Source organism: Mustela erminea, chromosome 7 (genome assembly GCF_009829155.1).
Source record: "Mustela erminea isolate mMusErm1 chromosome 7, mMusErm1.Pri, whole genome shotgun sequence".
In the NCBI taxonomy this organism is placed as follows: Eukaryota; Metazoa; Chordata; class Mammalia; order Carnivora; family Mustelidae; genus Mustela; species Mustela erminea.
Genome location: NC_045620.1, coordinates 130294070 through 130870785, shown reverse-complemented (window position 1 = coordinate 130870785; position 576716 = coordinate 130294070). Strand labels below are relative to the sequence as shown.

The following is a 576716-nucleotide window of genomic DNA, read 5'->3' as shown; positions in this document are numbered from 1 at the left end:
TAGTCTAATTGGCAATAGATTAAGTGCACTTTCTACAGAGTCCTGATACAGACATTGTTGCAATATTATTGGGAATTACTGTAAAGGACTACGAAATGAGGTACAACACGGAAATGGCAGAAAATTTATTTTTGTTCTTTTTTCTGTTTTAATTATACATGAGGTGAAAAATTAAGCCAAAATTCAAACCTAGTTATTAAAGGTTTATATTCAAATCTGCTTATCTGCCTTGTTAAAAGGTCAAAGTACTTCCTTTATATCCCTCAATTTATTGTTCCTCAGGGAAATCTTCATTAGAGGGTAGACAGAGGAAAAGGGGCTTCAGTTGAAGAGATAGAAGGAAAACCAGGATTGTGCAGAGCCATGGAAATCAGGGACTGGCAAGGCAGTGGTGTGCTCTGAGGGCCTCTCTGCCAGGAAAATCATAAATACAACATTTTATTTTAACATGATAATCCTTTTGAAATTTTATAATCATCTCCCCATTTCACAGATAGTAAAGTCAAAGCTTAGGGCCGTTAAGGGAGCTGTCCAAGGTCACAGAGCGGCTACTGCAGAACTGAAAGGCAAACTTCATTTGTTTAACTCCCAGCTCTGTGCTCTTCCTCACGCTATCACGTTACTACTGGACACTTCTCCAGGAGAAGAGTTTCCAACGGGGAAGAGGGCCAGCAGTTGCAAATTAATGAAAGCAAGACTTGAATTGAGAACTATGATGTTCTTGGTAACATTTTCAGGAACCAGTGCCTAGAATCGGTGAGTGAAGAAAACATGATGCAAAGGGGGAAACGAGGTGAGAAAAGAGGAGATGTGGTGCCAATCGGGGAGCAAAGAGGCACCAGGACCCATGGAGGTAGCAGAGTTGAGAGAGCCTGCTTCATGATGGGAGTATGAAGGCTGAAGAGGGCTGGGGGTCTGGCCATGAGAGCAAGAGCAGAGATGAAAGATAGAACAGGATTCCAGAGGATGGGCAAAGGTTGGGGGTAGATGGCCCTGGAGGCAAGAGGGGTCGTCAGAAACACAATCAAAGATGGAGGTGGAAATAGCAAGGACCCCATTGCTGAGAGCAAAGGTCAAAGAGGGAGATAGGGAATATAAAGAGAATATAGGGTTTGTTCATCTTGACTTAGAGTCCTCAGAGCTAAGATATGAGAAGTGGCATTTTTAGGCAAAATAAGTGCTAGGCTGGTGTCTCCTTCATTTGGAGACATCCTGGATGATGCCCCGTGTTGGCATGGGTCGAGGGGCGGGGGGGAGCCCTATAATCCTGCTAGCATTGAACTCCGGAACTATGGAAGTCTGAAGCAGAGAGATGAGTTTAAAGTCACTGACGGATTAAAATCAACCACCACTTACCCAGTGCTTCGTTTGCACTAAATGCTGTACAAAATCTCCTAATGCAGAGGTAAATAAGATGGTGACCCTGGAGAAGCAGAGTCCCGTGAAGAGACTAAGGTGTAAACATAAACAATTACCACCCATGATGGGTGCTGGAGAGCAGGCAGCACCAAAGGGGAGGTCACAGGGGAGTATGTAATATTACATAACCTCCAGGGCCCGAGACATAGCAGGATCTACGTTGTTGTGTTGTTGACTAAATTAATTAATTGCTGGGGACTGCTCTTGGGAATGTCACGTGAACAGAAAGAGGAAAGAGGACAAGACAGAGGGACAAGTTGAATGAGTCTGAGGCATCAAGAGCTACGGTGGGAAAGGGTGCCTTGGTTTGCAGAGACAAAAGAACGATGCACCCCACTGGTCTAGGGGAGGGTCAGTCCCTGTTCCTTGGAGTCCATGTCCTTCTGCTTACCTGAGCTTTCTCATCTGATTTATAATAAGCATCTCAAACTGTTGACATACTCCCAAAGGAAACTCTATTTCTTCCCCCACGCAACTCATTCCTCATGCAGTCTTTCCTATCCCTATCCGTAAAGTGGATCCCTTCCCCATCTAGTTGTTGGGGCAAAACACTGGAAATTCATCCTTGAGTCCCATCTTTACCTTTCAACCCCGTCCACGTCCAGTCCTTCAGAACTGCTGAGACAGAGCAGAACTGAATCTGCTCTCCCTGCTTCCTTTCTCTCACACTGCATCCATTCTTCCCACGGCAGCTGCAGTGAGCTTCCTAATACTGTTAGAATGCCCTTGACGTTTGAAATCTTTTTACTTAATTATGTGTACACATACACATACATACATGATTTTGTGTGAAGGACATTATTCATATGCTTTTATTAAAGATTACTTATTTATTTATTTGACACAGAGAGAGAGAGAGAGAGACGGGAGAGAGGGAATATAAGCGGGGGCAGGGGTGGGGGTGGGAGAGGGAGAATCAGGCTTCCCGCTGAGCACGGGGCCTGATGTGGGGCTCCATCCCAGGACCCTAGGATCATGACCTGACCCAAAGGCAGATGCTTAACGACTGAGCTACCAAGGCATCTGTATGCATATGCTTTTTTTTTTTTTTAAGATTTTATTTATTTATTTGACAGACAGAGATCACAAGCAGGCAGAGAGAGAGAGGAGAAAGCAGGCTCCCTGCCAAGCAGAGAGCCCGATGCAAGGCTCGATCCTAGGACCCTGGGATTATGACCTGAGCCGAAGGCAGAGGATTTAACCCACTGAGCCACCCAGGTGCCCCTAATTAGTCTTTTGTTATTTTAAAGTTTAAGTTCAATAAGCCAACATATAGTACATCATTAGTTTCAGATGTAGTGTTCAACAAGTCATCAGTTGCAAGTACTGCCTAGTGCTCATCCCATCACGTGCCCCTCTCAATTAGTCTTTTTTCTGTTCCTTTGTTGTACGGTTCTCCCATCCTTCCCCCTACCCCATCAGCCTCCCCATTCCACAAATGTCATAGGCCGTGTCGTTCCTCCGTGTCTATATGCTCCTCCATGTCTACACTATGACAAAGAAGCTATGTTCCTCCATGTCTACACTATGACAAAGAAGCTATGTTCCTCCATGTCTACACTATGACAAAGAAGCTATGTTCCTCCATGTCTATACCCAGGTTATTTCCTGTTAATTCAATCCTGTGAGATATGTATGTGCACACACATAGAACTGTATGTATATGGAAGGCATTTTTGTCAGTTTGATTTACAAAATGGAGCTCTAATATGTACATTTCATGGCACCTTACTTTTCTCATTCAACAGTACTTAGTGGGAGGTCCTTCAAGTCAACTGTTTTAAAGACCACAAGTATACCATGACTATGTGCCATAATTTATTCAGTGACTCCCTAAGTGGTGATCCTTTAATCCCTTATTCACCAACTTTGCACTTTTATTTTCCATTTTTATTTTGTTTGGGGTTTTTTGGTTTTGCTTTGCCATTATGAATAATGCACTTGAATCACCTTTATTTATGAGTCCTCGTGTCTTGGGAATTTAGTCTCTGTAAGAAGGGTCACCAGGAGTGGGTCAAAGGGTATATGTACTTTTAATTTTAATAGATGTCATGAAAATGTATAAAAAGACTATACATTTTCAAAATTCCAAGTGAAAACTGAAAGGACTGTTTTCCTTTCATACCTGCTAAATATTGGTTTTCAATTTCCCTTTAATTTTGCCAGTCAATGAGTGTAAAATGATACGTCATTGTGATTTTAATTTCCATTTTCTAAACTGATAGCTCATTTAAACATCATTTAATGTTTATTGGCCACTGGCATTTGTTTTTCTCTGAACTGAGAATTTGTGCTTTTTGTTTATTTTCTTAATGGTTACTTGCTTTCTTGTCAACTTGTAAGAAATCTTTGACTATTAAAAATATTCAGTCAGTATTAAAAATACTCAGGCAGTTAAGCGGGTGTTTTTGGCTCAGGTCATGATCCCAGGGTCCTGGGGTCAAGGTCCACATCCGGCTCCTTGCTCGACTGGGAGCCTGCTTCTCTCCTCCTTCTGCCTGCCACTCTGCTTGCTTGTGCTCTCTCTCTTTCTCTCTCAATCTCTGTCAAATAAATAAATAAATAAATAAATTCAGGTTTTGTCCATGAGTGCAATAAAGATTTTATCAAAGTATATCTTTGAGGAGAAGTAGCACACTGAGACTACTTCAGCTAGCAGGAGACCAGCTAGATAGCTTATCTAAAGATTGCAAACACCTGCAAATCCATCGGCAGATCGAAGAGAAGAAGAACAGCAATTCTGGAAACAGAAAAACAACCACTTTCTGAAAGGTAGGACTGGCGGAGAAGTGAATCCAAAGCGATGGGAAGATAGACCCCGGGGGGAGGGGCCGGCTCCCGGCAAGTGGAGGAGCAACGGAGCACAAAATTGGGACTTTTAAAAGTCTGTTCCGCTGAGGGACATCGCTCCAGAGGCTAAAACCGGGCGAAGCCCATGCGGGGTCAGCGTGGCCTCAGGTCCCGCAGGGTCACAGAAGGATCGGGGGTGTCTGAGTGTCGCAGAGCTTGCGGGTATTGGAACAGGGAAGGCGGCTACAGAGACAGAGCCGACAGTGAGCTCACAGCTCAGGGTGACCTTGAACAGGTCGCAGGCTCAGTGAGCTCGGAGAGCGGCCGCAGGTCAGGCAGACGGGAGTAACTGGGCGCTGTTCTCTGAGGACACACTGAGGAGTGGGGCCCCGGGCTCTCAGCTCCTCCGGGCCGGAGACCAGGAGGCCGCCATTTGTATTCCTGTCCTCCGGAACTCTACGGAAAGCGCTCAGGGAACAAAAGCTCCTGAAAGAAAACCCCAGCGGATTACTCAGCCCGGCCCCTGGTAAGGGTGGTGAAATTCTGCCTGGGGCAAAGACACTTGAGAATCACTACACCAGGCCCCTCCCTCAGAAGATCAACAGAAAATCCAGCCAAGACCAAGTTCACCTACCAAGGAGTACGGTTTCAATACCAAGGAGAGCAGCAGAATTCCAGAGGAGGAGAACGCAAAGCATGGAACTCATGGCTTTCTCCCTGTGATTCTTTAGTCTTGCAGTTAATTTAATTTTTTTTCTTTTTTATTTTTTTCTCTTCTTCTGCTAAAACTTTTTAAATTTTTACCCTTTTCTTTTTTAACATTTTTTAACTAGTTTACCTAATATATATATTTTTTCTTTTTTATACTTTTCTTTATTCGTTTTCTTTTTTTAATTCATTATCTTTTTTAATTAACTATTCTTTTTTTAAGAAAAGTCTTTCTTTCCTTTTTTTTTTTCTTTCTTTCTTTCTGAACCTCTTTTTATCCCCTTTCTCCCCCCTCACGATTTGGGATCTCTTCTAATTTGGTTAAATCATATTTTCCTGGGGTTGTTGCCACCCTTTTAGTATTTTACTTGCTCCTTCATATACTCTTATCTGGACACAATGACAAGGCGAAAAAATTCACCACAAAAAAAAAGAACAAGAGGCAGTACCGAAGGCTAGGGACCTAATCAATACAGACATTGGTAATATGTCAGATCTAGAGTTCAGAATGACAATTCTCAAGATTCTAGCTGGGCTCGAAAAAGGCATGGAAGATATTAGAGAAACCCTCTCTGGAGAGATAAAAGCCCTTTCTGGAGAAATAAAAGAACTAAAATCTAACCAAGTTGAAATGAAAAAAGCTATTAATGAGGTGCAATCAAAAATGGAGGCTCTCACTGCTAGGATAAATGAGGCAGAAGAAAGAATTAGCGATATAGAAGACCAAATGACAGAGAATAAAGAAGCTGAGCAAAAGAGGGACAAACAGCTACTGGACCACGAGGGGAGAATTCGAGAGATAAGTGACACCATAAGACGAAACAACATTAGAATAATTGGGATTCCAGAAGAAGAAGAAAGAGAAAGGGGAGCAGAAGGTATACTGGAGAGAATTATTGGGGGGAATTTCCCCAATATGGCAAAGGGAACAAGCATCAAAATTCAGGAGGTTCAGAGAACGCCCCTCAAAATCAATAAGAATAGGCCCACGCCCCGTCACTTAATAGTAAAATTTACAAGTCGTAGTGACAAAGAGAAAATCCTAAAAGCAGCCCGGGAAAAGAAGTCTAACATACAATGGTAAAAATATGAGATTGGCAGAAGACTTATCCACAGAGACCTGGCAGGCCAGGAAGAGCTGACATGATATATTCAGAGCACTAAATGAGAAAAACATGCAGTCAAGAGTACTATATCCAGCTAGGCTATCATTGAAAATACAAGGAGAGATTAAAAGCTTCCAGGACAAACAAAAACTGAAAGAATTTGCAAACACAAAACCAGCTCTATAGGAAATATTGAAAGGGGTCCTCTTAGCAAAGAAAAAGCATACAATTGGTAGATCAGAAAGGAACAGAGACAACATACAGTAACAGTCACCTTACAGGCAATACAATGGCACTAAATTTATATCTCTCAATAGTTACCCTAATCAAATGACACAATCAAATGCCCCAATCAAAAGACACAGGGTATCAGAATGGATAAAAAAAAAAAAAACCATCTATATGTTGCCTACAAAAAACACATTTTAAGCCCAAAGACACCTCCAGATTTAAAGTGAGGGGGGTGGAAAAGAATTTACCATGCTAATGGACATCAGAAGAAAGCGGGAGTGGCAATCCTTATATCAGATCAATTAGATTTTAAGTCAAAGACTATAATAAGAGATGAGGAAGGACACTATATCATTCTCAAAGGGTCTGTCCAACAAGAAGATCTAACAATTTTAAATGTCTATGCCCCCAACGTGGGAGCAGCCAACTATATAAACCAATTAATAACAAAATCAAAGAAACACATTAACAATAATACAATAATAGTAGGGGACTTTAACACTCCCCTCACTGAAATGGACAGATCATCCAAGCAAAAGATAAACAAGGAAATAAAGGCCTTAAATGACACACTGGACCAGATGGACATCAAAGATATATTCAGAACATTTCATCTCAAAGCAACAGAATACACATTCTTTTCTAGTGCACATGGAATATTCTCCAGAATAGATCACATCCTCGGTCCTAAATCAGTACTCAACGGGTATCAAAAGATTGGGATCATTCCCTGCATATTTTCAGACCACAATGTTCTGAAGCTAGAACTCAACCACAAGAGGAAGTTTGGAAAGAAACCAAATACATGGAGACTAAACAGCATCCTTCTAAAGAATGAATGGGTCAACCAGGAAATTAAAGAAGAATGGAAAAAAATCATGGAAACAAATAATAATGAAAACACAACAGTTGAAAATTTGTGGGACACAACAAAGGCAGTCCTGAGAAGAAAAAATAGCAGTACAAGCCTTTCGCAAGAAACAAGAAAGGTCTCAGGTACACAACCTAACCCTACACCTAAAGGAGCTGGAGAAAGAGCAAGAAAGAAACCCTAAACCCAGCAGGAGAAGAGAAATCATAAAGATCAGAGCAGAAATCAATGAAATAGAAACCAAAAAAAAAAAAAAATAGAACAAATCAATGAAACTAGGAGTTGGTTCTTTGAAAGAATTAATAAAATTGATAAACCTCTGGCTAGACTTATCAAAAAGAAAAGAGAAAGGACCCAAATAAATAAAATCATGAATGAAAGAGGAGAGATCACAACTAACACCAAAGAAATACAAACTATTATAAGAACATACTATGAGCAACTCTATGCCAACAAATTTGACAATCTGGAAGAAATGGATGCATTCCTAGAAACATATAAACTACCACAACTGAACCAGGAAGAAATAGAAAGCCTGAACAGACCCATAACCAGTAAGGAGATTGAAACAGTCATCAAAAATCTCCAAACAAACAAAAGCCCAGGGCCAGACAGCTTCTGGGGGAATTCTACCTAACATTTAAAGAAGAACTAATTCCTATTCTCCTGAAACTGTTCCAAAAAATAGAAATGGAAGGAAAACTTCCAAACTCATTTTATGAGGCCAGCATCACCTTGATCCCAAAACCAGACAAGGATCCCATCAAAAAAGAGAGCTATAGACCAATATCCTTGATGAACACAGATGCGAAAATTCTCACCAAAATACTAGCCAATAGGATTCAACAGTACATTAAAAGGATTATTCACCACGACCAAGTGGGATTTATTCCAGGGCTGCAAGGTTGATTCAACATCCACAAATCAGTCAACGTGATACAACACATCAATAAAAGAAAGAACAAGAACCATATGATACTCTCAATAGATGCTGAAAAAACATTTGACAAAGTATACCATCCCTTCCTGATCAAAACTCTTCAGAGTGTAGGGATAGAGGGCACATATCTCAATATTATCAAAGCCATTTATGAAAAACCCACTGCGAATATCATTCTCAATGGAGAAAAACTGAAAGCTTTTCCACTAAAGTCAGGAACACGGCAGGGATGTCCATTATCACCACTGCTATTCAACATAGTACTAGAAGTCCTAGCATCAGCAATCAGACAACAAAAGGAAATTAAAGGCATCCAAATCAGCAAAGAAGAAGTCAAACTATCACTCTTTGTAGATGATATGATACTATATGTGGAAAACCCAAAAGACTCCATTCCAAAACTGCTATAACTTGTACAGGAATTCTGTAAAGTCTTAGGATATAAAATCAGTGCACAGAAATCAGTTGCATTTCTTTACACCAACAACAAGACAGAAGAAAGAGAAATGAAGGAGTCAATTCCATTTACAATTGCACCCAAAACCATAAGATACTAGGAATAAACCTAACCAAAGAGGCACAGAATCTATACTCAGAAAACTATAAAGTACTCATGAAAGAAATTGAGGAAGACACAAAGAAATGGAAAAATGTCCCATGTTCCTGGATTGGAAGAATAAATATTGTGAAAATGTCTATGCTACCTAAAGCAATCTACACATTTAATGCAATTCCTATCAAAGTACCATCCATCTCTTTCAAAGAAATGGAACAAATAATTCTAAAATTTATATGGAACCAGAAAAGACCTCGAATAGCCAAAGGGTTATTGAAAAAGAAAGCCAAAGTTGGTGGCTTCACAATTCCGGACTTCAAGCTCTATTACAAAGCTGTCATCATCAAGACAGCATAGTACTGGCACAAAAACAGACACATAGATCAATGGAACAGAATAGAAAGCCCAGAAATAGACCCTCAACTCTATGGTCAACTAATCTTCGACAAAGCAGGAAAGAATGTCCAATGGAAAAAAGACAGCCTCCTCAACAAATGGTGTTGGGAAAATTGGACAGCCACATGCAGAAAAATGAAATTGGACCATTTCCTTATACCACACATGAAAATAGACTCAAAATGGATAAAGGACCTCAATGTGAGAAAGGAATCCATCAAAATCCTTGCGGAGAACACAGGCAGCAACCTCTTCGACCTCAACCCCAGCAACATCTTCCTAGGAACATCGCCAAAGGCAAGGGAAGCAAGGGCAAAAATAAACTATTGGGATTTTATCAAGATCAAAAGCTTTTGCACAGCAAAGGAAACAGTTAACAAAACCAAAAGACAACTGACAGAATGGGAGAAGATATTTGCAAAGGACATATCAGATAAAGGGCTAGTGTCCAAAATCTACAAAGAACTTAGCAAACTCTACACCCAAAGAACAAATAATCCAATCAAGAAATGGGCAGAGGACATGAACAGACATTTCTGCAAAGAAGACATCCAGATGGCCAACAGACACATGAAAAAGTGCTCCATATCACTCGGCATCAGGGAAATACAAATCAAAACCACAATGAGATATCACCTCACACCAGTCAGAATGGCTAAAATCAACAAGTCAGGAAATGACAGATGCTGGCGAGGATGTGGAGAAAGGGGAACCCTCCTACACTGTTGGTGGGAATGCAAGCTGGTGCAACCCCTCTGGAAAACAGCATGGAGGTTCCTCAAAATGTTGAAAATAGAACTGCCCTATGACCCAGCAATTGCACTACTGGGTATTTACCCTAAAGATACAAACATAGTGATCCGAAGGGGCACATGCACCTGAATGTTTAGAGCAGCAATGTCCACAATAGCCTAACTATGGAAAGAACCTAGATGTCCATCAACAGATGAATGGATCAAGAAGATGTGGTATATATACACAATGGAATACTATGCAGCCAACAAAAGAAATGAAATCTTGCCACTTGCGACAACGTGGATGGAACTAGAGCGTATCATGCTTAGTGAAATAAGTCAAGCGGAGAAGGACAACTATCATATGATCTCCCTGATATGAGGAAGTGGAGATGCAACATGGGGGGTTAAGGGGGTAGGAGAAGAATAAATGAAACAAGATGGGATTGGGAGGGAGACAAATCGTAATTGACTCTTAATCTCACAAAACAAACTGAGGGTTGCTGGGGGGAGGGGGGTTGGGAGAAGGGGGGTGGGATTATGGACATTGGGGAGGTTATGTGCTTTGGTGAGTGCTGTGAAGTGTGTAAACCTGGCGATTCACAGACCTGTACCCCTAGGATAAAAATATATTATATGTTTATAAAAAATTAAAAATTAAAAAAAAAGTATATCTTTCGACTTCCCTTGTGGAATTTCTTTGCATATACAAAATTTTAATTATCATATATTCAAATATGTCTTTGCATTCTTATACAGATTTTGGGTTTATAGTTTTAATTAAGAGGGTATTCCCAACTCCTATATCATACATGTCGTTTTCTAGGTTTGTCTGTATTAAACTCTTTAATTCATCTAGAATGTATTTTTATATATGTAGGATAAAAAAAGGGCTGAGGGTGGATGTCTGTTTTTTCTTTCAGATGAACAGCTGGTTGCTCAGCAGCATCTATTAAACAGTAAAGTCCCACGTGTCAAATAGGCTTATTCATGAGTTCTCTATTTTTTGTCCCATTAATCTACTTGTCCACTCATAAACTAACCTCATACTGACTTGATCACTGTAACTTCATCATCTGAGAACATCTAGCAAGCCAGATCTCTACTCCCTGTTCTATCTCATACTTCTCTCGCATAATTTCTCACAGGCTCCTTTCCTACAGATAAACTTATGACCATTTTTCTAAAATCCCCCCACCCCCAAATGGGGAACTCTAATTGACATGACATTAACTTTTAATACTGACTTGGGGTCATGACCAACTTTGTGATAGGAAGTCTTCCTATCCAAGAATAATGTATATCTTGAGTTTAGGCTGATTTTACATCTTTAAATAAAACTACTATGGTTTTCTTCAATCCTGTTTTTTATTTCATTTTTTATTTTATTTGCTCTTAAGTGCTTTAGATTTTTGAGTATTGTAAATTAATTTTTTTATATGACAGAGAAAGGCATCACATTTTTATTAAGTAGCTCCTATATCCAGCCACCTGGCTATATTCTTTTAATAACTGCAATAATTTTACCAGAGTCCCTTGGGTTCTCAAACAAAATGTATCATAAGCTGGACAATGTAGTTTTGTTTCTTCTTTCCACATGTTTGTAGCAGTCATTTTCCTTTCTTGTGTTTTGTTTTGTCTGGGTTGGTTTTATGCTGAGGTATGTTCCCTCTATACCTGCTTTGTTGAGAGTTTTTATCATGAATGGATGTTCTACTTTGTCAAAGGCTTTTTCTGCATCTATTGAGATGATCGCATGTTTTTATCCTGTCTCTTGGTGATGTGATGTATCATGCTGATCAACTTGTGAATAATGAACCACGCTTGCATCCCAGGGATAAATCCCACTTGATCATGCTAAATGATTTTTTAAAATATATTGTTGGATTCAGTTTGCTAGAATTTGGTTGAGGATTTTTGCATCTACGTTAATCACCAGAGATGTTGGCCTGTAATTTTTTGTAGGGTCTTTATCTGGTTTTGTAATCACTGTAATGCTGACCTTGAAGAATGAATTTGGAAGCTTTCCTTCCTCTTTTATTTTTTGGAATAGTTTGAGAAGTCTAGGTATTAGCTCTTCTTTAAAAGTTTGGTAGAATTCACCCATGAGGCCATCTGGCCCTGGACTTCTGTTTGTTGGGAGTTGTTTGATCCCCAATTCAATTTCATGGCTGGTGATCAGTCTGTTCAAATTTTCTATTTCTTCCTGCTTCAGTTTTGGGAGGTTATATGTTGCTAGGAATTTATCCATTGCTTCCAGGATGTGCAATTTATTGGCATATAGTCTTTTATAATATTCTCTTATAATCCTTTGCATTTCTGTGGTGGGTTTCCTTATGTTTGTGTATTCACTAAAACCTCCTTGACCATGTTAAGTAAAGAAGGGAACAGCAGCCAAGCTCGACAGTTCCTAATTTTGATTGAAATAATTTTTCCATTTAGAATGATGTTTACCAGGTGCCTGGATGGCTCAGTCAGTTAAGCAACTGCTTCTGGTTCAGGTCATGATTCCAGAGTCCCAGGTCTAAGTCCTGCATCAGGCTCCCCTCTGAGCAGGGAGTCTGCTTCTCCCTCTGACCCTCCCCCCTAATGGGCTCTCTCTCCCTCTCTCTCTCAAATAAATAATAATAATATTTTTTTTAAAAACTTTAGAATGATGTTTGCTACCAACTTTTTGTTGTTAATAATGCCATTGTTGCTGTATTTTATCTTTCTTATATTTACCTAGTTTTACTTCGTTCCCATTATTTGAACCTTTATTAGGAATTGCTGCTGAATCTGGCCAAGTAGCTTCTCAGCATTTATTATTACAACCATGCAGGTTTTCTCCTGCAGTTTGTGCGTGTCATAGAGATGGCTGATGTATTTCATGGATGTTGAAACTTACTTTGCTGGAAAACAACTCTGCCCCATCATCACACATTTTTCCTTTGATATGTTGCTGGGGTGTGTGACTACTATTTGGGATGCTTGCCTTTATGGTAACGTGTGCCGTTGTTTCATGGTTCTGTTGAGAGATCAGTTACTACGGAAGAAAACAAGGGATGATTAAAGGACTGCCATTGGAAAGCTCATCGGTACTTAGGCACGCACAGCTGAATTTTATCTAACCTCTAAATAACAGATAATTGCATTGTTTTCTAATCCAGTGATTTTCAAACTTTGGTATGAATAAGAATCACCCAGGAAATAAGGTGAAAAAAAAAAACCCAAAAAAATAAAAAACAAAAACAACACCCAGAGGACCAGACCCTGGCATCCTTTAATAAGTGTAGGCCTCCCAACTTTGGCTTAGCTTTCCAGGGAATTTTGAGACATACCAGTATTTGAGAACTGCTGTTCTAAACCATTTAGAAAGTTCCCAATTCATGTTCTGAAGCCCAAAAAACTTGAATACCAAAATCAAATAAAGGCAGGGCATTTTATCTTTTTAAAATGTAAATCAGATTGTGTCAATTTCCTGCTTAAAACTTTCAAATGGTTTTCCATTGCCCTGGAATAAAGCCCAAATTCCATATGCTGGCCTATGATGCCCTGTATCCTTTGGCAGGCCATAGCCTTTCAACACCCCCTGCTCTCCATGCCACAGCTTTTCTACCCTCAAACCCAACCAGCTTGGTCCTCGTTAGGGCCTTCACGGTTTCCTTTGCCTGGACCACGTCCCCCAGATGTTGACGTGCTCAGCCCTTGTTGGCAGCATCAGTATCAGCAAGGACAAGTGAGTCTGTCCCTAACTGCAGTCCTAAAGTACGTCCTTATCACTATATGATGTTTTCTCTTTTGATATATCTGCCCATTTGTTAATTCCTTCTCTCTTTCTCTCTTCCCCCAGGTACACTATAACTTTCATAACAGCAAGGAGCTCCTCTGTCTTATTTACCACTAAATTTCCAACACTTAAAGTAATACCTGACTCATTGAGTGAATTAATTTATTCCTTCATTAGTCCGTAGGCTTTAGGAAGACCTGGTTTCGTCTGGCTTGTGTCTATAACCCCAGAGCCTGTGTACAACACAGGGGCTCAGGAAGCATCAGCTGGGCGAGCAAATGATGCTTGTTGATTTTTACTCAGCTCCAAAAGGACTTACAATAGAGGGCTGTTGATTTTAAAATACTTCTTTTAAGGCTTCAACTTTAACTGAAAACTCTTGAAGAAACAGGAGGTAAGACTGGCCTTAGGTAGAAGGTCCCTCCAGGAGGGTTCAGCTACAATTTCTCATCAAAGTGTCTTCCCCCAAAGGGTGACTGCCCTTAGAACCATACCTGAACTGTAACTCTTGTAGCAAAATAACCTGCAAATGGTCATGCGGGACACGCTGCCTGCCTTCAGGTTCACCATCATTATCTGCACTTTCTAGATAGAGCTTGTTAGTAACAAAAGAAAATAGAGACCTTGGGATTAGAAAGGAGGCAAAAAGAAGTAAAACACAGAGGCTGAACTAGAGTAATTTCAGCAAACTCTTGGGAGAGATAAAGGAATTTGAAGAAACCTATCCTGGGGCCATGGAATGAACTCCTGAGCGTGTTCCGATGAGAAATAACACAGGAAGGGCTGACGGTGTCTGGTCGGGATCTTCTGCTGATGTGCTGGTGTTCTTGGAGGCCCTAAGCACAGAGCAGGCAGGAGCCGGGAGAGCGGAGTCATTCAGAAAGGTGGATGACGACTGCAGTGAGAAATACTACGCAGAATCCTGAAGATTTGCCAAGACACTAGACTTCAGGTGCTCTCAACACCATCAGAAAAAGGGAGAGGGACTATAGGAGGAGATGGTATGTTAATTAGCTTGACCATAGTAATCACTTCACTATTTATATGTATATCAAATCATCATGTTTAAACCTTAAAGAAAAACACGTTTTATTTAAAAAAAAATAAAGAAAGAAAAGAGAGAAGGATGGAGAGGAAGCAGGCAGAGTACAGACCTATCTTCTAGTCTGGCTCTGCCACTGTCTGTCTGAGCGGCTTTTACCAGGGCCCATCCTAGTGTTACCTGTTAAATAAAGGGCAAGGAAGGGCCAGCATAGGGAAGAGAGAGACCAGTGGAAGAGGAGAAGGAAGGGAGAGGGAGTGGAGAGAGAAGGAAGTCGGGGTGTGGGGGGGGGGGGTTACTAGGAGGGGAGAGAGTGGAGGGGGAGGGGAGACAGAGAGAATTGGGAGGGGAGAAGTGGGAGGGGGAGGGGGAGCTGCTAGCTGCTCTCAGCTCATACTCTCAAGTCAAATATTTGCAGTATTCTCTCAAACAGAGCTGAGAATTCAAGAAGGATATTGCCTAAAAAGGATCCATTCTTCAAAAAATGTTAGTCATTTAGTCTTCTGAAAGACAATCTTTTTAGCATGAAAAAAATGCAATCTCATAGCCTTCACAGCCCACAGGGAAGGAAAGTCTTCATCATGCTCTTTCTGTTCTTAATTAATTTAAGCATCTGTCTGCTGTCTTCGGAAGATCGTCTTCTGGGAAAGTGGGCAAGTTGATATTTTTAAGCCCAAATTCTCCCCCCAAAAATCACATGGAAGGTCTTAACAAGAAAACAGAGCAGGCCATATTCTGGAACAGCTTGTTCAGGGAGGTGGGGCATAGGATGGTTAGGGGAGAGCAGAAGGAAGGGAAGGGGTAAGAGAAGGTCAGAGTCCAAACTCCGTGGGCCATTGTCGTGTACAAAGTCAAGGCAGAGGAGCTTTCTAAGAAAGGGAATGACCAGCAGACAGTTGAGCAGGGTGAATCCAAATAAGGAAGTCAGAGGCGCATACTCTGAATACTGACAAATTGTCCAGACACATAAGCTCCTCTACCCACCCTGGCCTTGGTGGTACATAGCTTTCCTGATGCCATTGCCAAGATGGCAGATGGAGCAGGTGTGGGAATCGCTCTCTCTGCCGGGATGGGAGGGAGGGAAGAGGTAGGCTCTGTGGCGGGGGGCGGAGGGAGGCATAGACAGGACTCCAGCTCATGCCCTGACCTTTCCACCTCTGGATTTCTTGTGTATGGCCATTGATACAACATTTAGCCTTCGTGCTGTAGAAGGGCTTCTCAAGCTCAGTGTTATTGACATTTGGGGTCAGATGACTTTTTGTTGTGGAGCTGTTCTGTTCACTGTAGGGAGTCTAGCAGCATCTCTCTACCTACTCTACCTACTGGGTACCCCCAGCATCCTTTGCTTTGAGCCTCAGATCTCCCACTAAGCCTCCACTCCATCATCTGACTACAAATATACAAGAAGAATTATATTTCAAAATGTTTCCATATATAGAGTATATATGATTGTACGTATATATCTATTTATATAGAGATGATAGATTCTATACTAATATACCAATCACTGATAGTCAAAAAGTATGAAGGATCCAAAAAAAGCATGAAGAACCTTGGGCTTAACATTTATGAGAATTGATGAGGCATTGCAAGCTACAGAGTTTATTACCAACGAGGGGGCTCCTCTAAGTAACTGCCGGCTCTGTCCCTAAGGAGCTGTGTGGGTTTGGACACACTGTTAGCATCTCTGAGCCTCTATGCTCTCATTTTTGACCTGAATTGTTGAAGGACCCTAATCTTGAACTTTCTGCAAGTCATAGTGAAGCAGCACATTCTCAGTGAGGGTTCCCTGTAATTCCTTCAATCTCCATAGCAGCTAAGGCCCCCAGAGTGTGAATGCCAATGACCCCCAGGGGTCCCGGGAGGTAGAAGACTGGGCTAACTCCCATCCTGGCCATGCTCTACCTGGCATTAGATGAAGGACAGGGAATGCTGGAGAAAGGATTTGGGACAGGCTCTCAGTGCTCCGTAGTTCTACCTCCTCCCAGCTTCCAAGTCTGTAAGAGGAGCTTCAAGACTCCTGGGAGAGCTTGTCCCACACCCCCAGAGTTTGCGGGACACAACTCACTCATGCCTGAGAAATCCGAGCCTGACAACTGCCCAGAAGACACGGTAGGCAGGGGAGGCTGCTGCGGAGAGCCAGCAGAGCCCCCCATGACAAAAGATGGTCACTAAATACAGACACTGAGAGAAAACTGGCCAGGGATTTTCCTATAGCCATCCCAGGAAGGCCTCTTAAAAACCCCAGATGACCTCAGCCAGAAAAATCTAGACATGTCTCCTTCAGTGGCTGAGGTCTGCTGCACCAGTCCCAAGTGGCCAGCCAGGGAAGGGGCCCAGAGGGCAGGGTGGCTGCACAGCACGGCTGTGACCGGGTCTTGAAGGATGCGTTGGCTTCCTTCCTACCACACTGCATATGTCCCAGGGGTTAAACTGGTCCCGCAGACCCAGCCGTTACTCCCCTCCTGGACCGCAGCCCTAACAACCAGCAAGGAAACACCCACGACAGCGCATGTCCTCTGCACTCAAAGCAGTTTGCTCCTTCTCTCACCGTTGGTGGGAACGCAAGCTGGTGCCCCCACTCGGGTAAACAGTACAGAGGTGCCCCAAAAAGATGAAAATAGAACTACCCTACAATCCAGCGATCGCACTACTAGGTATTTACCTGAAAGGACACAAAAATACAGATTCGAAGGGGCACACGCACCCCGATGTTCCCAGTAGCATTATCTACAAATAGCCGAACGATGGAGAGAGCCCTGATGTCCATGGACTGATAAATGGATAAAGCAGAAGTGGTGTGTATCTTACTGACAGAGAACAAACCGAGGGTTGATGGAGGGAGTGGGTGGGGGATGGGCTGGATGGGGGATGGGTAACACGGGGCCACACTTGTTACACGGAGCACTGGGTATTGTATGAAAGTGACGAATCCCTGAATTCTACTCCTCAAATGAATATTGCACCGTACGTTCATTAATTAGAATTTAAATAAAAATTTAAATACATTAAATTAATTAATTAAATAAAAATTTAGAAATAGAAAAAACTTTTTTTAGAAAAAAGTTAAAAATAAAGAAAAAAAGCAGCTTCCACAATCTAGCCTATACCCTGCTCACCTCAAATAATTGCACTCTTAACTCATTAGTGCCTGGTCAACTTTTTCTTCCACTTTTCTTTACATAAGTAATGCATGAAAAATTTGCTTATTAAAAATTCAGATAAAGCCGATTAAGGAAAATACTGTAGGGCCCGGTAAAACCAGCCCTTCCTCAGGGAAAATGCTATAACCCATTTGGTTGTTTTCATTCAGTTTTCTGGTTGTTGTTGTTTTCTTAGCATAAATGACACATTATTCTATATTTTACTTTTGCACTTAATAACGTTAGTCCAAGTTCTTCCCACATGGGCATGTACAGATGTAATTCATTCTCCTTCTTATAACATTGATCTGTAGTATGTCAGAGTATGGTTGGAACACAGATTGCCTTCCCCCACTGATGAGTATTCCAAGTTGTGTTTGTTTTCTGCCAGGTTTTCACTCATAAACAATGCTGCGGTGAAAACTCTTGCAAATGTTTACGAGAGCTTATAGATAATTTACATGTTTAAATGTTTCCTCAGAGCAAATACCGAGAGGTTGGATTGCTACATTCAACGTGCATACATATTTTAAATTTAGGTAGAAATTGTGAAACTGCTTTCCAAGAATTCAGTTCATACTCCCATCAACAAGAAATGAAAGGAGTTGCTCTCCTGTGCCCTTTCTAATATTTGAAGTACCCATATTTTAGACTTTTCCAATATGCCCTACTTTTTTAATGATAACCTCATTTTTGTTTTAATTTGCATGTTCTTAACTTCCAGTGACCACAGTCCTATTCATGTTTGCATCCCTAATGCCTAACAGTCCCTGGTAGGAAATCAATACCAATAAGTATTTTTACAAGGTTTTCCCAAGGCAAGAGCAAGGACAAACACGGCTTACTCCACGATACGTTAGGAGGGTACTAGGCACTTGATATGCCTTTCCTCATTAATTCCCTCAACTGTTCTGTGACGTCATTATTTTCCCTTCCTATTTTATGAAAATAGGAAGTTTCAGAAGAAATTGAAGCCTACAGGATTAAGTACATCCCTCCAGTTCAAGATAGTAAGCAATACACATTCCAGCCCCGGTGGGACTCTGGAAACTGAGTCACCCTCTACCTCGTCACCCCCAAACCTTGGTGGACCACCTACTGTCTGCAAGAAGCTGCGGGGGGGCCCCTGCTTGTGACTGCTGTGCCCACTCCGGCGTAAGTAGAGGGATCTGACCTAAGTATGGAGCATCGGCACTCAGCGAATATTCCCATGGCGGGTAGAGCTCATAGCTCACCAGATGCTCTCCCCCCACTGCACGCTTGGTGCTCACGGCAGCTCTTGAGGATGTGAAGGCAGGGCCTGGTTGAAGACTCTCCATCCCCATCTTTCTGACACCCGAGGCCCAGAGAGGTTGCCAGTTGTCCAAGAACACACAGCTGGCAGGTCGTAGGAAGTGCCATGCATCTGAGGAGGGACCTAGGTAGGAAACAGATTTGGTGTAGCTGAGGGAGAGCCCCGTAAGCAGGGAAGGTTCTGGAAGAACTTGACAGGGGCCTAGAGTACGGGCAGGCTCATGAGGTGAGGGGGACACAAAGAGGCAGGTTGATGCCCTCCAAATGTCAACACCAAAACTGCAGGAACGTTAGTTCAGATTCGTGAAGGTGCTTTGGTCTTCCCTACAGATCCCGGTCTCTCCTCCACTGCCACTAAAGTGTCTGGACCCCTCCTGAGATGTTGCCCTCAGGAGCCCTCATTTTAACAGGCTGGTATTTGAGCTGTAGGAGAGTAACACGGGAGCTGAGACCCCATGCTTGGGCGCTGGTCCTGCATGGCTTTGGATCTCCTTCTATGATGGGACCAATCATGGTGGCGTCCCCACCATGGCCTGTCACCCCCATCTGTAAATCCTGTGAGAGCAGGGACCAAATCTTGTTCTTCTTTGCGTCTCCCATCCTATCCTACCTCTCTCCACCTACAGGACCCAGCTCCACGGCAACAACGTACGCTCAGCACTGCACACTTTGCAGCCTCACTCCCTGGCCAACAGTGGATTTGTCTCTCTGAAACCTAGAATTTCTACAACGTCAGGGGTCCCCTGCTTAAAAAGAAAAAAAAATGCAAAATAGCAAATAAAAATGAAGACAAAATGAATTGGAAAGAAATTATTCCAAACTGCAAAGTTTTCAAAACAGACAAATATGATAAATATCTCAAGACCTAGAAAACAACACGACCGTCTGCCTGATAAACCCGGATAATCATTTCTTCTGCATTTTGTGGTTGTTCCCTCTTTGATTTTCTTTTCTTTTGGCAATGATTTGCCATACCTATTGCTTTATATAAGTCAGTGAAAAACTAATTCGATCTTTCCTCCAGCAGAATTAATTTTTTTTTTTTTTTTGGTAGCAGCCGGGACACATAAAACACATGACTTGATACACAGACACACTTGTTGATTTGGTCCTCCTGCAGATTTGTAGTCTACAAATAGTTATTCTGAGGGGCGCCTGGGTGGCTCAGTGGGTTAAGCCTCTGCCTTCAGCTCTGGTCATGATCTCAGGGTCCTGGGATCCAGCCCCCACATCGGGCTCTCTGCTCAGCGGGGAGCCTGCTTCCCTCTCTCTCTCTGCCTGCTGCTCTGCCTACTTGTGATCTCTGTCTGTGTCAAATAAATAAATAAAATCCTAAAAAAAAAAAAAATAGTTATTCTGAGAAATTCTTTTTCACATGATTCTCCTCAAATAGCAAAAGTGTAGTGAATTTATAATCATATATATTATCAACTCTATTCTCAACAGGAAAACTTCCATTTGAACATTGAATGAAAACAGGACATTCCACTTAAGAGACTGATGCATCTCATGACTGGAAGGAATTTCCAAAGCTTCTGGCTCTTCACACGTCATGCCTTGTTTTTCCCATGCCACCCACAGAGTTCGGAGGCCTGCTGCCCTAGGACATGTTCATCCTGAAATAGGACCTCTGACCCCACACCTTTGTATCCTCATACCAGGAAGGTCGCTGGAAGCCCTGTGCCCCAGGACAAGCCCCAGGATTCTCCCTGAGAGTGACAGGGACCACGTGAATACAGCCCACTTAGCCCGAGCAAAGGCATCACCTCAATCAGTCCACCCTGGCCAGTCCCAGTAAAGCCTATCGCCACTCCGAGCCCCCCGACCTGAGGGGAGGCATGATCAAGTGGAAACCAGAGTGAAATGAAACAAGGGTCTGAGCCAATTACTGAATAATAGCTTACTTTTGCAAACTTTACAGAAAGGCCCGATCGTGTGAACGTAGGGTGTGGGGACCCGAAGCTTCATTTTCATTGGCCTCTTGGTCCATCCACCTCTGCTCTGGCGCCTGGTTCCATGAAAAATACATGAACAGACATTCGTAGCAGAAACTGACCTCTTGTGAAAGTAGAAATAGTAGAAACTGTAAATTTGAAGACAGACCCTGACTCTGAGTGGCCAGGTGTCTTTGGAGGAGTGACTTTCCTTTGCTGAAAATAAGTTTCCTAATCTGTAGAATGGGAACAATCGTACCAGTCCAAGGAGCCCCCCGAGGGTGAGCCTCCATTCCGCAATGACAGCGCCGAGCACACAGTGGGCACACTCGCCTGCCGGGGTTGCGCACTGCACGAACGGGCTGAAAGCGGACCATCGGAAGGCAAGTCCCGGCTTCCTAGGCTAACAACCTCATACGTGACTTCAGCTCAGAAGCATTCTACGATTCAAATTCCCCATAGAAATAAGCCAGGGAAGGATTTAAAGAAATGGTTACATATGATTTTTCACAGGCTAATCTGCAGCTCTGTGCAGGTCAGAGAAGATTAAGGGCTCCCGGAAATTCAAAGGCTGATTACTTCAAATTCCTTCCCAGGAGTCAAGGGGATACAACCCAGCTCAGTATTCTGTGCACAAGCCGGAATCCTTAAGAGAAGCATATCAGAGAAGCTAACATAAGGTGAAGGGTTTCCAGAAAGCTGTGACTTAAAAAAAAAAAAAAAAAAAAAAAATCTACAGATGCAGCGAGCTGAGACCTGCTACAGCCCTGACGTCACACCCCACCGGTCCCCTCTCCCAGCCCGTGGCCAGGTCCCAACCCCAGCTCCGACGCCCCAGCTGCTGAAAACCAATCTCTCCCCGCAGCCCCTGAGGGCCTAGAGAATCCAGAAAGGGCCACCCTGGAAGCCAACCACGTCCCCACGCCGTCACTTCCTCCATGGCCCCTCCTCCAAGTGCTGCCAAAGGTGAGGCTGTATCTACTCATAACCGGGAACAAATTAAACGACGGTTTAAATCTTGTCACAGGTCAGGCAGGCGGTGATAGGAGCAATGCCTCTCCAAGAAGGTGATCCATCTCCTCTGTCTCTGGGGAGAGCGTGAGATCTGAGGGGAGAGGAGCACGCGGTGAGTGTGGGCGAGCCCTTGGGGAGGGAGTAACCCGGGGTGGGCATCGCTCACTTGTCCCTTCGGGCTGACCCAGCTCAGGGCCTTCGGAAGGCTCCCTGGAGCTTGAAGTGCCTGCAAACTGCACAGTCCCATAGGGCAAGACCTCATCGCCAGCATTTCCTGTGGGCCGTGCTATGTGCCAGATACAGTCCTCATGTCCTTTCATTCCTGCCACAGCCCGACAAGGTGAGTATGAACACGGCAGGGAAACTGAGGCTCAGAGAAGATACAGAGACTTGTCCAGGATCACACAGAGCCCACATTCACAATCGGCTGGGGATCTCTGATTAGTCCGAGGTGGCGGGTTGGAGGGTTGGTTTGATTAAGGAAATCTTTGCCGAGTCTTAAATGTATGCCTACGTGTGACTTGAACCCTAAGAGAGAAAGACAGCAAGATTCAGCGCTCTGAGGAAGAAATCAGAGCAAAAGTTTCTTTAAAAAAAAAAAAATATATATATATATATATATATATATATATATATATTTTTTTTTTTTTTTTTTTTTTTGAGAGAGAGAGAGAGAACATGAGCAGGGGGAGTAGCAAAGGGAGAAGCAGACTCCCTGCTGAGTGGGGAGACCATCTCTGGACTCAGTGCCGGGCCCCTGATATCATGACCCCAGCCAAAGGCAGATGCCTAACCCACTGAGCCACCCGGGTGCCCGAAGAGCAAACACTTCCTGGAAAACTGGTCAGAACCAGCCAAAGTCAGCCCGCTGGTGAAGGTGAGCTGGGCAGACTCAGCGAGCAGACCCGCACCCACACCAACCAGCCCAACCCGAACCGTCACCTTAGGGCTTCTTTAAACCCACCATCATGCTTCCTCGACAAACTGAGTTTCTGTCTTTCTGAGCCCACCTTTGCCTTTGGCCTGGGAGACTCTGCATGAGGGCCACTCCCCCTCAGACCCCCGTCTTTACTAATCAGCCCTAAGGCTTGCAACGGTCCCTGTCATTCCTTGAAAATGAATCCAAAGGCCTCGTCCCACGGTGCCTAACCCCGCTGAGGCTGAGGTTGGTCTGCTTTGCCTGGAGGTAAATTTGGCTTAATGCCTCCAGGTCTCACATTCTGTTTCTCTTTCATGCGTGGGTTTTCCTTGATGTCCTGCCTAATGAAGCTTTCTTCTCCAGGCTTAATCCCCTCCAATCCCTGGCAGATTAAGTTGACCGAAGTTTAGCTTTGATGCTGTCAGCCTCTCCCCAAAACCCTTGCACGGGAGTCCCGTTTGAATGAGGTCGGACTCCTCCTATCAGTGTTCACACGACCCTGCTTGAGCAAGGCTGAACAGCCTGGCTTCCCTGAGCAGAGAACACACATCTCGTTGTCGGGATGCTGGTCCACACCCAGGCTCTCGCCGTAATGGCGCTCCAGGCTCGGGTGAACAGAGTGAGGCCTTTCTGGAGGAAGACAGAGCTGAATCTCCATGGTGGGAGATTCAAGGAAATCCTCCAGAATCAAGGAAGTCAGCGGGTGTCTGTGGAGACATCTGCTCTGTCTCCAGAGGGCACTGGAAGCCACATACACGGCAAATACTGGGATTCAAGTGTATTTTTTGCTCCCCCACATTTTTTCTCTACATCTGTGTTCTTTTCCCCTAAAAAAACCCTTACCACAAAAGCAGAGACAGGGCGGGAGGGCCCGAGAGATGATGTGACAGGTGTCTCCCTTGCAGGAGAGGGAGACGTTCCGGGGGAGGCTGGGTGTTAGGGCCGGGCATCAGAAAGACCTGCCCGCTGGTGGAGCCCGGAGGTGGCCCCGGGTGATAGGGAGTCTCCTCATCCTCTCCCCTGTCCTTGGAATTCAGGTCCCACTGCCCTCCCTGCTCCAGAGGCTGCCCCCGGGGCATAGCCTTGCGCTAGTGATGGGCTGCTGAGACCATCTGGGTGGTCTGCAAACTGAACCCAGGTAAGGCCTCTATAGAAACTCTAAAGACTGGGGGGGCAGGTGCCGAGCCCGACTCACCTTGCTGTGTCCCAGCCACGCCTCACACGTAAGTCCCCTTGCTTCTGAAATCTGCCCCCCACCCATGTGGAGTGGCCGCCTCTTCCTGGGGCCCCTCCCTGCCCTCGGCACCCAGGGGCCAATTTCAGGCGACACCAGGGAAGTTCCAGAGCGCCTTGAGAAGAAGGAAGTAGCGTTTACAAGGGGGATGCCCTGAGCTGAACGGCTGGGGGGAGCCAGAAGGGAAGGGGTCCAGGACAAAGGGACGTCCTAGGGGCTGAGACGCAGGAGGCGTGTCCAGACCCAGACATTTGCTCCGGATGGCAGCGATCAGTAGTCTTTGACTGTACACCAGATGAAGGAACAAGTTTATCCCAACCAGGGGAAGAAAGGCTATGCTGCCTAGCCCCTGCCCAGCCCCATGCACCTGCCCCAGCACCTGCCCCCTGGTACGCGGCATAAATAAACAATGAGTGCGGCAGACTGCGGCCCTGCACCATCTGTACCGCGAAGAGCGTTGGCTACATTGCTTCCAAGGTTTCTGCCAGCACCGATGTTCTATTTCTTTCTTCCTTCCTTTCTTTCTTTTTTTCCCTCCTCTCTACTAAATGGAAACACGGCCTGGGAAGGTGGGACCATTTTCAGGGTTGAGAGCACACGTTGCAAAGTAGGCTTTGCAACAGACTCTATTTCAGCGAGGGAAAGTGATGTGAGAAATGAAGGTGATTCGTGTTTGTGCTTCACATGTTTCTCTATTTGCTTTAAACACGGACAATATTTAATAGCACAAGCAGCTTCTAAATGCTCCCGGTATTTCTGGAGCCAAGAACTGCCAGAGTCCTGCATAAAAACTTAGTCCAAATTGGTTTCTTTGGTAAGAAAAGGAATAACAAGGAGGGAGGCAGATCGACAGGGCTGGTGGCCTTTGCCCTTGGTTCCTGTCTATCTCAAAACATGTAAGTGCCATCCTCAGGGCCAGAAAAGGCAAAGGGGTTTGAACCAAAGAAGTGACAATGTCATGTGCTGGTTGGTATGGAGTAGTGCAGTGAAGACTGACCATAATGGGGTTTGGTTTCTACTTTTTGATTCCACGGGTTAGTTAGCATGGACGAAAGCATAATGCTGGGGCGGAGAGGGGGAGCAAAGAAAGAGAATTATGCCAGAAAATTGGAGAATACATGAAATGAATAGCAGTCAGGCTAAAATAATGGAAACCAATGGAATGACTCTTATGAACATGGTCCCTGTTCTCCACAGGAGAGGAGCTTGGCAGGTCTGTGACCTTGACCATCGCCCCACTCCTTCCTTACAAGAAGCCAGGTCCAAGAGAAGCTGCATACCCACAGAAACTCCGGCCTTCTGCCTGAGAGTCATCAAATCAGAAAAAACAATGGACTCTGGAATGCCCCTATGTCAATCAATAATTAAATTTGGCAAAAGTATAACTAGTGACTGAACCCAGCAGCCAGCAGCCTTTCTCAGTAAAGGGCCAGAGAGTGAATATTTCAAGGCCATACAGTTTCTGTGTCAATGACTCAACTCTGCCGTCAAGGCAAGAAAGCAGCCAAGATGGGACATACAGAAACAGGTGCGACTGTGTCCCAGGAAACCTTACTGACAGAAACAGGCGGCAAGCCAGATGTGGTCCACAGGCCCCGTTTGCCAACCCCTGAGTTCAGTGATCATATCAAACCCTACTTGACAGCACTTCGCTGTCTAGACGCTACCCTTGCTTGCCATCTCGGGAGTCCATGAGGACGCAGAGGAGGGACTGCCAGACCCATTAGACCAATGAAGAGTTGCGAGTTCGCAAAAAATAAGTGCCCAAGGTCACATGGTCTATAGGAGGCAAAATCGGGGCATGATCTCCCTGTGTGTCTTGGGCCCCTGCACATTTGGTCCCACTCCAAGTCCTGCTGCCTGTGCCTTCCAGGGACCTCTGGCTGAGCAGTGCCTCCTACAGAAGCCCTGTGTCTATCCTGGCCACTCGGTCATTCACATGAAGCATCTTCTCCCTCCCTCCACCTCCCGGCCCACTTGCATGAGTGAGCTTTCTCAAGGTCAGATGTCAGCATGGCACACTCTGCCAGGAGCCCTTTAAAATCTCCCTATGACCTACAGGCTAAGTCCCGGCCTTCTTGACTCAGGCCACAGGGCTCCCCAGGCTTTGGCCTCTGCCTCTCCCTCCTCACCCTTCGCTGAGATCTCCTAAACCCCAGCAATTTCAAACAGCACAGTGTGCCCACAAGTCCTCTCCTGGTGGCGGGCCCCTAGGCCTTTGCACACCCCACTCAACACATGAAAGCCCAGCCCCATGCTCCACATCTTATACCAGATGTTCTTTGCAAGGCAAAGGTGGTATAGAGGACTCAAGAATTCCCCAAAAGTGAGAAAATCTGGCTTCTCAGTCCAGCTCTGAACGGGGGACTGGTGGGCCAGCCCTCCAACACTCAGCTCAAGGTCTCCACCAGAGGATGTCACTGACCTTACCTGATGTGGACTCCAGGGCTCCTACTCACATCTGTGTTGTGATCAGAGCCTCTCCCATACCCCTCATAAATGTGAAATCTTACTCCATCCACCATCAGCAAATGTGGGGCATGACAGCCCATGTATTGCCAGCATGAGGCTGAGGGCTTGGGATAAAGCCAACCACAATGAACAGTGGTTGACCAGATGGACACAGGAATGGGCCAGGCGATGAGGTTCACAGATGAGGAAACAGAGAAATTCTCACATAGACTTTTTCTAAGAAAGTGTCAGGCCGAACAGAGAGAGAAATTAAAACTTCTTCACTACTATGTGCAATGTAGACAATTCCCCCGCTGTGTTTCTGATTATTTACATTCCAAATGACAAAGGAGCATTCTGCGAGACTACCTGTTACTACGCTGATGCTGCATGATTCGTAGGTAAGGAAGGAAAAGGTCTGTGCACGGTTGAGTTCCCCACATTGATGAAGAATCAATGACACCTGACTTGACAATAACCTCCCAGCTCAGAACCCCTACAGGCCCATTATTTCGGCTCCGTTCAAATCTGTAGATGCTACACATGCAGAAGAATGAACAGCAGAGCTGTATTAATGAGGTTCCTCATAAGATAGAAAAATAAATCCAATCTGCAGGAAAAAAAACATACCAACAAGGGGCTCAGCCAAGTATAGAATTAAGATTTCATAACAGAACTAGAAAGGCAGGATTCATTTTCGATGGAGCCATGCAGACTAGGGAGAAAAACAAGCTAACCTAAGGAATCAGAACAGAAGACATCGTCCTGAGGCCCAAGTCCAGCAAAAGACTTTATCGAAGACTCGGCTCTCTCATCTGCACAATGAGGGTGGCAATCTATGCCCTGCCCATCTCAGAGAGTGGTGGTGAGGTTTTAATAAGGTGACCTCATTTTCTAAACTACAGGTAAGTATAAAGAGTCAAGGCTTACCTGTTGGCCCATGCATGCTTCTCAATACAATCTAAAAATTATTTTCACTGAAGGACAGCAGGATGCTTCCCCTACAAGATGAATCTGACCCATGTTTTGCTTTTGACATTGAACCTTCCGTTGGAAATGAAAACATAAATATGTTGGCTAGCACCAAAACATAACTGGGGAAAGGCTAGCACGCAACAGTGAAATGTCAGATGCTAACAGGAGCTCCCTGAAGGGTGACGTATTGACAGCAGATCGCAAAAGAAAGAGGGCATTCTGCTCAATTAGCAAAGACTGATCAATTTCCAAATATGGTCTTCTCCCCAAATAAATATCAAAATCTCAATCATGTATTTTCCAACTTTCTGGAAGCATTCCAATTAGACCAGTCGATTCAGACAGCATGAATTGACCAGCCACACTGGGTCAGGCCCTGTGCTGAAAGCCAAGAATACAATATAATCCACTCTTGAGCTCACAGGCTAAGAGCAAACCAGTCAGGAAGAGAAAGTATTCTGGAACAGTGTGAGAAGAGCTAGTGCTGAGGAAGCACAGAGAGGAAACCATTTTCTGCACATTTATGGGCAGTCATCATCCTGACCACCCAAAGGCAGTCCACTAGAGTGTCCCTACTGTGTTTCATTTTGTTATCTGAGAGCATGAAAAGATGCTTCCCACACCTCCTCTCAAAAATGCCTTCCCTGACATCAGATGCAAGGGTCTGAAATCCATTAGTGTTATTTCTAATGTTCTCAAATCCCTGCTAGTCTGCGCTGGCAAAAAGAAAAGGACTATTTCATGATGGTCCGTACCAAGTGCATTATTTCAGTTAACTGAAAGCTTGTCCCTTACGGTCAGGAACACGACAGGGATGTCTGCTCTCACCACTGTTGTTCAACAAAGTATTAGAAGACCTAGCCTCAGCAATCAGACAATAAAAAGAAATAAAAGGCACCTAAATTGGCAAAGAAGAAGTCAAACTTTCACTATTCTCAGATGATATGATACTTTATGTGGAAAATCCAAAAGACTCCATCCCAAAATTGTTAGAACTCATACAGGAATTCAGCAAAGTGGTAGGATATTAAATCAATGCAAATCAATGCACAGAAATTGGTTGCATTAGTATATACGAACAATGAGACAGAAGAAGGAGAAATTAAGGAGTCAATTCCATTTACAATTGCACCAAAACCCATAAGATATATAGGAATAAACCTAACCAAAGAGACAAGGATCCATACTCAGAAAACTATAGAACACTCATGAAATAAATTGAGGAAGACACAAAGAAATTGAAAAATATTCCATGCTCATGGATTAGAAGAACAAATGTTGTTAAAATGTCTATGCTACCTAGAGCAATCTACACATTCAATGCAATCCCTACCAAAATGCCATCAACTTTTTTCACAGAGCTGGAACAAATAATCCTAAAATTTGTATGGGACCATAAAAGACCCCAAATAGCCAAAGGAATATTGAAAAAGCAAAACCAAAACTGGTGGCATCACAATTCCAGACCTCAAGCTCTATTACAAAGCTGTCATCCTCAAGACAATATGGTACTGGCACAAGGACAGACAGATCAAAGGAACAGAATAGAGAGCCCAGAAATGGACCCTCAACTTTATGATCAACTAGTCTTCAACAAAGCAGGAAAGAATATGCAATGGAAAAAAGTCTATTCAACAAATGGTGTTGGGGAAACTGGACAGCCATAAGCATAAGAATGAAACTGTACCATATCCTTACATTATATACAAAAACAGACGCAAATGTGAGACAGGAATCCTTCAAAATCCTAGAGGAGAACACAGGCAGCAACCTCTATGACCTTGGCTGAGCAACTTCTTACTAGAGACCCCTCCAAAGGCAAGGGAAACAAAGACAAAAATGAACTACTGGGACCTCATCAAGATAACAACCTTTGGCATAGCAAAGGAAATAGTTGACAAAACCAAAAGACAACCTACAGAATGGGAGAAGATATTTGAAATGTCTTATCAGATAAAGTGCTAGTATCCAAAATCTATAAAGAACTTATCAAGATTAACACCCAAAGGACAAATAATCCAATCAAGAAATGGGCAGAAGACATGAACAGACATCTCTGCAAAGAAGACCTACAAATGGCCAACAGACACGTGAAAAATTGCTCAATGTCATTTGTCGTCAGGGAAATACAAATCAAACCCACAATGAAACACCAACTGTTGATGGGAATGCAAGCTGGTACAGCCACTCTAGAAAACAGTATGGCGGTTCCTCAAAAAGTTAAAAATAGAGCTACCCTATGCCCCAGCAATTGCACTACTAGGTATATACCCCAAAGATATCAACTTAGTGATCTGAAGGGACACCTACATCCTAATGTTTATAGCAACAATGTCCACAATAGCCAAACTATGGAAAGAGCTCAGATGCCCATCAACAGATGAATGTGTGTGTGTATATATATATATATATATATGTGTGTGTGTGTGTGTGTGTGTATACACACATATATATATACACACATATATATATATGCACATACAAAAAATACTACTCATCCATTCAAAAATGAAATCTTGCCATTTGCAATGATGTGGACGAAACTAAAGGGTTTTATGCTAAGCAAAATGATTCAATCAGAGAAAGACAATTATTATATGACCCCACTCACATGTGAAATTTAAGAAACAAACTGAGGATCATGGGGGCAAGGAGGGAAAAATAAAACAAGATAAAATCAGAGAGGGAGACAAAGCATAATAGACCCTTAACCATAGGAAACAAACTGAGGGTTGCCGGAGGGAGGCAGTGGTAGAGGAATGGGGTAAGGCATACTGCGAGCATTACCTCAGCTAATCCCCATTGCACTACAGTCTAATAAACCACATTAATCAGTTATAGAGGAGGGCCCTGAAGCTCAGAAAGGGTAAGCAGCTTTCCCAGCATGGCACAGCCTGCAAACCCTGGATCCTCCTCTCCTGAGTCTTTTCAAACACTGCACAGCTCAAGCATCATGGATTCCATTTGCTCTTGGGATGCTCCCACACTCTTTGTTTGGGGAGAGAAGTACCCTTCCATTCCTAAACTGCTGAAGTTTATATCAGGAATTATATCAGGAATAGGTGTTAAGTTTTGCCAAATGCTTTTTATGTCTCTATTTATATGATCATATGATTTTTCTTCTTTAGTCTCTTAGTAAGCAAATTATGCCAGTCAAATTCCAAATTTTAAACCACTGTTGCATTCCTGAAATGATTTCTACTTGATCATGATGTATCACCCTTTTATGTACTGAGGATTTTGATTTAGTAACGTTTTCTTGAGGACTGTTGCATCGATGTCCATGAGGAATATTGACATGTAGTTCTATTTTCCTGTGCTGCCTCTGGCTTTAGTTGTAGGGTGACGTTAGTCTCACAGAGTCTTACCTATTTTCTGGAAGAATTTGTATAGAACTGATACTATTCCTTCCTTAAATGTTTGGTGTCTTTCACTAGCCACACCGTCTGGGCCTTCAGTGTATTCGTCGTAGCTACCTACAATTCCCTCAGGTAATCCCTACATCTGTGTCATTTCTATGTCACATCTGTGTTGGGTTCTGACGAGTGCTCCATTTCTTGAGAATTGTTGCTTTTTCTTACCTTTTCATACACCTCATGACCTTTTGTTGAAAGAAAGACATGCATGCAGGACAGGAGAGACTGGGGTAAATCACGTTTGCTTCTAGAAAAGGACACACCTCCCCCTTGGCTGGGACCCTAGTGTGAGGGTTCGTGCTCATCTAGTCAGGTATTGGGCTGGGTTTGGCTTTCTTATTACTCTGGGAACCTCAGCGTACCATAGTCTTCAGAACTCCTGTGGAGACAGCTTGTGTCTAGGCACTGGGTCCTTCCTGTCCCTGAGGAGGAATGGAATGACCCTCCCGCAGACCCCAGGTTAGAGCCGTCGCTCTGCCGTGGACATGGAGGGAGGAATGGGGCAGAGCTCCTCGTGCCTCCCACAGGGCTGCTGCTTCCCTCTCCCTCAGATCTTGTGTGTGAGTCCCTCACACAGTGGATGAGGTTCACAGGGCTGTGGGAAAAGCCTGCAAGAGAGTCCAGGCCCCCAGTGTCGGTGGCCCCGGTGGCTTCACTCTGTCCCTCCAGTGCGCAGCAACCTTCCCCAGTTAGCCAGCCGCTCCAGCCGGGCTTCTCCTGCTCGCGCAGTGCCTGTCCCGGGGGACCAGCCGCGCCGGCGCACCTCCCCTCCCCGGAGGCACCGTCTCCTTCCATGTCCCACAAGTTGCTTCCCTGCAACCTCACTCTCCGGTGGGCTCAAAATCAGTCATGAGTTCGAAAGAAGCCCAGCCCTTTTTCATTGCAAGGTTGGTAGTGATGCTCCTGCCTTCTCTCTCCAGCCCAGGGTGGAGGCCAGATTCAGGATCTGTTTTTTAAGATTTATTTATTTATTCCAGAGAGAGAGATCGAGAGAGCTCAAGCACAAGCGAGGAGAGGGGCAGAGGGAGAGGGAGAAGCTGACTCCCTGCTGAGCGCAGAACCCAGCGGCGGGGCTCAATCTCATGACCCCAAGATCATGACCTGAGCCAAAGCAAGACTCAGACACTCCCCTGACTGAGCCACCCAGGTGCCCCTGGCTTCAGTATCTTTTTATGGCTAATTTTTATTTTCATTCCTAAGGTTTAATTTGAATGAGCTAAAAACTTATCTTCTCTGATGTCTTATTCCAATTCACATAAATCATAAAACTTTAAAAAAAAAAAAAAACTTTGAAAACTATCACCAGATATCTGACTCAGAAATATCTTTTAACCACAGTACCCACATAATTATAGAACGGGGGGGGGGGGGGGGATTATCGCTTAGACCCAACAAACACAAACTCTGAACATTCTGTCTTCTTCAGGCTCCTGAAGCAATTAAAGTGAGAATGACTTGAAGGCCGACAGAAAGAAAGTTTCCCTTCTGGAATTACAGGAAGCTGCTGCTCCAGTGTGGAAATGGAGAAACCATTCTATTTTTACTTTATTTATCTTATTTTTTGCCAGTTTAATACTGACAGTAGTTTTATTTTTAGTTCACTTTTAATTAGCCATGCAGCAGAAGGGAGCTGCAGTCAGTCCAAGGTGGAGAAAAAAAGAGTTCTTCTGCGCGACTCCGCGCTCACTGTAACCTGGGACGCCCCGAGCGAAGAGGTCTAACTCCCGACTCACTCAGCAGCGGGCTGTTCTCGAAGGGTCCCCAAGGAGGTGACTGTGCCCCGAAGGGCTGGGTTCAGAGAGGCCATGTGTTGAAGGAAGGCCCCGGAGCACAGTGAGGGGCTCCAGAACGACCCAGGGACCCGTCAGGGGGTTGTGAAGCGGGAGCAGAAGGCAAAGCCAAGGGCTCGGACTCCAGCAGGAGGTTTGGGGCTTGTGCACTCCGGGCTGCTGGGCAGGCGAGGGCTTCAAGGGGACGGATCAGGTGAGCGGGACGGATGGGTGTGGGGACCCGTAGAGCCCAGAGGGGAGGCAGTCAGGGTCTCGCCTCAGGTGCGGGCAGGATGAGGGAGCGATTGGAGAGACATGACGCAGGCGGAGGAGCACGAGGCTGGCTGCCCGAACCCAGTGAGCGAGGAAGGCGGGTCAGAGTCGACAGCGGCTCGGGGGCTAGGCCTCGGCCGGCCTTAGCACAGATGTGGTGTGATGGGGGACAGGGGGACTGGGGCCTGAGGCAGGCCAAGCTACAGGCGAGAGCGCTGAGCAGGGGCCAGCCAGGCCTAAGACACACCCTAGGAGGGAACTCGAGCTTTGCCAGGGAGAGACCTGCCCGCGCCTCAGCCCGCACCTTCCCAGCTGTGTGACGTCAGGCAAGCTACCTTACCTCTCTGTTCGGTTTCCTTGGCTACATAATGCGGATCTGGGTGTCGAAGCATTTTGTACAGTCGAAATCAGAAGCTTCTAGAAGAGGCTTCGCATGCTGCCTCACTCGTGGTAGGCAGTCAATAGCAGACCTGGCCCCCTGCCGACGGCTACTGAGATCTCCTGTGTGCCACGTACTCTGCCCAGCAGGGGGGACATGGCAGGGAGGACCGTCACCGTCCCTGCCCTCTGGGGCTCTAACGCACCAAACTGCTGGTTCAGGAAGAGCCCTTGGACTGCGAGGGGAGGAGCTGGCACGCGGAATAATACCAGCCCTCTGGGGGGAGAGGGGGAGGGGAGGCCAGGAAGCAAAGCAGGGTGTGCGGCCACATGTCCCCTTCCTCCCTACCTGACGCTGTCTCCCTGTCCTTGAAGCCCCTGGTGCAGCAGGGCACCAGCCCGGGCCCTCGGGAGAAGCAGCCCCATCTTTTCTCTCCGTCCACCTCGGGGCACGCCCACCTTCTCCACCAGCCTCCTTTCTCTCCCAGGCCACAAGCACCAAGGGCAGAAGTTTCCAGCAGTTTCCAGCAGCAGGAAGCAGGACAGCTTCAGGCTCTGCCCAGTACCAACTTGTGCTCACTGATTTCTCCCCTCAAGGACCACTTGCAGCCTCAGTCCTACTTCATAGGCTAACTCCTGTTCAATCCCAGGCCAGACTACAGGCAACTGTGCTCAAAACCCAGAGACCCCCACTGTCACCAGGCCACAGTCCCCCACTCTGCCCTGGAACAGGGTTCAACACCACAGCACCTTCCTCATCCCCAGGACAATCACGGGCAACCAGAAGGCACTGTGATCAACACACAACAGAGAGAAGAAAGTGCTGGGGACACAGAGGAGAGGCTCCCAACCCAGCCAGGAGCCGGGCAGCACGGAGAAGCCATCTTAGAGGAGGGGAGAGCTAAGCTGAACCCCAGAGGGAGAGTGGGGGCAGCCAAGCGAAGGTCCTCGCAGGCAGGGAAAGAAGCCAAGAGAGGACAGAGGGTGGCAACCTCCCCGTCCAGCTGAGCCTGTCCAAACCTCAGACGCTGCCTGAACACACCAGTTCCAACCAGAACTCAACACCTACCGCCCCAGCCCCGCACTGGCCCCGCGACGCCGAGCACCTGCCCGCCAAGAGCTCAGGTGTCACCTGCTCTCAGACTCAAAGGCACCGTGCCTCAGCCCCCTGCAGGGTCACTCCACTCCCACTCCCAGGCTCCCACCTGCCACCACCTGCTTGGGTGGCCTCGTCTCATCTCGTCTGTCCCGGGGCTCTCCAGAACCTTGCCTTCAGTGCTCTGTCTCCTGCAGGCAGGAACATCCCTGTTGCTCAGTCAGTGCTCAGCTCAGGAACCCAAATCCAGTGGACACCTCCACTCTGCGCCAGCCCCCAGGCATGGCCCTCTGAGCTCTGACTAGGGAGGGGGAGATCTGCCGGCTGCAGGGGTGTTCCGTGGGGCACCTGGGAACAACCCTCCTCCCAGGACCTCAGCACCTGGGCCTATGGATCTAAAACAAGAACCCCCAGGCCATCTGCTCTCTGAAATGGGGCCGAACTCCCAAGAAGGAGAGGCAGAGCCTGTGGAGAGCTGGCTGAGATGCGTGTCTGCCAGGACTGCAGGGCTCGCCACGCACCCCGCACAGGGACAGAGGCTTGCAAACAAGTTGGTGATGGAGCCCAGCAGCCAGCACATACCTGGGGAGCCGACAAAGATGGACAGACAAAAGTGAGAAGACAGCTTTGTCCACGCGTGCATGTCAAGCCCAGAGGCACTGGGGAGGGTCTTCCCGCTGCCTGCTCCTGGCAGCCCCAGCTCCGGGCTGCATGGCGGGGCGCTTTCGGTGCCCTGGCCTGGAGCCCCTAACCTGGATGTTACTGCAACTGGGTCTCCAATCAGTGTGTGGTCTCAGGACGTTCCCTCCCTCTGCGCCTCAGCCGCTCCCCGACTCCGGCTCTCTCCCACAGCGCGGGGTCTGGGACGGGCTTCCCATTCTACGCAGGGAGCTGCTCTCCCGTAGGTGCTGTCCCTTTACCTGCCCAAAACAACCAACCCCCCCCCCCACCAGGCTGCGGTCCCTCATGTCTGCTGCATTTTATAGAAACTTGTTTGAAAAAAAATTTTTTTTTCTCTTTTTTTCTCTTTTTTTTATGACCAGACTGACCCCAGGTCTTCAGTCCTTTCTCCAAAACCTCACAGGCTCCAAAATTCAAAGTCCCCAGGACTTCAGAAAGGGACAGCGTGCCCGTCACGTCTACCGCGTAGCCCCGGCTACATTCTCGGCAGCTCCCTGCCACGGGGCATTAGCCTCCCAGCAAAGCCGGCGAACAGGACGATGCATGTGAGATGGGGTCGAGGCGACTCGGCTCAGATCAGAAAGAACGTCAGTCCCGCTGCTCCCGATTTGAGGCTGCTGCAGACGGGGCTGGTCTCAGCGGCATGGAGGGGGTCACACAGGTGCCTAGAGCCCTGGAGTGTTCCAGGCCACAGGCACAGAGGGTTTGTGCCCCTGTGGTTGCTGGCCAGACCCTGCCGGGGCATCTGGATTGAGCTCTGTTAGGCTTTTCACCGGTTCCGAGAGGATGTGAGCGAGTTCTGTAGCCCAAGCCCGGTCCATGGGTCTGTAAACGGAGACCGTGATACTGACCAAAGGCTCATAAAATGCAAATGATGGGAATGAGGAGGGAGGGCGTGACGGAGATCTAGCCAATGGTGGGAGGGTCTCTGGGCCCGCCCAGCCCGGGCTCTCCTCCACTGGGCCGTGCTGAAGGAGGGTCTCCTTGTCTGAATTCTTGTCTGAATTCTCCCCTCCCAGGTGAGCCCCTCAGGGCAGGTGTTGGGATTTTTCTCTCCATATTTCCAGTAGCTAGAAGAGTGCTTTGCAAATAACGAGGACTCACTACACGTCTGCTGAGTGAATGAATGATGGAATTAATTATTTGGGATGTACTCAATGGTGTGGTGACTTAGTGGCAGAACAGTGAGCACATCCCACGTCCTTCTGTCCCCAGGAGAGTGGCCTCGTGTTCTACTGTCCTCCAAGCAGCCAGCTTAAGCCAGTCACAACCACTGTGTCAAGGTCTGCGGCCCCAGCCACGCATCCATCTGCTACCTCAACGACGGGCAGGCCACCAGGAAACGACAGCAGGACTGACGCCCACAGCGGGATGTCACGGACGCATGAAAGAAGAGAACAAGACCAGTGACGGATTGCCCAGGATCACGGGATTCTCAGTTGGACACATCTGGTCATCAATCCTAGCAGAGCCGCTGACCAGCCAGGGTCCTGGGGCAGGAGCCTTGACCCTCCCAGGACCTTTGTTTCCTCTTTTGAGCGAAGAGAATCATGAAACGTGCCTCCCAGAGTTGTCGTGCATATTAAAAACCCGAAGTAAGCAACAGAAAGATGCCGTTATTACTTTACTCTGCAGACAACGGCTCCTTAGAGCAAGATGCCGCCTTACGCCGTCACCTTAATTAGGTTAATTGCTTTAATATCTATCGCAATTAAAGCACCTATATTTGTCTCAGGCATCTTATCACATATCGCTTGATACCGTCCTGAATGACACTCTGGGACTTTGATCAAGCCCGTGATTGACAGATGGCAGACACCAATTAAGGAGCAACCAGATTAGTTTGTCCTCCTGACCTCTTCCTAGGAATGTGCTCTTCCAACCCTCTCAGACTGTTGAAACCCTACCCACTCTTTGAAGAGCCGGTTAAAATGAGACATTCCCTAGGAACACGTTCTTTCTTGTCCCCAGCTGTGAATGTTCTCGTCCCGCTGTGCCTCTGTAAGACCCCATCACGGAATCACGATGCACGTGGACTTCTCTCGGCCCCCTTCTAGATTTTTCTGAGAGAAGAGAGAGCACACACGCACAAGCAGGGGTGCGGGGTGGAGGACATGCCGAGGGAGAGAGAGAGCATCTTAAGCAGGCTCCATGCCCGGCTCAGAGCCTGATGCGGGACTCAGTCTCACAACCCTGAGATCAGGACCTGAGGCGGAAACAAGCATCAGCATCAGTCACTTAACCGACTGAGCTGCCCAGGTGCCCCCTCTCATCCCCCTTCTTGACCTGGGGCATCTGGAGGGCAAAGGCCAGGTCTGACTCCTCTTTGTCCCTCTGCCACTCGACACCAAAATTGGCTCTGAAAATGAGCCCAGCAACTGAGCCACCCCATTATATAAAGCTGTGAGAAGAAACAAGACTGCTAGATCCTGAGCTGGGAAAGCAAACACTAAACACGAAACACATCGTCTCTCTTTTCGGTGGGACACGTTCGGACGGAGACTGCGCCCACGTGTTCACCTTGACCATCATACCTTCCCAGTGAGGTGTGCGGCCTCTGCAGTTGCTAGGAACTTTCACCAGAACGCCAGGGCATGGAGAATGTTGACAGGGTCCAGTTCTCAATCATGGGCTTCTAAATACTCTTTCCTCCGATCCTACACAAGAGCAGAGCCGTGGTAGAGACTAGCCTCAGGGTGCCTCTCATCTAGGTCCCCATTCACGGGCACCCTTCTCCCGCCATACAAGGGAAGGACACGCCCCTTCTCACCCCAATTCTTCCCATATTGTGCTGCCTCGGAGCACAGAACGATGAGGCATGGCAATTATCAGTGTCCAGAGCCTCCTCGGATCATGGCATTAAAACCACTTGCTCCATCTCACAAAGACATAACATCCAAGACAATTTACTTTTTGCATTTACTTAATAAGGAAAGTTTGTAATACCTTTAAATTGCCAATTAAAATTATTGTAACAGTACTCCAATGCAGAAAAAAAATGGTACCACGTAAGAGCCTTCATAATAAAGAGAATTTGCAAATTATATTTTGAATGAGGTACATATTTTTGTTGCAGAGATGAACAGTAGGGCAATAGATAAAAGACTTTTAAGGGTAAAGATATATACGATGTTAATTTAAAACTCTGAAGGGGGAGAGGAATGGAAATACAACGTCAAGGAGAAAAAGGAAGAGTATAAATTTGCAACTGTTAAATAATAGTTTATTCATGGATGGTAGTTTTAAAGATGAATAATGGTGAATATGGACTCACTATGCTGTTTTTTTTTAATTCCCTTAAATACATTAAAAGAAGAGATGGGACATTTTTATTATAAAATGTCAATAGTTTAGAGGAAGCCAGAAATCACATCATTTAGTGGCTTTTTATAAGTATAATTAAAATGTTTAGACATGTACATTGATTTAAAAATTATTTTTAGGGGTAAATTATTTTTAAGGTTCTCTCATCTGGATGTCTACAATTTAATAAATAAATCTATTGAAATCTGATAATGGAAAGGCAAAGTAACGAAAATCCTGCTACAGACTATGCCCCCCTCTCCAAATTTCTATGTCAACACCTAACCCCCGAAGAGATGGTATTTGGGAAGCGGGCCCTTTGGCAGGTGACCAGGTCATCAGGGTGGAGCCCCTATGAATGGGATTAGCACCTTTAGAGAAGAGACGCAGGAAGCTCCCTCACGCCTTCCACCTTCTGCCTCCCTCCGACCTCATCTCCTCCACTGTGGCCCCGAGGACATAGAAGGGAGCTGACTGTGAGCCAGGAAGCAGATCCTTACTAGACACCAACCTGCTGGCACCTTGATCTTAAACTTCCAGCCTCTAGACTGTGAGAAATAAATATCAGTTGTTGAAGCCCCTCATTCTATACGATCCGTTTATAGGAGCCTGAGTGGACTCACATAGTAACTATGACATAGAAAGTTCATACAGTGTGTGTAGGGCCATGCCCCAGGTTCTTGCCCTGGCTCTCTCTCCAAGTCACCACGTGACCTTGAACAAAGCCTCCCTTTCTCTGAGCCTCGGTTCACCCACAACGTGGGAGAAGTGGACAGGAAGTTCCACAAAGCTCTTTGTAGGCTTATAATACTTTATCACCCAATTTTCTGGAAAGCAGACCCAACTCAGAGAGGTAAAATAAACCCTTGGAAGACTTCGTCTGAATTCAACGCCCCAGAACTCTCCCCAGGCAGGGGTCCTCTGATGGAGACCTGCTGTCCTTCCTGCTCCCTGCCCTGGGACCAGCTCGGGGTCTAGTTATCAAGACGAAGGAAAGTAGGGTGCTTGTGATGTCCTCCGAGTCTTCCCGGGCCACACATTTGTCTCAGGACCAGCTCAAGAACGAAAGGGGGAGAAGGAGCAGAAAGAGCAGACATCTCTTCTTTCTGAGTCCAACTTCTAACCCAAAGCAACAAATGAGGCTGATTTACTTGTCTCCTCACAATTTAAAAAAAAAAAAAAAAAAAAAAGCCTGCTGCTGGATGTTGGAGGCGTTTTGGTGGGTGGGACAGTGGGGTCCCCAAACCAGCCAAGATAATCACTGTGCCATGGAGGTCAGCCCCCTGGACGCCAGACTCTTCGACTCAATGCACAAATTCTTTGGAAGCATTCTGCTAGATGTCTGCTGGATTTATGGACGGTGGTAGCCCCTGCACTGAGCTCTTTGCACACCTTCTTTTCAGCAGAGCTTTTTTAGGTATTATGACTCCATTTCGTACGTGAGGAAACGTTTGCTCAGAGATGTTCTGTCAGATGCCCGAGGGCATCAGCTGCTGTGATAGGCCGTACTGAGGCCACATCAGCTGATCTCTAAAACTTGAGCTCAAGTGCCGTTCCACAACTGGGGCACCTGGGTGGCTCAGTTGGTTAAGCAACTGCCTTTGGCTCTGGTCAGGATCTCAGGGTCCTGGGACTGAGCCCCGTATTGGGCTCGCTGATCAGCCAGGAGCCTGCTTCTCCCTCTCCATTTGCCCCTCCCCCCAATAGCCTCTCTCTTTCTCTCTCTGTCCCTTCTCTCTCACTTTCTCTCAAATAAGTAAATAAAATCTTAAAAAAAAAAAAGGGGGGGCGCAGTTCTGTGATTGTCCAGTGGGGAACGCATGGACGCTCCCAGAGCTCCGTCTCCTTGGAAGGTAGGGAAGGCCGCCACACAGGCCCGCGTCCGAGGGTTGTTCTTACCCGTGAATGAGAGGCTACCACACATAAAGGAGCTCTTGTCTCACGCCTGCCTTTAGAGTAGTAATTTGCTCCTGTGCATTTCCAGGTAAGAAACTGAGGCTCAGGGCGCGGAAGTAATTCACACATGCATAGCACGGGGCATGACCTCGGACCCTGCACAGCTGTGATGGTATGTGGGCGCCGCATCCAGTCTAAGCGAGCAGATGCTGACAACGTTCACCATTAGCATCTCTGCATCATTCGTGTAACAGACCCACGCTTCTGACTCTTCTGAGAAGCCTCCAGATGGGTCCAGCTGAGTGTGACCTGCCGAGTGCCTCCTGGATACTCCTTCCAGGGCACCCCTTACACACTTTAACGCAGCAATTTCCATGCTGTGCTCCGCTGAACACCAATGTTTGTACAAAAGGTGAAAAGAGACTCCAAAAGGAACAACAAAAGAAAATTTGGGGGGAGGGCAACTAAATTTGGGACTGGGGTTATCATTCTTGGAGATTCAGAGTGTCCATTAAGATGTTCAGGGGCCGGTAGCAAAAGGAGTTGTTTAACTACATACAGATTCTAGTTTTGAGCTGTTACTCATTACATCTGGCATCCAGTCAATGACATTGGTCCACGGCTACCTATGTGATCTTGGGGCAAGATCGCCGGGAGCACTGGTGTAGGAGAAGAGAAAGAAATGAAAGATGGATCACAAGCAAGCAGCAATATTCTAGGCGAGAGCAGAGAAACACTGGTCAAAAGTTTAAGAACCCACTGGAGATATGATGGAAGAAATACTAAGAGAGGGGTGAGATGTAGAAGCCGAAAAAAGGAGACTTTCAGGAAAGACGCCTCAGCGGGTTATCTGGCACTGAAGGATGCAGAGAGTGGCACGGATGGAGAACCCAGACTGATGGAGAACCCCGCGGCTGAGATGCAACCTCGTGAGCCCTTCCGCTGCCTTCTCCTGTTGTCCGCCTCTCCTCTCCTCCGCTCCCTGAACCATTCAGTCTTAAAGCCACTGGAGGCAGCTGAGCAAGGTGCTGCTGGGGTGGTGGGGAAGCCACAGTGCCCTGTGAGGGGCCGAGGAGCCGGAGAAGGAGGACGAAGCTTCCGTGCACCCGGGACGGGGTGGGGATGATGAGGGACGCCCAGGGCAGGAAGTCAGAGCCTGAACCTGGGGCTGCAGCACGGCCGGGGAGCTGGAGCCCGAGCCGGCGGGGAGATCCCGCGTGTGGGAGATGGCGGGCGTGGGAGGCTCCTTACACACAGGGCGGAGATGGAGGAAAGAAACACACTACCAGGGTAGGAGGCAGATTTCTCACTTTTAGAGAAGGGAGGTACAAATAGGGAAAGGAAGAAAAGGAGAATGGACTTTTTGTCTTCAGTTGGAATTATACCCATTAGGTGAATTTATGGTTTTCAATACCCAGCATGTCCTGAAACGTAGGTACAGTTTTAAGCTTTAGTAACGTCAGAGTATAAATACTCTGACGGGATAAAAACTCACGGGACACACCATTTGAAAGATTAATTATTTATATTTCTTTTGCATTCAGTGTGTGAATTTTGAACTACAAGGTTTTCATTTTCTCGGTCCTTCTGAAGATGGAAAACGCTGAACAAAAACTTTAAAACGTACTCAAAAATTATCAAAATTAAATAAGCGTGATGGAGAGTTAAAGAATTCAACTTCCAAGTGATTTTTTTGTGTGTTTATAGTATTTATGCTTCTGACATTATTAAATCTTAAAATGCCACTAAAATCATAGCACCCTATACACAAACACTATTGGAGGGTCACCGAGCAAAGAAATGTGTGTTTGCATATATGTGTGTATACAGGAACACACGTATATTATACACATTTGGGGTTTTTTTAAACGATTTTATTTATTTATCTGAGACAGAGAAAGAGTGCATGATCAGGGGGTAGGGAGAGGCAGAGGAGAAGCAGATTTCCCCTGAGCAGGGAGCTGGATATGGGACTCAGTCCCAGGACCCTGAGATCATGACCTGAATCAAAGGTAGATGCTTGATCAACTAGCCACCCAGGTGCCCCTCACTCATTTATGGCTACATTTTTTATCTATAGATATCAGTGTTCTACGTGGGAACAACGAGCACCGCTAACGCCACAATCTTGGTTTGTAAATACCAGTCTCCATTAAAAAGAACACTACGTATGCATAAGATGCTTGAAGACATTGGTCTTGGAAGAACATAGCTTCACTTCTGCCATATTCCTGCCAAAGATGCAAAGATTCCTGAACCGAATCACCAGGAAACATCAGACAAACCTCAACTGGGGGCCAGTCAACAAGATAAGTGGCCTGAAATCTTCGAAAAGTGTCACAGTCACAAAAGTCAAGAAAAAGTAAGGGAGTGTCCTGTTCTGAAGGAGAGACTTGGGAGACAGGGCACTAGCTACATCAAGAAACTCTAAACGAAATGCATCTGTTCTAGAAGACCTCCATGGAGCTACAGGGATCAAGGGTTGGGGACAGGAAAACATCCACGTTAATTACAAGGTTTTGTGTGTTTATTGAGTTAATGTGGAAAACTGTTCTTGTGTGTAGGAAACACACACTAAAGCAATTGGGTGTGCTGGGGCACCTGGGGGCAACCTGCCTCAGATGGTTCGGGAAAACTGAAGAGTTCTGCACAGCACTTCCAGCTTTTCCCTAAGTTCAAGACTGATTGAAGGGCTTTCCCGTTAAAACGAAAAGAAGATATTGACTCTGAAGAGGCTCCGTGTCTTCCTCTGCCACACCGAGTGTTGGTGGCTGTCGAGGCTTATTGAGAGAACCGTGATGCACACTCGTCTTTCTTTGCCACCTCGGAGAGCAGCCTGCAGCCAGGAGATACTAAGGATACTAAGTACAGAACGGCTGGAGGACAGAGGGAAGAGCTCAGCCGCTGGGCAGGGTGGATGAGCCAAGAGGAAGAAGGAAGAAACAGTAACCCTGATCTGGGACAGGGAAGACCTCACCGAGTTTGAAGACAAGGGACTAAAGACCCCGCTCTCACCTTCCCCTTTGGCTGACACTTGCCAACATTTGCAAGGTCAGCAGAGGCTGGCCGGTCCTCACTGTGATGGAAGGCCCCTTGGGCAGCCCCCGAGAAACCATCCATGTTTCTGCCTCCTTCGTTCCCATCAGCTTTCCACGTGCAAGGTTTCTGAGCGCTCGGCGATGAGCGGGGTGGCTTTATCGTAAAACCCAAAAAGTAAAAAAAAAAAAAAAAAGGCGGTGAGGGGGAGCTGAGTGGTTGGGCAGAAGAGGAAGAGGGATTGTTCTTATAGTCTTTGTTATCTTTTAAATGGAAAATCATGTGAGTAGATCAGTGGTTCTCCATGGAGGGGACGGAGGCCGTGTTGCCCCTACGGAACATTTGGCAATCTCGATTCACTTGGACAGTCACGGCTGGGGAGCAGAAGTGGGGAAGGGAGGACACGGTTGTTACTAGAGTAGAGGTCAGCTGCCAAGCAGTCTGCAATGCAGAGGACAGACCTCCCCCCCATGAAAGATTATCTGGTCTAGAGTGACAATAGCATGAAGGTTGAAAAACCCTAGAAATAAACACAAATTTAAAAAATAATAATAATGAAATCTTTGGCTGTTGCTTTGAATAAAAATAAACAGACCGCAGATCACTGGGCAGACAGCAGGTGAGATTTCAACAGGCTGAGCTGTGTCTAGGACGGAGGATGGAAGGTCCTAGTCTCAAGGCCAGCAGGACTCAGTAGAGCCTTTCGTATAGACTCAGCAGCTTATTCTAACCCAGGCCATGGTGTCTGGGACAGAAGATGAAGTCCCTGAGCCAGCAGTAGCCTGGGGTGAAAGAGAGCAGCTGGGGTTACGGGGTCAGAGGCCAAAACTTCATTTTGGTTCTGTTGATCTCTGCTTTCGCTCCGAGCCAGGAACTTCCAACTTTTCCCATCTGTGAAAGATGGCTAATAGCCTCACATCGTCATCCAGGGAACCCTGGACTCTGGACCCGCATGCCCCGCTCAGGGGACACATAAGAGCAGGTCCGGAAAGCCAGCGTCTGTGTTAAGCAGCAGCTCAGATCCCTTCAGATTCCTCCCAACCCAATCACTCTTGCTCTTAACAACTCCCATTGCCAGAGTCCTAGCCTCAAACACTGGGAGATGTGTCTGCTGCCAGCCCGTGTGTTTGAGCTGTGTCCTGTCCTCCCCACTGGCCCCTGGCCCGTGTCTCACACGCTCTCTGTTTGGCCATGTTCTGGAGCCTCCCCTTCTCTTTCTGATCCTCAGCCCTCTCCTGATCTGTCACCAGACGCGGGTTGGTGCTGGTTTCACTATACACCGTGCTGAGGTTCAAGTGTCATTGCCACATGACAGAGACAGAAATGAAGGGTAGACTCAAATACACCCCCACAGCTGTGGGGAAGCCGTTCCCACTAAGACAACACCTGACTACGCATCACACCCTCACACCCCACCACCCAACTGGTGCCCACTGATGTTCAGCAAACGCGCCCTGTTGCTGGAGCTCACGGGAAGAGGAGAGACCCTGAAACCCAATGCCCACCTCCACAGGGCTTACACACAGTGAGGAAGGACGACAGAAGCCTCTAGAACCAGCAAGACCCCCAACTGGAAATGGGCCCACATGGGATGGGTGGACATGTCCTCTTCAGCGACTGTCTCTGAGAAGGGGGGAAGAGATGCGACACAACTGGCGAGTCCGCTCTGTGCTCCAGCCCGCTTAGATCTGCCCCGGGGAACTGGATTTTCACTTCCCTTGAGACACACGTTCGGAAGTCATCCAGAAAAGGCCAGCAAGGCTGAGACACGCCTGAATTTCTTCCTGGAAGGACAGACTAAGCAATCAGAGACGGTGGCTCTGGAGAAGAGAGAGATGGACGGGAACCTTCCACGAACCCCTGGCGCCTGTACGGGGATGACAGGAGGACTTCAGCTCAACGTCAAGACCTTTCCAGTAATTAGAGTCCGTGGACAGCAAGAAGGCTAAGCTGCGGGGAAAAGTGTCCTTTTAAACGGGAGCCACGATGACGGGCAAGGATGGTGGGGCGGCTCCGCGAGTCCCGCGGAAGGCTGGCCACTTTTTTTTTTTTAAAGAATTTATTTATTTATTTGACAGAGACAGAGAGAGAAAGACAGTGAGAGAGGGAACAAAGGCAGAGAGAGAGAGATAGGGAGAAGCAGGCTTCTTGCTCAGCAGGGAGCCTGGCAGGGACTGGATCCCAGGCCCTTGGGATCATGACCTGAGCCAAAGGCAGACACTTAAAGACCCAGCAACCCAGGTGCCTCCAGGGAGGCTGGTCACTTAGCACATCAAAGGAACGCCTCATCGAGAATAAGTCCCCAGGCTTGCTGCGTGATGCTGAATGAGTCACCTCGTCTCCCTGGGCCTCTGTTCCATCATCCATAAAGGAAGGATAATCATACTGGGAGCATCAGGGAGAAGGAAGATGTGCAAGGTCGCCTTGCAAAAGCGCTGAGTGCGGTGCAAAGGGCGTGGACGTGGGCTGCACGGCTCCCTCCCCCATGAGACGTTCTAGGGCACAGAGCTCTGCCCCACCAGCGCCCCTGGGTGTCTCGGGCTACCATCTGAGCAGAAGTGAAATTATCTGACGGGGAGACAGCACAGAGAACGTGCCAGATTTAATGAACGCAGTGGAATACTACATCAGGCCGTCTGTACGAGGATCATATTTTGTTGAAAAGGGGGACAGAGCACAGGGCCATTGAGCCCCTGGGTCTGCTCTGAAGCTGGCAGAGCAGGGCAGGCTGCTTCCTTCCGGCTCAGGGGGCCCCGTGGCATCCCAGGCTTCCAGGGCCAGCCACAGGTGAGCGAGCACATCCAGCCAGCAGGGGCGGTGGGAGGAACACACAACACTCCAAATCGAGGGGGGGGGGGGGAGTAGGGGGGCAGGGCTGCTGCTTTCTCCATGGGTGATTTGAGACCAATGGGGGACCCTCTCTGAGCCTCAGTGTTTCTTCAGCTGTCACCCTTGGGAGATTACCATAACCCTCTTCTCTGAGGATTCAGGAGGGTTGTGAGAGCTAGTGCAGACAGGGAGGCATGTGCCCACTCCCCTGACTCCCCAGAAAACAGAAATAGCATAATTCTGCAACATGGTATGGATGTCTCCAAAGTATAAGGCATGAGCTACGTTGTTTATGTCACGTAAATCAGGTTCGATGAGTCATTATACATGTGTAAAACAAAACAAAACAGCAAAAAAACAGCAAAACATAATGTTTTCATCTATCCAGAAAATAAAAACAGAGTAAAACCATGAGTACGTGCTTCTGGGAGAGGCTAAAAAGGAGAGCTAGAGCTGGGGATATGGTGATAAAACTGTCCTGGGGGATCTGGAGCCAGAAACACAGAGCTCGCTTCCCTGGTATAAAACCCCACTTATGAGGGGCGCCTGGGTGGCTCAAGTTGCTTAAGCATCTGACTTAGGCTCAGGTTATGATCTTGGGGTCCGGGGATCCAGCCCCCAAGTCAGCCCCCCACCCTATCCCAAGCTCCACGCCCAGCAGGGAGTCTGCTTCTGCCCCTTCCCCAGCTCCTGCAAGCCCACCTACAGCTTTCTCCTTCTCTCTTTCTAAAATAAACAAATAAAATCTTAAAAAAATAAATAAATAAAGCCCACCTAAAAGCATGAACTTGCATACGCATGTATGCACACAGACAGTCACATACTTGAACCCAGCTGAGTCGAAAATGTTCACTGGCAGCCTGGTACAGAGAAAAAGCAAAAGCTTTGGAATCCAAACTATATCCTGGGTTGGAGATTTTCTTATTATTGGTTTTACGACGTTGGGCAAGCTATTTCCCCAGTCTTCATAATCACTGATTTTCCAAGTTGTGGAGATTAAATTAAATCATACAGGTAAATTGCCCAGCCTACTGTGTGATTCATAAGTATTCTATAAATGGTAGCCCCGTATTAGTGCAAGTCATTGCATGAAAATGTAGTGTATGTTGACAGAGATGAGGTCCCCCTTGGAATGACATCCCCAAGGTCACATGGGGACACAGTGAAGTAAAGACCCAGAGTTCCTTTCCACCAACAGTGTAAGAGGTTTCCCCTTTCTCCACATCCTCTCCAACACTTGTTGTTTACTGTCTTGTTGATTTTGGCCATTCTAACTCATGTAAGGTGGTATCTCAATGGGGTTTTGATTTGAATCTCCCTGATGGCTAATGGTGATGAACATTTTTTCATGTGTCTGTTAGTCATTTGTATGCCTTCTTTGGGGAAGTGTCTGTTCATGTCTTCTGCCCATTTTTTGGCATGATTATCTCTTTTGTGTGTGTTAAGTTGGAGGAGTTCTTTATAGATCTTGGATATCAGCCCTTTGTCTGTAGTGTCATTTGCGAATATCTTCTCCCATTCCGTGGCTTGCCTCTTTGTTTTGTTGACTTTTTCCTTTGCTCTACAGAAGCTTTTGATCTTGAGGAAGTCCCCAAAGTTCATTTTCACTTTTCTTTTCCCTTGCCTTTGGAGATGTGTCTTAGAAGAAGTTGCTGTGGCTGAAGTCAAAGAGGTTACTGCCTATGTTCTCCTCTAGGATTCTGATGGATTCCTGCCTCACATTGAGGTCCTTCATCCATTTAGTTTATTTTTGTGTATGGTGTAAGAGAATGGTTAAGTTCCATTCTTCTGCATGTGGCTGTCCAATTTTCCCAGCACCATTTATTAAAGAGACTGTCTTTTTTCCCATTGGATATTTTTTCCTGCTTTGTTGAAGATTAGTTGACCATGGAGTTGAGGGTCTATGTCTGGATTCTCTACTCTGTTCCACTGGTCCATATGTCTGTTTTTGTGCCAGTACCATGCTGTCTTGGTGATCACAGCTTTGTAATATAGCTTGAAATCAGGCAACATGATGCCCCCAGCTTTGTTTTACTTTTTCACCATTTCCTCAACTATTTGAGTCTTTTCTGGTTCCATACAAATTTTAGGATTGTTTATTCCAGCAAATTGAAAATTGCCATTGGTATTTTGATCAGGATGGCGTTGAAAGTATAGATTGCTCTGAGCAGCATAGATATTTTAACAATGTTTATTCTTCTGATCCATGAGCATGAAATGTTTTTCCATCTTTTTGTGTCTTCTTCAATTTCTTTGGTAGTTCTTTTATACATTCTTTCTGTAGTTTCTATAGTATATATCCTTCACCTCTTTGGTTAGGTTTATTCCAAGGTATCTTACGGTTTTTGGTGCTATTGTAAATGGAATCAATTCCCTAATTTCTCTTTCTACAGTTATGTTGTTAGTGTATAGGAAAGAAACTGATTTCTGCTCATTGATTTTGTATCCTGTCACATTATATAATTGCTGTATGAGTTCTAGTACTTTGGGGATGGAGTCTTTTGGGTTTTCTACATAAAGTATCATGTCACCTGCAAAGAGAAAGAGTTTGACTTCTTCTTTGCTGGTTTGAATACCTTGTATTCCTTTTTGTTGTCTGATTGCTGATGCCAGGACTTCTAGTACTATGTTGAATAATAGTGATGAGAGTGGGCATCCTCGTGTTCCTGATCTTAAGGAATGATATTCACTGTGGTCTTTTCATAGATGGCTTTTATGAAATTGAGGAATGTTCCCTCTATCTCTGCACTCTGAAGAGTTTTAATCGGGAAAGGATGCTTTCCTGATTTCCAGCCACTTTGGGCAATGGTATGAATGTTCCTCAAAAAGTTAAAAATAGGGGCACCTGGGTGGCTCAGTGGGTTGGGCCTCTGCCTTCGGCTCAGGTCATGATCTCATGATCTTAGGGTTCTGGGATCAAGCCCCACATCAGGCTCTCTGTTCAGCGGGGGCCTGCTTCCCCCTCCCCCTCTGCCTGCCTCTCTGCCTACGTGTGATCTCTGTCTGTCAAATAAATAAATAAAATCTTTAAAAAAAAAAAAAGTTAAAAATAGAGTGACCCTATGACCCGACTATTGCACTACTAGGTATTTACCCCAAAGATACAGATATAGTGAAAATAAGGGCCACATTCATCCCTATGTTCACAGCAGCAATGTCCACAATAGCCCATCTGTGGAAGGAGCCAAGATGCCCTTCAAAAGATGAATGGATAAAGAAAATGTGGTCCATATATACAATGGAATATGACTCAGCCATCAGAAAGGATGAATACCCAACTTTTACGTCAACATGGATGGAACTGGAGGAGATCATGGTGAGTGAAAGAAGTCAAGCAGAGAAATGCAATTATCACATGGTTTTACCTATTTGTGGAACATAAGGAATAACATGGAGGACATTAGGAGAAGGAAGGAGAAAATGAAGGGGGAGTGGGAATCAGAGGAGGTGATGAACCATGAAAGACTATGAACTCCTAGAAACAAAGTGAGGGTTTTAGAGGAGAGGGGAGTGGGGGGATAGGTGAGCCCAGTGATGAGTATTAAGGAGGGCATATTTTGCATGGAGCCTGGGTGTTATACGCAAACAATGAATCGTGGAACACTGCATCAAAAACTAATGATGTACTGTATGGTGACTAACATGGCACACAGAAAAATAAATAAATAAATTTTTACCCACACCTGAAAGAAAGAACAAAACAACAACAACAACAAAAAGCAGAGTTCCTGCTCCACATCCTACAGTTGCATTCACCTGCTTGGTGAGTGCGCCCACGCCCACCCCCCACCAGGGAAATTCACCAGGAGAGAGAACCCAGCTCCAGCCAGGAGCTCAGTCAGAGTGCTCTGGAAGGCTGTGTTCCAGCTCCTTCCCAGTTATGTGTGTGGTGATGCTCCAGCAGGAAGCTGATCTCAATGTTTGTTTATGGAAACCATTTGTTTGCAAAATTCCTTTTTGTCAACATCACTGAAATTCTTCATTTGTAATTCTCCATCTGTGGCTTCTGACAAGCAAACCTTCAGGAACCTTTAAAGAAAACCATCACATGATTAAACCTGCAAAAATATACAGGGGTCTGGAAGGCCTGGCAGGGAGGAGGAAGAAATCCAGGGGCCCATAAGCCCCCCTATGAGGGACAGTAGAGACCCCAGGAAGCACCCTCCAGACCTTTATTGAGAGCAAAATGCACCATCTGTTGCTGGGCCCTCCACTGTTCTGGTCAACACCACTGTCACCAGTATGGACAGAATGGGTCCCCCTGGGACTCACTGTAGAATATGCCCCAGCTGTTGGCACCTTTAGCATTTCTCCAAGATGTAGGCTTCACAATCTCACCTGCCACAGCTTTGGATCAGAAAGGGTGTCTGAGCCATTGCGCTTGAAGCCTACCCCTCAGACCATCAACCATTATCCCATGTTATCACTACACAGAAAATGGGCTCAGTCAAACCACACTGAGCAGTGAGATGCCGGAGCTGCTGGCTGGGCTGTTTATACTGGAGGAAGGATATTTGAAAACCCATCTCAGAATCTAACCCAGCATGATCCTTTTCTATGCAATTATCCCCCAGTTTGGCATGAAATTCAAATAAATGTTTAGAAATGCTCGAACCTCTGGATGAAAGCTATAATTAATGTATCAATGATTTTTTTCTAAAGGGCACACGATCAAAAAGAGGAGCCAGCATATTAGAGCAATTAATGGAAATTATACAGAGTTGGGAGGACAATGGATTTGCATCCTGATTTGAAACATGTTCAGGATTTAGACACTGTCAAGTCAAAATTTGTCGTGGCTGGAACCCAAAACTCTGATTAACGTCTGTGGCTTACAGAGGACATGGCACCAGCAAGGTAAACGGTGCAAAGGATAAAATACAAAGGACAAGGTCTTGCCATGTGGAACTCAAAATCCGAACAACATGTCAACTAAGCAGCAGATGGAAACTCAGTGTTCAATCAAAACGGTGTGGACAGGGAATGGACACGAGGCCTAGGCTCCCTTTCCTGGGGAGCTTCAGGAAAGAGCCAAGGTTATCAGCACAAACAACGCCCTGTTGCCAACCTGGATTCCCTGAGCCACACACCTCTGTTGTGCCCACCAGCCAACTTCAGATGGCCGAGCTGTGCTACAGACTTTCCTGCCTGGTATATTACTGATGTTCAGGTAGCTCAAAAATCACCCTTCTCCTGGCCTCTGGCCAGCTCAAGAGCAGATGCCTGTCCTTATATTCCATCCCTCAGCTCAATGCCTGGCAGAGAACAGATGCCCAAGAAAGGTTTATGAAGTCAATCAGGTTGAGTGCTCACCTCTTACGTCTACTTAATTTTTAGGCAGGATCTCCCCTTTGAGTTTCCAGAAATGTACATGCATCTTCCCGGGCCCCCTTTATATCGCCTGCCTCCTCCCAGAAGCCTTCCTGAACCACTAGAGCCCACGGTAACCTGACCCTCCTCTGAGCCCCCAGTTCACTCATCACCCCTTGATTTCTTTACAGAGCTCTATCTAACCTGTAAGTTCCTGGAAGACGAAGAAAGAGTCCTTTTCATCTTTGCATCTTTCACAACTGATTTTTTAGGATATATTAGCTGTTATGGACTGGCTTTTGTCCCCCCACCCCCAATTCAGATGGAAGGGCTAACCCCTGTACATCTCAGAGTGTGTATTGAATGGCAGAGTCTTTAAAGAGATAATTAAATAAGGATCTTGTAGTGAGGTCATAAGGGTGGAGCCCAATCCAACATGACTAGGTCCTGAGAAGGAGAGAGACAGGAGTGTGTGCACAGAGGAGAGGCCACAGCAAAAAGATGGCTGCATGCAAGCCAAGGAGAGGGGCCTCCAAAGAAACCAATCCTACTGACACCTTGATCTTGGACCTCCAGCCTCTAAAAGTATGAGAAAATAAACTTCTGTTGCTTAAGGAAAGGAGGTAGAAGGAAGAGGGAGTAGATTCAGCATTCAAGTTCTGAATTTGATAAGAACCTTGATAATTTCTAGAAACTCCTAGAATCAAAGATATGCATAAGTGAACCAATTTAGAATGAGGCAGGTTGACCTCATGTTGAGGGACTTTGGAAGGAAGGGCCCTGGGGTTGAAGTGTAGCTCTGCCCTTGATGGACTATGTGTCACTTCAACTCCCTGGACCTTTGTTTTCTGATCTTTTTCCCTCAGATTTTAAACTTCTACTTGTCTAGTGTTGGCCCAGACTGCTGTGAGCATTACTGCATTAATGTGGATAGAACGTCTACCATGATTGGCCCATTCCTAGAGGCTGAATTAAATGGCAGCCACAGTTAAGAAGGCACCCAAGGTGGGAGGGAAACCATAAATTCTGGAGACACAGAGGAAGATGAGTGCTCAATATATGCTTCCTTGGAAGGTTCTGGGCCTGCATCTCTACTGAGGGCCTTCATCCATGTTGGGATGAGAGGGAGGCAGAAGTGGTGAGTCCTGACAAGGATTCTCCTTGGCCAAACTTTAGCCAGGCTCCCTTAGGCCCTTGATTTACTAGGCCCCATTCTGGGACCTTGTCCTCAAGAGCGAAAATCCTGCTACCTCAATATAGTGAGACTCTCCTACCCTCAAAGTCTGGTCACCCTGGATATTTGACCAAATCCCTCATCTCTCTTTATCTCCCCTCAGTGATATCAGATCACTGTGGCCTGCCTTTAGCCAGGATCCTATGTGGTCAGTGTAGCAAGAATCCCCCTAGCCTCGGGATGCCTGGGTGTTTCAGTCAGTTAAGTGTCTGACTCTTGGTTTTGGCTCAGGTCATGCTCTCAGCGTCCTGGGACCGAGCCCTGTGTTGGGCTCCTTGCTCAGTGCGGAGTCTGCTTGTCCCTCTCCCTCCCTCTCTGCTGCTCCCCCTGCTCACACTCTCTCTTTCTCTCTCTCAAATAAATAAAATCAATTTTTAAAAAGGGGAGGTGATGCCTGAGTGGCTCAGTTAATCATCCAACTCTTGATTTCAGCCCAGGTCATGATCTCAGGGTCATGAGATCAAGCCCTGCGTCAGTCCCCATGCTCAGCATGGAGTCCGCTTGAAAGTCTCTCTTTCCCTCACCCTCTGCCCCTCCCCTTGTTCACACTCTCTAAATTAATTAATTAATTAATTATTTAAAATCTTAAGAAATAAAAACAAAAAGGATCCTCCTGCCCTCGTGGTAATTTTCTACCCATAGAACCCCCAAATCTGTTCCTTGGCTCTGAATCCCTACTTTTCCTTGCATTCAGAGCGGAGTCTAGCTGTCTCCCCTACTGCAAAACCCCATGGTAGCTGTCTTTTATTCACGAATAAAGTCCTGCCTCACTGTCTTTAACAAGGGTCAGAATAATATTTTCTAACCATCCAAAGCTCACCAAGGGGGCTTGAATAGAGTCTCCTTTGGGGGGCAGAAAGAATGTCCTGTTCATCTTCGGAACCCCAGGATCCATCACATGGCATTTCTGATAAACCAACCATACTCATACCATCACAGCAGCTGACAGGAGGAGGAAGAAGAGTAATTCCTACTGGGACTGGCTTTTCTGAACAATGTGCTGAATTGCTCTGGCAGCCCCGTCCAGAGACCATGCCTGAGGAAGGGTGCCTGTCCCTGACTCCTGTCCATTCCGGACACGTCTCCGCATCTCCCAATGAGAAGAGAGCATGAGGACACACATAGTTCGCCTCTGTATGTCTGATTTGTCAAAACACTTGCAGCTGGATGCCCAGGCCTCCCTAAAATAGTTCCTGATTGCCGTGCCCAGCAGAGAAGCTGCTGTGGAAATTGTCAGGTTGCCCGGAGAAGAGATTCCATCAGTCACGACAAAAGCCTGTGTTGTCCTCGACACTCCGTCTTGAAATGATTACCTTCAGAGCCTCCTGCATCATGCTAATGAGCTCTTTTTCTGAACGATCTCCATCTTGCAGACCACTGAGCTCTGAAGTCCTGCTCACGGTGGAGACTACAAATCTTAGCCTGGTTTCGGTCGGGCTCAGAAAAAAAGCAGATCTGGAATAGAGCTAGCCAAGGTGGCAAATGAAACGTTAAAACTACTTTCCGAATTTCAAAGGATTCTAAAAGCCAGGAGTTTTTTCTCACCACAACCCTGTAAAATCTTCAGTCAAGTTATGGGAGAAAAAAATTATCTTTTTTTTTTTTAGATTATTTATTTATTTATTTATTTGACAGAGAGAAATCACAAGTAGATGGAGAGCAGGCTCCCTGCTGAGCAGAGAGCCTGACGCGAGACTCAATCCCAGGACCCTGGGATCATGACCCGAGCCGAAGGCAGCGGCTTAACCCACTGAGCCACCCAGGCGCCCCCCAAAATTATCATTGTTTAACACTGTTGTTCCTCTGTGACAGCACCTATGTGAAACAGGGATCAAAGCACAAAGAGGCTAGACCTTGCTTGTGACCATCCGTAAAAACTGAGAGTGGAGAAGCATGATGATAGAGAAGCGGGCGTCCTGCATGGAGAGGAAGTTGGAGTTACTTGATTCTTGGCCCAGACATACTTGGGACTCCTTGTGTGACGTCAGTGAGGAAAAGCAGTCCCGACCCAGGTGGGACACCTTTGGTGAAGGTAAGTCATACTCCCTCGTGAGGAGGTCAGAACTCTTTAAAAAATTAACTCACTTTTGGGGCACCTGGGTGGCTCAGTGTGTTCAAGCCTCTGCCTTCGGCTTGGGTCATGATCTCAGGGTTCTGGGATCGAGTCCCGCATCAGGCTTTCAGATCAGCGGGGAGCCTGCTTCCTCCTCTCTCTCTCTCTGCCTGCCTCTCTGCCTATTTGTGATCTCTCTCTGTCAAATAAATAAAATCTTTTAAAAAAAAATTAACTCACTTTTTAAAGGGGAACCCAATGTGGGATACCTGGGTGGCTCAGTCGGCTAAGCATCCAACTTTTAGGTCATGGTCTCAGAGTTGTGAGATGGAGCCCCGCACTGGACTCCTCACTCAGCACAGATTCTGCTTGAGAACCTTTCCCCCTCCTTGTCCCAACCCCTCTGCTTCTTTTCCTTGGTGGATTCTACAGGTTTGCCATTCTAGGGAAACCAAAGCACAGGGAAGAACAGCTCTACACACACCTCATTAGTGCTCATTTCCAGCTCCCAACATGTCCCGCCCTTCCCTCTGATGTCTCCTGCTGATGCCCCTAACTGGGCCCTGATTGGATCTTTCTGTGAACCTGGGCTCCATCCTGGCGCCTCTTGTAGCAAGAATAAAAGTCAAACACACCCAGTTAGGCTAGCGGACTCCACAGCCGCTGTCCCTGCTGCTGGCTCCTTGCTGCTGTACCAGGGAAAACCCAAGTAACCTGGGCACGGTTGGCTCCATGCCCACTTCCTGTGTCAGGACAGCTCACCAATGAAAGCTGATACAATCTATGGCCAGTCTTGGCCCCTTAGTCTGGACCAGGCCAAAGGCCAATGAAGTCTCCTGCCCTAGAGTAATGGCTCTTCACTAGAACCACCATTTCCCTGCCGTGGAAAACACCCCCCTTCATGGCAGGATGGGCCCCTGTCTTCAGGGCCCACACAGTCGTCACAGATTAGGCACCTCAGAGCACATCTCAATGCACCAACTCATCACACCTGTGCTTGACGACACTGTGACAACCCTTCCTGGGAAGAGCACAAGGTAAGGCGGATGAGGTGAGGCTCCTCTGGAGAAAGATGGAGGGTGTCTTCCCAGCCTGTGCCTTTATCTTGCAGCAGCCTATGGAGGGCCTCTGATGAGCACTCTAAAAGCCAACGATTCTAGCTCAAATTCTTTATTTTGGCAGAGGGAGAAACTAAGACCCAGGAAAGAAAATGCCTGGCATGGGAAGACACAGGGGGTCAGTAGCCCAGTTTCCTGAAGTTCGCCACTCGGATGTAAATGCCTCCTGCATGTCCTTCTAATGATATGACATCAACACTTCTCCGGAGAGAAGGGTTTCTGTTCCCAGGCCAGAGGAACACGTGACATACATCCCTAGTAAGACTGACTCTTTAAACCAGCAGAGGCAGTTTGCCCCTTCCCAGGGGACAAATGTCTAGAGACATTCTTGGCATGACTATTCTCCACTGGCATTTTGTGGGTAGAGGCCTGGGATACTGCTTCCCACCCTGCGAGGGACAAGACAGCCCCCTGCGACAAAGAATCAGCCAAGCCCAAATGTTAACAGTGCTGGGCTTGAGAAGCCCTGTGGCAAACCATCACAGGGAAACGCCAGACAGAAGCAGGAAGGCATAAGACTCATGCCTTCAAGTCCCGCTAGAGGGAAGACGTGTCATCCCAATGGTCTGAGAGGACAGCACAAGACTCCACATCTACAAAGCGCCTTTGTGGCCTGCAGGCGAGGAACAGAGCAACGAAGATCTAATGAAAATCTTATCAAGGAAAAAGTGAAGGGTATCGATTAAATCTGTCACCTCGGAGTGCACGGAATAAATAAACATGCAGATAAGGACGGATATCCACCCAAATGAATATCACAATTTTTCTGCCTCCTTTATCAGACGGATCTCTAGAAGGGAGCCCTGTTTCTAAGGCCCTGGCAATATTTTCTCATGACTTTCCAAAAATTGTACCACATGAAACCCCCACTCTCCATGTATGAGACTAGCCCCTCACCGCCCTTGCCAGTATTTTTTTGTCTTATTCTTAGCCTTTGTTTATTCAACAGGCTAAACAGTCGCCTTGTGGTTTTAATTAACTTTGGTAAGGCTAAGCTTGCTTTATTCGTTTATTAGCCATTTGCATTAATTTTCAGTGTATTTCCAGTTCATTGTGTTCATTAGAGTTTTAGCATTTTCTTATTGATCAGTATAAACATTTCTATATAGAAATAAATATATTTCTATATATATTTCTAAAATAGATAAATATTTCTAATGGATGAGTCCATTACCTTATTACCAGAAATATTTTTCATATTTTAAAAATAGTTTTCATTTGCCTTTTGAATTGTTTGTGATGTTTTAGTAGTAATGAAGATTCTTAAAAATTTTTATCTGGAGGGGAACTGGCTGGTACACTCAATTAAGCATCTGACTCTTGCCCTGCATGGGGCTCTATGTTGGGCATGAAGACTGCTTAAGATTCTCTCTCTCTCTCTCTCTCTCTCTCTCTCTCTCCCCGGCCCCCGCTGCCCTGCCTGCCAACTGGTCTCTTTCTCTCAAAAAAAAAAAAATTTTTTTAATCTCATCAAACCATTCAATTCTTTATGATTGAATGATCTTTATGATCTAGGGAGAGGGAATTCCTCTCTTAACAGTCAGGTCACAATCAGGTCAATATTTTCCTATTTCAACCCTGGTGCTGTATTTATAGGTTGATATACATATAATTATAAATATTTTAAAGTCTCTGTACAAAGCAGGAAGGGAAATGAAAACCTTATTGCCTAAGCAGAAGTCACAGAGATCTGAAAATACAATGTTGACACCTTCTCATCTAAACGTAGTCATCTATTTATGACTAATTTTATGTACTCAGTAGACCTTTTTAATTAAAGAAGAATTATAAGCATCTAAGACATGAAAAATATACACAAAATAATACAACATACTCTTATATCTTAGGTTTAGGAAATAGAAACATCAATAGAGAGGCAAAGACACCTGAGTCTAGCCCTTGGCTGGGTCCCCTCCCTGCCCCGACTTAAAGAAACCACCATCCTGAACTTGAATTTATCATTTCCATGCATTTCTTTTCACTTTTACTGCATAAACATGTATTTTTTTAAAAAATATTTTATTTATTTATTTGACAGACAAAGATCACAAGTGGGCAGAGAGGCAGGCAGAAGCGGGGGGTAGTGGGCAGGAAGCAGACTTCCTGCTGAGCAGAGAGCCCGATACAGGGCTCAATCCCAGGACCCCGAGATCATGACCTGAGCTGAAGACAGAGGCTTTAACCCACTGAGCCACCCAGGCGCCCCTGCATAACCATGTATTGCTAGGCAACATCTACTTCTTTGTGTTACATACACCCATATATACACACAGGGTTAGACACATATATATATTGTTTAATATTGTTTTCCTCCCTGACTTGCTCTTTTTTACTTAATATCATGCTTGGGTGAGTCATCCATACTGAGGCAGACGACACCAGGACATTCTTTTTTACTGATGCATTTTCTATGTTTTAATGCGTCTTGTTCATAGGCATTCAGGTTTCTAGTTTTTCACCCCTTCACACATTATGCTGCTGTTAATGTCTTTGCATCTATGTCTCTCAAATAATCTGCAAGCGTTCATCAAGATTTCAATGAGGTATTTTTAGAATTAGACAGAATGATTTTATAGTTCATTGGAAAGAAAACACTTGAAAAATTCAAGGAAAATCAGAAAATCTGGAGGAAAATGGGGAGGATTAACATCCACTATTGCAGTATTTTATGAAGCTACTGCCATCAAAACAACTTGGTGCTGGTTCAGGAAGGGGCAGATCAACAGAGCTTAGAAATAAATCCAAGTTCCTATGAAAATCTGTGCCATGTCAAAGGAGGTATCTTAAACCAGGGATAAAAATGATGATTTCATCAACAGCATTGGGACAACTTGCCAGCGATTTGATACATTTAGGCTGGATTTCTATCTCACGCCAATATTAAAATCAATATCAATTGAATCAATAATGTAAGAAAGAAAGAGGGAGGGAGGGGTAACAGGTGGAGGGAGGAAGGGAAGGAAGGAAGAAAAAGGAAAGAATGAGATACAGGAAACACAGAGAAGAAAAGAAAAAAAAAAGGGAAAGGAAGGGGAGGGGCGGGGAGGGGAAGAAGAGGGAAGGAAAAGGGAAAGGGAAGAAAATATAGAGGAGAGAAAGGCATATGTGTATCATCTCAGAATCAAGAAAATCTTTCTAAGAAAGCTATGACAACAAGAAATCATTAAAAAAAGAATACCAGCGAATTACATTTGGTAGAAATAAATAACTCGAAAATATCCGTGGGTATAGGACAGCCATAGAGTCAAAGACAAAGATCCGTGGAGGGAAAGGCTTACAACTCAAGTGACAGATACAGGGCAAATTTCCTTAATAAACAAAAAGCTCTTACAAACTAATATGGAAAACCTTAAACCCACAACAAAAAACCAAGTAACAGATTTCAGGGAGTGTGCACACACACATACACACATATACAATCTACGAATATATAAAGATGGTCCGCAGAACTCACAGCGAAAGAAATCCAATATATCTCTTTTTACCTATTATGATAATGGCAAGGATTTAAAGGATGGATGGTACCCAGTGTGGCAGAAGGTGTGCCACTCTTAGACACAGGGGCCCTTGGAGCTTAAAGCCTATCACAGTCTCTCCCCTCCATTCCACACCAACAGCAAAAATTGAAAAAATGAGCGTGTTTGCCTCAACTTTTTTTGTTTTTAAAGATCTTATTTATTATTTATTCGACAGAGAGGGGGAGCAGCAGGCAGAGGGAGAAGCAGGCTCCCCGCTGAGCAGGGAGTACATGTGGGACTCAATCCCAACACCCTGCGATATGACCTGAGCCAAAGGCAGACGGTTAACCAACTGAGCCTCCCAGGCGCCCTCAACTTTTGAGGCTTAGCATGGAATATGCAGAAGTCTGCTCATGGAACGTTTACAACCTCAAGAAAAGTCTGCTGAGCAAAATAGGGTCTAGATTTTCTTAGAACCAGGAGGGAGACAAACCATAAGAGACTCTTACTGTCACAAAACGAACTGAGGGTGACCGAGGGAGGGGCGTAGGAAGAGGGTGATGGGGTTATGGACATTGGGGAGGGTAAGTGATATGGTGAGTGCTGTGAAGTGTGTAAACCTGGCGATTCACAGACCTGTACCCCTGGGGCTAATAATACATTATATGTTTATTTAAAAATTTAAAAAAATTTAAAAAAACTAATTCTGCTTGAAAATATTTTAAAAAAAGACAGATACCATATGATTTTGCTTACATATGGAATCTAAAAAACAAAATAAATAAACAAATGGAAACAGAGTCATAAACACAACAATGGTAGTTGCCAGACAGGAGGGAGTGTGGGGAAGGTGAGCAAAATAGGTGAAGGGGATTAAGAGGTACAAACTTCCAGTTATAAAGTAAGTAAGTCACAGAGATGAAAATACAACATAAGGAATATAGTCAATATTATAGTAATTACATTGCATGTTGATAGATGGTGACTACCCTTATGGTGAGTACTAAATAATGTACAGAATTGTCCAAACAATACGCCATACACCTGAAACTAACATTGTATATCCACCATATTCCTATAATAAAAAATTTTTAATAAAAAATAAAGCATGCTACTCTTCTATGTGATAAAGAATTGGGAAATAAAACTACATAAATGTAGCTGCTTATTTTTGATAAAAGAAACCGAGGAAGACTAAACCAGAAACCAGTGAAATTAGGGATGCCTGGGTGGCTCAGTGGGTTAAAGCCTCTGCCTCTGGCTCAGGTCATGATCCCAGGACCCTGGGATCGAGCCCCACATCGGGCTCTCTGCTCCGCAGGGAGTCTGCTTCCCCCTCTCTCTCTGCCTGCCTCTGCCTACATATGATCTCTGTCTGTCAAAAAAAACAAAAAATAATTTTTTTTTTTTAAAAAAAGAATCAAAGGCAAAAATACAGGCCAATATGCCTTCTCTCTCCTGATGATATGCCATTTTAGCCACGCTCATTTGGAGGAGACTGAACTTTAGAAAATATAAGGAAGATGAGCTTCTGTAAAATGTTTGTGAAAATGTCTCCCAGTGTCAGACGCAGACTGGGACTTTGCAGGAACAAGGGAAAGAAGAGGATGGGAGACAGTGACAGAGAGACATGGTGCTTTCCAGTAATATCCGAGGCCGATTCTTGGCTGTGCAGTAAGCCCGTCTGATGTCACCTCCACACCTGAGATCATTTCCACCGCCGTGTGATACCAGGTTCTCAGACACCTTCGTCATTGGTGGTCAAGTTCTCAGTTGAGTTGTCTCCAATGGATGCCTTCAAGAGCCCCTCCCCGGGCTAGCAGAGTGTTTCTGGCTGCCCATCAGTCCTGATTTATAGGACCCATGACGGTCCTATACATGGACCCAGTTGTCCATTTGGATGGACAGAGCAAGAGTTCACAACAACTCAGAGCATTTTACGAGGAACTAGTAGGACTGCTCCATCATAATTCAACCAACCAAGAGCGAACTCAAATTACAAATTACATGGAGAAATTTCTGTATTTTTCAGTCAAGATGTCTCTCTTTCCTCTGTGTTATTTCAAGGCTTGCACCACAAGGATCCTGATGCTTTTCCAGCACGCAATCCAACCATTGAGTCCAACAAACTCCTTCCATGTGAATCCTCTGTGCCATTCATTTGCTAGGCCCTGGGAGACAGTGGTGAATAGGACACCACCCCTTCCCTCAAAGGACTCACAGCCCAGTTAGGAACATGTGCTTCATGCACTAGTGGGAGCATGGAAGAGGTGCTGAGACGGGACTGAAATGTGTGACACGTTCAGGAGGGCAGAGACAGCCAGCTTCATGGGGGAAGTCCTGGATCATGACGTTGAAGGTTGTGTACAAGGTTGCAAGGGGTTCAAAAAGAGAAGAGGCATTTTGGACAATGGGCCAAGCATGTGCAAAGGCCCTGAGATCTAGTTGGAACTGCAGAGGCCTAATGCACAGGGTAGAGTGTCAGTAGATCATTCAACAGAAATGAATTTTATCCTATAGGCAACATCCTGGACTGACCAGGTGACCTCTAAAACCGCTCCAAATCCTGGATAATCTCACCAGTAAATTGTGAAATGACAAAGCACCAAATTAATCTCAGAGGCTTTCACCCTAACGAAGTCTGATTCTTCAGAAAAGAGGAAATGAGGAATTCTGACCCAGACTGGGATGAACTCGTCCAGCTGCTAACCAATCACATGGTCTTAATCAAAACACTGAACTTCTCTAAACCTCAGTTTCCTCGTCTGTAAACCGGGGATGCTATTTCCTTCCTCATACGTGTTTGGGAATTTAAAAGAGAGAAGAGTGAGGCATGCAGTAGGCACTCAATAAAGACCCTCCTCCTGACCATCACTGTCAGGTCTCGAAGAAATCAAGCAGAAGCCACCCCTGCTTCTGAGGTCTCTGCTAGGGCCTATCAGGATCTACCACCTTTTTCCTCATTCCTGCACACATTCCCAAGGATGCAGGACCACCTTGTGCCCACAGCTAACCTGGCTCTCTCAATGTCACCCCTGCCGCCACCTCTCCAGCAGTAGAGCCTGAATTAGGACACGTTCACTTCATCTGATGTGTCCATTCCCTTCCTGAGAAGTTCTTGGCAGACGTCGCCATCCTCCCCTTGGCCCAGCCCCCCAGAGGGCCCGCACTGCCTCTGTTACAATTGTCTTCCTGCTCAGCTCACAGATGACAGAGAGCACTTTGAGGGCAGGCTTGAGTCTTGGTCATCTCTGTGGCGCTGTCCCCTGGCTCCCCGGGCCAGGCACAGATGGCGTCACCAGGACACGCTCACAGAAAGAACGACACTGACAATCATCCCATCTCAACGGCATGAGTCTCTATCACTCCTCAAAGCAGCAACTGTATCCTCAAAGCAGCAAATCTCTTCTTTCCAGGTTTGACGTTGGTCGAGAATAGAGGACAGAAGACCTCAAGCCTACCCTAAAGGTTCATAGAAGGCAAGGGGGCCAAGAAGTCCAAGCCAGGTCCCCGCCCCAGAAGCCAGTCCCATCACACCGCAGACACCCTGGCATGGCCCCAGGCAGGCAAGCAAACAGGTCTTTTCCGTCGGTACTAGCGGACGAGGGCTCTGAGAGGAGTGGGCTCTGAGCTACAAGAGGACAGCACATTGCCCTCCAGAAGACCTGCACCATCATGGTTGCTCCCAACTTTTTCAAGCCCGAAGAGCTCACATACACCTAGGCATGTTTTATCAGGTGTGAGCTGCTGGGAATAAGGATTCAACCTCAGGGCCATGCCACCGCTAAGTGCTCTCATGTGCCAAGTACACCTCTTACGCCTCCCACCAATGCTGCTCTCTTGACTAACACTTGAAACTCTCCCCAGTTTGGACCAAAAAAAAAAAAAAAGAAAGATCTAAAGGATGATTATTCCAGTTATCTTTTACTGCATAATGAATTACTCCAAAACTCAGTGCCTTAAAAAAAAAAAAAATGCAACGATTGATTACAGCTCATGATTTTATGGGTCAAGAACCTGAGCGAGGCTCAGCGGGGTAAGTCTTCCGCTCCATATGGCATCAGCGGAAACCACTCAGCGGCATCCGCCGGCGGCTGGGCTGGGCTGGAGGAGCAGATGGCTTCCCTCCCCTGTCTGGCGCCCTGGTGGGGATGGCTGGAGCACGGGGCACAGCTGGGGCATCACGTGACCTTTCCGGCACGATGGTCTCAGGGTAGTCCCACTTCTTACACAGCGGCTTGGAGCTCTTAGAAAGAGAATTCAAAGAGCCGGCAAGTATAATCTTCCCATTTCTTAAGGTGTGTCAGAGCATCCCCTCTGTCCTGCTCTATGGGTCACAAAGCCCAGTCGGATTCAAAGGGTTAAGGTAAAAACCCCACTGGTTGGTGGGAAGGCTGCCAAAGAATTCACAGGCACCTTTAATCCTTCAGATAGAAAAGGACTGTCCCGCAGGGGTGGCTCACTTCTTCCCCCTGAATTATCCCTGTCTCTCCGTGACGTTTTCATATCTACACCCACAGTCAACTCTGCAGAGCTGGTCCCTAGCTCCCAAGGCCAGGCACCAAGCACATAGCTCATCCACGCTTCAGCCCAGTAAGGCAAAATCCATTTTCCTTGTGAACCCAACAACCCCATGGCTCAGTGGCCTGTGAGTGGCCACGGGGTCACGTGAACTTTCATTTAGGATTTTGCCGCGCGTGCCCTCCCTACCTGTCTGGCTGTTCAGTCTTCACTGCTCACTCTCCACAAGCTGCTTCTGGGAGTTCCAAGAGGCTTCTCCAACGGAGGCGCATCCAAGATGGTTTACTCAGAAATAAGTCTTCTCGGGTCATTGGTGGGTCCCTCACTCGTCATGGAGCTCCTCAGCCTAGACAGAGAGAGAGAGAGACAGAGAGAGACCTCACATGCCGTGTTCACTTACCTCCTTTGATGTTTTGGGGACCGGCCAGTAGACCCAAACAAGGTTACTAACACCACAGAGTCAACAGTCACAACACATGAGACATGGAACCCTCAGGAAAGTTTCTCTCCTCTCAGCCTTGGTTCCCATATCTGTAGGACAAAGACCATCGGGATTGCAATCATTAAATAAAACAAGACAATTTAATAGAATCTGGCTTTTGAAAGAGCTCGTAAAGGGCAGTGTGATTCTGGGCCACACTTATGCCCCACTCAGCTCCACACGCTCTTCCAAGGCTCTGTGCGCCAGCCTTCAGGCCTCTGCTACCCGTCTACTAACTCATTCACGTGGCACAGGGATGAGCTGAGAGCACCGTGATCCGGGCCAGGGATACCGTGGTCATGGGGTCTGTGCCCTAAGAGGCCTCCTAACATCTCCCACCTCGTTGGTGTTCCGAGCCAGGTGATGGTTGACCACCTCAAGTCAGAAATATGGCGGCTTCCAGGTCACTTCCACACTCCCCGCACCTCTCAGTCAGCCTCAGTTAGCCTCACTGCTGCCGGCATCCCCAGCTCCTGCCCCAGTGTGGCTCCTGGCGCCCCCTTCTTGGTCATGCTCTCTTGCACTCGCTCCTCTGCCAGCTTTCCTGGGCAGAGACACCACAAATCAAGCCCAGGACCCCAGAGACTAGGCTTCGCATCAGCCCACCCAGCCATACCTGGCACCCAACTGCTCCCTTCCCCAAACTTGGAGAGAACTCTAAAAACCCTGACATCTCCTCTTTTTCAGGTTCCTCCTAAGCACTTGGCATATGTTCTTTGGCTCACTCCTCCCAAGAGGTACAGCTGACCTTAGAACAACACGGGGGTCAGGGGTGCTGATCCCCCTCAAGTAGAAAATCTGCACGTCACTTTCAACTCCCCCAACTTTACCACAAGTCTCCTGTTGACCAGAAGCCTCACTGATGACATAAGCTGTCAATGAACACACACTTCATGTGATTTGTGTTATACACTGTATTATACACTATATTCTTACAACAAAATAAGTTCGAGAAAACCAGAGTTACTAAGAATGTCATAAGGAAGAGAGAGTACATTAAAAATACCGTGTGCAATAAAAAATCCGCATCTCGGTAGACCTGCGCGGTTCACACCCACGTTGCTCCCGGAGCAACTGTATCCACCCATGTCAGAAGCCTTTGTCTCCACCCTACAACCACGGGGACAGGCTCAAGGGGTGACAGGCCCTTGCCCCACTCAGTCAGGAAGTGCGGGTGGGGGGACTCCCAGCTGGGGCTAGGTGAGATTTCAGGATGGGACCCTGCACCTGACTGAGGTTACACGGAAAGGTCATGGACAACATTCCCCCCACTGGAGGAGCTCCTCTTCCTCTGAAGTATTTCCATCACACTCATCTCCCTGTGGTGGGCACGGCAACCGAGGAATAGGGAGCAGATCTGGGAAGCCTGAGCAGGTGTGAGTGGGGGGGGGGGGGGGTTGAGTGACGGGGGGGGGCGAGGGGGGAGGGGAGGCCACCTGAGGTGCAGGGAACAGCAACTTCCCAGTGCCCCCACCTGGGAAGCAAGCATCCCCAATGTCCCAGAGCCTCGGAATGGGTTTCTGTCTCCTGCCATCGAGCTCCCGCAGGTCGTCGCCCACAAGGTCCGGGCCTGCCTCGCTCCTCTTCATCTCCCCAGCGTGGGCCCTGGGAGGGCACAGTGTGGGCCCCCAAAGCCGATCCCCAACTACACAGCAGCAGCCTTTTAACGTTTTTTAAATAAAAGCTGCGTTTTTGTTCTCGCCCGCCCCCAGTGTGTCTGGAAAGAACAAAATGTCCTAGTCTCTTCCACATAAAATATGTACCTCCTTCAGCACCATTTGCAAAAGTGTTCTAAAATTGAAAATTGTTGTGGGCTAAGATTGTCTGCCCTCTCCTGCATTTTTTATTCTGCCTCAGAATAATGCTGTGATGAAGAAAGAACAGATGTTTGAAGCAGGTAGAGGCTGCTTTCCCCAACATAACACACGGAAGAATCAAACCACTTTCAGCCATCACAACGAAAGCGCCGTCTTTCCAGATTGGTACGGATGCATCTGGGGAGGGGGGCGGCTCCATTCGGGGGCCTCGGGAATGGCTGATCAGTTTGTAAAAAACCAAGGTGAGACTACGAAAGTGGGAAGATGTGGGCCTCGGCTCTGCACTTAGCAGCTCCGCAGCCCTGCACGCAGTCCTTCAGCGTCTCTGAGACAGGGACAAAGATGCAGACAGTAGGTTTGCTGGTCAGGTTGAATACGAAAACCTAGAACATATCTACCGTCATAAATAGTACCATGGAAAGCACTCAATGACTGCTTTTATTTTTATCCCAGAAGGAATGGTCAATAAATTACAGCTATCATGACTTAACGAATCCATCATTCAAGCGGCTTATTCTGTGCGGAAGCAGAATTAGAAAGAGCCCAGTGCCTGACACGAACTCTTCGGAGCTGGCTCCAAATTATCCACTGGAAGTCCCCACGCTTCTTCAGCTCTGGTTCCTTAGGGCAAGACAGATTCCAGTGCTCACGAAACTAAAGCAGTGTAGCGTCTGCCTTCAAACACCGGCCTCAGGAAAAGCTGGCTCGTTCTGTCTCTCTCTCACACACACACACAAACACACAGGGGAGGAATTTCTCACGGAGGGGTTTGGGCCCCTCACCCCCTCACCACTCCTCCTTCCCTCCCTTCCTCTCCCCCCTTTTTAAAAGTCTGAGACATTGGCTCATTCTTAGTAAAGAGAAAATTGTAGAACACGTAGTACAAAACAGAACAAATTGTGTTCAGGTACTACAGACCACTCTGAATGTGTTCACTATATAAAAATCTATTGATTGGTTTACTGGGAAGATCAGTTTTATATGCCAACTTGACTGCGCTATGGGGTGCCCAGATATGTGGTCACATGTTATTCTGTTTCTGTGAGGGTGTTTTTAGATGAGGTCAACATTTATACCAGAAAACTGAGTAAAGTACAAGGGCCTCCCTAATGTAGGTGGGCCTCATCCAATCAGTTGAAGGGGGGATCCTATAGAACAGAAAGGCTGAATAAGAGGGAACTCCAGCCTCATGGCTTTCAAACTATGTTTTTTTTTTTTTTTCCTGTAGTTGCACTTGAACAGAACTAAAGCTTGGCTCCCCTTAGGTTTCAAGCCTACCAGTGTCCAGACGGAGATAAACCATTAGCTCTCCTGTTGGTTCTGTTTCTCCAAAGAATCCTTCTTTTTTTTTTTTTAAGATTTTATTTATTTACTTGACAGACAGAGATCACAAGTAGGTTAGATTTTATTTATTTGAGAGAGAGAGTAACAGAGAGATTGAAAGAATGAGTAGGGGGAAAGGCAGAGGGAGAAGCGGACATGAAGCTTGAACCCAGGACCCTGAGATCATGACCTGAGCCGAAGAAAGACGCTTAACCAACTGAGCCACCCAGGTGCCCTCTCCAGAGAATTCTAATGCATCAGTAGGTGTTGATCTTGTCTATGCATTAAAATATGTATTTGAGTAACTCCTAAGCAGTACTGGTCACATGCTAAGAGGTAGTTAAAGAAGATAAACTGCAGGTTTTTTGAACATGATGTGTGTAGTCAGGCTTCCTTTTTCCTTAGTCTGCCTTTCATCCCTAACTGGTCCGACTAATGGTGTTTGGCTGAAGTTCTTACAGATAAGGAAGACAAAGTGACCAGCTAGCTTCCCCTACAGCAGTGCACCTAGAGGAAGGAAAATAGTTCAAATGTCCTCAAAGAACTCGGCAGCTGGCTATGAGGCACCCAAAAAGGACAACCTTAAACATCAGATCCAGGGCACCTGGGTGGCTCAGTCGGTTAAGCATCTGCCTTCTGCTCGGGTCATGATCCCAGGGTCCTGGTCTCCCTGCTCAGCAGGGAGTCTGCCTCTCCCTGCCTCTGCCCCTCCTCCTGCTCATGCTCCCTCTCTCTCAAATAAATAAAAATCTTGAAGGAAAAAAAAAGAAAGAAAGAAAAGAAAAGAGAGGAGAGGAAAGGAAAAGAAAGGAAAGGAAAATCATATCCTTTTCAGCTTGGGAAGGACACTGCATGCCTTGGTTTAAGGACTGCCACCAGCCAATGACGGCAAAGTAAAGGAAATGTCAGATGGTGTGACACTGACGAGAGCAAGGACAGAAGCCGTATCTCATCGAGCTGGCACGCACCGTCCTGAGCGACCATGTCCCCAGACTTCCTTCACCAGCTCCCCCCTCGCCTTCACTCCTTCATGTGTCCACACAACAAGGGTTCACAAGGGAGGGGAAAGCCTTAAGGACAGGAGGCAGCGTGGGGGAGTCCAGCACAGGGACCGGACAAGACAGAGGACGTGCCCAGGGAAGACATCGGGAGGGAGGGCCACACCACCTAAGTGGGGTGCTGGAGGGTGTCCTGCATCTGAACCAAAGGGGGGGGCGGGTCCATCCGGGATAGGATCTCCGGCAGGCGTGAGCAGCAGAAGGCAGCCATGCTCCGGTTCAGAACCGAAGGGCCATCAAAGAATGTGAACTTGATGCATTTTTGTGTCCTAAGAGTTGTGTTTCTTAAAAAAAAAAAAATTGACAAGGAACAAATTTTTACCCAACTTCCTATTTTTCCAGACTACTTTTTAAATTATTTCTTTCTGTTTCTTTACAAAGGCCCTGATGCTGAACATGAAAGACCTTTAAAAGTGGAGAAAAAAGTGACAAAAGGCAGGTCTTTCCCCTCCTAGAGTCGAGGACTGGCTCCTGTTTCATCTTCCCCACTAGGTGGAAGGTTTCTTGAGACCAGGGGCCAGGGCTGGCTCGAGCCCCTGCAGAGTCCATGTGCCCCTCCCCACCCCCACCCCCGCCAGGAGCTGCAAAGCCCTCGGCAGGGGGGCCTGGCAATTTCTGTGGGTTTTCTCTTGATGTTTCCTATGTAAGCACAGGATGAACCCTAGGACCACAGGATGTTAGATCTTGAAAACTTTTCTTCCAATCTTGCAGAGGTGGAAGCCGAGCCTGGACGTAAACAGCGCCGAGCAAGGAGTCCATGAAGGATCCAAGACAAGAAGCTAGACGCGCTAACTTCCGGGCCAGTGTCTCCCCCCAGAACCTGATGGGGATGCGGGCCGACTGGCAGGCCTGGGCTAGGTCTACACCACTAGCGTCGGACAAGCACAGAGCAAGAGCGTCCACCTCCCCGGACCCCCATCCCTACCACAAAACCTCTCTCTTTGTTCTCCCCAGAACATTCTAAACTCTGGAAGGCTTGGTCCACTATGTCAAATTACAAATGGCTTTGCTGTGCTTCGTGAATGTTAGAATTCTTCAAGGTCAAGGAAATAAAGTTGCCTTTTAGTATATAGCAAAAATAAATACTTAAAAATTCCTGACCCTCTCCACTGCTTGCCACTTCACCTACTTGTGCTCTCTACCTCTCTGTCAAATCAATCAATCAATCAAAAAATAAAATAAAATAAAATTCCTGACCATCCCAGAGTCACAAAATATGGGGGTTGAGGAAGATTCTGGACCCTCTCTAATCCAATTCCTTAGTTTACATTTGGGAAAACTAGGGCCTGGGGAGGACAGAAGACTCAAGACCTGTCCAGAGTGGTGGTCCAGGAACTGAGAGCCACGGCCACGGCTCAGAGACCCACAGACAGGCAGCAGTGGGGTGAGCAGAGGAGGGGGTGGGCTACAGAGTGGGAAGGGCTGCAGGGGGAGTTCGGGGAGTCACCCTCACTCAGCTCTGGAAAATTATGCTGTGGAGACCCACAGGCTCAGTGTTGCCGGAATGCTTTCCCCAAAACAGCTGAAAATCAGATTTCATTATGAAATTATTACTATGTAAAAGGTTGTCAATCGAGCGGAACTTAGGGGGCTCAGTCACTTACACATCCGACTCTTGATTTCGGGTCAGGTCATGATCTCAGGGTCCTAGGATGGAACCAAGCAATGGGCTCTGTGCTCAGCTCGGGGTCTGCTCGAGATGCTCTCTCTCCCTCTCTGTCTGCCCCTCCCCCAACTGCCCTCCTTTCTCTTTCTCTCTCTAAAAATAATAATAAAAATAAGTAAATAAATACAATAAAAGATTGTTGACTAAGTCAAGATTTTTAAGCAGTCTGCAGCCCAAAAGCATGTGTCTGTGGGCCACGGGTGGCCGGCATGTCTGGTGGTCTCTGCTACCTGAGCACAGGTCTTTTTAGGCCTGGTTGAGGGGTGATGTTTCATCTTTTCAGTCACTGGGAATGTAGAGGCTGTGAGTTTCTTTCTTTCTTTCTTTTTTAAAGATTTTATTTATTTGACACAGAGAGAGCGCACACGAGCCGAGAGGAAGGGAGAAACAGGCTCCCCACAGAGCAGGGAGCCAGATGCAGGGCTCGATCCCAGGACCCCGAGCAGAAGGCAGACACTCCACTGACTGAGCCACCCAGACACCCTGAGGCTGTGAGTTTCTAACGTCAACCTTCTCCACTGAAGCTGACCTCCCCACTCCGCCCCCCATAACACAGGCAACTCAGACCTCTGCGGGCCAGTCGCTTTGGCTTCAGAAAGTTCTCCCTAGGTCAGCCCAGCTTCCAGCCATGTAAAGTATGAAGTAACCTTGACAGAAGACACTTGCCCAGGGAGCATAGCAGAACGTGACGGGCTGGTCCCAGCACTGACACTCTGGTGTCGAGGTGGGAGCCAGGTGTTGTCAGGGGAACCGCTGCAGGACGGGGCTGGAGCCAACCCCAAAACCCCAAAGAGAAACGGAGAGACCATCCCTGGACACAGACTCCCAAGCCCCGCTGTTGAAAATTAACAAGACGGCTTTGAAATTGTGCTCCAAATAGTAAAGGAATTAAAACAGGAAAACACGGCCTCCTCTCGTTCTGTTTCCCTCATTGGAGAGAAGCCACCTGAGGCCGTCAAGTCCCTCCGGGTGGGTAGCAAGCTGACGGGCCTGGTGCCCAGAAGCTGATTCACGTTGCGTTCCTGCTAACAAAAGCCCCAGTCCTTATTTGGAAAAGCCATGGCAAGCGAGGTGGCTTTCCTCTGGGAGCTCTGTAACATGAATCAAAGGCATTTCAGATGGTTTTCTGCCTGTAGCCCGTAGCCTATACTATACACAGCCTATACTGTGAGTCTATACCGTAGCCTCTACCCTCCGTAGCCTGTGCTGGGGTGGGGCGGGGGGGTGTCCTTCTTGGCTGTCACATACTACGCAGAGTCCTCTGGCTGTGCAGATGAGTTCTTTAACCCTGAGCTCTGAAAAGATTATGGAACCCTGCTTCCAATCTTTACCTATACCTGTTATTCAAAACACACACTAAACCCTAACACAAACAAAACTGAAGCTATGATAAAGTCAAAATAGATAAAGTCAAAATGGTTGAAAAATTCTGGGTAAGTCCATGCAATTGGAACTTTCTTTAATTTTTTTTCCTGTGTGTGTGTGTGCGCGCGCACGCGCCCTGCTTTTTGGTGTCTGAAAAGGTCCTGGCTATCTGTTGAGCCTGTTAAGAAAATGCCCACCCAACCGGTGATTTAAAGACTGCCAGGTAAAGTCTGCTTTCCGTGCTTCCCACAGGGACTCCTGGAATCCACCCTTAAATTGCATAGCTGGTGGCGAGTCAATTTGCATATGTTTCAAAAAAAACTTACCTGCTCTGGTTTCAGGAGCCCAGCATGATAAATTATGCACCCTTGGCAAAGTAAGGAATTGCATGCTCCAATTAATTAGGTATGCAAAACACGGTGAGTGTGGGACCTGAAACAAAGGAAGAGAAAGGGAGTTGAGGGGAAAGACTCATAAATATGCTTTGAAGAGATGAATTCATTGCTTCTGCTTTTTACATCAACCCCCCCCCCAACACACACACTCCATTTTTGTTCTGCAAATATGTTACAAGTCTTTGTTTTCTTTTCAGCCTTTCATTCTTTGATGTTCCCTGTTCCTGCAGGGATGAACCCCCCTCCCCAGGTCAGTGCTGTCCAGCTTGGATGCTCTCGGAAATTCCTCCAATGTGTCCAATTCACGGATAATTAGTCTGAACTAAAAACATAATCTGCTCAGGATAACTGACTCTATATGAAGTCGGCTTTAAAAAAAAAAAAAAAAAAGGGAAAAATGTCTACTTTGGGCTTCAAGGATTTGCATATGGCATGATTATTTCCTAAGTCAAATTGAAATCATGGAAGGTCTCATCCCCTTTTAGATCTGCTGGGCCACTGCTGGTAATTCTGATGGAGGAGGAAGCAGCAAGATGCGCCCTAAAAGCATGGGACTGTATCTTTACCCAAAGCTCAGAACTCAAGCGGAATTATTCTAAAATGTTCTTGGGGGCTGTAGTTACTCAGGCATAGCCAAGTGTTTATGCCTGGCACCAGACTTGGGGACGGCCCACCATGAGCTGGCCTAGCCCCCTCCACCACCTCAATGACTGAGAGTAATCAGAGAAACAAACTGAAATTAAGAAGGTACTCTTGTATTTCTGCTGAGCAAATGTCCGTAGACACGTTCAAGGGATACTCCATATGTTCCTCCAGGAAATATAAATTGGTACAAACGTCCTGGAAAGCTAGCTGGCCATATGTCTCAACGCTCTGACCCCCAATTTCACTTCCAGAGAGAAGTCTAGGAGAGTAATTGACAATACTGACCAATATTTTCTATAAAGAACTTTATCACAGTGTTATTTACACAGATGAAAACTTGAAAAAATGTAAGTGTCCAACATTGGGGAATTAGGTAAATAAATTATGTGACAATCAATGGTTAAATGTTATGAAGCCATTTAAAATGGTGTTTACCAGGGGCCAGGAGGCTAGGGAAACGGGAAGGTGTTTGCTAAAGGTATAAAGTTTCAGTTACGCATGATGGGTAGGCCCTGGTGATCTAATGTACCACGCAGTGGTGACAGTTAATGATAGTGTTTTGTATATCTGAAATCTGCTAGGAGGATAGATCTTCAATCTTCTTAACACACACACACAGTTATTACAGGATGTGAGGTGCTGGACATGTAAGTCATTTGTAGTAATCATTTCATTACATATACATATAACTGGATATCACGTTGGATACCTTAAATATATACGATTTTTACTTGTCTGCTATACCTCCATAAAGCCAGAAAAAAATAAAAACAAATAAAGAGGTGTTTAAAACAATCATTGAGGGGCGCCTGGGTGGCTCAGTGGGTTAAAGCCTCTGCCTTCTGCCCAGGTCATGATCCCGGGGTCCTGGGATCGAGTCCTGCACTGGGCTCTCTGCTCAGCGGGGAGCCTGCTTCCCCCCAACCCCCGTCTGCCTCTCTGCCTACTTGTGATCTCTCTCTCTCTGTCAAATAAATAAATAAAATTTTTTTAAAAAATCATTGAGGACATGGAGGAAATGCTTATCATATGAGTAGTTGAACCTGGATTTTTTTTAATATAGGGAAAGGCTGTATTTTTCCAATTTATTATAGTGCAAGTGTATTGCTCTTAAAATACAAAATGGTTTTTAAAAATAAAAAAGGATTCCTCACAAACTTTATACTACTTTGTAAATATAAACTGTCATTTAATTATAATAGATTTTATAAGCAAGCCAGTTTCTAGCTACTAAATTAAGAGACATAAAAAGTGAGTTTTATTCATTTTAATAATAGTTCTAGAAAGACAGATAATCTATGGAAACTTCATTCCTAGCCAGACTGGAAAATCAGCTTCACATTTGATGAATCTCATTTTAAAACATACAAAAGGAAGCTGCTATAAAGTAAAGCCTGTAAAAAGTCATTTGCCTAGACCTCCCATTCCCGTCCAGCCCAGCCCTTGCTAGCTATTAAGGTAACTGTTTGGAAAGAGCATATTCCCCTCTCTGGTAGTCAAAATGCATCTTTCCCTCCATCTGCCTCATAATGAGAAGTCATAATCTTCTTTTTATGACATCACCATAAAAGACATCAATAGAACAAAAAAAAAAAAAAAATACATGGCTCCTGGTAATAATAGTGTTTGTTATGGAAACTGTAAAATGTTCCCATATAGGTGCGATCCACTTTAATTAAGCCTTGTCAAAGAACACATTTCAAAACATCTAAATCAGTTATTACAGAGCCATGAACTTGCTGTCTTGGAAAAAAAAATGCACCTCAGGGATTAAGCTTGGGGCTGAATCAATTTTCTTATTAAGAGCCTGCATGGCTCAGGACGTTTTTAACGGAAGCTAAGCCAAGCCTCTCACTTTCTGTTCAGCCTGGCAGTCAAGAACTGAGAGGCCTTTGAGCTTCCAATCTGGGGACTGACAGTCCCCCAAAACTGTGCCAAGCTCCCCTCAGGGGGCTGAAACCCAGGGTGTCCCCCCCCATCAGCTCTCTAGGCAGTTCACTCCAGAATGAACCCTCATCTAAGCAGAGAGAGGGCATGAGAGCTGAAGGACCCCCACTAGGGGCTCCCGGTTTCGGGAAGTTTCCAGAAGAGTGGAATGAGGCAGTGGTGGACCCAGCCATATTCTAAAGAGTAACCATAACTTTCTTTTCATGCTATTTAAACTTTTTATTTAAATTCCTTCTCAAAAATTATAAAAGTGACAGTGTGCCCTATGATTTTAAAATATTACTGAAGTGTGCAGTAAAAACTAATCTTCCCTACAGACTTTGTAGTTCACCTCCTTAGGTTACCCTTAGGTAACCAACAGGGATAGCCTAGAGTGTAGCATTCCACACTCTCGTCCACGCTCATAAAACTTATACAGGTGTTTGCTTTATTCAAAAAAGGACATCTCATACACATTCTTCTGCAGCTTGTTTTTCTTGCTTAGTCCCCCAGGTCAATAGCTATAGATCTAGGAAAACAGCACTTTGAACCATTCAGCTCTGATCTAAGCTCTCGCCAGCAGGTAGGAAACTGCAGATAGGAACTTGGGTCCCCACCCGTGTGTTCCTTCATAGGGGGACAAGCAGACCCATGCTTCCAAGAATGCCTCAGACGTCAGTGCCAAGGGGGATCCAACCACCTCTGCCCCAAGAGAAGGGGTGAGGGGAGCTCCCCAGGTAATGAGCAGGGTCCCAGAAGGATGAACAGATCTCACCCAGTGGACGAAGATAGAAAGGACATTCTAGGATGTAGGAGCAGCACGCCCGAATCAGAGCAGCATTAAAAGAAACAGTGAGAAGTTGGGTATGTCTAGGGCTGGAAGTATTGGGGACAGTGATAAGAAAGGATAAGAGTGGACACCTGGGTGGCTCAGTCAGTCGAGTGACCTACTCTTGGTTTTGGCTAAGGTCATGATCTCAGGATCATGAGATCGAGCCCTGCACCGTGCTCCACGCATCAGGGGGTCTGCTTCTCTCTCTCTCTCTCTGCCTCTACCCCTCTCATAACAACACATGCATGCTCTCTCTCTCTCTCTCTAAATATTTAAATAGATTAAAAAAAAAAAAAAAGAAATGACAGCGGATATTTAAGGGAGAGTCAGAGTAGGAAGGGCTTTTTGTATCAGACCAAGGAATTCACTTTTTATTCTGTAGGTAATGGGGAGCCACTGAAGATCTAACCATTGTCCAGATTAGCGAGTGAGAGACACCTGTGCGAGGGTAGAAGGCAAGAGGAGGGAGGATCTGGGTATCATCCTGTCTTATCTCTGCTTCCTGTGACATAACTGAGTATGACTCATCTCTAGGTCTCAACGCCCACATGGCTCTTCTGGACCTGCTCTAGCTCCCGCCCTCCAGTCCCCACTTCTAGATAACTGGTAACAGCCTCTCCCACCCCCCACCCCGTTCTCCCAGCTCTGGATCTGGAAGGGGATTCCTGCTGTTGCCAATCTCTGGGTCACCCCCTGGATCTTCTGCTTGGCTTTGGCTTCCGCCTTCTTCCTTCACCCATGTAACCAATTCCAGGCTAAAAATTCCTTGCATTAAAATACTTAAAGTGGTTTCTATTTTCTGCCAGACCCTGACGGATACACATTACTTCCTTTTTGTCAGGATATTATGAGGCCATTAAATTTGTTTTACAAAGGGTTTTAGTAAAGTGAAAAGACATTTATGCTATAATATGAAAAAAATTGTAAAATGCAGAACTGTCTACAGTATCACTTCAACTATGTTTTTCAAATGAGATTTTTTTTAAAAGACCACAAAGGCAATGTTAAAGTGTTTCTAGTTATCTCTGTTTTAGAAAGTAGAATTATTTTTTTCTTCTTTTAACTTTTCCGTATGTTCATAATTTTCAACAATGAACATATTTCAAAGTTTTTTTTTCTTTCTCTGAAAAAGTATTTGAGTATTTTCACTCAAGATAAAAGTAGACAGGGTATTTTTTTTTCTTTTGTAAACAAATGCCTTAAAGTTAAAACTAAAATTTGTTCCTTATGTTTCTCCAATCGTTTTTAGATAGGTTTCTGGAAAAGTTGACCCGGAAACTATCAAATGGCACAAGACCTAGAGAAAGAGATTTAGAAGATTCAGCAAAGGTAAATGAATATTTGCCCTAAAATTTCTTTTTTTTAAAAGCTTTCATCTCCTGGACAGAGTCTGACTAGGTTCCAGGCATGCAGCCCCCGACCACTGGCTTCTCCAGCTACGCGTGACCACGCTGGAGGGAGCCATGCCCCTGTCTGCTCTCTCAGCCAGTGCTCTCTCCCACGGCCTCCCTCCCGACTGCTCCCACTCCCCACTCCATCCTCCATCCCCCCGACCTGGAGGCATGGAGTCAGGAGGAACTTCCTTGTGCACATTAATACCCCTCCCTCCCCCCTGATGATCATGCACCAATGTTCAGTCCAAGGCTATGGTCACCTCCCCCAGGCCCCAACATGGGAGCATAAACTTCCCCAAAAGATCGACAGTACTGCGTGCTTGGTGCTCCATCCCCACCACCATCCAAGGGCAGAAAGATCACAGTGTCTGGCACTTTGAGACCCCTCAGCAGTCTGTCCTAGGAGAAGAGCAGGGGAGGACTGGCCAGACTCCTCGGGCACTGGCCAAGCACAGGCACATGACCCGTGAGACGTGAGAGAGAGCAGCACACCTACCTCCCACTAGAAGGATCTCTGGTCTGGACTTAAGGTACCTGGGCCAGTTGCCAAGAGGCTTATCAAGACCCAGCGTGTGTGACCGCTTCCTTACACCTATCAGTTCTGTCCAACTGGCCTCTCCTGAGATGCCTTGTTCCAACCTACAACAAGAGCTTGGCTCAGACATACACTATGAACAGTTGCCCTCAACCCAAAGGATTTCCAAGCTCCATGTTCATGACATTGCTTTTCCCAGATCAACGGGCCCTTTAACACAAGATGCAATGTGGCTCCCCCATTCACCAGCTGAGACAAAGACAAATTAGGTCATTATCAGCCCTTCCTGCCTTCCTGCCATGAGTCAAAGCCACAGCTGACATCCAGACCCAGCCTCTTGGGCTCCCGGTACAATCAGCAGTGGCTCTCATGGAGGTCATTCTGCGGCCACAGAAAAATTCTCTGCAAAACAAATTTTAAAAAGTGGGAGAAGAGGAAGACAGTGGAGGATTAAGAGACCCAAATATCAATGGGTCCCAGGAATTCCGCTAGATAGTTATCAAACCATTCTGAACACCTACAAACTCAAGAGGATATCGAAGGGAAGAATAGCAGAAATTCTACAAACAAAAAACTGACCACTTTCTGGAAAGCAGGATGTGTGGAGAAGTGAATCCGAGGCAGTATTTGGGAAGATAGACTGTGCGGGGGAGGAGCCGGCTCCCAGCAAATGGTAGAGCAGTAGAGCCCAAAAACAGAACTTTTAGTCTTCCCCACTGAGGGACATTGCTCCAGAGGCTAAGCGGGGGTGGAGCCCTCATGGGGACAGTGTGGTCTCAGGACCCACAGGTTCACAGAAAGACCAGGGGTGACTGAGTGTGGCAGAGCTCCCAGGTATCGGAGTCAGGAAGCCGGCTGCAAAGAGGGAGCCGAGATGGGGGCTCTCAGATCAGGGTTACCTTAAACCATGATCCAAGGCACAGTCAGACCACTGCTCTTCGAGCAGGGACCCCACAAGTGGCAGATCTGAAGAGAACCCCTCCTTCCTCCTCCGGGAGGACCGGCATGGGAGCACACGGCAGGAATTTGTTGGGTTTGGAGACTCCAAACTAAGCTTTGTGCCAGAGATAGAATTGCTCCGTTAGAGGCTGGGTGAACACGGAGTGCCACCAGAGACCAGGGAGAGGGGAGGGATTGACTGCTTCTCTCTGATGGCACACAGAGAAGTGGGGCCCAGAGCTCTCAACTCCTACTGGTGAGAGACTGGGCGGCTGCCATCTTCATTCTCATCCTCCAAAGCTGTATGAAAAATACAGGGAACAAAAGCTATGGAAACCAAATTCGTTACTTAGCCTGGCCCCTGGCAAGGGCAGTATGATTCTACCTCAGGCAAAGACACTTGAGAATCACTACAACAGGCCCCTCCCCCAGAAGATCAGCAAGAACATCCACACAAGGCCAAGTTTACCGATCGATGAGAACTGTGGAACTCCAACCCAGTGCTAGGGGAATAGAGCATGTAGAATTCATGGCTCCCCATGATTCTTTAGTCTGTCAAAGTTAATTTCTTAAATTTTCTTTATTTTTTTCTTTTTCTATTTTTTTGTATGCTTCTTCCTTCCTATTTTAACTAACATCTTATCAATTAATTTTAAAAATATTTTTTAATTTCCATTTTTACAGTCATATTCCAACTTTTCATTGTATTTAGCCTAATTTTCTGTATATACATATATATATTTCTATAATTTTTTCTTACTTTAAAATTTTGGGTTACAGTTTCAAAATATGTACTATACACTAAATCTAGTGTATGGCTTTGTTCTAATCTCCCACCTGATCACGTTATCTCTCTTTTTTTAAATATTTTTCTTTCTTTTTTAAATCAACTTCTTATCTTTTCAATTCCTTTTTTAAAATATTTTTAATTTTCATCTTTACAGTCAGTCCATCTCTTCATCATGTTTACCTTTATTTTTGTATATGTATGTTTTTCTTTCTTTAAAATTTAGGGAGGCAGTTTACTCTAACAGACCAAAATACACCCAAAATATAATGCATGACTCTGTTCTATTCACCAGCCTGATCTTTTTTTTTTTTCACTTTCTTCCCTCTCTCCCCACCCCCATTGCAAGTCTCTTCCAATTTGTGTGTAATGTGTACTTTTCTGGGGTCGTTGTTTCCCTTTTAGCATTTTGCTCTCTCATTCATCTGTTCTTCTCTGGACAAAATAACAAAATGGGAAAACTCACTTCTAAAGAAAGAAGAGGCAGTACTGACTGCAAAGGACGTAATCGATATGGACATGAATAAGATGTTGGAACTAGAGTTCAGAATGATAATTGTAAAGATACCAGCTGGGCTTGAAAAAGCATAGAAGATACTAGGGAATCCCTTTTTGGAGAAATAAAAGAACAAAAATCTGACCAGGTTGAAATCAAAAAGGCTATTAATGAGGTGCAATAAAAAATGGAGTCTCTTACTGCTAAGATAAATGAATGAGAATAGAGAATCAGTGATATAGAAGACCAAGTGGTGGAAAATAACAAAGCTGAGAAAAAGAGAGATAAACAACTATAGGATCAGGAGGGGAGAATTCAAGAGATAAGTGATAACATAAGATGAAACAGTATTAGAACAATTGGAATCCCAGAAGAAGAAAGAGGTAGGGGCAGAAGGTATGTTAGAGCAAATTATAGAACTTCGCTAATGTGGGGAAAGAAACAGGCATCAAAATCTAGGAGGCATAGAGAATCTCCCTCAAAATCAATAAAAATAGGATAACACCCTGTCTTCTAATAGCAAAGCTTACAAGTCTCAGAGACAAAGAGAAAATCCTGAAAGCAGCTTGGAACAAGAGGTCTGTAACCTACAATAGTAGAAACATTAGACTGGCAGTAGACCTATCTACAGAGACCTGACAGGCCAGAAAGGACTAGCATGATATACTCAGAGCATTAAACAAGAAAAGTATGCATCCAAGAATACTGTATACAACTAGCTTGTCATTGAAAATAGATGAAGAAATAAAAAGCTTCCAGGACAAACAAAAACTAAAAGAATTTGCAAACACCAAACCAGCCCTACAGGAAATATTGAAAGGGGTCTTCTAAGCAAAAAGACAGCCTAAAAGTAACATAGACCAGAAAGGAACAGAGACAATATACAGTAACCGTCACCTTACAGGCAATACAACGGCATTAAATTCATATCTTTCAATAGTTACCTTGAAAGTAAATGGACTAAAAGAACCAATCAAAAGACACAGGGTATCAGAATGGATTTAAAAAATAAAAATAAGTTTTTAAAAAGACCCATTGAAATGCTGTCTGCAAGAAACTCATTATAGACTCAGTCACCTACAGACTTAAAGTGAGGGGCTGGAAAACCATTTACCATGCTAATGGACACCAAAAGAAAGCTGGGGTGGCAATCCTTATATCATATAAAATAGATTTTAAACTAAAGACTATAATAAGAGAGGAGGAAGGACACTATATCATACTTAAAGGGTCTTCCAACAAGATGATCTAACAATTTTAAATATCTATACCCCTAATACGGGAGCATCCAATTATATAAGTCAGTTAAGAACAAAATCAAAGAAACACTTTGACAATTATATGATAATAGTAGGGGACTTGAACACTTCCCTCACTGAAATGGACAGATCATCTAAGCAAAAGATCAACAAGGGAATAAAGGCTTTAAATGACACACTGGACCAGAAGGACATCACAGATATATATAGTACATTCTATCCCAAAGCAACAGAATACACATTCTTCTCTAGTGCACATGGAACATTCTCCAAAATAGATCATATCCTGGGTCACCATCAGGTCTCAAAAGGTACCAAAAGACTGGCATCATTCCCTTGCATATTTTCAGATTACAAGGTTCTGAAACTAGAACTCAATCACAAGAGGAAATTTGGAAAGAACTCAAATACATGGAGGCTAAAGAGCATCCTACTAAAGAATGAATGGGTCAACCAGGAAATTAAAGAATTGAAAAAAATCATGGAAATGAATGAAAATGAAAGCACAACTGGTTCAAAATCTTGGGATGTAGCAAAGGCTGTCCTGAGAGGAAAATATATAGAAATACAAGTCTTTTTCAAGAAACAAGAAAGGTCTCAAATACACAACCTAACCCTACACCTAAAGGAGCTGGAGAAAGAACAGCAAATAAAGCCTAAACCCAGCAGGAGAAGAGAAATAATAAAGGTCAGGGCAGAAATCCATGAAATAGAAACCAAAAGAACAGTGGAACAGATCAATGAAAGGGACTTGTTCTTTGAAAGAATTAATAAGATTGATAAGCCCCTAGCCAGCCTTATCAAAAACAAAACAGAAAGGACCCAAATAATAAAATCATGAATGAAAGAGGAGAGACCACAATTAACACCAAAGAAATACAACTGTAAGAACATATTATGAGCAACTATATGCCAGCAAATTAGATAATCTGGAAGAAATGGATGCATTCCTAGTGATATGTAAACTACCAAAAGTGAACCAGGAAGAAATAGAAAATCTGAGCAGACCCATAACCAGTAAGGGAAATTGAAAGAGTCATCAAAAATCTCCCAATAAAGAGCCCAGGGCCAGATGGTTCCCAGGGGAATTCTACCAAACATTTAAAGAAGAATAAATATCTATTCTCCTGAAGCTGTTTCAAAAAATAGAAATGGAAGGAAAACTTCCAAACTCATTTCATGAGGCCAGCATTACCTTGATCCCAAAACCAGACAAAGACCCCATCAAAAAAGAGAATTACAGACTAATATCCCTGATGAACATGGATGCAAAAATTCTCACCAAAATACTAGCCAACAGGATCCAACAATACATTAAAAAGATTTCTCACCACAACCAAGTGGAAATTATTCCTGGGCTACAAGATCAGCTCAACATCTGCAAATTAATTGATGTGATACAATACATTAATAAAAGAAAGAACAAGAGCTATATGATACTTTCAATAGATTCAGAAAAAGCATTTGACAAAGTACTTCTTTCTTGATCAAAACTCTTCACAGCGTAGGGATAGAGGGTCCATACATACATCAATATCATAAAAGCCATCTATGAAAAACCCACAATGAATATCATTCTCAATGGGGAAAACCTGAGAGCTTTTCCCCAAAGGTAAGGAACATGGCAGGGATGTCCACTCACCACTGCTATTCAACACAGTACTAGAAGTCCTGACCTTGGCAATTAGACAAAAAAAAAAAAAAAAGAAAAAAGAAAAAAAAAGGTATCCAAATCAGCAAAGAAAAAGTTAAACTCTCACTCTTTGCAGATGACAGGATTCTTTATGGGGAAAACCCAAAAGACTCCACCCTAAAACTGCTATAACTCATACAGGAATTCAATAAAGTGGCAAGATATAAAATCAATGCACAAAAATCAGTTGCATTTCTATACACCAAAAACAAGACAGAAAAAAGAGAAATTAAGGAGCCAATCTCATTTACAATTGCTCCCAAAACCATCATAAGTTACCTAGGAAAAAAACCTAACCAAAGAGGCAAAGACTCTGTACTCAGAAAACTACAGACTACTCATGAAAGAAATTGAGGAAGACAAAAAAAAATGGAAAAACGTTCCATGCTCATGGATTAGAAGAAAAAATATTGTGAAAATGTCTATACTACCTAGAGCAATCTATACATTTAATGCAATCCCTATTAAAATACCATCAACTTTTTTCAAAGAAATGGAACAAATAATTCTAAAATTTGTATGAAACCAGAAAAGACCCTGAAAAGTCAGAGGAATATTTAAAAAGAAAAGCAAAGCTGGTGGCATCACAAGTCCAGACTTCAAGCTCTATTACAAAGCTGTAATCATCAATACAGTATGGTACAGGCACAAAAACAGACACATAGATCAATGGAACAGAATAAAGAACCCAGAAGTGGACCCTTAACTTTATGGTCAACTAATATTCAGCAAAGCAGGAAAGAATGTCCAGTGGAAAAAAGACAGCCTCTTCAACAAATTGTATTGGGAAAATTGGACAGCCACATGCAGAAGAATGAAACTGGACCATTTCCTTATACCACACACAAAAATAGACTCAAAATGGACGAAGGACCTCAATGTGCGAAAGGAATCCATCAAAACCCTTGAGGAGAACACAGGCAGCAACCTCTTCGACCTCAGCCGCAGCAACATCTTCCTAGGAACTTCACCAAAGGCAAGGGAAGCAAGGGCAAAAGTGAACTATTGGGATTTCATCAGGATCAAAAGCTTTTATACAGCACAGGAAACAGTCAACAAAACCAAAAGACAGCCTACAGAATAGGAGAAGATATTTGCAAATGACAAATCAGATAAAGGGCTAGTATCCAAAATATATAAGGAATTTATCAAACTCAACACCCAAAGAACAAATAATCCAATCAAGAAATGGGCAGAAGACATGAACAGACATTTCTGCAAAGAAGACATCCAAATAGACAACAGAAACATGAAATAGTACTCAACATCATTCACCGTCAGGGAAATACAAATCAAAGCCACAATGAGATACCACCTCACACCAGTCAGAATGGCTAAAATTAACAAGTCAGGAAATGACAGGTTTTGGCAAGGATGCAGAGAAAGGGGAACCCTCCTACACTGTCGGTGGGCATGCAAGCTGGTGCAACCACTCTGGAAAACAATACGGAGGTTCCTCAAAAAGTTGAAAATAGAGCTACCCTACGGCCCAGCAATTGCATTACTGGGTATTCACCACAAAGATACAAATGTAGTGATCCGAAGGTGCATGTGTACCTGAATGTTTATAGCAGCAATGTCCACAACAGCCAAACTATGTAAAGAATCTAGATATCCATCAACAGATGAATAGATAAAGAAGATGTGGTGTGTGTCTATATATAATGGAATATTATGCAGCCATCAAAAATGAAATCTTGCCATTTGCAATGAAGTGGATGGAATGAGAGGCTATTATGTTAAGCAAAATAAGTCAATCAGAGAAAGACAAGTATCATATTATCTCCCTGGTATGAGAAATTTGAGAAATAAGACAGATCACAGGAGAAGGGAGGGGAAAAGGAAACAAGACAAAACCAAAGAGGGAAACAGACCATAAGAGACTCTGAATCTCAGGAAACTGAGGGTTGCTGGAGTGGAGGGGGTGGAAGGGATGGGGAGGCTGGGTGATGGACACTGAGGAGGGTACATGCTATAGTGAGTGCTGTGAAATGTGTAAGACTGATGATTCACAGACCTGAAGCAAATAATACATTATATGTTAATTTTTTAAAAACATAAATGATAGATGATGATAGATAGATAGATAGATAGCAAGCCCAGCAAGAGCTTTGGTGTTGCTAGACGGTCAGAAACAGTCTTTCCTCACAGGGACCCTTCCTCTGAGACATCTCCAACTCCCCCTTGTGTGACCCACAGTCTCCAAGACACAGGACCAAAATTCTGACAGACTGGAAGATGTCAGGCCAGCAAACACCTGCGCCACTCAGGAGCGGTGAGCAGGGAAGGTGCAGAGAGGGGCTGTGTTTGCAACAGTGCGTCTGTGGCTCAGTCTGAGGGTGTGTCCCCGGCTCTCTGTCCTGACTTGTGTAGGTCATCAGCCACTTCACCCACCACAAAAACTTGCTGTTTATGACCTTCCTGGAATCTCTTTAGTACCAGGCCAACACGGAGCAAACCAAGATAATTATCTTCATGGAGGGTGAGCCTGGGAGAATGATGTGGGAGGAAAGAAGAAGGAATGTACTGAAGTGAAGCATGAAATGAGGATAAGGATAAGACGTGAATATGTGGCCATTATTGTGAAGATTTGCCATATACTCTTAATGTACATACATTTGACTTTCAAAGTACAAAACATTCAGAATGTGGAATTTTAAAAAATCTTTCTGCCACAATAACATGGCCAAAATTACACATAGCTACAATATGGCAATATGCTGGTAAATTAAATCGCATTCTTTGTCAGAAATAGTTTTGGAAGGTAACGCAAAATTTTTTGTGTAGGAAAATTTGGGGGAAAAGACATTAGAACACATTATGGAGTATCATTGTCTTTCCAGGCAGTGGAATTGAAGTGCAGATGTCCCCAACATGTCCTGTTTTATGGGTTTGGCTTTGAAGTGTTTTATTCCAGGGCCTCATACAGTTGTGCAGGTGGTACACTGCACAATCCAGAAGACATCATGCACGCTGTAGTCTCTGTGATGTGTGCCCCTGACATTATACAGTGCCCATTCTGGGGCCCTGAAGTAGTGACATGGAAAGACACATGTGAAGAACTGCTTTATTTAAGCCATGAACAGGAAGTCATACTGGAGAAGATACAATCTCAACAATCAATTCTGTAATAGTAACTGTGTTTTACAGGAACACTATAATAATATAACCAGAAGAATTGAAAAGAATTCCAGAGTGAGGTGACAGAGATAGCATCTCACATGGAATTCACCCACAGCATCATTTGTCAGCAGGCTACTGAAGCAAAGAAATATAAGGGCAAGAGGTGCACACAGTGTCACAGAACACCGTTGATGTGATTACGTGAAAGGCGGAAAGGATATTGGAATAGTTGAATTTTCACCAATCTTCCTAACGATGAAAGATAGAACCATGAACTTCTCTGGAACACACCATGTACTCGAACTAGAAGAGGGGTTATGCATTTTTCCTTTATCAAGAGACAGGGTTTCAAATTTGGTGACCTTTTCTGGGATGATTAAGTGGCTCTCAGCAGTGTGCCACAGGTAGATATTTTTTAAAAAATAAATACATCTAATCTGGCCCTTCGGGGTAAAGGGTGAGTGATGAAGTAGCAGCTTTTCTAAGGAAAGTCAGATGTACAAGAGCATTTTTTAAAACATTTCCAATCCCATGGAATTTTCTTGCCAATATACTTGATTATCAACTATAATAACATTCACATATGCACACTTAAACAGGAGTCTGTAGCCTGCTTAGAATCTTCCAAATGAAGTTTCAATGGGTTTTGGACACATTTGTTTAAAAATGTAAAAATGAAATATCTTCCAATTAGTTTGCAAGAATAACTGTCTGACATCAGGAAGATGGAAATTTACTAGCCCAATTTCAACAAAAACCTTTGCATAATTGGGGGATGGCATTGAAAAATGAGAATCATGATTTAGTAAACACAGCCACCAATGCCCTCCTTCCGTGTGGACAGATGCCTCTTTGTGAAAAATCTTTTTTGACTCTGACAGCCATTAAAGCCAAGCCTTTTTTTTTTTTTAAAGTAAACTTAGAACTTGGTTACTTTGCTATATAATCTAATGTTAAAATTTCAAAAATAATGAAGCATATCCAACATTCATCCTTACTTTGAAATATCACCATTAATTCCAGTGCAGCAAAAGAAAAAAAGATAGCAGGAAAAATAAGGATTTTGTAAGGCAGAATCCTTGTAGTAGGAACTCACTTCCCTGCAAGATGAGAGGGAGTGGGAGATGAACCAGGTTTGGGAAGGGGGGACCTCAATCTTCAGTGACTAATCCTAGTACACCATCCATCTCTAAGCATAGAGATTGTTGGGGCTGTTCCCCTGCCTTCCCAAGGGTATGTCTCTACATGGCTTTGGGGGCCACATCTCACGCTCTTACAAGGTGAAGGGACCTGACCTTCAAGACCCATCTCAAACGTCCCTTCCAAGATGTTTTCTCTAAACCATGAGCTGGTGGTGAGTTCTGCTTCCTTCCACCCCCTTGTTCAGCAGCACAAGCATGTCCTGTTAGGTAGAGCACTTCTGAAAGAAGAGGATCCTAGGTATCCTAAGGGCAATTACCCAAGATGACATGAAATAAAAACTCAAAATCATGAGAGAAGAGACAAGTTCAAAATCAAGAAGGCCATGATGAGCATCAAGGTAGAGGGTTGGCCCAGGCAAGTGGTCCAGGACAGTATCCATGAGCAAAAGACACTCTCCACACATGCCACTATGCTCCCATCCATACTACTCAGCATGTGGGGGATGGGGAATCAAGTTGTATCCATACAGCCTTTTAACAGTATTTAATGAGTGTTCGGTACTGGGCCATCCTGGGCACTTTCCACGTGAGGATACAGTTATTTCTGCTCTTACCTGAAATCCCCTACAGTGATTTCCCGTACCCAACAGTGAGCTCCTGTAGCACAGCCCTCTTACTCAGATTTGTAACTCCACGGTGTCTACACTATGGGCTCTCCTAGGCTTGATGAAGACGGAGAGGACCAGTGAGCGCACTGTGAAGCCAAGAGACTTGAAATGGTCTTCCACGGCTCTTACCACAGTTCTCTCCAACATTCGAGAATACGTTGACTTGATTATGGGTTGCAGCTACCCTATGATAGCTCTGTGTTCCCTCCCTCCACCAAGGCTAATTTTTATCTTCACGTCAGACGAATCTGGGATAGCTGGAAAGAGCAAAAGAATAATGCAGTGACATGCTCCAAAGTGTCTTTCTTATCTCTACTCTTGTCTGGACCTCTACTCTAGACAGATAATCCGTAGGCCTTGAACCAAAAGTCAATCCGACTATTTGGGAAAAGGGTCCTAGTGGAGGGTCGATAGTTCTTGGAGGGTTGCCTGTGGAGCACTGAGGAGGAAGGAGGAGGGAGGGAAGGAAGGAAGGAAGGAAGGGGAGGGGCGGGGAGGGGAGGAAAGGAAAGGCAGAAGGAATAAAGGAAGGGAAGAAAGAAGGGAAGGGCGGAGGGAGGAACGGCTTGCCCCCCCAGCCCCCCCAGCCAGTCAAGAGAATCACCCCGATCGTAAGGAGGAAGAATCTCAGTCTCTCGCAGCTCTGCTCCCGACACAGCCGTGCTTTTAAACCTCCTCTGAACCTTCAGTCCTGCTGTCAGTGTCCCCCCCACCCCACCCCCGTCCCCTTTCACGTGCTGTGACGGTTAATTTTATGTGTCAACCTGACTGGGCCACGGGGTGTCCAGATTACACAGGATTCCTGGGTATGTCTGTGCGACGTTCGCAGACCAGACGAGCACTCGAGTCAGTGGGCTCAGGAAAGCGACGGCCTTCCCCGTGTGAGTGGGCATCAGTCAGCCCACTGAGGGCCAGAAGAGAAATAAAGGCCGAGGAAGGGAGGACGCCTTCCCTTCCCGTTTGTCTGCTTGAGCTGGGCCGTTAGTCTTCCCCTGCCCCGGGACTGGGACTTACACCATCAGCTCCCCTGGTTCCCCGGCCTTTGGACTGGAATTACACTATCGGCTTCCCCAGGTCTCCAGCTCGCTGACAGCAGGTGGTGAGACTTCTCAGCACCCCCCAATTTCATGAGCCAATTCCCAACAATAAACGTATGTATGAATATCCTATCAGTTCTGCTTCTTGGGGAGCCCTGACTTACACACAGGTCAAGCTTCTTTCTGAAAAACTCGATTGATGCCTCACCCTTAAAGTAAGGTCTACATTCAACATCATCATTAGCTCCTGAGGAACATCTTAAAACCCAGATTCCTAAACCTACTGATTCCCCGGCAGGTGCTCCTTTATCGTACTCCACGGTTCTATGACAAGCTCCTTGGGAAGAAGGACCGTGTCTTTACATTCCTTGGTGTCACTGGGCTGTCTAGCACAGAAAAGCTGCTAAATAAATGTTTTTCGATTAAATGATTAATCAAAATAATGTTTCAATATCTCCAGAGAAGCTGTAGGTTTTCACCTGAGCGTTTTCTTTCAAGAGTTTCATTCAGGAAGCCTGGCACAGGTCCCAGAACTGAAGGAAGAGGGACAGTCGCAGTCTGATCAGAGCACAGCTGTCCCCGCCAGGGTGTACCTCACTTACGTACATCACACACCCAAAAGAAAAAGTAGCCATTTTGAGGACCATATCAGCTTATTATTATTAAACTGATTAGCAACTCCAGAACGTAATGGTTTTCTTTCATGCAGCAGCTATGTCATGCCTTCCTATCTCTCCCATTGTGTACTTGTAAGAAACTACCTTTGGGTTGGAAGGTAGAACCTGTAATTACGGATTAAGTCCAAAATCATTTATTGTCCATCTCACCTGCACACGGTCCTCTGCTACACTCTGACATACAGAAATAAAAAACAGTCTTCACTTCCCAGGAACAAACATGTTACAGGACCATTTATCTGCTACACTTTTTAATTCCACTGAGGATGTGTTAGAACAGCAAAATCTTTCTGATACTGTACTGACTCAGCCACTGAGTGTTTTTGTGGTTCCTCCCCGCTTTCTATCATGAGAGGTCAGAGGTGTCCTGTACGGCTCCTTTAAAGACATCATCCAAAAGAACGGTCAACAGTTCAGGACCAAGGACAGAATTCTCTGGCTCCTGGAGACAAAAACTCAGACTAGTTTAATGTAAACATTTAATTAGTCTCTACCCTGTATCAAAACTTTGCAAGGTACTGGGGAGTCAGAGACTAATGAGGTACAACAACAACTGTATATGAAGTCCCCAAATATGGAGTGACAGGGACACAGCACACATATACAGTGTGATGTGACAATGACCATCGCTATGTGCAGATGATATTTCTTCCCTTGTCCCCCCAGATATCCAGAGATTTGTCTGTAGTGTCCAAGTCATGCACACAGAAAAGGCAAGGACTTGTTTGGAATAGAAGTTAGCAAAATATTTCACGGATTACGATTGCCTTTTGCCTTGGGCTACATCTGTCCAAATTGAATTTACTCGAACAACGGGATAGCTATTACAACGGCAGTCTTTCAGCACTGTAATCTAATGAGATGGCTTTGGATACTATTAAAAGTTAAATCAGTCGATAAATGAAATATTAAAATCACCAGAGAATTGGCCCAATGTACAAAATATTAACACTGCAAGCTCTAAATCAAGCACTGAACATGAATTTAGCCAAAGCCATTAGAACAAGACTGTGGACTCTGTCCAGAATTTTGGAGCTGTGCCTGAGGAGAGCTTTTCAAAACCTTAGGTTCTCTTCTTGTTGGAGATGGAGGGAGTTGGTCAGAGGGTGCACCCCACTGAGGGCTCTTTCAGGATACCTGACACTGGAAAGCTTCTGGAACCCACATCACTTGGGAAGCAACGCATCAAATCACAGGGCAATATCACAAATGCTTTATCTATTAGTCTTCTCATTTCCCCACTAGAGCACGACGTCCTTGAGAATAAGAACTAAGTCTCACTCACTTCTCTCTACCTGGCTCTTGGCAGCAGGTGCTCAGCAAATGTTAAATGCAGTCCCCTTCCTCTGATTCCTTCTCTCCCTTCCTCTCTCTTCCTCCTTCTCCCTCTTTCCCTTTTCTCTCTGGGTCCTGTGAGAATTCCCTGTGAAAGCTGTATGCACCCTTCAAATCCCAGTTCGAACCCCACGTCTTCCCTATGTGAGAATCACTCTCTCTTCCACAATCCATCCCACTTCCCATGGCTTGATGTTTGAACGTTTCTTGAACCATTTTTTTCTCCTAGTCTGCACTGAGTTACAGTCCCCTGTACAAACTCGTACCACTGTCTGTTTCCAGACTGCCCCAGATTCAGGCCCTGAGATAAGGATTTAAGTATGAGTGGTTTACTTGGCAGACAGAGGGAGCACTCGAATGGGAGCAGCCCAGGATACAGGAAAGAAGGGTGGTCAGTAATCCAGCCAATTACCAATAGGTGACTGGGGTGCTATCCCAGGAGAAAACACAGAGAAATGGTGTAAAATGCATCTCTCCAAATTATCCATCTAAGGGGCAAGACAGCCGTGGTATTTATACACCAACTTCCAGAAGTACTTATTTGAGGACTGCTCCCAGAGACTGCTCCCCAGGACATTTAGCCTGTCACAATCAGAGAGAGCCTCCTTCTGTAATTCTCAGAGGGGGGAAATTCAGGCACAGGGTAGGCTCTGTGTCCACCTGGCCCCCCCACCTCCAAATTCATAGGTTAAAGCCTTAACCCCTGATGTGACTGTACATGGGGAGAAGGTATTTAGGAGATAATTAAGGTTAAATGAGGTCATAAGGATGGGATCTTAATCGACTAGGGATTGGTAGCCTCAAAAGGAGAGGAAGAGAGAGCTCGCCAAGTGCTTGCATAAAGGAAAAGCCAGGTGAGGACACAGCAAGAAGGCAGCCATGGGCACTCAACAGAAAATGAACCGGCAGGAACTTTCTAGCCTCCAGAACTGTGAGAAAATAAATTTCCACGTTTAATGCCCCCAGCCTATGGTATTCCATTACAGTAGCCCCAGTAGACTGAAAGTTGTGTACTGAAAGGTCAGAGGACCATGGGATGAGCACTGAAAGTATCTCCTCTGTCCCACGCAAGGACCATGGGTCCAAGAGCATGGACCACACTGTGCTGTCTTCCTTGAGTACAGACCAAATAGAGCAGGGAAGCAACGCTTCTTGACCACTTACTATGTGTCAGGCCTGGGGCCAGATGGTTTTAAAAATCTACTTTATTAAGGTATCATTTACACACAATAAAATGCACAAATTCTAAGTGTACAGTTTGGTGAATTTTGACTAAGGTGTATACCCATGTGACTCCTCCCACAATCAAGATATGGGACCATTTCTCTCACCCAAAGATACTCTTGTGCTCCTTTCCAGTTCATTCTCAACCACCAGCCCCAGGTTACTGTTGATCTGCTTTCTACAACTATCGATTGAATGTGTCTTCCCTAGAGTTTCATACAGAATCCCACAGAATGCATTCTTTTGTGTCTGGTGCCTTCTATCAGCATAATGGCTTTTGAGAATCACCCATAACATGTCTAAATAGTTCATTCATTTTATTGCTAAGTAGAATTTCACTGTATGAATATAGCATAATTTGTTTATTTCTTTGCCCATTGATGGGTTTGTTTCCCATTTGGGGTTGTTTCCAGTTGAAGCTATTATTAACAAAACTCTTACAATATTTGTGTATAAGTCTTTGTGTCACACGTGCTTTTATTTCTCTTGAGTAGCTTCCAAGGAGTCAAATTGCTGGGTCATATAGTAAGTGCATGTTTAACTTTATAGGAAATTGTATGCTAGGAATCTCTAATTTATCTCATTTAATTTTTTTGATGACTCAGCAGTGAGGGCATAATTATTCTCATTTTTTGAGGACACTGAGTCTCAGAGAAGGTAAAGGACTTATTTAAGCTCATATAGTTTGTAAAGCTAGATAAGAGATACACACCCAAGTTTATCCCAAAATCCTGTGTTCTTTTCATGACATCATCCTGCTTTCCTTTATTGACTCAGCAAGGAGAACTTGAAGTTGATCCCAAGATAATCATGGATGAAGACTCACTTATGTGCTTCTAATCTCTCCAGCTATCTGGTCCAGGAAAGGCTGAGTGATCCCACTGGGGTGGGCAATCTCAGGGAGAGAGAGGAAAAGAGAGACTTACAGAGGCAGGAACCTGGCTGGGCCTGACCTAGGACAAGCAGTAGGATATGATCAGTTTCCCCAGGAGCTACTGAAAGGCAGAAGACGAGCTTATCCCTACCAGTGTGGAGTTCATAATTTTGAAAGCCATCACCAGTTGCTGCACCATGTCAGGCTGAAAACACAACCAAGGAACAATGAGCATGAAGAAGGCAAGCATGGCTTCTCAGTCAGTGTCTGAGAGAGTTTTTCACAATGTCAAGGCAGCAAAGTGCTGACCAAAGCCGTCTAATCAACTAAAACCTAGTAAACACCCCTACACAAGGGCTTCGGAACTCACCAAGGGAGAATCCATTCATTGCAACGAGGAAATAAAGGAAACAATTGGGGTCAAGTTCAGATCTCTAGAATTCTTAAGGGGAAAATTGACCTGGACAGCAAATCCGTTACTGCTAAAGATGCAAACTTTGGCTAATGTCCAGAAATGGACTATTAAAAATGCATTAGAACAGTCATGTTTTCATTGCTATAGTCAACTGAAAGCCTCAGCTCATGTAAAATGGGGTCCCCTCTGTATATCACAGTCTTTAATACCGGTTAATACAATGATAACATGCTTGGGTTTCACAGAATGACAGTTCTTAGAGGAGTGCAGAATGTTCCCTGAGTGCATGGCCAGTATACGAGATTCAACATATACATGACACCATGACAACTGGGGGTCGCACGTGTTAGTGTGACCCTGACCCCCAGCTGCATCCCAGAACTACTGGGGGCCTGAGACTTGCACCTTGGAACTGAGGGTGACCATCTCTCCGGTATGTACCTCATGGCCTTCTCTAATGAAGAACTGGGTCTGAAAGGACTTTGGAAATATAAGGTGTCTTGTGAACGTCAGGTTTTTAGACACTTAAGCTCTCTAAATATTAAATGCTTCTCTGTTTATGGTAATTGGTGAGATGAATTTCTGGCAGAGGGAGCACAAGTGTTAATCCCTTTCCCCTCAAAGGGTCACTAGAATGACAGTGAAATGATTTTAAAAGTGTAAATCCACAGAGACAAAGGGACTAGGACAGGAAAGCACTGGAAATAAGAGAAGCCAATTAATTTCGGAAGCTGGAAGAAAAGCTAAAGGAAGCTTCACCCAAGGACTATCTCTACAGGGAGTCACCTTCCCCTGAAGGCAGGTGAATGGCCTAAGGCACAGGACAAGGAAGGAAGCCTGGAAGTCCTACACGACAGGGCAGTTGCCATGCCTCACTCTGGTAACGCTTCCCTTCCAGACATTTGTCCTTTGATCAGATGCCCAAGCCCCAGAGGAGCGGAATGCAAGATCATTCACTGGGGTATGGGAAGAAAATATCAGATCTGCTATTTCTAATTGTTCTTAAAGCAGAAATAAAATTAGGCTGTACTAACACTTAACACCCCAATTGGGAGTCATGCACGTAAGGCATTCACATAGAAATGCACAGAGATAGGGCCGCCTGGGTGGCTCAGTCGGTTAGGCACCTGCCTACAGCTCAGGTCATGTTGTCAAGGTCCTGGGATCGCTCCCCATGTCTGCTTCTCCCTCTTCTTTGGCTCCTTTCCCCGGTTCATGCTCTTTTTCTCACTCACGCTCTCTCAAATGATTAAATAAAATCTTCAATAAATAAATAAATAAATCAGTACATGCACAAAGATGGCCAGCAAGAACAAAGACCATGTTAGTTCAAGAGAAACCGAACCAGACACGTTACTGCCCGTTTGCCAGAGAAAGGGAGACAGGCCAGATACAGTAGCATTTTTTGAGTCTACACACCAGACAACAGGGCCATCTGACCCCTCTCTCTGTCCAAGGAAATACTTCCCTTGCAGGAGACTGGAAGGTGCCTTTCTGGGAAATGTGGTCAGCTGGAGGGAAAACCAAATTTTACTGACAGTGAGTGTACCCCCATGAAAAGGTGAGCTTTCAACAGCCCCATCTGTAGATAAACCCTCTCCCGGTCACAAATACATGGAGAAAACTCCATTTCCCTTTCAAGATCACTCTTAAATACGCACAGCCCCAAATAAACAGAAATTTGAGGAAAGCCCCACCCATGAAAGACAAGGGCCCCAAACAAACAAAAATAAATGGAACAACAAAAGAACTTGAAGGAAACGGAAACAAAAACACAATACAGTTCAGAATCCCAGAATCACAGAATAATTTCCGGGGTTAGACAAAGCAAAATAAAAATATGTGTAGGAAGAGAACTGTGAACATAATGTATGAGTAGAGCCTAGAAAGAGTAATCAACAGTGTTTGGATCTGAAAGTAACTACAAGGGGAGGGGAAGGGGAGGGAGGTGGGAGTGAGCACTGGGCTCCAAGAAGCTGAAGTCCTACCAGCTGTCACCCAAGTCAACAGGGAATGCCTTAGAATGGCAAACCATGGAATATAGCCCAGGATGCCAGGAAGATCCATGTTTTTCCAGTCTCTCTAAACCGCCCCTTGGGAGTCATCAAGGTGGCAAAAATTAATGCCCAGGTACGACCTCTACAACCTCTACAAAACCAGGCGGCAAGAGGCGCCCATGACCTCCCAGGTGATGGGTGGGTGAGAACCAAGCATAGGCCGCTTGCAGACTCGCAGGCTGTCGGCACCTGCGTGGAAGGAAGCGGCGTGGCCCGTGGTAGATGCAACACCTAGACCATGACCTCAAGGACTCACGAGAAAGCACGTGCCCAAGCCGAACCACAAGGAGCTTGCACACCCCAGCAGCGGGTTGAGGAGAGGCACTGGTAAGGGGATGGGGCCTGCCCCCCCCCAGGAGTTCCCAGAACCCATCAGCCGAGGCTTCTTGCAGTGAACACAGCTCAGGGTGAGCAGGTCAGTAAAGGGAAAGGTTTAAAAAAAACAAGGTCTAGATAATACTGGGGGGAGGGGACCAGAGCCAGGAATGCTTAGAAAGTTGTGAGTCTACTTCGACAGAAATAGAGGAGGGAACTCTCAAATCACAAAATCAGAAAAATGCGAAGATGGAGTGTGGGTCTCTTCTGTGGCCTGTCTCCTTGGCTTGCAGGGGCCGGTCAATTCTGCCTATATTTGTGTCTTCCTCTCTTCTGATAAGGCCACCAGCTGTATTGGATCATCACCGCCCCCACCACCCTCTCTGCCATGACTTCATTTCAAGTGAACCCCAGCTTTAAAGAGCCAAGCTCCAAACACAGCCACCTTCCGAAGCACTGGAGATTATGACTCCAACATGCGAATTAGAGTGCAAGGGTGGACATAATTCCAAGGCCTACAGATTGAAAGAGACTTAAAAATATAGCACCTCTGGGGCACCTGGAGTGGCTCAGTTGGTTAAGTATCCAACTCTTGACTTCAGCTCAGGTCATGATCCCAGGGTCGTGAGATTAAGCCCGCCTTGTGCTCTATGCTGGGCATGCCATCTGCTTAAGATTCTCTCTCTCCCTCTGCCCCTCCCTTACTCATAAATGTTCTCTCCCTCTCTCAAAAAAAAAAAAAGAAAGAAAGAAATGTATATATGGCACCTTCACGGAGTAAACATTTGGGTGATAAAATCATTAAGAAAAATAAAGACATGAATACCACAACAGTTAGGATAGCGACTAGTTTGGTGGAAGGCTAGGGACTAGTCTGGCCATGGCCATATGGAGTGCATAGAGGGAGACTTCCTTATCCCCTGAGAAGGGAGGTGGTCACAAGGGAGCTCCTCTTCTAGATTTTTCTTTTTAAGTAACCTCCACACCCACCGGAGGGCTCAAACTCATGACCCCAAGATCCAAGAGTTGCATGGTATACCAACCGAGCCAGCCAGGTGCCCCTAGGGCTCCTCTTCTTAGAGGCCATCATGCCGTACATTTGTTTTCTATAGTTTTCTGTACCTGTGTGATGCTCAACAAAAATAAATAAAAATAAATATGTTGGTCTTTAGAAACTACCAGAAGGGGCGCCTGGGTGGCTCAGTGGGTTAAGCCGCTGCCTTCGGCTCAGGTCATGATCTCAGGGTCCTGGGATCGAGTCCCGCATCGGGCTCTCTGCTCGGCAGGGAGTCTGCTTCCTCCTCTCTCTCTCTCTCTGCCTGCCTCTCTGCCTACTTGTGATCTTTCTCTGTCAAATAAATAAATAAAATCTTTAAAAAAAAAAAAAAAAAAAAGAAAGAAACTACCAGAAGTAGTTGAAAGGGTTGGAGGTTGTTGCCTTTAGAAGGGAAGAGTCAGGAACTGCACACGTATGCTTTAAGGCCTAGAACGGAAGCACCGTCAATGCCAAAGACTTTCCATTTATCCATAGTATACTGCTATGAAAAGTAAAAAATTATAAATTAAAAAGCATATATTCCCATTTGGGTCTGTCTTGGCAAAGTGGATACTTCCGTGACCAGCCCATTGCCAGGAACTTCATACACATACCCCATAAGTAGGCGTCTCACCCAGGGATGTTTGATTTCATTCCAGAATCAGAGGCAACCAGTACCTAAACCCAGTTCTGCCTTGTATACCTTTGAAAATGGTTTTAATCTGTGCCAGGAACATGGGCACATCCATGTGGGAAGTTAGACACTCAAATATACAGTCGGTGTGTAAGGGCCTGGTTAGCCTGAGGAACTTATAAGGGCGGGCCAGGCCGGATGGAGACATCCAATCAGTGGGGTGCGCATGTATTTTCTATGGTAAATTGAAATTCAGTTGGTCACCCTTATTGCCGACCTAGCATGACTGCAGTTTTCCCTGTGTGTTGCAATCTCATTGGCCACCTGTGTGTGGGCTGGACTCAACCACTTCTATAAAGGTTAGTCTGTAAGGCCGGGAAGTGTAGTTGTCGGGAGCACCATGGTCATCAGGTAGGGTAGTCGTCGGGAACGTCAGGTAGCAGAGTGGTCGGGGTCGGTGTCCTGGTCGTCATCACCTCTTTGTAAGAGACGGCCCCAACCGGTTGGTTTGATTTTTGATGCTTGGCATGAAATAAAACTTTGCTTGACTTTCGCTTTGTGTCGGTCTCGTTCCTTTGATCACGGACCCTAACAGTTGGATCATTAGATTTGATTATTTAGGCAAATTCCCTTCATAAATGGTCTTGTGGGGGAATATTTGATTATACTTAGGGTATATAAACGTGCCGACACTGTCCATCTCATAGCAGATGTGCAAAAAACTTTCAGTAATTACGAGCAGAGCTACCAACCCAGAGCCTCCACAAGTGACACTAAACATGGCCAATGAACTTTGGCCAAACATTCTTTCGCTAAGTCCCAATCCACTTCTAGACACTTCCGGGCCAACTTCTAATCTTCACTCCTCTGTGATGTTTGAAAAGCAGGTCTACTAACATCTTCTCGCATGTAACATCCTGCATCCGGAAAACAAAACAAGCTTTCACGACCAGAAGCTGAGAGGGTACTGGCCACACAGAGTTGCACAGATGGGCTGGTGTGTGATCAGCTCAATTCTGTGAGTCTTTAAGTAAGTCATACTCAACCACCTTTGGGTTTCCAGACCCCACCGGCATGATGGTTCCCTTCATTGACAGGTGATGACAGCCCTAGCAAAGGCTCACAAGGTAATTTTCTATAGAAAGGATGGCAGTCAGCTCAGGCTGCCAGAACACGATACCATAGACTTCATGACCAGAGCAACAGAAATTTCTGTTCCACAGTTTTGGAGGCCAGGAAATCCAAGGTCAAGGCACTGGCCAATTTGGCTACTGGTAAGAGCGCTCTTCCTGGCTTGTAGACGGTTACTTTCTCACCATGTCCTCACATGGTCTTGCTGTGTGTGCATGGGGAGAAGGTGATCTCTGGTGTTTCTTCTTCTTATAAGGGCACCAGCCCTCTCAGATTAGGGTCCTCCCCTTATGACACCATTTAACCTTTATCATCTTATCATGGGCCCTGTCTACAAATACAGGCTCACCGAGGAGTGGGCTTCAACAGTGGATTCTGGGAGGCGTCAAAAGTTCAGTCTCTCTCTGTCTGTCAAATAAACAAATAAAATCTTTAAAAAAAAAAAAAAATTTCAGTCTCTGACAAAGGGCATCACCGGTAACAATAGTTTTCTGATCACATACATGTAGTAGCATTTGACAGTTCACAGAACCCTCACACATCTTATTTTCTTCTGAACCTCTCAGCAGAAGGTAGGCACGGAAAGGGTTATTAGATCACATTTGCAAGATAAAAAAGTCTTGGGATTTTTTAAAAAGATGTAATTAAACCAGCTACCTTTCAAGAACTTCTTGATTTAATGCATATATAGGTTAGGTGTTTTTATAAGAAAAAAAATCGCATTAAATATGTATGTTAAGCTCATTTTCCCATTCTAGCAGAGAGGATTTGGAAAAGTTGAATAATAATTTTCCCTCTCATGAATCCTCTTACTTTTTTTCCCCCATCAGATGCTAACAAGACCCACTTTCCAGTGCAATGCTCCATAAATTAGACATAATACAGGAAGCCCTGCCTCTCTGCTATATCGATCAGTCTACACCTGGCAAGTGTGGCCATCCAGATCCGTGCAGGGCCACAGTGTGGAGGTCTGGGTCAAGTGTGTCGCCCCACCCAAGACCACACTCACGGGGGCAACAGAGCCTGCTCGAAATGGCTCTGCACTCCACACCCGGCTGGACACCCCAGCAGGCAGGAAATGAGGTTATAGACTCTTCCAGCTCAACGTTTGGACCATACGCCCGCTCCTCCCTGACCGATCCGCTCTAGGACCCACATGGTACAGATCTTCCTCCTGTCCAGGGCCCACCGCCTCCCTTTGCATCTGATGGCTGCCTCTCCCTGGCCTCCCCGAGGAAGCCCTTGCAGAGTACGCCCTCGGAAGGCTAGTCTTAAAACTTATCCAGAAGAAGAAAAGAAAGATTTATTAAGAAGTCTGCAAGTGGGTGCCTGGGTGGCTCAGTGGGTTAAGCCGCTGCCTTCGGCTTAGGTCATGATCTCAGGGTCCTGGGATCGAGTCCCGCATCGGGCTCTCTGCTCGGCGGGAAGCCTGCTTCCCTCTCTCTCTCTCTCTCTGGCTGCCTCTCTGTCTACTTGTGATTTCTCTCTGTCAAATTAATAAATAAAATCTTTTAAAAAAAAAAAAAAAAAAGAAGTCTGCAAGTACTTGTCTGAGCAGAGTTAGACACGCCCCCTCACCACTGGCCTTCCCAGAGCCTTTGCTATACCAATGCATTGATCTACTGTAGGAAAAGCGTGAGAACGTGCACTTCTCCTGCGTCCAACGTTGGAGATCGCTTTTCGGGGAGAGCAGCACTTCTGCCTGTGCTTGGGGCTGGGGTCACCGGAGTGCTATCTGGGGTTACCAGAACACCGTGGATGGGGGGAGGCATTGCCTCCTGGGCTTTTAGGCTCTTGGCCAGGCCCAAATTCACACCCCTCCCCCAAGCCCATCCTCTTAAAAGACAGGCTGCTCAAGCCCACACGGGCCTCTCACTGGTGGCTGTCACCATTCTGCAGTGCCCCCAGGGAGCCTTCGAGAATCCGGGCCTTGGCTGTGCAGGAGGGAGCAGGGGGCCTGAGCTCCGCCAGCTCTCTCTTCTGGGTTTATCAGGAACGGGCTGGAGTAACAGGAAAAAAGAAACCTTTGGCTATTGACTGGTCCTCGTCACTTGCTGCCCCTTGCTCTCGCTCCGAGAAAGCCCATCTGGACGCTGACCTGGAGCAGGAAAAGCCTTCCAGGCCCGAGCAGACAAGGCCGGCCCTATTGATCACCCAGTCCTTCACCACCGCTGGCTCTGGGCCCGGAAACAGTCATTAATCAGGAACTTCGGGACAGCTGGACTAGCGCGACTTTATCAATGAAGTGCACGGTGGAAACTCTCGAGAAAGTTTCCCAATAGACTGGATGCGGGAATGCAGGCGTGGGCTCAGCCACTGTCATCTTTAAGGGACACAGAGAGCTGCAGGCCGGTCTCCAGAGGTGCCCCAGGAGCCACTGCTCCCCATGTTCATGGCCTGGTCGCCCCATCATGAAGGATTGAAGGCAGTGGGACAGATGTTGGGCCGGATCCAGGCCTAAATGTCAGGAAGGCCTGGCAGCTCTGCTCCATTGATGACGGGGGCTGGGGGTCCGGCACCACCACGGGGGAAATCTGCCTGCCTGCCCGAGGGACAGCATGGAGGGTCTACATAGAGACTATGGAGAGGGACACTGCGTCCCACTGCGCCCGGCCTCCCAGACTTCCCAGCCAAGGCAGCAGATGATCAAAGAAGCCACCAGCGTTGCCCTGGTCCCAGCAGACAGCACAGGGGACGGAGCTGAGCCGTCCCCATCCTGCCCCTCACTTTCCTGCCCCACCGACTCCTGAGAAGTAATCAACGTGATTTCGGCCACCGGACCCGGGCGCAGCTTGTAAAGCTGCAGTAAATGACAGAAGCCCAGAGGAAGTGGGGGTACGGAGACTTGCAGGGGGGTTCCAGAGACAAAGGGACAGCCAGCCGGAGGGGGTGGTCTGACAGAGAGGAAGTATGAAGACCCTACAGCCCAGAAAATAACTCCTCTCAGAAGGACCCAGACCCCACCAAGGAAAGTGCTCTGTGTCTCCGGCCAAGCCTGGGGCCTGCAGCAGGCAGAGCGGGGCTCTGGGGGCTCTTTCCTAAGCTAGAAAATGGGGGATGGCCTTGCCTGCCACAAGGGATTGGGGTGAGCATCTGGGAGAGCGTGTGTATCCCGGAGCTTTGTGCTCCGAATGTGACACTGCGAATGGAGGTGTTTTGTGTCTCCGTGGGTGGCAGGGACTGTACGCCCGGTGTCCCCAAATCCTTCCCTCAGTCCCCAGAGCAGGGACAACATGGGACGCAGGACAGTGCAGGGAGCTGGCAGGAAACCCCACTGGAGTTCTAGGGGCGGGACCTGCGGCCTGTACCCCGGGAGAGAAGGTGCGGCCACCAGGTGTCACTTCTTCCCCTGGACGTGGCCGTGAATGTGCTTCCACCACGGGGCACTCGGGAGGAAGCGTGACCTTCCCCTTGTGGAAACAGCGGACACACGAACACCCGCAGGCTGTGTGGCTCTGAGTCCCAGCTCAGCCCTGACCCTCCTGGAACCTTGGCCCACGGCCCACTTACCTGGTCTTTCTGGCCCTTTGTTTCCTCCTGAGTCCTTCTCGAGGACAATAGTGTTTACCTTATAAGGTGGTTTCAGCGATTAACTGACTTAATATGTGTGAACTACTCAAACCCCAGGCATAGCAACGGTTCTGTCCTGTTCCCTTCTGTTCTGTACGGGTCACACAGTCACAGTGGGGAGCTCTCCGGTGGCTGGGATTCTACCTGCCTCCCCTCCAGGTGGGCCCTCTTTTCTCTGGACCCTTCCCCCTCCCCCACCCCACCTTGGGAGCCTTTACCTCTAACCAGCGAACCCCTACAGGCAGAGTATGAAGGGTGCGGCGTGGACCCCTGGGGTCCAGGCTCCACCTGCACCAGATGCGGGGTGCCCCAAACCCAAGGCAGGGGCTTAGGGGGAAAGGAGCCAAGGTGGGGGGTCGTGCCCTGTGAGGGTCTTCTCTGGCCTGCTTATTTACAGGGGAGAGGAAGCTCGGGCTTCATTGGCCATGCAGAGCAAGGACACAGTTGCCCTCAGTGGCCTTCCCAGTGAAGGAGTTTTGAGAGCCCAGGACCAGCCTCCAGCCCCACTCCCTGTGGGAGGCGGGGGCAGCCGGAATATATTTTCATGCATTTCCACCACAAAAAGCACGGCGCACGCTCCCGGGTGACCAGCCTGACCGAGCTCACGTGTGCACTTCATAGGAGAGCCTGTTTCTGTAGTTCACGTGTGTTATCGCCTTTCTTCTCCGCTACAGTCCTGTGGGGTAGAGACGGTCATATCCCGAGTTTACAGATGAGGGATCTACAGCTGCGGCTAAGTAAGCGGCCCGAGCTCTTGAAGCCAGATCAGGACTGTTCCTCAAATCCCGTCTGAAGCTGGCACTCCCAACCACTCTGCTCCATTATTATTAGGAATCACAATAATAATATCAACAGTAAAAACTACTGAGATTTTAGGAAGCCATTTCTACACGGTTTGGCAGAGCGGCTGGTCATTCTGAACACAAGTGCCTTTGGCTGTGGAGAGGGCTGGGACCCAGGAAACAAAGGGACCTTGACTGAAGACATAGGCAGCCCCTACAAAGGCCCTGTGTGGGGCCGTTAGCTGCAGAACCGAGTCCTTACGGGGTCCCGGGTGCTTTATCCCACGACACCATTCACCCACACACCTCTGCACAGAGAAATCACCACCGCCCCTAGGGCAGAAGAGAAAACTAACAACAAGGTCAAGGGCAGGAAGCGGCGGGGGGTGGGGCGGGAATGCAGGGGGTCTGCTCCTCCCCCCACAGACACCCCAGCCCAGCCCACTGTCCTCTCTGCTCTGCCAGCTCCCCATGGGGAGGGAGGCCAGGGCACAACTGTTTCTAGGGGTTCTGATGACCAAAAATGTTTAGAACCAAATGTGGGAAAGCAGAGAGGCAGGCGGTCAACCCACCGACCTCCAACCTGTGCCTCGGAAAATCGGAAAATCAGAAGGTACTGGGTTCCCCTGGGGAGACCAGAGGCTGTAACACAGGCTAACAGAGGACACATTGCTTCTCTCATTTTAACCAGTGAGTGCCTGTTCCACGCTGGGGGCTGGCTAACATTCTTTGCCACATTTAATCCCCACGGCACACCTACAGCGCGGATATTTTTATTCCCATTTTACCAAGGAAACCGATGTTTGGAGATGCCAGTGACGCACGCATCCCTGCCCCGCTCCCGGCCCGCGTTCTCTCTGCTCACGGTGAGTCAGAGGGCCAGGACGGGCTGGGCTAAGCTTGCACACCTGTCTGAAGTAGACGACAGTTGCGTTCTTACTGTGCAGGTAAAGAAACTGAGGCTCTGTGAGGTCTCAGGCTCGTTCTTACTGCGCAGGTAAGGAAACTGAGGCTCAGTGAGGTCTCTGCCTCGCTGAAAGCCCCTGCGTGTGAAGGGAAGGATATAGGATCTGACCCTAACATGGGTCCTTAGCATTCTCCTCTTCGAGGGCAGGGACCCACGAAGGACCAGGAAGAAGGGGCCCTGGGCAGGAATGTGTGGGACACAGTAAACAAAGTGTGTGAGGCATGTCACGCAGCCCACAGCCCACCCCCACCCCAGCACACAGGGGGCCGCCAAGGCACCCCGAGCTTTGTCTTGCTTCCACAAAAGGTATCTCTGGGACAGAGCCTTTCTTTCTGCCTATAACCTTTCCCCTGATAAGATGCCTTGGGTCCTTCTCCAATGGCCTAGTCCCAGCTTCTGTCAACCTTTTTTATTCTATTTTGGCTTCCAGAACATCTATGTTTCACTCGGCCAATAATTTTGCTCAATATCTAATTCATCTTCTGTCTTGATAGAAAGCCAAACGGGGACAAGATACAATTATGCGTCGATTTCCAGCCAGCCCTTATGTCTACTGGGGTGAGAGCTGGGTTTTCCTCATGGGCAATCTTTGTTTTTAGCGGAATTGCATTCTGAGAGAGCGGCCTGGTTTGACATCCTAAAGGACAGGCGGAATCCCTCTCCTATCCCTTGGTGCACTTCAGCCACAACGTCAGCCACAACGCTTAAATCCTCGCTGTAGCCAGAGTCAGAGCCCCCCGCCGCACCCCCACTGGTGCCAGGACCTCGAGGACAGTCGGTGCACATGTGAGCCATGGCTCTGCCGCGGAGGCGGGAGGCAGAGAGGGGGCTCCTCTCATCACGGCTAGCAAAGCTGGCAAAGACAGGGGAATGTTCCAGGTGCTCTTGGAACTCTAGTGCAAACATCTTTAATGGGAATCCGAGGACAGAATACAGACCCGCGTGGGACGGGGGGTGGGGGGCATTCACCTTTCACTGAAAGGGAGTACATCTTCCACCTAGGAAAGCGAGCAACAAATGGGAGTAGTCTAACCCACGGTGCGACTTTGTCGGCAGGAGACACGCACCTTTTTATCTTACTGTGGAGACAGACCACAGAGCAACATCTGGCTTATGCACACGGCTGCCTCCGACTGGTGGAAGGTATCATACCTACACCAGTCGCGTTACGAAGTTTGTTCATGGAAAGCACGAGTAGTACTCGGAGTAGATCAAAAGTTGAGGATTTAAAAGGTTTTTTTTCCCCCTAATATAACAATATAAGAAAACATTATGTTTCACTCTTTGTAACAGCAGGTGTTTTATTTTGTGCATTAGGAAAGATTACGCTGAGAAGGGGTCCACAGGTTCATCAGAACACCAACGGGGCCCATGCACGACAATGGTTAAGATCTGCTCGAAGGGAAGGCTGAGGCTCTTAGACCAACAGGAGGTGGAGGGGAAAAAAGGAGGAGAGAAAAGAGGAGGAGGAGGAGGCAGAGGAGGAGGGTTGGAAGGGGAAGAGGGCTGGAAATGTTAGCAAAGGAACCCAGAGGGCCAAGAAAGAAAGACTGAAAAAAAAATGGAGTTTTCCAAAACTCTTCCAAGAGTGTAGCAAATAAGACTCAGTGAACAACGCAGAGATTTAAAATAAAGAATCTGAAAGCCAGTCTTGAAACTCTATGCTCAAATATCTCCTGCAAGGTAGACACTGAAATGAAGAACGGTCTCTCGCCAAACACCCAGAGCGCCCCACTCCTGATCCGGGCTTGTGCAGAAGCGCCCCACTCCTGATCCTGAGCCTGCTGAGGCCAAGGCCAGAAGGAGAGAAGGTCTGTATTTGTCATGGGGTCCTGCTGTGGAATGACAGCACCCAGATGCCCCCTCTCTGGCCGCAAACAGTAGAAGATGCAATCTGGCCAGTGAGACACCTGCTGACCCTGAGCTCAGGGCTCCAGGCAGAAGAGGAGTCCCCTGTGACTTCCCATGGGGATGGCCCAGAGCGGGGGGCCCCACTGAGGCGGCTCAGGGTGGGGCGGGGCAGGCTGTAGTCCCAGCCCTGAGGGTCCCGTCAGAGTGACGGTTGGACCAGTGCCATGTCCTCTCTGTTTCCCCTTCGGTTCCTGTGTCAGATCAAACACAGCCTGCAAACACGGATCTCACTGAGGGGGCGAGTGGGGCCACACCCCCATTCCTTGCTTTCGAGCATCTTCCCCCATCTTGTATTAAGGAAGGAGATGGTGTGGGACCTTGTCAGAGGCCGCACTCCCCCAGACACGGACCCTGACATCAGGGGAAGGGCAGTGGGGGCAGAAGGACAACAGACAAGGGCAGGTGGGCAGGTGACTATACCATCAGGCCAGCCCCCTCTGGGGGTGAGTGGTGCTTGATCCTACTGGGGGAATTCCGGGGGCCTTTAGAAGACCCACAACTCTAGTAGCTAGGGAGCTGGGGCACCGACGCGCCCCAGTCTTCTGTGTCTGGCTGAGGGATGACAAGGGTGGTGGCGGCGGGAGGTGATTCATCCTCAGGCAGTGGCAGGAGCTCAGCTATCAGCCTGCAGAGGGAGGTGCCGGCACCTGGAAGCCAGCTGGTGGGCCCGGAAGCAGGGCTGGGGGGACCCCAGCAGCAAGACAGAGGGACTAAGACTTCCTGAGCTCTTATTAGATGCGTGCCCTGCTGAGCGCTCTACACAATTTCCATCGGTACAAGCTCACCCAGAGGACTCGTTCTGCTAGCTGCATTTTACAAAGTGGAAAAAGACCAGCCCCATCGCCTCACGCCCCTACCTGCCCACTCCGCCTCCCCGCCTCTGTCCAAGGTCAACCAACCTGTAAAATGCAAAACTGAGAACTGATCACAGGCTTGTCTGGCTGGAATTCAGCTCCTTGATGTTTGCACCACTGTAACCCCTCCAAGCATCAGAAGGCCCTGGGGTCCGGCCAGCTTCCGGGATGTGCCAGCCCTGTTCACAGGGCTCTGGGCTCCGCGGGGGTCCCCCACTTGGTTCCCTGCTCTGCAATTTCACCATCTTTCAGACGCACCAACTTCTGAACCAGGGGCCCCGCATTTTCATTTTCCATCGACTACAAAGGACTCAGGGCCTTGTCCACCCAAGTTCCGATTTCCCTCAGAAACGCATCTCCGACTCTCAGCCACTTAAAATCCGACGGCCCCCACAGAACTAATTGAAAAATCCCCAACACTTGGATAATAATTTTCCTCCCCAAAGTTACACCGAGAATTAACAGGTGATAATGGCCTAACAGTACACTCCCAGCAACAAAGACAGGCCAAATTATTTCTCAAAGGATCTGGCTGTTACTTTAATCTTCTCACTTCTTCGCTGTGTCGGGGCACAGCAGTTAATGACCCACGATAAATCCAAGAAGCTGTGACATGCAAGCTAGGAGCTGAAGCCCAGCTGAAACACAGATCTATATTTTCTCTCAGAGGTGGTATCTAGGTTACCTGGGCCCAGCAAGGATTCCTCGATATTAAGGCTGTTCTTCTTTTAAGCCCCACCTCGACACGTCTACTGTCTCAGCCAGGGACTTGTGTTTTTTTCTCTTAATCACCCGCACCTCCCCTTCCAGCTAACCTTTCCAGCCGCCTCGCTCTCCAAAGCGTGGTGGCCGGATGATGGGACACAGGGGACCATGAGCGTGGCATCGATGGGAACTGTCACAGAGCCTGGGGATGAGGTCCCCCGTGTTCAGCTCACATTCTGGGGCCGCAGCAATCGTCCGTGGCACGTGGACACTGGTGTGCACAGCGCTGTGTGACTCCAGAGGACTTGCCGAGGCAGAGAAGGCTTCGTGTCCACACTCGTGATCGCAATCCCCCAACCAGCGAAGCCGTCTGCACTTAGACACTGACCGTGTCAGACAAGCCAGGTCTGGATGTCTCCCTCCCGTCTGCCTGGGAGACTGAATAAACCGGCTCTTTCCACCGCCAGCCGGACCCTGGGGAACAGGAAGCCTGGCCGCAGGGAGACAGACCCACAGTCTCTCATTCTCAGTTCCAGGTTCGGAAAAGCTCAGAAAACTGAGTTTTTATCAATTTATTTGATCAAAACCTATACTGAACATAACTGAAGCTGATACTGTCTTTAAGGTCTCTTAACAAGGAAAAGCCCCGCTTCGCAGCGGAAGCATTGATGGTCTGACTACACAGGACTGCCGCAGACTCACAGGGCTCTTGCCCGATATAGAACTCAGGCACCACAGAGCTTTCCGAATCTGAGAATTCTAAATTGCTCAGCACATTCGCTCCCTGGGGTTTTGGCTAAACCCTCAACGCAGCAAGGATAGGGCACTCACAGCTCAGGCCTCCCGTCAGGCGCTCTCTCGTCCAAGGGCGGCGGAGACACTCGGCTGGTGTGGAATTCCCCGGTGGAATCCGGGACTGGCCCCGGACTCAGAGCCGGAGGGCAGGGACCCAAAGAGCAGGGACTTCGGGAGAGAGGTGGGCCGCCCTCCGCCGGGGAGGGCCGCGGCGTAATGAGCACGAAAGTTCCATCTGAGGCTTGTCTGGGGCACCTGCGGGCCAGATCTCCGCCCCCGCCCCGCCCGCCTGAACCTTACACGTGTATGTAGAGGCCTTTACTGGGGGCAGCTGTGTACCCTGTCCAGGTGGCCCCCGGCTTTCTCAAGGCTGCGTCCTTGAAACGGGTCTGCTGCGGGACTGGTGGACAGAATGTACAGGGAAGGGAGCAGGAGCCTCCAGTGGCCCTGGGGCCATCGTGCAGGTCAAGCCGTGGTCTCGTTCTGTCCCCTCGATGACCTCCACCTGCACATACGCATAAAGAATCATTATACAAAGTAGGACACGTCATTTCTGGTTGGGATGAGGACAGAGTGCTGGCCCGGAGTGCGGCTGGCTGCTGGAGTCAGGAGGGGCACGTGCTGGAAAGACCACAGAAGGAAGGGGCCAGGGACACGTGAGGAACCCTGGGAGCCGGGCCTGTGTGCAGGAGCTGGGGGGCATCCAGAGCACCCACGGGTGCCCTCGACTCCTCTCGACTCCGACTCACAGCCTGGTGTGACTCTAGGGACAGGCTCGGCACCATTAGCAAAGCTCTTCCTCACTTGTGTTTCTCTCCTAACTTACCCAGTGACGCTTAATTATCTAAATCTCAATTAATCTCCGTAAGGGTGCTTGCATGAGAAGTTCGTTTAATTTCCTCCTCCACCCCCTGTTGCACGTGACCTTGTTCGGTTTATTGATCCCTCAGCCTCCACGCTTCTCCCCAGAACTGGTGGCGGAGCAGCTCAAAGGACGTTCCTCAGCAGCAAATCCCAGGAGCGCTGGGCTCCTCCCGTGACTGCCCGGGCCGAACCCCAGTAGGATGGGGCTCAAGACAGTCTTCTTTTTTTTTTTTTTTTTTTTTTTAGATTTTTATTTATTTACTTGAGAGAGAGCAAGCAAGACAGAGAGAGGGAGGGAGGGATCCCAGAGAGAGAAGCAGACTCACCGCAGAGCGGAGAGCCAGACTCGAGGCTCGATCCCAGGACCCCGAGATCATGACCTTCCGAGCCGAAGGCAGACGCTTAACCTACTGAGCCACGCAGGCGCCCCTTGGGACAGTCATCTTAGGAAAGGAGGCTTTGGAGACAGGACAGGCTGATCTGCGTGCAGCAGGTTAGGAAACAGTATGGCTGGGACAATCCTGGTTTGGGGAAAAGAAATAATGTGTGTGTGTGTGTGTGTGTGTGTGTGTGCGCTCACACGCGCGTGCGCGCGCTGAGTAAATTCTAAAAATCAGCACGTGTAACTTTCACAACCGAGGGTGAAAAAATACAGTTACTTCCCTTTTGAGGGGGTTTATGTTCGTGTTTGAATGATCAGGCTTTAAGAACACAGCGGCCAGGCTGGAGGAGAGAGACCTTCAGACTCTCCCACAAGCTCTGTGTGTGATTTGAGCAAATCTCCCAGGGGATAGCGAGAAAACCACCTCCACACCCTCCCCCTCTACTCTCTCTTCCTCATGCACACATGCACACACTCCTCTCTCTCTCTCTCTCTCTCTCTCTCTCTCTCGTTCTGGATTGAATGGTTGAAATCTGAGCCCTCAAATGTGAGGGTAGTAGGACGTGGGGTCTTTGGGACGTGATTAGGCCACGAGCCCTCGGGAATGGGGTCAGGGTCCTTTAACACGGGACCCCAAAGAGCTCTTTTGCCTTCTTTCTGCCGCATGACGACGCCACAAAGGGTGGGCAGTCTGCAACCTGTAAGAGGGTTCTCACCGGAACCCAGCCGTGCCGGCACCCTGACCTCCAACTTCCAGCCTCCAGGACTGAGAGAAATAACTTTCTGCTGTTATCAGCCCCCTTAGGAGAGGACTTTATCAGAGCAGCCCGAAAGGGCCAGGACTCTCACTGCCCTCCTCATATGCACACACCACGCACACATGCACAAATCTCTAAGGCCCAAGGAGAGAACCTTCTAGAAGGCCAGTATTGGGACCACCTCAAAAACAAGCAGTGACAGAACGGAGTGATCCTCGCGTCGGCTGGAGGCTGACCTCTTGGCGAAGCAGACAGATGGCGGCACGAACAGCACGCTGCCTACCGGAGTCCATCTGACCCGCGGCTCGGAACAGGGGGCTCTTTACTCTTCCGTTCAAGTTCTCCAGCCCCAAATCACACTGATGATGCTACTTAAATCATTGGCTTCTTTATGGCTTTTATATCTACCCCTTTTTCTAATAGTCTATTTAAAGCTGGAAAATGAACCTCATTTTTTCTAAATGTAATTTGAGCGAATTTGCATGATACACACAGTAACAAGTGGGTCCTGAATTATGTATGATCCCTTTAATGGGCCAGAGCTTGTTTGGAATGTGTGATCTTATAAACTACTGGGTTTGCTTTTTATGGCAAATTGAACACTACTCCCCCCTCTTGCTTTACATATTCTCCTAATTAGGGGAGATAAAATAGATTTTAGACCTGAAAAAGTGATTTCTTTCCAAGAGCCCACATTTGTATGGAAAATTAAGCTCATTTCAGTCAGCTGCACCCTCTAATTTAGAGCTGTTGTCAGCATAAAGGATAATCATAAAAGATTTCCCCATCAGGAGCTCTTACGCACTCGAGATCCTAAGGTGACATTTTGAAGTTAAGGAGGGGACTGTGAGTTTTGCTCCTTCGGGTGGCCTCAGGGAGTCTGGGGTGGGACTTGGATTTCGCTAAATAAGGACGATTGATTTAAAGTTGGTCTACATTTTGCTTGCTGGCTCCTTGGGAAGCAGAGGAAGTCTGAAATTAGTAATAATTGCTCCCCCTTCCCCAACGCTGACAACACGCCCGGTAGACCAGCTAGCCGTCTTGGCGATGCTGTCTTGGGCATGAGGGGGTTCACTGGTGGCGTGTGGGTCGTTCAGCAGTGACGGAGCACCCATGCGAGGGGGCCCAGGACCGGGGGGCAGATTGCAGTGGCCTTCCCCACCCTTCTTTACAAGATGAGAAGTAGGGTGGGTTAGGGTGGAGGGTGTGGAGAGGTGTGAGCGGGTGGGTGGAGGGAAGTCTGTAAGTACCCAGAAAGTACTGCAGCATCATGGTCCTGGGTCGTGGGGTCACCTCCTTCTCTCACCCCAAACAGGAAGATGCTCTTCTTTCAGAGACTTTGAAATTCCCTCCCCTTTGGGGTGCATGAGTGGGAGAGTTGGTTAAGCATTTGTCTCTTGGTTTTCGCTCTGGTCTGATCTCGGGGTTGTGAGATCGAGCCCCACTTTGGGCTCTGCACTCAGCTTGGAGTCTGTTTGGGTTTCTCTCTCTCCATCTGCCCATTCCCTCCCCCTCACACTCACGCCCCTCCCCAATAAATAAATATATCTTTAAAAACAAAAATTCCCTCCCTTGCCTCAGACTATAGAAACACCCTGGAAAGAGACAGCACACACAGGTCGGGTGGGTTCAAGAGAGAAAGCACCAGAACCAATTGCTGTTCTTACAGTGAAAGACTAGCAAGTCGATCCTTTCCAGGGCCTGTGACGGGGGCCTGAAGGGAGAAGCAGATGGTCTGAAAGCAGTGGGTTAGGGCCCTGAGTGGAGGGAGGAAGAAGACACCCCCTTCTGTGTTCCAATAAAACTTTATTTATAAACAGAGGTGGTGGGCCAGATTTGGTCTATGAAGTCATAATTTGCCAAGCCCTGGTCTAGCCATTTCACACGTCTTGAGGTAAATAGTCCATCATGATCTAGTAAATAGTACATCAGGATCTAGTCAAGCTGTTCATGGCCTCTTCCCCAGCAGCAGACGGGGTAATGCCTGCCTGTCTGTCTGTGACCCTTAGTATCTCAGCCTTGATGGTCTGCCAAAAACTACTGTGAATAAGAACATTCACGTCCCCCAGGTCAAGAAAGTCTTGCACCAACGTCCATCCCACACTCAAGCAGAGGCAAGGAACACCAGATGTGATGTGAGAAAAATGCACCAGCTTCTTTTTATTTTTTTCTAAATTTATTTTTTATTTTCAGCATAACAGTATTCATTATTTTTGCACCACACCCAGTGCTCCATGCAATCCATGCCCTCTATAATCCCACCACCTGGTACCCCGACCTCCCACCCCCCGCCCCTTCAAACCCCTCAGATTGTTTTTCAGAGTCCACAGTCTCCCGTGGTTCATCTCTTCCTCCAATTTCCCCCAACTCCCTTCTCCTCTCCATCTCCCCATGTCCTCCATGCTATTTCTTCTGCTCCACAAATAAGTGAAACCATTTGGTAATTGACTCTCTCTGTTGACTTATTTCACTCAGCATAATCTCTTCCAGTCCCGTCCATGTTGCTACAAAAGTTGGGTATTCGTCCTTTCTGATGGAGGCATAATACTCCATAGTGTATATTATTTACCCCAAAGATACAGATGTCATGAAAAGAAGGGCCATCTGTACCCCAATGTTTATAGCAGCAATGGCCACGGTCGCCAAACTGTGGAAAGAACCAAGATGCCCTTCAATGGACGAATGGATAATGCACCAGCTTCTTAAAACACAGCTCTAGCTGAAACATACCCTGCCGTTTACAAGTCCAAGCAGAAGAACTTTTCCAAATAAAACATCTGCATTCGGGTTAATGGCTCGTTCAGTTTTCGCCAAGAGCAAATGGGAAGAGGGTCTTAACTTTATGTTTATGTAAGGAACAAGCCTCTTGCGCAATTTCTCTTCAGAATAAAAGCACCATCTTTGTCCAGGGCAATTCACTTTTCTACTCCAGAGAGGGAGACGCGTTCTCACAGTTACTTACCAGATTCCAAAGTCAGTCTGAGGACTCTGTCCACCACCACCACCGACACACAATAGACAGGGTCACGAAGTTGTCTGACTGGTGCGGTTACAAGGGACGGACAAGACCCTGGGGCAGAGAGCCCTGGCCACAGACTCACGCAGATGTGGGGCTGGAGGAATCACACAGCTGAGATGGAGCGAGAGAGGAGGGAAGAGAAGCTTAGGGGAAACAGCAGAGGCTGTTCTGTCCTTAAAGAGAAAACGGGCCCAGAACATTCTAGAATTTGGAAGACATTCACCGAGGCTTGAGGAAGGAACTCACGGATGGTTCTGGAGAGGTAATTCAGGTTCCCGCAGTGCGGTGAAGGTCAAGTTACAATGTTTGGAAAGGGGGTCCGTGGAGCATTTTAAGCAGAAGGGTGATGTAATCAGATTTGTCTATGGACACAATAGTGATTAGAATTCATGGAGCATTCCACTCTGCACCAGGACCTGTGCTCTGCTTTTTGAACACTACCCTGTTTACCCTTGGGAACGGCCTGGCGTAAAGACAAGGAACACAGGGTCTAGAAGCACCTGTGTCTGAGGCCACGCACCTGCAAGGGAACCCCAGGCTCCTGGTTCTCCCCTAAACTCAGACCTCAGAACTGAACCCATAGGACTTCCGTCTTCAAATCAATAATTAATAAATAAATAGGTCCCCCCTCCCCTGCAAAAAACCCAATAGACAACCACTGATATTCAGACAATACTCATTTCATGGCTAATTTCTTCGGACTCAGAATGTATCACTTTTGTGCATTTGCTGAAATGGACCCCATCAAATCATAAAGAGAATTTATTCTGTAAGGAAAAAAGACTAGGATAATTAAGACACATTAGTTAGCTCAGCATGAAACAAAGAAGTCACTCAAAGAATTCACCTTTCCCTGGAAGGGAAAAGAGAAAGAGAAGGTGATCTTTTGTTTTCTCCCCTTTGCCTTTGAGACGTCAGACTCATTTTTCACATCTTAATTTTTCTGCTGATTTCCGGCTTGTTCTTGGAGGGTGGGAGGTGGGCAGTGTTTTTGCTCAAGTGCCCTGGCCTGGAGTCTGGGAGGGGGGCCAGTGCGAGCCGTAAGACAATGAGGAATGTTCTGCGTTTTTCGGAGCCTTCAACCACAGCATGACAATGGCCCCAGCTGGGCCTCTCCGATTTACTTTCTTCTTCTGAAATGTCACGAACACAGGCCATGATCATCTTTTTAAAAAGTAAGAAGCTTTTTAAGACCACTGGAAAGCTGGGGCGGACAGCCGAGTGCAATGCTTGGAAAGACAAGAGGGGAGAGAGAATGGGGTCGGTGGGTGGGGAGCCCCTCCGACCTCACCGACAGGCCTGGCGCTTCTGCCCTGACGACCAGAGAGCTCAGAGCTTTCACGCAGTGTTTGAGAGCCGCAAGCATGACTTTAGGACAGTAAGTGTGATTTTAACGTGAGCTGCGGTATTTTATGCTCTGCATGTGTATTTGGTTTCTGATCTTCTGTGGTGTGGGGAGGCATGCGTGTGCATGCTCTATGGAAAGCCACCTCCAGTCTTCTGTGGAATTAGGCAGAAAGGACACATTTTAGCCCAGAAACGCCTGCTGCCTGCTGCAGTACCACTCAGGAGCCCCATTCAGGAAGCGGAAGAGGAACCACGCCCTGGACACTGAGCAAGGGTCCTTGGTCCCCAAGTAGTCCTTCCTCTGAAGATAGCAAGTGTGGGGAAGGCCCCCAGGACAGTGGCTGCCCTCTTCCTCCTAGATAACTCTTCCAAAGCAGCACCCCCCACTCCGCTGACGGCAGCAAGCCCACTTCCCTCAATAGGGGGTCTTAGAGCGTGTGGCCACCTGTGTTTTGTAAAGACAGCCTCGGTAACATCCCCCTGGGACTTGGATGTTCTTCCCACGGATCTGAGAGCTCTTTTCTCTTCCTGAATCTGGGCAGGACTGTGGCTACGGTGGACGGGATGGTAATGGGACTCCCTAGGCGAAGTCATGAAGATGGTAGGACTTCTGCTCAGCTCATGTTTGGGACACCCGCTCTTGGAGCCCGGCCACCATGCTGTGCGGAAGCCCAAGGAGCCACATGCTGAGGCCACCTGTAGATACCCTGACCAACAGCCCTTGCTGGCCTCCTCCACAAGACAAGTGATGAGCTTTCAGATAATTCGACCCGCCCGCTGTCACGTCACCCCAGCCCTCCAGTCTCCCCAGCTGGGGCCCCAGACAACATGGGACAGGAACAGTCCTTCCTGCTATGACTTTCCCACATTCCGGACCCACGGGATCTCTGGCCGTAACACCCGGGGCTTGTTGATGACTCTTTTTGGGGTGGCTTGTGATGCAATAGTAGTGACTAGAACCCAATGGAAGGAGGTGGGGGCACCAGGTTCCTCAGGATTCTGGACCGATACCACTTGATGACTTTCAACAAGTCGTTTAACCTCTGTGGGGCTCAGGGTCCTCATTTGCAAAGGGGAAAACTGTTCAAGGTTATATACATGAAACTTTTTACAGAAAAGCATTTGATAAATAGAAGGAAACCCTACTCGAATAGGAAGAATCATTGTTTTCAAATTTCAGAAATGCCTTCGGTGAGCCAGTGGCAAGGTCAGCAGAAATCCTGTATGGCTGTAGGGGACAATGCCAGATGGGGTCATCAGGACAGGTGTCCCTGTCCCTTCACTTTTAACTGTGACCTAAAAGACAATCATGAGAATCCAGGAAAAAAGTGAGAATGTATATGGGAAGCATTTCATGGTGGAGTCCTACTAACTAGGGTCGTTTTGAACATTGAATGGTATAATGCATTGGTGCTCAGGTTGAAAATAAAAGATTTCTCTTTTATTCCCAAGCTTTCCCTTGCAGCCAGGAGTATACCCACCCCAGGGGGAGACCGGGGATTCTTCTCCAGGCAAATGCACGGGGCTGGCATTTCGTAAGAGTTCAATAAATGTGGACCATTATTTCTGGTGCCATTTGAAGTGGTCTTATTTCTGTGCAAAATATTTCTTTTGGAGGAAATCTCTCTCTTGGGGTTTTTCTGGATCAATTGCTCCCTTTCTTTCTTTCCCTCTCTCTCTCTCCTTCTCTCTCTCTCTCTCTCCCTCTCTCACTCTCCTCTGTAACTCTCTGGAGCTTTGAGTTGGTGCAACCCGCCGCTGTGAGCCTCTCTCTTCAAAGTCAGCACCTGTCTGTAGAGAGTCTTCTCCGAGCTCGGCACATTCCCATGCGCCGGCGCACTGAACTCCGGTGATGAGCGATGTAGTGATGTAGTGATGGCTGCTCCCATTTTATTTTTTTATTATTATTTTTTTCTTTTTTAAAGATTTTATTTATTTGTCAGAGAGACAGAGAGAATACAGGCAGACAGAAAGGCAGCAGAGGCAGAGGGAGATGCAGGCTCCCCAAAGAGCAAGGAGCCCAATGTGGGACTCGATCCCAGGACTCTGGGATCATAAACTGAGCTGAAGTCAGCCGCTTAACCGACTGAGCCACCCAGGCGTCCCAGCTGCTCCCATTTTAAAGAAGAGAATGGTGAGGCTCGGAGAGACTCGTGGTCTCATTCAGGATTTGCCATCAGAGCGGCAGAGCTTGGATGGAACCTCAGGCTTCTGACTTCCCCGGCTCCTTCCACTCCATTCCGGGATGAGGGCACAGCCCCCTCCCTTGGCTTCTCCCTCCATATTCTATTCTAGAGGCTTGAGATGATGTCATTCTGTTCTGGGTAATTTCAATTAACCCTTCAAACTCCAGTGGGGAAAGTGTCTGCGAGTTGGTTTCATGAAAGCTAGGCTCATTTTGATATAGAACCAAAATATTTTGTGTATAATGTTGACATACTGTTGATTATCAGCAAAACCTGGTTTTTTCACTATTATTATTATTATTATAGGGACCATCTGTGTACTCAGGCCCAGCAGAGAGGCAGAAATTCAAAACCAGTGTTTCATTGCCTACATTACACTCTTCCCCCAAAAAGAAAGGGACAGTGGGTAGAGCAGCAGCGTTCGTGTCCTGCATGACTGAGCCGGGCATCCCAGAAAACCAGATGTTACTACATCTGTATGTTGTTGCTGTTGTTGTTGTTTTTATCTTCCTGGAAAGAGAAAGAACGAGCTCTTGAAATTCAAATTCCCATTGACTCTGAAGTGATGAGCATATTTAAAAGCAGTGTGAGGCTGTGACATTTCCCATCGCTGCACTCACGTCCGAGGATAAATCCAGAATCACGCACGATCACGGTGTACGGGATACCCATTCATCCCCAACCACGTGCTGGGGCACGGACGCCCCTGCAAGGAGCAGATTCAGGAAAGGGGCGAGGCGCGCGATCCGGAGGCATCCACCCTCAGCCGCCTGCCTCTAGACGACAGCAAAAGTGCTAAAAGCCTGGGAACCCAGGGACACAGCCGCAGCAGGAAGGAGAGCCCAGGACCAGTGCCATGTGGGGACACAGGTCTGTGGGCTGAGCACAGCAGCAGGAACGTGACGTCTGGGATGGTCACGTACAGGCTCCTGCAGGCGACGTCAGCAGCACTTACCTGCCCCTGCCCCAGAGGAACGATGGGCTGAAGAGCTGGAGAGGCTCACATGGCCAGGCTGACAGGCAGACATTGGAGGGACGCTTTGCCGGCCACCTGCCCGTCGGAGAGACGTCTGCCCGTTCTGCTGACTGGCATCCGTGCTCCGTCGAGAACTCTGAACACAGGTTCCGTCCTGCGGCTCTGACCCCATTGTCTGGGGGCTGGTCCCAGGACTGGCGGCTGAGAACGCTTCCTGTCCCTCTGCTGTCCAGCTCTGTCCCTCGGTGTCTGCAGAGGATGGGGCAGGAGGGGCGTGAGAAACACGCCTGGGGTGGGAGCAAGAAAACCCCATTCCCCAGAGCTCTCGAGAGCAAGAGCTTCTTTGCTTAACATTTTTGAGCCTACCTCTGGCACTCAGAGGAAAAAGAGAATGTTGCAACTTTAGAAAGATCATTTTTCTGTTTTTTCCAATCAGTTTGATGACGAGAGGCCGAGAAAAGGATACCCAGAAACTCATCCCACCTTCCCTCAAAAAAGGAATTTGGGGGCACGAGTTCCGGGGAGGAAACCAGCTGATGGAGAGCGGCTCTCTCCCTGGCTTCATCGGCATGCGGAACTGTGCCCGTGAGGCTTCTCTGCCTTCAGAGCGTGTCTTGTCACCCCAGATAGGTTGGAAGCTTCCAGAAGCCCGCTGTGGTCTACTTCTTTGTGCCCCCGCCGACAGGGCTTGGCCATCTGCTTGGCACCCTTCTGGAATTCCTCATTTTAGGCGACAGCAGCCCTGTGAAGTCAGTTACATAAGAGCCTCATTTTACAAATGGGAACTCTGAGCTCCGGGAGCAGCGGTCATGCAGACCAGTGTTTGTGCGTCTCGGGACCCAGCCCAGACCTGTGCCCAGACTGTGCACTGCGTTCGGATCGCAGGGCCAGGAGCACACGAGGCTGATTAATGGGGTGACATTTTCATGCCGAGGCCCTCATCGTATCATGGGCGAGTCACCTGAACTTTGGGAGGAGGATCAAAGTCAGGAGAAGCCCAAACACGTGAAGAATGGGGGTAAGGCTGCGTGCTGAGTCATTAGCTCCGCGCTGCCCCTGGGGGCCACGAGGATGGCCTCTGCGCCTCTGCGGCCCTTCAGAGGTTGGCCAGGGCTGCATCTACCCCTCCAGCCACCCTCGGTCAGACTGTTGTCTCTTTCACAGCCTGGTCCCAGAGTGCCCACAGTTACTCTCCTGCACACGGACACCTGCAATGTCCCCAAATGCACTCTGCAATCCAGGAAGCACGGTTTTGTCCCAGGAGGGCCCCTCTGCCCCAGGGACCCTGATAAAACTCCCTGAGCCACATGCATCAAGGAAGTTTCCAGAACTTCTCCCAGGAAAGTAAGCCTAACACAGGCCGAAGTGTCAAAAATGTCACCGCCAATACCCCTAGGCAGTCTCCCAATCTCGTTAAAGAAAATGTAAGATTTGTTTACTAAAGGAATGACTTCTACCTTTGACTTGTTTTTATTACTGACTTGAACAGGATTCCACTCATAAACCCTGGATTGAGCAGTGCTCTGCGTGGGCCACAACGCAGGTGCTGCAGGCAGAAAAGCCTGGCCCTCGAGAGCCCCGCACGTCGCAGAGGATCACCGGGCAGGCATGCTGTCAGCTACTTTGTGCACAACACACCGTACGGGCCCAAGGCTGCGGCTTCACTCATTCACATTCATTGTCTGATAAAGGCGGTGGAACAGGAGGAAAGTAGGGGACGTTGCTGTCAGCGGCTCTGAGTTCAAATGCAGATTTTGCCAACTCAGAACCAGTCCCATTTTATAACCCAGGAGGTCATGGTGGTTTGCGGGATTTGTTCTTAGCATGAGACTTTTGAAGTGATGCGGCCAAGAGTGTTCACAGAAAGCAATCCAGTTTACGAAGGGCTCGTGGTAATAACTGACAATGGCCAGACGTGCCTTCCTTTATAGCAGATTGTAGCTCAGAAGCTTCTAGAAACAACTACGGTTTCCACGGAGCTGTGAGTGAAGTCCATCCCCTGTACTAAAACAGCCGGCTGATGAAGAAGGCTATACCACAAGCAGATTTTTAACTTGGGTAAGTTAAAAAAAAAAAAAAAAAATGGTCTCGGGAACCTAATCTTACCATTATGGTGGCAAAGAATGAATGGCGTGTGTGGCTGGTGGCAAGTCTAGGAAGTCACAGCTAAGTACTCGGCTGGTGTTTTCACCACTAATTCTATGGTTTTGCCAGATTTCCGATCAGTGTAGATTTTGAGTCTGCTTCTGACCCTATTTGCCTACAAGCCTTGTGATTTTTATGATGTAACTTTGAAGACCCCATGAATTCTGAGAGTTTCACATAGAATGTCACAGCAAAAATACAAGTGTGAGTGTGGGTGTTAGTGGGTATGCACCTGTACCTAGCATATAGGAGGTGATCTAGAAGGGGCAGCTTGTGTTACGAGTTAATCTCCGCACCACATGCGGCATTCCAGTTGAGGCAGGATACTGGAAGGAGATAGGCCAGCTGGAGCTGCTGGTCACACTGTTGGGAGAGGCACAGCTGGAGTCTGAGTCGCAGCAGCTGCACCAACCGTCGACCACCTGTCAGCCCCCCTCCCTGTCCCTGCTGAGAGAGGACACGTGACTATACTCTAAGCCCATGCTCCTCAAAATGGGGCCCTGACCAGCAGTACCAGCGGCACCCGGCAATTTTTAGAAATGGCAATTCCTGGGCGCCTGGATGGCTCAATGGGTTAAGCCTCTGCCTTCAGCTCAGGTCATGATCTCAGGGTTCTGGGATCGAGCCCCACATCGGGCTCTCTGCTCAGCAGGGAGCCTGCTTCCCCCACCTCTCTCTCTGCCTGCCTCTCTGCCTACTTGTGATCTCTGTCTGTTCAATGAATAAATAAAATCTTAAAAAAAAAAGAAAGAAAGAAAGAAAGAAAGAAAGAAAGAAAGAAAGAAAGAAAAAAGAAAGAAAGAAAGAAAGAAAGAAAAGAAATGGCAATTCTCAGTGTTGACTTGCTAAATTGGCAATTCTGGGGCTAGGACCCTCTGACTTTGAAGCAGCCCCCAGGGGTTCTGACGCACCCTTCAGTTTGAGAACGGCTGATCTCTACACAAAGCAACCCCTTCCTTTGAGAGTCGCCAAGTCTCATTCACTCGTTCATGACCTATTCACTCAGCACGTTTTTATCCAGCATCTATAATGAACTAGATACTATTGTAACCACCAGGAATAAATTAAACACAGAAACTAACCCATCTTGGGAGGATTGGGAGGAAGCAATGGTTCCGAGCCAAACTCAGGAACCAGACTGCCCGGTCTGCATCTCACTAGCTGTGGAAACTGAGCGAGGGACTTGGCATGATCACGGTGCCCATTTCAAAGATTTGGTGCAGATTAAATGTGTGTAAAGCCTAGCTTGGAACACAGCGAACCAAGAGGTCAAGCTGAGTTACATCAGGTCGCAGAACAAGACGGGACACACATCTCCGCTAAGACCTGGGAGAAAGCAGAAAAAAGGATCCAGGAGACCTTCGTCGTGACATTCAGCAGAAGTCCGGCTCCTGATCCAGGTCACGTCAGAGAAAGAAGTACGAACGCCGCATCTCCAGTCCAGAGCGGACAGGTGGGAGCGAGCGCTCGGGGGCCTGGGAAGCGGCGGTGGTGGTGAGAGTTCACGGGGAGCGAGGACCCGGCCTCTCGGTGGGAACGCGTCACTGAGAGAAGGTGCCAGAACCCAACCCATGAGCCAGAGCCCAGGGCGTGGCAAGAACCCAGGGCAAGGAGGCAAGGGGAAGTCAGGCACAGAGTTCAGAACGCTGTGGCCCACAGGGAGGGGCTGGCTCTGCAGGCAGCCCCGTGGTGTCGGAAGCCCACCGGATTGGGGGGCACAGGAACACTGTGCCCAGGGTCACCATGGGGCTGTGCAACCAAGGCTGCGGGCCAGCTGTGGAGGGGACACAGCTCAGTGCCCCCTCCTGAACTGTAGTCCAGCTGCCTGTCCAGTCCAGCCAGTGCTGCTCCTCTGAGCCAGAGGACCTGTCTGTCCCTCTAGTCCTGGCTACCAAGGTTGTCAGCACTGTACCCCGTGGCTGTGTGCATTCAGGAACTAGCTTTGAGCATCTGAAGACCAGGACTCTGATGAGGCCCCTGGGTGGCTCAGTCGGTTCAGCGTCCGACTCTTGATCTCAGCTCAGGTCTTGATCTCAGGGTCGTGAGTTCAAGACCCACACTGGGCTTCATGCTGGGCACAGAGCCTACTTTAAAAATAAAATAAAATAAAGACCAGCACTCTGAGTATAAAGAAATCAGCTACCCTGTGTCACCCTGGAGGTCAGAATGGACAGAATGGAAGTCCCTGGGTGGCAGGTTTGCACTCACAAAAGGAGGACATGTCCCTGAATGGAGGCTTTGCACCTGCCCTCAGCACAGATTCCGTCCTGGGGCTGACTGTGCTGTGTTCCAGAAACCCTCCTGGAGACGGAAGGAAGTCTGGAAGGTGAAGAAGCTTCTCCACCCGGAACACATCGACGATCTCTGCTCCCTTTCTGCTCAATGAAGGCAGCTCTGAGCCCCGCCTCTACCCATCATATCCTGTTTCTGTCACCCCAAAAACACACGGCGGTCACTGGGACGTTGAGAGACATAATTATCCCATCAATTTGTCAGTGAATTAGGAGCCAGCAATCCATTTCCTGGGCCTCCTGTTGAGTTTAAATAGAGGACAGCAGGCTCAGGCCAGGAGAAATTTGGCAGATCTTACGTGGGGCCTGAAGCTAGGCTCAACACCAACTTGGAGAGACTGAGAAAGGCAGAGGGGAAGGTGTGTGCCTCCACTCCTAGCGCTGAGGGCGGGAGGAAGAGCGAGTCCCCTCAAACCCGCTCGCTGGGGCCCTGGGAGCCAGACGGAGCGGGGGAGAGGAACGTGAGACAGCCAGAAAGCAACCAAACTTCCCTGTGCACCCTCGTTCATGAGAGTAACCAGAGACCATATACCAGGGACTCAGGGGGCACAGACAGCCTCAGGAGCGGACAGTCAGGGGTCCTGTATAGTAGAGGACAGACAGCTGCCAGGGACCGCCACGGTCCCTGCAACCAAACAGGCTGGGGGAAGGTGAGGGGCAGGACCCTAAGCCCAGTCTGGGGGGGTCCCAGACAAGCTCCCAGGAGAAGGCAAAGCCTCATCTGTTCTGGAGAACGAGACAGAGACAAAGAGGAAGACGTTCCAGGTCTGGAGAGGCACTCGGGGGAGTGTGGGCTGGGCCGCACAGGCTGCGGGTGGTTTGCAGGACATGAGGCCTCACCCGGTCCTGGGAAGCTGGACAGGATCAGTCTGGGAGGTGACACTACGGCACCAGCAGAAGGACGCCCCCGCACCAAGTTCCCCGCTGGAGAGCTGAGCCAAGGCCCGTGGGCCCGTGGGAGGACAGAGGCGGGGGCCTCCTGCTCCAGCCTCAACGGGACAGAAGGGCGACTGAAAGGCTGACCTCATCCCAACTGGCAAGAAAGACACAGGAAGGAAGGAATGAAGATTCCCAGAGCCTAGAGAGATGGTGTTTCCTTATCGACGTTCACAGCAACCAGACAAAATGACTAAGGAACAACCCTCCCCTGCTAATTTTCCGATTTTAGGACAGAAATCCATCTCAGATCCCAATCTCTGTGGCCCATCAGGGCAGTTTACTGAGTCTGGTGATGAGTCTCATTGGTAGCCGGGATGTTTGCCTGGAGGGTCCCTGGTAAGCAAGTGACATCTAGCCTGCCCCAAACCTCACCTACTCCAGGAAGGCACAACCAAACCGCTTGTGCCTTCAGGGCAGACTGTAAGGTTAGACTCGAAAATTTCAACCATAAGTTTCTGCTGGAGGCGGGCAGGGGCCCGGCTTTCTCTGAGCAAAGCCCTGAACTCACTGCACACAGCCTCGGGCAGGACTTGCCATAATTGTGCAGAAGACGAAGAGGGAGTTCACCCTACTTCCTTCCTTCCTTCACCCAAGGGGTGACGCTGGCGGAGGAGAAGGAGCAGGAGCTCACAGGGCATGCGTGGGGTACACGGGAAAGAAGAAGAAGAATCAGAGACGGCTGGGTTCAAAGTCCAGCTCTCCAGACTGTAAGCTCCTCACCTGGGGCAAGTCAGGTGACCTCTTGGCGCCTCTATTTCCTCTTCGATCCGCTTTCACAGAACATCCAAACTCTTATCAGAAGATAAAAGCTTGGGGCGCTTGGGTGGCTCAGTCCGTGAAGCATCCGACTCTTGATCTCAGCTCAGGTCTTGATCTCAAGGTCGTGAGTTCAAGCCCTATGACGGGCTTCCCGCTGGGTGTGGAGCCTACTTAAAACTTTTTTTTTTTTTTAAAGAATAATAAAAATAAAAGCTTTGTATTACAGCAAGAAGAGAGTGTCCAAATCTGTACCATTCCCAGGATTCTAGAGCAGGACGGGCTCGTGCAGAACTTCACGGAACGAAGGCACTGGGTCGGCTGGAGGCTGTGAGCGGCCAGGGGACGCTCTTGACCAAAGACCCACGCCGGAGAGGAGTCAGCACCACAGCGCCCGAGGCCCTGCAAAGAGAAGCAAAGCCCTCTTTGCTTTGGGGCGGGGCGGGGGGGGGACCCAGGCAGAGCACGGGCTGCAGAGGACACAGCTGACCAGAGTCTTGCTAGGAGAGTCTGAGTGAGGAGACGCCCCCCCGCCGAGTGAGTGTGTCACACACCACAGCAAGAGCGTGAGGCCGGCCCGCCTGCTCTCCTGGGGCTCCGCCAGACCGAAGGTTTCGACAGGCCTCTTCCCAAGCAGCCCGGAGTGAGGGGCTGCTCCTTACCAGCCCTCTAACCAACGGTCCTCGTCGTTACGTTTTGTTAAAAAAGAAAATTCAACCGAGTAACTCCGATGATCTGAAAGTGAGTCACAAAGCAGACGGCCTTCCCTCTAGCAAGTACGAATCCAACGTTTTTATACGAAGGAAGGTAGGGCAAGAAGTTATCAGCAAAAGAAAAGAAAGACGGATCCAGGCCAAGTCACCTTCCCTTACGGAGGAGGGGAGAGGATCTTACTGGGGAATCACCTCACCTTCCTTTGAGGCCAGGAGAGCCCGTGTGACAGATTACCTCACTGGCGCCAACCAGAAAATTCCAGATGGATTGGCTTGGAATTCCAGGCCTGGAGAGGATGACACCACAATGAAGTCTTGCTTCGCTGTCCTGGACGCAAGCGACTCCACGTTGGGCCTGTAGCTTTCTTCCAAAAATCTGCAGCAAGAAGAGCATTTCCTCTGGAGGTGGGCAGGTGGGCCACCGAGGGGACTCCCTCCAGCGCCTCCCTTCACCTCCAGCTTCACCCCCCTGAACCGTCTTTATGGCAGCAAAGGCCCAGAGAACAGGGGGTGCAGTTGAGATCCACAGCCGGTGGGGAGAGAGAATGTGAAATGCCCTTAAAGGAGTTTCTAGCACACACACATGTTATAGACAAGACCATGAGGAGCCTGTTGGGGTTTTCAGAGCCACTTTGGGCAAAAAATATGGAGAATGATTTCCAAAGGCGAGGGCAGACAGAAATTCAGATGTTTCAGCCCAGTTAGCTCAATGTCCATTCTTGGCAGAAATTTGTCAACGGGGGTCCGCCGGATGCAAGAGTCTGTTTGGTGACACCGTTGCCCATCCCACCTCAGAACTGTGCTGTGGGCAGAGTTAAGCTTATTTCACCCAAACACTTGATAAGCAAGATGAGGAAGGAGGAGCTGCTCAGTGTGCTTGCCGGTAGCCATTCGCCCCGTGGAGCGTCCCTCTCGAAGCCAATTTGTAGGAGAGCAAACCCACTTTAGTCGCTCTCACAGGGAGAGCCATGAGTGGGTTTTACATGGCAGCAGCTTTTGCCTCAACAGTCCAACAGAGCTGTTCAACAGCACACTGATATCCTTCGAGAGTGAGTTCCCCGTCACAAGGAGTAGTCAACTCACACGTTAACATCTGTTAGAATTGCTCGAGACGTGAGCATAGTGTTGGGGGTGTAGAGTGACAAGACCCAAACTCAAGGATCTACTTGGCTCAGTACCACCTGTGTGACCTTGGAAAACTGGCCTGAACTCGTCTAATTCTTGGCCAACTTCTATGTCAAATGAAGGTAATTTTTTTTATAGAGAGGTTGCGAGGTGCAGGAGGTTGTAAGTCATAAATTAAACGAGATCATGTCCATAAAAGCATTTTATAAACTAAAAAATGCTGTACTAATGTGTGTTATCATTAAGATTTTAGGAGCTTGGAAATAAAGGACTCTTGAGGCTAGTAGCATTTCGTACAGATGGCAGCATTTGATGCTGGCACTCCCAAACCCGGCTAGAAATAAAGCGCCGTGAAGCATGTCCCGCCAGCCCGGCACGCCATGCACCGATGATTACTCGCATTCCTCGTTCGGTTGTAATGGTTATTTTAAAGCATCAGGGCTGGGCGGGGCTATCAGCTTGCAAGTTGGCATATTTTTATTTTGACCTATTCCAAGTTTGAAAAATGATATATTGGATGTTCTCTAGGTCCAGACACAGTCCCTGAAATTCCCCCACCTAATTAAAGACGTTGACAGATGGAAATGAGTTTCAGGACATTGGATCCCCAGCTCAGTGCTGGGCTTGAAGCAAGGTTGTCAGGCTGTTCCTGGGATTTCGGTGGGGAGAAGGACGCCGAGCTTTCCTCTTTCTTCGTCACTGGGGCTGCACAACTGGCCAGGGTCTGCTTCTCGGCTATGCCTTTCGGCAACCTGCCTTCATTCCCGTAGAGAGCACCAGCTGGAAAAGTCGGTTTCTGGCATCTGGAGGCGTGAATTCATTATTGTGCACTTTCTCCTTTCTGGTGTGAGTCAGTTCTGTGAGAATTTGTTGAGCAACTACTCTGTCAGGGTCTCTTGGGAATAAGACTTGAGCCCAGCCCTGTCCCAACACAGCACGCTCCAGCCCTAAAAGCCACCACCAGCCCATCACTGCTGTCCGTTCCTTCCGGTTCTAGCACTTCACCCGGGGACACCGTGTGGGAATCAGGCCTGAGGACACAGGTGAATTTTCCCCCAGTGGCCCAGTCTGTTGCTCCCTCAAGCCTTAGGGATCCCCACCAAAAAAGGACAGCCCAATTGAGTGACTCCTAAGGACGCTTCCAGTGCTCCAAGGTATTGCAGATCTGTTGCTGAAGAATTAATTCCTAAAATATCATCATACTATATGGCAAAGAAGCTCCATTTGGGGTTCTGTCCCTTAACTCGCTGAACATCCTTGGGCAAGCACTTGGTCCCCCAATTTTCTACTGGAAAATCTTTGCCTCCTAGAATCAATCTAAGTTCTAGAGAAAAATACATATGCCGGGCCCGTAAAAGCCTGACTTGCGCCTAGTAGGGGCTCAATAGCCATTTGTTACCTCCTTCCCCCTACATCTCTACTAAGAGATGGACAACATCTCTCTTTTTTTTTAAGAACGTAAAGACTCCTTTATCTGGAGGACTGACAGGTGATTTACAGGAACGAGGGGAGCTGGACACAAGGTGGCAGAGTGGGAGACGCCGTGGTTCCGGGTGCCTCCGCCTGGTGGGGGAGATGCCAAGGCCACCATCCCTTGCCTCGGAGGGTCCCTCCGGCCCCATACTCCATGTGAGTCCCCGGGGAGCCATTTACAGTGGCTTCGAGGGGAACCAGAAGCCCCTCTTCTGAGCCCCGGGAGCAGGGGGTGCCCTGCCCGGGCTCCTGACAGTCCGGCCACCCACTCCCAAGCCGGGCTGGTTCCAGACGTGGCATTTCATGGCGCGACATTCACAAGGCTCGGCAGCTCCGACGCAGTAACTCTTCCTCCGTCTCCCCGCAGAAGCCATTGCCGTGCATGCATAAAACTGACTGTTGGAAAAGTTTTAGCGCCGTTCTCTGCCCCTTTCCCACCGCGCAAGCATTCCTCCAGATCCCGGCGCGGTTGCCCAGATGGTCTGTGAGAAGAAAAGCAACAGCAACTCATCACCGGGCGTGTCTTGGTGCCAAGACACACAGAAGGTTTATGTTTCACAATGGAAAGGTAAGCATCTCGAACGAGGCAGAACCCAGGGTAATAAAAGCTCCTTTTATCCCATATTCTCTTTCACAGTGGTGGGTTTTATTCTGAATTTCACTAGACGCTTGACGAGCATAAAAAGCAACCATTTCCTGCCTAAAAAATTGTTGCCTTCTGAGTTCTTTTTGTTCCCTTGAACAGAGCCAGCCTAGGTGAGAGAGGCTGCTCCGCACGCTGCTGCTGCTGGTGGTGGGGGGTGTTGCAGGGCTGCCAGGAAAGACAGCGCTGTTTGAGTAGGGCCCAGACGTCCCCAGGAGGTGGGGGGGGGACTTCTCCCCCAGGCAGGTGGCAGGTCCCCAGGCACAGGGTGTGGGTTGGTTTTGCAAAGCTTGTTTCTGTTTTGCTCTGGGCGTCTGCGGGCAAAGCCAGGTGGCCCAGAAGTTCAAGTGCATAGACCACTGCAGCCGTCTTTCTCCACACAGGCTCCGCACTGAGCACAAACTCTCCGGGCATCCCTGGGGCTCCCAGCTCTTCAGTCGGCCCCTTGTGTCTCCCTCAGAAAAGTTCTTACTCAGCGTCTCTTCACCTTTCTGGATTTTTGAGAATCCAGAAAAAGCCATGGGCATCCTTCCTCCTCTCTCCCACACACGTGTGCCCACACACTGTACAATGCACGTGATTTCAGGAATTCCCGGGGCCCCCCTGAAGCCCCTCCATGCCACCCACGGGGCAGTGGATCTCCCGGTTAAGAGCTTTGCTCTGATTTGTGCCCTACCTGGGAAGCGCTCATCTCCATGTCTCCTACCACCATTAACCCAAAACCAGAGGGATAACGGGAGATGGGTTCCAAGTCCAGGTCAGCAGGGACACGAGGTCCCGCCTGATGACCTGCTTCACCCAGCGCTGAGAACGATACTGCCCCCGAGCAGAGGGTTGAGCAACGGTGCGGCTTCAACAGAAGCCTCTTCCTTGACCCTGGGAAGCAGACAAGGCCTCACCCACAGATCCAGGGGCCGCACCCCCTGGCTCCAAGCATCTTCCCAGCATGCCCCCCACCCATGGACCTCTGCTTGCCGAACTGCCTTGTCACCACCCAGAGTGCCCCTCATCATAGTCTTAATATACCGACCAGACACCCAGTTGAGCAGACCATGAAACGGAGGTGTTTCTTCCATCGGAAGCGAAACATCTAAGTATTCCCCAGAAAGCTTCATGAAGCCCATTTTGTGACGCTAGAGATGACAGCTGGTCTGCAGGCGCCACTTGCTGAAGCCACTCCGGTCATGAGAAGGGCAGGAGGGGCGGGGCCGAGGACTGGATGGGAAACAGCAGGGATCGGGGCAGAACTCGGCAGTTCCCTCCCCACCCTTGGGGCTTACGCACAGGGTGACCCTGTCCTCACCTCCGTTTTCTGATCGCGAAGTGAGGATAACTGGCTTTACCTTGCCCTGCCGTTTTGCCGGCCCGAGGCTGGGAGTGGTCCTGGGACCTGCACAGGATGACAGGAGGGGCGGGAGTAACGCTGCCTGAGTCCAGAGCTCTGACCTCTCTGCACCCCAGGCAGTCGGACCCGCACCCACAAACGGCCAAGAGACCCCGGGGACCTTGCTGCTCCCCACCTTTCCCAGGTCATCCTGCAGGTTGATTCCGAGGACCCCGATTTCTGGGGACAGAACATCTCCAAGCTTCTTCCAGGACCAAGAGTGCTGACCTTACCCAGCAATTACCCTCTCCGGGGCAGCTCTCCCGGCCCCGGCAATCGCAGCCCCACAGTTGACAGACAGCAGAAGCTAATAAGCCGGGGGGGCCGACAAGGGGGGCCCCGAGAAGAGCGCGGCTGCAGATCCCGTTGCCATGGCAACTCCTGCAGGTGTTCCTGCAAGGAAAGACAAGGCCAAGGGGTTCGGGTTGCTTTCCTCTCCCTTTCCGAAAGTCTAAAAGTAAGAGAGGTCACCGGGTGACAGGGGCCTCCTCGTGCTCGCAGCAGACACAAAGGCCCTCGCCTGGGGTCGCACAGCTAGGAAAGGGCACGGGGAGGACGACTTCTCGGCTTCCCGCATCCGCCTTCCCGCTGCGCCAGGCTGCAAAGCTCGGGGCTTGGGGAAATCGCGTCTCTGCCATGCGGACCTCCCACCCTCCCTCTCTGGGCCCGCAGATGCCCCTTCCCTGTCGCCGTCCTAAGGAGATTTCAAGTAGGGCCACCACCAGCCCCCAGCCCCTCTCCTGCCTCACCGCTGCTCTGACCCCACCAGAGACCATTCCCGGGATCTACCTGCTGGTGGAAGGGGGCCCAGAAGTCTCCCCTTCCTCTGGGTGGCCCAGCCATGAAGATGAAGCCCAGCCAGGGCTCCGGGTGGCCAGCGAGCTCTGCCGTGTGGAAAAGGAGCAGACGGTTCAGCAGGCAGGGAAACTCACGATGGTCGGTGAAGAGTAAGAGCGACTCTTGTCGGTGTCTGAGCTCCTAGATCCAGTGTTCCCTGAGGTCCGCCGCCTCCCGACCCTTCTGCGGTTGGTGATGAGAGTAAAGAATCACTCCCCCGGCCCCACTGCTCCGAGCTGTGCTCCGTTAAGAGCATCCACATTTCTCCCTCCCCCCATGCCCTCTACGGCAGGGGCGACCTCCACTTGGAGCAACGGCTGTCACTGTAACCCATCTGCCAGGAGACCTTCGTCTCCTGCTCTTGGGACCTGAAGGCCTTCCCTGCTCCCAGAAGAGGCTCAGAAGGGGCATCAGGCACAAGGAAGGAGGAAACCAGGCCGGGGGAAGACTTTCCACATCCCACAAACAATACCGGTGACATCACCACATCACGACCTCTGGAGAAGGAGGAGTTAGATTTAGGCGTAGCGGGCGTACTCACAGCAGGTGACTCAACCTCCCCGTGCCTCAGTTCCCTCACCTGTAACAACCCCTTCCTCCCAGAGCTGTAGGAACGGGAGATGACGTGTCGAGTTCCAGCAAAGGGGAGCTCTGGCAGGCTGCACGCACTTACTACACTCAACAAGGGATAACCAAGCAGGGGGATCCTCTCCCCGGACTCCACCCAGGCAAGACCATCCATCCACCTGCTGCACATGTAGAGGACTAGCAGCTAGATACGGAGCAGATGGGACGTAGCAAACACTGACTCTCCACCCCTCATCCTCCAGAACCTCGCTGGGCCCTTGAGAGGGGAGACAAGCACAACGCTGGAGGTGAAGAGGCCGCTCGCAGAGGTCGGGAGGCGCTCTCAGACAGTGGGGGAAATGCCAGAAACTAGAAGGGAAGGGCAGATGTCCACGAAGTCACAGACACAACTCTGAAACAACTCCAACAAAGCAATCGCGAGATGTCGGAAATAATAGGAACACGAATGTGATCATCGAAACTTGGAGGACGGGACCTTTCAACCGCCCAAAACACCCTGCCACACTTCAGTTTGCCCAATCAAAGAAGAGGAGGAGGGAGTCCTAACCCACAAAATTAGAAACGATCAATTGTAGGCAATAAAAAATACAGCCATGAAGAGGAATTCATTTTATAAACTTTATGCTCTGATCTTTAATCTCAAGAAATGGAGGGCTTCTGAGGAAAATACTAATTACTCCCCAACTGAGTCAAGGAGTGGACAGCCTGACCAGACAGATTACCATAAGACAAACCTGAAAATGCCAGAATTAACTCCGTAAAAGATACTAGGTCTAAATGGTTTCGAGTTAGTTCTTTCAAACTTTCAAGATATGGTTAATAATTGTGCAAGGTCGTGATTTTAAAGCATTAAAAGTACTTCTCGGTTTTTTTTTTTTTAAGATTTTTTTTTTTTTTAATTTATTTGTCAGCGAGAGAGCACACAGGCAGGCAGAGAGGCAGAGGGAGAAGCAGGCTCCCTGACGTGCAGGGAGCCCTATGTGGGCCTCGATCCCAGGATACGGGGATCATGACCTGAGCCGAAGGCAGCCGCTTAACCAACTGAGCCCCCCAGGCGTCCCAGTACTTCTCAGTTTAAAAAGCTGGATTTAGTTCATCTAAAACCTCAGACCTTTGATACAGAGGGTATGTATGTGCACAAACATTACAAGCCAGTCTCATTCATTATGAAAACTAAAGTAAGACTTTCATCTCAAATACTGTGGTTGCATCCAGGCGTAGAGCAAACAAATGGTTCACAATCATCCCCTAGATCTTATGGGAGAAAGGCAAAGAATTTAAAAAGAGGCAAGTAAAAGACGCTTTTATATTAGGAGAATTATTAATACAGTTCTTTAATTTGGATCAAAGAAGAAAATTATTAAGATCATTCCATGTTGAAATTGTATATTGTATAAATCCAGTATAACACCATTTCTGATTTGAAAACAAGACCAAAACCCACCTTTCATGTTTTAAAAGGATTTTTCTAGAAGCGGTTCTTTTTTACTGTGAGAGAGGTTGACCCTGGGGTCTAGGTTCCTTGCCTTCCGAACCGGGAGCCCGCCCCGCCCCCTCTCTCCCTCTTCTGCCCCTGCCGCTGGGCACGGGTCTGCAGGTCAGAGGCCACCTTTTCAAGGAAGGCTTTAAGACCCACGTCTGCAACCTGTAGGCTTGTGCTCCCGGGATCCATTCACGGCGGGGACTCCCCCGCTGAGGCTCTGCCCGTGCATCAGTGAGCTCTCCTCCTGGGGTTAATCCGTGATCGCCTGGGGTGTACACCAGCCAGAGCCCAGGATGCTTCCCCCCTACAGACATGGGCCACAGACCGGCCTTACAGTCTAGAATAGAAGATCGTGAACAAGATGTTAGGACACTGACCGCTCACGGCTCATTCCTCCCTGCCGACCCTCCGGCGGGCTCGCTGGGCTCACCGTCCGCACCAACACACAGCGGGAGAGGGCTCGGCCAGAACAAGGAGGGACGTTCTGAAATGTGCTACCTCGTGGAGGAGCCCTGAGGATATCATGCTGAGCGAAGAGGTAAATCTGTATGAAGCTGCTCCCACGGAGTTCCTAGAATAATCCCATCTACGAGACAGAAAGGGAATGGTGGCGGTCGGCTGGGGACAGGGCGAAGGGGACTTGTTTCATGGAAACAGAATGTCAGTTTTGCAAAAGGAGAACATTCCGGAGATTGGTTGCACAATAACGTGACTATATTTGACGTTACTGAACTGTACACTTGGAGATGGTTAAGACGGTAAACTTTAGGGTATGTGTTTTGTTTTGTTTTTTACCAAATCTAGGCACACACACTGCTTCTGCCACTCAGGACATGGGGCTAAGTAGGAGTCTGCGCCTCACAGAACACCGGGTTCATCTTTGTTCCATCCCCCCGCCCAGCTCTGTGATTTGGGGCTACTGTTTGGGCGTGAGGCTCACTACACTCTCTAGAATGCATTTCAGAATGATGATGTCCGGCATCTTTGCTGTGAAGACGTTTGCAGGCACGTTACAGAAAAAACAGTCACCAACACAGACACCGAGTGAAAGGCTTTGATGACTGTGCTCAGGAGCTTGGCTTGCGGAGCCTGAGGACTTGGGGGCTGAAGACAAGACCGGATCTTGGCTTTTAGGGAGCGGGCTCTGGTGGTTGTTGCGGGGGGCCCTGGAGTAGAGAGAGGGGAGGGCAGGGCTCTGGGTAGGTTAGCCTGGGGCCCAGGTGGGCAGAGCCCCCGCACCTGCTGCAGCTGAGAGCCACCCACGTAAGGGAGCCCTCGGGAGGTCGTAAGGGAGCACACAGGCACCTGACCCCCCACATGCGGACAAGGATGTGGGAGGCCAGCAGGGCTCAGCGGCACTCCCTCGAGCCTCACCACCAGGGACGCCGGAAACAGAGATGCTTGGCATCCCTGGGGAATGCAGCAGCCGGCTCAGGAGGCGCCCCTGCCCGGGACCAACAGTGGGATTTGCAAATGGCTGCCGCTGCTGCTCCGGGGACGAGCCACTGTGTGAGACACCCCCTGGGGGAACCCAGACCACCTGTCAAGGGCCCTGAACAAGGGGTCTGGGCAGGGGGGTGGCTGGGAGGCAGCACTGGAGGACCCACCCAGGGATCCCTCCCCTCCACAAGGCTGATTTCCTGCTCCCCCACAAAGAAACCAGTCGTATCCCATCTATTCTGAGGTCCTTTCTACCAACTATGTGGGGTCCCCCGGAACGAGGCCTTTTCTCTAAATCCTTCTCTCGGGCAGGAGGAGAAAAGCCTCCACTTTGCTAAGAAGTGAACACGAGCGGGCTCAGAGAACTTGCCTGCTGCCCAACGGGTCAGGTCATCCCTTCCACACAAGGAGACCCTCTGGCTACGGTCGCCCCCCAAATCAGAGCGCGTGGCCACTGATACGACCGTGACCCGCAGGGCCTGGGAAGCCGGAATTCTCAAGCAGTGTGGACTTGCACCAGCGCTGGGCTTCGGGATCAGACCGGGGCGGGGTGGGGGGGGGGCGTGCTCCCGACCCTCCCTGACAGGGCAACCCCTCCCACTGCACTTCTGGAACATCCCCAGGGGACAGCATCTACTTGCTTGGCGGGGCAGGTCAGGGCTGAGCGCTAAGGCATAGCAGAGACCCGGCACCCACACAGGTGCTCACTGCGTTGCTCCTGGTGTTACTTTATTGCTTGTAGTAGCAAAGAGCAACGCTCCTGTAGCGAAAACGAAGGAGTCGTAAAGAATGGGCTACAGGAGAGTTCATCAAAGGACGGGAGAGGCCTTGTCCGGCTCCAGGGAAGAAGCCATGAAAAGCAGGGCTCACCCGAAGAAGGGAGGCGGGGAAGCGGCATCGGAGGGCGAGGGCCAGGAGCCATAGGCAGCACCGAAGACGCAGCACTGGAGAACTTGATGGGCCCCAAAGAGGCAGTCAATCTCTTTTCTAAGAGAAAGGGGCGATTTGTGCTGAGCTTCTGTCCCTGGGACAGGGCGGCCTCACCCCTGCGCCTGGGCCACCCGCTGCGGGAGCCTGAGGGGCGACAGATCTGTGTGGCTCAGCCCCAGCCCCGTGCCTCAGACTCCGGGACACCCCGGTCACAGTCCTGCTTTGTAGACAAAGTGGCCACCTCGCTCCCCCCAGAATGACAGCACTGCGAGCCTCCGACAGCTCTGCCTTCAGCCCAGCTCAGGCCTGGTAGGGGTCTATGACCCTTGAGGTGCCCAAGAGCAGCACAGGAACTTAGGGAGGGCCCCGGGGGTCTCAGAGACCCCTCCCTGCCCCCGCCTGTGCAGGTGGTCCACTCTGACCCCCAGCCTCCTCCCTCATACGCTCCCCATCCTGACATGCCATAGGGAGCTCTCCCCCTGCGGGAGCCGGGCTCCGCGTGGCTGAGGCCTGTGGCTCTTCAGGACCCGAATTCCATCAGGTGAAGGGACTGCCTCCAGCTCAGTGAAAACGCCAATCCAGGCCCTTCCCACTGGCGGGTGAGGCCTGCCACTAGATCACTTCCTTCCACGGCCATCTCTGTCACACCCCCTATGGCTTCCCTTGCTGCCCGACTGCTGTGGAGGCCTTGGTCTCTGAGGTCGGCCCCTTGTGCCCTGAGGCCCCCTTCCAGAGCTCCCACGGGCGAGGAGAGACTCACACTCCAGGCCCTCACCACCACCATCGGAACCAATGTACTCTGACCAGTCTGCTGTGCTCCCGGCTGGCTCCCAGCCCGAGCGGGCTCCCCACGTCACAGCGCCGGGACTGGCAGCAGCAGCGTCAGGCTCCAGCACCATCAGGACCACAGTGGTTAGTGGGGAGAGAGCCCACAGCACGGCTGCTCATACAAGACGCTCCCTTTCCTTCTTTTCAAACCCGACACCCAGGAGTCTGTTTTCCTATTTTCTCATTTTCTAAGCCATTTCCAGTTGAAAATGACTTTAAAGTTACGAAGAAGAGAGACAGCGTCCCAACTGTGGGCGCTCACTGAGAGCACAGAGCTGCTGCGTTCCTAGCGAACCTGAGCAAGGAGCAGCAGCCTCTCCCCGACGACAGGGCAGAGCTGCGCCGGACGCCCTCCGGCTGCATTTACTGTGCTGGGTTTTCGTTCCCAAAATTCAACACCCAGTTTGCAAGGGGAAGCTTAGCGTTGCACAGGCAGGGCCCTTCAGACCCCGAGCCAGCTGACTCGGGAGCCACCACGCCAGATCTAAATTTAGCCGCAGGTTAAGTAAGGGAGAGGACTTTTCACTCCGTTGGTGAATCTCTCCCGTTTACAGGCGGCTCCTGCTCACCCGGGCACGTGAGGGCCTGCGGACGGGTAGGCCGTGGCCAGCCCTCCCAGACCAAGAGCTCCAAACCCTCCAGTACCGGTCCACCCTTCCAGAGTGGGGCTGACAGACAGACAGGCCGGGTTAGATCCCGTCACATTCCTCGTCTGCTTCTGAGTGAAAAGCAAGTGGCCGCAGACATGGCCACTGAGAGACGAGGAGCCAGTGACATCAGTCCGGTTCCCCGGCTGGCTGTGGTTTACCATACTCTAGCCATCACCCCTAGATCATTCTCACTGGTCAGGGTTGAGGGGTGGGGGGCGCTCAGCATCATTAGGTTTTAAATTTTCTTCAGGTGATTCTAATAGGCAGCTACGATCATTAACCACGGGTCCTGACGACCTTCCAAACGGATATTAGCACTTCGGGTGCTTGACTCGTCCTCCGTTTAGCCAGCTCGGTATGCTAGCTAGATGCCGTAATTGTCTACAGAGAACATTCACGGGGGTCAAAGCCATGTGCACATTTTGGGAGACGTGGAATGCCAGGGAAGGTTTGAACGAAGGCTCCCGGGTACTGTGCGGGAAGCGGGGCCGTCTGGACATTTCGGTGTCTGAGCTCTTGAACAGGCCGGGATACCACCGGGCAGTTGGAAAGACTCCAAGAACATTTTAGAGCCCCTTTGCCATATTATCAGCTCATGAATGGAAAAGAAAAGATGGAAAATAGAGCGTGGTGCTATTCAGACGTCCGCCAGGGACTTCACCCGGGTCCCTTGGCACCGGCGGGGGAGGCCACGAGGACGGAAATGCACACAGCGTGCGGCCAAGCTCTGAACTGGACCGCTTCCCCCTGCCTCGTGGTTCTGTTACCTCCCGCTTTGTGTCAGACGAGCTACACTGTCTCGCTGCTCCTCGTTGCCTTATAAGGTTATCAATGATGACATGAGTTAACGCATTCCAAACGTGGGGTCAGTGTTTGGGGTGGGGAATTCCCTCAGCTGACACACAGCCTAGCCCCGAGGAGGGAGAGGAGTCCCAGGGTGGACGGGTGGGGGGAGGGGGATCCAGCAGGGCCCAGACCACGCTGGGCAGCAGCGACCATGCGGAGCGACCATGTGGCGTGAGCGACCATGCGGCGTGACCCGGCTGAACTGCAAACATCTGGAAGGCGGTCTTGGCCCTCCCTGTGCATAAGAACACGAGGCTCCAGAGAGTTGAGGTGAGCTGCCGTCAGATCTAAGAGGCCCACCGTGCCCAGCCTTGGGTCTGCTGTCCAGGCAAGCCAAGCTAGGAGGTTGGAGAGCGACGGCTAGGGCAGCCCTTTCTTATTCTGCTTGGTGTTCAAAGAGACAGGCTTGAGATCACTGTTAGGAGCTTTTTCGAATAAGAAAGACATCAGATTATCTCATTTCTTTAACATTTATGTTAAAGACATTCTAAATACCAACACAAAGACCAACTCCTGGAGTATTTCTGCATTTTGTATAAATCGAGTGCATTCCTTCATTTTCTTTTTTCCTCCACAGAAACTGCTCAAACTTTGCAAATTTTGATTTCTGGTGAGGACATGGTTCCGATTAGAGCAACGTAGTTTATATGAAGGACTCTCTTCCATAGAAGCACTGCACAGCGGAGACCCACAACTCACCGCTGGCCTTGAGCAAGTCACTTTGACCCTCTGGCCCTCGGTTTATTTATCTAGAGAGTCACGGTGTTATACTGGTTGTCTAGGGCCTATAATTCTGCAGTTTGAAGAAAAACATTTCTGGATGGATCCCATTAAAATGGACTATGTTATCTCAGAATACTGCTCACGGCATGTTTTCGGTCACCTGAAATGATGGAAGGGAGCTGTAAGGTTAGAGAAGACCCAAGTGACCAGTAGGCCTGGGAGTGGCTCGATCAGTGCCATCTGGTACAGCTGGTGCCCGCAAGGTCCCAGGAAGGCCTTTCTGGCCTTTTAGTTCTCTCCACGCAGGTGTTACCTGACTGGGGAGAAAAATATTGACCCCCTTCCTCTAAAAAGGTTTTGGAGGCCTGTGTAAGCTATTCCCAAATTCTAGGCGCTACCAAAGGTTTGGACAAGGAACTCATCCAGGAGTAGACAACGGGTCAGAAGGCAAATGCTAGGCAATGAAGCTGATAAATCTTGTCCAAAGATGATGAAAACTTTATTTATTTATCTAGTTAGTCAGTTCAGGCACTCTGTAGCTACACCCATAGGAGTAGAGAGGAGGCAAAGCCAGTGATGGAGACGATGGCATGGACTCTGAGGTAAAGCAATGTTATTCGTAGAGGGTGGGCCTGCCAGCTGCCACCCAGACTGCTGCTGCGGCTTGAATCTGGTGAGGCTCTCACGAGAGCGAAGCCCAGAACTTCCATTCTGAGCCTCCAGCTTCAGGCACCCACATCCGCTGTGGAAGCAACTGCCAGTGAGTCACGCATCGCAGTCCTTCCGCCCCCACGCAGGGACACTCCTTCCATGTGACACCCCCCCAGAGCGTAAGAGCCCACAGCGGTAATGTTAGCGCCCCCCCCCACCCCGCCCCGGTTATCCAGATTCCAGATGCGCATCTTTGCCAACCTTAGTATGTGGCGTTGGTATGTGCGGGGACCCCAATTCAGTAGGCGCCGCAGGTGCTCCCAGGGATCCGGCTGTGGCCTCACAATCACGACCCACGGGCTGCAACCCTGGTGAGCAGGGGATGCAACACTTCTCGGCCCGCACGATGCATCTCACAGAGCCTCACACACACAACCTCACATAACAACTGTGACACAAACAGTGCAACCCTCATTTCCCACTGACTGATGACGGTTCAGAGAGCCGGAGTCCCCGGACCCGAATTGCGTCCCTAACCCGACACGGCCCTCCTCCGTCCGAGGACATCCGCCCCGGCCGCTGCCCGCTCCACACACGCTCTCCCCTTCAAAGGCAGCCCCGGCCACCAGCACATCCGAAACGTCCCGATTCCCTGGGTTCTACCAGAAAGGGCAGCTCAAAATAAGGAGGAGGGGTCAGGTCTCCCTGAGTCAGCGAGAAAGTAGGTTAACCAGTGGCCGCGAGAGAACAAGCGAGAAGGCTGCTCGTCGCTTCTGTACAGCTTTATTTGCGGTTTGTCGGAACCGCTGAGGACGGTCCACAGGTTCCCACAACGCCTGTGGGATGGCCGTCGGCTCGGGGGCTCCTTCCCACGGGGCGGCTGAGGAGCCGCGGCCACGCAGGCCCAAGCCGGGCTCACACCCAGTGCCGGCCCGCGCTCAGCGCCGCGCTGAAGGTCCGCAGGGCCCGGTGCGTCCCCCTCACGGCCAGAAGGAGTGACCCCGCTTCGGCCACGTGGCCGGCGTCCCGTAGGTGACCGGCCAGCCCCTCTGCGTCCCAGGGCCCTCGCTGCGGGCTGGCCAGGAGGTGCTGGACCATGTGCGGGTAGAAGGCAGTGGAGACGCACTTCGCCAGCAGCCCGGCGTCCAGGAGCAGGGACAGGAGCTCTGGGTCACAGTTCGAGTCGTTCACCTTTAGGAGAGGAGACAGGCACAACATGAGTGACGCCTTGCTTCGTCCTCGCCAGCCGACTCGTCACGCACGCCCTCCCCTCCGCCACCCGCCAGCCTCACCCCCTCGGCCGGGTCACCAGTGCTCGCACCGCGGAGCCTCTGCCGTCCCCCGCGCAGGCTCACACGCACGGCTCTCCGCGGCCAGGAACCACTGAGAGTGCGCCCGCTGCACTCCCCCGACTCCTCCCCACGCGGCCGGAGCCGTCCCAGGTGAGGGAGGTGAGGGTGACGACTGCATGTCACGTCGTGGCTGTCAGGAGGCCAGCACAGGAGCTGCGTGTGGGTCAGCCTCGACTTCCCGCCGCGGCATGGACCGCGTCCCTGGAGCTCCACCACGGCCCAGGTCCTGGAACCCCAAACCTCCCCTGTCCGTAGACCCACATGAAAAACCTTCCCTCCAGAACAGGAAGACCTTTCTTCTACTCCGCTGAGAAAATACATCCGTCAACGCCGCTGATGTACAGAGGGTAAGGGACAGGAGGGCTGTAGGCTACTCTTGCTTAAGCCTCTAGAAAGCTTAGTACCTAACTTACCTTTTTAAGATAAAAAAAAAAAAAAAATATTTATGTATTGTGGAGAGAGACAGAGCACTCGTGTGCGCAAGCCCACAAGTGGGAAGAGGGAGAGTCTGCAAGCAGACGCCACGCTGAGCCTGAGCCCACTGTGGGGCTCGATCTCATGACCCCGAGATCATGGCCTGAGCTGAAATCAAGAGTTGGAAGCTCAACTGGCTGAGCCACCAGGCAGCCCTTTAAGACATTTTTATATCACTTTGGAGACCAATGTCATGGGGCTTGTTTTCAGCTTGGCTACCCTGTGTTTGCTCCCTCGTCTTACGGCTTGGTGTCTGTATGGTTCTCCATGGCTGTGACACGTAGCCTAGGCGTTTCTATTTAATATTATTGTCCATATTCTTTGTAAGAAATGAAGTTAACATTAGTCACACTCAAAACCCCGAGCCCGTCATTGAAACCAGCTTCATGACGGTTCTTCTTAATGTCACTGCGCACCGTTAGTAGATTTGGTTGTAGGAACCTCTATTGTGGCATTTCACAGCCAATTACCTAACGTGTAGACCAGCTATGTTATACAATTGAACACAGCGTGGTCTTCCCAAATGTTCCATGACGAGGAGGTCAACTGTGTCCACCGACTTCAAGAATGAAAACCAAAGCCACTCTGGGAACAGGAATTGTTCCCACTGTCAGAGAGCATCCATCTTTCCTGCAACCTGGTGATCCTTTAAAACCAACAGAAACGGCGGCCCCAAGGCCCCCACCCCTTCGGGATGACACTTTCCCTAAGTCTCTCCCCAAACCTCGGACTCCTCCTTCCTCCACACTCCGTGGCTCTTGCACCCTCCATCGTCATCCGTACACCCGTCTCCCCCGCCAGCCTGGGGGCTTCTGGAGGGCACGGAGGTTCGATCCTCCTTCCGGTCCAGCATCCAGTTTAATCAACACGCGCTCCATGGCCGCACGAACCTGCATTCGTGAACACGGTCACATGTCTGTAAACCACGCAAGAACGGGACAAGAACACGATCCCTGCAGAGAATCCGCGTCGAGCTGGATTCTGGAACTGCACAGTCTCCTGCCAAGCCGGGGCCTCTCACTCGGTCAGCCCGAGCACATGCGTCTCAGCCACTTTGGCTCAGGAAGACGCTCCGGCTGAACTCCGTTTAGGAGCTCTTGCTTTTGTTTTTAGAGACGGGATGGTAGGAGAGGAAGGCGGTGTGAAGCACCAGCTTTTCCGCTGCAAAGGACACGGGTGCTTCCAACACTCCCCGCCAGGGCTGTGAGGGGTTCTGTGTGCCTTCTCGCCTTCCAGCTTCCCTCCTCCTCCTGCTTCCCAGCGGACAAGAATCTTGACCCCATGTGGGTGCTGGCCGCGCCATCCCCGTGTCTACACTGACGGACAGCTGCCCACGTGCCAGCGAGCCCTCGGTCTCAACTTTAAAGCATCCCCTTGAGACATTACCGCAGTTGAAGGATGAAAAAACCCATCCAGTGAGGTCAAAGTCACGTGCCCAGTGTCTCGGGGCTGCTCATCGGTGAGCTGCGCCAGCAGCCCTCATCCCGGGCGTGCCTACTGTTTGCGCGCCTCTGGAATACGGCCTCTTCCGAGCCAAGATCTTTTCTCTGTTTACCCCCGCAACCCCGATGGCCAGAAGAGTGCTGGCCCCATGCTAGGGGCTCGGCAAGACCTGTGGGATGAATCCATGAGTGAATGAATCATTCTACCGCTCTCATCCTTTCTTTGTTCGCTGCTGCCTCCCTGCGCGCGCACACACACACACACACACACACACACACACACACGCGGCGCCCGAGTCCCTGCGGGTTATTGTTCTGCTCACTCTTCACAAGAAAGAATCCCTCCATCTAGCCCTCTAGGCGGGAACAGAACGCGTGCTAGGATGCTCCTGGCAAATGTTTGATAAAATGTACAGATAAAAGGCTCAGCGTCCAAACACCGCAGGGCAGTACCTTCTTTGCTGCCCTGAACAAGTCTTCAAGGCTAGGACACCTTTATTATTCTGTTTACTCACGATCCCTCCCTTTGGGGGCCTGAAAGTCTCCTAGAAAAGGAGTGATGGGTTTTTCCAGCTTGAGGAGGAGACGGGGTTCTGTCAATGCCAGCTGCTGCGGGCCCTCTCACTCCCGTCTCTGTCCGCTTTTCTCCAGGGCAACGGCTTCCTTAAAATCGGTTTCCGGCTGGATGCGCCCCCGGGCCTTCCAGAGAGCTGCCCTGGGCTGGCCGGTGGGGTCTGCGGCAGGCGGGCAGGGACAGGGTGGGCCTCCACTCTCTGAAAGTTCTCTAGGTACTCCCTGAAGCCTAAGGCAGAAGTCATGGAAATCAAATACAGAATTGCCCCCTTTGGCCTACCCCGAGGTCTCCTTAGGAAAGGTCGAGTCTGAGACTGCTGACCTGCACTGAGCTGGGCAGTGGCCAGGCCAAGGTTGAGGGGGTAGAAATTCTGGCGTAATGTCTTGTCATCAGGTGCCGAGGAAATGGAAGTGGCTGACCTTATTTCCTTTCACTGACCTTGTACTTGGTTTCCAGCTCTTTGCAAAAGATCCAGAATGGCCAGAGTATATTTTGTAATTGTCACATACAAGGAAAATACTTACTCTGTGCGTATTTGGGACAAAATAGGGAATGAGAGACTACAGAAAGAAAGATGGCTTTTGTGAAGACTCCTTCCAACAACGGCATCTTAAAGAAAAGGAGCCTGAGGGTCAGAGAAGAGAAGGGTGGCCTGAGGACACCAAGAGCCCAAATTGCTTCTCTCCACTTGCCAGGCCTCCTGCCTCGGGGGAGCCAAGCCAGCTGGGTCATCAGCGGCACAGAGTGCCTGGAGCCCCCCAAGCCTTCCTGGGCATGACTGTCCCACTGCGGAGTTGCCACAGTAATTTGTTAAGCCTCAACTTTTCCCCATTCTTGTTTTTGACCAAAATTCTAACTTAAGGCCCTAAAAGTCTGATGCTGTCTTACCACCCATTACCCCTAACCTACTCCGATTTCCTTTTTGGAATTTAAAAATAAAATAGTGGTATTAGGGGGCACTGGGTGGTGCATTGGGTTAAGCCTCTGCCTTCAGCTCAAGTCATGATCCCGGGGTCCTGGGATCAAGCCCCGAGTCAGGCTCTCTGGTCAGCAGGGAGCCGGCTTCCCCCTCTCTCTCTGCCTGCCTCTCTTCCTACTTGTGATCTCTCTCGCTGTCAAATAAATTTAAAAAACAAAAACAAAAACAAAAAAGGTAGGAATAGTTTTAAAAAACAAACTGTCTATAAGTGGACCGCCAGAAAATGACTTTTTCCTCCTTTCTTCTCCAGGAATTCTCCATGTGCACAGAGATGTTTTCACAATCATACAATATTTGTAGTCCAGCTTATTAATGACGTTAAAAATTTTTATTGTTTTTACATAGTTTTTAGTATTAAAAATTGTAATGGCTACAGAATTGTCTACTGATAGCGATAACATTTATTTAACTTCTCCTGCTTGGAATATTTTAGCTGTTTTTAAATGTTTGCTATTACTGAAGTACTATCAGTGAATTTTTTTCTGTATGTGTTTTCTAGGAATCATTCCCGTAGGATAACTTACCAGAGAGGCATAACCAGGGTGTTCCGGGACAAACTGTGCCCCTCCCCCATCGCCATGTTGGGTCCTAACCCCCAGGACCTGAGACGGTGACTTCACTTGCAGAAAGAGCCTTTACAGAGGCAATTGGGTTTAATGAGTCACATGGGCAGATCTAATCCAGTCTGACTGGTGTCTTCATCAAGAGGAGAGGACACACACACACACACCCGCCCGAGGGGCAACCCTGTGAAGACTCAGGGCGAAGGTGGCCGTCTGCAAACCAAGGCGAGAGGCCTCAGGAGAATTCAATCCTGCTGACATCCTGACCTTGGACTCTGGCCTCCAGAACTGTACGACAACACACTTCTGTGACTCGAGTTGCCCACTCTGTGGTGCTTTGTTACCGCAGCCCACACACACTAACACACAGGAAAGAGGATCTGAAACCTTTCTTGGCAGGGACATGAACGGGGGTGCAGCCATAGTAAAGCCAACTGTCCAGTTTACACGGGGAGCACCCAAGGAGGACTGTGTCGGTCTCACTGTAAACATCTCAGCTTTGGCAGTTATTATTTTGAAAACAAAATTATTTTGCTAATTTGGGAGATGCATAGTGATACCTCAAGGATGCTTTAATTTGAGTGTTTATTTGCAAGGACTGTTTTCCCCCGCACTCGGTCCTACCATTTTTGTTTCTCATTGTGGGAAGCATCAAACCCTTCGCTCCTCTACCAGAGTCGTGACATCACTCCTTCCCACGTGAAAGGGTTCTCTGGATAATGTTAACCCTGATTTTAGTTATAATGAACATTCTAAATGGTTTGCAATTCTGTTTGGATTATTTGTTGTTTTATAGAAGTTTTACATTTTTACATTGTCAGGGAAAGAACTGTTCCTTTATGATTTTTTTTTTCTATTGCTTTAAAGCTTAGAAGTTACAATTCCTCAAAGGATCTGATATATATATACACAATTTTTTTCTGATTTTTAAAAATATGTAACTTTTTAATTGATCAAGACTTACTTCAGTATATAGTCTGTGGAAAACAACTCGTGCCTGACATCTGCTTGACTGGTGCCTTCCCAGCTTGAGGAAAAAAATATGTTCTGTCATTTCTGGACTCAGTTGGATGTTGGAAATAAATATGAAACAAGTCCAGGAGGATTAGTTGATTTAATTCCTCTGATCGAATAACTTTTGAATTCGAGTGACAGGCAGTCTGGTCTTGGGAAGAGTAGACAGACGTTGGGCTAGAGACCAATTTCCAGTCTTGGTTTCTTTGCTGAACAGCTGTGTGACCTTGTTAAGGACAATCTCTCAGATTCCACATCTGAAAAACGAATAGTGTCTAAGGGCTGTGATAGCCTATGCTTTTAAGTGCCCAGCACAATGCCTGGTGCAGAGTTCAAGTTCAGTAGAGGGACAAAGTTACTACAGTGAAACAAACAAGGCATGAAGCATGTTCTAGAAGGGGAAGGCGTACACATATCATAAAATGGGTAATGCTTGCCATCTCGATTACTGATTATTTTTTCTGGAATTAATTTTTGAGAATAAATGAAACTTTGAAGATCTCGGGAAAGAAATCTATTAAAGCACAAAGTGCTACCATCTTCCAAGTCATGAAAATGTTATCTGCTTAATTCCGGTTTCCACAACAGGTAATGAACCTTCTCTGAATTAAAATCTTTGATTTTTATGGATCTATACCAAATGCAGAGTAATTACAATAATGAGGTAAGCTGAAATTCCACTAGCATAATGTATGCAGGGCCTCATTCCAATTATTTTAAAGAAGATTATTTAATATTATTTCACTGTTTACTTGAGGACAGGATATTTGTCTCAGTTTTACACATACTGCTACTAATAAAAGTTATTAAATACCAACTACAAGGGCAGAGAAATAAAAGGGCAGCACAATTATATACTTGGATAAGAAAAGCACCCACAGGGTTTCTTCTGTCTGTTTGTCTGAATGATATTCGGACTCCACTTCCACAGAAGCACTCTAGTCCGCCTCCCGGCATGAAATGTCACAGTACGCCTCTTCTGAAACCAAAACGAGGACAAATCACCTAACTTAGGCTCTAGAAACAGGAGAGAATCTTGCAATGCCGAGCTTGCTCACCTCTGTGACCACAGCAAATGCTGCACCGAGGGCCCTGAGTTTGGCTGGTTCCACACTCTGTACCTACCTCTTTCCTACTTTCATTTCCTGTGCAATTAATTGTGTCACATGTGACTCTCCCCGTAATGCCTTTGAACATAAGATGTTATTTTACTTGACCTTCACAAAAATCCTCACCCCTACACCCAGTACCGGGCTGTTCACTATCCGTGCAGCCTAGAAATCGAATAGATTGACCTACAGGGAGTGAGTTGCCCGTCCCCAGAGGTACCCAGCTAAGAATTGTGTGAGACGGCGGTTTTGAGGAAGCCCTCCAGAATGGAAGAGACTCTCACTAAGGAGGAAGTAGTTGGAAACCTGGATAGAGTTAAAGAGGAGACAAAGAAAGGAGAACTTCTTGGTTCTGTATGACATCTTTCATGTAAAGATGCGCTTCTGGGAATCTTGGAGTCTCTCCCTCCAACCCAGACACGAGTGCACTGTCAGTACTGCCGGTACGTTCCTGTGCCTTCCGGGCAAGATGAAAGGGGCTGAGACTCCCCAATACTGCAACACGCAAAGGACGGTCCCCAGAAGCAACTATTCTGAACAGCTCCATCGGGCAGGGCGACGATCAAGACAAAGGAGCAGCTTTCAATCCGCAGGTGCTCTCGTACCACGAGGGTTATCAGAAATCGGTGGGGGCACCCCGGGACGTGGGGAGCTCCCGGCCCTCCCGGCCCCCAAGAGCGCTTGACCTCGGAGTCTGAGCGGGTTTGAAAAAGGAAGCCCTGTGGTGGCCGGGCTGTTAGACCAGTTCTGCCTGAGTCTCTTTCAGAGCTAATATGATGAGAGATGCTTCCAGCAATTTCATTTCTCTGCAGAGAGAACCCACATGCACCGTAAGACAGCCTGTCCCGTCACAGCATGGCTGAGGACAGGCTCTGAATGTTGGGTCCAGCGTTTCAATTTCAACGCTGGCTCTACTAGCCGGGTGACCTCTGAGTCTCTGTGTTTTCATCTGCAAAACTAGAATGCGATCTTCTCACAAGGTTATTAAGAAGAGAAAGTGAGGCTGTGCCTACTATAGTGCCTGGTAAAGAGCTGGTGCCAGAAAGATGGTGGTTATTAGCTTCAGAGAGAAATGCTTAATTGGGTGTGATTAGGCCGTATACCCTTCCTCTGAAACCCCTGAATGACGCTCTCACTAAGCATCGTAGTCCAGGACTGATCCCGGATGGGAGGGTGCGGGTCGAGGCACTGAGCAGTACTAAGCCAGCGCAAATCTGGAACTGTTCTTCAGTCTACACAACTGTTAGGGATCAACAGCTGCTTCCTCTGATCAAATGAGTGATGAGTTTCACCCTGCGGAAAATCCTCCAGAGATCTGAACATGGCAGCAGGAAAATCCTTCTAGGACAGAGTAAGGTTTTGGAGGCGAGTTCACATCTCACCAAGGCTGATGGACAGACAGCCTGACTTAACTTCGACTTACGATTTTTTGACTTTACGAAGGAGCACAAGCAACACACATTCAGTAGGCATCACTGCGTTTGGATTTTGGCTCTTTTCCTGGACTAGTAACATGCAGTGCGATCTCTCTTATGAGGCTGGGCAAAGCCACAGCTGCCCACCAGCCACGCGACCACGAGGGTGAACATCTGATACGCGGACCACCCTCTTCCGCACCCACACGGCCGTTCTGTTTCTCACCTTCAGCACAATAGTCAACAAACTACGTGAGACATTCGATACTTTATTATAAGATAGGCTTTTGGTGTTAGCTGATTTTGTTAGCTGATTTTGTTAACGGAAATGTTTGGAGCGTGCGTGGGGTAGGTGAGGCTAAGCTCCGATGTTCTGTAGGCTAGGTAAATTAAATGCATTTTTGACTTATGATATTCTCAACTTATGATAGATTTATTGGGACATAACCCCATTGTTAGCTGAAGAAGATCTCTACCACACCAGGGTTTTAATTACTTATCAACAACCTAATCTCTAAGACAGACTTTCTATTTCTTCGGGAAAGAGACAGCGAGCTCTAAGACGTTACACACTCAACACTAGAGGTCTGCAAATTTCAGAAGAGCTTTGAGAAGGAAGCAGGTGCCGCTATTGGAGGTGAAGCGGGTACAGTCTCAGGCACCAGCACTCACGCGCCATCCGTGCAGCTATAAACACTGACGAAGCTGTCAGCATCTCACAGCTTACAGTGGAATAACACATGTGATCAGTGAGCAAGGGGGGCGCTTTTCCACCTCGGCCCACAAGTTTGCAGGAGCAATTGCCTCTCAGAGTCTCTGTGCTGGACACTTTTTCTTTTAATGTCAACAGGAACTAGCGTCCATAATCGTTAAGGGGGAAACTGAAGTCACCGGTGAACTCAGGCCCTCTCTTAACGGATGGAGTGAATAGCAAAATAAACACAAAAGAAGAAAGCAAAAAAAAAAAGAAAGAAAGAAAAAGAAAGTAAATGTATTATATCTTCCACTGCAATACCACATAGGATTTAAAAACAGCTAGTCAGAAAAAAAACCGTAATAACATAAAATAAAAATGGCGGGTGAGGATTCCTGCACAAAGGCCCACTGCAACTCTTCCCTTAGAGAAGACCTTTGAATGGTGCCGGGAGAGAGTGACGAAGGACAGCTAGCACTGTCGAGATGACAAAGTGACAGGTGGAGAACAGGTGAGGAGCTGCCACAGGCTGCCGGTGGGAGGTGTCGCGGCGCGGCGGGGGGAGGGGCCGTGGCTCTGAAGGGGTGCCCGAGGGATCCCTGGGATGGGACCGTTCTGTATCTCGACCAGAGTGGGGGTGGCACAAATCTCCGCGCGACGATACCGCACACAGACTCCCCCCCCAAATGAGGGCGTGTCAAAGGACTGGACAAATGCCACTGCTCCCGTCCTGGCTAAATGCCACACTGCGGCTGCACCAGACGTCACCACTGCTGGCAGCTGGACGAAGGGTGTAACGGATCTCGCCGCAGTGTTTCCGACAGTTGAAAGCAAAGTTAAAATCATCTCAAAATAAAGTTAAAAATACATAAGAACTGGAAAACTCTGCCAAACTTTAGCACCAGGTCTGACGATACAAGGCATTTTTATGAACACATTTCAGGGTCACAGACGGGTTACCTGATGGGAACTCCCAGCCCCAGCCGGAGAGGTTACCGTTAAGTCTCACCACCCAGTGCCCGCAGGTGAGGGGCGTGGGGGCGGGTAAGTGACTCAGCTCAGCAACTGACTTCTCTGCTTTGGAACTTTGCATCCAGAGGCCACAGAGGTGTCGCTGTTGTCATCACAACCCCAGGCAAACCAGCCTCAGGCCGCGGGCCTATTTCAAAACCACAGAGTTTTAGCACAAGGCTGCACGTCGGATCAAGGTGCTACAGAGGTACATCAGCACCACTTCAAAATGACTTGGGTGCTGCAAGGTTCCCATTTGGTTTCTTATTCTGAAAGTGTGTGTGTGTGTGTGTGTGTGTGTGTGTGTGTGTGTGTGTGTAGGGGGTGGGGCAGGGTAGAGGGAGTGGGGGCGTGTCTGGAGGGGTGGTGGGCAGCCGTTAGGGAGACCCAGCGCTGGCTGCAGTTCTATGAGATGCACTGGAGATGAAGAATCTTTAAAATGAAAACTGATACACTTGCCTATGCAATTTCGAACTGCATTGCGAGCTCTGTGCACGACGGATACGGAAAGGCAACGTATAATAAATCACTGTTTTATTCTCGAAGAGGCCCATGGCAAATTTAGAATACTTAAGCAGCGACACTAACACAGGGTGCGGTGGTGATGAGGAGGAAAAGCACTGAAAATACGCAGTCTGCTTTTCCTCCATGTTTCCCTTCTTCCTGATTTCTTGGATTTACAATTAAAAAAAAAAAAACAGGCTAAGGAGAAAAGAATCCACCGTAATTCTTAGCTTCTTGTAAATTCCCCACATAATGCAGTGTTTATGTTGGCACGGATGGACGGGCGGGCTTCCAGCACACAGGTCCCCTGCTCGCTCTATTTCCATCAGTCTCTGGAGAAGCCCTGCTCTGACCAGGCTTCAGGGATAAGGAAGGCTAGTCCCAAAATCTTTACAGAATTCAGAAATACATCTCAATGAATAAACGCATTAGACTTTTCTCATTTTGTTCATTATGACCATTTCCAAATGCAATTATGGTCCGTGTTCTGTAACCATATACCTAACTTCCTGTGCCCACTGTTATTAAATCTCCTCACTGTCTCGTTTGGCCAGTCTGTATCTTCCGCGCTAGAACTCTCCTCCCCTCTCTGGTCCCTGGAAAGCATCGCCTTACAGTTCTGTGAAAAACTCACCTGCGTGAGTATACCCACACACCTGAAACTGTGTGTGTGTGGTGTGTGTACACGCTCACAAAACTTCAAGTGAAAGAATGGTCTCCCTACAGAAGGGTTTCAGTAATACATATAACACATTCACACAACACAAATTCATTAAAACACAACCCTGAGCAATCTATTCCCAAAGTGTAAAATTTTAAAAGGCAAGAACAAGTTTCTTCCTTAATCACGGTAACAAGACAACCAGCCTTGAGGGAGAAATCTCAGGCCTTGACTTTAGTACGTCATTCCTCAAGCCAAGACACTGCTTCAGTGGCACTTTAGTTTGCCAGAGGAAATAAGAGCTTGAGACTTCAGATGGCTCCAGTAAACGTAACTTGTAGCCACCGTCTCACCTTTAATTAGTACGTAACCAAACACCTACGTCCAGGCACAGAAGCCTGCCCGCTGCAACAAATTCCCTCGATCCAGATTTCAAGTGGCGAGGACAAATCCACTGGTCCTGGATGGCTGTGACGTTTCCCTAAAGGGACTAATAGGCTGCTTCTCTAGAGAAACTGCTTCCTTATTCGGATTTGTATTCTCAGCACATAAACACGGAGTCTGGTTCACGGGAGGAGTTCAGTACATGTTTATAAAATACACATTTACTTCTTAGACAAAACAGAAAGAGTTAATGTGGTCAGAGGACATTGCAGAGAAAATGGTCTGAGATGAATCATGGATATTACTTATGAGAACGACAATGCAAATTCATTTCTCGGAAACACACATGAGAGTCAGCCCCCCGGTATACCTGGCCGACGGCGGTGACGTGCTCCAGCGCCACGGCGTGAAGGTGCTCATCCCGGCTCTCGAGGAGAAGTTTCAGGGCTGGGAGCAGCAGGGACTGGCTGAGCAGCAGTGAGCACAGCTCCTTCACGCCCTGAAACCGCAAGTACAATCAGGTGAGCGAGGAGGCAGGAGGCACTCCGTATCTCAGGCACTACTCTGGTTGGGGTCTCTTTCCACACCTTTTCGTAGGAGTGTTATGTGTCTCTGCGTGTGTGGAGCACAGATAGGGCCACGCTGATTTAGCATTTGGTACCTGCTTCCTTCATTTCACAACAGATAGTAAATACCTTCCTGAGCTCTCAGATATTCACCTGATACTCACCAGACACCATTGCACGGCTGCCCAGGGTCCCCCTGCATGGATACAGGACTGTGGTCTATTCTTCTAATCTCTCCAGAGCTCTAGTTTCCCCACCAGCAAAATGGAGGTAATTATATCTGCTTGGCAGTTTTGTGTGTGTGTGAGAATAAGTGTTAATGAATAATAACACACAATGCTCGGCATCTCCTAGACACCTAACAAATGATAAAAATTATTACCGGTTGTTATTATCAACAATATCGAGTTGTCCTCTGCAACAAGAAAAGCTAGCAACTTAAACATTTAAAAACCTGTTTATAATTCTAATGTCAAGGTGAACTGAATGTTTCATGAAAACTATCTGTGGTCCAGAAAAATGAAAATGCATTTGGATCTCCACATAGGCATTTGAATTTTATCCTCAGCGTTTTATTATCCTAGCTGAACCTGTCATCAGAGAGCAGACTTTTATATAAGATAACAAATGATAATCCTTCACAACGAAAGTATAAGAGAATAGACAATAAATTTGCAAGCTCTTCCTCCCTGCCGAGCTGTGTGCTCCCCGGTGTCCTAACTAGCTGTAACAGAAAGAACAGAACATCTGGACCAAGAACCAGACAATGAGTGCAACTTATTACACAAAGCGAGGGCTGTTTTTGAAAGAACTGAGAAATCACTACCAACCACCAGTGCCGTGGGACTGATCTTTCTCTTGCACTCCTCCAAGAGTGGCATATCAGAGAAGAAAAACTCAAATTTATGACATTTTCATAATTTCTTTGCATTATTATAAAGTGTAGATAAAACAAGAAGCTTCTATTTAAAGCGCAGGATAAAGGCCTCTCTGGCATTCCATTCACTGTAGTGTTTTCACCTTTCCCCTTAGTGCGTCTACTGGAGATCAGCAAGGGCTTCAGTTTCAGATTGGAAGGTCCTGCTACATGACCTTGTGTGAAACTGATCAACACTGGCAGGGTAAAGGGGTGTACTTCAATCATCATGGATCCTAAATCAGAAAAGTCCTCTGTGAGCCCTAACGTACACAGTCATATGGTCTCACTGAGCATCTGGGCCAGAGAGAAATGCAGATTTGTAATCTGAGATGCCAAAACCTGCAGAGAATATTTGGGAAGATGAAACAGAAACTCCCATACATGACAGTTTCACATAGCTGTCACCCACCAACTTGCTTCGGTCTCCCTCCTCCTCCTGGAATGTCCCAGCAATGCTCCCCCACCTGCACATTCCTCGGTGCCCAGGAGACCTTCCGGCCACCATGGAATTTTCTGGATCTCTGCTGTCTCACATGGCAGCCAGGAGCCGCATGTTGGCTAGTGAGATCCGCCAAGTGTAATCCAGGCACTGTTTTTAAATTTTCACTTCACTTAAATTTCAGTACCCACACATGGCCGTGGCTACCATCCTGGCAGTGAAGCAGACACAATGAGCTCCTGCACACCTCTGGTCTGTGCACAAGCCTTAACCTCTGCTGCTTCTCTGCCTGCGAGACCCCTACTGGTTCTCAGGGTCTCAGCTAAAAAGGGCCCAGGAAAACGCCAAGTCTTAAAAAGACACCTCTGATCTCCCAGGCCCAGCACTCCTCCGTTCCCACCATACTTCGTAAACATTTATTCGCCTGTTCATCTGCCGCACTTTCCCTTCTCTGTATTCCAAACTTGCTCGGTATATACTATACCTTCAAATAGTCCTATATAATTCCTTCCCATCTCATATCTACTCGTTGACTGAGTTATCAGTACTAGGTAAAGAGGTATTTCTCAGCATTTTATGATAACTTAGACTAAGCACAGCACAACAGCTTTGAGGACAAGTTTTATCAAAATAACCCGGATACCCTTCGGAGCAGACAACCTGGACAGATGGTGAGGAAGTGTGTCGGCCTAACTGTCTCAGACGGGTGCTTAAAGGGACTTACCTTCTCCTTCATCCCCGTTTCTTGACCCCTAAATTCCCATATTTAGAGGATTTTTTTCCCTTCATGACTCTTTGAATGCCTTTAGGTCATGCCTGCTGTTGCTCATGGTACTTGCTGAATTATGGCCTTTACGATTTTGCTGATGGAAAATACTACCTGAAGGATAAAATCAAGGGCATCTAAGAACGGAGGAGTCCTTTTTGAGCTGCTGAGTATTTTTAATCTCTTAGCTAACAGTGATTGGCTAAATACTCCCTATTTAACGACTATACTAGGTTTTCTCTGCGTAGTTTCCCCTCTGTTGCAAGAAGACAGTGTATCAGTTTTATAGAGGGATTTTGGGAGCTCTAAGAAAGGTCAAAATAGCAAAGGGAACCAGAAAACACCCCACAGGTACCTTCCCAGCTCAAACCTGTATAGCTATCAAGATACAGAATAAGAGACCTCGAATGCGAGGAACAGGTATGTCTGGGCCCAAAGCCAGGCCAGAACCCAGGGGACTGTCCTCTATGGTGAGGCCCCGGGGCACGGCTCCTGTGGCTGCTGGGTGTCAGAGAAGCGGGACCAGTCCCCCTGCTCATCCTGGGGTACCCTGCTCCTGAAGACATGGTAGGGCCTGTGGCAGGAGCGAGGGGCAAGGTGTACAGGGCTGGGTGTCATCGGACCTGACAATCGAACTCCAGACATTATCAAAAGTAACTCGACTGCGAGAGGGAACAATCATGTTGACACTTAGCTGCTGGACATTAGTTAGGCTCCCTCACCGGCTAGCGTCTAACTCCCGCCCACTTGACTCAATGCCCCTGTGACTCTTGCTGGTTCTGGCTGTGCCTTTAAGAAACCGGGGACCTTCGGGGTCGGTCGCAAATAGCTGGAACTTGGAATTTTAAATCGGTAAATGCCGAGAATCTGTTTTGTGCCAATTTCTCATTCTGAATATCTCCCGTTCCTGAGAATGTTTCATATATTGCCATGGATACAAGCTAAGAAGGAGAATACAGACCTTTCCAGACTGTAGGACACATGACCTATGAGCAACATTGATTTTATCCTTCTGGTAATATTTTCCACCAGCAAAACCAGCATGACTGGAAGTAAACAGGTACCAGGAACAACAGCAGGGATCACGTGAAGACGTTCTCAAGAGTCATGAAGAACGAAAAAAAATCTCTAAATATGGGAACTTAGTGGGGGAATGGGAAATGCAGATGAAGCAAAAGGTTAAGTCCTTTTAAGTACCCTGTCCCAGACAGGCACATGTACTTTATAAGCCATACAGTAAGGCAACCAAAGGTACTGGGTTACAAAAAAGTGAGTCATGGATAATTTTCCCACCATGGTGATATTCAACATTATGCAGTTCTGAAATTAGACTGTAATTTCCAAATGCTGTAAAATAAACTTAACAAGACATTTCCATTTCTTAATTACAGTGTTCCTTCCTTTGTAACAATTTTAACTCACATTTGAGCACAGTTAACAATCAATAAAAATAGTACATAACCTTGACAAGATTCCTTTAATCATGGTATCCTAAGACAAAAATCTGTACATGTACCCAGTTGAAAGACAGCACTGAGGCTGCATAAGGAAAAACAAACAAAAGAAACCATGGCAAGGCAACTCATTTGATGATAATTACCCCTCGTCTCATCAAACTGGAACAGACAAGTGATAAGGACCCACTTCAAAATGGGGCTCAATCTGGTACCTTTCTGCCACCCCCAAGAAAACTGCGGACCTATGGAAAAGTCGTGAGTCCTAACAGATTGTCTCAGGTCCTCCTCGAAGGCCTGGAGACCTTGAAGAACACTCAGAACTAGAGTCGCCTCGGAGATGACACAATCTAACCTTGTTCCAGAGGCCAGAAATGGTAGGTCTGGAGCATCTGGTGCTCTCCTCAGGAACACAGGTCATCTCTGGCCCCATGTGGAAGAGGAGAACAGCACAATCTCATGCCTCGCCAGGCCTCCGGCTGCTGTAGTGCATCTCCTGTCCCCGCCCTTCAGTGCTCCCAGTCCCAGTGAAGAGGAGAGACCAGGAGATCCCTCTCTGTGACGTGTGAGGACTCTAACAGACGCGGGCTTACGGCACTGCGCTATCCATTCTGATTCCCCTAAAACACTCAGGAATCACTGGTCCAGAGATTCTTAGATCAAGCAGGACCACAGCAAATAAAATATTACTCCATTTGTCAAAGTGCCTCAAGCTGGCCATAGGAGCATGCCGGGGAGGCTGAGTCTTCACAGCTATTTAGTGTCTCATTTAATCACTGACTCCTTTTTTAAAAATAGGAAATACAAAGCATCACTTATGATTCATTAGTCAATAAAAAGAGCAACATGGGCGCCTGGGTGGCTCAGTGGGTTAAAGCCTCTGCCTTTGGCTCAGGTCATGGTCTCAGGGTCCTGGGATCGAGCCACATCAGACTCTCTGCTCCACGGGGAGCCTGCTTCCTCCTCTCTCTCTGCCTGCTTCTCTGCCTTCGTGTGATCTCTGTCTGTCAAACAAATAAATGAATAAAATATTTAAAAAAAAAAAGAAAAAAAAGAACAGACTTTTTCCTCCATGTCCTAGAAGGTCACCCCCTAAACTTCAAGTACAACGCTAAGAGTACTCAATACTGCTTTGGACATTCGGATGTGTTAGTCACCCATCGCCGGGGGGCTGAACGCTCACACACGTAACTGTTGCTAACTTTGATTATGTGGTCAAGGTCAGAGATGCTGCAGCTGTGTTCTCAGTGAACTTCCCTTCCCTGCCTCAGCACTAACTGTAGCAAAACCAAACCGAGGAGGATATGTAAGTAAGCTAACAAACTTCTCCAGGTAATGATGGAGATCCTAACACCCTTCCACTTAAAACACCAATAATCCAGGCTTACAGACTCCCGGCCATTCTTGAAGAAGTACCCTAGGAGAGGGGGGAAAGGACAGTAAAACTTAAAGAACTACGTGTAACACCTTCAATACGCGAGCACCCCAGGTGTGTTAAGAGCGGCTCCCGTGGAAGTATTTCTCTCCTCCGCGTTCAAGCAGGGCCTCCGTTTGGGGACCAGGTCCGCCCTCCGTTGCCTGAGTGACCTGAAACAGGACCTTTGCTCTCAGAGCCTCTGTTACATCTGCTGAAAAACGAAGGTCAAGGAACCTCCTTCTGGTGGTGGCGAAGGTCAAACCAGATGGTGGGAGCGGGAGGCCGAGAGTGCTAGCGGGCGCCGGGCAGCACCGTCACCCAGCTTGAGACCCTAAATCGTGCTTCCCCAACCAAGATGCAGCAGAACTGGCGGGGCCCTTCTGGCATTTGGTCCTGATCTAACAAAGCCTGATCGCAACTGATGTTAAGGTCAAGATGAACCCTCGTTGTTTACCTACTACTCACCCTGGGGGGACGATAAACTGCATGGAGTCCCCAGCTCCACGCAGCATGCTAAACCCCGCCGCGAGTGAGAGAGGAGTGACTCGGCCGTGGTTGCAACCCTCAGCGGCTCACAATACAGCCCAGCACACCACAGGTAAGGAAGTAGCTGATGCAAGCAAACCACATGGCGGGGTATAAAGGGTTCAGGATCTTACAGAAGAATTTTGTCGTTCTGGTCATTGGAAGACTTCTTTCAGGGGATAAAATATTTTAAAATTCAATCAGAAAACACTTACCCAGACCCTCATTCAGAAAACAACTCATTAAATGTACATTCCTAATGAGAATATTTTCCTTGAGTGATTACAGTGAGGATTCAAAGAATCATATTTACAATTTTATTTTATCTCCTACGTGGTAGAAACTTGAAAACCAATTAATCCATTTAGTGCCATTATCCAAATGCTTACATTTAAGACATGTAAAAATTGCTCAAACAATACACTGCTGAGGTCGGGCTCACAGCAGGGAGCTGTAATTAATATGTGCTTATTTGAGAATACACAAATTTATATATATATATATATATATTAGGCAAACACCTCAGTGACAGCCAAATTATGGGATCAAAGAGAATGATGGTCAAAGTGGAGGCGGCTGTGCTTCGACCACGTTAACAGAGAAAACATATTGTGGTCATGCAATCTCACGACGATGACGGCAGAAGACTGGCTACCTGCCGAGAGGGCACTGGCGTTTACCGCTCTGTTACCAGCTGGCCCAGTTCGAGCAGAGACGGCACACGGGCTGCTCCCAAGACCCCGGGCATGGGAGCTTGAGTTCGACATAAGAGGGCCTCCAACAGGAACTAAAGGCTGAGTTACACTCAGGGGCTTGTAAAGGGAATAGGCTTCAGAGCCTCCAACAGAGAGAAAACCTCCTCGAAGCACCCTCTCGGCATGGCTGTCCTTCGTCTGATCTCTTCCAAATTACGGGCCTTTGCCTCCTGATAACTTATGCTCAGTGTTCGTCAAGCCCAGTCGCTGATGCTGCTTCTCCTAGAGTTTGGATCAGGGAAGGGCTGCCCCCCAGAAAAACCACTGGAATTCTCCACTCACCTCTGCAGGGAGCATCTGCTTGGTGTTGTATAAAGAGCGGCAGATTTTCAAGATCTCATTCCCCAGTCCGTCCTTGTTCTCCACTGCGCACCTGGTCAGCATCCCGGTCATCAGCCTCACCCACGGATTGCTGGTTATGCTGGTTCCGACGGAGAAAAACACAAGAAACTGGGAATGAACGATTAATGTTGTCACAACTGGGACGCGAAATGTTAAGAAAGAAAAGAACTGCCACCTCGTGAAGTAAAATGCTTTCTGGCAAACGGCAGTCACAATCTAGAGGATGTGTTCCTTCAAGTCCCTCTTGCAGAAAAGAGAACATTTCCTGGAGAGAAAAGAGCTTGCTGGGGCATCACCAAGTATCCAGCAGTATGGAGGCTGCGGGCAGACCTTCAGAGCACAGCGGCCCGGAGGCCGGCGCTCCCACCGGGCTCACAGGCCAACTCCCTAGCTTCCCACCTGGGTGTCTCAGGGGAGTCACTTCAACGCTCTCAGCCCAGACAGTCAGTGCTGGGGAAGCCACTCAGCCTCTCTGGGCCTCAGGTTTCCTCACTCTGAGAAAGCAATTTAATACTTTCCTAAGAAAATTGCTTTATCGTGAATGATGTCTATAACTGTGCTCAAAAGCAGACACATCTGAGCCTTTACCACCTAAATACTGGCTTCTGCTGAGCCTAGGATTAGGATAAGGACTTCAGTGAGGCACAGTGAGGGCAGTGCACAGCGGAGGTCAGCCTGGGAGCACAGGCAAGCGGTACAGAGATCACACTGTGTCCTTCATGCAGTCAGTCATTGTTTCTTTCTTTCTTTCAAGATTTTATTTATTTATTTGTCAGAGAGAGAGAGAAAGTGAGCATGAGCAGGGAGGGGGCAGAAGGGGGAAGCAGGCTCCCCGTTGAGCGAGAAGCCTATGCGGGGCTTGATCCCAGGATCCTGAGATCATGACCTGAGCTTAATGGACAGAGCCACCCAGGAGTCCTCAGTTTCCTTATTTGTAAAACATAAAAGCATACAAGTTTGCTTTTTGTTTCCCTTCTCTAGATGTCAGTACCCCGTGTTTCATACAAACTTCTTAATTTGCATTTCCAAAAACACGTTAAAGGTACATTCATTCCATGGCCCTAGGAACAGGTTACCAATTTTGCTTATAGTGTTATTTAAAACAATTTTACTATTTGTAAGTCTGTTGTCTTAGCACAGCTCTAGATTCTAGACACTGAACACCTAAGGTGGTTCTTCCCTTCAAAGGACTTCATTCCTTGTCCCCTAAGAAAAATGTCGGGTGTAACAATGACAAAGGGACTCACAATACTAGCCTTTGGCAAAGCCTTTGTATCTCGGCTCAAACGAACACTGTGTGAGGACAAAGAATACTGCTTATTTCAAGGGACGAACAAAGCTCTGAGAGGGTCTGGAGGACTGGGGAGTCTTCTTACACTCAAGGACTCACCCTCTGCTTTTCTCTTGCACAGGCTGAATTCCACTCTCCTGGGTTTTCTCTAATGGGCCGTCTCAAGGCAGCGGAACCAGTGGCTGGCGAAACAGCGCCCCCAATGGGCCATGCGGCGTGGACATGAATTATCAAAATGTATTTTTCACCAGCCAGTTTTGATACACTGGATGAGAATTATAAGTCTCCCACAAGGATGGATCTATTATGCTTTCCATGTATTTTCTTCCAGGGGAATACAACCAAAAACCCACTGACACAAAAACAGACACACGGATCAATGGAACAGAACACAGAACCCAGAAATGGACACTCAACTCTATAGTAATATTCAACAAAGCACACAAGAATGCCCAAAGGAAAAAGACAGTGTCTTCAACAGACAGTGTTGGGAAAATCGGACAGCCATGTACGGAAGAATGAAACTGGACCACTTCCTTACACCACACACAAAAACAGGCTCAAAGTGGAGGGAAGACCTAAATGTGAGACAGGAATCCATCTAGTTCCTTGAGGAGAATACAGGCAGCAACCTCTTCGGCCTCAGCCACAGGAACCTGCTGCTAGATATGTCTCCAGACGCAAGGGAAACAAAGACACAAATGAACTATTGGGATTTCATCAAGATCAAAAGCTTTGGCATAGCAAAGGAAACAGCTGACAAAACCAAAAGACAACTGACAAAATGGGAGAAGACATTTGAGATGTCTTATCAGATAAATGGTTAGTATCCAAAATCTATAAAGAACTCACCAAACTCAACACCCCAAAACAAATAATCCAATCAATAAATGGGGAGAAGATATGAAGAGACATTTCTCCAAAGAAGACATACATCATGGCCAACAAACACATGAAAAAATGCCCATCATGAGGCATCAGGGAAATACAAATCAAACCCCCAGTGAGATACCACCTCACACCAGTCAGAATGACTAAAATTAAGTCAGGAAAGGACAGATGCTGGCAAGGATGCGGAGAAAGGGGAACCCTCCTGCACTGTTGGTGGGAATGCAAGCTGGTGCAGCCACTCTGGAAAACAGCATGGAGGTTCCTCATAAAGTTGAAAATAGAGCTACCCTAGGACCCAGCAATCGCACCACTGGATATTTACCCTAAAGATACAAATGTAGTGATCCAAAGGGGCACTTGTACCCCAATATTTATAGCAGCAATGTCCACAACAGCCAACCTATGGGAAGAGCCGAGATGTCCGTCGAGAGATGAGTGGAAAAAGGAGATGTGGTGTACACACAATGGAATATACTCGGCCAGCCAAAAGAAAAAAAACAAAAAACTTGCCATTGGAAGTGAAATAAGTCACTCAGAGAAAGACAATTATCAAATGATCTCAAGTCATATGTGGGAATTTAAGAAACAAACCAGAGGATCATGGGGGAAGAGAGGAAAAAGTAAAATAAGAAGAAATCAGACAGTGAGACAAAACACAAGAGAGAATCACAGGAAACGAACGCAGGGCTGCGGGAGGGAGAAGGTGGGGCACGGGGTGAACGAGTGACGGACACCGAGGGCCCTGATGTGATGAGCACCGGGTGTCTGTAAGACTGACGAATCACTGAGCTCTACCTCTGCAACTAGTAATACACTATATGTTAATTAATTGAATCTAAATTTAAAAAACTTTAAAAATTGAAACAAAATTTTAAATATTAATTCATTAACAACATAATGTATGACAGTCACGTAACTCACACTATTAAAATACCTATATTTTACAAAACAAAGCACACAAAACGAAAACACCCAAGTGGGTTCAGTAAATTAGCAGTCATTGTGGATCAAGCAAATTTCTTAGTTTTCAAGTTTACTGTGTTAACTGGCGACACTCGGTCGTTGTCACAGTCTACTTCCCTTCTTCCTGCCTTTCCCACTCTTTCTCCCTCCCTCCCTTTGTGGGGCTCTTACTCCGAAGTGCTGAAGTCATACGCTGGGTCATCCACCAACCGAAAAAAGGTACTCAAAGTACTCTTAAGAACAGATTTGGGGGCGCCTGGTAGCTCACTCGGTTGGGCGTCTGCCTTCCGTTAGGGTGGTGATTCCAGGGTCCCAGGGAATCCACGGCTCCCCTGTTTGTTCTCCTCTCACTGTCAAATGAATAAATACAATCTCTAAAAAAAAAAAAACAATCTTGAAAGTGTCCCATCATAGAGTCTCTTGTGATAAAACACCAATTTGGCCCAGGAAAAAAGCCAAAACAGACGTTGCCTGACCTACCCTCGGGTCCCCTCTGGGAGAGAGGTATGACTGGTAGGAGGGGTAAGAGGACCAGTAATGGTTTGATTCTAATGAGTTAATAAAGGAGGTTTTTATTTATTTATTTTTAAAGATCTTATTTATTTGTCAGAGAGAGAGGGGGAGAGAGAGAGTGCACAAGCAGGGGGAATGGCAGGGAGAGGGAGAAGCGGGCTCCCTGTTGAGCAAGGAGCCTGAAGTGGGACTCGATCCCAGGACCCTGGGACCATGACCTCAGTGGAAGGCAGACACTTAAATGACGGAGTCGCCCATGCATCCCTTAAAGGAGGTTTTTAAAACATAGGTTAGCAATTTACAAATTTCACTTTTTACTGGCTTTCAAAGAATGTACCTCTAAAAACTAAAGTTTTTTAAATCTATAAATGTAGTAAATGTTTAAAATGCAATAAATGTCTTAAGTGAGGTTGACTTTACTTATTGTGGGTAAGTGAGTGATTTGAAATGGTCAGTGTTCTCAAAGTACAAGAAACCGTAAAACCACAGTAAACTAATAGACTGGGGGCAGTGTACTTTGATACTGAGAAATTCTCTTTAGACCAAGAGATCCATTTTGAGGGCACGAGGAAACCTACACCGCAACCCTAATCATCTGCTAAAAAAAGCAAAGCATTACTGACAATCTAATTAGTGGGCCGTATCATACCGCACATGATCGTCACAGAGGAGCTGGTTAGAAACAGATTCTCAGGGGAGAGCTAGACTCAGCAAGCCAAGCATGGGTGACTGTCTCTCTCTCTCTCTTTTTTCTTTAAGATTTTATTTATTTACTTGTCAGAGAGAGATTGGGGGAGAGAGAGAGGGAACGAGAGCGAGAGCGTGCACATGCAGGGAAAGCTGTAGGCCGGAGAAGCAGGCTTCCCGCTGAGCAAGGAGCCTGATGTGGGACTCGATCCCAGGACCCGGGGATCATGATCTTAGCTGAAGGCAGCTGCTTAACCAACCAAGCCACGCAGGCGTTGCTGGGAGACCACTTTTAACAAGCCCCTGGGAGTCCAAGGGCAGCTCTGCCAAGACAGCCAGGACCAAACAGCAATGCTGCTTCAGTGCAGCGCCCCATGGGGAACCGAAGGTTTTATGATGGGAAATCCTGTACTGCAGGGTTTCCAGCAGTGAAGGTAAGAATGTCACGTCGAAAGCTGCCTATCCGGGTGGCACACACGCCACAAATGACAGATCTCAGAAAAGTTCTTCCCCCTTTCTACAGACACGTGGCTGGACCCAAAGCAAAGATGCCACTCTTTACTAGAACAGTCTCATCCTAGGGTGAAGGCAAAGAGTCTTTGCTAGATGTTCTGGAGGAGTCCTTCAAAAACTGCTCGCAGGTGGATTTACCTCCAGGAACATCTCCTTCCCAGGCCCGGAGCCGGGCCCCGGCGCAGGCAGCGCGGGCTTGCTGAGCGCGGGAGGAAAAGACTGGGCGGGGGGCAAGCAGGCGTCTGAAACGGGGCCACGGGGGCTTCTAGTTCTGGCCAGGGAGCAGCAGCAGTTCATGATGGAAGCATATGTGCTCAGAGAAAAGCTGGCCACCTCTTCCGAAGGAAGCCCGGCCGGCCGCTCAAGGACTGCAGGACGGCGGAGCGCGGCCACCAGCGGCAGCTGTGAGCTCGGCAGGACACAGAGCGGGCTCGGCGTGAAGGGGGCCGGGCGTCGGGTAGAGCGCCGCCTCCTCCACTTACCAGCCGCGGGACCCTGAAGTCATTTACCTTCTGCGTCTCCACTCCCTCCTCCTTCTGCCTTCTGGGGAGGCTTATGCAGTGAACTGGTAATATATGTAAATTGCACATAACATGATGTGTCCTCAATAAATGCGAATTATCGATTTATTCCATACGGATTCTCAAGTTAGCACTGCAAGCTGTGTTAAAAGGGACTCGAAACATTTCCTGGTGAAAATACTAGAACACAATGATTTTGTCGCTATATAAATCAGATTTTTTAAAAAAGATTTTTATTTGGGAGAAAGAGAGAGAACAAGTTGGGGGGAGGTAAGGTAGAGGGAGAGAGAGAGAGAGAGAGAGAAAGGCAGACTCCCCGCTGAGCAGGAAGCCGGAGGCCGGGCTTGGTCCCAGGACCCTGAGATCATGACCCGAACTGAAGTCAGACGCTTAACTGACTGAGCTACCCAGGTCCCCCTAAGTCAGATGTTATTACTAAGCACAGTCTGGTATTTTTGAGTAAAATATTTACACGTAGGGGCAAGGAGAAATGGAAAGAAAGTGCAATATTTCAAATAAACACTTCTTCTTTCTGCTGAAGGCTGATTTTATGTATTTCTTTTGAAGGTACTGAATTTTTAAAACTAAAGAGCAGACAAAAGAGATGCAACTTTATGTTACCACTTACACAGAGTCCTGGCTCATAGGTGGCCAAGCTTGCAAGAGCAAAACCAAGTGCTGAAACTCCGCCTCCTGGTGGCTGGACTCCAGGAGCTCCGTGAAGAGAGCGCGGCGGTTCTCTTCGTTCTCAATGTCAGCTATGTCTACCTGGAAGTGGAAATACACACTTGACCTTGGTGGCAGAGGCTACTTCACTGGTTTACAGAGGAATTCACATTTGATGATTCTGATTAAACACTCTTGAAAATTTTTACCATGTGTTGAAAGGAGAGATTCACCCCACCATCCCAACCACCCCCCACCCCCCAAAATCTTTAAAAAGCTCTAAGCCTTACCCTTATGTTAAACAAATGTTTAGAACAAATTACAGTAAGGTTCTGAATGTTCTTTACAAAAATAAATTCAAACAAGTAGAGGACTGGCTTCTTGGTATTTAATAAGCGTTATGTTAAAATACAGAATTATTATATATGAAATTATAATAGTTCATCACACCTAACATTAGTCAAACTTTTTTCATTTAAGTTATCATAAATGCATTTCTACTTCTCATTTCAGGATGATTATTGCTAAGTTTTCACATTGTCTAGACAATTTCTCTAATTTGAAATTTAAAGATTTGACTAAAGTGCATTTGTTATAGGATTTTTGTGACACATCAAAATCAAAAAAATATCCTTTTATTCCCATCTCCATTTCTTTTTTTTTTTTAAAGATTTTATTTATTTATTTGACAGACAGAGACCACAAGTAGGCAGAGAGGCAGGCAGAGAGAGAGAGAGGAGGAGGAAGCAGGCTCCCTGCTGAGCAAAGAGCCCGATGTGGGGCTCCATCCCAGGAACCCTGGGATCATGACCTGAGCCGAAGGCAGAGGCTTTAAACCACTGAGCCACCCAGGCGCCCCCTCATCTCCATTTCTAACGCAGAAGGAGTTCTGACCAAGTCAAGAACACGAATTTGTCCTCCCGTTGCGAAACTGAATGATACGCCCTTCACATCGAGACAGTCCTGAAACCAATCGCACCTCCAACATCTGCGGCTGACGGTTTTGCTATGCTAAATTAGAAAGCAGTTTTAATTATAAAAGTAAGCCAACAGCTGCTTTTCCTGTTCCCTAGTCTCTCTGAACATAGACTCTCTACATTTGGGTCCCTGAGACTCAGATGATGACAGATACCTTGAAAGGATACCGAGAACGAATGGTGACCTGCACATTTGTTAGTTTGCCTATACAAATGCATGTTTCCAAAGCATTTAATTTTGTGGTCATTTTGGCTCTAATCCAAAATAGCCACCTGAACAGGGTATTGCATGAATTCCCTATTTCCACAAGAGTTGATACGTACCATGAAATGACTGGTAACTACTATGGCAACCGGAGCTCACACCGCAACCCAACAGATCCTTCAAAGCCTGCCTGAAGCCCCATGTCACTCTCCACGGACTAACCCCAGAGCATTTGTAGTCTTTTAAATCATTTCAGAATCCAGGAAGAGTTCACCCTTAAAATGGCTTTGGTTGGAGAACAGCACGGGTGTTATTAACCTCCCTTTACAGATGAGGAAACCGCCTTCTCTGTCTGCATAATGCGGCTGGCAAGCGGCAGAGCTGATACGTAATTATCATCAGATCAGGATGTTCTGGAACGAGAGGACTCAACAAGCCAGATGAGCTCTGAAGTATTTAAATGGGTGGTCTAATTGGGAGTTTAGCAATATATTCTTGCCTATTTATAAAGAAACGTTTAAAACAAAAAAAATCTCAAACTCAAGATGTCTACCTGTTTGGACCCGACCTCCCACCGCCAACTCCTCTCCAAGCTCCGGAGCCCCATGGCCATCACACACGCTTCCACCTCAGGAACTCTGGTCTGTTTTCTCTGCCTGGCACATTCTCTCTGCAGACATCGGTGGGGCTTGTTTGCTTATTTCCTTCAAATCTCTCAAACGTCATCTCATCGGAGAAGGCGCTGTGTAACTGCCCCGCTCAGGCTGCATTCCCCTCTACCGTCAGTCTCTCGCACCTCTGTTTATGTCCCTTCTTAGCACATAAAAGTATGTGAAGTGTGACGTATTACATATCTTTTTGCTTACTCTCTTTCTCCTTCTATCACAGTGGACGCGCCTTGAAAAGAGAGACTTTCATTTGTTCACTGGTTTTTCCCTCCTCCTTAAAATAATGCCTAATGGACCGCAGATGCCCAGCACTTACTGAGTGTTTGAACAGATGGATAAACCAATGAATAAATGAAGACATTCCATCATTTATAAAATATCTTAGCCCAGAATGGCGATATTAAATATTCATGGAGTGGCCATAACTCCACGAATTTCTGAGCCAAATTCTTGGCTCTTTTGTTACTGAAGATGGATGTGAGGCTCATAAAGAAGATGCCACTGAGAAGGAAATCATTAAAAGAGACCCAGGGCGGGGTGGCGGGGGGCATCGTTTATTGACATTATGCCTTGACCAATAATGCTTTACGGGTAGTTGCGTGATTTCAGTACAGTCCAGCTCTCAGTCTCTTTTCCCTCATCCGCTAAACGGACTCTAAGAATCCACCAAAGTCTCAGGATTTCTGAGGAGGTGCCTGACAGTCAGCAGTGGGAAAGAGGGGTTGGTAAATGGCTGCTCTTTTCTGAGTTAAAATCCAAGTTTTTACAGTTTATTTGAAGAAAAGGTTTTGTGTTTTGAAAGTATTTAAAAACAACTGAATGGTAGGTCTGAAATGTTGCAAGCAGAGTCCATACTCCACTTGCTATAATTAACTCCTGCAGAATGAAAGACAAGGGATTTCTCCTTTACGTGGACCGTGGAGTCTACCACGGGTTACTCGATGCCTACCAGGAAGCAGAAGAGATCAGAAAAAAGTGATTCTTGTTTTCAGTATCATTTGGGTTTCTTTCTTTTCAAAAACTAACAGCTTGTCAATTTTTAGGACATGAAGTGTATCCTAAGGGAGAGAAAGATCTTTAAAAAAAACGATCAATTAAACCTTCATATGTTTGTTTTTATATCAGTGTGCCAAAAAGTTTCCATTTTTTAAAATGTGTTTGGCTAGGAGATTCTTTGTATAACACCTTCTTCATGTGGACACAGAGTTTTGAAAAGTGCGTTTTTGTCACGGAACATTTCCCTCTCACATCATAAAGGGTTTCAAATGTTTACACTGTTCAGCTCTTGAGAAAGTGATTTTAAATTCTCTACCACTGTAGCTGCAAAAGCCTCACCCTCTATGAGAGAAGAAAATGGGCCTGAAAACGGACCTGAGTACATGTTTTTTAAAGCCTGAGAAAGAATATGCTTTGCTGGATAATCATTACATACTTTGATACACAAGTGTTAATCTAGAATTTGTGTCTACATATTAAAATACCTAAATTTATCTAAATTCACCAAGATAATATAAGTTTGTCCTGTTCATCATTTCCTATAAGGTTTTAAAAATAATCTCAGGTAACCAAAACTCGAAGTGAATTTCGGCGTAAAGAAAGACAAACACGGGATGCCTGGGTGGCGCAGGCCATGATCCCAGGGTCCTGGGATTGAGTCCTGCATCGGGCACCTTGCTCAGGGGGGAGGCTGCTTCTCCCTCTGCCTCTACCTCCCACTCTGCCTGCTTGTCCTCTCTGACAAATAAATAAAATCTAAAAAAAAAAAAAAAAAAAAAAAGGGTCCAATTTCTTTAAAACAAACAAACAAAAAACATAAACATAAATTGATAAACAAAATGTCTCTGACCCTATTTTTCCCTATTCCTCCCTGCTAAGCACAATCATAAACTTTGGAAATAACAAAAAAGACAACCAAAGGACTCCTAAAAGCTAACCTTTTAGGGACCACAGGACTGGAGGCACAACACAGGCACAGTGTCTGATATCCCCTCATCCAAGGGAAGGATACTTAGACTCAGTGTTTTCTGACTCCTGACCAAAAAATATAAGATAGTCCAGGTAAGATCATTTCTCATCAGAGTTCCAGAGGAATAGAGAGAAAAGGTAGAGTTTAAAGAGTGTTTCAAGAAATAACATTTTAAAGCTTCCCAAATTTGGTGGACGATAGTAACATACAGATTCAAAAAGCTGAGAAAGCCCCAAACAGTGTAAACCCAAAGAAATCTACACCCAGACACATCATAATTAAACACCTGAAAACTCAAGACAAAGAAAAATAATCTTAAAAGAGGCCAGAAAGAAAACAATACATTCCCTATAAAGAGAAGAGTGATTTTAGTAACAGGTTATTGTTTATCCGAAAGTACAGAGGCCAGAAAAAAAGTGGCAGAATATTTTTCAAGTGTTAAAAGAACTGTCAACTATAAATTCTTTATATAGTAAAACTAACCTTTAGGATAAAAAGGGGTAACGGAAGCATTCTCAGGTAAAGAAAACTAAAAGATAATCTGTCGCGAACAGCCTTCAACTTAAAGACTGGCTAAAGAAACTTCTTCAGACAGAAAGGACATGGATCTTGGCCCAGTATATTTTCATATCACAACTAGTAACGTTACTCCTTCACGGTTACAAAAATTAATCCTAAATTGAAGAAAATCAGGATGTTATAAATCTGGCAACTTATCTGCAAAGAAATTAAAGAGGGAAGTATTATTTTGAGTCAATAAAAGTGAAAGCCATGGGTCTCAAAGGCTTACAGAAGGTGCAGAAGCATCAGATCAATATTAATACCATGGGAATTTAAATTCCCCAAAACATCTGAAAACAAGGTGCAGGCTGAACGCGAATGCAGACTGAGGCAAAAATCAGATTTTCTCTTTTCCAGAAAGTATCACAGTTCTTATTAAAATACAGACTGCTAGGACGCTCCAAGGCAAGGGTGAGGCGTATAGAGACCTGAACCATGTGCCTTAACAGCTACAAGAGGAAGTGACCACAGAACACAGTTTAGTGTCGAGGATAACTGAACAGCAGGTGGCTAGCAAGGGCTTCAACATACCTCCCCAAGGAGACCGTCAAATAATGATAAAGGGCACTTTGATCAAATACGCAGCTTTCAAAACAGTGCTGATAAAGTCAGAGTAACAGGGAAAGACATTATACTATGGAGACATTGCTGGACCTTTCTGAGGCTTACCGGCCTCTTCTGTAAGACGAAGAGAAAACACATCATATAGTATAGTTGTGATTATTAAATAAGAGAATGTGGCTAAGGGAGCTAGCCTAGTAACTGGCAGACGGGAAGATGTAATAGGTGACAGGGATTCTTTAAGTGACAGCTACATATAAAAAAGCGGAGAGCTGGGTGTGTGCTGTGAGTTCTTCTAATAAGAATTGGGTCTATAGATTAGACAGGACAGAAAAAGCATACGAAGAAATGTGGCTGTTTTAGGATAATGGGAACATGGGTTAATGTGCATCTCTTGTTAAAATCTCATTTACTTGTATAAGACAGGATTTGGAATGGCTCCACAGTATGCCTGCTAGAGACGAGTGAAAATAATCAGCCATTTCGCACAAGTTCATCTTCAAGTTTTGTGTGATTCTACTCTTTTCTCCTGTGAAAGAGAAAGTAATCTATGCCGCTGTCTCCTGCCCAGTCCGTGGGGGCGGTGGTGGGAGGGGTTCGCTTAGTGATGATCCCACACAGACACTTCTAACTAAACATCATAGGATTTTAAAGGGCAAAATTCAAGTGTGACTCAAACATGAAGATATCTCTTTCCCTTTTGTCTCTGGAAGCGATGCTTCTGTCCTCACTGAATTAGGTGACTTTAGCCTTTGCTGTAAGTCCATTTGTCAAGTAGCTGCAGCCTCCTTATCGGAGAGTCGCTGTCCTTGAGAAAGTGGACGGAGTCACCTATTCTCCGGCGAAAACAGCTTTGCCCTGAAATGTCTCTGTGGCCGCTGAACGTGAACGTGGCCTCCCTAAACTGAGGGCTCGTCCTGAAATCGCCCTTCCGGAGCACCGACACTGTGGCTTGTTTTCCTTCAGACATCCGTGAGTATGAAACACATATTAATGCACATCAACACACTTCATGAATGGAAAACAATTACCACCAGGTAGAGGATCGTTCTCGATGTGGTAATATTCATCACCATATTCCTACCTTCACGGAGCTGATGAGCTGTTACACTGCCTCTATGATTTATGCAATTTGGGGGGTAAACCTGAAATTCTTTCCAAACAAAAAGCCAAAAGTAAAACACAGAGAAGGCACCCTCAGCTGCGTCATACATAGCCTCAGCACTCTCCAACATCCAAACGCTGAAATGCTTCCTGCCTCTTCTCCTGTCGTCCTTCGACTTTTCTCACTACTCCTTAAAAGGAACGCAGAGTCAGCCCTGCTCGGGGAGAGGTTAGCACGACTGGCAAGGCTGCTGAGGTTCTCATACCTCTGGGCGCAAGGCCCTGGATATGATTCTCCTTTGAGAGAGAGCCCAAGTGGGTCCTGAGCTGACCCGACCCTGGGATAAGAGCCCAGGGATGGAGCAGTCACCCAGTGGCACATACTAAACCCAAGTGTGCGTCCCAGGAAGGGGTCACTGTGACCTACGACGTTTATAAGGCTATGAAGAAAGTCTGCCCAGTGAAGCGGGTAAGCAGAGCCTTGTATCTCAGCACAAAGACCCCGAGCCCCAGAAGTGTTGTTTAGGTATAAAACGCAGCCCTGAACTTAGTGTCCTTCTCAACAGAACGGGTTTGTTCTCTGCTTTTTCCTAGCGCCACTTCGTCCTCAGCAACTTAGGCAAACATCAGAGGGACCCCAGATGTGTTTCTTGTCCCCGCCACGTCTAAGCAGTCCCCCAGGCCCCTGGCAGTAACCCCTTCAGCTTTCTTTACCCTCCTCTATCTTCATAGCTGGTACCAAGTTCAAGGCCAAATTCAGACCACTTGACCACTGCCACTGACTGGCACCCCTCCTGCCCACTGTCCATGCAGAGGTCAGAGAGCTTTTCCTAAAGCATATCTGATCACATTGCTTCTCAGGCATCCCTCTCCCGAGGGGGCTTAGCACTGTCAAGGTGAACCCGTGCAGGACACTGGAAGTAGTCTGGCCTGTTTCTTTCCAGTCTCATCTCTTGCCTTCAATCAAGGCTCACCTCCTGGGAGCAGGCTTTCCTCACTGCCTCCGAACACAGATGCTGTGTGCACTCCCTTGAACCCTACGCACTGTGTAGCCATCTCCGTAGCATCTGCAGAGAATTTGCTTCTTTGCTTCTGTATCTATGTGCTCCACTGGATCGGAGTCCCCACACCAGTAGGGCCCATTTACCTGGACTGAAGCTGGAGATTTACATGCACTATCCCATAGTGACACCCAAGGTCAAGGAGCGAGCAAGTGGTAAGTAACAGTGGGAGCCGAATGCAGTTCTATGTGACGAGCCCAAACACTTCACTGCTAATGGCCTGGTCTCTTTGTCTAGTCCCAGAGTATGGCACGGGGATGGTGCATAATCTGTGCTTGGAGACTTACTAGGCCCGCCATTCTTCAGAACGTTCTGGGCAGCGCTGAACACGCACCGTGCTCTATATGGAGACAGTGAAAAAAGCTAAGAGATGAAGCAGTGCTTTCTGTTTTTTTAATCAAACTCCTCATTCCTCATGCCCAGTCATAGTCGATCCAGGCAACGGCACAGCAGAGAGAGGAGAAGGTGAGCAGAGCACGCTCTACGTAGTTCAAGGCTACCCAAACATTAGTGCTGAGAATCTTTCCCTGGCAGGTGGGAAGGAGTGCAGTATAGGGCCAAGAACACAGTCTTTGGGATCAGATGGGATTTGAACTCCAGTTCTATCGCTCACGAGCTGGGCGACCTCAACAGGTTATGTGACCTCATCTCAACCAGAGAATGGTAATGACTTGGCAAAGCTGTTCTAAAGATTACATGTGGTCAAAGTGCACTTCATACCCAATCCATGGTCCCCTCTTCCCCCCATGATAACTAGGACAAGAGCGAATATCTTTAAAGGGAAAAAACCCTTATTCCTAAAAGAGGGGCCTTCCAAGGTTTCCAAATATTTGCAGAACCCAGTAACACAAGTACTCTCTCAATTTTAATATATTTTAGGAGAAAAGCTCTATTATCATCAAGCTCTATTAGAACATTTCAGATCTCTTGCTTATGTCTGACAAACACGCTTGCTTGTGACTCATTTGCTTCCATTTGAGAAGCAACTGGCTGGTCAGAAATCACTGTCAGCAGAGGACAGCAAATTAGTACAAAACAGCAACAACAACCTAGAAGCACCAGGCCACTCTGCAAGGAAAGCTCTTCATTATTCCAAGCAAATCATTTTTGCTTGCATATAAGGAGGAAACAGCATGGTCTAATCCTTCCCCACCGTGGGAAGAACAGCAAATTGAAACTCAGGGGGCCTGGCCTTGCATTTCAAAGGTGACCTTACATAAGTTTTTAAAAAATTTAATATTCATTTATTCAACAACTATTTACTGAGAATATCTGTATGCTCCCTGCTCTCATGTTATTTATATTCTAATGGAAGAAGACATCATATAATGGACAGAAGGACAGGCAGGGAGAATTTAGCAGACAGTGATGGTTATAAGAAAATTAAAGACATTATGATATAGATTGTGACTAAGGACCTACTTTAGGATACAGCCACTTTAGAAATGGTGACATTTAAGCTAAAATCAGAGGAAGTAACTTCTTTCTGGACATCGTGTCCTCTTCTAGAAAATGTGACTATGGAATTGTCAGGCTTTTGAAAGCCTCCTCTGGTTCCAGGAATCAGTTTCAACAGTTATTAAAGATATATTACGTGTGTGGATAATTTCTATGTGTGGGGATATATGTGTGTAGGCATGTATATTTTTAACATCAACTACTACCCTATGCTTGATTAAGAAGATCATTTATAGCAGTGAGTCTTAGCTTTGAAGACATTTAAGGTAACAGTAAATTCCTTGTAAGAAATTAAGTCTAGCTTTGCATATTGAACCTGTCCTACAGTTCATTTTCTGAGCTCTGATAAAGAAGTATGTTTTTTGTTAATGTTTTGGCAAATGAAACTAAACTGGCCTCTAACCAGAAGAGTTAAATATGTCCTTGCATGTATCAAAGTAAGCAAAATGCAGGAATTTGTAATAAGATTAGAAGTTTTCTCAAACTAGGGCACCTGTGGCTCAGTTCGTTACTAGTCCGACTCTTGATCTCAGCTCAGGTTTTGATCTCAGGGCTGTGAGTTCAAGCCTTCCTCGTTGGGCTCCATGCTCAATGCTTATTTCCATGCTTAAAAATAATGATAGTAAGTATTCTTAAACTAATTTTTTCTGGTGATCACTTGTAACTACAGATCTGGATGGATTGAAATTTAAAGGGTGCAACTCTAAGTCACATGTCCTATTTTATACACAAACAGAAAAAACAATAAGGTGAAGGGTATGGAATTTTTTGAGGAAACATCAGTATTTTGGCCATATTTTTCATGCACCAGTTAACTAGAAAATTACAAAACCTGAAAAACTCAGATAAATGGTACCCAGGGAATGCACACCACACATTCATCCCTTCCCCACCACACGTTCTCTCCCGCCCTTCGCCTGGGCCCTCCACGCCAGGGCACGGAATGGGGAATGGGCAGGAAGGCCTTTCAAGCAGTTGAAAAATGAGGGCCTCTGAATTTTTAATTCTGTTAACTAATCATGAGAAAACTAGAAATCGCTGTCTCTCTGCAAACCAGTGAGGGAGCAGGCTCCACAGACTCGGTGTGGAATTTTGCAGGAGCTGGCTGGTTTCCCAGCAACACATTGATTTGTGGGGCCACTACTTTGGGCACCTTGAGGATAATTAAATATTAAGTCCCTCTTTGATGTATGCAAAGTCTGCCTAAGAGGATTACCAGCCACAGCAAAGGTAGCAGTCCTACATTTTCTGGTAATTGAACATTGCAATATCATTATCTATTCTTATCTTTGCTCGGTAAGAATCTGCCTCTACCCTGAATATTACCTTTGAGAATGAAGAAAGGGATAGAGAACAGAGAATATGTGAGCCCGTGCAGCCAACATTTTGGGGTCTTCTAGGTGTCTGGGAGAGAGAGACGAGGAAGACTTTAGTGTGTGTGTGGACGCAATGACAGTGAGCAAACCGTGCTCTCCCTCCTCCAGCCCGAGGTTCCACTTTGCACACCAAGTAGACAAGGCTCACAGTTCTAGAATCTTCTCTAAGGCAGTAAAGCAAGAGAGGAGGGAGGGTGGCCAAGACCTATGCTTACAAAGGATTTGTCCAACAGGCCCTGATCTTTCTACTGCTCTAGCGAAAGGTAAGAACAATAGTGGAGATGACCTCCAACGTAAACTCTGGGCACAGTTCTGTAACATTCTAGAACCTAATTCCATTGGGAAGACACAAGTTTTCTGCGTTCATTTTCCATGTGGCGAATGGTTATTTACAGCTATAGGCAGAGTTTCCTGACCAAATTCACGCGCCTTCCAAAACAGATTAAGATCGGCCACGCCAGGCTGACACAGAATACTTCATTTTTACGGGAGGAGGAGGAGACACTCACTGACTTAATGTATTTGGGGAGGAAGACTACAGATGAACGGCATAACTCAGCCACGAGGGTCGTTGCTGTATTCCCTTTACTATGTACCTGAAGAAACTCAGCTCGTTGGCTTCCGAGAACAGAGAAACTGCTCTTCTCCAAGGACAAAGGGAAAGGGGGAGAAAGTAAGAAGAGTAAGGGGGCATGAGGTGAATTTTACTTGAGTCAGAGATGTTGGGAGAGGTGTTTTCTAAGGGCCCAAAAAAGCAGTAACACGAGGATCTACACTCAGAGAAGAAGAGAAGCCAGGCTATGCTCAAACAGTCCAGTCAGTTTGGAAAAATATACGGAAAAGGAATCCTAACAAAGGCTAAGCTCCCTTAGATCCTGTTTTTGGAAAAGGTGTCTCTATAAAAGAAATTGAAATCTCAGAAATACCCAGAAGTCACTGGAATCCTACAAACGTTGGAAATTGTTCTTTGGGTAACTGGAAAGTGAAGGAAAGCTTAAAGAAGAAATAGTGGTTATGCTCAGACTCTTTCTGAAGCATTTTGCCCCAAATATCAAAGTGTCTGCTCTACTGTTTCCACATGACAGAGAAGACAGTTGTTTCCCCCATTCCCTGGCTCCCACCGTGTTCCGTAATATTGCTGGACTAGAGACTCGTCATAACATGCAGCGAGGCTCCGACCAGAAAAAACGGCCTCATTGTCTCCCTCCGGCTCCAGCCTTCAAGGAAGAGGAAACTGAGCATGGTTGAGAACTTGGAAACTGGCGTTTCTGTCAGGCGTTTCTGAGGGGCGCCTGGGTGGCTCAGTGGGTTGAAGCCTCTGCCTTCGGCTCAGGTCATGTTCCCAGGGCCCTGGGACTGAGCCCCACATCAGCCTCTTTGCTCAGTAGGGAGCCTGCTTTCTCCTTTCTCTTTGCCTACTTGTGATCTCTGTCTGTCAAATAAATAATAATAAATAAAATTTTAATAGTAAAAATCTTAATAAATCTTAATAATAATAAATAAAATCTTAAAAGAAAAGAGAAGCACCTGAGAGTAGGAGTTCATTTGTCTCAGAAGGAGTCATAATCCAAGGTCTCATGTGGCAAAAATAATATGACCTAATTCTGAGCTTACTTACCTTGGAGACACTACGTGAATCTTCCTGTCCAGCAAACCTCTAACATCGACCACACCAGGGACCTGGACTCTAATTCATCGTCTACCGCATTTGTGTCCACAGACTGCTCTTTAAGAAGACTGTTAGTGATCTCTCTCTTTTTTTTTTTAAGATTTTATTGATTTACTTGACAGGCAGAGATCACAAGTAGGCGGAGAGGAAGGCAGAGAGAGAGAGAGAGAGAGAGAGAGGAGGAAGCAGGCTCTCGGCTGAGCAGAGAGCCCGATGCGGGGCTCAATCCCAGGACCCTGAGATCATGACCTGAGTCGAAGGCAGAGGCTTTAACCCACTGAGCCACCCAGGTGCCCTTGTTAGTGATCTCGTAATGTAATTCAAGGAACAATGTTGAGATTAAATATGCTGGTAAGGTCATGGGGCTTCAGAAAGAGTATTATTCAGAGACTAGTGACTTCTGTAGGTTGCAATCCATTTCAGCAATTTGGCAAGATTACAGAACCTCTGATAAGTCCATCTTTTCTACATATCCAATTCTCTAACTCTAAAGACAGAGAATTACCTCTTTCTCTCACATAGGGAAATAAGAATATATAAGAATGATATTTAGGAAGATGTTCTGAGATGAGTCTCAAGATATTCTCAATATCTGATTCATTGTTAAAAGAAAAAATTCATTGTTCTTTCAATGCAGTAATAAGGACATAAATATTAATTAAAGGGCAAAACTTTAAAATTAGAAGGTAAATCGAGTTGTAGTCAGACTTCCAGGAAATTCTCTCACAGAGTAAATTATATGGGAAGTTTTATTGTATTGGTATATGGTCTACCCTTCAGGCTAAGGCACTCAACTGAGGTGAGGATTCCTACATCCTATGTCTTTTCAGATGCATCCATTCAGAGTTCAACCAAACATCAATGGGCACCCTATTTCTTTGATTTAGGAATCAGCATTCCCATTTCCTCAATCAACAAGTATCTGAGCTCAGAGTATGTGCACGGCACACTTAGGGGAATTCAAAAGACAGTAATACAACCTTCAGGGCTTCTGAGTTTCCACAGCAGTGGGGAGACAAGACTTTAATAGTAATGATAATGATAGTAACAATAATGATACACAATACGTAATTAAAGCTCAAATGTGTGGAATTCAAAGTTAAGTGTGAAATGGTCAGGGGAGGTTCCAGAGAGAAGACGGACTGAGTGAAGCGTCTTGAAGGCTGGGATAGAGAAACTGAGATCTTGTGTGTGTGCTGCATTGTCGCTCTAGGTACAGAAGAGAGAGGAGGGCACCTGCCTGCCTGCCTGGGCAGAGTATGAGAAAAATGAATGAGCTAAACCGCACACTGCGTTTCCCTTTCCAAACGCACTTCTGCACGGACCGGGAGAGCTGCGGGAATTAACTCGTACATGATGAATCCTGACTACATCCTATGAAGAGAAAAATGATCCACACACATGGGGGGGTGCACGAGACACCACCTCCGGTGCGCACGCCTCTTCAAACCGATGGAAAACTCCAAACCAGCTTTGTTGTGCATATTTAACTCCTAAACAGCCGGACTGAGAACACAGGGGACGGGTGACATCCTGAACGGATTATTCACTGGCACGCTGTCCAAAGTACTCAAGAAATAACCTCCGATGATTTTTAACAGAGAAAACATTTGATAACCAGTCGGATGCTCCCCTACCTGTCTCTGGGGCCAAGTGGCTTTGAGAATGGCTTCCGTTCTAAAGAACACAAGGAGCTTGCCATCCTCCTCCGTCAGGTTGAAGGACTGTCCCAAAATCTGCAGCACCTGAATGCGAGGTCTCACAGGCCAGGCGTCATCAGCACAGAAGGGCCGCAGCCACTCCAGCAGGTCCTCGGAGGAAACCAAGTCTTCTCTGAAGGGCAGGTTAGATAGAAACTCATTAAGTCTTAAAAAAAAGAAAAATCCCAGTAACCAAATGCAGTGATTAACCCAAAGCCTTGTTTGTTGGGTGACACTGGTGTTTTTTTTTTTTTTTCTATTAAGATAAATTTAGGTTTTATTTTTTATTTTTTTAAAGATTTTATTTATTTATTTGACAGACCGAGATCACAAGTAGGCAGAGGCAGGCAGAGAGAGAGGAGGAAGCAGGCTCCCCACTAAGCAGAGAGCCTGATGCGGGGCTCGATCCCAGGACCCTGGGATCATGACCTGAGCCAAAGGCAGAGGCTTTAACCCACTGAGCCATCCAGGCGCCCCGATAAATTTGGGTTTTAAATGGCACAAAGCAACCATACGAGGTATTTTTAAAACTATGTAAGATGAATGTAATTTTTAAGCAGTTATCACACTGAGTTGCATGAAGCAGATGGAAAATAATCAATATATTCTTAGTTAGTCTGTGTCTTAGACAAAGTATAGTAAGAAGTATGGTTTATTTCTGTTACTGATACACAGAGAGCCAGGCATCATTCTGAGTTTTATATAAACTATTACTAGTTGACAGTAACTATGCAAAGTAGATATTACAAATTCTATTTTATTTTAAAATTTTTTTCTAGTTGTAGAGATAACTAACACATAACATTGTGTAAGTTTAAGATGCATAACTTAATGATCTGATATACGTATATGTTGTGGAATGGTTACTAATAAGATAACACCCATTGCCTGACATCATTACATTTTTTTCCTTGAGATTAGAATTTTTAAGATCTACTCTCTTTGTAACCTTCAAATAGATAATATTATTAATATTGTTAGCCCTTATGCTGTACATGTAAATTTCTTTTTATAGATGAGGACATGGGTTTCAAAGAAGGAATATGTTATGTTCACAGATATCTAGAACGGTGCAATACAAGCTCCAAGCGCATGTTCCTTCTACCACTATACTCTGACAGAATTTCCATATGGGGTTAGAGCATCAGGCTTTATATTACCCTAAAGATAAAATATGAATGCATGGTTATTAAAAGTACTGTGAAGTCTAAAAAGCTACAGAGAAAGAAATATTTGTGCAACTTTCTATCCAGCTCTAGAATCTCTTCCCTTGTAATCCCAAATGGGCCATCTCAGGAGAGCAACTGGTTTGATGATGATGTCAATGAATTACTACTGATTACTATTAAGAGGTCTCATACAGATACCTCACTTGCACAAGGCCCTGAGGAGCAGTGATAAAGCCCTGAGTCACATAGGTTTTGCTGTAACCACAACCTTATGAGGATTCCGGCAATAAATCACCTGCACCAAGTCCCAAATTCTATGACCTAACAAGACCACAGATTTGCAAACCAAGGGAGACTTCTACCTTGCAGGACTGTGATCTCTGCAAGTTAACTATTTGTCATTTTATGGCAGTCAGGGGTGCCTGAGGAATGCTACACATATGGAGGGGAGCGGGTGAAGGGGTGGGGTGCAAGGCGCCAGCTTTTGCTTTGTCCTCAGCCAGCCTCCTGCTTCTTCAGAAATTCTGAAAGATTCGACAATTTCCACTGAGTGTTCCTGTTAGTATGCATTCTATAATATACTTGTCAATACAACTTCATGGAAATTCCAATTAAAAAGATAACTCATGGGGTGCCTGGGTGGCTCAGCAGGTTAAAGCCTCTGCCTTCGGCTCAGGTCATGATCCCAGCGTCCTGGGATCGAGCCCATCGGGCTCTCTGCTCAGCAGGAGGCCTGCTTCCTCTTCTCTCTCTGCCTGCCTCTCTGCCTACTTGTGATCTCTGTCTGTCAAATAAATAAATAAAATCTTAAAAAGAAAAGATAATTTATTATTTGTATTTCAGAATAAAAGAAACGGTTAAACACCATGGCTAACTGGCTCAAGCATTTTCTCAACCTACGACATCATTTCTTAGCTTTACCTAGTGTCCTTGCTATGGGTCAAAATTGGCAAACCTGGGGTACAAGAAAAGGAGAGCACCCCCAGGATCTCCTGGAAATCTCTGCGGCAAGTAGGGAGACAATGTCAGGCAGAGCAAAAGTGTTTCGGGGGAATGGGCTGGAAATGGGAACCCTGGCCCCATATAAAAATCATGGATGTCACCATCCCCATTTTATAGTAAAGTAGACAAAGGTCCTGTAGGTGGGTCTCTTGGAGTTTGTGAAACAAAGATAACGTACACGAAGTACTTCACCACAATACACGGCGCAGGGGAAGTTCTTAATAAATAGTCACCATCAGTCGCATAGTGATCATTATGGTTCTTATTGGTATTACCCAAACACCAGTTTGTGCTTGATACAGGGATGAAAATCACAGCATTCCTGCCTTCGAGGAACTGGTAACAGTGCAGGAAGATTTTTAAAGTGACTGTTATTCAAATTACTAATTGTGTAAATATGAATGATCATTTTGGAGAAGCAGTGAGTAGAAGAGGGAAGGCTTCACAGAGGCTGTGGCATTTGCACAGGCCCATAATGGACAAAATGGCATGGACGTACATGGAAATGTGGGGGGAAACCATCCAGACAAAGAGGAGAGCAAGAAAAGAACCCAAAGACTCGAAAGGACAGCATATGTTCAGGGGGTGCTTAGAGCACAGTCGTCCAGGTGGTAAACGAGGGACGGGCTGAGGTAGGGAAGAGAGGTCTCCTCGCGTGGGTGGCCCAGAGCACGCGCCAAAGGCTACGAAGGCAGTTTCACGCTTGGAAAGCTCAGGCTCGGCAGCTGTCAGGCCCAGACTCAGCTCCCAGGCTGACTTCTCCCTAACGTGACACTGACCAAGAAGCCACTTCAAGGTTCTGAGCCCCAGTCCCTCATTTGTAAATTGGAGATGGATACCACTCCCTTACCCATGAAGCTTTTGAGAACGAAACAAACACGTAAGTGATCAATTTAAAGCACATAATACATCAAGAGATAACTAAGTGCTTCAATTAGGGGCAACCATTATCATCAAGGATCTTTGGTCTTAACTTTGTATGGAATGAGAACAATGGGGGATTTCGGAGTACTGAAAAGTGATCATCCTGTTAAGTGATCAGAGAAGTGTATAGGCTGGGGCAGGCTCAGGCCCTTTTGGGTGAAGCCTACAGGGGTCCAATTAGGTATATTGAAGAGGAGCTTAAAGCACATTTTTGGCCTGGAGTCCGAAGCAATTTCACATAATATGAAGCTGATTTTTTTTACCCTGCCACCCTAGTGCCTAATGTGGAGCAGGTAGGATGAGCCACAAGAAGAAGCTGGAGTCACGAAGATTGCAGCTGGAAGTATGACAATTACCCAAGACCTGACTATGGTGAACAAGAATGAAAACAGTGACTTAAGGAATTACAAGGAGCTATGAATTCTACACTTCATCATTACTCTCTTTCAAGCATTCTGTTATCATCTCCAATCTGCAGATGAGGAAACAACCACAGAGAGGTTTAATGTCCAAGGTCACCAAATAAGGAGTGGAGCCAATATTTGAACTTGGACGATCTTAATGCCTCATCAATTATTACACAGTACTACCAAACCATACAGGAGCATGTTCCAGAACACGGTGGCAGAAGATTACAATTACTCATATACTGATGAGATACAGAAAATTATTATGTTTTCCAAGTCATTATATTGAGTTAGATTTCATTTACATTAGAATTTATTATGTGGTTGGTAATACTTGACATTTTGGGGAAATCTGCTATAACTTTGGGTTGATCGTTTTAAGCACATAATAAAATTATGAAAACTCATTCCTAGAACGGAAGGAAGTGCTGTGCTTTGGAAGCACCGTGTTCTAGGCAAGCCTCACTGATAGCTGCGTGAATACTGGTGTTCAGTAAGATCACACAGAAGTGAAAGGCAGGTCTGTGGGAAAAGTCACCCAAGGACATTACCTAGATACCATCTCCTAAAGATTTTGACTGCAAAATGGCTAAAATTTTCATTTCAGTCTGAGTTTTTAAAATCCATAGTCATGGGGTGCCTGGGTGGCTCAGTGGGTTAAAGCCTCTGCTTTCGGCTCAGGTCATGATCCCAGGGTCTTGGAATTGAGCCCTGAATCAGGCTCTCTGCTCAATAGGGAGCCTGCTTCCCTCTCTCTCTATGCATGCCTCTCTGCCTCCTTGTGATCTCTGTCAAATAAATAAATAAAACCTTTTTTTAAAAAAAATAAAAATAAAATCCATAGTCACTTTCATGACTCATCAAATATACCTACACACATATACGGAGACAGAGAAAGAGCAGAAATTTGATAAAATGGCAACAAACTGACAAATCAAGTGGGAGAGTATACAGGTATTCTTTTTCCTATGCTTGTAACTTTCCTGTGGGTTTGAAATTTTTGAAGTAAATAGGTGAGAGATAACCAATTATGACTTTCATAATGTGAAAAAACAGAACAGGAAGAAGGAAAATGATCCCATTTACATAGTATTTTATGAAGGCAAGGAGAAGATTTAATGAGCTTAGGAATAAAAAGAGAACATTATTACTTTATTATAAAAGTTATACAAATATTTTTAAACTGATAAAGTTATAGAACAGATAAAAGAAAAAAATCACTCATAGTTTCACTGCAAATAGCCATTTTCCACCTTTTTCTCTATAATGAGGTTTTTCTGGGGAGGAGGTTGTTATACTGCACAGAGTAACTTACTACACTGTTTTAAAAAAAATTAACCACTAAAGGAAACACACATTCACACAATCGGTTTTGGCCCAAAAAATAAGGAGTCCTCTGAAATAGCTCTATTAGCAGAGAAGACAGCAGCAATAACAACAGAAATACGCTCACTGAATGATTAATTTGAGAAAAGTGGTGTTCTATAGAACAAGAGGATATTCACAAAAGGAATAGAAGAGAAATGTCAGCCAAACAAAAGCACTTACTGAATCAAAGTAAAAAGACAGATTGTGAGAATATTAATAAGCTAATCCTTGGTAAAAGAATTTTCAGATTCTGTGTGGCATATTCCTACAAAGATAACTCAACCTTGAACTTACATTGTTAAGGTTCACTAAAAAAGATGGTCAATACAAAAGCACTTTATATAATCATGACACACTACACAAATAAAATTATTATTCTTATTTAGGAATGGGGGAATGAAAAGACTGCATTCCAACAAAAAAAAAAACCAAAACACAGACCACTGTGATTTCGTATAAACATAAATGTCATAGAATTTGAATGCCTGAAGGGAACAGAAGGTCACTTAGTCATATCTTTTATATGGAAGTACAAACTGGCAGCCGAAGTTTTGTGTTGGTTTGTATGGTATATGCCAATGTTTCAAAATTTAAATTTTTACAGGAAATCAAGATTTTTCCAGCTCCTCTATCTCCTCCCCCAGTTTTACTGAGATGGAACTGACATATGGCACTGTATAAACTGACGGGGCAGAGCATCATGATTTGACTTACATGTACGGTGAACGGATTCCACAGTAACTTTAGTTAACATCCGTCAGCTCATTTAGATTAAAAAAGAAATGTTTTTCCTTGTGATGAAATCTCTTTGCATCTACTCCCTTAACCACCCGTTCCCCCTGGAAAGCTGGATGATAAGGACACACCAGCCACTGGCTGCTATTTCCTACAGACAAGGCCCACGTGAGCGCGCGTTCCGCTCACCCTCCACCCCCTCCTTCTTCTCGGTAAGCCCTGCCCACCTCGCTCATTCCCGTCACCCGCCTGGCCTCCATGGGAAACACATGTGCAAACCCTGATGTGTAAAAGGCTAGGTGAGATGAAGAAGGGGGTGAGGAGGGGCAGCAAGTAACCGAAGTGCGTGAGCAGTGAGAGACCCCAATATTCGTGTTCTACGTAGATCCCACAACTCGGGTCACTGATCCACATGCCACGCACACTTGCCTCACTGCATTCGGAGCTGCGTGGAGGAGACCCTCCCCGGTGTAACAGCTTCTATTATTGGTGCTCGGCCAGGAATTAGAGAACTGCAAATAAATGAACTCATAACATGCTAATAGCCTGGCTATAGTGGAGAAAGTGTGACTTCCTACAAATAATTAACATAATCAAATTCTATCAAAAGAATAATTCCTACAAAGGAAATAATTTTGATGTACACACAACTCTAATCTCAAGCCTGAACTTTTTGGCAAACACGAATAACAGCCTTTCGTGGCTGTTCCCAAATGTATGCCAACCCAGAAACTCTTCCTGAGGTTCGTTTATCAGTAAAAGCTTGGGCACATCTTGCTAAAATGAGGCAAAAATGACAGCTATGAAGTCTTCAGTATGGCCTGAGGTGGCCCTGAGAAATACCACAGGACAGTGGACCCACCAGCCTCACTGGTGACCATGGCTATCAGCAAGGCTCAGGACGACAGCACACAATGCTCGTGCACTGTGGGTACCTAGGCGACGGCTGATGATTTATTTTGTCCCACACAGCATGAAGACTAAGAAGAAATCAGATTCAATTTGCTTTGGTGGGCTTTCTTTCCTTTTTTTTTTTTCTTTTATTTTCCGAGCTCTAAAAAGACTGTGAAATCCCCAGGTAATACCAAAGAGCTCAATGAAGTCTGAAAGATCTGACGATGTTCAATATCCAGGAAGCCCTCGGACAGCTGAAGCCAGACTGTGATTAAGTAGCAATTTACACAAGCAAACAACAACTTCCAAAATACTCAATAGTTTTGAAGGAAATCTTTTTTCCTTTTTAAATAGTGCACAGAGGAATTCCGCATTAATTGTCTGTTCTCTGAGTGGATTTATTTCTGCACATCCTTTTGAGAATCACTAATGTCCTGGTTCACACGGGTTGCTCATTCCTGTTAAGAAGCTGTCTAAAGCTAGAGGAGTGGGGGGTGCGGGGGTAGAAGAGGAGAAGAGGCCCTGGCAGAGGGAAGGAAAGGCAAAAGGCGGGGAAAAGTGGCAGAAGTGATGCCAAGACCTTGCTCCTTCAAGTTCAGTCCGAGGACGAAGCAACACTTGGGGGCTGGTTACACAGGCACAATTTCAGGCCCTACCCAGACCTACTCGAGTAAAATCTGTATCTTCAGAAGACCCCCAGGCAATTCCTGCACACAGTGGCGTCTGAGAAGTCCTGTCTGTTGCGGGCTCTTTAATGAGAGGTGAGAGGAACTTCTGAGCATGTCCTTACCTTACCTGGGTGAGCCCGGACACACGACGAAACCTGTTTGAGCATCATGTCCTACTCTGAAATGGGGGCAATAACAACACTATAACGGGACTGTTGTGAGGATTCAGTGGGTTCCCGAAAAGCCACTTTGGGGAAGATCTCAGCACTGAGTCATCAACGTTCATTACTTTTTTGTTTTTAAATGTATGATGATCTTTTCTTAGTTCTAGGTTTAACAAATATATTGTTCTAGAAAATTGTTTTAGCTACTAATGTTTTTAAGCCCATTTTTCTTAAGCAATCTAATCAACCAATTCTTAACCCAACCAGGAAATTTATATTCTTAAAATATGTTAGAGACATACATAAAACAGGAACGAAAGTACACTTATAAAATTCAATGTATGTGCCTGAGCCTCTCAATAATTAATTACCTTAATCTCATCTTTAATTGTAGATGCTACAGAAGATCTTTGACACTATTTCAAATCCTTACAATACTTAGCCCTGATGTCTGGAGGCAAGAATTGGTTCCACTGGAAAGGAAGTCTGTCTGTCCAGACACGCCCCAGGCGGCCTGTCTGGGTGCCGTAGATGCATGAGGCCAACATTTAGCACAGGCGGAAGAGGAGGGACATGGGGCTTTGTGAATGAAGCGGAAGCTATAGTTCAAAGGCGAATCAGACTTGTATCAATATAAAAGGTCAAAAAAGGACATGCTGCTGATGATATAAATTGTCTAAAAATTAGCCACAAAACCAAACACTCGGCGATAGCCATGAATACACACATGCAAACGCTGACTTTTCCGTGCAGTCTACGTGCCGGGAACGCTGTGGGTTGGTGTGGGCCTGGCCTCAGAGCACGTGACTGCGTGAGAGCGGAGAGCGTGCATGAGGAGAGGGACTCACTCTGCAACCAGATGCCACAGAGGGCAGTGCAGTCAAGTTTGGGCGAGGACTGAGAGAGGCAGGGTATGGCCTGAGGGCGAGGGGGACACACAGGTCTGGCTGGCCTCCTGGGCGTGAGGCGGCAATATCAGGCCACATAATGAATGACCGAGAGGGTTACCCTCGGTAACCCTAACCCTCCCCGAGAGGGAGCTACCCGGAAAGGAAAGTGTCTCCCCTATGAGATGTGCCAGGCAGAGTTTCGAGAAGAGAAATCGAAGCCAAGGATTTAGGCTTAACTGTGTGGATTCAAAAAACAGTTGCCAGAAATGAAAGTTATGACTTCACTTTTCTTCCTTCATTTTTTTTTTAAGCAAAAAAAAAAAAAAAGTTCACTTAAGTTTTCCTGTTAAGAAGACTTTGTTATGCTGTGTCTCTGGAATAAAAAGTAAGATCTTGCTCTGTTTCTCCATTTCCCAATGTCTTCCTCTTTGGAAATCAACCCCTTTTTTTTTTTTTTTTAAAGATTTTATTTATTTATTTGACAGACAGAGATCACAAGTAGGCAGAGAGGCAGGCAGAGAAAGACAAAGGAGGAAGCAGGCTCCCCGCGGAGCAGAGAGCCCGATGTGGGGTTCGATCCCAGGACCCTGGGGTCATGACCTGAGCTGAAGGCCTCGAGGCTTTAACCCACTGAGCCACCCAGGTGCCCCTGGAAATCAAAGCTTTAAAAAAAAAGGAGTCTGTATGTGAGAAACCCAAGTTGGATTCCCCTATGTTTTCTGGCTGGAAATTCACTAAGAAGAATACTGCCTTTTAATCTTGTAGCCATGTCCCCACTGGAGGGGGCTTACTGCCAGTTCAGATCGTGTCATCCCGTGGCTGGACAGCAGTCACCGGGCGAGGCAGAGCTGGACCAGAACGGAGACGCAGAACACACCACTGGAGCGGGGCAGAGGGTTTCCCGTGCAGCGTCTCCGCCTGCTCCCTCCCTGCTGTATGTGCAGGGGCGCAGGCCGCCTCCTCTGCCTGGGGTACCATTCCCCGGCTCCTCCTCCTCCCTGACTCCCACTTCATGGACCAGAACCAATGTTGCCCCTTGGGTATCCTGCCTTGACTTCCCAGACCGAATAAACCGCCCCATCCACCTTGTTCCCTGTGCGGCACTCAGCCGCGGTCCTATGGCAACTAGAGCTCAGGGAAGGCTCATCTCCCCGCGAGCCTCTGAGCATCTCAGGGGCCACGCTGTCTCCTCCCTGTATCTAACTCCTCATGACGCAGCACAGGGGTATGACACACGGTGAATGCAGAGATCATTTCATTCCACTTTCAAATAAGAGGTGTAAAACAGCTTCGTTATACTTTGAGACCCCAAAGCCAAGGGGTTTAGAACAACAGAGAAGGCTGAGTGTGTAGAGGGCTGACTGCAGTGCTTTTCCAGATTCACCTATACGGCTCATCCTCTTTTCCTCCACTCAAGCCTCAGGCATAAAGCAAAACACGGAAATGCCCTGTACAGGCATCTGAGTGCTAAATTAGGACTCAGAGCCTGGCCAGGATCCTGGTTCCATTCCCCCAGCCTATGACCCGGGGCAAGGCCTCCTGGAAAATGGCAACAACACACGCAGCCATCAGAAAGAATCACGAGGAAATCTACAAAGACAAATGGGAAGAATTACAGTAGCAAGTGAATAAAAGAAGAATATGAATTTTGGTTGAAGCTATATAAACACGTGTACCTGCACCATAACTAAAGGTAATATGCAAGTGAAAACAAGTACATTACTGAATGAACTATGAAGCATTTCCCCAAATATTTCTTCATTATTATTATATCATATTTCCTATTGAAAAAAAGAAAACAGGGGTGCCTGGCTGGCTCAGTTGGTAGAGCAGGTGACTCTTCATCTTGGGTTCATGAGTTCAAGTCCTAATTGGGTGTAGAGACTATTTGAAAAAAATACAATAAAATAAGAAAATTGGGTCGAGGCCTTACAGGGACAACATGGACGTCAGACACGTGAAAGATGTCATAAACTTTGGCAAGTATGTCACCACAACTTGCAGTTGCTGTTCTTCTTATCACTATTACTGCACCTGAACGAAAAATTCTTACTAAAAGTGGCATTAGACTACAACAGCCAAACTATGGAAAGAACCCAGATGTCCATCGACAGGTGAATGGATAAAGAAGATGTGGTAGAATATATACAATGGAATATTATGCCGCCATCAAAAATGAAATCCTGCCATTTGCAAAGATGTGGATGGAACAGGGTATTACGCTGAGTGAAATGAACCAATCAGAGGAAGACAATTATCATATGATCTTAGTGATATGCAGAATTTAAGAAACAAAGCAGAGGATTATAGGGGAAGAGAGGAAGAAATCAAACAAGACAAAACCAGAGGGAGACAACCCATAAGAGACTCTTAATCTTGGGAAACAAACTGAGAGTTGCTGGAGAGGAGGGGGGTGGGGATATGGGGCAGCTGGGTGATGGGCACTGGGAGGGTATGTGTTTTGGTGAGCGCTGGGTACTGTGTAAGACTGATGAATCACAGACCTGCACTCACTCCTGAAACAAATAATATATTATATGTGAATTTATTGAATTTAAGCTTTTAAAAATGGCATTAGAGACACACACTTTTCTAGACTTAGAAAGCCTGTATACTCATACTCTTGGGGCAAGGCAGACCTAACGGATATACAGCTTTAAAAAAAAAATAATACAGTCCAGAAAGTTACCTTCATCAGTACTGCTAACCTCTAGAGATGTGAATCCCTTCTCTCCCAAGAAGCTCAAAGCAGTTCCCCCTCCCAGCTGCATGCGGTAGGAGGTGGGCGGAGACCATGCTCTCCCCCTCAAGCAAGGCTCTAGGGAGAAGGGGGTGTCCCCCTAAAGCTGACGGGGTAAGAGGACAGCTGGAGAAACCACGACTCCAGAGGCAGACTCCTTAGTTAGGCAGAAAGTCCTCAGTTCTTCCTTCAAAACCACCTAGAAAGGTTGCTTGGTCTTGTCAGTGTCATGAACAGTGAAATTAAAAGGAGTCCTGAGATTCTGAGGGGTGCCCTGAGGCGACACACACACGGGGAGCTAGGCTTACCCCTGGTCCACACTGGCATGGACGGCTGCCACGACACCTTCCAGGACCTGGAGGGGGTCCCCCGAGCCACCGAGGTCAGCACTGCGTCCACTGTGAAGGGAAAGAGACAGAACCAATTCAGAAGAGGGCTCGGCCTCGGGGAGCAACGTGGCGTTCACACCCAGAGGCTCCCAGCTGGATTCCGGCAGAGGACACTGCTGGCTCCTAGCCACGGTGGGTGTATGCAGTCTGCGAATGCTAAAGATACAGAAATGAAACATGTTCTGCCCTTGAGGAGCTCCTGGTCTAATACATGCTCCCTTTCCTAGCAAGAAAATAAAATCTACTTGCCTCCTGTCATTTAAAAAACACTCAATGGACATTCAAAGTTATTTTAAAGTGTTAAATATATCATCATCTAAATTCTCCAGATGGACTTAAAAAAAAAAAAAACAAAAAACCTAATATTTACATGGTACTTACCAGGTGCAAGTGCTTTCCATACATTCTACCATTTAGTGCCCAGCAGTCTACGAGATAGGTGCTACTATCATGCCCATTTTACAAATGTGTATGTCTAGGATGCCACTGAATTTTGAAAAAGCAATAGAAGAAAAGAAGTTTTAGTGAATAATTTAAGTAATAGGATTGAAATCAACTGCTGGATTCAGTTCGTTACGTGCCTTTGTTGTTCTAGGCCTACTCAATTGTACTAACTTTCTAGAAGGTAAATGTTATGGATGCCATCAATAGCAATTTCTTCTCCTTTGAAAAGGAGGTGGCTGAAGTCCTGAAGCTCCCTTGGCTCCCACTGCAGAAAGATTTAATTCACATTTATTGAATGTCTTCTGTGTGCTCAGCGTAACATTTATAAGAGAAGAGCTGTCTTTACAAATGGAACTGGGCGCAAAGAAAGAGAGATAAGTATAATTTATGTCAGGATTTTATGACTGTAAAAATATCATATTTTAATTATTCATGACAATGTGTAATTTTTTAGGAAATAAACTAAATTCGTCAAAGCACTAAGTCTTCAAAATGTTTGTTTTGGGGAGGTTCATCGAAATCTTGATTTAAGAAACAATCAGAAGATAGCTATGGATCAAAAGATGCAAAATACGGCCGCCCAGTGTCTGTGGTCGTCTGAGGGAGGCGAGCTGGGGCCTCTCACAGTCGCTGCCACCACCAAAACACAATAAGCTAATAACAGAACAAAGCTTTATTAATTTGACGTTTTTTATTTCTTAAAAAATGTTATGATATTTTATTTCTCGTCTCTTTCTCTCTCTCTCTCAAATTACCAGATAGCGCAGATCATTAAGGTGAAAACTGTATGAGGCTGGGGTAATTAAACTGATAAAGGCTCATTTGATTTCAGTTCGGCTGTGGAAAACTGACATGCATTTAATCAAAAAGTTCCTCAAGAGCAATGCAGAATTACAAAGAAGGCTTAAAAGGAGAATACATTAAACACAACCGAATCTTTCAGCCTAATTGCATTATTCACAGAAAGCATCTCATGCCTCATTCTCTTCTGAGTTTAACTTTCCCCTCTTCCCCAGCACCCCCGGATGCGTTCCCACAAAGTCACGGGCGCACTGACACAGCCAGAGCTTCGCAACTGCTGGTTTCATGCCATTAACTGCAGGTAAATAAAACTCGGAGACACTTAGCAGATGTCTAACTCCTTCAGTCTGTGGTAAGCCTTGCCTTATGTACCTCAGGGGGAGCTTCTGGAAACCTTTTGCAGCCTCTACAAAAGCAGGGGAAGTAGAAAAGGCAAGGGGCCAACATCCACCTGGGTTCCCAAGATGGCCTGACATTCAGCTACTCCTGCACCGGCCATGTTGGCCTTTCCCTATTCCAAGAATTAAATGGGGCTGGAGGAGAAGTGGGGCAAGACAGAAGTCCACTTTAGGATGCATTACATGCAACGCCAGTGGTGAAGCATTTTCATGGTTCTCCATTCTCAAGATCTCTTAAGACCCAAGAGTCTGAGAGATCTCACGATCATCTCTCGCTTTTATAACGTACTTCATTGTTTATAAAATGCTTCTAAACACATGGAATTTCTTCTTCGTTACTATGAAATGAGCGCTACTCCTGGCAAACCATCACCCCTGTAGCTTACCTCAACGCAGAGACTATCTTCCCTACTGCGCTCTGCACCACGTCCTTGGGCGAGATGTCCAGAGGGCCCACGGCCACCTGCAGCAGCTGCTCAATCATTCTGAGAGGCAGGCCGTCTAGACACATGGCCACAGCTTGGTCATGAACTTTCCCTCTCTCTGACCGAGACAGGTCATAGAGGTCGCCATACTTGCGCAGCACTTCCTGTAAAGACACGGTATGCGACGCCTGAGAATCAAAGAGGAACCCAGTGGGTCTACATCACACAGTAAAAGCACGTTTAGAAGATTCTCCAACCCGCACTGAAGAACAGGCAGTGGTTAGTAAGAACCTGGGCTTCAGGGACACCAGGCTTGAGGACAGATCCTTGCTTCAGCCTGTAGTGTGGTGTGTAGTCTACGGGCCTTCTGTGGCTGCAGAATGAGGGGGAGGACAGAGATTCTTGCAACTAGGGGTGTCGTGAACATTAAATGAGAAAATACAGAAGTCAGGCCTCCAGCACAACGTCAGGTCCAAAGTAAAGCTTGTGAAGTGTTCATTTCTCTGTCATTGTGACCAGGCTACAACCACACAACAGCTCAGACCCATGAGCGTCTATTGTGCAACCCAGGTGGTACATGGGTGTCACCTGGTTGAACGCTCCTAATTACCCTGCGAGGACTTTTAATTAGCTCCATTTTACTGAAAAGTAAACTGGAAACCAAGATGTACAGTAACATGCCCAAAGTCACATAGCCAGCAATTCGGGGAATGGGGGTCAGAATCCGAAAGACTCCATCTCCCCGCGCCTGGGCCACACCGCCTGCTCCTCTGATAATGTCTGTAAGAACGAATGTGACAACCAATAATGTGTGAAAACAGGCCACGAGCTACTGGTTTTCATCACAGCAAACATGGTCACTTAGTGTTAATGCTTTCCAGGGTGTGTGTAGTTTCTCAAGTTATCCTGAAGACACTCTCTAGTCTTTCAGACCCACCGTGTAAAATCCAAACATTTAACTGGATAGCTGATGGTATTAAAGAATTGCTGTTGGGGTGCCTGGGTAGCTCAGTCATTAGGTGTCTGCCTTCAGCTCAGGTCCGGATCCCAGGATCCTGGTATCGAGCCTCGCATTGGGCTCCCAGCTCAGCGGGAGGCCTGCTTCTCCCTCTCCCACTTTCCCTGCTTGTGTTCCCTCTCTTGCTGTGACTCTCTCTGACAGATAAATAAAATCTTTAAAAAAAAAAAAAAAAAGAATTGCCATTAATTTTTTTTATCGTGATCATGTTGTCATGGTGTGTTTCCACGTATCCTCTAGAAGGAGATGTGCAAGTATTTATGGATAAAGTAAAACAATAACCGGGATTTTCTTTAAAATTATCCACGGGGGCGGGGTGAGGGTAAGTGGGAGTGTGCGTGAAGAGAGGTCATGTTCTCATCTCTGCTGAAGCTGGGAGTTGGGCACAGGACATTTCGTTTTACTCTTCTCTCTGCTGTGAAACTTCTAACAGAAGAAAGTGCCCGTGTGTGCAACAGAGCAGCTGCTTGTGTCCGTCCTGAGCAGGAGGGACCTGAGCCTACATGGGATAAAGGCCTCTAGTTAAGACTGCGCTAAACCTAGGGCCCAGGGGAATCTTCTTTCCCTGGTATACAACAAAAAAGAGGTTAAAATTAAGGCCTGACCGTAAAAGGGACAAATGTATGAGGCTGAAAGTGATCTCCACTGTTTGCTACAAAAAGCACCCGAATAAAAGCACAACAGGTCCAAGGAGTCTGCTGTCTTGGCCCATCCGTGGTCTGACTGAACGGCATTTACAAGCAGCCACCGGTAGCTTTAAATCACAGCCCCGGTGAAACAAACGGCTGTTTCTGTTAATGATCCCCTTGGCCTCATATCCATTATTCTAGTCACTCAAAGACAATACTTGTTCCAAGGAGAGGAATGACAATTCTCCAGATTTGAGCACAGTATATTTCATTAAAAAAATAAGATAAGTATTTAATTTTTTATTCTAATAAGTATAATCACATTGACTTGAAGAATTCCAATTTTACCACAGTTCTCATAATTACGGATTATAGCACCGTACATGTCAGTAGGATAAAATTCGGGTTGGTAAAGCCAATCTGTTCCCTGCAAAGCCTTTTCTACTGCTTGTACATCATTTAATGTGATTCATTAGACAGGCTAATAGCACTGAAAAACACAAAATGAAATAAAACTGCTATCAAACTTTTGAATTCTCCCCATCATCTTTTCCACGAGGGCTTGGCATTTATGAGTCTCATACAAATTTTGACGCCTTCCATTTGTTCATTATCTGAACTGCTCTCCACTGACCCATCTTTCTATCAGCAATAGTTCTTTACAAGCCAAGAATACAATTCAGTCAATATGTATGGTTTGAGAAAAAGAAAAGGGAGATTAGTGGCCACTTATGGTTTCATTTACCATCCACATTAAAGGGGCAAATGCAAAATTACTTAGACATCTAAACACTGTTTTCACCTATATGAAACCACTTACGGATGGATCTGTCAACTTCTCAGTTATGGGGTGAAGAAGAGCTAAAACTCTCTTGGCTGCGACAGTACAGAGGAAAAGCTACAAAAATTACAGAGGGTTTCCCTGAGCTGTTCTAACACACTGGGCCTCCTGTCCGCTCACGGGCAGTAGCTCCCCACTCTCCTGAGAGCATTTTCTGAGACACCATGAGGGCTGCAACTGGAAACCAAGTAGGAAAAATTTTACTAGCCAAAAAAATTCTTATCAATAATAAAATGACATTGGGAATAAGAAATTAAAAAAAAAAATGAGTGCATATGACTAAAAAAAAAACTTGTTGAAGCAATGACAGAGGAAAAAAAAATCTATCATTTTTCAGTTGAGAGAGCAAAACGCCTACCAGCTTGTCGGGCTTGCAAACCACTGTCCTGATGGTTTCTCAGCTTCAGTGACTGCTCCCTCCCCCAGGCACCCACCCTGGGTTCAACTCCAGGGACTTTCCCCCCAATCACCCTCCCACCTCTGCCCTGCCAGAGACTAAATCCCCGTAAGTGGCCTCAAATCCTTTCCAAAGAAGTGAAAACTGATAGAACAAGATAAAACAAGACAGACCGAAGAAGCTAAAAGACAAAGGGCTGAGGACCATCTTCAGACATCTGCAGGACTGCAAACCCTAGCAAAACCACTAACACGGCCTGCAAGGAGAAATGAAAGCGCGTGCTTATGTTCTCTGAGCGAGCGAGCACGGGGGCCAAGTTTTCACTTCATTACCTGCTCACTCGTCTTCAGAGAAACAAGGAAGCTGTGGGTGAGGGTTTCCAGGTGAGCGAGCGATTTCTCCAGATGATGCAGGGCGTCTGCGTAGGTCAGTTTAGAGTCACTGGCTTCCTGCGTGTCGTCTTCCGAATTTCTTTTCCGCGGCTTCTCAATAAAATGTTTGACTGTCTGAACAGCCTTCTCGGTCATCTCCTTCCGTGCTTCCACAGACAGCTGCAACACAAAAAGGGACCAGACCAGTGAGACAAGCCAGCCCCATGCTAGCAGAGACGGCGTATCTCGTGAGACAGTAGAGAGGCAGAGAGAACCAAAGTGGAAAGCTAGCAGACGACCTGAACCAGCGAACAGGCTTATGTGATACTAGCTTTCCTTCGCTGAGGAAAACAACAACATGAGGGACCAGAGGCGCTATTAAATTAGTAAATACAGATTTTTTTTTTAATGCTAAGCTAATATGCAAAAGTAGGTGGTGACAGGAAGAAACTAGCGTTCAAACAGAGTACTGGTTACAGTGAAGAAAGGAGCAGCCATTTCTACAACCACAATGACCAGTGCTGATAATTTATTATAAGGAAATAATTTTTTTTTAAAGATTTTATTTATTTGACAGATAGAGATCAGAAGTACGCAGAGAGAGAGAGAGGAGGAAGCAGGCTCTCCGCGGAGCGGACAGCCCGATGCGGGGCTCGATCCCAGGACCCTGGGATCATGACCCGAGCCGAAGGCAGAGGCTTTAACCCACTGAGCCACCCAGGCGCCCCAGGAAATAATTTTTTAAAAAATAGTATAGGCATGAAGATTTTAACTGGAAGAAGACTATAAAAAATAAAATGAAAACTCAAAAGCAATCTGATTGCCTGATAATAAAAGAAATGGTAACTAACTTACGATAAATTACTAGATACAACATAATGCCATCATTAAAATTAGAATTATGAAACCAGTATAGCAATTTGGAAAGTGCTTATCATAAAATGTTAAATTTTAGGAATCAGAAATCATAAAATGGTATATGCCATGCTTATATTAAAGTCCAAGCTAACCCTGTGTGTACAGTTGAACACAAATACACACACACACACACACACACACACACACATATACACTAGTGACTTAATGTTGACGTGTTAAGATTATGAGCAATTTTGTTCTCAACTTTCCAAATTTTCTAAAATAATGTCGTATTCATTTCTTTACCTACCAAGTATTTATTGAATTCTGATATGTGACAGTCATTTTGTTATGGATACAGGAGTCATATTTTTCTAATATTATTAAAAATATTCTAATATTATTAAAAATATTGGCCTCACAACTAAACGTAATCCGTCTTGACGGAGGCACCACACACCAGGGAGCCATGTTGGGCCTTTTCAGGCCCCACTGATTTGTGCTGCTTTGGATCCTAGATTTAGGGTCGTGTCCACCACTCCAGCACATTTTTACTACAGCCTTCAAAGGGTGTTGTGTTAATTCAAATAAATAAAATAAAAACAGAGTCCCAGGACAAAATCTTCACTATTATTTCTTAAAAATCAGTTACTGTGTGTCTCTGGTTATCTGAACAGTGCCACAGGCATCACAACATGGCGTCGGTGGCCGTGCCAGGAGGCTGGCCCCTCCCAACCTCGCATTTCCCACCAGCTGCAAGTCACTCTATCAGAACTCATGTTGTATAACGCAGATGGCTGACATTTTCTTCACCCCATATTCATATGGGTAAAAAGTGACTTTAGGAAAGTACGATTTCCACTGACCTGTAACTAAGCGTGTGCCCTGTAAATGCAGCTTCCAGTAAGCTCTGTAGCCAGATTGCTACCTCCAAGTACTCGTGACATACAACAAAATCAGAAGCCCCCACTGACAGGCAAGCATCCCTCACATTTTTCTCTTCCCTCACATATACTGTGAACTCTTTTCTGTGGTGGAGAAATAGAAGATAATAGAACTTGCATAGTTGGACAGCCCTCCTGACTTTGCCCATCATGTGGATGGAAAGACTGAGCCCCAGGGAGGTACTGGGATATGCTGGGGGTCCTCGAGTGAGTGACAAGAGTAAAAGCCAGCCCCAGTGCCTTGGTTGCCTTCTCCCCGCACATCATACAACTCCGACTTCACCGTGTCCCCCTCCTCACAGGCTCTGACAGAGAGGATGGGTGCGCACTGGCTAGACGCTCCACAGGAGCAAAGACAAATAAGAATATGGCGGAACAAACCCTTCCTTTCTATTCACTCATGTTTGTCTCCTCAAGAAAGCTGGGTTTGGGGACGATTTGGCTACACCAGCTGCCCAAATGTCTTCTCTCCCAGCTGACCGAGGGGTGTGTAAGACTTTCAACCACAGACCGGCAAGAGAGCAGGGACGGGGCAGGCAATTCACACGTCCAGGGAGCAGCGTCCTGGGAGAAACGGGTGGTCTCTGTGTCCCAGGACGGGTCCAGACGCGATCGTGGCTGTCGAAGGTTTGCCGTGCCATTGTCAGCCACTCCGGAGCCGCCAGTAAGGAAGAAGAGCACTTGCCCCTGCTTCCCGTTCACTGCTGGGGGACGAGGCAACCTGACCACATGTGTGAAAGGTGAACAATGTCGTCCACCATGCAATGTCATCTCCAGAACTTAAATGAGACCATGTGTAGAATAATCAGCAAATGCCCTACCCGCCATAAGCTTCAACAAATTGAAGCTGACTTGTAATGTGACCAACTGATAGAGTACACAGGCCACCTTCTACCAGTCAGTCTTGTTTTTCTTCCTAATCAATTTGCCATGTAATCCCTTCTAGAAAAAACCTTTTCAGAAGCTTGGGAAATCCCTTGGTACGGTACTTCTGGACTTGCACGAGCTGGCTCCTAGCTACCCCTCTAGTCTCAAATGTAATTGTAGCCCCACTCTAAGCTCCATATACCCCAACTTTTCCTCATTTCCTGGCATCACTAGGTATCTTTTCTCAGCAAAATGCTCTCTCCTCTCTTCTTGGCAAGGCATGTTCCAACTCCTGTTTCAACAGTGAGACACATCCGAGTCATCCTGGACTCATCTGTTTCTTCAGACGAGCTCGTCCACCAGTGGGCCATCTGCCCCAACAGCCAAGTGCATTAGCACCTGCTTCTACGCATGGAGCCTCCAGCTGCCCAGCAATACTGAGTCTAGGCCTTGCACTGACATCTGTGTTTTCCTGGAACCGGCTACGGAACGGCCCAAGAATGGCCACTAGAGGCAAGTGAATTTCTTGGGAGTTTACATAATTGGACCTCATCACCAACATTATCAGCAGAGTCTTTCCACCCCTTATTTTTAATAATCTTTCAAAGTAACTAAATAACCCAACAGTTACTAAGAATATAGAGTGTAAGCAAATACAACCGTAAATTAATTTTCCTGAGGGAGCTGGGGCCTGTACAGAGGCAGAGTGATGTTAATGACAGAGGATAGAAGGACTGGGCCTTTTGCTTCATTGGACACTTAAGCTTTTCACTCTTTTTTTTTCTTTTTTTTAGCTTTTCACTCTTTATAGAAACAGGTTTATCACTGAAAGACTATAGGGTGAGATCAGATTAAGAAATACAAGTTTTGGGGACCTGGGTGGCTCAGTTGGTTAAGCAACCAACTCTTGATTTCAGCTCAGGTCTTGATCTCAGGGTCATGAGTTCAAGCCCTATACTGGCCTCCAGCTGGACACACAGCCCACTTAAAAAAAGATAAAAAAAAAATACAAGTTTCGCACAGAATAAACCTAATAGACTTATTTTCCTTAAACTCTTCCATGATAGAGAAAACAAACAGTAAAAGACAAAAAGACTGACAAATGTACCACCACGGTGAAAAACTGCAATTTCTTCACTGACTCTAGCAGCCACAAAATACTCTTATTTTCAACCTTCTATTTTGAAGCCCATGGCATTCACACATCATTCATACACATATTTCTATAACGAGAAATCAAAGATTTTATAAAACATATTCCCTGACAGCAAATAGTAACTATTTTTTTTAAATGTAGATTTTGTAAAATAAACTTAAGTGGATAAACTGTTCTGGTACTCAGTAAGTATGTATTCAACACCTATTTTATAGGCCCTGTGGAAAAATGAGAGAAAACATGAGCCAGGCTCAAAGAAATCAAATTTAGTGTAAGAAACAAGATGGTGGGAAGGGAAGAAATTGAGGAGTTATCCCTGATGGCCACGAATCTTACTGAGTCCACCTTGGAAAGACATCCGGACTCTACCCAGTCTCCCCCACGTCCAAGGCCACCCCTCAGGGCTAAGCCACAGCGCCTCTCTTGTCCTGCGCTGATTCTAACTGGTCTCCTGACAGGACAGAGAGCACAGCGCTCACCCAACAGACGCATCCCATGGGCCCCACCACAGCTGTCAATCCCCTTGCAACTACCATGAGCCACGTTCCAGCCAAGGAAGTCTGAGCAGAGGCAAGCCTGAGCCAAGGCAAGATCCAACTCCCACAGATCATTAGCAGCCTCCGCTCTCTCCCAGTCATGGCAGTCCGCACAGTGCAGGTCCCAGATGGCACCAACACAAGACGGGAGAGCTTCCATCAGCCTGGACGCCTAGCGGCTTTGTGGTAGAGCCCTTTACAGCTCTCACTGGGTCAGAAGCCTGACGGAACATCAACCTTCATTGTGTTAAGCCACTGTGATCCTGGGGCAAACTGGGTACTCCAGCATTAAGCAGAAGCAAAGTGATATTTCAAAAAACATCAATCTGACTGTGTTATTCCTCTGCTCAAATCCATTTAACAGCTTTCCCATTCACTAAGAGTAAAAACTCAGTCTTCAAAGCCCTATGAAGCCCACTAAGATTTGTTCTTCCCCTCACCCTCCCTGTCTAATCCGTCTTCCTCCCTTTCCTTTGACACTCTTGCTCCACACCAGACAGACTTCCGTGCAGTCCCTCGTCCCTCCGTGCTTTTCCACACACTGGTCCCTCTGCTTGAGATGCTCCCCAGGTATCCTCACGGTTGTTCCTCAGGACTTAGCACAAATGCCACCTCACCAGAGAGACCTCCCCTGACCACTCTAGAGAAGCTAGCCCTCCCCGCACCCTTAACCGGTGTCCCTCTCTCTCCTCTTGCCCTGTGGTAGTTTTTCCTCAGAACTGACATGTTATGTTTCCATGTGCTGTCTCTCGCTGTTATATTCCAGAACCCGAAACTCAGAATGGTGGCTCATTCATAACAACTGCCCAATCTGTTGAATGTGGAAGTGAATGAATGGATGAATGACCCCATTTTTAAAAGGAAGAAGAGCAGAAGCAGAGTTGGGGGGAGGGGAGACCCGTGGTATACGATACATGTACAACCACTAGGGGGCACTGCAGTGGGAAAGACTAGAAAATATGCTGGCTTGACAGGCCAAATGGTCTCTGTTATACAGTCTTTGGTTGGCTGGTTGGTTGGTTATACAATCCTTTAAAAAGATGTAAAAACAAATCAGAGCTAAGGGCTATAACAAGAACAGCCAGGGGGCTGAATGTGACCTGTGGGCCAAGGCTGGTTGACCCCCTGATCTACAATATTAAACAGTTCTAGTTGGAAAGGAGAATTGAGAATAAACCGTAAGTGGCCTTGAGTGCCAGGCTGGTTACGGAATCTGAGGCACAGGAATCAGAAGCCACAGAAGGCAACGCGTACACTGAGGATTGCAATTCTATAACAATGCCTTATTCAGTTCCTGTTTGAAAACACACTGTCGAAGAATCTTATTTTGAAGAAAAATATAAACCTGTAGGTATCGGAGTAAAAAATGTCATTCTTTTTCAAGCCTCCCTTCATCTGTGCCTTCAGAGTCCGTTCCGAGCTCACACGCCTGGACGCATCCCTGACATGATCTCTTCCCCAAGGTCATAAACACTCAAGGCGTTCCTAAGGCGCTCTGTGCCTACCTCTATCAAAGAAGAATTACACCACATTCAAATCATCCAGGTACTTGTACGTCTCCCTGACTAAACAAGGAGGTCCTCCAGGCTAGAAACTGTGTGGTTTTTTTTTTTTTTTTTTTAAAGATTTTACTTATTTGTCAGACAGAGCATAAAGCAGGAGGAGCAGCAGGCACAGGGAGAAGAAGGCTCCCCGCAGAGCAGGGGGCCGATGCGGGACGCCATTCTAGGACTCTGGGATCATGACTTGAGCCAAAGGCAGATGGCAAACCTACTGAGCCACCCAGGCATTCCAGAAAATGTGTTTTTTAAAATCTCAGTATTCCTGGCAGCTAAACAATGTCCAGAAATGGCAGACAAATAGAAAATAACTCTTAAATCCCTCAACTCTGATCAACAGAGGAGGGGAAAGAGAACCTTGAGAAGCGCAGTGAAGTGACATGCTCTCCGGGCGTCCCTAGAAACCTGTGGTCCGGACTGGGCCAAGAGACTCCAGTTCGCCACAGACCTGGCAATGACCTGTTCCCGTGAAAAGGCCTGGGGAGACTAAAACTGCAAAAGGATATTTTAAAGGACTTGAAAGAAATGAACGAGCAAACTGGGACCTGATGTATGCTATCGGCACAGCGCGGCCGCCCAGGAGAGACACAAGGACATTGAACTGGCGATCCCGTGGCGCGCATTGCTCTGACTCACACCTGGTGAACGCATGCTGTACAGTCGCCTTGGGCTGGGGGCTGGTGACACAGAGTTAGACCAGGTCCCTGCCCCCGGGGAAATGAAAGGCTAGGCTGAAAGAAAGAGAGAGAAGACATGACAAAGCAGCGTGATCCTTATAAAACACCACAGGGTGAGGAGGAGGCACAGTAGAAGCCTCAGAAGGGGAGCCTGGTCCTGCCTGGAAGTGAGCGGCTGCAAGGCGGGGAGGCAGGGAGACACCTGCCAACAGCGGCCCCTCCTGAGGAGAATGCTCGGCCGTGAGTAGGCATGAGGACCGGAGAAGCATTCCAAGAGCCTCAGGTCGGAGGAGCAAGAGGGGAAGCTGGGAGTCAGCTGGCTTGGCTGGAACAGAGTGTGCGTGCGAAGGGCCATCAGGGGATAGGGAGGAACTCAGCAGCGGTGACCACATGGAGGGCCTCTCTGTCAGGCTGATGGGATGGGGCTTCACCACCATGGCTGGGAAGGCGCCAGCAGAAGGAGCTCAAGCAGAAGTTGACAGGATCAGTACTACTGTTTTCAGGGGACGGCTTGACTGGAAATTCACTGAGACAACTTTCCTCATCTGCAGCTTCCCTCGGCTGATCAATTTTGCTCAGCAGATAATTTTTTTAAGATTTTACTTATTTGAGAGAGAGAGAGAGAGAGCGAGAACACTCGCAAGCAGAGGGAGGGGCAGAGGGCGAGGAAGACAGAGAACCTTCCATCTCTCCTCCTCCTTTTCAAGCACGGACACTGCCCCACTTACCATATGTCAGCCCCGGCCTTGGCACAGGACGTACACAGGTAAATGAAGACACGACCTCCACCTGGAAGAATATCCATCATCCCGGGAAAGCCAAAGCCAAAGAAAAGCGCTTATAAAATGCAACGAGTACAAACAAAGGATGTGGGCGCATCGAGAAAAAGAAGTTTGTCTTAGAAAGGCAAGGAAGTCTCTAGAAGGAGGGTAAAAGCTGAACCAGGACTTGAAAACTGAGCATAATTCCCGTGGACGAAGTGGGTGGCGTGGATTTCCGGCAGAGACAGCAGCCCGAGAACTTTGAAAAGGCTTTTATAAGAGAGAGTGTTCTGGGCCTGTGCCTCTAGAATACCCTCAGAATACCCTCCCCCAATCCCAGCAGCTCACTGCCTCAAAGAAAGGGGAGCCGAGGGGCGGGTGCACAGCAGCAGCTAACGGTGTATTTGCAGAAAAAAGGAAGAAGCGTTTTTGGAAAAACAGCAAACAATTCCAGGAGTTTGATGCCCCGTGGCTCCCACCCTCAAACCACTTGCCATGAAAAAGCTAGATGCCTCCTTCTCCAGTCTAACTCCCACACCAGACCCAGTCACTGTTCTAGGAGCGAGGAAAAGCCTGTGGCGGCCGGAACGGAAACTGTGTTTGTGCTAGGGGAGAAGACTGTCCTTCGGGGGAAGAGACGCAGAAGCGGGCTGGGGCTGGGGTCCCCGGGGTGCCACGGGGAGGAACTTACATGTTCTCCTTTAGGCCAGTGGTTCTCAGCTGGGGTACGTGTGCCAGCAGCACAACACAAAGCTTTTCTGAAGGGTGTAGCAGTGCAGATGGTTCAAAGGGAATCCATTTCTAAATCTTCACCTTACCCAAATCCTCTGTCCTAAAACTGATCTTGAGAACATTCTGGAGGTCAAGATGTCAAACCTTTTCTCTTTCTCAGCTTGCCGTTCACATAGGCCTCGCTCCCCTTAAATAAGACAGACATGCATCACAACTCTTCCTGAATCTGACTCCCACATCGTCCTGGAGTCTAGAAAGTTCCAGAGCACAAAACAAGGGACAACCAAAAATACTGGTGCGTGACAGGACTCCAACAACTAGATAATGAGTTTCTTATTTCATGTCACAAGGTTTCCAGTTCTTGTACTTTCAACAAAATTTATGAAAGATCTAATAGAATTGTCAGTTGATAAATCATTAAAAATGATTTTTAACCATAGATCATGATGTGATTTTTTGGCTGATAATGGAGGGCAGACACCTGAGAGGCACTCCTACGAGAGACTCTTTCCCCAACCACTGTGAACAAGGTTTTTAAATATTCATATCCATAAAAATATAAAGAACTGATGTGGAATGCAATTTCAATCTAGCAATAAGTAACACTCATCGAAGGGCACAAAAATTAATTAAAAAAGCAATGTTTAAAGCCCTATGCATCTCATTAAGAGGTATATTTTAAACACAATTTTAATTTTAGGATTCTTGTTTATCAAAAGTTAACATATCTGTGTTGTTCTGATCAAATGCATGACTGAAACAGTAACTCAATACAGAATAAGTTCTTACTCTTTTTCTTATATTCTTATCACCTGGAAGTATCTCTTTGAAACACAAACATTCAGAGAACCTGCCCTTGCTCTGGATCCTGTGGGAGGGTCGAGCACCCAGCTCTAACGCGCACCACTATCTTCTGTCATAAAGACCTCAGAAGCCGGTTTCTCTTCCAGGTCAGTGTCAGTCAGCAAACATGGATGCCCCAGTCCACGGACGCACAAGCCCACCCCACCCCGGCTGGGCCTGTCCTTTGGCACAGCCCAGCACTGAAAGTCTCCTGCCTTTTGTTTGGAGAAGCTGAACTCCGGGAGCGAGCCCTGTCCTTCCTGCTGCAGTAGTTATCACTAAATAAAATCTGTCTTTATTGCCTTTAACTAGTGCCCAGCTGTATTTCTCTTTGACAAGAGGAAAAGTACAAATCGTTGGAGAGAAAGGAAAGATGCAACTTGTCTAACTGCTAAAGATGTGCTTGTTCTTATACTTTTTAAAGGTTCTTATACTTTTTAAACTGTGGTTGTTATCAAATCACTGTTATTGTGGATTACCCTGGATACAAAGCTACATAACAGTTCTGCTTTAATGTCAATATTTAATGTTCAGAGAATTACATCACCCTTTCTACCCATTTAAAATTATGATTTAAAAAAATCTTAGAGGGATGCCTGGGTGGCTCAGTTGGTTAAGCCGCTGCCTTCGGCTCAGGTCATGATCCCAGCGTCCTGGGATCGAGTCCCACATCGGGCTCCTTGCTCCACAGGAAGCCTGCTTCTGCCTCTGACTCTGCCTGCCACTCTGTCTGCCTGTGCTCTCTCTCGCTCTCTCTCTCTCTAACAAATAAAAAAAAAAATCTTTAAAAAAATCTTAGATATCAAGGGCCACAGTCTGAATGTTCATATGCTGAAATCCTACCCCCTTGGAAGTGATGGCATTAGTAGGCGGGCCCTTTGGGAGGTGGTTCAGTCATGAAGGTAGAGCCCTCGTGAAAGGATTAGTGCCTTCTAAAGAGAGACACCAGAGAGTTCCCTCTGTCCCTTCACTCTGTGAGCACACAGGGAGCAGGTGCCAACCATGGACCAGGGAAAGGGCTCTCACCAGAACTCAGCTATGCTGGTGCCTTTATCTTGGACACTGTTGCCCGAAGTGTGATTTTCAGACCACCTACACTGAAATAACCGAGCACTACTGCAAAAATGAAAATCCCGGAGCCCTTGTTAGACTTAAGATTCTGCATGCGGGTTAAGGAAGGCACTGGCATTGGTAGGAAGAAACCTATCTTTTGCAAAAGCTTCTCTTAATTAATTCTACGGGCAATGGAAGCATGTGACCCGGGACCGCAAGTTCTGGGGACTTGACACTGCCGAAGGACCCAATCAACGGGCTGACGGTGACTGTGGGCTACGGCTGCAAGCAGCTCCCGGGACGGCCACTGAGGGGCAGTCAGGAGGTCACTGCAAGAGCCCAGAGAGGTTGGGGTTGGGGAAGGGGGTAATGAAAGAAGGCAACAGTGCTGAATGTGGATGATACATGAACAGAACTCAGACATCAACATGCTGTCCTGCGCTAGCTGCCCCGGTATGCACTCCCCGCCGGCCCGATATATGAAGCCAGGTGCCCATCAGCTTCCAAACCTTTTTGTCCAAGACCCAGAGTAAAGAGCTCACTGCATAGCAAAACTCAGTATCCGTATCTATAGATGAATATAGTAAAAACAAAAGTTTCCTGAAACAATACAACCCCCACAGCGGTGAGAGGCCTACTGAGAGTTCCTGATGTGAATCTACAGTCTAGTCTTTCTGGTTGGTTTGTTTTGAAAGCCGATCACAACACTTAACTATAGGACTCACTCGTGGGTGTGACTCTGTCTGTAAAATGCCTGCAAAGCGGCTCCAACAGTAACAGATGACTTGCGGGGCCAGCAAACGCCGAGCCCACAAACGGGGTATCAAATTGCCCAAGTTAGATTTAAGTGACTCCATTAAAAAAGAATTTTTTTTTTATTAAGATGTATTTATCTTAGAGAGAGAGGAGGGAGGGGGAGAGGGAAAGGGAGAGAGAATCTCAAGCCGACTCCCTGCTAAGCATAGAGGCCCGTGGGGCTTGATCTCACGGCCCCGATATCACGACCTGAGCTGAAACCGAGTGTCAGATGCTTAACCAACGGCACCACCTAGGCACACCTTTAAGCATTGTTTTTAAATTACAAATATAAAATATTATGAAATAGTATCTTAACTATTATGCAGCAGAAAATGAAAGTTGAGAAGTCTTAGAAATTTTGCTTTAATACCGTTGACTAGATATTCAATCACAAAAATAAGAATGCATGCTTTGTCACCTTCAGTTACATACTTAACAGAAAATCAGTGTTATAACTTTGCTTTTTTGCTTTCGCTATCAATTGCTTATATAATAAAAATGAATGCCACAGGACAGAGCCACTTTATCTCTGCCTTTTGCCTCATAGTATAACCACAGAAATATTATTATTTTTCATCAAGTGTGAACAGCCCCATCTTTTTTACTATTCACTTTTGGCAATGACATCAGCTAATACATTCCTAAGTTTTTCAATAGCTTGAAGGTCACCTTTATCTTAATAGAGAAAGGCATGAAGAATGTTCAAAAAGAGATAAAATATTACTGTGATCGGTAATGAATACTACCATCATTGCTGTTGTGCATATAGAGGTTTTAACAAGATCTAAAAGCACTCGTTCACATTTTCCATTTAAAAATCTTTTCCTACCCTATGCATGCATGGGCTACACAATACAAATTGTACTTAAGATCATTTTAAGTAGAGCCACTCAATTTATATCAAAGCCAAATGTGAATTTGAAAATCCAGATCCTAACCCAACAGTGAAAACTATAGAAGGTCATTCAAAACCAAAACCATCTGCTAGAGCTTTTGAAGTTGGACTAAAAAAATTTCCAACTTTTTTTTGTACCTTGTAAGTAAGAATAAAATAGAGCAACACAAAGCAGAAGAGGAACTGAACAATCCTCGTGCATCTACTTGCCCCAAGATCTTTATATATGCTACTTTATTTAATCCTCACCACAGTTACTCAGGGTCCAGGTTCCAGACATCACGGGCCTCCTCCCTATAGCCACTCAGTACCACGCAGACCAAGAGCTGGCTGTGTACCCGCAGATGACCCACTCAAGGCTGCTCTGGGACCCAGCGGATCTCACTTCTCTCCCCACGGTGATTACTAATCCAGGCAAATCCCGATCAATGCCAATCAGCACCTGGAATACCAGAGCCCCAGGCATGGGTTCGGGGGTGATCTTATCAGCAGGAAACTTGGAATTTCTGTTTGGTTCCTGTGGGGAAGTTTTCTCACTCTATCTGGCTGGATGTGAATTAGGAAGCCCCAATTACTTCCAGCCATCACACTGAAGCAAAGAGCCCTATGATGAAGTTAACACCGGAAGACAGCAATGAACAGAGATGGAGAGAAATTGGCTCCTTGATGACCGCAGGCTGCCGGGTCTGCCATCCCTGAAGTCAGCCCCACCTCTGGACCTGTCAGTTCATTAGCCAGTAAATTTTCTGGTCAATTAAGCCAATTTAATTGGATTTTTTATCTGTGTCTAAAAACATTCTAAAATTAATCTTTATTTACATAGTGGTGATGATTGTACAGTGAGGAAGACTCAGAAGATAGAGTAATTTTCCCCCCCAGATCCAGCTGGATGGGAACTCAAAAGATCTGACTACGTAAACCTGTCTCTTTCTCCATCACCATGCCACCATTAAAAGAACTTAAGCTGTGTCTAAGATCCATCAATTTATTTCAATTCAACATGCTGAGAAGCTACAAAATTAATGTATGAAACTTCTCATATTTCCCTGGGTCAGTGGTGATTTAAAATTGTTTTTCTCTATTCTCCTCATGAGAATTGTTTTTAAAGATTTTTTATTTATTTATTTGACAGAGAGAGAGATCACAAGTAGGCAGAGAGGGAGGCAGAGGGTTGGGGGGAAGCGGGCTCCCTGCAGAGCAGAGAGCGCGACGCAGGGCTTGATCCCAGGACCCTGAGACCATGACCTGAGATGAAGGCAGAGGCTTAGCCAACTGAGCCAACTGAGCGCCCTCCTCATGAGAATTTTAACATCTGATCATCGTTGGCATCAATATCTCATAGTCTTTACACATACAGGTAGCATTAAAAATCCCTCATCCGACCAGGTATACTGGAAAAAACTGGTTATACTCTAAGGAACTTTGCTAGGTGATTCAGTGGGGGGGAAAAAAAAAGGTTAAGTAGGATGTGGATTTTCCTCAAAAGAGGTTTATAAAGACATACTATAAAAACATATACATACAGAGCACCTAGGTGGCTCAGTCAGTTAAGTGTCTGACTTCGGCTCAGGTCACGATCCCAGAGTCTTGGGATTGAGTCCTGCCTCGGGCTTCCTGCTCAGCAGGGAGTCTGCTTGAGATTCTTCCTCTCCCTCAGCCTCTGCCCCCCATGCTCATGCTCTTTCTCTCTCCCTCTAATAAATAAAATCTTTAAAAAAAAGAAAAAGAGGGACTCCTGGGTGGCTCAGTGGGTTAAGGTCTCTGCCTTCGGCTCAGGTCATGATCCCAGGGTCCTGGGATCCAGCCCCGCATCAGGCTCTCTGCTCAGCAGGGAGCCTGCTTCCCTTCTTCTCTCTGCCTGCCTGTCTGTCTACTTGTGATCTCTGTCTGTCAAATAAATAAATAAAATCTTAAAAAAAAAAAAAGAAAGAAAACAAATAGATACAGTATACATGCCTATACTATAATAATTATCACAAATCGAATGACTTTGGTGTTGATGCTGTACCATGGTCCATTATCATCTCCCTGAAGACACTGCTATGACTATCGACAAAGCAAAAAGGCAACCTGCTGAATGGGGTAAGATATTGGTATATGAGTTATCTGATAAGGGGTTCATAACCAACATACATGAAGAACTCAATACAATCCAACACCAAAAAAGAAAGTAAAAAACAGGCAGTGTACCTGAATAGCCATTTTTCCAAGGAAGATATATAGATGACCAAAAGACACAGGAAAAGACATTTATCACTAATCCTCAGGAAAATGAAAATCAAAATCATAGTGAGATCCTACCACCTTATACCTGTCAGAATGGCTGGTATCAATGACACAAGAAATAACAAGTGTTAAAGAAAATGTGCAGAAAAGGGAACCCTCCTGCATAGTTGGTAGGAAAGTAACGTTGTACGGCCACTGTGGAAAACAGCATGGAGGTTGCCCAAAAAACTAAAAATAGAAATGCCATATGATCCCGCAATTCCACTTACCCAAAAGAAACAAAAACTTTGGAAAGATATATGCACTCCTATGTTTGCAGCAGCATTATTTACAGTAGCCGAGATAAGGAAGCAACCCAAGTATCCACTGAAGAGATTGTGGTAGAAATGCCCAATGGATTATTACTCTGCTAGAAAAAAGAATGAGATCTTGCCGTTAGCAACAACATGGGTGCACCTAGAGGGTAATGTGCTAAGTGAAAAAAAAAAAAAAAAATCAGAGAAAAACAAATACCAAATGGAATCTAAAAAACAAAACCACCGAAGAGACACATGAATACAGAGAGAACTGGTGGTTGTTAGAGGGGGAAGGATGGGGGAGATGGGCAAAACAGGTGAAGGGGTTCAAGAGCTACAAATTTCCAGCTATGAAGCAAACAAGTCATGGGGTTGAAAAGGGCAGCACAGGAAGTACAGTCAGTAACTGTGCGGTGACAGGTCATAGCTACACGTATGGCAGTGAGCACCCCATAACGTACAGAACTGCTGAACCATTATGTTACCGCCTGAAACTAACACAACATGGCATGTTGATTACACTTCAATTTCAAAAAAAAAAAAAAAAGAATAAAAGATGTTAGGATGGTCTTCACATTGGAGTGTCCCTGTACCCAGGCTGGTACCTTCTGTTTCTTCTCCCATCATCATCAAAGTGATCTTTTGAAAGTGAAAATCTGACAATGTTAGTACCTGACATTATTAAAATTTGTGCCTCGTCCATGCCCTGGATGAAGTCTAGACTCTTCAGCCAGGACACGACAGTTTTCTTACCCAGCCTTGCCTTATCTCCAGAGCCTCCTTCCCATGCTTTCATTATACCATATTTCTTTCTTTTTTTTTTTTTTTTTTTTAAAGATTTTATTTATTTATTTGACAGAGAGAGATCACAGGTAGGCAGAGAAGCAGGCAGAGAGAGAGAGGAGGAAGCAGGCTCCCCGCTGAGCAGAGAGCCCGATATGGGACTCGATCCCAGGACCCTGAGATCATGACCCGAGCCGAAGGCAGCGGCTTAACCCACTGAGCCACCCAGGCGCCCTATACCATATTTCTTGTAGTTCACCGAAGGTACTAGGGTTTTTATTAATGCTTTTATTAAAACTGTTAACTCCATCTGGAGTGTTCCTCCCCTTCTAAGCTTTCCCTCCATGCTACTCATGACAAATTGGAGGACTCATATCTCTTCTACTCTGGGACCTTTCCTGGCCATACCCCAGCCCCGCTGACCCAACTATTCACCATTTCTACCTCACTTTTTCCACATCACCAATCACAGATCAAATCATCAGTTACGAATCCTTCACTAATTTATCTGTTGGCCAGCCTCCTCTCTGAAGAGTAACCCCCTGCTGGCGAGTAGGCAAACACAACCAGCATTCTGGGGGCCGGGGGGAAGGGAGGGCAGTTAGACCGGGGTCTTCCCGCGGGTACCAATGCTCGCAAAAGTAGAGGCACCAGCCAAGAGGAGAGGGCACTCCTCTTTCTTCCAAGTTCCTTTGCTGCACAGGCTAGAGAAAGTATTTATAGACTAGCAATTCAGAGGCAGAAGTTAAAAAGGTCCTCAAATGAGAGCATGGAGCGGACGGGATGCACGAAGAATGGAGAAGGAAAGGGAGCCCACGTCGCTGAACAGCTACAGCTGGACGGTAAGCTCAGAGCTGAGAAATCTGCCAGAGGAAAGCTCTTCAGGAGGGAGGTTATTTTCAGACTTCTCTTCCCCGCTGCTTTTTTTCATGTTAAAATACGCTTTGGAATTTACTGCACATTATTCTGAGATTGTTTATTTATTCCTCTGTCTTCCTCACGATTTCCACCCGCTGTGGATCTGGAGCCTGCATGCTTCATGGGAAGGCGTGTGCACTCCTTGCACTGATTAAGCAGAAGGCCTGCGAGGGCTGCAGAAGCACACATGGGCTGGGTGTCCCGCCAGACCCCTCCTCGGGAGCAGGGGCATCTCCCTTCAGGATCAGACCTGCCAGTATTCAATCTCTGTTACTAATTATTACTTTAGGCAATTTGAAATAATTTTCCAAGCACCCACAGAGAATGAGCTTTCAGTTTGCTGTCAGGCCAATAATCATGATCGCCCCAGAAGGGCTTTTGCAGCCAAATTTTTCAGGCAAGGTTGCTAACAGAAAGCAAGATCTTGGGAGCGGGCCTCTATGTAAATCCTGACTGCTATCTTTAGCTCACAAGACACTGAAGCTGTTCTTCAGCTTCCTGAAGCCTTAATTTTCTTTTCAGTTAATATGGTGATAAAGTATTTACTTCTCAGTGCTGCCTGGACGATTAACAGTGCAGCTTTACGTCATCATTCTCTCTTGGCCTCTGTTTGGAAGGCTGGATGTGAACAGGTCCGTGAAGGCAACTGGTTCACCCCTACTAGTACTCGGGTATGGCCTGGAGGTCGATGGTAGACTCTGGAAGGAAAGATTAGCTCCCCTTATCTTTATGGGGGGACACTGACAGACAGTTAAGAGCCAATGCTTAGACTTCAGCATATCCCAATATTCACAATGAATGTCCACAATCTTCCTTTGAGGAAGCAGCCAAAATGGGTCTGTCAAAGATAGGGTATCTGCTTGGCAACAAACTTCATAATCTGACCTCAGCTGTGGGACCACGAATCAGCCCTGCAACCAAGGGAAGCCACAGAGGCTAGATGATAACCCGCTGGGTGTCTGAGAGTTCTGGCCCACAAGGCTGCTCGACACTGGAGAGTAACACAATCAGAAAGGATCCTGTCTGGGGCAATTGCTTTTTTTAGATTAAGAATCTTTTTTTTTAATTAACATGTATTATTTGCCCCAGGGGTGCAGGTCCATGAATCAACAGGCTTAGACATTTTGCAGCACTCACCAGGGCACATACCCTTCCAATGTCCATCACCCAGCCACCCCATCCTTCCTCCCCCCCACCCAGCAACCCGCAGTTTTTTCGTGAGATTAAGGGTCTTATGGTTTGTCTCCCTCCCAATCCCATCTTGTTTCATTTTTTTCCCTTCCCTCTCCCCATGACCCCCTCCCTGCCTCTCAAATTCCTCATATCAGGGAGATCATATGATAATTGTCTTTCTCTGGTTGACTTACTTCACTCAGCATAACACCCTCTAGTCCCATCCACGTCACTGCAAATGGCAAGAGTTCGTTACTTTTGATGGCTGCATAGTATTCCGTTGTATCTATAGACCACATCTTCTTTATCGACTCACCTGTTAATGGACTTCTAGGTTCTTTCCATAGTTTGGCTATTGCGGACACTGCTGCTCTAAACATTCGGGTGCGCATGTGGGGTAACTGTAGTACGCACGGTGTGTGTCTGTGAGGGGGATGAGTGGGTGTGAGAGTGCGGGGAGGAGGGCGGCAAGTACAAGTGAGCAGCTTCGCACCTCCCGGTCCTGACTTGTGAGTTGTTGACCGAGACAGCTTCCCTTCACTCAATTCTCTGTGCGCACGGTATTCTTACTATGACGCCCCACGAACGGCAGTCACTGGACTGGGTAGCGGGGTGCCGGCGGTGGGGGAGGGGAGTGGGGGTTGCTCCTTACAGCCTGAAAGAAATGAATGATCACAGAATCCTAAAGCACAGAGCACACCGCACACTTGCCCGAGGACGGAATCTCCACACGACTGTCCTCTCCGCAGTGTCTGAGCCAGCGCGCCCGCCCCAAGCCCAGGTGCCACCCAGCTTCCTTCCGAGCCACATGCGGCTTTACAGGTGAGATGGAACAGCCTGGGGAAAGCTGAGGCTGATCCCCTCACGCCAATTTGTGTTTTCAAATGCTCTACTCACGGTGCCATTTCTAGGTGGCTGCCCCAGAGAGGCACTCCGGGTTCCTCTCTCTAAAGACCGTCCTCCAGCTGCCCAGCTAGCCTGCACAGACATAACGTTTTATGACATAACGGTTTTATGGCAGATTACTGAAAGCATAGTAACAAGTGAAAATAAATTTGTAAAACAGAGCCACAGTTTGTGTATAAACATCATGTTTAGCACAGGGTTTCAGAGCACAATGGACTTCAGTTCAAATCCTGGTTCTGTCACCTGAACGCTAGCAGTCTAGGGGGCTTACTACAAAGCCCCTGACTCCATTGAGCCTGTCTGATGATCCAGGGAATGGGGGAGGCGGCATCAACCCCCCGTGGCAGGTATGGAGAGCTCGGGAGATACTGTTCGCAGCATCTCCTGGCACAGCCCAGGCACTCAAAGGCCACTTCTCTCTCCCCTCCCCAGACTGTACCTCTCCAGCCCATGAGCCGTGCACAAGTGTCCACTGGCTTCTTGCTTCTTCTCTGCATCACACTCACAAATATTTGTGTGCCTTTCGGAGACTCTTCATAACATAGGCTCACTTGGACCAAACTCTCCAACTTCCTAAAGGTTAAGACAGACCTTTCATGGGCTCAGGAACCTACGAAAATACTTCATTATGTCCCGGACTTTACTTACTTCTGCTACAGTGACAGAGCAGAACTGTGTCATGCAATCAATGTCAAAACTGAAACCAGGAGACCTGGGTGTGAAAATAGGACACTTGTTCCTTATTAAAACTTGGGACAATTATCCTTCAGGAATCTGACCTTTGTGCCAGAGAGGATAATGCCTGAACTATTTGGGGGAAATTATGGTACTCAAACTCTGTGATCACTTTCATGCTACCTTGAATTTTAGCTCTGTTCGCCTTGCATTCCTAGACTGTAACCTCAGTGAAGGCAGGGATCAAATCTCACAGTTCCTTTGGGTTTCCTCCATAGGATGGGCACAGGGCTCAGTATCAGCAGCGGCAACATCATTAGCAATGACAGCCAACATCAATTTTAATATGTACTACTGCCCAAGCATGGTTCAAACCACTACACTGGTACTGGGTCATTAGGTAAGAAACCCTAATATTTGTACTTCATCATATAGAAATGGCTGAACTGAAAAAAATTTATTAAGGATAAAAATGGGCATCTGGCAAGTAGAGGGCAAACAGCAGGGTCAAGTATAGAGAAAGCCAAGGCACTGGAGGGGAGGTAGGTTTGTCCAAAACATGCAGGTTCTAGGAATGAGAGACTTAACATTTTGAGAGCTCAGAAGTAAACACGGGGAGAGGTGCTCCAAACGCTGGAGGTCGGCAGCATTGTGACTACATTTCCCTATTTTCCTCCCTCTCTTAAACGACTACTGCTTTGTATCTTCTCCTCACACTCAGCTTTATTTCTTGGTCTCTCTGCTGACTGAGAAAACAGAAACAGGAGAAGCCGACGGCCTCCATCTCTTACCACCACATCTGCGCCCATTCGGCTCTGCCTCCCTCCTGCTGTCATTGGAGGAGGCTGACAGCGATCTTGTCCAAGGTCGGTCACTCCTCTGGGCTCGAGGCCCCGTACACTCTCAGCAGTTACAACAGAAATTCTCTCCTCTCCTTCCAAAAGCATTTTTTCCATTCATCACTAGGTCTTTTCCATTAATGAATAAAAATACTATCATATTAAAAAAAAAAATCTTAGAAGTCTGTCAGTCTTTGTTGGCTCTTCCTCATCCTCCAGTCTTAATGTCGGACGGAGTGCCCTGGGGCTTCATGCTCTGCTTTTCTTCTCCACCTACCTACTCCCTTGGGAATATCACCCAGCACCTGGCTTTGGCTCCTCTCTATATACTGGCAATTCTGAAATGTGTTTCTGCAATCCAGACTTCTCTGCTGACCTCCAGATTCATCTACACAACTGCCTGTCAAACAGCCACTTGGATATTTAAAAGTCATATATCGATATTTAAAAAACAAAAATAATTCTTGACTTTGAGATAATTACGGGCGCACAAGACATAGAGCAAAATAGTACAGAGAGATCCCAAGTACCCATGACCCAGCTTCTTCCAATGGTGATGACATCTTAAAAAGTCACATCAATTCTAATATCACAACAAACTCCTGACGACCCCTCCCAAAAGCTGTTCCTTCCCAATTTTAGAAAATGGCACTTCCATCTCCGCAGTTGGTCACAACAATCTTGATATCATCCTGAATTAACTTTTTCTCACATCTCACCTCAAATACATCAGAAAATTCCTTTGGTCCGATCTTCCAAATCAACCCAGAATTCGACCACTCCTCAACCGTTTTTACTGCTACCACCTGGATCCAAACTACTCTCATCTTTTATTTGGAAACTACAACTGCCTTCTAAGCGATACCCTTTCTTTCTAACGTTCCACCTACAACTTGCTGCCTCCAGCATGCCCCCTGTCAAGACTTTTCACTTCCCCAACCATGGGACCTTTAACAACCAAAAGCCCCTTGCCACCTTACTTCCTTAAGGTCGCTGCTTGAATGTTACTTTCTCAGTAAGGTCTTCTTCGACAATTTTATTTTAAATTGTAGCCATCCTGCATCTTGAGTCTTTTCTAGGTTTATTTTTCACTTGTACTGATCGCCATTTCACATGTCTGAACTTCCTCATTCTTACTTATTGTCTAGTTTCCACCTATCCCTAATGCAAAGCTCCCTACAGTCACAGGAGTTTGTCTATTCTGTTCAGTGCTATATGGCCAGCACTGAGATCTATTCCTGATATGTAGTAGGCACTGACAAAGATTTGTCCATCGTTGTATAACAAATGACCCAATTTTAGAAGCTTGAAAGTGTGTTATCTCACAGTCTCTATGAATCATGAATCTGGTGTAGCTCTGGATCAAGGTCTCTCCTGAGGTTATAATCAAACGACTGGCCAGGACTGTGGGTGCACATGATGGCCTGGTTGGGTGGCAGGAGGAGATTCGTGTCCATGTTGACTCACATGGTTATCAGCAGCCTTGGTCTCTTGCCATATGGAGCTCTTTACCACAGGGCAGCTACACTTCCCAAGAGTAAATCATGCAAGAGAAAGTGAGAAACAGTACCTAAGAAGGAAGCCACAGTTGTTCTGTAACTTAATTTTCTAGTGGCAACCCATCATTTTTGCTGTATTCTGTTCATTAGAGGAAAATCAATAAATCCAGCCCACACTCGAGGAGAGGGGATTACACAGGGGATTAAATACTAGGAGGTAGGATCATTAAGGGCCATCTTACAAGCTGTCTTCCCCAGCACTCAATAAATATTTGTTCAATGAATGAACAAATTAACCAATGATGTATACTTGAAAAAAAGAAAATCCCAAGCCAAATGGGAAAATCAGATTGACTTCTCTAGGAACTTATGGATTTTTTTTACTCTTAATAAATGGAAAAAGGACAGGAAGGACAAATAATCAACTTTGGAAATAAAAACACATTGTAAACTGTAAACGTTTTAAAAAAGGAAAGGAAAATCTTTCCTTTCTTTAGAATCTTATAATAGGAGGTCATTTTTCTCAGGATTATCTATATTTTATTTATATAGGAGTAAATCATGTTATATTACATCAAGCTTCAAAAACTGTATTCTCTATACTTTAAGTATTCTCTGTTCCCATTTATTCTGTGCCTTTGACAGTCAAAATGGGAAAACAAAATCCTTTTTAGGTTTTTCTCTTCTACGCTTATCTCTTAAGCTCCTATTTTTTTGCATTTTTGTCAAGATAGGATACGCTTATCGGACTAAACTTTCACCCTGCGAAATAGAAGAAAATAGTTCCTTAAAAGCAAAAGCATTCAAGAGCAGGAATGGAAGGATAACGTTTATGACTATGATAATATGCACAGGCTAGCGGAAAGTCAGATGAGAGTAGTATATACTGCACATTTGAAAATCCTGAAGTAATCGCTGCTGGGTACCAGTATTAACAAATATATAAAACAGAAAGTCTTCAGTGAATGTTGGGTCTTCCTTCCTACACATAGCATTTACTAAACCCGCAAATAGTAATTTTTATATTAACTTATAATTCATCTGTTACACACGCACACATTTGCGCCAATCAGCCATGAGCTTCTCCAAGGCAAACTTGGCAGTCTTTTGTTTACAGCACCTAGAACAACGGCAACAAGAAAGTGCTCACATCAATATTTCCTGAGTGTAGCTGGCAGGAATAAAACTCATTTGGCTCAGAATCAAAGAAGTCAAATGAGGACTAAACCAAAACCAGATATCAATGGGAAAAACAGTCATAAGATTAAAAAGAAGAAGAAGAAGGAGGAAGAGGAGGAGGGGGAGGGGAGAAGAAAGTTAACGTTTAGCTCTCTTGTAACACCGAGGAAACATTTTATAATCCTTTCGTAGTTGAAGCTAGTATGATGAAAAAATAGCAAAAACCCACAAAAATACAGTTAACTGATCTTTGACAAAGAAGTAAAGGAAATACAGTGGGGTGACGACAGTCTTTGTGACAAATGGTGCTGGAACAACTGGACGGCCACATGCAAAAAAATGAATCTGGTACCAGACCTTAGGCCCTACGCAAAAATTAACTCAAAATGGACCACAGAACCAAATGTAAAACATAGAACTCTAAAACTCCTAAAAGATTACAAAAGAAAAAAAATCTAGATGACCTTCGATCTGGCTGTGAGTTTTTAGATACAGCACCAAAGGCAAAAAAAATCTGTGAGAAAATGAATTAAATTAAAATTGAAAACTTCTGCTTTGCAAAGTTACACAAAATACACAAAGAATTCTTAAAACAATTTTTTGTAAAACAGCTGAGCAAAAAGCCCACTGCCCATTCCGCATCTTCCCATGACAGGGAGAAAAGTTCACTCCAAACAACAGGCAGGAAACTACAGGAGGTACACCTGTGGCATCTCTCTCCCTCTCTCCGTGGCTGAAGAAGCCATGGGCAATGTGGCTGCTCCTGTCTGCAGCCTGCCTGTCCACAGTAGGTGCTTATTCTTGACCTCTTTATAGAATGACCTCGGGGCAGCTCTAATGGGTCAAGTTCCATGTAAACTGGCCCCATAGACCTAGGCCACACTCTCCAATGCCAGCTGTTCCAACAATAGTTTTTAACACTTACTGATATTTTTGCTTTCACCTTTCTGAATTGTAAAAGTGGGTGTTAGTGACGGAGGAGAGGAACATGACCAAGCATCACCCTCAAACACTATGACAATGAGACCCCAGAAAAATCACCTTTTCTCTGATCTGATATCCTGGCCTACAAACAGAGTTGAGGGTCCCTTATGAGATGCCCCCTTACTCCAAGTCCCTTCTCCTTTCTGATACGTCTCTCAGACATCTCCCAGAGAACTCCCTGCTAAGCTTGATTAACAATATAATTAACAATATAAATATTCTAGCTAAAAAAATTATAAAAACTAAAATTTGAAGAAAGGAAAAACAAATACAGCCTACATGTCACAAATTCAAAGGGTAGTGTAATGGCATTACCAGGCACACATTCCATCTTGCATTTTCAATTTATAATATTTCCATATCTGGAAAGTTGATGACAAAATTAATCTGCCTTGAGGCACCTGGGTAGCTCAGTCAGTTAAGCATCTAATGTGATTTCTGCTCAGGTCATGACCGCAAGGTTGAGAATGAGCCCTGCGTCAGACCCTGCGTTGAACATGGAGCCTACTGCAAATTCTCTCCCACTCTGTCCCTCTCCCCAACTTTAACAAAAAAAAAAAAAAAAAAAGAGAGAGAGACATTAATCTTTTTTAAGGAACTGAAAATTTAAGGCAATCCTTTATGCACTTATCAGAACATACATTCATTATCTTATCTATATTATAAATATTTAGGGAACTGAAATGATCTCTCACATAGGTATCAAAGATGGTTCTCAGAGTGTGGGCCATAAACCACAAGAGTCCAAGACTTTCAAGCAGTCTGCTAAGTCAAAATGATTTTGAGGACACTAAGACATCGTTTATCTTTTTTCACTATATTGATATTTATAGGTTGGTAAAAAAGCAATGTGGATAAAACCATGAGCACTTCGCACAGATCACCAGACTGGACTAAGAGCCACTGTGTTCTCCCCTAGCAAATTTTCACTTAAGGATGTTCCTCATGGGAGAGTAAAAATGATTAACTTTATTAAATCTCAACCACTGAGTGTACTTTTTTTTTTCAGTTTCTGTGATATACACACAAAGCACTTCACCGTATACCAAAGCATAATAAGGAGAAAGCATCTGTGTGATGGCTCGAATTATGAGCTGCAGTAGCTACTTTTTGCATGCATCACCATTTCTGCTTAAAAGAACAACTAATAGGAAACTCTGGTTGTTTAGACTTGGATACTCGGCAGACATTTTCTCCAAAGTGAACAAAATGAGCCTGTCACTTCAAGGAAAACAATTCATAGTACTTGCTGCCACTGATAAAATTTGAGCTGTCAAGCAAAAAATTAGAATTTTGGAAAACTAGTATCTACCACTGTGAGACTGACAGCTTCCCAATACTTAAAGACTCATCTGCTGAGATGAGCGCTCATTTTAATGCACGTGACTTTGCTGATATTGTAGAATGCAATTTACCAACATCCGGATGATCTGCATAACTCAGTGGATCACTATTTTCCAAAGCTCTAATGCGTTACATTACAAACCACACATGGGTAAAAGAGCCATTCAAAGTGCAATATGGGCCAGTGATGTCAATGGACAGAGGACCAGGGTTCAATGATGTACTCTTAGGTTCCATGTTGCAACTGGCCTCTAAGAATCTACCACTTGGTGAGTTTCAGTGGGAACACCCCAAGTTATAGGCAATTAAAGCACCTCTCCCTTTTCTGACCTCACAATGGAGTAAGGCTGGATTTTCTTCATTGACTTCAACCCAAACAAGAAAAATTGAACACAGAAACAAACACAAGAATCCAGCTGTGTTCTATTAAGCAAGACATGTCAATATAAAATAATGTCAGTTCCACTAATCTTTTTTATTTGGAAACAGTTATTTTCCATTCAAATATGCTATTCATGTCAGCCTGTAACAGGTCTGTCATTAAAGTTTTAAGTGAATTAAATAAATATTTCCAAAATATCTTGGTTTTAATTTCTAATATGATAAATATCAATAGATAAAACCTTAATAAACAAAAGTTCTTTTGGGTCTTCAATAATTTTTAAGAATGTTAAGACACCCAGAGATCAAAAGGTTTTACAATCACCAATTTTCGTAATAATTGTTTAAAACAACACTTGCAGAGTTCCTACTTCATGCTGTGCCAGGAAATGGAGAATTATATAAAAGGCATCATCACTTGCCTCACGGAATTTCTAATTTCATGAAGATTGTAGTTCTCAGTTATAATAATTTTACTGTAAAGAAGAAAAAGCATTTTGTGCGCCTGGCTGGTTCAGTTGGTGGAGCATGGGATTCTTGACCTTGGGGTGGTGAGTCCAAGCCTCGTGTTGGGTGTAGAGCTTAAAAATAGAATCTTTAAGAAAGATTTTTTTTAAACTTTCTTAGGAATGTCTTTTACATCTGAATGTTGTCAGTGGCAACTAATATCGTGTATGGCACATAGCTGATGCCTAAATCCTTAGTGACTCAGGCTGAATCTACACAATGTACGTTGGGTCTGTACTTCAGAAAGGCATACATCATGCCATGCAATTAGGTAATGTGCATTATCTAAACATTTTTACAGTGCTTTCAGACACTGATTGCTCGTTATGGTGAAAAACGTGCTGCCATCCTTCGTTAAGAGAGAATATTAGCACCATGAAGGCCCTGAAGTTACTGCTATATGCAGCCTTTGATTGAGACAAACTTAGGAAATACATTTGATTTTTAGGTCTTTTTTTTTTTTTTAAGACAAATTTACTCTTCCAGATTTTTTATCAAATATTCTGGATAATAGGATAGGGAAGAAACAGTAGCGTATTTCAAGAACAGTCATAATATGAAAAAGAGATTTCCTTATGCTGTTTCCATAGCTCTAGAAACCAGAACCAAAAAGTGGAAACTATAAAAAGCCCAAAGAAAAAGAAAAATCCTTTATAGACACACACACACACACACACACACACACACACACACACACACACACACACGGTAGTAGCTGGTTGGCCGCAGACTAGCTGGATTATCAACAGACACGATGCTTCAGGGTCAGAGGTCAGACTAGATAAGAGGTTCCAAATATTCTCCCCACTGAAACCCAACGGAGACGGCGTGTTCCCGTCAGACACAATCTGACATCTGGGGGGATGTGATGGGAGCTGGATCAAAGGCTCACGTAGGGCGGGCTGAGGGCCCATCCAGTTCCGGGTTGAGAAGCACCAGGCAGGAGGCCAGAAGGCCTCTTCTAGTTCTAGGTAGGACTCTCTGGAGATTCTGAAGCCGGGTCCTAAGCAAACCCCCAGGGAGCACCTCACAGGGGAGAGGAGTGTCTCCCGCAGCCCTGTGCGTGGACGCGGCCCTCCCAGCAATCCCGGGCGTGCGGGGACCGTAAAAGGCTGGGATTGCCCAGAAGACCCCCTGATCGAACTCCATCACATCTGAACCAAGAACAGCATGTTTCAATCTCAATTTTGGCTTCTTTGACCATTTTCCTGGATTTCTAACTGCCCCTAGCTTGCTCTCTGAGCCTTCTAAAAACTGTTTCTACTTCCTGAACTAGAAAAGCAATAGAAAAGCAACTCTTACCCGCCTCCACAAAAACAAAACAATTGAGATTTGGACCAAATGCTCTGAACTTTAGACATTCGCATATTCATCACCGCAAGTGTCACGCCAATTCGATCTCTGCCTACACGACAGCGTATCATGGCGTAAATATCTTCCTCAGAATCTCCACAAATTCTGCTAATGCACATGGCAACTGAATGACAATTATCCTGAAGGTAAACGGCCTTCTCTGCTTTATTCTGTCGAGGGAGGGGTACTAAGTGCAGGCTTTGCAGACACTCCGGCCTGAATTCTAGAATCGGAACAAGTGCTGCTCTTGGTACGCACTCTAGAATTAGCTTGCTGGCTCTTTCCGTTAAGTTCGGCTTTGAATAAATGTGGGTATACATTTGAAAACTGCACACTACACATGAGTAGTATACACTTATTTTACATTTTGAACATCATGTATGAGCTGTGGCAACATCTGGTGTTTTGCAAATTTGGCCAAATCCAGCGGTACTTCCTTTTCCAACTGTGTCCTCCGCCACGTAAAGGTTGTATTTCAGCTTGAGTTTCCCTCGCTCTCACTCGCTCTAGCCCAGTATTGTGTGATTCCAAACAAGCTTTGGATCTAAATTTTTTAATTTTTCCTCTCTCCATGGAAAATTAAAAGCTTGCCAATTAATAACATAAGGGAAAACATAAAGCATAAATAAAATGAGGGGAGACATAAAATGAACTTTAAATGCCTCTGCCTCACTTTTCTGCAGTTTACGGGACTCAGCAGCAGACCTCCTCTTGAGACGGTTTACTGGACAAGAGCACCTTGCTAAGCATTACAGCACCTGAACTAGGAGAAAGCAACGCCATAATTACCTTACTCTTTACTGGGCCAGCCAGGCATCTTTTCCTTGGGAAAAATGCACCTACCCGCACAAACTGTGTCACACGTTCGCAGGGGGTGGGGGGCTGGCTGGAGGTAGAAGTGAGAAACTAAGGCGATGAGAATGTGCTGTAAGTGCCACCACTGGACCGAAAACATCATCAATAAAAACGAACACCCTAAGTGGATTCTACGGCCAACTTTTCAGTTGAATCATGAGTCACTAACTGCTGCTGGAAAATCTAGAACCATCTGTCCATTTCCATATTCAGGCTCACAATTAGCATATGGCCTTGCCAGGGAGCTGGTCTTTGTTGCTACCCTCACATAAACTATTGAAAAACTGCTTCAGCCTTAAGGGGAAGGAAAGGGCCTTGGGGGAGCCTTTGGCCCACCTCGTCTGTTTGCTGGTTCACAGTCCCACTGACAGAGACTTTTCCTTGGATTTCAACCCTGCAGTTGGTTCATTCCCTTCCCTCGGAACATTCTTCCACCATTGCTAATACGTACCCCGTCAGAACTGTGACCCTCCTCTCATTCTTGGGAGATTCAAAACCCGTGTTTGCTGGACACTTGTCCTATCCCACATTTGCCAGGTTCCCGCCTGGCCTCCTTCACTTAGACTCAGTCCTGCTCTGGACACATCCCGTGACGGGCCACTCCACTGGGACCGAGCATCCTGGGGGCTCTCAGGTCCCCGTCCTCATGCAGCTCCTAGAATGGCTCCGGACTCTTGACCCCAGCTGCTTGTTCTGGGACGTCTTAGACACACTATAGTTGGGAGGTTAAGAGCAAAGACCCTGGGAAAAAGCCTTCCTGATGTCAAGGTATGGCTCCTCTATTACCAAACTAACCTTGCGGAACTGCACTTTCCTCACCTGTCAGAATGGGAGGATTAATATGACCTGGACCACACATAACTCGGCCAGAGGAGGCAAAGGTCTGCAGATTCCTCAGTCCGAACCACACGCCTACTCCGTGGCAGGTTCAAAGTTCAAGCCAGGTTTTACAGGACTCAAAAGTTGTACTCTTTTCAAATGGATAATGCTATCTTCCTTTAAAATCTTTAGTTTCTTCCTTAAAAACAACAAAAATGATCATCTCCTTCTTATAGCAGTCCTCATAAAATTTAAAAGCAAGTTATTAACTAAAGTACTTGAGTTCTAATAATAAGGAAATGATATCCTTGGTTAGCCACAACTGTCAATCTAACAAGTTAGTTAGAACTAGAAATCCCAGGGCACCTGGTTGGCTCTGTGGGTTGAGCATCTGCCTTTGGCTTAGGTCATGATCCCAGGGTCCTGGATCAAGTCCTGCATCAGGCTCCTAGCTCAGTGGGGAGTCTGCTTCTCCCTCCTCCCCCTGCTTGCGCTCTCTTTCTGAAATACAGTCTTTTTTTTTTTTTAAAGATTTTATTTATTTATTTGACAGAGATAAATCACAAGTAGATGGAGAGGCAGGCAGAGAGAGAGAGGGGGAAGCAGGCTCCCTGCTGAGCAGAGAGCCCGATGCGGGCCTCGATCCCAGGACCCTGAGATCATGACCTGAGCCGAAGGCAGCGGCTTAACCCACTGAGCCACCCAGGCGCCCCTGAAATACAGTCTTAAAAAAAATTTTAAAAAGACCTAGGAATCCCCACAGATGTTTGAACCTCTACCTGTGCCAATCCCTAAATGAATGACTTGAATTCTTAGCCTTTACGGTAAAATTTCAAGATAATATTACCCACAGTAAATATTCTTGTGAGAAGATACTGGGTGGACTTGCCCATCAACTTGGGGAAGGAGACAGCAGCAGCAAAGACGGGCACCAGCAGATGAAGAGGAAGTTCCAAAGGCAAGAGAGCCCAGCAGGTGAGAGCAGAGGAGGGAGACTGTCCTGGACAGAGATGTCCTGTGGCCAAGCAGAGGGCAAGAAGGGGAGGAGAGGGACCCACATGATCTACTCTGTGTGAAATTTACGTTGTTGGAAGGATCCAGAGCAAGATCTGGAGTCCAGCTAAAGGGGCTCAGACCTAAGCATGGAGCAGACATTAGAAAACGTCTACATAGAGTTCCATGGACAACTCTATCACCAAGCCATAAACTATCACATGACATTCGTGTGAAATTGTTTAAGTGCTCAATTTAACCCTAGGTAAGTTGTCTCCCTGCCTCTGAATGCGGGCACCGTGGGCCAGGCGCTGGAGGTGTTTTCCACTTATGAACTGGAAAGAACAGGACGGAATACTTACTATCAAATGACACAGGAGAACTGTAACATGTATAAAATGTACATGTAAATGAGAACAGTCGGAGTGTAATTTAGACAACTGCACATCTGTGATAGAGGAAAATGATTTCCCAATTAGAACACCTAACGCTTAGTAAAAAAACTAAAACATCAAACACAGAAGTATTCCCCAACTGGAGAAAGTAAATAAAAACAATCTACCGCACCTAAGAGCAATTTTCATTTCTTCTAAAGCAGCCAATGCACTGAGAGCTATCCTTTCGGTTACCTTGGTCACAGCTTTTGGAGAAAACGTAATTGCATCCACCACAGTGATGAGGTCGCCCGGGTGGAGGCGATCAAAGTACTTCACGCAGACATCATAGGCGCGTAGCCACTCCGGGGAGGACTCTGGGGCTTGTTTAATGAGGTGAGGGTCTCCAGTCCAGAACAACTTCTGTAACCAGATGGTGTACAGAGCGCTCGGGGAAAGCATCCGTCCATCCTGGGCAGGGATTTTGGGAACAAGTTTGGAAATAGATAAGATATTTTGACTTGAAAGAACTGGCTCCAGAGCTTCTAGAGGATTCATGTTTTCATCTGTCAGCTTTTTGTAATTAAGACCTAATGGAAAGGAAAGAAAAAAAATAAGTAGGTTCATTCCAAGAACTTTTCGCACACATCCGCAGCCCTCTGTGTGGCTGGCGGGAAAAGTTCACCCGCCGCTTTACAGCAGACAGTGTGTATGTGGCACGGGTCCCAAGACCTGAGCTCCAGTCCCGGCCCACAGGGTTATCAGCCGCGCAGTCCTCTGCGAACCGCCTCGAGGGGGGCGCACGAGACAACCGTGGTCCCCCGGCTGCCGGCGTGCAGGGCACCCGCATTTTCCTCCAACAGCACACTCAGCACTCACCACACCAAATTCCTTCTTTTTTTTTTTTTTAAAGATTTTATTTATTTGACAGAGACAGAGACCACAAGTAGGCAGAGGCAGGCAGAGACAAAGGGGGAAGCAGGCTCCCTGCTGAGCAGAGAGCCTGATGCGGGGCTCGATCCCAGGACCCCGAGATCATGATCTGAGCCTAAGGCAGAGGCTTAACCCACTGAGCCACCCAGGCACCCCTCTATCTACCTGCTGTTCATCTGGCCTTCCGTCTACTGCCCGAGGGCCCAAGGGCCCAAGGGCCCAAAATGTCTACCGAAGGCCTGAGGGCCCACGGCCTGAAGCCAGGGTCTGGATCTTACTCCTTTTCCTCTGTGTCTGGTCCAAATTTGTAATTTGGTTACTCAGTAAACCACGGATAAACTGAAGTAAATTCTCACACTGCTACAGGTGTCGAAAGGATACAGATTCCAAAGTGCCCTGTAAGTTCTCAAGCACAGAGACGGGAGACGGACTAATGTGCTTAGATTCTTAGTGACATGCGTAAGGAGACACAGTTGGCATTCTAAAGATTTCCACAAGGTCTCAGAGGGTCAAAGCACTTATTTTAAGGATTCCACACACTCTTTAAACTGAGAGGCTCCAGTGAAGTGAAATTATGCCAAATTGTCAATTGTAAAGTTTCTTGGTCTTGTCCTTCATATAAGGTAAAATATAACCCCGGGGAGTAGGGAATAACCCTCTGGAGGATTAGTCAAAAACTCTGAATTTTAGTACCAGGACTCCTCTAAATTACTGTGCTGCTTCCAATAGATTTCTTACAGTTTCTTTGCTATTTAATTCCTGCAACAGCGAGTAAAGGAGTTGGAAAGATAATAACAAAAGTTAATTAGCATTGAATCCTGTGGTTTCAGATCTATGTCGGCCACAACACACAAACATGACTGTGTACAAAAAAACTAATCCCTAGATTTAATTTAAAGAATGAGTTCAAGCAGGGAAATGATCATCTTACCTGAAGCAACTACCTTAAATTTCTTCAGCAATCGAATGTGGGTTTCTGGCTTAATGGTATATTTCCCAAAATCCGCACAGTGGCAGCTTTCCAGGAGAGAGAAATAATACAGCAACCTTTCGTGATCAAAGCCACCAATCGTGGGGTAAATATACTTGACCATGTGCTTATGAAAGCCTTCTGGATCAGTCTTCAAAGTTTCAAAGAGATGAAGGGCTTGGGCTCGATTTTCAATTTCTACTGTGGACAAGCTGAAATTAGGGATGAAGAAATTATGTTAAGATTTGGTTCTCTTATTAAATGATTTTTTTTTTTAAATACCAAAGGAGAAAGGTTGCATCTTACAAAGTTCCTTCTTCCTGCAAATCAAGTTCAGTAAAACACCAGGATTCAGGCAGTTTACATAAAGAGAAAGGGATGCTGTTAGATGCCTATTATTAGACCACTTTCATGTTATCTCATGTGGGTCGCGGCAACCCTGTGAAGTAGGCATGACGCCACATTCCTTCAGATGGGAGAATCCCCAGTGCACACCAGCCAGGACATGAACCCACACTTGTCCACCTCCACAATGCACTGTTTATGCATATCACAAGAACCATTTAAAATCTGAGCTTCATTACAGAAACGTAAACAACCTTATCATTTCAGAATTTAGGAAATGGTGAGGGAAGAAACAGCTCCAACTTTGAGGCATAGAAGTTTTACCTCCAAGAGCCTTGAATTGCTGTTCCATAGACCCAAATTTGGCAGTGTTCAAACACAATTAAAACAGCAAAGAACAGATATGCGTGCTTTCACTTGAATTAATGAATGCTGTTTGAATAAAACACATATCTTGATCTTCTCATCCTGACTTAGATGTCTTTATGCTGTAATAAAAAATTAAATACATACATACATACATACATACATACAAAGGTCACTTCAGTTTAAACTATTGAAAAAAAATTTTAAGGAGTTTGGTTTGGTTGATCAGTTTTTATTTGAGGGAGGGAGACTTAATTTCAGTCTTGGCTTCACCCTGGACAGAACATAATGCCTCCAGTCCAGTGTAACCCCAACGGCCCATGCAGAGTAAGTTTCAAGCTCTAATTTTCAGAGTCCTTCAGGCAGCCCTCAGCACTCCCAGAAATGCCCAGTCTCCAGAGCTCTGGTGAACAGGAGATGTGGGGGCAGCCAGCGAGACTGCTGCAGTATCAGTTAGATTACTTACAGTTGAAAAGCAGCTCCTCTGGAATATGGCACCCTATTTATTAGAACTCCCATTTTTAGAAAATGCCAGGACATGTTTTTGGTTTATGGAGATAAAGTTAACACAAATTATGTTTTTAGGTTTTTATAAGTGTGTGATAATACTGGGCATAACAGCAGCAATCCACAAAGTGAAAATATCAAGTTATTTTTTTCAAAAAATGCTCTTTTAACCTGTCACTTCAAGAGAAATCCTGTTCTTCTGCTAAGATACAATTTGAGCATCTACAAAAATATCCCTGTCTATAAAAATGTCCCAGCTCTATAAAAACTTCCGTGGCTGCCTCCTCTAGGCATCCTTCTACTCTGGTACTTATAACATGCTTTAGCTTTTCATTTCCGTGTATGTCTCCCCTACTAGACTACAGATCACTTGATGGCAAAGATGACAGCATATCTTCCTTATCGCTAGTTTCTCAGTTCTGAGCACTCGTGTGGGTAAAAAGGAAACATTCAACATGTGTCTTATAAGTGCCAAGTAGATGGATGGTTGAGCAAAAACTTTAAGTGTCCTCTACGGACCAGGCACTGCGCTCAGCACTGGGGAGGGCATGAAGGTTCACAACACAGAGCTCTCATGCAGCGGTCTGAAAGTCTAGTGGAGCTGTAATACTTAGAGTTCAACAACAATGCAAAATTATGCTATGGGTAGACAGAGAACACACAATGGTGTTCCCATTAAGAGGAGGATCACTAACACTGTAACTGCAGAGGAGGTGGCTGTCAATGGTAACAAAAGGCTTAATGAAGGAAGTACCTGAGCTTCTCACTATAAAAAGGGATGAAGCGAAATAATACCATAGAGGTACGGAGACAAGAAGGCACGAGTTCTGTGCAACAAACACAAAGTATAAATGAATGGCTCGTCGGAACGTATTCTGGACACTATCACTGTTCGAAGTATGCGCTGTCATCTCCGAAAGATACTGTGCACACAGTGGTATGTGAAAGAGATCCACAGTATGTATTATGTCTCTGCATCATTTGCAAAATGAAGTCTGAAAAAGTAAATAAGAAACCAGGTAACCCCATTAAGACGGTTCGTACTGACAAAGATTTACAGGCAGAACAGCAGGCCTGATGGAAGGGGGGAGTACAACACGCGCACTTATGCTGCTGATTACTATGCAAGGCAAGCTAAACCTAAGTAATTAGCAACCTACAGATGAGAAACTGCCATCAGAGAGGTGAAGCAGCTCGCCTAAGACCAAGGGACCACGTCTCTTTGGACCCAGTGCGTGTTCTGCTTACCTTGTCAGAAAGCGACCACTGACTGACAAAGGTCAAGAGCCTGTCTTACCAACCATCTAAAAACAGGACTTTCTTCTGTAACACAGGCAGGAGTTCTCTCTCCCAGCAGCATTACTCTAAAAGAGTTCTCCTGTCATACTTCATTCCTAACATCCCGATAAAACAGAATACTCAAGACAGTCTCATCTACAATATGGACAGTGACTAAACCATCCAAGTTTGAGTTCACAGAGTTTGGCTTCATTTGGAATATAGTGTCTCTCAATCAGCATTACCTCCCCTCTTGCCCACCCACTTATTCTTCTGTGCCTAAATTCAGTTTGCCCGATGTACAATTTTACCTAATTATCTTGTCAAGACAGACACTCGAATACCTTTACTGACACATGATAAATACCAAAACCTCCCTCTAAAGCAAATTGCAATGTGCTAAGATCTTTTATAGATGCCAGTAATCAATAACCCATTGCAATAGTTTCCATTGAAAAAAGCCGTTATCTTCCCTTTAGAACAAGATATGACATCTCTGCTTCGAAAACAATTTCAAAGACCCCATATTCAGGAGAGTAGGAAGAAATACCATGAAACCACTATGGACTTTTCAGTAATCAAATTAATGATTACTCTTAAAAACTGATTAAGTGCTTCTTCTGGAGCCAAGTTTAAGCTATAAAGCAGCTTATATAATATAGTGCATATTTAACTTTCAGAGATTAACTACAGGAAGAAACTAGCATTGGTTGTACCCAATGCACAAGGAATAAATTACGAGCACTAATCCCTTGATTAGTGTTCTGTAAGGGCTTCAAGTTGTCAATCACCCAAAAATGTGATTCAAGCACAGCATTTATTGAAAGAACCTATATTTGTATGGGAAAGCAAATGTATTTAAACACCTTTTTCTTTACTCAGCCTGAGAGTGACCGGTCACAGCCCCAGCACCTGGAGGAGGAATAGGGAGGAGAGGGCGAAAAGGAAGGACGGACAGTGGGGCAGAAGGAGGGGCGGGGAAAGTCAGAGAGGAAGGGGTGGGGATAGGGCTGCACAAATCCACGTGCAGCAACTAACAGGCATTTCTGCCAAAGACGAATCCTACAAGTTTAAAGACATTTGGGTCCAAATTAATCACTACAATCCCTGGTGAACAAGGTTCCCCCAGAGATGCCTGTGGAAAGAGGCATCTACCCTCTAAGTTTCCCCTCCGATCTGAGGGAAACCATCCAAGGTATTGACCACCCAAACACCTCAGAATGAACTCAGTGGAGCCGACCTGATCTGCGGTGCTGCCTGACAGCTGAACATGGTAACGGAAGAAAGGTGAGATCAAAATCATCCTGGCGCTCTGCAGCTTCGCCACCATTTTGGGCAAGTGTCTTTGCAAGCTGAAAAATGGAATTTAACTTTCCAAGTTCACCTACAGCGTTGATGGCACGACCAATGGTATCTCTGTCTATTTCTTGTCGGACAATTACCTGGTGACATCCTCTGCAGAATATTTTTTTTTATTTAAGTTTTTTTGTTTTGTTTTGTATTGTTTTGTTTTAGAGAGGTAGACAGACAGACAGACAGACAAAGAGAGGGAGAGGGAGAGCCTCTTCAGCAGGCTCCAGGCCCAACTCTGAGCCTGACATGAGGCTCAATCTCACCACGGAGAGCATGACCTGAGCTGAAGCCAAGAGTCGGACGCTGAACCAACAGAGGCACCCCTCTTTGGGGGATGTTTTATATGAACTGAGTACAGTGGGGCAAGCCATGAGGACAGCCTTCGTCTCCGCTATAGTGACAATCCCAACCTCTCAAGTTCTGACTAGTTTATGCATTCTCATATTATAACCTGGCAAAAAATATTTAAAAACACCATGGCACAGAAAGAGTCATAGGTACCATGTATGGAGCCCTCGGGCAGTAAGCATCAGATCATCTCATGTCTCACAAAGCAGCTGCCTTATAATTAATGTCAATGTCGACTTGAGAAACAATTGTTCAAGAATCAGATGTGCAAAGTTAGGCTAACAGTAGTCACAGGATAGGTTCAGCACATATGATCTGCTTCCAGAAGTGTCAATAGTAGCTAATTTTTTTTTTTTTTTGAGGATCTACTACATGCCAGGTATTTTGTACAAAAAATCCCACAGCCATCTTGCCAAATGGAATGAGAACACCTGAAGATGAGGAAACCTAGGCCTGCATACATGTGAGCAGGAATTCAAAGGCCAGTGTTTGAAGACAGACATGCAGGATTCAAAACCTGAGCACTTTCCACAAGATGGAAACAAGCCAGAATGCATTTTCTGCTTACGTTTTATGCCAGCATCAGGAGCTTTTGACTCTGTGGGGGAGAAATGGCCTTAACAATCACAACTTGGAAGGGGGGTTACAGATGTCAGGAAGGCATCGCTTCCAATTTGGTAATAGCGGTAATTAGTTCTTCCACTTTGAGGAATGGTAGGTTTCTTCTTATTCACAAGGCAAATCGCAGTCTTGGTCATGATCTCTTCCCCACCTTAGGCCGAAAGAGAGATCAAAACCAAATTTGAACAAACCCAATAAAACCCAGGATCTGAATATCTATATTCAACCCTCCTCCTCTAATATGGATTTTTCCTGGTCCTGAGTTTTTATTGTGTCTTAATTTTCAACATTATGACCTAGTTTTAACAAAAGCTGCCTTAAATCCCCATTCCAGACTAAATATTCTCACACTACTCCAGGCTTACGGGAGGAGAAGGCCAGAATTCAGCATCCTTTACCATGTGGCTCTCTGGACACATCCCCACTCTCAGCAGGAGCAACCCTGAGACACGGGTCCTGCGTATCTTCTGTTTCAATTCATAAAAAAGGCAAACACCTTACAATGCATTCATCTTCCCACAGCTGTAACTTGCCCTTGATCATCCTTGTACCTGAGACCAAAAGATACAGAGCAGATGGTATCATGATCTCCAACACCCAAGCAAAATCCCTTGGGTAATTACCCGGGTGACCAGGAGGTGGCTGGCTAGCAGAATGAACTGAACGTGTAGGGTGCATGGCCTTCAGATCTGTTGTTTAAGTAGCAAGGGGAAATGGGGGTGCCTTGGTGGCTCGGTTGGTTGTGCGACGGCCTTGGGCTCAGGTCATGATCCCGGAATCCCAGGATCGAGTCCTTGCTCAGCAGGGAGTCTGCTTCTCCCTCTGACCCTTCCCCTTCTCATGCTCCCTCTCTCTCTCAAATAAATACAATATTTAAAAAGAGAGAGAGAACGAGAGAGAGAGAGAGAGAGAGAGAAGGGGGGAGATGGAGGGTGTTGCCCAGGGTGACCGAGGAGGTCGTTCTCGCCCCTCCCTACTTCTCCTGTGCTCACAGGCACCATATGCTCCAGCCTCAATGGTCTTCCGTAGCTACTGAAAATGCCAAGACCTTCCTGGCCCCAGAACCCTCTGCCTAGACTGCTATCTGCTCCTTGGGCATTTCCTTTCTGGTACTTACCATGATTAGCAATTTATGTTTGGGCTATTTTTAAGTGTGTGTGTGTGTGTGTGTGTGTGTGTGTGTGTGTGTGTGTGTTGGGGTGGTGGGGATGGGGTTCGGGGGAGTCTCCCCTATTAGAACAAAGGCTCTAGGAGGGTAATGATGTGTCTTACTCAGCACTTAAACCTAAACTTAGACTAGGAAGACACTATAAACATAGTAATATTTAAGGCATGAACCAGTGTGGTCTTACTCGATCACCCAGAAGCAGCCTCTCATATTCCAAAAATGATCTTATGTCCAAAACTGAAAGACACTCACGGAGTCAGCAGCACAGACGAGAACAGTACCGGAGTAATGCCACAGTAGTACGGAGCCGCCCAGCTGCAAACCCGCCACAGACTGTCTCTCACCTCTGTACCCTTCCAAGGTAAGCACGAGGGTCAGACAACTGAGAAAACAATGACTCAAGAGGACAAGGAGACCTGCTCATGGCTGCACAGCTGTGACCACGGGCAGCAGACCTGGACCCCGAAGTGTGGCCTGGCCCCAGAAGCCACCACACACTGGACGTTAGCAATGTCACACCCACCGGCAGGTGCCGAAGAGCCCAGAAGGGAGGCTGGTGGCTCCGGCTGTGGTGAGGGGCGCAGCAGCCCTGAACGAGGCCTGGAGAAGAGGAGGCTGGGCGGGCCCGCGGGGCCGGCCGGAGCGGACGCCAGGCACATGGGTCCACTCGAAGCCAACACGGGTGGTCAGCACCCCCGAGAAGGAAAACACCAGAGGAACAATAAGAGGGCGAGGGAGACCAGACTTTAAGTGTGGGTGTTCACAACCATTATCTCCTTCGTCGGGGAGTGAAATCGCAGCAATAACCGCCACTCGTGAAGCACCGACTGTGAAAGGAACGCAGGTTTGCTACTTTACCGTGAAGTCGTTTAATTTTTATGACACATTAGAGTTCAGGAAAATGAGTTTTGGAGAATCGAATGATCTCGCGCAGGGACACCCAGCTAGAGTGAGAGGGTGGGCTCTGAGCTAGCTGCTCTGATTCGGAGGGTCACTCTCTGTCGCATCGGGGGCCTCACTCAGCCCCATCGGGGCACCTTCCCGGACGCGAGCTGAGCCGGGAACACCCCCGAGTTCAAGCAGCAGGAAAGAGCACGGAAAACACAGGGACATCCACTTGGCAGGGAGAACAGCCTTTTAAAGGGATAGGACACCAGAAGGGACAGAACACAGAATCTTGAGGAAAAGATCACTATCTTTCTTCTGACTCTGATCCATTACCTTCCCACAGGCACTGACTCAACGAGCGAACCGCGGGCCGTTCCTACTGTATTAACCAGTCTCGTTCCAAACCCCCATGTTACCGAGTCTGATTAAATGGTCAGGCAAACCACATCTTTTAAGTGAAGAACGTGAGCACTAAACACCACTTCTGAATCAATATTAGGTGTTTTGTCACTCACAAGTAGTGACGCCAGGAGGTAATGATTTCCTGCTTTTGTGATCGCGGTGCCAGCATAATCACACTGCGATCCGGTGTAATGATGTGCTGTGAACAGTCTCGCACATTCCCAGATTGCCTGATAATTCATAATATATTCAGAGACCAACGGAGCATCCTGCTTGTACAGATACGACAGTCTTTTATGTAACATTCAATGAAAGGAAAAAAATATTTAATAAAATGTCAAGGTATTTTTTAAATACCAATATGACAAAGAAACATTTATTTGACCATATTATTGCGGTTCAAAAATGGTGAAGTCATGCAATATTTCTCATAGGTAACACTATCACCCGTGTAGCAATTTCATAAATACTTAGAGCGTAGATGCTAACATTTTAAAGATTTAATAAAAATTAAAAATGCTGAATTATAAGCAATTCTTGGCTGTTCAGCGGGATTTGGCCACACTCAGTACTCCCTCCCTCTCCTTAAACTCTCCCTTCCCACAGCTTCCCTAGCACAAAGAGGCCCCATCTTTCATCCTCTCTCTCGCCTGCGCTCTCCTGTCCCTTTTGCTGGGAGCCCTTCATGCTCCATTAATTGGGGAAGGTCCTCAAGGTGTGTCTCACGTCTCTCTCCTTTCTCATTCCATATTCTTTCCCAAAGCGCACCCACAACAGAGCCCATTTATCATCTACGTGCACGTAACTCCCAAATTAGTATTTCCGGCTCCTCCTTCTCTTTTGAGTTCCAGAGCAATAAGATCTACTGTCTGCAGGATCTTTCCTCTTACGCATTTCAAGGTACGTAACTTTCCCCAATTCCTTATCTTTTCTTTACACTCCCCTCAAAATGTCTTGTTGGTAACTATGGCTACCTAGCTCACCAAAGGATGTCACCACCCAACAGGCAGACCCAGTAAGATCCTAGAGCAGATCTTGACCCTTCCCCTCTCAGTGAATTCGTACCTCCTTGGTCCTCATCAATCAATGCATTTAGTACTAACCATTTCACCTTCTAGATATCTCTGAAAGCCATTCTCCTCTCTCCTTCTAGACTTTCAAACCCTACTCCGAGTTATGGTCACCTGTCACAATCTATTACTCCAATGGCTCCCTAACTGGTTTTTATATGCCTGTACTGGTCTTCCTAAAAATTTTTCTCAACATGGGAGCCAAAGTGATCTTATCAAAATGTAGACCTGATCCTAATACCTCTCTCTCTTTTACAAAATCCTTCAATAGTTTCCTATGACTCAAGTGATAGGCCTGCCATCTTGCCCATGGCCTGGCTTCCGGGCTTCTCCACAGGGCCCTCTTACACTGTGCTCCCGACTCTCTGGACCTCAGCCACGCTGTCCACCTGTCAGGCCCTCACATGCATCATGCTACTTCCCGTCAAAAGGCCTTAGCACGTAACTGTTTTATCTCCTTAGAAAATGGTTTCCTAGGCGCCTGGCTGGCTCATTTGGTTGAATGACTGCCCTCGGCTCAGGTCACGATCCCGGACTTCTAGGATCGAGTCCCGCATCGGGCTCCCAGCTCCTTGGGGAGTCTGCTTCTCCCTCTGACCTTCTCCTCGCTCATGCTCTCTCTCACTCATTCTCTCTCAAATAAATAAATGAAATCTTTAAAAAAAAAAAATGGTTTCCTTCTCATTGTAGAGTACACAATTGTGATGCAATATTTAGATCTCAGCTCCAGCATTATTTCTTCAGGAAAGTCTTCCCTAACTTCACCAAATCCCCTGTTTGGGTTCTCTTCTGTAGTACTTGTCACAGTTGTAATTTCACGTTTGTCTATCATTATTCAATGACAGTCTGTCTCCTGCACTAAACTACAGCTTCCAAGACAGCTGGGATGCCTGTTTTGCTCACTCTTAAAACCCAAGTGTCTAACACTGTTCCTCATAGGCAGCAGATTCTCAGTTAAAAAAAAAAGAAAAAACAAAACAAAACAAAATAGAAAACCTACCTCTGCATAAATGCATGAATATTAATGTAACTCGGGACTACTATTACTGAAAGACAAAAAGTGATAGACTATTGTTGGAATACCGAAATGTGCATAGGAAACGTATAAAGACAGAATGTCCAGATATTGGGCTACTATAGCTCAAAAGGAAACGTGACATTGTACTTTACGACTTCAAGATCCTTCTAAAATGGAATCTGAGAAAACGGGAATTAAACGCCCATAGGAATCGTGTGCTTACCCACTGTCAGTGAACAGGAACTCCAAATGGGTCATAAGAACTTCCCAACGGGAGACACTGTAACGCTGTGCCAGAGAAAGAGCGATGCTGTAGACGTTTTCCTCAAGTGTTCTTCAAGAATGTCCATCAGCCACGGGGAAGGGAGAAAAGAGAAACATATTACCCTAATCAGCCAAGAAAACGTTCATTAGGACTCTCTCCGGCTGCGAGGGGTACAGTCGGCACAGTCCTTAATAAGACGTTTCACAGTAATTCAGGAAAAGTACTTCCAAGGAATTCTAATGCTCCGTTTTCACTGTGGTACACTGCCATTGACGAAGGAACGGTCTAGACCAGTGGTTCTCAGCCGAGGATTCTGCGCCCCTGGGGACATCTGACAGTGTCTGATTATCACGGCAGGAGCGGAGGTGGTGAGGGCTATCAGCTTCTAGTGGGTGGGGGACAAGGGCGTGGCCGATGGCCAAGCCTCCTGCAGTGCCCAGAACGGCTCCCCCGCAAGGCGTTATCCAGTCCAAAGTGAACCAAGCGCGAAAATTTTCTGGTCTGGACACCAGGGCCTGTAGTCAAAAAACAGTGCAAAGGAAACACCTCTCTCCACTGCAGCTACATTCTGAGAAAGCAGAGGTGGGCACTCCACAAACGTTTACATTTCCTAGTGCTGGGCACTGTGCTAGCCACTTAGGACAGAAAGTCGAAACAGGTGTTTCTTGAGGAACTCACAGCGTAGCCCTAGCGGACGATGTGAGAGGTGAACCAACAATTAAATAAAACAGAGGGGATGCCACCAGCGAGGACTTCAAATCCGGACAGCAGCGATGAGCCAGTGACTGCCAACCCGCACTCAAGTCTGGAGGACACGCAAGCGGACCAGCAGCGAGGCAGTTCCCAGAGAGGAGGCGGAGGGGAGGTCGGCCAAGGGGACTGCGCCTGATCCTCTAGCAGTGGGGAGCCCATGGAAGGTTTAAACCAGGGGATGTGGCCCTCCAGGTGTATCAGGAATTCTGGGGGCGCCTGGGTGGCTTGGTTCGTTAAGCGAATGCCGTCAGCTCAGGTCATGATCCTGGAGCCCCAGGATCAAATCCCACATCAGGCTCCCTGCTCGGCAGGGAGTCTGCTTCTTCCTCTGACTTCTCCCCTCTTACTCTCTCTCTCGAACACATAAAATAAATAAAATCTTTAAAAAAAAAAAAAAAAAGGAAGAAGAATTCTGGGCCAGGGTGCCCACATTAAAGCCATTCTGGAAAGACTATTATGGGGCCCCTCTATCCCCAAGCAGACAAATTATTGGTTGGAGGATTGGTGGACAAAACCACAGGCAGAGAAATGAAATCTCTGTTCTTTTTAAATGATACTGCTAAGACTGCATATACCCTAGCAAAGAAAACCAGGACATTTACTTATATGTTTGATTAGCCAGGAGTTGGGAAACATTTTCTGTAAACAGCAAGTTAATAAATCTTTCAGGCTTCGCTGCCATACATACGGTCTCTGTAGCAAATTCTTATTATTTTTTTATTCTTGTTTTCCCACAACCTTTAAAAATGTAAAAGCCATTCTTTGCTCATGGACTATAAAAAGGAGGCCCAGGGATGGAATAAGTCCGTCATGGCAAGAATTACCAGGACATTGTCAATTAAAAAATTTCTTAAAAGTATTTATTGAGTACACCTCTCCCCACGATGGAATGAGAAATCCTTGAGGATAGCAACCATTAGCCATTCATCCTTTCTGTTAGGGGAGTCCGAGTCATTGCCTGATGACACGAACGTGTTCATCAGGTACACACAGTGTTACCACCTGATAAGGGGGAAAGCAACCAAGCTATGTTGTGCCCTCTTCAAGGTTACCCTGACTAACCACTGCCAAGCGATCATGTAAGAGACACAAGCAATGAAGGACATATACACCGCACCTCCAGAATACCGATGCCATGGAAATGGATCACAATTAGTAAGAAAATGAAGAATGGTCGCCTTGCATACAACTAAAGATAGAGAATGTAGAACTGCGGAACACGAGGAAGCAGGTGCTTCACAGGTTCTTGTATGTGAGAAGCCAAACTCCCATCTCTGAATCAAAATTGCTAGCTCGGAAATGCCAGGGATGCTCAGACATTTTAAACAAGCCATTCAAATGCTGTTGTGTATTTTTCTAAGGAACAAACTGTGTAGAAGATTCTATTACATGTTTGTCAAAAGCAGGTCTTTGTCCTTTAGGACATACTTCATAGCATACACTAGCCGGATATTTAAAAAAGAAAATCAAGGTCAATAACCCTAGCAAAATGTAATAGACGATGCTAAGACGTGTCTTACCTTGTAATCTTTATTCTACATAATAATCCTCTTCTAAGAAACCAAGAATATGGCACCAAGGACTCCCAAATGCCTGAAGGAAAAGCCCACTGGACTTGGCAATGAGAAGCTGAGGCTCACCACCCTGGCCGTGTAACCCTGAAAAACTCTGTAAAGTTGATTCTCAGATTCCTCTTCCAAAAGTGAGGAGATTGGATTAAATGACCTCCTTGGTCACTTTCCAAGTAGATATTAAATGACTCTAATGAAATTATTAATCTCCAGGAGAACAGAGGGGCAAAGAAAAAGTGATTCTGTACTTCTCTTAATTAACTAAATCCTGGGACAGATTGTTCTATCTTTTCTTTGATCGCTCTAGTCCCTGCCTACTCTAAAGAGAATTTGGGGTGTCTTCTGGTAGGAAAGAAGCTCGGGCTAATACAAACTCATTACAGAGTGCCAAGTCTACTTTGCCACTTTCTTAAAGATTTAAATGATAATAATGAAAAACAGCAAGTTTCACTTCCATAAGCAGGGCCATCTTTGTTATTTTAAAGTACTGTACCAAGAGGGAAGAAAAACCATTAAATATAGGCACAATTTAACCTTAGTTTCAAAGGCCGGAAGGCTCGACCGACCCCCATGCAGGTGTCTTCCTGGGAACACAATCGGGCAGTATGGGGAGGCCAGGAGGCACCACGAAGATGGGGATGGCTTTGTTACGTGAGAAGTCAAGGTCAACGTCCCAGTGAAGATCCTACCACCCATGTAAACTTGGGCCAAGTACTCAACACTCTGAAGCCTCACGTTCTTCAGCTATAAAATGGGGACGACATTTTATGTCATAGGGTTACCTTGAGGATTGAATAACATTTACGATATAGTTTACAGAGCACCTAACACAGCTCCTTGCACATGGTAAGCACTCCACAAACTGTGGTTTTAAAAACAAAACAACTCTACTTAATAACAACCATTGTGGGTGAACACATTTTCCCACTTTTTTCTTTTTTTAATTTGTGTTTTCTTCCCCCCCCCCCCCGCACCCCCCACTTTTTCTCTACCTTCTGACAGGTAAGTAATTCTCATTTGATCTAAACTAAAAAACGGAGAACAGTATTAAAACCAAGGGGCATTCCATACCCACAAAGAAAAATGAGAGACAGAGAGGGAGGTCGGGAAAGGGGAAAGGGACGGGGACAGAATCTCAAGCGGACTCCCTGCTGAGTGTGGAGCCTGAAGCGGGGCTCGATCTCGTGACCCTGAGATCATGACCTGAGCCAAAATCGAGTCAGATGCTTAACCGACTAAGCCACCCAGACGCCCCTTTCACATTTTAAATCCATCCCTTCATGAGACAAAGGTGTTGCTTACTCTGCTAAACCAAGGATAGTTTCCCTTTTGTACTGGTCGTCTGCAGTAAACCGCTGCACATCCACCCCCTTCCGAAGGCCCTGAAGGACCTGAGCCTGAGTGAAATCCAGGAGACGTTCGTTGTAGTAGTGCAACTGCTTGGTCAGCGAGACCAGGTCCTCCGGCCAGGCTTCATGTCCATATTGGGTCACATGCCTGGTGACCATCTTGATTAGCTCTTTGGGATCAGCCTGTAACAAAAAGAGTGACAACAAAAACAGAGCAAAGTAAGAGTAAGAGACCATGTCTACTGGGCTGTGTTCAGCTTGTCCCCTGTTGTTTCATCAAGGCTCACAAGCACCCTGAGCAATCAGTGGCAGACGTGGTACACTTTCAGACCACGAAGTCAAGACACAGAATTGAGTCTGGAAGGAGGTTTCTGGGCTCCTGCTCTATTGTTCCTTAAAACTCTCCAACTAGTTAAAAAATAATGTCCACTTGCTTTTTTCAACTACCATCATCCTACATTAGACTGATCATTTATAATTCACCCTGGAAGTAATTTTTGTCATTATGCCCCTGGATAGAGTTTATTTGGACCATCTAAGTATTCTCAATAACAAAATAGCAGTTCCAATACCACCACTATAAATGCCTAGAGAACTAAGTAGAAGAGTGTTTTCTGCAGGGGTAAGTAAGGAAAAAACCCACCCCTACTCCTAAAATCATAAAATCTTCTAGTTATATAAGGGAGCACCCAACCAATTTTTACTCAGCTCAGTTTGGGGCTCACTGGGATACTGTTCTATAATTCTTAATAGCTTCTCTAACAACAATAAAATTATTCAAATAGAACAAAATCCAGAATCTAACAGTTGACAGGAAAGAAAAATAAGTGATCAATTGGCCACATTTATTTACATTAAAGTTGGTCTGGGCATCAATGAAGCAACAGCAGCTCAACCATGAAAAATTTGGGGATATTTAACAGGGAGCCTGATACTTGAACAACAGTATCTCCATCACTCCCAACTCCTGGGAAGACATGGTTTATATTTTAATATAAGCGAATAAGGAAAAAACTCCAGGATCTACCTTTGGTTCTCAGAAACACATCTAATTATAGTAAGCTGTCAGCATTTCTAATGCGTGAGCCATTATTCTGAGCTACACAAGGAGATTTGTCAATGTCGAGTCTATATTACCAAACCCAGCCTGACATTTCTCTCTTGATCCTATTAGGGAACAGTCTGGGAGAGCCGATAAAAACCAATTAAAGAAATCTTCTTGGGTTCCAGGAGGTGGAATTGAGGAAAAAGTCCATGTTTTTTCCCTATTGCAATGCATACACTCAGTTCTATTGCAAAAACCACAGGCTAAGGATATCTCAAGTCAAAAGACTTGGGATTGAAAACCACCTCTCCAAAGTAAGGTACGAGACCATCCTTCATTTGTTCCAATATTTCTTGTGCACCTATTTTGTGCCAAGTGATGCATTAAGAAGATGTGACTCTTTCCTCCAGGAATGCAATCTACCAGGAGACACAATCAAGCAGTTGTAAAATGGTGTGACACAAATGAGCACGGGGTGCCATGGGAATACAGACAAGCTGGTTTTGGCCAGCTGGGTGTGGGTCTCCGGGGCACCTTCTTGGAAGAGTTAATGCCCAGATTAACTACTCAGGTATCAGCAGTTAAAAACGCCAGCAAAAACCAATGAGAGCAATTCCAGGAAAGGGTACAACAGGTGCTAAGGCCTACATAGCTAAGACCTGAAAGAAAGAAGGCATGAAAGAAGCAAATCTACCCGCCGTTAGAAGAGATGTGGAAATCCGCCGCATACAGATGGTATTTCTCACCATGGCTTCAGGCCTCAGCTCCCAGGGCCACCTCCACAGCTGACATTCACCACCACCACCTTTCTGCTTACTGACTGAACCCTTGGACAGCACCAAAGTCACACACCAAGGGCTCAGCCAGACCAGAAGTGATGTGGTATAGGGCCACCGCTCCAGGGCCGGTCAGCCGGTCTACACCTGCTCTGCCCCCCAGGTGGGCACCACTGTTGCCTGTTTGCTCACACCTCATCTGGTTAGCACGGGTAGAGACAGCGAGAGCACATTTGCAATGAGCAGGGCTTCAGGCTGGCAGGAGGGGTCTTCTACAGCCATCCTTACACAGAGCACCCTGCGGCCCGGTTCTGCACTCCAGCTGCAAACCCGCATTCACCACAAGAAGGACAGCTTTCTCCCATAGTCACTCCGACCCTGTGCTTTCCGACCAAAGCCCTCAGTCTGCAGTTGCCTCAAGCACTGGGAAGGAGAGGCCAGACCCGGGCAGCCTATCTCCAGGAGGGACCCCGAGCCCCTCTCTGCCGGGCTGTTGCTTCCCACTCCCATTCATGAAGCTCACCACCTCCATGTCTCAAGGCTTTCCCACAGGTTTCCTGGATATTCAGGTTTTACCTTTTGTTTTCTGGCATCTCAGGGATTTGGTACCTGTTTGAGGAGAGTGACCTACACACTCTTCACTTGACCTCGATTGTGTAACGCCTTCTCACTTCTATTCTCTTTGTATTCTGATACAATTTATGGAAAAATCCCAAGACCTGGTAGAGGGCAGAGCTCCAAAATGGTAGCACAAACCAATACTGAGCATAATCACTAACATTTGTGTGGGCTTTTCTTTATCCCACAGAAAGTTTCCAGTCTCCATATACAACCTTCGTCTTCATGTCTTTGCCAAGGAAGAAAATGACACGGCCTAGTGAAATCAGCATGGACCCACAGAAGGCCCTACCTGGATGACCTCGTGCTGACTTAACAACTACATACTCAGTTGTGTCATCTACAAAATGGCAGTAAAACGCAGCCTGCACGGTTGTGTGAAACCCAAGAGACAATATATATAAAACACACAAACCCAGGCCTGGCATGAAGCAGGTATTCTGAAAATGAATGGGACTGTGGGATTTACTCAAACCCGCTCATTTTAATTGTATCTCCACTACGCAATTTGTTTTACATTGCTTTTTCTCAGAAATATTAAATTCCAGCTTACTGAATTATGGCAGAGACCATGTATACTTCCTGAGCTTGTCCTTTCCAGAGCGCAGTAGATTCTCTCGCACAAATCAAGTATGAGGTAAGAGGGAGCACAGGGACAGCAGTACCGGCTTTCAGGTCAGTGGTACTGCACGCTCCAGGCCCCTCCCTCAGTAGGGATGCGGTCTGGGGCAATTACTTCCTACCTGTTTCCTCACCCATAGGAGTCAATAAGCACAGCCTCCTCATGCTTTGTTATGGGGCACAAGTAAAACAAAGTATTTTAAAGTACTCTTGTCTCCCTCATTCTAAGAAAGCAAATTGGACCTAGAGCTTACGCTCAAGGAATTAAAAAGCAGAGACAGACAAACACATACACAGAAGCAACCCACAGAAGGCTTCTGATTATAAGCACCATTACAGGGTCTCAGACCCAGAGTGATGGGAACTCCACAGAGGGAGCCAAGAGAGGGATCCTTTCTCATGGCTCTCCAGGGGCTCAGTTTCTTTGGATGTAAAACAAAGGAACGTCACCAGATGATCCCCCTTTTAAGGCTAAAATGCTATAAATGTATAGGAATTCAACCATGAAAATAAAATAAATCCTTGGAAATTCCTCCAGGTGTGGAATTTTTCTCATGTATCCCACCACTAAAATCTTCAGAGCAGATCTTCGCTCCAAGTACAACCACAGACTAATGATTAAAACCAATATATTCCGACACAGCTTAAACAACTTCAATGTCTTTTCCTTTACTAAGTTGAAATTACGCAGCCCCTCTGTACTTTTTATTTCAGATTCTTTATACATCAAACACATTCACTATACTAAGAACTATTTAAGAATAAATACCTAATACTTGAGTCTTCAGTGTGGAGACAGGCGTAGTACCAAACATACATGTAGTGAATCTCATCTAATACTAACAGTTCTGTGGGACCAGATTCTACTAGTATCATATGTTTTAGAGACGCAAAAGGAGACACTTGACCGAGGCCACTGGGTTAAGTAGCAGGGTGGCCTGTGACTCCCAAGCACAATGCCTCCCCCCAAAACCACCATTTTCTACTTGGTCAACAAGGAAGGCATAGCTCTTGAGATTATAAATATCCTTTAAAAATTTTTTCTTTTATTTGAGAAAGAAAGTGTGTGTGTGAGAGAGAGAGAGCACAAGCAGAGGAAGAGACAGATGGAGAGAGAGAAGCAGACTCCCCGCCGACTCAGGAGCCCATGTAAGTCTTGATCCCAGGACCCTGAGATCATGACCTGAGCCAAAGGCAGACACTTCAGCAACTGAGCCACCCAGGCGCCCCCTGAAATTACAAGGATCTTGGCAAGCCCGGTATACGCAGAGCTCCCACCAAATGTAATTAAGTCTTGGTATGAGAGTCCTTTTACAAATGATCAGCTTTCACTGATGGATTTAATGTTGTCATTGTACATTAATTACATCTAGATTGGCTTTTTTTTAACACACATGTGCATTCTCCCTCTCATCCCTTTTATACACATATATGCAAGTGTAAATACAAGCGACCCTAGAGGACACACAATAGTAGGTGCCCAACTAAATATTTGATTCAAGCTGTATCTGCAAGTCTTTCATTTTTTTCTTCTCTAATGACAACAGAGAGAGTTTAGAATACCCTTTTCTGTTCAACCCCTTGACATAAACATGCCTGCTTTTAAAATTCTGTCCTAATAATGGTGGTGACTAGGAGCAGGTAATTAATTCTTTGATGACAGGTTCCTAAGGGTCTTCAAATTTATGGATCATCGAATACTTGTTAAATGTACAGAAAGGTTTTCAAACCTTCAATTTATTGTGTAAAACACAATACTAATGAGAAAGGACAACTCGCAAGGGCTTCTAAGAAAAAGGAAAATCAGTTATGGGTAAAAACCACAGGAACGGGCATCAGATACCCTGATTACTGGCTCTTCTCCCTGAGCTCAGGGTTTTCCATTACTAAAACTGAAGCCATTTTTTCTTTATAGAATCGTCATAGAGATGAAGTGAGGCTAGGTGGATTAGCACTCTGTAAGTTGTAGCCCTCTATGCAAATTATCCTCTTACCATTATCATCACTACTTCCAGCTCTTCCTCAAGGAACTTTACTGGTTGTGATTACTTCCGATATTTAAGTTTTAATAACAGTTCTTCCCCTGAGCTTACACTTTCTCTCAAAATACTCCAAAGCAACCCCCTACTCACCCCAAAGCTTCATTTCATTCATTCACTCAGGCCCCAAGTGTATGGCATTCAAGTGTCTAAGCACTTTGACGTGAATGTCATTTGACCCTCGTACAACCCAGTGATGTGCATTTGAGACTATGGTTCCCGATTCAGAGACCCCAATCTGCCCTCCACACAGCCTCAGCTACAGTCCGCTAGCGAAGAACCGAGGCAAACCTCTTGCCTCTCACCTACGGCCCTGTCCACAACATCAGGCCCTTTTCCCCCACGCACCCAACGGGTCTCCATCAGTGTTCTCCATCCAAACTGACACTGAAATCGCTGCTTTTGTGTGTGTAGGGGATAGTCAAAGCTCTGTCTCTTTTCCCAACGAAGCTCAATGCCATGATCCAAGGGTATGAAAGCTTTTGGCTTCTAGGAAGCTTTTGAAGGACTTTATAGGTAGCTTCAAAATATGCCTTATTCAGTATTCAAAGTAATATTGCAAAACATCACAGGCTGCAAAAACTAACAACATAAAAAGGCATCAAAAACTTGCACAGAAAGTGTGGAGAATTAAATTATTCTAATTTTCCCCCCAAAATTTGGCAATGCAGTTCTTCAGGGGGTGAATAAAATATAATTTCTTCAAAGTATATGGTCAAGTCCCTGTAAAAAAAAAAAATTATGCCTAAATATTCATGACTACAGAATGCCCCATGACTTAATCTACTGCTTACTAGTAGAGGTAATAAATCCATTCGGATTTAACAGTCTCCATTTCTTGGTAATATTGGTTGGGAAGTTTTAAACAGGTGGTGTGTTTCCCCTCTAGGGCTGTTATTTGCTTGAGATAATTTTCTACTTAGTATTTTCAATTAGTGGCTTAAAAAAACCACATTTTAGAAATAGTCTACCATAAAGTTTTGAATTCCATCCCCTGCTGGGTTTACTTCTCTAGCATATAAAACTAAAGGACATGTTTCCATTTTTAACCGATTTTATCTTCTGAAACTTTTTAAAAAGAATGCTAGAAAAGATCACACTTCGAGATGCATTTACAATAATTATAAAGGTAAGGTATAATTGAAAACAAAATCAGGGTAAGAATGTGCCTATTCACATTTGCGTATAAAACTGTGACATACATATGCATATTTATAAACTATTTCTGGAAGGAACCAAAAGGGAAACACTGACTTTTTGCTGTCTACCATTCTCATCATTTGGGTTTTATGGCCATGTGTGTATTATTTCTTAAATATAAAAAAAAGTCAAGCAGGATAAATATGAGGAGAGAAGACTCTTTCTAGCTGACCGTCGTCAATCATTGTCCTCTGTCACTAAAAAAAGTAGAGGCAAGATGGCCTCCTCCACACAGATAAGCTAGGGAAGCTCCAGGCCCTGTGCTGGCTGGCCGGCTGGCTCCAGGCGGGGCTTCCCATCAGGATGTACAGGTCCTTGTCAGAAATAACCCCACAGATTCTATCAGTACTTTCATTCAAACCTAGAAATCTACCTAAGTTATCCTCCCGCAGCTCAGAACCACAGGGGGTGGAAGGAGAGAATGGGAGGGCTGAAAACAGAAACAAGGTGAAGTGACAACTGAGTGAAAGCTCGCTCTGCTGAGTGCTATTATGCGTAGGCAACAAATGGAAACCGCTTTTATTTCAATTTCTACAGTGATTCGTCGGGAGTTGGTTATATTTAATTCTAAACTCAGCAGTGCTGTTTTATGCAAAGGAAGATGCTGACAGGACTGGAATCGTGAGCCGTTAGGTGGTCCGTGGACAGCTCCGGTACTTCCGACATCCGGTTCTGGTGGCCTGAGTCCCGCCAACCTATGCAAGCCGGAGCTCCCAAAACCCAGGTCTGAAGGCTGCCCTGACCCATGGCAGCTAATGGTTCCTGAAGCTACGCACATGCCAGTCAGCAGCCACTGAGGAACCACAGCGGGTGAGGTCCTGGGGATTCAGAGAGAGAGAGATGGGTCCCTTCCCCAAATAAGATCGCCACATGGAGAGGGGACAGCCGTGCATCGCTGACCACACCACAAAGAACCGCTCACAGGGTGTCCGCACAAGAGCAGCCCAGGTCTGCTCAGGAGCGGAGTAGGTTCCACACAGGAGGCTCTCTGGAGCTCAGACTCAGATGCTGAGAGTGGGAAGAAGACGGAGGCACTTAAGTGGGGAAATTACATCTGCACAGGCACCGCGGTGAGAGAAGGGATGTGAACTCCAGAGAGAAATTCTGAGGAGCTAAAACACAAACTTCGAAAGAGCTGGTGTCGGGCTCATGGCTGCTGGGGTGAGGAAGAGCCGGCCCGATCACCGAGGGGTTCCCCTAGCACGCGAGGGAGAGCGACTTTACCGGCAGCCGCAGTGGAGCGTCCGGCTGGACATGACTCTCGGGGCCTCCGAGCCAGAGACGCTCGGGTCCCAGTCAAAGCAGGCGGAGCTGGGAAGCAGAAGCGCCAAGTGACAGCTTCCCTTCCGACCACAGCAACCTGGGGCGAGCCACTGGATTTCTCGGAGTCTTACCTGCCGCCAAATGGGGATGCTCAAAGGGTCAAGGGGCAGAACAAATACGAGGGCCATTGTAAGAGAAATGATGGCTTTTCGGGGTTAGTCTGCTCTTCCTCCTGCCCACAGACAATTCCCACACGCAGGCCCCTAAGTTCACCCTTGCTGTTATCCGACCCCCCCACACACATACACACTCTTTTCCACACTTCTTAGCCAAACAGAGGAAACCTTACTGGTCACAGTGAAGTTGGCTCACAGATGGCATTTCTGTCCTTTTCATCTGGAGTTAAGCAACTCTTCAATGCTTTCAGTTTCACAATTTTTTAAATTTAAAATTTCAATACCATCCCCAATACGTGGTGAGAAAATCCCACGGTACACACAGGGCACAGGGACGCTTCGACGCGGTCGTTCCTGCTGTTTCTGTGTGGCACGCTCTCGCCTCCTGTCTCCGTGCTGCTGCGCTCATCGCTTCGTCTTTCCTCAAAAGTCACTGTCTCGATTTGAGATCTTCCCCGAATCTGTTTAAATTGTACTCTACACACACATACTTCTCATTCTTCTTTGCTTTTTGTTTTCATAGCTCTTATCACCATCTAACAGAGTATATTTATTTCCTTATTTTGCTTATGACGCCCTTTCCTCAATAGAACGTAAGTCCAGGAAGGGCAAGGATTTTTACGTACTTTGTTCACTCGTGTTTCCCCAGGATCTAGAACATGGCCTGGCATAAAGTAATCACTTGATAAATACTTGAATACACACACACACACACACACATACACACACACACACACACACACACACACACACACAATTCAATCATTTCACATGTGCTACAGATTTGCTCATTAGTTCTCAATAATCTACCCAGTGAACACTTATTTACTCCCTTTTATTATCCAGGTCCTGCTCTAGGCATTGGGAAAACCAACAAATACAACACAGATGCTGGCCTCAAACAGTTCATCATCCAGGGAGATGAGAAGTACTTAAATTCCAAACAAGAGAGTGCTTCAGAGCTTTGACTGAGGTAAGTATAGGGCAGGACAATGCCCACGGAAGAGCACCAGACAGGCCTGGGGGCACGGCGGGATGGCGGCAGGCAGCGGGAAGCCTGCCCAGTGAGGTAGCACCTGAACCAAGGAGCTAAGCAAAGAAATGTTGCAGGCGAATATTACAAGCAAAGACTATGAGTCTGAAGACAAGGAAAGAGAATACACAGGACACCTAAGAGATTCAAGCGGCCTGGTGTAGCAGGAACAAAGGAAGATGAAGTTGGAGAAACAGGAGGGGTCAGACCGTGGGAGACGTGCAGATCTTGCCAGGACAACGGAAATCACGGAGGGATTTGAGGCAGAAGGCAGGATGACCACGTCTCCACCTCAGAAAGGCCATTCTGACAGATGTTTGGGAAAAGATACAAACTAACAAAAATGAAGCCAGGGTGAGGTTTACCAGGCTGTTACAGTAGTTTGGGTGAAGGAAACATGGAGACTGAATTAACTTGAGGATACGGGGTAGAGAGGAAAAAACAACTGGAGAGGTGTTCACACATCTATTAACTCCCTATGAACACATCTACCTGGAAGAACTTCAGAACGACTTTGTATCTTGATGTTAAAAAAAAAATCACGGAAACTTTCTAACTCTTCAGATCTCCTTTGAGACTACCAACCAACACAATGCTTTCCAGAGAGTTGCCAAGAAGTCCCTGGAGAATGAGCTGGTTCCTGAGCCGGTGCTGCCTTAACCCCTACTGGAGGGCCACCTGTTTCTGTCTGGAGCAGCCGAGAAGTTAGAAATCATGTTGGGAGCCATCACTGCTGTGCCACATGGACTTCACTGGCTTGTGTTCTAGGATCTAATGCTGCTTCCTGAAGCAATGACCCCGAACAGCAGGTGCCTTCTGCTATTGAGCCCAAAAGGAGAAGGGGAGCAGATGTTAGGAACCATGCTATGGGCCGGGGTGGGGGAAGGGGAGGTATGAGCAGTCTAACAGCCAAGAATCAGAAGCGCAGGGCTGGGGCAAGGGAGGAGAGCTCCAAGGAACCTCTTCCAAGGAAAAGATAGTTTGATAGGAAAATGGTGACAGAAACAAGGCCAAGAGTTGAAGGGAAGTAGCGGGGTGACACAAGCTGGAAGGAAGAAACAGAAATTGGAGTTAAGGGTAAAAAGGGGCAGGAATAAGTCTTACTATTCTTACCACGATGCCAAGCTTTGGGTCCTTCACATGAGGCACTCGATATATAAAATACAAGACCTGGAAATAAAATGCTCCCACTTCTACTAAGTGAAAAGAGCTGCTGGGAACACAGAAGAAACCAAGATGAAAGCACCTTTACTTCTAGCCCTTAGCTTTCAATGTTCTACTTTGTCTCTTCCTATGCTGCAGGTGTGGACATTGTAAATGGGGTTCCTTATGGAGTGACTGCAGCATCTGAAGAAGGAAATGGATTTTCAGATATAAAAGTTGGGGTGGAATTTAATGGTCTTCTCCTAAGTGACCTCTCTCAGAAACAGTACATCATTTGGGACTTTTAACTTTTGGTACAAAATAATTTACTATAGGGGAAAACAGGAAAAATACATGCTGTACTTGAATTTTCCTTCAAGAGGACTACTTTAATTAGGTTATCAAGAAACTGAAGTGGGGCCACAAAGTGGCTCTGCAGCAAGTCCTTTGGCCCTTCGAGGATGGACACGTGGTCTGGGCCGTGTGGGTCTGCAGTGCTCTTTCGGGGAGATCCTCCCACCCCCATGTACGCAACTGTCTTCTACGCATTTACAGTAAGTGCTGGGCTTAGGAACCCACAACCGTCTTTTCATGTTAATGCTCAGAGCCCAGGGCACACACGAGGTACCCAGCTGACTGGCCTTTCGACCCTCTGTACTCACGGAAAGTGGAGCACAGCACTGGGCACACAGTGCGATCGTAACACAGACCACGTACATGGGAACCAAAGAGGGGGCTCCCATTGCCACGGTACCCGCTCGAAAATCTCAGTCGAGTACATTCTGAAGACGTGACTGACTTGTATTTATAACAAGGCACAATGCTTTTGGTCAAAGTAAAGCTTCACTGTGTTTCAACACACTTGGGAACTTTAGAGAAAATGGTTACTTGAGTCCATGCTCAGCACTAATGAAAGATAGGGTACTTAGAAGCAGACTCCAGCAAACATGCCGTGAACATTCTTTGCCAGCCGTCTGATTGAATGTAAGAAAGCCATTAAGTACGCTGTTCTAGAAGGAAACTTGCCACATTTCCACCTATATAATCACTTCTTTCCCTCAATTTATAGCACAGTAGGTCAATTTCTTATTTCACATAAAAACATACCTGAGATATAAAAACAGAACAAAGGAAAATTACTAGAGCATGGAAGAAAATAACTGTACAAAGCGGCAGTAGCTATCAAAAACAAAACAGAATAAATCCAGAATCTCCAAAATAACGAGTATCTTTTATTAACTGGAAAAAGAAGAAAACATTCCTTTCTTGGCCAAATGTCATCGTGATCAAACTATGCCAGAGGACAGTCCATGTCTAATAATGTCTCCCACGTCTAAGCCTGTGGGAGATTATCCTGTGTGTTGTAAATGGTTCTCCCAAACCTCCCCACTGCCCTTACTCTCTTTAAAGAAAAAGTGATGAAGGAAAGCCACAGATTTTTGCCACAAATGGAATGTTTTCATGTGCTTAGCTATGCTTTGGGTGGCTGAGACCGCTAGAACTTTCATTCACATTTGAATTGTGAAATTCCTTCTTTACAGTATGCTATGAAGTCAGGGGAGAAAGAATCCTGCCTCAGTGCATTTGAAACCTTTTATTGGTACACACACTGGATCTGAAAGTCTGATCTATTTGCTTATCTACTCTTAAAGGTGGCAATTCTTTTAAATACTCCAGTACAAAAAACAGACAATTTCCCAAGGCTAATATTTAAAACTGGTATATACAGGTAAACCTCGTGGCATCTGTCACACCTCTGTGTTCACAGAAGGTGGCACATGTAACCCAAGGCCACGCTTAGACTCTCTGGCTCAGAAATCAACAATAAAGTTGTATCAAAATTGTCTGGAGCGTGGCAGCAAGTGGGCATAACATGTTTCAAGATTTCATCTGTCCAGCTACTACTCCCCTATTTCTGGCTTTAAAATAAATCAAAGTACAGCGCTGCTCAAAGAACTACAGTGTCTACTGTCCTCAGTTGGAGCCATGTTCCTTTCGGGGAGTGGGTTAAAAAGCCAATTCTTCATTTCTCCTCTCCTACTACTTTCACCTGCCCTAAGCACTTTGCAAAATAACATAAACGACAGCAAAGTCGCAAGGAGAATCGGCATTCACAATACACACTGGAAACTGCCTCTTCGTGATGCCTGGAAAAACAACTCTGTCCAACAGAGCAAAGGCAAGGGCAAACCCATCAGGGAGAATGTTCCGGATACAAAGCAGAATGTTCTGGATATAAATGATTTTAGAGAAGCTTTAATTCTGCTTGTTAATCGAGTGGAAACCACAAGGACTCACCCTGTAGAGAGGATGGCACCTGTCCTTGAAACACGGAGCCAGGCGGGAATAGATCTGGAGGCTACAGTAATAGGCGGCCAACTGCAGAGACAGAGCAGAGTGGGCCTGCTTTTCAAAGCACTTGTTAGCATCTAACACCTAGAAAGGAACATGACAGAACAAACTCCGCTGAAAGGAAGTTAAGGAAATCATCATAAACTATTACATTTCTAGTCATCACTGGAGAATTTCAACTCAAAGTTTCCACCGCATCATCTCAAGCTCAACTTTAAGAGGACCATGTTCAATGCAGAAGATACTATAAAGGCAGATCCTATGAGGGTAAAAGAAGATTTGAAATTAAGACTTCAGCTAAAATGGTAGCATTTGCTCTCAGAATACCAATACCATAGTCCCTCTAACACACAAGAACAATGAAAAGGAACCGAATCCTGTAATGACCAATTTACTGGTAAAAATCCCCAGTCTCGGTTTTTTGTTTACTCCTGAAGTCCTCTCTTGGTAAGGGGAAACTTACCTGTGGCAAAGCAAGAAGATAAGCAAGACCCAAGGTCATGTCATTTGGTAAAGCATCACTTGCCAGCTGCAAGAGAACTGAAGGCAAGAAGAAAAAAAAGCATCATTTTACTTGAGGATCTACATGACCTTCGTAGTTACTTAATAAGTGCCATGTTTTTTAGTCCTGTATGATTTCAACAGATAATTAGCTTCAGAGGACTCTTTAAGACCTTTTACAAATGTCTATTAACACTACCCAAATACAGATCACAGGAAATTATATTGTTAAATAGTAACCTTGCCTTACTCAAACTATGCTATCTGTTATGTTTTTAAATAAGAGAAAATTCCGTTAATGCAGGTACAAAGTCTAAGTGCAAACAGATCAGTGACAATGGTTTCTTACAGCTAATCTTTCGGTTTTAAAAACCCAGGCCATGCTATAAAATTATGTATGTCAAGGACAGCTTAATACAGAAAATAAGCATACTAGCATAAAAGATCAAAGCAACAAAACAGCTGTGAGTGCAAATTTCAGATCAGACTTTTGATTACTACAATGAAGATGGTTTTGTTCCTTCCAAGAACATCCCTCTTCATCCCACTCCACAAAAAACCCTAGCCTTGATTATATAATATGTTCAAATACGTCCCAATGAGTAACAACTTTCCCACATTTTTTACATAAGCAATGACCTATCAATGTCATGGCTCGAATTCTGGCAACAAAATCTGTGTTTATATACAGTTTGCATTAATAAGGAAATATTCCATTCATTTAGGGTCTTAGTGACAAATACCAGGTAGTCGTATGTAATCACAATGTAAATCCTTTATTTTTAAAGAACACAGACTCTCATGATCTGCACTAATGAAGGAGAACAGTATGTGAATAATCCAAAGTAAATGATATTCGACTTTGGAAATACACCATATAATTTTTTTTCCAGAAGATTTACCTTCCTAATTGTGTCTTACTTGAACTGAAATTTAAGTCATTTATATAATCTGGGCTTAGCTGGCAGTCTAGGCAATGAGATGGTGGTGGGCTAAGGAACCACCAGCAAGTGTCCAAATTTGACTTAGAACTCAAAATCTCCTGTGGATGACTCCGGGGGAACAAACTGAGCTTTCTCCACTGTGCTTTACAGAGAGAATGTTGCCTCTTTAGATACTGATATCATCCTCTGATTTCTCCAACCTTATGAACCAAGTTGGATCACCGGTCAGCCTCAGGACTTCGAAGGAATCATACAATATCAGAAGGTTTCCTAATCAAAAACTACTCATTTCAAGGCCCATCTGCAAATTCATTCCTTCATTCCGTATCAGTGAGAACCTTCTCCAAACCAGACATTTCACTAATAAGAATCAGATTCCGCCCTTTGGGATAAACACACTGGAACAAAAGAAAGTCTCCAAATAAGTAAAACCTACAATGCAAAGGGCTTAAACCAAATTTTGTACAAATAGTTATGAGAGCAAAGAAGTGAGTGTGTTCTAGAACACTACCAAAACTAAAGGATGAAGGGGTTAGCTATATATTCTGGACACCAGAAGATAAAGCAAGAAGAAACTTGTAAGTTTAATTTACAGAACACTCTGAAAGGTATGAGAAATATTTACTTAGTGTGCAGAAACTGCATACTGGGAGCGCCTGGCTGGTTCAGTTGGTTAAGCGTCTGCCTTACTCAGGTCATGATCTCCGGGTCCTGGGATCAAGCCCCGAATCGGGCTCCCTGCTCAGCGGGGAGTCTGCTTCTCCCTCAGTCCCCTGCTTGTGCATGCTTTCTCTCTCTCTCTCTAACTGTCTCTCTCTCAAATAAATAAATAAAATCTTTAAAAAATAAAAAAAGAAATCGCATACTATACAAACACACACACACACACACACACACACACAAAATCCCATGGCTGTCACTTGACTTCTATCTACCATTTGATACCTGTCTCACAGTCCTTCAGGACCCATATGGAGGGGAGGAAATATTCCAATAGTATCACATACTAATAATTCTTTCCTGTCTATTTCCTTTCTTATGTAGTTTCTTACAAAGTGACCTACAACTGCAATCTTACCTAGTTTTTTTTTCCCACCCCCATTTTGTTTTCAGATACTTCCCTTCTTTATGCACAAAGGAAGCCAATTTTCAAATAAGTGTATGTGAACCCACTCATCAATATTAGCTCTTTCTCCTCAAGGTTCAGAAGCCTTATATTTCAGGTGTGTGGCTTTGCCCTAGTTACCGAAGGTCCACACCTCTTATTAGAGTTGTGCTTGGGGCCATTCTGAGGCCCACTGGGAACATCAGTCCCATTACTGATTCTCTTCCAGTCAGATCTAGTTTTTTTTAAATCATGTAATTGACTTAATCTTTCACTCCATTTAACATGCATTTGTCTGTATCCGAAAACCGAAGTACCCTCAACGGATGAAAATACTCCAGAAGCCATTCCAGTGAATATGCTACAGACTCTGAAGGAAATTCCAAAACAAAAAAACCGAACAACAGACTAAACAAGGAAAAAGAACAGTGATGACATCACTGAAATAAATGCATAGTCCCCAGGAAATATCTGGGGAGGATCTTCATCTGAAATACCTAAGTTTCAGTAGGTTTATTTTTTAAATAGTTATATTATTTCTTAGAAACAACTGACAAGATGATCTCTAGCATTTCTTGAACATATATAATTGCATACAAAGCTTAATGCAGCAGGAAAGAGAAAATAGCTAATTTTCATGATCTCAAAGTATGACAAAAATCACCTTCAAATGGAAATCGGAAGAATCATCATTGTTACTTTTACCAAGCAACAAATGTTTACTCTGAGTGAATAATATCCACATAGATTTTATTTCATACTTAAAGTGTGTTTATTTATTTATGTAATTATAATGCTTTAACATTTTGGGGGGTCTTGATAAACCTGCAAGGACTGCCCTTCGCAAACAAGTTGTCTGGGAGCACACCTTTGATATGCAAAGCAATCAATTCAGAGCCAATACTCTGAACCACCTTTTCTCACTGGCTTTTATATTCCTTCACACTCTTCTAACCTTATCAGCCCAGGGCTAGGTACTGGACAAATTGAGACAGCTCTCTAGCCTGGAGTCTTAACAAAATTATTCACACCATCTATTTTAGGCTTTCTCAAGCTTACCTATGGAAAACACAATAAAGGTTTTTGCCCCTGCTTTCCCCTCAACCCTCTGCCTGTGACTCTGGGCTGACCCAAGTGCTTCCCCCTGGGGCCCTGGGGCCTGCCCTACCTTCTATTTCTAGGGTATGTGAATATAAACTTCTTCCTTCATGACAAACATTTCCACTTCTGGATGTCTTGCCATACCTAAATAAACCCAAAATTCCAGGTACATTTTTTTTTAATATTTTATTTATTTATTTGACAGGCAGAGATCACAAGTAGTCAGAGAGGCAGGCAGAGAGAGGAGGAAGCAGGCTCCCTGCTGAGCAGGGCTCAATCCCAGGACCCTGAGATCATGACCTGAGCCAAAGGCAGAGGCTTAACCCACTGAGCCACCCAGGCGCCCCCAGGTACATTTTAGAACTAAAACAACATCTATAAATTAATGAGCCAGAATGATATGGCGAGAAGAAAACCATCCTCAGAAAGTTTGGGGATCAAAACAGAGACTCACCATTTCCTGCATGATTTTGTGTCCCAGAATTCAGAATGTTTAGGACTTTCAGCAAGTTATACTTAAGTATACCACATATTATATGATACCTTCAGCCGGTCTGGGAGCACCCAATGATCAAAGACATTAATATTTCTGCTGTAAAACATTCGAATGCTCACAAAACGAGATAAAGCAAAGACTTAAATAACCTCATGTCAGCTTAGTTCAGGTTTTGATGCCAAGCAAGTTACGAAAAGTCCTTTTGGTTTTCAAAGCGTTCTGGATTTTAGATCAGAACCTTAATTTTCCTCACATGTAAATTAGGATTAAATGAAGCAAGTGCAGCTCATCTCTTTAGCATATAGAAAGCACCTAGAAAGCTCCTTCCGCCACCCCTATGAACTACAGGTTTGCGGAAACAAGTAATTTTCCTTATTTCTTCATTTAGGACACTTTTTGATTTCCCCCCAAAATGACAGATAATCAGTTCTTCCATTAGTAACTGCCATGGTGGTAACAGGGGGAATTACTTTCATTTTATATAAATCATAGCTATTAGTAAACTAGCTGCTGCATTTAGGTGTGTAGACTAATTGCACCGGGAAGACACCAGCAGACTCAAACAGTCACTCCCGATCAGCTGCCGCACCTAGCTGCCGCACCTCTGGGACCGCCCTTGTCCTTAATCAGCTTCTTCGCACGGAGCACTCAACAGTTATTTCCACTAGTTATTCCTCACAACCTCTCTGTGGAGGAAGATAGCTGTTTTCCTCAATCAACAAAGGGGATTTAGAATGAGAGAAAGTCCTTTCAACTCGTAAGTAAATCACACCATTCTTGGGGGGAAAAAATGTTCCCTCGAGCGCTCTCCATTCTAACAAACTCAACAGTTCTCTCCTTTCTACTTTCACTCAGGGCTCACCAAAGTATGAGGCACTGCCACATGGTCCTTCCTTGGCTTCAGGGTCCCAGGGTTCCCCAGCAGCAATCCTCAAATGACGCTCTTCTGTGTGTGTGTCACCAGACCCGCCCCTCCTCAGCCGCTGAATGTGGGAGTTCGGTCAGATTATTTCACGACTCTCTGCCAATCCTACTCCACAAGGTCTTCCCAGAAGAACTCAGCCAATACCTCAGTATATTTCCCCAACCTTTATCTCCAGAGTCCTGACCCACGGGCCACTTTATAAGACCTACATTACCAAGTGCTTGTTAAGACTCAAACATTCCCCCACATTACTAATTCTTTACCCAGTACCACTCATATTCTGACAATGGTGCACTGTTCTCCCCACCGGTAAAACATAAAATCACAGAATCTTCTTGGACTTCACTCTCTTCTCTGCTCCCAATCATCAGCCGTCCAAGCAAGCTGATGCATTTCCAAAAAACTCTTTCCCACACTTTATATTTTCAGAGCCACACACTCTAGTTTAAAAACTGGACTCTTTAACAACCTTCCACTCTTATTTGATGCTTTCAGTCTTCCTCCTCCCAATCCATTCTAAAACAGCACTTTCATACTACTTTTCTATTCATTTTAATCAAGCACTAGTGTAATGTCTCAACAACTTAAAACACACACACAAACACACTCCCCTCTTCATGGTTTCCCATTTCATAAAGAATAAAAATTAAATTGTTTGGTATTTAAGGTCTCTGTAAATATGAACCAACATTAATTTATGGTTTCAACTGACATTATCCATATTCTATACACCAGCCAAATGAGTCTGACACTCAAATGACTTAAGTAGAAACTCTGCACTGGGCTCCTGCCATTGCTTTAGGCAACAACAATAATTATTATAAAGCAAAAATACCTATCATTTTAAAAATATCTGCTCTGACAAGACAGATAGGAGAAACATGTTTTGCAAGAATTAGCTCTAAGGGTCACAAAAACCTATGACCCTGCGATTGCACTACTGGGTATTTACCCCAAAGATACAGATGTAGTGAAAAGAAGGGCCATCTGTACCCCAATGTTCATAGCAGCAATGGCCACGGTCGCCAAACTGTGGAAAGAACCAAGATGCCCTTCAACGGACAAATGGATAAGGAAGATGTGGTCCATATACACTATGGAGTATGATGCCTCCATCAGAAAGGATGAATACCCAACTTTTGTAGCAACATGGACGGGACTGGAAGAGATTATGCTGAGTGAAATAAGTCAAGCAGAGAGAGTCCATTATCATATGGTTTCACTTATTTGTGGAGCATAAGAAATAACATGGAGGACATGGGGAGATGGAGAGGAGAAGGGAGTTGAGGGAAATTGGAGGGGGAGATGAACCATGAGAGACTATGGACTCTGAAAAACAATCTGAAGGTTTTGAAGGGGCAGGGGGTGGGAAGGTGGGTAAGCCTGGTGATGGGTATTATGGAGGGTACATATTGCATGGAGCACTGGGTGTGGTACATTAACAATGAATTCTGGTACACTGAAAAGAAATTTAAAAAATTAAAAATTAAATTTAAAAAAACCACAAAGGAGATAGTATTACCTCATTGCTTTTACACAGGCTCGGAAGGCTAACACAAATCACCAAAATCAAGAGAGATGACTCATCTGTCCAGATGGTGTTATGAACTATATGTCTGTGCTCCCCCAAAATTTATTTGTTGAAGCCCTGATTCCCAGCATGGTGGATGTGGAGACAGGGCTCTGGCAGGTAATCAGAGTTACAAGAGATCATGTCCCTGGGCACCAAAACCTTCTAGGCAGCACAGAGACTTAAGGATTCTTACAAAGTAGAAGTCAAACCCCACACACAGGAAGTTTCTCAGTCTTTGAATCTGCGAGCCACTGAGGCAACCTCTGACAAAACTCTCAGGGAGAACGTGAAGTAGACTGATCTCACGGGGTCTCACTGGCGTTCACCAGATGTCACACTTGCCACAGATGGGAGTTACAGTGATTTTAAATTAACATTAAGGTATATGAGGGAAAAAAAAAAGCCTACCCTACATTCACTTATCAGTGTGTATGAATTTAATTTGCAAAGCTAGTTCTAAAATCTTGAAAATAATACATTTTCTATACAAGGTATACAGTGAAAATCAGATGAAATCTAAGCCCAAGCCTCCAAGCACTAATTCTATGCAAACTCACCTACTCTAGAAAGCACTCTGTTAAATTTAATTCCAGCACTAAATTAACGTAGGAAAGCTGCCCATATTATTGATTTGGAAATTATTAGCCATTAAATCATTCATTTAGCTAAATAAATAATGATCAATTTTCTTCAGCCAGTCTCCATAAAAACCTTTTCATCAACTTTATTAAAAAATTCTGAAAAGTCACATTATGTTGGAAGTTTAATTTGTTTCATGACCTACCTGTGAACCAAAGTCAGAAGTCATATTTTTACAATTTTTAATTTGGGCCGTTTAACCTGTATCACTCTTTAATTCTGCTGAGTTCCTGACAAATACTGATATTATAAAGTAGCCAAAGATATCTATTTCAGATATATTAGTGTTAACAAGAGATACCTAATATGACAGTATTTATGAACATGCATCATAAATTTTAACCCCAAATGTAAATTAAAGGAAAATTATTAAAATCACTTCCACATTTTGAACAAAAATTCCATTTTTAATATACACAAGGGTTGTGAAAGCTTTTCCCAATCAATTCAAAAAAATCGGAAAAAAATTTGTGTTGCTTTAATGGAGTTGGATTCTTTCCCTTGGTCGAGTATTAAAATCTGAGGGTCAGGAAAGACAATGTGAAGAAACACCAGGACTGAAAGGAAACACCTGCAGTCCCATAAAATCTCACAGACACACTAAGAAGAGCATACACGCCCCGGGGCCTCACATTCAGCTTCACCCGGCGCGCAGCCTCCCAGGGACTTCGGGCCCAGTGACTGTGATGCGCGTGCCATGCCCACTCTCCGTCAGCGTGCAGGGACACTGCACCCGCCCCACAGAAAACCCGAGCAGCCCTAGAAATGTGTTAGAAATAGACAGAACACTTGGGGTCTGCCCTCAGATGGGAGAGCCCAGACCCAGACATCAAAGGCTTTCTCCAGCCTGTCGGGGGAGAGGCTCAGAAAGCAAGTGTGTCAGTTTGAAGAAGAGACATGATGAGGGGGTCGGGAGGTGGGGAGATGCTGGAAATGTTAAGTGAAAGTTCCAAAGGGTCTGGACAACCAAACTGCTTTAGGAATTCTGAAACTCATGTCATACATGGGCCGCACTTCAGAGATTCTGAAATACAGGATCTATACTGGATCCTGGGCCCTTAGTACTTCTTAAAAATTCCCTAAGGGGTTCTAGTGTGAAACAAGGATGGAGAATGATAGCCGCCGGCCTTGGAAACCAGAGGAACTGATAACTGGATCGGCTACCACGAGCGAGGACTCCGAGAACGTTAACACAGTCCGGGGACCCGTCTACGAAACGGTGCCCACAAGGGCCCATCTGGCAAGCAACAGTCCAGGCACAGAACCTACAAGCTACTGTGCCCATTTTACAGATAATGAGGTAAAGAAAAACTCAATAATACTCTTCTGCTTGAAACCCCTACAGCTTTCCGTGGAAGGTTCATTTAAAATGTTTAACTTAGCACATGAGGCCTTACCCCACTTCCCAGCCTCGTGTTGCCTTGTTTCTTCCCTGGTTGCCCACATACATTCTCCTTTCCAGGTATCAGAATAACCTTCGAATCCTGGGAAAACCGTGATGTTTGCCATCTTGGCTTCTGTGAATTTTATTTCCTCTTCCAAAATACGCCCCTTGTCCCTCTCCCAACCCCCCTTCTCAATTCCCAGCCACCCCACTCTTTTGATCTGCAATGCCCTGTTCATCCTTCAACACCCAGGTCGAGTATCACCAGCTCCCGGAAGCCTCTTCAGACCCCCTTTCCACTCCGCTGTCACACTGTCTGTAATCACAGTGCCTCTTGTGGGACTGTTACAGCCCTTATCGTACACAAATTAGTTCTGTCTCCTCACCTCAACAGTAAGCCCTCTCAAGACAGGACCGTGTCTTCCTTAACTTCGCATTCCAAGTACGGGGACACTGAAGGACCATTCCTTCCGTGAATAATGAACACATGGTGAGAAAAGGAACTGGACGGGGATCCCCTGATTCCTCATCACATATGCTTCCCCAACCGCAAGAGCTCCTGGAAAACACCTATTGGCTTCATGTTTCGTGATCACTCGGATGCCTCATCACCGAGCTACCAACTGTAGAGAGATGGCCAAGTACCTAAAGACCCTGTGAGAAGGGAGGCCTAACAACCCAGAAATCTGTGCCTCACAAGGGTTTTTCACTTTCTCTAGGCGAACAGCTCTGGAAAATAGCAGAAGCCTTCACAAGCAATTTGAGAGGGTCTGCAGCGAGAAGGCTTCCTTCTCTTGGACCTTTATAATCTGATGCCTTTATCTTGCCTTTTTGCAAAGCAGGCCTTCTATGTGAGAGGTGCTCACATTCACACATCTGTCTGCTGCAGGCTAACTAACAGAAAAACTGAGTGTTGGGGCGCCTGGGTGGCTCAGTGGGCTAAGCCTCTGCCTTCGGCTCTGGTCATGATCTCAGGGTCCTGGGATCAAGCCCCGCATCGGGCTCTCTGCTCAGCGGGAAGCCTGCTTCCTCCTCTCTCTCTCTGCCTGCCTCTCTGCCTACTTGTGATCTCTCTCTCTGTCAAATAAATAAATAAAATCTAAAAAAAAAAACCAAAAAACAAAAACTGTGTGAATCAGTATTTCCGAACTTCCTGGTTATGATTTCAGTCATTATGATGCCAATCAGTGGGTGATACACTTCCACACCCAATGCACTATTTTCTTAAGGTCTTAGCATCTATGCGTCCAAACCCTCTCAAGAATCCGAGTTTGACCCATAAGCAAATAATTAAAGATCACTTAGCCAAAAGCACGTTTGAGGAACACGGAACACATGTGTGAAACAGAGGACACCTCCTATTTCTCTGCTACCTGCAGAACTTCACTGTATGGAAATGTCACGTGTGGTCCACCGAAAGGGGAATAAACCATAATTCCACTGTGAGTTATTTTTACTCTTCGTGACAATTTTATCTCCTCAGCACAAACTCCACTTTGCAAAAATGCTAATTGTCAACAGGTTGGCAAGTTTGGAATGGAATATACCAACAGAACTATACCAAACTAAATAACAGCACGGGCATGGTTTTGTTTGTCCCTGTTACTCCCTTTTTTGATTCAGGGTCTAGCACAGCACCTTGCAGAGACGGCTAAAATGTGGGCAGGACTCCCCACCGCAGTGATCAGACAAAGCTGAATCTGGATGTTCAACCAACCACTGGCTTTGTAACTCAAACAGCAACAGCAAAAACCACAATGGTTTCACGTCTCTGAGACATGGTTCTTTGTCTCTAAAATAGGACTAATGATAAGTATCTGGTGGTCTGTTATTAAGTAAGATACTGTACTAATAGCATTTGATATAGAGCTTCTCTTACTGTAGACAAAGTAAATGTTGGCTACAAATGTCTGTGGAATTGAAAAAATGCTTAAAAGATAAAGAAAGAAAAGCAAGAAGTAATAAAGAATGATTAAAAGGGTAAATAGCAGTGCAACTCTACTCTTCACATATATTCAGCATTATTCGTAAGGTGTGCCATGAATATAATAGCTTTTTGGATAAGAAAAACGAAATGTCCTCAACTGTGAGATACTCTGATTCAGAAATAAAGGTAAAAAGCAAGCACCTCGGAATTGAAGGGACATGGTATACTCAGTAAAAACCTCTAGTATTCAAAAGGTCTCCATAGGGGACAGAACAACGGTTTTTGCTTCCCCTCTTCCCAATTACATATAAATACTGATTGAAAGATGGATTATCCAAAAATGAGTGACAGGTTTTCTGCGAAAACGGCAGTTCTATTCCCCATACACATTTTCCCCACATTTTATTCCACGCAGCAATGTGCTCAGTTAAGACCACATCACCCAAGTTTACTGGGAGCGAGAGACAGCCAGAAATACCTAAGTGGAAGGTGTGGATAGGACTATCAAGGAGACTGCTTTGCCCTCCTTCTTCTTTTCTCCTTACTGATGCCTGGGATATAGAGAGATAGCTGGAGCTCCAGCAGCCTTTTTATCATGAGGTATTCACTAAAGATGGCAGAGCAGAGAGAGTGGGAACTGAAAAAAAAAAAGTCAAGGAAACTATCCTGGAACCTGAAGAAGAAGGAGGGAGACTAAAGAGAAATAAAGATACAAATGGAAAGGTTATCTTTGGTGAACTTACATACATTTCATTCTTTCCAAAATATTCTACACAGAAAGATATGCAGGCATGTGGAAAATTCTTAAGATGAAATATATACCTACATCCTGTGAAGCAAATACTTAAGGGTTCTTAATTAACACACAAAATCAGAAATACCGGTAAGAATCACTTCAATTATATCATACTTATCCTTTTAACTCAATATTAGTACGTATCCAGAAAACAGAAGGTTCTCAAATAAATGTTTTAAATAAATGCATGTTGGTGTCAAGTTAAACTATTCATAACTAGAAAAATTTATTATTATTTTCCCCACTCCCATTCACTCATTTTTCATTTATGGTTTCCCTAATAGGAGTTACACATTGTCAGGGAACTAGAACCTTCTTCCATACCTTCTGTTGTTGGAAATACCTCTTCCCCTTCAGTTTTAGCCTCAGCCAGTTTTCCAGTTCTTAGTAATACCTCTGCAAAGCTTTCCCCTGGAACAGGCCGGTGGGGGTCATAGGTCACTGTAGACTAGACAGAAGCAGTTATACCTTTTAGTAGGCGACGCTTTTTTTTTAAGATATTCTTAGAACAGAGTCATAGGATTTTATATCTTTTGATGATTCAAATGATAACGTCTCACTAAAACATATCATTTTATGTAAAGCTTGAAACAGATTTTAATCTCATAATATGTTATAACATATACAAGTCACATAAAACCAGGTCGCCTAGAGGGCTCAGTCAGTTGAGCATCCGACTCCTGATTTCAGCTCAGGTCATGATCCCCAGGTTCTGAGATCAAGCCCAGTATCCAGCTCTGTACACAGCAGGGAGTCTGCTTGAGATTCTCTCTCTCTCCCTCTCCCCCTCCCCCAACCTGCTCCCTCTCTCTAAAATAAATAAATAAATCTTCTAAAAATATACACATTTTTCAAAAAGTCACATAAAACCAATGAGCAACATGAGTAAGAACGAAGCTAAAGAAGTACATTCTCAGGAACATTTTAATTTTTGTTTATACTAAAATGCCCAAAACAGCATGAGAGTTGGCTCTGGCTCTGTGTTCTTGGGCGCACTGTCCTTACCTCTGTGACAAAGGGATCGGAGAGGACGGATTCATAAAAAGGATGACAGCCTTGTTTTTCTAGACCTTCATTGGCTATGGTTCCCATCTGATAAGCCCCACCGAATTCCTGCCCCTAAACAGAACAAAGACAAGAACAGTGGTAAAAGTTAAGAGCACTGGGGGCAGATGGGGAGAGGCAAAGGCAGGGTTATGTGGGGAGAGATGGATGCACGTGCGCGGTGGGATCCACGGAGAGCGTGTCAGCGGGACACGGACGCCCAGTGAGCGGTAAGGCCAGCACCCACGGTCTAAAAGCAGCACTTCAACCTCAGCCTGCAGTGCCTTCGGATTTCCCTGGTCACTCTGACATCCGTGCATCAAAAACAAAGAAGCAATCAGCGCTAAGCACACGGCAAGTTTTCTAATCTACAGTCAGAGTAACCTGCCCCAAACATCGTTCCGTGCATATCGCTCCCACGCTCCGCACGCCGTTCGCAGCTCTGAGCGAGACTAGCAGGCCACGGTAGCAAGTCTGAACTATGCAGAATAACACTTAAAGTTCTTCAACGTCAATCAACATTAAGGGCCAGTTCTTCAATCACGATCTACTTCACGTGTCCTACCAGCTTCTAAGCCCTTCGTCCACTCCAAGAGGCTAACCAAGCTGACTGCCTCGGCAGGTGCCGCCCGGCTTCCCGGCCCAGCTGGGCCCTCACCCGCCGAAACCCCACCCGCTGGAGGCGAGATGCAAGTGCGCCCCTTGCCTCATCCCCGGCCGCCCCACAACTGCCTCCAAGACCTGTCAGCGGCCGTCCTCGCCGGCGCGCGCTTCCGGATCCCTAGTAGGTAACCGTCTTCAGGTTGACCTTCCTCAGATATGAAGCTCCTCGCTGCAAGAGCCAAGTCAAACACAGTCACCCATTCCTCCGAATTAGGGTTAGGGTCAGGGATTAGGGTTGGGGGAAGGGGTGGGTTAGGCTTAGGGTTAGGGGTCCTCACTGGATGCCAACCACAGCCTCGGGAAACCGCGACGGCACTGCCAGAAATGATGACAAGAACAACAACTGACACTTTACAAAAATGATCTGGTATCAGGCACGGGGTTACGCACTTCATCTGAGGGCTATACACTCAAAAAGTCCAAGATGCGAGTCATTTAAAAGTAACCGCAGTAACCACCATCATACCCAGCGTGATGCACACAATGAGAAGAGATGTGCGGACCTGCCCCCAAGTCAAGCGTACGCCACCTCAGTCTGTGGGATCGACATCTTGGCTATGTCACTCTTGTTTTCCCTCTTCCCTGCATATCCCACATCCAGACCATCCACAGGTCCGCAAGATACATCTCCCACTTCCTTCACGGCTGCCCTGGTCCACCACCACCCGCCCCCCGCTCGTACACTAGACCAGGGACCTCTTCGCCCCTGCTCTGACTCACACCACCAGATCTCCACACAGCACTTCGATGATCTTAGGGAAGGGAAAGCCGGATCACACAACTGCATCACCTACAGTCTCCAGCAGCTTCCCATCTACTCAGAACAAAATCTGTGGTCGTCACTGGTCTACAAGGCTTTGGATGTCGGCCTCTTCACCGCCTCCTTGATCTCGTCTCCTATCATTCTCCTGCTGTTCACTCTGTTCATACTACGCAAGCCTCCTTCCTGCTCTACAAAGATGTCAAGCACCTTCCTTCAAAAAGGGCTCTGTACTTGTTCTACTTGGCTTAGCCAGGTTTCCACTCAGAGTGACTCCTGAGATAACGACCTTCCGATCTAAATCAGACCGTCATTCGCCCAATCAACTCCCCTTAACCTGAAGCTACCCTCACAGCCCTCACTACCACCTACCGTTACAGTATTACACAAATATTTTATTGGTGGGCTTCTTCGTCTCCCCCACTGAAATACAGGCTCCGCACGAGAAGGGTTTTCCAACTCTACTCCCAATCCCTGGCACACAGAAAACGCCTGAGGAATATTTGGAGTGTGATTGCAATGATGATACACCCAGGGAGTGTCTGGGGTGAATTTATAAACAAGCATGTTTCTTTTTCCTCTAAGCCTTCCAGTGAGACCAAGGACTGCAGTGTGAGAGCGCAGGGAAGACAGCCCGGGAGGAAGAGGTTCACTGGTCACGGAAAGTACACTCGATCGTTCTACTGCTCGCCCTGACCTCTGCTTCCAGAATGGGTGAAAGAATCTGGTTACACTGTTCTCTTAACCCAAAGCACCTACTAAAAACTGAATGTTTGCGTCATCTCCTAAAATTCACAGGTTGACATTCTAAGCCCCCAAAATATGATGGTATTAAGAGGTGGGGCCTTTGGGTGTATATACACAGTAGAATATTACTCTGCCCTAAAAAAAGAATGAGATCCTGTCATCTGCAACGACATGGATGGATTACAGGGTGCTATACTAAATGAAGTAAGTCAATGACAGGCAAATATCATACAATTTCACTTATACGTAGAATCTAAATGAGCAAACAAACAAAAAAGCATAAGCAGATGCATAATTAAGAGAACTGATGACTGTCAGAGGGAAAGGGGTGGGGAATGAGCAGAGTGAGTGAAGGGAAATGGAAGGTCCAGGCTTCCAGCTAGGGAATGAGTAAGTCACGGGGAACACAGTCACAGGTACTGTAACATTGTTATGTCATGACAGATGGTACTTACACTGTGATGAGTACGACATAATGGATACAGTTGTCAAATCACTACATTGTGCACTTGAAACTAACGCAACATTCCACGTTGACTACATTTCAATTAAAAGTAAATACTTTTTTAAAAAAATAAGAGTTGGGGCCTTTGGGAGATGATGGGCTCACAAGGTTAAAGCCCTCAGGAATGGGACTAGTGCCCTTATATAAGAGACTGCCGAGAGCTCCCTCACCCCTCCACCATGTGAGAACACAGCAAGCAGACCCCACCAGGCGCTAAATCTGCCAGAGCTTTCATCTTGGTCTTCCCAGCCTCTAGAACCGTGAGGAAAATGGTTGTTGTTTAAGCCCCACAGTAAGTGCTATTACCGTTCCAGCAGCCCCAATAACCTTAGCCCCCATGCCTGCTACCAGGGCTTTTCCTCCACTACTGGCCCATAAAATCAAGTAAGGACCAATGAAGTCATTTTCCTTTTCATCCCACTAAATTTTAATTCTGACATCAAACCCAACCCCACCTCAATCTCTATCAGTGTCTTTCGCAAGCACCCCATGGGAGTAGGTTCCATTCTATAAAATAAGTGACTCTTCCCCTATCTGATGGGAGGCCTCAATTTTTTAAGAGATTATTTAATAACCTAGAGAAGAGAAACCTGTTTACAGCAGGAAAACAAGTGAGAAGCAGTGCTAATGCGTTGACAGAAGCCCCGGGGTGGATTTTAAAAAGACAGAGGCCTTGCTTACAGGAAGCGGTCGAAGGTAAGTCAAGGACTTCTTCCACCATTGCCGGTCACTGACCGCCTGCAGCACGGCCTTGGTGGTGGTCGTGGTGCTGGACAGGACCTTCATGGTGGCCGCTGTGCTCCAGTGGAAGAGGTCAGAGTTGCTGCCAGGAACACCGGCTTCGCCCTGGTTAAAACGGAAAATGGCAAAAGCAAAAAATGCACATTGTTAGAAGAACAGAGAGTGATAATGAGACTACTTGCACTTCTCAGACATGAAGAGAAATTTAAAAATCCATCTTTGCCAGCAACAAAAAACCATGAAACCAAGCATTACTGGCATATTGTATCTCCTTGGATCATTTACAAAAGAAATTGGGGAAAGGAAAAACCATCATTGTGTATTAGTCCAATAATCCCCTTCAGAAACATTTATGAAGCAAATAGGCTCTTTTTTACCAGTCTAATATCCCACCAATGAGAAACTCAGGTTAATTTGAAAATATTTATTATTTAATTATGAAATAAATTATTCATTCAAACAGCACTACAGTGACCCCTCTACAAAGGTAGAGGATTTGGAGGACCCACCTACTAATGTTGAAATGTTTTGTTTTTCGGGCACCTGGGTGGCTCAGAGGGTTAAGCCTCTATCTTCAGCTCAAGTCATGGTCTCAGGGTCCTGGGATCGAGCCCTGCATCGGGCTCTCTGCTCTGCAGGGAGCCTGCTTCCCCCTCTCTCTCTGCCTGCCTCTCTGTCTACTTGTGATCTCTATCTCTGTCAAATAAATAAATAAAATCTTTTAAAAAAAGGAAATGTTTTGTTTTTCATCTAAATAAGTGGATGATTAATAGTGTTTAAAAGGTTTATAACATGAAACCTCCTGCCAATCTTGAAGCAATCAGCTAAAATTCTGACTCTCCATTTACTCATCTGAGAGATTCCATGTGGAGAAAAATACTAATACATTAACATTATTTTAAATAGAAATGACAACAACCACATCTGCTTTTGATCAAAGAAAAACACTACCTATTCTACAAAAACAAAGTTCTTGGTTTAGTGTTTATCTACTTCCACTTATTTTTTCTTAACTTTCCTGTTTAAATGAAAGCAAAGTTAAGGCCAAGTCCCTCCATTTCAAGAGCCTTCCTGATACTGACAGGAGGGCTCAGTTTGGCTACTTAGGTCCACATCATATCACTTATTCATGCATTAACAAAGTACTCAAAAATGGAAATCTTGTAATCACTCAGTAATTGCCAGGATATCACACATCACAAATACTCAGGATACAAATGCACTGTTGTAGACCCAACGGACAGCTGCCTTATATGGTAAGTAGAATTATGGGCCCCCAAAGATGTCCACTTCCTAATTCCTGGAACCTGGGAATACACTGCATTCCATGGCAAAGGGACTTTGCAGATATGATTAAGGACACACACCTTGAGGTGAAGAGATTATCTAAATTACTGGAGTAGGACTAAGCTAGTCACACGAGACTTTAAGCAGAGAAACTTTCCCAGCTAGGGTCACAGAGAGGGTGCCTGGGACATGCCAAGTGGCAGAGGCAAGAGAAACCCGGGCACAAAAGGATTCGACCCATCATCGCCAGCTCTGAAGACAGAGGAAGGGGCCACAAGCCAAGGGATGTGATGTGAGTGGCATCTAGAAGCTGAGAAAGCCCTCAGGTGTCAGTCAGCCAGCAAGGCAACAGGGACCTCAGTCCTAGAACCACAAGAAATTGAACTCTGTCAATAACATGAATGAGCATGGAAACAGATCCTCCTTTAGAGGCTCCTGAAAAGAGCACAGCCCTGTTGGCACCATGATTTTGTCCATGTGTGACTAAGACCCAAGGCTGCCTGATTTTTATCACATGGTTAATTAAAAAATAATCAATTCGGACTGTTTAAGTGGCTAAATTTGTAGTAATATGTTACAGCAGCAATAAAAAACAAGTATCATCATGTTAGGATACTTAACTTTTAAGAAACTATTGTGAACTATACGCTTACGTGCAAAAGAAAAGGAATTTAAGCTATACTAACCAATGCTTATAATTTGTCCAGTCTGTTTCTCCTAAAATTTTCTAAACTCTGCTTGTAACACGAAAAAAAAAAATGTGTCCCAACAGAAGAAATGATAATTATGTGACACAGTAATGGTGTTAGCTAAGATACAATGGCAACCATATTGCTATATAAATATATCAAATCAGGGGCCTCTGGGTGGCTCAGGCAGTTGAGTGTCCCACTCTTGATCTCAAGGTCATGAGTTCAAGCTCCGGAGGCTCCCCAGGTGATGTGGAGCCTTCTTTAAAAAGAAAAGTATCAACTTGATAACCTGTATATCTTAAGCTAACACAACATTTTATGTCAAATATATCTCAATGAAAAAAAAGGTTTAAAATATCATGATTCCTATGGGCTTTTTGGCCATTGGGAAAAGTATAAACTACCCGCCCAATGCAATCATTATAATTTGATTACGAAAACAACATAAAAAATACAGATGTTAATAAGGAAACAATCATGTTAAGTTGCTTGTATGTTGATAAGGGCAACCATGCTAAAAAGAACTGGGGTTGTTTTGGGGTCTGGCTCGTTATCCAATGCTTCTGAAAGGACAGGGTAGAAAGTTCTACGTAGGAAAAACAGAATTCTCCCTCCAAGCGTAATAATGACAACAGCCCACCACGGGCCAGGCCTGCACAAAGTGCTTCACCTGAGTCCCGGGCATCAAAACTGGAAGGGAACACCAAAAAACACAAATAGTTCTCATGGTAGCATTACTACAATTCCTTTCTTTCCTTAATTTCTTCACTGTATGAGGAGACAGCAGTGGAGGCTGATTTATTCTCTGCTCTGGTACCACAGACAGCTGGTTCATCAAGTCGGACTTAAGTCAACAGAAGAAAAACAAGCTGATTCCAGCTCCTGCACTCCAGAGGCCCCTTTTTTCTAAGAAGGCCACAACCCTAGCCAATGTGCTTTCGATGGCACATGGCAGCAACGTTACCCCAGTTCCCTGCATTTAGGGAGGGGGGTCCGCTTCCGCCGGACAACCAGCGCACTGGTCATTTGTGCACGTGACCCACCACGTCCGGCCTGAGCTCTCCTCTCTGGGCTGCTGAACGGTCTGGAGATCATGTATACTCGGCTTCCCTCGGCTTCTGAGTTCTCCCCCTAATAACTGTGCAGAGTGGAAACAGCTCCATGTGTCCCTCTGTGAATAACACTGCCAAAAATAGTTCTTGGCCAGAAATAAAGCTCAGAAGAATCTGAAGTATACACTCTCTCTTTTTATACAGATATAGATATGTAGATACAGCTCTGTGTGTGTGTGTATATATACACACACATATATATGAATATATATAAAATATATAGTAAGCATCTCAATTTATTGGCTGTATTTCTGAATTACTTAAAAACCCAGAAACAAATGAGGATTCATTCACTTACTCAGCAGTTGTTGAGTGACTCTTAACTCAGTGTCACGCACGATACCAGGCACTGAAGTGATAAGAACAAGTAAGACACAGTCTGTGCTCCCAAGCTGTTCTGAAACTAGGGAGGGAGGCAGAGAAGCAAACCGGTCACTGCAGGAGAATATCGCCTCCTCCAGCCGAGGTGCACGCAAAGCAGCATGGGAACACGAAAAGAGGCCATTCCTCCCCTGCCTGGAGGCATGACCGCAGAAGACTGCACCGAGGAGGTAATATTCCAGCAGGAAAGAAGATGGGGCCTCCAAAGGAGGAATGGCAGAGATCGTTTCGGGCAGACTTACACAAATGCAAGAGCATGAAATGAAACAACACGGCCAACCAGAGGAATCCTGAGTGAGTCAGAGAAGGTGCGGATGCTGACACACAAGGGCAAGGGGCAGAACACCAGGTTTGGAAGGAAGGACAGGGGACTGGAGCAAAAGTCCCGCTGAGCAGCCCAGAGCACCTCCGCTGTCGCCCTGACAGGTGGGAAGCCACTGAAGGACTCGCAACAAAGGAAGTCACATAATCAGATTTGTGTTTTAAAAATATTACGCCCGACCTGTACCCCTGGGGATAAAAATACGTTATATGTTTAATTAAAAAATAAATAAAATTAAAAAAAAATATTACGCCCAGCACAAGAATCCAGTTAGGAGGCTGGTGTGTTAGTCCAAGTTTCAACTCATCGGGGAATGAATTAAGATCATAATGCCACAAACATGTGAGGTCACCATGGGGTATTTGCCTACCTGAATGAATACATTAAGTGTAAGTGTTTTTATTTCTAATCCTTCTCAAAGGGAAAAGGGCCTGAGGTAAATCAGATAAGCAGAGAAATCCAACTTTCTAAGAAATAAAGTCCACGGTTACCAGGTGAGTCATAGTGAAGACCTGAGAGAAAGAAGACAAGAACAGAAGAAAAGTCGGAAACATAAGCAAACGTTCATGGTCTGCTGAGCAAGGTTAGATGCGGGGGTGTGGTGGGGGTAAAAGGAGCAACACAAGTTACTGAGGAAGAATGAACAGAGGACCAGGTCCACAGAGGGGACTAAGAAAGATCTAGACAACTTTTCTCCCAAGAGCAATGTCTAACAGAAGTCCCGGTTACAATATCTAAGAAACATAATGGCTATCATTTACTAAATGCATATTGTGTGTTGGGTACCACGAAGGGGCTTCCTAGGGTCATTCCTCAGTTTTACAGTAATACTGCAGACCGGGTAAGAGGACGCCACATGATGGGAAAGTAAACTGTAGATCCAGTAAGTGGAATATGCTGCCCATAGGCAACTGGCCCAGGGGTGTCTCTTCTTGACCAGGTCTGGCTATCGAAATGTGTGGTCCCTTTGTTCTTCATAGGGTTCTGACATATTATACACACACACACACACACACACACACACAGGCACACATTTAAGGTCATTTATTCTTCTGTCTTATAAAACTAAAATCTCATTAAAGATGGCCTGAAAAATACCAAAGATTAGGAGAAAAAAAGATAGTACTTATTCATAGTTCCATGATATAAAGACAATACTGCCAGGAAACATTCTCCCTTCCTGTTTCTAATCCAGGCTTAGCGACCTTCCAAGGATAAGATATATTTTAAAAATGTGTTCAGTTTGATAAACCATAACACATCAGCACTTAGTAACAGACCACCGTCCTAGCATCCATCCCAGAGGCTGCTACTGTGGTCACTTTCAGCCACTTCCATGGCTGAGATAAATTCTATTCATACTTCTGGCAGCATAAATTAGTTTTGTCTATTTTTATACTTTTTATGAACAGAATTATATCCTCTTTTGGGTCTGATCTCTAGCACTCAACATGTTCTAAAGCCTAATATATTTCACCTATAGTAGCTAAATGTTATTCAAATAAGATTTCATGCCACATTTTCAAATCTTGTTCATCTTCTTAATCAAAAGAATATACTGAAGGATTTGAATGTCATCAACTAATCAAGTATAGAATTAAAAATACAAACAAGGTAAGAAATATGGCACTTAGGGGTGCCTGGGTGACTCAGTGGGTTAAGCCTCTGCCTTCGGCTCCAGTCATGATCTTGGGGTCCTGGGATCGAGCCCCACATCGGGCTCTCTGCTCAGCAGGGAGCCTGCTTCCTCCTCTTTGCCTGCCTCTCTGCCTACTTGTGATCTCTCTCTCTCTCTCTCTGTCAAATAAATAAATAATCTTTAAAAAAAAAAAAAAAAGAAATATGGCACTTAAACACAATGCCGCTTTACTCAGAGGAAAATCAAGTCAGTTGAAAAATATCAAAAAATACAGACTATACAACAATTATTCCATTTCATAAAATGAACCTAAACTTTACTTCTAGTTCATATGGATAGGCTAACTCAAGACAGGAAATTTCAGATATATAGAACTTAAAAGTTTGTTTCACAAGGTAAATGAAATTCACATGCTCAGAAATGTGTAAGATAAAAGGATTGTAAGCGAGTCCCCTAATGAGAATTATAAAATATAAAGTAAAATCAAAGGCTCATTTGGACCACTGAAGAAGCATCAAACTTGAGGAGAGTCTACCAAGATTACACTGTAAATAGAATAATTAATGAGGAAAATAGTTTTCTTTCAACTACATGTAATGGGGAAAGAAAAGAGAGTTAGGCAAAATTTACTCCTCAAATGATTACTACTGGCACTTTTTATATTCATAGTTGCACACTGCTAATTAATTTAGAATGTGTAACAGCAGAAATAGATTAATCCCCCAAACCAAATCAACAACTCCCAGCATAAAATTTAACATGAAATCTCATTAATGTCAAGTGTGTTACATAGCTCAAAGGTTAACTTACTAAGCATTAATAGTATCTTTCAGATTCTCCAATAGACCCCACTAGTGCTCAGGTTCATAAGAACAAGAATAGCTCCCCATGTCAAGCTTGGCTTACAGAAACGATCCTTGCTGAACCATTACTGTAATGAATAGTCCGTTCTGGAGTTGCTTTCTCTGGTGTCTGGTAACACGTGTTAATTTAACGAGAAAAATCTGTTTGCCCACCATAATCTTTGTGTGATGTACACACAAAGCTAGGTAAAGATTACAAAGAGCTCTCAAACTGAACTCACTCACTACCTCCTCTCCTTCCACAGATCGTTAGATGATCCAAAGCTCTTCCCTGTACCTAACACAGTAAATTTCACCTTGAACTCAAAATATTAAAAATGCAATCTTTATTACTAGTGCTGCTACTTTTAGAAGGATCTGTCAGAAGAAGCAGGAGAAAAATCCCCATGAAATAAATCACTCACTATAAAGTCTGACTCTGCTTTAGTTCATCCGCTAATTAACAGGCCAGATTACAATTTAGATGTTTTCACCTTTGCAAGTCATGAATCCCCTATACAATTCTGACGAAAGCTGTAAGTCCCTTCTCCAGAAAAAATGCACAGAAGTATACACACACATTAACAAAGTCACAAGCAGACACATACACACACACCAAATTTGACACACAATGTCAGAGGCTTTGAGAATCAAACCTTCTTGAACCTCCTAGCATTCTTGGGTCAAGATTAAGAGGCATGTAGTTAGGAAAAATAGAGGCATTTGAAGTATATTTTTATTTTCTTTTACCATACCCAATTTTTAAGTCAATTTTGATAAATGATTTGCAGTTCTAAATGCGTCCACAAAATAAATTTACTGAACACATACTTCTGGCATGCCTATTATGTTTAAGACCCAGTGCTAGGCAACAGAGTTACCATGATGATTAAGATGTGGTCCCTGCTCTCAAAGAACTCACACTACATTAGGAAAGAAAGACAAATGGGAAATTTGCTTTATTTTACCAATGAACTGAGAACTTATCAAATTGGACCCCATTCAAATATTCCTCTCCTTATAATAACAGAATTTACCCAAACCCATCATATCTACATCTTAAACTTCTTCATCTATTTTATTCACATATTCAACAAATATTTTTGACATTAAGTATAACAAGAACAGACACTGTTCTAGATGCCGAAAATAGCAGTGAACAAAACATTGCTCCTGTCACAAAAATCTCCCCTTACATTCCAAGAAGAGATAAACAAAAAATAAATAGAAAGCATGCCAGAGAAGTCTACCAGATCAATGATAGGGGAAGAGCTAGGAAGAAAAATCCAGTGTATGGAAGTGTGTATGCAGAAACCAGAGAAGCTCTCACTGAGGAGACCGGGAGACATGTGAGCAGAGACCCGGAAGAAGCGAGGACAAGTCACCTGGACATGCGGGAGAAGAACACGGCAGGGCGAACACAGCGAGTGCAAGGACCTGGAGGGAGAACTTGACGGAAATGTTTCAAGAATGGCAAGAAGGTCAAGACCGGAGGATGCTAAGCAAAGCCAAATTTAAGGGAAAGAGGGCAGAGGGCAGGAGAGAAGAGATCAAGTCAAACTGTTAGTAGGGAAGACAGATCGCGGCTGTCCCTGTAGGACGGAAATCATAAAAACTTATTTGTACTCTGAGGAATGTGGCACAATCTGATGTATTTTTGAAGAATCACTCCGGCTGCCTTGTTGAGTCCAGACCACAGCAAGGAAAAGAACTCGAGCAGGCGGGCAAACAGGACACCACCATCAAACTCTAGGTGAGACACCAGGAGAATTTAGGCCAGGGCGGTAGCCGTGGTAAGAGTAAAATATGGCCCAATTCCAATTCCAATAACCGCATGTGTTATGTAGGACAGAGAAGGACTGAGGAGGACAACAAGGTTTATGACCTAAACAACTACAAAGATGGAGCTGCCATGTTCTGATGTAGGACACGGCACAGAAGGAGCACCATGTTGGCCTGGGGGGGTAGCGCGCATGGGGTGTGAAAATCAGAGGCTCACGTTGACCACACTGAGATGTAAGTCCGTGAGAAAGGGAAGTACAGATGCTGGGTTGGCGGTCGCACGGACAAGCCTGGAACTCAGAAGACCAGGGCTCGAGCCATAAGCAGGGACTCATCTGCACTAAGTTGATATTTAAAGTGATGATAATGGATGCAATCATTCAGGAATGAGCACAGCAGAGAAGAGACTGAAAGACTGAGACCCGGGGTATCTACCACTTGAGCTGGGGAAATGAGGAAGGACCAGCGAACACGAGGAGACCAAGCGGACAAGGAGGCATAATGAAGACAAACAGGTTATCCCTGAAACAAGTATGTATCTGAGGTCAAGTAAGATAAAGGCAGATGTGACCCATGAATTTAGCGACAAGAGGTCACTGGTGATCCAAACACAAGCTGTTGTGATAGAACACGGAGGAGGAAAGAGACTCGTGGTGAGTAGATAAAAGGGAACAGGAGAAAAAGGAGGTGAGGCCACTGCTAGTGTCAAACAAAAGCAGAGGGAAAGTCCCCCACAAGAGTGCGTATGAGCCCCTCCAGGGCTACGTGGTCCTATCACCAGGCCTCCTCATAGAAGGAAAGCGGGATGCCTGGGTGGCTCAGTTGGTTAGGCAGCTGCCTTCGACTCAGGTGATGATCCCAGAGTCCTGGGATCAAGTCCCGCATCGGGCTCCTTGCTCAGCCGGGAGCCTGCTTCCTCCTCTCTCTCTCTGCCTGCTGGTCCCCTTGCCTGTGCTCGCTCTCTCTCTCTCTCTGTGTCAAATAAATAAATAAAATCTTTAAAAAAAAAAAAAAAAGGAAAGGAAACTGTCAAATCCCCTGGAATTCACTGAAACTAAAAAATATTATTTACAGAAAGTTATCTTTTCAATGGATTTAAATGGCAAGACTAATTAAAAAGTAAAAACCGTATTTTCTTTGTTATGAAAAGAGTCAAAGAAACGTAAAACAAATATGTTAGAAACGCATGAGCCCTACGAGGAAAGGGCGAGATGAAAGAACAAAGCCGGGACACCATCGGAGGCGAGAAAGGAGGCAGCGACCCCAAGCCTTTGTGAGGAGTGGAAATCTGTGAAAGAGATTCTCCGAGCCAATCAGAATGACAGGCTGCACACTCCTGACCACCAAGCTAGCAACCGAGCAAACACATAATGCCATGAGCACACCAACGGGCAGTGCACGTCCTCCTCTGGTCACCTATGACCAGTACTGACTGACTGACGTGCCCAAGTGTTCGGAATTGGGCTGATGCCCTGTTATCATCCCGCATGCGGACATCACAGATTACCATAAACTCAGGTTCCCATAGAAAACATCCCTCGGGGGGAGCCTGGGTGGCTCAGTGGGTTAGGCCTCTGCCTTCAGCTCAGGTCATGGTCCCGGGGTCCCGGGGTCCTGGGATCAAGCCCCACATGGGGCTCTTTGCTCAGCAGGGAGTCTGCTTCCTCCTCTCTCTCTGCCTGCCTCTCTGCGTACTTGTGATCTCTACCTGTCAAATAAATAAAATCTTAAAAAGAAAAGAAAAGAAAAGAAAAGAAAATATTCCTTGGGCAACATTATCCCCGCCCAAAAAAAAAAAAAAAAAATTTAATGAAGACCTAGTCTGTTCCCAGTGATGTGCTAGCATCACAACAGTGGAGAAAGCAGAATCAGCACTTACACAAACTTACCGAGGGCACACCACAAGAAAACAAAGAATTCTCTACCTCTGGAGTCCATTTCTACCACTTTATTCCAGAGCAATGCTAGTATAACTGTGCAAAATGTGTACATAAAAGGCTCAGTGCAGCTCAGTCTAAAATAGAGGAAAATCAAACACAATCTAAATGTTCAAAAACAGGGGCTCCTGGGTGGCTCAGTGGGTTAAGCCACTGCCTTCGGCTAAGGTCATGATCTCAGGGTCCTGGGATGGAGTCCTGCATTGGGCTCTCTGCTCAGCAGGGGGCCTGTTTCCCTTCCTCTCTCTCTGCCTGCCTCTCTGCCTGCTTGTGATCTCTGTCAAATAAATAAATAAAATCTTTAAAAAATAAATAAATAAATGTTCAAAAACAAAGTAAAAGGTAAATAAATCATTGTCTGTGCATCAAATGAACACTAACCCACCCTTATAGAAATGGTCTGTATATAATGAGAAAAGCGTATATCCATGACAAATAAGATTACATGAAAAAAATTAGCTTCAAGTTATTATATGCAGTATGATTCCATTTTTGTTTATAAGATAAAATAATAATTCTTCAGGAGACAGACAATAGCTGCACATCTCTTTATACTCAAAAAAAAGTCTGATGGGGCGCCTGGGTGGCTCAGTGGGTTGAGCCTCTGCCTTCGGCTCAGGTCATGATCTCAGGGTCCTCGGATCAAGCCCCACATCGGGCTCTCTGCTCAGCGGGGAGCCTGCTTCCCTCCCTCCTCTCTCTCTCTCTCTCTCTCTCTGCCTGCCTCTCTGCCTACTTGTGATCTCTGTCAAATAAATAAATAAAATCTTTAAAAAAAAAAAAAAGTCTGGAACTTTTTAAAATAAACTTAAATATGTTTTACCTCTAAGCAGTGAGATTCATGGTATAGGTAGAAAAAACGAAAAAAAAATTAATCATACTATTTTATTTTTGATTAAATTATTTCACATTTTTTAAAAAGTAGAAAAACCAAAGTTACCACAAATTTCCAGTACTTATCAAAAGTTAACAAATGTTAATATTTTATCACAGATATTTCACATTTCTTTTTTTTTTTACTTTTAGGAATAAAATATACCAAATAATGTCAATTATCTGAACCATGTCTCCTCTTAAAGGGATTCCTAAAATAAGAGCATATATTAATTTTTGCAATTTAAAAAAAAATTATGAACTCCAGTTAAGATGGAGAAACGAACTCGTGCTTCAGTGTGCTCATTCTGCTCCAAAATACTGAGGATAATTGATGAAAAGGGTGGAAAAGCACTCAAGTTCAATGGAATTCAACATTTGGGGGCTCAGAATTCGAATGCTGGCAGTGGTTGCCAGATGCTCCTTTCTAGAGAATTGTGAATTGAAAGGATCCCCAGTAAGAAGCTCAGACTCACTGCCTGGGACGATGTATTTATGTAAAACTGTTAAGTCTAGAGAGCCAGAGAACTAAGACAGGGCCCAAACCCTTCACTGGCTCCACGCTTTTATTTCTCATAGATCCTCAACATTACAAGAGGGAGTCATGTCAAAAGCACTGTAGGACATGGTTCTAGACTGAAGCACCAAGGGTTTAAATTAAAGAAAACCACAAAACTACAGAATCCTTAGACAGGGTCTAAGTAGCTAAAAAGTAAACTGAGCAGGATTTCTCCACAATGAGATTGAAAACCAAAATTCTAAAACACCAAGGGAAAAGAGATAGTAAAGTGATAATTATAACAAAAATCCATTCCGGGGGCACCTGGGTGGCTCAGCGGGTTAAAGCCTCTGCCTTCGGCTCAGGTCATGATCCCGGGGTCCTGGGATTGAGCCCCACATAGGGCTCTCTGCTCGGCAGGAGCCTGCTTCCTCCTCTCTCTCTGCCTACTTGTGATTTCTGTCAAATAAATAAAATCTTAAAAAAAAATCCATTCCAGATGAAACTGCTTCCTTTAAAACTTCAAAATATTAATTTGTCTTTGTGCATACCAAACATAAGACTTGAAATCCTTCAAGAAGGAATAAACTATCATAAAACATAAAACAAAACAAAACCATCCCATTGAACTAATTTTTATGTATGGTAAGATATTCTAAATTCATCTTTTTAAATGTAGATATTCCTCAAACTTATGGTTATTTCACATAAAAAGTGGTTTATTTTTACTTACTTTTCAATAAATGTAAGAGCTAAAACTATAAAACTCTTAGAAAAAAGCACAGGGATAAATTTCTGTAACCTTGAGTTAGGCACCAATTACTTAGCTAAAAAACCAAAAGCAGAAGCAATAAAAGAATATTGGTAAGCTGGACCTCAGCAACATTAAAAGGTTTTGCACTTCTAAAGCTACCATTAAGAAAACTTTAAAAAATCAGAGGAGTCAAGATGGCGGAGAAGTAGCAGGCTGAGACTGCTTCAGCTAGCCGGAGATCAGCTAGATAGCTTATCTAAAGATTGCAAAACCTGAAAATCCATCGAGAGATCGAAGAGAAGAAGAACAGCAATTCTGGAAACAGAAAAACAACCACTTTCTGAAAGGTAGGACCGGCGGAGAAGTGAATCCAAAGCGACGGGAAGATAGACCCCGGGGGGAGGGGCCGGCTCCCGGCAAGCGGCGGAGCAACGGCGCACAAAATCAGGACTTTTAAAAGTCTGTTCCGCTGAGGGACATCGCTCCAGAGGCTAAACCGGGGCGAAGCCCACGCGGGTTCAGCGTGGCCTCAGGTCCCGCAGGGTCACAGAAGGATCGGGGGTGTCTGAGTGTCGCAGAGCTTGCGGGTATTGGAACGGGAAAGCCGGCTACAGAGACAGAGCCGACAGTAAGCTCGCAGCTCGGTGTTACCTTGAACCAGTCGCAGGCACGGAGAGCTCGGAGCGCGGCCGGAGGTCAGGCAGACGGGAGTAACTGGGCGCTGTTCTCTGAGGGCGCACTGAGGAGTGGGGCCCCGGGCTCTCGGCTCCTCCGGGCCGGAGACCAGGAGGCCGCCATTTGTATTCCCGTCCTCCGGAATTCTACGGAAAGCGCTCAGGGAACAAAAGCTCCTGAAAGCAAACCCAAGCGGATTACTCACCCCGGCCCCGGGTAAGGGCGGTGTAATTCCGCCTGGGGCAAAGACACTTGAGAATCACTACAACAGGCCCCTTCCCCCAGAAGATCAACAAGAAATCCAGCCGAGACCAAGTTCACCTACCAAGGAGTGCGGTTTCAATACCAAGGAGAGCAGCAGAATTCCAGAGGAGGAGAAAGCCAAGCACGGAACTCATGGCTTTTTCCCTGTGATTTTTTTTTAGTCTTGCAGTTAATTTAATTTTTTTCTTTTTCATTTTTTGTTTTTTTTTTTCTCGCCTTCCGGTAAAATTTTTTTTTTTTTAACTGTTACCTTTTTCTTTTTTAACGATTTTTTACTAGTTTATCTAATATATATATTTTTTCTTTTTTACATTTTTCTTAGGTGTTTTCCTTTTTTTTTTTTAATTCTTTTCTTTTCTTTTTTCTTTTCTTCTTTTATTTTTTTTTCTTTTTTTTTCTTTCTTCCTTTTTGAACCTCTTTTTATCCCCTTTCTCCCCCCTCACGATTTTGGATCTCTTCTAATTTGGTTAAAGCATTTTTTCCTGGGGTTGTTGCCACCCTTTTAGTATTTTACTTGCCCCTTCATATACTCTTATCGGGACAAAATGACAAGACGGAAAAATTCAACACAAAAAAAAGAACAAGAGGCAGTACCGAAGGCTAGGGACCTAATCAATACAGACATTGGTAATATGTCAGATCTAGAGTTCAGAATGACAATTCTCAAGGTTCTAGCCGGGCTCGAAAAAGGCATGGAAGATATTAGAGAAACCCTCTCGAGAGATATAAAAGCCCTTTCTGGAGAAATAAAAGAACTAAAATCTAACCAAGTTGAAATAAAAAAAGCTATTAATGAAGTGCAATCAAAAATGGAGGCTCTCACTGCTAGGATAAATGAGGCAGAAGAAAGAATTAGTGATATAGAAGACCAAATGACAGAGAATAAAGAAGCTGAGCAAAAGAGGGACAAACAGCTACTGGACCACGAGGGGAGAATTCGAGAGATAAGTGACACCATAAGACGAAACAACATTAGAATAATTGGGATTCCAGAAGAAGAAGAAAGAGAGAGGGGAGCAGAAGGTATACTGGAGAGAATTATTGGGGAGAATTTCCCCAATATGGCAAAGGGAACGAGCATCAAAATTCAGGCGGTTCAGAGAACGCCCCTCAAAATCAATAGGAATAGGCCCACACCCCGTCACCTAATAGTAAAATTTACAAGTCTCAGGGACAAAGAGAAAATCCTGAAAGCAGCCCGGGAAACGAAGTCTGTAACATACAATGGTAAAAATATTAGATTGGCAGCTGACTTATCCACAGAGACCTGGCAGGCCAGAAAGAGCTGGCATGATATTTTCAGAGCACTAAACGAGAAAAACATGCAGCCAAGAATACTATATCCAGCTAGGCTATCATTGAAAATAGAAGGAGAGATTAAAAGCTTCCAGGACAAACAAAAACTGAAAGAATTTGCAAATACCAAACCAGCCCTACAGAAAATATTGAAAGGGGTCCTCTAAGCAAAGAGAGAGCCTACAAGTGGTAGATCAGAAAGGAACAGAGACCATATACAGTAATAGTCAACTTACAGGCAATACAATGGCACTAAATTCATATCTCTCAATAGTTACCCTGAATGTTAATGGGCTAAATGCCCCTGTCAAAAGACACAGGGTATCAGAATGGATAAAAAAACAAAACCCATCTATATGTTGCCTCCAAGAAACTCATTTTAAGCCCGAAGACACCTCCAGATTTAAAGTGAGGGGGTGGAAAAGAATTTACCATGCTAATGGACATCAGAAGAAAGCAGGAGTGGCAATCCTTATATCAGATCAATTAGATTTTAAGCCAAAGACTATAATAAGAGATGAGGAAGGACACTACATCATACTCAAAGGGTCTGTCCAACAAGAAGAATTAACAATTTTAAATATCTATGCCCCCAACGTGGGAGCAGCCAACTATATAAACCAATTAATAACAAAATCAAAGAAACACATCAACAATAATACAATAATAGTAGGGGACTTTAACACTCCCCTCACTGAAATGGACAGATCATCCAAGCAAAAGATCAGCAAGGAAATAAAGGCCTTAAACGACACACTGGACCAGATGGACATCACAGATACATTCAGAATATTTCATCCCAAAGCAACAGAATACACATTCTTCTCTAGTGCACATGGAACATTCTCCAGAATAGATCACATCCTCGGTCCTAAATCAGGACTCAACCGGTATCAAAAGATTGGGATCATTCCCTGCATATTTTCAGACCACAATGCTCTAAAGCTAGAACTCAACCACAAAAGGAAGTTTGGAAAGAACCCAAATACATGGAGACTAAACAGCATCCTTCTAAAGAATGAATGGGTCAACCGGGAAATTAAAGAAGAATTGAAAAAAATCATGGAAACAAATGATAATGAAAATACAATGGTTCAAAATCTGTGGGACACAACAAAGGCAGTCCTGAGACGAAAATATATAGCGGTACAAGCCTTTCGCAAGAAACAAGAAAGGTCTCAGGTACACAACCTAACCCTACACCTAAAGGAGCTGGAGAAAGAACAAGAAAGAAACCCTAAGCCCAGCAGGAGAAGAGAAATCATAAAGATCAGAGCAGAAATCAATGAAATAGAAACCAAAAAAACAATAGAACAAATCAACGAAACTAGGAGCTGGTTCTTTGAAAGAATTAATAAAATTGATAAACCCCTGGCCCGACTTATCAAAAAGAAAAGAGAAAGGACCCAAATAAATAAAATCATGAATGAAAGAGGAGAGATCACAACTAACACCAAAGAAATACAAACTATTATAAGAACATACTATGAGCAACTCTACGCCAATAAATTTGACAATCTGGAAGAAATGGATGCATTCCTAGAAACATATAAACTACCACAACTGAACCAGGAAGAAATAGAAAGCCTGAACAGACCCATAACCAGTAAGGAGATTGAAACAGTCATTAAAAATCTCCAAACAAACAAAAGCCCAGGGCCAGACGGCTTCCCGGGGGAATTCTACCAAACATTTAAAGAAGAACTAATTCCTATTCTCCTGAAACTGTTCCAAAAAATAGAAATGGAAGGAAAACTTCCAAACTCATTTTATGAGGCCAGCATCACCTTGATCCTAAAACCAGACAAGGATCCCACCAAAAAAGAGAGCTATAGACCGATATCCTTGATGAACACAGATGCGAAAATACTCAACAAAATACTAGCCAATAGGATTCAACAGTACATTAAAAAGATTATTCACCACGACCAAGTGGGATTTATTCCAGGGCTGCAAGGTTGGTTCAACATCCGCAAATCAGTCAATGTGATACAACACATCAATAAAAGAAAGAACAAGAACCATATGATACTCTCAATAGATGCTGAAAAAGCATTTGACAAAGTACAGCATCCCTTCCTGATCAAAACTCTTCAAAGTGTAGGGATAGAGGGCACCTACCTCAATATCATCAAAGCCATCTATGAAAAACCCACCGCAAATATCATTCTCAATGGAGAAAAACTGAAAGCTTTTCCGCTAAGGTCAGGAACACGGCAGGGATGTCCATTATCACCACTGCTATTCAACATAGTACTAGAGGTCCTAGCCTCAGCAATCAGACAACAAAAGGAAATTAAAGGCATCCAAATCGGCAAAGAAGAAGTCAAATTATCACTCTTCGCAGATGATATGATACTATATGTGGAAAACCCAAAAGACTCCACTCCAAAACTGCTAGAACTTATACAGGAATTCAGTAAAGTGTCAGGATATAAAATCAATGCACAGAAATCAGTTGCATTTCTCTACACCAACAGCAAGACAGAAGAAAGAGAAATTAAGGAGTCAATCCCATTTACAATTGCACCCAAAACCATAAGATACCTAGGAATAAACCTAACCAAAGAGACACAGAATCTATACTCAGAAAACTATAAAGTACTCATGAAAGAAATTGAGGAAGACACAAAGAAATGGAAAAATGTTCCATGCTCCTGGATTGGAAGAATAAATATTGTGAAAATGTCTATGCTACCTAAAGCAATCTACACATTTAATGCAATTTCTATCAAAGTACCATCCATCTTTTTCAAAGAAATGGAACAAATAATGCTAAAATTTATATGGAACCAGAAAAGACCTCGAATAGCCAAAGGGATATTAAAAAAGAAAGCCAACGTTGGTGGCATCACAATTCCGGACTTCAAGCTCTATTACAAAGCTGTCGTCATCAAGACAGCATGGTACTGGCACAAAAACAGACACATAGATCAATGGAACAGAATAGAGAGCCCAGAAATAGACCCTCAACTCTATGGTCAACTAATCTTCGACAAAGCAGGAAAGAATGTCCAATGGAAAAAAGACAGCCTCTTCAATAAATGGTGCTGGGAAAATTGGACAGCCACATGCAGAAAAATGAAATTGGACCATTTCCTTACACCACACACAAAAATAGACTCAAAATGGATGAAGGACCTCAATGTGCGAAAGGAATCCATCAAAATCCTTGAGGAGAACACAGGCAGCAACCTCTTTGACCTCAACCGCAGCAACATCTTCCTAGGAACAACGCAAAAGGCAAGGGAAGCAAGGGCAAAAATGAACTATTGGGATTTCATCAAGATCAAAAGCTTTTGCACAGCAAAGGAAACAGTTAACAAAATCAAAAGACAACTGACAGAATGGGAGAAGATATTTGCAAACGACATATCAGATAAAGGACTAGTGTCCAGAATCTATAAAGAACTTAGCAAACTCAACACCCAAAGAACAAATAATCCAATCAAGAAATGGGCAGAGGACATGAACAGACATTTCTGCAAAGAAGACATCCAGATGGCCAACAGACACATGAAAAAGTGCTCCATATCACTCGGCATCAGGGAAATACAAATCAAAACCACAATGAGATATCACCTCACACCAGTCAGAATGGCTAAAATCAACAAGTCAGGAAATGACAGATGCTGGCGAGGATGCGGAGAAAGGGGAACCCTCCTACACTGTTGGTGGGAATGCAAGCTGGTGCAGCCACTCTGGAAAACAGCATGGAGGTTCCTCAAAATGTTGAAAATAGAACTGCCCTATGACCCAGCAATTGCACTATTGGGTATTTACCCTAAAGATACAAACGTAGTGATCCAAAGGGGCACGTGCACCCGAATGTTTATAGCAGCAATGTCCACAATAGCCAAACTATGGAAAGAACCTAGATGTCCATCAACAGATGAATGGATCAAGAAGATGTGGTATATATACACAATGGAATACTATGCAGCCATCAAAAGAAATGAAATCTTGCCATTTGCGACAACATGGATGGAACTAGAGCGTATCATGCTTAGCAAAATAAGTCAAGCAGAGAAAGACAACTATCATATGATCTCCTTGATATGAGGAAGTGGTGATGCAACATGGGGGCTTAAGTGGGTAGGAGAAGAATAAATGAAACAAGATGGGATTGGGAGGGAGACAAACCATAAGTGACTTTTAATCTCACAAAACAAACTGAGGGTTGCTGGGGGGAGGGGGTTTGGGAGAAGGGGGTGGGATTATGGACATTGGGGAGGGTATGTGCTTTGGTGAGTGCTGTGAAGTGTGTAAACCTGGTGATTCACAGACCTGTACCCCTGGGGATAGAGTATTATGCCTCCATCAGAAAGGATGAATACCCAACTTCTGTAGCAACATGGATGGGACTGGAAGAGATTATGCTGAGTGAAATAAGTCAAGCAGAGAGAGTCAATTATCATATGGTTTCACTTATTTGTGGAGCATAACAAATAGCATGGAGGACATGGGGACTTAGAGTGGAGAAGGGAGTTGGGGGAAATTGGAAGGGGAGGTGAACCGTGAGAGACTATGGACTCTGAAAAACAATCTGAGGGTTTTGAAGGGACGGGGGGTGGGAGGTTGGGGTACCAGGTGGTGGGTATTATAGAGGGCACGGATTGCATGGAGCACGGGGTGTGGTGCAAAAATAATGAATACTGTTATGCTGGAAATAAAATAAATAAATTAATTAAAAAAAAATCAATTCATACACGGAGAGAAAAATATTTTCAAATCATGTACTTGAGAAAGGACTTATAACCAGAATTTAAAAAACAAAACACCACAACAAAACTCTTACAGCTCCATAAGCAGCAGCATATAAAAAGATGTTCATTATCATTAGTTATTTGGAAAAAGCATGCCAGAATGATAATGGGATATCACATACATCCCTGAGATTAGCTTTTGAGAAAAGCCAAGTAATAAGTGTTCATGAGAATGCAGAGACACGGGAATCTTTTTTTTTTTTTTAAGATTTTTTTATTTATTCACTTGACAGATCACAAGTAGGCAGAGCAGTAGGCACAGAGAGAGGAAGGGAAGAAGGTTCCCTGATGAGCAGAAAGCCCGATGCGGGGCTCGATCCCAGGACCCTGGGATCATGACCTGAGCCGAAGGCAGAGGCTTTAACCCACTGAGCCACCCAGGTGCCCCAGGAATATTAACTCCTCCTGGTGGGAAAGGAAAATGGTGCAGCCCCTTTGGGAAATATTTGGCCACTTCTTCAAGTGTTAAACAAATATATACATGCAATCAGCAGTTCCACGCCTACCTACATACACAAGAAATCAAAGCACATTTCCCTACAGAGACGTGTGCACCAATGTTCAAAGCACCATTATTCACGATGGCCTAAAAGTAGGAACAACCCAAGCTGATGTGCATCAACTGGCGAATGGAAAAAGAAAGGGTTGTCTCTGATACTGAAGGACAACTGCCCTTTTGCTCACTTCTAGATATTTCTAAACAATCCTTTTATAAATCCAAAATCACTATGCTTAGCCTATGCCCCAGTTCTAAACATTAATTAGTCCAGTTGTATAAATCTATATAGCCACTTAAAATGTTCATAACAAATTTTCCCACAGTGAAAATGATTTTTTAATGGGAACCTTATACATAATCCATTTCGAAATCTAATTAGATTTATCTGGGGGAAAACATCATTGGCTAAGGTATATAACAAATACTAGCTAAACAAATGTTAATACACTCTAAATGGTGGAATATTGCTACATATAAAAAAACATAATAACCAACATTAATAAGAAACTGGAAAACTGTAATTTTGGTAGTTATTCACAAAATATGCATTCTGTTCTATTTATAAAGTAATATCTTGTTCACGCGGATAATAGCCAATATCTTCAAACTTGTAGGCTCCACTTGAACTAATGCAAATGTTACTGTGGAGCAATTACACCTTTACTTTGCCTGGATATATAAATAAAAATTAGTATTTTCACAACCTAGTAATGAAAGTCTTGAGCATTAAGCAGTTTACACATATCGTCAGCTCTCATTTACAGTTATAATTTAATGCATTTATTATATCTACTGTTAATGTGTAACACGCAACATCTTACAGCTAAGCACTGCATTTTAATCTAATAATAGTAGCTATAATATTCCAAAATGTGCTTTAAGAATCAAAGCTGTAAATGTTCATTGAGGGTTTGAATTTGCATTTCAGGAGATCTAGATTTCTTACAACTTGCTGAAAAAGGACAAACAAAGACAAAAAAGCTTTTAAGGAGCCACCGGTGGGGGGGAATAAAAAAAAGCAGAAGGAGAAGGGGAAAAAAAAGAATACTTTGGAAGAATTCTTTTTCCTTGCTAAGTAGAACGCGTTAAAGCCGACTGGTGGTCTCCTTCATTTACTAAGGAGACTAATGAATAAATACACGTCCACTTGCAGTGACACAGCATGTCCCATTCCAAAGAAGCCATTAAAGGGCCAGGTTGACACTTTCTAATTCATTGTAGAAAGAGAAAGCAGGAAACCCAAAAGTCACAAAGGCTTTTCCTGGATTTTATAAAGAAGGATGGGGATTCAGAATAAACTTACAGAGCTGATCTCAGCAGAAATACTTTGCAATTCTAAGGTGAAGAGAGAAATGACACAACCCTTACATGGGCCAAAACATAATAGGATCTCAGTAGGTACCACAGCACATATATGTGAATTAATTGGGAAATCCCTTTTATTTTTATGCTAAAATCTATTTTCTAATTAATTTTTACCACAGACTAATCTTTATGCAGTGAAGTTTCCAAGTGAGCATTAGCAAACATTTCCTAGGTGTTCACATGTAACAACCTCTCTCCAGAGAGACAGACATAAACAACGTCCTTCCAGTTAGCACACAAGAGCTGACACAATGCCGTGAGAGTATGTGGGAGATAAAGAAGGAGGAATTAATTAGAGGACTCAAGGAAAACTTTCCAAAGGAAATGATACTTCAGGCAGGATCCGCGGGTAAGAAAGACGACCAGAGCACAAGGCAAGAAGGGCAGCAGAGGGAGGCAGAAAACTTGCATTAAATGACACCAAAGGTGTGACAGAGGCGGAAAATGGTGGTGAGTTCGGTAGGACTGGAACCCAGAGTATGTTCGTAGGAATGGAATCCAGGCATGAAAGAAGATGAGGCTAAAGAGACAGACAGAAGAAAGAAAGATGCGGCTGAACCAGTGGAGTGGGACGAAAGGCTCAAAAGACACAAAACTTGGGATAAAGAAGGTGCCATTGAAAATGGGTCTTCAATTGGACCTTGAAAGGTAGTAAAATTGGCCAACTTCCTTCCTCCAAATATATCAAATATCTCGGGACTGCTGGCCAGTATAAGAACTGCTTTGGATCCCACAGAGAAAACACTGGAGAACTTAATGTGTTTTCATATCCAGTGAAGAAAACAAACAAACAAATCAAGAGTAATCAGCATGACTACAAGTCACGACATGCCAAAGACAAAACATGTCTCCAACACTCCAGGCCCCTAGAAAAACACGAGGGCTTCCATCCAGAGGGCATGCAACGACACAGTCACTGTGTGCAGCTGATGGCAGGAGGCAAGGCTCCATTCTGTGTCTGATCTTCGGCAACTGTGGTAGCCGTCTGGTAGCCAGGAGCCTCACATGGCTATGTCCATTTCACTTAATTAAGATTAAGTTTAAAAATTGATTCTTGAGGGGCTCTAGCCATATTTCCAGTACTCAACAGCACATGTGATTAGTGGCTGCGATACTGAACAGTGGGGAGACAGAAGGTCTCCCTCACTGTGGGAAAACCTACTGGGGGCGGTGCTACCCCGAAGTCACCATCACAGAAGAACAGGAGAAAATTCCTCCCAGACAGAAAGGTCCCATTATAAACGACTCTGAGATCCTCAGATCACTAAGCACTGAATGAGGGTTACAAGGGTATATTCAATATGTTTGTCAAAGTGAATTTTAACATAAAAGAAAGAATTACAGCGTAGTCCATTCTGCACAAAAACTAAGTCACTCCATCAACTGACTCCACAGCTGAAGCTTTGTGTCAGATTTCCAGAAGTAACTGTGTAGTATGCAACCACATATCAGTTTGGGAAAATGGATACAGCCCATTTAAATAAATAAATAAATAAATAAGATTAGGTGCAGCTCGCTCATCACAATTAGACATCTTCCATTATGAATGACATTTCACATTTTGAAAGCAAAGCTAACCATTTAAAGGAATCCTGTGGAAAACCAATCTATAAAGAGGGTTATCATCTCTTAATTGACCTTATTAGAATATCAAAAACTGGGCTACTTTCTTCAACCTAAAAAAGAAAATGCTAATTTTATGTCAAGAGGGAAATGTCACAGAGCCAACAATGACCAAAAGGTGTCAGGGGGTGTGTCTCCCAGGATGAACTATTCTGAGACAGGTACATACTTTGGTGGTTCAGACTATTATTCGCATGTCAATGAGGTGAGGGAAAAGGTGAAATGTCCTGTAGAAAATGGGCAAGAGAATGCAACAGGTACCTCACAAAAGAGGATCTCTCCTGAGCTAATTCCGTCTCATCAGCAATGGGAAAAATGCAAGTCAAGATCATAAATAAGTATCACTGAATACTTCAGAGAACAGGTAACATTTTAAAAAAATTAACAATGTTGAAGTGCTAACTCGGAATAAACGGCAATCCTCAGTGCTGTTGTTGAAAATGCCATGGGTAAAACCACTCCAGAAAATCATCTGGGGTTCCTGAGCGAGGCTGCAACTAGGGATGTGCTAGCATCCACCTCTGGGGGGGGGCGGGGGGCGGATAAGCAGACGCCGAGGACAAGGCAGGGCCGGAGCATCAGTGACGTGCAGTGCGTGATGACGCAGCTGTAGTTTTAACCGAAACGGAACAAACCCGACGCCAGTCCTCACCGGAACGCGCTGGGAGAGGCGCACAGGGCAGTCCTCCACCGCAGCAAGGATAAATGTGTCAGAGTGTGGACGAGTCTCCCGAAGGATATGGGGGGCAGCTACTTCTGTCCCGTACAAAAACGGATGAACTTAAACCACCACATGGGGAGAGGTGTGAAGGGGCATTAAACTTCTTTAAAACAAGAACAAAGGCCACAAAGACCTGGTGTCAGGACAGCCGTGATCTCTGGAAGGAGAAAGAAGGGCCAGAAATGAAACTGGGAGACGGTGTGCGGGGCCCTGCGGAAGGCGGCCCATACACTTTCTCCGATGGTTTCATCGATACTGTCTCTGTGCTCATTTACTGAGTTGAACACTTTCGTGTACTTTTTTTTAATGTATGAATGTTGCATCTGACAAAACACAAAAAGTTTGGAAGAAAAATGGTCTCTGCACCCCATCCACAGGGCCAGGCGATGCCCAGCTTGCTCTACCCCGGCTGGCTTCAATCTGCTCCCCCACGCACCCTAACTCACCTCCTGCTGCGCTCGACCAGTTAATGGTGAGACACTGATACTCTCCCCGCCTTCTGGGTGGATCTGGAAATTCACTTTTTGACAAAGAATCTGGAAAGAGAATATGACCTACTATGAAGGAATTGTGTTTTGAAATTCATGGCACTTCACAGTGTAGACTGGAAATTTAAAAATGACTCTTTTAAGGAAAAATCTGCTATTTCATAATGAACAGTTTTTTGGGAACAGGCTTACTTCAGGACTTTCTGAATACCATGCCCAGCTGGTATACAATGTATAGAATGACAAAGACATGAAAAATGAGAATTCCAGAAGCTCTTCCTATAGTCTTATATCCTGTATTGATCTCTTCCTATATTTTTTCAACAAGAGCATTAACCTACCCTCAGGCAAATCTATCCTGTGAATTTTAGGAAATTTAGCATCTCCCCAACCAAAAGTCTTTTCCCTGCCATTTCCAAAAGGCCTCTAAAGAACGCTGTCACCACTGGTTTTAAGTCCTATGATTTCCTCCTATGAACTCCTCTGACCATTTCTTATGTTTTATTCTCAACATTAACCTCCCCCTTAACATTCAATAATTTACTTCTTAATATTACTTCCTGTTTTCCTCATACTTGCCTTGGACCCTTTCTTCCTTACTATAAGCCAAAAATATTATTTTATATCCTACTATCTTCAAATCCTTTTCACCTAAGTGATAAGCTACTTTTCTTCCATAAATTAAAATTCTATTATTTTAAAAAATGATCACAAATCTCAGATCCACACACCCAACAAAATACATTTCATACAGTTCGAGATTTACTTTACCGGGAACGCTTACCTCTCTCTGGAGAGAGCTGCTAGCTGCCAAAAGAGGTTCAATGCTGCTAGGAGGGCAATGTGTCAAAGCAAAAGCCATGAGCTCCTGACAAGTGGCCAAGTCCTGGTAACTTTCGGATTGTCCTAACTGGCTACAAACATCCCAACTCTTAGAATAACCTGCAAAATTGGCAAGCAAAAAAAAAAAAAAAAATTGATTTATACAAGAAAAGTCTCTAAGCTGAGAGGAGAAATCCAACGGCTTTCTGCTCAGGTCTTGTGTCACCAAAGCACAATTGTGGTCATTAGTGATACATAACATTTTCATAACCAGAAATACATAAGGAACTAAAATAGGAAAGAAATATTAGACTTGTTTGTTATCCAGAAAGTTCAGCAATATCCCAGACAAGTTTTTCTGATAAACGCTGCTTCATTTTAGAATACCTAGCAATGACTATAAATAATCGACCTGGCTTTGACGCTAAGTAAAAAGCTGGATATCTGACTTCGGAAGACCCAAGCGTATGGCCCAACACTGCTACTAAGCACTTGTGTGAGCTGGAGAGAGTTCCACGTGTCACACTTTTTCTACTACTACAAAGTGACAATAACAATGCTTTCCTCCTTGAGTTGTTGAAGGATTAAATAACATTTCTATTTAAAAGCACTCTGTAAACTACGAAGTGTGAGAAAAGAAAAATTACCAAAGGCAGCCACACAGAATCATTCACTTTACAGAAGAGAGAGATCCAAGGGCACAGCAAAGCATACAGTCAGCCCTGGCTCCCAGCAGAGATCTTTGTCCTACACACTTATACTCCAGATTTGTAAAATATGTTTTTATTTGTAGTTGAAAGAGTTCTCGAGTTTTGTCTGTTTTTTTTTAAGTACCAAGTTCTAGTTTGAAAGGGTTTGTTTTTTCTAAGTGCAAAGGCCTTGGTCCAGAATAATTTCTCTAAATGTATTAAGTAAAAATCTGGGTATTACACTGATGGGAATAAAATTCTTACAAAACTCTCTAAATAATTTTAAAGCAATATACTGTTTTCTCAAAAACACCATAATTACTCTGAATTTAATGTTACAAGCCCAATATTGGTTAATAGTAATACGTACTTATTAGTTAATATTAAATAATTATAATTAGCTAATATTAATACTAACTAGTTACTATTAACATAGTATTACAGAATGTAGCTCTTTTATGAAACTGATTTTCTAATGCTGAGGTTATAAAGCATTTTTTCCCCCAGAGTTTTAAACATTTTCACAAATGTACTCACAAAGAGTCTCTCCTTGACCAAACATTATTTCAGGCTCCTTTGAAACCTCTTCACAACTAGGCCCACACCTTGGCCCACGCTGACTGAACCTGCATAGTCCAGCACTGGCGATAATCCTACAAAGCCCATTTAGAGAGAATCTCCCACCCTTGATAACTGATGACTATTGATATCTGATCCAATTCCTCCTCTCTCATCCTTGAATTTGATCATCCAAGCCCAATCTTCTTCAGCAAGAATCCTGTTAAGTCAGATTAGCAAGAATCCCACTGAACTTGATGTCTCAGAGTTTTACATCCACCGACCCCTCCCTATGCTCCTTGGCTTTAAGTCCCCAGCTGTCTTTTCTGTATTTGGAGTTAAGTCAACCTCTCTCACCTACTGCAATACTTTTAACATCTACTGCAAAAGTCCTAAATAAAGTCTTCCTTATCATTCTTAAGAAATATCAGAATAGTATTTTTCTTTAACAGTACACATACGAAAAGTGCAATGCTCCTAAATGCACAGCTCCGTGACTTATCATGAGGTGAAGCACGACATTTTTAACCGCTTGCCATGAAAGCGCACAGACAGTAGGTAAAAAGATTGCTTGGGCTTTCGTATACTCAGACACAGCCAGAGAAAGCAGATCATTTAGTAGAGAGTCTATGATAAGGCAACATCACTTCCAACCCCACTGGGGAAAACCTTCTTTCGTAGTGAGATTATGCCACAAAAAAATCAGATCTTCCAGAGAACAGACTTTGAATTTCCATATAGAAAATTTAAGGATCCCATACTACTTCCTATTTTCTCAACATCAGTTTGAAAAGCACTATGCTATCCCTTTAAAAACAAAGACTAGAGATATTAACTACTCATGAATTATAGATCTTCAAAATGTTTAAATTTTCTTTTATATAACAAATACATGAAAAGGCATTAAAATATTTTACATAAAAGCGTTCTTAAAATTATGAGCATATTTTTATTAGGCAACAGAAAGCAACCAAAATCTCAGCTAAAATGTAACTCCAAGCCCATTAAAGTACTTATATTAATACATAAGCACATGTTATACATACTGATCAGGGCTCATAAAATGTTTCTCATGTCTTTTGAAGAAAATATAGCTGCTTCCCAATCAGGCCAATTGATTTCAGAAGAGACCTTTTCCATTATTCATCATGTAAAAAGGACCTGAGCCAAGTGTTAAGTAATTTGTCTATTTCACCTGTGGCCATCAGCTCCTGACAATGCACACTGGCTGCTTTGTAGTCATGGAAACGAAGTGCCTGCTCCACTAGAAGGATCAGAACCTGTCCACGCCTTTCTTCGGGGTCTTCACCTGTAAACACATGCAAATCACTTAAAGATTGTGGCAGCATCAATTGATAAAAGAGCTCATTAACATTGTGTTCTAATTAATTAAAAAATAAACGGTAGAGCTTGAACTGATTTTTTAAAAGATTATAGGACAAATGTCACAGCAACTTTGACCTTCCAATCTATTTATTAATCCTGGAATTAGCTTTCAGTCTCCTAAGAGATCAATGACTAGTATCAGCCCCAGACCAACCATTCCAACCTAAGTGCGTAGAGAAAAGTTTTCCTCCCAACAAGAACTTGCAAGTATTTGTTATTTCCTCTTTTACATTATGCCCTTTGAATGTTCTGTTTCTAATTATAATTAATAAATGACAATAACAAGGTGGGGAGACTTACACAGTAAACTGGAGAGAATTTTATAGCTTCTCTAATGGTACTACCTTTTATTTATCCTCATAAGCATCTAGGCTCTAAGAACACAGAGCAAAATTCAGTTTACGTTAATACAAATATCTTAATTTTCTCAAGACTCTTGGACCTCAACTTAGATGTTATGTCCTTCTCTGACATCTCTACGTAAGATTTCTTCACAAGAAACACGTGGGTAAAGAGTCCCTCTTTCATATTCCTTTACTTTTCATTCTATGAATACCATTTATTGAGATTATCATTTTAAAAATCTACATCTTCTATCAGAATTTAAGGTCTCTGAAGACAGGGATTCCATCCTTGTTAAATTCCCAGTGGCTGGCATCAAGTCACACACATAACTGGGGCTCAAAAAAATATATCCTCGGGGCACCTGGGTGCAGTGGGTTAAGACTCTGCCTTCAGCTTAGGTGATGATCCCAGGGTCCTAGGATCGAGCCCCGCATCGGGCTCTCTGCTCAGCGGGGAGTCTGCTTTCCCCTCTCTCTCTGCCTGCCTCTCTGTCTGCTTGTGATCTCTCTCTGTGTCAAATAAATAAAATCTTAAAAAATAAAAAAAAAAAAATATATATATATATGTATATATACATATATATATATATATCTCCTCAGTGAAATGAGTAGAGATTCTATCCCGAATGTGATTTTCAGGGGCGCCTGGGTGGCTCAGTGGGTTGGGCCGCTGCCTTCGGCTCAGGTCATGATCTTGGGGTCCTGGGATCGAGCCCCATATCGGGCTCTCTGCTCAGTGGGGAGCCTGCTTCCCTCTCTCTCTCTCTCTCAGCCTGCCTCTCTGCCTACTTGTGATCTCTGCCTGTCAAATAAATAAATAAATAAAATCTTAAAAAAAAAATGTGATTTTCAACTATAAGACAAATAATTCAAAGTTACAACGTAAACACAATGTGTATACTTGAGACTAAAAAAAAAAAAGTAAAACGTGTTTTATATTTTAATGAGGTAAAGAAACCTTAAAATTATTTTCAATATTTCAAAAAAAAAAAAAAAAAAAGAAAGAAAGAAAATACCCAATGGCCCCTGCATTTTTAGGTTACAATGTGGTTTGGAAGAAAAAATATATCACAGAAAGGTCTGAAATCAGTTTAAAAATATGTCACCATTAATCTCCAACCTGTACTGCATAGGTTTAAATGAAATCCACATATTGGCCTCAACTAATCGAAAAAGATTTTTTAAATATTGAAGAAACACTATGATTCATAATAATATTATTAGAATAACAAACCCATGTTCTGTAACACTGGAAATAGAATACATAAAAAGTTTCTCAATAATAAATGCACATATCACACTTAATATAAAACCTATTTCCTAGATAATACTCTTGAAATGTTTTAATTTACTCAGAATATCTAAATCAAAAATAAAAAGGGCCAGGGGCGATTCTTTTTTTTCCATGAGACCACTTGACTAGGTTGCAAAGATATTTCTGCAGATATAATTAAATTTCTTAATCAGCTAACTCTAAGTAATGGGTCCATTGATTACCACCATCCAAAAACCAAAAAAAAAAAGGAGGAAACAAAGAATGAAAGATTCGGGGCACCTGGGTGGCTCAGTGGGTTAAGCCTCTGCCTTCAGTTCAGGTCATGGTCTCAGGGTCCTGGGATCAAGCCCCGCATTGGGCTCTCTGCTCAGAAGGAGCCTGCTTTCTCCTCTCTCTCTGCCTGCCTCTCTACCTACTTGTGATCTCTCTCTGTCAAATAAATAAAATCTTAAAAAAAAAAAAAAAAAAGAATAAAAGATTCAAAGTGAGAAAATTCTTAACTATGGAATCTTCAATAAATTAACTTATTTATTCCTATTTTCTCACATTCTAAATAAGTGTCATAACTCTGCTATAAGGGACATAGTAAGAAGTAACTCAGATAAGTATAAAAGCATAAAACGAGATTATTGTTGTTAATATAAACTTTTAAATGAAACTTAGGTAAGTATAAAAGCATAAAATGAGAATTACTATTATTATTAATATAAACTTTTATAGGAAGATGGGTTAGTCACCCTGAACTCCAAAGCTCAAATATTTAACTGCTTTTAATTCTAGAAAGTTCCAAACTGAACAGCTGAGTAAATGGGAAAACATAACAAAAAATAATCTATAAAATGATCTAGAAAAATATTACAAATGAGACAAAGAAAAATGAATTCTTAACAGTCAAGAGTATGGCCTGACAAGACATCTATTAAAGAAAATGACTCAGGTATTTAGTCTGAAAAATGGAATATTAATGGTGGCATAACAAGGCTTTGAGTTTATGAAATATAACTTAAGCTATGTCCATAAATTCTCTGCCACTCCTTTCTAAAGATGGAGATAGTTGCCCCTCCCCTTGATGGAGGCTGATTAGTGATTTACTTCTAAGAGAATAAGGTGGACAGGATGATGTGTGACTTCCAAGACTAGATCATACAGGACATTACAACTTCCTCCTCACTCTCTCATGGATCAACTGCTTGAGGGGCAATTAGGTGTCAGGTAGACAGAACAATTAAGAAACCCTGTGGAGACTTCCATGTGGCAAGGAACTGATGCCTCTTCCCAGCAGCCAGGAAAAAACACCGAGTCTCCTCCAACCACCCAATGAGTAAGCCAGCCCAGAAGCAGATCATCTAGGCCCAGTCAAGTCTTCAGGCAGAGCCCATGCATACTTCCCTTAAACTTGAAAGGGCCCATATGATTGCCTCATAAATAAGACATGATGGCAATGAAACTGCCCAAATTCCAAAGCCAGATCAGAAAACCCCAAGAAGCTTTTGCTGGTTTCTCTCAGAACATGGACTCTGGGAGCCGTCAGTCACCATGTAAGGATCGTGGTACTCTGCAGCCACCATATGGAAAGACCACAAGGAGAAACCATACAAAGAAGAGATTCAGCCCTGGCTACTGTATCCCCAGCTATTTTAGTGTTCCCAAACCAGGTGCCAGTCACGGATAAAGCAACTTTGAGATGAGCAGATCCATCCCTAGACACTACGTGGGTACAATTTCATAAAAGATCCTGAATTGCCTGGCTGAGCCCAGTCAACCTCCAAGCACTGAGAGAGATAAAAATTAAATGATTTTGTTTTCAAGTCACGAAATCTTGGGAGTGGTTTATAAAGCAGCAGCAGATTATCAGAATGCCCTACAAGACTCGGATAAGTATCACGAGCATTGGGATCCCCTTCTTAATTACCCTCCTCGCTAGGCAAAATACTAGCATTGCCTTTCTTACAAGCTCTATGAAATCTGTATGCAGAAGCCAAGCACACACCCCATCCCGTGCTGCAACGTAATTATCTGCTTTCTCAGCCCTCAAAGATTCTGAATTCCCAGGGGACAGAAGCTGGGCGCACCAGACCTTTATATCCCAACTACTCAGCACAGTGATACTACCTCGCCTGTCTCTGCTTCCATTTCTTCATCAGTAAAATGTAGCTAACGAGAGGCCGCTGTACATCATGAAAGAGCCAATATGTAAAAAGAGCAGAGAGGGGGACTGAAAGGTTGTTAATCCCATTAAAAATTCCTACAATTTACCAAGATCACAGATGATCCTGTTTCCATGTCAACAAGGCAAAGGACAAAAATGGAAATCGGTCTTTGTAGGCACATAAAAAATGCTTGACAGCATCCCTGAGCTGCTTCCTTAGTTTCTGAGAAATTTCCTTATGAAAGTCTTCCGTGATGATCAGACTGCTTCAAAGTTTACAAGATGCTTTTCTAGCATTCACTCATTCAGGGGTCCTTGGAAACATGAAGGGTGAAGCCAGCAGTATCATTCCCATTTTCCCGAGACAGAAACTGGAGCCAAAGTCACTTTGCAAGTGTATGGGGTAGTCAGGACTGAAGCAGCCTTCTGACCAAATCCAACCTCTCCTCTGCCATCCAAGATGCCTCAGGATGGGTGATGGGTTCCAAAGCTGCCAAGAGACCCACGGGTAAAGGTGCTGATGCTCTGCTTCCGGACAAGTGACTCAGGAAAATCGACTACAACTACAGACCTTCAGAATGAGTCCTCCATATTAAGATTTTAAGAATTAATTAATATATGTCCCCTAGTACACTAAATATATGTTTCTTTAAAGTTCAGAATATAAACAGAAATCCTGTTTACTTTTGAGTCTACAATATATGGTTTGGATGAGCCCAACTTCAAACCACAGCTTATAAAATATTTGTCTAACAACTCTTTGTTGTTTCTCTCTCTCTTTTTTTTTTTTTTAAGTTTTATTTATTTGAGACAGAGAGAGAGAGAGAGAAACACAAGCGGGGTGGGCAGAGGGAGAAGCAGACTCCCCACTGAGCAGGAAGCCCAACGCAGGGTTCAATCCCAGGACCCTGAGGTCATGACCTAAGCCGAAGGCAGATGATTAACTAACTGAGCCACCCAGGCGCCCCTGGCCAGCAACTGTTCATGTAGAGATAATTGTAAGTCAAAAATACAAAAGAAAATGATTAAGAGACTCTGCTCGGCAGAAGAGTGCGGTTACAGAAGCATGAAAGGCAGAGTCAGACTTTCTTTGGGAGCCAGGGTCTGCTATTTAACCCTGCCAAGCAAGACTTCTCTGATCCTCAATTCCCCTCGTAAGATGAGAAAAATACCATCATCCTTATCTTTTAATAGATGAATAGAATGATTGAATGAATAGATGATCACCTATGTGCAAACCCCACCAAATAGTAAATGCACAAGTTCTTCTAAGAAATTGCACAAACTCAAAAAATATCACTCCAAATCTGGACACTGAAAGTGAGTGGTAGGGCTGACTTGTCTATATTTAAGCTTTTTTTTTTTTTTTTAAAGATGTTATTTATTTATTTGACAGACAGAGATCACAAGTAGGCAGAGAGGCAGGCAGAGATAGAGGAGGAAGCAGGCTCCCTGCTAAGCAGAGAGCCTGATGAGGGGCTCAATCCGAGGACCCTGAGATCATGACCTCAGCCAAAGGCAGAGGCTTTAACCCAGTGAGACACCCAGGCGCCCCTATATTTAAGCTTTCTGATTACAAATATTAATCCCAACTTATACTCCTGACCTCACAACCACCTCCTAGCACCCTGAATGAGCCTGTCCTCATTTAAAGGACAGAGGGACCAGCAGCTCGGTATGGGGACACATTCCTCCAACACACTGATCTTTGCAGAAAAGATAAATCCTTGGTCAAGAGTGGCATCCTGACAGCGGCAAGCACATATTCTGGCCTTTGCCCAGGATGATGTCAAGGATGGCATGGAAACCTTCCTCTGCAATTCAGCATGCAAAACTTACCTGCTACCCTCAGCAACTCAGCAAGGCCCAGAAGCTTGGCAGATTGTTTGTAGCATGTGGGGGACTGCTGGAGACACTCCTTGATGAGGCTGATCCGATCAGAGCACAATCGCACTGCAAGAGAAAGACTAAATACTTGTAACCAGGGACATCACCGAGGAATGTCATGACGGTCCCAGTTTAGGTAAGCAAACATGATGTAAACTCTTAGCCTCCAGATCAAAAAGAATTAAGAAAGATACAATTATTTTTAAAATATTAAAGTTATTGTTGCTTCTGAATAAATAATACACAGCTAGGCTAGGCTCTTTTGTCACCAACCTTCTGAAACAGCAAAGGCATCGGTATCTAGAAGCTAAGAAAACTGTCACCTTTTCAAGTGCCATGTAGGGTCTTAGGGAAAATTATAAGGAACTCAGTGTTTGCTCTGAAAACTTCATATACTTGTTCTTATTACACCAGAGCCCTCATTCAATTTGCCCCCCGACCCCAAAAGCCATTCCATGTTCCAAACATGCATCTTCCACCTCTACTTCATCACCCCCATTTAAAGGGTAAGAATCTTCAAACTGCTCACTGTTCCAATGTACTACCCTTTCCCAAACAGGTCCGATCTTCTCGCTTGAGCCAGATATTAGGAAAACAAAACATGTCCGATCATATCGGTTCACACTACGAGGTAATTAAGGACACTTAAAGGGAGGGGGGGAAAACTTCAGTAAAGATTATTCTACATATGCTAGGAAGGAATGGTTATGTAAGGGAGAGCTGTCAACATTTAAGAAGGCTGGCACTACCTAGGCGGCTGGGCCCCCAGAAATACAACAGTAGCAACTCTAAGGATAGCGGCTGACATTACACGAATACGACCTACATCCCAGGCACTGTTGTAGGTAATTTACATGTATTAATCCTACAAGACAGAACTTGACAAGGCAGGTGCTATCATCTTCAGAAAAAAAAAGCGTGGAAAGGTCACTGAACAAAATGATGGAACCAGAATTCAACCCACCTCCTTATATGTTTTTTAAGCCTTCATTCCTTTGTCCATTACTAAATCCATGGCTAGCTCCCACACATTCTGTGTTCTCACCAAAATTTCTTAAAGGCAGTAGAGGGCCCAGGTGTTGGGGAGATAAAGGAGAGAGCTGGCAGTTTTTCTTTGGAATGGGCTCATTTAAGTTTTCATTATGATTTAATTTCAAACTTACAAAATGGTTGCCAGATGCTACAAAGAACTCTTTGTCAAGAATAATCAGCTGTTAATAATTTGCTCCATGTATACATGCACATGTACCACCATACACAGGAGCCCCCCCATACATTTATATAAACACTCATACACATACACACACACACAATCTGTTTTTTTTTGAACTATTCAAGAATAAGCTGCATATATCCTATCCTTTAACTCCTAAATACTTCAGTGTGTACTGGGTTCCTTTACAATGGCTATTTATACATCTGCTAGTACAGTCATCCTTTGTCACCTTTACCATAAAACATAAAGTAGATAAAAACTTCAATTACTTACTTCACCATCACCACAGCCAATGTGGACATCTGAGTCTAACTTCGCTAGATTGTATTATTACTCCCAGTATCCACTGTAATTATTTGTACCCCAAATACCCACCTGACTAATGGTACGCTTGGCTGTGTGATTTCTTGGGCAATGAAATGTGAGTGGAAGCGACATAAGCCACCTCTCAGCCAATGTTTCATGAGACTCACCATGGGACCCCACTACTGACCCTTGCCCCTCCCATGAGAATGCCATCTCCCACGAAATGGGGCAGAAATGCCTGTAAGCAAGAAATCAACTTGCTCTCACGTGTCATTGAGGCTTTTGAGAGACCTGTGATAGCACAGTCTAGCAAAAATTAACTGATACCATACACTTCAAACTTTTCCGTAACTTTTCTCAATCAAAAAATTGGGTTTTTACTTTTCCTTCAACATCCACTACTGTTTGGGGTCTTCTCCTTATATGTATTTTAAGGAAATGTGTATTACTACTTCAATATTCTAGATTCAATTACTGTGAGAAAGGTACTTTCTACATGTTTCTAATTTTATTTCAAAACAACACCCACCACAGATCTCACTCCACATATGTAAAAAAATCTGAGGTTTTCATAGATGCTTTTACAGCTGTACTTGATGAGCTGGTACTCTTAGAGAAACTGTAGTTTTAATAAATCTGGTAAGTGGATTTCCTTACTGTCACCATTCTTTTTCTAGCTCCATAAAATCAAAGTAGAAAACTAAAGCCATACATAGCAGCGGATCCTCATTTTCTCTGAAGTTCCAAGTTTTTTTTGTCTGATTCTTGCATAACTACTAATATTTCAAATACATCAAGTAAATTTGGAGAGTGGGACTCTACGAGAATGCAGCTGTCATTTTCAAAAGTCATTTTACTTTATTTATTTATTTACTATTTTTTGAGCCTCTGGACAATCACTATACTAATTCTCTCTTACTGCTTATCATAGGACATGCTAAATTATATTTCAAAATGTAATTTCTCAGTTAGGTAAATTCAAGCCTTAGATATTATTATATTTCTATGAAGGAAAGAGTCTTCTTCTACACCTAACATTCCTTTTCAAATGGAATTAATAATAGGGATAAACATGTATGCATGTATGAAGGTCTCTCATTTTCCTGCGGATGTCATAAGTATATATCCAGTGTTTAAAAAAAAAAACTATAATGCACACAGACACATGCACACACATAAACACATAAAGGAGAATCTGTGTAGCAGATGAGCTACACACCTGCACTCTCATCAACACCTTCTACGAGACACAGACAGTGAACCATGCCCAGTAAACTACAGACGCAAAATACCAAATTCGGTCACTCGTGAATGGCATCAAAGGGACATAGCAACCTGGGCAGCTCTGTGTGCCACTGCTGAAGTACAAATCTGAACTGTGCAGGTGCAGGTGACACTACCCAGAAGTCACTTAGCTGATGAGTGAGAACACCTGAGTTTCCTTCTTGAATCTTAGTTTCACAACCACTTCGTCAGTAGAGAATGGTCTACTATTTACAAACACAGGTTTGAATTCTAGCTCCACGTCTGTGTGATCCTAAGCAAGCTATTTAACCCCCTGAACTTTGATTTCATCATATGGAAGTTGAAAACAATAATAGCCACTACTTCATAAGGTATTTTTGAGAATTAATAAAAACCTACAAATAGGGACGCCTGGGTGGCTCAGTGGGTTAAGCCACTGCCTTCGGCTCAGGTCATGATCCCAGGGTCCTGGGATTGAGTCCCTCATTGGACTCCTTGTCCAGCAGGGAGCCTGCTTCTCTCTCTGCCTCTGCCTGCTACTCTGCCTGCTTGTGCTCTCTGACACATAAATAAAATCTTAAAAAAAAAAAAAAAACCTATAAATATATTTAGAACACAAAAATCACTCGATCAATGTTAGTTATTGCTATTACTACTGCTACTGACCTAGTCACAGAAATGCTTATGAAGTATGGAATCCTCTCGTGCAAAAATGCTCAGTGTTTCAGATACAACTTTCAGGTCCAGCTAGAGAATCTTTTATGATTACCTCCATCTGAGGAAGGTGAAGCTCAAAAACATGACGATGGCCACAGGTCACACAGCTCAAAGTGGCTGAATCAGAATTCAAACTCGTACATGACACCAGTGTGACTCTGTCTTGCCTTCAGGGTCAGTCCTTCCAAGTCAAGAATGTACCTTATTCCCTTCATCATTTCGATTTCTGGGATAGGGGAAGAAGCTAATTCCAAATGGAAGGAAAGCAAATGGAAAGAGGAGAACAGAGGAAGAATGAGAAAGCAGGTAAGAGACTCTAATTCTACCACCAGTTAGAAATGCGGACCTCCATGAGAAGAAACAAAAATGACAGTTGATGACTAGAGCTCTTACGAAGTCCCAGGCACTGTGCACACGTGGCCTTAGCCCTTCTGAGCAATTCTAGAAGGTGCTTCTTAGCATCCCCATTTTGTAAATGAGGAAACTTACACAGAAAGCAAGGTCAGATACCCGTCCAGTTACACAGCACTAAGTGGCTCCAGACTGGCTTTACCCACAATGCTTGGCGACTAAAAAACGATTTACCCTACTACAGAAAAAGCATGACGGACAACTGAAACATCTCAAATCTGCTCATGTGAACAGCAAGAATAATTTACACAAAACATAACATCCAGGGCGCCTGGGTGGCTCAGTGGGTTAAGCCGCTGCCTTCGGCTCAGGTCATGATCTCAGGGTCCTGGGATCGAGTTCCACATCGGGCTCTCTGCTCAGCAGGGAGCCTGCTTCCTCCTCTCTCTCTCTGCCTGCCTCTCTTCCTACCTGTGATCTCTCTCTCTGTCAAATAAATAAATAAATAATCTTTAAAAAAAAAAAAAAAAAAACATAACATCCAAATTATGGGGGAAAACACACACATGTGCACACACACAAATACTTTGTAGGAGACTCAAACGTAAGGACCCATTTTTACATATTTCTTTCCCTGTTTTCTATTAACTCCTTAATTATAATATAGCTAGTACCACTAGCCCTCCCTTGGTGACTACTAGCAACTCCTGGAGTGTAAGCAAAGGTGGTCTTAAAACAAAGCAAAGTGACAAAATGAACAACATGTGCTACAAAAATACCCAGACCATGAATGTTCAAGTATCAAGTTACTTTGTCCAGTATTCCCGAGAAGTACAAAAGCAGCTTACACCTAAAGTGTATCTGCAGCATAAACACAAACAGGATACAAAGGCAATATCCCATCTTCCATCTAGAAGGTCTTCTGACATTCATTTTAAATAGGAAATCAATAGATCAAACTGGAAAGCTGTCAAGACATGAGAGCAAATGTCTTTCTTAACACACACTTCAGTCAGGAAATTTCTCAGAAGTAAGCACACGGTAGCAGGTTGGTTGCAGATTTTCAAACCCAACAGATGATGTACGAATAATGCCGGCAAAAATACTGCTAACTGGGCACCACAGAAAATTAAAGTTTTATTTATTATTTCAAGTCAATTGAACTAAATCTTTAGCATTTGGGGGACTGCAAGAAAAGGTTTTTTGGTATTACATTAGTCCACCTGGAATAAATAAGTAGCTAAATACACACATATACACAGAGTCAAAGCTATAAGGACTTGGCCTTAGAAGAGATATAAGAAGGGCAAGCTTCATAGTGTTCTGGACTCCCCCACCACTGAATTCTTGATTGAATATGTGTTTCAGGGGAGATAGTTCATGATGTAACACATTTGAGAACAAAAGAAAATATTTTTAGTAACTGATTTATTTCCACAATTTTAAAAGCTTTGGGCTCAAAAGTTACAGGAACGATACTACAAAATAGAATTTTCCAGTAATTTAACAATCTCCATACTTACTTAAGATGCTACAGGAAATGTATAATCATGTGGAAATTATTTCTAATGCTATTCAAGGTAACAGAAATACTACCTCATTCAAGTCTAATAAATTCACCTGACAAGCAGAGCTTTAATTTTTAGTAGAACTATAATGGAAACCCACAAGAAAACGTGAGAATGTGTCTAATGACTTACATCTCCTAAGATCCATCTGACTCGAAACCCTCAAAACACATGACAAAGACACCGAGAACCTGTAACAGGACCCTGTTGTCCAAAATTACCAGGAGTTAAAAAAAAGAAGAAGAAGAAGAAGAGAAGGAGGGGGCGGCAGAGGAGGAGGAAGAGGAAGAAGAGGAGAGACAATTCTCATGAAAATTTATCAAAAACCAGAAACAGAAAGAACTTCGCTACACCTCCCCCACTCCCAAGCCCAAACATTTCCAGGGTTAAGAGTGAAGAAAAGAGATTACATGGAAGGCACCAAGCATACTGCTGATAACCATGCTACCCGCTTCACTTAGGGCACTGAGGTCCAGAGTTCAAGGCAATAGGAAGTCTACTACCCACTTGTCGGGTAAGGTTCAGGACACTGGGAGACACACACTGTCCTCATAGCACAAAGGAGATAATGACACACGACTGCATATCAGCATGCTTGTTTGGGTGGTACTACACAGACGTGTGCACTTAGGTAGAAGAATTTGAGCAACGTTAAGATATCGCTAGTAATTAAACTCTAAACAAGAACTTTCTGTCATTCCTTTGAATAAAATAGTATCAACACAATTAAAGAATATTCCATAGTAAGCATAAAAAATCATCTATGATCATGTGTAGCTACTTCCAAATCTATGCAACTGAAACAAAATACAGAAATAAACTGTACATCAAAACTGATGGAGATCCGAAACTCTAATCCACAATATCCATTTGGTTTTATCCAAAAAAATTGACCGGCATTATTTCTTTTAATGATATAACTGAGAAATTACAAAATAAATTTATGATAAAATGTTGGATATATTTCTTCTTTGAGTTTCCACTTAAGGTTTCCTTTGAAAAATGGGGCAGAGGGTCAGATCTATTGCTAATGGATTAAATGACCAAAAGTACTCCTTAATTCAAACAACTACAAAAGAACTATGCTAGTGAGTCAATGCAAAGTAAGTTAATACTAAGTTAATAATGCAACATTAAATAGAAAACTCACCTTGCAAAGGCAGGATCTTTACCCCAAACTCTTCAAGACACCCAAGGGCTTGGATAAGATCTAGCTCCTCCTGAATGGCTGCTGGTCTATCAGTTATCAGCTGTAAGCAGCACCTAAGGGAAATAAGATCAGCTTTAACAAAAAAAAAAAAAAAAAAAGTAAGAGATGCTTGGCTAAGATGCCTTTCTGTATTCAACAACATGAGATCCAACACATATTTATCAAAAACCTCCTACATTCCAGGTATCCTGCTTGACGTTTTCCGTTATCTTACTTAATCCTCATAGCAAGCCTGCGTGATGGGCAAATAGCATCACCCGCTTCCTAAGGAAGCCAAAACCAAAGCTCAGAGAGGTGAAGTGATCTGTGCAGGGTTGTACCGAGGGCAGGGAACGGTATCACATTACAAAGCAAAATACATTAACTGCCTTCAACGCTCCTTTTACTGCGGACTCCGAAGGTAATAATCATACAGGAAGGATTTAAAAAGGGAGACAGAACTCAGATAATTTCCAGTTATTCTTCTACGAAAAACAAACATCTTGTTTGGTGACAACTTCAACTCCGTTAAAAGAATACGCTGAGACACTGCACAAAGGATATTTTTCTGATCACAGGAAGAGTCCGTTTATAATGCAGTGCTGAGATGAATACAGGAAAGAGGGACTTTGCTAAACCAAGAATCTGTGACACCTGTGGGGTATTTTAAGCACGTTTTTTAAAAATCCAGACAACGTGCACTTAAGAAATCTTTTCATTAACAAATAAACTTACTTTCTGAAAGGTGCCTGTGGCGAACGCTGGGACACAGGACTAGAAAGAGGCAGAGATCGGGCCAGGAAAGGCTAATGGTGCTAAAGTCTTGAATTGTCTTGAAGATCCCTGGGCCCCGGGATGCATCTGTGGGACCGAGCGATGGATGGAGGCCTACCTTGCTTTGCAAAATTGTAAAACTGAGCCAAGATGAGCACTAACGCATACTACTGATTCAAATGGAACAAGGGACGAGTCTATGTGCAGCAGCTACGGAAAATCTACCGCGCTACCTTCAAACCCACAAGTTCCCAGTTCTGGCAATTTCTACCACAGACAGGCTCACACACACCCACATGCCCACCCATAATTAGGGATGCTTACTACCAGTGTTTTTACAATACAACAGGATGAATTTTTATCATGAATGAAATAAATTGTAAAAAAGTCGAACAAAGGGATATTCTACAACCATCAAAAAGAATAGATCAATCTGACATGTCCTCTTGAAAAAAACCATCAGTATAGATTGTAAGTGAAAATAAGGAGATCCAGAAAGGTACTTACAAGTCGTAAGCACTCATTTGTGATTTTTTTTTTAAGATTTTATTTATTTATTTGACAGAGAGAAATCACAAGTAGTCAGAGAGACAGGCAGAGAGAGAGAGGGAAGCAGGCTCCCTGCTGAGCAGAGAGCCCGATGCGGGACTCGATCCCAGGACCCTGAGATCATGACCTGAGCCAAAGGCAGCGGCTTAACCCACTGAGCCACCCAGGCGCCCCAGCACTCATTTGTGATTTAAGAAAGAGGAAGGTAACATTGAAGAAAGTATTTTGGAAGGATATATAGGAAAATGATTTAAAAAGACATCTGAGGGGTAAAGTTAGGGGAATGGGACCGAGAAGAATTATTGTAAATACATAACCTTTTTTGTATTGCTGAATACTTTTATCCTATGGATGTATTATTTCCTCAATTTAAAAAATTAGTTCATAATAATTTAATCAGTAAGAATATATTGGTATTAAACATAACTGTGAACATTTAAATATATCTAGCTCACAGATCATCATCAGTCTGGTGTCACCTTATATACACATACAACATGTTTTCCAAATTAAGATGTGCCCTTGTGGGAGAAAAAGGGAAATATTGGAAGTGTAGATTTAAAAATGATCTGTGAGAACATCGGCCAAAAAGATTTAGGTCAAACACAACTCCCAGTTTCAAAGGCTATTCTATTTGATATTTTCATCATCTGAAATAGAAATATAATCCCTTAGGAGAGAAGAAAAAAAATTTACTATTTTTAACAACTCTGTCAAGTTCAATAACATGGTTTGAGAAAACATGGTTCTCTCTGTGCTAAGATATCACTGGGGAAAAAAGTGTCCTTTAAGCTTTTAGCTGCTAGTCATTTGATGGAAAAAAAATAAATCTAAGTAGCCAACACAATCACTACATCAAAATAAATTCCAAATGGGCTTAAAATTTCAAGGTGAAAATGTAACTATCAAAGTAGTAAAAAAAAATGAAAAATTATTATAATGGTCTTGGAAATTAAAGGTCTCTCAAAGGATAACACACAAGACAAAAACTATTAAAGAAAACATAAAAATCTTTAAAGATTTTGAATAGCAATTTGAAAGATAAATCATATATACAAAAACTTGACAACATGGTTAAAACAAGTGAGAGAGGAAAAGGGCAAATGTCCTCGTAAGAATCAATAGTAAAAAGGGGTGCCAGGGTGACTCAGTCAGTTGAGCGTCCAACTCTTAGTTTCAGCTCAGGTCACAGTCTCAGGGTCATGGGATCAAGCCCCACATTGGGCTCTGTGCTCAGGAGGGAGTCTGCCTGAGGATTCTCTCTCTCTCTCTCTCTTTGCCCATCCCCCCACCACATGCTCGCACACTCTCTCAATAATAAATCTTAAAAAAAAAAGAATCAATAATAGAAATATTGACACTAAATTTCCAGTACAACAGGCCAAGAGAGAAACTGAATCCACAGTCCAGAAATTTCCACCAGGAAGGGACTTCAGAGCTTTATCATCCAATTAGGTCCTTCAACCCTAAACAGAGCACAAGTCATGTAAAGCAGACAGCCACTGCCTCGATGTGCTACAAATTCCTAGAACTTGAATTTGCAGGCTAGCGCGTGAATCCTTTCTAACAGAAGCAATGTACAATCTCACCGATAATGGGCAAGAAAGACTGGGAAGGCATGCTGGAGAAAAGCGGTCAGGAGAAAGTTGATGAATATTCATAAGGTAATTATCTTTCTGTATGCAAGCAATAAATAACTGTGCCCCATACAGTATAGTCAATCTGTACTTGTGGCAATGTGTTTTGTAAAGGAAAGAATAAAAACCAACAATGGAGTTTGTGTATTCTGACTTGTCCCCTCCCTCCCATGGAAGAATACAGAATTACTCCACCTGGCCAGATCCATGCAGCTATCCGTGAGGCTGGTAGAAGAATTAAAGTACTCTCTGCTGGCAGCCAAGACCAAGTCAATACTCCTTTCATAACCGACCCTGTACTGGGTTTTCCCTTTATGGGCTACACTAGCGGGTGGATTTATGGAACAGGCGCTGCAGTGCATCATCTGCCCAGCTAGGTGGATATTTTCAAGGCGACTGGAACACAAAAGGCTTTCTGTAAATATCTGGGGGAAAGAAGAAACTTTAATTAGTTAAAGAGGGCAGATTCAGTTCTCAATGAAATGAAGATTCTGACATCCAATGAAATCAATTAAAAATACAACCATCCTAAAAGCAGCAGTAGCATGACACTGTGAATGCACTAAATGACAATGAAGCACATGCTAAATGGTTAATTTTATGTTATGTGAATTTCACCTCAATAAAACAAAATCGTCTTTTAGAAAGAAGAAATAACTTAATGGAACAAACCAACTGGAAGCCTAACACAGTTGATCCTTGAAAGCATGGGCCTTAGGGTGCTGAACTCCCATGCAGTCAGAAATCCCCCTATAACTTTGGACTCTCCCAAAACGTAGCTACTAATAGCCCACTGTTGACCAGGAGCCTCACTGATAATATGGACAGCCAATTCACACATTATTTTGTATTTTGTATCTGCTATATTCTGTAGCAGAATTATTTTGTATTTTGTATCTGCTATATTCTGCTTATTCTTACAATAAGGTAAGCTGGAGAAAATATTAAAATCATAAAGAAGAGAAAATACATATAATACTGTACTCATTTAATACTGTACTCATCAAAAAAACAAACACCCATGTTGTTCAAGGATCAATTGTATCTTGATGTATCATAAGGAATGTTTAAGTAAAATATCTGGAATTCATACTCATTAAAAACAGGATTCCTTACTATGCAGTCATCAAAAGAAATGAAATCTTGCCATTTGCAATGACGTGGATGGAACTAGAGGGTATTGTGCTGAGCGAAATAAGTCAATCAGAGAAAAACAATTATCATATGATCTCCCTGATATGAGGAAGTTGAGAGGCAACATCGGGGATTTGAGGGGTAGGAAAGGAATAAATGAAACAAGATGGTATCAGGAGGGAGACAAACCTTAAAAGACTCTTAATCTCACAAAACAAACTGAGGGTTGCTGGGGGAAGGGGGGTAGGGAGAGGGTGGTTGGGTTACCGACATTGGGGAAGGTATGTGCTATGGTGAGTGCTGTGAAGTGTGTAAACCTGGCGATTCACAGACCTGTACCCATGGGGCTAAAAATATATTACATGTTAATAAAAAATAAAAAATGATTTAAAAAAACAGGATTCCTTAGACATACGGTCCCATATTCAATAGGGCCCACTCCACTTAAACTATAACATTTTAATTTTTTAAAGAAAATCTTTGAATACGATAATTTATAACTGCTATAGCATCTGAATTTAGTCTTACAAACTAAACTGTCATGCTATTAATACAACATTGACTTTTTTCCAATCTGCAGACCAAAAACTATTTAAGGTATTCATGCAAGTATCATTGTATTCTACTAGGCAACTAATAGCATCAATTAACATAGAATTTATTGTGTAACTGAGAATATTTACTCATTACCTAGTCCAGAAAAGTCTTAAACAAAGAGATCTACACTAATAATGTCAATATATAATTAGTATAGGAATTTCTCCAAGAATGTTCACCCCATCATCTGCTGGATGAGGATAGCACAGAAATAGAAGCAAGAGATGAAAAGCAGATTTCATGGAGAATCAAGAATCTTCTTATGATTAAGACTACCCAATTTTCATAGGATCCCCTTATTTTCACTTATTTCTAGGCCTCTAGGGAAGGTAGTATTTTTAGACAGGACTTTATTAAAATGACTATGATAACGATAAAATTACTAACATCTATAAGGGATCTGATACAAAATACCTATTGTGACAGAAAGCAAATTACTAATGAGCAACCCTAATCATTTATATCTGACAGGTGAAAATGGCTTACTCGAGGTGACCCAAATGACTTAGATATGACAATTTATTCCTTTGGTTCATTCAAGTAAGCCATAAAGAGTTGAAAGATTGAGAAATGCAATTCACACACTCTAAAATTTAAGTTTTTGCTAAAATGAACAATATACATTTCTGCTCTACATGCTGTAATGGAACCTTTAACTTTCTCAAAATTGTGCCATTGAGCTTTCAAATTATTTTCCAAGAAAGCAACCTCTAATATAATAGCCGAAAGTCAGTGAAACAACATAGCATAATTTAAAAGCTACTAAAATAATATTTAAAATGTAATATTTAAAATGTAAGTTAAAAAAAAATGTAATTTGCCAAGTCCATATTACCTTCCTCTATAACCATTTCAAGCTGTTATAATGTGCTTTCAAATGTTCTCTCAGAGGAGAGAGGCTAACCACCAGAAATCATTAAAATAGCAAAGCTAATAAAAAGGTGTTAAAATATAACAAAATGTAACAAAAACAGGGGCGCCTGAGTGGCTCAGTCAGCTGAGTGTCTGCCTTGGGCTCAGGTCATGATCCCCAAGTCCTGGGATGGAGCCCCGTATCGGGCTCCCTGCTCAGCAGGGAGTCTGCTTCTCCCTCCGCCTGGGGCTCTCAGTGCTTGTGCTCTCTCATTCTATCTCAAATAAATAAATAAAATATTAAAAAAATACATAACAAAAAGAATAAGTCAAGTTGTTATGAGCCAGTTCAAGTGTAATATATTTATTGCCAATTTCCAATTAGAAACAGAAACAGGAAAATAGCAAAACAATGCCATTCCAACTTAAAAACACTATTGCAGACGTATAAATGATGGTTAGGCTTTGGAGCCCATGTGAATACAGATTTTCTCCTGGAATTGGAATTCAAGTTTCACTTTAGACACAAAAGGGGAAGCTACTGGCAGTTTTACATACATGGTCTGAAAATATAATCATCAATGTAAACTTCACACTCCTTCAAGAATTTAAAAACCTGACGTTCGAATATAAAACCGTTTCTCAACAGTCTATATTAGCACTCTTTTGTTAAAATCACCATGAATAAAAATACCAACCAATTTCACAAAATAGAGACCTATTTGTATAACTCATTTTATCAAGGGGTCACACTTTATGATGTCAGAGCAGAGCAACACAAGAAAAGATCCTAAATGATTTCATGTTTGGCTTATTGAGAAAAACTCAAAAACCTGCTTTTAAATAATATCACATTCAATGGGTGAGTTGGATCATTTTTCCACATTTTCTACAAGAACTAGGAGTAATTTGGTGGTAAGATACACACCCTCCAAAAACATTAATTAAAGCCCCCTGGGTCACACTCCTACGTCAATCAGCAGGCATTGCTTAAGTAGCCTTTGTGTTCCAGACAGGACAATAGACCCTGGGGGGACAGGAGGCTGAACATGAATATGATAATGCCTACCTAGGGGCTCCTGACCAAAGGGAAAAACCACACATGGAAACCAGTTACTGCATTTGAAAGAAAGACTGTAATAGAGACACTTTACATGAAAGGACAGAGGCAGGCATCCCGGAGGGCATAATTAGTGAAGTGAGTCCTGAAAATTACCAACAATTTTCAGATAAAGGAAAGGGGAGTAGATCCAGGCTCAGGGAACAAGGCAGGTGGAGTCACTGGACATGAAGCCAGAGTCAGGGCAGGTCTAGGGGGCGCAGTGGAGCAGGGGGAAACATGGCGTCCCCTGTCCGTGCAGAGTGGCACGCGTAGAGAGCGGCGCGGGGGGGAGCGGGCACAGAAGCTCGTCTGCCACGGCCTTCTATGCCACGCCAGGAAGGACGGCTACTCTCTGATGCGGACATGGAATAAGAAGGGGAGTGTCATGGAAAGGTGTTTTAGAAGAATGCCCTGAATCAGTGTAGATTAGAAATATGGAAGCGGGGAGACAAGGGAGGAGGAACTGCAAGTTGGCAGAGATAGGACAGATTGGAAAGGCTTTTCCCAGCTACATCAAACAGGCATTAGTGACCACCAAGACCACGGAAGTGAGAGGAGCCCAGGAGCCCAGGAGTCCATTTCCAGCTGAGGATTAACTCGCTGGATAACCGCTGGTGCAATGATCGAAGACGGAGGGACGGGAGGTAAGACACGTGAGTGCTCAACCAAGAAAGCACTGCTGGATTCACGGCTATGACTCAATGGTATTACTCAAGAGTGAGGGTCATGGTCACCACCTCTGTGTCCAGGAAACACACTGTAACAGTCAAACTTCCCAAACTAAAAACGAGGAACTTACCTCATAGCAAGCATCAGAATCCAGGCAGGTGTAAACATTCTGCTGCATAGTTAGCATGTCTTGCAGCAATGTTCTCCAATGAGACTCACTGACAGGAGGTTGCCTGGTTGGGGGCGGGAGGAGAGGAAGGGAGAAAAAAAAGGATTTCATGAAATCTCTCTTCAATTGGCCAAAAGTTAAAAAAAAATTGGTATCACCATTCTATATGGTAAAACAGCTCCCAAATGACCAATAGGAATAATCTCATTTGAATTTCTAGGGAAAAACATCAATCAGAAGGAAAAGTTGAACGGCCCTGTGTCAATGCTAGAGACGCTGCCCAAGCCACCTTGGTCTTCGGCTGCCTAGACACAGAACTAGACTGGCATTAAGTGATAATAGCAAAGATAAACAAGCTGTGAGTTTCCAAGACAAAATAAAGCACAGAAAGGTAGGGCAGCTGAGATCTAGCAGAAAAAGCACAGGGACACAGGAGAATTGGTTTCAATTCCATCTCTATCAGACTGCAACCCCCACGGGGGATCTCCTTAACTTCAACTATATGTACAGACCTGGAAGGCCACCAGAGGCCACCCCTGGCATCAGTCAAGAGGCTGGGGACCCCAGTTCATCGGCAGCACAGCACTAGTGGCTGTCTCAGTGGGAGCCCTTGCAAGGGTCCACAGAGTGACGGACCAAGCTAATGCACATCCCAGGGGACAGCCCTGGTGCCAGGAGAGAATCTTATAATATAGTGCCAAGAGCTGCCCCATCTAACTCAGGCAGGAGTTTCATGGCCCCTAAGAACCTATATTTTATAATAATTCCACAGGCACAGTTCTTAGAATCTCCTCAAGGACAAGCCAATGACCACACTTAGGAAAGCCCAAAGCACAAAGCCCCTATTGGGTTTTCCAGTCCATTTCCAGTTCCTTGAGGTCAGAAGCAATTTACCAACCAAGAATCAGGTTTATACAACCAATGAGGCACACACGGTCTTGTTGATCAGAGCGCATTTTACGTGGGTACCCAGGCTTACAGAGTTAGAGAATTCATGGTTCAGGTTCTCCTGCAGCAAGGAAAGGGTTTGTTAACAAATTCACAAACAGACACATGGTAGCTGCATGATCATGAACTCTTAGGGTTCCTGACTTCCGGTTTCCTCACTTAAAGCCCATCTTGGAGAGTGATAAGAAATGGAGGAGATTAATTCTGATAGAGCACAGGCATTGAAGCAAGACATTCCTAAGTATAAAGACAAGCTCCATTACCTATACAGTTCTGAATATGTCTCTTAATTTCTCTGAGCTAGGTTCCCTTTTTGTACCGTGTGAAGATTAACTAAAACTAGAATGTATGAAAAGATACTCCCCCCGTTTCTTCTGGTATAAAATAGTATTCAATAAATGTTAATGAATGAATCTGAAAGTTACAAACACATTTCTGTGGTTTCTATAGTTACATACATGATTACTAATATTGTTTAGCAGGAGGGAAAAAGTGTTGTAATTCTCTCTGCTTCCCCCAAAAGCTCACCTTTGTTGAATATATATGAATTTGGAACCATTATTTATATTTACTTGCTAACCTTGATGTTCTGCATAATCCTGAATATCACTGTTTGAAAGGGAGGATTTTATTTTGTTTTGTGCTTGTCAAATACCATTTGGATGTTTCTTTCCCAAGTCTCTTCCCCTTTTTTATGCATTAAAAACAGGGCAAACAGACTATATGCATATAATAGTATTGCTATGGGGAAAGCATGTATTTGAGATCATTCCTATGAAATTTCTGGTCTTCATGAAATTTTTCACCAAAAATTTTTAATAAGCATATGCTTCACTTGCTTATAGTATTTTATATTTATTTCACAAAATGAGTAATTACTTCTATCGCCTATGCAAAAAGCACAAGAGAATACTTTTTTTTTTTTATCTCAGCATACAAATGGAAAAAACAAACTGACATATTATCATGTCTCCCAGGACAATCCCTGAAGTGTGTCCATTAGTTAGACCTTGATACGTGAACTCTTTGGGGAACTTTAAAGAACTGGAGAGCTCCTTCAGATCTGGCTTGCAGGTAAGTAAGTTGCAAAACGTTTGATGCAGAGAGTGTCCATCTTGCACCAGCTGGATAAAATCGAACCTAGGCATTGTCTAGCTGAATTCAAATTCTCATATCCCAGCTGTTCTTCTGGAAGCCATCAACACTGGGACAGATGGTATTAATGTTTTCTCACACATGGCTAGCCGTAAGTACAGGTTCTAATTAAAATAAATTATAAGACATTATTTACAACGGCCTTTTCAGAATACATTCAGTAAATAGGAACCAAGAGTAGAACCTGAAGGCACTATACCAGAGAGTTGCAAATTAACAGAGAGATCCCTAAGTATAAATATGATGTATTAGTTACAGCCTTGGAACTGAGGGATATTTTCCAAGGAGAAACAGTGTTGCACTCAAGATGGTAAAACTTGATTTGCACAGATTCAGTGAAATCTGTTACCGTTTAGAATATGCCTAAGAATATTCCCATAGATGCTGAAGGCCAAGCCATGGTGGCATATATGAAATAATTAAGATTTACTTCAAATTAACTAGTTTGAAAAAAGAGGCCATATTCTCTTACATATTAGAGTAGAAGAGCATGAGTAGAGATTAACTTCAAAGGTTTCAGAAGTGCTTGAGGAACTCAAGGAAAACACAAGAAGTGTTCTAGCTATAACAGCAAGGCTTTCTTGAAGAGTGGGTACTAGAGTAGAGTCAGCATGATCAGAAATACTGACCATTTGTTTCTAGCTGTAAAAAAAAACAAATCTTAAGACTTGAGTTGCCAAAACCTTTTAAATTGTTCATTTAATAATTTTTGAGAGAGGGCCATTGATATAGATGGTCCCATATTAGATGTATAGGAACTCTATCACTTGCCCTAGAGAAGCTTATCATCTCCAAAGGAACATAAGGCACATACATCAATAACTATAGTTCACTGTTAAAAAAGACAGATAGGGAGACAGACAGATACAAAATGCCAGGGGGTTTCTCAGGAAGGAGAGTTCCCTGAGCAAGCCACTACTGGCTGCATTCCGTAAGCAGTTTACTACTGTTGGGTGAGCCTGGGATTTCTGGAGCCATCTAGGTGGTGCAAGTGTAGCTCTCGTAGGGCTTGGGTAGAAGTAGAGCAGTCTCTACTTGCATGGGACATGATACTGTATACAGAAAATCCCATGGAATAGCCAAAAAAACAAAAACAAAAACAAAAAAAACCCTACTGGAACTAATACAGATGCCCCACAAGGTTGGAAGACACAAGCTTACTATATCAAAATCAAAAAAATATATGTCAACATTTCTACACACTAGGAGTGAACAATCCAAAAATGAAATTAAGAAAATTCTATTTACAATTTTAAAAATTAGAAATATTTTATAGTACACAAATGTCCATAGCTTTAGCTGTAAAAACCAAAACTCAAAACAACCCAAGAAGTCCATAAACAGGGGCACCTGGGTGGCTCAGTGGGTTAAAGCCTCTGCCTTCCGCTCAGGTCATGATACCAGGGTTATGGGATCAAGCCCCACATAAAAAGGTGAACAGTTCAACAAAGTGTGATAAATCCATAAAATGGAATACTACTCGATAAATAAAATGGAATTATTATTACTGATCCGTGATACAACAAGGATGAATGACAAAATGAGTACAGAGAAGCCAAACGGAAGTGTGTACTAGATTCCATTTACATGAAGTTACAGAAAATACAAAGTAATATATAGGAATAGACTACATATCAGTAGTAGTCTAGAGAGGGGAGAAGGAGGTGATCAGGAGAAGCAAAAGGAAGGGGAATATAAAAGGGCAAGAAGAAGCTTCTAAGGGTAACATAGTTATTACCTCAATTGCAAGATGGTTTCACAAGTATCTACATGTATTGAAACTTATCAAATTCTACACTTAATACATGGAATTTAGTGTTGGCCAATTATAAATCAATGAAGTAAGTAAAAAAAAAAAAAAGAAGAAGAAGAACAGTACTTATTTTTAATCATATACAAGTGTCAATTAATTTTGTTCATTACTTACTTCCGACCAGTGTGCCTGGTCAGCCTAACCATCAACTTGCGTGCCTCTTCTGAGCTAGACTGAGTGTTCTTAACAAATGAAACTGGTCTCTCGAGTCCATGTTTCTCCAAGAGCTCCGACACACTAAAAGTGAGAGAGGAATTTTTTAGTCTTGCTATCAAACAAAAAAAGTCTGAGAGTCTTGAACATACAACCAGCACGTAGGTGTTTAGTACTAAAAACAAAAAGTAGCATATAGAATGACCCAATTTCACATACTGCATTAATTTTCAGAAAAAAAAAAAAAAGCTAACAATCATATATCAAATCTTATTTCCTGTACTTTTACTACAATGTACTTGGAATTAGTAGTCAATTTTTTAAAAAAATATGACATATCTTTATCTAAAATTTTTTTTATTATTTTCCTCTACTCTAAAAGCATCAAATCAGTAAAACAAGCAAATCTATCATTTCAATACTCAGCTTTTACTCTGAACAATCCTGTGAGTAATTTGTTAGAGGTAAGGTCAATAGAAAAGGAATAAACAATTTTAGAGTTGGAGCCAAAGAAACATCACAAGGCTCAATCTCCCTCCAGAATCTATTCTATAAAAATAAAAAAATATGTCACAAATTTTGTCCCAGATGAACCTTCTTGAGATATCTCATTCCCCAATCATCAGCGTCATATATGTATGATGGGTGACCTCACCAAATTTCACATTTTTTGAATTAACTACTACTGAGTTTATAGAGCGTGACCGGCTAGAATTCAGTAGCTCATCGTAAAGACAGGTTTCATGGGTCATGTCACCTGACATCACATATGCTAAAACATTTTTCAGTGATTAGTACCTATGCGGTGGAAGAGGGAAAAATTTCTTATTTTAAAAGGTCATTAACTTAAACTAAACAGGGAAAGATGTGGGTATCATGCAGAAACTGACCACATATAACTGTTTCCTTGAGGTAGAAAGAGCATAATGTGATATCAAGACCACTCATGGTTACACCCAGGAACATACCATGAAATTCTGTGAAATACTATGAAATTCACAGTATTTCACCATATCTTTTTTAGATCACTCTTCTCAGTTTCATTACGGAAAAAAAAGTAATCGTGCAAATTTGTAAGGAATGAATCCATATTGTCTTAATCCACTAAATTTTACTCAAACTATGTTCAACTTCTCAAGACACCAGAGATAGGAGAAACACAGCCAATCTAAAATAAGCTAAGGTTGAAAAGAAATTGATTTATTAAGAATTTTTCAAGGAAAAATAACTATATAACTTTCAGGACACAAAGTAACAAGCAGCAAGGTAGTAATAAATACAGAAACAGAGGTCCTAAGGATAGTGAATGATGCTTCATTCAACTCCCATACACATATGGCACAAAAACACTGTTTCCTTAAATACAACTTGAAATATTTTTATACTCAAGTCCCTTAAATTCAATGAATAAAACTTCTAATTAGTAGACTCCAAATTATTATACTTTTCTATCATATCGCCACTATAAACTGATGGTATTACCTTATAATTCTATAATTATGTGTTGGAAAAAAATTTTTAGTCCTAAAATTTTTAATACAGTTATTTAAAATTACTCATGCATCTTCATATATGCATATAAATGCTAGTAAAATATATTTGACTTCCTAAATGCCAAATTAGGAATTTCAGGCTCCAACACAGAAAGTTTCATGCTTCATTCTGACAGTGAAGAATATTACTGTAGAGTTACTTGAAAGTTCTAGCGCAGTTTGATCTAATCTAGATATCCTATCAGAGGTAATATGCCCAAAAAACGGAAGTCAGGAGTATAATAAACACTATTTGCTGACAGACATAATAACTGTTGCAGGAACTAACATTTCTTGTGTACCTTATGGGTAGGAAGCACTTTAAATGGTTACTCTAACATGAATCCCATTAGCTCATGGGTTAGATATTATAAATAAGAAAACCCAGGGTTCAAAGAGCACACAGCTTCTGAGTCACCAGGCCCATATTTGAACACAGGTCCACCAGTCTTCAAAATCCAGGCTCTTAATTACCCTGCCACAGCTAGCGATCCCTTTGTATTAAGAAAATTCACTCCCAAGAGAGTCAAACAAATAGGAAGTCAAACTGCAATCGACCACTGGACATATGAAAAGTAACGTTTCTTGGGCAGACCTCCGCATCAGCACACAGCCAACAGACTAACATTTTTCTCACCTGAGAATTTGTTCCAGTTGGTCTGCCATGTCATGAAGAGCATTTGTTACCTCTGTTTTGTGACTGAAAGATTAAGAGAAAAAAATTAAAATTAAGTTTTAGTAGTAGTTTCTTACATAGAAATAATACTCAAGTGAAAAAAGATATGATGTTTCCCTTATAGTTAATATACAACAATATTACATTGCTGGGCAAAATGTTGGTCTTATTTCTGAACATCTTCAGCTCTGCCTACTTGTGCTCTATGTCTCTAATAAATAAATAAAATCTTAAAAAAAAAATACAGGGTTTTTCCTTTATGAATTGACATCCATAAACATAATTACTATAGATGTTTTTTAGCCAGTGGAATATGTTGCCTATATAAGATGCACAAAAATTAATTAGGTTAAATAAGTGTTCATTTCCTAAGTGATTAAAAAAAAATAACAGTTTACCATTTGGTAAATGACCATGTAACTACTAAAAATGAACAACGAACCACAGGCAGAATAAAATTGATGAACTTGGCATGAAGAGAATTACAGAAAATATTTGGAAGCTCTATATTTTAATAGTAGGCTAATTTAAAAATGTTACTTAGAAAATTGTAAATATGAAACATAATCATTAAGAAATACATGGAAAACAGAGTATCAATCTATTTTTGTATTTACAAAAAAGTCTGTTAGATCAAAAGAAACCATTAATCTGAAGCCAAGATTTCTTAGCCTACACTCTCTTCAAAAACACACTAATTCTGTAATTATAATGTCTACATAAAATATGTTCTTTTAATATCATCATTCATTGATACTTCATGGTAGGCAAATTACTGTTTAAAAATTAATAGATTAGCTCTAGTTGATATTTATGCTAGTTTGATCTCACTGAAAAACAAGGTCTAAAACACTTATTCCTAAAAATTATACGTGTCACTTGGGAGTCAATGAGCTTGACGAGTTGATTCAAGGACAACAAAGGAGGCACAAAGCTGAAAGACAGACTATCAAGTTTCCCAGCAAAGCCATTTAAGGAAGAGACTTCCCACCACTACTGCCCTCTGTCACAGACATTAAGAGAAGCCTCTGCATCTCTTTTTACCCTCTAGGGAGAGCAATTTTACTACTAACACCCTGATAGCCACTGGGTTGAGGTTTCTAAATGATGGGTAATGACACTGCGCTACAAAATCTGTCCATACAATGCCTTTACCAGCCTTTTGCTACCTACTGACAGCCCGTATCTCTCAGAGAGATACCTACGGTTCCCAGAGGCACACCTGCTATTCCTGCCAGTCTTTACTAAGGATGTGAGATAACCTATGGTCATATTTCTATAAGTCTGGGTAATAAACACGTGCTGAGGCCCCCTACATGAAGATTCCCTAACCCTAGATGGAGGAAGGCAAAGACATATTAAGCGCTACCACAATCTCCATTCAGCTCTACCACTGACAAGTCTAACTGCTTGGATTCCTTCTGGGTGGTCAGTACTGAGACCCATGATGAGGCGATGAATGATCAGGATCTCTAAACTACCCAACATTTCTGTAATATACTAGAATCTAAGATGAACCTACACACAAAAAAATCAAAGCTTAAACAAGAAGACAAGCTAGGTGCTCACATACGAGGCGACTTCTCAAGCACTCCTACACTGAAAAGGCTTTATCTTGTCACAAGGCTTACAATCAGTTTCTTAGTGTCTTAGATATAAATTAATGATCAAGAATCACTCAACATGGAGGACAGTCCCTAACAGTAAAGGCAGATATACAAACAACCAGGATATGAAAAATGAGAGACCGTGGTGAAAAAGCGTGTAGTGCAGGGAGCAGAGGAACAGAGTTTCCTACTCTGAAACAAGAGTAGGACACTATCTTATTTTAAAAGTTCTTAGAATTTAAATAAGAAAGTCAAAATAAATCTTAAAATTCAAAATATGGATGAAAAGATAAAACTGAAGAAACTCCCAGATCATTTAACAAAAGATCAAAAAGTGGGAAAAAGAATAAAAAAGGCAGTAAATAAAGAAGTAATGTAAAGTAAATAAAGAAGTATTAAAAAATAGAGAAAGAAAAAGGAAGGGAGTACAAATAAAATTACCAAGGAAACTTATCAAGGAAAGAATGTAAGAAAATTTCCCAAAGCTCTAAAGGGCAGGATTTTCCAGATTGGAACAGGGGGTCTAAATGAACAACATAACAAATTCAGAGTCACAATGAAACACATCCTTACGATATTTCAGAACATCAGAGATGAAGAGAAGGCACTGAGATATCCAAAAAGGAAGAAAAGCCATCTAGAAAGTAGTGATTTACAATGGTGTAGGACTAATTGACAATCCTGGGAGGAGGGGACAAGACTGATGCTTTCAAAACTCACAAGGAAAAGATTATAAACCTAGAACTGTATATAGCCAAGGTTTCTACCAAGTTCAGGGGACAATTCTGGTAACTCTCTCACATGGAACAGTCTTAAAATAAAAATGCCTCCATGTAGGGGCACCTGGATGGCTCAGTGGGTTAAAGCCTCTGCCTTCGGCTCAGGTCATGATCCCAGGGTCCTGGGATTGAGCCCCGCATCGGGCTCTCCGCTCAGCGGGGAGCCTGCTTCCCCCTTTCTCTCTGCCTGCCTCTCTGCCTACTTGGGATCTCTCTCTCTGTGTCAAATAAGTAAATAAAATCTTAAAAAAAAAAAATGCCTCCATGTAATCTTTGACAGGAAACTGTTAAGATTGTGTTCCATTAAAATGAGAGAATAAGTAAAGGAAGGAGAAAAGAAATTTCAGAAATGCAATATGTAACACGAGAGAGAGGCAAACCCAAGTCTCAGGATGGCAGCTGTACAGAATATGGAACAATTAACCCACATCAAAGCAAGAGAAAAGACATCCAAGAAGGATGTTCCAAAAGGTACAGAGGGAGAGAAAATGGGAAAAAGGGAAGGAACTGAGATGTGTCTGACTACAGAAAAGAGCTTTCTATTTCCATCAGAAGAGGGAAGGAGATAAATGGAAACAAACAAAACAACAAAAAAGGAAAAGGAAATTTCTAAAAACAAAGGGGGAAAAAGAAAAACAGGAAAAACAAAAAGTTGCATACAAAGGAATATAATCATACCCAGATCTGTAGAAACAATATTTACATAATATAATGATGAAAATGCTACCCTAATTATACTGAAAAAATGGTAGAAGTAGGTATGGGGGATGGGTAGACTTCCATAAAGGAAGTCAACAATCACATAAAACTGCAGCCACCACATGAGCTGTCTTAGAGGAGGCAGGCAAAGACCAGAAGAAACACATTCTCTAGCTGGTGTTTCCTGTGAGGAGACACGGGGAAGGTGGGGCAGCAAACAGCTGTTGATCAATTACAAGTTTTTCAATTTCTTCACTTTCATTATGTGCATATGTTACTTTATAGCTAAAAATTAGGAGAGGATTATGTCTCTTTGGACTCCATCTTTTTAAAAATTTTTGTTTATTTAAGTAATCTCTATACCCAGTGTGGGGCTTGAACTCATGACCCAGAGATTAAGAGTCACATGCTCTCCTGATTGAGCCAGCCAGGCACCCCCTAGACTCCTCGATCTTGGATCAGCACCTCCATCACACAGACTTCACAAAGTGGAAGGACCAGCTGACTTGGAGAGTGTCTCACACTTTGCATTTACTTGACCGTTTCCTTCATGGTGTGATTTAACTTGTTCCCCCTTCTCTGCATCCGCTTGTCATCCTGAAGGCCCAGAGGACTGACTAGAGTAAGAATGAACACCTTTACTTCAGACTGGCACCTCACAGGAGGCATGTAACACCAGGCTGATTGTGATAGCACATCCGGTAGCTTAATTAAAGGTGACAGCATTCAGCTTCTATTTTCGAAAGCTAAATTTCCCTTTTGAAATGACAAAAAAAAAAAAAAATGAACTTGCTGAGGGAATACTTCGGTCCCACGCAAATATCCTTTACCCATCAAACTCACATCTGATTGCAGTACCATTGGTGACTGCATGAAACTATCTCACAATGGGGTGCAAACTTGGTGATCTCTATCATTCAGTTCACAGAAAATTAAAATTTCCTTAGAAGGAAAAGAGAGAGGGAGCAGCATTAGTCACAGTAGCCGAGATTGATAAGAAACAACCTAAGGGCCCATCAAAAGATGTATGAATCACAAAAATCTGCCATTTTCATATACACAATGGAATACGAAAGCCATTAAAAAAAAAAAAAGGAAATCCTGCCCTTTATGACAACATGGATGGACTCTGAGGGCATTAAGCTAAGTGAAAAAAGTCAGACAAAGAAAGACAAATACTGTATGATGATCTCACTTATACGTGGAATCTTTAAAAAAAAAAAAAAAAGAAGAAGAAGAAGAACCTAAAACAACAAAAATAACAAACTTACAGAAAAAGATCAGATTTGTGGCTACCAGAGGTGGGAGTGGAAGGCATGGGAAATGGGTAAAGGCAGTCAAAAGGTATAAACTTCCAGGTCTAAGATAAGTATGTATGGGGGACAATGACATACAATGTTCCACTCAAGGAACAATTTGGGAAACCAACTAAAAACAACAAAAACACTGTTATATGTTATGTATGAAAGCTGTTATGAAAGTAAAAGATCTCATCACAAGGAAAAAAATTTTTTGTTCTTTTTTTTTGTATCTGCATGCGATGACAGATGTTAACTAAACTGTGGTCGTTTCATGATGTTCGTCGAGTCATTACAATGAACACCTCAAACTTATGCAGTGCTCTGTGTTCATTATATTTCAATAAAACAAAGAAAAACAAAGTAAAATAAAATTATGTATATTCATACATTACTACTTGAACACGATTATTATAGGCAAGGGCCAAGAACAGATAATTCGCAGAATACCACAAGCTCATAAATACGAAAAACGCTTAATTAGAAACAATTTAAAACAGAGTCATCACTGCCTATGCGCTAGATGCAAAGTACTTTTTGTTGTGGTGGTTGTGATATTTTTGTTCTTTGATGGATAATTGATCAAGGTTGGCAAAATTATAGTGATTGCTCAAACACTGCTGGAAAAACAGAAGTTTATCTCTAGGCAACAGGTTTGCAGATGATTCCATTTTCTTCTCTGTATATTTTTTATATGCCCAAAATTCTGTCTAATGAACCCTCTGGGAAGCAACATTTTCATTTTAGCTGGTAGGATGAAAAGACAATAAGCCTGGCACGCTGTAGGTTCTTACCCATATCCTCTTTGTGGAAGACATTCTAATATGTCATAGCAAAGAGCCAGCTGGTCATTTCGTTCACAGTTGTAGATGCACTCCAGAGCTACTGCCATCAGTTGGTCCTGATCGGGAATAATTTTTTGCTGCAGCTAGAGAAAAGAAAGCATGCTGTACTAAATGTCAGTAGATTTACAGTCAGTTTTTCCATAGCCCAGTGCAACTGTCAATAGAATATTAAATAGTGCAATTAATCAGCTGCAAAAACAAATCTTGATTTTTCTTTAGCTTACAGACTTTTGGGGTCTTTAATAATTCTAAATGAAATCACATTTTAATTACAGAATCAGCTAGAAAAGATAATTTGTACCCATAAGCTTCGCATCTGCTAAAAACAGATTCTTCAATTTATGACCCATTCAGGATAAAGTAGATAGAAGAAACATAGTGAATTAAAAAGGCAATTCATTAAAAGCATTTCTAACCCTAAAGCCAAATTTTATGTGTTTCAATTACAAAAATATATAAAATTCCTTAACTAATACTCAGAGATGTTTGAACCTACTATTTTCCAGGATGCATTATATATTAGTCATGTAACTAAATAGCACTGACATTATTCAAAACAAGTCACATTGCAGTGCAGCATCACAGAACATATTCTGATGCAGAAAGCCGGCTACCACAGGTCACTGTCTCTAAAGGATACAAACTTCCCAGTACAAACCAGACTTTCTTTCTTATTTTCTGGAATACAAACATACTATATTTGTGCCTTGTTTTTCTCATCTCTACTTCTCAGCTCACTGGATATTAACATCTTCCTAAAATCATTGTTGTGAGGATGAAATTAAGACATGAAGAGTGCTTCCATTATTACAGAAGACACCAAAATGGAAAGCTGAACCTATGCTCTCAGAGCCCTATTCAATGACAAAATAAGTTTAAAGCAATTTCCATAATAAAGATCTGGTGGTTTTCAACATCTTAGTAGAAACTGAAGAAAGTGATAGAGAGAAGCTGCCAAACAAGGCATCTGCTCAGTAGAAAAATCATATCAATAAATGCGAAGAAGAAACATTCAAGTAACAGGGAAGTGAAGTTTTCCAAAGCAGCAGAGTTAACGGAGTTCTGTACCTTTCTTCAAGGGGTTAAGAAAAAAACATGGCGTTAATTTGACATCAACATGTGACAGAGTAATCCAAGGTTGCCAAGTGACAGACTGGTGATACAGAGCCAGAACACAGTAAAAATAATTATTATTAAAAATTAATTAAAATCACTACTTTTTCCTGATTTCTTATCGTGTGCCAAGTGCTACTTCTATGTGCTTCCTGAGCATTCATTCCTAATTCCTCAAACCATTTCCCTAAGGGGAGGCTGGGGCACTGACAGGACACGTCACTTGCTCAAGGTGCAGGGCTGGTCATGGCCAGGCTGGGAGCCTAATGCAGGCAGCCGGTCCCAAGGCCCACACGAAGCAACATGGTCTCTCACACTCCTGCATATACAGGAAGAATGGGAGAGATGGAGGAAAACTACAGTCGTAAGCAACTCATACAGGAAAAGGAAAAAACTGAAAGCAGTTTCAGTGAAAGGAATACATTGGAAAACCAACTGAAACAGAAGCCTGTGTTTCTGTGTTTCTGGGATGGTTCCCTTGATTTCCTGGCTTCCTATCTTTCCCTCCCTGCAACATTTAAGTATCACTTGGAAGTTAAATGTTCTAGAATCCACAGCTGATCACGTGTGTTCAAAACCTTGTTGGTAAGCCTTAGCAGGCCTACACTGTGAAAGGTAAGAATAAGCCTTCCATCCGGTTCCTCCACGGCCTGGCGCCAACCCACCCTTCCTGTCCTATGAACCGCTAGGCAAATTTTAGTTCATGCAAATTAAATTACTTGTCTTATGTAAACACGATATTAGTCTTTTGTCTCTTTGTCTTTTTCTACTCCTACATGGAACGTCTTCTCAAAAACTTAGTTTTGCCCTATCTAAAGCCTCCCAGAGAATCCCACTTTATCTCTATTTGCCCTGACTTCAGTCGGGCTTTTCCGGATGTCTAGTCTTGTGCATAAGCTCCATAAATGCTGGTCTAAGGAACGCGTCCTCATGATACTCTCAAACACGGATCCTTCTCCCCTCTGTATTCCTACGGCTTCTTTTTGTTCTCTTCCTGGGCCATTTAGCAAATCTTTCTTAAAACAATCTATAATGCACATGAATCATAATGCTCAAAGTTTTAAGACACTTTCTACTATTCTTGCTCTGTTCAACTCTACGAGATGTCTAACTTCATAAAGTGTAAGACACACTTCTTATTTCCATCATTCCTGTCCTAATATCTCAGTGGTAACTATTAAACCATCATCTGCCCCACCTCAAGCCGAAAGAAGAGAGCGCCTCTAAAACTTTCTAGGAATACAGTAAGTCTTCCCCACCATGGGCAGCAGATTATTTTCCATACTGCAGAGCAAGGTAAAATTTAAGAAAATTATAATTTGGCTTTTTAAAATGGTCTTAAAATTATGGACTACACATAAGTACATAAAGAACAGATGATAAAATATGATACCTGGAAAACCCCAGAGAACGAAGCAATACAAAAAATTAAGTGAAGTGGCAGAATGCAAAATTAGCATACAAAATTAAAAGCTTTCATATACAAAAACAACAAACAGAGGAGTGAAGGTAGGGAAACGTCGCTTTAAAATAGAAACAGAAAATTAAATGCTTAGGAATAAATTTAACAAGAAATGTGCATGACCTACATAAGGAACATTTTCAAACACTCCTGAAAGACAGTACAAAAAGACATGAACAAACAGAATGATACCCCCTCTTCTTGAATAGGATGACTTAACATTATAAAGATACTGGTCTCACCAATTTATAACTTTAATATAATCACAGTAAATATACCAACAAGCTATTTTATGGAATTAGCCAAGTTGTTCAAAAGTTCAGATGGAGAAACAAACATGTAAGAGTATCTTTTTAAAAAGTTCAAAAAACAAGCAAAAAACAAAAAAAACCTAGGGGGAAAAAAATACAGAGGAATACTACCCTTACCAGATTTTTATAACCCATTATAAAATCTCTATGATTAAAACAGTGCACTCTAGAGGCACCTGGGTGGCTCAGTTGGTTAAGCATCTTGATTTCAGCTCAGGTCATGATTTCAGGGTCCTGAGATCAAGCCCAATATGGAGCTCTGCACTCAGCAAAGAGTCTGCTTGTCCCTCTCCCTCCCCCTCTGTGTCTGGCCCTGCTTGCTTTTTTTCTCTCTTAAATAAATAAATTAATTAATTAAGATAAGATACAAAATAAAACAGTGTGCTCCTAGTACACAGACAAACCAGTAACAATATAAAAACTCTAGAATGAGGGGCACCTGGGTGGCTCAGTGGGTTAAAACCTCTGCCTTCAGCTCTGGTCATGATCTCAGGGTCCTAGGACCGAGCCCCATGTCCGGCTCTCTGCTCAGCGGGGAGCCTGCTTCCCCCTCTCTCTCTCTGCCTGCCTCTCTGCCTACTTGTGATCTCTGTCTGTAAATAAATAAATAAAATCTTTAAAAATTAAAAAAAAAAAACTCTAGAATGAGACGAATGAACAAATGGATATTTGGTATATGACAAAGGTGGCATCTTAAATCACTCAAGAAAAGACAAAACTTTTAATGAATGGTGCTGGGACAACTAGGTAGCCATCTGGGGAAAAAAAATTAGATTCACATCTCACCATACAAAAGAAAGAACTCCAAGTAGATTACTGATCTATCATAAAAATAAAACCATAAAAGTACTGAATGAAAATGAGTGAATTCTTCTTTAACTGCAGTAGGAAAAGGCTTTCTCACCATGACTCAAAATACAGAAGCAATAAAAGACTGTTCAATTTGACTACACATAAATAAAAAGATAAAAATTCTGGCCTGACACGAATCACCATAAACAAAGTCCAAAGACACCCTACCAACTGGAGAAATATACACAATACATACCACAAAAAGGGGCTCTAATTACACCAACAAATCTGAATTTCTTACAAAAGTAAATCACAAAGGAACAAAAGTCCCAGTGAAAAATGGGGGAAAGACATGATGGACAATTCACCAAAAAAGAAATAGCTCCCTCAAATATATGAGGAAATGTTCTAATTCACTCATAATTAAAGAAAGGCAAATTAAAAAAACACTGAAATATCACTTTTCACCTACCACACTGGCAAAAATTTTAAATACAGCAACACACTCTGTCCACAACGCTGTAGAGAATAGGGATGCTCCTACACGACTGGTGGGAAAGTCCAGCGGACCAAGCCCTCTGGAGAGAAATCTGGCAATGACAACATGACCCTGCCTGCCTTTAGGCTCAGGAGCCCAAATGTGTATGAACAAGGTTATTCACTGTAGCATTGATTGTAACTACCAACTACTAGAAATAGAAAACTAGTGAGACTGAAGAAATGAATTTTTTTATTTTATTATTTTAATTTGTATAGCCACCCATGCTAGAGGCTATCATACTGAATAGCACAGTTCTAGAGGCACTTTTCCATTCCCTAAGGAGTGTGGGCCCAAAGCAGGCAAGCAGGAAATTGCAGGCAAGAGTTTCAAGTGTTACGTAGACTCTCCCATCTCTACCAGTGCTGGCACACAGGCCTAGGTCCGCACCCAAAGCTTCCAAACTCGGGGCCCTGGAGTACTGCACTGCAGGAACATGTGAGAACTGGGAGCGGGAGAGTCCTTTTGGAACTTGACACAGTTCCATTCCTGATCAGATGAAAGTGACCTTTGCCACTATAAGAACTGCAGGAACTGCAAACCAACATGCAGAAATAATTGTAACACAGATCAAGAGGCTTTCTATCAGAATCACTGGATAAATTGTCAAATGCATATCCCAGGTCCATATCCCCCAAATTCTAATCCATTGTATCTGGGTTCAGCCTAGAAAACTCTATTTTTTTTAAAGCCCATAGCTCCCATACACAATGCATTAAAAGAAGAAGAAGAAAAATGAAATGCTAGCACAGAAGACTGAGAACAATACAAGAAGGCAGAGTATTTTATTCCCAAATCACCTTCATCCAGACTTGCTTATGTTCCTCTGTAAATTCCACTTTCCAAAGGGCCATGCAAATAAAGAGCAACAGCTTAACATCACAGGTGAGCCAGAGGAGTGCTTAATCAGGATGGTATAAAGGAGAGGAAGAGTTTGAAGCACGTGTTACAGTTAAAAGGATAAATATGTGTTTGTATTATTGTTCCCGAGTGCTCACTCCCTTCTTTCCAAGACAGGATTATGCTTCCCTCCTCATTAACAACAGGCTTGGCTCAGACCTACTCAGGCCTGTGAAAAAAGAGAGGATGTAACTTGATGCACTCGGAGCTAAGCTTTAAGAGTCACTGTGTGGTTCTGCTTTGCTCTTTCGGTCCTGGGCCACAGCTTCGAAAGGGGCCTGCTCTTTTAGCCAAGTCATAACAAGACATGGAACAAAGCAGAAGCCCAACCATAGCCCATACTGTGCCTGTGGGAAATGAATGTCTGTCATTCTAAACTACTCAGATTTGGTGATGGTTTATTAATGCAGCATAATTTAGCCTGAGCTGTCTGATACAGAAATCATTGCTCCTGTTTCCTGCTATATTCTATAAACACTGTGCTTGACTCATGGCAGATCCAAGGTACATTCTTTCCGTGAAGAGTCAAGTAAAATAAAATAAAAACAGTGCTCCAAGCACAATCCTAATAAAGCAAACAAATGTTAGCAAATGGTCTAGAGCATCATCATGAAACCCAGTTTCAATCATTCACCCAACAGTTGCTTGACTAAATTTACTAAGCACCTACTCTCTGCAAAGGGCTAACTTCCTGGTAATACACAGAAGCCTGAGACATAGAGAACACACGTAGGGAAAAAAAGGGAGGAAAAGAGAAACACGCGAACATGAATTATGACACAGTGTGATGTGGGTTATTATAGAGGCAAGAACAAGACCTGTCATCGCACAGAGAAGTCACAGGTCTCCTAGCAGAGAGAATCCTGAAGGACAGACAGGTGTCTGTAAAGGGAAGAAAAGGGAAGCTGACCACCCCAAACAAAGGAAAGAGTCTCTAAAAGCAAAAAGAGGCATGAAAAGCCAGACAGCATGAAGACAGGTGGAGAAGGTCAGTGTGAGTGGACTAGCACAGTCACTCTCAGAGGGAAATGAGGCTCAAGAGACAGACTGGAAAGAGACCACAAAGAACCTTCTAAGCCACCCAGAGAGCCCGACATTTACCTTGTAGACACTGGTTTCCCACAGATCATGACAGGATCAAATTTCCGTTGGGGAAAGATAATATTGATAGAGATAAAGAGGAGAGATTGGAAAGGAGGAGCCCAGCAACCCCATTGTTTTCTGCTTTGATGTTTACATATTGCAACAGAAGCAAACGGCTGCATGTTTTATTCAAAAGGCACATACTAAATTGCCAAGTAAAAACAACGAAAAGCTGACGACACACAAAGGATTTCCAAGGCTCTGTAAGGAAGAAGAATCACAAACAAGATTACTGGAAGGAATTTAAAGTCACTTCTTTCTTCCTCATAAAACATTCATATTCAATCCATCCTGCTGCTCGAACAGTGCTCCGCTGTCAGAAGTAACCCACCCTCGGCTAACAGCAAACCACCCAATTCAAAATCAGAATACTAAGTGGGAACTGCCTACGAAAAGATGGAAAATTTTAAACAGCCAAAGAACAGAGACACGTTTGACAAACAACCCTTTTTCAGAAATGAAGAAAATGTGTAAGGTTAACTAAGCAATGCTTTCTTGTTTTTATCCTGGTTATATGGTCTGTGGCCATATACTTCGGAGGACTTCAGACTGCTGCACAGGCTAGCTCAAGGAAGTGCACTCACTTAGAATTTAGGATGGAAGGGGCCTTACATGGCTTCTGCTTGAAACCCAATCCAAGGCTCTGAATGGGACTACAAAGTCAGTGCCTTACAGTGGCGCTGCTATCCTACTTCCTGCTCGAGCCCCCTCCAACAGAAAGGGAGCCACCATCTCTTGAAACAACATATTTGATTTATGGTTAAATTAAGAGGTTATTTACTTCGCAAAAATATGCTGCACTTAATAAAATGACTTACGGCCACTGAATCTGAACAACCATTTGAATCCCGCGGAAGTACAGACCTATAAATACAGCTGACCCCGGCACTGTGAGGGTCCGCTGACTCATAAACAGAATCCAGTACTGTAAATGCATTTTGTCTTCCATATGACTTAATAACACTTTCCTTTCTCTAGCTTACTGTTTTCTAAAACTAATCAACTGTTTATGTTATTGGTAAGGTCGACAGTAGGGTACTGATCGTTAAGTGTGGGGGGGGGAGTCAAAAATTATGCACAAATTTTCGCCTGCATAGGGGGTGGGGGACTAGTGCCCCTAAACACTGCATTGTTTGAGAGTCAACCATATAGTACTCTCAAGCAAATATAAAAATTATTAAGAATAATTATAGATTTCCTTACGAGATTTTCATAAATATTTTCATAAATATGAAGATTTTCATAAATATTTTGAAGGTCCTAAGGGGCAAGAATCTTTTCCTCTTCTGTTGGTGTTAGGATAAAGCTTAATGATGAAGAACACAGCTGTGAAATTAGAAGACCCATGTGTTAAAAAAAAAAAAAAAGAAGCAGCAGCAGCAGCAGCCCACGTGTGAATCCAGACTCCACTCTTTACTGTGTGACCCTGGGCAACTGCCTGACCGACTGCTCTGTATCACAATTTTTCTCTCCCTCCGATGACGAATAAAAATACCCACCTCACAGGATTGTTATAAGGATTTAATGAGTTAACACTTGTACAGAGCTTGTCTATAATAAGAATTCAATGCTCTATCAAGTATTAGTTTTTCTCATCTTGACATATATCAATACATATAATCAACAGAAACAGAAAGTCAACAAACTTTGGAATAAAGAAACATGAACTCCTAAAAAAAAAAAAAAATGGACTGAATTGAAACATGTTTAAAGAATACATGAGAACCTATGATTTTACTCATATGTGGAATTTAAGAAACAAAACAGATGAATATAGGGGAAGGGAAGGGGAAAAAATGTCAAATTGAGAGGGAGGCAAACCACAAGACACCGAACTCTAGGGGCACCTGGGTGGCTCAGATGACTGGGCGTCTGCCTTCAGCTCAGGTTATCAAGTCATGTTCCCAGGGTCCTGGGATCGAGCCCTGACAATGCGCTCTCTGCTCAGTGGGGAGTCTGCTTCTCCCTCCCCCTGCCTGCTGCTCTGCCTACTCATGCTCTGAGCGCTCTATCAAATAAATAAATAAGATACTTTAAAAAAAGGACACTGAACTCTAGGAGACAAACTGAGGGTTGCTGGAAGTGTTGTGGGTGGGGGTATAGCTTAACTGGGGGCAAGGTCATTAAGTAGGGCACTTAATGGAATGAGCACTGGGTGTTGCATGCCAACGATGCATCACTAAACTCTACCTCTGAAACTAATAATAGACTATATGTTAACTGCGGCGCCTGGGTGGCTCAGTGGGTTGAAGCCTCTGCCTTCGGCTCAGGTCACGATCCCAGGGTCCTGGGATTGAGCCCTGCATCAGGCCCTCTGCTCAGCAGAGAGCCTGCCTCCCTTCCTCTCTCTCTGCCTGCTTGTGATCTCTCTCTCTCTCTGTCAAATAAATAAATAAAATCTTTTTTTTTAAAAAGGCTATATGTTAATTAATGTTAAATAAAATTTAAATAATAATAAAAAAAGAAAAGAATAACATGACATCCGTTTCCTTTTGTTTAAAGGGGAATTACTTATAAATCCTATTATAACAAATAGGCAAATAAAACCTAATTCTGCAGAGAAAGAAGCACAGAGGTTCTTAAAAAAGTTAGTTTCTACTTACATCCGGTTTGGAATGCTGAAATATCTTCAGGGGAAATTTTAAGTCCCCTTTAGCTAACGTTACTAAATACTCCTTTAATAGCTCGTTAGCCACACCAGGAGACTGTTTCTCACAACGATGAAGAAAGGGAACCATCCACTGGTATGCACTTGTCACATATTTGTCCTCAGAACACTGCAAACACAATTAACCAAACAAACACATTCAATACCTGATTATTCCAGACAATGAGTTCTAAACCTCACATATGATCAAACTAATGTGAAACAACAGAAGCCCAACACTTACTAAAACAGATACCCCAGCTCACCTCAGAGGTGAGTTGTGAGGGACCCAGCGTGATCATGGTCCCTCACAACCTACACGCTGCTCTGGAAGACCAACATGCTACTACTATAATTTCAACATGAGGTCTCCCAGAGCAGAGAGAGATTCTACCCCAAAAATGTGTGTGAGAGAGAGAGAGAGTGTGTGTGTGCGCGCGCACACAGAGTGAGAGAGTGATCATGGATAGGAAGAGTGAAACAGAAAAAAGAGAGACAGAGACAGGATCACTGCAGAGCTCTAGAAGGGAACCACTTGAGGACCATCTTCTGTATAAAATCCCAGAATCTCTCCCTTTTCCTTTCCTGTTTTGCTCCTTTACATCCACCTTCACAAAACTCCAAATGATACACATGATTTTACTCATTCTCCCTGACATTACACAATTCCTTCTTTTATTTAATCCAGAAGATCCACCTAAGTCCTGTAAAAGGAGTCTTACCTGTAATACAAATTAGTTTTCACTGGGTGGGTTTCTCGGGGGTAAAAATTACTAAGCCAAAGGGAAGGGAGCACCTGAGGGAGAAAGATGACTAGAAGAAAAAGGAAAGAAGATGAAAAAGGAAGTACAGGAGGAAGAAAGAGAAGAGACGAGAAGAGAAGAGAGGAAAAGAAAGAAGGAAGGGAGGTCGAAAGTCAGTCAGTCAGGGAGAGAAGAGAGCACACAGGGCAGCCGTGGCTCCTCCCCTCAACCCACCCACTGGAACCAGGCTGCCCAAGAGCGAAGACTGCACGAGGTGTCCCTTGACAGAAAGCGCCCGGAAGCACCACCATTATTGTCTCGGGTGTCTCTCTATCCAGTGCGCTCGGCAGAAACCAAATTCTCCGAAGGTCATGAGTCCTAAGCCATGATGTTTTCTTCTCACAAGCACCTAGCCCTATAAACGCCAGTATTTCTGTGTAAGTGAAATATTTAAGTAATTGGGAATTTTAACATAGTGAAGGACGAAATTTAACATAGTGAAGAAGGAAATTTAACATAGTGAAGGACCATGATTATTAGAATAGCCAGCTAGTTTAGAAATATGCCTAGCTAAAAGAAAAAAAAGTTTTATACAGAGGAGTATGAATAAAGGGCAAGCAAGGTATAAAAACAGCCAAAATAATTTGGGGATATTCTCAGTAATTTATTCAAAAATTAGATTTTTTTTTAATTTATTTTTAATTTCTTTGTAATATTTAATTTATTTCTTATTTTTTATTTATTTTTTAAGACAAGAAACCTTCCTTTATTTACTAAGTGCTCGGGTCTGGAGGACATTTTATCTTCAGCTTTGAGACCCACATTAATCAAAGTACATAGGGAATGCTTAAGAAGAAAGTTAAAATAAAACCTACACTATTCATCAGTAGTCTTAGTTTTTCAATGTCTTTCATCTGCTGGAGTTCTTTCAAGGTCAGGGTTAAATCACACCCGGCTTCGTAAACCAAAGCTTCCAGAGTAACCAAATTATCACACAGAGCCAGCAAACCGGGAATGTTCCGCTCCATTCCAAGTCGAATGAGTGACAACGCGCAGTCAACCTGAAACAGAAAAGCGACAGTAAATCCCAGTGTTCTGTGTCTCGCGCATCTTCTCAAGTAAAAGCCTCCAGCACAGAATCTAATTCTGCTAATCACCTTATATAAAATTATATTATCAGCAACGTACATTTACTTAGTGTAAAAACAGTAGAGTTCTTCATCAAATATATCGTCAAGCTGTTTCAAAACAATCAGCAAGAAATACTAAAGATAATAAAAGAAAGACAACTATCTTATATTCATAAAGCATGACAGTTTTAAGAGCAGTTTTACATATATTTGTCAATTTAATTCTCACAACATTAACAAGCGGGGGGCGGGTAGCTAATTGGTGGTAATGCCAAATCAATCGTACTTTCACTCTATCACTCGGCTCCGGAAACAAAGACTTTTGCTTTTACATCCCCGTTCAGTACCTACCTCTCCTTCCACGGCGCCCCCCAGAGAAAAGGCATTCAGAAAACATTCGCCGAATGGTGCACTCTGGGAGACACCTTCTCTGTCTCAGTGCAAATATTTACGTTTCATTTAGACCACAGTGAGGACTGATCTTCGTAGACATGCTCAGGACACAGCAATGTGAGTCCCTAACCCTTGACTGGGTTGATGAAAGGATGTACCTCTGATGGCAAAATCAATGACCATGACCTTCACTCCTGGCACCTTGCACCCCTCACTTACTCCCTTACTCCTACTCGACCCGTTATGTACTGGGGGCCTCCTGTGAACCGAGCACCATTCTCAGGGCTAGGAATATGAAACTGAGGCAGAGGAGGTCTCCCCTGCAGGGATCGCTCCACCTCATCGGAAAACTGACCTGTCACGTCAAAGGCTGAAGTACAGCGAGGTGAGCGGGACCTCAAGGAAAGGCGCGCAGCCCAACCCATCACCAAGCCTCCCCGGGGAGGAAGACTTGAAATGCACGTGCACGAATCCATGGATCCAGGCAGGTCAAGAAGGAAGGAGAGGAAGGCGGGCAGGAGCACAGCATGCAAGGCCGAGACGCGGGATGTGCCGTGAGAGTGGGGTTAGTTCCCTAAGGCGGGGAAGATGGTCTGAAGCGACAAGAAACATGGCTAAGGCAGCAGGGAGGGGCCGCAGAATGGAGAATGCTGTTCCCTGAGCTAAGGAAGTTGCCATTTATCCTGAAATGCAAATACTACCACAGACTTTCCACGGGGGCATCCTAAGTTGGTTTACACACTTGAGAAGGAATGCTCAGTATTCACTGAATGACGGACTGGAAAGGAACTGACCAGAAAACAAGCAGGCCAGTGGGGAGAACCGCAGTGACTAGTATCAGAAGACTCTGGACTAGTGACAAGAGCAGCCCTCTGGGGGACAGCAAAATTCAAGGGACCAGCCAAAGGATGTGAGCCACCCAGAGATGAAAACGGATGGACAAGAGGGAAAGCACCAAGACCCCTTAGAAGCCGCGCAGAGGAGACTGCGGGAGAGGAAGCAGTGGTTTCCAAGGACGATGTGTGAAGTAACACAGGAAGGGAATCGGACGTGAAGAAGCAGTGTCCCTGGAGTGGCAGGGGTGGCCAGACTCCAGACAAATGAGGAGACAAGAATCACTGAGAAAGTGACAACCGGGAGCACAGGGGACTATTTCGGAGTTGAGCTGTGACAGAGGGAAGACAGCTGCAACCAAAGCCAGGGAGATTAGGACTCTCAGCTTTTGCTGTTGTATTTATAAAACAGAGGCGGTTTGAACTTTATGGCCCCAAAAAAAAAAAAAAAAAAAAATAGGAACAAAGTAGAGAAGGAGGGGTTGAAGACACTGGGGAGAGAGCCACGAGCCGCAAAACAGCCCTGAGCAGGCCGGGATGTGGAATCCAGAGCACAGGTAGGGAAAGCAGTACCCTGGAGGCAAGAGAGGAGATCTCTTCCTCTGGGAAAAGCTGGAAAAAGTAAGGACTAAGGGAACCGAGTCGTCAGGTTCCCCAGTAACACACAAAGCAAAAACATCTGCAAATGAGGAGGTGGTGGGCTGGGAGGAGCAGAGAAGGTGGGGCAGGGCAGCGCATGCAGGGTTAGGAAGGACACTGAGCAATATTAAAGGACCGCCCTTAAAGCCCTTCAAAGCCCCAGGGACTGCCCGGTACAGATGAAATAAAAAGAGAAGAAATGCATTTTCACTTAGAAAGAACAGTGCCAGGAAACACAAGGTGGGGGGAAACTATCGGTAGGAAAGGCTTGAGGCAAAACAGGAGTGATCAGGTAATACTTCAACAGGTAAGTATTTTTTTACCTAATTTCTAGTAATAAAAATACAGTTCACATCTGAAAAAACACATCTACCTGTATACCAATTTAAAAATATATATATATATATATATATCACAGGTGAATTTTCCGAAAGCATGAAGAAAGCCTGATGCATGAGACACAACTTTGTGCTAATGATGGTTTAACACATACAGCACATTCGCCATTTGTAACACTCTCCAATTTTGTGACCCAGATTTGTTTTCCTGGTATCAACTTTGAAGTTGTTGCTTTCCCAGATACTTACAGAGGTAAAAATGTTTTAAAACCCAATTATTGACACCTTAAATGAAAGCAGGCTCTAATGCAACTTGAATTATGCCACGTACCCCAAGCCCTCACTGGATAAATTTCACTACTCTACACACTTCCTAATCCAACAAACAGGTTTTGCTAAAAGGCATTTGTAGGCACCAAGGAAAAAGAAGTCCCACATCAATTAAGTCTCTAAAAATGAAAAAGATAAAAACTATGTTAGATATCACTTTGTAGCATAAGCCACATGAAGCATCAATAAACAAAATGAAGCTGGAGAATCATGCTTCCATTAGGAGTGTTTTTATATAAAGGGGCGAGATGAAAGAACAGAAAGGGCGGCTAAACAGAGCACCCCAAATCGCTTCTCTTCATAGTTAGCCCTACTTCCGCACAATGAATTCAAGATGTCTAGGAATTATAACTAGACTGCTAACAAACTTAAATTTCAGAACGCTCTATAGTTTCCTTCCTGTTTATTCTTTATAGACTTCACATTTTAGAGCAGCGTTGACAGCAAAAATGAAGAAGTCCAGCCACTTCCCCCAGAGCCTCTACCCCCACCTACCCATGACCTCCCACGTTATCTAGAGCCCACTCTGGAGCGGACCGCTCGTTACAGTCGATAAACCTCCACCGGCACATCATTATCACTCAAGGTACAAAGCACATAGGGAGTTAGGCCAGAGCACCTCCAGAGAATTTTCTCATCCCAGTATCAGGATTCTAAACATTTTCAAATGTACTATGGTCCTCAGCCATCTTCAAAGACCTGGAAAGTCAATAAAATATTCTTGGCCCACTCTCCCCAAAAGTTTGATCTATAGTATCACCATCAGCTCCAACAAATAACTCCTCTTCAGTTCTATGAACAGTAAAAGTAGGAGTCAGATTAAGCAGAAATTCAAGGAGACTATCAAATGGAGACACAGGGCCACACCAACCACCAAGAAGGAACGTAAACAAAGGTGCAGATTCCATCCCACAGTACTGCTGCTCAACAGACCTTTTAGAAATCACCCTTCCTGTCAAATGAAAAACTGATGGTAGGATAGGTGGTCCAAGGCCAAGACTACAAGTAGAAAGAAAAAGGCATCCAATGACCAGACCCTGAATGAGATTTCAATGTGCATTCTGCCATTATTCCCTCTGAACTGCCAACTTCTGTTCTCTAAGATAAAGATGACTATTGCACTCAATTAGCAGAATTTTTAATATTCTCTCCTGTGTAATTTCTTTGTTCTCACTGCCCTTGGTATAGGAACCAAGACCATCAAAAAAAACCCACGTGCAAAAAAGGTAAGTGGCAGCTCCAGAGTCACAAGGTGCGTTAGTGGAAGAGCTGAGATTAGCATTCAGACCTCCGACGGTTCAGTACATCCTCATCCCTCTCTTCCATTGTCCCACGTGGTTCCCTTGCAGCTCCATAAAGGCACAGGGGAACTGAGGGGAATTAGGCTTAGACTTGAGGAAAACTAATTAGAGAGAGCGCCTCAAACAAGGTTCCTAAAAAGCAAAATGAAAACCAACTGCATGACTGCACTAGGACAGGGAGCTGGTCAAGTATTTCTGGGCTGATCCAGTCATTGCCACTAAGATGGTATTAAGCCTATTAAAAACAAATGGAAAATAAAAAATAGTAATAAATACAAAATAAAATAAATAAATGGAAAATCATGGATAGGATGTATCCTATTTTGCAACTTACATTTTAGAGAAAGATTCTGAGCAATTTTTCTTCTATGTATTTGCTTTTTAAGAATCCCCAGAAAAGCCACAAAAGCTTGTGAGGCAAAGAAGGAAAGAACAAAAGCAGTAAGACACGTTTACTCCCTTTCTGCAAACTAAACCCATGATCCCTGGCTCCCCGGCCAGCTGCCTGGACCCACATGGAGTCCTAAGGCCCCAGCGCGGTACGGAGGATCCACTGTCACCTCCCCTCACCTGTCGGGCATAATGCTCTATTTCCTCTGCTCTGGTCTGATACCAGTCCATAACCTTGTCCACTGTAAGCTCCGGCGTCCTGTACCTCAGTAACTCGGGCTGCGCGGCATACAAGAATTCGCTTTCATCTTGGAGACTCGGCTCAACCACCATTCTGGAAACCACAAAAGAAACAATTAGTAACTGACTGGAATGCGGGAAAAAATTAGAATTTTGTGGAAGAGAGAGAGAGAGCCAGAACAGAGATGGGGAGGGAGTGGTGACAGAGGCAGGGAGTATGCACGTATGTATGTTGGGGGGTGGGGGGTTGTTTTCCCGTTATCTGTGGGCACACTTACAAGATAAATGGGACATCTGGGGGATGCTTAATTGATTTTCCTAGTAGACTTCCCAATTTAAAAAATCAGAATGGACAATAAATCAAAAGAGCCATGCCACAAATCAATCAAGTAAGTATTAACGAAATCAAAATCACCCTGGGAGGGTTTTACCAAACGCACACGGCTGGGAGCCTGCCACGGGCGCACTAAATCAAGCCCCCTGCGATGGCCAGCCAGGCCTCGTGTGGGAAAAACACCTCCGGGTAGGTCTAACTCAAATATAAATTCAGAAACCTTGTTTTCCATGTTCATCAAAATCAGAGGGAATACGCCTTATTTGCACTGATAATATATCATTAGTCAGTGTCACAATGTGGCCCCTCGCTGACATTTGTGAAGTACAGGACCACTCTGGGCCACTCGCCGTAGGTAAAGAAGAACCCCCAGAGGAATGGACCCGAGGACAGCAGCCCAGGGATCACAAATTATGAGGAGCTTTTAAGAGGAGGATCCTGGCCAACTGCCCTCCATAAGCAAGGACTAAAAATAGGACTTGAACCAAGAGAGTTCGGAGCGACCTACGGAACACTGCTGCACGCCGCTAGGGACACCATTCATCTGAGCTAGCCCGTGGTAAGGGACAGGTGCTCTCGCGGTGACCATTACCAGGCAGCGGCCTCTGGAGTCAGAACCGAAGCACATTCCACTGCTGAAAGCTCTGAAACTCTGCATTAATTACTGAGCTAAGCCTAATCTCAGACTCATTTTAGTCATAGAAAATGGGTAGAATACAATGCCAGAGTATTCAAAATAATATAAATTAAGTACACAGAGAAGTTCGTGTGGCCTAGAGCAGGTGCTTCATTTTTCATTTACAGGTAGAATTTTTATTGGAATTATCAGCAGCTGGAATATACGAGCAGACAAAGCCCGTAAAGACTTGGGCATTTTAGTCCCAGGCCTCAGACAACTCACTGGGCTTGTAACTGTACCCCTTCGCTCAGCTAGTGTCACAGCTCCATTAACAGTCTGACCGGTGGTTTTCCCCAGTCAGTGTCATAAAAAAAAAAAAAAAAAAGTCACATTTTCCCCTGAAATCTTTAAAGCTGCCCATTTTACCAGAGAAAAAATACCCATGAGCAACTCTGAGGTCCTTTAATACTTTTTTTCAGTCCTTAGTATTTCGCTCTCACCACGGACAGAATTTCACTTTCTCCTGCCAGAAACTGGCTTCCCTTGCTCTGCTATGGGGGGCGGTCTGCCTCCTCTCGTCTTCCTGGCAGCTCCTTCTGGGCCACCTCCATCGGACGAGGCTCCTCCAGCCGACCCTGCATCCTGGCCCCTCGCCACACCCGGTGCAGCTCTCTCCTCCCTGCTCACGCCCGACTCTCCCTTCATCTCGCCCTTGATCTCGCCTTGGACTAGTGCATGAGCTACCGCACACAAAATAATGCCGCTATTTGACCCCCAAGCCACACTCCACTCAGAAGCCCCCTATTTGCTCGTCCATGTTTCACAGGCACTTCCAATGCAACAAGATCAAAAGTGAATTCAGGATCTCCTTGGGTAATACAGTTATCTTGATAAAAACAGAAACCTGATTTTATCATCCCCGTGCCTACTTTTATACCCTGTAAATCTGCTGTAAAATATTCTAGCCTCATCTTGGTGCCAATCTCACTTCTGTTCTGGCTCCTTCAACAAGGTAGGTCTTTATTTTTAGTCCTCGAAGGGGACATCGCCTTGAGCGTTCTTCCAACATGTTCTCCTCTCTGCTTAGAACACACCCTGCTCTCTTTTGCCATACTTGTCCTCCACTAGGCTAAATGAAATCCTGTTCATTCTTCAAATCTCAGATTTCACAAGATTTTTGCCAGGACGACCTTCCTTGCCCGCCTCCAAGCGGCGGTCTCCCTGTGACACGCTCCCCACGGCCCCTGGCCTGGGCTTTCCGAGCACCCATCATGTCGGTCATGTACAGCAGGACCGTTTTTCCCACCAGAGTATAAACTTCATGAGAACAGGACCTGCGCCTGCTTTGCCTGCTTCGGTATTCTTGTATCTAGCAGGGGACAGACACCAATTAAGAGAAACAGCAACACCATACGTTCTGTAATCCTATAAATCTGTACCATCTTCAAAAGCATCTTTTCCTCTGTCAAACTTCTCCTGACTTTTCATTTTCTGTTTTGGGGGTTCTGGCACAGCAAGCCTGCTTACATTTCAGCCTGCTGCAGCTGGTCAGAAAAGAAATGCCCTCTTGCCTTTCATCTACTTAGAATCACACAAAGGTGCGCTGCGGGGAACCGGGAAGCACGGGATGGATGGGTCGGTGCTCTGCCCGCGCTACTCTCTCAAAAGCCCATCTGGAAATGAGAGAATTCACCTGTCGACAGTCTCTCCACGCCTCTGCCTATCACCCTGCCCGCTGGCCCTGACCTCATACCATCATCAGTTTCGGCCCTGACCTCATACCATCATCAGTTTCTCTACCTCTTCAACCTCTCCTTACAGTTGCTAAGTGATGACTTCTAATTCAATACGGCTGATGAAGATCACACGTTTAAGGTCCACTGTCCCCCGCAACTCCCCTGAAATGACAGCACAAGATCGTTAAAGGGAACAGCATGAAGGATGTCACACGCACGCTCGGAAGGCGCAGGCTACGTGCTCACCATTACCTTCTGTTCTAGGAAGCCCACAGTTAACGGCCAGGACTAAGGAATCAAGTACCAACACAATTGTTACTCCGAGATACGGAGTTAATAGCAAAACTATCATCTGAAAGAATTAAAAGTAATTGCTTCAGGTTTGGGCTTTGCTTTTTTTTTTTTTTTTTAACAACAAGCTTTGTAGAAATTTTAGCTCTTTAATCTACTTGCAAATATATACAACTCTGATTAAAAAATGAAAACTAAATTAAAAATTTTGAAGATTTACTTATTTTGGAGCGAGAGTGAGAGCACAAGGAGGAGAGGCAGAGGCAGAGGGAGAATCTCCAGCAGACTCCCTGCTCAGCACAGAGCCCGACGCGATCTCCCAACCCCAAGGTCAAAACCTGAGCCCAAATCAAGAGCCAGACTCCCAAATGACTGTGTCTCCCAAGTACCCCTAAAAACAACTTTTAAAAAGCAAACAGCAAAAACACAGCAGGACACTCAATTGCCACCACACTAAAACCTACTGGAGTAAAAAAGGTAACTAAGAATTACTTACTCCATGATCTCAGGTATCCAAACCACAATAAAATGAAAGGAAGCAGCCAATGTTACCAGTTACATTAAGAGAGCTTCCAAATGATTACACTACCACTTAGGGCTTTGATCATTTATCAGACAGTATACATAGTTTCAACAATCCAAAAGCATGAAAAGACCCCTATCAAGTGAAAAGCCAGCAGTTCCATACACAGTCCATACTACCGCCGTCCCTGCCGCCGTCTACACCATGTTCATGTCTGTCAGTCATCTTCCGGGATTTTCCTCTACGCATCTAACCGGTACATACTTGTGACTATTTCTGATTTATCTACCCTACGTGCTATTCAGCTGTCTTAAACCACAACCATCCACTTTCCCTACACTCTTTTCTTCCACCATGGAAACATCACAATTTCGATTAAACCACTAATTCTTTGCATTATTATGACTATGTGATTATGATTATCTTCTCCTGAGCCAAGTGGTACGTTATCACAACTATTGTTCTTTTTGAACAACTTTTCATTTTCTGGAGTTAATAAATGCCAAGTGTCCTCCTGTGCTGCCCACTGATGTCTATGCATTCATTGCTATGTTTTCCAAATTCTCTAAAATATGTATTAACAGCAAAATATGAAAGACTATAAAGATTTTTCCCAATAGTCAAATATAACAGGTAATATTCCTGTTCCATTTTTAAAATTTTTCCAAGAGAGCTGGCTCTTGAAGCCATCCACACCCTTCCAGTCTGTGACGGCTGCTTGCTCACCTGACAAGAACGCAGCTGTCATCCTGGGCCCTCCCGTTGCCACGGCCTATGTTAGAGCCCAGTTCTCAAACTAATGGCTTTTTTTCCATTGATTCCTTAATTTTAATAAAACACATTTTCTATGGCTTCTTGAAATGAGATGTACATGGGTGGTAAATTTTACAAGACCTTACATGATCAACTTCATACCTGATTGATGATTTTAAGCTAGATCTAAGAATACTGATCAAAAAAGATTTCCCACCAGAAGTTTCTCTTCTAGCTTCTACTGCTGTTCTGGAGATATCTCAGGTCATTCTAATTCAAACTTCCTTTTATGTAATGTGTTTTCCTCTCCAGTAGACTGCAGCCCGGATATTCTGGAGGGTCATGATGGTATGTTTTAGTGCAATGGGCACTGCAATGTGAAAACTTCTGGCCTTCGATTCTAAATAATGGGCTTGAAATGTTTCTTATAAATTTCTTCACTACTATTATGTCATCTCTTTCTGGAATGCCTATAATTTGAATATTAGGTTTGTTTTTATCTTATCTAGCTCTCTTACCTAGCTCTATAATATTTTTATTCTATTTTCTGGAGAAGTACTTTGCTTTTATTTTTCAACCCTTCTAGTTTTTAGACACTATCATATTTTTTTTTCCCGAAAGTTCTCATAGTTCTTTGTTCCTATTTTATAAAATCCTTTTGTTACTTCATAATTGTACTATCTTCTCTTATCTCCAGGGCAGTATTAATTTTTGAAGTTTTCTTTTTCTGTGGTCTCTGACTTTCAGTTCCGTTTCCTACGTGTGCCACCTGCCAGCGCCCGTCCTCAGATATCTAGGAAGCTCCAGGGCTGTGGCAGGACTTGTCCGCTGACTTCACTGCAACCTCGTAATGCACAAAGCTTTCGGGACAATATGTGAGTATCTAGAGGCCTTTTCTCAGAAGCTACTCCATTTCTCCAGAAAAGAAATCTCCAAACTTCTGTTTGGGAAATATGTCTACACTCCAGGAGCTAGGAGGTGCAGGGAACCAAAGCTTCAATGTTCAGAACATAGATTCTCACTAAATGCTCTGATGTTCAACTCTAGCACTCCAACCCCATCCTATGCTGTGCTTGGTGCCAGGAATCTGTAGGATTTCTGGATCACTCTGAAGGTTCTTAGCCTCAGTTCATGAATCCGAAAAATTAACCTCTGATTTCATGTAGAGGAAATATAGAAGGAAAGATGGCAAGGGACTATTTACCTGACTTTGAGGAGTGAGCAAAGGGAATTCGAATGCTTTCAGCCCCACAACTCATCTCCCACCCCCTTGCCAGTAGTGGATGACTCCACATTCTGAGGCTTTCCAAGGTTAAGTCTTACCAAAATAAAAATTTAAATTGAATCAGAAACAAAATTGTGTGCATACCATAACAGCAACCATGAAAATTTTATTTCTGTGTATCAAAGACTAAAAGGGAATATTTTAAAAAGAAAAGAGTTGGTGTATCAGGATCATTTTTTTGAATACTTTGTATTCTTCCATTAAAAAAAAACTGTAATGTGGGCGCCTAGGTGACTCAGTCAGTTAAACCTCTGCGTTCGGCTCAGGTCATGATCCCAGAAGTCCTGGGATCGAGCCCCCCATCTGGCTCCCTGCTCAGCAGGGGGCCTGCTTCTCCCTCTCATCCCTGCTCACGCTCTCTCTCACTATCTCTGTCTGTCTTCCTCTCAAATAAATAATAAAATCTTTAAAAAAAAAAAGTCATTAAAAAAAAGAACTGTAATGTAACAATTAAGTATTTAAATAACTCCACTCAAACTCTGTAAATCAGGGACTATCAAGTGCAGGGTCACCTACTGCACACCACCGCGACAGGCCTTCTACCCATGCATCCCGGAGAAATGAGGGTCCCTTGCACAGGCTCATCCTTACCTGCACTCCAGCTCCTCGCACCAGTCTTTATCTCGGTGTTTGTGTTCATGCCAAGGAATGAGCACCAAGGAGTCACCATTATAACTTAAAAAAAAAAAAAAATAATTAAAATACTACATTAGCTCAATGATCGGCTGCACAAAGAACATGAGGCCACAAGTATTTCTACAATCTTAAATCTCCTCTCCTGCTTGTGGTATATTAAGTGGTCCATGCTACATACCATGTAAATGGAAAATACCAAATTGTTGACTTCTCTCCAATCGAAAAATGGTCCAAGAAAAGGGTACGATTTCAAAACTGAAAAGTTGGCAAGGAACTAACGGACAGCATGGGTGTGCGTGTGTGCGTTCATTAACACACTCTAAAACATCAGGAGCCTAAGTTTTATGTTCTTATTATCAACATATATGGCCCCTTGCCCTCGAAAATCTTATAGTCTAACTTCCTGGGATCGCAGAAATGTTCTATAACTACACTATCCACAATAGTAACCAGGGGCTACGTGCACATGCATTAAGCACTTGAACTATGGTTAAGAGAACTTTATTTAATTTTAATTAGTGTTAATCAAAATTTAAGTAGCCACATAAAAGTTTAATTTAAATTTAAATAATGGCTACCATATATGACAGCACAGACCTGGAGGTCCAGTAATTATTAAGAGGGGAGAAATCATTTTGCGGTTGAAAATAACACTCAATGATCAAAAGGTACAGATTTCTAGTTAGAAGCAGTACTAGGAATGTAATGTACATGATGACGAGAACGGACCCTGCTGCACGATATAGGGAAAACTGTTAGGTCAGCAAATCCTGAGAGTCCTCATCACAAAGAGGACTTTTTTTTTCTTTTTCTCTTTCTTCCCTTTATACTTTATCTACAGGAGATGACAGATGTTAGCTGAACATACGTTGCAGTAATCATTTCACACTGTATGGAAATCAAACCATCACGCTGTGTGCCTTCAGCGTACTCAGGGATGTATGTCATTTATTTCTCAGTATAACTGGAAAGAAAGCACATCGCTATAAAATGAAGAGGAAAACTAAGAAAGGGAGAAAAAATAAGGCCTGGCAGGATGGAATTAAGAATAAATTCAGAATGAACAGTGAGATATGTGGACAGTGGAGTGTGGTAACAGCAGAGCACCATGTCACACGCATCGGGAGACATGGAGCACAGAAACCCAGCAGGCTCGCACCTAGCCCTGTGGTCTCTGGCACAAGATTTTCTAGAGCGAAACACTTCAAACATTACCCTGAAGGCCCCTTTCAGCTATCATATTCTAGAAGCCCATGACATTTGAAAACTTCTGAATTAAGAAGACAAAAATTTTAAGAACAAATTCCAATCGCCCAGCTTTCTAGTTCAATGGAACATTTTCCCTGCTGTTTCTCAGTATTAATAATAGTTGCAATTTTCTAAAACTTAACATAGCGCAGGGAAAGGATTGTACTTTTTTATAATAAGTTGTATTTGGCATTTTGTTCTCTGCCAAGGTAACACAACATGCCTTGCCCAAGAAACACTTTGTAAACTTTTGAATATAATATCGGTGAAGTGATTAGTTCTCATGTAGGAGGTAGCAGGAGCCCCCTGGGTGGTTTCAGGTAGAAGACGGAAGCCGAAAGGTCTGAGAACGGGCAGTGCCGTCCATCGGTCAACAGCATCCCTCTCCAATGATTATTATTGGTGCAAATTCTCCAAAGTCAGAACTCCCCATTAGATACAGACAAGAAGAAATGTATTACACCCTATTTTATAAACACAGTGTTTTACCCACTTGGCAGCCGGCACATAATGTCCTTGCAAACTGTATATCAGTGACACATTTGGGAAGGCAGCTGAGTTCATAGTTTTAAGTTTCTGCGTCACATGGATGATTACTCAGCAGGGATGCCAAAATCACACTATTTCAGTTGTCACCAAATAAAAAACTATTTTATTTCCCTCTGTGTCAATAACTAATACTTGATCACAGGCTACCGAAATGGAAAGTAAAGAAGAACATGGGATACAGTAAGGATGGCAATGCTCACTCTTCCAACAGAAGAATAAATTAGAGCAGTGAATTGAGGAACAAGGAACAAAAAAAAAAAAAAGAATGCACAAACGATTACTGCCTTTTCTAATTAAAGCAGACATGGTTCCATAGCTACACAAAATGCTTTCAAAAAGAATTTTAGAAAAATGTATCACAAGTCGAGATTTGTACTTTCTATACAAAGTACATATTAGATACAAGGGTTATTACTGAAATGATTAATAGTGGCGTGGGACCCTCAGCAAAATAATATTCATTTGGTATTTAAAGACTAGAAAGCTATAAAACTTTGTTAAGCTTCACTGAACAGAAATGGGTAAGAAATCATACCTATTTTTATCAAAACGTGTAGTAATGACAAGTTCTGCTCAGAAGTACACTCTAAAAGGTAGGCCTGAAGAATCCTGAGTTAATAAAGTATTTCTGCTGCATTTTCAAGGCAAAGCATAACTAAATGTTTCTAAATGTGCTGATCACCACTGACGTAATAACAGAACTACTTGTTCTACTATTAGTGTATCTGCAATGATCGGTGACAGTTATCTTTAACATTTACTGATCTCTTCCTATGGACCAGACAGGATGAAACACACTGAACATTCAATACCTCATTTAGTCCTACCAATCTAATGTAGCTGGTGACAGGCTCTTCCTCCTATTATAATGGGAAAACTGAGGCCCAAGTTAATGTGCCCATCCTCATAAAACTATTACATGACAGTGCCAGGATTGCAACACAAGTTAGAATCCACAATTTAGACTTCTAGCTAGTACACCTCTCTAGAAAGGGCACCAGGGCTACAATCTTGCCCCCAACGGCAAATCCATCCATTCTCATTTCCACATCCCCTTGTTTCATACCTAAGAGCCACCAGGCAAGATGCGTAGGTGGCAGGGAGAGGGTCATTTGAGCCTTCCCGAAATTTAACTCAGACAACCCAGTAAAGACCACTTACATGCATATTTAAAGTACAATATAAAAACCAAACTCAATATTATATAGCTTACTGATATGACGAAACTAACTTCTGCCAAATACGGCAGGACCTTAGGTCTGATCACCAACACTCACATAAAAGCAAAGGAATAAAAACTTTCTTTCTGCTCTTTTCTTACAGGATGTTTCTGCAAAGCACACTCTTTTAAAACAAATTTTAGGAGTTTAAAATACTTGCTATAAAAATACTGTAGATTTTTTATCATGCTTCAAATAACTGCATTTCAAAAAAAAAGACCTCCTCCCTACCCAGAATATAAATTCTTTGAGGGCAGAACTTTTGTTTTGTCTATTGCCCATATCCTCAATACCTAAAATAGTGCCTGGCATTTAGCAGACTCTAAAATAATGTGTTACCTGAATTACTAAATTAAAGCACAAAGATTTTTTTTTAAGTGAATACTGTCAACTATATTCAATTTTTTTTTCCAAAAAATGCTCTCAGGAGTATCACAGAAATTCAAAATTGGCATAAAGCAATGAAAGGGGATAATCTGTTCCTAAAAACAGATGTGCCAAGGAAGTACATATATCTATATGGAATCCGCAGATCAGACAGCGAGAGCACTTTTCTAATACATACCACGCCACTGCTGAAAGACTATGCCACACCAGCACAGCCGTCCAGGTAGCGGGACAGGTCATGTTCTAGTTCAGGCGGGGAAAATATTTCAGAATGCGTATCTCCCTAAATCTCACCATTCTTTACACTTGAAAATAACCAACGGGTTCTATCATTAGCCTTTTAAAAATGCCCAAATGGTAGCTACTGAATTCTCTCATTAGATAGCAGTGATAGCCCATACAATAAAATTCAGAGAAAACCTTTTTCATTAATTCTGTTCACAATAAACATCCTAGTCATGTCACCAGCCTAGTCACTGGGCTAGGTGAAACTGTGATTCAAAAAAAAAAAAAGCTAGAAGAAAACATACTGCTTCCTTCTAAAGAACTGTAGGAAGTCTGGGGAGTTGCAGAAGTTACACTTTGAATCTAAAGTTCCACAAACACAAAACATTAACATACACTTTAGTTCATCTTTGTCTTTTACTGTTTCTGCTTGGCTTGAGAAGACTTAAAACTTAACTTTAAGTGCATCATCCCCCACTAAAAAAGTATAGGGTAAACTTAAATTATCTCTTTACAAAATAATGACTGCTTAATTTTAAGATTCTTTCTATTAGAACCCTGTCCATTGTTTTATTCCAAACAATAAACTTTGCTGGTTCCATCTGAAGGTAACATTTATCTGTCAGCAGGAAAGGAAAGAATATTACGAGTTCTATTATGTTCGACTATTCTCTCGCCAATTATTTCTCACACTAAATTTAAATGTTTTATTTCAAAGAAATTTTTTCAAGAATAAACTTACAGAAAGTTCTTTTGTTCAGGTTCTATGCCATGGGAACAAAAGGCAAAACAGACCGAGCGTTACTACTAATTGCCACCTTTTATGCGTTGGTATTAAGATGTGGAGTTCTATTTATTTCTATTATTTAGCATAGAAGAAAATGTTCTGGTAAATAAAGGACAAGAAATAATCCTAAATTGAGCCCACACGTAGAGCTACATTGCGGTGATGGCTACGGAGCAGATCACACTGGTCTGAAACTCCGTGGGGACCAGTCAAAACGCTGTTGTCATTCAGAAGGCCAGGCTGGAAAAAAGCTGTCTAAAGGCGTCACTCAGGAGTTCTCCTGTGGACCGATGGCACTCACTGTCACTTAGGGAATACAGCAGGACTTAGGGAATACAGTAGATTAAGGAGTTATTTGGAAACTTCATTTGTAACCTCGATGTTAGCAACGTATACGAGAGACCAGAGCAAAAATACCACCTCCGGGAGCTGGACTCCCCTCCCCCTCCACCAGCCACTTCACCTGCTCCCTGGGACCCAGCTGCTTCGTCTAGGTAGCAAATACTGTAATATTATCTGCCCCAAATGAAGACAAGACTAGACAAATATCTTCTTGAGTTCTAACCCATCGCAATTCAGAGGATGCTCTTAGAAGTCTAACCTCTGTGACAGGCGCCACCCTACACAGCTGTGTAACCTTGATGGGAGTTAATTCAGTTGGCCTGTGCCTCAGTTTCCCCATCAGTACAACAGAAAGAATAACAGTATTAATCTCGTTTGGATTTGTGGCAAATCAAGTTAGCAAGTCTAAAGACTTTAGAGCAGTACTGATACATGGCAAGAGTTCAACTGTCATAAAATCATCATTATTCCTAACACCAGCAAGACGGTTTTCACAGGGAGTAAAACACAAGATATATGTAAACTGGGTGACATTTCAAGATCTACCTTATGATAAATAGTAACACTGTATAAATAATGCTAATGATTGTGTTTACAAATACCTAACAACCGTAATAAAGTCTGCTGACACCAGCCTGAGTATATCCTGATCAACACGGTAAGCAGTAATGAGAAGTGATGAGCCGATTTATAAGGTAGAAACAAGCAACAATATCCACAAGGCATCATCCCTCTCCCAAATGCTTAAAACAGAGCTTGAAAATAAATTTGTTACCATAAGCAAAGGATGATCTGATTATTTCTGAGAACAAGTTGGCAAAATCATTTAAGTTTAAGGGACAGCCATAAACTCTAAAAAATTCTTCCAGAAAACCTAAGTGAGAAAGGCTACTCTTCACCAAGGTGTTTGTTGTCAACAGAACAAAGGGCAACAGATGACTAGAGAGGTCAGTGATTGAAAGATTGACCCGTAAGCACTTCACCCATCCCTTGGAGAGAGGACCCTAATTCTGAAGATGAAGTATTCAAAGTCCTCAGAATAATGAGGAATACTTAAGTTTGCTACAAGGAAGGTTACTAGGGGGAAAAAGGCATCCTCAAACCCAACTTCAATGGCATACACTTTAATAAGAATAAGCTAAAATAGATAACATTTTTTTTAATCCCCAAAACTTTTATGAAGCAATTTTTATATTCAGCATGTGGTGTTATACACAACAAATATTTTAAAATGTTTCTTCTTAAATTTGTTTTTGTCATGATTTTCACATTTATAATACTGCACCTATGGGAAATAGAGGTGAATTAAAACTGGTGAATAATAATTTTCATTTATACATAAACTCACCTATAGTTTCAGAGTTGCCAGTATTACATTCAGGAAGGACGAACACATATTTGATGTGACTATACTGAAAGATTTGAGATCTTAGAGTCAACTAAGCATCTATGGGGACTATTTCACACGGTGGGGGGGGCTCAAAACTACAGTGCGCCAACCACCATCAAGGAAGTAGAGAAATCGAGTCAATTTCAATCCCCATTCTGGGACATAGACTGAATAGCAGCAAAACTCTTATTTAATATTACTTAGAGATAACAAGACCCTGACAAATCTTTGCTCTATTAATTAAACCAGTGAAGCCTACCAGGACAAAGATAAAGGTATACGACATCTGAATTTATCAACTACAAAACTAATGAAATGTACCAAACTGTTTATGAATTGTATCAATGTACTGTACAAACCCTGACCCTATGTAAGGTTATCATGCTAAGAGAGTCTGAACCAAAGGATTAGGAGGAAAACAAGAATGTTTCAATCTTCCTTTTACTCATATAACTAAAGGAAACAACAAAATATGCCTATGCAGATCTCAAGACACAGCAAGTGTGACTTCCCCATCATCACCCTTCAAGATCCCGTATATTCCCATCTCTAGACGTGCACTGAATGGGCATTTCACACATAGCACTTCCTATGTTGGAGCACAAATACAAAGTTCTAAGCAACATATACATACATATATGAAGTCAGCACCCTGACAGACAGACACTCTCTTTCTCATTTTACTGGAGAGAAGACAGTGGCAGAGGAATGTTTACTAACAATGCAAAGTCACACAACTAATAAGCTGCAGCTGGGATCTGAACCCAGACAGCCTGGTTCCAGAACATGACTTACTGAGTGAATGAATAAATGATCAGTAGAAACATATCCCCTGATATTCTCTTCATCCTAATATCAGAGTTCTCAAAAACAAATAATAACAACAACAAAAAAATCCTTTTAAGAACTGTAAAGATTTAATCAAGATATAAAACTTAGTGAACCACAGGAGAAATGTGTTCAACATCACTAATCATCAAGGAAATGCAAATCAAAACCACAATGAGATATCACTTGACACCTGTCAGAATAGCTAGGAATGAAAAAGATAGGAAATAACAAGTATCAGCCAGAATGGAGAGAAAAAAGGACCATCGTGCACTGTTGGTAGGAATGTAAATGGGGGCAGTCAATCTGGAAAACAATATGGAGGCTCCTCAAAACCATAGAATCCAGTAATTCTGCTACCAGGCATTTACCCAAAGAAAATGTAAACTACGTTTACTGCAGCATTATTCACAATAACCAAGATATGGAAGGAGCCCAAGTGTCCATCAATGGATGAATGGATGAAGATGAAACGGTGTACATATATGTGATGGAATATTACTCGGCCATAAAAAAAGGTTGAGATGTTGCCCTTTGTGAAAACATGGATGGACTTAGAAGATATTATGCTAAGTGAAATAAGTCAGACAGAGAAAGACAAATACCACAGGACTTCACTTATATGTAGAATCAAAAAAACAAATGAGTAAACAAGCAAAAAAGCAGAAACACAGCTCCTCGTGTTATATGCAACTGACACATCATTGAACTCTACATCTGAAACTAATGATGGACTGAATGTTGGCTAATTGAAATTTTAAAATAAATAAATAAATAACCACAGAGAATTGATGGTGACCAGAGGGCAGGTGAGTGGGGGGGGGGGGTGAGCAAAATGGGTGAAGGGTAGTGGGAGATACAAGCTTCTAGTTATGGAAAGAGTAAGTCCCAGGAATAAAAAGCACTGTGTAAGGAATGCAGTCAATGGCATAATAACGTTGGAAGATTACAGACAATAGCTACCCTTGTGGCGAACATGGCATAAGGTATAGACTTGTCAAATCGCTATACTGTGAAACTAATTTGATGTTGACACCAATCTGAAGCGAATGAAACATCGTGTGTTGACTGTATTTCAACTTTAAAAAAGAAAAAAATGTAATCTGAACAATAAATGAGAAATATAAAAGTCAACTAAGACTACAGAGCTGAGGCTGTGATAGTGTCGCAGCATTTACCTCACTGCTGCTGTGGTGTTTGCACACAAGTCATGCCAAGCGGGGCCTCTTTACCCCTGCAGGAGCTAACTGACAGAAGAGGCTTAGCAAAATGATTCAGTCAAGTAATTCAGCATGCTCCTTTCAAAAAGGAAGCTTTGTATGACTCTAACTTTAAAAAAAAAAACTCTTCAAAAAGAAAAATTTACACTTCAGAAACTAAGTTGTATAGTGGCAACAGAAGAAAAAGAAGTGGATTGAGATTATTTAAAAAGAATTTTTAAAAATTATAAATTCAGCACTTAATCTCATCCAAATGGGTAGAAAAGAAGTTTGATTCATGGCAGGCATATTTATAATGTTGTCTTTAATTGACTCAATCAATGTGGTGATTCTTAGAGGAAAAACAATTGAAACCCTCTATCATATTCCCAGGTAAAGCTTACCTGACTCTCTTCCACATTACTAAGCTTTGTATGTACTCCTGTTACTGCTATCACTGCACAGAATTATGGATGGTTCCCAACTTAGAATGGTTCAGTTTACAATTTTTTTACTCTACAACAGCATGAAAGGCATATGCATTCAGTAGAAACTGTACTTTCAATTTTGAAGTCAGATCTTTGCCTGGACTAGTGTTACGCGCTATGATATGGTCTCACGATGCTGGACAGTGGCAATGAGCCAAGGCTTCCAGTCAGCCATGTGACTGACCACTAAGGACAACACCCAATTTACTTGCAACCCTTCTGTAATCATACAACCATTCTATTTTCCACTTTCAGTACAGTATTCTATAAATTACCTAAGATCCTCACCACTTATTTATAAAATAGGCTTTGTGCTAAATGATTTTGCGTAATTGTAGGTTAGTATTATGAACATATTTAAGGTAAGCTAAGCTAAGCTATGATATTCAGTAGGATAGGTGTACCAAATGAACTTTCAACTTAGTATTTTCAACAATGGATTTATCAAGATATAATCCCATCATAAGTCACATAAGATAGGTATAATTATTTATTTGTGTCTTGTTCCTTTATTAAACTAGATGCTCTTCAAAGTCTGAGTCATTTTTATACTCTTAGAGCAATACCTGGCATTCATTTAAACCCTGCTAAATACTTACTGGATGGATCGATAGATGGATGAACTGAAGGAATGAAGAAGAAAAAACAAACTAGTAAACAAAAACAACCACTAAACCACAGGGGATGTACAGCTCAAGATCAATATGCTTTTTCTATAGCTAAAGATTTAGACAATGTGCTTTAGGGTTTGTTTAAATTTTTCTGATTTAAAATTTCTGAAATGGGCTGTACAATCTCCTACCGTAGACCCATGGCAACAGCAACAGTGCAGATGCCGTATACCGCAGGTGGCTCCGTGCCCATGTGTGAACACACAGAAGCACAGAGAAATGAGAAAGGTCCGGAGCTTTAGCTAAACAAAGAAGCACAAAAGGTGGTTTGCCCTAAGACACTGCGGTACAAATCTTTTTACCACCACGAGTTCTTTGGATCTAGGCCAAATTACACTGCAGACAACAGACGATCGCAACTAAAGAAACGAAAATCCCAGAAATGAAGACAGACAGACTCTGATGTCAATTCCGCAGGCTGTGGTTGGGAAGACAATGAATGGTCTACGTATCTGTGGTGCAAGGAATTCTAACACATATAGTTCAAAGTTAAATTAGAGATTGCAGGAAGAGAAAGAAAGCAAAGCATTAGAGAATTTGAAGGAAATGGGTCTAATTATGTTTAAGTATAGATTCCTACTGCCTAGCCAACACTCATTCACACAATCAGAAACAAGAAGGGCAGGAAGGACACAGGAAGAGGAGAAAGATTTGACCCTGGAATAAAAAAACGGGCTCGGGATTGTTTTTAACAAGACACAGTATCAAATCATTAGCCCTATAACTGCATTGCTAGATCATTTGCTATGGTTTTCAAATCAAGGAAACCTTTTACAAATTAATTTTACTCATTATAAATTAAGAAATTCACTTAGATCAACTTCACAGAGAAGCCAACCTTATAGGAGACGGAGACACACACACACACACACACACACACACAGTGTGATGAAATAAACAATGCATTATGGGAAAGGAAAAAATAGGTTCCATAACAATAGTGACAGGAACTCAGCTAGTGAGATGAACAAACCTGCATGTCTGGCATCCAGTAAAAAATACCAGGTATACAAAAAAGCAGGAAATTATGGCCCATAACCGGGAGAATTATTAATTTCTTAAACCAGACCCAGAAACACCAATAACATGATATAGAAATAGAAAATATTTTAAAAGTCCCAACCTCACTCCTAGGAATGAGAACTCAGCCACTCAGATGAAAACACACCAAGGGCAGAAATGGCAGAAATGGCAGAAGCAAAGAGTAGTCAAGTTTACAAAAGACATAGTAATAGAAACTATCCAAAATGAAAAGCAGAAAATGACTGGAAAAAAAAAAGAATTGTAGTAAGTCAAGAGCAAGTGGCTAGCACACATATAAGTGATGGTCCAGGAAAGAGTGTGTGTATTAAGGCGGGGAGATAGGGGGAGATAAAAAATACTGGAAGAAATAATTGGCATGAATTTCCTAAATTCGGTGTAGATTCAAAGAAGTCAATAAGCAGCAATGAGAATAAACACGAAGAAAACCACATCAAGGTGCATCGCAATCCAAAAGCTCAAAACCAGTTACAAAGAAAATCTTAAAAACAAAGAAAATAAGACACACAATGGCAAGAGAAACGGTCAGAATGACAACCAGCCTCATGGAGGACAATGGAAGGCGACAGTGGAGTGACACCTCTGAAGAACTGAAAGGATAAAAATGACAGCCTAGAACCCTATACTCAGCAAAAGTATTTTCCAAAACAAAGGCAAAACAAAGACTTCTTCAGACATACAAAAGCAGAGAATGCATCGCCAGCAGACTAGTCCTAAAAGAGATGCCAAAGAAAGCCTTTCAGACAGAACAAAATTGATACCAGATACAAATCTGGACCTACAAAAGGCAATGAACAGCAGTGGAAATGTGCAAGTACAAAGCACATTTTTAATTTTTTTAAAAGTTACTGATTAAAGCAGAAATGATAAAAATGTATGGTGGAGTTCATAACATACGTAAAAGTTAAGTGGAAGCCAAAAATCACTCAAAAGCCAGCAGAGAGATAAATGGAAAAACACTGGGGCAAGGTCGTTACATTATACATGAAGTTCTACTACATTATTTGAAGGTAGACTATGATAAGTTAAAGACCTATGCTGTAAACACTAGGGTAAGCACCAAGAGAAAAAAAAAAGGGGGGGGATAGCTAATAATCCAGTAAAGGAGATTAAATAGAATTATAAGAATAACCAATTCAAAAGAAGGCAGCAAAAGAGAAAAAGGCAAACAATGAATAAATTGAACAAATGATAAACAAATACCAAGATGGTCATCTTTGAATGGAACCATACTAAACTTTGCACCATATATAAATAGCCAAAGTATGACAACATAGAGGCAGAGATTACCATACCAGATTAAGTAGCAAGATTCAATTACAGTTAACCCCTGACCAACACTGGGTTGAACTATGTGGCTCCACTTATACACAGATTGCTTTTTCCTATAAATACAACTCAGTACTGCAATTGTTTTCTCTTCCTTATGCTCTTTTAATAACATTTTTATTTCCCTAACCTACTTTACTGTAAGAATACAATATGTAATACATACAACATATGTGTTAATTGATTGTTCATGTTATTGGTAAGTTCCGGTCAATGGCAGGCTATTCGTAGTTAAGCTCTTGGGGAATCAAAAGTTACACATAGATTTTCGACTGCACTGGGGGGGTCAGTACCCGTAACACCCACATTGTTCAAGGACCTATTGTATATTTCCTATAAGAAACACACTTTAAATATAAAAAGACAAAATGCCAATGTACATCCAGCATTAGGAAAGTATTTAATTTGAAAGACAACATAAATCCGAGCTCTGCTGAGAGGTAAGAATAGTTAATTAGGCTTTTCCAGAGTTTAGGCGAAATAGCCCACACAGGCCACTCCAATTCTTTTACAGACAAAACTAAGCTGTGGCGTCAGAAGACAGGGTAGTGGTCCTCTTGGATGAGGGGACAATGAGAGGGTAATCAGGTCAGGGTATAAGGGACGCTGATAATGTCATTCTTCTTCAACTCCTTCACAAATTCCCCAAATTGTACATTCACGGTTTATTCATTTTCTTGTATACGGAATTCAATATGAAGCGAAAATAAAACCTTTAAAAATGCATTTGAAATAAGGTTCACTATGCAACCCCCTGATTGATCATCCGGAACTACAGGCACCTGATCCCAGGAAAGGGGAGCTGTCCTAGAGGAGCATCACCGCATCACTGTCATCGGGAGGGATATTCCCTATTCTAATTTTACATTTTGTTCCTTCATCAGTCTCTTGTAAGTCTCCTTAATCTGCTTGAGCTAGAAGACATAACACCATGGACACTGGTGCTGCCACCACGCCCTGCCATACCCTCAGCTACTCTAACCACCGGCGGACACCGGAGCCCACCTCCATGCTCCGAACAGTGGCAAGGGGACATGGCTCACGTTACTCGAGCGTCAGGACACCTCCACAATGTCCCGTCCCACACATGAAGAAACGCAAGTTTAGAGAAGCTAAATGACTTCCCAAATGTAACACATTTGGGAAAGTATCAGTTAGCTAGCAAAGTATCAGGACCAAGACACACACCCGTGTTTTTGACGAAAAGCCTTTGCTTTCCTAGAGTACCACTGTTCACTTCTCTGCCTCAAACAGATGACAATACCATGTCACGTGATCCCAACATTTACATAAGTCATGCAGTTTTTTCCCTACAGTTATTACATATAGTATCAAAACTTCTGGGATTAAAAATTGGGTACATATGGAGGTCAAAACATTCCTTAAAATAATGCATGGATTTTGTGTATGAAATATGAATTTGATTCTTATTAGAATTTTTCTTATTACAAATACAATATTTAAACAGGCTTGTCTATATCAGAAATTGGGAAAGTGTCTCACAGGGTTATTTATATGTTAATTAAATATAGTGTGATAAAGAGATTCACTGCTGTTACAGACAAGTATTTACATATTAATGAAATCTTGACTAGAAAAGACATTGTGTGATCAAGAAGAATTATAGGGACTATTTCCCTAAGGGAATTCAACCATTCAGAAGATGTTATAATCTACTTAAGGATCACATGTTCAGAATTATTGGGCAAGGTACTTAAAGTTTGGAGGAAAATGAATAAGGAAAGAAAAATCTCATCTCCATGAAAAGAGTATCATTTGTACCATGAGGTGATGCTGAATCTAGTAACAGATTTTTTGGAGAGTTCATTAATTTAAAAAACAAGTACCCTCTCAAATAGATCTTAATTTCAAGTAAAATCAGAAACTTTGAACCGCATTAAGCCATATTAAAAACATTTGACAGTGTTACATATACACTAAAATGACAGTGCAATTAAAATTATTTTTTAAAATAACTCCCTATTTCAATATATTATTTCTACTATGCCTCTCAAATTTTTGCCCTGAAAGCAGGATAACAATCCTTTTCCTATTTATCCCTTAAATATGCTGTGAGAATTACATGTGAAACATAAAATTGGTTCATACTTTTTTTTAAAAGTTCCATACTCAAAAGAGAAAATGAACAAATCAGTACACCTTCATTTCTTTAGTATTTCTCAGATACTAAATACATTACAAATATCAGTATCAACATACTTTCCAAAGCCATAAAAAATCCTCGAAATAAAATTCATTTCCACCTTCTTAATCAAAGAAATTACCCTAAATGCATTTTATGGCTTTATATAAATAGAAAAACAAGAACTAATTGAGTCAAGATCTAACAGGCCCATAATGTCAGGAGACAAGCAAACCAATTATCCCAGTGCCAGCTCCAGACCCTGCTCCCAGACAGTTGAGGCCATTAGCTTTTCCTTTCTGATCCGAACACCAGGTTAGTCTTGGATTTGGAAACCGCCAACATAGCCCATTTTGGAAAGTACTCTCTACACTCCTCTCCCCACAGAAGGCCAAATACTTATTCCAAGCCTAAAATACAAACCAATTTATTGCTCTTTGTTCACAGCAGTTCAGATATAAACTGCACATATGGGAATTGAATTTTGATTAGATAACTAATCAACTTTTCAATTTTAAAGGGAAAAGAAACACTTTCATTTTTCTCTCGAGAATCAAACAAGTGAATGCAATGCCCCAATTTTTTCCATAATTACTTCATCATCCAGGCTACAGTTTAGGCGATATTTCCATTCCAACAACAAAATTACAATGGGAATGACCAATAGAATGACCAACAGAGGCTGCTTTTTAACAATTTCAGAGAAGAAAAAGAAATCTTTATGAACAGGAGTAGGCTACATAAAAACATAAAGAAAACCAGATTCCTGATTGTTTACTGGGAATCCTGTGCATTAATTCATTTCATTTCAACTAACAAATTCACTGAGAACATCTTTTGTCCAGGTGAAGACTGAGTGGGTAAAACAACTTCATGTTAAATATTCAGACGAGGGCGCCTGGGTGGCTCAGTTGTTAGGCACCTACCTTCAGCCCAGGTCATGAGCCCAGAGTCCTGGGATCGAGCCCCATATCAGGCTCTCTGCTCAACGGGAAGCCTGCTTCTCCCTCTCCCACTTCCCCTGCTTGTGTTCCCTCTCTCGCTGTGTCTCTATCAAAACAATAAATAAAACCTTGGGGCATCTGGGTGGCTCAGTGGGTTAAAGCCTCTGCCTTTGGCTCAGGTCATGATCCCAGGGTCCTGGGATGGAGCCCAGCATCAATCAGGCTCTCTGCTCAGCAGGGAGCCTGCTTCCTCCTGCTGAGAGCCTTCCTCTCTCTCTGCTGCCTCTCTGCCTACTTGTGATATCTGTCAAATAAATAAATAAATCTTTTAAATAAATAAATAAATAAAATTTTAATAAATAAGTAAGTAAATAGATGACTCCTTCTCAAACTTCCCAATATCAAAAATCACACTCAACTTTCAGCATCTAAAGCAAACTTTCCCTCTTCTCAGAAGGCTTTCCTGATTTATCTCCTTTGTAACAGAAAGTAACCTCTCCCATCTCCAAACCTACCTGTATTTCTCCTATATCAGGTATTTTAAAGATAGCTTTCTCTGACCTAACCTGCCTGGTATCTTCCCTACTACATTTATCTGATGACAGGGACCACATCTGACTCACATCACACAATCTCAAATGCCTCCTCCATCTTCTTCAAACTGTTCTTTCTGTGAAAATGAAATAAGATAAAGCAATATGGAAATGCTTTAATCTTTAAATCAGTTCCAAAGGTACTCATGATTTGTTATAAATTTCACTTAAAAAAGATTAAAATTCAAAAATCAGCATCTGCTTTCAAAGAAACATTAATATGTTTCTTATGGGGGAGAAACTTCCAGAATATTCCTAAAACTATGAAACTTAGCCACCATTAATTGGTTCTGGTACAGTTTTCTGTTGCTCTTCAAGGAAAATAAACAAAACTTTATAGCTTGGATTTAAAAGCCGCTTAGGGTCAACTCTGACTTCAACGAAAACATAGTTCAAATTATTTCTTTAAAAAAAAAAAAAAAAAGATCAACAACTAATGTAAAATTTCAACGCATCAACAATTTGAAACTGCAGTGTAGTAAAAAGTAAACCTCTACCTAATCTTTCCATTATGAAGAATGGGAACAGTCTCATCTGATGATCAAAGGATAAATTATTTATTACTGATTAAAGTTACAAGAGATGGGGCACCTGGGTGGCTCAGTGGGTTAAGCCTCTGCCTTCAGCTCAGGTCATGATCTCAGGGTCCTGGGATCTCAGCCTCTGCTCAGCAGGGAGCCTGCTTCCTCCTCTCTCTCTGCTGGCCTCTCTGCTTACTAGTGATCTCTCTCTCTCTCTCTCTCTCTCTGTCAAATAAATAAATAAAATCTTTTTAAAAAAATAAAATAAAATAAAATTATAAGAGAAAATCAATTTGACTGAAATCAAATTCGTCCTACTGAGAATTTTAATAAAATACATATTGATGCTTTGCTATTTTAGGACATAAATTTTATGTTGTTGTAATTATAGAAAAAGTCTCTATATTTGGCTACTCAAACCCAAGATTTAGAAAACAAAATGTTAGAGGAGATACCATTAGTTCCATTCAGTTTGTACGCCCTCTTTACCACCAAGAGACGAAGAAAAGGTTTTCCACAGGAAGTTAGGCAATAATGGTAACCTTGCATCCCAAACTAGAATTCATCTTCATCCTCTACTTCATTTGGGAAGTACTTTTGCAGCATCAACAGAAAAATGACCCACAGATGGCAAGCCACTCTAAATTTTATTTAATCATAATATTAATTTTACTGAAAGTGTATTATACCTTGAGGATATTAGGCTAAGTGAAATAAGAGAGCCACAAAAAGACAAACGCTGCACAATTCCACTTCTCGGAGGCCCCTAGAGTAGACGGTTTCATCCAGACCCGAAGCAGAATGGTGCTGGTCAGGGGCTGGGTTGAGGGGAGAAGAGGGAGTTGTTAATGGGCACAGAGTTTCAGCTTCACGAGATAAAGAGTTCTGGAAACTGCCTGAACAAGGTCAATGTATTTACTGTTGAACTGCATGCTGAAAAACGGTTAAAAATGGTAAATTTAATGTTATGTGTTTTTTACAATTAAAATTTTTTCTAAAAACTTAAAAAGTTTATAATGGCCACATGGTCTTAACTATCCCTGCACTTAACAGAGCCAAAAAAAAAAAAAAAAAAAAGCAAAGCCAAAAATAGGACCTACAAATGCACAAAAGACATATTCATTCTGAATCAAACTGCTAAAGAACACAGTTAGTTTAAACCCTACTGCATTATCAAGTGGGGCAGAGCGCACCACAAAGGGATTACGGCCTAGGAAAAGCAGGTGATTCAGGGTTAGCAAGGGAATAAAATGCCAGGGACAAACATGTGTTACAGCATGCGTGGCGCAAAGAGGACCTGGGTCTACAGGTCATGGGGAGAAATGCTTCTGCCAGTCATGCAATCCATCGTACTGTTTTGCAGTGTTGCTATCAATGAACGCAGGTGAAAGAAAGTGCTTTCTATTTCTATGCTCTAGAGAAAGGGCAGTTCCTAAATAGGCCGATATGTAGGCTGACATCCTCCATGATCTAAACAGCGAATGACTTAATGTCTTTTACCCACCCCTTGTGATTTTTAGCCTTAATGGGATGCCACATAAATTACTGTGGAGCTGAAGGCAGAGAATGATTAGAAGCCAACAAATAATTCTCGCAATCACAAACTCAGAAAAGAAATAAACATCTGCAACACACTTTTATGGTTCACACAAGTATAATCGCATCTGCATGTTATAGCACGCTTTTCAAACTTTCAATCACCAAATAATCTCACTGAACTCAGATATTTACAAGCAAACAAACTGCCAAGTTACTACCGTAACAGCTTGTCTAGGACAAGGGCAAATATCTCCCGGATATTTGACTTCCATCAATCCAGTTTTATCACTTACAACTATAAAATATTTTAAATATTGCAATATCCCCAAATACACTAAAAAATGCAATCTTTCCTCACTGATGTGGAAATAATCCAGGAATATAAATATGAGTGTCAATTTTCATTATCTAGCAAATATAGGTGTCAAAGAATTTCCTGACTGACATATATGTACGGCAGAGTTTATTTCCACATATTAAAAATAAATGAAATCCAAATGCAATGTGGTTTCCTAGTCTGGATTCGGTAACAGAAAAAGGGTATTAGCAGAAAAACTAATTATATCCAAATAAATCTGTCATTTACTTAACTATTGTGTAGTCTGTTGCACTATACTTTTTTGAGGGTGCAAATTTGTTCAAATGATATATATGAGGGAACAATCTGACCATAACAATAACACAAATTTCACATTTGCTGACACCCAATTTCATCCATAACAAATGTTGTGCACACAGAAATACAAACCCAGCCACGTCGAGTTACGCGTGCAGGGTCACCCAAACATCTTCCAGCAAGCTCAGTTTCCAGAATGTGTTAGGAAGCTCCCCCCCCCATCCACAGCTAGTGGCACAACTTTTCTCCGAATTTCTTACCAACCCCCCTTCCTCCATTCCCCAATAATGCACGAGTACAACTCTTCCAACACCCACTTCCACATACAGTGTCTAAGGGCTTTAAGGTAAGTGCCATATTTTAGTATTTGGATGTCTGTTACCCATGTAACACATGTAAAAATATGTGAGGACTTTCATTTAGGTTCCTAACTTTGTTTCACCGACCAAAGCTTTTGAGTGCTGGACCATTAATCCCGCTTTTCCCATCAGTGCCATAGTTTGCACTGCAAGGTTCTGCATAGCCAGTAATCGTTAGAGGAGTGCCTATGGCATGTTATAGCAGAACTGACTACTCCAGTGACAGTGTCTTAGTTTTGACAAATGTGCTATGATTATATGGGAAGAAAGGGGAAGCCCAGTGAAGGGTATCCAGAAACACCCTGTATTCTCCATTCTACTTTTCTACAGTTATAAAATTATTCCAATAAGAAATTTTAAAACAGTAAGCATAGGAAGTAGAGAAAGCCAAGGCTCAACTAGAGAAAGTCAAGGTTCTGCATTAAGAACGACTGCTAACACTTACGTAACATTTACTTGATGCCACGCACTGTTCTCAGTGTTGTATAAACACTGACTCATTAGGCATTCTCACAATGCAAAGAGGTAGGTGTTACAATCATGCCCATCTGACAAGTGAGAGGACTGAGGTGCATCTAAGAAAAGGTATCCAAAAAACACAAACTAGACACCTTGGTTCTAGAATCAAAGCTCTTACTCTGATCCTACTCCAACAGTCAACTGTTCAAAATACAACTTTTTAAACCAGGTTACTTCCACCACTCTAGAAAGATTCTACAATAGGAAAAGAGGCATAAAATAAAAAAATTAAATAATCTTTCTAAAACACGCCATAAATACAAAAAATCCCAAAAGTTAAAAAAATCCCTTTTATAAAAACCTATGAGCAAAAATTGTGGAAGCTAATATAGTAAGAAATATCACCTTTGTACTTCAACTAAAACAGTCCACTAGAATATGAAGTATACACATTTTATAGCAACAACAAATGATAGATAACTAAGAAAAGACGTATCGTCTATGATAGAAAATGTAATTTCGAAGTTTTACAAAAACTTGCTCACATTTCATCATTGTCCAACACACACGATAACTTAAGAGTGACAATATCACACAAAATTAACACATGCCACAGAAGTTTCCCAGCAATCACACTCATCAAATTTGGTTCAAACAAAACTGCAAACTTCGGGTAAATGCCAAAGAGAAAGTTCTGCCTACAGAATCTCAACATGGGGCAAGTAAAAGGCCACTTTGTTGATGTAACTTACTATTACTTCTCAAGATATTACATGGCTTGGACTCTAAAATGCAAAACCCTACTTACCCTCCCATGTACACTCTACACAGTGAACAAGACACAAGGTCCTTTCCTTATGGATCTGCTACTCATTCATTCATTTATTCACTCAACAAGTGGTTCCTGAGTACCTACAACGTGCCAGGCGATCTTCTAAATGCAGCAGGGGCTAAGGAAGGGAAGAAAACACAAGTGCGAAGTAGAAAACAGGATAAATAAATAGAACTCAAACTAAGGTAGGGGTGATAAAATCTAGGAAGAAAATAAGGCAGGAAAGGAGAATTTAAAGTGAGGGTAAAATCATAAATAGGGTGGCCAAGGGAGATGAGACAGAGTAGAGAGGACAACCAACCATAGGCTGGTAGGTGTGCGTACGGGGAAGAAACACCTGCTCAGGGCACAAGCAGTGGGAGGGAGCGAGGCTAGGGAACGAGAGTGGTCACAGAAGGAGACTGACCTGTGAGAGGAGATGCAGAAGAAGTAAGAGGCCTCGTCACCCGAAGATATGGGAGAAGGGCGCACCAGGCAGGAGGCATAGTGGCCACGAGGCGCCAGGGTGGCAGCAGGCATGGCATGGTCCTGGGCGGAGGGGAGGAAACGCGGGACTGGACACACCATCCTAAGGGTAAGCTGAAGACCGTGCAGAGTTCACAGCCACGCTGCCTCTGGGAGCCATACACTTCGAGGTGGGTACCTGGTGTCAAACCATCTAACCATCTAACAGATCACTGGAAAGTCATTTCTTGCAACATACAAGTGGAGGGGCTGACAGGCTGATAAAGCGGGATGACACGGGCGCAGCTGCTGCGCAGTATGTACGCTCTGAGAAAATCGAGCATGTGTACAGAAAGTTCTACCGTCCTTGAAGGCACTAAATGAGGAAGAAAAATTAGTTTTCAAACAATGCAACTGAAGAGGCTTTAAAAAAAAAAAAAGGCAGAAAAGGCTGCAAATGTATTTAGAGTCTTTTCAATTCTTATTTCTTCTCAGTTTGAAAGCACGATGCTGTATGCAGGCAATTCTCTTGCTGCCTCAAACATACCTGATTAATTCCTGCTAAAGAGAAAGCATGTTTTCCTCACTTCAGAATCCCTCCCACAGAGCCAGGCATACAAAGAGCGCCCAGCTCACCGTGGGTGGGGACAAGAGCGCTGCTGTTCCGACAGAACAGACACTTTGTGCTGCTCTGACTTGAAAGTGATTGAAAAATAAATACCAAGTATCTGAAGAAGAATAAATTTCCTCAAAAAGGAAATGATTTCTATAAATAGGTCTTATTGATCCACACATCCATTAGAATGAAACTTCAAGCCGGGCAAGAGTCAGGCTTTAACCCTAAAATAGCACTGGACTCAGGAATTAAGGCCATCGGAGCCTCAGTGAGACACTAACCAGGGCACCTCCATTGTTAGAGGTAAGAAGTCTATTCTGTTTTCCTTTCTTCAGGACAACCCTTGAGCGCTCTTATAAATGGACACAAGAGCCCTAATTGACCCAGCCAGCAAACATTTTCAGAGACTCAACTACACAAGCACCACCCTAGGCCATGAGAATCCAAAAATTTGGAGGAGATGGTCTCCACCTTAAAGAGTTAGTTTTGGGTTAAGGTTGGATGCTTATTAAAAAAGGAAACAAGGGCACCTGGGTGGCTCAGTAGTTAAGCCACTGCCTTCAGCTCGGGTTATGGTCTCGGGGTCCTGGGATCGAGCCCCACATCAGGCTCTCTGCTCGGCGGGGGGGCCTGCTTCTCTCTCTCTCTCTCTCTCTCTGCCTACTTGTGATCTCTCTGTCAAATAAATAAATAAAATCTTAAAAAAAAAAAAACAACAGAAACAAGAGGGAGAAAAGCTGAACTAAAAATGACTAACTAAAAACACACTGTAAAAGGGTTATAGAACAAGAACAAAGAATGATGAAAATATAGGAAAAGGACTAAGTGTATGGAAGACCTCACAGAAGAAGCTACGCCTGAAACGTAACCACGGGTTTGCTTTGCAGCCACATAAAATCATAAGGAGACAGACATTACTGTTATAACCTACTGTTGTTCCTCATTCTTTCTAATTAGAGCAAAACTACACTCAATGAGACTTTCTTGAGAAACAAAAATCTTTATTTCCTTAACACGTTAAAATGAATATAAAGACTCCTAAAAAACCAGTCTTTTCAAAATTTGTCTAAGCAACATATCCCAACATGATGATTCCGAATAACCTTATCTTCTATTACCCTCTGCTATAATATGGTATAGTTCAAGTATTTGTCACAATTTAAATTGGTTACAACAGCCAGTAAAGGAAGCAGAGGGCATTCAGAGATAACCCAGCACTGGGCCTTGTAAAACTATTTTGCATACCAATTGTGAAATCTCAGAAAAATCATATGTTTATCTAAGCAGTCATCAGGAGACAATAACCACAATGAACTCAAATCTGAGGACAGATTACCTTTAAAAAAAAGAAACGTCAAGAGATGATAGCTCTCCCCCTCCCCCCCACCCCCGTCTTTTTTTTCTTTTTTTAAAGATTTTATTTATTTATTTGAGAGAGAGAGACAGTGAGAGAGAGCATGAGCGAGGAGAAGGTCAGAGGGAGAAGCAGAGCTGGGAGCGGGGAGCCCGATGTGGGATTCGATCCTGGGACTCCGGGATCATGACCTGAGCCGAAGGCAGTCGTCCAACCAACTGAGCCACCCAGGCATCCCAAAACCCCCGTCTTTTTTAAGAGAAAGCCCTTCTCTATACTAACAATTTATAGTGGAAAAAAGTCATTTATATTCAGATTAGATCTATTTTGCAGAGAGCAAGAAAACAAAATTATATTCAAAAATACCTATGAATATACATTCACAAAATACATTTTACATATCACTATAAGGATATAAAAGAAATCATATGAAAATGAAAAGAGCACCTTAAACTTCTCTTTGTTCACTTTTATCATGACAAAGACTTTTTTTTAGTACCAAGAGTAGTACAAAATGAGGAATTTAGAACTTGTTTTTTGAGCTTCCTAATCTACAACTACAAACAAATATAAGTTGCAAGTCTTGGCCGTACTTTATACAGAGTCATACTACTAAACCTCTGTAAATCTCAGTTCTCAGTAATAAGAGGGATAATACCAAAAGTAGAAACCACATATACCTATGTAGGAAATACCTACTGATTACTCTATAAATGTTCATCTTCACCATCGATACCCAAGCCTACAAATAGGATAGTGCGTGGGGGTGACAGGGGAGAAAGAAGGAAGCTGAATGATCCCCTAAATTCCAGTAACATCCCTTAAAAGAGTTAAGTTGCCAGTACCTAAAATTTGTAACAATGATTTCAACTGGAATGGTCCTAATCTCTTAGAGCGCTTTAAGATCATGGGAGGACTTCATAGATCAAGTCACACGTTACTCAACATAGGCAACACGAACAAGTAGCACAGGGACTGGCAATAAGGTAAAGATAAGCAAACTCAAAAAAATCCTGAAAGGATATAAATCATGCAAATCAATGATGAGCCACATTTACTAGTAGATGTAAAAGTCTCACATTTACTGACCTAGTTCACTCTTTGGATGCAAAAGGTCACGGTCTTGCCTTTGACCTCGGGGCAGTAACGGACACGTGGAGTATCCTTCGCACTCCTCTCCGCCTCAGGCCTGGAGCTAATAGGCTACCTACCCATTCTGAGCTAGGCACGGAGGCAAACTTATTCTCTTTTCTTCATTCTCATGAAGAAACATTCTGGCCTCCACAAGCCTACTGGGTGATACAATGAGGACCACTGAACTTAGAGTCTATGTCCCACACCGTGACCCAATTCTCAAATAGACTTGAACTGAGATAAAGAGCATCAGTCCAATTAATAATTAAAGGGAACTTTGATTTCCCATTTCTCTTTCTCCCACTACAATTTCACAGAGGGGAAACAGTTATTAAGAGTCAAGATTCAGACGTTTCTGAGTCCCCTGGACCTACCACCTGATATTTTCAGAACTACTTCATTTTTAAAAGATCTAATTCACAGACAGTTATCCTAAAAACTGTTCTTAACCAAAAAAAAAAAGAAGAAAGAAAAAAAACACAAAAACAACTGTTCTTAACCATAAAAACATATGGAGCACACACCAGGAAAATCAGAAGGCCTTCATTAAAAAAATAAAAAGTAAGGTTCATGTTCATTAAGTTAAGTTGATCCTCCTATGTTAGACACATTTTGGCTTTGAGATCATTTAAAAATAAGTTAGAAATAATTTTATAATCAGAAAAAAAGTTTAAAGAGATTACTTTAAAATTAATTTTGTTTAATTCAAATTATTTAGCATGAAACAAAAAACTGTTATGATTTCAAAAGAAGGTAAAATTCAGTAAACCCAGTCACATACCAAGCTTCAGGCAGCAAAACAGAATATTCATGTGGAGAAGTGGTCTCTGGGAAGTTAGAGAGAATGGCAAGGCGATGAGGAAGCAGGTCTGATCCATGATAAGTGAACAGAATTTCTAGGGCTTGTACGTTACTTTCCTGTACAAACAGCAAGGGGTAAGTTTCCATTGTAAGCCTTAGAAATAAAGGAATGACTTTGTAGGACAACATTCAAACTCCTAAAAGTAACTTTTTATGCAGTTCTGATTTAAGGTACTTTGAAATATTTCTAATTCTTTGTAGTCTGCATCACATTTCTCAACCTAGTGTCATAAAAATCACTTACTTTTAAAAGTCAGAATGATGAATAAACACTTTTTAAAATTTTATTTATTTGAGAGAGAAAGAGAAAGACTCTGAGCACGGCAAGGGGCAGACAGAGAGGGAGAAACAGACTTTCCGAGGACTCAGGGCTCGATCCCAGGACCCTGAGATCATGACCTGAGCCAAAGTCAGAAGCTTAACCAACTAAGCCACCCAGGTGCCCCCGTCTTTTTTTTTTAAAGATTTATTTATTTGCCAGAGAGAGAGAGAGAGAGAGAGAGCATGAACAGGGGGAGGGGCAGAGGGACAATGAATAAACATTTTTAAAAATATAATTCCATCTTCTCTACATTAATATTAAAACAAAAAAATGAAATGATGGTAAATGCATGCAATAACATTAACTGTGAGGCTCAGAGATTTAGAAAGTGTTAATAACCATAATTATTTTATTTACAAAAAAGAAATTACCCGAGCATAAGTTCTTGCTGAGAGAACAATATTCTGATTTCTGAACTTCTTAAAGAATTCAGCATCATATCTCTGTTCAGATGCATGAGGCACTCCTAGGATTTCCTGAGGGGAAACAGCGACTTCATAATGAAAAGGCTTTTAAATATGGGTGACAAGAAAATATTAAAAACCTTTACAACTCTGCCTCCCTAAATAAATAAGCCTTGAATTAATTAAACTATCAACTGTTAACTGAAGTAGTACATCTGCATTCTTGCCTTTATTTTGAAAATAGCTGTATTTATAAATACTGTTAATTAAAAAAAATTAAGAAGTAAATGAAATGGGCAGTAGAAAATTAATTACATTAAGACAACCAAAACCCACCACCTGCTGAAAACAAGTAAGCCACCATTATACATGGCAGTGCAGTATGAACACCTGCATTAACTTCACGGCTGCTGGTGATCGATGTAAAATGCAGCCTGAACCATTCATTCATTCAACAAATATTTACTGAGCTTCTACTATGCACTAGGGGCACTATGATAGGCAGCATTGATGCCATGAGCACGACATATTTCCTGCCCTCCAAACTGCTTAAAATCTAGTGGGAACAGGCAGGCACACAGGAACAGGCGAAGGGAAACACACAGGAGAGTACTATAAAACTGGTCCTGGGAAGACGGGGAAGGCTTCCCGGGGGTGCCCCAAAGCTGGGACATAAAACACAAACAGGATGGCCATGGCAACTGCAAGTAAGGATCTGCCCACGGCAACGTATGACATAGGGCTCGTTGTCTGTCATGCTTAATGCTGAACCCCAGATCCCCAGCAGTCTGCTTTTCATATAAGAAGTAACCAATAACTACTTATCGACTGCATTAATTTACTGAGGTAGGAGAGAGACAAGGAGGAGGTGTGGAGGAGGTGGGGGGAGGGAGGCATTGAGAAGGTCGCTTGCAAATATGCTAGGCTTGGAACTCAAGCACATCTAGAAGGAGTCACCCAGAAGGCAGGTGGCTAGATCAAGAGTTCTGGAGCGAGGTGAGTCACATACATGCCACACTTACTAACACAGAAGTGAGTATGATTTCAAGGGAGATCAAGTTGAATGAAAACAGCCTTAAGGAGCAACATCATTTAAAGGATCAACACAAAAGGATAAAAAAAAAGGGTTGGGATGTGGTGGAGGACAAGGGAAGGTCAGGAATAGGCATCTGAAAAGCAAAGCAAATGAAGCAGGAGCTGGAGAAGCAGAGATGTAAGGGCAGGAGGGGGTGGGGGGGGCTGTTTAACACATATTCATGGAAACCAAGGAAGAAAACATTTCAAAAATGTTCTCAGTTCCCGGACTCCCCATCCACAAAAACCGCTCCCTTTGTCCCACCCCAGTTATGCATCCTACCAGCTCCCTAGCTCTTTAGCATCCCCCGAAGGAAGTCTCTGGGACATCTCCATGTCCAACAATGGATTCTTGAGCAACTGATCCTTCCTCCACCCGCCAGCTCAACCCAACACATGGCATTCCAGCAATCCCGCAATGTCACTGAGACATCCGGCCCACTGACCCTACATCTTTCACCTGCTCTCTCTCCTCCAAGTCTCTTATCCCTTCCAACCGGCTTAGTCCCTGGTCCACCATTCAGAGATTTCTTTAATCCCTTGCTTCTTTCCCTTCATCATACTCACCTGGCAAAACCTCATCCTTAATCCAAGGCAACTAAGAACCCTGATTACAAGGTACCAGGAGTCTGAAAAAATACCACAAAATCAAGCTGACAATTCTCATTTCAAGATCTCAGCATGGTTGGAATCCTGATGCAAACGAACCGACTGGAAAACCATCTATGAGGTGACTAGGGAAATCTGAACATGAAGGGGATAGGAGAGGATATTAGGGAACTGCTACTAATTTTCTTAGAAATAATGTTATTGGGTTATTTTTTAATTCTTTCCCAGTTACAGACACATAAGTATGGGTGAAATGATAAGATGTCTAGGATTTGCTTTAAAACAACTAGCTGAAAGAAAAGGCAGGAGTCGAGAGTAAAAGATACAAGATTCACAGAATGGTTGAACTGGGCAGTGAGTACACCCGGGTTCATTATACTCTTCTGCATCCTTTAAGGAAGGTTGGACATTTTATAAATTCAATTCAAATCTGCCATCCCTCCACGGTACTACATTTCCCTAACATGTTTGCTCCCCTATGCTGTTAGAAACTTCTCCACCGTTCTTCCATTCTTTCCAGACCTCCAACACCTATCCCGTCTCCATTCTCAACTGACAACTTGCTTCATACACTCTGATGGACACTGTTAGATGGGATATTCGTTTTCCCACCCACTGAAACTGCACATCTACCTGCATCTCTACCAACAGGATTTCCTTCCTTCAGCTACAACAGAAAAATTATAGCCATCTGCTCCCCAAACCCTGTTCATGCTCCAAATCCCATTTCTATAATCATGCCATTATCGCCTTTTTCTCCTGTTGGATAAATTCCTCCTCACCCTCGCTGCTTCCTTCCCATTAGCATACAAACAATACTTCTTTCTTCTATCAGGGGGAAAAAAAAAAAAATCTCCTAAGTTCACATACATTATCTTCTTGGTGCCTTGAAACAAAACTTCCAGAAGGAGCTGCCTACAATCACTGTCTCCCCTTACCCACATCCTGTTCTTCCCTAAACTCACTCCACCTCCTGCAATTCAAGTCCACTCCTCACACGGCATGAGAGACCTTTCAAATGTGGCCAGAAACTGTCCTAACCCCCTCTTCTCCCTTCCGTCTGTGCTGGGCTCCCTGGTAGCCCAGCTCCCCCCACCAGCTCACTCAGTCAGGAACACCCCACCCCCTTTCTTCATACAGCGCATGGGGATTATCAGCGGATTATCAGCGCAGGCTAACAAATCCGGCAGACCTTGTTGTGAGTTCCTGCTTTCTCCTTAAGCAAATCACTTTCCTTCTCCAAGCCTCAGCTTTCATATCCATAACACTAGAAGGAAAACACTACCTGCCTGAAAGACTGCTGGGAAATAATCCGGATTCAGTGGCCAACAAACAGTAAATCCTCAACAAATGTGTTGAAATTTAAGGTAGTCTCTTACCTATCAACTGCCTCAACAAATATTTGCTGAGCTCCTCAAGAAGCCAGGTACCTGTCTGAGCTTGGGGATACAGCAGCCACCAAGACAAAACCCCTACACCTTTCTGGAGCTTCTGCTCCCATGTCTGCCTTAGAGCAGCACTCCCCAGTCCCCTAAATTTACCTGCTTTTTTTTTTCTTTTTTTAAGGACTAGTTGGGATGACACTTCCTATATAGTGTCTTCTAGGACGTCCCCAGGAAAAACCGAATGCCCTTCTCCACCACGTTCTTTCCTAAGTTCTTCACGCGTAATTGTCACCCTTTAGTGCCTACATAATGTGGACTCCAGGACACTTCCTTGTTCTTATCTCCACCTCCAGCACTGCCATGATGGCTGGTACCTACCAGGCACTTGTGTCACATAGAAATGAATCCACTTTTATCTAATTTATCACAGGATTCATAAAATAAGCTTGCCTCAGGATTAAAATGCAATGCCTATCTCTACTACTATCTAGCTGGTGAGCTATCGTGTCTGAACATCTTCATTTTTAAGTTTTAACACCCAAATTCATCAACTTCACCTACTTCTTGAAAGCCTAGTTAGCCTAATTCTCCAAGAAAGTGGGCTCAAAAAATACTTTAAACCAGGCACTAGTGAACATACTTCCAACTGTCAGATAGGGAAACAGCAATTCGATAACTGAAGGGGAATGAAAGAAAATTAACTGAATAGTCAAACTCTGAACATTTCAAGGAACTCTTCAAGATCTCAAATCAATAAAATTTAGTAAAACAAAGGCTAAGACAACGTAATAAACCCTATCTGTACTGCCTTCTGCAGCTCATAACATGCTTTTATATATTACCTCCAAATAAAACTCCAGTACAGTAAAACAATAGGCTTTAAAATAACAGGACCATCCAACAATCAAACTAGTTGTACCCATAGATAAAAGTATTAAAAAATTTTTGCAACTTATTTGTATAACTATCATGTTTTCTAGTAACCATAAACAGCCCTCTTTTATCAATGGTATTTTGTTTGAAAACACTTATTTTATTAGCAGGTAGGAAATCAAATGCTTTTAGATTTGCCTATAGGCATTAGAAGTACTAAATATTTCCATTATTCTGGGGACAAGCATCATAATATTAGAGGTGACATTTACTGAGCACCTGCTGTGTGCCATTACCAAGAGCCAAGAGAGCTGTTTCCACAGAAAGGAGGACTAACATAGATGGAGGAAGTAATCTGCAAGTGAAGTCAAACTTTAAAAAAGTTAGGAATTTATATCAATTTCTGGGTAATGTCAGCTGTGAGGGTCATGTGAAAAAGCAGCCTAAACTATGTATTTTTCCTGAAATACCTTTAACAACATCTGAATGTTGGAAACGGTCAGTGTTTGTGTTCCTAAAGAAATAAAAATAAAGTATACCTTTTTTAAAGTTCAAGTGTCTCCATGAAAAAATGTTCATCATCACTAGGCATCACAGAGATTCAAATCAAAACCACACTGAGATACCACCTTATACCAATCAAAATGGCCAAAATCAACAAGACAATAAACAAGTGTTGGAGAGGATGTGGAGAAAGGGAAACCCTCTTACACTGTTGGTGGGAATGCAAGTCGGTGTAGCCACTATGGAAAATAGTGTGGAGACTCCATAAGAAATTAAAAATAGAGCTACCCTATGACCCTGCAATTGCGCTACTGGGTATTTACCCCAAAGATACAGATGTAGTGAAAAGAAGGTCCATCTGTACCCCAAAGTTTATAGCAGCAATGGGCACGGTCGCCAAACTGTGGAAAGAACCAAGATGTCCTTCAACAGACGAATGGATAAAGAAGATATGGTCCATATATACAATGGAATATTATGCCTTCATCAGAAAGGAAGAATACCCAACTTTTGGGTCATGGACGGGACTGGAAGAGATTATGCTGAGTGAAATAAGTCAAGCAGAGAGAGTCAATTACCATATGGTTTCGCTTATTTGTGGAGCATAAGGAATAACACGGAGGACATGGGGAGATGGAGAGAAGACAGTTGGGGGAAATCGGAGGGGATGAACCATGAGAGACTGTGGACTCTGAGGAACTAACTGAGGGTTCTGGAGGGGAGATGGGTGGAAGGTTGGGTGGCTCTGGTGGTGGGTATTATGGAGGGCATGTTTTGCATGGAGCACTGGGTGTGATGCAAAAGCAATGAATTCTGGAACACTGAAAAGAAATTTAAAAAATAAATTAAAATAAAAAATAAAAACAAACAAAAAAAATAAAGTTGAAGTGTCTCATTTTGGCCATAGTTAGGACCAAAGTTCAACCAACTAAATTCAATGCACTAGCAAATCACTAAAATAAAATGAGTCAGAAATATTCATATTAGGATTACTAAAACCCAGTGTATACCGAAATTCAGTACTGGAGACAGCTATATGCCATAACCTTAAAATCAAAATGTAAAATCAAAGTAAATAAAAAGCATCACATACCTAGAAAATACAGATACACTGAAATGGCTAAAGTGTTTCTGCTCCCTAGACTAACATGATTTCTGCCTTCCACAGTCTCTTAATTTTTACCAAAGCAGTTATATAAGAGAAACTGCTTCTGCACAAAATGAATTTTTCCCAAAACATACATAGTTAAAAAGATCAAGAACGTCAGATATTAGGGCAGCAGTATCATTTATAATGATAGACTGAATAAACCTAATTGGTTTGATTAAAACTACTCCTTACCTCATAGGTTGCAAGCCGATCTAAGTAGGTTAGTAATTTCCGTCTACAGCGGCAGAGTTCTTTTTGTTCCAGAGTTAACCTGTTGTGAATAGCTGTGTTAGGCACTTACAATAACACAGAAGCGCACTTCTCTACGAGTTAGAATAGAATAAAAATAACAATGTTCCACTGAGCCCCAAACTGACAGAACAGTACACAAAAGCATGAGGATAAAATAACACCAACTGCGTTTGGTTTGCGTTGCTGGAATAATTCATAGCAATTAATCCTCATGAAGAGCACACTTAAGTGACCAGTTATTTTTAAGAAAGTACCAAACAGTCATAAATCATTTACTTTGCGAAGTTCACTAATTTAAGTAGTTCTCGTCTCTTGTTGATCTTTTTCTCCTTTTTATTCCTGGAAGGCTCTTCACTGGGTGGTGACAGCTCCTCATAGGGGATATTGTCAATGTCTACTTCACCAGGCAATGTAAATCTGGAAGGAAAAAAAAACCCCAAAGCTATTAGTGAAAGCTGCTTTCCCCCACTCGGGCTGATTTTATCCCTAAGTTGCTCTCCATAGAAACAGAAAGAACCAACTATTTGAAAGAAAGCTTTTTTATTGCAAGGAACGTGATTCACTCATTATATCCACAGGATGGGCAAAAAAGTCATCACTAATCGTCATATACAATAATTTTAACATCATGGCAATGAGAACTACTTCGGAAAACATGTGAGGTTTATACTTATCCAATGTGAAACAGCCCATCAAGAAAATGCTGCCCAGAGTTTACAGTCGGAATCACTTCTATTTAAGATTTCAAAATGGTTTACTTAAAAGATAAATAAACAGGGGCTCCTGGGTGGCTCAGTGGGTTAAGCGTCTGTCTTCGGCTCAGGTCATGGTCCCCGCGTCCTGGGATCGAGCCCAGCTCCATACTCCCCAGGGAGTCTGCTTCTCCCTCTCCCTCTGCCCCTCCCCCTGCTCCCTCTTGTGCATGCTCTCTCTCTCTCTTACAAATAAATAAAGTAAATGAATAAATAAATAAATAAAAGTAAAATAAATTTATGAGGTGCCTGGCTAGCTTGGTCCATAGAACATAGGACTCTTGATCACAGGGTCACGAGTTGAAGCCCCACACTGCGCATGGAGATTACTGAAAATTAATTAATTAAAGTACAAAAAAACAAGGTCTGAAAATGACAATGAACGTCAGTCTCATTTACAGTACTTGTTAAATATATCATCACACTTATATCTTTAAAAAATTCCAAATGTCTAACGAGCTATGACTCCTGTCAAATAACTTTACTATTATTATCGACAGAAACTTGTGTGGTACTTACAGGTTTACAAAGTGCTTTCCTAAGACACACGATTTACTCACTCGAATTCTCTAAAGGAGGTAGGAAGCCAAGACAAACAAAATGAATGAAGCTCACACTTGCCAAAGGGGTGCTGCTGACTGGGAAGCCCTCCCAGGTAAGTGCCTTTAGCCCACAGCTAGAAGCTGCCAGCATCCGATAAAGGTCTGTAGAATCTGCTCTTTTCTTAGCATCAAGCTATCATACATACACACATTTAACTCAAAGGAAAGAAAGCTGTGACCTCAGATAAGATGAGCATTGATCGAAGGCAACTGTCTCATTACAGGATAACCTAAATAAAGAAAAGTTTACCCTCTGCCATGCCTCGGCTTTAATATTTTCACAAAGTCACCTTTCCTCGTGGATCCCGATCTGTCTCTGACCCACCTGCCGTCGTCAGCTCCTCTCCCTATGGCCACCAGAGCCTCCAGGTCTGTGCCTTTCAGTCCGTACTGAAGCAGCTCCTTCGCAGCATCCACATTTTCAGGAACTCTTTCCAAACACTCATGGAGAACCCAGGATCGTTTCTTTATTTTGCTCTGGATACAAATAAAAGAAAGCGGCATTAAAGAACCCAGGACATCTGATAGCATAGGACAACTGCTTTCCAGAATCATGAAGCTAGACCTAAGGAAGTAGAGCTACCCTAGTCCTTAGCCACAGGTAGCTGCTAGAGAAGCTTGACAGGAAAAAGCTAATTCCCTAATGGTGACTGGAATGAGATACAGACAATGAGATTCCTACAATTTTCTTTTTTTAGTTCTACTGAAACACAAAGTTCAGGACTCCTTCAGAAACATAAAAAAGATCTCCGCAAATTTTTATAGCTGCTTATTAGTTTGCATTTGGGCTATCTAACAGAGTAGAACAGCAAGCAGAAAAGCAAGATAAGACATAGTCTATTTTAACGACCATTCTGCACTTTGAAACAAAAGTAATGAGGCACAGGGCATCAGCGTTCTAGATTTACTTGACCATGAGATGTAACACAAAATGTAGATGATAATTTCATCATAAAAGCCATGATGTGCTATTCTTTGGAAAGACCAAGGCCCCATTCCTCCCTCCCAACTGCTTCCTCCGACTCCATCCAAAATCCCTGATTTAGCCTCTTCCAAGAAAGGGTCATTGTGGTTATAAATTTTAAGTAAGGTTTGACTCTTACCCAGCATTCCTTTATACATTCCATTCCATCAGTTCTTTCCTCATATGCCTCTTAACTCATTTTCCCTTCTCCAGGTCTATGGCCTCCAACCCAGTCCATGAAATCACCACATGACACCTAGGACATCTTTGCCTTGGTAGGGATTCCCACCAACACTCCCCCTCCATGCCAGTTCATCTTCTACACCATCTACTTCTGTGCCTCCAAGAGTCAAAAATCCACAACACTTCCCCATTACCCTAAGGATAAAAAGCCTAAGTCATCACAACCCTTCCACATCCTTCAGAACCCAAGTCAATGTATCTTCTAATCATATTTCCCAAAGTTCCCTGCTGTTGAATATCTGATGCGGCAGATGGCTTGACTTACAGAGCTCGTAAGGGGGCCGGGTGCTAATGCAGACATGAAACGAAGATTATGACAAATTTAGTCGATGTCACAAGTCATGCTCATTTCCTTTGAATTTGTTCAAACCATTTGTTCCATGAAGAACAGCTTCCTCTCTTCTAATTCCAGGATGCCTGTTCTGAAGTCTCTCAAATCTACTCAGAGTGTCTTCACTTTACAGCCTTCCAGAACCACTGGGTCTAAAATGATTGCTACTTTCACTGGGTTCCCACAGCCTTTATCTGGAATCTTCTTTATGGTGATTTATATTTTAGACATGAATCTTATCAGAAAGATTATAAGCTCCCTAAAAGGGAAGGCCAATTTATGCTTCTCCTGTGCTCCTTTCGCCTTCTCTCGCCTAGTACTTTTACTCTTAATTGCCTACTTACGTAGCTGAATTAGGTATTTCTCCCAATAAAAAATGTACTTGCTTTGTCTCTGTTAATACCTGTCAGCTCCTTCAGGGACCAATATTGTCCTTTACTGTGTTCCAGAAAAAGCCCACATAAACTCACAACTCACTGTCCTGAGTCACAAAAGAAAGATAATACAACTTTGGTGTTCTGATCTTCTAAAGGAAATACAAGGAACTTTCTCCTTTATTTCATTATTTCTCATGCTTTCTCTTCTCTGGTGTCTTACTTACTAACAGTTTGTCTTCCGATTTGGTTGAAGCATTAACTTCTTAAAACTTTCTCACATTGTGTTATTTTTAATTACTCATGTACAATAATTTTATGTACAATTTTGTACATAAATGTATATACATTATGTATAATTTTAAAATTATCACGAAATTTCCCCAACATTTCTTAGATCTTCCTAAATGCAAAGGCATTTTCCTTTTTTAACGTCACTTGAGAAGTCATGCCCTCTTGAAAACAGGCCATAACTCCAACTGTGTCCTCACAAAGGTGTCGAGGGTTCCAATACACAGGCTACGTAACAAATTTAACCCAGGCAGCGGGCAGCAGGAAGAGTCCAGCAAATTTGGCAAGCCTGATATGTCAAATATCTAATGCCTCTCAGCTTCAAGAGCTCTCCTCATGGCCAGTCATGGGATGGACAGCATTTCCATTTGCAACTGACAGAACATGGAGCTTCATCAAGAGAGGGCGCTGGAGGGCCATTGTGGAGGAAAGGCTCTGGTTTCTAGCCCTAATGTGCTCAGGTTCTAAACTTGTCCCTACGGCTTAGCAGCCAGCAGTGCATGTAGGGGACCCCTGGAAGGGGTGGCTTCCGCCCTTATTCCCGCTGAACAGTACGTCCAACTGAATTTCAGCTGTAACCCCCACGGGCAGATTCAGTGAATCTCCAAGGCCCAGGGGGTTGGGAGTCTTCCTAGATGATGCCCATCTGCAAACTAGGAGCTTTTTTTTTTTCAGTCCTGGCTATGGTTCCTTCTCTGAGGTTTTCCAACCCCCAGGCCTCAGCTTACCAGGGCGCCCTAGCCACAGGCATCAGCTTGCCCATCCATCCCACCTCCTCCAACCTGCCAACCTTGGCAACCAAGAACCAGCCCTGGCCCGCGGCATCCCAAAGAACTCCTCCATCCAGTGGGCGCCAGCCATTCCTTCAAAGGTCAGTGAGGTCTGAATCCCATCTCAAGGGAGCGGGCCTCCCCTCCAAGTCTGCTTCCTCCCTGGGGATGCTCCTTCAGCCCAAAGGTACTCCCTAGGGTTCTCTTTACCCCCTTATAGTAAATCTCACTAGAAAAATAAGGCTCCATATTAAAACTTTCCCTGTTCAAATTACTGGGTGGCTTCTAGCTCATGAGCGGACCCTGAATGATGTAGGCGAAGAAAAGTAACTGAGCTAGAGGAAAAGAAAGGGTTAGACAAAGTAGTTAACTGGTACTTAACTACCAGTAAAACCAGGCAGTTAACTCGTTTATCAGTGACTATCTGTTCCCCCATCTTCAGCACGAAGTCCAGCTGCAAGGCCAATACAACGAGATAAAAGAGAACTTCTCCACACTGAATAAAACACGCTTCAGCTATAGAAATGTCAGCAACATAAAATGCTCCAATATGAAGCCCCAGCATTCCCCCCACCTACAAAAAAAGCCATGCATTTGAATTATACCATGTTACCAAAACATTTAAACATACCAGGTAATTCTGGATCGAAGCGATGTTGACTGCAGACTTCCTCCACTGCCTCTGATAGACTAGATCCGTATCCAGGCCGTAGGTCTGGGCCAGACACAGGGCTTCCTCATACTCTTCACTTTCAATCTTGGAATAAGGAAATGGGAACAGGAAGGTTACATTACTGACTGGTCCACAGTGTCGCCATGATGAGGTCACGGATGAGGATAGTCCCCTCACCTCTGCAGCGTGTGACCCACTGATAACTAGTCTCATGAGCACTGGAGGTGGGGGGGGGGGGACCAGAAGCCCACCAACCTGCTGAGCGGCACACAGAGCACGTACTTCTCTCCACACTCAACAGAAAGCTGAGAGACAGCTGAAGTGCCCACACGTATAGAGTAAAACGACAGGAAAGGGCAGCCAGCAGCCTGACTCCTAGTCCAGGGCCCACCCAGGACACTGCAGGAACAACAGACATAACTGGAATGCTCAGTGTGGATTCAGTCTGCTTCCCAAGCAAACCCCTGACTGGAGAGCAAGCCTGCGCTTCTTCCCCCACCATCTGCAGTCGGAGCAGACAGCGGCACTTACCAAGGGTAAGGGTTAAAGTTAGGGTTAGGGTTAGGGTTAGACACCTGGCTAAGCCACAAGTGGACAGTCTAAGTGGATTCATCCTTCAATCACTGTTTTCATTTCGATTCCTCAGGCACCAAAGCCAACACTATTTTCAAAGCTCTACCCTACTGGTATTTCTAACACATCAATGTTAGGACAATCCCTCTTGGAATTTCTGTTTTAAAAAATTGGGTTTTTTTTTTTCAAAGAAAGAAAAACAATTAGGTTTTTCTCACTGAAATAAAATCTGGAGGCTTGTGAGAACTTTGATAGTGACAGCAGGTTCCCTCACCTTTCTCTGATAGAGCTCCTCTGGGGTCGTGGAGCGTAAACTCACGAGGCGGTAGTTTTTGGTGATAGTTCGCGGGCGTTTCCGCGGAGGTGCGAATCGCTCCATTTCGGTCACCAGATACAGGCCCTGTTTGATGTAGCCAAAGTAGCGCGCCTTGGCAGAAACTTCCTGATCAGAATCAGAATCCTCCTCCCCTTCATCTTCATCTCCAGCCCTGGTCTCCAAACGAGATCGTTTGGGGGCAAGTTTAATCTCACACTAAATTGAAAAAGGAGATGTGAAATCAGTAAATCAGTAGTGAGGAACTCAAGACAAGCTCTAGAGTCCACGAGAAAAATATTTTTAATTCTATTCCAGTTCCATGAGCCACATGGTGAAGACAAAGAACAGACTTCAGAGGAACCCAACAACAAACAGTATACCCATCAACAGTTCCAGAAATACCCATTGCATTATTGGCTCCAAATCTCCAAAACTAAACCCTGTTTTCATAATGGCTCATTAATATAATCTCCCAAATATAGGTCTGGCAATTATTTTAGGAAAATAAAAAGAATGCTAATTCCTTCACTTTTGACATTTTTGTACCTGCTGTAGAGAAACGGGATTTTTTCATCTATTTAGAAAACGAACATGAAGGTATTTATTTGCTTTACTGAGAATGGCTCTCCTGCCCTCCTTCCCTTTTTAAAAAAAATGTCTAACAGCTTCACAAACTTCTGAGTCTGAAAGCCTGACTGTTAAAGATAACTTTCATTCCCAGACTTAATAGAGCTGCCTTCAATTTTAAGCCATGGCTCTCTTTAAATAACATCTGTAGACTCAGTAACAAACTTTGAGGTAAAAAATACTTGTGAATCTGCACTGATGTGAAAACTATTAAAGGTCCTTAACCTTGAAAGGCTTAGAATAAGAATCTTTAATGACCAAAACATAACTTTAAATTAATAGCCTCTATTTTCCAGTCTTTTGACATGAGACAAACAAGTTTTCTTGACTAAAAAGAACCAGAATTTTTAAGTTCCCAAACTTCATGGAAAGAGTTTGTTAAAGACCATATTTAAATAGAAATACCTTTTACATTTTAAGATGTCTAATCTAAGAAAAAGGAGGAAAAAAAAAAAAACTATCATGCCAGTGAAGAAAAAATGCTTTACGAAGAACAAAATGACTCCATTTTCTTCAGTCTTCTACAATGCAAGGTTTTTAATCGAAACAATACATCTTTATTATACTGCACTCAATCTCTGATTCCAATCACAGATTTTTGTTTTTAAGGACAAGATAAGATAATGGGATTGCTAAAATTTAAAAATCAAATGGTTAGCCGTACTTCGATAAAGATAAATGGACAGCCATCACTAAAAAAAATTAAATTTACATTAAAATCAGGTGTTTCGATTTTTGGTGAAGTACATGCTTATTTTCCAACACACCAGCTTCTCTGAAAGGGAAAGCATTACCTCCAAACTTAAAAATCCTCCATCATGGGTAGCAGTGACTTGAGGTGATGGTTCGAACCACTCACAGGATTTTCCCAGTAAATTCTTCAAAGTTTTCACTGATGAAACAGTCAAAGCACCAGAGCAACGAGCCAGAGTCACTGCATTGGCTGCCCACCAATTTACATCTATCAGAGGGTAAAAGGACTCTTTATCTAATGGAGGGAAAAAAAAAATCGATACAAGTCCATCCGTTGACGTGGCTTAAATACAACACATTTAGTCCAAAGATCAATTTAAAAACTGTATTTGGGCCCTAAACATGTTAAGTAAGAAAAAATAAATTGTTAAGTCATCACTCAAATTTTTACAAAATGGTAATTTTTTCAATAAACATCTAAGTGCCAACAATTTACCAAAGTCCAAAATTCTAAGGATTCAAGAGTAAGTGTTCTTAGGTCTTTCCACTTAAAAAATGAAGAATGTAGGGATAATATCAGCATTTTCAACAGAGTAAGCTGAAAGTTTGGTACAAAGTATACATATCATTAGGTATATCAAAGTATACATATCATAAGATTGATACAAAGTATATATATCATCAGGTTTAAAAAAGGTTTTAGAAAATGTTCATATATCCTTTTTCAGACAAGCAATATGAGAGAATTATACTCAATAAAAATTTAAGAAAGACATATAACAGTTTTCAAAGCTGATTTCCTCTTAAACTTGGGAAGGAGCTCAGAATCACCACCTCAAAAATATGCCATTTTGACATAAATATTTTAAGAAATTTGAGAAACCCAAAGTCCTTTTTCTTTGTCTTGTCACTTCTCTTAATAATTTTATTGTTCCTTTGCCAATATTCTCTATAAATAAGACCAATCTCCAAAGAACCCTTGGAGTTAACTCATTTCTGGGTATTCCCACGTGTAAGCTCAAGGTACACGCTAGAAACATCTGTTTGTTTTTCTCCTGTTAACCTGTCTTGTGTCAATCTAATTTTAGGGCCTCAGCCAGAGAACCTTGGAGAGTAAAAAGAAAAAGATTTTTTTTTGTCCCCTACATATATCGTCCAAAGAGTACTTCTACTATACAACTGTAGTCTCTTAAGGTTTTAATTATCATACTTCATACAACTCACCTTTGATTTTTTTCCTCTTCTCAACAGAGAGTCTCCAATCAGGATTAAGGTCATCATAACCTGGCTAAATATGAAAAATATGCATAAGACTTCTTGAGTCAACAATGTAAGAAAATCAAGAGAACATCAAGAACTGTGGATTTTCTGAAGTAACAAAATATGGAAATGATGCTTTCCTTCGATCTCTTAATTATACCTAGCTGAAATCTATTCCTCTCGATAATCTTGTTCTTACACTTCAAATGAGCACATGCAACTACTGTGACTCAATTTAATGAAGAAAATAGCATGCACAAGAACAGTAAGATAGCAAGTATGCAATTAATACAAATGAGAGCAAGATACGTGAACAGTTCGCACTCTCTCTCTCTCTCTCTCTCTCACACACACACACACACACACACACACACACACACACTTACATTTTGGGAGGAGAACAACTCTGCTGTTGTAAATAATGTCAGCCTGGATGCAAGTCCTACTCCCACAACTTGTAAGATGAGCAAACTCTTCAGGCCTCAGGCTCCCCAGCTCTGAGACAGGACTCTGCAACCCCCCGTTACCTGCTGTTCTGACTACCCAGGACTAGAAATTTACTAAGTAAAAAAATATAGCCATGCAATCTTCAAACCTGATCTATTCATATTCTAATTTCATGGAACATAATAGTGTGCCCACCTTCTAGAATCTCAAATATCATAAAACAATTGAGACTAAGACACTGCCGGACATCCTCTTGGCTCATTCATTACTACATTTTCAGAATTTTAACAGTATGGGGAAAGGCCAGCAAAAATCATTTGTGTATTTATCTAAAATCGTAAGCCTAAAAAAAAATTGTTATATTTCATCAAAATATGCTTTTTCATCTAATGTAACAGAACAAGCATATATGTCTTATTAACAGTTTCTCAGTGGCTAACCCTTTAGAGCATGAAAATTAATACTTCCTTCCATGGCCTAAGAGAACTTCCTGATCTCCACTATGATAAATCACTCAGAGCAGCCCAAGAACAGAAGACATAATTCTTTAAACTTTACCCAAAAAGTTACCATAAAAGACAATAAATAGATTGTCCTGGTTTACTTTATCAAAAAAAAAAAAAAAAAGATAATTAGCTTTCCAAGACTTAGAATACCAGAAGGTATATATTAGTGAAAATAACCAACTAACTGAACTTATTTGATCGTTCATAGTGCACTTCAGTCATTTTCAGTCCCCCTGAAACCAATATGGCTCCATGCAGATGGCTTCAATAACAGGTGTGTCTTGTGCTTTCAATTTCTAACCAGAAGGTGAGATTTGTTCTTCTGCATCCACAGCTTTGTCAGTCGTCCTCATATTCCCAGACCCATCATGGTGCTCACGTGTCAGAATAGCTAAATGCTGAATTAGGGAATGGATTAATCTCTTAAATCCCTACACTCCAATTAGAATGCCTAAGGTATAGGAAAATGAGTTGACATAGTACTAGTATTCCTACACCCTCTAAGAAGTGTGGTTTCTTTTGCTCCTTAGTCAAAGCAGACGGTGCCCTCACACTGTGAGAGGGGGAAAAGAAACCAGATATCGTAGGCCCCACAACTCAAGCAGGCAGAGAGCTAAGAAACAGATAAAATTTACTACAACCCAAATTCAAATTTGGTAACTACCCAAAAAGAGGTACGGATAAAAGCACCAAGGGTATCAAAGGAAGAAGAGACCATTTTGCATACAGGCTTGAGAGAGAGGGAGGGGGTTAAAGAGGCACAAAGAAAGTGCTACACTTGGTGCTCTAAGACTGGATAAAATCTGGACACGGAACATGGGTGGAGGAAGACATTCTAGTCAGAGAATATAACATTAACAAAAGTACAAAAAAGGTTAAAAAACGACTAAATTTATTCAGGAAAAAGAAAGTAGGTCAGGGGGCGCCTGGGTGGCTCAGTGGGTTGAGCCTCTGCCTTCGGCTCAGGTCATGGTCTCGGGGTCCTGAGATCGAGCCCCGCATCGGGCTCTCTGCTCGGCAGGGAGCCTGCTTCCCTTCCTTTCCTTCCTTTCCTTCCCTTCCCTTCCTTCCCTTCCCTTCCTCTCTCTCTCTGCCTGCCTCTCTGTCTACTGTGATCTCTGTCTGTCAAATAAATAAATAAAATCTTTAAAAAAAAAAAAGAAAGAAAGAAAGTAGGTCAGAAGGCGCCTGGGTGGCTCTGTCGGTTGAGCATTTGGCTATTGGTATGTTCACCATGATGTCACTTCCTTTCAGGTTCCAACACTTCCATCTACCCAAAATAAAACCACGAACCCAGCAGACAGTTAGTTCCCACTCCATCTCCCCTCAGCCACTCCCAGTATGCTTTCTGCCTCAGATGGATTTACCTGTTCTGGATGTTTCATATAAATGAATTCATAGACCATGTAACCTCTTGTGTCTGGCTTCCTTAAAGTCATGTAACATTCTCAAGGTACAGCCACATTATAACATGTATCAGTACTTCACTCATTTTTATGGCTGAATACTATTAATATTCTGTCATAGGTGTTAACCACAATTGATTTCTCCAGCCTTCCATTAATGGACATTTGGGTTTTTTCCACTTGTGGCTATTGTGAACAGTACTGCTCAAATACCTATATCAATGTATTTGTTTGAGCACCTGTTTTAAATTCTTCTGGATATATACCTAACTAACTACATGCTATCACCTTTGCAGTACACCTAGAATTCACTCTAGATATGTGAACTAAATGTTAACCTCACAGTAGGTGTGAGTCTGATGAAATTATCTGCACAGTTTATTTAAGAAAGAAGCTCAAGCAAAATTCCAAACTTCACTCTGCTTCAGGCTATGAAAGCCTGAATGAAAGAAAATTTAAGAAAGCAAAGAAAAATACTAATTTGAAGGGATAGATAAACCTTAGGTTCACTAAAACATTATTTGTAATAGCCAAGATAGGGAAGCCACCCAGTGTCCATTGATAAAGGAGATAAAAAAGAGGCGGTATATACATACAACGGAGTATTACTCAGCCATTCGAAAGAGTGAGATTTTGCCATTTGCGTGGCAGCATGCACGGACCTTGAGGATATTATGCTACGTGGAGTCAGTCAGACAAAGAAAGACAAATACTATACGGTTTCATTTATATATGGGATCTAAATCACAAAACAAAGGAAGAAAATATAAACTGACTCATAAGTACAGAAACCAAATAGGTAATTGTGGGAGTGGGGAGAGATGGGCAAAAGTAGGTAAAGGGGATTAAGAGGTACCTCACCGCCCCCCAAAAAAGCTGATGTTCCCACTGCTTCCCCCAGACTTAGACTTAGCAACCTTCGTCCCTAAGAACTCTGTCAGTGAGGGGACCCGTGATCTGGCCGTGCTTTAGGACATCTGATGAACACTCCGTAGGCTAGTGCTTTGAAAGCAGAGTCACCAAGAACCCAGGACTTCCATGAAAGCACGCCAGGGGTACTCACAGCTGGGACCATGTTGACATATGTGCAGAAGTAACCTTCATGTCACTCTGCTTAGTAGGACGTGCCACACCAGGGGTACTCACAGCTGGGACCATGTTGACATATGTGGAGAAGTAACCTTCATGTCACTCTGCTTAGTAGGACGTGCCACCCCGTGTCTGAAAACAGCCCGAGGTGCCGCCACTTCCGGTACAGCAGCAGCCTAGAGGAGAATGTCCTAAGAGTGCACTTACAGATTTTGTACAGAAAGGCCCTCATGGCTACAGCAACATTTTCTTTAGATTTAGGAATTTTATTTGCTGATTCGTTTTAACGGCTGGAAGCGACACATAACGAAGGACCTGCCTCCAGGAGCATAAAATCAACCTGTCAAATGTTTTTGTTTTTTGTTTTTTTCATTCCACAAACTCTTATTAGTACTTAATATGCCAAGCTCTATGTTAGACCCCATGGAAGAAATGTATATTCTGCGTCTATCCTCCAGAAGCTCACAGTTGAATGAAGCTGTGAAAACAGCTGTGGCTTAAATCAGATTAATCACACTAACTGTCATCTTCCCACTTACTCTTCATGGACTGATCCATTTAACAAAGTTGCTCAATACCGACTAGTGTGTCAAAGAGCAAATAAAATTGTAGGAGATGTGAAACTTATCTGTTCCATTTCATCTAAGAAATACAAATAGAAAAATAATAAAACTTCAGACAAAAATTAAGGTCAAAAATGAGATGGAAATATATAAACATAACATATGGGAAATGTTTGAAATGAAAATCACTTTGGCAATTTTACTATATTCCAGACATGAACAAAACTTAATACTCACAGATTTCTTGCCAGATGGATTTTCATATTGACAATGAAAGCTGAAGTATTTAATCAACTCAAAACTGGAAAGAAGTAAATCAGAATAGGCACTTCCACAACTATCCTTAATCATTAGATTTTAAAAAGAAAATACTCAATCACACAAGGCATATTATGAAAAACTAATAAAGTGACAAATTACACGAAGCCAGCCCCACATGAGCTGCATTCACAGTTTGGTAGAAGAGGCCAAGGTTGTAGAGGCAATATAACTCTAGTTTCTTCTCTGGCCATGTTTTAGCCAAAATGAGAAGATGACTACACACTCTATATTACCATGTAATCAATGTCAAACTCATCGGCTCGGCTATTCATTTCCTAGAAGAGCCACGTGGAGAGGCAGAGCCCTGTCCTACCTGGCTGACCCAAGGTCCCTTGACTATTGCTGGACTGAGAAAGAAGCACTTGTGGAAGTTTCTCAGCCAGTGATGAGTACACAAAATGACCCCAATATATCTGGTAAATGACTTATTTATAGTTTCACGTTTCCGGGGTCTCAGCACAAATTAATGACCCAACTCCGGTGATGTCATTCACATAACCTGCAAGGACTCTCTCTCTTGTTTCCCATTAATATCATCGCTAGTGTCTAACTGGCCCAGATGAAAATCGGCACCTCTCAACATAAGGGCTACAGAAGATCTTCTGAAAGAAAGTCTTAACCTATGAGGGCAGAGAACCCCAGTCCAACTGGAATCTTGATTCTAACGTGCAGTGATACAAGTTTACTTCCTTTAGCACCAGTTCCATCCATTAAAATACGAAAACGCTTATCACTTAACTAGGACTGTAGTGAAGCAACTGAAATAGGTGACAGTCGCTCGGGGTGGGCAGCCAAGCCTCACTATACAAACACTACTTACTCCCAAAGGTCCTTCCCCCACCCTGACTCTACCAACTGGATTGCGTGTCCTTCCTCTGAGCTTATCTTCTCATAATATTAACATATTCCTTTATTGATTTGTTTATAATTTCCCTTGCAAGACTGTGAACACCTTAAGGGCAAGCACTGGGACTCAATGCATTTTCTACTCTGAAACTTGGTAAGGAGTAACTAGTTGAACTCTATTATTTTATGATGATTAATATGAATATAGTTAAGAGCTCGCTCTTTACAGAACTGCTACACATAAGCTTTAAAACACTTACCATAGTACACTAGATTTCAATGACTCCCTTCATATAGCAATATCCAAATCCAAAACAGCCAATCCAAGGGGACGAACTCCCAGGATACAGTTGAAGGACTCAAGCAAAGTAGAAGAAAGAGTTACCACCCTCACAATCTCCCAGCACATCCTAAGTACTGTATATATCTCTTGTGAACCTAAGGGTTTACCAGTAAGAAACTACATCAATTATTTACTCTAGCTCTTGGTGGTACACCCCAACTAGGGCTCAAGAGTTCAACACATTGGAGAAGACTGAAGAAATCTGTGTTATATTCACTGAGAAAAATGATTTATCTCTATTCTTTTAAAGATCAAATAAATAAAGCCTAATAAAAAACCTAATAAATGTGTTTTTTCCACCTTTTTAAAAATGTATTTACTTCCCCACAGTGTCATGGAAAGAGCATGTACATCAGAGTCAGAGAGAGATGAAACCAAATCTCAACTCTACTGCTTACTTGCTAAGTAACCCTGGGACAAAATAAGTGCTCAATAAATAATAATTGAGGTTATTATTACAGCAAATTTTGCAACAGCTATAAGAATACTGTCTATATAAATTGCAATCTTATTGAGCTACATAAGCCTGAAATGAGTGTATCATAAGAAACCAGAGTGCTCTTTCTGTGAAAATGATGACGCCTCATAGGAGTTTATCACGGAATAAAGGTTCAGAAAGAATAGGAGAAAGGATCGGACAACAGCAGGGAGCAGCGAGAGGAAAGTTCAGGGAGCAGGTGTGAAGGAGCCTAACGACCAGATGAGAAAAGACGACAGGTAAAAAATCAGTCTGCATTTTGACCACAATCTTAGAATTTTAAAGAAAAGATTAGATGAAATTCAGTTTTTCTATGCTTTCAATTTTGGACAAAATTCCTTTTCAGACTAAAATGAGCAGGGATCTTGGAGCACAAAATCTATTCTATTCAGCGACAGTCTTTCCATGTGCTGAGCTACAGCAAGAAAACAGAGGGGTTGGCAGCCACCAGCCCAGGATGGGACGAAATGTGGAATGAGGTCGTGTGCTTAGCGCCAGTAGAAATAGCAATAAAGGTAGGATTAGGTTCAGGAATTCTCACTAAGCCACTGTTCCCTCAGCAAAGGAATCTACCACCTGCAAAATGTCCATGGTAATGGCAACCGGATCCCTGGTTTTCAGTTTTGTGAGCCCTTAAACCTGTTTTTTTCTCTAGTTTTCTTAGGCATTCAAGGGAATTTATAGCAACCCAATCTGAAAAGACAGATCTATCACCCTAAACATTGGTCAGGTTGTATTTACAGATATAACTAGCTTGAAAACCAAACTGCATCAAGAGATGGTCTCTGCAGAATGTTTGGGGGTGCTAAACCAGAGCTAGAAGGGGCAAGATGGAAGCTCACTGCAGGACAACAGAATGACCCCTCCACAGCAATTCCTGACACATCGCCCTTCTAAACTCTCAAGGCAGAGTTCAAAAGAGTCTCCCTGGGACACAGAAGACCAGCTTCTGGCACGAACTCATCTCTTCCCACCATAAACCTCTTTCTCCCTTCTTTCCTCTCTTTCTTTTTCACTCTCGCACTCTCTCGCTCGTTTAATTGCTTATCTGAGTGTGGTGGGAGGGAGCTGAGGGAGAGGGAGAAAGAGTCACAGGCAGACTCCAACTGGCAGAGCCAGATTTGGGGTTCGATCTCATGACCCTGAGATCATGACCTGAGTCGAAATCAAGACTTGGAAGCGTAACTGACTGTGCCGTCCACACGCTCCTCTCGTCACATTTTCTGGTGGCATTTTCCAAACTACTGAGATATTTACATTTAGTTATTCAAGATTTTTAAACAATTTTAACTCTTTTGACAGAATCATTATAAAAATCTAATGAATAACATTAATGAACTAGAGTAATTAATTATACTGATATTGATTGGCAACTAATGTTAAAATGACGTCGAACCAGTTAAAAAGCTGAATATATGCCAATAAGGACTATAAGGACTATAATAAATACACTTTGTCCTTTCAGGTAAAGAGCGATATCCAGAATTTCAGTAAACGAAAGAGCGTATTAGTGAATTTTGTCTAGACAGACTTTGCACTACACACATAGGCCATTCTGAATACTAACAAAATGAAATACTAAGTGTGCCTTGAACTTCACCAGTATTTCTATTAAGTGAATGAAATAATTCAAGAAAATAAGTAAATTCAAAAAAAAAAAATCACCCAAATGTAAAATTTCACACATATAATAGAACAGGGTATTCCCAAATGACAAATTTGTCACCATACATCAATGACCATAACAAACACACGATACTTTTTGGATCAATAATCCAGTGTGTGTAGCTGTATCTGTTACACAAATGGTTTTAGAGTTGATCCACTCTACTTCTAGGAGGAAGATCTAAATCAAGCTAGCTATTTATTCTGCAGAGAGAGAAAGAATGTTCCTTGTATTGAGCTGCTGCGGTTGAAGACTGAGGAGCGCCTCTTCTGTTTAGGACAAATCTAGATCCAGTTAGAGAATGCTGTAGACGTGTGGAGACCAAATTTAATTCAAAGTGAGTGGGAACTAGAGGGAAAAAAATCTCCCCAAACTTGTGTATAAAAACAAAAAAGCTGAAGAAGAGTGAAAACAAATATAAGTCTATGAAAAGTATAAGAAAATGTAGAGACAAGTTTCTCTTTCCCTCTGCTATTCTGGGAATAACAAAACACTCTTTGCTTTTGAAAATTCTTTTAATAGCTCAGTTTAACGGATGAAATGACATTAAAAAGAACTCTGAAAAAAGACATCAATCCATTCAGACCATTTGGGGCATAGGCTCCAATCCTGGAATCATGAAAACAGCCACCGAAGCTGGTGACAAGATATTCTTACAGAAAAGGGGTATGGGGAAGTATAACCCTTAAGTGCTGAAATGCTAAACAGTCATCAGATGGGTAAAAGATCTAGAACATAAGTTGCATCTAACTGGGAAAGATTTTTCTTTAAAGCTTCACTCTAACACAATACATAGCATTTATGGGCAGTCCTTATTCGCCCATCAGGATTTTAGATTATAACATATTGAATCTGTTGTGAAATAACTGAACGTGTTCATTCTTTAAATCTGTCATGGGCGCCTGGGTGGCTCAGTTGGTTAAGCAACTGCCTTCGGCTCAGGTCATGGTCCCAGAGCCCTGAGATCGAGTCCCACATCGGGCTCCCAGCTCCATGGGGAGTCTGCTTCTCCCTCTGACCTCCCTCTCATGCTCTCTCTCTCACTCTGTCTCTCTCTCTCTCTCTCAAAATAAACAAATAAAAAATATTAAAAAAAAAATCTGTCATTTCAAGACATTAAAAAATTAACAGACTCTGTCTTCACTATTTACCTTTTGAGTGAAGAGCCAAGCCTTAAGCCTTACATAAGCCCAATATTACAGGAGCATTGCAACATGTGGGAAGAATTGGAACCCTTTTAGAATACTGACCCTCTGAAGCCTTCATATTAGTTGACTGTTGCTAAAAAATTAGTATCTCCATTCTGTATTTTTATAATGAGAAAAAGAGAAAAAAAGGAGAGGTTGGTGGGCAGATTACACTCCATTTATAAAGTGTATTTCACTACAAATTAAAGTCCGTGCTTTACGCACAGCCGTGACTCTATTCTTAATTTATCCTACTATATTGGTAATATTCTATATAACTAAAGCTTTGGCATGATGAGAATAAATAATAGCTATGTGCTACAGTAAAATGTCAACCAAATGAAATTACCACTGTCAGTACTCACCCTTAAGCGAGAATCATTCTTAGAATAATAATAATCAGGAGACATACCTGCTCACTTTGATTCCATTCCCCCTGCTGCTTCAGAGCCGGGACGGCCCAGATGCTTAGCTTCCCTGAGAAGTGAATGGCCGCAAGGAGGGTCCCGTCCGGAGAAAGGCTCAGCTTAAAGATCCCATCCTGTACAGTGATTATAGGACATTGATGTCAGATCAAGGAACTGGTAGCTGAACAAAAGTAACCTCCAGAATTTAGTAACACTCTCCAGGGGGTGCCATGTCATAAATGATCTCTCATAATTAAGGGTTTGAACAACTTCATAACACTATAATGTGCTCCAGCATAAAGAAACTCCTTCAGGAGTTTTTCTGTGATCTCTTTTACAATGTTGTATTTACATAGAGCTGAAAGCCCAAATATGTGCGCATTATACAAATACTCTCTTATATCACACATCAGTTACCATGAGTTCTCATGAACTTTTTAACGGGTTGATATCGGCCCGATTGTGAGTTTCCTGAATTGGGGGTCCACATTTTCACAAGATTCTGTATGCACACAATGTCTGGAATATTCTGTCGCAGAGACGCACAAATTCATGCTGTGTGGACAAAAGGAAAGGGAAAGGAGGAAGAGAGAGTTGGCAGAAAAGAGGGTCCGATGGTGATGGGAACAGAAGGAAAGGGGGAAAATGCATTCCTGAATTTGAGGAACACTAAGAGTGTTTATTTTCCAGATTTCCCGGTAAATCTGAGGACTGTAACTGTTGCTACAGGAAAGAAAACTTTGTAGCACACACATTTCACAAGGCTAACCTCAGTGTGCACAAAGTCCTACTCATGTCCCAACAATCTCTAATCCTTTCCCAATCAGAATACTAGGTTGCTCAGTCACAAGAGAAACCACACAAGCAGAAAGGTCTCCTGCCTATTGCCTAGGCAGAATGAGAAGAATTGAAAACTAATTGGACATCTAGTGCCCTTCAAGCATTTATTAAAACCAGGGTTTAAGGTAGTTGACCCATAAATAATAAAAACGGACCGAAACAACAGCGTTCAACCGTATTTGTCCTTAACATTTAGAAAATCTGGCAACATAAGGCCCACCACCATCAAATGACAGTAGTCAGGTGGGACTGGGTGGCACGTGTACACTTACAAGGGTCATAAGCTTTCTAGTTGGCCAAAGCCCCCACCGTTCTTGGTTATGGCCCCAAGATTAAGGCCAAGTATCAGCTATAGAAGTAAAAACTAAATGTGACTACACTAAAAAAAAGAGAAAGTATGCCTGGCTCAATTCATTACATTATCCACCTGGTCTCTACAGACACAAGAGTTTAAGTCCTCAGGTCTACAATGGCTAAGATATATTAGCCATCAAAAACAAAAGAATGACTTCAGAAAGTGAGAAACTGATAAAAAGATGAGCATCCTCTAATCTCACCAAGGACTGAGATCACGTCAACTGGGTATAACGCAGCTAGTCCTGAATGCCAGAATTAAATAGAAGAATAAAATACAAAAGCCTGAGAAAGAGAAGGAATAAAAGCACAAGCACTAACAGCACCATGTTAAATAGAGCCCATCCCCGCCTCCGTGATGGAAAGGAGGCTAGGAGCAGAAGGAGAGGGGCCGGGCATCTTCCATTCACGACTCTGGTCCACGAGCCCCGAGATTTGGTGTGAGGTGGGCCTCACAAGCACTGATTCTCATTAGCTAGGAGAACTCTCCCTCCGTCATGCAGAGTTTATAGAGAAAGAAACTGAAGACCTCAAGGGTTAAGACTTGCTGAAGATCATTCAAGTACAGACCGCAGACCCTGGGCTAGAAGCATCTCCAACCCCAACCCGGGTCATTTCCATTGCGCCGTGATCGCTGCCCTCCCCTGGGCCGTAGACCTTCCAGGAGCCACAGGCATGCTCCTCGGGAGAAGTCATGGTCAAGTACACTTGACTGTTTTCCTCACCTACATAATCAGTCATGAGTGATCTGCATGATCACTCCCAGGTGTTATAAATGCTTCATTAACCAACTCCCTTAAAAGGGCTCTGAAAGTAAAGAGGAAGTTTATGAATCTCTTTAACAACAACAACAAATACGGAATAATGTGAAGAATTTAACAATAGCACTGTGAGCTAGGAAACACCGAATGAAGCTGCTAAATTATCCTTTGTTTTACTCATTCTCCCCCGCCCTCCTTCCTTCCTTTTCTTTCTTAGACATGAAGTAGTAAATACATTAACTAAAATATGACCACTAGCTTTTAACCTGGTGAGTTCTTAAATCCCCTTAGTTTTATTTGAAACTGGGATAGCCACACTGCAAACTTAGCATTGCTTTTCCTAAGCATTTTGTTGTAGAAATGTGCATTTACACAGACCCAGAAGTAGAAATTATGGTACGATGATTACCCAGGGGCCCAACAACCAGCTTATAAACAAATATCAACATTCCATACTTGTTTCACGAATTCTTCTCGAATCACTACAATAATCTTGGGAATTTTTTTCCCAGAAGTGTTTTCTCTTTTTTTTTTCTTTTTAAAAGATTTTATTTATTTATTTGACACAGAGAGATCACAAGTAGGCAGAGAGGCACGCAGAGAGAAAGAAGGGGGGAATCAGGCTCCCCACGGAGCAGAGAGGACTCGATCCCAGGACCCTGAGATCGTGACCTGAGCTGAAGGCAGAAGCTTAACCCACTGAGCCACCCAGGCGCCCCCCTAAAATGTTTTCAAGCAGATCCCAGACATGAGATGTGTATACATTAAGCACACACCTCTTTAAAGCCCCAAATCATCTAAGTTTCATACACACACACAGGGAGAAGAGACGGTTCTCAGTGGCAGCTGAACTACAGTCAGTCAGCAATAGACAAGTCACCTACGTTACTTGAGACACACAGGTTTTCCTTGTGAAATAAAAACTCCTCTTTTATTTTAAGAAACACTTCTGAGTGTCTATAGCACAAAGTATTTCTGACTCAGGGAATAATTTATTATCCTGACAGTAACTGTTATACAAGATCCAAAGCCACAGTTAGAAAATCCAGGCTAAATTCTGTGAACAGAGTCTGCAGATTTAGAAGTCTGAATGCTCCCTGGTTGGCCAGGGAGAGAATTTCAGAGTGTGTGCTCTGGCAGTAAGAGGAAATGGCTTTTCAATCAACTGCACATGACAGTAAAAATAAACCTCAAACCTTCAAACCGTAATTCCTCATATTATATTAAGATTTCTCAGCATAAGTGAATAATAATCTTGGTCTCATCTTCTCTATCTGAATTAGGTAGCTCCAAAAGCAATAAAATTGAGCTGTAATTTTCACTTCACTTAAAATGTGTCTGAATTTTTTTTATATTCCTCAAATATGAATGTCATGTTTATTTTAATCATTACAACAGCTGGAATGTTGGGTCAAGAATATATAACTTGGCAGTGAAAAGCAGAAAGCTTTTTCTCTGAGAGCAGGAATAAGACAAGAAAGCTCACTCTTTCTCCACATCCTCTCCAACATTTGTTTTTTCCTTTCTTGAACCCTCTTACACTGTTGGTGGGAATGCAAGTTGGTGTAGCCACTTTGGAAAACAGTATGGAGATGCCTCAAAAAATTGAAAATAGAGCTACCCTATGACCCTGCAATTGCACTCCTGGGTATTTACCCGAAAGATACAGATATAATGAAAAGAAGGACCATATGTACCTCAATGTTCACAGCAGCAATGACCACAATCGCCAAACTGTGGAAAGAGCCAAGATGCCCTTCAACAGACGAATGGATAAAGATGTGGTCCATATATACAATGGAATATTACTCAGCCATCAAAAAGGATGAATACCCAACTTTTGTATCAACATGGATGGGAGATTATGCTGAGTGAAATAAGTCAAGCAGAGAGAGTCAATTATCATATGGTTTCACTTCCTTGTGGAGAATAAGGAATAACACGGAGGACATTAGGGGAAGGAAAGGAAAAGTAAATTGGGGGAAATCGAAGGGGGTGATGAACCATGAGACTGTGGACTCTGAGAAACAAGCTGAAGGTTTTAGAGGGGAGGGGGTTGGAGGGATGGATGGGTGAGCCTGGTGGTGGGTATTAGGGAAGGCACATACTGCATGGAGTACTCGGTGAGATACATAACAATGAATCTTGGAACACTGGAAAAATAAAATGAAATTATTGAAAAAAAAAAAAAGCCCACTCTTGCTAGTTTTATTCAGCATTGCACTGGAAATCCTAACCAGAGCAATTAGGCAAGAAAATAAATAAAAAGCACACAAACTGGAAAGAAAGAAGTAAAACTGTCTCTTTGCAAATGACATGGTATTATATATAGAAAACCCTAAAGACTCCACCAGAAAGCTGTCAGAATAAACAAATTCAAGTAAAGCTACAGGACACAAAAATCAACATACAAAAACCACTTGCATTCCTATACACTAACAGTGAACTATTAGAAAGCGAAATTAAGAAAACAATCCCAGTTATACTAGCATCAAAAAGAATAAAATACTTGGGAATAAATGTAACCAAGGAGGTGAGAGCTCTGTATAAGAAAAGCCATAAAACATTGATCAAAGAAATTGAATACAAATAAATGGAAAGATATTCCATGTTCATGGATTGAAAAAATACTCTTAAAATGTCCATAGTGTCCAAAGTGATCTATAGGTTCAGTGCTATCCTTACCAAAATTCAAATGTCATTTTCCACAGAAACATAAAAAATAATCCTAAAATTTGTGTGGTATCTTAAAAGATCCTAAGTCCCCAAGCAGCCAAAGCAATCTTGAGAAAGAAGAAAAGCTGGGATGCCAGGGTGGCTCAGGTGCTGATCCCAGGGATGGAATCCTGCCTCAGGCTCCCTGCTCAGCAGGGAGTCTGCTTCCCTCCTCTGCCTGCCTCTCCCCCTGCTTGTGCTATCTCTGACAAATAAATAAATAAAATCTTAAAAAAAAAAAAAAGAACAAAGCTGGATGCATCACACCTTCTGATTTCAAAATACTGTTTGAAATGTATGTATGTTAATCAAAATGTATGATTTAAATGTATGTTTAAAATTAAATGTATGTTTATCAAAATAATACCGTATTGGCATAAAAACAGGCACAAAGATCAATGGGACAGAACAGGGAGTCCAGAAATAAGCTCATGCATAGACAGTCAACTAATTTATAATGAAGAAGCCAACAATATAATACACAGTGGGGAAAGGATACTCTTTCAATAAATGGTATTGGAAAAAAATGGATAGCTACTGGACCCCTAATGTACATCATATAGTAAAATCTCCTCTAACTGGATGAGTCTTGAGCATAAGACCTGAAACCCTAAAACTCCTATAAGAAAACAGGGGATAAGTTCCTTGACTGGTCTTAGCAATGATTTCTTTGGATTCGACCCCAAGAGCAAAGTCAAAAAAACCAAAGATAAACAAACAGGACTACATCAAGTTAAAAACATCTACACAGCAAAGGAAACCATTAATAAAATGAATGACAACTTAGGAAATAGGAGAAAATATTTACAAATCAAATATCTGATATTACAAACCAAAATACACAAGGGACTCCAACAACTCTAACAAAAACCCCAAATAATCTAATTTAAAGATGGAAGAAATCATCTGAACAGATATTTTTTCAAAAAAAGACACATAAGTGACCAAAAAAGTACATGAAAAGGTGTTCAACTAATCATCAGGGAAAGGCAAATCAAAACCACAATGAGGTATCACTTCACACATGTTAGGATGGCTATCATCAAAAAGGAATGCTGGGGAGAGGGACGCCTGGGTGGCTCAGTTGGTTAAGTCAATGCCTTCGGCTCAGGTCATGATCCCAGGGTCCTGGGATTGAGTCCCACATCGGGTTCCTTGCTCGGCGAGGAGCCTGCTTCTCTCATTGCCTCTGCCTGCCACTCTGCCTGCTTGTGAGTACTCTCTCTCTCACTGACAAATAAATGAATAAATAAAATCTTAAAAAAAAAAAGAAAGAAAAAGAAAGAAAGGCTGGGGAAAATGTGGACCGCACACAATGACAGGCAGTCTCACTAAATCATTTGGCCTTAAACAAAGAAGGACATCCTGTCATTTGTGACAACACGGATGAACGTGGAGGGCATTGTGCTTGTGAAATACATCAAACACAGAAAGACAAATATTGCGTGGCATCACTTATGTATAATCTTAAAAAAAAAAAAACCTCCTAGAAACAGAGTAGGAAACTAGTTGCCTACAAAGACTGGGGGAGGGAGGAAGTATAAAGAAGTTGGGTAAAAGGGTAGAAACTTCAGTTATAAGAAGTTCTGAAGATCTACTGTATAACATGATGGTTACACTTGGTAACACTGCATTCTATAACTGAAACTTGCTGAGAGAGTAGGACTTAAACATCCTTACACACAGAACAGAAAGGTAAATATGTGAGGTAATGAATGTGTGACTTCAACGGGGGACAATCCATTCATATTGTACACATATACCAAATCATCATGCTGTACAGTTTAAATATCTTACAATTATACCTCAATAAAGGTGAGGCAAATAAAAAGAGAAAGAAAATGATGACTATCACTACCTGCTTTAGTCTACTCTGTACTGTGAGTAGCCACTGACAGGCAGTCTCACTAAATAATTACTTGGTATGTTGTTATCTGCTTGGGTAGGCAACGTGGGACAAAGTAAGCTGGTTGACCAAGACCATTTACACAGTAGATGGTCTTCTTCCACCAGAAATCAATCTATAGCCCTTTTAATTATCAATTCTATCTACCTCCCTGTCTCAAATCTCTTCTCAAAACTTTTCAAAAGGTACTTTCCTCTTACCTCATTGATTCTCTTGCATGGTAATGCAATACTAATACTACTGAAACTAATAATACCAACAGGATTTTAACTTCCACCTCTATTTCTCATTTATTAAACCACTAGCTCAAACGTCCATTTGATCTTTTGTTAATTAAAAACACTAATTAAAGCCTTCTACTACTGGCAGCAATATTTAGAGTGGAATTGTGCCTGCTTTCAAACACTGCAATAAAACTTTTAACTGTCCTTTCTAAAACCATAATTCTTTTAAATGTTAAATATCAGATCTTTATACTGAGATCAGTTTAAATTACCTAACTTTCTTCCTCTGCATATCATCTACTTAGAACAATTAAAAATGAGAGATTTCCTATTTCATTACACCTTTCAAATATACAAGCTATATAAAAATTAAAGTACTGAACTGTAGTGCATACACTGAAAGTGTTCTGAATTACTACGGAGCCTTAAAGGCGAATTCATAAGCCCTGCCCTTCCAACAATCAACAATTATTTATTGAATAAACTCAGTAATACAATATCCCGTGTCAGGCACCATTTTACACTCTGGGGAGTCAGCAACCAGCAAAACATAAACCTCTGCCCTCAAGAAGTCCAGTAGATATTCTTGCCCACTATGGTTTATAAGTCTGACCCCCCCAAATCAATCAATCAATCATTCTCAAAAGCATGGCTAACAAACCTGGGAGCAGCAGAGGCGGGGGAAACACTGCAAAAGTCTGTAGGAAAGAGAAAGTCCTTGGGAAAAAAAAATTGTCCAAGCCAATATTCTTTATAGAAGAACATATATAGCTTTTAATATATTCTTTGAAAGATAATATTATATGGCAAACAACCAGCAGCTCGTTATTTGGAAACATATGAAGGCCATCTACAAAAAGCCCACAACGAACATCATAGCCAATGCTGAAAACCTTTTACTCTAAGACCATGAACAAGACCAGGATGTCCACCTCGCAACTTATATTCAACATAGTACCAGAAGTCCTAGTCACAGCAATCAGATAAGAAATAAAAAGCATCTAAATTGGTAAGAAAGAAGTAAAAAATTTTTACTATTTGTACATGAAATGATATTATATATAGAAAATTCAAAAGAATCCACAAAAACTACCAGAACTGATAAATGAATTCAGTAAAGTCACAGGATACAAAATATACAGAAATCTGTTGCATTTCTATACACTAATAATGAAGTAGCAGAAAGAAAAGTTAAGAAAGCAATCCTGGGGCATCTGCGTGGCTCAGATGGTCAAGCTTCTGCCTTCGGGCTCAGGTCATGATCCTAGGGTCCTAGGATCAATCCCCATGTTGGGTTCCCAGCTCAGTGGGGAGTCTGCTTCTCCCTCTCCCTCTGCCTCTCCTCCTGCTTGTGCTCTCTCTCTCAAATGAATAAATAAAATCTTAAAAAAGAAAAAGAAAACAATCTAATTTACCAAAACAACACAAGAACAACAACAACAACAAAAAAAAACACCTAGGAATAAACTTAACCAAGGAAGTAAAAGACCTGTACCCTGAAAACTATAAAACACTGGTGAAAAAAATAGACAATGACACAAAGAGATGAAAAGATATCCCATGCTCATGGGTTGAGAGAACCAATATTATTAAAATGTTCACACTACCCAACCCAAAGCAACCTACAGATTTAATGTAATCCCTATCAAAAAACCAACAGCATTTTTCACAGAACTAGAACAAATAATCCTAAAATTTACATGGAACCACAAAAGACCCCAAATAATTAAAGTAACCTGAAAAAGAAAAAAAACTAGATGTATCACAATCCCAGAGTTCAACACAAAGCTATAGGAATCAAAACAGTATGGTGCCGACATGCACACGCAAACACATGCGGGCGTGCGCGCACACACAACAACACACACACAGACACACAAAACCACATAGATCAATGGAGGAGAATACAGAGCCCAGAAATAAACGCAAGTATAGAAATTCCTCAAAAAATTAAAAATAGAATTGCCATGTGATCCAATAATTCCACCAGTGGGTATTTACCCAAAGAAAATGAAAACACTAATTCAAAGAGATATATGCGCCCCTATGTCTACTGCAGCACTATTTAAAACAGCCAAGCTAGGGACTCAACCCAAGCGTCCATCCATACACAAATGGATAAAGAAGATGCGGTATATTGTAAATGTTGGAATATTGCTCAGCCACAAAAAGAATGAAATCTTGCCATTTGCAACAACATGGATGAATCTGGAGGATATAATGCTAAGTGAAATAAGTCAAAGAAAGGCAAAATACTGTATGATTTCACTTTTTGAGATTTAAAAAATAAAACAAAGAAAAAAGAGACAAAAACACTCTTAAATACAGAGCAAAACTGGTGGCTGCCAGAGGGCAGGTGGGGAGGCAGGAAACATGTGAGATAGGTGAAGGGGATTAAAGTGTCCACGGATGATGAACACAGAGTAATGGATAATATTGCCTAGTCATTATGCTGCACACCTGAAATAACACACTGTTAACTATATTTGAATTAAAATAAAATAGGCATCATAATGCCAATAATGCAAGCTTCCTGTGAGACCATGTAAAAGTACATATAAGCTAGAAAGCTTTCACAATAATAGGAAATTATTAGATAAGCCATATGAGGCCTTTCAGCTCTACAATTACAGCGCAAAAAAAAAAAAAAATCTATCCCCCATAATTTTTTCCGGGCTAGGCACTATGAGGTACAAATAAGATAGTACGTAACATTCAGATATTTACTGAAGGCATTGATTTAAGAATACTAATTTCATAACATCTTTTTAAGGATCCTGGTACAATGTGCCATTAAGATAGATCAAAATATAAGGAAATGAGTTGTTTGCGTCTCCTTTGTGCTCAATCACAGAGGGTACTCTGATTGAGGAGAAAAAGCCACATTCCACACAAGAGAACTGCCAATAGTAGGGTCAAGGCAACGTACAACTTAAGTTCCTGGGTAGTAAAAAGGTTTTGTTTTTTTTTAAATGGTCTTTCTACACTGGTTGAATAGTTACATTTGCTTATTAATATCCCAAATCAACTAATAAACATAGTATCTAACAATTACACAGGATATAATACAAAGGAGACGCATGAGTAGCAATTCCCAAATAATTCCTGTTCTAAACGTACTACAGCTACGCTGGTCCAAGTGAAATAAGCACCAAATACAAACAGCGAGCATCTGTGGGTCCCACAGCCCAGCCAACGAGAGTCCCAGTGCTGCTCTCTGACCCTTCCAGAACTTGCCACATGATACTGCCAGCCTGGAAACACCGAGAGCTCCTCCCTCTGCATGAGGAACTCTTACTTCCAAATCAACTATCCCCTCCAGAATGAAAGGCTCCCTCTTCCACACCTCAGTGGTACTTCATATGATGTGACAGAAGGGGTCAGAAAACATGTAATATTGTGCTATTTCCCCGCTTCTCTAACCTTCTCCCCCACTACACTGAGGGCTCCTTGAGGAAAAACAATACCTTTTATTCACCTATTTATTCTCTGCTCTAACATTATGCCCAGGCTCAAAGGAAGAGTTTGCTGATTGATTGAAAAAAAAAAGAATAAACACTGAAATGACATGTTATTGTTTTATTATAGTCAACAAAATAAAATTTAAAAAAACAAAAACAAAAACACAGTGAGCCCCTTAAATTTTGTTAAAGACAGTAACTTAGGAGTAGATTCTACTCCTGAAATCAACATTGCATTTTATGTTAACTAACTAGAAGTTAAATTAAAAATACAAAAAAAAAAAAAAAAAAAAAGATAGTCATTTAAATAGTATTAAGGAGGCCGGGGGGGGACGCCTGGGTGGCTCAGTGGGTTAAGCTGCTGTGTTCGGCTCAGGTCATGATCCCAGGGTCCTGGGATCGAGCCCCACATCAGGCTCTCTGCTCGGCGGGGAGCCTGCTTCCTCCTCTCTCTCTGCCTGCCTCTCTGCCTGCTTGTCATCTCTCTCTGTCAAATAAATAAATAAAATCTTTTAAAAAAAAAAAAGGAGGCCAGGGAAAGGATGCAGGGAGAAAAAGCAAAGGAACACTCTTGTGCACTAAATTGGTAACAGACCCACAAAGGCAACACAGTAAATTAGAAAAACCAAAGAACCAAGTACAAGGTAGAGGCCAAGTCACTTGATCTTCCATATGTTTCTTCATCTGCAAAATGAAAACAAACCCCACGAACTGGCAGTAGAGAATGCTAACAGCAAAATTAGTACAAAATACGGGATTCAACAAGAAAGTGACTTTCCAGACATAAACAGTAGTGGTACTGCTTGCTTCTACAGATAGCATGCCAAACCAATTCAGAATATAGGATTTAGCTGAAGTCAAGAGCAGAGAAATAACTAGAACTCAACATTTTAAATATATTAAATACAAACCCAGCAACAAAATGCTCATCCTATTTCTTATGGTTTCTGTATTTTCTGATGATTTCCTTCGCGTTAGTAAAAAAAAATTGAAGAAACAGAAAAATGAGGTTGTCCGGTTCTCCCCAAAACGGGAAGAGAATGATCTGATGCCTCCATATGGGCCAAGACTCTTGCAAGAGCCAGACACAGAGTTAATAGAACCTTCGCCCGCAGAGGCTGCTCCTGAGTGTCTCACTCGCATCAGGATGAAACCGACAAACATCCTTCCCACAGAGCCATTCATCTCTTACTGAGGAAAAAACAATATAACAATGGTACCTGAAGCCCAGAATCAACAGGGCTTGTTTCTTCTAGGATCTTCAATAATCTCAGATTTTTTTTTTTTTAATTAACAAAACAAACTGAAAAGGATATGTTGTGGACAAGGATACAAAATTCACAAGTATTGTAAAACAAAAAACTTCAGATAATATAATGATCCCAGGAGATTTCTTTGGCTTACAAACCCAGATTTAAAAGGACTAGGTTCATTCTTTTTTTTTTCTTTAAGTCTCCTTATTGAGATAATGATATATAGTAAAACCCAGAAATTCCAGCAAACAGTCCCATGAATTATTACTTACATATATGCCCACATAGTATGCAATTAAGAACACATCCAGATGAAGTATATTCAAGGTTCATTCAATTATCCTTTAAAGGTACTCAGGATGAAAATATCTGAGAAGCACAGGTTAAGCTGATGAGTTACCTGTTCTTGTCCTGGGCGACTATAAAACTTGACACTTAACATCCTTAATAATCCCAGTGTCTTTGGTACCTGCAAAATAAATGCACATCAGACAAAGAAGAATTAATGGAATGCTTTTTCACTGTAAAAAGTCCTTTAACATGAAATGCAAACTATAGCAAACCTAGTACTTTAAGAAATAGTTGAGAAAATAGGGGAGCCTGGATGGCTCAGTCAGTTAAGCCTCTGCCTTCAGCTCAGGTCATGATCCCAGGGTCCTGGCGATCCTGGGCAGTCTGCTTCTCCCTCTCCCTCTGGCCCTCCCTCCCCAACAAATAAATAAATAAAATCTAAAAATAAAAAAAGGAATAGTTGAGAAAATCATCAGTAAGTGTCCAAGATCTTGGTGAGACTCTATTTTTATTTGGGAAAAAAGAAATCCAAATGGTAAATTTGTCAACATACACCCATACTCAAATGTTTTTTTTTAATGTTTTGTTTTTTAAATGCACACATAACAAGTCTACTACAATCTATGTGAATTAGAAGCCACTCAAGCTCTTCTCAAATGAGATCCCCCAGGTTATCATTTTTATCCCATCATCATTATGGAAAAGTCAAAATTTCTAGTAGAAATTTCATTCATAAGGAATTGATCCTATGCTTAAAAAATACCCCCCCAAAAATCAACATTTAGAAACCAGTATTCAAAATAATATAACACAAGACTATTTATCTTTAGATTTAAGAGATACATTTACAAAAGCAAGAGGGGGAGAAGGCAATAATTTAAGAAATGGAAAACAACAAGTTTTGTTGGAACTGCAGAGAATTTAGTACACTACTGAGGCAACATCAAGCAGTACAACTGCTGGGGAAAAGTTTGATTGTTCCTCAAAAAGCTAAACATGAAACTACCATTTGACCCCGTCATTTCATCCTAAGTTTATACCCAAAAGAATGAAAAACAGGTATTTAAACAAAAACACTATATCAAACAAAAGTTCACAGCAATACTATTAAGTGGAAACAACTCAAATGACCATCAAAGAAGGAATGAACAAAATGTGGTATATCCCCACAACGGAATACGTGCAGTCATCAAAAGGAAATGAAGCACTGATATATGCTACAAGTTGGATGAACCTCCAAAATATTATGCTACATAAAAGAAATCAGATACAAAAGGTCACATATTTCATGATTCCATTTGTAAGAAACAGAACAGGTAAATCCACAGAAACAGACTAGTGGCTGCCAAGAGCTGGATGGAAGAACATCAGGGGTTTCATACCTTAATAGGTGTAAGGTTTCCTTTTGGGGTGATGAAAATACCCTGGAACTACATCCTGGTGGTGGTTGCACAACACTGTCGATGTACTCAATAACAAGTGAATTGTATCCTTTAAGTTGATTAAGGGTGGATTTTATATTATATAATTTTTCCCTTAAGAGAAAAGGGCAAAAAAAGAGTGCCGTTTTGTTGAGGTTAAAATTTTCCCTACTAGAACTTCGAAGTAGCTAAAGCCATTAGTGATGGCCTAGCTCCCTATCTTCCAATATTTCCTCCAACAAAAAAGAGTAAGAAGATAAAATATGAAGTGCATGGCTGACTCTGTCAGTAGAGTGTGCAACTCTTGGTCCCAGGGTCATGAGTTTCAAGCCCCATGTTGGGTGCAGATATTACTTGGATGGATGAATGGATTGATGGATCAAAGGAAGGGAGGGAGAGGAAGAAAGACTTGTTGATCTACAAGAAAACATGGCCTCAGGGGTGCCTGGGTGGCTCAGTCAGTTGGGTATCCGCCTTCAGCTCAGGTTATGATTCCAGGGTCCTAGGGTCGAGCCCCAAATCAGGGAGCCCGCTTCTCCCTCTCTATCTCTGTCTCTCCAATTACACACGTACTCTCTTTCTCAAATAAATGGGAAAAAAAAAAAAAAAAGTGCCCTCAACTTAACTTGAAGACTGAAGATAACCCAAACTTCAAAATAATTTTAAGTAGAAAAACAAAAGTCACAAGTCCCAGTTGTCATCTCTACTGCTCCTTCCAACTCCCATGTCCCCACAAGGCCTGGTGGTGAGCAAAAGCAGACTGTAAAAATACTGCAGGGCCTGGGAAGGACAGACAAGGGAAGGTAGCCAAGGGATATAACATCCCTCTAAAAACATTGTCACAGTTATCATCTAAGAAAGCTCACCAGACATAGAAAAAGATATGAATTTATACATTGAAAGAGCAAGCAGGGGTACCTGAGAAAATCAGTCCCCCTCCCAAAAAAATCAACTCCAAGAAATACCCCAGGAAAACTATTAAATTTCACACAAAGAAAACAAAAATCCTCAAAGCAATCTAAGCAAAATGGCCAAATAACATTTGTATGTTATTTCTATGTTTCCCTTTGTAGGGAAAATAATTTAAGGTAAGTGAGAAGTTTCAAATTCCACAGACAAAGTAAAGCAATAATAGAGTAGTGGCTATTTTTTTAAGTTCAGTGAAAGGAATGGTAAGCTAAGGATTTTATATCCAGACACGTTTTCCTTCAAATATTCAGGCTATTAGACAACAATTTTGAAGATCCAAGAACTTAAGGACCCTTTAGACCTTCTTAGAACGTCTACTAAAAGAGAGGCACCTGACGGGCTCAGCCAGTAGAGCATGCAGCTCCTGATCTCAGGGTAGTGAGTTGAAGCCCCACGTTGGGTGTAGAGATTATTTAAAAATAAAATCTTAAAAAACAAACCAAACCACATCTACTAGAAAATAGTTTCATCCAACCCAGTGATGACTGGGGACATTTCAACAAAAGAAGTAACGGCATTCTGTAAAAGACACGGACATGGAAGACTAAAGAAAGGTGAGGATAAGGTAGAAACTAACGTGCAAAAATTACAAGTTTTGCCCACGTAGCAATAACACAATTTTAAAAAGGAAGAGAACAGAAAGGGAAAAAGGAAAATCAACTGATTTTTGTAAAAGCAATCAGCAGGGATTAAAGAATACCAACCGGAGCGTCTAGGTGGCTCAGATGGTTAAGCGTCTGCCTTTGACTCAGGTCATGATCCCAGGGTCCTGGGATGGAGTCCGGCACTGGGCTCCCTGCTCAGCAGAGAGTCTTGCTTCTCCCTCTCCCCAAGTCGTGTTTTCTCTAGCTCTCTCTCAAATATATAAATTAAAATCTTTTTTAAAAGGAAGGAGAGTGGGGACCTGGGTGGCTCAGTGGGTTAAAGCCTCTGCCTTCGGCTCAGGTCATGATCTCAGGGTCCTGGGATGGAGCCCCGCATCTGGGCTCTCTGCTCAGCAGGGAGCCTGCTTCCTTCTCTCTCTGCCTGCCTCTCTGCCTACTTGTGATCTCTGTCTGTCAAATAAATAAATAAAATCTTTAAAAAAATAAATAAATAAAAGGAAGGAGCAGAGGGAGGGAAGGAGAGGGAGAGAGAGAGAGACAAAAGAAGGAAGCCAATAAAACTGATAAACGTAAAATACTGGAGGGCACTGATAACATCACCAAGATAGTTTCTGTGAAACGAGGGAGGTAAATTCCCACATAAGTTAATTCAAATTCAAGAGAGAAAAGAAAGAGGAAGCGTAAACAAATACAGGCAGCTCTTGAACATGTTGAAGAAAGGGAAATAAATGGAGGTGGTAACAGGATTTAGCGGGGTCTAAATCCCCCAAAACCAAATGAAAATAAATAGTTTTTATGATGGAAAAATAAAAGCATGTTGTATGCTGGTAAATCTAATCGACTGGAAAATTCATGATGCAGGAGAAATATCAATAAGCAAGAGTGTGAGATCTGGAGGACAAACAGATGGGTTGTCTTAGTTGGTACAAAGACAGTTTGTGTGTAAAAATGAGAGAAAAGGTACCGTGTACAGACAGAGACACAGGAAGGGGGTGGGATCCTGTGAAAACATTTCTCTGATTATTTCTAATTTCTGAAGGAAATGAGATTTCGCAGGGAAACAGGATTCCAAAAAGCCTGTGTTCTTCCCACAAAAACATCCTTCACCCAAAAAGCAGCAATGTCAATAACATAAAAATTAAGTTTTGTTCATTTTTATATATTTTCTAAAATCCTGGTCTTAAAAATACAAACAGATAATAATAATGAACACTAGAGATCATTTTATGGCTTACCAAGGGTCTTCACATATATTAGCTTATTTGTGTCAAAAGCCTTACTATACAAGTGTTAAGTGAAAAACTAGAATTCCAATCCCAGACTTCTGACTCCCAAATCTGGGTTCTCTCTTCTCTCCCAGTTACTGAAATAGAGAATGCAACTTTACAGTGTACTGCCCCTATTTGTGGATATGGCTACATCCTCCAGTACAGTAAAAGCCCTTGAGGGATGCTACCTTCCTATTACCAGAGCAGTGATTCAATGTTGAACAAATGAATAAATAAAACTATCTCACATTAATTTGGAAACTTTAGTCAGTGCACATATTGAATCTTGCAAAGTCCCTTTTTACAACCTAGCAGCCTTGTGAGAGACTAGAATGTATATGTCAGCAGCATTTTTTCATCAATATCCACCCAACACAATAGCAACCTTAAGCAAACGAGTTTGATGAGGGCAGTATCTGCCACCAGACAAAAGAACTAAACCTGTAATTCAAATTACTTCAAGGCAGGGGCAGGCTATGCAGAATGACTGTAAGTTTAGCAGCGGGACACATTTAATAGCCACTAACGTAATTAAAATACACTTGCGGCATTTGAAGAAATTAATCATACAGCCAAGCATTCAGTTTGCAATTTAATGTTTTTCCCCACTTATTCTGTCAGTGCACAGGCAATTTTCTTCTAAGAGACTGCAATCCCGGAGCTTCAGCTGGAGAGAGAAGGACCATAGCAAAGCAGATTCTAATACTTGAGTGAGGAGCAAAGTGAAAGCACAAGAGAATCAAGCCAAGGTGAAGGAAGGTTTCACGGTATGCGACCATACTCCGGGACTCTTCCTTTCCCAGGCCATTCTGTCACAAACACGCCCTGTTATCCTGTACTGAAATGGACTTCCACCATTTGCCTACTTCATCTCTCCTTGTATTCTCCACACTTACCTATTTTTTTCTTTCTTTTTTTTTCCCCTCAACCTTTAATTTTGACAAATCTCATAGCTATGGAGAGGCTGAAGTGAATGCACAACAAAACACCAGTATGCCTTCCGCTCGGGCTCACCAGTTATGAACGCGTCGCCACGCTTGCTTTATCTCTGTGTGCGTACACACATCTTTTAAATTATGGGTCTGACTGGGGCGCCTAGCTGGTTCAGTCACAGAGCGTGCAACTCTTCATTTTGGAGTTATGTGTTCAATTCCTGTGTTGGGTGTAGAGATTACTTAAATAAAACTTAAAAATTATGTTTTTGACTAACCATTTAAAAATAAGTTGCAGACATCACACTTTGATTCAAAAGCCAAAACAATTTCAAACTCCAAGATCTGCCCTGGCGGATATCACAGAAAAAACTACAAGCTGGGTATGGATTAAATCAGAGAGAGAAACAGGACTAACCCTGCAAAAGCGAAATAGTATATTTAATATGTATAAACAACTCCTACCTTTTTATGAATTATGGGATAATCATCAGAGATAAATCTGACAGGACCACTGATCTGTATATAATTTCAATGGGGAGCGGGGAAAGGTACTCAACAGTGACTACAAGATCTGTTCCACCTCTGTTCCCCTATTTTTAGTTCTAGGGTCTTAGGCTCCTTTTCTGTGAAGTGTGGCTACTAACACTCAATGTGGACTCCTCCCTGCACCCTGCAGGAGAAGAGGCAGGATCTAGAATGGATAGGCGGGTAAAGCATGGAAGGAAAAGCACAAAGCACAGTCCTCAATTATAAATTCATGCAGAGGGGCGCCTGGGTGGCTCAGTGGGTTAAGCCGCTGCCTTTGGCTCAGGTCATGATCTCAGGGTCCTGGGATCGAGTCCCACATCGGGCGCTCTGCTCAGCAGAGAGCCTGCTTCCCTCTCTCTCTCTCTCTCTGCCTGCCTCTCCATCTACTTGTGATTTCTCTCTGTCAAATAAATAAATAAAAATCTTTAAAAAAATAATAAAAAAAATAAATAAATAAATTCATGCAGAAATACAAACGGTTATAAGATCTAGTGGTATAAAAACGAGTAAGGTGAGCTAATTAAAAAAAAAAAACAAACCCTACTTTGTTGGGTTAAATTCACAATCACGTACTTCAAAATATGTCAAAAGCTGAAGAAAAAAAAAATGAATGAAGCTTTCAGTCATTGCTTAAGATTTCTTTTTAAAAGTACTTCTTCAGGGGCGCCTGGGTGGCTGAGTTGGTTAAGCGACTGCCTTCGGCTCAGGTCATGATCCTTGAGTCCTAGGATTGAGTCCCGCATTGAGTCCCGCATTGAGTCCCACAATGAGTCCCACATCGGACTCCCTGCTCAGCAGGGTGTCTGCTTCTCTCAATGACCCCTCTCCTCTCATGCTCTCTCTCTCTCTCTCTCTCAAATAAATAAATAAAATCTTAAAAAAAAAAAAAAAGTACTTCTTCATTATTTCCTTTTTTATACCTAACTTTTAACCATTTGTGGTTTTAGAGGATTAATTTAAAATCAGTGCATTTTAAACAAAAATAATAGAACAAATACATTCACTGCAGGAAAAAACAACATGACATATTCACTTAAGTTGTGTTTTCCTTTCCCCTCCTATTAACTGAAATACTTGAACCTCAAGAGGCTGCCAGCCTGTGTGGATTCTCTAGTCATCACTTGGAACAAACTGTCCAGGGGAGTCATGGCACCAAGAGAAGACTTCGCCACAAATAAGGAATGAATGGTTATAGGGTAACCCACAGAAACACCAGGAGTTTACATCTGTTCATGGGATGGTTTGATTATCACAGCAGAACCTAGCCTATACTGACTATTACAGCATACCAGAGTGCTCTGCTACAGAACAAAGGGATGAAAGGCTGGGTGTCAACCAGGTGAATGCAAACCAAAGTATTAGCAAGTGTGCCATGGTAGTAAACAACTTGAACAGGGGAACTTGTGCCGGAGTTTGTACTCTGACTCTGCCACTTACTAGCTCGGTGACCCAGGGAAGTTACTAAACAAACACTCTACTTCCCTCATCAATAGACAGGCTAGTAACAATACCTACCCCAAGAAGTCATGAGAGTTAAGGGAGCTAATACACACCGCAGGAGTCAAGACAGTTGTCAGCCCATAAAAAATGCTGAATAAACATTAATGTCTCAATAAGCAAATGCAAGTAACAGGATTCCTGTTAGGTTCTTTTTCTAATATCTGCCAATGCTGTTAATAAAAATGAAAGCAAGTGAAACCAAAAACACTTTAGATAACTCTGATATTGGAAAGAAGTACTAAAATTTCACATGAAGTCGCTTTCCTCACTGAGACAAAGTACTTCATCCTGTTCCTGCCTGAGGCCTAGTCGCAAAGTGAAATGCCAGATACTTACTGCAGTGACCCTGTCTCCACCATTGGTAACCTGCTTATAATAAGGCGATCCCGAAAGAACTCTCCAGGCAGACAGGCCATAGCTAGAAGCTTTTGATATGCCCGCTTCAGCAGTTTCACATCCACCAACCAGCAAAAGTCTAAAAAAAAAAAAACCAGAAAATTAAGAACTGATAAATTGCGGTCTGAATAAGAGAACATCAAAACAAGGAGAGCTGAAGCAGTCACCTTCCCAAAGAAAAGTAAAGCAAAAGTACTATATATACTAAAATTACTATAAACTATAAATATAGAAGTTCATTAGAAGAAAAAAAAAGGAAATGGTTTTTCAATTAGAATTTTCACCTTCACTTATACAGAGGAAGGCTTAAGCATTCAAGTACCTGAAATCCAGATGGGAATTTTACAAAGAGTAAAAATGTTTGAAGGTTGAACACTGAACACTGAAAAAACTGTATCGACACCAGTGAACTTGAACACACAGACCTGTCACCCAGGCAGGTATCTATTGGTTACAGCAGTGGGTTGTATACAGCTACAGGTGTTAGCAAAGGCTGCTGGGAGAGCAACTCTGCGGTCTAACTACACTGAAACAAGACTATTTAACACTTTAGATGTACATTATGATCTGTTTACTATTTGTTCTACTTCCTTAGCAGCTAGAGAGGAGGTACCAAGACGGCAAATAGTCTAACATACTAAAAGTTCAAAGGCTCTGTGACACTACACAAACTAATTAATAATAATAAAACAATAATAATAAAACCCATGATTTTTTTTTTTTACTGAGTTGCAGATGATATATAACATATATTAATTCAGGTGTATGACACAATGATTCAAAATTTGTATATATTGTGAAATGATCCCCACCATAACTCTAGTTAATATCCACCCCATACACAGTTTAAAAATTTTTTTTTCCTTGTGATGAATGCTTTTAAGATCTACTCTCTTAGAATGCAACACAGTATTTTTAACCAGTCACCAAAAACAGTCATGATTTTTAAAGTCATGTTCACTAAATCTGGCAGGGAACTATGTTACAGATATTATAATCATCCATCTAAGAAAGACAAAAGTTGGGAAGTAAAGCTCTAATATAGTAAAGGAAGCACTACAGTTACCAGTGAATTATTTTTGTTCCCAATGACAATGAGGCAATACAGTAAGGGAATAGACAGGACACAGGTTTCACTGGTCTTGTGCATCTGATGCTCCCCCAATGTGAACTACAACTGTTCCAAATGACAGAAAACAATTATCAAGCTCCTTTTAAAGCAAAACACACATAGTACTGTTATCACCATGTTCCGGTTTTATAAGAGGATGCACTCCATCACACAAGTCAGCCTTTCCCTTTTTCTAGACCATGCCCATATAAAACCAAACCTTAAAAAACGTCAGGTTCTATATAGAAGTTGGAAGGTAAAAGAAAACAACACTTTGTACGGCTCTTCAAGGTTGGCATGTCAAAAGGATTTACTTAGAAGTAATCCAGAACAGGTGGGTGGGGGTGGCTATCTATCTCATAGGTATCTGTGAAACAAAATTGACCACGAAATGATTGTTGAAACTGAATGACTGGCACAAAGGAGTCAATATCTATTGTCTGTAAGAACAGACTTCAAATATTCCACAAAGAAATTTTTTTAAGTCAATTTGTTTATACAACAACAACAACAACCCTGGAAACACCTGAATGGGGCTCAGTTGGTGGAGCAGGCATGGGACTCTTGATCTCAGGGTCATGAGTTCAAGCCACGGGGCACAGAGATTACTTAACACACATACACATACACACACACACAAAACAGTCTTCTGAATAAATAAAAACGCAACAGGTAACTGAATATCTACATTTCTGAATTTAATCTCAATGTTTTTTCAAACAGGAAATACGTGATTCATAAAACGTATCTTTAAAAATTAGTAACCTGTAATTATAATAAAAATAAAAACACTGTTTGAGAATTCAACAAATCCCCAAAAAGGCCAGGATAAAGCAGATTCTGATAATTAACTTTCCTCAGCTCAACGTACAACATATATTTACATTAACATATAATTCTTTTCTCAAGGAACTGGACATTATTTAATCTGCACTACTATGTCATGGAGGGGACATATATAATTTTCAGATTTAAAAAGTAGACATAGTTTTCGGCCCTTGTGTTGGCAGAAGCAAAGCTGCAACTCTCTCCAGTCATCCAGAACCCAGACACAGCCTCCACCATGTCACCTGAGTTTGAGGCCAATGAGATCAAAGATAGACCTGAGGTGCACTTGGTAGCAAAGTCAGTGCCACGCTGGTCCCCAAAATTGGCCCCCTGGGTTTATCTCCAAAAAAGTTTGGTGACGACACTGCCAAGGCAACTGGTGGTTAGAGGGGTCTGAGGATGACAGGGAAACTGACCGTTCAAAACAGACAGGACCAGATTGAAACGGTACCTTCTGCCTCTACCCTGATTATTGAAGCCTCAAGGAACTACCAAGAGAAAGAAGTACGAAAACATTAGCAGGGTGGAAGTGTCACTTTTTTTTTTAAGATTTTATTTATTTATTTAACAGACAGAGATCACAAGTAGGCAGAGAGGCAGGCAGAGAGAAAGGAAGGGAAGCAGGCTCCCCTGATGCAGGGCTCCATCCCAGGACCTTGGGATCATGACCTGAGCCAAAGGCAGAGGCTTTAACCCACTGAGCAACCCAGGCGCCCCATGGAAGTGTCATTTTGACGAGACTGTCAACCCTGCCCAACTTATGCAGTACCATTCCTTAGCCAGAGAACTCTCTGGAACCATTAGAGAGATTCTAGAAACTGCCCAATCTGTGGGCTGCAATGTTAATGGTCACCATCCTTGTGACATCACAGAGAACATCAATAGTGACCACTTCATGACATCACAGATGACATCAACAGTGAAGCAGTGGAATGTCCCACTAGTTAAGAACTACAAAAGAAAATATGTTAATAAAGGATTATTTGATAACCAAAAAAACTATATATATGATATGTAACAAATATATATATTTATTATATATGTTCATACATATATACATATGTATAGAACGAAGTTGTCTGACTACTGAAGGAGATACAAAGCTAACTAAAATTTCGGTTTTTTTTATCTCTTGGTCTTAACACTAGAAGATACTTCCTCTCTCTGATTTTTGATAAATACCACAGCCACGCACACATCAAATTGGCTACAGGACAAACTCCAACAAGAACAAAAGAGATTTAGTATCTGCTTCCAAACAACCTTTCCTCCATTAATGCCCAATGGAGGAGTAAGTGGACAAAGAAGCAGAATGATGGTACTAGTCATGTACGGTCCTCACTAGATGGTAAAATGATGTAATTCGAATGAAAACAGTCAATGAAAGAGAGGGGCGAGAAGTCCCAGACCCAGCACAGCACACAGAACAAATGGTTCCTGAGTGACTGAATTTAAAACTCCCAATTTGCTCCTTAAGTAGCACAGGGAAAGGTGCTATAGCGACCCCACTTCCCCCGGCCTGTCCCAATGCTTGCTAGGTTTCAGCAGTAAGTACCAGAAGATGAGGCAGGGAGAAGGGGAAAGCTTACGGCCACAGGGATGGGGAGAAATGGGGGAAGAGGGTGATTCACTGATAAAGACAGCACTAGATAATGCTAAACTGATAATCTGGTAAAGCAAAGAATTGGGGGAAAAATGTCAAGGTATTAGTGAAAGACAAAGCCATGAACAAAGACAGAAAAATACCATGCTCTTCGACAAACTCTCAAAACCTTAAAGATGTCAATTCCCCTTAACCTATAAATTGAATGCAATTTCAAATAAAATCCCAACAGAATCTTTCGTGGAACTGAAACTGATGTGACAGAATTAAACAAGTCTAAAATTCACAAGGGCGTGTACAGATCTGAGAAAAGCCCACTCCATTCACACGATAATCTTTCCCTTTATGACCTGTGCTTTGTGCATCTTGGCCTGCAAATACTTTCCTACTTAGTGTCATTAAGACATTCTCCTTCCAATTTCACCATATTGAAATCTAAAACTTCTATCCATACAAAGATAAATCACACACCAGGAAAGTACATAAGAGTAATAGTATAGTAGCAATTTACATACCACAATCAGCTCAAAAGAAAAAGAATAAAGCAAATCACAAAAGGTGAAATCCAAGTCAATAATGTGGATTAAAACAGCAGAGATTTAGGATGTAGGGGCTGGCTCAGTTGGTAAAGCATGTGACTCTTGATCTTGGTGTTGTGAGTTTGAGCCCCATGGTGGGCATATAGTTTATGTTTACCAAAAAAAAAAAAAAAAAAAATCAGTAAAACAATACAGAGTATGTTTAAGGACACAGTATCTCTTATAAAGTACTGATGAAATCGTAAACTGGAGCAATCATTTTGGTGAATGATATGACAATACCAAACAAACACATACACCTAACAATACCACAAACTGTTCCAAGGAAACGCTAGAGAAATTCTTGTACGGGTATATTTATCTCTTGGTCAAAGAATATTTCATGCAGCACTATTTATAATAAAGGAAAATTAGAAGTATTTTAAATGTTTACAAGGGATGGATAAATTCAGTAAATTGGTCAGGGAAACATGCAATGTAACTACAGTAGAAAGACGGATGGATGGATGGATAGATAGAGAAGGCTATACAACAAAATCATGAGTAGTGACCTCTAGAAAGGGATAGTGAGACAAAGCAATGGAAGTAGGACGTTTCATCTGTATTGCCTTTTTTAAAAATTTTTTATTTCTTTTCAGCGTAACAGTATTCATTGTTTTTAAACCGCACCCAGTGCTCCAAGCAATCCGTGCCTTCTCTAATACCCACCACCTGGTTCCCCCAACCCCCACCCCCCGCCCCTTCAAAACCCTCAGTATTGCCTTTTATTCACATATGTGTATGTGCACACACCCACACACCTTAAGTAAAAAAGAAAATCTTAGTATCTGTTAATTCTCAGTAGGTACTTAGGTGTTCATTACATCACTCTCTCTCTTTAGCCTAAAAAGAAGAACGTCAAGATAGAGTGTTCCCAATTATGTACATAAATCTTTCCAGTTAATGAAGTCCAGGAGAGAAAATTCAGTAAATTGGCTCTAACACAGAACACCACGCCACAAGTCTAGCCAAATACTGAAAATAAAATTAGCATATCATTTACTTTGTGACATTTTGAGGTTGTTTATACATTAATGGCTACAGCTTAAGCATTCTGTGATTCACTCCTGAAGGGACTGTTAGATTTTCACAGAAAGTAAGTCCACAAACAGATAATACTGTAGAAAATAACTTTTTTTTTTAAACTTTACTTTTTCAGTGTTCCAAGATTCATTGTTCATGCACCACACCCAGTGCTCCATGCAATATATGCCCTCCTTAGTACCCACCACCAGGCTTTTATCATTAATGTTGTTCTGTTGCAGTAATTTCCTCCACCCAGAATACTTACATGCGGTGGTAACCATTACCTCCTTAAATATACAAAGTAAATATACTGGGCTCTTAGGTGCTTACTTTAAGAATCATATCTTGAAGTAACTGTTTTAAAATCTTTCTATAAAAACATGAACCGGGACACCTGGTGGCTCAGTGGGTTAGAGCCTCTGCCTTCAGCTCAGGTCATGATCTCAGGGTCCTGGGATCGAGCCCTGCATCGGGCTCTCTGCTCAGCAGGGAGCCTGCTTCCTCCTCTCTCTACCTGTCTCTCTGCCTACTTGTGATCTCTGTCAAATAAACACATAAAATCTTAAAAAATAAAACTAAACCAAAACAGATTTTCCAGAGTACAAAGTAAGTTCTCTAAAGTAAAGCACATGATGTGTGTGAATTAAAACTGTACTTCTTACTGAAAAAGAGGGAAGGCAGGAGGCAGACAGAGAGAGAAAGAGAGAGAGATGCAAATAATCTTTGCCCAATAATCTTTGGCCTCAAAATTTTGTGGAAAATAGGAAAATCTTGGGTCTTAGATTCTAATAACTCTGCAACAAATGTAATCTTAAGACATTAGGGCGCCTGGGTGGCTCAGTGGGTTAAGCCTCTGCCTTTGGCTCAGGTCATGATCCTGGGGTCCTGGGATCGAGCCCCGCATCGGGCTCTCTGCTCAGCGGGGAGCCTGCATCCCTCTCTCTCTCTGCCTGCTTCTCTGCCTGCTTGTGATCTGTCAAATAAATAAATAAAATATTAAAAAAAAAAAGAAGACATACCCTCCATCCCATCAATTTTTGCTACATGCAAATTGTGTGCTAAGCAATGAGGACTATGCTAAGCAACTAAAAAAGCTTCTTAATAAACCATTTATAATTCTTCTTGGCTTTAATTTGTGGTGTCACATTTAGCTTTCCCAGTTCGTCAGGATCAACACAGTGTGGTGCTTAGGGGCGCGCTTCCTGTCCCTAACTTCCATTCCATGATGGCCTTGGAGGCTTCCTGTCCCTCCCCTTACCTTCCGTTCCTCGGATGGCCTTGGAGATATATTGACACACAGGAATGAAAACGAGCACAGTCACTCCAGGGGATAGGACAAGTCAACACAAGCCACTACTGCATAGAACCCCGTCAATGACCTTGGAGTTTGGTATTAAGACAGTCCAAAGGACAGAGAAGTAAGCTGCATGGAGGAAAAGGCCAAGAAAGGCTTCACAGGCTTAACATCAGCAAAAAGTTTACTCTTCAAACAATTTCCCAGACAGATAAAGGGATCAGGTAAAGAGCACCCTATGCCAAGGGAACTTGATGTCAAAGAAGAGAGTCTAGTTTGTAAAATGGCGTGATTGGAGAAAAATGAACGCGGTGCGCACGTCTAACCTATAAATGGAAGCAGGAGGATCAGGAGACAAAGTTCCAAGGGGTCCTTAACATTACAAAATAGTGTGTCTTGCTCCCTCCCTGGGCACTTATCACCTTCTCCCTGTACACTGGAACAGTCATTGAAGTCGTGCCTCCCTTTGTAAACCTGGAGCCACTTGGGCACAGAGATTGTATCTGTATTCTCCACAGCGTTTACCACAATTGCTCCACTCAAGAAACCTCTATCTGCACGCTACGTGCAGAGCACCACAGGGCACAAAGATAAATAAGACACAGTCCTTGTCCTTGGCTTAACCTCCCCAGGCTTCAGCTCTCCCACCTGAGAAATGAAGGGGCTGAGCCAGATGATGGATGAACCGCTCTTCCAGCTCTGACAGGCTAAGAGTCTAAAACTCAGAGCAGGGACACAGGGATCAGACAACAAAAATAAACTGTGACTGATGAAGCCAAAAACACCAGAAGGGGTGAATTCCATGAGCGGGCATAAAGGCAGAGGCCGGCACAGAACAAGGGGCAGGGACACAGGGTGGTCAAGGCCATCCGAAGAAAGGGACAGAATGTGTGTCCCTCAGCACCACACCACACGTGATCCTGATGAACTGGGAAAGCTAAATGAGACACTACAAATTATTTCCAAGAAGGATCACAGATGGTTTATTAAGAAGGGCCTTTCATCTAGTAACTGTTGGAGGACTCTGCCATCTAGTGGCTCAAAACTTCTTAAAGCTGAGGAAAGTCTGGAACACAAGGAGACACACCTGTACACACTCTGTCCAGTGACCACTGGGCCTGCAGCATACAACCCGCAGAAGGGGAAGAAAGAAGAAACTGCAGGTCTCAAGCTTAAGAAGTGTCTAAGATCTGTGCCTGTCAAAACTTGGGCTCAAAAATTGTTGCCTACTATTTCGCAGCGAGAAGTTAGTCCTCTCCTGGGATAATGAAAACAGTTTCCCCATTTTAACTCATTTTTAGTATAGCTTACGCATTCTTTATTTCGAAAATCTTACCACTTCAAAATTTAGAATTCTGTTTATGTCTATTTACTAAATAAAGGGCTTACAGGAAGAAAACATTCAAAATCGTGACTCCTAAAATAAAAAAAAATCGTGACTCCCTACATCGGTGGTTCTCAGACACACGTATGCATCGGAATCAACCACGGTGCTTGTAAAAGTGGAAAGCTGGGCCAGTTCCCCAGAGGTCTACATTTGGAGGCCTAGGATGGAGTCCAAGAGTCCACATGTCTAACAATCTCTCCCAGTGATTCTGATGCTGCCGATACAGAGAGCACATGAGAGCGCAGCTTTCCATCATGCTTGAATCTGTAATGTGAGCTCTGGAGGGCACAGTTCACTAGAAAACAAATTCTGAAGCATGACACTATTCAGTCTATCCAACTTAAGAATGATCACAGAAAACTGATTTTCGTGAATGGTTAGTTGTTGAAGGCAAAACAGTGAGGATTTTTCTTGGATGGGAAAAGAGTGCTTAGTTTAGTAATAAAAGTCATCACATTTTTCTAGCAATTTAATAATTATACATCTAATGTATTTAAAACTGAGTGGTAGCTGATTAGAAACTCCTTAAAATACAATTTAGAATTTAGAACCAGGGGGTGTAAGGAAATCTATATATAAAGTTCAATGCTCCTTATTTTACATCTTCTAAGCAGAATTTAACCCATACCCAGTTAGAAGGTTGGCTGGCACAGAGTAGACATCAGCAAACATTTTCTATTTAAAAAAAAAAAAAAAAAAAAAACAGAATAGGGGCGCCTGGGTGGCTCAGTCAGTTAAGCGTCTGCCTTCAGCTCAGGTCATGATCCCAGGGTCCTGAGATCAAGCCTCACATCAGGCTCCCTGCTCAGCGGAGGCCTGCTTCTCCCTTGCCCTCTGTCACTCCCCCCACTCCCCGTGCGTGTTCGTTCACTCTCTCTGTCAAATAAATAAAGTCTTTAAAATAAAAAAGAGAGACAACACATATTTTAAGATCTGCAGGCCATAATGGTCTCTTTCACAACTCCTCTGTCCTAGTACAAAAAAGCATAGATAATATATATATATATTTTTAAGTATGACAAGTTGTAATAAAGTTATTATTTGTGGACACTGAAATTTGAATTTCATATAGTTTTCATGGGCTATAAGATACTCTTTTTTTTTTTCCCAAACACTTAAAAAAATGTTAAAGTCCAGCTTTGGCTCCCAGACTACACAGAAACAGGTCAGATTTGGCTACAGGCCATAGTTTTCCAATCCCAGGTACAGAGAAAAGCCTGCAGAGCGTGATTATCAGAGGACACGAGCTTACCACGTAACAGTCGCATCATCTTACAGAGTCTCAACCTCTCAGAGCTCAGTTTCATCTACACAAGAGCAGTTAGGATACCGTCTTACTGAATTGTGAAGACTGAGATTCATTAAGTATATGGTAATCAGCAAAGGACTCTAAAATGTCTCAGTTATAATCTTAAGAACTTCAGGTTAAGTCAATTCCATGTCCATCTAAGACGTACCCAAATTTTGCGAGGGACTGTGCTGGCAGTGTAAGAAATGCTGTGTAAGGAAACCAAATTTTCCCTGCCCTGAAGGTACTTATAGTCCCAGAGGTTAACGAGACTGTAATTTTGTCTAAGACAGGTTTGAAGAAAAAAACAACCTGGTTCAGGCCTTCTATCCATACAACTCTTCAGCCAATTATAAGAGAATATTATGAGCAATTATATGCCAACAAATTAGACAATCTGGAAGAAACGGATACATCCGTAGAAACGTATAAACTGCCAAAACTGAAAGAAGAAAGAAAAAGCCTGAACAGACCCATAAGAGCAAAGAAACTGAAGCAGTAACCAATAATCTTCCAACAAACAAGAGTCTAGGACCAGATGGCTTCCCAGAGGAATTTTACCAAATATTTAAAGAAGGATTATTACCGGGGCGCCCGGGTAGCTCAGTTGTTTAGCGTCTGCCGTCAGCTCAGGTCATGATCTCAGCGTCCTGAGATCAAGCCCCACATCCGGCTCCCTGCTCAGCGGGAAGCCTGCCTTCCCTCTCCTAGTCCCCCTTGCTTGTGGTCCCTCTCTCGCTGTGTCCCTCTCTGTCAAATAAATAAAATCTTAGGGAAAAAAAAGGGGGGGGGTATTTTGAGAAATATAAGAATTTACATAGGTCTAGAGGAATCCAGACCGGGAGTCGGTAACTACAGAACGGGGCTCACAGCACTTCTCGGTCCAGTATCCTAGGCAGCCATAAGCTATAGAAAGGCGGTAACACCTCAAATGAAATTTATTCCTATCCTTCATTAGGGCCAACTTCAATAGCAAGGACAGGAAAAAAAGTTTTATTCATTTTATTTAATTTTTCAAAGTCTTATTAGTAAAAGTGGTGGGGGAATCAGAATCCCCTCTAACAAACAGATGCTACCAGCCCATCCTATACCTTACCAAGCCTTTAACAGCACAGCCTCAGTATATGAATATTTAAAACTTGTTTTCCAATAGGTGATTCTGTTGTCCAGACCTTGTTAAGAACTGCTACCCTGGTAAGCAGAATGTCCACAGAAATACTAATTAGCAAGTTAATTTAGATTTCCCAGCAGTCTTGGACCTTGTGTCTTTCCCTCAACCCAACAGCTGATCCCAGTGATCATCTGAAGACTTCATTCCCTCCCAATCCTCAGGACGGATTTAAGCAACAGGGCTGCAAAAGCCCAGTACATTCAGCATCCGTCCATCTGGTCCACTCCATGTCTACCTTAGATCCTGATTCCAGAACTACCCAGGGTCTGAAACCCAAATTCCCCTTCTATTCCAGTATAAGTAGTTCAATTACTAAACTCTTTCTCAAACTTTTTTCCCAGGAAAAGAAGTTTGGTCTTTGAACCCCTACTGGGGCCTGCCAAGTATCCCTGACAATGGGTCTGTCTCGAATGCATTCTACTAAACCCCCTACCACAATCCTCCTCTGTTAAACGCTGCCTGTAGTCTGCACCATCCCTTGTATGTATTTGAGCAGCTTACTAAAACCATGTACTGCCTGGACCCAGCGCAATGCCAGTACCTGGTTCAGAAAGAGCGACTTACCTTGAAATTTCACAGCTAGTAAGTAGAATCAAGAACAGAATTCAGACCGCCTGTGCCCTAACCCAGTACACATTCTATTAGGTCAGAAACATATTGTTTTAATTTTCTATTTGTCCATCAGACATAATTAAGGGACACTCCCTCATTCCTATAAAATAAGCTAAACATAACTCAGGAGTCTTCTTTCAGCTCTTACTCCCGAAGGGAATGCGCAACAGCTAGCATCGCTCCAGAGAGAAGAAAAAATTCTATCTGGCCCAAGTTACTTCCTAAAATTGCATTCTCGTAAAGCTTTGCAGAGGAATTATAAAGTAGTCCTTCTAACTGGAAGGTGGGGGGTATAAACAAGGTACAAAATATCTTGCCTAAAAAGTTATAGCCACTGGGTCATAGGTAGATTCGTTATACCGGTCACTGAATTTTTGTGTATGCTTGAACATTTCCATCATAAAAATTTGTTAAAAGAAAAAATAAAGTTATATCAAATTAAACTATAACCAAAACACTCCAAAAGAAAAATATGAGGCAAGGGGGAGTGGGAACCAGATGACAGATTTATCAGTTGAACAGAGTAAAAAATTTATAAAGGTCTTCAAAGACCTATTTCTATGGAACTGTAACATAAAGGGAATGAGCCCCTCCTATCAAAGAATCTTCAAACACGAAATCTTTGACTTAAAAGACAGCCAGGTAGAAGCTGCGAAGGGCAAGGACACTTCAGAGTCACACACGACTACCTCTCTGTAACACCTTCTGGATGAAAACAGATCACGGGCTACGGCCAAGACTCCCCACTTTCCCGTCTCCCCAAAAGAAACGCCTGTAGAATCAAAAAATTTAGTCTGTGAAGCTCAGAAGTCCCTTATTCACACCCAAGAGCTTTCACCTCTACGAGACCATGCAGCTCTGTCTACAGACTACAGCACCCTTCATTTCTCCTCAAAAAACTGACCTGCACTCAGAAAAAGGAGAATTTTCTCATGCTGGAGAAATGAGAAATTGAGAGGCAAAATGAAAAACTCCTTAATAGAAGGTCAACTCAATTACTGACATTCACACTTCTCAGGTACAGGGCTACACATTCATCTCTCAAATGCCAATAGCACCCACATTATCAAAGGCCACGTGCACTCTCTCACTGCGGTGGGAGATAATCGGCAATGATCACAACTACAGGACTCTCTTTCCTTTTCTAGAAGGGATCCTTCATAAAGTTATTAATCTTATCTAGTTACGGTTTATGAAAAATATCTTAATGCCATTTATCCTTAACTGGTCCTCCAGCTGTCAACAGAGCACATCTTTTCACTTAGCGATGCCATGATTCTCAGAGAAGACGTACGACCTTAGGAACCAGAAAGATGGGCAACGTTACAGCAATGTAATGGCTGTGAAAATCCACTGACTGGCTTTCACGTGCATCTCATAGATCTTAATAGAAGTTCTACCTCATAGTAGGAGAATAAAATACACTAAGCCCTTGGATAAACCTTTAAGGTAGGGAACACTCAACACTACCCTCTTCACAAGATCAAATTTAAACATTTGAGGCACCCATGTACAACTTCCCTAGACGAAAGTGATGTATTAAGAAGAGACTGTGGCCCTTCAGCACCCTCTCTATCTCCAAGATTGTTTTCCTTCCGTTCTGTTGCAGTGGAAGTTATCATCCTGTCGCTTGAGAGCTCATTCACACAACAAACATTTTTGATTTCCCACCAAGCACTGTTTTATTTGGGCGTTTGCCTTTACCCCATGAGTATAAAGGGCTCATGTATTTAAAATGGCTACGATTCTGTGTAGGGGAAATCAGAAACCCACAGGAGATGACCAAGTCAACATACATAAAGCATGGCCCATGAACACTGAAGCTGCCAGTGCCTGCAGGTATTCCTCAGTCTCCCCTGAAAACGAAGAGCCTTCTGGAGACCACGTCCCAGTCCACCCTGAGCTTCCCTGAGATCAGCAGTTCCTCCAACTGGTGCGTCAAATCCTAATTACTCTCCAAACGGAGCCCTTTGTAATCTGACTGTAACCTAGTTTAAGGCAACCATAGCTTATTATTCCCTAAAAATGTTGTCTTGAGTTCTTTCTGTATAAACTGTATTTGCCCTGAAACAGCTGACTGAGAGAAAAAAAATTTTTGCCACCACCCAAATGTTTGGATTCTCCCTTTGCACAACTGTGACACACATTATTAGTCACGGCTCTTCCCCACAGACAGCAGGAGTATCTTTCTTAACATAAAGCTGAGTATTTTTCTTAACATCAAAAATGTTCAAATGAATGCTTGTGTAGGGTTGTTTTTTTTTTTCTTATTCGTTCCTTATTTACTACAGTTTCACTGATAGAGAGTTCACATTCCATAAAACTCGTGGGCATGAGAGAAAGTTAGGGGTGATGGAAGTACCCGAAGCGAACGGCACAATTATGAACACTTACAGAAACAAATCACTGACTCACACACTTGGGGTCAGTACCAAAAAGTCATCAAGGATTCTGGGCATGGGTGGCTTCTCAAAGGGGTCAGAGAAAGAAGGCATATTCTCCATTGTCACTGCTGATAAAAATCAGTGTCTAAAAGAAGTTACCTTCAAACACTCTTTGTGTTTATCAAGGAACTTTTAGACATCTAAAGTTGGGTATGTCCAACTTTTTTTTTTTTTTTAAGATTTTATTTATTTATTTATTTGTCGATCCCAGGACTCTGGGATCATGACCTGAGCTGAAGGCAGTGGCTTAACCAACTGAGCCGCCCAGGAGTCCAGAGTATGTCCCATTTTGCTTGTAGAAATTCACAATGAAATTAAAAACAAAAAAAGCTATATTCTGTTGGAAGCAATGTCATTTAAAAATAAACAGATAGGGGCACCTGGGTGGCTCAGTGGGTTAAGCCTCTGCCTTCAGCTCAGGTCATGATCTCAGGGTCCTGGGATCGAGTCCCATAGTGGGCTCTCTGCTCAGCAGGGAGCCTGCTTCCCCCCTTCTCTCTCTCTCTGCCTTGCCTACTTGTGATTTCTCTCTCTGTTAAATGAATAAATAAAATCTTTAAAAAAAAAAAAAAACACACAGATAAAGTCTTCTACTTGAACTCAGCTGACACTGCGTGCCCTTCTCTGTGACTAGGACTCCCAAAATCGACTGTAGACTGCCAGAGAGAGGCACTATGTGGGAATCCCCACTGAGCACACAGTTCTACAGAATGACTGCAGTCCCCTCTAAGAACACCAAGGAGACAAGAAATTCCTTAGTTGTAATCAAGGTGTAATCTAAACCACTATTAACAGAAAATCCGAAGAACAGAAAAGATAAGGCAGGGAGGTTCTGGGGTGAGTCTCAAAGGGATGCAGGCAGAGGACAGAGTCTGAGGGAGGGAAATAAAACACATTCATTAGGCAGTGAGGGCATGTAAAGAAGGAAATGGTCGAAATCAGCAAATCCACAGAGTTAACCTGAAGCTGCTCAATTAATTTTTGTTTTCTATTCCCCAATTTACCGCCTCGATTTTTCTTCTTCAACACTGCTTGCAGCATCAGGCAAAACAATGAATTTCATAAAACCTTGAGTTTATACAATACCAATTTATTCCAACCCCACTCTGGCTGATTTATTTCACATTTATAAGATCCTTGTAGATGATATATATCACGGGCTCACATTACTAGAGTAACCAAAAATAAATAAAATTGTGATGAATATTTCAGCTTCTTTCATTTAAAAAAGACTGCATAATGGAAAAAACAAACAACCTAGCAATATTTTTGTCAGGCACACCAGGGCATTTACACATACCCCGTGCTTTGTAACAATTTTCATTCCGAAACCTTAATCCAGTCATCCGTCTCCCAGCTGACTGCTATCAAGAAGTGTATGTGAGTGCAGAACCCACACATATGTGATGCCTTCTTTCTGTGGTTTGATATATAGTTACAATTCCAAAATTTTATAGAAACGCCCCCCCCCCGCCAATAAAAACACCTACAATTTGCATAGCTCCTGGGCCATAAAGTGAAACTTTTAAGAGTAAGAAAGAGAATTCAACTTGTGACAAATTGATATCATGTAATAAGCATTTAGTGAATGATAATTTCAAACCTATGGCGCCAAGTGAGCCCCACTTACCCTCCTGAAATCCTGCCAGGAAAAAAGAAATCAAATATTGACCTTTGTAATAAATCAAGACAGGGGAGTAGTCCGTATGAAAAAAACTAGGCAAAACAAATAAAACAGGGAAAGATTAAGATATAAAACAGACTTCTTTTAAAAGGGACAAGAAAAATAAAACAGAAATGCGAGAATGAGGGCGCCTAGGTGGCTCAGTTGGTTAAGTGACTGCCTTCAACTCAGGTCATGATCCCAGGGTCCTGGGCTAGAGTGCCACATCGGGCTCCCCCTGCTCTGCGGGGAGCCTGCTTCTCCTCCCTCTGTCTGCTGCTCCCCCTGTTTATGCTCGTGCTCTCTATCAAATAAAATCTTTTTTAAAAAAAAGAAAGAAATGGGAGGAATGAATAAGAATACAAAATAGAAGAAAAAGGGAAGAGAAAAAAATCAAAAGAAACTTAATCTTTCTTTTCCACTCAGGAAATTAAAATTACTTATCCAAGAAACCCACAAAGGGAGAGTTATCAATCAGCAAAACAGAATCTTATTCTAGAGGCAAGGGCTTCTAGAAAAATGTACATTACACATTCTCTGCCTTCAGATATTCGACATTCTAACTGGAGATACAGGATTTAGTTCATCAAAATAGAAAAAAATAAAGTGTGATCTATACCTAAGTCGTGCCCAAAATGTTACACAAACTGAGAAGAGCAAATCTATATAAGAAAACAAATAGGCACTGGTTGGCTGTGGCCTGCTGTTATCAGCTAAGAGTCACCCAGACCCTAGTCTCTCCCAGCTGAATCAATATTCCTCTTAGTATAGACAATCCTATTTTCTCTTCTCAAAAATCTGAGTTTCCTGAAGAAGAAGCTGCCACTCAAGGTCTCAATTATCTGACCTCAACTTGCATTTCCAAGACCCCACCTCCCACCACAACCTCTCCTCCCCTGCCACACACCCCCTACACTGTCAGCCAAACCACACCACCTGCAATTTCCCCCATGTAGCTCCCTTCCTCTTGTCACTGTTCACACGGTCACCTTGCCTGGAACAGCCAACATGCCCAGACTGTAGCCATTGTCTGAAGCAATGGCCTACCATACTTCTTTTATCTTTCAAGAAAGGAAGATCTCCTTCTTCTGGATTCCCATCACCATACCTGCACCCTCTTAAGACCCTTACACATTTCTAGCCTGCATTCCAATACACACACACACACAAATATAAATATACATATATATTTGTATAAACTTTTATTAGAGAAAATGTATGTCAGACATTAGAAATATATATATTACACATAGGTGTGTATGTGTGAGTGTGTATATATATATATTATATATGTATATGTGTATATTATTTCTCATTCAAGAACATAAGGCCTTGAGGTGCCTGGGTGCCTCAGTGGGCTAAGCATCTGCCTTCAACTCGGGTCATGGGCCCAAGGTCCTAGGATCGAGCTCCACACTGGGCTCCCTACTCAGCAGGGAGCCTGTCTCTCCCTCTGCCCCTTCCCCAGCTCATGCCCTCTCTCCCTCTTGCTGTCAAAAATAAATAAATAAAATCTTGGTGCGGGGGAAAATATAAGGCCTTAAGGTCAGGACTTTCAATCCCTCTAACAGAATGCACTTTCTAATGGACAATAGATTAAATTTTCATAAATGTATATATGTGCTAAGAAAATGAAGTAAAATATAAATTTTTAAGAAATATCTATGTACCAAGAAAGGTATTAATACCTAGGCTTTAAAACAACAAAACCAAGTTGAATAAAACAAAGGGCCTTGGGGCGCCTGGGTGGCTCAGTGGGTTAAGCCTCTGCCTTCGGCTCGGGTCATGATCTCAGGGTCCTGGGATCGAGTCCCGCATCGGGCTCTCTGCTCAGCAAGAAGCCTGCTTCCTCCCTCTCTCTCTGCCCGCTTCTCTGCCTACTTGTGATCTCTGTCTGTTTAAAAATAAATAAATAAAATCTTTAAAAAAAAAAAAAAAAAAAAAAAAAAAAAAAAAAAAACAAAGGGCCTTAAAAGAACAAAGAGCAAAACCTGGCTTGAACATAATAAAACACAGTATCAAAGAAGATGCAAAGAAACAGGCCCACCTCACAAATCAAAGCGGCAAGCAGAATGCCATGGGAATAATACATGCACCGTCTGGACTTGACAAAATTTGCCCCAGAAAATGGAGCAGGGGAAAGCAAAACACATGCTACCCCCTTTCTAACAGCAAGATTTAAGTTCAAGACTTAATGTGAACCTATGCCAGGAAATACGGTATCTGAGCTATAAAAACAAACTTAAGAGACCACACTTCATTTAAGAAGTTGAAAGAACAAAATAAAAACAACACAATTTTCTTATACTTGTAACGTGTTTATTTGATAACGAAATGTTTGAAGAAAATGGCAGTAATTTGCAGCAAATACAATTAGATTCAATTTTATAAAATGTAAAGACCTCTAACTGTGCATGTGATCACTCAACTGTATCCAAAATAAAATAAAACAAAGGTCTATTATTTCAGATCGGGAAACAATATGCAAAATAAAATAAACAATTTTTTTAATTTTTTAATTAACTGGACTTGCAACTGATTTTCAAATTTTTTTTTTAAGATTTTATTTATTTATTTGAGAGAGAGACAATAGGCAGTGGGGAGGGGCAGAAGGAGAGAGAGAGAGAAAGCAGACTTCCCGAGGAGCAGGAAACCCGACGCAGGACTTGCCCCCAGGACCTGGACATCAAGACCTGAGCCAAAGGCAGATGCTTAACCAACTAAGCCACCCAAGCAACACGATTTCCAAATTTCTTAAGGATGATAGAGCAAACTGACTCTTTAAGGCAAGAGTACAAACAAAGCAAAAGGAAAAAGTTAATAATATTACATTTATCCACTACTATCATATCCTGAGTACGTACTGTGTACCTCAAAACAGGGATGCCTGGGCGGCTCAGTCAGTTAAGTAGCTGCTTTCGGCTCAGGCTATGATCCCAGTCTCCTGGGATCAAGTCCCACATTGGGCTCCTTGCTTAGTGGGAAGCCTGCTTCTCCCTCTGCCTGCTCTGCCTGCCACTCCCGGCTTGTGCTCTCTCTCTGACAAATAAATAAATTAAATCTTTAAAAAAAAACTAGTAGCTCACTGAATACTCATTTCAATTATTTTCTTCCCTTAAGAGAGATTCATAAAATAGCTACAGAGAACATCTAGAATGAGAAACAGAAAAACTGAAACAAAAAAATCACAATGTGGGGTGCCTGGGTGGCTCAGTGGGTTAAGTCTCTGCCTTCAGCCCAGGTCATGATTTCAGGGTCCTGGAATCAAGCTCCACATCGGGCTCTCTGCTTAGCAGGGAACCTGCTTCCCCCTCTCTCTCTGCCTGCCTCTCTGCCTACTTGTGATCTCTCTCTCTATCAAATAAATAAAATCTTAAAAAAAAAAAAATCACAATGCCTAGTTCAAAAAGAAAGAGCAACAGAAAATTTAAAAAAAAAAAAGATAGATCAGAAAAAAATTAACCAGAATATAGATTTTTCTTTCTAAATTGTGTATCTTACATATCACTAATTCATTATATTTATAATGGATCTCAAAAGTGGCAAACTACTTTCTTCGTTAAGTATATGCATTTATATAGAAAGAATAAAAATAATCTTTTACTTTTCTTTTTCAACAAAAATAAAGGGGGAAAAAGAGAATAAGAATAAAGGTAAGTTCAATAAGACTAGCATCTGGAGAATAGAAATTTCAGAGAGGAAAAAGAAAACAGAGGGGAAGAAAGAATCAAAGAAATAATTCAGTAAATTTTCCCAAAAGTGAATATTCAAACCGAAGGGCCAACAGTATGGAAATAAACAACTCCAAGACATAACACGACCAAGCTTCAGAATACTGTGGGGAAATAAAAAAGAATCTGAGTTTCCAGAAAAAGGGAGGACGAAAAAATAGAGGGAAAAAAACGTGCATGAGGATTCTCAAGGGCAGCACTAGAAGCCAGATGACAACGGAGCGATATCCTCAAAATTCTAAAAGGAAAATTATTTCCAGCCTACAATTCTATCCATGCTAAATTATCATTTAAGCATGAAGATAGAATAAATGCCATTTTCAGGCAGGCAAGGCCTCAAAAACTACATACTTCCCATGTACTCTTCCTCAGGGAATTACATAAGCTCACCAAAACAGCAAAATAAATCAAAGAAACGCAGGTCCCAGGAAACAGGTGATGCAACAAAAAATATGGAAGCAATCCTCAGGATGGTAAAGTGAATTCTTACAGGAGTTCTTAAGGAAATAGCTGTGCGGCAGAGGCAAACCCACATCACAGCAGGTCAGAAAGTTCTGAGAAAGACTCCAGGAAGACGAAACTTACAGAATATCTAACATATATGGTGTAGGATCTATACCAACGGGAGTGAGTTCACCATTAAATCTGTAATAAGCATATTTAAAAACTTTGCAAACTAAGAAAGGAAGGGAGGGAGGGAGGAAGGAAGGAGAAAGAGAAGGAATTTAACTACAAGAATATACACAGGCAAGAAGTTACCAGATAGGCCTTACTCTAGCCAACAAAGCCCCTCCAAGATTTAGCCTGGTTGTATCTCTGGGACATCTATAGATTACTCTACTCAGTCGGCTTCAGCCAAAATGGCCTCCTTGCGGTTTCTAGAAAATGGCAGGTACGCTCCCAACTCGTTTTGCTTTCACTATTCTTTCTGCACAGAACACTCTTCCTTCAGCTATCCAAGTAATGAATATCCTCACCTCTTGCAAGCCTCTGCACAGATGTTACTTTCCCAGAGAGGGTAACCTGTCTACCCTAGTTAAAATTACAACCCATAGGGCGCCTGGGTATCTCAGTAGGTTAAAACCTCTGCCTTCAGCTCAGGTCATAATCTCAGGATCCTGGGATTGAGCCCTGCATTGGGTTCTTTGCTCAGCAGGGAGTCTGCTTCCCTCCCTCTCTCTGCCTGCCTCTGCCTACTTGCGATCTCTGTTAAATAAGTAAATAAAATCTTTAAAAAAAAAAAAATTACAACCCATAATCTACTCACCACCCTGCCACTGCCTTTTACCCTCTGTTCATTTTTCCCCACAGCACTTCAACCAAGCATCTAGAACAGCATGTGGCACAGAGCAGGAAATGAATAAATGTTTACTGAATGAATGAATGAATGACTAAGAATGAAAAGGCAATCACACAATACTACAGAAGGTTCTTGTCTCATCTGTGAAGAGCATCTACATGACCATAATATTTACCCTACAAAATCACAACTGAACAGGTGAACAAGAGAAGGCTAGGTTTGTGTATGTGAGGACAGAGTAAGAAGACAGAACATCTTCCATGAAGAGACATTAAGAGGTAATGGGTAAAACAGAGAAATCAAGAAGCAACAACGTAAGCATTTTATTTTTATGTATGAAAACAACAGATGGTATCAAATAAAACAGCCAAACAAAGTAGCTCAAAGTAGTTATCTCTGGAAAGAAATTAGGTGAAAAGGTCAGTTTTTAAGATTATTTAACAGCCAAAACTAAAGACAGATCTAACTCAAAAAAGGTAAATTTTTTAAAAAGTCATGTTGATGGATGGAACTAGAGCATATCATGCTTAGCGAAATAAGTCAAGCAGAGAAAGACAACTATCATATGATCTCCCTGATATGAGGAAGTGGTGATGCAACATGGGGGCTTAAGTGGGTAGGAGAAGAATCAATGAAACAAGATGGAATTGAGAGGGAGACAAACCATAAGTGACTCTTAATCTCACAAAACAAACTTGAGGGCTGCTGGGGGGAGGGGGGTTGGGAGAAGGGGGTGGGATTATGGACAATGGGGAGGGTATGTGCTTTGGTTAGTGCTGTGAAGTGTGTAAACCTGGTGATTCACAGACCTGTACCCCTGGGGATAAAAATATATGTTTATAAAAAATAAAAAATTTAAAAAAAAAATTTTTTTTTAAAGCCATGTTGGAAAAAGATAATACACACAAAATCCAGAATTAACATCCAGATCACATAAAGAATGTCAAGATCATATACCCAGTAAAAATTAAGAAATTATATTTTTTAAAAAAACACATTTCATAGATGACAAAACATGAAAGGCCAATAACATAAAAAGCTATCCAACCTCATCAGTAATCAGGGAAATGAAAATTAAAGCCACAATGAGATCTTCTTTTACATCTAACCAGATCAGCAAATATTTAAAAGTCTGATACCAAGAGCACTAATAAGAAACCACAGAAACTTTCATGGCTGATGGAACTGCGCACTAACGGAACCACTCTGAAAAACATGTGCATTACCTCGTATAGTTGAAGCTGTTCTTACTCAATAATTCACCAATTCCACTTCTGTTTCTATATCCTGCAGAAACTCTTACACACGTGTCAGAGGAATGCATAATCATTTTGGCCGCAGAACTATTTTTATAACCAAAAAACAAAAAAACAAAAAACTGGAAACAAACCAAATTTTTATCCACAGGAGAATGAATAAATATGCTGCAGCACATTCATAAAATGAAATATCCTAATGGCAGTGAAAATTGAATGAAGTAGAAAAACACGCATCAAAAAGCAAGCCTCAAAGCAAGACTTGTGTGTCTTCCATAGGATTCTATTTATATAAAGTCAAACAGCACAACCACATAGGAATAAGTGGTAAAACTAAAAAGAAAGCAAAAGAATGATAAAAACAAAATTCAGGACAGTGGTTATCCCTAGTAGGGAAGGATCAGGGAAGAGCATGAAGAGGACTCTGGTGGGTGTTGGTTCCTTTGCAATATAAAAATTTCATAATCATAAAATTCTGAATAAAAAGGACAGACCTATGACTGAATAGAACATAAAAATTAAGTCTTTTTGATTAAAAATGTATGCAAGTACACAGAGGGTCAGAGAGCTTAAGGACTTACAAACAGACACAGAGTAAGTCTCAAAATTCAGAATTTAAGCTACATTTGTCTGATTTACTTGATAGTGTCCCCATTTAGAGAACCAAGAAGTTAGCTTGGTAACTTATAAAATAGATGTAAATTTCACCCTCAAAATAACAAAATGAAATGAGAGAAATCACCAGAAGTAGATGATGCCCAATTTTCAACTAACCCTCAATGCAGGTGGCAGATAATATGCAGATAAGTGGCCTCTCTGAAGAATGGGCCACAGGTGTAGGGATCAGCTGTGCCACGAGGGAAGCAGCCCTAACCTGCAGAGGAGGCATGCGGACGGAGCCCTCCTCTTCAAGGACACTTCAGAGGCAGCTTTTTGTGAGTTCTCTCAACACGCCAGAGCGCTAGAAGTTAGGTACATACTCATTTCCCAGATAAGGAAAATAAGATTAAGAAAGTGAAGAGAAAAACTTCCTCGGGGAATACTCCCAGTGCCCGTGCGGATCCGAGCTCAGTCAGCCCGACGATCAGAAATGCTCAGAAGACAGCTACCACCGTATCACAGATACTTAAGATAACTATGCACAAGAGGAACAAACGAAGCCAAACTAAGCAGAGTGGACACCGTCTTCTCCCTGAAACTGTGCCAAGACGTCTCCATCCACCTCACACTCCGCCAAGGAGAAGACACGGTTGCTCACCTGTGACCAGGATGGTAAACAGCTGTGTTGATTCCACGAGGATAATGACCACTGAAGCTGAAACAGTGACTCTCTTGATAGCTCTGATTTGTCCCAACACTAAATTTAAGAAGAAAGAACACCAGTAAGACACCGTGAGAGGCCAAAAAATACCCACCACAGTGTCTGTAATGTAGAAGACGCCACCAAACACTGCTGAGAATACAAAACAACTCTGACATGTAATTAGTGGGAATATGAATGATATAAAAACTCTGGGAAAAGGTCTGGAAGTTTCTTTTACAAATAAACTGTATCTACCCTATGATTCAGCAGTTCCACTCAAAGACAGTGGCTCAAGAAAAATGAAAATACATATCCATAAATACTTGTACAGCATGGTCATAATAGCTTTATTCATAGTGGCCCCAAACTGGAAATCACAAGTCCATCAAAAGAAGAACGACTCAACAAATCATGAATGTTATGGTCTGAATGTTTGTGATCCCCCTGTGGGCTGAAGGTCTGTGTCCCCTCAAAATTCATATGTTAAAACCCTAATGCCAGTGTGATGGTACTTAGAGATGGGGTCTTTGGGAAGTAATTAGGTCAGGAGGATGAAGGCCTTACGGAAGGAAATACTGCCCTCAGAAAGGAGGCCAGAGAGCTAGCTAGCTCTCTTTCTACCACGTGAGGGTAAAAAGACAAGTCAGCAGTCCACAAAGAACCCAAAGAGGGTTCTCACCAGAACCCAGCCACGCTGGCACCCAGAACACAGACTTTCACCCTTGGGAAGTGTCAGCAGTAAACTTCCATTGTTGATAAGCGACCCCGTTTTTGGTACTTCGTTGTAACACCTCAAACTTAGACACATGAAATATTCATACAGTGAAATACATTATATTATAATAAAATGGAATAAACTACTGATACATGAAAAATACAAATAAATCTCAAAATATGCTAAGTGAAGGAAGACTCAGACAGGAGACTACATTCTATGAGTCCATTTATGTGAATTACCAGAACGGGCACAACTTATCTAGGATGGTTAAGCTGGGGGGAGGGGGTGGGGGGGCGGGTAGGTGTACATAGATTTACTAGGTTGGAGCATGAGAGAACTTTCTAGCATGATGGTAATGTGCTGTATCTTGATAAGGGTTTGAATTGCACAGTATTTGCATTTCCCATAACTCACTGGCTGGCACACTTAAGATTTGTACATTTCACTGTATGCAAATTTTATTTCAAAAGAGAAAACTGTAAATAAACCTTAAACTTTAATTAATGGCATGCATGCTTAAGTATATAAGGACTAACTCTGAAATCCATTAAAAAATAACATTGACTAATGGCTAGACAGAGGGGTGGGCAGTAATGTAAATAGCAAGTATAGTAAAATGCTAATTATGGAATTTAAGTGAAAGTATAGGAGCATTTGCTATAAAATGGTTTCAACCTTCCTGTTATATTTGCAATTTTTTTCCACACTAAAATGCTGAAAGAACAAAATAAAATTTGACCAAGCCAGAGAAAAAACATTATTTCACATAGGAGTTCCCAAATAAAATGTATTTTTACCTTACAAGGTAACTTTTAAGTTCTCCTCGGTAATTGATGACCAGGAGTTCTGCAGACCACTGTGCACTGGCTTTATATTCTAAAAATATCAACCCAGCAATAGCATAGCTCAGATCACCTGGTAAACTTGATGCCTATAAAAGAGGGAGAATTAAGTTACTAAAAAGATACCAGATAGAAGTTAACACATGTATAGTTGGAAGACATCCCAGATACTGGCCTTGCCAGGTACACATTGAGACAGTCCCAGAACTGCTGTGTGTACTGAAGAATCATGCAGATCAGAGTGCCTAGAATCAGACATCCAACTTTAGACCTGCCCTCCCAACAAAGGCTATAGCCACACAACCCTCTAGATGACAGATTTGCCTAGATAAGAGAATTTCTGTTGAGACTGTGCTTCTCGTGGGGGTGGGGAGGGGTAATGCCACCATTCAGCCTCAAAGAATTCTAAGATACTGAGTTTAGATATAAGCTCCCAAATGTTGACTTTCATTGCCAGCAGTAACCAATGCTTTAAAAAAAGCCTTGGGGCACCTGGGTGGCACAGTTGGTTGAGCATCTGACTCTTGGTTTCAGCTCAGGTCTGATCTCAGGGTCATGAGATCTAGCCCCAAGTTGGCTCTGCACTCAGCATGGAGTCTGCTTGTGTTTCTCTCTCCCTCTGACCACCTCCCCACAATCCTTTCCCCTAGGAAGCATACAGCCACATGCTCTCTGTCAAATAAATAAATAAATCTTATTTTTTTAAAAGAGGCATCAATTATTTCCCATTTTCCCATCAGTAACTAAAAGGAAAAGACACTTAAAACATTCACTCAATGGCAATGTTTTTCCATGAACTAAGTATCAGGCTGTATTGCTAAGCACATGAAGGCATGTGCACCTTGGGAAGTACACATCCTACAGTTTACCACACCGAATGCCTAGACCTCACTATCTAGAACCTCAAAATAAATACTGTGGCCACATGCAGCTATGGAACACTTGATATAGGACAGTCCTAATTGAGATAGACTATAACCATAAAAAGAAACAGGACATTTCAAAGACTTGGTACCAAAGAAAGTAGAATATCTCATTAATAATCTTTACATTGCATATTGAAATAATATTTATGATATACTGGGTTATATAATAAATTCATCTGTTCAACTCTTAATGGAACTTCTAGAAAATTTAACATTACAACGTGATCATATATATTATTCACATTACTATCAGACAGCGCTAGTCTAGAAAACAGTGATGCAAACTTGTTAGTTTGGTTCCCCTGGACTTCCGTAATATGAGTCTAACACATTTTTTCAAGTTTTTCCAGTCATTATTTCTGAACAAAAATCATTCTCTATATCACAGGTTCTTATCCCCAGCTTCTCATTAAAAATCAGCTGAAAAATTTGTAAACAATACTAATGCCCAGAGCCCACTCCAATCAATTAAATGAGAATTTCCGTGGGTTGAGCCTAGACAATCAAGTAATTTTTCTGTTGCTTCTCTTTTCTTTACAAAGCTTCCCAACTGATCCTAGAATGCAACCAGAGCTAGCCCTGTGGTTCTACCTGCCTCTGTACCTTGTTCATTCAAGAAAGAAGGATACAAAGTAAAAAGCACTGGATTCCTGAAAGAAACACTTATTAACTGGATGGTCATGGGAAAAGTCATTCAACTGCCTCTCGATTTCAGTTTTCTAAACTGTAAAACCTGGATAATATCTGGCCAATCTATTCAAAGGGTTGCTGTGAATATGAACTAAGAAAAAGAAAAAAAAATTATATATATATATATAACTCATTAATAAAGTATAAAACATTATACAAATACAAATTATTACCATCATACATTTTTTCTCCACTCTCCCTTTCAATTCCTATCCCCTTGAGGGTAACAGATCCTAACTCCTCGGAAAGCTTTTCCTACTATGACAGCTCACTGACTACTTTCCCTCACTGGAACTTCCTAATATTTTTCTGTACCTCTGTTTACCACCATGTTTCCATACTGATGGATTACCGCTGATTACTGCATTACAAAATGCAGAGAAAAAAATGTTTCACGTACAGATATCTACTAGATTCTCAGTATCTTAAGTTCACAACTTATTCAGATTTACAGGTCAATTTCCCCTCTCTTCACATTTGGTCACTCAAGTACCTTCATATATTTTTTTGAATGTCTTTTATGTAATCGGTCTAAGGTTATGCACGCACCGGGGCAATAACGAAGAGTTCACTTCCCGTGAGATCAAACACCCTCACTGTTCCTGTGCTTTCAGCATAGGCCAGCAGGGTACAATCATAACTCCATGCCACACGTCTCCACTGGGGTTTCGGGTCTTTTGGAACTAGAATGAAAAGGAAAGAAGTACTTTTAACAATGTGTTATACAGACAGTTTAGTTGCAGTAACTGTAGATGTTAACCAACTATTCAACTATGTTACCTCCTTTCCAAAGGATTTCTAATGTTTCGGTTCAATAGAAAAGAACTCTTTCCAGAAAGCCACTCCAAGTAAGACTGGTAAACATAAACCACAGCAAACTCTGCCCCACTTATTTAAGAAGCAAAGACGACTGACACCAGCGGTCAAATGAATGCTGGACAGGCCCTAGTTGGCAAAAGCTCAGAAGAGCACACCTCAAAATACTTACAAAATTACAGATCAAGAGCATAGAGAGTGTGGGCAGAAAATAATTCCAATTAAATGAGTTCAGCTCCTCCAACAGAAAAAAATGAACATTTCAACTGTTATCTTTCAAATACATCAAATATAGGTAACTAAGACATACGACACAGGGTTATACAAACACAGCAGTGGAGAAGTATGTAGATATACACACATATCATACATCAACATGTGGATTAGGTGAATCAAGTACTATCCCTAATCAGTCCCACAAGTCTAATATTTTAATAATCAATCTTAATAATTCAACACCTTTTTTCTGCTCTGAATTTTTCAGTACAATAATGAAGAGAAAGGCTGTCAGCAGTTTAAAAATAAAGGGGGGAGGCTGTGAAACTCTAAACTCCATTAAATTCATTAGAGGTTTCTGAGGACGTGCTCGCTTCAGTGTCCCCACATTAGAATCCCAGAACTGAGGAGACCAGTAGAGCCAGTGCCCTCTCTTTACCAGCAGGGAATCCAGATGATCAGGGGACTGACAGGGGGACATCCAGAGTTGAGAGTCGAGAGCAAAGAAAGCCCAGAACTCACGTGTCCCGCCTTCCCAAACAGTGAGCATCTCACTACCACATGTTGCCTCTCAGTCCGAGTTTGGACTGAGCCTCAGGCCTGCCCCAGAAGGTTCCTGAGATCCAGCTAATAAGCCACCAACAACACAGCCACCTGGCAAATAAGCAAACCATGCATACTGGGGTCTGTCACCCACATGCTGCCTCTGCCTAGAATGTTCTTCCTCAGTACTCCGCAAAGCGTTCACTTTTGTTACAACCACCTGTGGTAACAAATGGTTCCCTCCTCCTTCCTTGGCCCTCTTCGAAACTGACTGCTCTCCTCTCTGAGCCCAAATAGGCTGTACAAAATTCTTTATCACACCATGTTCTGTTGTTTACAGGACTATTTCCCCCACGAGCCTCTGAGCTCCATGAAATCCATCGACACTGTCCTATTCCACACGGCCATGCTAGAACCTGGAATGGAAAGTGATTAGTGTTTCACTAATGAGTGAAGACTAACACTTTCAGGAAAATCTATGCTAACAGGGCAAGGTAATGGTAAGAGGTCACCATCTCCCAGGGACTACCAATTAAACATGAATTACATAACTGGTCTTCTCCTCACCTAGAAGAGGTACTTTAGAATTCAGACTTTTCTCTTATATCTGTAATACACATAATAAACGTTTTTGTATGGGAGGAAAGTGTGCCAGACATCAAGGAGTTTCTTTATACCAAATAAATCCAAGTAAATACCAAATCCAAGTAAATACCAAATCCAAATGAATACCAAATCCAAATACCAAAAAAATTCCAAGAGGGCCCCTTGGACACAGTAAGGTCTAGTGGATACATTAAAGACTAACAAAACACTACACACATTTTAGAAAAACAATGTTTTTAATGGGAATAAAATGAGGGAAAAGATCAGTTCTCCATCTTTATAAAGCTTCAAAAAAAAATCAAGCTTGGAAGTAAACAAAGGCACAAAATGATAAACAATACAGAAAAACAAGACCAGCCTGCCCATAGACGCTACACAAACACCAGAGGGGATAATTTAATGCCCTGAAATATATTCATGTGCTAAAGAAACACAGAAACATTTTTCCATTATTACTGTTTTACCTGAGATAACAGGTTTTTTCCTCTTATCTCATTTTGATAGGATAAACAGATTTATGTACCACATTCTTCATCTAAAATAAGTTTCATCTGAAAGGGATTTCTTTTTACTATTACTTCTAGTTATAACCAGTAGCTCCAGAAAAATCAGCATAAGTTTTGACCCAGATAAAGACAGGTTTTTCATTACAAAGTAAGATTTCACATAACAATGTAAAAACACGGTTTTTATCACTGGGCTTTTCCAGCTGTGTGGTTTTGGAGAGGAATGAACGGTCTAGATTTGTACAAAGCCAGTGCCAATGGGGTCAACTGAAAAGTATTCAGAAAGGCTATGGGCAAACTGAGCCTGCCCTCTGACACCTGCCACGTTCACAGTGAAACCGCTTCTTCTCACTCCCGTCTTGCACTGGCTGTGGCCCCTTCAACCCGCCCAGTTGCCAAGATCTTTCTCACCTTGTGCTTTTATCTGTGCTGTGTTCTCAGCCTGGAGCCCCTTTCCCTTGAGCCCTTTCCTGGGTCCTTTCCATCTCCCACGTCTCAACTTTTTCAAGATTTTTTTCAATTTCTCAAATCTCTCCGTGATACATACCACTTCCACGGGAGGCATTCTCTGACCATGCCGCCTAAGCAGCCTCAAAGCCCCATTATTCTCCGCTATCAGATGAGTTCAAGGCCCCATTATCTCCGCTACCGCATGAGCTCAAGGCTCCATTATTCTCCGCTATCCGAAGAGTTCAAGGCCCCATTATCTCCGATATCCGATGAGTTCAAGGCCCCATTATCTCCGCTATCTGATGAGCTCAAGGCCCCATTATCTCCGCTATCCGATGAGCTCAAGGCCCCATTATTCTCCGCTATCCGGTGAGCTCAAGGCCCCATTATCTCCGCTATCCGGTGAGCTCAAGGCCCCATTATCTCCGCTATCCGATGAGCTCAAGGCCCCATTATTCTCCGCTATCCGGTGAGCTCAAGGCCCCATTATTCTCCGCTATCCGGTGAGCTCAAGGCCCCATTATCTCCGCTATCCGATGAGCTCAAGGCCCCATTATCTCCGCTATCCGGTGAGCTCAAGGCCCCATTATCTCCGCTATCCGGTGAGCTCAAGGCCCCATTATCTCCGCTATCCGGTGAGCTCAAGGCCCCATTATTCTCCGCTATCCCATGAGCTCAAGGCCCCATTATTCTCCGCTATCCGGTGAGCTCAAGGCCCCATTATCTCCGCTATCCGGTGAATTCAAGGCCCCATTATCTTCGCTATCCGGTGAGCTCAAGGCCCCATTATTCTCCGCTATCCGGTGAGCTCAAGGCCCCATTATCTCCGCTATCCGGTGAATTCAAGGCCCCATTATCTCCGCTATCCGGTGAGCTCAAGGCCCCATTATTCTCCGCTATCCGGTGAGCTCAAGGCCCCATTATCTCCGCTATCCGGTGAGCTCAAGGCCCCATTATCTCCGCTATCCGGTGAGCTCAAGGCCCCATTATCTCCGCTATCCGATGAGCTCAAGGCCCCATTATTCTCCGCTATCCCGTCAGCTCAAGGCCCCATTATCTCCGCTATCCGGTGAGCTCAAGGCCCCATTATCTCCGCTATCCGGTGAGCTCAAGGCCCCATTATTCTCCGCTATCCAATGAGTTCAAGGCCCCATTATCTCCGCTATCCGGTGAGCTCAAGGCCCCATTATCTCCGCTATCCGGTGAGCTCAAGGCCCCATTATCTCCGCTATCCGGTGAGCTCAAGGCCCCATTATCTCCGCTATCCGGTGAGCTCAAGGCCCCATTATCTCCGCTATCCGGTGAGCTCAAGGCCCCATTATCTCCGCTATCCGGTGAGCTCAAGGCCCCATTATCTCCGCTATCCGGTGAGCTCAAGGCCCCATTATCTCCGCTATCCGGTGAGCTCAAGGCCCCATTATCTCCGCTATCCGGTGAGCTCAAGGCCCCATTATCTCCGCTATCCAATGAGTTCAAGGCCCCATTATTCTCCACTATCCGGTGAGCTCAAGGCCCCATTATCTCCGCCATCCCATGAGTTCGTGTCCTTCACATCTCTTAGTCCCATTACACGTGTGTGTGTCTACTTTTATCAACTATTCATTGAACTATAAATTCCAAAATGCCAGGTGCTGGGCCCATTCCGTTCCCTACCTGCATCCCCAGTGCTCAGCACCCTAGAGGTAGCATCAGGTGCTCAAGTGCTAACAGAAGACATTCTACTCTGGTTCACCCACCCAGACTGGAAAGGGAAATGGAGAAAGATGAAGAAGCAAGGAACAGTGGGTCCCGTTCTTGGTGCTGCCATAAAATGAAGGGGTGCGACCCTGGGGAGATCATGGAGGTGCAGCTCCCTCATTTGCAAAATGAAGGGCTGAGTGTACAATCTGGTCCAGTGAGCGAAAGCCAACAAGTGCAGCTATAAAAGCTTGCTGAGAGGCTAAATATTTGAATGTTTGCAATAAAAGTGTCAGTAAAGACATGAGAAAAGTGGTTACAATCCTGCAATGAGAAAGGTCTAACCACAAAGAGAAACCCTGAAATTATATGGGGGGAAAAAAGCGACAAATATAGTTATAAAAACAAACAAACAAATAAAAAATCCGTAACAAATTTAAAAGAAAATCAATTGGCTGGAAATATTTGCAACATGATGCGAATCAGATGATAAAGAGTTAACATTCATACTATCACACCAATAAGAAAAAGTCAAGTAATCCAAGAGAAATATAGGCAAAGGATTTGCTCTAACAATTCACAAAAAAAAAACCATAAAAATAGCCACTTAACATATGCTCTACCTAATAACTAAAAATATGCAAATTGAAAATGAGATCTTTTTCTTCCTTTGCCTGTGAACATAATATTTTTTAAATAGGTAACATATGGTGCTGACAGTGGAGAAAAGAAATGGCTTCCATCATTACCTTTTTCATAGCTGTACAAATAGGTGTAACTTTCTGGAAAGAACTGCAGCAGTAGCTATTTTGAATACTGTACCTGGAGACAAATAGTATGTCTTTTCCAGTGTTGGAGGAGGAAGACAGGGGCAAAGATGGGTAAGAGAAAGAGGAAGAAGAGAGCCACTATAAACAACCTAAATTTCTATCAAGAAGGGAATAAAAAACATGTGGTTCACATTGTTACAATGAAATCCTGTGGTTACATTTGAAAGACTGATAGGCATCTGCACATACAGACTAGGAAAGACAGTGCAGTCAGAGGGCAAGCAGGCTGGAGAACAAGCTGTACGAGATGATCTTGTTTTGTTAAAGAAAAAAGTCAACCCACATACATATAGGTTTATATAAGTATGGAAAATTTTATATTAAGTGATTAAGTTCCTATGAAAAATTCAAACTGAAACTTGATTTTTACTTTTTCTACTTCGGTATTGTTTGAATTTGTTACACACATGTACTGCTTTTGTCATTTAAAGAAACAACAGCAGGGTAAGTAGTTTCAGATTAGATCTTGTACCATAAAAGAAAAGCAGGTCAAAATAACTATTTTCTTGCTATACAACAGGCAGTGCAAGACTGTGATCACTGTGAGAAGCTATTCTCAGCCAGTAGGCACCTTCAGGACCATGGTGCATGAAAAGGGACCTCCAACAGCACGTGCAGTCTCAGTGAACACAGCAGATAAAGGATGGAGTTTAGAGCTACTAAACTAAATACAATCTGCAAGGCAGCATTCCAGAGGGGAGTAAGGCAGAGAAGGAGCTATAAAATCTGCAGAGATGAACACTAGGTCTTCAGACACACACACACACACACACACACACTCTCTCTCTCTCTCTCTCTCTCTCTCTGCAGGCTGCAGGGCCAAGAATAGGAAGACTATTGGGGAAAAACAACTGCCCGAGCTTGGAGAAGATTTGGAAATGTTAGAATTCCAACCCATCAGAGTGGAGAGATATCAGTGAACACTCAGAATTCTCATAAGAGATCCCAGAAAGACCACACCTTAAAGGAGGACTAATCTAACCCCAAAGTAAAAGCTATTAACCATATCCACTAACACTTAAAAAGAAGTCTTAAAAGATTAATCTGATCCACAAAAAAAAAAAAAAAAAAAAAAAAAAAAGAACCACATCCCAGAACAAAACCCAATACTCTATTAGGGAAGATAACAAAACTTAGTAATTCAGCTCCATAATGTTGAGCATATAAAATGTTAGAAAAAAAATTAAAATAGTAAAAAAAAATAAATAAAAAAGGGGTGCCTGGGTGTCTCAGCCAGTTAGATATCTAAGCCTTGATCTCAGCTCAGATGTTGAACTCAGGGTCATGAGTTCAAGCCCCGTGTTGGTTTCCAGGTATGTAGGTAGGTAGGTAGGCATGTAGCCTACCTAAAAAAAAAATTTTTTTAATAAAAAATAAATAAGTTAAAAGCACTGGGTGTTATATGCAACTGATGAATCACTAAATTCTACCCCGGGAACTAATAATATGGTATATGTTAACTAAATTGAATTTAAATAAAGCATTTTTTAAAATATAATAAATTGATCACAAATAAAAATATATAATTAAAAATAAATTTAAAAATAAGGTGTTAGCTATATGAGGCAGGAAAATATCCATGAATATGAGAAAACTAAACCAATAGAAACACACCCAGAAATGATACAAATTAAGGACTAAACAGACAAGGGCTTCAAAACAGCTATTAAAGTATTTGGGAATTCAAAGGAAAACATAAACATAAGGAACATACAGAGAATCTCAACAAAAATATGATGGAAACTACAAAATATCAAGCCAATTTTAGAAATACAAAAATATACAAGAGAGTATCTGAGCGTAGGCTGTGATGGGGCCCACTGGGCCACCAATGGGCTGACGGGATCTCAGCATACTTACAACAGGCAAGCTGCTCCTTAGCACTGGAAGCTCTGGTTTATGGGATCTCAAAATCAGAAATATGGAAAAAATCTCTTAACACAGTACAGCCCAAAAAAAAAAAAAACTAACTTCTAATCCCATATGCTATTACTTAGGCCCCTATTCAAGGCAGAAGGAGAAGGCTAATATTTATGGCCTGGCAAACAGAGCCAAAACAAGTTGCAACCCCATTTAAAACATTCTCAAATGGCATTAATTTTATAAAGCAATAATTGAAAAATATCAAAGTGGAACTAAAGAGTTCCTATTTTGGTTTGCAGACTCTGCAATCCGTAGTTTCAAAAAATGCATTAGCAACAATCTGGCTCCTTCTCTCCAAGCATACACAGGAAATATCATTTGGCATATGAGAGTTATTCCCATAAAGATGAGTCAGATAATAAGCAAATGATCATTACCTCAAATTATATGAAATGGAAAGAAGCCATTAATGCAGCATTAAGGTCATAAATTCACACATTTGGAAGCCAACAAAATAAAACATTAGTTCTCAAAGCATTATTATCCCATCCATGCTGCCACATTAACTGTACACACTAAAACCTCTAACAAATATATTATAATTTGTGTGAAATACAGAGGGTTAATCTTCCCATTTTCGTGTTAACTTGCAGATCTCTGTTTACACACTGGCTAAGAGTGAGTGTCTAAAGTCACAACTGAAAAGAGCCCTGCAGGTCTGAATCACTCCAACATTCTGAACAGGCTTCTCAACAGCTCACCACAGGTTCCCCAAGCCCCCGCCCAACAAAAGCACGGCACTGGGAAAAAGGTAATTAAATACCTATTCCTAAATTTTTCTTCTGGGAACTTCTTGATCCTTACACATTATGTAAACTGGGTCTGGTCTACTTTCATAAGCACTGGTGAGGAGGTAACTGAAAGCAAATTCAGAAGATGCTAGAGCTTGCACAAACACTGCTCTCCTAGTATTCTCAACAGAATACTACGCAAACAGAACCCCTTCTCTATTCTTTGTGGTATGTATACACGTTTGTGTGCATAAGGAATAAAAACCCTGAATATTATGACAATTATCCATTTTATATACATATATACAAATTTTTATAAATATATATACAGTCATAAATTTCTAGAATTAACTCACAGGAGTAAGCGAATATACTTTGTTCATACATAAACTCATAAAAGTCACTGTAATAGTTCCCAAGTGCCATTACCCGCTTGACAGCGTCAGGAACTGGGTGACTACTCTGTAAGACAGCACACTGGGCATCAGGAACAAAAAAAGTTGAGTAAGATGGGAGCCCTGCCTTCAGAGAAGAATTTTCAATCTAATGGGCAATCAGACAAGCAAATCAACAATTAGGGGAAAAAAAGATTAGCTTGAGCGTAGTGATGCATGTACAAACCAGTCCTAGGAAAACATTAAGAAGGATGTCCAAATGATGAGGAAGAGGGCAGGAAGGGAAGGTTTCCCAGGAGAGTGGATCCCTGAACTAAAATACATGAGACTCATTAATTAAATAGAAAAGCAGAGCTTCCAGGCAAAAGGAACCATCTGTACCAAGGCATGAAAAGCACGATGGGGCTGGGAAAGCACGAGCTGCTTTGTACTAGAACATGAGCTGTACGGCAGGAGGATCTTAAGGGACAGACTGACTGAAAGGTCAGAAAAAATGAACAGTATTCTACAGTCAATGGGGAACAACTGAAGATTCTAGGCAGAACAGGACTAGTAGCGGCGGCGGTAAAGCTTAAAGTCTCCTACGTACTTAGTATGTGTCAGACGTTATCCTAAGAGTTTTACATATATTAGTTTATGTTATTTTTGTCCGCAAGTCAGTCTATAACATTGTGCCATTCATGACAGGTAACTGAGGCTCAGAGAGTAAGGCAGCTTGTCCAGGGTCACACTTCTAGAAAGTAGGAAGCCAGATCTGAAGGATAACCGAATGGAATTTCCATTTAACAGCAATCAGTTTGGCAAGTGGTATGAACTGTGGATCAGTGAGAGGCAAACAGAAGAAAACCTGGTCAGGAGACTGTTGCGGAGGGGACAACTTTTTAAAAATGTTAAAAGCCTGAGCTAGGGCTGTGATGGCGGAAGCAGAGGCCGGAGACATCTTCACAGGTTCCCAGGGCTTGAAGTTCCGCAAAGGCAATGCTTCCCCACTGTGTCAGTACAGCTGCAGTGAAGTATTTCTGTCTTCCCCAACAGACTGCAAACCCTTAAGTCAAGGTCGCCTGTAGCTTCCTCCTCATTTTATACACAGCACCTAGGAGTGCCTGGCACATGGCAGGAGCTTACTATTTGTCAAAGAAAGAAAAAAGAGAAGGAAAAAGAATGAGAAAATGTGTTGACTTCTGGCCTGGTACGGACTATGGTATCACTGACAATCCAGGGGACAGAGCCAAGGAACAGATTACAAGAGATCAATTTATATAAACAAATAGGCAGTTTTATATTTGTTTTTTGTTTGTTTGGTTGGTTTGGTTTTTTTTTTAAAGATTTTATTTATTTATTTGAGAGAGAGACAGTGAGAGCATGAGCGAGGAGGGCAGAGGGAGAAGCAGACTCCCCATGGAGCTCGGAGCCCGATGCGGGACTCGATCCCAGGACTCCGGGATCATGACCTGAGCCGAAGGCAGCCGTCCAACCAACTGAGCCACCCAGGCGTCCCTTGTATTTGTTTTTAAGTTACAATACATACTGTGCAACATACAGACAACTCCATAAAAACGATTACTATCTTATCAAATAGCAGCTGTGGAATTACAGAAGTACAGCAATTCTGACATACTAATAGAATACCACCACTCATAAGAAAACCGAAAACATCTTTCGCACATCTGATCTGTAATTTTCTGAACACATGTAGATGAACAAAATGAGAAAGATGAGAAGGAAACTTGCCCTGAGCCACACTCACTAATGGCACACCTGACAAGGACCTTAAGACCACCACTGCCACAGAGAGGTTGGGGAAATCCTCTGTATTAGGATCATTTTGTGGATTTCAGAACTATCCATGTCTTCCTTCTCCTTGCTCTTCAACTGTCAAGGATTTATCATCTTAGCCTCATGCTACCTTGGAGATAAAATACGCGCACTACGTTCTTCCAGTTAAATGACAAAATGCATATAAAACACGGTGTCTGGCACACAATAAGGACACTCCAAATGTTTGTCATCATCACAACAACCAAGATTACCATCATTAGGATTCCTACAACTAGGACACTGTTAAACTGACCCAAGGTCAGACGTAAAACACAGAGAATAGCTGCACTTACCTAACAGCACCCTCCTAATTATTTCCTTCCCGTAAGATTCCCTCTGCCTTTTCATACCTGCTCCTGCAGACAGAAACACGGCCCCAGCTTCTCCTAACTTCTACTCAACCCTTAGATTGCTTTCCAAAGTCACTTTTTCTCAACAATCTCATCTCACAACCCTGGTTAAGCGCTCACTCTGCTCTATATTTTTCCTTCATCAGATTTATCAAAGTTAGTAATTATATTCTGAGTGTCTCTATACCTCAAGAGGTAGGGGACCGTGCCTTTTTGCTCACAGTCATATCCCTAGTACCCTGCAAAATGGTTCAGGTACATAAATGATAGTAATTTGTGCTGAATACATCAGAAGAAAGAGCAAATCCCAGATTTTTTTTTACTGGTCTGTATCTAATCAACTCTTGACTTATACATAATTTTTTTTTTTTGCATTGATTTCAAAATAAAAGCCTAGAGGCACCTCACTGGCACAGTCAGTAGAGCACGTGACTCCATCTCAGGCTCAGGAGTTTAAGCCCCATACTGGGTGGAGAGATTACATTTAAAAAAAAAAAAAAAAAAAAAAAAAAAACCTACAGACACAAATAAGTTATCCCAAAACTGACACAGACTTTTATCTTAAAACAGTTTCAATTTCAAATCTCTTCAAAATGTCCAAAATGGACAAAGCAAAACATTTAAGGCAGTAAGAGAAATCAATTAAGAAGTTTTAAAATTATTTTAATAGAGTGGCAACAATCCTTATCAATATTTAATAACTACTCTGCCTTTTAAGGAATACGGTTAACTATTGTAAATTTAAAATTTTCATTTTTTCCCAATATTTTGGAAACTCTTACCTTGACATTTCCCAATAATAGATGTAAAATCATCTTTTGCAGACCTGCAAAATATGTGCAAAATTAAGCCAACAGTTTCACCCCAACACTATTTTGTCATACGAGGAAACCCCACAAAAATGTTAGACAACTTGTCTGCCCAACACTAAACCAGTCCTTCTCTCAGACATGGATTTGTGCTCAAATAAGACCCTTCCATTGGTGACAACGTTTTCTTCCCACCTTATTTCACCAGAAACAGAGCTACACCTGGAATAGTTTATATACGTATATAGTGTATGTAAGTATATACATAAGCATAAGTTAGATAAAGCATGGTCTTTTTTTTTTTTTAAGATTTTATTTATTTATTTGACAGACAGAGATCACAAGTAGGCAGAGAGGCAGGTAGAGAGAGAGGAGGAAGCAGGCTCCCTGCTGAGCAGAGAGCCCAATGCGGGGCTCCATCCCAGGACCCTGGCATCATGACCTGAGCTGAAAGCAGAGGCTTTAACCCACTGAGCCACCCAGGCATCCCAATATTTTTTAAAGCTCCACAGATTGATCTTGGTCAAGAACCATGGTCTGCATCATATTATGAAGTTTAAATCACTTAGGGAAAAAAAGTCTTGCTTTAATAATCAAATAGTTTTAACAGGTGACCATAGTTGTTACCTGTAACCCATGTAAAATCTGTGATCTTGAAATATTTATCAAAGTAATATAATTATTATATGTTTAAAAATAAAAATTGGTAAACCTTCTAGAATATAATTAAGTAACAATTCTCAAAAAACCTTAACGCCCACAGTAATTTGATCTAGCAGTTCAACTGCTTTAATAAAGTTATCCCTGGGAAATAATTACAGATACACACAAATCTCATGGAAATTCATGCAGCCTAATTTATGAAAGAGAAAAATACAGCCAGTATAAGATTAGATTTTGCTAATGCTCTCAATGAAATATTATGCAATTACTGTACATGATTTGAAAATATAACATCTTCCCATAAGTTATCAAGAAAATAAGTATCAGGGGCGCCTGGGTGGCTCAGTGGGTTAAAGCCTCTGCCTTCGGCCCAGGTCATGGTCTCGGGGTCCTGGGATAGAGCCCCACATCGGACTCTCTGCTCAGCGGGGAGCCTGCTTCCTCCTATCTCTGCCTCTCTGTCTACTTGTGATCTCTGTCAAATGACTGAATAAAATCTTAAAAAAAAAAAAGTATCAAATAGAATGTACAGAATGTTATCATTGGACTGAAGATCACACACACACAGAAAAGGTGCAAAAACCATAGAGCATTTTGGCTGACCTGTAGGTAATTTGTAGTTCTTCTTTCTTAAATACTTAATGATAAGCATCAGTTTTAAAACAAATTATAAAAAGTAATATTTATTAAAATATGACAGACAAAAGCTAATTATAAATACAGTAATAAATTTCTTCAAGAAATTGACTATTCAGCCTCCAAGTAGAATACAGGAGAAAGAACACAGGCTTTTGGGGTGCCTGATGGCTCAGTTGGTTGAGTGTCTGCCTTTGGCTCAGGTCATGGTCCTGGGGTTTCGGGATCTGGGGATGGAGCCCCACGTCAGGCTCTCTGCTTGGCAGGAAGCCTACTTCTCCCTCTTCCGCTCCCCCTGCTTGTGTTCCTTCTCTCACTGTCTGTCAAATAAATATATAAATAAAATCTTTAAAAAAAAAAAAAAAAGAAAGAAAGAACATGGTCTTTGAAGTGAGGTTGACCTGATTTCAGCTCATCCAGGTAACCTGGACAAAATATTCAACAGGAGTTTTATTTCCTCTCAATAACATAGATTGGGTAAGAGCAACTTCATAGCTTAGGGAAGGATTTAAAAAGACATTACGTATAAATTAGCACAAACTAGACCTAAGTCAGTGTTTATTACTTTCATCCTTAATATCATCACAAATAATAGCTGCTCTTCTGCTGGGGAAATGGAAAGACAGAGACGAATTCAGTTCTGTCAAAACTTCACAAATATATCCACTTAAGCAAATTTGGGGGAAAATCCCCTTTTTTTGAGTCCTTATTTAAATGCTTTTTGTTGTGTTCTGAGATGGCTCCTAATTAGTTCCTGTATTTGTAGCAGCCCATAATCGTAAGAAATTGTTACTTCACTCTTTAGGAAAAAAGGAAACACATATTATACTTATAATATGTCATTACTGCCAAATTAGAAATTAAAGTAGCAAATCACAAGTCAGCTTTTTATCCTCATGAGTCCCACACACAAGCAGGTTAGGTGTGCTGTACTGACGCAAATGACAAGAGTCATCGGCCACTCACTACAGAAATGCTGAGGAACAGCAGCCCTGGTACAGTGTTGCAAAAGGCAGGGCTCTCTCTCAACTAAAACTAATATGTACTTCAGCTTTTCATTTTTTTCTCCTCAAAAAACACTGCCTATTTATGACTGCTTCCAAGTATGAAATAATGACCTCAGACATTAGAGTGCTCCTTCATATTCAAATGCAATCAACAAATAGTGACCGAATCCCACGTGCCGACTAGCACCACTGGAGCCAATCTGACCTTCTATGTGTCTTCACCACAGCACAAAAAACAAACGTGCAATAGTGAAAACAAAGGTCTTAAACTCAGGCATAGCCATTGTGCATAAGGTTTTACTTTGAGGATCTACCCCGCACTTTTCCTTTCCTAACCATTCTGCATCTTTGCTCAAACACTCTTCCTTGGGCGCCTGGGTGGCTCAGTTGGTTGGATGACTGCCTTCGGCTCAGGTCATGATCCTGGAGTCCCAGGATCGAGTCCCACATCGGGCTCCCAGCTCCATGGGGATTCTGCTTCTCCCTCTGACCTTCTCCTCACTCATGCTCTCTCTCACTGTCTCTCTCTCAAATAAATAAATAAAATCTTAAAAAAAACAAACACCCTTCTTTTCAGGTTACTACAAAGTGTGGATCAATTCAACGAGGGAACTGCCTGCCGGCTCTGAGCGCGTCAGCGGACTGTGCCCTGTAATGCCCCCCCAGCATCTGCTTCTTCCACCCCACTCACAAACACCTCACTTATTCACCAAACATCAACTAGGCGCCTATTACCTCCAAGGAGATAAAAGCTATTGGGGAGGGGTGCCTGGCTGGCTGTCGATTAAGCATCTGACTCTTGATTTGGGCTTGGGTCATGACCTCAGGGTCCTGGGATCAAGCCTTGCATTGAGCTCCACGCTCAGCGGGGAGTCTGCTGGAGAGTCTCTCTCTCCCTCTCTCTCTGCCCCGCTCCCTGCTCGTGCATGTTCTCACACGCATGTGTGCGTGCTCTCTCTCTCTCTCTCTAGCACTGCAAGGGGAAAAGGGCAGGGGTTGCTTCCAAGGAACACACAGTGTGACTGGACTTGGAGACACCAGATCCCACTCAGGTGGAATTTTAAAAAAATGACAACCCTGGAGTTGCACAAAGCAGAAGAAGCCCTAACTGTACCAGGGGAAACCAGAATGTAAGCACACACACGCATATACGGCTCAACAACATGATCAAAAGGTAGTAGAGATCAGTGGTTGAAAGCAGGAACACTGAGGCTAGAATGGTAGATTTCAAATCCTCAAGCAAGTAATTTAGCCATATTGTGCCAGCTTCCTCATTTCTAAAATGGAGAAAAATAGCAATACATACCTCACAGGGCTTCTGCAAAGATTAAATGAATTAGCACATGCAACGCACTTGTAAGAGTGCCCAACGCCATTAGCATTAGCCTACCATTAGGTATAACAGTGTTGCTTTCAGGAGCAGAGCGGATTAGTACTTAAGCAGTGAGGGGAGGGATGGGTCCACGGGGAGTGTGTTCCTGAAAAGCTTCCTGATGGAATCCATGCCTCACCATGTAAGACTCCTTAGATATACTAATGTTATCAAAACCTTTTGCAAATTATGCATCAGATGAATAAGATTCTGATGAGCATACTTCCATTGCCCAGAAATCCTCCCTCACCACTTAGTCTCAAATACATAAGTGCATTGCTAGAGTTGAATATGTTTACAAGTTTTATAAATATTTTACACTCTAACAATCCAGTAGCAAATCCTTTTATGAAAGCAAATTTTTTTTTCATCTCATCAAAAATTGTACTAACAAGTTCCATAAATCCTTGGTCAAATTCTTCTCCACTGGCCTGTCAATCCCAACCCCACACGCACATTCTGACCCGAACACCTAAGATCTTTCCACCGATGTTCTCACTTCATGGAAGGAAGATGGAAATCTTGAGGATTAACTGCTATATATAAAGTCACACCATAAGCATATTTCTCAAAAAGATAGATATCACATTCCTGCAACAAACGCAATAGCAAGTACTCGCCCAGTCCTACAAACGGAAGTTCAAAAATTGTGCCAACTTGATGCTTACTGATGCTACAGGAAAAAAAGAGGGACTTGACTATCAAAGTCATGCCAAATTAAGAACAGTTTTGAAAGGCTGTCATTATTGCCAATCATCTCCATCCTGATGATTGTACGAGGGATCAGGAAACAAAGCCTCCACATCTGAAGCTGATGCTCCAATGGGGGCAAACCTCTGTCTACTCCCCCACAAGTGGAGGGGTCCAGTTCTGTTTGGATAACTGGAAAAAGATAGTACACAAACAGAAAGCTAAAACCAGTGTGGTAACAATTGAGTGTTCATTATACTATGTTTAATCAAGAATAATGAAGTAGGGGCGCCTGGGTGGCTCAGTGGGTTAGGCCTCTACCTTTGGCTCAGGTCATGATCTCAGGTCCTGGGATCGAGCCTTGCATTGGGCTCTCTGCTCAGCGCAGAGCCTGCTTCCCCCTCTCTCTCTGCCTGCTGCTCTGCCTACTTGTGATCTCTATCAGTCAAATAAATAAATAAAATCTTTGAAAAGAAAAAAAAAGGAAGAAGAATGAGGTGTTAGGAAAAAGTCTGGACTGGACATCCAGAAATTTGTCTCATTGTTTTTTGCTTTTTTTTAAGATTATTTATTTATTTATTTGATAGAGATCATAAGCAGGCAGAAAGGCAGGCAGAGAGAGAGGGAGAAGCAGACTCCCTGCTAAGCCTGCTGAGCAGAGAGCCCGATGCGGGGCTGATCCCAGGATCCTGGGATCATGACCTGAGCCGAAGGCAGAGGCTTTAATCCACTGAGCCACCCAGGTGCCCCTCCCATTGTTTATTTTTAAATACCAGGAGTTACACTTTGCCTGAAGGAGTAGCCTCTAATTTTAGAAATGCAGCATGTTTAGTCTGCACTATTCCTAATTTCAAAAGAAAAAAAAATTAACCAGTTTTCCTGAATTAGTGCTATTGTTGCTATTTCTTTTACAACTGATACATGACTTAAAAATAAAGTACATAGGGGGATGCCTGGGTGGCTCAGTCGGTTGATCATCTGACTTCAGTTCAGGTTGCCGTCTCAGGGTCCTGGGATCGAGCCTTGCTTAAGGCCCCCTGCTCAGCGGGGAGCCCACTTCTCCCTCCCCTCTTAGCTCCCCCTCATCCTGCTCTTGCTCTCTAATTAAAAAAATAAATAAATAAAAAACAAAATTTAAAAAAATAAAGTACACGGAAAGCCCAGCTTAGAGAAGCCTTCTAGATGTGAATATAATAACCGTTGAATGTCTCAAGATAATAGACTATCATTGGCCTCAAGTAATATATAGTCTTTGTCTTTTGCAGACTCATATTCCATCCAGAGCTTTATGCCAACAGAACAAAGTGGTCCCTACTTTAATACCTTGTTGATAATCTGCTTTAGGTTAGTTAGCAGTAACCAGTCAAATAAGAAAGACTAATTCTAGAGTTCTGATCTATTGATCTAGAGCCTGGTCTATTGAAAAAGTAACACTTCTCAGGTAACAGCAGACTGATTCAGGGAGTAGACTCTGCTATTCTGACAAAGTATCTCTCACCCTGTAATTGGCATAAGTGATGTTTGAGGCCTCACAAAATTATGTGCGCTAATGGTAAAATTCCTTTAAATTCACCCTCCAAAACTCTTAGTTCCCATAAATCAAGTAAAATTTTCTCAAGGGAAATTTTAAAAATGAATAACATTAACAATTACCTGATCTCTACACACTGATCCTGAACGGCAGCCAAAAGTTTTCCATTGCTTTCATGGGAGAGAAAGAGAAAAAAAATTCTATATGATTATGTGTAGCAGTCTTCAACAAAGATGGAATGACTTTAAGAAGTTAAAAATCATTTTTAAATGCTTTCACATCTTCCATTACCCAACTTTTGATCTTAAAGGAGTATAAAGGTACCAACGCGTACACAAAAATGATCCAACAAGGTTGAGTTAATCCATTTAAGAGATACCCAGTCATATGCGACAAAGTGAATTCACATGCAATAAAAAAATAAATAAAATCAAAACTGCAAGCTAAAAGAACCCAAAATTAATATCCATAATGAAATTCAAGTGCTAATCCCGGTAGAGAAACACAAATTTTTAACACCTTACCTTGCAAGTACCAAATGCCAGTTTATCTGTTTATTAACCAAACGAACCAGTCCATCAGGGAGCAAAAAAGGCACAGGGCTGAAACAACACATTAGCCAACTTAAAATCTAATCATGAAAGACACAAATAAATAAATAAATATTATAAACAGCATATAGAGCTATAAAGATTTTTTCCATTAGAAGATTTGAATATTGGTAAACCCAAAAGAGTTATTAGTTATCTAAAAGTTGACCACATACATATATCTTTTTCCAGAAAAACATGGTAGTATGTTCAAATACATAAATTTTATGTCCTTTCTAAGGAAAAGACATCAAAGATACCAGTAACATAGCAGAGTAAGCCTGTAAGAAACCCTTCCTGTTATACACACCTAGAAATCCTGACTCACCTCTAGCAAATTCTAGTATACAGCTAAACTCATAAGAACAAAAGGAGTCCTCAAGTGTTAGAAATGAAAGAGGAACTTAAAGTTAGAATTGGGTAGAGGTACAAGAACTCAAAAGAGAAAGCAACACCTGGGACAGGAAAGGAGCTGCGGGGGCCTAGAAAGAACAAGAGCTGGAAGGGAGGTGCTGGCATGGCCAGCACCACCCTTGACCCCTTGACAGGACTGCATTCTCAGAGAAAAGAAAACCAGACAAACTTCAACATGGTGGGGGGGGGGGGGGTGTCATTGTCATTCAAGAATACCATCTCTGTGGGAGGATGGGAATGAAATCCCCATAAAAAAGAAAAACCCCAGCCCTTACTACATGCAAAATCAGACCACAATTTCAACTCACTCAAGGCATGTGAGAATAGCCAAGTATAAGCTCACAATAACATGATTCACAAAAGACAGGAGGAAAGGATTCATGGTCAATGCATGGGCAGATACAACAAATCAAGAGTAACACAGGAGGAAATCAAGAAAAGAGAAGGAAAAGAAGAATAAAGAAAACAAGCTGGTGAAATAAAAAGGGAAAAACACTATGGAAATTAGAAAACAAAAAAGTAGGATAAAAGTATCAGTAACAGACTTTCAGCATATTTACATTCATGTCTGAAAAACAAAATATTTTATGCCACGGTAGTTACAGGACTGTTATAACAAAGATGAAACATGCATGTGAATGATACAATTTCCTCTACAGGGGAAGTGGGGGAGGGGGGCAAAGATTTGTAACAGTTTGCATAAAAAGAGGGAAAGGCTATCTGAACCAAACAGCAACAACTGCCTAATTCCCATGCAGATAACACTATAATAAATTGTTTAGACTTACAGTATCTATAATTCTCAGTCTGTTTATAATAATTCACAATTAAAAGAAAAAAAAAACTTTAAAAGAAAAAAACCACCTGAAGCAAATATTGCCCCCAAAACCTTTAGGTTTCTTTACTATAAACTCAAGAGCAAAAGCTGAACTTTTCTCAGTTAACTTTAGGTTACTTATGAAAGTCACATATCATGTAGAAGATTAAAAATCACTTCATGGTGCATTGGGGTATACTAACATTATTTTCTGCCCACACTTCCCTTTATAAGATGTTCAGGACTAGCAAGCTAGAGTAAGTGAGCTCAGGAAAAACAGTCCACCTCTCAAATATTCCTCCCCAACCCTGCCCCTCGAGCACCTCTTAACTCTTTACCCTATCATACTAGACACACACCTCTAAAAAAAGATAAAATTCAATAAGAAATTTAATTTACAGGGGCGCCTGGGTGGCTCAGTGAGTTAAAGCCTCTGCCTTCAGCTCAGGTCATGATCCCAGGGTCCTGGGATTGAGCCCCACATCGGGCTCTCTGCTCAGCAGGGAGCCTGCTGCCCCCTCTCTGTGCCTGCCTCTCTGCCTACTTGTGATCTCTGTCTGTCAAAAAAAAAAATAAAATCTTAAAAAAAAAAAAGAAATTTAATTTACATACATACACACACACACAGACACACACACAGCAAATGAAAAAAAAAATCAGAGCTAGTCTAGAGAAGAGCCAAAGGTTGCTTTTATAAAACTTTATTATCTCTGGAGCTTTTAAGATTAGATATTCTTTTTTTTTTTTTTTAAGATTTTATTTATTTATTTGACAGACAGAGATCACAAGTAGGCAGAGAGACAGGTAGAGAGAGAGGAGGAAGCAGACTCCCTGCTGAGCAGAGAGCCAGATGTGGGGCTTGATCCCAGGACCCTGGGATCATGACCTGAGCTAAAGGCAGAGGCTTTAACCTACTGAGCCACCCAGGCACCCCAAGATTAGATATTCTTAAACAATCTGTGTTAAAAACATCTATGAAACAATTCCTATACACCTGTCTAAAAGCACAACTATATCATTTGTCAAAAGGATCATTTCTTTCCTCCTCTGAAGGTTGAACACTCACAACATGTCTAAAAAGACTTAACACTCAAAAGAATGAAAAAGTACCCAAGATCTGAAACACAAAGGACCTTCCCTGATGCTCGGAAACTGAATATTGACCATAAGAACTGTTATTACAATAAGAACAAACTCCTTTTTAAAAAGATCCCCAACATACATACATAAATAAGTAAATAAATAATAAAGTATAATAAAATAAAATAAAAAGATCCCCAACGGGGCACGTGGGTGGCTCAGTGGGTTAAACTTCTGCCTTCGGCTCAGGTCACGATCTCAGGGTCCTGGGATCGAGCCCAGCATTGGGCTCTTTGATCAGCGGAGAGCCTGCTTCTCTCTCTCTCTCTCTATCTCTCTGCCTGCCTCTCTGCCTACTTGAGATCTTTCTCTGTCAAATAAATAAATAAAATCTTTAAAAAATAAAATAAAATAAAACATAAAGATCCCCAAGCTCCAGACCCATCATGTGGGCATTCAAGATAAGGCTGACAACACTCACCAGAGAAACCAGAAGTCCTCCAGAGATATTCTGATTAATGACTAAAGAACAAAAATTACCCGAAGTCGACTGAGATATCTTGTCAGTGTATCAACTATTTGAAAAGGTCTACTTCATCATCTGAATGTCAGCATCTGGATCACAACCTGAAGTCTGAATTCTGAAAACTTAAGTCATAAGTAGGATAAAATTTATATTTGACATTTGGAAGAGACACTTACCTGTACCAGATGTATTGACGTAAAAATAATAAACGATCTGTAATAAAAATAACAAAACGAAATATGAATCAGCTATTGTATAGGAATCGCTTCCAAATTAGCTTCAGTGATAAGTCTAAAATAACTGCAGACTGAGTCATTACAAAACATGGAGAACAAAATTCTTAAAATAAAGGAATATAATCTAATAAACACTGTAACTTTTATAACATCAGACATTTCTGTATATTAAGTCCCAAGTTTGTGTAACTCGAAACTTTCAAGTATTTCCGAACAGTACAAAAAGGAAATGTGGGAAATGTGGTTTGAGATGTTAAATGTCACCAAAGAGGCTTTAATAAAACCAAGGAGTAGAAGTCATAGTAATCACCCTTTAAAACCAAAATATTTGTATAAAAATTAAGGTATTACTTTGTACTTTACAGCAAAGATTTAAAAAAAATAATAATAACACTTAAAATGCAGAACTCCAGGGGAAACAAAATCTCTAACACACTGAAAATAAGGGGACATCTTGAGTGGAGTCAGGAGGCTAGAAGGGGGAGCAGGACCTCTCAACATCGATTATAGGAAGAAGTGTCAGGCCTCAACAGGAGAATCAAGAAGAAAGTATCATCAGTTACAGGCCCCAAGAAGGAAGAGATGTACCTGTACCAATGTATCGTCACACCGCCTGCAAGAAACAGACTCCCCCTGCAACTCAGGGGATAAGAAACCATCATCACCCTGAAAGCTTTTTTCTACTCGACCTTCATTCAAAACAACCCCTCTCAACTTCCTCCTCTTCCAGAAAATAATGTTCTTCTCCTCTGTTTGTTGGACTTAGCTATAGTTTTACTATAACTTGCTTGTCCTGAAATGCAATTCTGTTATTCCTGAATAAACAGGTATTTTGCTGATAACTGACAGTTTGCTTTTAAGATTAACTACACTATTGACAAACAATGTTTTATATGATCTCATTTAAAATGTGTATGGGAATGTGAATATGTAGGTGTAGATCAATGAAAAAAAAGCATGAAGGGTAAGAGATTCCCTCCAAGTGGTAAAATGAGAAATTATATATCTGAATTTGTGGCTATCCATAGCCTCTGAATTTCTCTATATGAATTTTATTACTTATGTACATTTTCTTAATTACCAAAATTTTAAAACATTCATCACAATGAAAACTGAATATGCTAGTGCTTATAATAGAAGATAAAATTAGAGTTAATTTCAAGTACTTAGCTCCTTTGAAACTGAATCTGCTCTGTGTAAGTACCTCAAATTCATCAATTATTACAAGAACGAGCTTTGGAGCCAGAAAGACAATGCAGTCAAATTCCAAATGAGTGACCTTGGGCAAGTTTCCTCATCTAAAAACATGAAGTCCTAATAACACCTACCTTGCTGATCTAATAAAGGATTAGATCAATAAATAAAGTTCTCTTGGCACCAACTTAATGCAACCAGTGCTCAAGTCTTTCTCAGATACCCTGAGCTCATATGCAAAGTCTGTCAGGAGTTACACGAATGCTCTGGTTAACCAAAATTTTAATCTGAATAACTCAACCAGATGTTGCTGGAACATCATGTAAACCACTTAAAACAGCTTGTCACTTTCAGTGTCCAGACTCTGAGACACTGGGTTTGATTTTCTTCAGTTCTTCTAGAACACATCCATAATAGTTAACCTTAAGCCATACTTTAGCTCTAAACTGGATTAAAAATGTGTGCGTATACTTATACATATATACACATATACATCCACATATCACATATAGTCAAAATATATACATATATATGTTTATATATATAATTAAACTCAGGTAACATGCATGCTATTCACTTTTATCTGGCGTTATAAGTCTAAAAGAACGCTTTAAAATTCCTAAAGTTTTTGGGACACCTGTGTGGCTCAGTTAAGTGTTTGCCTTTGGCTGAGGTCATGATCCCAAGGTCCTGGGATAAGGTCCTGGGATATGGTCCTGGGATATGGTCCCGCATCGGGCTCCTTGCTCAGCGGGGAGCCTGCTTCTGCCTCTACCTGCTGCTACCCCCTGCTTGTGTTCTGACAAATAAATAAAAATCTTTTTAAAAGTAAGTAAATAAATAAATTTCCTAAAGTTTCAAAAACAGGAAAGTTATAAATGAAATGAAAAAATTATCTATCATTACATAAAGAAAAATAAGCTGTATTTACCTCTAATCGCTTTTGTGATGATAAAGGATGCACCATGTTTTCGGTTGCCTCTAGACTGCAATGGGAAAAAAGAATCTACATTTGAGAATTTTCTAGGAATACTTACACAATACGTAAGGTTACGTTTTCTTTGCTAATATTCAGTGCAGGGTACAAGTTACCAATATTTAAAAACCACTATTTAGAAACAAAAGAAGTAAAAGCAGGACTGAAAACCGTGACAGCAAAAGTAAGCATGGTAAAGTTATAGGCATTTGTCCCAACAAATTTTGAGGGGAGGACAAGGATTGAAGGTGGAAACTCAAACACCAAATATCAAAACACCAGTACAGAGAGAGTAGTCATCAAGGGCAAAGACCATGTTGGTTGTCAGCTCAGCAGTCTACTTGGGTGGGTTAGAGAGGCCTAAAGTAATCTTTGCTTGCAGGAGAAGTGCTCATGTGGATTAATAAACTCGTACCTGCAGGCAAGTTTGAGTATTTGTTGTATATCCACAGAGAAAATGCTACCAACATGCACACTGATACACAAGTGGTACACTAAATAGTTCCCAAGTACAGACTAAACACTAAGCTGAACAATAGCAGGCACTACAAATAATGAATACGATGTACTCATGTGCTGCTAAGAGAGGAAAGAGAGGAACATGGAGATGCAGGAAGTGCAGACAGATATAACTGAAAAGCACAGAAAAGATATTTCACTCCACTAACATGAATTGATTATCCACTGATCAGTAATACACAGTTTGGTCCTGGGGAGGGTTATAAAGAGGAAACAGATGTAATCGTCCTCCAAGAGCTTGAAGAGGGATAGGTGAAATCAATCGATCCAGAACAAAAACAAAACCAAAAAAAAAGTGCTATGCATTTCAATGTAAGTTGATGCTGTGCTTTTTAAAATTGATTTATCATGTGAAGCATTCTGCAACGTTCCAGTAAAGAACCAATGGGTGCTAAGGAGTGAATATGCAATCTTTTTCCACCAATAGCAGCAGCAACATACTACATACAACATCCTAACTACATACCCTACAATATTCACATTGTTCAAGACCAACAGAAACTAAGTAAATACTTGAAAAACAGTATGTACAGCCTAAAAAAATACACTATTCAAGACAAGCAGAGAACTGCAATAGAAAGGAGGTTAAAGAAAAACTACAAATTTTATAGATCAGAGAATGAGAGAATGATCTCCGGCAAAGAAACAGGAAAAGAGTCCATAGGTCAGGACTCCTTGATCTTTAATAAAAGTCCTTCTGGGGGCGCCTGGGTGGCTCAGTGGGTTAAAGCCTCTGCCTTCGGCTCAGGTCATGATCCCAGGGTCCTGGAATCGAGCCCCACATCGGGCTCTATGCTCAGCGGGGAGCCTGCTTCCTCCTCTCTCTCTGCCTGCCTCTCTGCCTATTTGTGATCTCTGTCTGTCAAATTAAAAAAAAAAAAAAAAAAAAAGTCCTTCTGAATCTTGTTGCATCCTCGGAGTGTAAAACAATGACAGGCACTCAGTAAACATGTTGAATAAATGTGGATTCCTGGTTCCTACTGGTCACCTTATGCTGGGAGTCCCCTCTCTGTGCAACAACTGAAAACCCCAAGGTCCAGTTAAGGTTACCAACCCCTTGAACTCCTTCTTCAGGACGGAACCCAACCCCAGGTCAGCCGCTCCTCACTCTTTTCTGTCGCTTTGTTCAAACCGCTATCACAGCGCAATTACACTAAGTAGCAAAAAGGGCTCACTGGCTGGTCTCCCATCTAGACTGCAGACGCTACAAAAGTTATTCACCTTTCCATGCCCACCGCCCGAACAGTATCCGGGACGTGGACGGACACACACGTAAATCATCTGGGACACGGACGGACACACTGGCACTTTTAAATGACTGTTTACTGAAATGCGCAGGGATGGGTGCAATTCAGCCCCAAGGAGGGGTGAAGGTCTGACGCCGCACTCCGCGGCGGCCCTCCAGATGCTGAGTGGACTGCAGGGTCATGGAAAGTTCTCCCGCTGCAGGGAGGATCAGCCGCGGTCCGCTCTTGCCTCGCCTCCCGGAAAGGACCCCCGAGAATCCAGGCAACAGCAGGACCCTGGAGTCCAACGTTGTGCCTCCCCTCCAAACTGAGGAGAAGCGAAACTGAGATCCCGAATGGGAAGGTTCGTGCCCCAGAGCCCAAGGTTTTGCCCCGACGACCAAATTCGGAAGCCCGGGGGGGCTCTCGGGCACCTTCCGCTTTAGGGCACCCAGACCCCCGTTAGCTCGCGGCGCCGTTGCCACGGCGACAGCACAAGCGGCGGAGCCCTGCTCCCCCTCCCACCCGGCTCCACTACCCTACGTGGCCCTGCTACGTGGCTCTCCCCGGACAGCGCCCGCGCCACGCTGGCCGCAGCTCCGGAGGGGCCTGGTTCACCTGCACTTCTGTCTCCGAGGGCCACTCGGTGTTGACCAACAAGTCATAGAGAATCGTCTCCTCCTCTCCCTCCGCAGCGGCTGGATTCACAGCCGGCGCCGTCTCGGAGGCCGCCATGTTCGCCCGGGAGCCGAGCAACCGAAGCCGGGCCACTACGGCATCGCGCAAAGGACAAACTTCCCAGGCCGCTGTCGCTTTGGATTCACAGGGAGGAGGTGTGGTTAACTGGGCGTGGAAAGGAACTACTGGATTAACCCTTTAAAGAGCAGGAAATAGTGACTATTGCTTGTCAGGGATACGACTTAGGTCCGGGTCCCTGGGCACCCCTTGTTTATTAACCTGCGTGAGATGAACTTGTCTGAACCCCTCCTATCCAGACAGCTTCTCCAAAACAGAAGTGGTACAAGTATCTAAGATGCTAGCGTTCATTTGCCTATCTGTGGCCAAATACAAAGAGTGCTAACAGTGGTTTTTAAATAAGCAGCAAAAATGATGCAACTCAACATATTAAGCAATGAAAGGTGTCAGAGGAACGATACTATGGGAGCTCAGAAAAGGCAACAAAGCTCACAGAGTCTGGGCCAGCTTTCTGGAGGAGGGGAGTTTGTCTTTGGTCTGTAAGTGGAATTTGAATCAAGCTGCGAAGGTTCGGGAGAGCATCTTAAGTAAGGGGAAACTGAGTGAACAAAGACAGGCAAAAAATTGCATAGTTGAAAGAGCAGGCAGCTGAACATAACCCAAGTGGGAAAAGGGTATGGAAGCAATAAACTTGAAATAACACATTGAGGACCTACTTGGAGCTAAACTGCCAGCCTCATTTGTTCATTTATTCATTTAACAAGTGCCTCTATGTAACCCTAATGAATATACAGTGTACAAGAAATTAGCACTGTGTCACATTCAAAAGAAACACAAATACTGAAGATTTCTTGCAGAAATTATATTGCATAATATCCCTAAAGATGCATTCGGCAGTAATGAAATTAAAAACCTCAGCAGGGGGGCGCCTGGGGGGCTCAGTGAGTTAGGCCTCTGCCTTCCACTCGGATCATGATCTCAGGGTCCTGAGATCGAGCCACGCATCAGACTCTCTGCTTGGCGGGGAGCCTGCTTCCCCCTCTCTTTCTGCCTGACTCTCTGCCTACTTGTGATCTCTGTCTGTCGGATAAATAAATAAAATCTTAAAAAAAAAAAAAACTCAGCTGGTCTGCCTGCCTCTCTGCCTACCTGTGATCTCTGTCAAATAAATAAATAAAATCTTTGAAAAAGAAATTTAAAAACTTCAGCTGGGAAGCCTAGGGACCCCATTTCTTGCAAAGTTAAATGACTTCAAAGCCTGCCCTATATCACCTGTCCACTCCCCTTACTCTCCCCACCTCACTCCTGCTTCTCACCGCTCGACCCACCACCTTCAGCCACACTGACCTTGCTGTTTGGGAACACAGCAAACACACTTTCCTTCAGGGACTTTGCAAGGGTTGTTCCCTCTGTTTGGAAGGTTTTCTACCAGGTATTTGTCTCTCTCTCTCTCTCATTTCCAAGTTTTTATTCAAATGTCACCTTCTCTCTGGAAGCCTACCCTGACTGCTTATTTCTAAATTTGTAACCACCTTCCCTGAACTCCAGATCTCCAGATACCCCCTTACCTTCTGTTTTTTTTTTCCTATAACATTTATCACCAAAACACTATATAATGTATGTTTCATTCTATTTTTGTATTGTCTGTCCCCATTCACTAAAATGTAGGCTCCACCAGGACAGAGTGCACTACCATATACATACCACTGCTAAAATGGAAAAAAAAAATCAGAATTTCCCCTGTGTAGGGAAAATCCAGTTCTTCCCTACTACATGTTTTTTTCCTATGAACCTCCTACCTACACCAAACACTTCTTTTTTATTATTATTAACATATAGTGTTATATGTTATATGCATATGTTATATATATATATAGCATATATGTTAACATATGCATATGTTATATGTTATATGTTTCGGGGCATCAGTCTTACACAATTCACAGCACTCACCATAGCCCATACCCTCCCCAATGTCCATCACCCAGCCACCCCTTCCCTTCCGCCTTCCTCCACTCCGGCAACCCTCAGTTTTTTCCTGAGATTAAGAGTCTCTTATGGTTTGTCTCCCTCCCCGGTCCCATCTTGTTTCATTTTTTTCCCCTCCCTTCCCCAACAATCCCTTGCCCTGCCTCTCAAATTCCTCATATCAGAGATATCATATGATAATTGTTTTTCTCTGACTGATTTATTTTGCTTAGCATATCACCCTCTAGTTCTATCCACATCCTTGTAAATGGCAAGATTTCAGGGGCTTTTGATGGCTGCATATTATTCCGTGGTGTGTATCTATATATATACCACATCTTCTTTATCCATTCGTCTGTTGATGGACATCTAGGTTCTTTCCATGGTTTGGCTATTGTGGGCATTGCTGCTATAAACATTCAGGTGTACATGTCCTTTCCAAATGCAAGCTCGTGCAGCCACTCTGGAAAACAGTATGGAGGTTCCTCAAAAAGTTGAAAATAGAGCTACACTACAACCCAGCAATCATACTACTGGGTATTTGCCCTAAATATACAAATGTAGTGATACACCAAAAACTTCTTTTTTTTTTATTTTATTTTCAGTGTAACAAGTATTCACTGTTTTTTGCACCACACCCAGTGCTCCATGCAATACATGCCCTCCTTAATACCTACCACCTGGCTCCCCCAACCTCCCACGACCACCCCCCCGCCCCTTCAAAACCCTCAGATTGTTTTTCAGAGTCCATAGTCTCTCATGGTTCACCTCCCCTTCCAATTTCCTCAACTCCCTTCTCCTCTCCATCTCCCCTTGTCCTCCATGCTATTTGTTATGCTCCACAAATAAGTGAAACCATATGATAATTGACTCTCGCTGCTTGACTTATTTCACTCAACATAATCTCCTCCAGTCCCGTCCATGTTGATACAAAAGTTGGATATTCATCCTTTCTGATGGAGACATAATACTCCATAGTGTATATGGACCACATCTTCTTTATCCATTCGTCCTTTGAAGGGCATCTTGGTTCCTTCCACAGTTTAGCGACCGTGGCCATTGCTGCTATAAACACTGGGGTACAGATGGCCCTTCTTTTCACTGCATCTGTATCTTCAGGGTAAATACCCAGTAGTATAATGGCAGGGTCATAGGGAAACTCTATTTTTAATTTCTTGAAGAATCTCCACACTGTTCTCCAAAGTGGCTGCAACAACTTGCATTCCCACCAACAGTGTAAGAGGGTTCCCCTTCCTCCACATCCCCTCCAACACAGGTTGTTTCCTGTCTTGCTAATTTTGGCCATTCTAAGTGGTGTAAGGTGGTATCTCAATGTGGTTTTAATTTGAATACACCAAACACTAATGACAGTTCTGGTTACCAAATGTGTGGAGGTTTTCCCCCACACCATCAAGTAATTCACAGACACCAGCGGAATGTCCCAAGAGTTTGACACTCTCTTCGAGAGGTGGGATCAGATACCACAGGTTCGGGCTCAGTCTCACAAGACCACCCCCCATACACATGCACACTCCCATACACTTCAAATGCCAATGGAAAGCCCAGGTGCTTCTGTGTAAGCAGTGCGTGCTAACAACACGGGCCACGGGAGCACCTTATCACCTGTGCCTCCAACCACCAGCTACAGGTCAGATTCCAAAGACCCCTCCCTCTTCTTGGGTTCGATTAATTTGCTAGAGCAGCTCACAGAACTCAGGAAAAAACAGGTTTACCAGGTTATTAAGGAATATGATAAAGGATACAGATGAACAGCCAGATGAAGAGGTACGTAGGGCAAGGTCTGGGAGGGTTCCAAGTGCAAGAACTTATAGTCCTGCACAGCTGGGGAGTGTCACCCACTCCTGTGGTTGTATTCACCAGCCTGGAAGCTCTCCAACCCCTCCCCCCATCCTGACTGTTGAAGATTTTATACAGGCTTCCTCACTTAAGCATGATCAATGATTAATTCCATTTCCAGCTCCTCTACTCCCTCCGGAGAAAGGGACTGAAAAGTCCAAGCTTCTAATCATGGCTTGGCCTGTCTGGTGACCTGCTGCCATTAAAGAGTCATCTAGAAGCCCACTCAGAGTCACTTTGCTAAAACAAGACACTCCTAGTGCTGTTATCACTTAGGAGTTTACAAAGGTTTTAGAAGCCCTGGGTCAGGCATGCGGTCAAAGACAAATATTGGAACAAGAGATACACCTAGTATTATCCCTTAAGGAATACAAGGATGTTAGGAACTCTGTGCCAGGAACCAGGGGAAAAGACCAATAGCTGTATTTTCCTTCTATCTCACAAATGCCATATACCTCACTGCTATATCCCCAGAATATATACCAGTATTTGGCACAGAGCACAGGACAAAATATATATGTATTTGCTGAATAAATGAAAAACGTCCCCCAGTTTTTCAAACTTTGTTTCCCCCAAAGTACTTCTCTTCAGAACAGTGGTGTTTTTTGATCAGATTCTCAACGGCGAACCCCAGACATTTGCACGCAGATGTGGCATGCGGTAGAGCATTAAGAGGTAGGAATGCCATTCAGTGGAAATACACTAGGAGGGTGGCCCCTGGAGCTGCAGGTCCTCCTTGGTCCTGCCTTCACCCCGTCCTGCACACCAAGTCTCCTCGGCTCTCCTCTCCTCCCCGGCTCATCCAAGAGTCTGGGACAGAGACTGAGATCGCTCTCTGCTTCCTCCATGCCCTTCACCGCCATCAGCGGATCAGCGCCCAAACGGCCAGGAGGTAATCGGCCAAGCTTACACAGCTTGGTATGTGAAGGGGACAGGTGCAAACATACCACCAAGAAAATGGTTTTCTTTTAGCATCATCACACTGTAAATTGCTTTATCTGTCCTCACGCAGCCTCACTTGCCATAGTCTATACAGCGGAACAGGAGACCTAAGGCCACGCCTGACTCATGCATGGGAGCTCCTGGTCTAAAGAAACAGCAAGCATGGGCTGAAACCACACCACATGACTGCACGTTTAAATTGGAGCAATTTCTGGGAGGAAAATTCTACCCCCAGACATGCTCTGAGCAGATGGATAAGCAGGTTAGGTAAGATAAGCCCCCTTCGCCACTACTTAAACTCTGGAATAGTTTTTGGAAAAAGAAGAATGTGAGGTGCCCACTAAAAGGGAAGAAGGTGGGCAGAATAAAGAGGTCCTGAGAAGAGCTCCAACTCCACAGCATCAGACCTGCCGCAGAGGAGATCTCCAGAGAAGAGATCAATTTCAAATCAAAGTTCAGCTGAGTTTAAGGGTCAGGATGATTTAAGACAGGTGGGGGGGCGGGGACTCAAGTCAAGTCGCTAATGGATCTTATTTTCAGTAACTATATGATTAACTGTCCAAACTGAGACACTTTGAGAATGAAAAGGAATGATTTTAATAATTCACCTAGGAAAACAGGCAAGAAACAGGACTATCTTGGGCAAGCGGACATGATGGGCACGCTAATCTAGAACAAGAGAGTGGCGACACTGTGAAGAAGGCAAGGGTATTTCACAAATACAGCAAGACTCTTCCTGATTCTCTAAGGGTGACTGGCGGAGTGACAGCGACCATCCTTGCCTGCTCAGGCCATTAGCTTTTAGAGAAACTGTTTCCCTCACTCTCCGTTCAGACTCTGCCTCCTTGATCCAAACCTCCCCACTCAGAAAGCCCCATTCCGCTGACCTCTAGCACTGGGCGGAGAATTCTTCCCTGGCCTGGACTGATTGACCTTACGATGGAAGTGGAGGAAAAGCATTGCTCCTTTTCAGATCACAGGGTTTAAAAAAGACAAATTGGGAGTTTTAGCAGCCCTCTTACTCACCATGTACGGAACCTTCTCCGCAGGGAAAGAGAATGAAGCCAATGAGAATGAAAACAAAACAAACAAACAAAAAACCAGAGGAGAGATAAAGACCTCAGGCCTGAGATAAAGTGACATCTGTGTCCTTCCTTCGTGACCCAGGGAGTTCACCTGAGGCTAATTTGAGTTGAATGTCAATGCATTCACACCACTCCTCTGTCAACATTCCTACAATAGACTTTGCAAATTTCCCTCATTTAGAATCCTTGTTTAGGGTATGGATCTCTGCAATGTTGCTTCTGACATACTAGAACTAGTATTAATAAAACATAAATGGTATTATTACAGCAATACATTGATAATAGCCATAGCTTACAAAACTCTTACGTCCTGAAGCTTGGGGCAATGCCAGATCACAACAGAGCCAAAATTCAAACACATTTCCTCCAGTCCTGATCCTCTGATCTTTTCTTCACATCATAGCATGTCACTGACAATACAGATAGAGCGCTTAGATGATTGAAAGTGGAAATGAACTGTCCCGGATGACAAGTCCCAACACGTGGAGTGGGAGAATTGTCAACGTGTTCTGTTGGGGGGTGGGGGGGTAGATAGAGACTTTGGTTGCCACATATTACCGCGGTCATCCAACAAATTCTTAATTTAGCTGAGAGTCCAGGTCTGGTTTAAAAGTAGTTTAAGGTGGGCACATTGGTTAAGCATCTGCCTTCAGCTCAGGTCAAGATCCCAAGGGTCTTGGGATCCAGCCCCACATCGGGCTCCCTGCTCAGCAGGGAGTCTGCTTCTCCCTCACTCTCTGCCTGCCACTCCCCACTTGCTTGTGCTCTCCTGCTCTCTCTCGCTCTGTCAAATAAATCAATAAAATCTTTAAAAAAACGAAAAAATAATTTAAGTCATGAATAAGTTATTTCTCAAAAGAAAAATTTGTTTTCCACATTACCAACACAAATAGTAACTCTGTGAGCGACTTAAAGAAATAAGACTGAAATAAAAATTGAGACAATTTCAAAATAGGCATTTTAAAGAGAAGCGATTTGATGTTTTTATAAGCCTTGGATGAGGGGAAGGAAAAAGATAGAAAAAAATGTTTCATTTCTTGCTCTCCTCACATCATATCATTACACCTCAAATGAACTAAAATGTAATTCTCCTTCTCTTTGCTGAAATAGAAATAGACATTTCTACCTTAGAACCAAACAAAACTTTTTTATTTACTTAACACTACCCTACATAAAGGAATCATTTTTTTCCCTATTAATTCTTCCATGTAGAGCCATCATTAACTGATAGGTTCATTTTGTAGGACCTCTGTGTTTTAGCTTGTATCAGCGAAAAAGCCTATTAATCCAAAAGCCATTAATGATTCAGCATTTAACCCATTATTCTTCTGCATATTAAAGATTTAAGGAGATAAATGCATCATATGAAGTTGTTTCCATTTTTAGTTTGAAATTGCATAATAAAATTGAATTTGGACTTTTTAAAAAAAGATTTTGTTAATTTATTTGAGAGAGAAAGAAAGCATGCACACACATGGGGGGTGATGGTAGGGCAGAGGAAGAGGTAGACTTCCCACAGAGCAGGGAGCCCAATCCCAAGAGGGACTCCATTCCAGGACCCCCGAGAGATCATGACCTGAGCCAAAGGCAGACACTTAAATAACTGAGCCACCAGGAGCCCTGAATTTGGGCATTTAAATGCTACCTGTTACAAGTGTCATACATTTGTATTTGATTGAATGGTAAACTAGCTCTTTATGAAGAGAATGTTAGTCGTAATGATAAAATAATATTCAGAGCAACTTTCAACATTCTATTTCCTCCAGAAAGCCTGGAGAACCCCAATCAATTCTATAAATCTCTTGGCAGCCAAATAGACATCATAAAGCCCATGCATGGTATTACCTAAGAAAAAACCTCCAGCCCCTTACTTAAAGCTTTTTTCCTCTAATTTGCTGCACAATTCATATAGGCCATTACCCACGCCCCACCCCCACCCCCGCCAGTTTCCTCACTCACAAATCATATGGAACAACCAGCTAGGCAATAGGCCTTACCAGACCCACATGTAGCACAGGCAGCAAGTGTGAGAGCAAGTAAATAAATTGATTAAAAAAAAAGAAAAGGGAAAGAAAAAGTGAATGTATTTAATTTAGATAAATTCATTAATTCATTTACCTTGGTAAATTAGTCAATATTGACTTACAAGTAACTGGCCATTCTGTTTCATTTGGTTTAAAAACAAAGGTAGATGATCTGTAATATACTTGAAAGCATCAAATAGAAGATGAATTAATGAATGGATTGAGGATGAATACATGGAAAGATGTGATAAAACGAGAGTAGAAAATACTAACGATGGAATCTGAGGGCTGGGTGCACGAGTGTTCAGTATAAAATCCTTTCAGCTGTGCTACCTATGAACACTCTTACCATAAAAGATTGAGAAGCGGCTAAATCCGCTACTTTACATAGGGCGAACGAGGGATATGGGGAAAGGGAGTCCAATAACTAGTGTGATAAAGTCCTTTGGGAGCAGGATTTGATACTAAATAACGCCAGATTTTGATAAGAAAACATACTGTAATTATATATTTGGGAGCAGGATTTGATATCAAATAACTCCAGATTTCAATAGGAAAACCTACTGTTATTATATATTTCCTTCAAAAGAAAGAAGGAAGACATACGTCTTTCAAACCAGAGGATGGAATGGAATAAAGGAAATTTTTAAACTATCAATTTGAGGCAGGGAAAGAATAGGCCAATGTAAAGAGAAAATCCTGCCACTGGAGTAAGGTGGTACAATAATCATGAAGCTAACATCACTCACATGCACATGGGAGCCCCCCCACACACATACACACGTGTGTGTCCTCACATATGGCAAGCACATCCAGCATACTCCCTGCCTGCCTCACCTTGGTTTATTAAGAGTGGTTTCAGAAGTTTGGGATTTCTTCCCTGCTCCTTTCAACTGTTTGAACCACTTATTGGAAATTCTCGGTCGTTACATCTTCAAAGGTTGCCTGTGCGCCATTGTCCTTAGAGCCAAGAGGAACGTCATAGCCCCTTTAGCCAGAGCCTCCCTCCCACACCCGGCATCTCTTTGTGTTTCTGCTCTACATTCAGGATAATGTCTTCAGTTCGCTCTTCCAGTTCCCTCTGGCTCATTTTTCAGGCTAATCTATGTGTAATTTTCAGGCTAAATCTATGTGTTTTTAATATCAATTATTATAGATATTTTACTTCTGGAAGTCCTTTTTTTTAAATCAAGTATGCTAGTCATTTTGTTAGTTTGTTGCTTATGTTTCTATTCCTACTTTTAGAAATACCTCAAATATAATTTGTATTCTCTACCTCATATTTCCAAAACCTAAAGTCTTCAAGGGCCTTTCTTAAATTTCCTGCTGACTCTTGCTCATGGTGACTTGTTTCTTTGCGCACTGTGTGTGCACATGTTCGTAACTGTGAGTTGGAATCCATTCTGGGCGTTTAGAGGCCTGGCTTGGATGGTGTCTTCCCCTGGGAAGACTTGCAAGGCACCCATGAGACTTGGATCCCCTTTAAATTAAGACTGTAAATTATTTCACATGTTACAAATTCTGTAAATTCAGGCAGGCTGTGGCCACAAATTCTCAAAGGAGAGTTTTGTAGCCACTCAGATTTCAGGCTGAGCAGACAAGTTTATTTGCTGTCTGGCTCTGTTTTAGGAGACTTTATGTTAATAGGGTCGCTCATCCTAATTTTTTGTAGGTTGATTGGTGCTCTAACTCCCCTTCCCTCCCAAGTCTGACGCCTTGACCCAGCCTCTCCATCCCACCATACCTCCATCACCAGCCCTGAAACCGAAACTCATCCCCGAGGCTGCTGGTGACGTCACTACTTCTTCTGGGAATTCTCCTGGCTGTTGTCAGGACTCGGAGGTTCTTTTCCTTCTCACAAACTCATCCACTTATTTTAAAGCTGTGTTTCTGCTTTTATATTCTAGCCAGCACTCTCAGTGTTTGTAAGAGTCTCTCAGGATGTCTTGTCTGACCAATTATCTGAAATGAACCTCCTGAACTTCTCAGAGGGAAACACGGTGGGGAAAGGCATTCTCCCCAGCTTTGCCACAAACAGTCGTGCAGCTGGGATGCACAGAGCACAGACAGCAACGCAACAGTGGTTCCAAAGAGAGGCAACTGTCAGCATCCAAAAGAGATGGTGTTGTTTGCCAACATGGAGAGGACACCTCTGGGGCTCCCCAGAAATATTTGGGAGGGGAGTTTACAAATGGCTGAGGTGCCTTTGTCACCATCTAGAAGCAAGACCAGTGACATGACAGTGCTTCATGTTACAATGATGACTACCATTCCTGTCCACAGACTGGAGACACCTAGGGAGTCTCAAAAAACACCAAAAATTCAAGAATTCAAATGGTAACTACAGAACCAAAATACCATAATTTTTTGGTGGACAGGAACAATGGCTTTTTAATCTCCACAAACCCAGCTTGAAGGTTGGCCCTGAATACATTTTTCTTGACTGCATGAATTATTCATGGTTATGTTCCCACTGTTGTAGATTAACCCTTTTCTGGTTAAAGGAGAAACTGCAACTTTTAAAAGTCATCTATTTTCTCCAATAAAATAGTAATTTTCTCAAGGAAAATTTCTCTGGATAGCCCATGTCTGAGCTATATTTTTTACTATGGTTGTATTGAAATTATGGTCAAGTCCAGTTTATCCTTGAGTTACGGCTAATGGAACCTACACTGGGAATATTAACCAACAGAACAAGGATTCAATGAAGCCGATTAGGAATTAGTAATGTGTTTGGTAGAGCAAAGCACTGACTTTTTAGAAGCTATTACATAGGATCAGACACACTCTCCAAAGCTAAATTAAACACCAAGGATTAAGAACCATTTGAGGTAGAATTATTAAATGTCTTCCAATTTAAATGATGTTACCTCTTCAGTGGAATCTCATGCAGCAAACCATTTCCTGGTGAAGTCCTTATCATTTCAGGTTTCTCTTTAGATAAAAATGTATACTCTGTGTTAAACTCTCAAAGTTTTTTAAGTTTAAGTTGTTATACCCTCATACAGACATGAGATTAATGATTTTAAAAGAAGCTTCCCAACTTAATTAAGTCCTAAAGGGATTAACCAAAAGAAAAATTAAAGGCATTTGAGGTGAGACACAAATCTTTACCAAAGTTAGGTCACTGAGAAAGAACACAGTATATTAAAGTCAAATATACTGATATGCTAGGAATTGATCTGGAATTCACATTGAACCTAGGAGATAAAACTCAATAGCTTTGCAGTGAATACACATGTGTAGAATGGCATCTCTTCTACCCCAGGTGATCTTGACTTGTACAACCTTCCAGTATCTTCTCTGCCTCTGGCATAGACTCTAGATTCTTTTTTTTTTTTTTTAAGATGTTATTTATTTATTTGAGAGAGAGAGAGTGAGAGAGAGAATGAGAGGGGAGAAGGTCAGAGGGAGAAGCAGACTCCCCATAGAGCTGGGACCCCGATGTGGGACTCGATCCTGGGACTCTGGGATCATGACCTGAGCCGAAGGCAGTTGCTTAACCAACTGAGCCACACAGGTAGCCCCTAGACTCTAGATTCTGAAAACTTTCCTTTTGAATCACAGCTGTTACTGACTAGTTCTACTATTGGTTTGCACAAATTAATTAATCTATCTGTGTCTTGGTTTCCTCACTAAAGAAGGAAGACCTAGAGTAAGACATTGTTCTGACAAAAATTCTCTCCTTGACCAAACTCTGGATGTTCTCCCAAGTCTCACTCTCTTCAGACTGAGCCAACCCTGTGCCTCCTCTGAGTCTACATTAAAACATGTAGATTCTCAGCACAAATGATTTTGTCCACCCCCTCCCCCCACCATTTAGAGGCTTAAACACTAATAAAAGTTTCTAACAGCTCAAGATACCTCCCAGGATAGTCCCAGCATCCCCTCTTCCCCAAAGTGCCTGTTAGAAAGAGCTACCACTGTTTGTTCGAGCCAACACCTGGCATAGGTCCCTGACCACCCATTCTCATTCCCTAAAACATTTACAAATTGTGAATTCTTTCCTCTATCCCTTTGAGATGTATATATTACCTACTGTAACTCAGGAGTGTATTTTTCAAGGACCTGAAAGCTTCCTTTTGAAACGTAATCCTCAGAAAGGACAGGGCCTCTGTCTCAGAAGTGTCTGTGTGAGGACAGAATCCTAACTTCCATGATAGCCAACTAAGTGATACAGGTGGCCTAATAGGCAATTACACGGACCAACCCTTTGTAATTTTTCACTCCCCTGACTTTGTTCAACCTTCCACTGGTTCCCTTCCCTAGTTTCTGATTTTCCTTTTAAAATGTTCAGCCAAGTCTGTATAAATCAAAGTTGAGCCTAGTTCATTCTGGACCTCCTTCCCTAATGCAACAATGTATTACTGACTAAAACCTATCCTCACCACTTTAACCAGTGTCTGGCTTGTTCTATCTTTGACAATTCAAGAAGTGAGAAAAGAAAATTTTTTAAAAAATAGAATAAGATATGAAATAAAATAATACAGTAGACATCTAAGAATAAAGTCATAAACTCGACATGACCAAGTAGATAAACTCGAATAAAAAAATCAATTCTAAAATCATCTCTCTACGTATGTGGTCCACGGATGCCCGCATACAACAAAACGTGTTTAAATGCACATTTCTGAACTCCACTTCAGATGGGAGCAATCAAAATTCCTCACGGCGAGATGAAGGGATCCGCAGTTGAAAGAGCTCCCCAGAGTAATTCTGATCTACTTGAGTTTAAAGATCAGTGGCTTCATCGATTAAGTATAAATGTGCAGGTGGAAAATTTCTTCTAAACAAGCAGTGAGGGCATAGTACATATTCTTTTGGCCTTAGCATTTATTACGTATGATTTCTCCAATAAAAATTGGGGGGTGGGGTGGGGAGGGAGAGAAACAAGTATGGAGTTCTGCCCATTTTCCGTCAGAGCCTATATACATAGGAGAGGTCTGGGCCAAAGGCCCACAAGTCTTCCAGTCCTTCTGTGGGCGGATCCAGTCCCCTGAATGAATACATGAAGCGTGTATGTCCCCTGTTCTTGAGTCTGAATTGGGTCTGTACGTGACTGCTCTTCCATCCGAGCCTAGACTTTAAGGCTTGGCAGCTTCTGTTTTCTCCGTCTTAGATTCCTGAGCTGCCAGGAAGCCTAGGCTAGGCTACTGGAAAGAGAGAGATCCAGGGGAAAGGCTCCAAAGGGAGGCAACTGGCAGCCTCCCAAAGAAATCGACTTGTTTGCCAACCTGTTGCCCCACCGTTAATCTTTTTTTCTCCGTTGATGCTAACACCATTCACCCAGTTATCCCCTCCAGAAACGTGGGGGTTGTACCAATGCCTGCCTTCCTCTCTCGTGCGTCCTGCTTCCTCTCCCTGCCCCCCGGCCCCCAGGCAAATCCATCGCTGCCAGTTTAACGATGTTGCCCTTCTCTCTCCCTTCCTGACCGACATCCTTTCATGGTCCTGGTTCAAGTTTCAGTTACTTCTTTTGTGCGCTGCTGGGATCCCCTGTGCATCTACAAATACATTCGTCACATGACCACCGGAAAGAGTTATAGGAAAGGAAAATCTGATCATGTCCCTGCCTTCATTGCTTTCAATCTGCTTCGCCCAAAACAGTGGTTCTTAAACTGTGGTCCCCAGACCACCACCACCACGACCAGCAGCAGCAGCACCTGGGAACTTGTGAGAGATGCCAATGGGAGGTCTACTAACCTCAGACCTACAGAACCTGAAACTCTGGGGAGGAGAGCCCCATGTCTGCATTTCAGCAACCCGTCCAGGTGATTCTGATGCACACTGAGGGTTGGGAACCACTGACTTCCCAGATTAAACCAATCTTCTTCATCTGACAGACATAGTCCTCCCTACTCTAGTCCAGATCCAACGGCTGTGGCCTTATTTGTATCCATTTGAGGATTTGAATGTGACGTCTGAAGAATGGAGAAATATTTGTTATGTTCAGGTGTAGGAGCTCATCTCCAAAAATGCGCTCCAACTATCCCAGCCTCCTTTTATCCAATGCCCTCGTGTAGCTCCTCCACAGAGAAGAGGGCTTGTCCATGTAACCAGTAGGATATTGCCTCAGTGATGGCATGAGGTACAGGCAGGGAAATGTGGAGTGGGTAGAGGAAGAAGGGTGTTGTAAATAACAGCTATGACTATGTGACCAGCTTGAGAAATGTGACTGCAAATGTCATGAGCGTTTCTTCCCCATTTTGTGATGAATGTGTGTGTGTTCTACACACTCTAAGCAAATATCTCTATTTCCTCCCCTCTATTATCCCGTCATCATGTAACATAAGAGGGATTTATTTTATGTCCCAGTATTTAAGTTTTGTTAACATCATGGTATTCAAATTACAAGATACTGAAAAGAGTCCAAGGACTTTGCACCCTCATCTGGGGAAAGGGTTAGTGAGTTTTCAGTTGTGCACAGGATAGCTGTATCATATTAGCTGGGAGTGTAACCTTGTCATGGTCTTTGTTTGGAGATTGCATATAGTTTACGAAGATACCTATGGGGGCTGAGTTGACGAGGAGTGGATTCGTGGTGCTAAATTTTATCATCAAATTGTCTGGGTAAAGTTGGGCCTCATTCAATCAGTGGAAGGCCTTGACAGAGCATAAGGCTGACCTCTGGCAAGCAAGAGGAGGTTTTGCCAGTAGACAGCCCTCCGACCTGAGCTGCGTTATCAGCTGTTCCTGGTTCTCCAGTCTGATAACCCATCCTGTAGGTTTTGAACTTACCAGCTTCTGTAATTACAGGAGCTCATTTCTTAAGTCTCTCTACAGCTATCTCTATCTCTATGTATCTATCTCTATGTCTATATCCCGTTGGTTCTGTTCTCTGGAGAACTCTAATACATGGTCACACAAATTTACACTCTGTCCCACATGCTTTTCTTGTAATGAAATGTTGCCACTCACATTTCAAGGGATAGTATCTAGAATCTCCTTGAACCTGAGTAAATCTTTGTAAATACCTCAATTCATAGAACAGGGAGGAGGGGGTACTACTTGACTTCAGAAGCTTGGCCATTAAAGATGACCTGGTCCTTGTGATGCTGCCTTTGGAATATTACCATTATGTTGTGAGAGAGTCCAAGTCATATGGAGAGGTCACAACTGGGCAACAGCCCCCGCCAGGGTGTTAATGACGTGAGAGCATCAATTATGTCATGTGAGTGAAGGAACCTTCAAATGATTCCGGTGCCTAGTCCTCGAGTCTTTCAGTTGAAGCGATAGGTATTGAGGAACAGAGGTGAGTCATCCCTGCTGTGCTCTGCCCAGGTTTCTCACCCACAAAATCTATGAGCATAATAAATGGGTATTTTATGCCACCACATTTTGGGGTAATTTGTTATGCAGCCAAAGTACCTGGAACAACACGATTCAGAGCTCTACTTAAGGCAGCCGCCATGAATTCCCAGCCTTATTATAGCCATATCATAGGAACCTATGACCAGGTAGTATAAATTTCCGTATTCGTGATTATTTTCTCCAGGCATTTTGAAGAATTCTCGGCCATCTTTCTTATTGGTCTTAAAATAAATAAATAAATAAATAAATAAATAAATAAATATAGCACATTGTCTTATTTCAGCCAGCTTTAAATGAAAACCACAGACCTTGTTAATAAGAAAACCTGTGATCGGTTTCATAAACAGGAAGGAGGGGCAGGGAAGCAAGGACACTGGGAGGGAGGCTGAGAAAGCGAGCCTGAAGCCTGTGTGCAGATGTAAAATGGCTCTCTTCTGTGGGTAATGGAACTCAGGGGTCCTGGCGGATGGTGGGCAGCTGGATTCAGAGCATTTTTCCGGTGCACAGTCTGTTCTTACACACCCACAACCTCCAGGCCATGTTCTCTTGCTCGGGCTCCAAGTGCGGCACCATCTCCCCCAGAGCCCTCAGCATCGCTCACGGGGGCTGATGAGGGCTCAAGATGGCGGGCATGGGAGAGAGAGTGGCATTTATGCCTGCCGGCCGGTCAGCACCCAACCATAAATCATGTCCCTGCCTGGCTCGCTTATAATGAGACCGACACAGTTAGTGAGATCTCTTTTTCTGTTTTACAGTCCCTCTGAAACTCATCCGGGTTGTCCTTTGTCTCCCTCTGCCCATATATCTGGAGTGATGGACTTTATGGCTACTTCTTCAGGGGATAGAGAATTATAGATCTCTGGATTTATGTGTGTTTGCCAGGCCCCCTCTGGTCCCTGCACCATAAGGTGAATGCTGGGGCAGCGAGAATGATGTTGCATTCTAATAGATCTGGACCAGTTTCTGACAGCTTATTTTGACAAAAGCATAAAATTCAATGATTGTTGCTCAGCTTAGAAGCTGGAGGAAATTCAGAGGGAAAAAAAGAGGATGTTTAAATGTGAGCCTCCCTCTCTCCAAACCACTTTCTGAGTCAGGCAAATGGAGAAAAACAGGATAAGCTAACATCAACAAATTTAATGACAACAGTGCCTGGTTTGGAAGGAACCCGATTTGTCCCAGACGATGCCTTACAAATATATTGTTTCCTGATTTTGAGGGATTACCGCCTGCTACTTGAATAGACCAGGGGTCTGTTAGGAAAGCAAGGGGGTGTGGTGGCCAGCCTCTAAGATGGCTGCCCCCAAATGATCTTTATCTACTGACACTCACACCTCTTTGTGTTTCCACAGTGACTACGCCTTTGTGACCAATAAGGTACTGCGGAAGTGACTGTGTGATTTTGGTGGCTAGCGCGTGAATGATAATCTCACCCTACCTTGTTCTCTAAGACCACTTGCTCCGGTGGCAAGGGAGTGGGTTTTGGCAGGGGACACCAGCAGCCATACCACAAGAACATCGCAAGCAGCCAAGTTAGAGGTCTATGTGGAGAACAGAAGCCTCCTGTTAATGGCCACACAGTCGTGAGAGCAAAGCTACTTTCACAAACTGAGCGTCTCCCCAGCCTCAGATGATTGCAATCCCCGCCAGCAGACTGACAACAATAGTAGGAATGACTCCCAGCGGAAGTGCCCAGCCATGCGGCTCCTGAATTTCTGTTCCACAGAAACTGTAGTTACTGTTTTAAGTCACTAGATTGTGGGGCACTTTGTTTTGTAGCAAGAGATACCTAATGGTACTCCTTATTAGGGACTCAAGCTACTACTCTCTTTGTGTTCTGCCATCCTCAATATATGGCTCTCTTTTCATAGGTCAGTATGGCTGCTCCACCTCCGGACATCACACCCACAGTCCGGCCAACAGAAAGGAAGAAGAGTAAGAAGAATGTATCACCTCTTAAGTTCCCTTTTGTGTATATGCCATTGACCAGAACACAGGCCTATGGCCATATAAAGGTCCCAGGAAGGCTGGGGAGTCCTTATTCTGGGAAGCCGTACATCCAGCTAAGAGTCAGAAATATAAGGAAAAAGAGAAATAAATATCAGGGGAAACTAGCTGGAGACTGGCATCAAAAAGGATTTGCCGCTGGGCACTAGCTTAGCTGAATCTCAGTAACAACCAGGAGTTTGCCCTGAAGACAGGTGTGGTTATCCTCTGCATGTCTGGAAACTCTTTACCAAGCACTGCCTCAAAAGATAGAGCCTATTTCCCCTTTTTATGAATCTGGGCTGGCCATGTGATTTGTGTTGATCAACAGAATGTGACCAAAGTGACAGTTACTACTTCCCAGACTGATTTAAGAAATACGCATGGTCTTCTTTCTATCTTTAGAACACATCCTCTCGGAACCCAGCTGCCACGTAGGAAGTCTGTCTTCCCAGGACAAGTTTTGCTGTGAGAAGGTCCTAGCTGGCCTGCGGAGAGAGGAAACCATGCATGGAGGCGCTGTGGTACCACACACAGCAGTGAAGTCTTCTCAGACTGGCCAGCCCAGCCAGAGGCCAGCTGAAGGCAGCTCACAGAATCATGAGCAAAGACATTGGCTGCTGGATTCATTTTGGAGAGGATATTACACAGCAATAAGTAACTGACACTAAAAAAGAAAGGCTCTGCTAGCTAGGGAGTGGAGGGAGCATAAGCAAACACATAGCAGCAGGAGGCAATCTGGTGTAGGTAAGGAATCCTACAGCATTTAATACGCTGGAGGACGAAATGACTCCAGGTAATGAGCTGGCTGTAAGCAGGCACTAGATGTGGAGGTTCTGGTGTGTGCCATCCTAAGGAGGGCGGATTCAGGAGCCTTATCAACCCTGAACTATATCAAAAGGAAGGGGGTTTCCTAATGGAAGGTTGACCACATCAGGTATACTGAAAGCAGGATTCAGGATCCAAAGCCAAGTCCTCTAGAGCCCTCTATTCTCCTAACCTGTGGATGGGAGGGCCGCATTTGAGGAGGCGGAAGCTTATGGTTTCATGGCTGGAATGATGGGTAAGTTTGTATCATACAGGGAAGGACTTGGGCTTCATCACGAAGACATCGCATTTTCTGATCAACTTGTTTTGCATTAAGACAACCTTTTCTCCCTACTGCTTCCATCTTCTTGGGGGCTGGATCCTTAGGAACTAGGCCGTTTGCTTTATCTTTATCAGGAACCAGATTGAGGTCTGGGGAGGGGCTTGGGTGTCCATCGAAAGGACAAAGTAAACAACCTGATTGGACAACTATTTCCCGGGCTGGATTCGGGGTCACTTCCTCCACTGTATAGGACACATTTCATTCTTATTCTTGGTTGTGAGGAGATGACCATGTATTCAAGAAGTGTTTTTGATGCTATCTTCATGCCCCAGGCCAAAATGTCTCCTCCTCCTTAGAGCCACAACTGGTTGCTTATTGCTGAATTCCAGGTCACTTGAAAAAGTTTTATGAATGACGCATTCCACTAAATCCATACCGGTGAATTTTGCATCTCTGTTCTTTTCTGTACCTATTAGCAATGGGTTGGATTTCAAGCAAGAGAGAATTATCAGTGGCTTAAATACATAAGGCGTTCTCAAACTGCAAGAGGTCCAGAGGTAGCCAGAGCCGGACTGGCAGCTGGGATTGTCACTGTCATCAAGGATCCAGTCGCCTCCTATTTTGTTTCAACAGCCACAGCATGAAGCTTTCATCTCCAAGACGCACTGCTACCTTTCCAGGCACCACGTCCATGTCCCAGAAGGAAGAAGAGCCATGCCACTTAGGTCTTTCTCTTCTAAGGAGTCCCTACATGGAACTTCCATTTACACTTCTCCAAGCAGAGCCAGGGCTCATGGCTCTCTCTCTCTACAAGGGGGTCTGCAAAAGTGATGGGTCTCTTCCCCCTTGCCCCTCCCCCTTCCCCCTCCCACCTCCCCCCTTCTCTTCCCTTTCCCCCAGTCTGTGTAATAGAGAACAGCAAGAGGGAAGGCAACTGTGTGTGACTATTGGGTGGCCCGTCTACAGAGTCCTTCATTAGACTCCTCCTCTTTCCACTGTCCTGGTGTCTGAAGGGCATGTTTCCTAGGCCTGTCTCAGTAGTTGCAAAATCAACCATGTGTTCTGCAAGGACTACAACACAGCTTACTTGAAAATACACAGCGCAGTCTTTCTGGGTACAGGGATCATGTAGTAAAATTCCACCACAACATGATTAGTGGGGTTCAAAAGACCCAATTGTATAAGATGTGGGGTTCTATGTGAGGTTCTAGAAATAAATGTCCAGGGGAAGCCCCAGCTGGTAGTTTTAAAACCAGTGCAAACTTCACCAGGCTCAGCTGCAGTTTGGCGCCACCTGGTGGTGGTTGTCGTCCCCTCCCCCCCCAACCGATCTAGGGAGTGGTTGGATTTCTGGGCTTCTAGGACTTTCCCTGATAGGAGGCTTCCATGTTATTAGCTTGTTCTGGTTAGAGTAGACCAGGAGCATACTGGTCTGAAGGCACCCATCCTCTGCCTCTTGGTTTAGCGAAGGAGTTGCCTGCCACTTCTTTGCTTGGCATTGTCCTTACTTGCTAAAGTGGGCAGTCAATCACATTTTATCCCAGTGCACATTATTTAGGCTATTACCACACCCACACCCGCCCACTCACACACCCACACCCACGCCCACACACTGATATTTATCAAAGTAGTATGTTAGAGCTAAACTTGACAGGGCATAAGCTGAAAACATCATTCATTCCCTTCAAACTCTCTCTGTGGGTATTTCTTTTCCTGACCTAGATAGAACTTCTGGCATCTTCTGAAGTTTTTCTGGTTACTCTCAGATAATGAAAACTTGTCTGCTTCCTTCCATCCCATTGACAGCCTCATTTCTGTAATTAAATTATTGAGTCCAGTGTCACAATCAAAATTCACAACTTGCACCAAAATTGTAGCTTCCTCCCTCCCCGGGGTTGGCAGTAGGGTGGGGTGTGGGGTCAGGCTCTGCTCTCGCCTCTCCCATTAGCGGTTTTCTCTGGGTTCTGGGGAGAGAGAAAGTCATGTGGGGTGGGGGAGATACCTACCTTCATCTGTCTGCTGCCGTGTGATCTGATTCCGGTCCTCTCTGGTTCAGTCATGTGCAAGGTTGATTCTCTGAGGGTGTACTTTCTGTGGTTATCTTGGAGATTCTTTTTCTGGTATCTTCCAGGTACAACTCACAGGAGGCAGGTAGGTGGTATCTCTCCACTGCTTAGAAGGTATGAATTCAACTGGGCTCTTTGGGAGTCTGCCTGCCGTGTCACTTAGCTTCTCCAGGCAGCTCTCTGCAGCACATTTCCTTTGAAGACCACTTCAAGTCCGTTCCCACAGGTCCAGTGAGCGAGAGATCCACTGGGAGAAAGGTCACACGGGTTCGCCCACAGGTGTTGGAACTGTGACCTGCTCTGTCAGCAACCTTGTGATTCCCTTTGTCTCTGCCTGCCACAGCTTCTCACAGCAGGTCTAATGCTTCCCCAAACCCAGAGATCAAAAATTCTGAGTAGTCCCCCGGAAAACGCTTTCTGTCTTGAGAGAGGAAAAATGCCAAGGATCTCAGCAACTATCTTCAGAGAAATCTCTTTTTCTTATACTTTCAATCCTTTCTTGGCTAAGTCCTGGGTGATGGGTGATCTCCTGTCTTTAGAATGTGACATCTATTCAGAATTGCTACATTGCATAACTCTCGGGGGTATCTTTTGCCGAATTATATATAAAACGTGTGAGGATATAGAATATAATGTAAATGGTGTCCCCTGGAGGTGTGAAGCTTGGGGCGGAATGTATTGTCCTTGGTTTTTGGAGCTTCAGGCAAATCCTGAACATGTAACCCTGAACATGTAACATGTAACAAACGCTGCGCATGTAACAGTAACACTAATACTTGCCAATCCTTACCACGCACTGTGCTTTACCTGTTTTATGGAATCCTCCTAACTACCCCGTAGGGCAGGTGCCACCATGCCTGGCTGTTTTACAGGTGAGTGCCCCTAAGGAAGCCCAGACTTGTGCAGGTTACATAGGTTGCTCAGGAAGTGGGGGTCCTGCAGCAGCACCTCTAACTCCATCCATGCATCTTGTTCGAGGGGTTCACTTTCCTGCGTGTCATCCCGGGGCGGCCTAACGGTGGCACAGCAGGCCCCTGCCCTGAAGCAAAGGGCGCTCAGACCCCACGGGCCCCTGAGCGGCTGTGTGTGGCCTCAGACGAGTTCCTTGACTTTCCTGACTCTTCCTGACCACCTCCAAAAGCACCTACACTACCTGAGGGTGTGCGGGGAGCATTAAACCCTCACTCATTCCTCTCTCCCTGCAAAGAGAAAGGAGTCCAAGCGCAGGGCGGTCAGATAACCTGGGAACGCTCAGGACCACGTGGGACGCCGGGGCAGGGAGGTTGGGGACCTTCCATCGAAGGCACGAGGGGATGTCTTGGGGGCAGGCACTCCGTAGTGTAGGATTTCTGGGCGATGAGCTCAGAGCATCTCCTCCATCCTTCCCACACCACAAAGCCCCGCCGATCTTCAGAGGCTGGGGGTGATGAACCGGGCCGCCGAGGGAGCCGTGTTTTACCATCAGATCACCCTGGGCCACCGGGTGCCCCTCATCATTTAACATCTGTTTCCTCGTGTGTGTTAAAGTGGTCCTGATGACCCATGGCACGCCCTAAGTAAACGGTAACCACTAGCACGGCTAATGACGACGACCAGTCCTGGCTACCGGGGGTCCTGCTGCACTCGGGCCCCGCGCGGCGCGCTCCCGGGCGGGCCCTTTTCTTCGGCCGGAACCGATCTCCCGGGACTGGGGTCCTGCCCGGACTCGGAAAGCCGCAGACCGCAGGCCGGAAGCGCGCGCTGCCACTGCGAAGCGTGTCCGTGCGGAGGGAGGGAGGGAGAGCGGAGCCGCGCGCGACCCGGCGAAGATGGCGGCCTTCTCTGGTGCGTCTCGGGAGCGGGGAGGGGCTGGGGCGAGCGGCTCCATCCGCGCTCGGGCGCCGGGGGCAGGCGGCCGGGAGCCGTGGGGGCGGACCGGTGCGGCGCGGGCCGGGAGGGAGCTGTCCGCAGCGGCGTCCGCAGTGCGGTGGGGGATCCGCGGCGGCCTCGGGGAGGCCGGGCCGGTGCGCCTCGGGGGTGGCGAGTGCCTCTCTCCGCGGGTCCCGGCCGCGCGCCCCCGGCTCCCCGTCGTCTTTCTGCCGCGTCGTCGGCCGGCCGGCAGGCCCGGGGACCCGCGGCCGCGGAAACGGGGCGGCGGCGCCGCGCCAGGCCTCCTGCCGCTCTGACGTGGCGGCGGTGCTCGGGGCTCGGCCCGGCCGACGGCGGCCGCGCGTGGGCAGGCGCCGCGGACCGGGCCGCCCGGCCTCGGCCCCCGCGGCTCCAGGCCTCGGCGGGGCGGAGAGCCCCAGGCACCCGTCTGGCGTCTGTTCGTGAGACGCCGAGCCGGCCGCGGCGACGGGCCGGGCCGAAGCGTGGTCGCCCGCAGACGCTCGCGCCGCGGACGGGTGGCACGTTCGCGTGGTGTTGGTTGGCTCCGCGACCCTCCCCGTGACGGCAGCCGTCGCTCGAGGTGGCGTCTTTCACCCCGGAGCCGTGATCTTTCCCAGCCGCAGCTTTACGGAGCTGCCACCCGCGTCCTGCCTCGGAAAGGCGCGGAGTTTGTGCACAGCCCGTGTATCCGGCGGGGCCTGGGATCCTCCGTGTCTCCGCCTGTTCGGGGGCCTCAGGTGGAGCACGGTGCGGTGCTTTCTTCCCTCTACTATAAACACACGAGGAATCCCACTTCTTTAAGTCGCCAGAGAGGATGTCTGGTTTGTGTGTGTGGCATCTTCTACGGGGAGGCACCGCGGCGCCCACCCGGAGTGCTCGCCGGCTGCCTGCCCCAGCTCCCCCCAAAACAGGATTTTAGAGCCCGGGTGTGTAGAGCAGCTCCAGATTGTCATTGCATAGGTTGGCTTCTTCCCGGAGGCATGCCCAGATGTCAGGAATGTTAGGGGAAAGGACCAGAAGAGTCTGTGATAGGAAATCAAGACATGGAATCACAGAACAGGAGCATTCCTGTTTTCCCCTTAAATATTAAAGTGTTCTACTTTTTAAAAAAGATTTTATTTATTTATTTGAGAGAGAGAGAGAGAGAGATTATGAACAGGAGGCAGAAGGGGGGCGGTAAGCAGACTCCCCCCTTGAGCAGGGAGCCCAAAGCAGCACTCGATCCCAGGACTCTGGGATCATGACCTGAGCTATAAAGGCAGACGCTTAACTGACAAACCACCCAGACACCCCAAAGTGTTGTATTTGGAGAAAACATGGTTCCAAAGCAAACATGCAGAGAAGGTGACCAGAGTGGAACAGAACATGTAGAATTTGCTGAAAGCGGTCTGTGGTTGCTGCTTGCAGTCTAACAGTTTGACAAGCGACTTCAGCTTGCCGTAGACTCGGCAGCTTTTTTAAGAGCATCGCTTACTTTTTTTCAAGCACTATGGATTTTAGAGTGAGGATGTAGCTGTATCTAATGGGACCAATTCTTAGAAAGGCCGCTTGGGTATTCAACTTCAGATCTTCATTAGTTTTTTGATCTGTGGATTTTCCTGGAGGAGATTTAGAGGTAGGAGAGCCTTTTTTTGAAAAAGATTTTCATACTTTCCCCTATCGTTAATATATGTATTAATGAGTTGACTAGGTACCGAAGTTTTAGTGTTGTACCTCTTGTGTTAATTGCTAGTATGATTCTTCTCATGTGCAGCAAAAAAGCTGTTTATCCAGTGCATATGTCCAATGTGTAGATTTGTGCCTTTTCACATTACAAGAAATAAAACATCTCCAAATTGGCTATTTCTGGGGCTTAAGAATGTTTGAGTGTTGATAATTTTTTAATAGAAATGTGTATTTTTGTGATAATAATAATAAAAGTTTCATTTTCCTAAATGCAGACTTAAAAATTACTTATTTGGAAAAGAGGTTTACGCAGTCCAGCTATCTACTTCATGTGTAACTATTTGAGAAAGGACAAAATACAATCAGAAGCAATCTTAAGACTGGCTTCACAGTGAATTAATTATTCAAATACCTGAACAGTGAAGAACCATAGTTCTTCAAGTGTGATTTCCAGTTACCCAAGTTTTCACCCCGGCGCCATTTTTAGTTAGCCAGTTTGATTATGGTTGCCAGTAAGGCTGGGCCCCCTCTCCACTTGTCTGCTCACTTTTCTCGGATTGCCAAGGCTAATCAGGTGGTCCTTGAATAGTCAAGGCACATGACTTCCCCGTTATCTTTCTATAAACCAAAGTGTTGGTTGAGAAACCTCTCTCCGGCTTTTTCAGCAGTCACAGGAGGGAAGCACTCACTGGCGGCTACTGTGTATCGAGGGATAACTATGTGTCAGATGCATTACATATCACTATCCGTAATCTTCCTGTGGCTCTACAACCTAGATCACATTAGAGATTTTGTCAGAAGAAAACAGGTTTATAGCTTCGTAAGCTTTAGAGCTTGCTCAAGGTCACGTTGCCAGGGAGAGTTTGTATTTGAACGCAAGTCTTTCTCTGTTAACTATATACTCTTTTCAACAGTGCCATGCTCTGGAGGTACTAAATAACAGCTACGCTCCAAAACCTCTTCCCTTTTCTTTGGACAGTAATTTTAAAAGCAATATTATTTACATTTAGTATGTTCAGTTTTTTAAAGTGAGTTTTTATTTTCAGAGATGGGTGTTATGCCCGAGATTGCTCAAGCCGTAGAAGAGATGGATTGGCTGTAAGTACATAAAGCTTAAATGTACCTGTGACTACAGTGTTCAGTAATTTAAACAGTTGCTAGTGATCTTATCAAATATTTTTGAATCTGGTTGAGTAACTAAAATTCAGTTTATCTTAGGATTCTTTAAATTATAGAAAGCTTCCTTTTTCAACTCTGATGTGTTTTTAGCTAGAAAAGATTGGTGCTGTTTACCAAGTCAAATACTCTTTTAAGTTTATCGTTTAACATAACTTATTTAGCATAGGTGATTCTCTTTTTACTACTAACTAAAATTCTTCAAAATATTCTTTTAGTCTCCCAACTGATATCCAGGCTGAGTCTATCCCCTTGATCCTTGGCGGCGGTGATGTACTTATGGTATGTTTGCTTTTGGGGAGGTATTTGGGAGCTGAGGACACAATTCTGTGGCAGTTTGTGACCCACTTGAAGAGCGCCTTAGGCTTAGAAATGGTATTTTCACCAAAATTACTTTTATTCACATTGAGGATACATACACTGTATTCAGAGTAATGAGGCAGAAGTTGTGGGGAACACAGAGATGAGTAAGATGCAGTCTGTACCCTTGAGAAGCTTAAATCCAGTAGCATATTAAGACAGGTACAGAGAAGTGTTTGTCATACAAGTGGTCTATTTGGGGGAGGTATATTTTGGGCAAAGGAAAGTTGAAAGAGAAATGCTCCGTAAGTAGAGACTATATCAGTAAAAACTGTGAGTAGGAGAATGCAGTATATGATCCCAGAGTAATTCAGTCAGATGTAGCGTAAAATGTGGATGTGGGGGGGAGGCGTATAACTTGAGATAAGATGGGAAGTATGTAGTGGGTTTGATTATTTGGACTCTCTGAAGTGTCATATTAAAGAATTGGTATTTGTTGGCAGGGGGGAATCAGAAGTTTTTTTTAAAAATTATTTATTCTAGAGAGGGAGAATGTCTGCATGAGCTCTGGGTAGGGGAGGAGCAGAGGGAGAGGAAGAGAGAGAATCTCAAGCAGACTCCACCAAGACTGGAGCCCCATGCAGGGCTCCATCCCACAGCCCTGGGGTCATGACCTGAGCTAAAACAAGGAGTCCGATGCTTAGCCTGCTTAACCAGCTGAGCCCCCCAGGTATCCCGGGGTCACTGGAAATTTTTAAGTGGGGCTGTTACATCGTTAGAACTGTGTATTTATGAAGACTGTGTATTTATGAAGATATTAGCAGTTTGTAGTACAGCTCAGAGATTAGATTCTGCTGGGATACTTTTGTAGTAATCTAGATTAGAATGATGATGGCTTGGATTTGAGTGGTAGCCATGGGAAAGAAGAGGGGAGGGCAGATTGTTGAGGGATGGGGGAGAAGTGACAAGATTGGCAGTAGTCACAGTTGACTGAAGAAACCTGAGGAATCTAGAGGCATTGAAGATTATAGTAGCCAGTCAAGTCTTAAAAGATTTCTCCATACTGTCATGTTAATTTGACTTTTTAAATTGACAATCTAATTTGTAAGCTTTATTATTTTTTTCCTACTCAGGCTGCGGAAACAGGAAGTGGAAAAACTGGTGTAAGTAATGAACTTAAGTTGACTTACTTTGTAAGACTTGATTTTTAAAGCGAGTTTGAACAGTAGTTTTTACTTTGAATACTTAATAAAACAACCATTTCCAAAATGTGAGGAATTGATTGCTTGCCCCTGAGAATGATATTTTAGTTGGCAGCTGATTTCTGAAATAAGATCTGCAGGAGTATAGGCTTAAAACTAGTACAGATATAAACTGATCTTGAATAAAGAGTTGCAGTATCTTTAATTTCTGAATTTTAATGCAATGGCTCTAGTAATAAAGAGACTGCAAATAGAGGTGGCTTTCTCATTGGCCTGGACCAGGGTTGGTCAGACGAGACCCTATTTTTCCTCTTTAGGTTTGTTCTGAAAGTCTCCATTGTTTATGGTTTTGGGTTGTCAATAGCCTCCTGTTTCCTTCACTTAATCAACTCTTTTGTTATCTTGCTGGTATTTTGGACTTGGGCAAATGAAATTAGAGTAGCAGTCTGGAATATGTAATTATTTAATGCGCATGTGTAACTTTTATAACATTGATTGTTAAATTGTCATTAATATTGAATATTAATGTAGAGAACTATTGTTTCTTTGATAGGCTTTCAGTATTCCAGTTATCCAGATAGTATATGAAACTCTGAAAGACCAACAGGAAGGCAAAAAAGGAAAAACAACAATTAAAACTGGTGCTTCAGGTAAGTTTTGCATATTAATATTTCCCTTCTATGTAAAAATAGTAATTCTCATTCCTGGCATTGACAGATGGGAGGTGAGAGTGTGCATTTTTATTGTCAGTGTTTGGGGGATAGGGCTGTTGGCATTTGGTGCCCTAGAAATCAGGGATGCTAAATGCCATTTATAGCATAGTAAATGGTGAAAGATTGTCTCTCCTAAAATACTAACAGTGCTTTCTTTGAGAAAACTCTGGCATTTGGAAATTATATTTAGTTATTTTAATGTTTTTCATAATGCCTTTTATGTCTGATATTAAAGATAAATTGGTATAGTATTTTACAAAAGTATTGAGGATTTTATAAAAAATTGATGGAATTAGAGTCCATGATGGTGGGACGTATTTCTTCCACAGGGGAAGGAGGCATGCATTGTTTTTCCTTTAAGAAAGGAGTCCAGGAAGTTAAAACGTAAAGTATAAATTTCAAAGTGCGTTATGTTTAGTCCAGTTTACCTGGAGATCGATCCTTTTACTAGGATTTCCAGTCCTGTCTATGCCGTGGATAATGTTACATCAGTTTCCTCATCTGTAACTTGTGTTGCTTTCATTAAATGGTTCTATTTTGTTATATTTTGACAAAATTTGTTCTGTATTTTAAGTTACTTTTGTTTCATGGTACAGAACACGATTGTGACAAAATAGCAAGCTTAAGTGGAATGAACTTGCCAGATCAACATTTCTCAGCAATTTGAAAGTAACAATGTTGCATAGTTCATAGAATGAACTCATAAATAAATTGTGAGCTAATGAGTTCATTTAGGAAAGGTGGTGGTAAAAGAGAATGCTTTCAGAGGAGGGTAGTAGTACCTTCCAGAGGAGGTAGTAGTTTCAAAAATCATGGCCTGTGAGGAGAAAAGACACTAGAGGTCTAAACATAGAGAAGCAAGTGCAGAAGAGATGAGATAATTGTAAAATCACTGAAGGGATCTCGAGAGAAAATAACTGTTTCAGAAAGGACCAGGACTAATTAGAAATAATCTAATGAAGATTTCTGTTTAAGAACTTACTAGTAATTACAAGGAGCAGGGAGAGAGAGAACCTCAAGAGTAAGTTACTTCTCCATCAGAGAGTTTAAGCAGATGGTAGAGATTGTTGGGCCACAAGAAATCAAGAAAAGATTTCTGCCTTGGGCAGGAAGTTAGGCCTGAAGTATATATAGAGTATCTATAGAGTTCTCGAGCTAATACAATTCTTTGGTTATGCATAGACTATTAAGATGTTTTAAAAAAGGAAAATGTTGGTTCCATGCAAGTGAGGAGGGAGAAAAATTGTGACTTTCGAATGTGGTACTGATATAAAGGACTTGCTTTTCTTTTAAAAATGACACAGTGATACTTAACTAGATCCTGATACATTGGTCATTTATTTTTTTTAAAGATTTTTTTTTTTTATTATTTATTTGACAGAGAGAGAGATCACAAGCAGGCAGAGAAGCAGGCAGAGGGCCCTGAGCTGAAGGCAGAGGGTTAATCTAGTGAGCCACCCAGGGGCCCAACTTGGTCGTTTATTTCAATGTATTTAGTTACCAAAGCTTCATTTTATCCATGCCTTCTTAGTTACGACAGAGATCAGTGCCATCTACTACCAAGTGCTGTGAAGCAAGTGAGGAGAAAAGGCTTTAGCCCAAGGGCAATGATTATTGCTTTTCACTTTCAATTTTGCCTTTACTAGAAAGAGCAAAACATTTACTTGTATGTTCCAAATAATTTGTAAAATCATATTAAATCTAGGTATAAATCTGAATTAAGGTATCACATAAAATATATTTTATTTTTTAGAGAGTGTTTTTAATTTCGTATGATTGTGTGTGATTTATTTTAATTTTAGTTCTCAACAAATGGCAAATGAACCCATATGACAGAGGATCTGCTTTTGGTAAGTAGATAGATTTTAGCAGCTTATTTGTAAGAAATTTGTTTTTATTTTTTAAATTTTTTTCATAATATAATTTTTAAAATTTTTTTATTTTTTATAAACATATAATGTATTTTTATCCCCAGGGGAGAATTTTTTTTTTTTAAAGATTTTATTTATTTATTTGACAGACAGAAATCACAAGTAGGCAGTGAGGCAGGTAGAGAGAGAGGAGGAAGCAGGCTCCCTGCCGAGCAGAGAGCCTGATGTGGGGCTCGATCCCAGGACCCTGGGATCATGACCTGAGCCGAAGGCAGAGGCTTTAACCCACTGAGCCACCCAGGTGCCCCGAGAAATTTGTTTTTAATAATACCTGAGAATAGCAAGAAAATTAAGAAAAAGAATAGTATTAAATGAAGATTTGTGGTGAAAATGAAAATGAAAAATAGTATTAAATGAAGATTTAATTTACCAGATACTAGAATGTAGTTGCTGTATTTGAGTAGTTGAGTAGTGACATAGGAATAGTCAAATGAGTCATTGGAATATAATGGAAATGTGTCCTAGTATATGTGATAAGTTGATATGCATGTTTCAGGATGCTTAATTTATATACTGTGTGCTGACATGGTTTTTTGTGTTTTTCTCAAATCCAGCAATTGGGTCTGATGGTCTTTGTTGTCAGAGCAGAGAAGTCAAGGAGTGGCACGGCTGCAGAGCGACGAAGGGGTTAACGAAAGGTATTCAAATAGCATTTGCACTTGTATCAACTTGTGAAGTACCGTATTAATACATGAACTTTCTTCAGGTCGCTTTAAATCAAGGATCTGAAAAGATTTCTAATGTTACACAAAGATCTATAGTTCTTCATTTGGAACATAACAAATTGTAATTCAAATCGTGGGGAAGGGCCTTCATGGTAAATGGTTCATAGGTGTGTATAAATCGCACAGTATTTTGCCCTTCTAGGGAAGCACTACTACGAAGTGTCCTGTCATGACCAAGGATTATGCAGAGTCGGGTGGTCTTCCATGCAGGCTTCCTTAGACCTAGGTGAGTGTTTCTGAAATAAACTGAATTTCCTGGTTTATATTTGTGGATTGTTGACATTTTATGATAGTGGGGAGCAAAATAATCTTAACCACACAAGTTTCTATTTTCAAGACTTGGAAATAATAAATTTATGTATACCTCACTGTGTACCAAAAAGATTTGAGGTACTAAAAATGTATACCATTACAGTGTAAAACAGGAGGAAGAAGGTTCAGAATATGAGGGAAGTCGGAGTACAGTTAGTATGCAGCAATATGTACCACACGAAACTGCATAGATGCTTTGAGTTTTTGTAGATTTTTAGATTTGTACGGAGCTTTTAGTTTTATCTTTACTCTTAACCACATAAATAAAATACATTTTAAAATCTAGGTACCGACAAATTCGGATTTGGCTTTGGTGGAACAGGAAAGAAATCCCATAATAAACAGTTTGATAATTACGGAGAGGTAAGTTGTATTTCCGACCTAATCGTAGCATTAGTAAGTTTTCTTGTGTACTTATTTGGTCACTGTGACATGTCTAGGAGTATAAAAGGGACTCTGAAATTCAGGTGGATTTTCTGAACATTTTCCACACAAAGTTCAGATTCAGATTTCCGTGAAAAAATGTTTAAAATGAGCTGCATATTTTTTTTCTTACACCACTTATTAGTCTTTCCAAAGTATATTACTTTGTCTCTATTTTCACTTATTTTGATTTTGGCTTTGACTTGAATGTATATGTTCTTTTCTTATTTTTAGTCATGGTGAATCTAAATGTTTCTTTGTCAAGTCTTAGTCTGTAGTAAGGAGGATGAGCCTGGATGTCATGTTGATTCTAAAAAGCCTATCAGGACGTCTGTGCTATGATATATGATATGCTGTAATAAGCAATTTGTTTCATTTTTAAAGACTTTATTTTAAATAAACTCTGCTCCCAGTGTGGGTCTTGAACTCAGAACCCAGAGATCAAGAGTTAACGTGCGGGCGCCTGGGTGGCTCAGTGGGTTAAGCCGCTGCCTTCGGCTCAGGTCATGATCTCAGGGTCCTGGGATCGAGTCCCGCATCGGGCTCTCTGCTCAGCAGGGAGCCTGCTTCCTTCTCTCTCTCTCTGCCTGCCTCTCAGTGTACTTGTAATTTTTTTCTGTCAAATAAATAATAAATAAAATCTTTAAAAAAAAAAAAAAAAAAAAAAAGAGTTAACGTGCTGCATCAACTGATCCAGCCAGGTTCCCCAACAGGCTCTTTTTAACACCTCCATTAGGGCTTCAGGGAACTATTTTGAAGCACTGACTACTTTTGATGTAGCTGTACTGAACTTTTAGCTTTTTTTTTTTTAAGATTTTATTTATTTATTTGACAGACAGAGATCACAAGTAGGCAGAGAGGCAGGCAGAGAGAGGGAGGGGAAGCAGGCTCCCCGCTGAGCAAAGGCTCCCCGCTGAGCAAAGACCCCCCTGATGTAGGGCTCAGTCCCAGGATCCTGAGATCATGACCTGAGCTGAAGGCAGAGGCTTAACCCACTGAGCCACCCTGACGCCCCTGAACTTTTAGCTTTAATTACGATTTTTCTTTCTATTAATAGCACTGCACTTTCTGCTTTTCTAGGAATTCACTATGCATGATACCATTGGATGTTACCTCGATATAGATAAGGGGCATGTCAAATTCTCCAAAAATGGTAAGCTTTCAGTGGGTTGTCTTGTTAGATACCCAATATTTGTGATTTATAATTCTCTTACCCTCTTCTTCAGTCCTCCCTCCCTCCATGCCCTTTTGAACCAGTATGTTTTGAGCATTTACTCCATGCCAGGCACACCAGCAGGTGCTCTATCTAGAACAGAGGATGGAGTCAACAAACATTGTTTCATCTTGTGGATTACCTACTGGTGGAGAAAGAGAGATGCAGGCTGTGTTAGGTTGGAACAAGTACATTGAAAGTTGTGTAATCAGGGTAAGGGGATGGAGGGTGCTAATAGTCTAGGGGCATGCTCCTTTATACTGGGTGGTCAGTAAGCCTTCTCTGATAAGGTGCCATTTGAGTAGCAATCTGAATGAGTTTGGTGGTGGCCTGTATAAAAATCTTCAAAGAGTATTTCAAGCGGAGGGAACAGTAAATGCAAAGGCCTTGAGATAAAAGTGTGCTTGAGGTGTCTGACATTGAGGAGGCCAGTAGGTCTGGAACACACTGAGCATGGAGCAGGGTGGTGGAATGTTAGGTCAGTTGAGGTAGTGAGGCCAGGCCATATAGGGCCTTCTTAGGCCATGATGTGAACTTTCTGAGTGAGATTGGAAGCCATTAGGGTTTTGATTAGAGAGAGAATTGATATCCTCTCTCTTCACTTTCACTGTTTCATGGCTTCTGTGTTAAAAACAGAGTGGTATGTGTGGCAGCGGTAGATAGGGGGCCAGTGGGTTGCTGGGGATTGTATTTGGGGCATATTAAATTTGAGATACTTACTACACATCTAAGTGGTGAAGTCAAGTCAGTGGTCAGATGTGTAAGGCCTGTGTAAGGTCAGATGTGTAAGGCCAACCCTGTAAGGTCAGGGTTGGCGGTACAGCTTTGGGAGACAAAGGCTTATAGATGATACTTAAAGCTAGAAGGCTGGATTCCCTACATAGGGAATGAGAGTAGATAAGGAATAGGAAGGATCTGAGTCTGGGGAATCTTTCAGTTAGAAGTCAGCAAATTGAGGAGAATCTTAGAGGTGAAGGAGGAGGAGACTCGAGAGATTGAAGTCCTGTAGTCCGCGTGATGAAAGGATTTGAAGGAGGGAAGAATCAGATTGTATCCAGTGCTTCCGGTGGGTGTAGCCTAGAAAGAAAGATGGAGATTAACCACTGGGTTTGGCAAGTACATATCACTCATGATCTCTGTTGTGGTGAGCTTGATGGGTGAGTTGGGGGAGTGTGACTGGGAGTCACTTCAGTGATGAGAATGGGATGAATTGAAATGACACAGGGACAGTGGAAATCAGGGAGTTTTACTACACACGGGAGAAGAAAAATAGAAGGTAGAGGAAGATGTCGATTCAAGGAGGTTGTCTGTGTTTTAATGTTACAGTATGGTTGTGTGCCATGGGCTGTCTCGTCGAAGTGTCTAATGGAAGTGATCCATTATGAAGGGAAAAATGTGGAGTGGGAGAAGGGGCACTTGTAGGAGTAAAGTAAGAAGTGAAGAGTTTGACATTAGGCAGCCCAGTTTAGCCGTGGGAGCAGGACGGGAACGCATGCATGTGGGTGGGTTGAGAGATTTGATGATGTGAGCATACGGACGTTCTTTGCTGATCATTTTGTTTTCCTCAGTCTCTTTCTCTCCCTCTTTTTTTTTTTTTTTTTTTTTTAGGAAAAGACCTTGGTCTGGCCTTTGAAATACCACCACATATGAAGAACCAAGCCCTCTTTCCTGCTTGTGTTTTGAAGGTAATCAGAAAAATGTTGCTATGATTATAAGCTACTTTGATCTGCTTTATTTTATACTGGTTAGTTTGCTGTTAGGTTAAGAATTTTCATTTTCTCCCTTTCTTCCATGGTAGAATGCTGAACTAAAGTTTAACTTCGGTGAAGAAGAATTTAAGTTTCCACCAAAAGATGGTTTTGTTGCTCTTTCCAAGGCACCGGATAGTTGTGTTGTCAAATCACAGCACACAGGTATTGCTTTTGAGTGGGTAAGAATTGCAAGAATGGGGTACTGGCTAAAACTCCGGTAAGGAGGCTTCTCCTAGTGAGTGAGTTACACGTGCTCCCTCTGCTGCTTTAGTCACACATCTTTACTTAACACGTCAGTAAAATTCAGTTTCAAAACCTGATTCATAAACTTTTGAGTATTTGGTTTTGTTTAGGCATTTTGGGGAGACTGATCATGGTGATGGTATCTAGTATTTATAAAATTGTGCTTAAGTGCTGTGGCACTGTGTTAAGTTCTTTACATAGATTATTTAATCTTCACAACCCTATAAGGTAGTACTCTTCCCATTTTACAGACAAAGACCTCGAGGAATAGGGACTTGACGTAACTTGCCCAAGGTCACACAGCAAGTAAGTGGTAGAACTGAATTTAAACACAAGCAGTTGGACTTGAAAGCTCATACTCTTACCATTGTGTTGGCTAATCTATGTCAGTTAGTTAAAGTAACTGAATTTCATAGCTTGTTTCATAGCGTGTTTACTTTATCACAAAACATATGATCAGTTGTAATCATGCAAGTAAATTTAAAGAAGCTATAGTTGATTTTAGGAATCCTAGCTTTATTTTGTTTTATGACCGTGTCCTGTAGTTTTTTGACAGTTACTGAAATTTTTGATACTGGAATATTTGTGCTCATGCTTTACGAGTAAAGGTATTGAGATGTGATTTGAACACGTTCCCATCGTTTTCATTTTCTTAAGGTAATGCGCAGGTGGCACAGACGAAGTTTCTCCCCAACGCTCCGAAAGCTCTCATCGTCGAACCCTCCCGAGAGTTAGCTGAGCAGACTTTGAACAACGTCAAGCAGTTTAAGAAATACATTGATAATCCTAAATTAAGGTAAAGCTTCCTTTTGTGCTCAAATGCTTTATTTTTAGGTTTGAGGTGTTTTGGAAGAAGAGTAAGAAAAAAAATGAGGTGGAAATTCAGTATGCACATATATGCACAGGTGTGAGTGTGTAACTTTAACTTTGATATATAGTAGCAAGTAGTTTTTATATAAAAATTTTTTAAAAAAATATTTTTGTTTTGTTTTGTTTTGTTTCGAAAGAGAAAGAGAGAGCTTGCGTGCTCCCACGCTGCGGTCGGTGGTGGGGAGAGGTGGGGTGGGGTGGGAAGGGCAGAGAGACTCTTGAGTGGACTCTACTCCCAGCCCAGAGCCTGACAGGAGGCTGGATATCACAACCCGGAGATCATGACCTTAGCGAGTGAGACGCCTTCCAGGCACCCCTAAAACTCTTATTTGATAAGTTTGTTCAAAGATAAGTAAATTGAGATTTTTCTCGTACATGAAATGCCATGGTTTGCAACACAATATCAGTAATTTTAATTATTTTGTATTTTTAAAAAAAATTTTTATTTATTTGACAGATCACAAGTAGGCAGAGCAGCACACCGAGGGCGATGGGGGAAGGAGGCTCCCTGCTGAGCAGAGAGCCAGATGTGGGGCTCCACCCCAGGACCCTGGGATAATGATTTGAGCTGAAGGCAGAGGCTCAACACACTGAGCCACCCAGGCACTCCATTATTTTGTATTTTTAAAAGATTTTAGAGCACATGTATGCACGCAGGGGTGGGGGGTGCAGAGGGGCAGAGGGAGAGGGGAAAGAGAATCTTAAGCAGACTCCTCCCTGAACACAGAGCCTCAAGTGGAGCTCGATCTCATGACCCTGAGAGATCATGACCTGAGCCAAAACCAAGAGTTGGAGGCTTAACTAACTATGCCACCACACACCCAGAAATTAATATTTTTAAGGGAACATTTCATTCACTGTTAGATCCATCACTTCATTTGTGTAGAAAATAACACTGTTTCCTTCATGTTGGTAAACAGTTTGGGGAAGCTGAGTCTAGCCTGTCTCACAGGAATGAGAACTTTCCATTCGGGCTTTCACTGGTCACTGCCTAGTCGGAGGGCTCCCGGAACCCCTGGAGGGAGACCGTAAGTGAAGTGATCTTGTGGAGCTCCTTGCTCAGTAGCAGTCCCTTTTGTCTTGAGGAAGGCCATGCCTTATAAACTACTGTGTGAGTTGATTTGTTACTTGATTTTTGTTAATTACCTTTTTTATTGAGACATAATTCTCACACCATAAAACCCTCCATTTTAAAGTGTACAGTTGAGTGGTTTTTGGCACAGTCAGGTTGTGCCAGCATCATCACTCCCTGATTTCAGAAATTTGGAATTGCTGGCATTTTTTTTTAATATTTTATTTATTTGTCTGTCAGAGAACGAGAGAGCAAGCGGCAGGCAGGAGGAGAAGTGGGCTCCCTGCCTGCCGAAGGAGTCAGATGCAGGACTAGATCCCAGGACCCTGGGATCATGACCTGAGCTGAGGGCAGATGCTAAACGACTGAGCCACCCAGGTGCCCCAGGACCATTTTTTTTTAACACTGATCTTTTTTTAACTTATAAGTTAAACTTACTCAGGGATAAATTATACTTCATACAGTTTTTTAGGTGAAATAATTCTTAGTTTTGTTTTGAGGATTGATGCATATGTCACTCATTGGGGAATTATTTGAATATCCTACTGTGTGGAGTCTTAGGCTCTGGATCAGCGGCATAACAGTGAGACAGTCTTTGTTTTCACAAGATTAAGTGTGGGAGTGGGGAGTGGGGGGATTGTGTGAAAGGGAGAGAAACAATGGAATAAATGGGGTAGAATGCCTTGGAGATATGATAGGGAAAGTCACTGTAGGAAAACACAACCAGGACATCTGCTTTATGTCAGGGACTTGGAATTCTTCACAAGAGAGTGTGTTTTGAAAGAATGTAAAATGCTAATATGAATGGATTTTTGTGCTGTAATTATGTGTAAAGGTTAACATACCCATGGACAGGGACTGGAAGGGAAGATGAATAATAAAATCTATTTATTAAGAAGGTAAAATTGTAGGGGTGCTTGGGTGGCTCAGTGGGTTAAGCCTCTGCCTTCGGCTCGGGTCCTGGGACTGAGTCCCTCATCGGGCTCTCTGCTCAGCGGGGAACGTGCTTCGCCCTCTCTTCCTGCCTCTTTGCGTACTTGTGATTTCTCTCTCTCTGTCAAATAAATAAAATCTTTAAAAAAAAAAGGTAAAATTATGTTTTACTTATTTTGGTATTCTGTATAAATGAACCTTCCTTGAAAACCCAGCTCAAGTCCTAGTCTGTGAGGCTAGCCTGGCTGTACCAGCCCAGTCCTTTCTCCCTCCTTGGACACCTGACTGTGTGCTTCACCTTAATCCTTATACACTGTCACATGTTAGTGTTCTTGTTTTAAATATGCATAGTTTTGCTCATTCCAACTTAGTTTTGTAATCCTTAAGTCAAGGGCTGTTTTTTTATATTCCTCAAGCCTACAGTGCTTTGTACACAAGGATAGATTGGGCTATGTGTGTATCTTCTGCTAAATTCATAGGGATAAATACAAGTGATAAGGAGAGTGGAAAAGAGTATCGTAGCAGAAGAAATGATAGATTTAAGGATCATAGTTTCCAAACCTGGGAACTTAGGGACTTTATTTAAAGATACAAATTGTTTATTCTTCTCTTAGGTATTTAATATTAGATATTTATTCTCTTAGATATTTTGAATCAGAATTTCCAGGGGATAGGAATTAGAATTTTTTTGTTTTCTTTAGGAAGAATGGCAGCTCTTCCAGGTGATTCCTATATAAATAATCTGGCATCTAATATTACCATATTTAGGAAATATAACAGCTCTAGAATGGTACATGGTTAGGGAATACGCCAAGGTAATGGACATTCATAGGTGAGAAAGCACTTTGTGTTTTGTATTTCTTGTAAATTGTTCAAGATGAGGATAGGAAGCCATAAAGCCAACTTTTAATCAGTTGTAGTGTTACAAGACTTAGCGTTAAGGTCGTCTACTTTCTTAGTGTGTTCTAGGATTTTTTAAAAGACTGTGGTCATTAAGAGTAAAATTAATAAAGGAAGATACATGGTAGGTATTTCTGATTGGATGTTGCTGGCTATATCAGGAAGTAATTTTGCTTGCTTTATAAGGAGGAGACAATCTTTTTTTGTAAATAGCTTTAGTGCATCTAATTCACATACCCTACAACCCACTCTTTAAAGTGTTCCGGTTGCTTTTAGTTTTTCTGTTATATTCACAGAGTTGCACAGCTGTCACCAAAACCGTTTTTAGACTTTCTCCTCACTCTCAAAGGAAGCACTGTACCCGTTAACAGCCATTCGGTTTCCTCCTGACCTCACCATGCCAAGGCAGCCACTGATTTATTTTCTGTCTGTAGATTTGCCTGTTTTGGACATTTTACATAAATGGGATTGTGTGATACATGTTCTTTTTGACTGCCACTTGCACTTAGCGTGATGTCAGGGTTCGTTCATGACACAGTGTGGATCAGTGCTTATTTCTTTTATATTGCCAAAAAGCATCCCATTATTTGCACGGACCATGTTTTTACTTATGCGTCCATTAACTGAGGGCGTTTGGGTTGTTGCCACTTTTTGGCTACTGTGTTATGAACATTAGTATGCAGGTTTTTGTGTGGACTCATTTTCATCTCTTCTGGATATATACCTAGGAGTGGAATTGCTGGATCTTATAGTATTAGCTTCATGTTCAGTGTTTTCAGGAACCACCAGCTGTGTTCTAAAGTGACAACATGGTATTACGTTCATACTAGTAATGTTGAAGGTTCCAGTTTCTCCAAATCCTCAACACTTACCTCTCATTTGATTGTAGCCATCCTAATGGGTATGAAATCATATCTTATTATGGTTTTGATTTGCATTTCCCTAATAGCTAATGGTGTTGAACATCTTTTCTTAGGCTTATTGGCCATTTGTAATGTCCACATTTTATTGCCCATTTTTCATTTGGGTTGTTGTTTTGTTGAGTTATCAGAGTTCTTTATATATTCTGATACGCATATGATATTATTTATTAGATACAGGATTTGTGGATATTTTCACTCTCTTGATAGTGTCTTTGAAGTACAAAGGTTTTTATTTATTTATTTTTTTTAAAAAGATTTTATTTATTTATTTGACAGAGATCACAAGTAGGCAGAGAGGCAGGCAGAGAGAGAGAGAGGAAAGCAGGCTCCCCGCTGAGCATAGAGCCCAATATGGAGCTCGATCCCAGGACCCTGGGATCATGACCTGAGCCGAAGGCAGAGGCTTTAACCCACTGAGCCACCCAGGTGCCCGGAAGTACAAAGGTTTTTAATATTGAGGTCTGATTTATTTTTTTCATTTGTTCCTTTTGTTTTTGGTGTCCCATATGATGAGACTTTGCCTGCCCAAAGTCATGAAAATTTACCCCCTTGTTTTCTTCTTAAAGTTTTAGTTTCGTGTCTTGTAATTGCACCTGTAATTTATTTTGAATTAATTTTTGTGTGTAGTATTAAAAAGAGGTCTAACCTCATTCTTTCGCACGTGCATATCCATTTGTCCCAGTACCATTTGTTGAAAAGGCTGTTCTTTCCCCCACATAGAATTGCCTTGGCATAATGTGATCTTTTTTAATCTAAACATTAAAAAAAATTTATTTGGAATGAGAAAAATTCAAACAATGTGAAAGAATATCCTGTGAAAAATAAGTATTTCACCTAGTCCCCCAGTTTTTAGTTATCCCATCTGGAGGCAACTTTTAACAATTGATACTTCTATATTTCAGAGAGATAATTTATACACATACAACCACAAATGTTCAAGAAGGTAGATTGGAAGCAGATTTTGGAGCCCTGGGAATTAGCCTAGTACAGGAGGACATGGAAACGAATGAGAACTGGTGTCTTCTGGGTCTCGGGTGTTCACGTGCTCCTCTGCACGGCCTGTTCTAGCATTTATGCGTCTGCTGCAAGAGAAGTGCTTAAATTCCACCCTTCTCCAGCCTCTGGTTGTAGATTGTTTCTCAGTTACTTAATTTACCCTTAATTTCCACCGAAAAGAAACGGATACAAGTCAAACAACACGGCCAGCTTGAATCGTTTTCTATGTTATCATTATGGTATTTATTTCAGGGAGCTTCTGATAATTGGAGGTGTTGCGGCACGGGATCAGCTCTCTGTTTTGGATAATGGGGTAAGTTGTACTTTCAATTTTTAAGAGGTTACGTTATGAGCTATCATTTTGGCAGTTGTAGTTCTGTTGTGTTTCAAGAAAAATCAAGTGAGTCTGAAATTAGAACAAGATCAAAACAAAATTTGTTCAAAAACATGTTGCAAGTATGTCTTTTCTTTTCCCAAGTGTATACAGCACGGTAGTTTCTTCCAAACCCCTCATGCAAAATTCAGCATACTTTTTTTGTTGTTGTTGTTTTGTTTACCTTTTGAGCACTTGAGGATTTTCTTCTTGCTTTCTCATGAATTAAGAATCCTTTCTTTTGGGGCACCTGGGTAGCTCAGTGGGTTAAGCCTCTGCCCTCAGCTCAGGTCATGATCTCAGTGTCCTGGGATCAGGCCCCGCATAGGGAATTTCTGCTCAGCAGGGAGCCTGCTTCCCTCTCTCTCTCTGCCTGCCTCTCTGCCTACTTGTGATCTCTGTCTGTCAAAAAATAAAATCTTTAAAAAAGAAAAGAATCCTTTCTTTTGGAGATAATGGGAAAAAAAGAAACTGGAGTTAAGAATAGAAATGGAAATCAAGTGGATTGCAGAGAATGTGGACATTTTGGCAGTGACCCAAGGGACGGATGAAAAGTGATACACTCTGGCTTCAGGAGGAGGGAGATGAGTTCAGATATGGGTCAGGGGAGTCTTACAAAGGGTGCGTAGGCATGCAGTTACAAAAGACAAAGCTAGGACTGGGATCCTTCTTATAAGGTAATATTCTTAACTGGGCTCATCAATCCTGTGGCGCTAGATATAGATAGGACTTCATAAAATATTTCATATGTGTGAAGTAACTTGTCCCTTTCAAATTTCTCTCCCATTTCCTTCCCTAAATATTTTATTATTTAATCTAACCCACCTGATACTGAGTCATGGCGAGGAATTATGTCCACTTCTTTCAGTTCCATTGGTGCCCCTGTCAAATGAAATTTTATGCTGTGTGGTTTAGATTGACCTGGTATGACATATTAAAAGCAAGGAATCCTATTACTATACTTGTTAATACTATTTTAAGATCAAGTGTATTTTAAGATAGTAATATTGCTTTGATCTTACTTGCTGTGCTATATTTTTTAGTGGTTGTAAGAGATTTAATGTTCATTTCCATTCTTGGCTCCTCAAACCCAAATCCATTTTCCTCAGAAGTTATTAAGTTTCTTAACTCCTGTTTTCCAGCTGTAGAGATTTTAGCGAATTCTGTATGCTTCTGTCATTCATATCTAAATTTAGTACTGGCTAAATCCAATGGTAGTTTTATTCTGTGGCTTTCTTGACACCTTCAGAGCCATTCTGCTTAGGGAATCTAATACATTCTCTTTCTGCTCTTTCCATCTGTATTCTGTCCTCCTGTGATCTCCCATCATCCTCTGGCTCAGCCATAGTCCTGTGTTGTGTCTTGTCCTGGGCTAAAGTCAGCTTTTGGAGTGAGAGAGTAGAACTGTGTAATTTTTACAATTTTAAAAAGTTGCACAGTTAAGCAACATGTGCAGTTGACGCCCAGAGGAGTAATTGGTGCTATTATACAGGTTTTTCCAGCTTATCATTTTTTAAACCTGAGAGACCTAGTATATATATTTCACATAAAGTGAGTTTTCATGCTGACTTTAGCTGCTGAAATTGAGGAGAGTGGAGACTGATATGTAGGTTGGAATCCTATTGTAAAGAGGTGTTACAGTAAAAAGTAAAGAATCAGAGGGATATTTTGTTCATTGCTATGTATAGGACCTGTCACCGTGCTTGGCACATAGCTGGTTCTTAATACATTAAACAGGCCTTATCTTCATATTTTCAGGCAATATTCTCTACTTTGAACTGAGACTTGCTTATAGTTATCAGTACTAATGAAATAGTATTCTCCCCATTTTTATAGATTAGGAAGAGGACTTATACTGAATATTAAGTCACTTGCCCAACATCTTATAGCCTCTAGGTAGCGCTTACTTTAAAACCCATATTCCTGATCACTGTGAACTTGATTAAAAGATGCATGTGTGAATGTAAAATACTGTTCATTGTTTGTACTGGTGTGGAGTTTATAATTCTCTTCCCTTTGAGTATGTTTGAGAATTTTTACAATAAAAAGTTAAAATAAACCTTGTTCTTGAGTTAGACCTTTTCTCTTGTTTGTACCAAGTTTGAAATTCCAATTTGGATACTTACAAGCTGTATCATTTAAGTTCTTGTGATTTTTAGTATTCTAAACTTCAGTTTCCTCATGTAAAAATATGAATATTTAGGGCATCTGGATGGCTTAGTCAGTGAAGCATCCGATTCTTGATCTTAGCTCAGGTGTTGAACTTGGGGTCATGAGCTGAAGCCCCCCTGGGGCTGTTTTGGCTTCCCACTGGGCATGGAGCCTACTTAAAAAAAACAAAAACAAAAACAAAAATGAATAATAATAGTAGTGTTTCCTTTCGTGGTCATGAGATGATAACAGTAGTTTTAAAACATTAGCACGGTGTTGTATCAGTTGTCAGAGCCATCTTGCATCGCCAAAGGTGTTGCCCATTTCAAAAAAAGGGAAAGTTGAAAGTAGAAGAGATGAGGTCACACCACTGGGTGGTGGAGCTGGCGTTTGAATCTGGCTGGACTTCAGAGTTCCCAAAAATTCATTCATTCACAGAATACAAATTTTATGTATTAGACTGTACGTAACAGTTAAGGATGTCAAAATCAGTTATCCAAAATCTTCACATTAATTCCAAACCAAATACAGGTATGGTAATAGGGCATTATCTACAGTTCCTGTTCTGAGAATTTCGAGCTGATGATGACTGCTTCAGTGTGCATGTTTTCACCGTAAGTAAACCACTGTTTGTTGCTGTTTTACAGTGATCAGAATAGTGGTTTGGTTTTCATTAGGTGCTTTTGATATTTTTCAGGTAGATATAGTCGTTGGCACTCCAGGAAGACTAGATGATTTGGTGTCAACTGGAAAGCTGAACTTATCCCAAGTTAGATTCCTGGTCCTGGATGAAGCTGTATGTTGAAATATAGTCGTACTTAAAAAAAATTTTTTTGCTTGTGTTTCGGGAGATAAAAATATGTAAAATGATGGAAAAAACCACAATTCAGTCATGATTCTAATACCTAGAAATAATCATTACTAGTAGTTTGGTATATTTTCATCCACTCCTTGTATTTATATAAATACTATTTTACATGGTAAATCAAGTTATGTGAATCTAGGAAAACTTTTTTTTTTAATAAAGTCTCTTAAGTATTTCATGTCCTTATTTGTGAACAGTTTTTAAAGGCTGTCTAGTGGTCTATTATATGGATATTTCATGGTTTATTTAACCACTCTTGTCACTAGATATGTAGATTTGTTTTTTACTCCAAATAGCTATCTTTGTTGATACATAGATTATTTTACACATTATAGTTATTTTTTCATGTTAGAGTGGCACAATGTAAAGTCTAAGAACATTAATGTCTTGGAAGCTCTTTTTTTTAAAAAATTTTTTATTTTTTCAATTTCTTTTCAGTGTACCAGAATTTGTTGTATATGCACCACACCCAGTGCTCCATGTAGTCCGTGCCCTCCATAATACCCACCACCAGACTCTCCCAACCTCCCACCCCCCGCCCCTTCAGAACCCTCAGATTGTTTTTCAGAGTCCATAGTCTCTCATGGTTCACCTCCCCTTCCAATTTCCCTCAACTCCCTTCTCCATCTTCTTGGAAGCTCTTGAGACATACTTTCAAAGTATTTTCAGTATGAGTTGAGGTGGTTTCTTAATACTGAGGATTTTTGTTTTCATTTTTTTCATATTAAAATTACATGTTTAAGGATATGTGATAGAAACTGTCATCTCTAGTATTCATTTTAGAATACTGGAGTATAGTTTTTGGGTTGTTTATGGTCAGCTTTTTTATATTCTAGTCACATGGAATTAAAGTTGAATTTATAACTTGTCTTCATCTGATGGGAAATAATCATTTTGAGAATATGGGGATATGTATGCTTATGAATACATTCCCATTATCTTTCTACACTTGATTTACAAAAGAAAGATTCAGGTATTGATTAAAAAATTTATGCTTTTCTTTGCTTCTCATTCAGGATGGGCTTCTTTCTCAAGGTTACTCTGATTTTATAAATAGGATTCATAATCAGATTCCTCAGATTACCTCTGACGGGAAAAGACTTCAGGTATGAAATGACAGATGCATCTTAAAATACATGTGGACAGTTGTTATGTGTTAATGCTTATTTTGTTTTGTTCTACATTTTGTTTTGGTGTCTTATGATTACATTAACTGCCAAATAAAACATTTTCTTTATTACCTGAGTAAATAGTACACACAAAGAAACGGTCTTGAAAGCTGCGCCTAGAAATGAAGGAGAAGGGAACTTAAGAAAATTAGGTGTCACAGAAGATAAGTAAAAAATTCTTAGTTTTTTTTCTACAGAGCATTTAGAGTTTATATTTCGGACTGTGAGGAGGACTGCTTCGTGTTTGAGGGGGCAATATCATGAGCTGTTGAAAACAGCTGTTGTCATTATTTCTTAAAATATTACTCTTATTTTTCTCACCTTCAGTTCCTAGGAAGAATTTGAGAGGTAGAAGAGGCTTTAAGGGGGAGAGAAGGGAACAAACAGTAACCTCTTCATCTTAGTCTTCTTAGGGCCTCGTGGACTCGATGGCATGGTTTCCGTAGCAGCGAGGGGACTCAGGGGGAGCGAGGGGACGGCCTGTGAGCGAGGGGACTGTAGTTCACAGAGATTAACCGGCCCAGAGTTCTGTCACCAGTTGCTGCTGCCCGGTTCGGTATTAAACTCATCTGTAGATTCCAGGTTAACATGCTTTGGGGCCCACATTAGTATTCATATGGTGGAATTATTACTGTAAAATAAAAGTTGATCTAAACTTATTTTTCCCTCTTAGGTGATTGTTTGCTCTGCTACTTTGCATTCTTTTGATGTGAAGAAGCTGTCTGAGAAGATAATGCATTTTCCCACCTGGGTTGATTTAAAAGGAGAAGACTCCGTTCCGGACACTGTACACCATGTGGTTGTCCCGGTGAATCCCAAAACTGACAGACTCTGGGAAAGGCTTGGGAAAAACCACATTAGAGTGAGTACTTCACACTGCTAACATTTATGGGGAATAAAACTTACATAAACTAGCTTAACCTTGGGCTCTTAGTGATGCTTACAGCCAGATACTGTACCTGAGAAAAGAGAAATCCACCCAGTGACCGCAAAAGGTTAGGCCTTGAGAGCACAGAATAAGTGATGGGCTTTTATTTTTTTCTCTGTAAGAGTTACTTTTTTTTTTTTTTTTTTTAAAGATTTTATTTATTTGACAGAGAGAGGTCACAAGTAGGCAGAGAGGCAGGCAGAGAGAGGAGGGGAAGCAGACTCCCTGCTGAGCAGAGAGACTGATGCGGGACCTGATCCCAGAACCCTGAGATCATGACCTGAGCCGAAGGCACTGAGCCGCCCAGGCGCGCCCCCTCTATAAGAATTACTTTCAATGATCATCTTCCTTGATGTAATTTTGATAAATGAGTAGGATAATATATATACCTAGATCTAATTTCAGATACAATGATGCTGTTTTCAATAATATTTTAGTGTCCTCTTGAGGTTCTTTATTTTCCTAAAAAGAAATTTCATGTGTCTACCTAGTGTTTTTTTCTTCCGCTGTTCTTAGATTTACCTTTATAAAATAAGGGTGTGTTGTATATTATAAGTATATAATTTCTAAAAGCCACCTTTTTTATTACATCTAAAAACCATTTTTATTACATTTAAAATTGCTTAGTCTTAGACTTACAGTTAATAAAGGGTTTTCTAAATCTGAAGAATGCTTTTGCCTAGTCTGAAATGCAGTCTAAAGTTAGGTACATTTTTCCCTTTAAAAAAATGATACCTGTTTGGAATCCTTACTTAGCCACTTGCTACCCTTTGTTAACCTTTTCTTTTAATAGACTGATGATGTACATGCAAAAGATAACACAAGGCCTGGTGCTAATAGTCCAGGTAAGTTGAATGAGTGATTAAGTGAGGGAATGAATGAATGGGTGAATGAATTAATGAATGGTTTTGAAAGATTTTGAAAACGAATTGGTTTGTTTTAATTGAATTTATGCCCCATCTATTCTCATGAAGGATTTGAGGTGACCTATAAAATTAGAACAGGAAATCTGAAGATAAAAGCACCAAAAATAATAAGGAAATGAGGGAAATGTTGATACCAGTCAGCTAAGAGCAGCATTAATCACTGAATTTCAGATGTTAGTCTCCTGACAGCTAGGTCACACATACTTTGGATTTTGGAATTCTTTTTTTATCATAGGATATTAGCAAAATTCTCTGGCAACAGATTTTATATTGGTCCTGAATTTCTGGAGAAATGTCACATAGATTCTTCATTGAGGGAATTAAGTAATAAAGGAAAATGTCTTTAGCTTACAACTTTGTGGAAGATACAGAAATTATCTTGAAATAGTTTATTCTTTTTGTAAATGGTAAGGTATATCTAACACAAAATTTCCCGTTTTAACCATTCTGAAGTGGATCAAGTTCAGTGGCATGAAGTACATTCCTACTTTGCATCCATGGCCACCATCCATCTCCTGGCCGTTTTCATCCTCCTAAACTGAATATCATTAGATCATTAAATATTTATTGGTTTTTAAAAAGGTGAACATTGAATTCAGTGAAGATATTTATTTGCAGAGCAGAGACTTTGTTTCAGGTTCATAATATTTTAAAGATCTATGAGTGTACATTCTTTTGCAAGGATAGTGCTTATGGAATGTTGAGTAGTTCTTAGACCCATTAGGCTGCATGTTTGATGTTTGATGTCTCACGTGGGTCATTGGGGAGGGTGAGACTGCATTTGCTTCACGGTTGGATCCATGGGTAGGTTTATGGCAAGTATCTGAAAGGTGAATTTTCTGAAATCTTGATTAAATAGAGTCCCTTTGAATTCAGTTTTATATGCAGTTCCAAATTTATAAGGTGCATGCTCAAATAGCCTTTTTGTTGGAGAGGAGCAGAGACACTGATGATTCAAAATAATGTGTCCTCCTACTCTTTGAGAATACATTTTATAAAGTAAAAATTGTTACTTCATGTATTTTTTCTTGTAAATGTTTTGCTTAGTTTATATAACAATTAGATATGACTAGAGAGACTTGAGAAATATGGTGGGTTACAGAATTAAAATTTCCCATTAGATAGTTGGTAACTGTAGCATTAGCTTCCCACTGAAACAGATGGGGGGTGATGGCTAAGAAAGGACTTCGTTTGACATACAGTTTTTTTATTCCGTAGAAGTATGAACTTTCTGGTGTTAAATTTAAGAAGTACATTGATTATTTTTAAAAGGGGTTAAAATAATTGAGTAAACATTTATTGAGCAGTTAGGGGAGTTAATGCAAGGCAGCATATGATTAGTTGTCTATAAGAGATAGGAACAGAGTTTTGTTGTAGGTATGAAGCTCTGTTTGCTTGTGGTTATATGTCTGTTTCCCTCATAAGAGGTACGATTATAGGTGTTTTGGTGCCCATAAGGTGGCACAAACGCACATTAACAGAAACAGGAATAAATGAGTGAATGGATATTCTCACCATTTCATCCTATCTTAATCTCACTTATTTTTTATTAAAGCAAAGTGTTGTAGGTGAGTTAAGCAGTAAGTCTGTGACTGTAATTATGTGTGTTTATATCAGTTTTAGATTGAAATTCTTTTTCTGTTTTTGTTGTTGTTATGGTATTCAAGAGATGTGGTCTGAAGCTATTAAAATCCTGAAGGGGGAGTATGCTGTCCGGGCCATCAAGGAACACAAGATGGATCAAGCAATTATCTTCTGTAGAACCAAAATTGACTGTGATAACTTGGAGCAATATTTTATGCAACAAGGAGGAGGTAATGTTTCCTCACTTGAAATAAATTGTGTTTATTTCCTCATTTAATAGATTATTAGTCTCATGTTGATGCAGTCTCGAATGCATGCACAGAATTTAAAGTAGCAGTGGTGCATTGTAAGTATCTGTGCTTATCTAGTACTTTTTCATAGGATAAGCCCCACGCAGACAGTGAGGGCTTTCCACACAGGTATAGATGCATTACAGTGTTCTGAGGTCCTGCTGCCATTTGGAAGAAGGGTAATGTTATTGATTAACTTGAATGTTAAAATTTCAAGTATAATCATTAAATAAGAGAATGTATATTTTCTAAGCCAATAAATGGAGAAAAAAAATATCTTAAAAAGGCTAAGAAAGCTAGAGGAAAAATAATAAGAAATAGCAGAATGGTTAGCAATTACAGAGTAAGATGGCTGGTGGAAAAATCTGAGTGAGTAAACACTATATAAGTCCTTGGTTAAAAGGTGTAGATGGTTAGACTGGATAAAATCTAGCTGTTTGCTATTTATAAGAGAGATACTTAAAACCTGAGGACATGGAGAGATTGAAAGTGGCTGAAGAAATATATGTATCATCTAAACTACTAGTGAAAAGAAACTCGGTCTAGCTATGTTAACAAGAGATGCAGTAAATTTAAGACAAATATTAGCGACATGCAAAATCACAGCGTAATAGCACTGTACGTTCTTTATAATGGCTAGATTAAAAATCCAAGGCCACTTTTTGGCGGGGTTGTGGAGCGCTGGAGTACTCACACTGTTGCTGGACAGCCATGTCGGTACAAGGGCTTCCATTTTCATTTGTATTTTTTAAAAATATTTTATTTATTTATTTATTTGGCAGAGACACAGTGAGAGAGGGAACACAAGCAGAGGGAGAGGAAGAGAGAGAAGCAGGTTTCCCGCCGAGTCGGGACCTGAATGCGGGGGCCTGGGATCATGACCTGAGTTAAAGGCAGACGCTTAACTGACTGAGCCACCCGGGCACCCCTGGTCTTACATTTTTAAATAAAATTAACATTGCTATCTTATGGCTTAGTAATTCAACTCCTAGTTACTCGAGATAAATAAAGTTTATCCAAGATTTATTGACAGAAGCTGTGAGCAAGAGGGGTCATAGCAGCTTTATTTATAATAGCCCCAAACTGAAGATATACCAGGTGGCTGTCAGTAGGGAAATGGCTTAAACCAGATGTGAAATTTTTAGTCACTGGAAATACTGCTCAGTGATACAAAGGAATGGACTATTGGTGGACTCAGCAGCTGTGGGTGAATCTCAGACATCTTGCAGAATGAAAGATTCTTTATACAAGCCTATATTCTGTATGATTCCATTTATGTGAAGTTCTAGAAGAGTCAGAATTAATCTGAAAGGGGAAGAAACCCACAACATTGGTTTTTCCCCAGCATAATGGGAATGGGGGTACTTTGTGGAGTGACATTCATATTTTCTATCTTGATAGGACTTAGGGCTTGCATAGGTGTGTGCGTTTGTCAAAACTCACCAGACATCTGCTTAAGATTTGTACATTTCCTTGTATGTAACTTTCACCTTGAAGGAAAATCATAAAACCTAGACAAATAACTGCATTCTAGTTAATGAGATGCATGCTGAACTGTACAGATATTTGCAGTTTATATTGAAATGCATCAAAAATATAAAAATGAATTGATAGGAAAAAGAGCTAGACAGGCAGTAAATATAATAAATGTTAGTGGTATAATCTAGGAGGTGAAAATACAGCTATTTACTTTGAGATCTTTTCATTGTTGCTGTGTTTGGAAATTAATGTTGAAAAATATATAAAGCAAAAATTGACAGATGTACAAGGTAACAGATGAATCCTGCTTACGTAGTGGGGAGAACTCGAACACATCTCTCTCTCTCTTTTTTTAAAGATTTTATTTATTTATTTGACAGACCGAGATCACAAGTAGGCAGAGAGGCAGGCTGAAAGAGAGAGAGGTGGGACGCCTGAGTGGCTCAGTTGGTTAAGCAGCTGCCTTCGGCTCAGGTCATGATCCCAGCGTCCTGGGATCGAGTCCCGCATCGGGCTCCTTGCTCCGCAGGGAGCCTGCTTCTCCCTCTGACTCTGCCTTCCGCTCTGTCTGCCTGTGCTCGCTCTCGCTCGCTCGTTCTCTGACAAATAAATAAATAAAATCTTAAAAAAAAAAAAAAAAGAAAGAAAGAAAGAGAGAGAGGAAGAAGCAGGCTCCCTGCTGAGCAGAGAGCCCAATGCGGGACTCGATCCCAGGACACTAGGATCATGACCTGAGCCGAAGGCAGAGACTTAACCCACTGAGCCACCCAGGGGCCCCAAACACATCTCTTTTTATAATTGATGTACGTCAGGGAGCTAGAAAACTCAAACAGTTTAAAAAGTTGAACTGATGGTCATATGAGGAATAGGTTCTATTGCTCATCACTGTGAACAGTTTAGTACCATCCGGTCCCCGCCCCCGCTGCCCCCAAGTCCTAGCAAACAGCCTTGCTTGGTGGTTTTAGTTACAGTGACTGTTCTGTAATACTTCTTCCTGTCCATGTTGGTTTTGAATGGAGAATTTGATTATTTGGTTAGAAAAGCCATTGCTTGGGACACCTGGGTTACCGAAGTAACACAGTTTATACCAGAACTTCAGAGGTTTAACAGAGGAAAATAAAGGATTCCTCCTCTCTCTATACACGGCTTGACTGGGGAGTAGGAGTGTGTGTGTGTGATACTTCCCTAAACAACTTGAATTCAGAATGCAGTAAGGCCTAAGGGGTAGGCCTCTGGAAGTTCTGATTAGCTATTATTTATTCTCTGCAAAATTAGTTCTTGTATTCATTTTGGGTGGGTAGCTTTCATGGTCTATTTTTCTTGAATGCTGAAGTAATTTTATTGAACTTAAAGTTTACTATGTAGAGTAGTTAGTTATGGTGTAATTGTTACTCTGCATTCCTGCTGGAGCCTACGGGTTCTTTTGAGCTCTAGACAGCTGTTTATTCTTACTCTGATCAGGACTGGATGGATTTTCTTACTGTATCTACTTGAATTTCTTTTTTAGAATTGGCTTCCAGTGTATATGCCTCTCCATCCTACCAGTTTGCTGCTCCTAAACTGCTTTGGCCAGGGTACCAGATCATGAAGCTGTTAGGACATTCTGAGGGGGGTAGGCTCGTGGGCGTGGCCTTTAGGAAGGGCCTGAAGTTCATCATGCCTATTTTGGTTCTTCCAAGATTGATCTCTCTTGTCTACTTTTTTGGTTCTTAGCTTTCTTTATATGGGATCGGAGAGGTTCCTGGTATACACATAGGTTTTCCTTTTAGTAACACATTTGGTATACTGTTCTGTCTGCTATACATCAGAAAGAGTGACTTAAAAATATCCTTCAAAGTAAATCAGTTTTAATGCTCCTGGAGTTTATTTTAATGGCATTTCACTTATGACAGAAATTGTGTTAACTGTGGTTTGTGGCAAATTGGGGTGTAGAGTTCTGTGGAATTATATGGCACCATTGTAGTCGGAATGCTATTGGTTTTTTGATACAGTCTTTGGTGTATTGTTTTCCAAGGTTAACTGTTTAATGTGCTCTTCACCAGGACCTGATAAAAAAGGACATCAGTTCTCATGTGTTTGTCTTCACGGGGACAGAAAGCCTCATGAAAGGAAGCAAAATTTGGAAAGATTTAAGGTACTGCTATTTAGTTGACTGCATTTCCTTAATAGCTAAGGGGGGAATCGTAGCCAATTTTAATCAGTTACATTTAGTATTAATAAGCCATTCTTGTTCTCGAAATTTCAAAAGATTTTTGCTCTGTTGATATATCCTTGATGACAGGGCTTAGTCATCTTTAGTACGCAGTGGTCAGTTACATGTTCTCCATGCAACACTGCTATGGTAAGAATTTTCAACTTAAGTCTTAGTTGAATTCTTTCAGGTAGGTATTTTTAAGAGAAGTGTCATGGGATAGTTAAACCATTTCTGTGAGTCTTATTATTATTATTTTTTTAACAGTTCGTAGTAATACCCATAGCGAAGTTAATTTGTAGATTAATTTAAGGGAGGTAGCAAGAGTACGGTTTTGTGGGATTAAAAACTCTTGTAACTGTTTGGGGCGCACTGTCCCACTTTCATGCTGGCAGCCCGCGGACAGGTGGGTTAGCTCTCAGTGGAGGTGGGGAGGGTTTGAGCCGTCTTGAACACAAGGGCAGGAGCCTCCACCCACAGCATTCTCGTTATTTATCGTGTGTTCACCCCAGTGCAGAGTACAAATAGCATTTTCTCTCAGACCCATCGTATGAATAGAAGGTGGAAAGTACTGAGCTTAGGAACTTTGGATTATGCTTCCATGTGAGCAGAGTGTGCATATGGAAGCATGTTGTATGGTCGCATTTCAGTGTGTGTATGTTTGCCCTTCTCTACCCAGGCTCGTACGCTGGACCCCAGGTCAGCATTCCTTCCCCACTCTGTGTCTAACTTTGCTGTGCCTTGAGGCACAAATGACGTGCAAAAGCTAATTTGTATTTCCTTGGTGAGAGCACTGGGGCCCATTCTCTGTTCCTTTGTCTTAGAATTTTGTCTGTTGTCACAAAAAGTGTAACCTCAAGGTGAAATGCCTGGTATTCTGAATTTATTTTAATACAAGGTAGAGATAATGTTTATATTTTAACATTTTTTTCCTATTTTCTCTTTCCCTTTTTTTTCTTTTAAATTTTATAAACTTTCTTTGGCATTACCAGTCAGGATTTCTAAAGATAAATCCAAATTATAAGCAGTTTATCTTGGTGTGAGAAAAAAGCAAATAAAAATGAATCCAATTACTGATTTATTCACCTTAAATGTCTTGTTTTAGTGGATCATAACTTAAAAATTTAAGACAAGGTCCAGTGAATTATGAGTATCTGGACCTCTAATCTGATAGTAACACATTAGTTAGCGGTCTCAGTGGTATGGTAGTATTTGTATTTATTTTTTAGCATATGTCATAATAAATTCCTTTCTCCCCTCTCTGTTCTCTTTAGAAAGGAGATGTAAGATTTTTGATTTGCACAGACGTAGCCGCCAGAGGAATTGATATTCACGGTGTTCCTTATGGTAAAAAGAAAGTTTTTATAACTTCAGTTTAAATTTTACGGAATTCAGAGTGAACCCTCTAGTGTTTTTGAAATATTTAGAACATCAAACATCTAATATGGTTGAAAATTTTAGAAATTAATGGCAATTGGTAATAATTACTTTTATTTGCAGTTATAAATGTCACCTTGCCTGATGAAAAGCAAAACTACGTACATCGAATTGGCAGAGTAGGAAGAGCTGAAAGGTACTGCTGTAATTTTTTTTTTTTTTTTTCGTTTCATGCTTTTATGCCTCAGAGTAAAGTCTAATAAAGACTTCTAAAACTTTTCAGGATGGGTCTGGCCATTTCCTTGGTAGCAACAGAGAAAGAAAAGGTAATCTTCTCAGTGCTGTATTATATTCATTGTTTGTTGTCGTTTTAGATGTTGGAAGTAAGAGCAGTTTGATTTTTCCATTTACATTGAATTCAGTTGCATATGGATATAAGTGAACTTTTTAATGGCATCTTTTTTCTCTATAGTCTTGTATGGACCAGCAGTAGGATGTAGTTTAGAAAGGAAAAATGCAAAATATAATTTTCACTAATAGCCTTAGTGTACTTGATTTCACCAAAAACTATTTAAACCCTCCCTGACATCATGCCACAGAGAACTTTTGTGGTAGAGGGTGTAACTTGTGATTTTGCAGTATAATTTGATGCAACTTTACCAAACAGTTGCAAGAATAAGGAACTCCCATAAGCTCATTGTCCAAAATAGTTGTTCATTTTGCTTTTTGGTATTTATTATAGAAAGCATTTGGACTTTACTTTTTGATATAATTTTGATAGAGTATTCTCCAGTATTTACTTTTTCATCCTTGTTTTTATCTGAGAATTCCTTTCTGTAATTGGCATGCCTTTTAGGAAAACTTCAGGATCATTCTCAAAAAGAAGTCTTAGAAGACCTAGTTAGTGAGCTCCTGAATGGTGGAAGTCATTGGATGACATATAATACTGCAGTCTCCATATATGTTAATATTTTTTCCATATTTCATGTAGGTTTGGTACCATGTATGTAGCAGCCGTGGAAAAGGGTGTTATAACACAAGACTCAAGGAAGACGGTGGCTGTACTATATGGTACAATGAGATGCAGGTAAGACTCCTAAGAAATGTACGAAATTGGCAACAATAGACCACAATTAATTATAAAAGTAATACCTTAGCTTTATTTGTTAGATGTGAGGAAAAGTAGTTATTGATTATAATGTTAGTTATAGTTTGTAAGTGGTAACTTGTGAGTTTATCTCTTCAGAAATCTAACTTCCATTTATACTATTATAGTCTTCCTAGTTTCATTGGACATCGTTAAAGTGCAACTCTGTCTAAATGAGATTTTTATTTGAAAATGCTTTTTATATTTCCTTTCCCATCTTAGTTGCTGTCTGAGATAGAAGAGCATCTGAATTGCACCATTTCTCAGGTTGAACCGGATATAAAGGTACCAGTGGATGAATTTGACGGGAAAGTCACCTACGGTCAGAAAAGGGCTGCTGGTGGTGAGTTTTGAGTTCCTTTTATTTCTATTCTAAATGTGAATGTGTCCTTCTTGGGCGTCTGTGTGTAGAAGAGAGTAATTTCATCTCATCACGGTTAGTGTCTATTTTTAGTTTATTAATCATTTCCTCATTATTCTCATAGCACTTTATCCATACGTGTCTTGTAGCATTTTTGGGTTGTGATTTGTATGTGAATGAAGGATGGAAGCATAGCTGTTTCTCTTGAGGTATTAATGTCACAAAGACTAGTTGAATGTTTTTAGAGTTATTAGGAAACAAGTATAATGGTCTTTGAACAAAGAATTGAAAACATTTGATTTAATATCAAGTGGTAAACCAGCATACTGTTTCCTTTGCCTGGAATGCCCTTAGCTCATTTCTGAAAATTTTTTTTAAGATTCAGTCTACTGAGCTAGTGGTTTCCAAACCAAAAAAAAAAAAAAGGAGAGGCGGGAGGTTGCTAGGGGCCTTGGGACACTGTTAGGCCTGATCATTCATATCTGTGGATTTAACGTCTTTAGAACTCACTTGTGGAGATGACTTGCCCAGTAGTACATTTTTATTGCTAGAAGCAATGTATGAGCGGATGTAATTGAGCCAAAGTATTGCTGACAAGTTATTTCAAGCATGTCATTTACATTACTTTATAATTTGTGTGTGTGATGCAGGTGGAAACTATAAAGGCCATGTGGATATTTTGGCACCTACGGTTCAAGAGTTGGCTGCCCTTGAAAAGGAGGCTCAGACATCTTTCCTGCATCTTGGCTACCTTCCTAACCAGCTGTTCCGAACCTTCTGATTTTAACATAACACTGAATAAGATTTGAATAATAAAAGTCTGTAGTCTTCAAACTCTAGAACAGTTGTACTGCTTCCAAGCAGTAGTATTTATAGTAACAGGAGCTATTAATGCTGACTCTTGCATGTCAAGAAACATTAATCTTAGGAATTCTCCATAAAATGGCAACCTAATGAGAATAATAAATTTGATGACTATATTTTTATGAAGGTTTGTGTCTTATATTTGATGGTTTTCTTTTTCAAGAAAACTATGGGTTGACCAAGTAAAGTTTCTGGGTATGTGATTTTGGCGGAGGGTGTGTGGGGAACCACCAGTGGTTTCTTGGGTGGAATTTATCATAGGAAGCGATCCCAGATGCAGATGTTCTTGAGATGGTTATAGTTGCCTAGGTATACACTGAAGCTGGAGGAGACTCGTGACAGGAAAGAAAATTGGATGATCCTAAGGCAGAAGGACCACTTGGTTAGTTTTGGGGGCCTGGAGTTTTTTAGAGGGAGGAAAGGTTCTGTGTCTAAGGATTGAGGAGGAGTAGTGTGTGATGGTTACAGCAAGGATGTGTTTTGGAAGGTTTGTCTTCTTTCTAAGAACCTTTCTTTCCAGAGGATAGTTACTATAAAGATAAAACTATTTTACTGTTCCTCTATGTTTTTTAAAATTTTTTATTTTTTTAAAGATTTTATTTATTTATTTGACAGAGATTGCAAGTAGGCAGAGAGGAGGGGAAGCAGGCTCCCTGCTGAGCAGAGAGCCCGATGCAGGGCTTGATCCCAGGACCCCGGGATCATGACCTGAGCCGAAGGCAGAGGCTTTAACCTACTGAGCCACCCAGGCACCCTGTTCCTCTATGTTGTAAAATTAAACATAGTCCTTGGAATATGTTTCTTCAGTCCCTTTTGCCTACAATACCCAAAGGAAAAGAGAAGATAAATTTGAATTGTTATTTTATGCGTTTTGACTCTTAGTTAATAAAGTCTTATTCCTGTGCTAGGATTCTTTAAGAACACAGGCTATTATAAATTCTTGTATGATGGTTTCTAAACCTTTGAGCACAGAAATATTTTCTTTAAACAAAATCTTGAGTGAAACTCAGGGTAGACAGTAACAGTGGGAGAACCATTGCGTAGATTTTGAGTCACAGTTTGTGCGAAATGATGAGAATAGCATCCTCTCACATTTAGACCACGTTCTCTGGAGATGTCCTAGAACCGCCCCAGCTGATCTCGGAGCTGTGCGATGACAGCGCTCCACAGCGTCCACGCATATTAATCACTGCTTTAGAAAGGGGTTATTTTAACCAACATAACAGCAAGGAAAAGACTGAGATCTGGACCATTTAAATACTGGAGCTGGGGGAGGCAGAAGCACGGTTTGGAGGAATTATAGAGGCAGAAGCACAGTTTGGAGGAATGCATGCCCACGTGGCCTGGTTTGGAGAAGTGGAGCTGGAACTTGGGTTCCTGTCTCAGCTTTTACTCTTGTCTCCCATTAGAAGACGATCCTCAGGTCCAAATGGGTAGCCCAGGGAGGCATGGAGACCGGAAGTGGGTATTTGGATTTTCCGATGCAAATTACTGTCCAACTGCAGTGACCTGCACAGAAACTCTGAGGGCAAACTGTGTGCCCAGCAGAGGGGTTGTCGGGAGACTTGGCCGGCCCTTTGTACTCACATCACCGGTAACCCTTCCCTTTATTCTTAGTCCCTGCCTCCAGATACCCATTCCTTCAGGCCTCAGGATTCATGCTAAGAATGTAGAGAACTGTTGAAAGTCTCCTTAAAGAAGTGGTCACTGAGCCCTGATGGTTCTATTTGCCCCCCTTCTTCCTTTTAGAAACAGAACCTCCTGAGTTTTCATCGATAGGATTTCCTAGCTAGGGACTGCCTTCCCCAGGTTCTAGTCCGTGGGGTACGAGTCAAAGTGATGCGACAACTTCACGTCCTCTGCCTCCCCTTTCCTTGCTCAAGCTGTACCTCGGAGGTGGTGGTAGTGAGCCTTTGTCCACGTTAGGAAAGTGTCCTACTTTGGGAATGCAGAGGGACAAGGAACCTGGAGGACCTTGGAGGGGAGCTGCTGCCCTCTCTGGCTGGCCCACCCGTTCGTGTAACTTAATGGTCTCTGAGCCACCGTATGGTTAGGCCTCCACCCTGGCTAATAAAGAACACGAGGGGTGCACGAAAGCCCGGGACATATTAAATATTAACCATCACCTGTTCGTCTTTCTGACTCATAGCTTCAGCCTTTACCGTGTAAGAGCTTGTAAGTATACTCACATACCTTGCGCCTGGAATTCTGTCTCCCCGCTACACAGAAGTACAAAGACTTGCCCCACCTTCAACATACCCCGCACGGCCTGGGGCCTAGCAGTCTTGCCACATTCCTCCTCATTATCTAGTCTTGCATTCTGTTCTCTTCGAAGCTAGCTTCAGGCTTTGATTTATGGTAGAGTTATACTTTCATAGTGACTGGTTTTGTGTTTGGGGCTTTTTTTTTTTTTTTTCCAAATTCAAATACTAATAAACTTAAGTGAGCTGGTCTCTTTGTGGATCCACTCAGTTCAAGAGAACTGAGTCTCAAGGACTCTAGCCAGTGGCATTAGCTATAGAATTGCAAAAACCTCGCTTACCTCATGAGCACATATTTTCCTATTATAAACAGAAGTGGAAATTTCTGGTTAGAACAGTGCCTACCCCTCCATCCTTTTGACTTCTGTTCCCACTCTCAGAGGAAATTACTAACATGTTAGTTTATTTTTTGTGTGTGAAATTTTTGGTGTACTGTTTAGGTCCTACTGTATATACAATTTTGTATTTTCATTTGACATAGTATTTTCCTTGTAAATACTTTATGGCTCCGTAATCTGTGGAATGTGCTGTTATTTACATGACTGCTGTGTTCTTACTGCCCATGAGCCCCAAGGGGATGGAGGCGGGTGTGAACCCGAGGGGGTGATTCTGGCCCTAACCCATAGGAGCCAGATGACAGAGGCCGGTTCCTTAGCCTCTCTTGAGATTTAGTTTCTTTATAGAAATGGTGAAAGTAATTCTCATCATTCAAAGGTTGTGTTAAGCATTCAGTGAAGTCCAGCACCTAAGAGGTGCTCGTCGCATATTTTATAGTATTTATACTGTTCACTGCTGTGAACATGTTTGATCTCTTTTGGATTGCTTGCTACTGGATTCGAGAAACTGGATTGTTGCATTAAAATGCGTGATGCTTCTGACTCTTTTTCAGGTTCATTACCAGATCACTTCCTGCAAGGGTTGTATTGGTTGACACGGACACTAACAAGACAGGAAGAATATTCTGCACAGTGTATTTTACACATGGCACTGGTTGCATTGGAAATTTGTTTTCATACTCGTTCTTGGTGTGGTGTGTGAGTTGGTGCCAGCGGGCAGAGGTCACCCAAATCTTATATGTGGCTTCTCTTCACATGACTCCTTGCTCTCACCGCTCTCGCTCACCACCACCGGCATTGTTGTACAATGATCCAGCTTGTAAATCAGGTGCAAAACTGCTTTTTTTTCCCCCCAAGGTAGAAGTGTGTGTAGCAGTGACTGATAATAGCCTGGATTTAAAAAAAAAAAAAAAAAAAAAAGGGTTTCCAGTTAGTTCTAAATGGTAGAACAATTTAGTAACATTTTTTACCTTACTCTTTGGACTTAGGAGGGAACTATGCACCTCACTGTAGTCTGAATGAGATCGGTAAGATAGGAGAACTGTGTAGGTAAATAGAAAATGTGATCTGGGGTAGGTTCACTTACAGAGACATTTTATTATTTTCCTATAGATGCTGACAACTACCAGGGATTTTTCCAAGTGACCTTATTTGGGGGAAAAGGAATATTCGTTAGAAGGGAAAGAATGTGGTGGAACAGGAAGGAAAGGGAGGGATATTATTTGGCTCCTCTAGAGTAATTGATAGAGGATTCCTTTGGAGGGAGGAGTGGAAGGGGAATTTTTGCTGTTGTTTTCCGTTCTATTGCTTTAAATAATTACCTTTCATTTAAAGTCATCTAAAGCTCTGGTTTTCCTGACAGAGATCCCACTCTTACTGGTCAACAGTTTGAGGGGAATTTCAAAGAACGGGGAGTCGGACAGGCCTGGATCTGACCCTGGCAACAGCCCCCGACTTGTCGTTAGCTAATCACATGCACAGATCAGTAGGTCTCAGGTGGGACCTGGGAATCGGCATTTTAACGCATTCCTCTGGAGATCGCGGCACAGATGCACCTTGAACCACAGATCAAGAAACACCATTCCAGAGAAATGGCTCTTAGAGCTATAATTCTCACTACAGTCTTTTACCCTAAGATCCAGGCGAGATAATTCAGAAGGACAGCTGAGAGAGAGGCTTACTGTCCTAGAATCATCTGTGGTTCAGTGCTGGTCGGCTGCCTTTATACTAACAATGATACCTTGTTTCTTTCTGTAGGCTGGTGGTTCTCAGCCCTAGCTGCACAGTGGGAGCACCTGGGGAGTTCTGGAAGACAATGCCAGTATCTGCACTTCACCTCCAGAAACTCTGATTTTATTGTTCTGGACTGGGGCCTGGTGCCCCAGGTGATGGTGAGCCGCTACGAGGCTCAGGCTCGGGGCTCGGGACTCTCTGCTTTAAATGGAGCCTGACTCTGGCTAGTTCTTGATTCCTTTGCAGATGGGTGTGCCCTCTGCATACACCCAAGCTGAAACATGTTGTAAGATTAAATAGAGTTTAGGTTCAGGCTGGAATCTTGCATATTGTGTTATACGGTAGAGGTTATCGTAGAGAAAAATATACATATATAAAAATGGCGTCCTATCATTTTTGAGAAACTGAGATTATCTTAAAAATAAATTTTGTAGCCAGATGTTTCCTTCAAAATAGTGATTTTGACGATTCAGACAAATCTTTTAAGGATGCTTTAATCTTTTCCTTCTGTTTTTGGCATTGCCACTTTGCTTTTGCTAAAAATGGAGCTACCTTATAGACTTACTGAAATCATTGGTTCAACCTGTTATTGTACCTCTGATCGTGTTCCCCTGCTTGGTAACTCATCCTGTTCACCAGAAAAGGCTCTGGTTGGCTGTTAGCTGTATGTTTCCTTAAATCCCAATCAGAGCATAAATACTGGCTACCTCCAAAGTAGGACTTTGGCAGCCAGAGGTTGTCTTTCTGAAGGCAATAGATTGGGTGTTGAGGGCTTCCCAGCCTTTTGTGGTGTGTCAGGATCTCCGGGAAGAGGGTCCGGCACGGGATATCCTGATCAGAATAGGAATTGCCTGGTTGGAGGTTGGAGTCAGAGAGAGATTGCCGGGAGGAATGGGTCAGTTAAGTGTGGGAACAATGGGGTCCGATAATGAATTTGGGGTTTCCTTTTCTACATGGGGATCCCCTTGAAATCCTCAAAAATTTGCTATCTTGTTAGCAAGTAGGTATGTCAGTATGAATTGGGTATTAAAGGGAGGGCGCTGTGTTTTGACAAAATGGTGTTGGAGGGTGTGGGATTTGGTTAGGACCCCTAATTGCAGGGGTTAGGGTGGGGAACCAGAAAACCCCTGAGCAGTTGTCTAAACCAAAGCTTACAAAGAATGACAGTCCGGCTTGGTGGCAGTCCGATTTAGCAGGCACTCCCAAGAATTCTTGGACATATTTGGGGCAGAACTGGCTAACCTGTAGTCATACAAGCTGGAAGCTTTGAGGTATTGTTTGGTACTTGAAGGCTAGCAATTTGGAGACACTGGATTATACACAGCGTTAAATTCTGTTCACTTAAAACGTCAATTCTATTGGTTGTAGTAACAAACTCCATCATATCTTTCTGCCCATAAATTGTTATTTACTTTACCACTGTCAGCTCACCACCCCTCACCGAAGTAATACTTTTCTACAAAATGATTAAAGGCAGCAGGACCCACCTATGCTAGCTCTTGTGGTTCTGTGGTTTGTCATTTCCCTGGTAAGTGCACCAGGTGGCGCTAATGTCACACCGTGAATACCCACAAAGTCCTAAACACTTGGGCTGGTATATTTTTACCACTTGGGGTCAGTTAAGGATTACCTGACTTTCCTTTTTTTTTCCCCCTTCTGCTAGGCAAATCATAGATTCAAAGGAATTATTTCCCATTACATCTGTCAGAGTCTGTGGTCTTTTCTTGTGGATCCTGAAGGCCAAGAAACGTGCATTAGGATTTTCCCCGGCAGTTGGCTGCACACAGTTTGTGCACCAGTGGTTTCTTCTGTTACAAAGCACTTATAAGATCACAGCACCCACTTTCTTTCCGACCCAGCATTTGGAGTTCTCTGTACAAAGAACTTCCACACACGTCAAAATTGCATTAATGCTAATTGCCATTCTCATTACCATCTCTAGAATGCAGAATGCACTTCCTCAGTCACTTCCTTTGATTCTGCCTGTCTCTAAAGGCCCAGATCTGAATGAAGTGAGGTGGGGTAGCGGGTTAGCGCCCACTCATCTTCCTGCCGCTTCCCCGCTGATCCCAGGAATTACAGCATTGCCCTTTGAGAGCATGGTGGAGATTTGCAGAATGATCCCAGTTGACTTAGCCTGCCCGTGGGTGGGGATGGGTGGGGGTGCGGGCAGGATGTGTGGGCTCGGACAGACAGCCCAAACAATGAGCCTAGTCACTTCAGAAAGTAGCTCATGGCTGTTTAATTTGAGAAGTCAGAATGATGATCGGCCGCCCCGAGTGCCAGTCTCCCTGAGGACCAAGTGATGTCTTGGGGTTGCAAATGAGAGACCAGGAAAATGAGCAGTCACATGCTCTGTCGTTTGGCTTCTGCTTTTCTCCCCAAAGAATGCCATCTTTGAGGGGTAGAGGCGGGAGGAGACTTGAGTCACTCTTCAAGAACAGCCTTTTCTGGTGTCATGTAAAGCTGTGACAGGAACTCGTTTGAGTCTATCATTTTCAGCTTACCATGAATCCATGACAGCCTCCATTCCGGAACCTGCCATGGGCCATTATTGCCTTAATTAAGTCCAGACTACCTTGGGCACTGAGGGTTCTTTAAAATTTGGTACCAGCCCTCCTGCTGTCATCTCCCGTATCTGCCAGTCCTCCCGAATCTCGGGCCTCCTCACACCCCTCTGTACGTAAGAAAAATAGCTGACATCGGTTGACCCTTCACTATGTGCCAGCTATTGTTCTGTGCTTACTCATGTTGAAGAATTCTCCTGACCACCCCAGGAGAGAGGTTCTGTTAGCTCTTCCATTTTATGGATGAGGACACCAAGGCACGCAGTGTTTAGTAGTTGCCTAGGATTTCCTGGCAAGTGAGCGGCGGGGCCCAAGTTTGCATGCAGGCACTTAGCCCCTGCGTCCCTGTGTTCTCGCAGCTGGGACTGCAGGGCTGCTGTTGCCTGCGGGCAGACCTTCCCACCTCCCCCCTGCCTGTCAGGATGCCACCCATCCTTACGGGGCTGAGTCACTTCTGCCTCCTTGGTGGGGGCAAGAGAACACCACGTTTTTGAATGCCTGCCATGAGCCCGATAGTTTATATTCAGCCTCATGTAAGAGCCAAAGTTCTTTTTAATTTTTTTGAATTTTTAATTTTTTCTGTGTGTGTGCAGATAAGAAACCCAAAGCCCAGAGAGGTGAGTCCAAGTCCGTTAAGCTGTCTGTCAGGCCCGGCACCTGTGGCTTTCCATCCTAAGCTCTGCCCCTAGGAAGCCTTCGGGTCATCCTTACACTTTAGGTGGCTCTTAATTTTTAAAAACTGTCTTATGACTCTTTTTCTCCGGTGTGTTCAGGTGACTTGGCAGTTCTTCCAGGGAGGGGTGGGTGTCTGGGCTCCCTTCTCTCTCCCTGCTGTGTACCGAGTGAGCATACAACAAGTGTTAGTGACTAGCTAAGTTTTAGGCTATGACAAGTGTCCAGTGACTTAGCCGGTGGCATCAGTTCTTCTGTAGGGGTTGAGACCCCGAACAGACAGGGACCCGAAACCTCCTGCCTTTCAACCCTGAGCAGGCGCTGTTCCTCTGTGGTCCCCGCCAGGCCAGGATGGAACACCAGCACCACTCTCAGCAGGAAAATAGAGCTTTTAGCTTCTTTAAGAAAATCTTGACCAAAATATGAGCATGATTTTGAACATATGGGGCCAAAAGCTCCAATTTCCTATGGCTAAGATTTCAGTGTTATGGCGGACCGATACTCGCACAGAAATATGTGAATTCATCATGGTTATTTTTGCAGCATTGATGTTGGCAAACTTCCAAGTCAAGAACTTTCTGCCTTTGCAGTTCTTGGTTATTTGAGGTTGATGACTCACTTTGTGTAACATCCTCTTGTTTTCCTCCTTTTCCTCCCAGGGGCCCTCCTACCTGAGAGGACCGGCAGGGCAGGGAGGGTTATGGGACTCCGCCGCTGGTGATCTGGTCAGTTTTGTTAATGTTTGTTGTTTGCTGTCTTGATCTCGACCTCTCTTTCCCACACCAGGCAGGTCGCTTCCCTCTTCTGGGCCCTGCAAACCTTTTGCTCCTTCACGACAGCAATTTATATGCCTACGTTTTATTCACCTGTTTACGTATCAGTGTCTTTCCCCAGGTAGGGTGGGCCCTTTACAGCAGGTCTGGTTTCAGTATCCTCGGTCCTCAGGGCAGAGTCTGGCCCAGACAAGGTTCACAAACATGTGTTGAGAAGGAGGGATAGGTGGATGGATGGATGAATTATCACAAGAACCTTCTATGAAGGAATTTTAGACATTAGCTAACGATATAAGGTTGGGAAGTTAAGATTGTTTGCTGCTCAGTTTTTGTGTTTTGGACGGGAGATCTGCGTATCTTGACTAGAAGGCCACAGAAAAAGACAGGCTGTGAGCCTCATCTTTCTCTTTAAGAGAGCTTATGTTTTTCGGGCTGAAGCTGTGCTGGCTTAACCTAGAACCACCTTTGGAGGACATCCTCAGTACCACCGTGCTATAGTCTGTCCAGTTGTTCCGCGACACAGCAGCGATAGCCACTGTGTGAATGGCTGTGCCACCACACTTTGCATTCTTGGTCTCTACAGCTCTGCAAGGCAGGAATCATTATTCCTTCAAAGACGTGATATAACAAGTTGACAGTAGTGCTTGGGCCCTTCAATACCCCACTTTTAACAATGGATGGAACAGCTAGACAAATGATGAATAAGGAAATAGAAGACTTGAACAACACTATAAGCTGACTGGACCTAACAGACATCTCCAGAACGTTCCACCCAACAACAGCGAAACACACATTCTTCTAAAGTGCACAGGGAACACTCCAAGACAGACCATATGCTATGCTAAGCCATAAAGCAAGCCTCAAGCACATTTGAAAAGATCGAAATTACATAAAATATGTTCTTCAATCACATTGGAATGCAACTAGAAATCAGTCACAGAAAGAACTTTGGGAAATTCATGAATATGTGGAAATTAACACACTACTAAACAACCAATGAATCAAAGAAGAAATCAAAGGGGAAGAGGGAAAGTACTTTGAGAGGAATGAAAACAAACACAACATAGGAAATCTTATGGGGATGTAGGTAAAGCAGTGCTTGGAGGGAAATTTATAGCTGTGAGTGACTATATTAAAAAGGAAGAGAGTTTCAAATCAACCTAACCTACTTTAAGGCATTGGGGGAAAAAATAACCCAAAGCAAGCAGAAGAAAGGAAATAATAAATATTAGAAATGAAATTAGTGAAATAGAGAACAAAAAAATCAATAAAACCAAAGTTGGTTTTTGAAAAGATCAACTGAGTTGACCAACCTTGGTTAGAAAGAGGTGAGGTAATTTCCCAGTGTGACTCCGATAGTAAATGGTAGAGCCAGGATTCCCAGCCAGCGTTGTCTGATGACAAAGCTGGGGTTGGCCGGGTTGGGGGCTAGACTGTCTCAAGGATCAGGAGCTTGCCTGGTCTATGAGCCCCACTGCCTTGCCCTGTGCCTGGCACACGCAAGGGCTCAGGAAATGTTTGCTGAACTAAAATGGAAAGTAAACCTCCTCCCCACCCTTAGTCAACCATCTGTGTGAGATGATAAATTATGCTTCCCATGCAGATCGGGCTGAATTGCACTATTTCTGATGAGAAACGCTGAAAACAGCAAACTGCTTGTCCTTAAAAATAAACCCTCAGCTTCAGGGATTTGGCCCAGAAATGAACCGTGTTACAGCTCAAGCCCCAAGATTGAGTGTATGACCCTGGAGCCAGGGGTGATGGGGCTTCTGACTGGAGCGAGAAACTCGATCACCTTGACCTGGCCCCTGAGTGCGGACTGGCTGCCTGGCCGCCCTCTTCTCCGCCTCGGTTACCAGCGCTGCCGAGGGCTGGCTGGCTCAGAGGGGGCAGCCGGTCCCACAGCACCGGGAGCTGAATCCCGCCCTGGGCTGATAGGTTAGGAGCCAGGGTTCAGCAGTCGTACCCCTGCTGAGCCAGACCAGCCTCCACGTGGAGTCTAGCTTTCTGACATTTCACAAGGGGTGAAATGTTAAGAATGTTGACTTTAATTAACCCAAGTGCACGTTGGTACGTCCTGAACGGCGGAGGGGGGACTGCGATCCCAGGTAGATTACATGGCAGAACGCGACCACATGTTCAGGCTGGAGTGACAGGGCCACCTGTCCTGGGGGCAGGGGATGAAGCGGGGTGCCTTCACTAACGGCACCTCTTCTTGGCTGGAGAACGGCTCCATGATGAAGGCAGGAGGCAGGCACTTGGCCCATTTTCGAGAAGGACTAGATGAGTCCCCTAGAAGTTGCCCAAGGCTCGCAGTGGGGAGGGCAACGAATCCATCCCGGGGACTCCCGGGTCCCGTGATTCCTGGCACACCCCCGCCATTTGTGAGTTTCCCATGAAGGGCGTGTGTGTGGTGCCGGGCGGGAGGGCGGGCGCTGTGCACATTCATGTGTGTGATTTCCCCGGCTTACGTGCAACAGCCCCCTTGTTTCTTTTCTTAATTTAAAGGTGACTCTCCTGGAGGCCCCAAATGTGGAATTGACCCTAAATTGAAAAGAAGATCTTTTTAGGGCCAGAGCTTTGTTCTTGTGAATTTTCTGCCTCACCAACCGTGGGGAATGTGAGCTGGGGGATAGTGTGATAAAGAAGCTGCGCATTCATTTCAAGGGGCCGAGGAGCTATTCTCAAGGAGAAAAGTCTCCTCATTCTCTTGGCCTTTTGATCCACTCAGGCTCCGTGGCAGGAAGACGTGGAGGAATTACTCTGATCGCCCAGAGCCCTCCCACCTGCTGTTGATGGGGTGGACGGGGCCAGAATGAAGCACAAGGAAATATAAGCCTTAATTCTAACTTGAAAATTAACAACCTCTCATTTCCATACCATAAAATCAGTAAAATAATACCCTCCCTCTCCCTGCTCTTTTCTCTTTTAGAGAAAGTGATAGGATTGTAAAATGTCTCCCTCTCCTCATTCTACGTCCGTGTCTCCCACTGTTTTGCCACCAGAATATTCGGCACACACGCACCATCCAGAATGCTGGACATAGATTTAAAATTTTATTTTATAGCTAGAATAAAATAAATGCCTATGATCAACGAATATTAATGTAAAAATTCGGTGAGACATCCGGATTAGGTTCCTTTACATACAGCAGTAAACTCACCAGGGTGGCTTAACCACAGAGGAGGCGTCGCTGTTTGTTTTGGAGGCCGGCAGTCTGAAGCTGATGTAGTTGGTCCTTTTTCAAGAGACCCAGCATCCTTCTGCTCTGCCATTCTGAGCTCCCAGCTTTCATCCTCAAAGATGCCTCATGGTCTAAGCTTGCTGCTGGGGCTCCAGCCATCGAATATGCTCTAAAAACAGTAGGAAGGGGGAAAATAATGGAGTGGGGAGCAAAAGGGAACTCCCTGCCTGACAGCCTTTTGAAGAGTCTTCTCCAAGTCTGACCCGACAACTTCTGTTTCCATCTCATCAGTCAGAACTTGAGGCCACATCTCTGCAAAGGAGGCTAGAATATGTACGTTTTCTCCATTTTCCACTTCTTTTCTTTCCTCCCACCATCCCTTTCTTCCTTTATTAATATCTGGGCATGTTGGGGTCAGAGCCCCCCTGTAAATGAGCGGGATGAGCAAAGAAGAAGGTCCCCCAAGAGAAGTTGCTAGAGCCAGAAGGAGGAGCCTGGGGCCTGGGTGACATAGACCCCAGACCTACTCCCGATGCGCCCTGGGGGTGTGGACATTCACTGATGAGAATGATTAGGTTCACAGAGGTTAGATAACATATCCACGGGCCATGGCTGGTGAGTCGCAGGTTGGGATTTGAGCCCTGGAACTCAGGGAAGACATCAGAAGGTGAAATGGGGTTTGTGTCCTGAGGCACCTGTAGCTGTTGGTCCATTTTCCCTTCCACGCAACATGGCGGGGAGATGTCCATCCGGGCATGTCCGCCTCTATCTGAACCTTTGAGGTGAGGAGGCATCTCCCTCAGCCACTGCTGAGGAAAGCAGTGCCCGGCTGCCCTCGGTCGAGTGTGGCCGCCTGTGGGACGTGAGGCGCAGAGTCAGCCTCAGGGAGGGGGTGGTTGGCCAGGACACCAGAGTCTTGGGGGATTAGCACGTCGGTTAGGAATAGGCGAAGGCCGTCCCGCTACCCCGAAAACGCTACGTGGCAAATGCAGGACCCAGAGGCAATCACACCCCAGCCTGGGGACGGGTCCAGGCACTTGCGCTGGTGGGCGGTCAAGAAGGACAGCCCCGCTGCCCTCAGGAGCTGGATGGCACCTCACGGAAGGGTGACTGCTTGTCCTGGCGGGATGGGAATGGCTGAGAACGCAGACACCTATAGCCTGGTGGCTTTGCTCTGGGACGCTACTGAGATGGGCCTTAGAACTGAGAGGAAGAAGCAGCTAGCCTGACCAGTGCCTCAGTTTCCCCATTGGCACATCAGACACAGTCCTTTGAATGGTCTGTCCCCCTTCCTTAGGGCACTTTTTGTCTTTTATGATCTTGGTCACTTCATGACCTGTGGCCAGCGAAGCCAACCCCATATATTCAGGCTCTAAATTCCCTAAACTTAGAGCCGAGAGACCCCTGAGTCCTCCCTTAGGAAGGGGCTCCAAGGTGGACAGGCTCCTTGAGGCTGTGCTCAGGCCCCTGCTGCTCCTCCTGGAGGACAGACAGCCTGTTCCCCACTGGGTGTGGAGCCGCCTCCACACAGAGCCCTCCTCAGGGACAGACCCCCAGGCCTCTGTTTCAGAGACCACCTCTGTCCTTGCCTGCTCTGTGGTGACCTTCCCGCTGGCCACGCGGCCTGGCACATGGCGGGAGCCGGGCTGTGTTCCGGGCCAGCATCCAGCACCCTGGGAAAGGGGTTTTACCAGAGAGTTAGCTCAGGGAGACCGAGGGCAATGCCAGGAAGGCAGAAGGGTCTTTTCTGGGGCGGTACTTCCTCCTGCCGTGGGACGGCCGCTCCCCAGCTTGTCCTCGGGGACCAGCTCCTGCCCAGTTTCCAGCCTCTCCAAGCACTGGGATGTCTCGGGTCGGCACCGAGGGCTCTGCCAGGCCTGCACCCCTGAGAGGCTCCAGTGGCCCCAGTGACCATCACAGGACGCCCAGCCAGACGAGAAACAGGATACCAGGCCGGGGAGCCCTGAGAGGGACCAGAGCCAGGAAGTGCTTCTTCCTGCTGCAGGGACAGCTCCGTGACCTGGAAAGGTGTGGGCCGGAATGTTCGTGTTTCCACAGTGACATCACCTCTGCTGTGGACCTGAGGCTTGGCACCTTGGACCTCATGAGCATGTACAGCCCACATTGTTGGAAAGGAGACGGGCAGCCGATGTTTCTGCATCCGGACGGGCACATTTTGCATTGTAACCTGGGGAAGCATTTGTATTTAACCACAGAATCTTACCTCAAAGATGCAGGGAAAGACACAGGGGTTCACCCCTCCAACCATGCATGTGGTATTTGCACATCCCAGTTGCATGCTCCCAGGGATGGGGAGCTCACTCGGTGCGAGGCCATGAGTTCCTCATGTCTTACCACCCCACCCCCTACCCCTCCCAGCCAGTAGACCGTCGCCTTCAAATTGCATCTTGAGCCCAAATCTGTGGCTTGTCCTGGTCCTGGCAGAGATTACCTTGCTGGTCCCAGCGCATCAGGGTTCCACGTTTTTGAGTCTGTCCTTGCTCCCCCCAGGTGTTTCGCTTTTTACCTCATACAGGACCATGGTTCCTTCTGCCGGTTTCCGACCATGGAGTCTTTGGTAGCATTTCAGCTTGGATTCATCTTTCCATGCAGCCGCTGACTGACTGAGCAGTGGGCCAACTTTGGTGCAGGGCTGTCTCTGGCAGCCCCCAGCAGGGAGAGGGGAGACCAGGGCTGCCTGAGGCACTGGGGACCCCCAGCCTCCTTCTTTCCTTCCTGTTCTCCAGAACCCCATGATACCTTCTTGTTGCTTTACAGGCTGTGAATAGGGTTCTCTAATATTCTCTCTCTGTGTGTGTCGCATATTAGCTCTGTCTCTCCTAACTCAGTCCCACATTGATCCTGTGCGCCATTTCACTCATCAAGCACCATCTTTGGGCACAGCACCCCACCAGGGCTCAAAGGCAGGGCTGGGCCCCACTTTCTCTTCCTTTATCACTTCTAAGGACTTACCACATGGAGGGGACATAGAGACACTAGTGACAGGGGAGAGCCCAGGAACCGGAGACAGTCACCCTGGAAGGGCCAGGGGGATCGTCTGGTCTTACCATCTCTGGTCAGCAGGGAGTTGGGTCTTGACACAAAGCTGGGCTACTCGTGACCCCACAGGGACTGTGTATCCCTCACCCAGTACGCTGGCCCTGATCTGACCAGTTTCGGTGGCTTTCAGCACTGCTTTCCCGCTGCTAGTAAGCCTTTGTTTTTTCTCTCTTTTAAAAAAGACGGGTTCCTTCCAGCTCTCCAGCCTCTTCAAGCTGCCCTGCACATCACTTAGGGGATAAGCAAGCCATGAGACGGTTGAGAACTCTCACGGGGGAGGTCAATGCTGCCGTCGAGGTGAGCCTGCCGTCAGCCTGAAGTCGGAGAAGCGTCAGCTAAGTCCGGCCCCTGCCTGCCCCGGGGCTAGCTTAGACAGCCCAGGGGCACCCTGAGTAGAACCAAGGCAGAAGTGGAATCACAAGCTAGCTCTCCAGTCCCAGCTTGGGCTGCCGGGGTGCTCATGAATCTCCCTTTCATTTAACCAGTGCAGACTCGAACTCGGGGCCGACGATCAGAAATCGGGCTGTTGTCCCAGAGCCAGTTTTCGGATTCAATGAGAGCAATGATGACAGGTACGTTTTATCGAGCGCTTTCCCTGAAGCTGGGGCTCTGGGCTCATTATCTATTTTTACTGCCCCCAGATTTCTTCAGAGGAGGCCATACTGTGCCTTCACTTTACAGATGAGGAAAGGGAGGCTTAAGGAAGTTCTGAGAAATGTCCCCAGAGTGTCACCTGGTGATTCTGAGCCTGGGGTTGGAACCTTCATATCTCGGAGTCTCGGAGCTCCTGTTCCTTCAGCTCCCCGGCCCTGCATCCCTGGAAATAATCCTGAAGAACATCCTTCCCCCCCACCCTGCCCTGGCTGCTGGCCCACCAGGCCTGTAAGCTCAGCCCCATCCCTTTGTCTTGCCCTGAGAGGCCAAGGTAGGCCCGGGCTGGTAACGGGAGTCCCTCGGGGTCCGGGCGCGGATGGCCGCACCAATGCACTCGGGCCTCAGGCCGGAGATCAAACAGGCCAGCCTCCAGACAGAGCTCCCGTAAATCAGCCCTCAAAGAGACCCAGTTCCAAATGACCGGCGGACTCGACAATTCCCACAGACACCCAACACCGCCATCCAGTCCTCCCTGCTGCCCCTCGGGGGTGAGCCGTGCCCCTCGCACACCCTGGGAACCCAGACACCGAGCCCTCGCAGGCTTCAGCCCCCCACTCTGGGCCTTTTCTGAGGCCGAGCTTCGGATCGGGGTCCCTTTAGGAGCTGGTGCTCTCACACCGTCAGGGACACGGGGTTGAGTGACCGAGCCCAGTTTCAAAGTTCGCGGCCCCTTCCTGGCTGACGTGAGGCGGTTAAACACTACCTCCTGTAACACAGGCACACCAAGAAGGACTTTGTGCTGATGCCAGGAGATGAGCAGGGATTGGACGCCCAAAAGCCCGGATGGACGGCTGACACCTAAGTGAGGCTAGTGCCCTTGCCCGCGCCAGCCGTCCCCAAGAGGATGTCACCAGCCTCAGCTCCTGTCACCTTCACCACGCCCAGCAGAGTGGGCCTGACTGTCTCTGCTGCCCAAGGAATTAGAGAGGTTCCGTGATTTCACCAAGGTCACTCAGATGCAAAGTGTCAGCCTTGGGACTTGAATCTGGCTCTACCTGACAGTTCCCTCTTCTCTTCCTGCTTCTTGGGTTAGCTTGGCTCGAAGAGATTTGTCCCTCAAATTACTGATGACCTTCTGAATAATCTTCCCTGAAAGCCATCGCACCAGTCGTGGTCCCTAACGCTTGAATCCCTGCGTTGTTTCGAGAGACCACAGACGAAAGTGTTTGCAAACACGCTCCGCAGGGTGTCCTCCAAGGGAACCCTGCTGCATCTCCCATGACGGGCAACCCACTGTATGTCTCGGAAGAGCTCGGGTATCGTTAGGAGACCTTCCCCGGCCGTTTGGTGACACACGGGGGCTGAGATGTGGCGGCCGGGAGTCGCAGGCTTCCCTGGGGCCCCCCGTGGAGGTGACTGCATAGATGGACCCATTCTGTGGCCTTCACACCTCCGGTCCAGCTCAGGCAGCTCTGGAGCAGCGGCCCCTGCCCCAGGGACGCCGGGGGGTCCCAGCAGACCCCCTTTCACCCCTGGGGCCTGCTTCTCATCTCCCAGCGCCACGGGCAGTAGCCCTTCGTCTTGTGAAAGCCGAAGAGGGAGGAATGTCACATGAAAGGTGCCCGGGGAGGCCTGGTCATTGTCAGGCCACCCGGTGGCAGGTGCCAGGTGGTTAGCATTAATGGAGTCCGAGGGGGTGGGGACTGGAGTCCAGAGGGTTTCTGGGGAGGGAGCTAGCGCTGTCCCTGACTGCCCCTGCAGCCATGGTCACTGAGAAAGGCCTGCAGAGTTCCTCGCCTTACCTCCGGCACACACGTCCTTGCCTGTCTTCTGCCACAGTGCTCCCTTCAGTGACCTCCTTCTCGTGGACATGGTCCTAAAGGCTCCTTAACTGGGCTCCAGGCTCCGGGCTTGGGGCCTCGACGCTGCCACCCTGCTCTTCCTGAGACAGTCTGAGCCTGTTACTCTCTTCCCTGGGGGCCCTGCGTGTCTGCCTGAGGCCTCCAGGCTCGTGGTAAGGCACCAGGGCCTCTGAGTGCCCAGCCCGCGCCCTCCCTCCAGCACCTGCCATGTTCCAGCCCACCGCCGTGCCCACCGCGTGCGCACGCCCAGCGCCCGTCTTCTCTAGCACTGCACGCCTCGCGTGATCAGACAGAAGGACAGTGTGCTCCCGTCCACTGTGCCGGGCAATCGGAGAGCCCACGCTAGTGTGAGGGGTGCTGCTCCCCTGACCCCAGGCAGTGATTTCCCAAATTAGGCGGAAGCCCAGAAGAAGGTGTGAATCAGGAGTGCCGGGGCCTGTTGGGCTGGTCGGGGGTCCTGGGCACCGGTGGTTATTACTGAAATATGTCAGTTTGAAACTCCCCTTGTTCCCCCTTGATTGGATAGAACGTTCCAGATTCAATTAGTCCCCAGATACTTATGAGGTTTCATTACTCTATTATCCCTATTTTTGAAACATTTTTGATATTTCGTAAAATACAAAGTAAAAAAACAAATGGAAAAATAACAAACCCCTCATCCCCTGCTTCCCCACCCGGGGCTGCCTGTGCCCCTTCCTTGAGGAGAAGCAGCTCTTACCCAGACTCCTTCCCCGTTCCTACAGAACAAAAGCCAACCTCGGCGCCTGGTGTTAATGTCCTTCTTGACTCACGCTGCCTTTACGTCCCTGCTCACGTCCCACTGTGACCTTGACGTGCCCGACGCTCTGGCCACGTGGACCGTGTGCTTCCGTCACTCTCCAGTCCCACTTCCCTTTCTCTCCGTCCGTGCCCTGGCCGAGGCGGGCAGACGGGTTTCAAGAGCTGAGAGGATCTGGAAAGTTTTCATGGAGGTGGTGTTGGGGGGTGAGCCTTGGAGGGGAAGTAGTAACATCCATGCCTCAAGGGTGTGATGCAGAGGAGAGGGGGCCAGGAGGCCAGGCTGGGGTCTCTGGGGGCCATGGGGGGCTGCAGGTGCCTCTGTTCTCCGGCAGCGGGAGCCACGAGGTGGTGTGACCAAGAGAGAGACCCCTTCAGCTTTGCATTCTGAAGAGCTCCTGCGGACAGTTCCGTGGAAAATGACTTTAGAGAGGGAAGAATCAAGACTTGAGGAAGGCAAGGGACTTGCTGTAGTCCAGCGTGAGGTGACAAAGGAGGGACACTCAGGAGGACTTAGTGTTGTGGTGAGGGAGAGGGGACAGGGCCCAGGGCAGCCCCTCCATTCCCGCGGGAGTGAAGGAAGTGATGAGGAAGAGGTACGGATGGAGAGAGGATGCGTTCACTTCGAGAACATTCTCAAATGGTCTTTAATAAGAGCCTTCTAAGGGTGCAGTATGAAAACACATAACCTTAGGGCCTGCCACTCACCTATGGCCTCAGGATATTTGGAGAGAGGGGCCCGAAAATCCATGTTTCAAAATGTACCTCAGGTAACTTTTAGTGGGTTTGGGAAACACGCTCACAGGGGTCAGCACGCTGCCTGGCTTAGGCCGGGCCTCCTTCCTGGGGCGTAAGGCCCCCAGCCCTTGGTTCTGCCCACAGAGCCCTGCTCAGCGCCTGGTGGGGCACATGGTCAGTGTCTGTGGGAGGAATGAACCCATCTCCAGCCCAAGACGAATTATTTCCTCTCATAAAAAAAAAATTATTTCCTCTCATACTCATGGTGAGTATCACCCATGTCTTTGACCCTTGGCGTTGGCTGGCCGGTCCTATGGTGTGATTTGTCTGAGTTTTAATCAGACTTTCTTATTGGATCTCAGCATCTGCCTGTTGGCTTCCAGGGCTTCCTGTGGGCACAGCAAGTCCTGCGTGCTCCGTATCTTCCAAACTGAACCACCAGAGGCTCTACCTTTCGGTTAAGTTGAACAATAGTGAAAAATAATTGCTTTTTTTTTTTTTTTTAATAAGAGAGGAAATGTTACCAATGGCAAGGTCTTCAAAAGGCCACTTCGCAAACTCAAAATTTACTTGAAAGCGCACAATCTTTTGCTGGAGGCCAGGCTTGGTATGTTTCTGATTACATCGGTGACCCTCACCCTGAAAAGCCTTTGTAGATGGGCCTTTTTTTCTAGACAACCTACCGATGAGCAAATGATCTAACAGATTTCACACCACATAAATTTCAGCCTAATAAACGGCTTCAAATTCAGAGCTCCTCATTCTGGGTTCAGAGAGGTAGTCTTTTTACAAAAGCAATCATGGAGACAATTAATAAACCCACACACACAGCACCGGGAAAGAGTGAATTCTGTCCCCATGCCCTGATCCCCTGTCCCCAAACTCCAAATGACTAGCTTCCGGAAATGCAGATTTGCCTCGAGCTTCACGTGGGGACGGAAAACACGTCTGAGGGCAGGTCCACTTGGCAGCAAACATCTTCTGCCCTGACCAGAACCGTAGCCACGAGCCACATGGGGCTATTTCAATTTACATGTGTATTAATTAAAATTAAAAATCCTGTTCTTGGGGCGCCTGGGTGGCTCAGTGGGTTAAGCTGCTGCCTTCAGCTCAGGTCATGATCTCAGGATCCTGGGATCGAGTCCCACGTCGGGCTCTCTGCTCTGCAGGGAGCCTGCTTCCTCCTCTCTCTCTCTCTGCCTGCCTGTCTGCCTACTTGTGATCTCTGTCTGTCAAATAAATAAAATCTAAAAAAAAAAAATCCTGTTCTTCTGTTGCACTGGCCACATTTCAAGTGCTTGATGTTGAACCATTTTCTTTCCACCAACCACATGGTTGAACCAACCCCATGTTGCCAGTAGCTGCTGAATTACAGCACAGAAGAGAAGACTCCCAACACCCCAGAAAGTTCTATTGGACAGCGCTGGACTGTTCTCCAGGAAAACCACTCAGGGTCCAAAGTGCTTCTGTTTTGTCTCAATTATCAGTAACTCTTACCCCCGGCCGTGTTTTATTACATTAGCCTAGGTAAGCAAAATGAGAAGAAGTTCATACTGAAGAAGAATGTAGATTAAAAAAAAAAATCTATTGTTAATGGGAAAGAAGGGAACTTTGTTTCCAATCTGCCGATGAGCTCATTTTCTTTGCATTCTTTACTATTCTGGGAGGCATATTTACAGCTTCGGGGATGAACAATCTTGATTATTCAGGGCCAGGAAAATAAAATCGGCTTTCTCATCCCAGTAAGATAATTCTTCTATATGAATTAACTAGGTGATTGCTCTGGCTGGTTGTCCTTGGGCTGCTGAAGGCAAGCACACGTAGAACCTATGAGGGATGGTAAGGGCCTTGGAGAGCCCTGAGGTCCCCAGCTCCTGTAGGGCTGGCCAAGGCAAGAATGGGAAGCACTTATTGAAGGCCACATGGCTAGCTCGTGGCAGAGGGGGTCCTCCTGACTCCTGTTCCCGGCCCATTCTCCTTAGCAAACAACAGAAAACCTCTCTTTTGACCCTTGCACCTTGGGCTAAGTCACTATAAATGGAGAAAGACTTGCTCTTGCAAGGTAGGAGGAGCTGATTCAAAGTCAAGTCCAATCAGGAGCTGGTGGGACCGCAGAGGTCCTGGGTCTAAGCGGTTGTAGGTCAGCCCAAAGCTGGTTTTCTCAGCTTCTACAGGGGCAGGTGGGTTTTGCTTCGTAAGATGAGGGACTCTCCAAACAGGAGAAGGGGGTTTGGTGGGGGACAGACAGCCAAAGTAATGACAAGTGTCCCCTAACTTTTATCCACAGGTGATGATGTCTGCTTACATGTTTCTGTCCCACGCCTCCAAACCACTCTATTTTGCTTTCTGTCCAATATCTTTTGAGGAGGTATTTTAAAGACACCTCAAGTTTAACATACCCCAACCTGTTGAAAACCCTTCTCAAATTTGAATCTTCCTATGCACCTGGTTAATGAAGGACACCACCATCATTTGAGCTAAACCAGCTGGAGTCTCGGCATCATCTTCAAGCCCGCCCTCTCTTCCTCTTCCCAGAGCCGATCCATCACCAGACTTTGCACGTTTGATCTCCCAAACATCTCATGGGACTGTCACGTCTCTCCATATCCTTGGTCATTGCCATGCTGGGCTATTGCTATAGGCCCCCACTGGTAAACCAGTGCCAATGTTCCGCATTGAAGCAGAGTGTTATCTTTGAAGTGAAATCTAACGTGTCATCTCCCCATTTGCAAACCTTTAAAGACTTCCATTGACCTTAGGAGAAGGCAAAGCTCCTGGGTTAACTTCAAAACCTTATATGACCTGCCCCTTCCTCTCCTCAGATGCACCTCTCCACCCTTCCCTGCTTTTCCCCATTTCAGATACATCCTTTGGCAGGTGCAAGTTCTCACAACCTTGTGCTTCTTTCTCCCATAGAAATGTAGCAGTTCCATCTTGCTGAAACACTCCTCTCCACCCGCCCCCCCAGGGCTTGGCCATCAACTCCACTCACATCCTATTTCCATTCAAGCATTACTTCCTTAAGAGCATCTTCCATCACCTCCCTGTCAAGGTCAAATCCCTAGTATAGTTTTTTTTTTTAAATTATTTATTGGGGCGCCTGGGTGGCTCAGAGGGTTAAGCCTCTGCCTTCGGTTCAGGTCATGATCTCAGGGTGCTGGGATCGAGCCCCGCATCGGGCTCTCTGCTCAGCGGGGAGCCTGCTTCCTCCTCTCTCTCTGCCTGCCTCTCTGCCTACTTGTGACCTCTCTGCCCAATAAATAAATAAAATCTTTAAAAAAATTATTTATTTATTTGACAGACAGAGAGAGCATAAGCAGGGGGAGCGACAGGCAGAGAGAGGGAGAAGCAAGCTCCCCACTGAGCAGACAGTTGGATTTGGGGCTTGATCCCAGGATTTGGGGATCATGACCTGAGCCAAAGGCACACGCTCAACTGACTGAGCCCCCGAGGCGTCCCTAGGACGGGTTCTCAGAGCACCAAAGACCTCTCCTCCAGAGCTCACATTACTGCTGCCACGTCATTTTTAGTTGTGAGGGAACTGGACATTTAGGTTGTAAGCTCCATGCTGGCATGGGTTCCTGTCGGCATGTTCACCAAAGAACCCCCGGCCTGGCCCAGAGCGAGCGCTGTGCGATGTGGGCCGGATGAATGCAGGCCGGCATGAAGGAGACACGCCACTAAGTCAGCCTTGGGTTTGAGTCTTGATTCCACGACTTCCTTAGCTGTGATCGTGAACAATCACTTACTGACTCAGATACCTAATACACAGAAGATCCTGATGCTTGCTTTGTAGGAACTTAACGAGGACAAAGGACACGAGTGAGAGGGCCCTAAAGTAGTTACTGTGTCTGGTACAAGGCAGGCACCCAAGTGATGCTTGTAGACATCATGCAGATGGCCTGCCCCGTGGAAGACGAGGTATCCCAGTCAACAGCCTTGGAAGTCTACATTTTGGTTCGTACTGGTTTGTGTCTATTTGCAACCAGAATTCCTACGTGGGATAAAGCTCTAGTCCAGACTCACAAAGTAAAAGCATTGCCTTCCAAGTTCAAGACACTGCTGCTTCTAATACTAGCTCATTCCATTCCATAAGCATGTCAACCCTCTGGGCTGCGTATTATTATTCTTGTCTTACCTGGAGGAAAATGAGACACAGTCAAGCTAAGTAACTTGTTGAAGGTCACACAGCTAACAGGTGTCCGAGCTGGAACTCCAACCCAAGTCGTCCTTGCTCTACACCCTTGCATTCTGCTATTTTATCTATATTTTGGAGAATTAACTCCAAAGCAGTTAAAAGGTGAGCTAACAAAATGCTGGCAATACGTTCATAAACTACCCCATCCACCGCCACCACCAAGATCCAAATTACGTAAAAGAAAGAAATGTACGTGTGCTCATCCCATGCACTGAAAAAAGACTGCAAAGGATTATACCAGAACAGCACTGATTTCTGAGCGATAGCATTTTGTATAGTCCACTTTTTTTTTCTTCTTTTGCTTTTCATCGATTTCCTACATTTTCAACACTATAAAAATGTATTATAATTAACATCTAAAAAACCAAACCTTATGTTTCTGAAAAGTGCCTTTCCTCTTAGTAAAATAAGAAAAAGAAGGAGAAGGAAAGCAAAAAGCACCACTCCGTCCAAATCCAAACAGGAAAGGAACAGAAGGGAGCATGATGTCATCGGGGTACTGAGAGCTTTGCTGACGAGGCCTGTGACTGCGCACCCGTGCTCTGGGCCTGAGCAACGGCTGAAATTCTCATTTTCCTGCAAAGCTCTGGGAGTTTTCAGTAATAAATAACCTTGGACCACAATTAGCTCACTCAATATCGAGCGATAACGGTAGAGGCTGATCATGAATTCGATGTCTGCAAAAAGCCTTGAGGGGGCATCTCGGGCTCTAGCCTGAGCTTGGCTGTCTCCCCTCCCCACGTGGCTTGGAGAATCGCTGGCCTCTTCTTCTGCCAAATGGGAAACCTGCCAAAAATGGAGCTGTATCTGTTTGGAAATCTGCTGTGAGTTGCAAGAACATCAGTGAGTCCTTGCTGTTGTTTAAGTGTTTGACATGAGTCCATTCCTGGAAACTTCTGGGCCAGCCCGTGGATTAGATATTAATACCACCCACCCCACACAGAGTACTTACAGGGCCTGCCCACGATCCCATCATTGGTAAGTAGAGAGCTAGGACGCAAGCCTAGAGAGTCAGGACTTAGCACGACGGGTCAGTGGAGAGCTAGGAGGCGAGAGCAGTCTGGCTGTCTAGTGAATTCCGTGTGGTTGCGAGGACCACCCGTGCCAGGGGACATCTTTCAGCCTGCGATACAGAAAAGTGCTTGGAACAGCTCAAAAACACGAACAAAATGCAAGCTGTGAGTTTGGGGGCATTTTCAAGGAAATGGCTTCTTGGTTTGGGGCGATGTTTTTGAATGCTTGGTGATTAGGAAATAGGTATAAACCTAGGAGAAGCTGCACATAAATAAAACATTTCCACCTCTCGTTGGGAAAGAAAACGTTTCCACCAAGAGCACAGGAGAGTCCCCAAACTGGAAGAGACACTCCTTACCCAATAAAGTAGTGATTTTGCATTTCTATGTTCTGCCCCGGCCACGAGCCGCTCAGACAGCAGGTACGTTGCGCAGCCGGGTTTATGAAGACGGCCAGGAAAAACAAGCGTGCGGCTCTCTCCCCTGTCCACACATCTGTCTATCACCCATGTGTCTAGCGAGCAGAAATGTGGGTAAATCCATACTCCAGAGGGGAGTTAGTCACCTGTGATAGGAATCAGACAGTGTCCCCAAGAGGTGTCTTGGGGGAAAAGACCTACAGTGGTCGCCTGGTTGCCCCCTGTCCCCTTGTCCCCTCTTCCACCGAAACGGCTGCCAACGGACGAGGTGAGGCTCTGTTTGCAAGGACCTCCCGGAAAAAGGACGATCTGGCCTCCCCCCCGGGAAGCCCTCATCCGTCCTTCATCAAAATGTGTCGGGCCCGTGGGAGAGCTGCAACAGAGGCTTATCAAGGTGGGATTTATTTACTTACTGTCCAAATCAGTTCCCATCAGATTGGCTTGTTGCTGTCTCCACTCACCGGCTGGAGAGCGGAGGTGACAGATGACTCCATTGCTTACTTAACCAACCATAAACAGGACTTGAAAGGAGGGGGTTTGCTGCTCATCGCTCATCTTTGGGGAGTCTGACGAGCATCAAATTGCCGGCAAACCTCTGCTCACTATCGAAAACGCCGTTTCTGCTTTCGCCCTCTTTCTGTTCCCACAGGAAGGCGTTGACCGCGGCAGCAGACTCACTAGTTTCACGGCGAAGAGAGTGGGATAGTGTGGGTTTTAGCCGGAAAGTTGTGTCCAGTCTAAATGGCCTGGGGTTGATGAAAGTTCTCTTTCCTGGCAGCTGACAGAATTTTGTGGAACCTTCAGCTTATTCAGTTTTCCCCCAAATCCCCGAAATTCGGATTATCTATAATTTAGACTACAGTAAGGTTAAGTTATAATGAAGTTATTGTATCTGAATAATGCTTGGGATTTCGACGACATACACACGGAGTAACACGTTCCACGGTTCATGGAATAATTTCAAGGGATGTGGTTCCTGTCCACATTACCCTTCCCCCGAGACCGCTCCCCTTCCTGCGCCAGAACAAGAGAGAAGATGGGGTGCTGACTACATGGGCTAAACCCACCGCTGTGACAGCTGCTGGGCTTCTAGAAACATGACTTAATGAAATTAGCCGAACGAGCCTGCACGAGTTACGTCATCACCCCAGGTGAGACGGTGGAGGCAAAGACCGGTGATGTGTGTTGCTTAACCTCTCACTCGTGTGGCTCGTGTCACAGTTGGGCTTCAAGCCTGAGACGCGTGAAACCGAAACCCTGGCGTCTCCTCTTGCTTTTGTCATATCTGCCGGAATGTGGGGACTGATGCGTGGTCGGAGGGCTCAAGGACGGTCACCAGAGGCGCGCGCAGGCCTAGCTGTCTATGCGTGTGTGTATGTGTGTGTGTGTGCGCGCATGTGTGTACATGCATATATGCTCCTGTGTGTAAGTGTGTGCACATGCGTGTGTCTGTCTGAATATGTACATGAGTACATGTGCTTGTGTGTATGTATGTCTGTCTCTGTGGCATGTGTGTATATGTATGTGTGTGCACATGCATGTGTGCATGTGGGAAGTGGCTGACGTACAAGAAGCTAAAGGATTAAAGAAAAAAACGAAGATTAGGATAAAATATGCTGAGAGAAATTATTACTCGGGGTGTGACAAAAGTAAAATAAAGAACACAGCCAGGGGAGAAATGGGCATGATACCGTAGACTCCTTTAGCATGGAAAGGGTCGAAAGGTGAGGTTCTATGCATATAGCAGCTCACACCGAAGAACGCACCTGTGTGGTACCTACCCCATTTCTGGAATCAATGAGTGCCCTCTTAATGGGCTAACATTCCCTTTTGGAGGAAAATAAGCCTTTTTGGCTAGTGAGCGTGGTGTCGGTGGATGCGCAAGGGGAAAAGCCCTGTTCCTCCCCGACTGGCTGGAGACTGGCGGACACTTCTGGTGCTCCCTCTCCCGTGGGATCTGTGGGCTGTCAAGCCGGGCAGGGTGTTGCCCAGGCCGTCGGGTCCCCAGCTGTGTGGCATTAGTTAGAATGTCATTTAGCAATGTGTTGAGACCTCCTTGGGGCCATCAGACCTCATGCCATTCCCTCTACATTCTCGAGTCATTGGGGGTGCTGGAAAGAGCAAGTTAGTCCTCGGTCTGAAGGGCCAGGGTTTAAAACTGTGACACACAGATTCGGTGTGACCATAAATCCCTCGGCTTCTCAGTCTATACTAGGTGGATTGTCCCTTTAGTGATGGAGCACTTCTGTGGGGGTGGGGGGCAGTGGGAACTAGGTGCCTGGGCCTACCACTCGCCAATTGCACTCCTAGGTCTGCGCCTAAAGAATTGAAAACAGGCGTTCAGACGAAAGCTTGCACAAGGTCACGGCCACCCCATACACCGTAGCCAAAAGGCAGCAGCAACGCAAATGTCCCGAGACCGACGGGTGACTCACCACCAGGCCGCATGTCCAGAGAGCGGCGTGATCTTCAGCCGTGAAACCAGATGGAGTGTCGGGCACGCGCTGTGACACGGATGGACAGCGAGGACATGCTAGGTGAAGAGGGAGGGGCGCAAAAGTCACAGCCGGTGTGGTTCCATCCACAGGAGATGCGCCAGCACAGCCGAATCTCTAGAGACAGAAAGCAGATTAGCCCTTGTCGGGTGCTGGTGGGGAGGGGGGACAGGACGGAGGAGTACACGGTTTCCTTTCGGGGTGAGGAAAATATTCTGGACGTAGAGGGTCCTGGTGGGCACAGGGCATGGCAAAATGTACTAAGTGTCGCTTTAAGAGGGTTACAATGGTGGATTTTATGTTGGGTGCATTTTATCATGGTATTAAAAAAAGAAAAAAGAGGATGGAGCCGTGGATGTACTCTATAGCACTCCACCGTCCTGCTGGTGGACGCTGATTTTTAAATCCGAAGGGAACCTTCTCGGAGGACACGTTCCCTTGTGCGGAGGTCCTTCCTCACGGTCGGGCCTCGAACTTGCTCTGGGCAGGGATCCGTCTGCCTGCGGCCGGGGGCTCACACAGCCTGTGTGTCTCGGCCTGCCCACCCGTAGGGTCTCCACGCTGCTAGACAAAGACCCTTTCTTTCCCCGTGGTCAGGAGGAGCCGAGGGGGCACCGTGGAGGCATAAACACGGGCAGGAAGGCAGGCCGCCTGAAAGCTTCCAAAAGCCCCTTTTTGACAAATGAAAAATGTTGGTGACTTTAAGTCACAGGCCAGGCTTTTAACAACCCTCGGCGTATTTATTTAACCCAGTAAATATGTTTATTAGCGAGCCGCCGCCTTTGTAGAGCAGGTAATGGATTCCCCATATGTTTCTGCTTTGCAGAGCGGGGCCCGTCGGCCAACACCTAGTCTCCCCCAGCCTCCGAGGTGGAGGCCCGGCGCGCGGCCTCTTTACGGCCCGGCCCCTCCGTGCGCGTAATTACCGCCCCTCCCGGAGCGAAGGAGCTCCCCGGGCCGCGGCCCTGACTGGTCCCGGCGTTCCACTACCAAAGGGCATGTCTCAGAGGGGGGAAGAGAGGGGTAATAAAGCCTTCACGTTATTAACTTTTTCTTTCTGAAAAGCAGCCTGAGAAATACCACCGCACCACATTAAAGGCCTTACGTGAGAGCGGCCTCTGCCTAATGAGGGGCTGGGACCCCGGCCCCCTGCGAGCGCTCCGAGGGCCCCCGGGAGCGGAACCTTGACACCACGCCCGGGGCCATGGGCGTGAGGCTGCGCGGGGGTCGGGCTGGGGTTTGCACCTGACTCGCCCGTACCCCCCTCCCAGGCCCCCACCGGCAGGGGGCCACCCAGAGGCCGGGCCCTCCCCTCCCTGCAAGGGCTCCTTCCCTCCGGGGCTTTGGAAGGCCATGCAGGAGGGGACCGGCAAGACGGCTGATGCCATCAGAACGGCGGGCTTCCGGACAGGTGTGGAAGATCCTGAGCAGCGGCCTCAAGGTGTGAGGTGAGAGCCCCTGGGCCAAGCTCTCCACCCCCAGAAAGCTCAGCCTCAGTGTGGGAGGCCCCGGGGGGAACTGTGGTGTGGCCCAAGATGCCCCCCAGGGTGCTCTCCCCGGGCCCCACCTGTAGATTCCCCGCCAGCAGAAGGATTTTGAACTTTTGATACATTTGGGTGTCTTGGCAGTGGGGGGAATTGCCTCCCTGGGCATTCCGGCCAAGTGCAGAGCTGGGCTAGATGCTGGTGGGGCTGTGGGAAGAAAGGGACCAGGACTAATGACAAACGGTTTGGGCCTCAGAGCTCCATTTTGCTGGTCTCGTGAGTGGTCCATGCCCTCAGGCTCTTAGGGCCTCATGAGTTGACTTTGAGCTCACTCATCCACACCGCAAGGCCATGTGCTGAGGAGGCCATCAGCATCCCCGGGGGTGGGGGGGAGGAGGCTCTCCGTCCCCCCCTCTGCCACGCCCTCGAACTGGTCTAAGGACTCACCTATCACTGGATGAGAAGAAAAACAGGCATAGCCTTGGGTCTGGAGAAAGCGGAGGAGGCCATCTAGATTCTAGAATCCTGCTGGAGGCAGCCTGCCAGGTCTGGCGGACTTCACCAGTCCTGCTCTCTGGAAAGATTGCCTCCTCTCCCGGAGCTCCTAGTGGTAGGGAACTACTTTCTTATCGTCTTCCCCATCATAGTGCTGACATCACGGTCCCACCAAAAACAGGCCCTAATCTAGAGCTATTGGGTCCAGTTGTGCAGGCTGTGCACTGACCATTCCTTGGGGTTCAACACTCTGTTGCCTATATGATGGACCCCGTAGACGCGTGTAGTGCGAAAGCTCTGCCAATCAACGGAACTCCTGATGGGATAGCCGGCAGTGCCCACTGCACATTCTGCATGGATGAGGGAGGGAGGGCCGGGGAGCCTTGGTTCAACTGGAATTTAATTTCCCTTTGTGATTAATAAAGCAATGCTGCCTGCCTTATCTCGCCTGATTCTCTCCGTGGGAGCAGGTGGGCATTAGCCATTCCATTTTACATACGGGTAAAGAGAGGACCACCCAGGGTGGTTCTAGAGCTAGGACCTGAGATCTTGCCCAGTGCTCTGGCCGCAGCACAGTGCGCAGCCTGCAGGACCCCTCCTCCTCTCTCCTTTGCCGGGGAAGGATCTTAGGGCCTCTGCCTCATCTGCATCTGTGTATCCCTGGGAGGGAGCTGTTTGCAGGCACCTCAGCTCTGGCTTCAGATCCCAACTCTGCTCCCTGATTGCTTGTCTGCAAGTTCGTTCGTTTGTTCCTTCCTTCACTCACTCATTCAACAAGTATTTCCTGGGTGTCTGCTGTGTACCAGGCATGCATGTAGGCCCCAGGGATGCCCAAGTAAGCAGTGTGCACACACACACGCACATGCACACGCACACACACAACCCTGCAGCAAGGGCTCTAGAGCGTTGTAGCCATGCGGTGACCTCTCCCCAGGGATCAGAGGAGGAGGTCAAGCTCTCTCTCTGGGCAGCCTCAGCCTTTGGGAGCAGGCAAGGGAGGCATGGGAAAACCATCCGCTCATCCCCGTGCTTACACTTCCTGGCCTGGGGTGGCTGAGCGTTTCACGCTTGAGCTGGTGATAATGTGTCCCACCACCCAGTGCTTGTGACATTAACATCCGTGCTTGTCTTGGTGAATGATTTTCCCCCATACACAGAGCATTTCCTGCACCAGGCACCGTGCGCTGTTTATTTATGGGGTCACTAAAGGAAGGGAGATGCCAGTTTCCTCGTATATAAAATGGGGGTGGGGTGGGGCAGCTTGGAACAGTTCTCGGTCCATAGGAGAGAGATTGCAATCGTTCAATTAAAAGGTTGATGTGAATGACCTCAAACGGTGCTCAGTGTGTAGCACGCCATCAGAAAAAATGCTACCTATGTTTGTGTTTATTGTTATCGGAGACATCAAATTCCATACAAGGAAGGAACAGGTCTTTGCTTGCAAAAGATCAAAATGCCTGCCGGTCTCTGCTCCATCATTATTTCAGAGGGGGGCTATCAGGTACGGGCGAGAAGAGAGAGGTTTGGTGGTCTCAGTATGAAACTCCTGGCCCCTCTGCGTGGCACAGTCCCAGCACGTTCCAGCCCTCGCCAGTCTGCAACAGCCCCTGTCTCCTCCAGAAACTTTCCTGACGTTTGAAAGGGGGAAATCGGAACAGGCACGCCGAGTGTCTGGGCTGGAATTCTGCGAGGCAGCAGCTCCTTGCGTGTTTGCCCATCAAAGGCTGCTTGTTGGGACAGCGGGCGGGGGGGAGAGAAGAATTTGTGGGTAGCAGGGAACTGGTGAGTGCACGGAACAGCTTCTCAGACACGCTCGGGAAGAGAATGGTAAAGACAAGAGCAAAGTCTGCTCGTGCTTGGGCTGGATATGAATCACTGTAGGAGTGGGAGAAGGTGATGCTTCTGGAAACATTAAAGGGAATTTCGTTTTCAATCTCAAGGGCACTCGGGGAGTGATACAGCTTCGTGCCATGTCAAAACGATGTTGAGCGTTTAGTGATTGTTATGCTCATCTCACAGATGAGGAGTTGAGGCTTGGAATGGTTCAAGGGGAGGACCACGGAGTCAAACGACATGGGTTCAAATCCCAGCTCCGCCACTTAGTAGCTCCAGATCACTCTGGGGAAGTTATATCTTATCTATACATCACTTTTCTCCCTCTGGGAATTGGGGATGATAAAATAGTACAGGCTTGTTGTAGAATGCTTAGAACAGTGCCTGCCACCCAAACCAGCAGTGGGTAGCTGTGGGCAAGGATGGTGGTAAACTCATGGTGTCCTCACTGGAGAAAAGTGGACTCAGGCTCTGGACCCAAGTGGGCCAGGATTGGGGTCTTTCCATGAACCCGATGCTGCCTTAAACTTTAGTAAAAGGTACTGAAGAATATTAGGCAAATATATTAAATTAAAACCAAAGTATGAAGAGACAGTTCGCTCTACCCCTTGTGTTAGGGGGTGCACCGTTGGCCAATCAGGAGAAAATTTGGTAGAGCCGCCCTTGATCAAGGCCTTAAGCTCATTAGAAATGAAAACCACCACCATGACAAAAACCGTACATTATCCAAAAACTCCCCCATAGCTTCTCAGCTCACAGAACTGTTTACTAAGATGAATTATTTTTTTTTTTAAGGGGCAATTTCCTGAACTCACTTTCCTGTGCCTCTACTGTGCTCACTCCGATTCTCTTCCCTGTGCCTGGAAAGCCTCTTTATCTCTGAGTCCTGCCTATTTTTCAAGATCCTGCCAAGTCCCACCTTCTCCAGGAAGACTTCCCTGACCACCTAGCCCGCAGGGATGGCCTCCTCCCTTGCATCTGGGCGCCCGCTTGGCCAGGAGCACACAGACTTGTGAAATGTAAATCCTTTACGTGCATATGGAAGTCCTTTTCCGGAAACGAGATGGTCAGCTCCCCGGACTGGAGCCCTGCCCTGTGTCCCTTTGCATTTTTTCTTATCACTTTTGACTATGGATTATTGAATTTTCCTGAGTTTACACGCTCCTCTGCTCCTAGAGGTCTGGAACCCTGGAATGACATTCTGTTTTCACTTTTGTGGGTTACAGCATCCTGTCCCGGCACCCATCCTGCAGACGTGTATTCAGTCAGTTTTTCGACAAAACATGTGTTCAAGACCCACCAGGTGCAGACTCTAGGCGACTAGCGATGATGGAGGCCAGTTCCTGGGACGGGGGTGCGTGGCAGGGAAAACCAGATAGGAACACATAATTCAAGCCTGCTAGGGGGTGGGACGGAGGAGGCTGATCGGGAAGACTGCGGTCTGCCTGGAAGATGTGAATTGCCCTGAAAGTCAGCGTGAATCCGTTATCAGGAAGGTTCTCGTGAGTTCGGAAGGATGCGTGGGCACGGGGCACAGCAGGGTGCCCATAGGCTTCTGGCTTCGAGGAGCTTCGTAGGATTAGGGATGATCAGAGAAGGAACTGGCAGGAGACGGTCAAGTGAAAAAGAACCCGGTGTTGGGCCAGTTTTCCGGATTTCAGGCAGGGTATGTAATCAATTGATCTGAGGTGACAGATGGGGAATTAATTCTGCCTCTGTTGACGACGGTGACCTAAATGTTAGTGAGTCGGGGGCTGATGAAATATTCCCCAGGCGAGGACAAAAATATGTAATATGGCCAGTCCAAGACAGTCTTGACTGGCAAAGGCAATTTCTGTCCTGTCCGGGAGGGAGTTTGCCTCTCTGGGCTACGTCGCTCCTGGGAAGCTGTCTGTCCCGGGAGCCGCCAAGCCCCATGTTTTTGTGCCCGAAAAGCCAGCTCTGGTCCACCACAGGCGGCTCATAGCTTTCAGCAGAGGATTACTTAGAATAACAAGTTAATGACTGTCCTTAGATCAGGCGAGGCTTGCTGGAAGAAGCAGGCATGCCCAGAGTTCATTTCACTCAAGTCTGGTGGGGGTGGGTTGAGAAAACACGTTGCAAATTCCATTCTAGGGAAAAAAGAAAAGAATTCTTCGCCTGGTCAAGATGGCAATTTAGAAGAAGCGTGTGGGACTGGGGTGTCATTTAAAAATATAAGAGTAACGGTCACCATGTTCCGAGGGTGGCGGGTAGCGGGATGGCAGACCAGCCGGGAGCGAGGAAGGGAGGGCTGTCGGCTGTGTTGTTCTTGGGGTCCACCGATCTGGGCCCCCTGCTCCCCAGGAAACAGCTGGGGGCTCACATGGGATGTAGCGTGGGGAGACAGGGGGATGTAAGGGTGAGGGGAGGCGGGCAGAGGAAGGGCAGAGGTGAGGCTCTGCTGACTTTCCTCCATCAACACCGGAGACCACCAACAGGTCCGAGCTTCTGCTCTGCTCCCCACCGCTAGCCCTGGGCCGGCCCACCTGATGCTCTTCTCGAAGTGTTGAAGGTGTCTGTGCTCGCTCCTTCGTTCGCCCAATAAACTTTTCATGTCCTGAGCCTGTGAGGAGAATCAAGTGACACAAAACCTCTTGGGCAAATGCTAATTCTGGAATCTGTAAAGTCTGCTAAGGCGCCAATGGCTGTGAACACATATGCAGGAAGAGACACAACGTGTGTGTGTGTGTGTGTGTGTGTGTGTGTGTGTGTGTGTGTGGTGGGGGGTACCTATGTTACCGACTTACATAGCGCGTCCCCATCTTGGAAAAGCTCCAGGGCCTGGTGGGCTGGTGTTCTAGAAACTGGAAGCGACGCCCGGTGCAAAGGGCAGGCAGATGTGGAAGGAGAAAGGAGGGCCGCACAGGAAGACAACGTGAGCTTCCCACGAGCGGGCCCGGAACACGCGTGGCTTCTAGTCTTTAACCACCTAGGCAGTTCTTCCCCGAGGGAGGAGGTAGGCCCAGAATCGGACCCCTTCCTGTGTGTGGAGGTCACCGTTGCACATGGCAGGGTACTTTTACTCCTAAATGGTCCCCCCCCTTTTTTTTTGTAGTTTTATGATTTTATTAACACAAATACGATGTGCACATAGGCCGTCTGTCTACTCATTGTCTTCTCTGGGCAGCCTGGCGTCAGGACTTGAAGACTCTGAGGGCCGGCTGGGCCGTTGGTCCCATGACAGTCCTGTGGTTCTCAGAGGAGAACCGGGAGCCTTCTCTGTCCAGGGCCATCTGCGGTCCTGGACCTTGTGGACGAGGAACTTCTGGAAGCGCTTGGGCGGCATGTGCTTGGTCTTCCTGTAGCTCCCGTAAGCTCTGTTGGGCATCAAGATCTGGCCCTTGCACAGCCATGCACAGCCATGCCTCTGGGTTTCTATGCACAGCTATGCCTCTGGGTTTCCTCCAGTTGTGCTTTGTTTTGACCTGTCGGCCTCACTGAGGAGCTTCTCGGTCCCCTTTTCCACCATCTTGGGCTTCACCAGAGGGCTGAGGGCGGCCAGGATGCCGAGAGAGAAATGCTGCCACCTCCCCAGCAGCGCCACAGTGGACAGGAGAAGCCCTCTCTCTTTAAACAGAACAACCCTGAGGCTCAGAGAGTTGACTTTAGCTACACTGTAGCTGGCAAGTGGCGGAGCCGAGACTTAACCCCGTTGGTCTGACCGCGGCCTGCGCATCTCTCTACTGCTCCGTGAGGAAAGGGCCTCCCGGACTGGGCTGCGGGCCAGTCCGGTGCCGCTGGAAGGTCTGCCCAGGAGCTTGCCGGGGACGCGGGAGGAAATGGGGATTTCCAGGCCCCACTGGAAAGGAAGGTTTCACCAAAGCGTGGGCTCCGGCTCCCTGAGTCCCCTGAGGTCCTCATCCTGCCTCCTTGGCTCAGCTGGAGACTCCGGCTCAGAACCTGGAAGTTCCTGAGGGAGGAGAGTCCGACCAGTCTGCTGGGACTTGTACACAGGAAGAGGAAAACAGTAGGACTGGAAGCGGTATAAACACATGACTCAAAGCCTTCCCTGGTCTCCTCGAGGCTGGCTTGGCCTAACTGCCCGGGGGCAAGTCTCAGCCCTCAGCCCACTCTCGGCTCTGGAGTGGAGCCCCTGAGAGCCTCTCTCCTGCCGGAGATCCAGGTCTGAGGTCCATGCAGCGTGGCCGGCTGGAAGCATCCTCCTTACCGGCAGAGGGTGTCTGTTACGGGGACCAGTGGAGCAGCAAGTACCCTGGCTTGGAAGTTAGAGATTCCTGGGCTTGAATCACAGCTCATTCCTTTACTGGCTGTGTGACCTCGGGCAAGTTGCCGAACAGCTCTGGGCCTGTCAGTTGTCTCACTGATGACAAACAGAGGGGACTGGAAGGTGGAGGGTGTGGGTTATAATATCTGAAAGGACTGGTCACTTACACGACTTTTTTATTGAGTTATTATGCTGCGCGGGCAAAATGCCAGTGCTGCATGCAGATTTTAAAGGAGTAAAGGTTTTTACCCACAGTGGTCACCTTTCACAGCATACAGTAGAGGCCTAATAAGTGCACGTTGTGGTAGCGAGCCTTCAAGGTGGCCCCAGTGATCCTTGCTTCTTGCTATTCGTGTTCCTGTGCAGTCAGTCCCCTCTTACACTGACTCAGGACTGGCTCCTACTGACCAATAGGATATGGCGGAAGTGATGGTGAGTGACCTTCGAGCTGAGGTCACGCAAGCATTGCAGGTCCGGCCCTGGTCTCTGGAATCACTCACTTGAGGAAAGCCATGCCGTGCATGAGGACACTCAGGCACGAAGACTGGCTGAGACTTAGGACCGACTCACCAAGCACGTGTGTAAGCGGCCCTCGTAGGTCAGCTGACATCTGACCATGACCTCATGAGGGGGCTCCGCCCAGGCCGATTGCTCTAAAATCCAAACTCCTAGAAACCGGGACACATAATTAAAGACTGTTGCCGCAGAGTTTTGAGGTGATTTATTACATAGCGATGGACACTCAAGCAAGTTACTCTCTCCTCTTTCCCCAAGGTTCCCCCTTGGTTCTTGGACTAGTTTACCTGCCAGTGTGTTTTGAGAAGCCCCTCTGCCCTCATCCCACTCTCTTTGTCTCTGTTGGCTTCCTGGGTTGCTGAGAACTACCCTGGGGCCAGCCCACAGCCCAGTGGACGGGTGCCTTGTGGCTCCCTGGAAAAAAGCAGAAAGAAAAGCTGGGAAACGCTCCTGTAGGTAGTCACCTCCATCAAAGGTTTTGGAAGCAGAGGAGAAGCACAGAGATGAATAATGAGGATATCAATGTTTTATTTCACCGATGGTTGTAACAAAGTGATGGGAGCACAGATCTTTAAATATTTTTCTCTGAATTTCTACTAACTAGCGAAGCCACTTCTGTGGCCTCTTCCTTAAAGAGGTCAGGAAGAACTTGGTGTGGACCTTCTCTGAGCAACCACGGATGTGCACAGGAAAGACGGTTCCAACAGTCCGCCATGAGTCTGGTCGCATCTAAGACTTCGGGAGAGATGGTCAGAACAGCCACCAGCTGGTCACAGACTTTGGTCCCCCGGGGGGCAGAATAATTGAGACAGATAAGGGTCCAGCCCTGACTCTGCCATCTCTGGGGGTGGTCTTGAGAAATCCCAGGGTCTCCCTGAGCCTCGGTGCCCCTGGTTATGAAATGGGGATGATGACGCCTGGCCCGTGGAGAGGACCTGACGTGCTGTGTATAAAGCCACCGGAATACAGCGCGAGCCGGTAAGTGCTACTTACCATCAATCCCCATACCAGAGTGACAGCTGGAGGCAGGGAAAGAACCCATACACACAACATCAAAAAAAAAAAAAAAAATTCCTTTCGGGGAAAAAAAAGAGAGAGAGAGAGAGAGAAGAGACAGGAGCATTGGAGAGGAAGAAAGGAATTAGTGCTGTCAACAGCAGGCCAGTTTGTCTTAAAACCTTTCAAATTGTGGAAAGAACTGAGCAATGTCTTTCCTGGGGCAGTAGGCACTCGGCCGAGGGGCTGTGCACCACTTCCCCAGCCCAGGTGGCCTGCACAGCATTCCGGAGGGAGGGGCACCGGGGCTTTGGGAAGCCTTCTCAAAGGGGGGACCAAGGCTGCAGCCCCACCCGGACCGGGCAGGGGAACCCAGGGAGCCGGGGGCAGAAGGGGTTGGGAGACACAGCTGGACAAGCTGCCCTGTCGATGGACTTTGAACTCATTATGTGAAGGAAAAGAAACCAGACATGAAAAACCATATAGGAAATGTCCAGAATAGGCCAATCTACAGAGACAGAGAGTAGATGAGTGGTTGCCTAGGCTGGGAGCGGAGGGTCCTGGGGGAAAACGAGGAGTGAGTGCTAGTGGCTATGGCTTCTTTTTAGGGTGATGAAAACAGTCAATGTACGATTGTGGCGCTGGCCACGCAAGTCTGTGACCCCCTAAACCCACGGGATTGTGTGCTGTCGGGGCGGGGGCGGAGGAGCGAATCGTACGGGACCCGGATCTTAGCTTGATAAAGCCATATTGAGAAGCGACCATCGTGTAAGGATGAGATGGCCCGTGTCTGTGAAATCCGCGTAGTGCTCTACGCTGACTGTGTCATTTGGCCTGTGCGGGTCACCCTCTAGCCACAGAGACATGCTTCCTGGCACTGAGAAGGTCTTCGTGCCACCCGAAGCAGAGGCCCCCGTGAGAAGCCCACGTCCTCATAGGGAAGGGAGAGCATCTCCCGGAAGGGACCAGCATCCGGGCTCTCGTGCACGATGGTGACCTGCCTGTCCTGAGAGCGTGGCCCCTTCAGGCCCCTAGAGGGGTTAAGAACAGGCCCAGCAAGGAAGAGGGAAGACAGCCAGCCTTCTATGTCTTTTGGTGTTCACAATCTTCATGGCCACCGTTTAAGTCGCATTCTAAATTCCAGATGTGCAGGGTCCCAAAATTAGAATGCCCCAGTCAGAGAGGGTTAGTAACACACTCAGGGTCACTCAGCTGGCAGAGAGGGGCGGGTGTGAAAGGCCAGGTCTGTCCAAGCCTAGAAGCCCCCTGTCCCTCCGAGCAGCCCCGAGCAGGGGTGCTGGAGGCGCTGTTTGCCCACAGTCTGATTTGGTTCCGAGCTGGCTCTGAGCCAGGCCTCTGAGTTGACTGAAATGTTCTGAGAGTTGCTGAGGGAAATGGAGCTTTGAACTTGCCTAATATAACACGGGCTGGTTCTCAGGATCATAAACATGTTTCTGAACCTAATTAAAGAGTCTCGTGAAAAGAGGGAGAGCAGAGCTGAGACATGACGGTCCGTCTCAAATCTCCCCGTGGGCCAGAACGGGAGCTTTGCTTTTCCCAGACTCGGGGAGAACCAGCCCTCTCTGGGGGCAGAGAGTTAAGAGGCTTTAGAAAGAAGAAAAGGCTCATTTACGGCCCTGGCTGGGGACCTGGGCTGTACTGGGGAGGGAATGTAGGAGGCATAATTGGGGCTTGTAAAACATTTCCAGACAAAATCACTTAATGTGTTTTGGAGAGTAAAAGGCAACAGTCCACATAATCCATAAATTTGGGTAGTTTTCTACCATGTCGGTGGAGCCCGAGCAGAGGACCTGAAGGATGGCCAGACCCGGGATCCTTGCGCCGTGCTGGTGGCAGGTGGACTTGGTCTGAGAGCGGGACCCCAGAGCAGCCAGAGGCGTGGGCTTGGATTCTGGCTCCCCTCCTGGGGCAGGTTAGTTATCCCACTGGGCCTCAGTTTCCTCTTTTGGCAAGAGGAGATAAAATAGTCCTCACCTTCTGGGTTTGTTGGGAGGGTTCCTTGTGTGGCTATGTCGCTTTGAGAATGTGTACCTGTTGTTAGTCTCTGCCTTGGAAATGGGCTACCACCTGGTGAGGGCAGAACGGTGGGTTCCTTGAATAGTCCAGGTCTGGGGGAGCTTCTGGAGCTGGGGCCATGTCATGCTTCTCTCGAGCGCTTCCCCCCATTTCTTCCCCGGCTTCCTTTCTGCTGGTATCGGTCACTCTTACCGACTTCCCAGCAGCCTCTGGTGCTGATGTGCGTCATGGCCCCTCCCTTTTCTCAGCGAAAATCTCTGATAATTCCTCACCCACTTAGTGTGACATTCAATGCTCCGAGTCCTGTAGACTAGGTTCTACTTTATGCTTTGTCCAGCCATGTACCCTATGGTTGTCACTGGATGCCCAGGGTTTCCAGGCTCCTCTTTTTCTGAGAAAATGGTAAATATTATACTTCCTGACTCCCATATGGTTGGCTGGGGCCAAATAACTAGTTTTAGCTATGCATTGTGAACAGCGCTAACCAGCTGGTCCCTTCCCCCTTTTTACAGTGACACCTGGGGCAATGGTCTAAAGCAGGTGTCAACACGTTGTCTGCAAACATGTTCAATCTTGAGGCCTACATGGTCTCTCTCATAGCTTCTCAGTTCTACCACGGTCATATGAAAGCAATCATAGATAATACACAAACGAATGAGCATGGCTGGGTGCCAATAAAACTTTATTTATAGAAAGAAGAGCAGATTTGATTTGGCCAATCAGCCATGGTTTGCAGACCCCTTGAGACCAAGCTTGAGACCAAGCTGTGCAGTAGAACTTTCTGCAACGATGGAGATATTTTATAATATCTATGCTGCCCGATATGGTAGCCACCAGCCACATGTGTCTATTGAAAATTTAAATAGCCTCTTGTGGCTAATGCTTATTCTATTGGACAAGTAGTCCTAGACAGTGGCTGTGTTATCAGCTAAGGTCCTGGAGGGAAGGTGACCTGGAGGGCCATCACTGACCATGAGGGACATGTAGTCTGTCTAATCCTTGGCATTATAAGCAACTGAGATTTGGGGATGTTTGTTACTGCAGCAAAGTGTAACCCTTCTTAACTTTATCCCCACGCACATCACACATATCTCATGGGCTCTCACCTAAATATTCCATACCAGTCTAGGCTTGCGGGCCTTTGCTCACACTGCTTACCTTGTCTGGAATGCCTCTACTATCCCTTATGTCACTAGCACGTGCTGCCTCATTGTTCAAAATTGGGTCAAGTATTACCTCGTCTCAGTGAGGTAATTATTTTCCGATAATGCTCCATCCTACCTCCAAACAATTAAGAATCTGCAGTTTCCCTGGGACTCCTTGCTGGTCTAAAGCAAATATAACACGTCATGCAGTCGTTTGTTTTCTTGTGTTTTCCACCAGACTGTGAGTTCTTGGCTCAACTTTGGACCATTTCTCTCCATCTTCTTCCCACTGTCCTGGCCATGGTGTACTTCTCCTTCTCCACAATTCAGCGGCTGTGGTGGTGGAAGATGAGGAGAAAGGGAGAAAAAGAGGCATCTATCATTCTTCCGAGGTAGTAGTATAAAAATAACATGTTTGATTCTTTTCTAAAAGTGGACTCTTGGTAAAGAAAAATTGTGACCACAAACCCGGCTGGAAACCTGCGTGTGGTTCCCAGGGCTGACCGTAGGACCTCAGAGCAACTGACCCACCAGGCTGGACTGTGCTGGAGAAGTATGTCATTCGGGACCTTTGTCTTAAATTTTCTTTTCAGTGGAACGTTTGTCAAAAATCCTACTTTACTCTTTTAATTATTTTCATTCTATATGATTAAAGACATTTGTGTTTTGGTTTTCACCATCACCTTCCCTAACCTATGCATTTCTTTGTAGCTAAAATACATTCCACCCATGTCCCATTGAGCCTCCCAGTAGCATGGGGAAGAAGATAGGGCAGTATTTACTGGCCACATGTTATGCATGGAGAAACTATAGTTGAGCGCAGGGAGGTCATTCACCTTCAATCTCAATGAGCTGGAGCCTGAGTGTGAACTTGAACTTGGACTCCAAGATAGTAGTTCAGTGCCCTCAGCCCTCAGACATATTCTAGCCTGAGGGCCACTGTGACCATGTCCCATCCATTATCACTGCTATTATCCCTGTGCTGGAAAGCTGGGACAGAGTTCTAAGATCCTTGCCTAACTCTGAAGTCAAGGAATTCCAGAGCCTATCCCTGTGGTAGACTATTAGTCAGAGAAATTTAGAGCAGGTAAGAATTTTCCTTCTTATGTTTTGCAAACCAATGCTCAGTTCCTTAAATAGTCTGATACTTCCAAGTGTTTGAATTATTTAAAATGAGTTTGAGAATTTGGGGATAGGTCTTTCAAGGGGGTGATGGGCCTAAACTCCTTCCAGTAGCAGGAAGACATGTTTTATAATGTTCTGCCTATCAGAGGGCTCATTCTTAGTCTTCCTTGGGTTTCAGTCTACCTAAAGAACAAAACAAAGTAAAATTATGTTCCTGCCAGGGGGCCTCGCGTGGTGGTGATGGGGAAGATCTGAGTAGCTTCTTCCCTCCCAGCTTGCTGTCCTCTCTGTCACTCTATATACCTTCACCTTTGTTCCCTACATGTAGCTTTCCACGCTGTTTCCCACTCCACCACGATCAAGAAGAACACTGCGCCATCATACTAGGATGGGGTATAATAACATTTTATTTTGGTGACTTAAAGAATCCAAGGTGGTAGAAATAGCAAAGTACTGACTCTTTTTTTCAGCGTTAGTGTACAGATTATGAAATTCTTTTGCTCACTTATGGGTACCTGATTTCCCGAAATGTGTGTTGGAAGCATAAATCTTCTAAACATGAAAGGTCCAGATAGGTCTACTAAAGACAGAAGAAATCCCTAGGCCAGCAATAAATGTATGCAAGTATCCAATAAAGGTAGAATGAGGTAAAACATACACTTGTACACTATAAATTGTTATAAGATCAACTGGGGAGAGTGTGATTGCATACCCTTCACATGGTATATAAAGATACAGTTTCCAAAATAAATAAAAAATTGTATTCATAAAGACATTTATGAAAGTGGGTCCAGAAGAGCCCAAAGCTGGACACGATTGAAGGGAGCTATAATAGGAGAAGTGCTTAATAAGTTATAGTACACTGTAGCTATTAAGAAAAATAATTATGAGGATTATTCAGACCACAGTCTTCAGACCAAAAACATTAATGACAGAGGTATGTTGTGCAAATAGTAGAATTCACATCGTGATGGAATTTATGAAAAATGTTGTCTCCATGAGAACCAGGACCAGAGGCAAAAATGTGAAAAATAACACAGCATGTACAGTGGGGCAGAGAGAGACTGCAATGGTATATCTAAATCTCATGTAGATATTATTGCTTATATTCTGATTTCCTGAGATTACTTGTCAGTGTACCCAGAACAAAGAAACCACCTTTGTTATCTGTACGATGATCTCTGAATTAAATCATCTGAACATGAGATATATTAGGCCTGACTCCTGAGGGTTTATTAAATTGTCTTATCAAAAAATACAATGAAAGCATTTATACATACCAAAAAGGACACAGAATAACAAATATTTATTCACTACCTGACTCTCAAATCCCAATACTGTGGCAGGCTCGCTTCAGTTCTTCAAAAGAAGTAGCACATTATAGACAGAGCTGAAGTCTGCTGAGAACCCGGGAGAGGAGCCTTTTGTTGGTTTTGTATTTTTGTTATTTTTGCTGCATCGTCTTTTCATATTCATAATTTTCAAAAGAACGGAGGCTGCAAGCGTTAACAAGGTTTTGTGTTCTCCGTTTAGGTTATGGCTCTGTTTCTATGCTGCATCTCTCAGTGTTGACGATCGGTAAATCCCTTAAACAGTCTGATCCTTGGTCTCCTCACCTGAATGGTACCTGCGTCAGAGGATAAGGACCAAATGAATCGGGGAAGGTGGGGAAAAGCTTTCCAGGTGGAAGGAACGGCTTCAACAAAAGCCCAGAAACACAGCCTGGAGGGAACTGGCAGCAGTCTTGAGGGCCGAGGTCTCAGCTCAGAGTATAGGGGAGGGAGGAGTTCATCACTAAGATCCCAACCTGTCCCCCCGCCCCCGTTCATCTACAGTGGTTTCTCAAGGCCCTGCCCACGTATAGATCTCCAGGGTCCAGGCCCTCCTCACCCCCTTCTTGGGCCTCTCCCGGCCCCATATGTGACTCACGGAGCCCCCAGAGATCTTCCTGTGGTTGTCCATGTCCCTGCCGGCTTCCTCCGCTGGACAGATGGCTCCCCGAGGGTGGGAAATGCTTCTGATTTATACGCGTCCCTGTCCCTAGCGTGGCGGAGGCCCACGTCAGTAGCCGTTCAATCACAGATTGGGGGTTGCGGGGAGAAGGTTAAGGCTACCACAGCTCCACTGCTCACACCTCTCCCAGGAGCAGTCTTGTTCCCTTGCCTAGCAGGGAGGAGGAGGGTGCTAAGCGTTTTCTCCAAAGATAATTCACAGATGCCCCATTGGAATCTGCTCAAAGGAAGAAAGAGGAAAGGAGGAAGACGATCCCAGGAGGGAACACTCAGCTGCCTCTTCAGGTCTAGGCATTCCCTGCTCATCCCAGCTTCCTCTGTGCCCTCCTGCCACACACTTCCTTAGGCTGGATCCCCGGAGGCCAGTCGTGACCCTACTCCATACACTGTGTCTCTCTAGCAAAAGTTCGGGCTGCTGGATTCAGAAAAGCCACAGAATGAGAGGAGACTTTGCTGCTTCCCAGAGCCAAGCAGAGCTTGTCCATAGCAGATTCTGAGAGGCCCAAGACAGGACTCTGAGCACTTGCTGTGGGGGCAGAGGTCACTGTGGCGATGGAACTGGGCAGAGACGGGGGCCCAGGACTTTGTGTCTGTCCTGTTCATCTCTTGAGGCATAATGGCCCATTTCAAAACTCAGTGGCCTAAAATAACACAGTCATTAACTGTGCGCACGAGTTGATCATTTGGGAGGGTTCCGTGGGGATGTGTCCTCTCTGCCATGTGGTATATCCGCTAGAACAGCTTGACTTGGGCAAACCCTTGAGATCTTCAGAGGACCTTTTGTCTGTCTGAGAGTTTCCACGAGGCACTACTGGACATGTTCCTGAGGTCTTAGCCGAAGATCTGACAGTCCCATCTGGATTTATGCATGGCCTGAGCCCCTTTCTTAACTGAGAATTCTTTGCCATCTGGGAAGACTTGAGAATGAAAAACAGTTTAATTTTTGGACCCAACCAGCCCTGGTTCCTTCCGCTCATGCCTCTCCTCTTACATTGTGTCATAACTAGAGGGAGGAAGCCAGGCGGCATTCTCAGCTAGCCCACTGAGGTCATTAGGTGCCTCCCTATTTTCCGTGTTGCTGCAGGCTGCAACGTTGCCAAACTTTCTGTAACATTCTATAACAATGACCTGCGTTATTTCAGGATTCCTGTAACATTTTCATGACTTTCCCCACAGCCTTCATTGACAGGCTTCTTAAGGCCCTTTTGACTTTCAGTAATGTTCTCCTTGAGGTCCTCTAGCCTTGTATTTGCTGCCTGGTCTGAAAGCCAGGGTCATACAATTCATGATTTTATTATGGTAACATCCTACTTCCAGGTCCAAATATCTGTTCTAGTTATCTGTCACTGCCTAATTGCCCTGAGCCTCCGTGGCTTAAAACCCCCGAGAATCACTGAGTGTACCTACATGTCTGTATTCTAGACTGGTCTCAGCAGAGACAGGTCATCTCTGCGCCACGTGGCATCAAGAGGAATGATTTGACTGGTCCGGAAATTCCACTCCAAGAGCGCTCCATCACAAGCTGGTGCTGATGGTGGCTGACTTTCTACCTGGGCCTCTGTACGGGCACATGGGCTTCCTCATGGCACGGTGGCTGGGTTTCCAGAACAAGCATCCCAAGGAACGACAATCAGAGGCTACCAGCTCCTGTAGGTCAAGCAGTCTGGGAGTGGGACTCGAGAGTAGGAACTGGGTCCCTGAGTCACACTGTAGGAAGAAACTGGGGGATGGGCTTTGTTGTCGTGACTGTCTTTAGAAAACGCAGTGTGCCAAAACATTCCTATTCTCAGAGGTTCCGATTGTTGTTTAAAGCCACTAGGGAGCTAAAATGATACCAAATCCCAGCATAAACTTTATGTTCATGGTGCCTGAATGTTTCTGTGCCCCAGAGATGAAGCTGACTTAACCCAGGATTGGTTTCAGAGGCTACATATGGCCTCTGAACTTCACTCCAGACAGGCTGCGCCAGCTTTCCTTCAAACCGGCACGTGCATTATCTCCCCTGTAGGCGTTTCTGCTGATGTGAGGTTGAACCCTTCAACTGGAATGCTCCTCACTTCCTGCTACTTTCATTTACCCCCTTGTCCTCTTAATGCCCCCGACACTCGGTTCCCAGCCTGCCCAGCAGGTATGCCTCACGCAACACTTCCTCCTCCACCCATGTCTCGGTGGCCCCCTCAGCCAGAGACAGGTGCAGTGGACCAGCTAAGACCACACACACCCTTTGGAGCTAAACCCTCTGGGGTTACCTCGTGGTTTCACTGCTTATTAGGTGTGTCTGTTGCTTTGGGCAAGTTATTTAATCTCCTTGCACTCATTTTTCTTTTCACTTATAAAATGGATTTTATACTAATAGCCCCTCATGAGGATTGTCAGGAGGAAGGAGTTGATACATTTAGACCAGTATGTGGCATTGACTTTTGTCCTCGTTTTAGTCCATCACCGTTGTCTCTTTGGGATGCTGAGCGAGGCCTTCCTTCCAACTGTTCTCTCATGTCCTATCAATGTTCTTTTTCTTCTTCAAAATAAGTATGGATTTTTAAGCAGTACCGATCTTCTGTGTGTGTTCAGTGTCGTTATTTAGAAGACAATTTCACAACCATTATCACATTTAATCTTGATACCTATCTCGGTAGGCAGAATTCCAAGCTCCCTGAATGCCTGTCCCCAGGGCACCCAGCATAATCCCCAGGACCACGAAGAGGATGGGGATTGGTACTACTAGGTTATGTTACGGTGCATATGTTGTGTGTTACATGGCACAGTCAGCTTAAGAAAGAATGATGATTCCAGGTGGGGCTCTTCTAATCATGGGAGACCGTCATACTTGGGTCTAGAGGTGAGTGACAGGGCATGACAGAGATCTGAAGCAAGAGAAGGATTTGACATGAAGAAGGGCTCCTAGGAGAGCTCCCCATGCTGGCTTTGAAGGTGGAAGAGACCATGTGGCAGGGACCACGAGTTGCCCCCTGGCCCTGAGAGTAAGCCCTGGCTGACAGCCAGCAAGGAAATGGGGACCACAGTCTGACAACCACAGGAAATGGAATTCTGCCCACAATCAGGTGAAAAGAGGACTCTGGGCTCCCGCTGAGAGGGCGGCCAGCAGACACCTTGATTTCAGCCTCGTCTTCTGATGAGAAGACAAGCCAGTCGTGCTGTGTCTGGGCTTCTGATCTACAAGACTACAACATAACAAATGGGTGTCTTTTTAAGCTGCTCAGTTTGTGGGAATTTGTTACAGTGCAGTAGATAATTGTGTTGGTTTCCTAAGGCTGATGGAAAACATTATCACAAATTTGGTGACTTCAGGCAGCAGAAACGTATTCTCCTGCGGTTCTAGACACCAGCAGCCTGGAACAAGGTGTCAGCAGGGTTGTGCTTCCCAAAGGCTCTAAGAAAGAATCTTCCCTTTTCTTCTCCAGCCTCTGGTGGCTCCAGGGGTTCTTTGACTTCTGATCTCTGCCTCATGTTCTCGGGACTTCTGTCCTCTTGCTTCTGTGTCATCTGTGTCTTTTCCCCTTCTGTCTCTTAAGGACATTTGTCAACAAAGTTAAGGTCCTTCCAAATCATCCAGGGTGATTTCCTCATATCAAGACCCTTAATTTAATGACCTATGCACAGGCCTTATTTCCAAATAAGGTTGCATTCACAGAGTGTGGGTATTAGGATGTGGACATGTCTTTTTGGAGCCACCAGAAATCCACTGTACTAACTATATGGAAGTAGGTCTCCATCCTACCCTGCTATGGAAACCCAACCGCAGAGGAGGTAGACACGGGTCTACCTCCTCTACCTTCCAAGTTCAAGCCCAGCTCGCACTATACCACCCTTGCCTATTTCTCCCATAGCATGTCATACCACATTGGATAGACAAAAGTGCATGTAGATTAATTGAAATTCCAAATTAGTCACGAGTGAAGTTGTACTGTGTTCAGAAAAGGATTCAGGATTGAAGGGAAAATGATCTCTTCTGCAAGATCTTTGAGTCTGTGTAAAGAAGCCTGGGTAGGTGAAGATTCCCACTCTTGATGAAAGTGATGAAGAGTCCTTATGGAACAAGAGGCTTGGCAGCTTCCCAAAGAGACACCTTCCCATAAGGATTCGAGTTCAGAGATGGAAGGGGTTACCTTCCCTTGCCTAGAGCAGTAAGGAAGCAAACAGCCCCAGGATCAAGCCCTGGTTCTGTCACTTCCCATCCAAGTGACCCTGGGTAAGTCACTGAGCCTTGCCGCATTTCCCTTCCCTGAACAATGACTACAACAATATACCTATCTCAGCATGGGTTTTTAAGGACAACCTGACGGAATTACGGGTTCTCTGAGGTGGTAAATTCTAGGTAGCTTACACATAATCAATTATGTAAATCTCACAACCACCTTATGAGGTAGACAACTCACTGATATTTTATAAATGAAGAAACTGAGGCACACTGTGGTAAGATCAAAGGTCAACAGCTAGCAGGTAACGTGGCACAATCAGGATTTGAAATCAGGATGTATGGTTCTAGAAACCACCCTCTTAACCATTGTACTGTACCAACTATATCCATTAGGAGTTCCCTACAAGAGCAGAACCATAGTAAGTGATATAAAATAAGGATTTTTAAAAAGTAGCAATTAGATGTTCTGCAACTTGGGAGCGGGTCAAGCAGTTCATGCAAGACTGTGTACAGCCATGGGCTTGACCCAGCAGAATTAGGAGGCCTGGGCATGAAGTAGGAGAAAGAGCAAGGTCAGACTGGGATCAACAGGGAAAGCAGAGTCTGCATCTGATCCTCAGTGGTCTGTCCTCAGTGATGCGGGTTGCCTGGGGGGTGAGTTGGTCTCCTTCACCGCACAGCTGTGCATACACCTGGCCAGGATTTGGAGACCCTGCTACAGCAGGAGCTGTTGTGGCTGCTGCCACCCCATGCCAGCAGAGTGAATGCACCCATCAGTGACAACACGTGGGGGCAACAACAGCGTCTGGCCCCAGGCCCCACTGCCTGCGGAGCATAACCCCAACCATCCACATCTCCCCAAAATGTCCTTTACGCAACCCTGAATCTGAAGAGTGTATGGCAGGGAATTCTGGGAAATGTAGTTACAGTTCAGGTAGGCTGACACAAGGCACAAGCCTTTAGATACTCAAATATGGAAGTGCCCAGAAGAGCACCAGTATGTTCTTTCCTTAGGACGTGGTGAGTATTAGTTGTCTTTTTCCTACAGTTCTTGATGGAGGAATTATGGACACGTCTGCCAATGTGGAAGGGCAGCTGTGAATAAGGATTCTAAAGATCAGGGCAGATGGGTCAACAATGGCAGCAGGGATGAAGCGGGTATCCAGCCTCCTCGTAATCTCTCCATCATTCTCCAAACCCACCAAGGACACCTACTGTAAATACATAGATGACCCCATAAGGAAGTGTTTCAATCATACCTCCCTCCCCCGCAGCAAATCGCCAGAGAAATTCATAATGGCCCAGTTGGGTGAGGGTTCTACTCCAAGAGGCTGGGATAGGACAAGGGGTCCTCCCTGAAGCAAGTGGGAGAAAAAAGGTGGGCCAAGCTGAACTCGAGCGCAGCCCGGGTCCTAACGCAAGGTGCCTGCAATGGCGGGGAGTAGGGGTGCTGGGCTTCAAGGTTGGGAGCGAGAGCAGGAACAGGCCCAGGCTGTGGAGGAGGGCTGAGGGTCTTGCATGACTGCCTTGAAACCTGGCTAACCTCTGGGGGAAGCAGGTGTGTGGTGTGGGGTGTACTGATGTGCTCAGGCAGGTATCAAGCCACCGAGGATGGGCGGGGCATTAACACCCATAATCCTGGTGGATTGGAGAGAGGACAAAGCCTGGCTTGGATAAGTGTCATTTCCTGCTCATTCCCCCAAAGCCAGTTGCTGAGCAAGTAGGGAACTTCTCTGTCTCTTGTCACCGATGATCTGGCCATGATTCTTCCCAAGAAAAACACCCAGACCCTCTTCTAAAGGTATGCATATATTGTATCGGGCAATCCTCGTCCTAACTCTGCACATTAGAAATTATCATCAGCATTTTGTAGAGAAGTGTTTACAGAGCTTTGGAGCAGTGCATGGCTTGCTTGAGGCTGACCCCCAGCCAGTGGTAAAGCTGGGATTTGAACCCAGGCCCCTCTGAATCCAAAGCCACTGTTCTTCTCACTAAAGAACTGGCTGGAGTTTTGGACTCTGAGGCTTTTCCAGCTTTGAAAATCTAAGAGATGCTCAAGAGTCTGAAACTGGGTCTTTAAAAAAAATACATTTTCAAATATTCAACTGGGTTTCTTAGGATCTGAGAAAAGAGTACAGAGTTGTTTCTTTAAAAAATGAAGGAATCTGCTAAAGGCTGTATTCATTATAGTTTTTCCTCTTGAAGCTCAAATTCAAAGCAAAATTATAACAATAAACTCAGACTTTTTAGAAATCAATTGCAATCGCTTTTTTGTGACTTTAATTGAGCCCTTTGCAATTATTGGAGGGTTTTTTTTTGTTGTTGTTGTGTGTGTGTGTATGTGTGTGGTTTTTTAAAATGAGCACATTGTACTTCTTTCACCTGACAATTCCGATTCTTCCTTTGAGAAGAAAGGCAGATCCTCAACAGGTATTTTTGGCCAAAATCACAAAGAAGCAAGAAGGGAACAGTGTGATGAATGGAGCTCCTGCTGCAAATGTGCAGGGGACATGTGTCCTCGTGCTGGAAGCCATCCCTGGGGAGCCAGCAGGGAGCAGCACAAACTGATATTCAAGGGGCCCAATATGACTGGGCTTTGTCGCTTTTGGCTTTTATTTCTTATTTCCCATTTGTGTTCTCTTCCCTCCAGCAATTCAGCATTCAGAAATGGGCATATCCGATTATTTCTCATCTTTGCAAAAAAAATTTCCCCTTTTATAATAAGAATCTTTGCCTTTGGGGACCTGGGCCCAAGGACCCAGAGTGAGAGTGTCGCTTTGCTGGGCACTGAAAGGACATTCATTCATTCCACCCCCCGGGAACAGACCCGGTTCCCTGCCCTCGAGGGAGCACACGCTCAGATCGGTCAGATCGCGCTGTTCAGTGCCATCAGCCGCCTCGCAATTCGCACCGCGCATGGCTGCAGACCCCCAGAGGAGGCACAGAGCTCCTGCAGGGGCGCACACAGGCACTGACGGGCACCAGCACTGACGGAGGGCATCCTCTGGGCGGCACAGATCTCGAGAGCTCATAGCAATTCCAGGCAGAAACCGTCAATGCCATTTGGAAGATGAGCAAGCCCAGGCTCAGAGCCGCGGAAGCCCTTGGTCAAGATCACCCAGCAGGTCCGCGGCGCGGCTCCTCCCTCTGGGGCAGGCACGCTTGAGAACCCTGCCGCCTCTCCTGTGCTCCAGGCTCCCCCGCATCCTGGAAGAAGGCACAGGTGGGCAAGCTCCAGTGCCTCAGGCTCCCTCTCTTCCTCCAAGGCCGATTCTTCGTGGTCCTGGTCCCTTTTGCATCAAGGTTTTACTTTCTTCTTGAGGAAGGAGAGGGCTGCCTAACGGGGAGGGGTGGGCGAAAGCCCCAGTGGCAGAGCAAACGTTCTCCCTCTTACTCCTCCCCATGCTGGGGCCTTGTGCCCTTGCGCAGCTCTGATGGCAGGTGGGCCACTGGCAACGCAGGGAGAGAAGACAGGGGCTCCTTTCAGCGCAGTAGTGCCCTGGGCTAAGAGGTGGCTCATCTCAGCAGAAGCAGAATGGGTGTCTGTAGGTACTTCACCCTGAGCACTGGTTTTCCTCATCTTCCCACCTGGTCACATGGAGGACTTGACGCCCTCAGGGTAAAGCCATGGTGCCCAGGGACAGACAGGCTGGCCGGAAGCCCAGGGCAAAGAAGACAGTCTGGGGAGGAAGGACAGAAGGTTTAAGAGACAGGATCTCTTTGGTGGGGGGCAGGAAGGAGGGACAAACAGGGCGCCAGGTAGAGACTGGGGACAGTCTGGGTCTGGCAAGGGCGTGGTTAACCCACGCTTCCGCGGGTGTCTGCCTCTCCCGCCCCCGTCACCCTCTGACTGAAAGGCAAGGGGCTCAGAACCAGGCTCCAACAAAAAAGCCTTGATTGTTGGCAAGAGAGGTTTTCTAGAACAGCTTCCATGGCAACCGAAGAGACCTGAGAGAAACAGCCCAGGAGCTCCTGGTTGCTTAGCAAATGCTGTCTGCTCGGCACCTGCCTAAAGGGAGGGGAGGACAGTTTGGGAGAGTTCTGCAAATAATCTCTCCTCTTGTGCTGGATAAGCTTGAGGTCACAGGAGGACTGAGATTTCTAGGCCTGCAGCCTGCCTCCCTTCTCTTTCCACAACTCTGGCTCTTTCTCATGGGGGAGGGGAGCTCATTGAACATTCTAGTTCCCAGATCCAAGCCATGTCCACCCTGACCGCTCTGACCCCAGACACCCTTGGACTAGAAGCAAGCACCCCAGTGACCTGGTCAGCCCTTAGAGGCTCTAGAAGCAGGCTTGGAGCTATGCGGACAGCATGGCGTTCCGGCAGCTTGGTACTTGGAGCACAGTCTAGGAAGCAGGTTTGGGGCATAGATCCAGGCTAAGCATGTTGCCAGGCTCCAGACAATTCCATGCCTGATGGAGGGGTGGGGTGGGGGGCCCTCTAGAGCCTGGGCTTAGGGCACCAACCTGCTCCCCTGGGTCTCAGGGGGGCACTATTTATGGTCTGGCTCCCATACGGTTGCTGAACAGTAGCATCGGCTGATGCTTGGAATCTGGGAACCCCACTTTTATGCCACTGTACGCGAGCATGCCGTCTAGAGGGGGACGGCTCTGGTGGCCTTCAAGGGTGGGGGCCTGGAGGGGTCCAGCTGGTGGCCTGCCAAGTAGTCTCCTGGAGATGGCAGCTGTGTCTGGGGGGGCCCTCACCCTTCCCATTCTGGCCCCAAGTGTTCCATTTCCTCCAGGAGGGGTGACCTCAGATGGGCACAAAGTCTCTCCCCGCCTCAGTTTTCCAAATTGCCAGAATCTGCCCTAAGGCTGGCTTCCCTCTCCCTTCATTCTTCTCACCTAGCACAATCTCTGTAACCTTCATGCCGGGAAGGCAGCAGGGGTGCAGAGAGAAGCTGCACAGACAGATCGTTTCATTCATGAGACTGCCACCGGCCCTTGACGTTGGCCTCCTTTGAGGTACGAACCATGTCTGAGTCATCTCTGGATCCTTAGGACGGCAAACAGAGAAAGCTCCGTGAGTTTTGTTGAGTGGGAGTAAAAGGGAGGAGGGTCCTGGCTGGAGGCTGGCTAGAGCCTTGGTCTCTAGGTCGAAGCAAGTGGCTGGGGTAGACATGGGGTTGTGGCGGGGGGCGCAGTGGAGCCACGGTTGGAAAGCTGAGCCCTCAGCAGCATTGATCCTTTGGTCTAGGCGAGGGGGGTACAGACCTGCAATCGTCTTCTCCTTTGTCACTCTACCAAAAGAAGCCCTAAGGTTTGTAGGACAGCCAGCCTTGGAGACGAGAGCCACAGGCTGACCTTCCGGCTCAGGCCACTCCAGGCCTGGACCAGCATTGCTCCCTCTGAGCCATGTGGCTGGTTTCTCGTCAGCCTCGGACCGCCGGCCACTGCAGCGCCAGGCGGGTTGGACGGCTGACATCTCCCAGGAAAGTCATTCGTGCAAATGGCCGGGAGTGCCCTGAGCAGGGGGTTTCCCGGACACAGTCTGTGGGCATGAAGGTGGGTTTTCGTGTGGGATGGAAATGAGGAAAAGCCCACAGATGATCTGGTGAGAGCAAGACTGATGGGGTCCACCAGAAAGGCTGATTTCAAGTGCTGGCTCCGCCCCTGGCTCCTGCCGGTCAGTTTCCTCATCTGTAAAAGAGCGATCTTCGTCCTGACTCAGGCGGGGGGCAGGGCGTGGTTACTGTGAGGATTAGACAATACAACCCAACATTGAGCCTTTGGCAAAGAGCCTGGAAGCTATCATACTCAGCTTCATGAAGGCCATGAAGTCACAGAAAGATGGAGCCTCCGTATGGGAGGCACATGGGACCCACCTGCTCGCCTGCCTTCCACCTGCGTTACAGAGGCCAGGAGCAGCCAAGCAGCTTAATTTCAACAGATGGTCCTTCTGTCCTCCAAAATTCTGCATCCCTGAGCCCAGAGTTCACAGACCCCAGGACCCTCTACTTCCAGGATCTCATTGCATCTCTACACCCTGCCTGTGAGCTCGCGGAGGGTCTCCCCATGGCATTGGCCCATCCATGGCCACCCAGGCAGTAGAGATGGAGCTGGACCCCAATGTTGGACCCCAGGGCTCTTCTTAGGCAGCGAGCCTCCCACGTAGGTGGGTGTTTCGCACCTTTCGGTTAACGCAGGCCTTCTGGGTTACTGATGTCCTGCCTGTCCCTCATCCTGTTCCTGACGTGGTCTTTCACATCAGGTCCACTGTAGACTGGGTGCTGCGCTTGGTACTGGGGTAAATAAAACCAAATAGAGGAAAAAGCCTCCCCCCAACCCCCCAGGAACTCAGAGGAGAAGCCAGCATGTGGTCCTGGGGCCCAGAGGGGTAAATCAGTTAGAATTTAAACCCACACAGATCTGGTCCTTAGTGGAGTGCCTGCTAGAACCTGTCAACTACTAAAGGACTCGCCTTTAATCATGGCGAGAATTTTCCCCTAACTCCAGCTCAGCTGATCTGGCTAAGGAACCAGGTTTCCCTGGAGAAGCTGCCTTGGGCTACCATGGGTCCCCTGGCCCCAGGGGACTCACCGGCCAGCTGCACGGGGAGGTCTCTCCTGCTGATCCCCACACTACTTTCGATCACTATAAAAAAAAATGCTAGGAGTGGATTTAGCAGTTGTGAAATGTAAAAAAGCAAGTTCAGAGCTGGGAGGCATTTCCTTAAGCACAAAGTAATGAAGTGGCTGGCCCGTCCACCCAGCGTGCTACACACACACGGTCAGCATTACCAGCAGGTGCAAAGCCATTATGCAGCCCCGACCGGGGCGGGGGGGTCTTCCCCAGGGGAGAAGAGCCCTGCTTCTCTGTTACAGACAAGTTGTTTTTTTTTTTTAGAGGACTTTTAGGTTCGTGGTGAAGTTGAGAGGTGGGTATGGAGATTTCCCACATACCCCGCCGTCCCACATGTGCCTCTCTCCCGCCCCCCGATCCCCACCAGGGCAGCACCTGTGCTCTAGGTGATGAGCCTGTGCTCACGCATCATTACCCCGCGAAGTCCAGAGTTTACACTGGGCTTCCCTGTCGGTGTGGCACGTCCTGTGGGTTTGGACAAACAGGTCATGGCGTGGTCACGGCTGAAGAACCCTCCGGCCCGCGGGCTCGTTCATCCCTCTCTTCCCCTATCAAGCCCGGGCAGCCGCGGATCTTTCCGCAGCTCCATCATCTTGCTCTTTCCAGAAAGTCTTAGAGTTAGAATCAGCCCTTATGGATTGGCTTCTGTCACATAGTGATAGGCATTCACATTTCCCTTTCATGGCTTTCGTGGCTTGCAGCTTTTCGTCTGAGGTGGGTGATTCCCCATCGTCTGGATGGGCCACGCTTGTGTATCCGTTCAGCAACGGCAGGACATCTGGCTGCTTCCAAGTTGTGGCAAATCTGGGGCAAGTTCTCTCCCCTCCAACCCAATAGGCATAGCCTCCCATATTTTCAGCATCTCCCCCCCCCCCCCCCCGGCCAGTGGGACATCAACATGTCATGATCACCCAAACTTTTGGGTGCTAGAAACATCCCTCCAAATGTTTTTGTGTGCACATTAAGTTTTCAGCTGAGTGGGGTCCAGCAGAAGGCCCAGTAGAAAAGAAGATCACAGTTGGCTTCAAGGAGGATGTGACCTTGAGGAATGGGTACGTCTGGATATAAGACTGGACCTGGGAGGAACAAATTGCTCAAGGTAGTTGAGATGTAGGAGAAAAGGCAGAGGAGTAAGTAGGAAGTCCCTGGCCTATACAAAAGTCAAAGTTAAAAAAATTTTATAAGGCTAAGGAGCGAATCATAGACACCCCTGGGTGCCATGTTTAGAGGTTGTATTTTGCCTCGTAGGAAACGGGAGTCATGGAAAATGTTCACTTTTACTCTTTCCAGGCCAGACATGAGCAGCTGTGCTGACCATTTCAATGAGTTTTGGCCCTCCTTGTGAGCGGCCCCTTGTGTAGGAAATCTCCCAGGGTCTAACAAGACTCTGGAGTTTGAGGTTCCTTCACCAAGACCTTGGTGAGGTTCCTTCTGGAGGCTTCTGGCTGGCAGCTGACCATGGTGCCCAGACCCTCACCTGGATTTCCCAGCACCTTCAGATGGCCACTCCCAAGCAGCTCCAAACTTTTAGGACTCCATCTGGGAACTGGCCCCCAGGCTTAGGGGCCCTTTCTGCAGAAGGGCGTTGATGGAAACATCTGCTCAGGCCAGAGAGCAAGACCTCTTGTTGCCACTTGTCCTTCTCCCTTTGTTTCTCTTAAAAACAGTAATTACTGTTGCTGTTTCTTAGGAAAGACACTGAGGCCCACAGGGCTGTGGGGTCCTTGGGCACACATGAGTCATTAGGGCTGGGCCTTGATCCCCCCTTGTCCCAGGAGGCCCTGACATGCTGGTTACAGGTGACTACAGCCCTGGTTTCCCAATTTCTGGGCCTAGAGGAGCATGTGTGGGGGTGGGGGCACACTGGTGTGTGTGTGTGTGTGTGAGAGAGAGAGAGAGAGCTTCCTGGGCTTTTGTTATTAGAGAGAGGGGGCCCATATTTGGCTTTCTCCTCTGTTGCCACTTATTTCTGGGACCCTCCTCAGATCAGAGCCAGTCGAGTTCAAGGCCTGGGGGCGAGGGGTAAGGTGGGCTGTGCGTGGAAAGAATGCATTCTTTCCTTGTTGAATAGCCCTCTGGGCCAGAGTTGCTTGACCATTAACCTAAGTGCAGGGTCCAGGTTCTATTAGCTTTCTAAGGACCTACAAAAATATTTGAGGCCTGAAAATTTTATTTGTTCCTACATATGTAAAGCAAACAGCCAAACTAAATTTCATAAGTATTTAATTGGACGTCTATAAAACACTTAGTCTGCTGGAACTCAACTCTCAGAAATATATACTTCATCTGGGAAGTCTGATTGCTATGGAGGGAATGTGTCTCTGTCTTTGCCCCCAAATTCGTATGTTGAAATCCCACCCCTACAAGGTGATACTAAGAAGTGGGGCCTTTGGGAGGTAGGGAGGTCATGAGGGTGGAGCTCTTCTGAAAATCAATAAAAGGAAACCCTTTTAAAAAGGAGTCAGAAAGCCAGAAGGGGGACGGGCCTTACCACTGGTGGCCAATTGGAGACCCAACAGGATGAGACATACTGCG

At 43.9% G+C, this 576716-nt stretch overlaps 3 protein-coding genes and 2 long non-coding RNA genes across 15 annotated transcripts; 2 read left to right on the top strand and 3 right to left on the bottom strand.

The window, feature by feature from the left end:
• The first annotated feature begins 33352 nt into the window (after window positions 1-33352).
• Window positions 33353-35782, top strand: LOC116596580. The gene is made up of 3 exons (XR_004288195.1): window positions 33353-33433; window positions 35158-35362; window positions 35501-35782. It is a non-coding gene; the product is annotated as an uncharacterized LOC116596580 (long non-coding RNA).
• A 76591-nt stretch (window positions 35783-112373) lies between these two features.
• Window positions 112374-134469, bottom strand: LOC116596172. Of its 7 annotated transcripts, none has more exons than XR_004288038.1 (4): window positions 123387-123548; window positions 117271-118033; window positions 112726-112893; window positions 112374-112410 (listed from the first exon to the last, which is right to left on the bottom strand). XR_004288038.1 is itself a non-coding variant. In XM_032353275.1 (4 exons), the coding sequence occupies exons 2-4, from the start codon at window positions 117860-117862 to the stop codon at window positions 113080-113082; spliced, it is 423 nt and encodes a 140-aa protein (XP_032209166.1). In that variant the 5' UTR covers window positions 117863-118033; window positions 123387-123548; the 3' UTR covers window positions 112383-113079. The 7 variants fall into 7 exon arrangements, 5 of the variants coding, with proteins under 5 accessions (XP_032209166.1, XP_032209161.1, XP_032209164.1 ...); XM_032353275.1 differs by having other exon boundaries at window positions 112383-113144; window positions 117271-117540; window positions 117775-118033; XM_032353270.1 differs by having other exon boundaries at window positions 112383-113144.
• LOC116596173 lies at window positions 123588-131101 on the bottom strand. Of its 2 annotated transcripts, none has more exons than XR_004288039.1 (3): window positions 128897-131101; window positions 124371-128766; window positions 123588-123824 (listed from the first exon to the last, which is right to left on the bottom strand). It is a non-coding gene; the product is annotated as an uncharacterized LOC116596173 (long non-coding RNA). The 2 variants fall into 2 exon arrangements; XR_004288040.1 differs by having other exon boundaries at window positions 124371-129153; window positions 129550-131101.
• A 4033-nt stretch (window positions 134470-138502) lies between the features above and the next one.
• NBAS (NBAS subunit of NRZ tethering complex) lies at window positions 138503-465730 on the bottom strand. Of its 3 annotated transcripts, XM_032353267.1 has the most exons (52): window positions 465538-465730; window positions 463130-463184; window positions 460945-460981; window positions 457866-457943; window positions 457464-457511; window positions 451416-451459; window positions 440322-440455; window positions 438112-438245; window positions 436552-436650; window positions 413942-414080; window positions 406489-406557; window positions 394580-394708; window positions 385280-385343; window positions 384157-384350; window positions 382694-382951; window positions 381805-381930; window positions 378526-378677; window positions 377123-377263; window positions 376787-376865; window positions 370967-371071; window positions 370194-370330; window positions 346110-346193; window positions 339918-340071; window positions 335259-335444; window positions 333597-333770; window positions 324684-324817; window positions 319468-319530; window positions 317260-317382; window positions 313191-313293; window positions 308902-309131; window positions 305708-305820; window positions 299107-299220; window positions 293308-293421; window positions 290828-290985; window positions 290002-290091; window positions 266166-266330; window positions 262771-262884; window positions 262090-262213; window positions 250838-250914; window positions 250321-250458; window positions 238062-238291; window positions 234394-234504; window positions 224768-225018; window positions 223159-223493; window positions 193082-193300; window positions 189826-190028; window positions 187716-187805; window positions 176384-176579; window positions 163103-163242; window positions 157036-157174; window positions 150283-150411; window positions 138503-138927 (listed from the first exon to the last, which is right to left on the bottom strand). In XM_032353267.1, the coding sequence occupies exons 1-52, from the start codon at window positions 465652-465654 to the stop codon at window positions 138652-138654; spliced, it is 7116 nt and encodes a 2371-aa protein (XP_032209158.1). In that variant the 5' UTR covers window positions 465655-465730; the 3' UTR covers window positions 138503-138651. The 3 variants fall into 3 exon arrangements, with proteins under 3 accessions (XP_032209158.1, XP_032209159.1, XP_032209160.1); XM_032353268.1 differs by lacking the exon at window positions 150283-150411; XM_032353269.1 differs by lacking the exons at window positions 394580-394708; window positions 406489-406557; window positions 413942-414080; ... (7 more) ...; window positions 463130-463184; window positions 465538-465730 and adding an exon at window positions 390754-391336.
• Window positions 465731-487667: 21937 nt separating this feature from the next.
• Window positions 487668-520992, top strand: DDX1 (DEAD-box helicase 1). 2 transcript variants are annotated; one of them, XM_032353265.1, is made up of 26 exons: window positions 487668-487768; window positions 490525-490576; window positions 490873-490936; window positions 492088-492117; window positions 492710-492806; window positions 494672-494719; window positions 495355-495438; window positions 495668-495751; window positions 496124-496200; window positions 497341-497413; window positions 499082-499158; window positions 499272-499386; window positions 500125-500263; window positions 505414-505474; window positions 508383-508481; window positions 509567-509656; window positions 510393-510581; window positions 511441-511492; window positions 513241-513387; window positions 516969-517060; window positions 518392-518464; window positions 518618-518690; window positions 518778-518820; window positions 519486-519581; window positions 519864-519984; window positions 520653-520992. In XM_032353265.1, the coding sequence occupies exons 1-26, from the start codon at window positions 487753-487755 to the stop codon at window positions 520781-520783; spliced, it is 2223 nt and encodes a 740-aa protein (XP_032209156.1). In that variant the 5' UTR covers window positions 487668-487752; the 3' UTR covers window positions 520784-520992. The 2 variants fall into 2 exon arrangements, with proteins under 2 accessions (XP_032209156.1, XP_032209157.1); XM_032353266.1 differs by lacking the exon at window positions 487668-487768 and adding an exon at window positions 488539-488560.
• The last annotated feature ends 55724 nt before the right edge of the window (window positions 520993-576716 follow it).

What these genes read in the sequence shown, in the direction of transcription:
- LOC116596172 (XM_032353270.1), bottom strand. Translation starts at nt 117,862, where the DNA reads ATGCCGATGAAGCCAGGGAGAGAGCCGCTCTCCATCAGCTGGTTTCCT. An exon ending in TTCCTCTGGGGCAGGGGCAG is followed by an intron (nt 113,145 to 117,270) that starts GTAAGTGCTGCT and finishes TTGTGTCCATAG; the next exon opens with ACAAATCTGATTACATCACC.
- NBAS (XM_032353267.1), bottom strand. Translation starts at nt 465,654, where the DNA reads ATGGCGGCCTCCGAGACGGCGCCGGCTGTGAATCCAGCCGCTGCGGAG. An exon ending in GATCAGTGTGTAGAGATCAG is followed by an intron (nt 451,460 to 457,463) that starts GTAATTGTTAAT and finishes CATATTTTGCAG; the next exon opens with GTCTGCAAAAGATGATTTTA. An exon ending in GAGGATTTTTAAGTTTGGAG is followed by an intron (nt 382,952 to 384,156) that starts GTAATGCTTTCC and finishes TTTTCAATTTAG; the next exon opens with TGTGAGATTAAACTTGCCCC.
- DDX1 (XM_032353265.1), top strand. An exon ending in GCGGCGGTGATGTACTTATG is followed by an intron (nt 490,937 to 492,087) that starts GTATGTTTGCTT and finishes TTTCCTACTCAG; the next exon opens with GCTGCGGAAACAGGAAGTGG. An exon ending in TTCCTGCTTGTGTTTTGAAG is followed by an intron (nt 499,159 to 499,271) that starts GTAATCAGAAAA and finishes CTTCCATGGTAG; the next exon opens with AATGCTGAACTAAAGTTTAA.